General features: G+C 41.6%; 9 protein-coding genes across 53 annotated transcripts; 3 read left to right on the top strand and 6 right to left on the bottom strand.

The window, feature by feature from the left end:
• Positions 1 to 20,099: 20,099 nt before the first annotated feature.
• Positions 20,100 to 48,833, top strand: TMEM40 (transmembrane protein 40). 5 transcript variants are annotated; one of them, XM_083421918.1, is made up of 16 exons: positions 20,100 to 20,242; positions 22,862 to 23,000; positions 28,196 to 28,323; positions 28,599 to 28,660; positions 30,331 to 30,583; positions 32,511 to 32,574; positions 36,493 to 36,580; positions 40,454 to 40,510; positions 41,454 to 41,549; positions 42,131 to 42,166; positions 43,918 to 43,950; positions 44,908 to 44,976; positions 46,299 to 46,370; positions 46,454 to 46,528; positions 46,715 to 46,777; positions 47,215 to 48,833. In XM_083421918.1, the coding sequence occupies exons 8-16, from the start codon at positions 40,462 to 40,464 to the stop codon at positions 47,232 to 47,234; spliced, it is 513 nt and encodes a 170-aa protein (XP_083278044.1). In that variant the 5' UTR covers positions 20,100 to 20,242; positions 22,862 to 23,000; positions 28,196 to 28,323; positions 28,599 to 28,660; positions 30,331 to 30,583; positions 32,511 to 32,574; positions 36,493 to 36,580; positions 40,454 to 40,461; the 3' UTR covers positions 47,235 to 48,833. The 5 variants fall into 5 exon arrangements, 4 of the variants coding, with proteins under 4 accessions (XP_083278044.1, XP_083278043.1, XP_083278046.1 ...); XR_014506700.1 differs by lacking the exons at positions 20,100 to 20,242; positions 22,862 to 23,000; positions 28,196 to 28,323; positions 28,599 to 28,660; positions 30,331 to 30,583 and having other exon boundaries at positions 32,416 to 32,574; positions 47,215 to 47,904; positions 47,936 to 48,833; XM_083421917.1 differs by lacking the exons at positions 20,100 to 20,242; positions 22,862 to 23,000; positions 28,196 to 28,323; positions 28,599 to 28,660; positions 30,331 to 30,583 and having other exon boundaries at positions 32,314 to 32,574.
• A 1,927-nt stretch (positions 48,834 to 50,760) lies between these two features.
• Positions 50,761 to 86,632, bottom strand: TKT (transketolase). Of its 2 annotated transcripts, none has more exons than XM_083421474.1 (14): positions 86,247 to 86,632; positions 74,039 to 74,156; positions 72,849 to 72,962; positions 71,409 to 71,506; positions 66,231 to 66,422; positions 64,442 to 64,560; positions 60,651 to 60,844; positions 59,116 to 59,280; positions 57,544 to 57,700; positions 54,847 to 54,977; positions 54,136 to 54,219; positions 53,922 to 54,015; positions 52,214 to 52,336; positions 50,761 to 51,101 (listed from the first exon to the last, which is right to left on the bottom strand). In XM_083421474.1, exons 1-14 carry the CDS (start codon positions 86,351 to 86,353, stop codon positions 50,914 to 50,916), a joined length of 1,884 nt encoding a protein of 627 aa, XP_083277600.1. In that variant the 5' UTR covers positions 86,354 to 86,632; the 3' UTR covers positions 50,761 to 50,913. The 2 variants fall into 2 exon arrangements, with proteins under 2 accessions (XP_083277600.1, XP_083277599.1); XM_083421473.1 differs by lacking the exon at positions 86,247 to 86,632 and adding an exon at positions 75,982 to 81,787 and having other exon boundaries at positions 74,039 to 75,194.
• A 2,649-nt stretch (positions 86,633 to 89,281) lies between these two features.
• On the bottom strand, positions 89,282 to 125,934 carry DCP1A (decapping mRNA 1A). 2 transcript variants are annotated; one of them, XM_083421496.1, is made up of 10 exons: positions 125,692 to 125,934; positions 121,763 to 121,803; positions 116,519 to 116,646; positions 111,258 to 111,324; positions 107,601 to 107,724; positions 104,134 to 104,244; positions 100,076 to 100,825; positions 98,793 to 98,858; positions 97,405 to 97,623; positions 89,282 to 93,965 (listed from the first exon to the last, which is right to left on the bottom strand). In XM_083421496.1, the coding sequence occupies exons 1-10, from the start codon at positions 125,824 to 125,826 to the stop codon at positions 93,885 to 93,887; spliced, it is 1,722 nt and encodes a 573-aa protein (XP_083277622.1). In that variant the 5' UTR covers positions 125,827 to 125,934; the 3' UTR covers positions 89,282 to 93,884. The 2 variants fall into 2 exon arrangements, with proteins under 2 accessions (XP_083277622.1, XP_083277623.1); XM_083421497.1 differs by having other exon boundaries at positions 98,802 to 98,858.
• A 36,780-nt stretch (positions 125,935 to 162,714) lies between these two features.
• On the top strand, positions 162,715 to 346,784 carry CACNA1D (calcium voltage-gated channel subunit alpha1 D). 31 transcript variants are annotated; one of them, XM_083420309.1, is made up of 50 exons: positions 162,715 to 164,628; positions 169,196 to 169,514; positions 170,922 to 171,027; positions 224,439 to 224,578; positions 226,336 to 226,478; positions 229,275 to 229,427; positions 230,971 to 231,167; positions 239,608 to 239,711; positions 250,552 to 250,721; positions 257,787 to 257,874; positions 258,831 to 258,857; positions 263,294 to 263,454; positions 264,130 to 264,355; positions 264,535 to 264,742; positions 269,398 to 269,518; positions 271,196 to 271,310; positions 272,546 to 272,615; positions 273,321 to 273,390; positions 275,001 to 275,142; positions 275,649 to 275,778; positions 279,241 to 279,300; positions 281,093 to 281,199; positions 282,302 to 282,389; positions 283,476 to 283,583; positions 283,775 to 283,827; positions 283,924 to 284,070; positions 284,511 to 284,712; positions 285,089 to 285,247; positions 285,529 to 285,639; positions 287,628 to 287,657; positions 289,796 to 289,879; positions 290,197 to 290,280; positions 300,794 to 300,838; positions 301,270 to 301,398; positions 303,269 to 303,334; positions 304,514 to 304,605; positions 307,149 to 307,308; positions 307,673 to 307,800; positions 307,920 to 308,016; positions 309,375 to 309,477; positions 310,842 to 310,943; positions 315,229 to 315,359; positions 328,810 to 328,923; positions 330,968 to 331,359; positions 332,183 to 332,209; positions 333,279 to 333,428; positions 334,835 to 334,998; positions 339,202 to 339,323; positions 342,172 to 342,492; positions 344,593 to 346,784. In XM_083420309.1, the coding sequence occupies exons 1-50, from the start codon at positions 164,592 to 164,594 to the stop codon at positions 344,884 to 344,886; spliced, it is 6,597 nt and encodes a 2,198-aa protein (XP_083276435.1). In that variant the 5' UTR covers positions 162,715 to 164,591; the 3' UTR covers positions 344,887 to 346,784. The 31 variants fall into 31 exon arrangements, with proteins under 31 accessions (XP_083276435.1, XP_083276429.1, XP_083276432.1 ...); XM_083420306.1 differs by lacking the exon at positions 239,608 to 239,711 and adding an exon at positions 240,320 to 240,423 and having other exon boundaries at positions 162,716 to 164,628; XM_083420284.1 differs by lacking the exons at positions 239,608 to 239,711; positions 279,241 to 279,300 and adding exons at positions 240,320 to 240,423; positions 279,101 to 279,160 and having other exon boundaries at positions 162,716 to 164,628.
• On the bottom strand, positions 325,697 to 367,766 carry CHDH (choline dehydrogenase). Of its 6 annotated transcripts, none has more exons than XR_014506672.1 (9): positions 366,543 to 367,741; positions 363,948 to 364,754; positions 362,377 to 362,528; positions 361,627 to 361,756; positions 361,274 to 361,408; positions 360,274 to 360,416; positions 359,060 to 359,162; positions 357,272 to 357,822; positions 325,697 to 327,568 (listed from the first exon to the last, which is right to left on the bottom strand). XR_014506672.1 is itself a non-coding variant. In XM_083421296.1 (9 exons), exons 2-8 carry the CDS (start codon positions 364,699 to 364,701, stop codon positions 357,278 to 357,280), a joined length of 1,479 nt encoding a protein of 492 aa, XP_083277422.1. In that variant the 5' UTR covers positions 364,702 to 364,754; positions 366,543 to 367,766; the 3' UTR covers positions 325,697 to 327,568; positions 357,272 to 357,277. The 6 variants fall into 6 exon arrangements, 5 of the variants coding, with proteins under 5 accessions (XP_083277422.1, XP_083277419.1, XP_083277421.1 ...); XM_083421296.1 differs by having other exon boundaries at positions 357,272 to 357,339; positions 366,543 to 367,766; XM_083421293.1 differs by lacking the exon at positions 325,697 to 327,568 and adding an exon at positions 366,115 to 366,243 and having other exon boundaries at positions 355,182 to 357,822.
• A 5,355-nt stretch (positions 367,767 to 373,121) lies between these two features.
• Positions 373,122 to 391,838, top strand: IL17RB (interleukin 17 receptor B). 3 transcript variants are annotated; one of them, XM_083421520.1, is made up of 11 exons: positions 373,122 to 373,575; positions 375,307 to 375,331; positions 378,070 to 378,195; positions 380,893 to 381,011; positions 383,535 to 383,661; positions 385,020 to 385,067; positions 385,953 to 386,104; positions 386,287 to 386,352; positions 387,071 to 387,155; positions 388,059 to 388,166; positions 390,166 to 391,838. In XM_083421520.1, exons 1-11 carry the CDS (start codon positions 373,504 to 373,506, stop codon positions 390,675 to 390,677), a joined length of 1,440 nt encoding a protein of 479 aa, XP_083277646.1. In that variant the 5' UTR covers positions 373,122 to 373,503; the 3' UTR covers positions 390,678 to 391,838. The 3 variants fall into 3 exon arrangements, with proteins under 3 accessions (XP_083277646.1, XP_083277645.1, XP_083277647.1); XM_083421519.1 differs by lacking the exons at positions 373,122 to 373,575; positions 375,307 to 375,331 and adding an exon at positions 373,681 to 373,878 and having other exon boundaries at positions 378,036 to 378,195; XM_083421521.1 differs by lacking the exons at positions 373,122 to 373,575; positions 375,307 to 375,331 and adding an exon at positions 376,874 to 376,987.
• Positions 391,839 to 392,518: 680 nt separating this feature from the next.
• On the bottom strand, positions 392,519 to 406,175 carry ACTR8 (actin related protein 8). The gene is made up of 13 exons (XM_083421260.1): positions 405,648 to 406,175; positions 404,094 to 404,264; positions 403,004 to 403,114; positions 402,037 to 402,141; positions 399,951 to 400,124; positions 398,644 to 398,737; positions 397,765 to 397,897; positions 397,535 to 397,688; positions 397,194 to 397,289; positions 395,950 to 396,090; positions 393,692 to 393,956; positions 393,304 to 393,467; positions 392,519 to 392,759 (listed from the first exon to the last, which is right to left on the bottom strand). Exons 1-13 carry the CDS (start codon positions 405,777 to 405,779, stop codon positions 392,616 to 392,618), a joined length of 1,884 nt encoding a protein of 627 aa, XP_083277386.1. The 5' UTR covers positions 405,780 to 406,175; the 3' UTR covers positions 392,519 to 392,615.
• Positions 406,176 to 407,342: 1,167 nt separating this feature from the next.
• On the bottom strand, positions 407,343 to 414,558 carry SELENOK (selenoprotein K). Of its 2 annotated transcripts, none has more exons than XM_083421971.1 (5): positions 414,372 to 414,558; positions 410,881 to 410,971; positions 410,358 to 410,438; positions 409,111 to 409,203; positions 407,343 to 407,647 (listed from the first exon to the last, which is right to left on the bottom strand). In XM_083421971.1, exons 1-4 carry the CDS (start codon positions 414,541 to 414,543, stop codon positions 409,116 to 409,118), a joined length of 432 nt encoding a protein of 143 aa, XP_083278097.1. In that variant the 5' UTR covers positions 414,544 to 414,558; the 3' UTR covers positions 407,343 to 407,647; positions 409,111 to 409,115. The 2 variants fall into 2 exon arrangements, with proteins under 2 accessions (XP_083278097.1, XP_083278098.1); XM_083421972.1 differs by lacking the exon at positions 414,372 to 414,558 and adding an exon at positions 413,301 to 413,467.
• A 2,044-nt stretch (positions 414,559 to 416,602) lies between these two features.
• LOC310670044 (parapinopsin-like) lies at positions 416,603 to 430,483 on the bottom strand (the record flags this gene model as incomplete). The annotated part of the gene is made up of 4 exons (XM_083424490.1): positions 416,603 to 416,879; positions 418,789 to 419,031; positions 420,920 to 421,248; positions 430,156 to 430,483. The coding sequence occupies 4 exons, from the start codon at positions 430,481 to 430,483 to the stop codon at positions 416,742 to 416,744; spliced, it is 1,038 nt and encodes a 345-aa protein (XP_083280616.1). The 3' UTR covers positions 416,603 to 416,741.
• Positions 430,484 to 442,206: the final 11,723 nt, after the last annotated feature.

The following is a 442,206-nucleotide window of genomic DNA, read 5'->3' as shown; positions in this document are numbered from 1 at the left end:
AAGGACTTTTCCTTGAAGCATTTGCAAAGGCTCATGCCCCCCAACACACCATTTCAGGGGTGGCAGTGGGATTTTTGCCTCAGATGCAAAAATGCCTCACTCCACCCCTGGGCAGGACTGAAGCCTGGATTTAATTGGGGCCTGAGCAAGGTGCCTGCTGGACTCCCTTCCCCAGCCACACCATGATATCCTGCCTTCCTACCCCCACCCCTAGTTTACCAGGCAGCGGGACAGGACAGGCTTCCCCTTATCAACATTTTTGCTGGGGAGGCAGAGCTCAGCTTGGCATTGTGAAGTGATGCAAACCATCCCACCAGGTGAGGTGGCAGCAGCTTGCAGCCTTCATTTTCCCAATAATACCTCTGGGTTCTGCTACATCAGGCCAAATGGAAGTAAATGTCATTATCACATTGGCATCGCACTACACTGGGGGCCAGAGGCATTCTGAGGAAATGGAGGTGGCAGGGGCTGTCAGGCTTTCCCACAGCTCCATAATGTTGGCTTGTGCACCACACCCCTCCACTATAGTAAAAAGAAGAAAAAGCAATGTCAGTGACTCCAGCAATCTACTCTTGCGAAGGACTCTGGGGTTTCGGCGCTCATCTTGCTTTACTGGCCGAGGGAGCTGACGTTTGTCTGCAGACAGCTTCCGGGTCATGTGGCCAGCATGACTAAGCCGCTTCTGGTGAAACCAGAGCAGCACACGGAAACACTGTTTACCTTCCCACCAGAGCAGGACCTAGCTTTCAAACTGCTAGGTTGGCAGGAGCTGGAGCTGGGACCGAACAACAGGAGCTCACCCCGTCACGGGGATTCGAACTGCCAAGGCTCAGTGGTTTACACTTAAGACCTTTCAATTTACCCACGACTTATTTTGACTGGGAAAAAAGTTGTTATGTGCTAATAATCTTTTGTATATTATTCTTATACTTGCTTTTTTGAGGGGGGTTGTACACCACATTGATATGGAGTGGCTTATAGGTTTTTAATATAAATAAATACATAAACGTTTCTATCACAAAACTGGTGCTGATGTCAGATCTGTGGGAAAAAGTTATTTGTCAGTTGTATCCCAAATTCCCTACAAGAAGCTTGGAGCAGCAGCATTACAACCCCACAAAAACTTTGTGAGAGGGGTCAGGCTGAGTGAGAAAGCTCTAGGCAACCCAGTGGGCTTCACAGAGGAAGAGAGATTTTAATCAGAATTTCCCACAAAACCCTATATTCTGCTCACTGCCTTTCCAAGTGCTACTTGGCATGCATTGTATTCTTAGACTTCTTAGACTTTCAAATATTGTTTGACAAAGTCCCTCACCATGGGATAAGAGGACTGGTCTTCATAAGAGGGTTGGTAACTTGTTAAAGAACAGGAATCAGGGAGTAGGAACATAGGAACTATTCTGCCAGTGGAGAAACATAAGAAGTAAGGTCCCCTGATGATGCTTTTTAACTTGTTCATAAATGTTCTAGAGTTAGGGGTCAGTGGTAAGGAGGCTAGGTTTGCTTACAACACCAGGATAGTGAAACCGCTAAAAAGATTGTGAAGAACTCCAACAGGATTTTTGGAATTCATTCCCACGAAGTAGCAATGGCCACCAACTTGGATGGCCTTCGGTATAAAATTGGATAAATCATACTGTCAAAAGCAGTATGCTTCTCAATACCAGTTACTGGAAACCACAAGAGGGGAGAGTGCTGTTGAACTCAGTTCCTGCCTTCCCATGGGCATATGGTTGACCACTGGACTACATACATACATACATACATACATACATACATTTGTATGCAGCCTTTCCACAGTTCAAACCATGCCCAAAGCAGCTTACAGCATAATTTTTTTTTGCAAAACCACAACATAACAAAAGTGGATGGGAAACTGGTCAGATTTGTTGGGGCTATTATAAAAGTCTTACCTCTCCAAACGGGATGAATGGGCATTAAAGTGGCAAAATAATTTACTGAAGCAAATGCAACTCACCATTTTTCTTCTCATCAGAAATAATGGGCAGTGAACAGAAAAGTGCCAACCAAAACAAAAGAAAAGAAAAGAAAAAAAACAATTATCCATTCTGAACACACCTGAAAATTAGATCACTCATCATTTGCCCCACCTACTGCCCAGGGGCTTTATAAAATGCTTTAATCATCCTCCTTTCAATTATTTTAATCCTCTTTGGCACATATAAAACATCGCCCTTTTAATAAAAGGACTCATCAGTGAAAGTTTATCAGCAGAATCAGTGCAAGTTTATCACGTGGAATCCTGGCTAATTTTTTTATTATGGATTTTTATGCAAACTCAGTAATTCACATGGTGCATATAGTGAGGCTGGATTTATCATGTGAAAAAAAAGTGGAGGCAACACCCTCCTTTGCTGCTTTGTTATAAAACTTGCCTGAAAGCAAAATATTAATGGTTTGACGTAATCCGTTCTGAAGGAGCTAATGAACGTTTGTTTTCTTTCTCTTCAGCCCTCATTCTTCTTTGTTAATTGGCTCAAACATGAAAATTCTCACATGTCCTTGAACACTCTAGCATGTATTCAGTTCAGTATTCCATCTGTTCATGTTATGTCCACGTGCCCAGGAATGAATTATACTCTTAATGGCTTTCGTTTTAACGTCTCATGAGCTTAATGGGAGTGAGCAATAAGAAGCATGCAATGCTGCAGAATTTATTTTTGCATTTATATCCCACTTTCCATCCAAGGAGCTCATGGTTCTCCCCCTCCCTGTTTTAACCTCACTACAACCCTGTGAGGTTGGTTAGACTGAGAGATGGTGACTGGCCCAGGGAATCTGAATGCTGATTTCCCAGCTCCTCCTCCAACACTCTGACCACCACACTACACCAAATAATGTTGTTGGTGTTTTATTTGGATACTGCCCATGCAACCATGTTCTCTGAGCAGCTTACATAGACAGTACAACACAATGAATTAATTTTATAATGAAATGATTTTAGAATGTTGTATTATTTTCTTGTTGTTAGCTGCCCTGAGCCCGGCTTCGGCTGGGGAGGGCGGGATATAAATAAAAATATTATTATTATTATCATTATTAATTCGCAAAAATAAATACTGAAACAGAAATAAATAAGCAAAAAGCCCATGAGGAAAAAAGCTTCAAGTGCAGCTAAAACCTAGCAAGAGGGAATGATCCCAAAACTAAACCACCCTATAGATTGTAATTAAAAGGTCTGGGAAACCAAGAAGGTTTCTTCACCTAGCACCTTAAAGACCAGGACATTCCATAAGCAGGGCACCACGATCGCAGAGGCCATCTCCTTAGAACGAGGTAGGATCTGCCCCTTCTCACCTGCGCTACATTGAAGCTGATTATCTTGTCCTATAGAATTCACTGGAAGCCATCCAGAACCCACCTAAGTGAAAAGCTTCTGGTAGTTGATGTATAATGAACTGAAAAAAATGTTGAAATATACATTTGTTAAGAAACCAGAAGCCTTTCTCTTAGGAATCATTGAAAATGAAATAAATAGAAAGGATCATAAACTTTTCCAATATGCAGTAACAGCAGCAAGAATATTTCTGGCCCAGAAATGGAAACAAGAACAAATACCAACATTGGAGGAGTGGAGAATGAAGTTGATGGACTATGCAGAACTTGATAAACTGACCGGGAAGATCAATTAAAGAAGATATAATTTGGATGATTGGCAGAGAGGCTGAAGGAAGTCTAAAAATGGAAAAATTTATAGAAGTTGTAATGTGGTGTAATTTGTATTTTCTTTTGATGGAAAATCAATAAAATATAATTATATTAAAAAAAAACCCACCTAAGAACTCTAAGGAACCAAAAGACAAAAGATCAACAGAAGAGCTACCTCTCCAATGCCTATCTTATGCATCTTCTGCTTCCTTCCTGTTTCCTTGGATCGTCTCAATTCTAATCTGTAGTTCAAACTCTTCATTTCCCACAGACTCAGTGAAGCTACATTGTGGGGGAGAGAGAGAGAGAAAGAACATTACTGTCAAGGGGAACACTTTCAAATTTCGTGAGCAGTCTGGGACCTAGCCTACTTTCCCTGCAGTAAATATGCTGCAGAGATTACAGCTGCAGTTTTATACCCCAAAGCGGGCTTTATTAAAGCATAAATTTATAACAAATCCTGCACTTTATGATTAGAAGTTGAAATACCATGGTTGAAATTTGTTGTGTTGATAAGCAGCTGTAAAGGTGATCCCCTGACTGTGCCTCTAACTGAAAACAAATAGCTTAAAGGAGCCTGTGTAAACTGCAGCATGGTAACTCTCAAGCTGATGAGTCGAGTAGGAAATATACTAAGGTGTAAAGGAAAAGGTAAGGGACCCCTGACCATTAGGTCCAGTCGTGGCCGACTCTGGGGTTATGGTGCTCATCTCTCTTTATTGGCCGAGGGAACCGGCATACAGCTTCTGGGTCATGTGGCCAGCATGACTAAGCTGCTTCTGGCGAACCAGAGCAGCGCACGGAAACGCCGTTTACCTTCCTGCCAGAGCGGTACCTATTTATCTACTTGCACTTAGACGTGCTTTCGAACTGCTAGGTTGGCAGGAGCAGGGACTGAGCAACGGGAGCTCACCCCGTCGTGGGGATTCGAACCGCCGACCTTCTGCTCGGCAAGTCCTAGGCTCTGTGGTTTAACCCACAGTGCCACCCACGTCCCATACTAAGGTGTAGTAAGTAACAATTGTGGAAAGCAAAGGAATGCTTCAGGCACCTTCCTCTAGCCACTTCAATCTCTGTGGTAAGAGGTGGGTTCTGCCCCTTCTCACCTGCCCTACATTGAAGCTGATTATCTTGTCCCATATAATTCACTGGAGGCCATCAAGTACACAGCTAGTCACAGCTGCATTACCCAGCTGGGTTCAGCTTCTTGGTGGTACAACAGAAGACTGTGTGCTGACTGTCATCTTTTGTATGGATGTATCATGTACTAGCAGTTCGAAAGCACCCTTGGGTGCAAGTAGATAAATAGGGACCGCTTACCAGCGGGAAGGTAAACGGTGTTCCGTGTGCTGCGCTGGCTCGCCAGATGCAGCTTGTCACGCTGGCCACGTGACCCGGGGGGGTCTTCGGACAGCGCTGGCTCCTGGCCTTTAGAGTGAGATGAGCGCACAACCCTAGAGTCTGGCAAGACTGGCCCGTACGGGCAGGGGTACCTTTACCTTTTTATCATGTACCAGAGCTGTTGCCTGTCACTCAATGAAGAGTTGTGTCAGTAGCCTTGGCACAAATTAAGCCTTACTTGCACCAAAACAGGGGCATATATGCCTGCAACTCTGGAAACAACATCATGTTTTTCCATGTTGCACTGGCACAGCCGTGGGTACATTGCATTCTGACTCCTGACTTGTGCATTCATGCAGGGACAAGCCAGGCAATAAATCTCCCCTTCGGGTTGCATCCAAACAAGGGCTTTGAAAGAGCGAGCAGTGCCTGTGGTTGAAACCAAATTCCCAGTTCCAGCAAAGCACTGAAGAGGCATCCATTTACTAACATTCCTAAATTCGGTGGAGACAATCATGTTTTGATCTATTTTCTCTCTCCTTTCATGTTCTTCCCTCTGTCTCACAGCCTCTACTCCAGCTCTCTTCATTTAGTTCAGAAAGAACCACAGCTTTATTTGAAAAGGCTGGGGAAGAAAATGTTTCACAGCATCCTCCACCCATTCAGTACAGGAACACAAAGAACTTCCGAGTATTCTCAGAAGCTGCATTAAGCAAATTAACATAAGAAGCTCTGCCATGTGACAGAAGAAAAGTAATGACATTCATTGCTCTGGGCATCAAAAGCCCCACGTTTTGTTACACCAGCGGATGTCAATTTTTTGATTGTGCCTTTCTGAAGATAGCCCTTGTTTACAGGCTACTGAGTATAATAACTTTTAAGTATGCCTCTTCCTCCCTGCTCCATGCCTATTCCAACATGCATTTAGCAGGTAAAATGCATGTTCCCTCCCTGGAAGGCAGGGAGCAGGCCTTCCAGGACGCACAGCCCAAGAGGTTCTCTGAAATGCAAGATATTGCTTCTATTTTCTCTAATAATTCAGATGTTCAGACTTTAATGTGAACAATTTCTCCATTGTTCTAGATTCAGGTAGGTAGCCATGTTGGTCTGACTTTGGTCTGAAGCAGTGTGCAAAGTTTGTAACAAGAACAAACTTAGTTGGTCTCTAAGGTGCTACTGGACATTTTTATATATATATATATATATATATTATATATGCAGGTTTTGGTGTCCTCGGGTGTCTTCCCGTGTAAAAGTTGGGGTGTCTAGGCGACGTTTCGACGAGGTCTCACTCGTCATCTTCAGGCTGGTGCTTTCGGCTTCTTGTTACTGGAACAGAGCAGGATCTCAGTGTTTGAGTTCCTATAAATACTGTTGAGGAGGTGTGGTGTATAGCCTCCAATGTTCTGGGCAGAGAGGAGGTTCCCAGGCTAGTGTGCCTTTTCTTCTTTTGTTCCTTAATTACTTGAGGGATATCTTGAGTGATTTCTTGAGTGATTTCCTGAATCCCACTTAGGTGGGTCATTAGGTGTGGATTAGTTGCTAAAGCCTTCGTGTCTTGAACTCTTGAACTTTGTGAAGAGTTTTTTTCTGAGAAGATGGCTGTACTGCACTTGGTTGTGCTCTGGCTTGGCTTCGTGTATAGGGGCGAGCTGTGGTTTTGTGGCCTGTGCCAGCCAGATCTGTGTAGGGATTGCAGGGGGGTGCAGCATCCGGAGGTGCCACCCTGGTTTGGCTACTGGATGGTGTCTGTAATTTATCTGTGGAGAGGGTCTGGGTTTGGGTCTGGTGTGGTTGATTGGAGATGGCGTTCTGTGTGCCTCTGGATCTGGTGTCAGATTTTGTGGGGAGGGCTAATTTCCAGATGTCTGGCAAGCGGGATGTGTCGTCACGCTTGTTCATGTTGTGAGGGTGTTTCTCTATCTCGATGGCTTCCATGATTATTCTCTTGTGGTGATGTTCCATGTTAAAGAGCAATTTGGAATCTGCAAAATTAATTTCGTGTCCTGTTTCTTTCATGTGTTGGAAAAGAGAGGAAGTTTTTTTCTTCTTTTTTGACGGCATTCTTGTGTTCTGCGATACGTGCATTTATTCGTCTGTTTGTTTGTCCAATGTACGTGGCTGGGCAGACTTTGCAGGGTATTTCATAGACCCCTTGGTTTTCCAACTGAATTTTATCCTTGGGGTTTCTGAGGATATTGGCTATTTTTTGGTTGGTGCAAAAGGCTGTTTTGATATTGTGTTTATGGAGGATTTTGCTAATTTTATCTGTAGTGCCCTTGATATAAGGAAGGAGGGCTATGCCATTGTTTTCTTCTGTGTCTTGGTTTTTGGGGGGTGTTTCTTTTTGGATTAGCTTCGTAACCCTGTTTTGCTGGTATCCATTGGCAATTAACACATTTGAGAGATTCTGTAACTCAGTTGTCAAGTGGTCTTCGTCAGCCAGGCGTTTGGTTCTGGAGATGAGAGTCTTGGCTACGGAGTTTATTTGTGCAGGGTGGTGGTGTGATTGTGCATGTAAGTAGCGGTTGGTGTGTGTTTTTTTTCCGGTAGATAGTGTGTCCTAGGGAGCCATCAGGTTTTTTGTAGATTAGGACGTCAAGGAAGGGAAGTTGGTTGTTGGCTTCTATTTCCATAGTGAATTGTATTTTGGGGTGTAGGCTGTTGAGATGTGTGAGGAAGCTATCCAGTTTTTCCTTCCCGTGTGGCCAAATTACAAAGGTGTCGTCAACATATCTGAGCCAAAGTTTGGGTTTGTGTTCTGACTTGTCTAAAGCATTGGTTTCAAAGTGTTCCATGTACAGGTTAGCGATGACCGGTGAGAGGGGTGATCCCATAGGTGCTCCTTCTATCTGTTTGTATCTTTGTCCATTGTGGATGAAGTACGTGTTGGTTAGGCAGTGGTTGGTCAGGTCCAAGATGTATTCGGGGGGATTGTATTTGTTTTGAATGGCTGTCAAGGCTTCATTAATGGGCACTTGTGTGAAGAGAGATACAACATCGAAGCTCACAAGTAGGTCATTGGGTTGTAGGTTTTGCTTCTTTATTGTTTCTATGAACTGGAAGGAGTTTGGAACGTGTGAAGAGATGGATTCTGCATAGGGCTGAAGTTGCTTGGCGAGAAATTTAGCGAGATTTTGTAGAGGTGAGCCTATGGAGCTGACTATTGGTCTGAGTGGTGTTCCTTCTTTGTGTATCTTGGGGAGGCCGTAGAGTTTGGGGCATCTGGATGATTTTTCTCTGGGGATGATTCTTAGCTGGATTTCTTCACTGATAGGAGAGGCTTTTATTTTGGATTTGGTGGTTTTTTTCCAGATAGGTGGTGGGATCTGTTTTTATAGGTTGGTAGGTAGGGTCTTGGAGTAGATTTGATAGTTTTGCTTGGTAGTCCGATGTGTTCATCACAACAGTGGCATTACCTTTGTCTGCTGGGAGAATGATTATGTTGTTGTCTTTCCTCAGGTTGGTGAGTGCTTTCTGTTCTTCTTTGTGTAAATTGCTTCTGGGTGGTTTGCTGGAGCAGAGGATGTTGGTGACTTCAAGTCTGATTTTATTGGCTTCATCTGGATTGATTTTGGTTAGGCTAGCTTCGACTCCGCATATGATGTTTTCCGTGGGGATGCGTCTCGGGGCGACTGCAAAGTTGAAACCTTTGGAGAGTACTTTGGTTTCAGTTGAGGTGAGGATCCTGTCTGATATGTTATGTACTGTTTGTTTCATGGGTTGTTGTGGAGGGTGGCTGGGCTTCTGGCGTTTCTCTAGTTTGTGGAGTTTGTTGGTGTGTGTGTCTGTCTTGTGTGAGGTCTCCGTTTCAGCTCTCCAGACGGCTAGTTGTTTGCATTTGTCCCAGAGTGCAGGGTGGATTTTGTTACAGAGTTTGAGGTGAAGAGTGAGTAGATCTTTGTTGGTTTGGTTTAGTAGGTATCTTTTCTTGTGTAGTTCGTTTCTGATTAGAGATAGTTCAGTTCGTTTCAGGATCCTTTCGGTAGCTGGGGTTTTAGAGTGGAATTTAAGTTGGAAGCATGTGGGAATTAAGTTGTTGTCTCGGCAGTTGCGTAGGAACAAGAGATCACATAAGATGGTGGCTCTTCGGATTTCTAGTTTCTCGTAGGTTCTTGTCAGCTGGAAGGTTTCCTCCCCGTAGAGGTGAGATATTTGCTTTCGTAGATTTTCACGGGTACAGGAATGCAGGTTTTCCTGCAGCTTTGTGAATCACAAAGTTCAAGAGTTCAAGACACGAAGGCTTTAGCAACTAATCCACACCTAATGACCCACCTAAGTGGGATTCAGGAAATCACTCAAGAAATCACTCAAGATATCCCTCAAGTAATTAAGGAACAAAAGAAGAAAAGGCACACTAGCCTGGGAACCTCCTCTCTGCCCAGAACATTGGAGGCTATACACCACACCTCCTCAACAGTATTTATAGGAACTCAAACACTGAGATCCTGCTCTGTTCCAGTAACAAGAAGCCGAAAGCACCAGCCTGAAGATGACGAGTGAGACCTCGTCGAAACGTCGCCTAGACACCCCAACTTTTACACGGGAAGACACCCGAGGACACCAAAACCTGCATTATATATATATATATATATATATATATATATATATATATATATAAACTTCTCCATTATTTGTTAACCCAAATCCAAAGTCCTATGAAGAGAAGCCTTTCCAGAAAATTCGCAGAATATTTTGGTATGCAGTACATCAGTGATTTCCTATGAACCCTGTAAACAGCATAGGCACACTGAATGCCCACTGATGTGCAACCAGTCAGGCAAGTAAGCAAGAAACTTTTATGCAGAGTGTTGGAGCACTAAGCAGTATGGTACAGTGGTATCTTGGGTTAAGTACTTAATTCGTTCTGGAGTTCTGTTCTTAACCTGAAACTGTTCTTAACCTGAAGCACCACTTTAGCTAATGGGGCCTTCTGCTGCCGCTGTGCCGCTGCTGCACGATTTCTGTTCTCATCCTGAAGTTCTTAACCCGAGGTACTATTTCTTAACCCAAGGTACTATTTCTGGGTTAGCGGAGTGTGAAGTGTATGTAACCTGAAGCGTATGTAACCTGAGGTACCACTATATTATACTTCAGAAAGCTATAGAACCATCCATACATCAGAGCCAGCCAACCTCCAAAGAACAGAGAAGATGAATTTCCATATGTGAACAAAATGGTTTTTTGCTATGGATGATCAGTGAATCTGTGTTTTCACATATGCATTTGCCTTCCAAAATCTCTTTTGATAGCACTATCATCCCAAAACATGACAGACAATGTTCAGCAGCAAGCAGGAGCCTCTATTTCACAGGCACATCTGGTTGCTTTTCAGAAATGGCAGATTGCCAAGGACAGAGCTCGTGTGGGAGGATGAGGCTATGTGATTAGCATAATAAAAGCTTGTAATGACAGTTATGTCCAGACTGGCATGAGTCCAGAACCACCACACCTGCATCAAGGCATAATTATCTTAACACTGCTTTTGGGAATTCTGTCTCCGCTAGGCAGGAAATGGCTGGCCTCTGCAATCCGCCCACTTTTCCCTTTTAACCTACTGAATACATTATGGAAGTCATGATGAGAGACACAATCATGCTTAGCATCATTTCTATTGTGTATTTCAAATACAGTGGTACCTCAGGTTACAGATGCTTCCGCTTACAGACTCCGCTAACCCAGAAATAGTACCTCGGGTTAAGAACTTTGCTTCAGGATGAGAACAGAAATCGCGCAGCAGCAGCAGGAGGCCCCATTAGCTAAAGTGTTACCTCAGGTTAAGAACAGTTTCAGGTTAAGAACGGATGTCCAGAATGAATTAAGTTCTTAACCCAAGGTACCACTGTATTCAGAGTTTGTGTGCATTATATCATCAGGCCTTCCAACAGCCTTTGATGGTAGAACTATTTTTGCATTGCATATGATGAAGGCTGAGGAAGATAATAAATAAATGTGGCTTGCCTAAAGATGTTCAGTTAGTTTGTTGCAACGGTAGGATTTTGGGGGGTGGAAGTCTACCAAAGTCACATTTCACTAGATTGCCACCTTTTGTCAGGCAAAATGAACGACACGTCAGGCAAAATACAGGACAGGTTGGGAAGGCCATGCGAACCCCCTCTCTCCTGCTCTTTGACTCAGAGTCTCTGTCTCCAACCCATCTGCCTCTGCCCACACAAAAACTCTTTCTCCCCACCCCAGATGCAAACCACCTCTCTCGCTGTTCACCCCACTCCTGCTGCCACCAAAATGTTCCCCCAAAAAGCCCAACAACTTTGGCTGATCTCCTTAAGAAAGGCTGATCACGTTTTTCTAGGGATGGGTGGGAACCCTCCATTTCACACTCTTAGGCTGCAAAGATCCACTCACTTAACTGCGAGTAAGCACAACTGAACTCAATGGGGGTTACTTTTGACTAGATTCATATAGGATTGCACTGAGCTTCATGGCGGAGTGGGAATTATTTGAACCCTAACCTCCTAGGTCCTAGTACAACATTCTAATCAACGCCCCACACTGGGTCCCAATATAAAACGCCATTTGGTAATATTGCATTGTACTGGTGGTACTATTTATATTACATTGTAACATTATAATTTTATGTGTGCTAATCTTGCATTAATATTGTCTATGAATGCCATAAATAAACAGAGCAATTTGCTTTCCTCTGTTGAACACCATGTATTAAGCGTGGGATGTAAATACAGATATAACAATATGTACTAGAAATGGGATGTGTTTCTAAAAAAAAAGGAAAAAGCTGAAATAGCAGCAGACAGAGAATTAAGTTATTTTAATCCAAAATCCGAGCAGACTGGTTTGACTGAATTTCAAGAAAGTAGCTCTAAATGGGGAGGGGAGGGGGGCTGCCTATCTTTCGCTGACAGCTTTGTCTTGGCTCATTGCAGAGGGGAGAGACACAGGGGGGAAGATGAGCAGAGCCCAAATTCTGGGATGTCTGGCATGCCATCTGCCAGTGTGTATTGCAAACTGGATACTGGGTGTGCTCACTCAGCAAGAAACTGCAAATCCAGGCAAGGCAGGAATGGAATGGTTGCGTGTAGGAGGAGGGAAATATTTAATCTTCAGCTGTTCACCTAGAGCTACACACAGCCCCTTTGTTTAAAGCCTGCTAAGGCACCACTCAGGGACTGGTAATTATCCTTCCTTCCAAATCCCGCTCCTAATCTTCATTTATGTATTTATTTTCTTCCCTTGCATTGGTTACTTTGTATTGCCTCTGACTTTTAGCGGAGAGAGAAACTGTACGAGATTATTTATTTCTGAAAATTCATGCTCTCTAAGAATTATTTCGAAAAGCTTCAAATTCAGATTTGAACTAATATCTAGATACTAGCATCACAGCTGAATTTGGGAACTGTAGCGTGTGATGTGTGCTGATTCCAAAGACCTAGTTTTTGCAGCACCCTTCACAAACTACAGTTCCCAGGATTCATCATAGCTATTAAAGTGGTGTCAGAGTGCTTTAAATGTATGGTCTATATTCCAAGCCCTCATGAGGTTACTGATACACATTTGGTCATCACACACGACAGGGGATTAATTATTCCTGGGTGGCAGTGCAAGCCTAACCATGCCTATTCAGAAGTCAGTCCTATTGCATTCAGTGGGGTTTACTTAGATTGCAGCTTTAAAGCAGACCTTCACCTTGTAGAAACCTTGCATTGCAATGGGCCTTCCTGGCTGACATTATTTGGTGCCTGTGAACCTGTATGGTGCTTGGAGGAGGTGTGAAACAGATACTGTCTTGGTTTTGCTCCAGCTGTTTAAAGGGAGACTGTTTCCTATTGCTAGCTTTCTTGATCAGATTAAGGCAGAATTAGTAGAGGTCATCCTGTTAATTAGAAAGGTTATTTTGCTAAACAATGCACACCCAGTCTGATTTCATTCTTTTGAGCTCCCAGGAACCAGAACTGTACGTGGTATTCCAAGTGTGGTAACAAAATAGATCAGTATAAAGCTACATCTAATCTGACATTTACTTATTCAAAATTACTTTCAAATTATGTTTGCTTTTTAAAAAGAAAATTCCAAGGTGGTGTACTCTATTGCCATGGACTGGTTGGATGCAGAAAAATAGTGGGAGGAACTAGCTGGAGAACCATCAAGGGAAGGAGGCTCAGAGCCTAGGGAATGGTGGTGGGGCAATGATGAGTGGTCAGAGGGAGAAGACTGGGAAGAGGTGGTGTCACAAGTTGTGGAGGTATCAAGGCTTAGTGAGCTGGGCGAGTCTGTGGCAGAGAGAAGTCCAGAATTGGAAGCAGAAACTAAAGCAGGAGGATGGAAGGAGGGAGGCCAAGAGGCAGAGATGAGTCAGGCTGGTGCAGAGTCACGGGTGTCTCCCCCTCCTGCTGCGACAAGCTCCCCCTCCCATCTCCCAGAACCAGAAGAGGGCTGAAATGGACAGACTGTATGGAGTGACAAACTGTATGCAGGTGCAGTCTCCGATTGCTTGGGAAATGCCCTGGAGAGGAGGTGACTTAGACAGCTGTGGAGAGGCAGGGACTTTCAGCAACTAATTTCATGGAGGAAGACCCACAGGGAATGAGCTCATTAGGCCTGAAACTTAACCCAGTCTGTGGAGGTCCTGGTTTTGCTAAGAAGAGTTACCTCAGACTTGGAACTGTGGGTGATTTGCTGACCAGCATGCTTTGTGACTGCTTTCAATGTAAAAAAAAAAATTACTGTAAGACTACATTAAAACAAGACACAATATCCAAATACAGATAAATATCTACAGCTGAGTATCAGTGGCCAGAAAATGCCTGGGTGAATAAATGCATTTTTAACAGACAATGAAAGCATCTAACTTTCAGTACCCTGCTGTATTTCAGATATTAGCACATATTTTTAACTCCTTTCCAAAAATGGTCCAGTGTTCTATCTCATGGACTTCAAACTGATAACATTCCCTGACAAGTTTAAAGTTAGAAGGAATTAAGAGTGGATTAAACCTGGGACCTCTTGTATACAGAGCATGAGCTCTGCCACTGGGCCACAGACCTTCCACTTTGCCTTTATTACCATCCTCGCCACCATCATAATCTTATTTATTCAGTCACCAATAATTACTAGGTGGTGTACACAATTTGTTTTACAAAGTCTATTCCTTGCCCACAGGCTCACAATATAAACTTGACAGACACAATAGGGTAGGGAGGGAAGGAAGGAAGGAAGGGAAAGGAAAGCATGTTGTTGTTATTTTAAAAATTATAAATAATAAGCAGAATTGTTCCTCAGAAGCCATGGGAGATTTTATTCAGCAGCTGATGCAGAGGGAGAAATGTACAGCAGAAAATTTCATAGGCTCAAGGCTGCCAGCTGGAGGATTTCAAGAAAAGACATAGGTATTTTCATTGGGAGAGTACATTGCTCCTGATGGCTGACTGATGTATTTTCCTGTAGTATTTTACGTGCCATTGACAGCTCAGAACTCACCAGCAAATAGTTGCAGATTTCAAGGGCTCCTTTCTGAGTGAAAGGAACGCTTTCAAAAATCACCTGGAGATAGACAGCGCATGAGAGTGAAAAAGGAAAATGGAAGAGAAATGAAAAAGTTGTTAACAGCAGGACCGAGTTTTTCTTGCGTTCATTAGTTTTATTCAGACTGTAGAGTCTACTGCTGTGCATGTGAAGCAAATATATATAGCCTACGTTATCTTTGGAATCCTTTTGTCTCCAGGAGTGTTCTCTTCCTGCCTACAATTTTTCAAATGGTTCTTTTCCTTTTGTCTGCTACTGTTTCCAGAATCACTCGCTTCCGTGCTCCCATTAATCATCCCTTGGCTCTTACCAGCAACACCAACTTAACTGTAACTAGAGCTCCCTTCATGTGTGAATTGTGTGCATCACATGCAGAACCCAACATGATCCACGTCCAAACTTGCACAGAAACCTGTTGTATGGAGAGGTCTACGCACACAGACACTCCTCTGGAAAGTTCTAAACCTTGGGTCAGGTCTGAGAAGCCAGGCAGACTTTTTGACCCATTATGCCCCTTCCTGGGATTGACACTTGAAGTGGGCTGAGAATGTGATATGAAAAGCAAGAGTTACTCTTAAAGTATTCATTTTTAAGTTCTACGGCCAACTGAACTCTGGGATTTTGAATTATTTTAATAATCACCTTCTTCTTCTTCTTCTTCTTCTTCTTCTTCTTCTTCTTCTTCCCACTAACAAGAATATTCCTGTCCACACACAGACAGACACAGCTTACAAAAATGAGAGAAGATGTGAACTTCTGCACAGGAGACATATAGTGAGAGAATGCTCAGCCCCCAAATCATTTTTTAAATCTTAAAACAAAAAAAAAAAAGAATAAATCATATTAACAGTGGAATATAGTGTAGGTGCCTGCCCCCTCTACTATTCAACAATTTTAACTGTGTTTCTAGGCAGAAGCTGAATTAGCAGGAGAGTATACAACTGACAAAAATTACATTTAAAAAAACTGGCATGGGAAACAAAATCCCTCAAAGAAAAGAACTAAAACAAAATGTTTGCAAAATAATCCTGGAATGAAGGTTGGACTAGTATCACTGACCACTAATTACAACACAAATTGTATGACTTAAGTTCCCATTATATAAATAACTACATACTGCACATTGCAATTAGATGTCCATTGCACACGTGTGTACTGACACACACACACACACACATGCACCCTCCCCTCTACCTCACAACTTTCCATGCAATGTCTGTGATGTCCTGTTTGAAGGAAACAGCTCATTATTTCAGGTAGAAAATATTGCAAAGTATTGTGTGTGTGTGTTTTAAGGGCTATCGTTTCAACAAAAACACAACACTGAGACAATGTGGACTGGACACAAGACTGAAAACAGTCTTGTCTTTTTTTAAGGTACATGGTTGTTAATGCCCAACTAGAGTGTCGTTTTGTAAACAGGTGGGATATAAATGTACAAAACAAATACTAAACTGTCAAACAAATACACATTTCTTAAATATTAAAAAAGAGGTGTGTATAGATACACCATGAGTAAGAAGCAATTCCTTTTTACTTAAGAGGTACCGTAAGAATTTTGCTCTGTAGCAAAGGAGTAGAACACATTCCATAGTGCTCATACAAAAACTACACACACACAAAAATCCAGTTCTCTGTTTCATTCTCCCTGTTTGCTATAACCAAATCGCCACAAGCTGCTGTCCTTCAGATTTATGGCATTCCCAGAAAGAGTATTTCTGCCTGAAAGTGCAGAATATGCTCTCTGCTAATGCCAGCAAACTGTATGGAAATTATGGTCCATTGTACTACACAAAAGACGCTCACAGTCAAGGTGATGATTACCATTAAGTCAAAACATGCATGTTGTGCTGGTAAGAGCAGAAAAACCAGCCAGCTCTCGTATATTACTTAAAAACATATCTATGACGCACAATGCTCTTTGCATGACTGAACCTATTCTGGGATGGGGTGCAGCTTCAAGATACACCTTTATAACGACAGCCCAAGATGTGCATTTGCAGTATGTCCACATATACCCAGACTGATTCGAAATCTATCAGTTTTGTTAAGTGAGGTTTAGAATGTAAAGAATGTAAAGGAACAGGTCGAACTCCAGCAGGGAGATGGCCACCTCAAGCATCCGCCTTTGGGTGTCATGAAAGGAGAGCAAGTTGTTAGTTGTTGCATCTTTTTTATGACTGCTAGTGCCTCTAGGGGACTTGGGTACTATCCACCTTGACTTGGGGGGGAAGGTGCTATTCAGTGGGGGAGCCAGGTGGTCGGGCACCTGGAGCAGTGCACATAAGAGCGGGATGATCCTCCCAGGGGGTGGATCGCCCCACCCCCTGGGAGGATCGTTGCATCAGCAATCAATGGGGGCGATGTTGTCACACACACCCCTTAGGCATGACACCTGGGACGAAGCACCCCTCCGCTCCCCCATCCCTACGCCACTGGTGCTATTTGCTGCTCTGCCTCTGGCAGCAAAATGTCTTGGGCTGCTACTACCAAGGTCTGCCGAGTCCCGCATGCTGTTATCAACAGCAACAGGTCAGATGCCTGTGAGAAGCTGAGAGGAAGGGATGATTGTACTCAGCACCTGGTTATACTCTACATACATGTTTAATCTTTCTCTTCTTTTTAAACCTTCCCTCTTTTTCCAGAGATGTCAGCTCCCATAATCCCTGACCATTGGCCATGCTAGCTTGGGCTGATAGGAATTTTTGAGACTGAATGGGCCCCATCCCACTTCTTAAATAGTATGGAAAAATATAAGGAGAATTTTAAGAAAACGATAAAAAAAAAGTGTTTCAGTGGAAATTTTCCTCAGGGACTCAAGAATGTAACTTGAGTGTTTATGCAACATTTTGTCTGTTGTGGGGCGACTAGAGTAGGAGAACTCACAAAAATTCACCTTTGCAGCTTGCACAACAGTGTTTTCTGTTAGCACAGAGGCATCACTGGATAAAACCCATTTTATTTTTATTTTATTTTTAAAGGAGGAAGAGTGTGTTGTTGTACAGCTATAGCCACATGTTTCCTTCCTAGAATAAACAGTCTAAAATATTCCTTCCAGGCTTTGAAGAAAATGCATAATTTGATTACTATCGCTTTCAAGATCTTTTATAAAGGGCAATGCAAATGTATAATCTCTTCATCTAGTCATTATCTGGTAAACTTTCTTTTTGCTTCATGTTAGTCCAAGGAATATGCAGCTACTTACATTTGGGCCTGACAAGTTTTGACTCTGCTGATTAATGCTAATTATGGAATTTAGTAAAAGCAGGTAAAGGCATGCTAACAGTATGTATCAGTATCTTGGCAGGATTATCATAGCTGTCAATTTACAGATTTGAAAATAAGGGACCAGCAGCCTTGAAAATAAGGGACCAGCAGCCAAAATAAGGGATTTTAGTCAACCAGTTAAAAGGGACCAGATAAATTTGGAGTGCAGCGCCGGTTTTTAGCCCCTCATTTCAAGACACCAGCCGATGAAACACTGCAATTAAATAATTACAAGCAGCAACCACTTTTCGCGCAAAACGAAGTCCAAGCTATGAAGATGCTGCTGCAATTCTCTATCTTTTCTCTCGTGCTCCATCTGCAGCTCTCAATTCCATCAGGTGGGGCGGGAGGAGGGGGGGGGAAATAGCGCCCAAAGTAAACCCGCAGATCAGACCATCTATGCTAGTCTACCACCACAAATCTATGGGGAAAGCGCTTGCGGTCCTTCCCTTGTAGCCCTTGGAACACCTACCCGCGCCTCCTCCTCCTCCTCTTCCTCCTCTCTGAATTGCTGTCTCTATGGTTGGCCTCGCTCTCCTCCTCTCAAGGCTCCTTATCAATTCATAGGCTGCACCAGGCTGCCCATCTCATTCGGGTCCTTCAGTGGCACAGCCGCAGTACGGCCTAGCGGGAGCGGGAGCGGTGGTGACGGGCAGAGGGGAGGCCCCAAGCAGAGATGCTCAGTTTGGCGGCCGTGAGGAGGATGGTGGCGGAAGGGCCCGAGGCTCCCGGTGAGGAGGGGTTCCCAGGGGTCGAGGCTAGTGAGAGGAGGCCAGAGGGGGGGCGGGCCAGGCAGCCAAGCAACACAGTTGGAGCCTCCTTCCTCCCTGGCAGGCAGGGAGGGAGGGAGAGGAGCTGCTTCCTTTGAAACCCGGGAAATTTAAGGGACATCCATCAATAAGGGACAGCAGTGGGACATGGCGCTGGGATAAGGGACTGTCCCTCCAAATAAGGGACGCTTGACAGCTATGAGGATTATGCGTGCATAAATAATATGAATTAAATAAGGTAACATCACTGCTATCTATTCCCAGAGTCTTGTGGCACTTTGAAGACTAATTTCAGCAACCACAAACCACATCAAATGCTTGACAGTAAAAGGATAATATACTGAACAGATTTCTTGTATATGTATGTATGTATGTAACTATCAAAAAGGAAAATCATAATCAAATAATTTTTATATATTGTTATGATCTCTATGTGGTATCTAATGACATGATTTTTCATCACTGTAAGAATCATTTTATGAACAATGCAGCCTGCAAACTTTGAGGGCAACTTAGTGGATGGCTTCAAAACATTCTAAATGCAGTAGTACTCCTTTCAGGTTCTTTGCAGTTTACTATTCTCTAGAATATGAGAAAATGACAAGCACTCGAGAAGCCTCTCTGAAATGATACAGGATGCCTGCAGGCTGTCAGGAATTGCACTTTTGAGTAGGCACCGAAGCCCTGACCTGATACGCTCTTGCCCTGCATTTGTTGAAGCTTAATCAAAAATAGAGAGAGGGATGCAAATCACATCTGAATCAGATGCTGACAAGTTAAACTAACAAAGCCATGCAGAATTTGGAAGGAACCAAAGAAAAAGGACTTTGCGTATGGCAGAACAGTCAACAGAACAAACATGCATTATACAAGCTGGACTGTTAGTAGTACAGTGGTACCACAGGTTACAAACATTTCGGGTTACAGACTCCGCTAATCCAGAAGTAGTACCTTGGGTAAAGAACTTTACCTCAGGATGAAAACAGAAATTGCGCAGCAGCGGTGCGGCGGCAGCGGGAGGCCCCATTAGCTAAAGTGGTACCTCAGGTTAAGAACAATTTCAGGTTAAGAACGGACCTCCAGAATGAATTACGTTCATAACCAGAGGTACCACTGTATTGGAAAAAAAGAGGTTAAAGATCATGCCTATTTTTCCATAACTGAGGACACATCCAGACTTCTGCTTGCCTTGCTGCTTTCTCCCAGGGAAACCCAAGCCTTACCACTGAATCGGAGCAAACGTAATTGGGTTTTCTGCAGATTGGCACTTGCTCCAAATCAGTGCTAAAGAGTGGGTTGTCTTGGGGAAAACAGAGGGACCAACAGAAAACCACTCAGACCCATGCCTAGAAAACACGAGACAAGCAGAAAACCATTCAGATGCATGCTTTCTAGGCAGGGGAAAGGAGAAGTGTGGATCAGCCCCGAGTCACCCACACCATACATTTGAAGCACATGCCTGCCCCGCAAAGAATCCTGGGAATTGTAGTTTTTAAAGGTTGCCTTGAATTGCAATTCTTAAGTGGTAAACTACAATTCCCAGGATTCTTTAGGGAAGGGAACCCTGTCCTTTAAATGTAGGTAGCAGCTGCAGAAATAATGGGTCATCAGCCAGTTTTTGCAAGCACATGAGACTGAAGATTCTAGAAGAGGAAAAGAAAGTGGAGTTCTAAAAAGGGGACCAAAAACGGAAGGTAAGCAAGTGGTTTCAGAGACAACAGTTCTGAATGCAGGTGGGAGTTCCCCATGATTTCCTTACAAAAAAAACATCACTTCATCCTTTTCATAAAGTCTTCCCTTCTGTTCCAATCCTCTCTGCTTGTAATCTGCCTGCTGTTCACCCCTTGCTTACTCCTCTTTATTCTGTACTCTTTGCCCTTTTCTGCACAGAGAAGGCATTAAAAAATAGTCCAAAGAGCTGCCAACCAAATAAAGAGCTTTAACTTACAGTCACAGATGCAGGAAGCAAAATGCAGGTTTCTTCTCCTGCAATACCAAAATCCATTAGTAGCACAGGTGTGCATACACCCTGTGAAGTTTTATGATGAACTTCAAAACAGAAGCTCTTTTACACTCATCCTACGAAACAGATCATTCCACTTCTAAAAGCAGACTGTAGAATAGTCTAGGAACAAGCAGATGCTCTTGAATTCCTTTGTTACTGTTCTGTGTCAATTTGACAGCCAGGGCACTCCTAGCATAGTGAGGTAATCTCAGGCCTTGTGGCTGGTACAGACAATGCTGAACTGAATAATTATTCAGTGACACCATTCAATAACGGAAAGTGAGGGAGAAGTTATTGGATGCATTATAGGTTGTTATTTTTTTATTATACCTCTGTGTGTTTGCTCAATAAGCCTCCACAGAAGGAAATATATCCAACAAAGGGAAGTATATCAGCAGCAATTTAAGGATCCAAATGAAGCATTTGGGAGTCAGCTGGGGGAAATTAACTCACTGAGAGAAGAGAATCTCTCTTCTGAAATGTTATTGTAACCTTTATTCTTTTTTTCTACATTTGACTTTTCTGCAAAAAGCAGCATATATATTTTTCATCTGCCCCCCTGCCCCCAATCCGTAACAAGCAAGTTTTTAAATCGGTGTTTATAATCCCTGTCCTCCTACTTGGTCTGTTTCCTGAGGAAATCCCAGAGGCCAGCTCCTAAAGAGTTTTTGTTAATAGGTAATCTGGGTGTTTGGCATATGTCCACTGCCCCATATAAGTATTGTCCCTTGGATGGACAATGTGCCTCCTTAAGCCTTTAAGAGCTTAGACAAATGCTTTCGTGTTGATGCTTTGTCTCCCCAAAAGGTCACCCCACACCCACGGGGCACAAGACTGATTGCTTCTTGCTGCGATGGAGTCTTTTTACAGGAGAAAATCAAACCTTAACGCATGTAACAAATTCTACCGCCCAGGTCTGAAAATTCATAGCTTGCCAAATTCTGCAGTCCTTATATTTAATTGAGGGGCTCAGTTCTATAGCAGTGCAGCCTCTTACCATAAGTGGGTAGGTAGAAAATCACTTCCATCCACTCCCAACTGCATAATCATAACATGCACGGGCAAACGTAATTACAGGACCTAAGTTAGTTATGACCATGAATTTCAGTGGGTCAGATATGACTAACATTGGAAATAGCCCAATGGCTAATAGTATGCAAAAGCAGTATCCCTTTTGCTGTAGTTTGTGATGACTGCAGCTGCTGCTTATGAAACTCTCTTTTATTGGATTTCTAGCAGTGATGTAATTGTTCTTACTAAGGGAGTTCTCTTTGACTAACGTCAGTAGCACACATGAGTGACTAATAGATTGTTCGTGAGGATTTGAAATTTCCCACAACCAGCCCAGTGCAAGCCAATGCATGTTTACACAGAAATAAATCCCTTTATCCTCAATGGTACCTTACTCCCAGGTGTGTGCCTAGGGTTGCAGCCCAGCAGCCCAAACTTAGAAATACTCAGAGATAAATCCCACTAAACTAAATGGAAGTTATACCCTAGTAAGTGGGTATAGGCTTACAGATGCAATGACCCAAAGTGACATGAAAAAAATTGCTAGATCTTGAGAATCACAGGAAGTCAAGCTTTTCTCACCTATCAAACCCCAGGTAAGGGCATTTTGAAGTGGTATATAGTACTATTTGCCACGTTAATATGGATAACTTTTAGGAAGGCAAACCTTATTACGTACATTATGCTAACAGAACTGAAAAATCCATTACCAGCAAAATCCTCACAAATGTGGATTTTATGTAATCCTTCCATTAGGTAAAGATAAAGGGACTCCCGACCATTAGGTCCAGTCGTGGCCGACTCTGGGGTTGCGGCGCTCATCTCGCTTTATTGGCTGAGGGAACCGGCGTACAGCTTCCGGGTCATGTGGCCAGCATGACTTAAGCCACTTCTGGCGAACCAGAGCAGCACACGCCGTTTACCTTCCCGCCGGAGCGGTACCTATTTATCTACTTGCACTTTGAGGTTCTTTCAAACTGCTAGGTTGGCAGGAGCTGGGACCGAGCAACGGGAGCTCACCCCATCCTGGGGATTCAAACCGACGACCTTCTGATCGGCTAGTCCTAGGCTCTGTGGTTTAACTCACAGCGCCACCCGCGTCCCTAATCCTTCCATTAGTTACCAGTAAATTTCAGTGTGGATGTTGTCACACTGTTTTATATTGGAATACTGTAGGGCAAAGCACACCACTGTGCATCTATGTATGTAGTGTGTGTTGATTGCTACTTCTAGGTGGTTGTGGTGGTGGCTATGGGATGACTGTTTTTCCTGCTTGTATCCCATCTCCCCTTTTCAGGAATATACTAACAAGGAATCCTGATGGTGTGCTTTTAAGGAGAAGATGTGGCATGAGCTCCTTAGCATGGATGCTTAATCAGGGAAAATACTCCAGGCTCACCAGTAAGAGGAGCCAGCATGCTTCCCAAGCCCTGCAGGTATGTCACTTTAGATTAGAAGATGGATTGAGAAAAGAGATATTTTTAATACAGTCTGGGGAGTTTTGTGCCAACTCTGAAATACTGCATTGGAGTGCATAATTTAATTGTGTAACAAGCAAAGCCGCATGATTTTAAGCCTGGTTCCTTTAAAGGCCAGATTCCTCTTGGCTCGTCAGCTGAAATCTGATCAAATGATCATTGACCTTTCTGCAGACCTTCCAATGCACTGATGCAGAAACAGAAGAGTAGTTTGGAGTCACATATGCTTAGGTAAATAGATGTGCACCAACATGCATGATTTCCACATGGAATTCATGTCATCTTTCAAGGCTGCTGTGTTGTGAGTCTGAATTGCATGTTGTAAATTCAGATATAAGAATACCTGGATTCTTTTTAATTTCAGATTCTTTTATATTTCTCTTGCACAAAGGAAGCCCTGTGTGACTTTTAAAAAAACCCCAATATATTCTATGGCATCGGATGAAGTTATTTTAATAGCATTTGGTGATGAATTTCATCATGCAGTTTAAACAGGGTTAGAAACTAAGATATGAAAGCGAGAAGCTAAATGGCACCTTAAACCTAGGTTATGGGTGCAACAACGGAATGTCTCTAGGCACACTTTTTATAGCAAGAATACAAAGCAGAAAATGAACAAACTGCAGCTAAAATACGTTCATTTTTTACATGGTCTAGTCTAGTCCTTCCCCTGCCCACCCCCCCAAATATTCTTAAGAGGGTCTCATCTCCAGTCTTCAGAGAGTAGCTGCAAGTGGGGAGGCAGAAAAATGTCCTCCTTTCCCTCCATTTTGCAGTTTTAATCTGAAATCTTTGGCGCAGTACTGCACCCAGAGCTCAGAATGTGCTCACGCTAATGAAATCCGCTGTCGTAAAATGTGCCTAGAACAATGGGAGTTTCGAACGCTGAGTTTAAGTGGCTTAAACATTCAGGGACAAGGAAATTTAAAAGTCCTCATCAATGAAGCCTTTTCTAGTTTGATAGATGAGGAGTTGAGGCTGAGAGATAAACTAAGTGGCAACATTTTGTGAACTGTGGACTTTGGAGAACAGCAAAGCAAGTTGAAATTGCATGGAGTAAGCGGACTTTTTTTGGGTTGGGGTCTTAAAGACTCAGAATGAACATTTACTGGTACATTTGATTTTCAAACACATGCAGAAGTAAATCTAGATCTTTCTTTATCTGCCTAGGAAGGGAATTGTAGCTTTGGATTATTACTTTTGTTTTGTCATGCCACATGCCCTGAAATTATTTCCATTTGTAAATTTAAAAAAGGTCCACAGCTTATGTACAAATTATAACAAGCATATAGAGGGTTTCCTAAATCTTGTCAGTGATGTATTCTGTAACTGAGCCAAGCCATCATCTCTGTGGATGAAATATTATACAGTTATAATTCCTTCCTTCTGCCTTTCCACATGCTCTTGATTTGGCTCCTTGGCATTAGGTAATTAATATATCAGTAATAATGTAGGCTCCCTGAGGAGTCTTATATCCACAAAGGGTTGGACCAGCGCTGGCACTGAGAGAGCAGAATGGAGTAGCAGCATACAAATGAATTAAACTCCAGCAAGACGTGTGTTTCTCACCATAGCTATCTGCCCCAAAGTCTGATTGCCATATTGCATTATTTATAGTTATCACATTTATATCCCACTTTTCCTCCAAGTCTCTCCCCCTCCTCATTTTATCCGTATGACCACCTTGTGAGGTACATTAGCCTGAGAGGCAATGACTGGCCCAAGGCCACCCAGTGATCTTCATGGCAGAGTCAAGATTTTAACCTGGGCCTCCCAGATCCCTAATCCTTAGTCCAGCAATCTAACGACTCCATCACATTGGCTTCCACATACTTAAAACATATATGTATACATAACTTAGGCTTCAGTTCTGTAAATGATTACCTTAGGACTCAACAGGACTTATTTTTGAGTATACATGTATAGGATTGCAGTAGGATGGCACTATTAACTAGTTTCAGGTGTCTTAAACTGAGCCAATCAAGGACAACTTCATGACATGAAAAAGTGACCAAACTGGATGACTGGATTCTAAAGGTAAGGATGGATCAAGGTGAAAAAGCAACTCTTTGAAGGCTGTTACAGTTCCCATCCGTTCTTGACACCTGCTGGCTGAACGCCACCAGAAAGAGGACTGAAAAGATTCTTGCAAGATGAGGCTTTGAAAAGTGATCCAAGGCATGAACACAATGAATCTTAGGCATTGTGAACTGAAAAAAAGAAAAGAAAATTGAAAGCAGTGTGAAGTAGCCCTTGGACCAATGTAAGAAGAATAGCAGCTATTATGTTCAAATTACATTAAGTTTTCTCTTTTGTGTAACAATAAGGAACACCCTGTGAAAATATTTGAAGTGCATTACGGTATATTGAAAATTCTAATGCAATAACACAGCTATGCTTTTATAAGAGAAGTTATAAAAGAGAAGTTAGGACCTACTTTTGAAGGAAAGCTAATAAATTCACCACATATTTCTTTTTCTTTTTTTTAAAAAAAAGTAATTTAAAAACAAACAAACCTGAGATATAAATAGCGGGTAGAATCCAATGGCTGTTTCTCAGGGGCTATTGCTGTGCTGACTGAAGGCACTTTGCAGCAGGATGGGGGGGGGGATTTTTCATGACTCCTCTCAATGTAGCCTTCTGCCCTCCCCCTCCCTCCCCTTCCCCAAATCTGCTCCAGTGGGATGGAAGATCCTCTAGTGCAGAGTTTTTAAGGGTGGAGATATTGAAGAGGAATGATAAACATAGCCTTTCTCGCTGTTCCACACAGGTAGATGCCTTCAAACAGTACAGCAACATTCATTGGATGCCATCCCCATTTTTCAGAATATAGAAGATCCTTACTTTATTTTAATTTTATTTCAAGATACCAGGATATCTACATATTTTCCTGCTGCAGAGAAAAGGCAGACTGGAGAAATTTTGAGCAGGGGGGGGAAAATGGCCCTAAGAGAGAAGGGATGAAACAGCCCCTCCTTGCTGGCACTCCCCTTAAATTTGTAGCCTTCTCCTGGGCCAAATTACCGTATTTTTCGCTCTATAAGACGCACCAGACCACAAAACGCACCTAGTTTTTGGAGGAGGAAAACAAGAAGAAAAATATTCTGAATCTCAGAAGCCAGAACAGCAAGAGGGATCACTGCGCAGTGAAAGCAGCAATCCCTCTTGCTGTTCTGGCTTCTGGGATAGCTGCGCAGCCTGCATTCGCTCCATAAGACGCACACACACATTTCCCCTTACTTTTTAGGAGGGAAAAAGTGAGTCTTATAGAGCAAAAAATACGGTAGATGTGATAACAGAGATGCATTCATGTGTCCCTAATCTCTCACTCCCAAATAGCAGCTGGGAGTGGGGGCATGAGCTGAATCAGAAGTGTGGTCTGAGGTAAAGATGTTAACCCCCCTCCCTGCCCCTGCCCCATTTTCCTAATGAAAATCTCACACCGAGAGCCACTATTTGCCCTGGTGTTTTTGTTTTGTTTTGTTTTGTTTAAAAAAAACAAAATAAAACTACCTGTGTAGATTTATAGGCAAACAGCGGTCTCAGGTGGAAATTTTCATAAGAGAAAAGTCTAAAAGGCACACATCTCTGTGCTGTGATCCAAATCCAGATTTAGCCCTCCTCCATTTTCTATTTGGAGGGGGAGAATATAAAAGGGGGATGATTCATTCACACATCTCGGCTATCATTTGCAGTTTTGCCCTCTGGGAATGCTTTTGGTTACTTTAAAAAAAACACCTGCCAGGTAAAAGTTACATGGAAGGTTTAGCATTATATAAAAGAAACACTGTTCAACATATTCCTCGTCATGAAAAGATTATATGCAACACTAGGCCACAAGGTGGTGATAATTCTTCACAAAATACCTCAGTCCTTCAGGAAGTGGAATACAGTCAGACAACCAAAGAGGCCTTCTTCTTTTTCTTTTACGTGGTGTCTTTTATAAGCTTGTATTGTAGAAGCAGATGTAGCTTTCACTGCAGCCACAGGGAAGAAATTAGGCTTCTTTCTCCTGAAGATATTTAATTGATGCTACTCTCAGGTTACCATATTCTTTTCAATGAATCCGGGGACACTTTTCAACTTCCTACTAAATAGATGGATTTTATCAGGGGGCTGATTTACAAATCCAGGGACTGTCCCCGGGAAACGGGGACATCTGGTAACCTTATCTACTCCTCAATATCTACATTGAGGCTTAATAGAAGGGCAAGTTGGCATAATGTTCCACTTTTTATAAGCAAGTATTGGACACGCTTTATTATTCAGTCTACTTCCTATGTATAATTTCTGAAAACATAATAAATGAAATGGTGGGAAGAGGACCATGTATCCTGCCCCAACTCCTCAGAGAAATGCTGGGATAAAAATGCCATTATTATTATTAATAATAATGATGATGGTGATGATAATGATGATGATGACACAGAATCCTGCTTCAGAACATGGGTAGAGAACCTGCTTCCCTCTAGATGATGTTGGGCCACAGTCCACCCCTCATTCCTTGATGGGAATTGGAGTCCAACGAGATCTGGAGGGCTACAGGTTACTCCATCCCTGCTTTAGGAGAACCTTTTCATTGCTTCACCAACCTGGTCCTCCAGGTGAGGACTACACTTCCCATCAGCATGGGCCAACAGTCATTCTGGTTGAGGCGGATGAGAGTTGTTGTCCAGAGGGCACCAGGTATATCCTCTAAATTCTCACTGCATGAATGTTAACGAACTGTCCCAAAGCTGCCTGCCACCCATGAATGGCTCAGTATGTGGGGTACTCAACATAAAGGTTACTGGCTCAATTGTAATGCTCTAACATGTGAAGAATGACTTTGAGAATAGCACTCCAGCAACAGAGGCAGATTTAGGGGAGCACAACCAGTTTGGGCGTGAAGCCTTGGTGGCGCTGCAGAGGGATCCACAACTGTTATGTAGAATGGAAAGGGGAACAAATTTTGGCATCACAAAGGGCACAACTGAAATTTGAGACCCGCCTTTATTGGCAGAGTTTGGTGGAATTAAAGGAACGAAGCAGAAAGTTGTCTCTAAAAACGCTCTATTGAATTGTCAAACATACAAAAAAATCTTAAAAATTAATTTGCAAAAAGGTCAATATGCAAAACAAAAGACATTGTTATTATTCTGGTCTGTCCACAGGAGCCTAGTTCCTGCAGATGACGTTTTGCTGCCTTTCCAACAAATCCTCTGGAATAAGGAACTGATTTTGCTTCCCATTCCATAAGAGCGCATATGACACTGGGATTTTGCAAAACTCCTGTTCCTAGGTAAATGAAATAAAATTGGGTCGGGATGTCCCTCCTCTTTTATGATTTTATTGTCTAAATTATGACAATGAAGGCTGAATGAATGAATGAATTTAGCCAGTACATTTTTCTGAGGGTACTCAAAGGTATGCAGTACCAGCACCTTTTTTAATGTTAAAAGTGTGGCACTTACTGTAACAACTTCATGGCGATTACCAGCACCATTTTTTCTATATAAAAAGCACTGCCTTTAGCTATTCTATTTTTGCCTTACCAGTCTCTGTTCTTCTTTTTAGCTAGTCTCCTTTTCCTGTTTGGGTTCTTTCCTGCCATCTGTCTTCGCTTTAGCAGTCTTGGTGTAAGTATAAGAAATATTCATATTTCTTCTATGCCTTAAAATATTTTGCTCTCCCTGATTAAATATAACATTTGGGCAATTGTGTTGTTCTCAGGTATGTAATCTGATTCTCAATCTCTCGTTTTTATGTGACAAAGTCTCTACTTGATAGCCTTTACTTTCTGAATCCAACAGCCCATTACTGAATCTGAGTACCAGAAGTCTGGTGCCGCAGGGCTGGTAAAATGGAGCACTGAGAATACCTGCAGCTATGCAGATTAAGCAGTGCAAATAATGGAAACCAATCTCTCCATGTTGGCTCATGGCACTATAAAAATTGTCTATGGACGCTAGCCATCTTTTTGAATATTAGTAGGGCAATGGTTTGTAGCTCTTGGAAGCAGAACAGCAAAACGATGGCACTGCTAGCAGAATGTTTGAAGAGCCCTGCATTCTAAAAAGAAAATACCGAATTTTTCCATGTATAAGACTGTTTTTTTATTATAAAAAATTTAAACAATTGGGGGTCGTCTTATACATGGATAGTGCAGAGGAGGGATGGGCAATTGGTGGCAGCCGCGAGCAGGAGATTGTCAGTGGTGATTGGGGGGAGTTAGTGGCTGTAGCAAGGCCTGCTGGCGATTGGCTGCTGATGCAGCATTTGGGTGTGCTATTGGCTGGGCAGACGATCATTGACTTAGGCGAGGTGTGCAATTGGCAGTGGCGGTCATCAGGCAGCTGAGAGATTGTTGGCAATCCCCCCCCCCCAAAAAAGCTGAACAACTCTGGGCTCAACAACTCTCATCTCCCCCCATTTTCTTAATTTGGGGTCCCCCAAAATAGGAGTCTTATACACGGGGCGTGTTATACACAGAAAATACGGTATAACCTTCATATCTTTAAAGTATTTTTAATGAGTAACTTCATGCAAAGATATAAAATATAACATAATAAAGAGAAAAAAGATAAAACAAAACTATGAAAAAATGGAAGAAATAAAGGTAAGATTTTCTCCAATTTTCCAAACTACTAAACTACTAAATTATACAAATTTGTTATCCAACTGATTTTCCTTAATGTGTCAGGCATACATACGATATAGTACGGTAAAGGGACCCCTGACCATTAGGTCCAGTTATGACCGACTCTGGGGTTGCGGCGCTCATCTCGCTTTATTGCCCAAGGGAGCCGGTGTACAGCTTCTGGGTCATGTGGCCAGCATGACTAAGCTGCTTCTGGCGAACCAGAGCAGCGCATGGAAATGCCATTTACCTTCCCGTCGGAGCGGTACCTATTTATCTACTTGCACTTTGAGGTGCTTTCGAACTGCTAGGTGGGCAGGAGCAGGGACCGAGCAACGGGAGCTCACCCCGTCGTGGGGATTCGAACCGCCGACCTTCTGATCGGGAAGTCCTAGGCTCTGTGGTTTAACCCACAGCGCCACCCACATCCCTACATACGATACAGTACATACAGTACTGTTAATAACTTAGGTATACACTGTGTTTTTGGTAACCACATCACTAAAGTTGAAGCCTGTGTAGAATGCTTGAAATGGGGCATGCTGCACTGAACACCCTGCAGAATAAAACAGAGAGTATTTCAGTGATGGAATTACTGAATATTAAAAAGAGGTTGAAAAGGTCATTTAATATCAACATTAAACGAAATATTGAATTTTTCTCTTCCAGGTGTATCTATGCTGTCTTCAAGCCCACCCCATGTATTTTCAAGGCACTGAGTGTTTACCCATGGTATGTCAGCCGTATATGGGCAGCAGCAGAAGGGAGGTAAGAGTGAGAGAGGAAGCTGGCAGGAAGAGGAAGAGCAGAGAGAGCTACTGACTAACATCAGGCCTCTGGTAGAAGCAGCTGAGTCTAAGAGGCTGAGGTGTGTGTAGGTTTTTCAGTTTTACAAGCAAAGGATCAAAAGAAAAGCAGTATGGTAAGTAGCTGATAGCAAATGTCCCCCAATCTCCCCATCCCCTCTTCTTCCAGCCCCCATGCTTGGTGTGTATGTGTGTAGCTCTGTTTCTGAGGTCTCATCTGCCTATTCCTCTGTTGACAGTGTCATACAAAACCAGGCAGGATTCTTCCACCTGTCTCAATATGAGATAAGCAAAATGCACCCACTCTAGTCATGTGCCAAAAGAGTGCAAATCAAGTGATAAGCACACTATGGGACCGTAGAAATGAACAGAGGTCAAAAGATAAGGCAGCCTTTGCCAACCTGGTGTCCTAATGGGTTTTGTAGTTCCAAGCTTCTGGGGGGCATCAGTCTGGCAAAGACTGCCCTAGAGATATGGTGGGAACTTGTGGTGATGGTTCCCCACCTGTTGATGAAGATACAAGTATTCATGAGGGTTTTCCCAAGCAGATTTTTGGACTATTGGTATTCCTAGGTATCAGTGATTTTATCTGTTCTAAATATCTGATTGTTTTATTGCATTGATTGTACAATGAAAGGTGTTTTATAAATATTTTAGGCAAAGAAAGTAAAATGGACAAATTCCCTGTAATTTGATTGAGAACTCAGCTATACTGGCAAAGAAAAAGCACTTTATATGTGGTGCATATGCATTATAACACAGTGATACCAGATGGCACTGTGGAGTTCTGTTTTTGCCAACCCAATTTCTCATACAAAGTATACACCGTGTTTAACTGAAACACTTCTTTGATATGTCTAGATCAAGCTTGGGTTCCTTTTGGAGGGAGGGCAGGGTAGAAATTTTGCAAGTAAATACTGGTATGGAGCAAAATCCCCCAAAGTTGTGGATAAATGCCCTTGTGGTAAAGATGTCTGCTATCTGTAACCCTGCCTATTTTGTTAAAAGGCGTCTCCCAATTAAGGGCACGTTGCATAAACTTGACACACATGATAGATAATTGGCCAAAGTTGCAACCTGCTGTTTTGAAGTTGCAAACCACGGAATGTTGTAAACACTGAAGCCTTTGAAGTAATTGTGTTTGTCACAGAGAATGAGACTCAGCATGGAGCAATATGCTGGACTAGAATGCAGTACCCAATTTTGACATCAAATTGTCCTGGGCTGGCCCACCTATGAGGCAAGATGAGGCAACTGCCTCAGGCAGCAAGATCCACAGGGGCAGCAGATCAAAACGTAGATCTCACCCCTTCTTCCCTGGCAGGGTGTGTAGGTGTGTGTCATTTTGTGGTTCTCCTTAGGTGCCAAAATGTCTCAGGCCGACCCTGGTCCTGAATATTCTCCTGATGCTGAGGGAGAGACAAAGAAGGACTCTTATTAATGTTGCCTGATATGAAATGCAGCCTCAAAAGGCTCCCAACTTCCTCCTGGCTTCAGGAGGAGAACAGGTTGTGCTCTAAATACAATCTTCTTTACCAGCTGCAAAGAAAAGCATTCTCAAACAAACTTTTAAACAATTATGTAAATATCTGATCTGAGATTGATTTTAGACAGATGGGAAATATCTTCTAGTGTCTGCATTTCCAGACAACAGAAGGATCAGAATTAGCCTTGTACAAACCCCTGAACTCCAGTTCAGTTCATTTAAAAATGTCTCAGATGTGGACTTTAGCTTCTGAGTAAAATTTTTTGGAGGAAGTCACATTTTCTTGTGCAAGATCACTCTGAATGCAAGCAGGAATGGGTTGTTGCAATGTGTCAACACATTATGAAACCTCTAAGTTTAAATACAATTAGCATGAGCCATTAGCGTATAGCTTTTGCAATTAGTAATGAACTCAATGAGTAACAATCCAACCTTATAGGATGTTTTGTAGCAGGAGGGAGGAGCATAGCTAAACTAACTAGAAAGTCTTGTTCCTGAGAATACAGAGAGGTGTTGTCTTCCATGAATTTTGTTATCCTTCTTTGTTACTATTTCAGCAAACTGTTAATTTTGCTGTGGTTAGCTGAGAACACACTGCTTGAAACCAAGAATATTTTGCTGGTAAGTGATTTGTTTGGTGTTCTGTCTAACCTGATCAAAGTTTTAGAATTTTACTGTCTGGCTATATGTAGTAAACCTTACTTGGCTGGTGATTTTTGTGTTATATATGAAATATGATTTCTCATTGTGTGGTTAAGAAAGGTTTCAAATCCACCTGTTCTGGTTTCTAATTAATGGATAGTTCACAACCACTATAAGATAGCAGTTCACATTTAACTGAACTTTAAATCTGTTTAATGCTAAATGCTCTCAAGCAAGAGACTATGGGAATTGTAGTTCTGGGAGAAATAGGGCAGTGATCTTTAGCAAACAATTTCTACTACCTACAACTAAACCTCTTTTAAACCTAGTTTAAATATGTAATGTAGATTTACCATAAATCAACAGTTCAATGAGTACTTCAAAGGAAAAGATGAGACGTTTTGTCCAGGTTACCTTTTGTCCATGGTCTGATTCCACACTTATCATGACACATTTCTTGGTATCTCTGAGAATTTTTACAAATCTTCTCTTCTTCCTCTTCCTCTGCTCTTCCTTCCGGTCTTGCCTGCCCTACACCTTAAGGTGCCAATGGGGGTCACAACATTAATATAAGAAGTTTTATTGATTCTCAGTGTATAAACACAATTACAAAGAGCCCCCCATCCCAACTAACATTAAAACAAATGAGGTGGCTCCTAAAAATATACATCTCAGGTGTTGTAAGCCAGGGTAAAGGGGTGTGTCTCCATCATCCTCTGTATAATGAAGACATCCAGCTGTCTCTCTCCTTTTAATCTAATGCAGTTCAAGTGGTAAATGTGCTAAAGAGATGTCTGGTGCCAGGGACTGGATTAGGGCTCATAAACTGAAGCTCAATTTATTAGACAGATAGGCAGGTGTATTGTTGTTAGCTGGCTTTATGGGAGTGACTATAGCTCAGGGACAGAGCACAGGCAGAAGGTCTTAGGCTCAGTTCCTAGCATCTCTAGTTAAAAGGATGAGATGTCTTGCTCAAGTACATCTCCCACGAATCCTTGCCTTTGGCCATATTGGCTGGATCTGATGGGAGTTCATGGACATCAGCGAGGGGCACAGGTTCCCCAGTCAGGCCAGGCAGATGAACAAATAGTCTAAGACAACTTCCTGTATTACTGATCAATGAGGTGGGGTTTCCTCTTCTGGACGGTGTTGTATTTCCCCTTAAAAATCAAGTTTGCAATTGGGAAGGACTGTTGGATCTCTCCATTACCTGGGAAGTCCAGGCGGTATCTGTGGCATGAAGAGCTAGAATCGTTCACATGTTTACAGCAGTCAGAATCCCTCCTCCTCCTATGCCTTAAGTCACCAACAAGAGAGGGCAACTTTTAAACAGTTTAAAACAAGGATGGGTGACCCCTGTTGCTCTGGAAGTTGTTGGACTCCTATTTGCCCCTAGGAGTTGGAGTCTAGCAACATTGGAAAGGCTACACCAGGCTTCCTCAACCTCAGCCCTCCAGATGTTTTTGGCCTACAACTCCCATGATCCCTAGCTAGCAGGACAAGTGGTCAGGGATGATGGGAATTGTAGTCTTAAAAATATCTGGAGGGCTACAGGTACACTGCTCCTGGCTTCAAGGAGGAAGCAGCAAAATTAGAGGCAGCTGTCACTACATGGTAAATGCCGTATCCCCTCCAAAAATACCTCCCAAATTTATCCCCTAGCCCTCGCAATTTGGGAGAGGGAAGTCACATAACACTCTGCATAAGGCAAACCATTTCTAAAAAGAAATGTTCAATGGAACCCATGTTGTAAATGGGTCTGTCTTTTTGAAAACTACTGCTGCAATTGGTGCCAGAATACAGCCACAGGAGGAGTAAACAGCGTTTCCATGCACTCTGGCTTCCACCACAGTGTTGCATTGCTCCAGAAGTGGCTTAGTCATGCTGACCACATGACTGTCTGTGGACAGCAAGATGAGCACCACATCCCTTAGTCGCCTTTGACTGGACTTAACCATCCAGGGGTCCTTTACCTTACCTTACAGGAGTAGTGACTGGAACTGGCCAGTCAAAACATGCCTCCTCAGCTTTACTGGCTTTCTATGTTTCTGGACACAATTCAAAGAGCTGATTATAATATTTAAAGCCATGCATAGCCTGGGACCTGGGACTAAAAGGACTCACAAACCAGTCTCCTGGATGTTAAGATCTGCATCCATGGCTCTTCTCTGGATACCCCACCTGTGAAAGCTTAGGCTTAAGCTACAGTTCTCATGAGTTTTTTGAGGAAGTCATGGGATTTAAATGAATTCTGTGGACCAGAGTTTTTCTTTTAAGATGTTTTCCATTTGTTTCACTGCTGAGTTCCAGCGAGTTCTGGCTGGGAAAAAGCCCTGATAATGGGCCTTGTGTTTGTGGTGTTTTCTTTTTGTTTGAAAGTTGGTTTAGAAATTTCAGTTAAAAAGTTCGCCCATACTGAATTTGAATGCATGAAACTGCTGAAGCACACAAAGCTTCTTCCTCTCTAGGTCCATTATCAGGGCTTTTCCCCAGACAAAACTCGCTGGAATTCAGTTCTGGCACCTCTCAGGTAGGCACCATTGCTATTCTAAGAGAACGAGGATGGTGTTCGTGGTGACTTCTGGCACCTATTTCTCTGGAAAAATAGCATGGCCCACTATACTTTCTCTTAGGAGCACATCTCTGACAGCCACTCTTCCCAATTTCCCCATATGATCTGGACATGAATGTGTGGTAGCAGTAGAGTCAGAAGATATATTTGCATGCCATCTCCTAAGGCACTGAAAACAGGAAATAAACTCAGTATCATTGTAACAGCTAATAACTAGGTACCTCCCAGCCTTTCACTGTAAAAGAGACATGCAAGAACGTGCTGCCCTTATGTGTCATTTTATCCAGTTCTCAACATTTGGCGTGTTAGGAAGACTAGATGCAAACAAAACCACAATCTCCTGCCACCCCATTTGCATTTCCTTCTTTGATATCTCCTAAGAGCTTTTGTGTCTTAGAAGGGATATAAAGCTATTATTGGCTGGCTGCACATGATGTGGTGTGCATTAATGCTAATCCAGTGTCTGGGAGTTCCTAGAGTTGCTAGCTCAGTGGTTCTGTAATGTAATGAAATTTTCTTCACTTAAATTGGATCGATACTCCTGATATTGTCAGCTGACTGGTCTCCTGAGGCTCAGACCTCAAGAATCTCGGGCACTAAATAGCAGTGGGGACTTGTTCTTAGGAAGAAAATGGTCAGTGCCCCATGACCACGGGCAGACTGTGGCCAGTCTTGCAGAACCTGAGGCTACTCCTTCTCTCCTCTTCCCCCACACTATCGGTATTCACTTTCCGTTGTCTGTCTTCTTGCTTAGAGTCTGCGTCACTGTGGTGTGACTCCATGCCCATAACACCAGAAAAAAGAACATATTTTCCCCAAACAATTCCCATTGAAAATGGCTTTCTTGAAAGGCAAGGGCACTTACCAACTTTTCCTTGTGACTGGCAACACCCAGCCAGTTATTTGCATACAATCAGCCTCAAGCACTGTAACTGCTGGTTCCCATGAGCCAGTTTTAGATTGCCACTGAAAGCAACAGGGATGGCAGTGGAGAGCACTCAGAGCCAGGCCCACAGCAGTTGCTAGATAGCTTTAGTCTCTCTCCCTCCACCCCACCCCTGCTCTCATGCCCTGTGCTCCCAATGACAGCAAAATCACAACAGTCTTGCCCACTCAGATCATGGTGAACTGAAACTGCACCAGCTGCTGTGAGTCAGGTGGTTGCCTACAACAGCTGATCTCAGATTACTCGACACAGAGTTATGATTTGTCACACACCCAACTCAGGATGCACAGTGACATCCTGCATGAGATACACACCCAGTTATCCCTGCTCTAGCAAAGAATTATTCCTTGGCCATTCACAGTTCTCTCTTTTCTTTCAGGAAGTTCATCTCTGAAATAGCAAGACCAACCGAATAGCGCTTACTTATCGAGTTACCAAAGAGACAATTATACATAGTAACACCACAGGTCAGTTGGTTATTTTTTTCTATGCCTATGTTGTTTTCTTTTGGTAGTGGTTTTACTATAAGCACATGGCTGTTATTTTACTTCCATGTGTGGAATTTAAGGCTCATTGATTGGATTCAGATAAATAGTTTCCGACAATAACATTTTTTCAGGCACCATAGAGTGGGGATTGAATGGCAGGAGGTTGTGTGAAGCAGGTGTATGTTGGATTCACAGCCAACACTTGCTGAAGAAACTGTAGCCTAGCATGTCTAACAAACCACAGAAACCTTAATGCACTGGGCCTCTTCAGTCTGTGGCCATTTGATTCCCAATACATAGTCAAAAGCCAGTAAAAAAGAAAGTCTGAATCTGCCTACTACCAAATTGATAAGGGACCGGAAATTTGAACAAAGAGAAATGTAGAAAGAAATGATTCAAAATGTTCTAAGTCAGACTTTACCAACCTGGAGCCTTCCAGATGGTGTTGGACTACAAGGCCCATCAGCCCCAGCCAGCACAGCCTGATGGGATTTGTAGGCAACAATATCTGGAGAGCACCAGGTTGGCAGAGGCTAGTCTGAGTCTTTAATATAATTCAATACAACGTGCATGTTGAGCCAAAAAAATATTATTTTTTTATTGTCCACTTTGTGCCTTTGATGAAATAGGCTTTTGGCTATGAAAAGTTAGCAATACACATGTTGCTTCAGTGATAAGCAGTGTCCTCTTTCTGGAGTTCTGTTTTTAAAATAATGCAATGTAGGCAGAGATTATTTTTCACTCTCTACTTCTATAAGAGCTATAAGCCTAAATTAACTATTATTAAACTTTAAACTATTTTTAATTAAGCTATTATCACTAACTAACTTAATGATAATGCTTAGATATTACTACTAATTACTAGGAACACAGGAAGCTGACATATTCTGAGTCAGGCCATTGGTCCCACTGGGTCAGTACTGTCTACAGCAGGCTTCCTCAACCTCGGCCCTCCGGATGTTTTGAGACTACAATTCCCAGCATCCCTGACCACTGGTCCTGCTAGCTAGGGATCATGGGAGTTGTAGGCTGAAAACATCTGGAGGGCCGAGTTTGAGGAAGCCTGGTCTACAGTGACTGGCAGTGACTTCCCAGGATTTCAGGCGGAGGACATTTACAGCCCTTCTTGGAGATGCCAAGGATTGAAACTGGCACCTTCTGTGTGTAAAACTGTGACTCTACCACTGAGCTACTTACTTTTCATGTAAATAAGATAATGCAATTCCCTGTCCCTTTCTCGGTGGAATTGCAATACTTGATACGCTGCTTCAACCGATATCACCTAACCACTTGATCTACTGTGCATCAACGTCATTGATGATGTATTTGTTAGACAAATATATTATAATTACTATTCATGCATTTCAAGCTTAATTGTGTCTTGTTAGCAATGTATCAGAGAAGCCAAGGCACACCCAGGCTTCTCCACCCCAGCACCCCACCCTTTCTCATGGTATGTTGCCTATAGCAGCATTCTTTCAAACCTGTAGGATTCCTATGTGGAAATCAAGAAATATTATAAAATACAAGTGCAGAGAACTGATGTTGCAGTTATATATAGGTCTCACAACTATTTGGACCTTTTTCGTTTCACTGAGTTGGAAACGAGCAAGTAGATTCCAGTGGCTTAGGAAAAGCATAACAATTAAAATGAATTCCATTTCTGAGGCTCAACACAATTCACAGCAACTCATCCAAGCATAAAGCTATTTCATTGGCTCCTCTACTTCACTGCAGGCCACTTGTCAGATCAAGCTATTTTTTAATAGATATAAAAAGAGGCTCGTCTGGAGTCTATTTTCATTACTTCAGTAAAGAGCTGTGAGGCTCAGAAATGAAGGAAATGAAGGACAGTCCTATAGAATAAGAAATACCCCTTCAAATGTGAGACAGTTGATCACTCTAGGGCCAGCAGTCAGGCTGTGTTCCAGTGAAGGAAAATAACCCCAAAATTATCTGAACAAACTGAATGATGTGGATTTCCAGGTGGTTCCAGCATCACTGAAATGGTACATTACATTTTAGGACAGTCTGTAAGCTTGTCGTCATTACATGGTTTTGATTATTTGTGTTGTTGTTACCCTGCTTGTTGACCGTTTCTAAAGTCACTGCCGCACCGATTCTAAGCATTGACAACAGGGAACCAGCCTCTAGCCATTTGTTTGTCTGCTGAAAACATTTCTGTCTCCATCATTCAGAATAAATCTTTCAAGGCAGCTAACAAGAAGAATGGCAAAATATGGAACAGAGTAAAATATTGAAACCATGAATGATAAACTATTGAAAGAAAACCATACAACGCTATGCTAGAAAACTAAAAGTAAAAATAGTGAAGGAAGAGGTAGTTCATAATTAATTAAATTGGGAGGGGGGGGAATCAATTGTTGTTGGACTCCAACTCCCATCAGCCTACTGACCAGTAGACAGGGATGAGGGAAGTTGTAGCCCAGCAGCATCTGAAGTCCCATAGGATCCGCACCTATTAAAAGCATGAGGACAAAATGTTTTATTTAGCCGGTGCCTAAATGCTAGCAGATTAGGGAGATCATTCTGAAACTTGACCATGATCACAAAAAGAAGCCCTGACTTTAGTCACTACCTGCACCATTTCTGCGAGTCGGGGGAGCTGGAGCAGAGCCATAGCTGTCAACTTTCCCCTTTTTTAAAAGGGAAATTCCCTTATTCCAAATAGGATTCCTCGCAAGAAAAGGGAAAAGTTGACAGCTATGAGCAGAGCATCTGAGAATTATCTCAACTCGTGGGCAGATTTATAAAGGAGTAAGCAGTCCTTCAGATTCCCTGGTTCCAAGCTCTATAGGGCTTAAAAGGCCAAAACCAGTATCCCCAATTGCCCCCAGAAACAAACTGGAAGGGAGTGAAGCTATTTTAATACCGGTGAAGTGTTCTGACCAGTTGGTTTTGACTAATTTTCTGGTGACTACCATATGTTGAAATGAAGTTTCTGAGTAGTCTTCAGCTCATTGCAGGCTCTTCAGCACTTCTTCTACCTCACCTGATGATGGCATCCCATATTGATGGCATCACATGCCAAATCCCTGAGTGACCTTTCTGAGTAGTTGCATGTAGCATGAAATGCAGCATAGAGCTCTATGGGACCTCCTGGCCCTAAAGTTGTGGGGAAGAGGAAACATTATCCAGCATTATCTTCTGAAACCCATCAGTCGGGTAGGGACAGAAATGCCACAGCATGATGCCCCCAAATCCCAACATAGATAATGTAGATGAACACCATGGTCAATGGCAATGAGTGCCACTGAAAGGTCCAGGATAAGTCATGTGACCAGAACGTCCTGTTTTGCGACTTTGCATTGCTATAGCTGGCAATAAAACCTGTTCCTCAGAAATATGCTCTCATTGCAAGTCATGTGACTGCTTCATGTGTTTCTCTTGTATCATTCAGTGCAATCTTAGGTACTCATAAATGTCTCAATGTGTTACCAGGATTTCAAAGGCGGAATTGGTACCTGGGTGGGTGGGTGTGCTGTGTCCTGGATTTTAGGCAAGTCAATCGGAAAACCATAACAACTTTCGGGGTGTCCTGGTTTTTACTTTTTGAAATGTGGCAACCCTACTATGTGTTAACTGGGCTTACTCCCTGTTAAGCGTGCCGTGCTTAGAATTGCAGCCTTACTGCAGTAAATAAAATGTCGTGTCACATACTCATGTGTGAAGCAGTTCTTTCTCAAGGAACTCTCAGGGAACTCTTGCTTTCCCCTCCTTATTTTTTTACGGTTGTTAACACTTTCTGCCTGTACAGATTTGAAATGGAATATGAAAGATCTGAAGGACTTAACCAGATTTACAATCTCTTTCTCTATCTCTTTTAAACAGACACAACAATGAGTAACTCAAATTCTCCTGATTTAGTTCATACAGGAGGAAAACAAGGTAATGAAAAGATGGGGAGACTAAGCCTGGGGGCACATTATTGGCTTAAAAGACAACTGGGCAACCAAGTATAATATATTTTTGTGTGCTTTGCTGTACTAAAGCGACATTTTTCAGAAGGCAGGCATCCATGTGTTTTGTTTCAGCTTATTCTTCTGTAATATTTTGAGTCATACCCATAAAATAGTTTGATACCAAAGTCTGCATGCTCACATCCTGATTTTGGGCTTGGAATGGGATATGTGAATTGGTGAGATCTCTCTTTCAGTTTTAACAGTACCACTGTCTGTAATTTAGCCTTTCCTAATTAAGGTAAATTTTATTTTTATGGAAATTACTCTATGATTAGATTATTCTTATTCTAATTATCAGTATTCACCTTCTATAGAATTGTTTCAAGGCAATGTACAATAAAAACACTATCCGCTTATACTGAACACTCATTTTAAAATGGGTAGCTATGGCTGTCAGTACTAACATCGAGGGCCTTCTCGGTAGTGACACCCGCACTGTGGAATGTCCTCCCATCAGATGTCAAGGAAATAAACAACTATCTGACTTTTAGAAGACACCTGAAGGCAGCCCTGTTTAGGGAAGTTTTTAATGTTTGATGATTTATCACTTTATTATTATTATTATTATTATTATTATTATTATTATTATTATTTTGTTGGGAGCTGCCCAGAGTGGCTAGGGAAACCCAGCCAGATGGGTGGCATATGTATAAACAAACAAACAAACAAATTATTATTATTATTATTACTACTACTACAGTATGTGAGGCTAATTCTGTTTAGATATGTAAATAATACATGAATAGATATGTAAATAATCTAATACATGTTTAGATATGTAAATAATACATGTAAATAATACTGATGGCTTTACCATCAGTAGTACATCAAGAAAATCTTCAATGTTTTTCCTCGTATACTTTGAACAGGTGGGAAACCAAAACGAGGCAAGAAATTAAAACCGCAAAAAGAAAGTGAGGGTGAAAGTTCTTCTGAGGAGCTTAGAACAGAGAGTCCATCACAAGGTAACTCCAAAAGATTGTATGATGCTTTGTCTGTGTGCAGGGAGAACAGATCTTCACTTGGGAGCTAGCACTTGCAAATCAATATTCAGATAAACCCAGCAGCCAAGTTCAGACTAGTGCTGAGCTGAAACAGGGTGGACCTTCGCAAACCTTTCTCTCACCCACTCATTCTGCACAAAACCTGCAGAGTTCCCCCTCTGAGATATGGCTGCCACTGAGGAACTTTTGGCATCAGCTGTAGACCCATCTACAGTATTTCATCTATTTCCGCCCTGGGTTTTTTTTTGAGAGAACGGGTGGGATATGAATTCAATAAATCAGTAATAATAAATGCACGGGACTTTGTAATGCCTTGTCAAGTTTTGTTGTTGCCTTTCACTATGTTAGTATTTGTTTGTAGATGCTGTGTCAAATTATTAAAGAAATGATAACCTGCCTTTCAATTGAAAAGGGCACAAAAAGAAAAATTAAACCACAGAAACAAACTATAACAGGAGTTTCTATATTTTGACAGCAACATAAGCTGGAAAGTTTTACCTTAACCATATTTTTATCTGCTCTATATTTGTGCACTATTTTAGATTCACCCAGAGAAGTCGTTCCATATGGTGAATCAGGTAAGTCGACTAAAATCCTGAGCAGCACAGTTGTTAGGTTTGAGAGGCCCTTGGGTAATACCCCACACTCTGCATCTGTGAGTGGACCAACTGCTTCCTCCTTCATGTTGCTGCTGCAGTTCACTTCACCAGGGACATCTTTACCATTGGGCATAGTGGCGCGGCAACCAGGGCGCCAAGCTGTGGAGGGCGCCTGGCGGAGAGTCCAGGGAGGGGATAGCGGGGAGGTAAGCGAGGCGGAGCTGGGGCTTGGTGCCTGCACACTTACAGCGCCCTGTTTGGACCCTGTTCCGCTCTGCAGCACCAGGTACGAAGAGTGAGGCAGAGGGCAGGGAGAAGGCGTGGGAAAAGCCGCCTCAAAGAGCTGTGTACAGTGGTACAGTTTTGTGATTTAGGCTCAAGGCTCAATGATCTTGCAGCAACAGCCCCGAAATCTGCCCCGAAGTCCTGCCTTGTAACCTCTCCACCCCCCTTTCCACTGTGTGTGTGTGTGTGTGTGTGTGTGTGTGTGTGTGTGTGCGCTTCACTGCTTTAATATGGAAACGGTGTTGTTTTTTCCTGTCAGCTGGAGATTGTCTATTGTGATTGGTCCTTTTTCAACTGGCTGCATCAGTGGCTGTTACTGATTGGTTGTAACAGCTTTTGTTGTTGTTCTGTATTTTTTTTGGCGCTTTGGCTGACAAAAGCTGTTTTTTGGTGCTGCGTGCTTGTTCCAGCGAAGGTATTATTTGTCATTTATTACTGATCTGCCCCTGCTTTAAAAAAGCGCAGAGGCCCCCTAGAAAAAACACATCTAAATATTGGGAGGCGCTGGGCGGATCTTTGCACCAAGGTGCTGTATATGCTAAAGATGGCCCTGGACGTTTTCTTCTCTTTCTTTGCTTCTCTTCTGGGCCAAATTGACATGCCTCTCTCTCCTGGGAGAGACACATGTATCGGTAAACCCTATTTGCTGCCACAAAATGTATGAATTCTTCCTTAAACAAAAGGCTCCACATGGAAAGGAATGGGTTATATCGAGCTTGAACAAAGCAGCTAGAATTTTCTAGCTTTGGGATGTTTCAAGACAAGTCTTCATTGCTCCCTCTAGTGGTAGCTTCACTCAACGGCTTCTGTGCATGGGTTTTATTGTTGTGAACCACCTGACCTTAGGATGAAGGGTGGCATACAAATTTAATAAAATAAGTAAAAATAAATAAAACAATACTGTTATTTGGGTTGATGAGTTGCAGTCAGAAAAGCATGGTGAGCAAGGCAAGGAGCTGTTACAATACATAGAGGTTTATGTTTGGCCAGGTAGGAAGAATCTTCATATATATCCACTTCCTAGTATTGTAATGTGGTTTGTTTCTGGTTTCTTTTGCAAAAGGAGATGCTTGTTTGCTTTGGTCCCCTCCAGACGACCTATTTATTGAACATTCATTCTGATTTGTTTCCACAAAGATAGATTAGGTAATGTCAGCTGTTTGTTGAACATTTGCTCTGATTTGTTTGCAGGGAGATTTATACATCACTGTATCAAGTAATTATCCCATGTTTTCCAATGCATTTCCCCATCACTTTAATTCTAGCAAAACAATTTCCATTTTTGGGTGGGGAGGAGGAGGAGGAGGAAGAGGCAGGCTTGTTGCACAAGATTGCCAGATTAACTTTAATTGCACACCCTGAATTTGTCACTATGTGACTGAATCCCACCTCAAAATCGCGAAAGTCTGAAAGCACCTTTTATATCAGTCTGTGTTATTTTTCAGAAGTTGTGTGCAGAGACGGGGAACCTACAACTGGTAAATATAAATTGCAGATTATGTTGTTCTTTTCTATATAACCCCTTTTAAGTCTTTTAATGCCTTTTAAGTCTCATACAAGTACCATGTTATCTGCCTGGGCTATGAAAGCTTCAACATTGCATGATCTGCCATATCATACAAACTTATAAGCATAGAATGGTCCAACCCCCTGCAATGCAGGAATCTCAACTAAAAACACCCATGACAGATGACCATCCAACCTCTGCTTAAAAACATCCAAGGAAGGAGAATGTTTGCTTTTACTTACAAAGTGTTCTAAGATATTTTGTGAAATAGATTTGTATTTTAAAGCATTTTGGGCCACTCAATGGCGGATTTCCTAAAACAAAACAAAAAACAGAGCATATTGATCCAGTTTTCAAACTAGTCCTTGCTTGTGGCCACAGGTGCAGCTCGGTGTTTGGCTTCCTACGCCCCCCTCAATATTGTGGGGGCTGAGCCCCCTGTTAAACAATATAGAGGGCTCAGCCCATAGGAGTTGGTGCCTATGCTGGGTGGGCAGGAGACAGGCAGAACTGGCCAGGCGGAAGACCCCCAGGCCACAGGGCCTGCAACAGTTGACCCTATTCCCTGCTCCCAGGAATAGCCTTTTAAGAAATGCTGCCTTTGATGACTACCTCCACTGTGGGAGGCAGTGAAACTGAATTGCTGGGAATCACAGGTGGGGAGGTTGCTTTTATGCTCAGGTGTGCTTGCAAGCCTCCCTTAGGCATCTGGCTGGCCAGTGTGAGAACAGAGTGTTGGATAGGATGGGCCTTATTTTGTCCTTAGGTATTGCAAAATGCCCTGAGGTCCATTGACCAATGCACCAAATAGAAAAATGGCAACAATAATAATAAAGAATAGAATTCAGTGGCTAATATGATGTGGCTCAGCTTCAGTTTGTGTACCTGGGATTGACTTTTACTTTAACTGAAATTTCATTTCCCATAGCGTATGAAAATGTTCCCTGCCATCCACCTCACCACCCAAGATGGTGGCTACCAGGCATACGAAAAGATGGTAAGAGTTTTTCTGACCCTCAGACTCAGGCTGTGGGCACCTTACCATTTACTCTGGCTCCAATGCACTCCCGCCCCTGAGTACACATGACATTAGCCAGAATCCATATGTATGTTGTGGTTTCTTGAGTAATGCTGCTGTTTCCCTCGGACATGTGTTTCCATCCTATTTGAAGAAGTAAGCCATGGTTAAGCTGAGACGTGTGTTTCAGACATCCATTGTGCATCCACAACTCTGTTGAATAGGACTTGGCAGAGAGGTTGCAGGCACAGAGAAACAAATCAGGTCATAGCACGTACAGCACTTTAGAATGCAACTTGAAATGCACGAGGGGGAAAAGCCTAGCTGTGTTTTCAAGCCATTAACATGCACATGCCCTTAATTGCAAAACCTGCTCAGTGTGAACCAGAAGTTCTCCCATGTGCAGGTACCTGATAAAAATGCCAGAATTCATTCCTAGAATTGTGAATAAACAGTGTAGTGGTGGTTTAATTATGGATGTTTAAATTCTAATGCTTGTGTAATTGGTTTACACACTTGCAAACAGCTTCAAAGACTGTTTTGTCATTAAATAGTATACAGTGGTACCTCGGGTTAAGTACTTAATTCGTTCCGGAGGTCTGTTCTTAACCTGAAACTGTTCTTAATCTGAAGCACCACTTTAGCTAATGGGGCCTCCTGCTGCTGCCGCGCTGCCGGAGCACGATTTCTGTTCTTATACTGAAGCAAAGTTCTTAACCAGAGGTACTATTTCTGGGTTAGCGGAGTCTCTAACCTGAAGCGTATGTAACCTGAAGCATATGTAACCCGAGGTACCACTGTATAAGTAAATAAATACTGCATGTGAGCACATGTAGGACAGAGTGCCTTTTCCACAACATTGCATAATCATTGGCTTCCCGTCTTGGACTTCCATATATAAAGTTCCTAGTAATTAAGCAGTAAACTCGCTTAAAGTCTTCACAATTAATTGCTGATTCTTGGCGTTTTTAGCTGTGTGGGAATAAAGCATAGTTCCATATTTTAAATAATGTATATGGCTAAGAAGGTTGCTGACTTAAGTTCTTCACTTGAGTTGATGCCTCTGGAAAGTATACATAAATTATATATATGTACAGTGCAGTTAGTGAAAGTACTGGCTGTTGGTCTAAAGTATGTGAGTAATCATCCCCTTACCCCACCCTCCACAAACATATGTATTCCAAAAGGACATGACCTTCACTAGTACAGGAAAAATTTAAATTGCAGCCAATAGGGGCATTGAGTTTGATTTTATGATATCCTTTAAGAATGTAAGACCCCTCTCTTCTCTCTCATTTCAGATGAATTCTTCCATTTTGTCATTCTTTGTTTTGCCATTGGAACCTTGTTGGTTTGCTATTACAGATATAAAGGTACATCAAAACTGGAATGCACTGCTTTCATTTGGGTAACACAGAACATAATGTAATACAAACATATATATGTATATTTTTAGACTGGACAGTTTCCCTTGGTATTGGTTTGATGACCTTCGCAGGCTTAGAAACAACTGGAATATATTTCGGTCTAGGTAAGTGTTTCACATGTACCACTTGAGACAGCAAAATAAGCTGCTTCGTGTATTTATACCTAGGTATAAACTTTAAAATATACCAACATTCATTTGATGTTTAAATTACAGTTTGAGCTGTAGTGAAGCTATTAGCGTGTCCAGTTTTCTTTGCATATAACCATTTGTCTTTCATTTCCCTAACAGTGCACCGCATTAGAAGTATCCTGGAAAGTTTCATCCCCCTGCTTCAGAGCATCAGAACGCCTGGTAATACCTTCTGCCCTCTTCATGTGTGTTTATATACCCCTGTGGAATCATTTGGGTACAGCACATAGATAATAGTTGTAGTTTTGCCATTTTTTAATAGAAAAACTCTATTCATCCCAGGAAAAAAGGGCTCAGGATTAGGAGATTGTGTGTCATCTCCGAAGATTGTCATGGTTTTGAGGAGAGACCCATGTAAACTTTCCTGAGGGTCCTTAGAGACAGAGTACTAAAAGCACAGACTTCTTCGTGCTTTTAACCAGCAGGCTTGTGCCTATTGGGACTGCTGCCTCTAAAATCCCTGCTTCTTTCAAACTTCTAAATTAAATGCTCATGAAAGTGACATCGAAGTGCTATCTTTTCTGACCCACAGACCAATGTGTGGTATTTTGAAATAATCATACTGACGAGTTTCTCTCTCTCCCTTTGTCATTGTGTAGGTTTGAAAAAGATTAACTAAATCGGAGGTGTCAACAGAGCTGGGTGGATCCTGTTAATATTGACAAGATGTTTACAAGGCTATTATGGCCAATGTAAAATAATATGTTAACTATACAAATGTGAAATTTCCTCAGTTGGAGAAAAGAATCAGGCTTACAGTGAATCCTTTGCTTCCTTGGTGTATCTTGAGAGATATATGTAAAAGTTGCCAGCCTTTTCGTATTCATTGGGTCTGTGGCTGTATGCTGCAACCCCACTTTGTGAATGAATATCAGCTATTTCCACTCCGTCTTGTATTCTACCATGCACCAGGTCTCACCAACACTGAACATTGGTGCTCTTATCTATGGCTGAAATCGCCTTCCCTACACTTGGTCAGGACAAAGGACTGTGCATAGCCCATGGCTACGTCATGGGAAGTTCTTTACATATTCCGTGAGCCAGCTCATATGATGAGTAGTATGTGAAATAGCTTCAAGACACGTTTCTCAAGTCATTTGTGATTGTGTGGGAAAAGCTAGTTCACTTGGTAATCACTGTGCATGACCACAGCTGGCCTGTGGAACAACTTGGAAGTGGCCTCCATGTGGCAGCCATGAGCCATTACTGTGGGGCAGCTTCTATTCATTGTGGTGGAACTTCTACGCACGTCCTTGGCTGGTTCTTGCTCTTCATTGTCCTATCATCCTGTCATCCATTTGCAGTCATCTACACTACAAGGCTTGCCAATGTCACAGGAACGATACCCCATTTCTGGCTAACACATGGGATATGCTTTAGGAAAAAGTTATGCTACATAATGCAAGCAATGGGCAATCCTAATGCCCATATCTTGAGCATGATTTCAAAGGTGTAATTTTGCGTGCAGTGTTTCCCCATCTCTTCAAAGAGCAGCCTTCTGTTGCTCCTGCCTTTATCTGGATCATGGGGCATCAAGCACAATGCTATGCATTCCATTCAGGTGAGAAATTTTACTGTACCTTTATCAGGATACTGTTTGTTTTGGTAAGGCATGGTAAGATAAGGTAACGAATAGGCTGGGCAGTGTAATTGTACAGTAGGGAACAAAGTCTTTATTGTATAATGAAAGTAGTAAAAACTCTGGTGTGAACATACCTGATTTGCTTTAGTTCATTAATGTTTAATAGCTTTGGGCAGGTCTTATTTTCTCTCTTGGCCATTTGACCAAGAATTCAGCTTCAATACCTCTTCCAGTTTTCAATCTTGACAACTTCAAATTTTAAAAAACAGGCGTTTCGGGGGGGCGGAACTGTGGCAAGGAATTTTCTGAAAAGTGAATACGAGCTCAAATGGCAAAGTAAACTTGGAGGATCTGGTAATATTGGTACTTCCAGTTTGTAAAAAAAAACACAAAATGTAGCTGAAACTCATAAGCCCATTGTTTTGAAATATTCCTACTAAATCTGGGGAAATATTTTGAAATAAATGCCCTGAATCAAACGCATAGGGGAAGAGCAAGTATTTTTAAAATTAGGAGGTGGGCGGAAGTTCCTAATATTCTTCTTAACTGTATTAATGTAATCCAGCTATTTCACTAATAATAATTTATGTTTAATTAAAAGTATCTGCCAAAAGAACAATGGCTTAAATGATTGGACTTTATGTCATTTCATGCTGGCCTGAATGATGTCTCAATTGTGTCCTTTAAAAAATGCATTGATGCTGTGTTGTCACATTGATATACATATGAAAGGCTACTGTTGATGTTGACAAGTTAGATTTTCTGTTTTGTTGTTTGTGCGTGGTCCTACCTCTGCAAGTATCATAACTTCATTTAGAATCACAAAAGTCCAGTTGAGAAGTAAGGATTGCTGTAGATGCAGGAGGTCAGTGTATCCAAATGCACATGATGGCTACACACATCTAGTCAGATCAGGCACCACACTTTCATGCGAGGCCCTGAAATGTCATTTATAGAAGACAGCAGAATTATATTTCAAAATAAAATAGTTGCATACGTCCTTTGGCTTCCAAAGGCAAGCGAAATCTCGCTACCAAACAGACCCATGCCTGGGAAGAGACGTAGCTTAGAGGCAGAGTAGTTGATTTTATGCAGAAGACCTCATTATCATCCCTGGCATCACCAGGCAAGGCTGAGAATGTTCTGCCTGGAGTCCTGGGAAGCTGGAGTCAGTCAGTGTAGCCAAAGTTAAGCTAAACCATGGGTAGGCAAACTAAGGCCCGGGGGCTGGATCTGGTCCAATCGCCTTCTAAATCCGGCCTGCGGATTGTCTGGGAATCAGCATATTACATGAGTAAATATGTCCTTTTATTTAAAATGCATCTCTGGGTTATTTGTGGGGCATAGGAATTTGTTTAATTTCCCCAAAAAAATATAGGCCTGCCCCCCACAAAGTCTGAGGGACAGTGGACCGGCCTTCTGAAAAAGTTTGTTGTCCCCTGAGTTAAACGGACCAATGATCTGATTCCCTAACAAGGGAGTTTCCCATGCTGGGCTTGCTGAATGACATTCTGGTTCAGGGACACCCCTTTTGTGAACTGCACTGGGAGACAATAGGAGCCATGTACACACCTACAGGCACAAACATGCTGCAGCTAAGTAGGTCTGCCCCAAGATGGGAGACCATCTGGGAGCAATCTGCAAGCTTCTCTGAACTCTGCAGCTGAAGAACAGGATACAAATAATGAATAAATAATAAGAAGCTGCTGTTTCCTCCTCCACTCCCTTAACCTCTGTTTGATTTCCCCATACACTCGAGATGGCATGCTCCACCTCGCTCCAAGCGCAGATGGTTGAGCAGGCTAATAATAGATCATAAACCTCAGAGAAGCCCAAGGACATGCTGTCTGTGGGTTCTTGTTTGTTTTAAATCAGTGATGGGTGAGCCAGAGACTCAGTCCAGATATTCCAGCTCAGTCAGCACTGATCTCAAGCAGACAGTACCGAGGGACAGAAAACCCGGGCTCTTGGCCTTCCTAAACTGATGGGAGATGTTTTCTTCTCTCAGCACATGCACAAGAAGTGTGTTTGGTCAGTATTTAAGACAGGGATGAGTAACCAACTACCATCAGTCTCCAGCCAGTTTGCAGAGACAGAGGCTGACAGCAAGTAGGAAAGGGACACCAGAATCTGCTGGCGATAGAGGAAGAGGAGGATGGAAGAAATAACAGCCCCACTACTCTTGGCTGAAAATACAGTGCATGGAAATGTTTCACCTGAACATAGGAAGCAGGTAGTTGAAGTGAACTCTTTGCTTCTGTATATCATATTTCACTACTGTGCCAAATGGGAAGTATTTCTGGACAAGCTGGCAGTTATGTGAGAGAGAAAAGTTTCTCAACAGAAACAGAAGAAGGGACTGAGATGTCACAGTGCTACATTCAAAGCCCTATGGTCAGCCATAAAATTCACAAGTGTTTGGAGAAGAGAGAAGCATTATAAATCATTTTGGTACATTAAATTACAGCAATTTACTTGGATCTTTCTGTTTTACGTTATGTGCTATTGCCTTATCAGCATGTAGGTTTCCAGAAATCCTAACAGTTCAAAACAGCAAACATGATTTTTCTCCCAAAACTTTTACTTTTATTAGAATTCTTCCATTAAAACTCTGCATATAATTTCAACCCTGTTTGAAAGCTACAGTGTTTGGCTTTTTTTTAACCATCCTTATCCCAACACACTGCCCCAGAACACAATGGGTGTACAACACAATCTACTCTGCATTCCTTGATTTGGACACTGCCACCTTCACAGCCTGGATGATGCCATCCTTATCGATGCCAAACATCCTAAGCAGCTCAGCTGATTTTCCACTTCTTGGTATGTGGGACACAGCCAAGCGAGAGACTGTGATCCCTGGTTCTCCAACCACAGCCGCAGCGACGGCTTCTCCAATGCCACCTAGGGAAAGATAATATACAAATGGATGATAAGTCAAGGCTAACAAGCTTTATTTCTTTGTAAGCAGCTTAATCTAGCTATTTAAAAAGAAAACAATTGGATAGTTCAGAGGGATTGGAAAGGTTGCAAAGTTGTTTGTCCCATGAGAGGCTTTTGCCTAAACAGTTTTTCATCTAAGAGGATTAGTGCTTTGATGCCCAATCAAGACAACTGATCTCCAAGAGTCCATCCAAGCCAACCAAGTAGAGTAGTTGATCATGAAGACACAGCAGATACAAAAATGCTATTTTATAAATGTCTAAAGGAGGACTTGTGGTAAAATGTTGCAGTGTGGAGTGCACCTTTTTAGTGTTCCAGTCAGTTAGCTATGCTTTCCTCCACAAAATTCCATTCCATTATATCGTTCCCCGCCCCTCCACAGCAAACAATCAGCATTCTGAGCACAATGAGCTTGTTCATTCCTCAATGGACACCTTTGAGGTTCCTTAGCTATTCCCCCCCCCCAAAGAATTTTTTTATGGGAATGTTGGGGTTCACCCAAGCCTGCTGATACCTCCCCATTCTGCGAGGATGGTGCCATTTTGGCTATATAACTAATGGCGCTCCTACCCTGAATATCTGAAATAGAGGAAACAATGTCTTTGATATGTAGCTTATTAGATGATGTTGGACCCCCCATCAGCCCCAACCAACTAATGGACAGGGATAATAGAGTAATATCTGGAAAGCCAGCAGCTCCACTACAACAGCAGGAAATGCAACTCCAACACAACAATGTTTAACTGTTGCAAGAGCACACCCAAGCTAGGATTGTCAAGCTAGGATAGTCATGAGAGAAATCTCTTTCATTTCTCTAGGTGTCTGTACCATGTATAGGTAGAGCTGAAGCACAGGAACTAGAAATAATCAGTGTCCATGTATTTCTCATCATCGTTATTAATCACCTTCCATGTATGTCCAATGCAATATACAAAATATAAAAAACCTCCAAAGTTAGGAAACAGCACAGAAGAGGAATTTAAAAACAAACAAAAAATGGACACCCACAGCAGAGACATACCGTATATACAGTACCAAATTTTTTCCCTTTGTTATCATGTGTGTTGACCTACCTTCATAGTAATGGTCTTCCACAGTGATAATTCTGCCTTTGGTTGCTCTTGCATTTTCAAGTATAGTTTTCTTATCCAGAGGTTTTATAGTGAATGGGTCAATCACTCTGATGGAAACTTTTTCTGAGAAAAAGAATGGGAACAGAATTATGCACCAGAGCATGTGGCTCAACAAAACACAGGAGAGGGGACTTGCTAATGTTTAACATTTCATACACATTTATTAAAGCATTCCAACGGGGGTCTTTGAAACCACTAAGTATTTGGTTCTAAGAATGGGCAGAATATAAGTCAAAAAGAAGCTGACTGATAAGTAAGCGTAAGCCTTACTTTCTCGTTTTGTCATTCCCTAGAATGAGGACACTCATGACCCACTTCCAAGGACCTTTACTATGATAATTGATCTCCAGAAGAATTAAGCCACCCAGAAACTAGCTTGTGGAATATCTAAAGAACTAGATAGCACAAGGTCATCATTCAGCTTCAGTCTTCTTAAAGCACAGCTGCCTGCTCATTTATCCAATGGCTATAATTGCATTAACTTAATAGTACTCTCATCTTGTGGACTTCTCAATAGTGAGATTTCCTTTATTCCACCAGAGGTTATGTTGGAGAATGCCAGGAGTCTTGGATAATCATGGCCCAGTACACTTCCGATACTAAAATGATGATATCTGCAGTGAAATGAGTAGCAACACATGTCTTTCAAGGAATAAAATGAGGATGGGGAATATGTGAACTACTGCCAGTTAGGTAGCCTGTAACTGAAAGTGTTCAGGTATGGTGCAACCTGTATGTTTCAGGAAAGGTGACATTTCATCTACTGTGAAGCAAACCATGGTTTACTTATCCAGGACTATCCATCTAGTAAGATCTTGTGCAGATGCAATACAGTGGTACCTCTAGATACGAACGGGATCCGTTCCGGTGCCCCGTTCGCATCCAGAGGTAAACGTAACTAGCGACAGCGCATCTGTGCGTGCACGTGTCACTTTTTGCCGCTTCTGTGCATGTGCGTGGCGGCATTTTCGGCGTCTGCGCATGCGCAAGCGGCGAAACCCGAAAGTAACGCACTCCGTTACTTCCAGATTGCCAAGGAGCACAACTCGAACGCGCTCAACTCGAAGCATATTTAACCCGAGGTATGACTGTATTCCTAATCAATATACCACATGCTCACTGACTTCTCCTTTCCCTCCTTCCCTTTCATGCATGGTTCGTCTTGTACATGCACTGCACTGAGGCTGATCATAGTTACTCCGAACCAGGGTGACCTCAAGTCTTTAGAACCAGTTTGCATCAGATTCACCAGTCCCTGTCAAAAGGGAATCCAGTTAGCTATTCTTAACAGTGATGTTAGTGGCGTAATGTTACACCATTGTTAAACAAACCATGGAAATTCACAAGGAAGAGAGGCCATGCAAATCTATATCACATTCCCAGTCTCTTAACCAGTTTCGATTGTTTGTACCAGGGCTACGTTGCTACAGATAAGGTACATGTTTGGGTTTGATTTTATATATTAAACTAACTTTTTTCTTGGTTTTTTTTTATAAATAGACTTAAGGCTCCAAGGAAAGATGTAGTAATTAGATTACACTTCTAAAGAATTTCCTGTCTCCCCCCCGCCCCCCGCCCTTTATAGCCCTCATGTTCTTCCCTACAAGATGGCTGGTGTGCATTTCTCAAAAGAGTTTGGTGTAATCACCTCTCTTCAGTTGCTCAGCTGCAGCCAGTGCCTCGTGCAGAGTTACTCCTGCTCCAATAACCGTGACCTGGTCATCTTTGCTCTTGAATACCACCTGATAACAACAGTAAAACAAAGAATTAGATTTACTGGGAAAAGCTAGTAAAAATCACAATGTTCAATGACTACGTTCTTGTAGTTCAAATCTTTTAGCAACTTTCAAAATGGCGCTCACCTTGGCTTGTCCAACATGGAAATCTTCATTGCTGCCGTAGATCACAGCATTTTCTGGACGACTGGTTCGTATGAAACAGATGCCCTGTTTTCAAAATGAACACAGGATAGATTGTAACACCCACAATAGCCCATGGAATTAAAGTTCAAAACGGGAAAAAGGCATTTAAAAATCCAAACATCAAAACTAGTCTTTTTAAAGCTGAGTGTGTCTAATTCTGGATGGGTGACCACCTAGGTATTATAAGCATGACACCTTGGGTTCCATGAGAGAAGAAAAGTGGGGTATCAATGGAATGAAATAAACAGCCAACCAACAAGGAAACTCTGACAAATTCACAGCAATGAACACCCTTCCCTATATGCCTCTGCAACAGAAGAGAGCAAACTTCAGATTTGGAGGCAGTAATGGGTCCTTATCTTTTCTCCATCCCTATGCAGCAACTGTCAATCATCTGAGGTCATGAGGATGCCAGGCGATTGACGCCTGTCAAAAGTCCCTTGCACATTTCCTTCCTAATGCCCACTGCACTTGGGAAGTGCTGCACAATGAGGAGTCCCAACGTTACCTATCCTCCATCTGATGTCATATATGATGTCAGGTGTAAGGCTTGCCTGAAATGAACTTGCAGGCCAAATGGGAAGGGCCAGCAGGTTTCCCCGCCCCTGCTCTAAAACTCCCAAGCAAGCACCCTGCGGAAGAGTTGCAGACCTTTGTATTTGCAGCCAATTCCACTGCCTTTTCAGTGGATACAGCATCACTAGGATAAAATACAGTTGAATTAGGAATGGCACGGAACATGCACAGATCTTCCAGCCCCATCTGTGAAGGTCCATCTTCACCTAGAAAAGAGATGGTATGGGGTGGGGGGTGAAAGAAAAATATCAGTGTTGAAAAGTGAACAAACTTCTCTGTAGACTTCTTAAAACAAAAGGCATCCAAAATAAATACAAGGCACTCACAGGACATGGAAGGCTACCTACCCTCTTCTGCTTAAACTTGGAAATAGCAAAGAAAGAAGATAGAAGGAAACTAAAAAGAAAGAAAACTAGGGTTATAAAGAAAAATCATGGAAAAATGCAGACGTAAATGGTAACTAAAACAATAAAGCAGAAACTAAACCACCACTACCACAGAGGCAAAAGGAGAATGAGAAGGGATATGGAGCTACATACATGAGTACAGAAATGAAAGGAAATAAATACACAATTTTAGCCAACAGGCAAAAGAAAAATGTACAAGGTGACAGTAGGCATGTCTCAATTATTGGTGGAACACAAAAGAATTCATGATTCTGTCAGAATGTCCCATCCTGGGAGGGGGCACTTGAAGGTCATAAGAAGCTTACTTTTCAGCAAAGATTGGCTTAATGAAACCCACAGAGAGATGCATGATAATTAGGGATATATTTGGGGAGGGGGTGTAGAGCAGTGAATGGCACAGTTCAAATCCCTCCAGAGCCAGCAGTAGGAAGAGCTGTGGATGAATGTGTGCCCTTCTGGTGGAAAAGAAAAGTATTTACAGGAAACCAGTTAGAAGAACTGAGTACATTTTTTCCAGCTTCTGCTTGGTTGAACTGACTTGTGAACACTGTCTGCCTCAAAAAGGAGCCAGAGGGCTGCTCCAAAGTCATTTTTTAAAAAAATGTGGGAAAGTGTCTGCTTCCTGTTTCAGTACAATTGCCACACAGGATGCAGTGAGTGTTATGGAAATGGCACTACCACATTCTTTATATATATATACCTATTTAGTCAAGGACCCCAAAAAGCCCCAGTCGGTTGTGCATCTCTGCATTTTAATAAACTTGAGGGGGTAGAGGTTTCTCTCATCATTGGAACTTAAGATCCCATTCCTGATAAGGGCAAGGATTAAACCTGCAGTCTCCTACATACAAACACACACTTCAGAAGTAGGCGAAGCTTTTATCCTGATGGCTGTGAGAGTTCTACTGAAATAAGATCTTGGCATGTGCAAAAAACAAAAGCACATGTCCCACCCTACAAACAGTAATAGAATGTGTGCACTGAAATATACACTGGCACCTGTACTTAAAAGAGGGCTTCACTGTACTGTTGAAGAAGCAACTGGAAATTCTTTGAAGAGAAGCGCAAGTGGCAAGTGGTGTTAGAAAGAATCTGAGGCTAATTAATGGCTAAAGCGAGCAACCTGACCATGCGACAGCACTGAGAGACAAGTATAGCAAAGCCCAAGCTGAAAATTCCTGAACCACTGCCAAACTGTTCAGGCTTCACTGCTTACATTTCCAGTGCAAACTCTGAGTGCAGCATGAGCAACTCTTAAGCCAATAAGGAAACTTCCACTGCGCTTTCCAAAGCTCAGATTTAAGAAGAAATTTGTGATAAGCCACTTGCAGTTCTAATCAGCTTTTAGTATGGTATCATTACTGAACCATACACTTTGTCAATGAGCTATGAAGGAACAATATTGCTCCCAAAGATTTGGCAGCTGGTGGCAAAGGTGATTAATACTCATATCTATGAGACAAAACACTGTTCATAATAACCCAATTTGCACACACCCCTAAGGCAAATGAGCAAGCATGCAGGTACCCAGAGAGAAAATTATGGCTACTTTGCTTATCTCTGGTCATGCTATTGCACTGCTTGTAGCTAAACCAGGGTTTGGCTTAGGGTTACGTTTGAAAACAGACTTGAGGCTTGTTTCCCCCAAATAACCAAGGTTTTTGCTTGGTATAAGTTCTGGTTTTTTGGGAGTGAGACTAACCACAAGCATAAGTTTACACAAAATGCTAAATTAAAGCATGTATTTGGCTCATGGCAGTGCAGCAGAACCAGGGGAATGACAAAGTGCATCAGTTTTCATGCTGGGCACCCACATGCTTGCTTATTCTTGCTAAGTCATAGTCTGGTTTAGTATTATGTACAAACAAGGTCATTATCCATATAGCAATAATAGAATAAAAGCTTGGGGGAAAAGCTTGCTTTGCTGTTTTAATTTTGTTGGGTATAGCCAGAGCGTCCTGCACGTTGACACAATGGTAAAGTGTAATGGTCATTTGGAACTAAATGAGAACACACAGCATTTTCTAGCACATGTTGGAACAATCTCTGATACATCCAAAACTCACTTTATTTGTCTCTAATGTATACATGGAATGTCTATTGTAGGCAGATCAACTATGTGAGGTTTGAAAAGTACACTTTGGTCAAAGGACTTAGCAGACCATCAGTTTTACAAGCCTCATTTCCTCTATGATGCAACAAGTGATATCAAATAAAAAGCAGAGAATAAAATTTGTAGACTATGATAATAAGGTGGGGGGGGGGAGATTCCTACAGAATTTTGAAATTACTTCCACTTCATGGGTCTGTGTGCCTGCATCTGGGAGACTAAGGCAATTTGCTGAATAAATTTGAAGACGCTTACCAATGGATACACCGCAGTGAGATCCACAGAGGTTGATGTTGCTCTCGGAAATTGCTGCCATGCGGATCTGATCATATGCCCTGGTGTAAAATGTGGCAAAGGTGCTGGCAAACACAATGTTTCTGTCCCGGGTTGCACAACCAACACCAACGCTCACCTGTAATTGGGGGGGGGGGAGGGGAAGAGCGGATTAACCAGTTCCAGCAAAATGTGAGTGCTACATGCTGAGTTAGCTAAATGTTTTATACCTATATAAACTATATACGTTTTATATATTTATATTCTTCCTCCGAGGAGAGGTTCAGGACAGTATACAAAGCTCTTCCCGTCTCCCTATGTTATCCTTACAACAAGGTAGAGAAAGATGGGAGTGACTCAAGATCAGATGGTAAGTTTAATGGATGAATGAACTTGGTCTCCATGCTCTTGCTCCAATTGCTACGTCACTAATTGACTAATAGAGCTGGAGTGCATAGAGGAGTGGGAAAGGAAATTAGAGTTACGTGTGCCGGCAGAATGATCATAGCAGTGCAACCTGCTCTCGTGCACATGTTTGTGGTGCATGAAATGTGCTTAAGCTCCTCAAGAAATTAGAAGTAATGGTTCTGGTTGCAGCAGCCTGATATGCAGAGCTCTGAAGCAGAAGCTCTCTGACAATGGTAGGCTGGATATAGGGAGAGCAGCAGCAAGCAGTCCAAGGCCTGAGGGAAAGGAGAAACAGGGCAGGAGATGCTCTGAAAGAGGTGGGAGGCAAAGAGAAGGTTAACTATGGGGCTGAAAGAGGAGGAGAACTATGGGGGTGATGCACTATGAAATGTGCCCTTGAATCAACATGGCCGTTGCATGTTGCAGTGCACCTAGAAACCCTAAGCCCGTGGTTCCCAACGTGGGGCACACGCCCCACGGGGGGCAATTTGATTTTTAAGGGGGGCAATTTGAGAATGAGTTAGACCAAGTTAATGGCCTTTTAGCTTCCCCCACATGAATAGGAGTTCCCTTTTTGAATACAGTATAGTGGTACCTCAGGTTACAGATGCTTCAGTTTACAGACTCTGCTAACCCAGAAACAGTACCTCGGGTTAAGAACTTTGCTTCAGGATGAGAACAGAAATCGCACGGCGGCAGCGGAAGGCCCTATTAGCTAAAGTGATACCTCAGGTTAAGAACAGTTTCAGGTTAAGAACGGACCTCCGGAACGAATTAAGTTCTTAACCTGAGGTACCACTCTAATAATAATTATATGTCACTGGGGAGGATCAGGATTTTAGAGATGTTTAGGTGGGGCATGCCCCCCCCCAAAGGTTGGGAACCACTGCTCGAAGCTCTTTAGGACATTGTATCTAACCAAGTCATCTTCAGAGGAGAGTCACCAAAATCAACGGACAGCACGAATTTGAGTCTATTGATTTCAAAGGGTCTGCTTCAAGGAAGACTTAGTTGAATACGAAACCTTATTTATAAAGGTAGGGTAATGGCAATGGTTTAATTATCAGAGTGAGAATTTATCCAAAAAACCCCTGCTTAGTTTGAAGGAAGAAACAAGCGAAGAAACACCCAAACAAAGCACCTTACCATGTTTTGTTCAGCGATGTAGCATTCAATGAAACGGCTGGGGTGCTCTTTTTTGAAGAGCTCAGAGAAAGTGGAATTTTTGGTATCCCCATCCAAAGCAACCACACGGTCACAGGCATGGCCCAGTTTGGCAAGGGCCAAGCCATAAGCTTTGCGAGTAGCAAACTGTGGAGAGGAAAAGGACATAGATGCCCCGTTTTCATTATGTTCAATTATTCTGTTATGCTGCAGTTGCAAACCACATAAATAAAAACCTTCGAAAATGAGTCCAAGACAAAACTCTGCATGACCAATATTACACTGAAGAGTTTCAAAGAATCTCTAATGCTCCCCTGTATGTTATAGTATGTCACATCAGTACCTCATACTTGGGGCCAACATTTTAAATGTTTACCATTCTGATCCTAAGCATAGAGATTATCATAGCTAACTGAAGCATCTATAATATGGCCTTGCAATCCTGGTTAACTTCAAGCTTTCTGGTGTTGTGCTAGTAGTACAAGGGTCTTTATACCTCTAGTCATCAAACACATCACAGCTGAAGCAGAAAGACCTAAGAAAAGGCCTCAGGGGAAACTGTGCTGAGAGAAGCCAGATTGTCTTCATACAGTCACACCAAGTGCAGTGTCGTCCTTTACTTGACTAAAAGCTAGCCATGGGAACACAACCAGCAAATCCCTAGAGAAGTGGAAACCCCAAACCACCCTTGCATGAGTTTCTCCTTCTGTCTCTGTTTACTTTGGCATCTAAGAGTTTCCATAAGGTTTTTGTCTGCAGGCTCAGGTAAGATTTCCATGCTCTTCAAATCTGACGACAGGGAGAGAGACTGGTAAGTCTTCCTTTTCTTCTCCCATTTGCTGCATTACTTCAGCTGCCTGACAGCTATAACTTGCTCTGCATCACAGCAGGTGAAGGAGACAACTGACCAGTATTGTGACTTTGCCACTACTAGACAAGAGGGACAGACAAACTCTCTACATTGGTTCATTCTTAAAGAAACAAGAAGTCTACCTGGGTCTAAAAATGGCAACCAAATTTGATCAGGATGTATCCCTTCCAGTCTGAAGTAGGAACATGCGGCCTTCACTTGTAGCCATCCTGAATGCAAAAGGCATCTCATGTGTGATGGCTCCACAAGTCCCATTCTTAGCAGTTACCTTAGAAGTGACTCACTAGAATTATGGCCTTAAACAGGCATGAAGTAAAACATTTGCTTTGAGACTCACATGTACAAGATCAAGTTTGGCTCATCTTCAATAGTTTGAAATAGCATTTACTCTTCTCCCAAAAGGTGTGACATTTGGAATGGGCATTTTGCTACTATGATGAATTAATTACAATTGGAACTCCACTGAGTAGGCAGCTGAATGTCATCTGGAATATTTTACAGAATTCTGGACTGAAAGTTGTTTATTCTTATTAATCAACTCCATAAAAAACGCAGTTCCCAGAATAGTGAGCAAAAGCACCTTTCCAATCACAAATATAAACCTAAGCTAGAATTGCTTGAGGAGAACAGAGAAACACCACCATACCTTCTCTCCCAACTTATAATTCGGTGGTGAAGGCATCTTGACATTTCTGATACTGACAACTGGTGCATCTTCCTGCGGAAGGGCTGGAGAAAGCTTTTTCTTGTTCTGGATTCTATCATCAATCTCTGAAATGACTTGCTCAGCCATGTTTCTGGGAAGAGGTTTGCCATGCCAGTTTTCCTTATCCTCAACACCTGCGGATTACCATACACATAATTAAAAAAAGGAAATAAGTTAAATACAATACACTTTCTCAAAGTGCCAAAATCAGCAGCTTCTTCTGAGTTAGGCCCAAGTAAGCTAATAAGGTTATTTGCAAATGCAAACATCTTCCTATGAGGTTTAAGCTACCAATGCCTTAGCCTGCCTCATTCCTGTTACTGTATTCCTTTGATCCTGCAGAAAGTCTCCTGACATACTCTTCCCTGATGCTCCTACAGCCAAATTCCTTCTCCCTCCCCATTATACTCCCAGCTCAATTATTCAAAGATGCTGATGCTGAGCCAGTCATGAGAGTGTCATCCTAAGACTGGAAATACTTGGGTTAAAATCCCCACTTACCCCCCCCCCCCATCCAATGTCACTATCATTCAGCCTGACCTACTTCACAGAACTCCTTTGAGTTTAAAATTGGGAAGGAGATTCCTGAGCTTCTCCAAGGACCTAGCAATCAATTAATAAAAATATAGTCCTAGTAATTCCTCCCTTCAGCTTCTCGTCACCTCCTTTCTAGAATAATCTCCTTTGGTGCTTGGGCCCACTAGAATGCCAATATAACACACACATCTGCATCAGTTCAATTACAACATAAATGCATATTGCTATTATCCCTTTTTGGCCTCTCTTAGTCCTCTTTAGATCATGAGCCTCTGCAACACGATCATCACAATTTTGCTTCTGCAATACTGTTAGCTAAACCCTTGGAGCAGGGTGCACTATGTGTTCAAGTAAATGAATAAAATCAAGCCAGCAAATCAATAACCTTGACTGCAATAATGACATGCTAGGTATTCTGTAATTAAGGACCTGAATAAGCAGGCACTCTGTGCAAGCACGAAACGTCTCTTTGCTTCGGGAAAGAGCATCAGACAGACTGAGCTCTCACAGTAACAGGAGCTAAATACTGGATTCTTTTCGCCATACAGAAGTCTCACAGAATGGCAGCATTTGTTCCTGAAAAATGACAAATATCCTAAGTTTATTTAGCTATTTTTGAAATGGCTTAAGCCAGCTGATGGATGCACAAGATTAAAAATGTAACATAATGGGGAGGAGGGGGGAATACATGATAAATGCATAGTGGCACAAACCCCCAGTTGCCTAGCGCAAAGAGATTCATTATTCATTGTGATTTCAGCTGGTTCTCTACCAGAGCAGAAAGGAATTCACATCCTTGCACGTATCCAAATTCAGCAGATGTGCCTGGGCTTTATTTAACTTTTAATAGGCACAGACTGCCAAGCAGGCACGAGGAGCACAAAGATCTCCGCTGCACGGCTAATGAAACATTTGATGTGTCCTGCCACTTGTGACAGCTCACAATTCATACTGAAGAGCCAAACAGAAGACGATTCCTACCTACTATTTACCAAAAAGTGGCAGATTACTTAACGTGAAGCAGGAGAAAAAGCACAAGATATATTTTGAAGGGTAACTCAAACTTCATTTGATATAAATATATGATATGAGTGAGCATCTCATTCATATTTAACAACTACTGAATTTTTAAAAAAATGTCCATGTGATTCTCTTGAAGTAGTACATTGATTTATGGTTTGAATACTGCACACTTCACTTTTCCTGATGGCTTAATTTTTGGACCATAACCATTCTCAGGAATATGGAAGTACATATACAGGCATTCTCCTTTATGCTAGCCCACTCTTCTTCCCTCATCCCCCTTAAATTGAGCCTAAACTTCTATTTTATTTAGCTTTACATCTCAGCACCATGCTTGACATTTTTGTCCCAGGCCTCAGAGAGGTTAGGCTGGCCTCAACTAGAGCCAGGGCTTTCTCGGCTGTGGCACCAATCTGGTGGAACACTCTGTCACAAGAGACTAGGGCCCTGCGGGACTTGACATCTTTCCGCAGGGCCTGTAAGACAGAGCTGTTCCACTAGGCCTTTGGTCAGGGCGCAGCCTGACCCCCTCCTCTGGCAATCTGCACAGGGTCTTGCTTGCTGGTTGCCATCAATTTGTTTTTGATTGATTTTATGGTGAAAAGTTTTTAGAATGTTGGATTGTTTTGATTGTTGTTAGCCGCCCTGAGCCCAGCTTTGGCTGGGGAGGGCGGGGTATAAATAAATAAAATAAATAAATAAAAATTATTATTATTATTATTATTATTATACCGTGTTTATTGCACAAAAAGCTTTTCCTTTACAATAATCAATGAGTTATGCTCTGTTAAGAACAGGGCTTTAAAAAATATTTCTGCTTAATGTCCCAGATTGATCACATTTTATATAATTTGTGTGGAAGACTATTATTCAAGTCCTGAGGTATGCTAATCAGGTTTGTTTAGTGTTTTGATTTGCTTTTGATTTCGTGGTGTACACAAATCTGGCTAAATAACATCAGATATAGCAATGGGTTATGTTGATATACACAATAATTTACAGCTGAAGCTTGGTGTGAAAAGAAAAGGCTTAGAGTTCAGATCTAGTCTTTCCCACTATGGCACATACTGTGTCACCTTATAGGCAGGGATAGACAACATGGCGTCCTTCAACCCCAGCCAACATGACCAACGCCTGTGATGTAGGAAGGGGGTGCGGTGAATGCAGGTCACCCCAGGTTTCATCACTGAGGGTGGTGATCGCGGGGCCTGACCTGCAGCACACCTGAGCCACACATCTCTCCTGTGACGTGGTGGCTCAGACACCTGCAGACTCCACGCTGCGTGAAACAGCAATGTGGGGCTTGCGGACTCTGTGGAGGTTCTGCGCAGCAGCGGCTTGCAGTGGCCCTGAGTGCAGGGCATTTGCGCCGCCCCGGGCACTCGAGCAGTTAGCTATGCCACTGACCAACGCTCAGGGATAGAGGGAGCTGTACTCCTGCAATGTCTGGAAGGCGACATGCCACCCTGTAATAAGGTGTCAGCCATCTTGCCATTTTAGTCACCTGCAAATGCAGAAATGTTTAGTAGGTGTTTCAGCTTGAGTGAGGAACTGATTTCAAAGAACTGGTCCACACTGAAGTCTTACTGGGGGAAATCAAGCCTTTCACACTTAGTGATATGGCGTAAGCATCTTTTACTGGGATCATTAATGACACTGACATATAATCTGAGGTTTTCTGAAATCAAGCAGTATATATATTGACTTGTAGCTCAGTCTTTTCACCACTATGCTACACCAACTATCACATTTATTTCTCTCTCATTCATATATATGAGTATATATATATGTGTGTGTGTATATATATATGTTTATGTATATGTGTATATATATATGAGAAATAAATGTGATAGTTGGTGTAGCATAGTGATGAAAAGACTGAACTTGTAGTCAGAAAACCCCTGCTTTTGAATCTCACATCTGCCTTGAACTTACTAGGTGGCCATAGGCAAACCACCCTTTCAGTCTCAGACCCCTTTCAGCAAAACAGCGTTAACGTTAATGCAGGGTTGCTGTAAGGATTACATGACAATATAAGTGTTATGAAAGCACTATGTAATTCCTTATCATCATCCTTATCCTTAATAAAAAAAAGTGGCTAAAAATACTATTAACAAGCAAATCATAGCGGTAGCTGCTGCTCAGCTGAAAAGTCTGCCGCCTGGCATCACCTGTTATTCCTTTGCCTTTATAAGTCTTGGCAATAATTGCAGTTGGCTGATGTTTGGCCTGGCCAAAGGCTTTGCACAGTTCCTCCACACTGTGCCCATCGACGACGATAGCATGCCAGCTAGGAAGGCAAACAAACAGATTAGCTTTTAAAAGGATTTGCAGAGGCAAAGCTTTTTATAAGAGCTCCGTGCCGAATAAGCAAAAGCAAGCACTGAACTGGTACATATAGTTATATATTATTAATAAGCTATACTACGGCATTTTTTGTTGCAAGATGCAGCTAAGATCCAAAGAATAGCTTAAGTGCACCAAAGGGCTTGGCACGCCCAATGAGATGTTTTGCTATGTTTTTTGAACAGCAAAGCCCAAGCTGTATCACAGTTCGCTTTATCAAACTCCTCAGTAGTTTACCATGTGGCCTGGGGAGCTGCAGTTTGAAAGAAATTAAGACCAAGCTCTCCTGGATGCTTAGGAATGAGCACACAGTTCTCTGGATCCCAGCGACATGTCAGAATCAGAAAATGTTGCACTTGGGCTTGTAGCCTTAGCTTATTCGACTTCGTCTCTGACTTATGGCACGCTGAACAGTAGCTGAACAGTAGCAAATTTTAGTCCTAGCATATTCAGCCTAACCTTTATAAATGAATAATAAAAGAAGAAGAAGAAGAGTTTGGATTTGATATCCCGCCTTTCACTCCCTTTAAGGAGTCTCAAAGCGGCTAACATTCTCCTTTCCCTTCCTCCCCCACAACAAACACTCTGTGAGGTGAGTGGGGCTGAGAGACTGTGACTGGCCCAAGGTCACCCAGCAGCTGCATGTGGAGGAGCGGAGACGCGAACCCGGTTACCCAAATTACGTGACTACCGCTCTTAACCACTACACCACACCAGTAGCTAAGAATATTAGGCAAGAATGTGTCATGGACTAAAAGATAAATATCTTCCAAGTATTCATAAGCATAAAGGACCTTTGCAAAAACCAAGAATTATCTCTCTGAATAATAAGTTTTTACTTTTTCCACTTACTATCACATTCTCTTAATTAAAATAACTATAAACTAAAGCAAGGTCTAGAATACTTGTTAAGGACACAAGAATCTATAACAATAAGTCCTTTCTGAAACAGAGGCAACACCTATGAGACCTACAGACTCAAATAGTTCAATGGGGCCTTTAAGCGTTTTAAGGAGTGAGGAAATAGCCAGTTTCCTCAAATGTGACAAATTTCAACAGAGCCAGAAATAAACGCTATGAAAGCATGACTGTCAACGGCTAGACAAATAAAAAAAAAGCTTCCTTGCCATTTTGTGCTCTTCAAATGAAAGAACAGACTGACTCCTGGACAAAATTTAACAACCTGTATTGGCCTTTACTTTTCTGTATTTATGATCCCTTTATATTGACTATCATGGCTCCAAGTTGGATGCAGACGTCTCTGTTTGTGGAAGGGATTGAGATTCAGTGGAGGCTCCCAGTGCATGAAGAAGGCAAGGTGATTTTCACCAAATCTGCCTTCTCCGTGTAGCTCCATGCACTCTGTATCCTGACACTCTGGAGCAGCTTTTCAGAGAGCACAGGAAATTTGGGGGAGGAATCAGGGGGGAAATGCCCTCTTCCTTCAGCGAGAGAGCCCTGTGGGAAGACTGCTGCCCATAGAGATTTTGACTCTGCATTTAATGATCCTCCGGACCCAATCCACAAATTGAAAAGAGCACAGAGCAACCAAGGTTGAAGACATCATATATTTCTCAAATACATACATACATACATACATACATACATACATACCCAAAGGCTTCACAACGTTTTTGGTAGATTTCAACGTGATGCTGCAGAGGCGCAGGGTCACTTTGTCCAAGTCGGTTAATGTCAAGAATAGCAACCAAATTATCCAGCTTGTAGAACCCAGCAAAGGCCATTGCCTCCCAAACTGAACCTTCAGACAATTCTCCATCACCGAGGACACAATAAACACGGTAGCTGCGCATTGAACAACAAAAAGCAGGGACTAAATATTCAGTATCGTAAGTTGACAAAGGAGGAAAAACACTTTTGCAGATAAGCCTACACAGTATGGACAATACAACGGTAGCCCCAATGAAACATTTTGCCTTTAATGACACTCTTCCTACATAGATTTTGTTGGCTCTTCTTCAAAGCCTATAACATGCTTCAGCCCTCTGAGGAATTTTGCTTTTGAGTACTTTCCTTTCTTTCTACCATTTTTGTTGCATCATTATTACATAACCTAGTTAGGTGTTACAGCAGTACATTTGTGTATCTGGAGAAAATAGGTTTGGATCTTAGGAGCAAAAGGCAGTCAGGGGCACAGCCCATCATGCCAGCCACATGCTTCCTAGCCTGACAGACTTTTGGTATCAAAAAAACTTCAAGTGACAGCCATGTGAAAGTCCGGTATATCACTTCCTTTTATTCTTAAATTCAGACCCTGTCACCATCCCCAGCTTCCTGTGTGGCTGGGGAAGAACTGGATTTCAACACAGACCTGCTGCCGTTACATTCGGTTTCACCATTAGGACAGGGGCAGGAAACTTGTGGCTGCCCGTATGCCCTTGGACTACAATGCCAACTATCTGTGAACAATGGCCATGCTGGACAGAAGTTTCTAGTTCAGCAACATCTGAAAGGCCTTAAGTTTCCCACCGCTGACTTTGCTACAACCAGAATGAGTGCACTTCGCATACTATTACACGGCCTTCTCAAACTTGGGTCCCCAGATGTTATTGGACCACAACTTCCATCATCCCTGACCACTGGTCCTGGTAGCTAGGAATGATGGGAGTTGTAGTCCAACAACATCCGGGGACCCAAGTTTGAGAAAGGTTGCTATGTTTCCAAAGCATGCTCTCTGGGTGTATGATACTAAAGGCATTAAGATGTCTTGGGTTATTTCTGTTCTGGCAGCCAGTGTATTTTGATTTATTCCTTTAATCAGAGAGAAAGTATACAATCCTCATTAGATGGGTCAATCCAAATGTCTTGTTTGTGTTGGTTTGTGACTCATCTATACTGGAAAAGCTTAAGTGATTTATAGTACTGGATGCGACATAAAATAAAGTTTATGAGCCTAAAAGGTGAATCAGACAAAGGCTCATCTAGTCCAGCTTTCTGTTTCTACCAGCAATTCAGCAAATGTGTTCTGGAAAATAGTCACCAAAACATAATTTTAAAATCTAATTTAAAATAATGAGTCAGTTTTGAAGACAGGAGGAAGAAAACACAATTTTTTAGGGCTGTGTCAAAGTAATCACAGAAAACTTACACATGTGCAGATAAAAGCTTTATGCTAGCTATGCCATATTTCTTATGGCTGCCATCCGCAGGAGTATGGACACAAGATTTATGCCTGCATTTGGGGATTTAGTTTGACAGGTCACACAAGGCTTGTGGATACTCTCCGATGTCCTGCTATACGATCAGGCTTGCACTACAGACATAAGCCTGCCTTAAATGTCATGGCTTCTCCCCTTCCCCAAGAATCGTGGGAAGTATTGATCTTATTAAAAAGCCCTCTCCTCCCTTTATGGAATGAGCCTATGGAATGAGCTGCTGCAGGATATGATAGCAGCCACTAGCATAGATGGCTTTAAAAGCAGATTAGACAAATTCATAGAATATAAAAGGCTATTAGCTGCCACTAGTTATGATGGCTATATGCTACCTCCAGATTTAGACAGGACGCCACTGAAATACAGTTGCTGGAAACAATAGTGGGAAATGTCTTCATATTCTGCTTGTGGGCTGCCATGGGGCATCTAACCGGCTAGACCAAATAGGTCTTTGCTCTGTTGCAGCAAGATTCTGTCAGCACCCATGCAAAATTACAGTCATTTAGAAGCTATGTCTGACATTACTGGAACCTTAAGCACAGATTAATATTGGTTTTAGGATTCTAACATAAATGTGCCCTGAGAGGACAGCTTTTTTTCATAGTCATACACCATGAGAAACGGGGCTGCAGACAAGTATTATTCAGCTCCATAATGCAGGTTTTTAAGACCAAAATTCAAGCCCTCCTAGTGTAGTTCACAGAACTAACTTCATTTGTTCCTGTAGGCTGCTGTGGTTGTTAAGAGGCCTAATAATGTGTGCCCGTGTGCCCTAGAAAGTATTTAAGGAGCTCGTAATGAGCAGCAAGAATAATCTGAAACACACATTATTCTCTACTTTTGGTTTTTCCGCCTAAGTCAAAGCCTCACCTAAAGGTAATCAAAATGAGTAACCAGAGGGAAGCTGTGAGTCATTAGTGCCAATTATTGTAGAACGAGAATGTAACCTTGAGGGGGAAAAGGTGCTCTAACAATGACTCTTACTGTAAAGCTGGAATGAATGCGTGCCTGCTAAACACACCATCACTGTGACTCAGCAAAATCCTTGGGAAAGCTCAGCTATTACTTAACAAGTGCTGCTTATAATCTATCCAGCCAGAGGCAAGGATTTGCACATTATTCAGTATGTATATTTGAGTCTAAATGCTTAACCTGTAAGAACTGCTACACCTCAAGGGAAAACAAGTTGGGACACTAAAATGCTTGAAGTTTTGTTTGCTTGTTTTATAGTTCATAGCTCCAACCAGCACCAATGGAAACTCCCTTGAAGTGACAGCATGAGGCATATTTAGCAGAGGATCGAATTTCCCACCCACACATCACTATTAGCTGTAAAAAAAACAACCACCAAACATACAAATGCAACTTCCAAATGCATTTAGAGTCATGTTTAATTTGGCCCTCAGTTGTGGCCTACTGCAGTGAAATAAAAGGTTCAGCCCCACTTCCATTATACTGGGTTTACCCCAACTTCTTTCGTGTCATTAGCATCTGCCACATGTAAAAGCACTGGGAGCGACAGTCTTGCACAGCAATGTTCCTTCTTGGTACGGCTGATTATATTAATATAGATTAGAAATCTTTTGATTTATTAAAAAGGTGCCCAAGACTCAGCCTTGCATTTAAGCACTAGCCTGGTAGTCACAAGTGATTAGGAACTGCATGCAGGTTGAGCGGATGATGCAATTCTAAGCAGGCAAGTGAGTGGTGTTAACAGAGGGATAGAGGAGTCTGTCCCTGCTGAGCAACCAGCAGAGAGACTAAGGGAGCTGCCAGAGGATGGAAACCCTTTCCCATTTACCTCCAGCACACAAATGCCACAGCTTGTTGCAAAAGGAACAGAGCTTTCTATCCATCCTTTGCTAGCCGCCAGCAAGCTTGTAAACATTTCTGCAGGCTAGTAACTTCTATGGGCTTATTTACAAGGTCTGTGAGTTTTAAAAAGCAAAGCAAAAGAACTGATTTAAAAAACATTCTTAGAAAAAGCTGCAGATGGCAGGTGTTGTCTTTGAAGAGGCATCCCCTGTCCCTTCTCTCTTACAGAGGATGAAAAATCTCTAGTAAGATGGCACCTACTGCAACATGTGCAGGCATTCAAGAGTATGCTTGCCTTGTTGTTTATTCTGATACAAATTTACATAGTTATAGTCAACTAAAAACCATATGATCAAGTAACTAGCATTTCTTTAATCAGGTGACAGTTCTACTTTATGATTTTTTCAAATGAGCAAAGGCCAATATGGATTGTGATGCATCTTTGTAGGCACAGCAAGGGATAGAAAGAGCCACTATGAAGTAACCACTGCATTGCGCAAATTGATGCCATTTTTTTCTGGCAGACAGGTTGACATTTAATGGGTGATTTCCTACCCATCCCAGTATCTCATGATGGGGAACGCACCGGCAGCAGCATTTAAACCTAATATGCAGCTGTTAAAAGGCCCAGGAGCTGATGGAACAAAGTTGACAATCCTAGATGGACTTAACATCCCTCTCTCAGCCTTAAGATTTTGTGAATCAAACTCAACTCCAAGTGACAGGGTTCCCCCCCCCCCCGCCCCCGTTTAGCTTTTCTGCATTTCCTACTTCCTCAAATACTTCATAGATGACTGTATAATTTCTGGGCTGATTTGTCTATTTGCCAAAACATCAGTGTGCAAATTAAATGTATTTGTGTGAGAGGTGAGGTGGGGTGTGTGAATATAGCAAGCTGGCAATAATACAGCAAGGCAGGAATAAAAATGAATAAATACTGATGAGAGCAGTTCATGCTATCATCTACAGTAAATATCATTTGTGTTAGAGCACGTATCTGCAAACTTTATTAGTCACCTAGCTAAATTACGGTTTTACAAAACCCTGGCTATTCCCCAGCATGACGTGCAAAGAGCCAATGAGCACCAACCGTAGGCAGAGATAAAGTCTTTCTATGAATACCACCTGCCAGGCTGCATTAAGATCAGCACATCAGTGTACACAGAAATGCTTTCAAGCAAGTGAAGTGTGCAATGTAAAATTGCATTTACTCAGCAACCCAGCTTTTCATGCTCTAATACTGTCACATAAAATACATCAACTTCCCCAACACACACAGACAAATGCCTTTGGATATCTACTTTTCTTTAACACCACATGAAGATTTTCATACCAGTTCTAACAGGACTATTGCCCTTGAACTCACTACGAGTTGCACAACAGGGCTCTTCTGCATAATATCCTCTAACACCTTTGTTGGACAACGCTGTGTTGCCATAACAATCTTTGAACAAAATTCGCTTTCGCTCAAGCTAAATACTGCTTTTATATAAAGTCACCTTTCTATTCCATTGTCACTAGCATTATTTCTGCAGAGGTATGGAGATTCTCGCTCTTTCTCTCATACGTACATGGGCACCGAACAAGCTATAATTGCAATTCAAAAGGTTGTGGACCAAATTTGGCATTTCTGTGCCCAATTTAACAACAGATGAATCTTGTTAATTTAGCAGGGTCTGCATTCTCAAACTTGAGATTGGAAACTTGATTGTATAACAGCATCATGGGCAGTTTTGCTTCATTTCCTTATCCATCCATATACCTCCACGCAAGCAAAGAGGGTGAAATATTTTCAAGATACCTGGCTTTGTCAAAGTACTTCCCGGTGTAGGCCATACCGCATGCAGCACCCAATCCTTGACCGAGTGATCCAGTAGCGACATCAGTGAATGCTTGTTTCTAAAAAGAAGAAGCAATAGCATGTAATCAAAAGAGTACCTACTTCATAAACCCTAAGCTTTCAATCCTAGGCACACCAGCAGTGAGCCCAGTTGGGGTTACTTCTAAGTAAGCATTCACAGATCAGGCTGCATGTTCAACCCTGACCCAAAGTTCCCACAGGTACATCTAGTGCAGCAGGGAAAGATACCAGCCTACCTCTCTGAAGACTAATTTGTGAAGCTCACCTTTTCACCATCAATACTCATCTTTTTAGCCATCTATATTATCTAAGTACCGTACCCCACCCAGCCCTTGAAATCTGGCCCTTAGTCAGCCTTAGCTGCCAGATCAAGCACTCCCTCTGAGCACTTCAGGAAGTCACAAGAAGAGCCTATGGGCTGCATCCAATAGAACTGGAGAGCCATTCATGCAACAAGACTACTACCCCTACGTCTTCTGTGTGACCCAAAATCTGCTCTGGGTCAGATTTTAAGGGTGCACAAGGGGCTGCGGGGAAGAGGAAGCAGACATTCCCATGTGCAAGAGGAAGTATGTTGTGTGAGCAGATCAGCAGCACCGGATGCAACCCTACATGAGTAAATTAATGCAATACAGGTGTGTCAGGAGTTAAGTATTACTCTGCAGTCATCACCTATACTGCACATCTCTGAAGGTCTGAGATGCAAAAGCTGCACCTGCCCCAAATATTTAAAGCCCCGTTTTCTGCTCTTAGCTGGCAGCTGTTGCAATGGTCATGTTAAATAGATTCTAACAAACGAAGAAAGCATGCTGAACTAATTATCTTGATCAACTGTACGTTTCAAAAACAGCTGCTCACTAGGTGAACCTGTGCCTGGCGACGCTCCCTCTTAACATCAGTCCAGAGACAAAGCAGACTGAGACTAGGCAACTGTCCATGGATCTGCCCTTCTACCACGCTCAAGAGCAGAGGGTGAGAGATAAAACTCTACAGCCACTTCCATGGGCTTCTGCATCTAGGGCAGGCAGTGGCAGTATGTGGAGGGGAATTGTGATGAAGCATCCATCCATTCTCAGAGGTATGAGAGATGTGTCGGAGCATCATAAAAAGTAGCCTGTTTTAATACCATAGCTAATATTGACATGCATGAAAGTAAAGGCATTGAGTGCCCTTCTAAGATGTAAAAGTAATCTTCTTTGGTTGCTTTCTCAGGGGGACGGGACACCTTTAACTATACTTCATTTGTTGTCAACCCATGGGTTTATTTCTGTTAAACATTGCTAAACTATCACTACGAACCAGATGTTGACAGTAGTGTAAAAGGTGCACAAACTTTTTGATTCCTAAGGCAATCTCCCTGCGTTTTCCCAAAATACTCACTGGCACAGGGTGGCCTTCCAAAATGGAATCAATTTTCCTCAGGTTTAGTAACTCTGATTCATGGAGGAAGCCTGCCTCAGCCCAGGCAGCATACAAGATTGGGGCTGCATGACCCTAGATGAAGGGAAAGAAACAAAATCAACAATTGCAGACCATCTTAAGAAGAGAGGCCAAATAGCATCAAGGATATGGAAATTCTCATGTCAACATGTTGTCCTCATATTCTGCTTGCAGGCATCTGGTTGTCTACTGCAAGTACAGGATGCTAGAGTAGATGGGATTTTTGCTTGATGCAGCAAAGCTCTTGTGGTGTTTTTTTTTTTAAAAATTAACTATTGAGGAGAAAAACCATTAGATATCACACTAGTGACATGGTCTCCTGAAGGGTCTTATTCAAATCGGAGAGTTTAAATGAGGCAAAAAGGGACAGTGAACTAGAAGGGGGAAAGGGGCTCAAGAGAAAATGGGGACGGCTGTTCTAGAATAGGAAACAGCATGGCAAACATGGCAAAAGCAGGAGTAGGAAGTAATGGAAAAGAGGGTGGAAGCAGACAAGCAGTTAGAACAGCAATAAGGTAAAGTTTTAAAAAAATAGGTATGTCTACATGTGCAAAGGGGGAAAAAAATATTTGAAGTCAAAGACCAGAAGGCTGCAAATACTTTCTCCCAGTCCCTCCTCTGTTCTGCTCATTGTAGAGAGAAGCAAATGCCCAAAGTGAGAGATGAGAAAACAAAATCCCAAGGATCCTGCAATATATGGGGCCTCCTGCTTAATGGTTTGCTTCTCTTCATAAGTGAGTTTGAGCCCCACTCCCCATCTTAAGGTGTGCAAAGAGGTAGAGAAGGAGTAACAGCCCAAAGCAAAAGACAGCCGGCTGAATTTCAAGTTCCACTGAAATTAATGTCCCATTCACTACTTGTCCTACTGATACCAATAGGACTTAGGTGTGACTAACTTGATTGGCATTTGAGCCAATGTCTCAAAAGCCCAAGGAGTTTGAAATAAGTGCATGAATCCAAGGGTCAGCGCAGAAATTGTGAAGGATGGCAAAGAAATTCTTGGGTTTTTTGCATTGTTGTATAAGAACACTGCTGAGGTTTTTTTTTTGCAAAGAGCCATTAGGAAACAGAGTAGAGTATTCAATCAGACCTAGCCTTCAGGAGAGTAATGAAAAAGATCTAGCTCTTACCTTGGAAAGAACAAACCGGTCATTGTTAGGATTTCTGGGATCCTGCGGCTTGTACCTCATGGTATGGAAAAACAGCACAGACATGATTTCTGCAGCACTGCAACATGACGTTGGGTGGCTGCAAATCAAAGCACACGGAGCGTTACAACTGCAGCCTCTTGTCAGGTCACATTCCTGTCACTGAAACACCAACATGCTCATCCTTCCAGGCTTCCACAGGGAAACGTGCCATTAGAAGTGCCTGTGAGAACTCCTTCCATCTACTATCATCCTAGTGTCCATTAGCTCTGATCAGTTAAGAGAAGAGGATGTCGTGTTATCTCCCCCAAAATGGATGCCGAAATGTAAGCTTCAGTGACAGAACACCTTGAGCTAGTTTCTCTCTGCTAAGATCAAGAAAGAGCATCTGAATCAGCAGCAATTGTGTTCATGAAGTTACACATTCACCTACTTTTAGAGAAAAGCTTCATTTTCTGTGAAAGGCCCAAGGAGATCTCCTTGACCTGAACGAAGCCCTGACAATACTTAGGTATTTTGGAAAAATGGCCCCTCGCCTATGGTTTATTATACGTGGCTAAAGGGTATTCGCCACCTAGATGCCGCTGGACTCTACTTCTCACCAGCCCCAGCCAGGATGATGGGAGTGTAGTCCAGCAATATCTGAAAGGACACAACTTTGAAAGAGCACTTATCTGACTAGATGTTAAGTTTTAATGAGCACTTATAAAGGAAAATTAAGCTTCAGAAAACAAATTGGTGCATTATGACATTGAATATGTTTTCTCTCTTTCGAGAGCACAAGTTGAAGGAGATTTGCAGCAGGGATTTCAATGACATTGTGAAGGAGCATGTCATCTATGATTTTCTCCTGAGCTTCAGGGTAGGGTTTCAGTTGGTTTGCAAAATAATCATGTCAGTACATTACTAAAAGGAAGATGAACAGGAGAGATGCCCTTTCTAGCACTGCAGATTATTAGGCTATTTCAGGACAAGAAACAAGTACGATTCTGTTTAACCTAGTATAAACTTGAAGTGGCTTGCTTTCTCCTCCTATATATCCCAATGTGATCTTAAGGATCAACAGCAAACAATTCTTGTAGTACCACACCTGAGCATCATGTTTGGGCAGCAAGAGAGATTCTCCACAGTTGTTAAACTACCGTATTTTTCGCCCTATAGGACGCACCGTCCCATAAGGCGCACCTAGTTTTTTGGGGGGGAAATAAAGGAAAAAAATTATTTCCCCCCCAGGCGCGGGGTTGGGGAAGCCCGAGCTTCCCCCGACCCCAGCCCCCAAACAGGCAGCTCTCTGCAAGCCGTGGGAGCCCAGTGCTGGCTCCCGCTGCTAGCGGAGAGGTCCGCGAAGCCTGGACGCGCTGAGCTCAGCGCGCGCAGGCTTCGGCATGCAGGCACCTCTCCGCCAGCAGCGGGAGCGCTCCCGCTGCTAGCGGAGAGGTCCGCGAAGCCTGGGCCCCTGAGCTCAGCGCGCGCAGGCTTCGGCATGCAGGCACCTCTCCGCCAGCAGCGGGAGCGCTCCCGCTGCTAGCGGAGAGGTCCGCGAAGCCTGGGCGCGCTGAGCTCAGCGCGCGCAGGCTTCGGCATGCAGGCACCTCTCCGCCAGCAGCGGGAGCGCTCCCGCTGCTAGCGGAGAGGTCCGCGAAGCCTGGGCGCGCTGAGCTCAGCGCGCGCAGGCTTCGGCATGCAGGCACCTCTCCGCCAGCAGCGGGAGCGCTCCCGCTGCTAGCGGAGAGGTCCGCGAAGCCTGGGCGCGCTGAGCTCAGCGCGCGCAGGCTTCGGCATGCAGGCACCTCTCCGCCAGCAGCGGGAGCGCTCCTGCTGTTTGCGGAGAGGTCCGCGAAGCCTGCATTCGCCCCATAGGACGCACCCAGATTTCCCCTTCATTTTTGGAGGGGGAAAAGTGCGTCCTATAGGGCGAAAAATACGGTAATTTCTTTAAGAGGTTTCTAAAAGCCCCGACTTGCCTTGAAAAGAAAAAGAAAAACCTCAATAGATCTGGCTTTTGAATAGTGGAGTGGGAATTCCTTTCCCGCCCCACTTCATTTTTCATTTGTGAACATTTGTCATACCCTTTTAAGATATTGCCTACCCTGAAAGATTATCACAGGGAAACTAGAAATTAACATTTCTAGGGATTGGAGAAACTGAGAAAGCAAGCATTACCCTGCAGTGAGATTTACTTTGTCTCTAAAAGACAGAATTTATAAGAATGCATACAGTTAATTATAGATAGTATAACAGCATTCCATAAGCAAGGCACCTGGATTTCAGAATTTGGACTTATCAATAATATATCATTTATTTTAATATATTTAACAGAATTTTACAGCTCAACCCTATGTAAGATTACTTAGCCCTGCTTCAAGTGTAGAGAAACCTTTTGGCTCCACAGGCCAGATCCAACTCATGGGCCAAATTTAACAAGTGAGTGAGGATGCCTACCTGCCAACCCACATTCTGTCACAAACAATATCAAGGATTTTTGCCCTTTGAAATCCCAAAGTCAGGACTTCAAAGTTTGTAGGAGGCAGGAAGGCACTGCTAACATCTGTTTCACTACAAGGGTTTTACAGTGAAACAGCTGCTGAAATGAAAAAAAAGGTAGCTTTTAGCAGTGCTTTGCTACCTGCTGAGAGCTCTGAAAGTGCAGCCAAACTCAGCAGATTTGGGTGTGTGAGGGAGTTTCCTGTAGGATCACCCTTTCTTTGCATCAGCCAATGTACCAGGAGGGCAATCCTGCTTAGTGCTGGGTACCAGTTTTGTGCAGCATTTCAAAGGCCCCCCACCCTTATCTGTATGACCCTCAGGTGTTGGACAGGTGAGCATGGCTTGCACAAAATGGCTTTGCAGTCCAAATGGGGAAAGTTGGCAGGCCAAAACTGGCCCCCTGGGCTGGAGGTTCCTCCTTCCTGTCCTACTGGGTTCAATGAGGCTTAAAAGGTAAAGGTAAAGGGACTCCTGCCCGTTTGGTCCAGTCGTGGATGACTCTGGGGTTGCGGCGCTCATCCAGTTTTACTGGCTGAGGGAGCCAGCATACAGCTTCCGGGTCATGTGGCCAGCATGACTAAGCCGCTTCTGGCAAACCAGAGCAGTGCACGGAAACGCCATTTACCTTCCCGCCAGAGCGATGTCTATTTATCTACTTGCACTTCGATGTGCTTTCGAACTGCTAGGTTGGCAGGAGGAGGGACCGAGCAACAGGAGCTCACTCCGCCGCAGGGATTTGAACCACCGACCTTCTGATCGGCAAGCCCAAGGCTCAGTGGTTTAACCCACAGTGCCATCTGCGTCCCAATGACGCTTACTCCCTAGTATAAGTGTATTATGGACTGCAGAATTAGAGTAAAACTGTTTGTAAATTTATGGCTGAAATCTGTGACCTAGGATCACGCTCAATTTTAAACATGACTAGTCTAAAAGCGTCAGTAGCTTGTAATGATCCAGTGGAATGAATTGTCAGTTGTACTAGCTGACATGCTATAGGGCAGCTATAATAGTTAACAGCCAGAAATCCTGTTCATAGAGTAACGGTCTACTAGTTTGGCTGTCACAAGGCATTTTTCCCTTTGACTACATTTTCCATGCATGTTAGCATTTTAAAATCCTAAATCCAAACACATGATACAACAGTTGTATGACACCCACAGGATTTAAGGCTATATAATGTGCTAATTATCAAGCTGCCAATTAAATATTGCTTCCTAATCCAAACCCCTTTGGGAACAGCACTCTCGTTAACAATTTCTTAAAACACATGCAAATGCTTTTTAAAAAAAAAAAACAGGAGTAAAGGTTAGTGCTCATCCCTTGTTAAGTGCTTGCACGCTAGGAAATAAAATAATTAGATTTAAGTCACGACTCAAAAACATGTATTAGTAAATATTTACACATGGCTGTTAATCAGTAAACCTTACATGCTTGCTTAAAAGGCTTTCATTCCTTAAATCTTATAAATGTTATACTTAACCATCTCTCTAAAGAACTGCTGCTCTGAGGGTAAAGTTTTTAAATAAACCTATTGGTGAACATGTAGAAGAAGAAAAATTAAACAGGGAATGAAAACAAACATTAAAAAAATATTAAAGCAACCAATTAAAAACATTTTACCACAACAATTCTCAATTCCAACAAAGAATCTTGAGGCACCTTAAATGCCAGCTAATTTATTACAGCATATGTTGTAGTGGACAAGAGTCCATTTCATCAGACAAGACTTCTTGCTGTTTTGCTGCAGCAGACTAACACAACTCCCCTCTGGGCACTCAGATATAGATACAGATATAAATATATAGATATAGAAATATAGATATGTAGATATATTTGTGGTACGAGAGTTCAATAATTGTTAGCATTTTAAAAACATTTTAAAGCAGGTTTAAAATTATATTAATAAAATATAAAAACTGAAAATTGAGCTACCTATCCACTGGAAGGGGAGACGTTACATGTGCTTAGGATTGCAACCTTGGTTACCAGGAAGCAAGTCTGATTAAACTTGGCAAGATGGACAACGCAGTTCTAGCCATGTCTACTCAAAAGTAAGTCTTACTGAATTCAACAGGGCTTACTTACAGGTATGTGGGAGTATGACAGCAGCCTTAGGATTAGATTGCTAAATACTGATATTGCAACAAAGCACACACTAAGCAATAGTGTTCTGCAAGTACCACTAATTTTCATAAGACTTCTGCAAAAGGCTTCAAGCAGATTTCAAAATGAACTAAGGTGTTGCAGAAGACGTAGTAGAGCACATCCTCTACCTTTCAGCTTCCATCATTCAGTTTACAAGCCGGGCTACGCTCCAATAACTGAAATTCAACACATTCCATGTAAAAAACAATTCCTGTTGAAACTAGAGATTTTCAACTATTGGCCAATGTGCAAAATAACTTGTTCCCTATACATTTGCAAACAGCACTCCCAATACGGACAACATGTTTTGGAAAAGGAATGCAATTCTATGGGAATACATTCATACGTAACTTCCTTCTTGCAATTTCTTAAAAAATAAAATATTCCTCTGAAACTACAATAACCATTTGTTCTTTCCCCCCTAAACAAAGAAAAAAGAAAATCAAACCTCTCTTCTTTCAATCGTCAAATTCTATTAGTTCTGGTCAAACTGCTTGGATTAACACAAAACAAACAGAGCTGCAATACCAAAGATGCCTACTCAGCATGGACAGTTGATTAAGCAAAAACGCACCAAGTGCCAGCGGGTGGGGTGGAATTATGCAAAGGCAAATATGACCAAAAGGAGTAGAAAGGCGTAACAACGTGAAAGCATAAAACAACCAATTTCGGCTTTTACCAAGAAGAGACATTTGGAAACATGCACCACAATCTTGATGGAGGTTGTGAACCCATGTTTAAAAAAGTCACTTATTCCAGAGGAAGCAGTAGTCAAGAGACTACCTTGAGTTGCTGTACTGAAAAGGACCTTCAAAAACCAATGTGATTGCTCAGGTTGAGCATGCAGGGCCAGCTGGGTAGGACAGCCAGCAGCCTACAGCCACCAATCACCAGGTCTGTGAACTCAGGGCTTGTGCTGAAGGCAGGGATGCTTCAGGAAGTTGCTATCACTATGCAACATGGTGCAGACAGCACCTAGCTCTATTTCTCCTTGTCATCTGAATCCTTGACCAGTGCCCAGATGCATGGGAGGCATCTAATGAAACCAGCGTGGCAACATAAGGAACTTACAGATGAGCTGAGATGTAAGAAGGGAATGAATAAGAAATGGGAAACCCCAAAGGAAGAGTATACATGAGTTACCAGCAGTTGCAGGGAAAAGGTCAGGTGGGCCAAATCTCAGACTTGCAAGAGAGGTTAAAAATAATAAAAAGCTCAGGAGTCATCAGCAAAAAAAAGCTAACGCTATTCTAGGCTGCGTCAACAGAAGTACAGTGTTCCAGTCAAGGGAAGTAATAGTCCCACTCTATTCTATCTTGGTCAGACCACACCTGGACTCTTGTGTCCAGTTCTGGGCACCACATTTTAAGAAGGATGTTGACAAGCTGGAACATGTGCAGAGGAAGGCAACCAAGATGATCAAGGGTCTGGAAACCAAGTCTTATGAGGAACAGATTAAGGAGCTGGGTATGTTTAACCTGGAGAAAAGGAGACTGAGAGGAGATATGATAGCCATCTTCAATTATCTAAAGACCTGTCACAGGGAAGATGGAGCAAGCTTGTTTTCTCCTGCTCTGAAGGATAGGATTTGAACCAATGAAGTTACAAAAAACAAAGAAAGAGAGACTCAGGAAGAACTCTGACAGTAAGAGCTATTTGACAGTGGAATGGTTTCCCTTGGGAGGTTGTGGACTCTCCTTTGTTGGAGGTTTTAAAGCAGAGGTTGGGTGGCCATCTGTCATGTATATATAGTTGGGATTTCTGCATTGCAGGGGGTTGGACTAGAAGACCCTTGGGATCACTTCCAACTCTATAATTCTATGAGGACCAGTAAGTAGATACTGAATCCAGACAAGAGGGAGGTCTTGTAGATTAGTAGATTGCTTTCTCTGGAATTAGGTAGACAGCCTGTTCTGGGTGCAGTCAGAGTCCCCTTGAAAAGGCAGTTACATAGTCTGAGCATGCACTCATTCATCATTGCCACTCAAGGAAGATAAGTGTCTTCATGGACAAAGGCTGACTCCTTCTTCCAGCTCTGGATTGTTTGTCACCATCGCCTACTTCTACCTCTGGCTCCTCCCACAACTGGCATGTTACCTGCCCCCTGGAGGCCATGAGACCCTTTTAAGACTCTACTAGATGGCTCAGTCTGGACACAATAGGGAAAGAGGACTAAAAGACTACCTAAGCGTCCTCAGGCACTTTTCTGTTAGTGCAAACAAAGAAGAGGGTAGGGCATATGAACTGGAGACTTGCAGAGCCCCATAACATGATTCATCACGCATTTACTTCTGGCCATTTTCTGCTCCCAAGGAGTGGCAAGAATTGATATCCATCTATTCATTCTACATCTATTCATTCTAGTATCTGGCCCCAGGGATAACAAAGGAGGAATTAGATCTTGCCGAACTGAGTACTGAGTCTCTGCTCCCTGCTATTTACTAAAGGAACTTTTCAAATAAATATTGATTCTGTATTTGGATGTACTGTACAATCACATTGTTCCCATCTCTTAATTTCCCAGTCACTAGGCTTTGCAGCCTCACAGTCTCCTTCAGACAGAACTCCAACTGACCTCAAAAAATAAAACAGGAACCACCTTGATGTTGTAAAATGGTAAATATAGTTATTGCAACACCACACCGAGAATATGAAAGGCAACTTCCTTCTAAGGGTTCTGCTTTATGGTTAGGTACTTTCTTCCCCTGCCCCCAGAACCTGCTCCATTTTTTCCCCACTCATTCCATATACTTCCTCAGAAATGGTTTTGCCTTAACAAGTTTCTTTGTTACAAGAGATGTAGCAATTTGTGACAGAGTCACATTTTAACGTGCATAAAAATTAGCATAGGCTTTGAAAGCACAGAAGAGCTGTGACCAAGGCTGAGGAATGCTATTTGCCCTCAACTAGAGGCACACTCAAAATCTGGTGAATCCAAACTGCCTCTCTATCCATTTGCAAGCTCTTAAGTTGATTGCTAAAGAATGCATGATATATATTTGGGAAGTCTGAAGCTGAATTAAAAAGAAATAGAGATTGCAGAATGAGGCTGCATTGCCTGCTCTGGAGAGGCATGGCATTGACAGAATCAATTTGCTGCTCTGGATCCAGATTTGCTGCTTGAAACTCAGCTGGCAATGGTGGCTAGTTATAAATGGTTTTTGCGTGCCCAGGCAAAGTCCCCACCCCACCCCTCTGGGAACCAGACCTCAGGATCAAGCAGGAGACACGACAACATCCTTAGGGATTAAAATGGCCACAACTTTATTGAATTTCACATGTAGGAAACCTTGGCACAGGCACTGGGTGTGTATCCCTCTCAGCCCCCCTGCTGGGGGTCTGAGGCAAGTCACGGTCGAGCAGGAATATGGGGCCACTGCAAAATGTGTGTTTACGCAACTGGCTCTCTCCCACGTCGCTGGGGGGAGTTCTATGGCCCACTTGTTGTGCCCCTGTGGACAAAGACTCCCCTCAAGACCCCTTTAACAGGGTACCCTGGTGTCGCTGCCGCAAAAGGGATAAGTCACCACTTTACCCTCTTTCAGTTGTTAAGACTAAAGGATTCTGCCCAATGCCTAAAATCGCCAAAGTTGTAACAATTGCTATGGGGTAGACAAAACCTGTAGAGCAGGGGAAATTCTTTCCCAGCTGTGAGAAAACAGCAGCCATTGTACAACCATATCAACACCAGAGAACCCAAAAGGAGAAAGGTTAGCCTGTAAGAAAAAACAAGATTAGAGGTAAGCTCTGGCCCCTTTTTATGCTTCTGGAGCGGACCAGAGTGAAGCCTGCTCCAACTCAGTCTACTGCTCTTGCCCCACCCCCAGGCTGCCGCGGATAGGCCAGAATTTGAATCTGGGTTTGGTGGGAACCCATCAGGCACTGCGGCAGCCAGGAGGGTGGAGCAACTGCCCGCGGAACAGCATGGCTTCAGAAGGATGGTGAAGCCGCACACCGAGTCACCAACACCACCCATAACCAATATAAAGTAATTTTGAGCTCCAACTGGGAAAATAAGGTTTTTGCCACCTTCTACATGACTTGGTGAACTTTAGGATCAAGCAAAACACACTCCTTTCAAGGCAAATCAGCACAATGATTAGAACTAATATCAGTTTTAAAATACACGTGCATTTAAATTCTTGCTGTTGTTACTTCTCTTACAAAGGGACTCGTTATAAGGCTGTTCACTGTTTGTTCCGAACTCCTCTTATACTGTGAGCTGCCCTGAACACAACTACAGAGAAAGCATCTAGTAAGAGTTAGGCTATGAAAGAGGAGAACTATCCTGTGAGCAGAATAGAGCACCCATGAAGATGCTACAACTGAAGTCACATGTGCACTTTCATTTTCCCCAGCTTTTCTGCCTTAATGGTGCACCAAGGCATCAGCCATACCTATGGTGTGTCAATTCAGACAATCATGGAATTACAGCTAGTACAAGCAAACTCACTTCATATCATGTTCCCCGTTGTAATTTTCAGTTCCATTACAAATCATGGTTTCTCAGGGCTGATGTCACATTGAACCAACGTTAAGGTTGAACTATGGTGCAATTGTTTTAATTCATTCAAATTCAAAATGGATCCATCACTTTTCTTTTGTTGCAGCTTTGTTACCCAACACAAGGTGGAAGGGTTTACATTTATATATGTATGTATTATGATCCCTAGTCCTTCAGATGGACCTCAGAACAGAATGTGTGGTTGTCAGAATTTAGCATTCCATTTAAATGAAATTCAGTGCAGGAATGCCTCCAATGATGGCATTTTCATGCACCTTACAAAATTCAGTGAGATCACTGCAGACAAAAGGAATTTAAAACGTGGGCAGATGTTTCAACCTTACAGAAAACTTTTGCTTTTAAAAATTAAATTTTAAAATGTGACAATGTGAACCTTAAATAATATAGCACACACAATCAACAGAAAATGAAAAAAATACAATCCTTAGCTGAAACAAAGTAAATATATTGTAAAGAGATTTTAGAAAATCAATGTTTGTCAATGGAACATTAAATAAACCTGTTTGATGTGGGGAAATAGCTTGATTTTCACATCAAAAGACAATGGATTTTTCCCATCGCAGAGTACAAGCAAAACTAGACTAACTCTGGAATCTGCAGACAGAGCCTAAAATAACCTCTATTCTAAAGCCTGAATAAACTGCCCATATGAGACTTCAGGCATTTGAAAAATAATCCCACTTTGGCGAACTTGAAATTTTGCCGATAATTAGTTACGACTGTTGGGTACAAAAGAAAGAATTTGGCCGAAAGCATAAATTGTTTTTCTTCCAACTGTGTGTCAAGAGAGCATTCCTGACTTCCCTTTCTGTCATATCATACGCATGAAGAACCTTATATCCCAATTCATCTGTGTCAAAATTACACTGTCAATATTATACTCTCACGCTTTCTGGACGCTCTGATTTTAGCTGCCCACTTTAGCTGCACATGATTAAAGCAGACAGCATTATGGTAGAAGGGCTGATTCTGCACGCTATCCACACTGAGCCAAACATTTGGACACACACACGACATGCATAAACAAACTGTATGAGTATAATCAGAAAAGCCCCTATACAGTATTTAAGAGCAATTAACTCCATTCTCTTTCTAAAAAATAAGCTTTTGAACCAATCTATATGATGTAAAAAGGGTTGCTATGCAATGAGCCCTTTATCAAAACATATAAAACACAAAAATATTTCATCAACACAAACATCCAGTGTTCAATGTTTTATCATTCTTATTCATTTTTCACAGCCACAGGTGAGGTAATAATTTTCACACCCAAGTGTATTTGCAGATAACTGCTGTATATATAGTTCTGATCTGTATCTTCCAGGGACAATTATTACATCCAGCACAATCCTAACATTGGTCTATTCAAAAGTTGCCCCATTGAGTTTAATGGGACTTACTCCCAGATAAATGTGTATAAGGCTGCAGGCAACAGATGAAAATGGGTTTGTTCAGCTCCTTGGAATTTACACAAATCCCAAATTCAATCCAGCTACAGATGAAGCAAATAAGCTATCTAATTCTATTTGCACCTTCGCTATATCTGCAACCTTCTAAAGTGATTGGTAATGGCTACATCTTCTATCCAAAGAAAATCCTCCATTAAATTGTATGGCTGTTGAAAGCTTTAGGTTGCCAAACCAGGTTTGCTTATTACATGAGTTGTGAAACATAACTGACACCTAAAGATTGCTTTAAACCTGCATTTCAAAACCTAGTGGAAGCTCTGAACCCATTTTGCAACTCAAAATTCAAGGTTTCCCAGTAAGAACAAAGATCTTCAGCTCTATATTTTACTTATCATTACTGCTTTTTAAGAAAAGGGAAAAAACAGGTGGTATGCAAATAGGTATGTTTAAGATATCACTAGCCCATTTGGGCAAAGCTGTGAAATTAATTATTGCTCCAAGAGAAACACCCTATTGAACTCAAATACAATGTTTAGGTAACAGTGTACGCACATTGTGGCTTGATGACCGATGCATAACTCAATAGATTTCAACAGTCAGATCTCTGCAGAAATCCCCAGGACTGCACACACACGCAACTGTAAGAGGCAAGATTTGGACCAAATTTCATCCAGAGGCACAGAAGTCCACACAAACAGCTGGTAGTGTCAAGGCTGCTCGACACATTAGTAGCCTTGTTCTAGAATCATTGTAGCAGGACCAGGGAAGGAAAGCACAACTATCTTCTTGGGCTACACAGTACTGTACTAAAGAGACACTTAAGTAGGGGCTACCTTTTGCTAGCTAGGATTATTAAGAGTGAAGGGACGAGACGAGAACTTATCCATCTTATGGGGTGAAATGCGAATAATGGTACGATCTGCTTAAGGAGACAGCAAGTACATTTTCCTACCTTCAGGCAGTTGGATAATGCTTTGATATGTTGTGGGTTGGAGCAAAAAATAGATGTTAAGAGAGTTGACCCCACCTTGCTCAGAAAATGGTAAGGGTCTGTTCTTAGGAGGATAGCCAGTACCCAAGTAAGATCTACCCTGGGATAATGGTGGCATGGGACAGAAGGCACCAATAGAGCAACTTTCTGCCCCCACCCCACACTGTGGGTGGGAAACGTGGGGCAAGATCAAAGGCGGGCAGCCAGTGCTGAATATGTCAGGCAGACTGCTGCCATCCCTCCGTGAGTTCATTTCAGCCGACGCTCAGCTCTGGAGAAACAGGCGTCTATTACAGGGGAAAGGCATGCAAACGGTGCTCGGTTCAACCTTTAGCATCTCCACTGTAGGGCTGGGAGAACCTCTCTGCCTGGAAACCCCGAGTGCCTGCCGACTGCCAGTCCGAGTCGCGCAACACTAAGCTAAGACCAAAGGTGAGGCAGTTTTCCTTCGTCGTGCTAAGCAAGACAGGCTGCCTTGATCCCTCATCTGCGAGATCCGGGGCCTTCCAAGAGAGAAGGCGTGACTGGCCGGCAGGCGTGTGAGCCCCGGCACTTCTCTGGTGAGGGAGATTCGCTGTGCCTGAGTCGAGCCCGGCTCCCTCCCTCCCTCCCTTCCTCTCCCCCTTGGCTCACCCGGAGCCAGCCGCGGTGGTGGCCTTGATGGAGTTGATGCGCAGCCGATTGGCCGTGTCCTTCAGGGCCTGCAGCGTCTGCTGGTCGGGCTTGTGATAATCCTCCATGGCGAAGCAGGAACGTGGCCGGCGGCGGGCTCGGGTTGCAGGCGGCGGCGGCGGCAGGAGCTGGAGCGTGTGGCGCTGGACAGGCCCGGGCTCGGCGACTGAGGCAGGAGAGGCGGAGCTGCTCGGCCGGGCGAGGAGGGGCCAGGCGCCGGGGCCACCTCTGCCAGCGGCGCGCGGGCGGAGTCCTGCCTGCCTGCCTGGCCGAAAAGCCCCCGCCTCCCCAGCAGCGCGCTGCCTGCGGACTGAGCTCTCCCGCCCGCCTGCGAAGGCCAGCCGCTCCCCTCGCGAGGAAGAGAGGCGCGGCTGAGGCGCAGAAAACAGCCGCGTCCTCTTCCCTCTCGCTCCGCGCGCAACGGGAGCAGGGCGCGGCTGAGCGCCATTTGCGCAGCGGCGAAGTGGAAAAGACCAGGGTGCAACTCAGCCCGCGTAGGGCGCAGGGCTTGCTTTCTATCCGGCCCGCCAGGTGCTGTTGGACTCCGGCTCCCATCACCCGCAGCCAGCACGGCCAATGGTGAGGGATGCTGGGAATTGGAGTCCAAGAACACCTGGAGGGCCCGCAGGTTTCCTCCCAGCCCCGCATTGTAATGGCATTCTGTGCTTGCGATGTTGCTTGGCTTTAAAGAGGAGCAAACTAGTCGGTTTGGGGGGGAAATGCTCAAAAATTGAGAGAGAGCCAGTGTGGTGTAGTGGTTAAGAGTGGTGGACTCATAAACTGGTGAACTGGGTTCGCTTCCTCACTCCTCCACATGCAGCTGCTGGGTGACCTTGGGCTAGTCACACTTCTCTGAAGTCTCTCAGCCCCACTCACCTCACAGAGTGTTTGCTGTGGGGGAGGAAGGGAAAGGAGAATGTTAGCCGCTTTGAGACTCCTTCGGGTAGTGATAAAGCGGGATATCAAATCCAAAACTCCTCTTCTATTTTTCTTGAAAAAGAGGCGCTGGAAGTCACCAGGAACGCCTCCCAAGTTCTCTTAGAATGGCAATGAGGCCCACCTGAGACGAGTTCTGAGTGAAAAAAGCGCTGGGAATAATATTCTGCACCTCCTCCATTGAAGACTTTAGGTGTAAAATGAACCATATTTCTTACATACATTAGCCTCCACTGCGCCTCAGTTTTCCCCATGGAAACACTGGGTGAGCGCCTGGAAACCCCTGGAATCCTGCTTGGGGGTTCCAAAGCTGGGAGAAGTCCCTGACAAGGCCCTCTCTTGTGTCCCTACCAAGCGTGCCTGTGAGGGTGGCAGGACTGAGAAAAGGGCCTCCTCTGAAGATCTCAGAACATGGGCAGGTTCATAAGAAGGAATATGGTCTTTCAGATAGCTTGGAGCCAGAGAGCATTATAACTAGCACTTTGACTTATGCCATGAAACAGACCAGTGGAGCTGTTAATGCTGCCTATAACCAGACCCGGTCAACAATCTGGCTGCAGCTCTTTGGACCAGTTGAAGTTTCTGAGCACTTTTCAAAGGCAGCCCCATGTAAAGTGTGTTATAGTGATCCAAATGGGATGTAACCAAGGTGCATGTGTCACTGTGGCCAAGTACATCTCAAGGAACGAATGCAGCTGGTGCACTAGCCTTAACTGTGCAAATGCACTCCTAGCCACTGTAGAGACGTGGGCATCCATGCTCAGGACTGAGTCCAGGAGCATTACGTAGGGGTTGCTCCGGGGCCCCGTGCACATAAGTGGAATCGCATAAAGTGGCGAGCACCCTCTATATGCCTATTACCCCCTGCTCTTCAGCTCTATCTTCTGCTCTCTCTCCACTCCAGACCAAAATAAGAGTTTGAAGTTGAAGCTCTGGGGCTGGCTGGAGGCCCCGTGGAAAAGCGGCAGCTGCTGCTGCTGTGCTACCCCGTGCATCAGCTGTTCGGTGGGGAGGCTGAGCGGCTTAAACAAAGCCACACTATGCCTCTTTTGGACTTCCTCTGCCCTCACTGACATCCTCTTTAGGTTCCAGGGATGGTATGGTTCCATTTACTTACCGTATTGGCCTGAATATAACCCTCTTTCCCCCCAAATTCTGACCATGAAAAGTTAAAGTGTGGCTTATATTCGTGACCTTACGGTATGCAGCCAGGAGCACGGGGCAAGCAGCGCCAAGAGTGCGGTAAAGCAGTGCCCGCCTCACGCATAGTCCCCGTCCTCTCCCCCCAAGGTCAGGAAGGGAGTGAGGAAGGAAGGGGAAAGGCTGCCAGCAATGCAGCACAGCTCCCCCCCCCCCCCAGTATGCAGCCAGGAGCAGCAAGGAATGGAGCAGCTTATATTTGGGTATTTTTCCTTCCCGCCCCCTCCAATTTTAAAGGTGTGGCTTATATTCAGGCCAATATGGTATTTCTCAGCGCTGTGCATATGTGCGGTCATGTACAAGTATAACGCACGTAAGTAGGGGGATGCTTGTATTCAGGTTACATCTTCATCAACTTGAATGAAACAGTTAATTTCAGAAGACATCCTGGCTTTTTAAAGATGCTAAGCCTGTCAGGTGAATGTCTTACAGCATCTCCAATGATGTTTTCTCCTTAGCTTCTTCCCCCAATTTCATAATTGCATATTCTCTGGGTAAATGTAGCATCAGATGTTCGTATAACATATGTTAAAGATTTATATTAAAAAGTTAAAGCAAACGAAAAGGAACACAGATGCAAGAATCTAGGGTTGCATTCAATGTTAGTCCACATACAGTACCTCCATTGAAGTTAATGGGCACGACTAACTCAGATCCATTAATTTCAATGGGTCTACTCAATGCTAGTTGGCTACAATCCCAAGAGTCACATTTTTGTGTTAAAGTACAGATACGTCTGGTTTTTGAAGACGGTACCCAATTATCAAACCTTCATAAAAGCTTTCAACAGCTCTCCTAAGCTGAACTCCCTTTTCAAAAGGTGAACTGCCACCAAGAAGATATCAGGACAGACCAGAACATTTGTCTTTGAAGTTTTATTACAAAAATATATCTGCAAACATACAAAATTTTCAATGAAAAATGCTTATTCTTAAACATTTATGCAATAACTTAATATTTGCCAATATAATAAGATGGCACAAATTACATACCCATATACTGAAATGTTAATGAAGCATTATGGTGACAGTTTTAAAAGTTGCTCAAATGCTAGTGGGCACAATCCAGGCCACCACAGGTGCAGTGCCAGTATGTAGAGGATTCCAACAAGTTCAATATATATCAGCTCCCAATACCCCCACCTATATATGTGCGTAGAAGGATGAATAACTTCAACCAAGCAGTCAAGGACTACGAATATGAATGAGACACACGTACAAAAGTTCCATTCCTCTTCCTATCGGTCTCTTGTACTTCCTATGTGCCCACAAAAAATGGGGAAACAGGGCTCTATTGATCCTCTGGGAATCATTCAGGTGTGAATGCTGTGCCTGTGGAACAGGACCATGCCCATTGTTTTCCTATAGTAATCACTTAAAATCCAAAAGATCGGAAGCACCTCAAACTCTTGATATGCATGCGAGTGCAAATTAAAGCGCTAAACCCAAACACTGAGTGTAGTGTGCATTTTTAACAGAGAACCACCATGTGCCCACAATGTTAAATTGGTACAAAAACAAACCACAGGGGGAATATTATTGCAAATGTTTCCCACTTAAAGTGAAGATATTGCACCTTTAACATGTTCACGAAAGATGTCCAAAACTGAGGTGAAATATATATTGCACACATTCCTCTTTTTAAAGATATGCTTAAGAAGCAACTCATGTAAGCCAACAAGAGGTGGCTGGGTTTTTGTGTCAGACCACTCCACATTAAATATATTTCCTGGAAAGTTCCACACTAATTATACCCGTGCCTAAACATGGCATTGGTGGAATGCCCTAAATTCAAGCAAGAGAGAACTACGGGGGGGGGGGGAAGATACCATTTAGTATGCCTGAAACATGATTATACTCTCTGGCTTAGATCCAAAGTTCCAGGGAGTGAAATGTCACTCTCAGAAGATGGAAATGTGGAAGCGGTTTCCACCAAGTCTTCCTTTCTACCAAAACTACTCTGGAGGGCTGAGGAACCTTCCAGAAAACTGAAGCAGCATGGGGGGGGGCAAGGAGGAAGTGGGGATCTGCAAGATCACCTTCCCCCTTTCCTTCAGGAACATTTGTCTCTTCCACAGAATGAGCTTTTCTGTTCATCGAAGAAACGTTGAATCCAACCCCATGTCAGAATAAGACGTGCTTTTACTTGTCATACTGTCATATTGTGCCTTAGCTCTTAGCAGACTGTTTCCATTTTGCCGGGTGTGTCACAAATACAGAGTTGCTAGGCACATTTTTAACAAAACATTGTTAATGCAACAGAACAAAACAGCAATGAGTTCTTATTGAGTAAGCTGCTTGTTTTAAAGCCACTTTTGGATGGACAAATATTAAGCAATTTTTAATAAAATGCTGCATATAGGCAACATGCTTAAGATACTGAATATTGATTTTAGGACGGTCTAAAATCATACATTTGCTTGTGGGAAATAATACCTTGCTAAAATATAAGCTTGAAAAGAATGGCCCAAGTCGGTTAGCTATGTGCTTGTTACTGTTGCATGCAGGTAAGAATAAAATGTTTCATTATAACTCTAAACTTCTACGAGAGATTAAAAGACCAAATTGCACTGAGAACAGATCTATTGTAATCATTCAATTTAAGGAACTTCATTCCATCAATTTCAATAGGTTTACTCTGAGTATGATTACTGTTGGATATGACCATATGTAATCAGGCTAAAGCTGTCCAGTAATTTCTGCATTTTGTAAGCATCTGTGATTTTTACCTTGCAGCAGAGTTTTGTTTTTCAAAGCAATTCTTAAAATGTTTTGTTTTGTTTCATTTGTTAACTTCTCACGCTACAATAAGCAATAAAAGCAGAATGCTGCTTTGTATTGCCTAGCTTGTCTGTGACCTCCCAGCTTGAGCCTGCTACATACACAAATGTTGTTAACGGCGTGTGTAAGATCCTAGGTTAATGCAAATCTACTGACAAAAAAAAAAAAAAGATTTAACTTTCTTCTAGCTAAGGGAATTCTCTTTGGAAACAGAGAACTATTTATTGATGCTGCACATACATCTACCAGTTGAGAACTCTGACCTGCCAAGCTACCAGATGAGGTTTGTAGGGAATTATAATGCAAAATAGTAAACAGGAGGACAAAGTGTACTGGGACAAATATTCTTTGAAACAGTGATGCTGTCTGAAGCAAAACTCTCTCTCACTAACCCCTTGAAGTCACAAAACCGTAATGGTACATTCAATATAAGGGAACCCTTTATAGCAGGGGTAGCCAACGTGTCCCCCAGATGTTGGATTACTATTCCCCTCAGCCCTGCCCAGTATGGTCAGTGGTCAGGGAGTTGCAGTTCAACATCTGGAGAGAACCACACTGGCTACTTCTGTTTCATTTCCACAGATATTTGGATACAATGCTTACTTTGACCGTTGTGACCAAGTTCAGCTCAATATCGTTATTCCTCCAATATTATGCTTATGGCTAAGAAGGTTTTCTTCTTTCCATACACAATAATTAAGGACTGTTCTTGAGTCTTTATTAACTACAAACACAGCATTATATAAATTTGGTTCAGGGGGTATGGTTAATACAGCCACTTAAAATAAACTGAAGAGTACTGCAGTGGCTTGATTCCTGCCCCGCCCCCCGGAAAAAGCTTCATACAGAATAATTCTGTTTAAATAAGCAAGCATGTTTTTCTTGGTGCACATACATGGGTGTGCTATCAAAGGTCCAGCATTTAAGTAGAGCTCTCATGTTTCCTTAAAAAAAAAAAAGGTCTAGAAAGCCTGAAAAGAAGCATTTGAGTTTTACCATTAAAGCCAAAACATTAGTCGAATATGCTTATCACTACTAACATATTTCCCTGAATTCTGCACATATATCTGATATAAAATACTATGTTCGCAACTAGAAACACTGAGTTCAAAGGCCGAAGAGGTTCTCTCAAAAGGCATATTTTGCTAAACATAAAAACATCTACCTAAAATCACTCAAAATGAAGTACATATTTTGATTTTTTAAAATCCAACACGCTATATATCAAAACAATGATTTGTGGTGGAATCATAATTAAAGCTTGGTAGATGAATTACATGATAGTATCTGCACCTTGAAGGGATCATCGTTACATTTAAATTTTAAGAGCAACAGGTACATTCTAATTCAGGACCTTTTCCATTGCAAACTCTACCAAAAGAAGGGGGCCTTTATAAGATCCTGGCTGTGCTTTTTATCAACCCCTACTCATTTCAGTGGCTTGCACAGGAAACTGATTGTAACACATGGATCCTCCATTCCAGCAATGCTCTGACAAATAAGCAGTGTGTGTTGATCGGTTAAAAGGATTACAAAATTACCTTTCACAATATAAAACAAAGACCTTCTACTAAAAAACAAAAACCACCCCATCCTTTAATATTAGTATTGCTTGAACATATTGAGATTTATGTTACACTAGAGTATTGCTAGCTACTATCACATGCCATAATGAAATAAATACAAGTCAAGGAGAGACCGATAGCAGCATATAAAACAACAAGGAGATCAGAGCAACTTCCTTTGGGAAGAAGTTTGATCTTTACAGTGGTAATGAAATCTTAACCTTCTATGAGAACTCACAAAAACCTGCAAATGGAGGGGAAATATGGGGAGAAGAGCAGACTGCGTTTGTTGTTTATGTGCCCATTTTTAAACACCAAAAACGAAATTATACACACTTCTCTGGGTTCCTTCCCATCTATGCTACAGGCAAACCTCCAAAATTTGCATTAAGCCTGGAAAGGACAATGAGGTGACCACAATGATGTTCCATCCATTTCTGTTTAAAAATTATTTGCTTGAAAATAGTATCATTAACAAAATATAAGAACACTGCAAGTATTGTTAAAGGGGTATTTCATAATCCACCTTCATTTTGCCTTAGTAAAACATAGGGATGCATAAGCCAGCACTGCATATTAAGGGAGTCAGCTTGATGGTCAATACCATGCTGAGTCCATCCAGCTCTAAGGCTAAAAAAAAACCCCCCAGCATTTTTACAATGCTTTCCACTGTTTCCTTCCAAACCCTAAAAGGATATTCTGAATTCCTTCCACGGCTCTTTAAATCAGAAGTTAGCTTCACAACTTGTTATCTTTACTCAACTGCCAAAGATGGCTTAGGCCACATTCACCCTAATTATTTAGATGTATGTACCAGATGAAGAAAAATCAAAACAGTTTTTCATATTACTCTAAACCCACTCAAAAATAATGTGCTGTTAAACATGAAGACCATTTTCCGCATACAGAAATAAAAGCCTGCTGGTGATTGGTCACAGTGAAACCTAGATCACTTCTGAGAACATTAGTCATCCATTTTTAAGGGACAAGGTCTCCTTACTTTAACAAAACTTAAAACTTCAACTAAAAACAACCTTTAAAAATATTAACAGTTTCACAGAAGAGGCATAATTGTTTCTGAAACAATTAGGTGGTAAGTTGAACTGTATTTACTTCAGTTATAGTTTGATGCTGTCCGTATTCTTGGTCAAGACTTGTAAATAAACTTCATGAAGCGTACTAAGAAAATTCGCATCGTTCTGAAGGAAAGAGAGGGGGAAACCATAATTAAACCAATGACAGAAATAATTCATTACTTTTTCCTACCCAATTCATTATTCTACACCTATTAACAAAACCTGTAAGTTTAGGAGTTGGGTAGGAGGCATGAAGGAGGAAGTTTAATAAAGCTATACAGTGGTACCTCGGGTTACATATGCTTCAGGTTACAGACTCCGCTAACCCAGAAATAGTACCTTGGGTTAAGAACTTTGCTTCAGGATGAGAACAGAAATCATGCTCTGGTGGTGCGGCGGCAGCAGGAGGCCCCATTAGCTAAAGTGGTGCTTCAGGTTAAGAACAGTTTCAGGTTAAGAACGGACCTCCGGAACGAATTAAGTACTTAACCAGAGGTACCACTGTATTATCAATGATATATCGCTCAGAAATATCACTGAGCATATACAGTGGTATCTCTGTCCTGACCTTATGGGATAAATGTAACTGCCCAATTCAGTGCTCAAGGCTATTCCAGTGTAACTTGGTAACACTATCAAAATTCATTTGGGCTGTTTAGATTGTTTTCAACCTGAGGAAGCAGTATGGATTTTAAAATGAATTATTTCTACATTAAAGCCAGATCAATCTTATTTACAAGGGTACACTACTTGAAACCTTTTAGAAGGGTGCTTGCAAAGCAACTAAGATAAGAAAAGGTAAAGTGAATGCGGAAGTACAGAGAAACAAAGAGAAGTGACGAAAACTAGTGACAGTATTATGAACTAACAAATCCATGTTAAGTCTCAAAGTGAAAGCTAACGAGGGAAACCTGCATAAGTGAATGCAACTGTACAAGAAGAATCTGAATTAGTACAGCAAGCAGACTCTTAAAGACAAGAAGGCTCATTTGTTTTGGATGATAACTAAGAACCAGACAGAAATGAAATAAAAAGTCAGTATCTGCATATGTAGGATTTAACCTGCCTTGAGGTTTGGATCACTATACATTTCCATTTAGTCTCTTCTTGCATTTTGGGTATAGCGTGGGTTGAGTTAGGCAGGGCATTTTCACTATCTGACCTCCATGGACCAGCTGAGCTGGCATCATCATCATCATCATCATTGCCCAGGCCTCTACAAATATACCTATACGCATGGCCTGGGACTTTCAGTGTTCCCATCATGTGAATTTGCACCTCAAATTAAACATCATCAACAACAAACATCCTGTCAGTTATCCGTATTTCTGGTTCTTCATTGAAAAAAGATACCTTTGTGTACTAGGTGGGCAATTCTAAGCCAATATATTCATGAAAATTAGATGTGACCATTCGGTATTTTATGGCCTCATTCTAATGGGAATGTGAACCTAAAGTGCCATTTAGAAGGGTGAGGGCCTTTTTGTCATGCCCCAACAGAGGAATCACCTCCCAGGAAAGGCTCGCCTCTCACCTATTTTAATCTCTTTCCATAGTAAAAAAAATCCTCTCTTATTCTCTTAAGAATCAGCTATATTAATTCATTTATATCTACATTTAATGGTAACTTGGAACGTGGTTTTAGTGAGGATGTGTAGTGGCTCTCCATTACCGTTTTATTACTTGACTTTTAGCCTCTGCTCCAGCTGTTTTGTTTTACAGGGATTCTGTGCTGTCATTTGACTGGTGTTTTATTTGGACTGGTGTTTTAAATTGTTTTATTCATTCATCACTTAAAGAACTCTAGTTATAATAAATGTAACAATCAGATGAGCTTTGCATTTTGGATCCACATATAGCTTATCATTGTAGCACTATTTTTTAATACTCCTCCACTGAAGGGAAGCGGAGTTTAATAATAATATTATCAACCGTTAACCAGGTCGGACATATACAAAGCAGAGAGCAGACTAAAGGTCAGAAACAGCATTTGTGAAGGTTTAAGACAACACAAAGCACATTCTCAAGATCACTGAAAGTGCGGCATGATTTTAATTGCAAAGTAAAATTGCTGACAGTTGACCTCTGTTCAAAGGGGCTCTTCTCCCCTCCCTTCGCAGTCAGCAAGTCTCTTTGTTTCACTTGCGGTTCTGACAGGGGAAAAGAAACAGCAGGTTGTGCAGAAAAAAAAACTACAAAGAAACAAAACAGAGGCCACAAAGCTGATTATGTGACCCGGGTACAGGCCCATTTTATTCCTAACAATTCTATTACCAAAACACTAATTTCTGTGTCCTGTTATTTTTAGATCTGTACTCTGTATGCAAGACTTACTGATATCAGTATAGAACGAACTAGAGAGCCCTGATGTAGCACAAAGGTTTGTGACCCTGGCGATGACAAAAAGGGCAAAACAATCCTCTTAATGTAAGCCTGTCCTAGGTGCAAGATCTCTCTTTGTGATTCACTGGATTTATTGGCACACTTACAAAGCAGCCTTGCAGCTGAAGCCAATACATAACTAAAAAAACAATTTTTCAAATCAGCCAGTGTGCTTTTGCTGACTAAATACGAGCGTCAATTAATTCTCAAATATTTCATAACAGAATAAACTGAGAATGGCCAAGCCACTTGGAACTTCTAATGAACAAACTCCTGTGGTAAAGCAGGTTGATTTGTGATCTCCAACTACACCTTTGTAACCTATTTTGCTAAAGGTTTTCATGTATAAAAGTCAAACACCTTCCATCTTTATTTTTCCCATCCTTCTGAACTTACAGATTAGATTCACTCAAAAGAAGTGAACTAAGGGAAGGTTGAGCAGTTCTTTAAAATGCAGACAGCACTTATTTCTTCCTCTGTGAACAATTTGGACAGTTCAAAAATCAGAACCCTCTACGTGCCCAACACGTTTCAGGTGCCATGGCCACAGCAGACTTTTAAAACAAAATTTGCAACTTGGGAGGTCCCGATTATCCACTTTTCCCCTTCAGCAGTTATCATTTGGCTTAGAAACATGAACTCCAAATATTTCTGAATCAGTCCTGAAGGGCATACCTCTTGCCTCAAAATCCTTAGATAGTGAGTTACAGTCGTACCTCCTTTTGTGTCCGGGATCCATTCCGGAGCCCTGGACGTTCAACAAAAGAGACCCTTGACAAGCGCAGCTCTGCACATGCGCAGAAGTGTGATTTAGTGCTTCTGCGCATGCGCGAGCAGCAAACCCGGAAGTAACCCAGTACTTCTGGGTTTGCCATGGATGTTCAACGAAATGGACCCTAAACAGGGAGGACTCAAAATGAGTGTACTTGGTAGATGACATTTAAGTTAGCATACTTAATAATAAATTGTGTTATTTAACTGAATTAACAATTCTCATGTTTTTAAGGTTATCAGTATCATTACCACTTAAAATATTGGTAACAGTTTTCTAGTTGCTGCTTTTATTGCTAAATGATCTAACACACCTATCGATGTTATTCTTCCTAACCTTCTTTATGGTACCCACTGATAATCAGCACTTTATTCTGAATCAAGAGTCCAAATGAGTCACTGACTGTACCTTTATTAGATATATTAAGGTTTCTTGAAGCTGAGATCTAGTAAGAACTGCCGGAGGTAATGTTGGAACATCCACTGCTCCAAGAGTGAGAGGAGAAGAGGAACCAACTTTGTTTTCGATGTCGGAGGACTTCATAGCTGACTGTTGGAACACACTAGGTGACAAGAGGACTGAAGGTGCCATTGTGGTTGTAGCTGCAGCAAACTGTGGGGAAGCAACCTGCAAAAACAAGAAATCAAATGAGATGGGGATGATTTCCCCCCTCATTTTTAAAGAACTATCTAGATATATTAAAGCCTCTTCTGACATTACCTTTTTGGTACTGTTTGAAGCCCCAGTTAAAATAGCAGGAACCAGTGATGTAGCTTCTTGGAACACTGGCAAAAGAAGTGGCTGCTTCACTGGCTCTTATGTGACCTGGGCGCTTCCAACATTACACAAGCTGCGGGGACTTGCATGCAGAAATGAAGCGGCTTAAGTTGAAAGGGCCTCACAAAAGCTATGGATGCTAAGAGTAACTACTGTGACCAACCTGGATCACGACACCGTTCAGGAAATAATTAATAAACCCAAATTTTTATTCTGGCATACTGATGTGGTAGCTCAAAGAGAACTCTGTAGCAATTTACAATAATATGGATAGCAATACAATTGTTGATGCCTTCTTGGACTCTTTGTACCAGCATATAAACTCGATCTTATAAAGAAATGAGAGATTACTAAGATGTGCTCTGGAAAAATTGGGCAGTTTTATAGAGAGCAGCCAATTGCATTATTGTTTTATGAGCTACAAGGGAAAGGATTGTTGGCTAGGCATATTTCAATTCTTGCAAGACCTGGAGGTCTCCAGAAGGAGTATACTAGTAAAGGAGAACTAAAAGGTAAAGGGACCCCTGACCATTAGGTCCAGTCGTGGCTGACTCTGGGGTTGCGGCGCTCATCTCGCTTTATTGGCCAAGGGAGCCAGCATACAGCTTCTGGGTCATGTGGCCAGCATGACTAAGCCACTTCTGGCGAACCAGAGCAGCGCATGGAAACGCCGTTTACCTTCCCGCTGGAGCGGTACCTATTTATCTACTTGCACTTTGAGGTGCTTTCAAACTGCTAGGTTGGCAGGAGCAGGGACCGAGCAACGGGAGCTCACCCCGTCGTGGGGATTCGAACCGCCGACCTTCTGATCGGCTAGTCCTAGGCTCTGTGGTTTAACTCACAGCGCCACCCGCGTCCCCTAAAGGAGAACTAGGTCATCCTAATTAATGGATAGGGATCAGGATTCAAGACACATTAGGTTGTCAGCCTGGATGGAACCAGGTTTTGTTGAGAATTGGCCTTTGCACAAATCCAGACAGGGAAAGACACTCTGGTGATGCAAGGATTTAAATACATACTTGGCTTGCCTTTGACAAAGCTTTGGGGTGTGAAAATGTTTCAAGCTCCTTGCTTTGCTGTGCAACCTACAATTTTAAAGAAAGAAATACATAGTATCTGAACAATCCAGCATTCTTCTTAAATTTCCCCCTTTCATTTGTTAAATAAGATACCTACAGTAACCTATTATAAGAGATCGTAACCAAAATTGTCAGTTACGTACTGTACTACTCCTCACCGCATGCTTGCTTGGAAAGGTGAGACTTGGTCTTCCAGATTCAAGCACAGTTCTCTGACCATCTAGTCTCTACTGACATAATCAACAAATACTGTTTTGGCCGGTTACACAATTTCATCTGTATTGGACCAAAGTGTTCTGATCAATACATCACTTTTAAAGAAAAACACTGAAAACCCAACATTGTTAAAAAATAACTACCGTATTTTTCGCTCTATAAGACGCACCAGACCACAAGACGCACCTAGTTTTTGGAGGAGGAAAACAAGAAAAAAAATATTCTGAATCTCAGAAGCCAGAACAGCAAGAGGGATCGCTGTGCAGTGAAAGCAGCAACCCCTCTTGCTGTTCTGGCTTCTGGAATAGATGCGCAGCCTGCATTCACTCCATAAGACGCACACACATTTCCCCTTACTTTTTAGGAGGGAAAAAGTGAGTCTTATAGAGCAAAAAATACGGTAACTGGCTAGCCAGAACAGCGTTATAAAGCACCCTTTACAAGACTAGTATCCAATACAAATGTCCAATTCACCCGCTGGCAAGAAAGAAATTGTGTTGGCACTTTCAGACTCAAATAACATAGTGTAATAACATGAGAACCGCTGCTAATAGCACTAACCTACCAATGGTTTTACAATCAGCCTTATTGCTAAAGCAATCTACATATATTAATTTACTAGGAGCCGCAACCCCTGCTCATTTTGCTCGCCCAAGCCGTGCACCTCTGTCCCCCCACAACTCGCCTAGGCAGCAGCCCAGGCAAGCCACAGAGGAACAGGCAGGACAAGCTGGGCAGCTCCCCAGCAATAGTCCTGCTCTGCTGCCACTTCCCTCCCTGGCCTTCCATGCTGATAAGGCTGGAATAGCAAAAGTCACGAGAGGCGTGCAGTGGCAGCAGAGCAGGACAGCTGATGGGAAGCTGGTCTTCTGCAGCTCACCTGGGCTGCACTCCGCCTGCTTGCTCCACCCACTTGCCTCCATACCTGGGCCACCCGCCTGCTTCTCTATTGTGAACAGCAGTGTGATAACACTCTAACCATTTTATTATACACTAAGAGAACTGACCTGAACAGGTGGAATTGCTTTGCCAGTCAGGGCTTGTTTGGTGTGGGATTCTTTGAAACGATCTGGGGTCGCCAGCTGGCTAGCGGCAGAAGAGGAGTTAGACGCTACTGGCGCTTTATTTGCCGACTGCTGCATAACATCATGTTGTGGGGTCAACCTGAGTTTTTGAAGGAGATCCGTATTCGCAAGCGACATGTTCGAAGCGCTTTCTGTACTGGTTGCAGCCAAAGATGTTAAGAATTGGTTCTGACTGGGAGTGATGTTCTGCGGACCGTGGTTCATATCAGGCGGCTGCTGATTCACAAGCGGAGACATTTGCTTGGCAGCCTGCTGCATAACTTGCAGCATGTTATTGTTTGTGCTGCCGCTCTGAAGCATTTGCACACAGGGAGCTTCTGCGGCCAGAGTGGAATTAAGGTTAGGGCTTAGCTGTACGGCATAGTTTGGAGCTTTATTCACTTCAGGTTGTGGGGCAGAAGGTGAGGCAATCAGTAAAGGCGGCATACACTCCTGTGGCAATAAGGTACAAGAATTGCTTTTGAAGCTTGAGCCATCCAGTTTCCCCAGAGGCTGATGGATCACTGTCGACTGCTCAAATGAAAAAGGAAGGAGCAAATTGTGCTCTCTGCATGAGGAGTCAGGCTTCTTGGTTCTCTCTGGATTAGAGTAGGGAACTGGACTGTGCTCCTTTGGAAATGACGTTCCAAATAACTCTTCCACTGTTAGGTGTTTTGGTATGGATGAGCACGGCTAGAAATAGAGGAAAAAAGAACGAGCAGAAGCTCAGCTTAAAATGTATACAAAGACAGGTCTCCAGTAAATTAGTGGTAGTGTGTAGAATTTAAAAGAGAACAGCTTACTAAAAGTTGTAGAGCCATGCAAAAAACACACTACGGGCCATAGGTTTTATCAACAATATTTTTATACTTATGGGCACAATATGCTTGTATATCATGATGAAACAATATACGCTAACAACCAATTCTGGGAATCCCAATTGTAAGAGGTTTTCCCCTACTGCTTTTCATTGTCCTTAAAATTGCGTAGCATTTTAATCTACAAATACCCTTAAGGAGAGAATATTTATGAGGTGACTTTAAAAAATGACGGAGCCATAAGCACACTTGCCCTAAGAAGCTACTTATTTTCATACTCCTTCACCCATTCTATACAGATATCGCCATCCTATCTCATGGCAGTCCAAATGATACTCCAAGGAATTATCAGTTTTGCTTCACAAATAAGTAGTTCATATTTGTAAAGATTACAAACTATAATAGATAAGTACAAAAAAGGAGTTTAAAGTAGAAGTAAGATCTGCACATGGGCATAGGAAGGCATGAGCTGCTAGAAGGCCAACAAAAGGGTCCTGGGTTACTTTGCCTGGCATGGTGTGTTACTGTACACAAGGCAGGGCTCCAGCATGGAGGAGAAATGGGGTTGTGTGTTATTACTGCAAGGATTTATTTGCTCCCTGTGCACAGAAGCAAATATTCATGGTGAGAAAATTAGCTCCCTGCCACTTTCAGAACTGCAAAACTCATTTATATCATAATTTTTTTTGAAGCCGTTTCATAATACAATATAATAAAAGACAAACTAATTTAAATGAAAAGAAAAAGGAAAAGCAAAGTCCTCTCTCAAATAGATCTTAACCCTTGTCTCACAGAGAATGGGGTTGACCCTTCCAGTTATCACCTGAGATATTCCCTTTCTTCCCTTCCCTGCCTCTCACACAGGGCCCTTCACCAGCCAGCCATTATCTTCCATGTGTGTATAATCCCAATAATGGCCCAGAATAGAAGACACCGAAAAGGAAGGGAGGGAGGGGGGGAGGGAGAGAAGAGAATAATAAAAGGAAAAAAGGTGGTGGAGAAAGAGAAATAAAAAGGATGGAAAAACTCCTGTGATCTAGAAGTGTAACATTTTAGAATCTTACAGCACTGGTTCACTTTAATCTTCAATTCCATACTAATAATTGGGACTATGCACCCCAAACCCCATTAAGAGCCAAAAGTCAGATAAGACTACTTCTGATCAACTGCATCAATTTAAAAATTGAAACTTCCAACATCCAACATTCTCCTTGTAGATCTGTCAAAAACCCTCAGTGGCTTCAGTAAGACAAAATGGCCCTAAAACCCCATTTCTAGAAGGAGACTCTCCAAGATTAAATTGTGCACCACTCCTTTTCCTCCATTAGATGGCACTGTTAACAGGCACAAGACCTACAAGACCTGCTCATCTTATTTCTTGAGACCAGTTTTCTGTATTAGTATACAGTATCTTTCTTGGCTATCTGTCTCACTTCTTAGCCAAAGCTCCTGTTTAGTTGACTGATAAGCTTTACGATGTCTGATGAGGGTCAAAACCTGGCCTAGGTGGTCAGACTTCCCTACTGTTGCTGTAAAAGCAACCTACAGAACGGGCAGAATCCAATGGGCGCTGCCCCATGTTTAGACATACAACAGAGTCATGAATGCTGCACTCATGGTTCTCACATTCTACTTTCTAAGCTTAAAGCACCATGGAAAAGAAAAGTTCCCATCTAGCCTGTTTCTCTTGTGTTAGGAACTCTTGTTGTTTTTAAAGCAGCAGGGGAAGCTTGAGATCACGCCACCTGAGGCGGCACCAACAAATATAATATGTGATAGTTCAGCAGGTATAGTTCAACACAGCGGTCATCTATACAGTGGTACCTCGGGTTAAGTACTTAATTCGTTCTGGAGGTCCGTTCTTAACCTGAAACTGTTCTTAAAGCACCACTTTAGCTAATGGGGCCTCCCGCTGCCACTGCGCTGCTGGAGCACAATTTCTGTTCTCACCCTGAAGCAAAGTTCTTAACCTGAGGTACAGTGGTGCCCCGCAAGACGGAAAATCCGCTAGACGAAAGGGTTTTCTGTTTTGGAGGTGCTTCGCAGAACGAATTTGCTATGGGCTTGCTTCGCAAGACGAAAATGTCTTGCGATTCCTGGGGTTTTTTTCCCCGCCCCCTTTTTCTAAGGCACTAAACTGCTAATAGCCTTTTAGCAGCTAATCCGCTAATCCCTTAAGCCTTTAATAGCCGCTAATAGCCGCTAAACCGCTAATAGCACTAATGGGCTTGCTTCGCAAGACGAAAAAACTGCTAGATGAAGAGACTTGCGGAACGGATTCTTTTCGTCTTGCGAGGCACCACTGTAATATTTCTGGGTTAGCGGAGTCTGTGACCTGAAGCGTCTGTAACCTGAAACTTCTGTAACCCGAGGTACCAGTGTACCTTTAAAAATGAAGACACAGGGGTTGTTTACAATGCTGTCCCTTCTCTACACAAAAGGCTCTTTGATACAGCAGAAGAGGGAGGGGGTTGGGGGTTTTTTTGTTTGTTTTGTTTTTGGCAAATTGCCCCTTTCTTCTGCCCCAAGTGATCTTCCATGTTGTTCTGGAGGGTCTCCAGAGGGAAGGGGGAAATCAGTGAAAATTATTTCCCACCCCCTTCTGTTTATAGAATCCTCTGCTGGATCCAAACAGCTGCCTATGAACAGCACTGAATGCAATCTACAGAACACCATGTTCCAGTTAGAAGGACCTATAAACTCATAATGGTTGTTTCAACTGGTGGCTCTGCATTAGTGTTAAGCACTTCCACTTGCACAAAACATGGCCCCTGATTTTACTGATCCCTCCTACCCAGGACAAGTCCCCTATGCCCCTCAAAAGAGGACCCTCTGAAACACTATGGGATATTGCACAGAGGGCGTCAATTGTTGGGGGGAATTGGTGAAAATGGGGTGCCTTGGCTTACAATACTACCATTGGATACAACCAGTGCTTTTTTTTCTTTAAAAATGTTAAGGAGTACTCTCATTTTGACTCAAGAAAAACACCATTTTATAGTTAAAATCAGGAAAAATAAATACAGTAAATGGATAAAAGGACAAAGATTCACAAAATGTTTAGGGGTATGCGCCCCCATGTGTTCCCCCCAGAAAAAAGCACGGGATAAAACCCAATGATCCACTTATTATAAAGGTAACAAAACAGTGCAGTAGTGTCACAGTGCTTTAAAATGAACGTACATGGTCTTGCATTTGTAACATTGATGATCCATGATCTGAAATCTCTGTATTTTCCGTCTTTGTGGGATTTGCACTTGGTTGTGTCCAGCAAATGAGGTCACTCTTCTGATTCTAGAAAATAAAATGCATTATTGTTTTTAATTCCCACTCAGACGTGTTCATTTGTCGCACCCCTCTATAAACCCACCAGGAAGATCTCTGCCTCGCTTGCTCTTCTTCTCTCTGCACTTTATGCTTTTCACAACATACTATCTATTCAATATTGTGGAGATCACATTGCACAATCATATGATAGTTCTGCCAGTGTCATGCTAAAGGCACAACTTGATCAGAAGCTGATTAAACATTATGGCCAGCATCACCCAGCTTCAACCCAAACAGTTCTCCCAGCTGTAGTCAGCTAGACAAGAATGCATGACTCAGGCCATTTGGGTTACGCAAATGAATGGAGAAGATATAGAATGTCTACGCAACAGAGTTTTAAAACATCTCTTACAGCTATATAACTGGGTGCACGTCCTCTAAAAGGGTAGATGTGCTTACACTTGTGAAAATACACACCAAGGTGTACACAGAACAATTATAAAATTAGCTAGGACAGTCATGAGTCCAGCATGTTTCCAGGCATTAGGCAAATGTACTAACAGCACTAAAATAAAGTGATGATTCAGCTTCATGGTTCAAGAGACCTGCCAGTTTAAATCTTTTGAGTGTGCCATTTATGATGCAGTCAACAGAGCTGAAGTTGACAGTCTTTGCTGCTGTTGGAGAAAACATTCAGTCGATATATTACCTTACGCAAAGTTTTTCCCCAAGTACAAGCTTCAAGCTTCATGAGCTGACCATCAAAACAAGGAAGTTAAGCCGACTGTAGCAAGCTGCAAACATGGCCAGCAATGGAAACCTGCCACATCACTACAACTTTGCATAAATATGTAAAGTTTTACTTTATCTTACAGATTTAAAATTCACAACATAGATTGACAATACTCTCTCTGCTGTGTCCCTGCCCCCCCCCCCCCCAATTTCCTGCACTTTTAGTGTTGCTAACATTTTGGTAAGGAATTTAAGTCCAATTTAATTGTTTAAAAATGCAATCCTAAAATATCATTGATTGTTTAATGCCAGGTTACAAAAAGTGTTATAATCGTTCTGAAGAGGGAGGGGGGAAATTAGCTATTAAAAAAAAAAAAAAAAAGAATCCACCCACTAACCAAACTCATTCATTTTCACATACCGACTGGATGCAGAGAGTACATGAAAGATTAAGCTGATTTAGAATCCTATATTAAATCACTCAGGCAGTTACAAAGCTCTTTTCTCACTCCTGGCTACACATTCTCATGCCGACTCTCTGCCCATCACATGTGGGCTGCACAGCAGGATTATTTTATGATCCATCTGGACTGTACTAGGCAGATTTTTCTATAAAATGCAAATTCATCTATAATTATTATAGACTCAAGATAATTGGCAAGGAATTAGGAAGAGGAATGACATAAAAACATACACATGCTTGAAAAAGCATGCAATTAAAAGAATAAGGAGCAATAATGTATAAGTCACATGACACAGCAACAGAGAGAACCCACAACTAAACAACATAAAACACTAATTCAATTTATACCAGGAGTTTATTTCTAAAGCTTCTCTCTCATTTCTTTCATTAAACAGGTACTTTACAGAGCTGCATATTTAGAAGCATCACCTCTGAAAACCAAATTGGATAGCTGTGGTTTAGGGCACATTTCAATAGCTGGAGGAGTTATGCAAAGTATGCGCAAGAATGTGGAGTCGGAGTCCCTGCCTCCCACAGATGGAAGAGGCAGCATTATAATGAATTCAACCTGCCCTGAGTGTACAGAATGGTGTATACATTAAATCAAGTGATTCAATTCAACCTGTCCAAGCTATTCATATTAGACCCCAAGAGAAAAGAGGGCGTGCATATTTAGACAGAAAGTTAGCTTACAATGACGTTTACAAGACAGACAAGTAGACATATTTTCCAGAATAGTTCACATGATTAAGGTTGCCAAATTATTTCTGGGCTTCTCATGGATGAGAAGATGACTTATGGGAAAATTGCCATAAGTCATCTTCTCATCCATGACCGGGAACCTCTGGTGGGTCCAGGCCTCTTTCAAAAAATGGAAGGAGATACTCTGGACCCAACTAATTGAAACTGCTCCTTTTCTTAATTCATTCTACTCCACCACCTTAAAAAAATCAAAATCAAGGAGTACTTGCTAATTCTCTTCTCTCTTATTACCTCTAGTCCTACCTGATTCATTTAACATGTCTCCCTGAGGAGGGGGGGGAACAAGATGGGTGGGGGCTTGAAGTAGATGAGGAGTACACGGTGCACACGTTTCTGAAGGACTGGACACCCCACCACAGGCGAGTTGGAGGGATGGTGGGGAGACTGCCATAGTTAATAAAACCTAGGCAGTAATGGATGTGTGGTTGCAATACAATTAAGAAGACAGAGGGTGAGCTAGGCAACTCTACATTATCTAGACAGATTACTACTGAAGGTGAGGGTTGGGAAGGCATTAAACGAAGAAATTTAAACTGATCGATGTAAAATACTAAGGCAAAACCATATTTGCATGTTTAACTCACATAACCCCCTTCTCCCAAATAAAACAGAAGCTTGGGGGGGGGGGGGAATCTCTCTCTCTCATTGTTTCTCCTTATAAGTTTTCAGTCAACACTGTCAGAGCCAAGACAGATTATGTCGCCATTATTTTATAAACCATGACAGGCTACTGTTTCGTTTTTAAAAGGTACAGCAACTTATTCTAGCTTGGATAAACACCAATGTGTCTAAAATTGGTATTCCAGGATAGATGAAAGCCCTTAGCCATTTGCTTCATGATTCAACATGCCCTGAGGCATTGTAATATTGCCATGCACTGCCTATGATGATTCACTGCTCGCTCTTTCTCCTTCAGGAAGTTTGGGTAAGGAGAAAGAAAACAGAGTGTATTATAGTACTGAAGACTGTAAGGAAAGTTTCTAGTGTGAAGTTGTGCTAGGGGGATACTAAAATACAGGCAACTTTGTTGTTGCCCAATTTTCCAGGACTGTTGTTAATATAATCAACTTTGCACAGAAGGAACATGAACCTTGAGTAATAGTATGCAACACCTCCATTGACATTTATCTCAGCTTCCAGAAAGGCAGCCATTTGAGATTGAAATTAAATTTCAAAAGCCTAATTATGTACAGTGACACACAAAAATTACATTAATGGAAATCCAGTTATTCTCAGAAAAACAAGGCAGGACAGCCCCATTTTGCCAGTGCCTACTGCTAGAAAAAGAAAAGAGAATGAATGGAAATCATTGAGGGATAACCATCCAACAGTTAGCAAAAGAAAGTACACCAAGTTTATTTTGGCTCCCACTAAAATATGTAATGCAAGTCTGACCTCTGATTTCTAATACAGATACTTTCCTTACCTGTTCATATTCAACCTTAGCTTTGCTAAGCATCTCTAGGATATCAGTGCATCCATTAATCCTGCTGACACTTCTTCTGTCCTGGAACAGCAGCTGGGATCTCTGAGCTTCTTCTTGCACTACTCTATGATAGAGGAGGGGGGAAACAGCATATGATTAGATTTTATTAAAAATGTACAACAAAACACACCATTCATATTTTCATGTTTCATATTTTGAACTGAATACATGTTTCATGAATTCTGTGCACATCTTAACCCCAACAGAGTTTACGTTCTAAACCTGAATTTTATAATTTCAATTCATTGCTGGTTTCTACTTCCCAAAACTGGCAGGGTTTTGTACAGTGGTTATGTACAGCATTTAGATAACCTAACAGTAAAGCCATGTAAATGGGAGCAAGTAATACTGTAAACCAACACCTGTGATTCCACTGGTTATGACCAAGTTAGGCCATTCTCAAGGTAGTAGAAGGAGTAAATGTACTTTCTAAAAAAAAAGCAGATCACTTACACAAACAAAAAGCTTTTGCACATTTGAAGGAATTTTGAATTTGGGCTACTTGTAAATATGCTCAGTCACCAAGACACGCCAATTCACTTTTCATGTGAACATTTCCCACTTTTGTAGACATGTACAGTGTGAAATACAGCAGCAGCCCATCAAAAAACAACACCAGGAGATTCCTCTATAAAATCCTTTATTAGCCACTACTGCAAAAATGTTTTATTGCCAACCAATAGAGCCCAGTTTATTATGACATTTTTTGGCACAAATTATCACAGGAAGCTCTAAGTGCATTATGGGAATAGCCTGATTCTCATCAGCTGGATGGTGTGCTTGTGTGCAAAATTCTGTATAAGAAAGAATAAGATTAGAGGGAAAGAAATACAAATGATATAGTCTAGTCACTGAGAGGTATGTCTGATCCCTTCATGGCCTATTTTCAAGTGCACACTTATAGCCTATTTTATTTCAACTTGCATTTTTAGTCAGAGCCTTTTAAAGGTTTGTTTTGCTTCTGTTTTGCAATATACTGTGCTAACTTTTAGATTTCAGTTGATCATATTGTCACATTTATTTTGTTTTAAATGTACCTTTCAGTGTACATATGCATAGAAAGATGGGATATCAATTTTGTGTGTGTGTGTTTTAAAGGAGACTATTATTTTACCATAACCTCTCTCACTGGTCCAGAGCAGGAACACTGCTAGAAATTTAAAGGATCAGGGCACAAGCCCATGACCCAAATATGCATTACATAGGAGCCATCTCCAGGGGGCCATGGGCACCCACAGTAACAACTTGTGGAGGCTGAGCCACCACAAAGTCAATGAGAAAAGCCAGCAGGCGGCAGCGGTGCTGCCTCTGAGAGAGAGAAGCAGTTCAGCTCTGTCCTCGCAGCCAGTGAGCGAGCCATCCTTTTCCAGGGCGTGGATGTGGAGGCAGAGTCTCTCTGCCTCCAAGTCTGAGCCTCTCCCCACAGAAAACAGTGCACCGCTGGCTGCGGAGAGGAGGAATAAGAGGAGCCACCACCGCCACAACATGGACATGTGATGTCACACACACACGCCTGCATGTAGTGTGTGTGACGTAGCACGCCCATGTTGCAGCGGCAGGCACCCACAATCCCGAGGACGAGATGGCATCCCTGATGCATAATATTTGGAGATGCTAATTTACAAACATAGATGCCTCTCAGCAGCTGAGCCCACAACTGCACTATACAGTTTATATAGTATCATACCACATAGTCATGGCTTCCCCCTAAAGGATCCTGGGAACCATAGCACGGTAGCAATCTCTCCCTCTTTCCAGGGAACTTTGGGAATTGTAGCTGAGTAATGGAAAATAGAGGTCTCCTAACAAATCTTAACTACAGTCCTCAGGATTCTTGAGGGAACTCATGGCTATTTAAATTGGTATGCTTATGCTTTAAAAATGTATAATGCAGATGTGGCTTAAGATGATGGGTGGCTGGGTATCAACACCACGCTGCTTCAGAGGGCATCCAATCACCCTAGAAAAAAAGCTTCCTTCAACAAAGCTTTTAAAATGGGAGGGAAAGGGGCAGGAGATCTAGGCTCTGGCTCAGAATAGCCAGTGCTTGGTCCCTACTTGGGAGCCTGCTAAAAACTTAATGATCCACTTTCCTGAAACAGGTTAGATCAAAGCCACCTGAATTAACACACAGTAACCTTCAATGAGATGGAGTAGTGATTTATTTTTTTTAATCTAGTCTCCTGCAGTGAGAGTAGATTTGATTATTAAGAACAGGAAATGCCATGTCAAAAGCATCAGGCTATATTACAGGCAGCTGATGGGAAAGCCAAAAGGTGATATCACAACAATCATAGAATATGTCAATCACGCCATATCTTCTCTTCATGAAAAGATGCTAGGGCAAGTTAACTCCCAATAGCTTACTCCATCATTACATTAATGTTTCCCCAGTCTAGAATGAAAAACTCACAGAAACAGAAGATCATAAATACCAATAAATTCCCTGGAGAGGGTTGAGAGTGGTCTGTTCTCTGAGCTCTAAAGTATTTGCTGATGCAGCTATTTGATGTCAAATAAGTGTGTTTTGTCCTCCAAGACATGACATTACTATAGGTAATATAGAGGGCATGCTGAACACACGCTGCGATAAAGCCACCAAATTACACAACAAGAAGAGAGGCAAACCTTCACTAATTGGCACAGACGATCTTAATTTGCATGATTCAGATCTGAGAATTTGGATTCTGTATCACTGGATCAATGCAGATGTAATGCTCCTAACATTGTAACCACGGTTAAAAAACTGGTAGCCATGGGATTGTGTGCTGCTTGCTATAAATCCCTCTCTCTCCAGCACAAATCTAATCCCCACTCTTATCCATTGGTTTGACAGAATTTGAACCCAGCATTGGGTTGCAGAATCAGGAGTGTTACGTACAGTGATCTACTGCAACTCCTCACTCATTTTGAGCAACGGATCGCACCCGTTCAATAATACTGTTACTTTACAATTATAAAAATGAGCCAGTTTATGATAAATTCTTGACCAAAGAATTGTCCTGCTGGATCTGGCCCAGGGCCTATCAAGTTCAGTATTCTGTTTTCACAGTGGCTAAACAGGTGTCTACAGAAAGCCCACAAGCAGGACACAGGGGCAACAGTGCTCTCTTGACTGTGATCCCCAGCAATAGGATTTGTCTAGTCTGAATCTGTATCAAATTGTTTTATTCACTTGCTGTTTGCCATCCTAGGCTTTTTTCGGAAGAAATGGGGGAGGAGAAAGTTAATTAAACAAATTAATCCATCCATCAAATAAGCTAGTATTCAGAGGCATGTAGTGTCTGATACTGGAGGTACCAGGGCTATCTGATATAGCATTATCCTCCAGATATTTTGACTTTGCATGCACTATAAGAGAGCTCATATCACATTGCCTGGGTGCTAAGACATAGTTTGGCTTAGCATTGCATGCAAACAGGGAAAGTAAATGGCCTTTACTCTAAGCACAAAATTAAGCAGTACATTACAAACTAAGTTATCATGAATTTTTACTGGCGGCACAAATATTGGCAAAGATACATGGTTTTATAGGAAATGCTATAAAATGCAAACTAGAAATAACACAAAGTTGTTTTTAAAAAATGAGATACTTACTTTGCCATGAGTTTTGCTATTCGGTGACAATCATTCTTGTCATAGAACCAGATACTGTAAATTGACACTTGAGGAAGGTATTTAAAAAAAGACAGTTAATTAATTATTATTATTATTATTATTATTATTATTATTATTATTATATCATTTTGATTACAGAATATCTTCAAATAGAAAACATCAGGATGCATAGATTACAAATTCTGTACTTAAAATGATTTATGCACATATGAGCAGTACTACTAGCTAATTTCAAATATTCATGGAAACAGGAGCAACAAATAATAAAACAGATGTTAGGGTATGGTATTACACTTGCTAGTGAACAATTTAATATGTACAACCATACTGAAAACAAACATCTTGTTCCCAGGCAAAAGCTTTAATCTTAGGCCAAACAAAAGGTTACATGTAAAAAGCTCCCGATCTGACAGGTTAAATTACAGGCGGGTCAGATAAAATGAGCACTTAAGACTAGTGCAGAACCCAAAGTGCAGTGCAAATCAACATAACATTCAGCCCAGTGATATGTGTATGATAATTATGAACCATTCACTTAGAAGTCAGTAGCCGCTTAAATTAGACTTTGGATTTAAAATTATACAGTTAACTAGATGTACCAGTAAGTCCCATTTAGTTCAGTGGGACTTACTTATGAGTAGGTATGTGTATGCTTGTACCATTAAAATACTATGAAGTTAACAACATTAATTCAAAAGAGAATTCTGTATAAGCGTTAAATACATTTAAAAATGTATATTTCACTTTCTGCCCTGGGAGTGAAAAAGAAAAGGTCTAAACTAAAGGAACCAGAAATTTGTCAGACTGCATGAGTCTTTCCTTTTGCTTCACTCTGTACTTCTAGCCTTTCATCTGACACGCATATGCAGAGTCCTTTCTGTGTCACCTTCCTGGCTATAAACCTTCGTTCTATTCTTGCAAAGTAGTAAAAAGGATCTAGCAAGAAGGAAACTCAAGGTCAGGAGGCAAGGCAGCCAGAGGAAGAGAGACAAAGTAAGTAACGGGCTAAATAACAGAGTCCCAAGAGATGATGGGTAAAGGAAGCAAAGGATATGGAGCAGAATAAACAAAGGAAAAGGCACTGTTAAGAAAACCATCGCATGGGAACAGGAAGAAGAGTAGCTCTGCTACTGGGGTAGAGACAAAATGAAGACGCAAGATGAGTGATGCCCAGTTTAGTAATCTGATTTGAAATAACTGTGGACTCTAAAAAAGATATAATATACTACAGATAATAGAACAGGGATTGGGAACTGGATCAAGCTAGCAGGCCCATAATTCCATGGAACAGGAAACTTGTGGCCAGGTCTCAGTGTTAAGATATTCTGGCTCAATTCACACAAAGCACTAAACCATACTTAACAAAAATTGGGATTCAGTAAGGGACAAATTCTTAAATAAAAATGGGGAGATGTGATTCCATTAAGCATTGTGAAAGATTAAATCTTTGAAAGCAGGTGACTATTGCAATGCAAAACTATCTTTTAAGGAAACTGGTTCATAGCTGTGTCCTAAACATCAAAAAAATCATAATACTCAGTTAGAAAGTACTTCTGAACACACTGCTGTTGCTTTAGGTTCAGGTGGCCTCAGTGCCTTCTATCAGCTTTGGCTGGTGGCCCAACTGCACCCCTATCTGGATATGCCCAACTTATGTCATCTAGGCTCTGGTAACCTCTAGGTTAGATTACTGCAACACAATTATATATGTAAGTCTGTCTTTCAAGACAGTTCAGAAAGTTCAGCTGCTGCAGAGTTCAATGGCCAGGTTGCTCACTTGGCCAAGACAGTTTGAGCATATTACAGTGGTACCTCGGGTTAACTACTTAATTCATTCCGGAGGCCGGTACTTAACCTGAAACTGTTCTTAACCTGAAGCACCACTTTAGCTAATGGGGCCTCCTACTGCTGCCGCGCCGCCAGAGCACGATTTCTTTTCTCATCCTGAAGCAAAGTTCTTAACCTGAAGCACTATTTCTGGGTTACCGTGTCTGTAACCTGAAGCATATGTAACCCGAGGTACCACTGTACACCAATCCTGGTCCAACTGCACTGGCTGCCAATCAGTTTCCAGGCCCAGTTCAAAGTGATGGTTTTCACATATAAATCCTTAAATGGCTCAGGACCACCATCTCATATGAAGCCCTTCTTCATGTGGTTCCTCCACGAAAGGTCCAGAAGGTGGGAACATGAAAATGGGCCTTTTCTGTGGTGGCTTGCCGTTACATATCATGAGGCGCCAGGCAAAAACATTGCCCTTCTCCCAGGCCTTTGGCTACTTAAACAATCTCTGGCATTTTAAAGCATGTGGGGTGGGTGGGTACAGTACTGTTTTGTTTTTGTTTTTTTGTTATTATGGTATGTACAATTGGAAACTGCCCTGTGAGGAGGGCAGTATAGAAATTTAATAAATCATAATAATACAGTGGTACCTCGGTTTAAGAACAGTCCTGTTTACGAACGATTCGGTTTACGAACTCTGCAAAACCAGAAGTAGTGTCCCAGTTTGCGAACTTTACCTCGGTCTAAGAACGGAATCCGAATGGTGGAAGGGCACCGGCGGCAGAAGGCCTCATTAAGGAAAGTGAGCTTCGGTTTAAGAACGGTTTCGGTTTAAGAACAGACTTCCGGAACAGATTAAGTTCATAAACCGAGGTACCACTGTAAATACAAGTGACATCTTCTCACAAACATTTTCTAACTCAAGGGAAGACCAATAATAATGAGCTGAATTCATTGCACAGTAGCAACAACTACCAACTGTAATATAACTTATAAAAGACAGGGTGTAACAATTCAAGGTGTTAAAGCATGGGTAAGCAAACTAAGGCCCAGGGGCCAAATCCGGCCCAATCACCTTCTAAATTCGGCCTGCGGATGGTCCGGGAACCAGCGTGTTTTTACATGAGTGGAATGTATCCTTTTATTTAAAATGCATCTCTGGGTTATTTGTGGGGCATAGGAATTCATTAATTCCCCCCCCCAAAAAAAAACCATATATAGTCCAGCCTCCCACAAGGTCTGACGGACAGTGGCACTGCTGAAAATGTTTGCTGACCTCTGTTAAAGGTTATGCTAAGAAAGAAAGAAAGAAAGAAAGAAAGAAAGAAAGAAAGAAAGAAAGAAAGAAAGGAGAGAAGAGTCTTTGATTTAATCTGGAGTTATTAGCACGGTGAAACAAAGCATATGTCTAAGAGGATATCAAAGCCAAGTACTAATGGATGTGTCCTGAACAAAGCTAGCTATCGAAGACAGAAAAGAGATAACTGCTTTGCAACAGAACACAGAACAAGAAAGTGACTGCTGTTTAACACATTAGCTCATTGCACCACACTATTCTACATGTTTGGCTGCCCTCAACTTAAACTCCATTATAAACACCCTAAATGCAATTTTACCATTTCTCTCTACAGAAATAGCAACAGCAGTCCCACTCCTTATCTTTCTTGAGAAGGCAGAGTTAAAGCAGTTACTAAAGATCCATTCCCCTTCCCTGATCAAACACATGTCACTCTGACAACACTGCTGATATCCACATGTGGCTGGTCTTCAACTTTCTGGACCCACTTTGATATTTTTACAGCAACGAAATAAGACTGCCTGGCTACAAAGGTATATTTAGGGAGCAATCTGTTGTTACCACCAAGGTAACAGAGTTTCAAGTACATCCTTCTGGAATTATATCTCTGCTGCTGCATTTCAACTGGAAAAAGGACATACAGAGCTCAAAAAAGAAGAAAAGGGACAAGTGCAGGCAATATCTTCCTTTGAGAATTCAGAGTTGTATACCACCACCTATCTTTTAATATTAGCATGGAATTTCGTTCTCTACATCAAGACAGTGACATTAGGTACAAAGGAAGAATAGTGAGTGAAACTGATTTGGAAGCATACTTCTTTAAGACCTTTAGAGGTAAGTTCAAAATTGTTGATTTAAAAACCCAAGGTTCTGAATTTTTTTATCACATTTGTATCTATGAATTTATTAAATGGTTGATGCTTAGACTTTAAGCCCTTTATGGAGAAAGGCACAGTTACCAACCCTGTAGGACACTAGAAATGTTTTTACTTGCAGTCATATCCTTTTTGTCACTGAGTGCTTTATACTGCTTCCCGTTATGCAGTTTGGTAACTACAGCATATCACTGATGTTACAAACATATTCAATATATTATGAATAAAAGATGGGAATTCCATAACGGTCTTCTCTAGAGCTTCTGAAGTTAACTTAGTGACTTTCTCAATACAGATTAAAATAGGTCTTTGGTGACATACTGAATAATTAGCATAAGTCATGCTAGCTTTTAAAAAAGATTTAAAGAATATTCCAGCTGTTACTGTTATCAGGAAAAACACAATTTTTCCTAAAACAAATAGCTGGAGATCTGCATGCCTTGCTCCCTCAGCTGTGGTCAAGAGAGGACAGTGATCCAGCAGACTTGCCAAACTGATTCAAAATATCCTGCTTTTTGAATTTCTCAGGTCCTTGCAAACATTACCTCTGGTGGCAAGAGAATGGTTATGTGACATGTCTTTGATCTCATAGCAAAGCCTTGAATGAAAGGAAATAGGGCTGTGCCAAACTAAAGTAATTAAATTATGATCTTTGGGGATAATTTGCTTGTTCCCATTTCCTATCTGGAATATAGTTTTAATGAAAGGTAGGACAGAAATGCTGAAAATAGCAAATACATGCTATGCTGAATAAGGCCCATCATGTTTGGCGCAATTTGCCTCCAGCTGGCTGGGGTGCCAGCCCTAATCAGCTCTGAGCAGTGGTGACTTGGAGAAGGGCCACAATGCACACTCAAATCTAGCATGGCCTCCCCACTGCATGCTGCTTCCCTAGACTTTTTACTTCACCCCCCTGCCTCTCCCCTAACCAAGCATCTGCCCATCTCTGCTAGCCTTTGATATTACCCTACCTCAACACATCAGTTAAGAACCATTATTTGCTACTAGTCAATCAATTGGAATTATGGAGACAGGTGTTCGAGGACACAAAAAGACCAGAGAGGTGTCGAAACAGAAAGACAGAAGACTATATAACACACTGAATTAACACTGTTTATGGATGGAACACAGCTGGAAGAGTGGCACCCCAGAAACTGAACTGGTGTTTAGAGTCTAACTAGCTACTGTCATGTCACACGTATATTACTTTAATGGCAGAAGTGGTCCAGGGCAGTTCAAAAAGTGGGGTCTCCTAAATAACAACATTATTCCAAGTTTATACTCACAGTTAGCATTTCTGTACAGAAGAAAGGGCTCGTGTAGTTGAAACTCCAAGTCTTTGTTTACAGGCTCAACCAAGTTGTGCATATTCAGTCGATTCACAATTGTGAAGCCATGGTAAGGTGACGCAGACCTGTTATTTCAAGAGAATAACAAAACAACTGTGTAAATTAGTGGTGGCCAAACTTGGCACGCCAGCTGTTTTGGGACTACAATTCTCATCATCCCTGACCACTCGTCCCATTAGCTAGGGATGATGGGAATTGTAGTCCAAAAACAGCTGGAGGGCCAAGTTTGGCCACCATTGGTGTAAATGCATAACATGGATATCCAGAGGAAAAAACTATTAAATAAATGCATTATATGAATAACAACCTGCTTTCAGGAAAATAATCAATAGCAATGATGGTGATGAAATGTATCCAACGCTATCACTCAAATGATGGTGAAGCAGAATGGGGGAGCTCTTTGGAGAACTTTTTTTAAATTTAATAATTTTTATACCACTTTACAAGAAAAATTCTTTGCAGAAAGGGGGCCCCAGTGGGCAGGTAGAATCACCAAATTGCTTCCCTCCTGGTTCTGTTGACAGAAGCTTTTCCATCAGCAATTACTCCTTTGGGAATACCCAAATGACTTTAGTAAAATCAAAATGCCATGCAAGCTTGCTATTTGAAACACTAGGTGTTTCACAAGCATAAGGAATTCTGGGAGTGGTACTGTTCTGTGACCTATTGTTCAATGGCTAATTGGAGATATTATTCAAGAGCTAAGACAAAAGTTCATGCAAGAAGAATAGCACTCCTCCTAAATCAGACAACACACATGTGCTTGTGGAAGAGGCCAAGCTCACAGATTGGCACCTTTCGATCTAACCAGATGAATTGTTGTATTTCTGTATCTGACTATCAAAAAGATAGCAATGATTAGTCTAATTAGTCTAATTAGCAATATTGTAACTAAAACTAGGGGAGGGGAAGAAGAGATGCAAAATCTTTTTTTAAAAGAAAGAAAGAAAAGAAAACTGATTTTCAAGGCTACTCCAAAGAGGATTAAATTCATTCTTCTCCTTCATTTAAAATTGTATAGCAAGTTTCACATGCCATGAAAAAACACCGAAGGATATTTTGGTATGCTTACAACCTTGTATGCAAAACTTTTAGAGCAGAATGCTATCATTTCAGGTTATCAATAGCAATTCAGAGAGAGGGAGTGGGAAACATAACTTGTAGAGGCACACTTAAATCCAATTCTCAAACTTTTCATAAATGCTAATTCATGCCAAAAACAAAACAAAAAACAGAACAGTGCAAGTATAGAGTCACCCCCACCCCGAAATACACTTCAGAAAGCACTTCAGGATCAAAAGTATCAAATATACCAAAAATAGCTATAAAGTATGTATTTTCAATGATGAGCTATTTTCTAGGAAAAAAACGTTATTGCAAACATACCCTTTCTTATATAAATAAAAAGTATATCTGTGTTAAGAACAGCTGTGTTTAAAACCAAACTAAATAACAATAAATTAAATATTTATTGGGAATGCAAGAGAAAAACGACACAAACTGCATTCTAGCACACTGCTAAGCATGCTATCCCATAAAGTTAACAGGCCTAAAGTGTCATTGGGCTGTGTCTGAGAAACATAAGAGGTCACTTTAATACATACTTTCTTCTTAATTTTCTACATCTATTATAACAGATGGACTAACAGCCTGAGTTAGCATGTCAAAAATAATTAAAATTCAACTGAAGTCATGATTACAGCAGTAAAGGTCTGGAAATAGCATGTGTAGAAAGCCCAAAGGCATTACAACAGTGTAAACAAGAAGAGTGACATTTTTGGTTTTGACTTATTTTATCTAGATCTCTGAAAAGGTTTTGGAGAAAACTGATCATATCGATATTTTTCTTGCTGCCCAAAATAAAATAAATGGTTCACAAGAACAGTTTTAAAAGCACTGCTAGCATTAAAGCATTACTGAGAAGACTGTTATTAAAGAGTTATTTTTTAATCCTTAACTGTATACATGTACACAAGCAGAAGGAAATCAGAACAGCACAGTCCTAACCATGTCTCCTCAGAAGTAAGTCCTTTTGAATGCAATGTGGATTACTTCCAGGTTAGTAGGGTTAGGACTGCTGCCTTAAGTACCAGGAAATAGGCCTGGAAGCCTACATTAAACTGTACAGACCACAAAGCACCCATCTCATCTTCTACGGATAACTGAGCGGGTCAGAAAAGGACTCTCATGTTCTGCACCCTCCAAGTTATATGTAAGGACAATACCAACTAGGGTCCTTAGAGATGTCCAGTATGCATGATAAGAGGGGTGAGAGTGGGAAGTTCAAGAACGGAAACAGAGAGTTAAAGACCCTCAGCCAACAGACAGAGTAGTTAAAAAGCATGCATATTCAGTTGTAACCTGACACTCCATCTGTAACAGTCAACCATTAGAATGAAGCACACAGCATATCTATGTTACAGGCCTAAGTAAACCCAAAGATTAAATTGCTTTGGTGATGAAGACATTTCCTAATCTCATCACCCACAGATTACAACACTCTGCTGACCACAAGTGTCCACTACCTTGTAAAGTGATTCTCCGTGCCACCTTCAAGCACCAACTCATCCTCTAAATATTTCCAGCAGTTAAAGTTGGCCTCCTCCCTCAAAAAACTCCTGCAGCTCTATTTCAAGATTATACCCTCTATTTACCATATATTTAAAATACTCCCTTTAACCTCAAACTCTTGTGTCACATTAAATTATTCCATATAATGATGATACACTGCAACTACTATTCTTTTGCTTAACAGCATTTCTATGGCCATTCTTTCAAGCCAGTTTAGTTCAGTAAGTCAAAACAGAAAGGAAGGAAGGAAGGAAGGAAGGAAGGAAGGAAGGAAGGGGAGAATATTACATAAGTGTCGCCAGTTACTTACTGTTAATACCAATCCTCTACATCCCCTCTACCATAGGTCTGAAGATACTATGGGAAACTCTCACAGTTATACACTTCCCCTCTTCATTGCAAATTCAATGCTTACTAAAATCAGTCGGGGGAAAGATACATTACCACTGGCAGAGACTGCCACCTGAAGAGGCAGCTAAGAACATAAAATGGTCCATCTAGTCCAGCATCCTGTTTTTACAGTGGCCAACCAGATGCCTATATGAGAAGTGCAAAAGCAGAACCTGAAATGGACTAGGTTACCTCCCCTTGGGCCCAGTTCTGCATGGGAACCACTAGGGGTCAACCGCTAACATCCATGGAAAGAGCAGCTGAACATTTTTGATGTAATTAAAAATATTAAATCATTATTATTTATATTTATTTGTTACTGACTACAAACATGTCTCTAAGCAGCTAACAGTTATAAAAGCATATATAATACAAAATATAAAATACATAAAAGAGAATCTTAATAAACCAGAAATGCTCATCTGGCAGCATTAAAATCCTACCCCACCCTATTAAATATGAAGACCAAATCTTAACCACATATCACTAGATCATTGTCTTACAACAACCATAATGACAAAAACTTATGTTATTGTCTGTTTTGCCATTATTTACAGAAGGAGTGCACAGACTTGAGGGAGCCATTTCATTTTTTTAACTAGGAGCCTGGTGCAAAAGGCATACAGTTAACATTCTGAGCCCAGGAATTTGTTATGAGTAGCAGAACTGAACTGGACTAGATGAGCCTCAGGGATCCCCTCAAACTCTACAATTCCAGGAACTGAACTCATAAGGCTTCCACACAAAATCCCTCTCCTGAGTATTCCCACTTTTGTTCATCTCGACTGTATAAGTTAGTGAGGGAGCTGTTTTGTTGCTGTCACTGTTAATCGGCTGGGGAGTCAGAAATCCTTGCCAATCTACTTCAAATTGTTAAGAGGTGTACAGTGGAACCTCGTGTAACTGATGGGATCCATTCCGGAGGCCCATCCGTAACACAGAACTGATGCAAGCTGAAGCACCGCGTCTGCACAGGTACGCAATTTAGCACCTCTGCGCATGCGCGAGCGGCAAAACCCAGAAGTAACCCGTTCTGGTACTTCCGGGTTGCCGCAGGATGCAAGACGAACACATGCAACCTGAAGCGGACACAACATGATATGACTGTACCAGAAGATCCCAATCTACCTCCTGCATGCCTGTAATTTACAGTGCACAATACACATCATATCCAGATTATGTCCTTCCTCGTGGAACTTACAATCTAATTATTATTGTACATTCTACAGGAGCGCCTGTATTATGAAACTAACAAGTTTAATAAATAAGAAGAATTTTGACTGTGGGGAAAACAAATGGTAGAGAGGGAAAGCAGAAGCAAGAAACTTGAGGGCTGAAAAAACCAAGTACATATTAAGGTTGCCTTTTACTTGGGGATAAGGACTAAACAAATTAAGCCAAAGGCTTCACAGGAAAGGCGCATCATGATGAAGGATTTGAAGGGAGACAGTGCTCTGGGCAAAGGCACCAGCAAGGGATGTATAGAATGGAACTTCTGGGAGGGCTGAAAGGATAAATTTTGAAGAACAAAAAGTCACAGGCATGTATATAATGGAAAACAAGGGTAAAAAGAAAGGATGTTGCACAAAGACAAGAATTTTGTGGCAGATGCTGAAATGAAGCCAATGGAAAGCTTTATTGAGTTATAAAGCTTTCCACACTGAAGGCATATGCCACAAGCCATGTCCTGTGAGAATTTGGCTAAACTGGCTGTGATTATCCAGGAAAGATTTATCTGGTTCACTGGAGGAAAAATCAGTGAAATTTGAAAGAGGCAAATTTAGTGTGAAAACAGTTACTAGGAAAGTATTTTCTTTCTTTATTTAAGCATACTATAGCCATTTCAAATGTGTACAGTACTAGTTACCCCTTCTTAAGAAGGATATCCAAGAATTGGGGAAGGTACAGAAATACCATTTAATGTGACCAAGGAACAGGGAGGTTCTTCCTTACAAACACCAGAATTTGAAGCATATTTGTTTACATAAAATATATGGCAAATTTTTAAATAATATCATATACAGGGTTGCTAACGCCAGCACAACACAGTAGCATGTAAGCTTTCCTGAAAACCTTGTTTATCAAAAGAACGCCCAAATTTGTTTTCTTAGAACTGCAGGTAGGGGAAAATAGGCATGCTCTATTTGAACAGCAAATAGTTTTGCAATTCATAGTGTTGAAAGCAAAAGTGACTCTAGAATAAGATTGATATACACTTACCTTTTATATACAAATAAAGTACCTTCAATGTCAGTCTTCTCCTATAACAAACAATAAGAAATTGTAGCAATAAATTAATTTAAGCATTACAGCCCCTGCTTTATATATTTTCTTACATTTATATCCCTTTTTTCCATCATGGAACCCAAGGTGGTGCATTTGTGGTTTCTAAACAATCGCTGACCAGAACTACTTGTTTTCAGCTCAAGTGCCTTCAGCTCATTCCCTGAGCTTTACGTTTAACATAAAATTATAACTATAGCACTTAATGGATCCTATTTATTTCCATGGTTAAGAATACAACTGTTATGGCTGAATGCTATGGCTGAGAGCTGTCAAGAAGGTGGTTGAGTTGTACATACTAACATCTGCTCCAACATAATGAAAACAAACCCTGAAATTATGCTAGAGGTCTAGAAAAATACATTAATACAAATGTTTATACATGGTGGCATTTAATATTGCTGTATGTAATGTAAGGTGACTCCAAGCAGGAAGGCACAGCATTCCATACAATATTTAGAACTTTAAAAAAATCTATGGTGGATTCGTTGGCATGGTTCAAAAGGTAATGATAAATAAATAGGGTGTTAAATTGCATGTACTTTTACATTTGATCTGTCATGCTAAATTCGTATTAAAAATCTGAAGTTAAATATTTGTTGTTTTTACATGGATTCTGTGGGCAACTAGGGAGAGATAAAGTGAGCTACTAAATAGCATCACCTACGCCACACAATGAGCAAATAAGATAAATCAGACGGTCAAAGTCACTGCAGAATTGCAGTCTGCAATTTTTTTTAAGACCATGAAGTTTTCCACATTACCATTCTGTTTCTGAGTCAGGGGTTGCCAAGATGATGCCCACAGACATATACATGCCTGCAGAGGTTTTCTTTAGAGCCCATAGGGTCCCCTGCCTCTGATGAAATTAGTATTGGAAGAATAATTGTAGCCAATAGCCTAGGTTGTGTTATGTGTTGTGCCCACAACAATTTATCTGGTGAGCAAATGTGCCCATGGACCCAAAAAGGCTGGTGACCTCTATTAAGAGCTATAGACTGTAATATATACTGAATATTAAAATGGTGTATATGTTTGCAAAACTAAGGTTTTTAAAGTTAATGGTCAATGACCACAGTAGTCTCTCAAGCATTACTCATTGCAGAGACAACTTGCATGGGAGAGATGAAGTGGCATGCAAGTTTCAAAATATGCTTGCAATAAGAAAAAGTACAAACAAAATCAAATCAAAATATGAGATCACTGGAGGCAAATCAGAACAACTCAGTAGAACAGAGTTTTTCAAACTGCAATGTGTAGGTGTGTAGTGTGAACACTCCCTGCGCTCCTCCCAGGGCTGGAAAGGGGTTAGTTTAACCTCTGGTTTGCTAGTAAAACTGAATTACTGTGTTGTGAAATGATGTCTAAAAGTGTGTCACCAACATGAAAAGTTTGGGAAGTTCTGCAGTAGAAGACCAAAGGAAAGAACGGTAACCCATTCCTTGGTAACATGTTACCACTATGTTACCATTCCTTCGTAACATAAGTGGTAACGTAGGCTCACTAAAGAGCAAAAACGATCAAGAGTGTGTGGTGCTATCTTGGAAGAGATTGCTTTAAAGACTGCGCACAACAGCAGAAAAGGCTCTTACCCACATATTCTCCATCCTAATATCTGAAGGCAGGAGGAGTGGGCAAGTTCAGATGAGAGGAGGTAGCCTTTAAATGGCTGATACCGACCCATTTAGGAAAAGAAGTTTCTGCTACCTCTGTCAGCGAGGCTCTTGGTAAATATAATACAGTGCTTCTAATGAATCCCAAAACTTACTGTGCAGATAGTTCAGTGAACACAAAGGAATTTTTCATACACTAAAATTTTTCTCACATATACATGTTATTCCTAAATTTGCATGACTTGTTGAAATAGTGGAGAGGGTAACAGGTGTGTTTGTTTGTTATTACAACCTCTATGTTTGCACCACTAACCACCATGCAGAAATGTCCTGCAAGGGAAGGTGGGGAGCAGTAAAATTATTGCAAGCTATACCATAGCTCAGTTGTAGAACACATGTTTTGAATACAGAAGGCCCAGGGGTTCAATATCATCTCCAGGCAGGGCTAGGAAAGACTCCTGTCTGAGATCCTGGAGAGCTGCTGCCAGTCAGTGTCAACTATACTGGCCTGTATCTGACTCAGTATAAAGCAGCTTCCTATACAGTGAGAACAGAGATGGCATATGCCACATTGCTCACTGAAAAAGATGTGCATCAACTTCTGATTTGGTCCCAAGAAGGGTCCAAGCCTTGTCAATCCACATGGAACAGGTCATGAATTCTGGATGACAATGACCTAAAATCCTGTTTGGGTACAGTTGTGTGCAATTAAAAATGTATAAACATTCCCTAGAAAGGACGAGTACTTTCCACCTTGTGATCTCTTTCATGTCTAAGTAAGAAGCTGAGTGCAACTGCAGAGTCTTCACCAGTCCAGTAATGCCCCCTTTAAAACAGAGATGGGGAACTTGTGACTTTCCAGCAGTTGGGTGGGTTACAACTCCCATTAGCCCTGACCACTGAACATGCCAGCTGGGACTGATGGAAGTTGGGAGTCCAACAGCATCTGGAGGTGCACAGGTTCCACACACCTGCTCTAAAATATGTGGTTAAGTAGGAAACAGTGTAGGTGGGAGCTCTGTTATTTATTTATTTAGCCTACCTTCCCCCAAGTAACTCAGAGGTCTTTCCACAACCACATGTTTTTTTCTAACAACAGCCCTACCACGTAGGTTAGACTGCAAAATGGTGATGGGTTGAAATCCACCTTCAAACAACCCTCAAGCTTTGTGGCTGAGTGGGGATCTGAACCTGCGTCTCCCTCATCCTAGTCTGAATCATAGTGATAATCAGGTAATCTAAAAGAAAGCCTTGAACTTGGGCTGGCTCCGACCTATCAAGGAAATGAAGAGAAATGTACACAAGTCAAGCTGGAATCCTACTTGGTTCAGATGAAGTTCAGTTCCAGCTTTCATAATCCTGCACTATATAATTAGAACCTGTCGCTAAAACCTTGCTCTCTCACAAATATACATGCACACCAACAGATATGAGCCCTGACAGTATACACACACCAACAGTACATAAGCCATCATTCTATGGATCCATAATTTCAACAACTAATGCAAATCTGAAGGCTGGCCAGGGATGCTATTTCATATTTTGGAGAGGAGGGGAGAGCAAGATCCAGTAAGACCCATTCTAGGATGTGGGCATGGCTAAAAGCAGCATTTTAGGCATATCCAGTCTTCAGAATCTGTGGACCAGCAGCCAGCCACAAGGGCCTCCTAGGACTCAGAAAAAGCACCGACGGAAAGAAAAGTTCACTCCAGTACTAGTTCCTACCAGCAGTTTTTAAACCACCCTCAACTGAGGCCGGCTAATTTGGAAGGGTGTGTTAGGCGCTAACTAATCCGCCCTGAATTTTGAGCCCAGCGAGTTCGTGGCAGGAGGAGGAGAAGAGCACGAGGAGGAGGTGAACCACGGAAAACCAAGGGAGGTGGGCGTGTTCCCCAAGATCTGCGCCAACCGGACCGGGCAGCCTCCTCTCTTCTCCCCCACCGAAAACATTCCTCTGCGGACAGTCACGGATATATAGGAGGGGTGGGGAGGGAAAGCCGCACGTGCGCGCCCGCCCCCAACCCAACCCACCATCTTTCCTTGCGGGGGGCAGGCGCCAAGCGAAGGCGCTTTTGAGCGCCTCTTCTATCGGGACCTTCCTTCTCTGTGAGCCTTTGGACCCCGCGAGGAGACTTTGGACGAGGGCGGGTGGGGTGGAGAGGCAGAGAGAAAAGGGTTAACAGCCGGGGCTAAGAGGGGGGCGCCCCCGGCCGCCTGCCCCCCCCCCGTTCCCCCGCTCAGCGCCCCACTCACCCACTCGTTGGCCTTGGGGCTGAAGCGGTACAGGGCCACCTGGCCGGTCACGTCGGCGATGCTGGTGATGTAGGGGTCGTTCTGCTTTAAGGCCGCCAGGCTCATGTCCTGCCCCGCTTTGCTCAGAGACTCCATCTTGGACCCGGGATCTCAGCCGCGGCGAAGGGGGGGAAAGGAAGGAAGGAAACAGCCAGCCCAGCCAGCCAGCCGCGCGGAGGAGCCCTGTGCGCAGCGCTTCCTCATCCGCCGGCCGGAAACCGCTACCCTGCGCCTTCGGTTCCGTCGCTGCAGCGCGTCGGGTCCCGGGGGTCCTACAAGGGTTCCTGAGGATGCTTAGCCTCTGATCGCGCTGTCTTGTCCTCGTTTCTCCACACGCCCAGGCTTGGCCAGTTTCACAATCGAAATGCGTCGCCCGCCCCCCCCCCACTCACCCAGAAATAAAACCCGGCTATATAACCAAACCAGCTCCTGCAGAAATGCCAGGAGCTCAGGAACACATCAGAAGTAAAGTGAATCCGTTGCTTTCTCCTGCTGGAGCCTCTTCAAGCTGAAGATTCCATAAGTTATTGCTGGTTCTCAAATAGTTCCACGGTTTTTGTTTGTTTGGCGAAAATGTAACTACGTTTAAGAAAGCCCTGAATGTAATGACACCGTTTTATTATCAACTATTTAATTAAAAGCTAATCACAAATTCAGTATAGAAGTGAGGAGGTGTGTAGCAAGAGGGGAAGGGGGGGGTTACGGTTTATCCAGATTTGGGTACAAGAACCTAATTTTTTTTTATATAAAGAAAACATTGACTTTATGTAAATAGCTTTGTGAAAAGCAGCACTGCTTTCTAAATCTCTTAGCATTCTGGGATCATTGGAAGTTAGGATATTTTTGTTTTGCTTTGTTCTGCATTCCACTCTGCCAAATGAAGAACGTGAAGAACGCTTCATTTATAAAAACACATATGATAACAATGAATAATCTACCAAGTATAGCCATGTTATAACCTTAGGTTCAAACAGGAACATAACTATTAGTTTTTGTTTTACTTCCAAAACTGATAGCCATGCTCAGTGTACGGCAAGGGTAATTTTACATTATGCAAATGTAATTTTACAAGTATGCAGATCTACCTTAAGTTGCTATTTCTCAACCTGACTTACCTCCTGGAATGTTTGTGAGGATGGAATGTGGCTCTGAGCTCTGTGGAGGAAAAGTGGCATATACATGAAATAAAGCAGACTTTTCCAGCTGTTTTGTTCTACAGCTACCATCTGGTCCAACATGCATGGCTGTGCTGGCTAGGATTGATAAGGGTTGTAGGCCGAAACAGCTGGAGGACACCAGGTTGGCAAAGGCTACAGTAAAGTATGGGAGGAGCTTTCAAATCAAATATTGTTATAGTCAATGACTACCATTAAACAAGCAAATTAAGAAGCACATAGATGTTTGTCCAGATGTGCATAGTTGGATATAATCAATAAAAGTAAAACAGAATAAAATAAAATGAACATAAAAAAATAAAGTTATGGTCATGTAATGATCTCCAAAGAAGAAAATTACAAGATGTCTGGAGTCAGTTCCTGATGGGGTTTGCTTGCTGCAGCTGAGTATTTGGCCATTGAGAGTGATAGATGTGTTTTGATCTGAGGTGAGTAAAAGAATGTAAAATGCATCTGATTGTCCTGGGTTTGATGAAAAATTTTCAAAGACCACAGTAAAAGGAGCAGTAGAGGAGGTCACGAGTCACCAACTTGACCTCTCCAGAGGTACAGGGAGAGCTTCAAAAAAACCACACATATTCCAAATGAATGCACCCATTTTGCCTATTGCACAAACAACAGCAGGAAAGGGCTATTCAAGCCTGCTTGTGGACTTTTCATAGGAATCTGATTGGCCACTGTGGGAGGCAGATACTAGACTACATGGACCTTTGGTCTGCTTCAACCTGGCTCATCTTATGGCCCTGGGTTCACACCTTTGCTGTTAGTTAACTGAGCTTCAGTAGAAACTCAGAATTAACTTTGCCCTCCCAGAGTGTAAAGGGGCTGTAGCAAATGTAAAGAGGAATTCTCGGTGAAGGCAGCTTTCAACTTCTCAAGTGCTTAAGTCCCTGTGAAACTGCAATATGAAGCAGGCTGATACATAATAGCTTCTGATAATAGATTATTTTCTTAGTTCTCTAACACCACTTCTGGTGGATTTCTTATTAGATGCTATTTTCATTAACATAAGAATGTGAGAAAATAATAGGAGCCCGCAGGATCAGGCCAATGGCCCATCTAGTCCAGCATCCTGTTCTCACAGTGACCAACCAGATGCTTGTGGGAAGCCTGCAAGCAGAACATGGCCACAACAGCACTCTGCCCACCTACAATTCTCAACATCTAGTATACAGAGGCATAATGCCTCTGACAGGGGAGTTAGAATGTACCTGTCATGGCTAGTAGCCATTGATAGCCCCATCCCCCATGACTTTATCTAATGTTATCCAGGTTTGTGGACATCACTGCCTCCTGTGCAAGTTCCTGTGCAACCATGCACTGCGTGAAGAAGTGCTCTCTTTTATGTGTCCTGAATCTTCCAACGTTCATTTTCATCGACTGTTCATGACAGAGCATCATGACAGAGTATGAGAGACATTCATCCACTTTCTCCATGCCGTGCATAATTTATAAACTTCTATTTGGTTTTACATTAGTCACTTTTTAATAGATGCATTAAAAGACACAAATAGCAACCATGGTGTTTCGAAATGGACCATAGAAGCTGGGAGTTTGGCCCCTTGGCAAAGTAATACATTGGTGCCAACATGTCATATTGGGCTGTCGTAATGTTTTCTGTGCATTGCCAGCCACCAAGCTCATAAGGAAAAGACAGTGTGCCTAAGCTTCAATAGCAATGCTACTCGCCAATTCCCCCTGTTCCCATCAACCAGTGTATTGGCTCCTTCCATGCCTGCTGATAGAAGTGTGAGGTTGCATTCTGGAAGTGCAAGCATATGTTCCTTTGGGTTTGTGAGGTTTGTGTGCCCTGGTGTCTCCATGACCTTGGAGGCAGAGACAGGGTTGGCACCAGCTCAGCATCTCATTGACTCTCAGTCATCTCTCCCAAAGGAGGAGGCTCATCACTGACAAGAGGAGATGCCAGCTCAACAGCAGGAGGTGTCTGACTAGGGGTGTATCAGTTTTCACAGGGGTGGAACACTCCTCTTTCAACCTCCTCAGGATCCAGCGCTCTGTCCCCTGAACAACTGGCCTCCTTCCTGGCCTCTGGTACTTATTGATTTAAACCTGGCCCATCCTGCTAGCACCTTTTCCAGGGTCTTCAACCCCAACTCCCATAGCTCCTCCTTGGAATCTGACCATGACATCCATTACACAGGATTGTTGTAATGATAAAATAAAGGACGCAGAACTCTGTACACACCTTAGAGAAAATGCAAGAAATAAAGCACCCAAACCATGCTACATTACTGCCTTCATAAAGTATCATAAAGAGCATTGATAAAATAATAATATATGCACCAAAATCCCCCGCCTTTCGGTTGAAATTTCCATCCTGATATTTGTAGAAGCTTTTATTTGTTTGTGTTGCTCAGGGCTAATCTCAATCAATCACAGTAAATAAACTGTAATGTACAATTGCCCCAAAGTGTTTGCAACATAGAATAATTATTTTTATCTATGTAGACTTGTTTTAGGAGCCTTCTGATTCTTGCATTTGATCCTTAAGTTTACACACCCCCAGGCCTCCAGGAAAGGATAAAGTGTGGGGAGGCTAATGTGAATCAATACACACTGCTTGCTCTTTCCTGTGAAGCCAGTGAAATCCTTTAGGAAATAAATGTAGAGTAGGAAACATTAAAGAAATGGTGAATAATTGAAACCATGTAATTTAATAGAGTACAAGTATAACAGCATAGAAGAACAATTTATGCTTCTGTGTGCTCCCCTATGGTTGTGGAATTAACTAACCATAACTAGTGGCTGTTCCAGCTAACAGATGTGGAATGGCCATTGCTGAACAAAAAGGGCTATAAACCACCCTGATGATCCAATAAGAACAGCTGCCGATGAGCAGCCAGTTTCATTTCTATACCAAGGCTGTTCTCACCACAGCAGTAGGAAAGGTTGAAATAGGTCACAGGCAGCCCTCCTTACATTGCTCAAGAACATTAGAAGGATTAATAATTTATGGATTATCTCCTAGAAACAATGATCTGGTGCAGACAGGTAATCCAATCTCCTGCATCCTTCTGACATGGGATGCCATTTCATCAGGGGATTGTGCAAAGGCGGCAACTTTTCTGGAAAGGCAGCATCGGCCTGCCAGCTGGAGACATACAAATTGCAGGAATTTGCTTCATGAATATGACATCTTCCGTCTGAGGGCGGTAAGTGGTTCTAATGACACAGGTAAAGCTGGAGCTGTAAATGTGCCGCTCACAACTTGCAACCCTTTTTATTATTATTATTCTTAAGAGGATCTGTTTTCTTAAGGCAGCTTGTGGTAAAATAAGACATCCTCCCTTGTCATTAATGCTGCTAGCCAACCACAGATGCAATTTGCATTTCTGTTCTGCTTCTTTTTGTGTAAGAGTCGAGAAAGCTGCTGATTTCTTTGGCGCATTTAGCAAACTTGCATGCACTTTGCAAAGTCTCGACCAATGCAATGGGAACTCTCTTGTTTCCTTACAGCATACAAATATTTGTTCTTCTCTTTTCCTAAATGCTAATGTTCTGAGCAATAATCGGTCACAGGTAATATAATTTCAATAGGACTACTGTAGGTCTGCAGTAAACTGCTTAAATCTGCAGCTGTAACAAACATAAACAGCAAATGTCATTCCTTTGTAAAATAGTGGAAGATCAGCCATTTTTGTCATTAGAAGGTGAGCAAATGCCATAGAAAACAATTGTGGTTGCCTAATGGGGGAAAATGGGGACGTGGGTGGTGCTGTGGTCTAAACCACAGAGCCTAGGGCTTGCCGATCAGAACGTTGGCAGTTCGAATCCCCGCGACGGGGTGAGCTCCTGTTGCTCGGTCCCTGCTCCTGCCCACCTAGCCGTTCGAAAGTGCAAGTAGATAAATAGGTACCACTCCGGCGGGAAGGTAAATGGCATTTCCGTGAGCTGCTCTGGTTCACCAGAAGCGGCTTAGTCATGCTGGCCACATGACTCGGAAGCTGTCTGCGGACAAATGCCGGCTCCCTCGGCCTATAGAGCGAGATGAGCGCGCAACCCCAGAGTCATCCGTGACTGGACCTTACGGTCAGGGGTACCTTTACCTTTACCTTAATGGGGGAAACAGCTCCTGAACCCCTCGGAGTAGGACTCACCTGCAAAAAAAGAGAAAGGCAATCTTATGCATTCTTACCTAAAAGCAAGTCTCAATGAAATCAATTGCAAGCACTTCTGAGACAACCTCATCAGCAGTCTTGGACTGTCTGTCTTTGATTAGGTCCAAACTTTTTAATGTAAACTATGCCTGCAGTGGTATATAGCAACGGGGTGAGAGAGAGAGAGAAGAGTCTGGGTCCTGAACAGTATACCTTGAGATCCTGCAGCTGCTTTGCCTACGAATCGTAAGTGGCAGCATTAAGTAGACATTTGAAAAGGTGTGATTAACATAATGTGCACTTCATAATGAGCCCTCAACTCCCTGACCGAAGCCATAAGCTCAACAACAAGGATGGGAAACCTGCAGATATTGCTGGGCTACAATCTCCCAACATTCCTGACCTTTGTCCCTGCTGGCTGGAGCAGAGGGGAGTTGGAGTCTGAAAACATTGGGAGGGCCACAGATTCCCTGTCCTTGCTTATGATCTATGGTTGCATGGCACTGCACTATCCCCCGAACCTACTGCCATCATCATGCTTCTGCCCACAAAGTCTCCAACAAACACCTATGAATTCTAACCTAAGATTTGGGAATCCCTTGTGTAACAGACTTCTGCAATTGAAAGAGACTTGTAAATATGATTACACTTTAAAAAGGCAACTTTTTTCTAAATTTGGTGTGGCAAATCAAGCTCCAGCATTCAAAGCTCTCTGTATATATGTCTGTAGTTGCATCAGCTTTCTTCCGTGGTTTAGAAAACAGGCAGATTCTTCAGATGAGGCTGAATAGGATTCCACTGAGCATAACGTCTCAAAATTAGCAATGAGTTGTATAGTCGCATAAGTTGCTTTGCAAACAGAGACTTATCAAGTTGTACCCCTTGTGGAATAATTCTGGTGTTCTTGTTTGCCAAGTATTTTAATTACGCAGATTTTAAGTCAGTGTTGTTGATACTTTGTTACGCAAAAAAGCTTTAGTGTTTCATAACAGCCCCTCTTCATTATTTTAACCTGAACTGATGGATCTGGGTGTTTTGGAGTTTGATCTCTCCACTTAAGTTTACAAACATATGTTTATGTGCCTCTTCATTAAAAAAAGAGCGTAGTAGTAACTAGAAAGTAGCAAGTGATGCTATCTGGCTTAACGCTTCTTACATTCAGTTATGATGAGAACTGAAACTTGAGAGATATTCCCTGGAACCAGTATCAGTTATTCCCTTATCATACAGTACAAAACTGTATACATAAGATTCTAGATACCAGCCACTGCCTTAGAATTCTGGAGGCCAGCCATTGCCTTTAAGACAATTCATTTCCTATTCACATAGATTATTTTATACTCTAGCCAGACACCACCACACACACACACACACACACACACAGAGAGAGAGAGAGAGAGAGAGAGAGAGAGAGGCATGCAAGGACTCCTGGTGGTAGTGATGGTAATGATAAAGAACATGGCCTCCCAAAGTGTTTGTTTGGGCAAGGAAAGTGGTGGGGTGAATGTCTGTTGGAGTAGTCCTTAACTCAAACACAAAGTCAAAGTTGGCTCATAAGAAGAATTCTAAAACTAGTATCTTTATTAGGCCAAACCAACATGATTGGTACTCAAGTGCAGACCTGCTCCTTGCTCCCACATTGACTTACCCAGGACCTAACAACCAAATGGGGCTTTAGTCTCTTAACATACTTGAGTCCTCACTGGCAGTGGTGGTTGATGCCCATTGGGGCTTGGGTGGGGTGGAAGGCAGGGAGGCCAACAGCAGGCAGAGCCAGAGTGAATGATAGGCAGAGCCAGAGGCAGGCGGAGCCTACTAATTCTAGTTTTGTCACTATCCTGCTCTCTGCTGCATTCTACAAGGGCGTAATGAGGAAGGAAGCTGACAGGGCTGGTTGTAAGAAATCAGGCAAGTGGGTCTGGCTGAGAGCAGATTAACGTTGTTGAGGCAGCACTGCATTCACTCTAATGGACCAGCTTCCACTCCCCATTAGGCTGGTTGACGAGTTTTCTCTGCCTTAGGATCCCCCACGTCCCCTGAAAGATTTTATGATGCTGCCAAGCTGGGTGCCTTGTGCATGGAGCTGCCGTTCTGGCTACAGAATGGTGGGCACTTTCCTTCCGAAGTTCAGAATCAAAATGCATACACACACCTACTTTAATCTTAAAAGTGGGAAGATGGTAAATCCTATTAATAGCCTAATGTTAACTGGAGTGGTATAAAAGAAAAGAAAACCAGCAACCATGGTGACGAGGAAGGTGTCTTCCTACTGCATGTACATTGTAAACATATCTCAGCAGTATGACCACCACCACATGATCTTAACGCAGGGGTGCCAACTTGAATAAAATATGGGGGAGGTAGGTAAACCCCACGCTGCATAACTGATCATATGACACAGTGCACACACACCATTTGAATAGTAATGCCCATCAACTTGGGGGGGGGCTAGCCCCCTCAAATATTTTATTGGGGGGGGGGTGAAGACCCCTCGGCCCCCAGGAGTTGGCTCCTGTGTCTTAATGCACTGTTAGAATAAAACCAGGGAACTTCTGCAGGCCTGACTTATTATTGTTAGGTCACTGGTCAGTGGCCTTATTAGACTTTGCCCGAGAGACTGTCATAATAATAGAAGAAACTATTTAAAGACTCAGTACCAATTTGCATGACAGGCTGGAATAGATCCCTCAAAACCTTTATGATAGATTTCCAATGCTTGTTTTCACATTTAATTAATATACTGCAATCTATGCTTAATTGTACATCTTATAATCTTGGAGAGATAATGTCACAATGCTTTCATATTTTTGAGAGTGGCTATATAAATAATATGCAGATGCTGGGGAAGCCTGCGGAGGCTTGGCTGCCTCTCTGGCACTGTGCCCAGCAGAAATGAAGGATACAGTTAGTATTCAGCTGCTCGAGTCCTTACAACAACCCTGTAAGGCAAGTCAGTATTATTATTTCCCATATTGTGGATGGAAAAAGAGAAGTTGAGAGAGGGCAGCTGGCCTAAATGAGTACAGTAAACTAACATCTAACTTGTGTGCATTCAGCTTTACGTGCTTGGCAAAAAGAAATCTTTTAAGGGGGCGAAGAGTGGGCAGGCATCTGGGGAAAAAGACTCTGGCAATACCACCCACCATTGAACCCATTGTGTTTTGACTATATGTGGTTTTGGTTTTAGGTGCCATCCCCAGAACCTAACCCCCAAGCAAGTTGCAGGCTTATTGTACATAGCAGAGCCAAAATTCAAACTGATTATTTTTTGTAATAGTATATGCTCCATCATGTCAAAAGATGCTTCTAAGCAGCTAAATTCAGATTCTTAGCCGCTATGCTATGCCAGCATACAAATCTACACCTTATTTTTTTCTGTCTGAATATGTATTTGGAAGTAAGTACCATTTTCAGAGTAGCTTTGCAGAGCTACATGAGCTCCGAAGAGAAATTAAGGCTTTATTTGCATGTCAGCTAGATCCCAGTGGTGCTGCTGGGAGCCAGAGCTGGGAGACCCCCCTGTAAATTGGATTCAAATGGTGAAAAGGCAGAAATAAAGCCCCACCTCCAAGAAAGCCTTTTCTCTGGGTGCAGAGGTATTCCACAAAAAGGATACTTAAAAATAGCAAAAAATAAATCAGCCCTCATAGAGGGAACATAGTAACAAAGGAAGCTGCCATATACTGAATTGATCCATCTAACAACAACAACAACAATTTATTATTTATACCCCGCCCACCTGGCTGGGTTTCTCCAGCCACTCTGTGTGGCTCCCAACAGAATATTAAAACACAATAAAATATCTATCATTAAACACTTCCCTAAGCAGGACTGCCTTCGGATGTCTTCTAAAAGCGCTCTGCTAATACCATTGAGGTGCACCCTTTAACATGTCAGAGCACACATGCAGTGCTGCAGCAAGATGGCAGCATCCAGCAGTGGTTTATGAGGCTCTGATTAATAATTGGCCCTTTACTGGTATGTAGGCCTCAGCAAACGCCATAGTGACTGTTGATAATGCCAGTCTTACTGTTCTGAAGAGCACTCTTCCTATGTGGCAACTGGGCTACAAAGTGTGTGGGGTGGGGGATATTTATGCATGCATCTGATAGAGAAGAATGTGGCTTTTGTTCCTTCAGCTTTACAAGGGGAAAATATATATATTCTGAAATGTACCAGAGCGATCTGAAGCACATAATATTTCAATTTTGAGGCAAACAGCTAGACTCCAGGGAATATCTAACAGACACATACACTCTGTATCAGTAAGGTGTAATATTCTGTGATCAGTGAATACGACATACTGTGGTTTTTCAAGTCCTAGGTATCAAAACCAGAAGAGCATTACAATACAATGTCATTTACAATATCTCTATGGACCAGGAGGTGGTTCAGTCCTCTAGTTCTTCCCTATTCAGTATTCTGAAACGTGTGCCACTATAATTCAGGAGTCTAAACATGTACAGTTTTAAAAATGATGTTTGTGTGACACATTCTGCTTACTCAGAGTGAATGATACAAATGTATTGTTTTCTGTACTGGTTTAAATACAAATGTTACTCATTATTAGGAATCTTTCCCCTGACGAAACCATACCGACTTTGCAGAAAGTAATGGCATTTGTTTTTTAATTATGTGCTGCATTAATATTGCACATATTATCAAATGGTGCACATCGTGTGAGGTTCACAATTTGTTGCTGTTATGTAAATTGCTTGAGGAAGCTTTTTGCTTAAATTTTGTACTGGATATTGATTACAGTTGTGTGAGTATACACTTTTAAGATTTCTCTCACTATCCATTCCTATTGGATGGGAGTGGGCCACATTTCCTCAGTATTAATCTGTCAGGGGTCTGTCAGGGGCTGCATGGCAGCTGTGGGTTTGTTTAAAGTCAGTAATGAGTAAGGCCAGTCCAAAAGTAAGCAGGCCATCTCTCTGTCTGTCTGTCTGCCACCCACTTCTCTCTCCTCACTTTCTCCTTGCCCAGCAGATTGCTGAAGAAGGTACAGATTGCTGTCGCCTAAGTTCTGAAGTGATCATTTGCAAAAGGCTTCTGAAATTAGACCCCCCAATCCTCCCCATCTGCTGTAGGTAGATGTGTTGTTTAGTCGTTCAGTCGTGTCCGACTCTTCGTGACCCCATGGACCAGAGCACGCCAGGCACTTCTGTCTTTCACTGCCACCCGCAGTTTGGTCAGATTCATGTTTGTAGCTTCGAGAACACTGTCTAACCATCTCATCCTCTGTCGTCCCCTTCTCCTTGTGCCCTCCATCTGTAGGTAGATATATAACTGTAATTCCTAAGAAGGACCTCACATACTTCCATAAGCAACATCTTATCCAAGCTCCTCTTCTGATATACATTGCTGTATCCAGGTAGGGGTCAAAACAGGATACAGTGTTGTTGTTGTTGTTTAGTCATTTAGTCGTGTCCGACTCTTCGTAACCCCATAGACCAGAGCATGCCAGGCACTCCTGTCTTCCACTGCCTCCCGCAGTTTGGTCAAACTCATGCTGGTAGCTTCGAGAACACTGTCCAACCATCTCGTCCTCTGTCATTCCCTTCTCCTTGTGCCCTCCATCTTTCCCAACATCAGGGTCTTTTCCAGGGAGTCTTCTCTTCTCATGAGGTGGACAAAGTATTGGAGCCTCAGCTTCACGATCTGTCCTTCCAATGAGCACTCAGGGCTGATTTCCTTCAGAATGGAGAGGTTTGATCATCTTGCAGTCCATGGGACTCTCAAGAGTCTCCTCCAGCACCATAATTCAAAAGCATCAATTCTTCGGCGATCAGCCTTCTTTATGGTCCAGCTCTCACTTTCATACATCGGATACAGTGGTACCTCAGGTTAAGTGCTTAATTCGTTCCAGAGGTCTGTTCTTAACCTGAAACTGTTCTTAACCTGAAGCACTTTAGCTAATGGGGCCACCCGCTCCCGCTGCGCGATTTCTGTTCTCATCCTGAAGCAAAGTTCTTAACCTGAGGTACTATTTCTGGGTTAGCGGAGTCTGTAACCTGAACCCTATGTAACCTGAAGCGTATGTAACCCGAGGTGCCACTGTATTGCTTATCCCCACATCTACTTTTGTTGAGGAACATAGATGTTTTGGATTCTTTAACTTCAAGGAGAGAATAGAAGTCTGCATAATATTAACGTCAAGGTCAGGCAGGGCTGTTGAGTTCAACTATTTTGGCCCAAGCTAACACATAGTTGAGTTTTATTCTTTCACTATCAAGCTGAAGCCCTGGCTTTCTTTTGTTTACTTTAGCCTTTTGCTGTGCCATTGCCTTCATGAAAGAAAGAGACCAGAGCACTCAGCTTTAAACTAACGAGAAAAATGCTGTCTAATTTCCAATGGTCTTTAGAAACAATTCAGAGCATGTTGTCTGATCTAGTTCCTGCCTGTAAGCTGGAACCCACCCACCCCTCGTTATAAATACCCCATTTTTCCTTTCCTTTTTAAAAACGCATTCAGTCGAAAAATTCCAGCTGAGATGGGTTGGATTCAACTTAATGCTAAGTAAGTAGTTCCATTAGTACATGGATTTTTGCTTGTGCAACAGAACTCTCCCCATCTTTCCTCCCAACCCCCTAGATCTATTCCAGGAATTACCCCAACCCTCCGGACCACACTGGGAGGCATGAGGCAGAGCCAGATATAGGGCACCCAGTTCCCCCACACTGGGCGTCGAGTTGCTAACAATGTTGTGAAGGATTAAATCGACTTTTCTTTTAAACTAACAATTTAGGATGCTTCCTTACAATAATCTGAGTGGTGATTTGATTTGTCTGCCTCTTTCAGAATTTAATTTTTGGATCCACCGTCACTTGAATCTCAAATTACTTATCAGCTTCTGCTTAATCGTCACACTGATGCAACATGCTCTGCGTGGATCACTGGCTACTGGCCAGCCATGGAGATGATTGAAGGGCAATGTCATCCCACTATTTTAAAGAATGAATCAAAGGCGTATCACTAAGCCCTACACAAAAAGAATGCTGTCACAGTGTTTCTGTGTGCTCTGGTTTCCATCATGGTGTTCTGTTGCGCCAGAAGTGGTTTAGTCATGCTGGCCACATGACCCAGAAAGCTGTCTGTGGACAAACACCGGCTCCCTTGGCCTGAAAGCGAGATGAGCACCGTATCCCACAGTTGCCTTTGACTGGACTTAACCATCCTTTACCTTTACCTTTATAGCATATACAGTGGTACCTCTGGATACGAACGGGATCTGTTCCGGAGCCCCGTTTGCATCCTGAAGTAAACGTAAGATGCGACTGCATGTGTACGGGTCGCGTTTCGCCACTTCTGTGCATGTGCATGACGTCATTTTGAGCGTCTGTGCATGCGCGAGTGGCAAAACCCGGAAGCAATGTGCTCCGTTACTTCCGGGTTGCCTCAGAGTGCAACTCGAAAATACATAACTTGAAGCTACTTCAACCCAGATATGACTGTACAGTGGTACCTCGGGTCACATTTGCTTCAGGTTACAGACGCTTCAGGTTACAGACTCCACTAACTCAGAAATAGTAGCTCGGGTTAAGAACTTTGCTTCATGATGAGAACAGAAATCGTGTTCCGGCGGTGTGGCGGCAGTGGGAAGCCCCATTAGCTAAAGTGGTGCTTCAGGTTAAGAACAGTTTCAGGTTAAGAATGGACCTCCAGACCGAATTAAGTGCTTAACCCAAGGTACTACTGTATAAGGCAGCTTCCTATATTCCTGAGGTGGACCAGAAAGTTCATGGCTGTCTTCATGCTCGTTGAGCCACTTATTCTGTATGCATTGACTAAGATGCTCTCTTACTGCCACTCCTTTATTACATCTTCAACTTGTCTTGGTCAAATCATACCATGAGCACCACAGTCTCTCTGTCGCCCCAAAGGCAAAGAATGTACAGTGTGCCTATTGCCAAAAGTATTGCAAAGCTTCTGGAGAACTTAATATTGTGAAAGGTAACTAAATATAATACATATTTGTACGGCAAAATAAATAAATCCCAAAATGTTTTGCAGCTGGAAGGATCTGAGGCCTGATGTTCTCGTAGTGGGTAGTATTTGTACAAAGTGTACTTAGTGAGGGAACAAATTATCACTGTTGTTGGCTGGAACACGAAAGGCTTTCAGCATGCCTTGTGAAAGCAGACAATTACCGTTTCTGCACTGATCCTCTGTCACATCGGCTGTGCTGCCATGATCCATTACCATTCTTCTGCGTGCATTAGAGCAGAGGTGGGGAACTGGATCATTTCCTGCACCCCAACTCCTGGGCCAAATTTGATCAGAGTGTTCACTCCCGCAGGCCCAGGACACAAAATGTCTGGCCAAAAGGGAACATTATGCCCTTCATACGCAATTTAGAAACCAAAAATCAGCAATCATAAAAAGGTCACGTGGCCTGCTTTTAAAAGATTTTAATTCTGACGACTACAACCTCTTCGATTTGGAAGTATTTCCTACAGAGAAACCCTCGAGTCCTGGGATACTGGAAAGAAGAAAACTCAAATGAAACGCTTAACACACTAAATATTGCACGACCTTCATGACACCTAATTTCTATCCAGCATTTTTGTTTTTGCTTTGCTCTTTTTATAAAACTCTTGCGAAAACTTTTTAATTGATCTTTGGGGTTCTTTATCCTGGTCTTTGTTGCAAGTGATCTTAGGACAGATTGCATAGTAATGAAACAAATACACACAACAAAATCAACCCATTGAAAATTAAAGCCATGTAAATACCCTAAAATGTGACACTCAACCTGCTCGAGCCAGGTGGCCCAATATATCAACTCCCATCCCTCACCAAAGGCCTGGAGGAAGTGGTAGGCTTTCAGGAGGCATTGGAAGCTAAGTTATGTTGGCACCACCAATATCTCTGGAGGAGGATCCTTCTGCAATCACCAGTCCCAAGGCAAAGCACCTCTATCTACACTCAGTGATGGGACTAAAGGCAGCCTCCTGTTTATGCAGGGGTTACGTTCTGAAATTGAATATAAGGGAAACCCTTAAGAAAAGCCTGCAAACACCCTGTTCCGTTCCTTTTAGTGTCGTTTCCATGACATCTTTATGACATTTCCAGGTCACTCCTGGGTTTGGCGTGATGTGCGTATGCAGGGCCGTGCACATCTTGAACATGCATAAACGGGGGGCTGCCTGTGCAGGAAGAGCCACAACAGGCAAAATGCCATAGGAGATGATGTCATCTTAGCTCCCAGAGTTCCTTTGAAAAAGACTGAAGCCAAAACCAAAGACTCCTTCTGTATCCACCAGCCCATGTTTGAAGATCAGTGGGGGCGGGGGGCGGGGTCCTCCCCACACAGGTGCCCCTTAGCACCACTTTATATTTTTTTCAGACACCAGGAGAGGACTCATCTTTTTTTGGTCAGGCTTTCAGAGGCTGAGTAATGTTGCTAATTATGTTCTTACAGAATGTTTAGAAATTATTTTTATGTTCTTCTTATCATGTTTTATATGGTCTTATTTTTTTGTAGACCACCCTGTGACCATTTTTGGCGGCGGGTGGAACAGTAGAACATAAACAATCTGAAACCTCTGTCCGGTCCTTCACATATTTCACATTACTCGCACACATGCAGCTAGGTAGAGAGTAAAGCTCAGATAGCTAACTAGATAGATGTATTTCAGTGCATATTGTGAATAAGGAAGGCTTAGCTTTCCACTCAGAGGTGCTGACGTCACTGGAACTGTGTGGGTGTAAGTGAGAAGAACTTGTAGCTATTATATAATCGATTCCTCCTATAATATATTCAGCACCTCATACCGACAACAGAGCTAGGGATTACATCAAGATGCTAATGAGGCCCTCCCCACACTCCTCCATGCTTTGTTCTCACAGGTTAGCTGCGTTAATAAAATTTACCACATGTTTTGCAGAGTACCAGAGTTGAGGTGTGCCAGCAGTCCATAGCGGTGTAGGGTCAAATGGCAAATACTCATCTGCCATTTTCCGGAAAACACCTTGGGGACAAAAAAGAATGCCCAGCGCCCACCCTCCCTTTTCCCCATAGCAAAAGCAATTTTTAATTTGAGAGAGAAGAGCTCTATTTTTCTTTTTGCCTCTAGAGGGTAGGAAGAAATAGCTCTGTGATTTTATTCCCTTCCAGCACATTAATTGCTCTGTCTCTATGAGTAACTTTTCAGTTCATCCTCCCCACCCCCCATTTTCAAGCATATCTCTGTGTGTGGTGATTGGTCTCAGCCCTGAATTTCTTTATACTGATCGCTCACTGATTCAACACCATTAGCAATTTGTCATGGATAAAAGATCATCTTAATAAGTGCTGGACTGTAATTGCACTGTGATTCCTCTTGCAATGCATTTCAGTATGCAGTGAGAAATAATTCATTGTCATTTGTAACCAGGAACTACCGTAATCACTGCTTCGCAAGCTAGAACTGAATGAGACAGTGGAAAACCTTGGAGATCCGAAGTTTATTTATTTTATTTAGAAAGATTTATAAAATGCTTAATCAGATAGCAGTCTAAGGGATGTATGTAATAAAATGCTTTTTTGTAATTGGAATTTATCAGAAAGATTAATCTTTTTCAGATGTTCAGTGAACACATGGAGGTGGGCTGAGGACCACACCTACTGCTCCCACTCTTGACTCTTTCTGCTCATTTATAGCATGAATGTTTGTAGGGTCTTAGTACATAAAGTTGTACTGTAAATGCTTTTCCATAATCTAGAGCCCTGATCATTCATATTATATGTGATTATGGGCTTCCCATCAGGGAGGAGTTGAGAAGCTTTTGTTTCTGTTTTATAGTGACCACTTGCCATATTTTCTGAACTCAGATGAACTGTGCTTAAACCATGGTCAGTGGAAACAAGCCAACTTCAAACCATAGCTTATGAACCTGCCTCCTTTATTAACCATAGTTGACATTACTATGTAGGTTTTGGATGGCATCCTTAACTGCTTTTAATCTAAAATTGAACTGGAAGCATCTATTCTCCTCCTCACAGCCAAATTGGAGGAAGAGAGGGAAAGGGGAATGTTTGACCCCATGGATGGCTGGCTCATTTTTTAAACACCAATCCATGGGTATAGCATTATGCCAGAATGCAGCCAGCGGCTATTCTGGAATTATGATCTGCTGCTAGTTTTCCTAGAAGAGCCTCAATGTGTTAAAATGGGGATATTACACCCAATTTCTTGAGGATCACCTATAGGTTTAGAAATAAGAAGGTTGTAAAAATCTGTTCAAACACAAATGCCATTAGTGATTTACCAGGGTGCAGATGGAACAGGTAGGTAACTTAGCAGCCATTATTATTATTTGTTTGTTTAATGTGGTAATTCTGTGATTGGGTGCACAAGACCCTCTTTTGAAGTGCATATTGGCCAAGAATCACATGGCTCTTAGTGTCACAACATTGATCGCTCCCCTAAAATCAAGGTGTATACCAAGGCATTTTGCAAGCAATACCAGCAATCATTATTATTGCTTTGCTAAAGGTTGTGGTTATTGTTCTTTGCCCTATAGTAGAATGCTGAAATTAATATCTTCCCAAACAGATAAAGGGACTTCCTGTCATGTAGTTGCTCCTGGCTTTTGATATGGCCCAAATAGTCTCCGGTTAGTTCTTAGAGCAGCTGCTGTTGCAATCTGTTTGAGTAAGAGCTGCCGCTGCAACCATTGCTTTCTATATTGCTGATTGGAGTGCTTTTTCATCTCAATTTCTTTTGGTTAGCTTGATGCACGCTTTGATGTGCTTCAGCTAAACTTAAACACAGCTACCCCACCGTGCGTGCACACACACACACACACACGCTGGTTTCCATGGTTTCCATGTGCTAGATTGTCACTTGTCTCTATCTTCGCGGATCCTTTTAACTAAATTTGATTCCTGATCCTTTAAGGAACAACAATAATTTGTGCAAACCCTCCAACATTTCATAGAGGGGAAAACAAGGACACTCTTGTAACATTGCACCACCCACTAGTACTGTTCCATATTGCTGGCAACTCTTCACCATCTGCTCTGTGTTGGCTTCATTTACTCTGAAATAGCCTGTCCCACCCAGGCTTCTGAAGCAGGTGTGTTAGTGTATATTGATCATAACAGTTTGAGTGTTTTTTTTTGTTTTTTGTTTTTTAATTTTTTAAAACCTTACTGTTTTAACATAATGTTTTCCCTCACGATGGATATGGTTAGATTGACTAGCTGCAGCCCAAACACACACAGCAACATTTACTATATGGATAAGGGAGTAACAGGAGGTGTATTGAAGGGAAGCAACACAGGATAAACAAACAAGAATTAGCAGCAGCCTCTGCCTAGTTACATAATTGGTGAAAATGTACATTAGGGTGAAAAACATATTTACCACATAGTATTGTTGCAAGATTGTGGGTTAATGGACCAGAAGGACTGCTCTAAGGTGGCCAGATGCATCCTTTTGTTAGGCAAACTACAATTGATATGTTGCCATGGGAATTAAATAGTTAGACAACTGCTTCTTGATGATTCAGGAGCATTTGGGGAATGTTCCGAACAGGGAAGCTTTACAGAGAAGTGGGGAGGTCATCCTCCTTCAAGCTAGGGTGTGGGGAGAAAGTAGGTTGGTTGAGATGCACAGGAAGAGAAACAATGAGCTGGGTTTTTGGCTCTGTAGGAATCTTGTCTGTATTGCTAGCATGGGCGTGGCCAGGATTTATTTTAGGAGGGCATGATTTATGTTGGGGGGACAGAACTGAGTTATCTGTGATGCAATTGGTCAGTTAAAGGTAAAGGGACCCCTAACCATTAGGTCCAGTTGCGGACGACTCTGGGGTTGCAGTGCTCATCTCACTTTATTGGCCAAAGGAGCCGGCGTACAGCTTCTGGGTCATGTAGCCAGCATGACTAAGCCACTTCTGGCAAACCAGAGCAGTGCACCGAAATGCCGCTTACCTTCCCGCCGGAGCGGTACCTATTTATCTACTTGCACTTTGTGCTTTCGAACTGCTAGGTTGGCAGGAGCAGGGACCGAAGAACAGGAGCTCAGCCCATTGCAGGGGATTTGAACTGCTAACCTTCTGATCAGCAAGCCCAAGGCTCAGTGGTTTAGACGATAGCGCCATCCACATCCTTGCCTGTGTGTTTAAGGGGGCAGGAAAAAGGAATTTTGAAGCAAGGATTCCGTGGAAGAAAGAGGAGGAAGTAAGGCTGAGATCTTTGTGGGAGAGAGGGAAGGTTACCTGCAATGCTGTGGGCCATGCTGTAAGATCTGGACTCCCTCCATGCAGACTGAAGGTGTAAATAGGCAATTAAACCCTATTTCTTAAAGCACGACAGCCTCCGCCGTTTCTTCCATTCTCCAAAGGGACACAAACCCTCTGTGTGTGCCTGTGGCCCCATGAGCTCTGGCCACTGCTTGGCAGAGAGAGGGACATGCACCGGGCATTTGTAACAATATAAAGAAAAAAGTATTAAGCACACACTCCCTATTGCTTGTGTGCTTTATATCAAAAGGGTAGAGTGCCTTGAAAGGCCTGAATATTCTTACCATTCCTTTGGGGGGCACCAAAATGGTCTCTAGAGCATGTTCAGGAAAACAGAGACACATGGGATAATTCAGAAGAACATGAACAAGGGTGACTATTTAGAAATAAATGCTATAATTTAAATAGAAATACAATATACCCTGTTAGAAGGTATATATATTGGGTTTGCCATGTGCCCTCTTTTTCCAGGACACATCCTCTTTTTCTTGGGTAGAGTTATCATAGCAATCCATAGATAAAAGTAGACTCTCTCTATATAGGGGTACCTCGGGTTAAGAACTTAATTCATTCCGGAGGTCCGTTCTTAACCCGAAACTGTTCTTAACCTGAAGCACCACTTTAGCTAATGGGGCGATTTCTGTTCTCAACTTGAAGCAAAGTTCTTAACCCGAGGTAATATTTCTGGGTTAGCGGAGTCTGTAACCTGAAGCGTATGTAACCCAAGGTACCACTGTATTTGCAAACTTGCCTTATACCAAATTGGATTGCCTTTTACCATTGGTCCATACATCCCAGTACTCCAAACTAACTCTCACCTTCTCAATTTTTCCCCACACTCGCCTCCTAATGGTCAAGTTTTCATTTCAGTTTCTCTGTTGAACTGCTCACTTCCAGTTACTGCCTTGCTGGGACACAAGATTTCCCTCCACATTTTCCAAATGACCCTGCTATGCAAAAAAACCCCAAAAACCTCATACCTCTGTTCTGATTGTGCCACATCTCTGCATAATTGCAAAACCTGTCCTCTAAAAAACACAAAATGACCCAGCATCTCCTTCAGAGAAGCAAGAGGGAAGGAAGGAGCAATGAGTTAAGAAGCCCAAAACACTCTTAGGAACTCCTCTTAACAACAGGGAGGGAGGGAGGAGCAACAAATCATAGAATCATAGAGCTGGAAGAGACCACAAGGGCCATCGAGTCCAATCCCCTGCCAAGCAGGAAGCACCATCAGAGCACTCCTGACATATATCCTGGAAGCCTAGAGTGTTCTGCTGCCTAGAGTGTTCCGCTGCTCTAAGGCCTGACAAGCACAGAGGTCAGAACAAGGCAGATACACTTAGAAAAATTCAAATAATAAACATGGGTTTTCTGGAGAGGGCAAAAAGAGAAAGCACACAAGTATGGACACACTGAACAATGAAAGTCATGATTTTGCTGGCAAGTGTGGATCGGCCCATAGTTCAACTATGCACATTTATCAAAAAAATACCACACACACAGTAATTTTAAAATTGACCTCTTAAAAGCTCATATACTGACACAGCAAAACCAGAATCTCTTATGCTTCTCTCCCCCCCCCCCCCATTATGGAGCCGTTTGCCATCTGTTACATTAGCAGCAGTGGTGCACTAAAATCACCGCATCTCCAAAATATCATAATTTTGTATGAAAGGAACAGACAAGAGTGCCTGTAAAGTAGTCTGGTATATTTGATCCATACCTTCAGCAAAGAGCATATAATTTCCCAGCAACTGGAATACAGGAGGTGATCTCAGTTGCACTTAACCTTCAACTGGCAGAATTAAGTGCAGTTTCATTCCCAGATGGCAGAGACAGAAAATCAACGAACAACTGCAGTTATTTTGTTAGAAAATAATAAACCGAAGTTGGAGGTGGTAGTGTGGGAGGTGTTGCTCTAGAATCCCAGCGTTAAGAGTCCAGAAACCGGGCTCATTATTCTCCCACTCACCTACTCATATCCCTTTCCTGGGTATGGCAGTTCAGCCATCTTTCCTGCACTTTTGGCCTTGACATTTTCATTGGTCTTAGCGAAGGAGGGTGCTTCTCTTCTGCCTCATTACCCAGCATCTCGTGGCAAGGTGAACACGAATGCTACACAGGCTTTGCTTTCTCAAACCAATGAACAAAATCATGCCGCTTCCTCGGATGACCTATTTATTGAGATCCATCCTGATTTGCTTGCAGAAAGCTTATGCAGAAGTTAGATGATATCCAGTCTTTATTGGGAATGTGTTCTAATTTCTTTGTGGGGTGCTTATATGATAAAGTATTTATCCTGATTTGCTTGCAAGGTGTTTATATGCCTTGCTGTTAATCTTTTGTTCATTCCACACTTTCCAATGTGTTTCGCTGTCTCATTCCTAACCCTGCCCTCCCAAAGCCTGTTAATGTTTTTAAGTGGATGTGTTGAGCTAGGGGGGACTGCTTTAATCGAGTGCAAACTGAAACTTTCAGTATGTAACTCAATTGTTCTTGCAGAATACAGTCTGGAGTAGGAATTGGGTGGAATTCAGTTCTGCTCACATTTAAAGGCTGACTTACCCAATCCATACCTTCCAGAACAACACATAGACTGAAACACAGCTATGTTTTGAAATCTGAATTTTGCAATGCAGTTCTGCAGCCAAGTAATATGTACAAAAATGCATCTACTAGGATAAAGAGTGCATAAAAATGCACACATTAGTGAAAATAACACAGAGAAATGTGTTATATTGGGGGGGGATAAATATTAGGGAAATGTGGTTGCATACAAAATATGTATATTTGGAGAAATTTTCCCTAAGGAGGACTTCTAAAAGAAACTCAGAAACTGATGTGGAAATGTGGAAAACTGAACTTAAGATTGAAAAAATTAGAATGGAAAGAAACCAAAATTGACAATACTCCCATTCCTAGTTTGGAGGAGACTTCAGTTTGCAGCTGGACATTGCTAATGGGCATAAGAGTCCAAGCGCCCTTCAAGACAACACGAATTCTGCACAGGGCTTGGGCAGCTGTTTCTTGTTCATTTCCCCACAATACCCCTCTAGCAAGCACTTCCATTCTGCGGAAATCACACTGCTCAATCAAGTTGCTGGGAAATTGCACTTCAGCCCATAACTAGAAAATGCAAAGGACTGTATTATGAGTGCTGCATGAAACATGTAGTTGTGTGACTATCATGCTTACCTAATGACTAACAGCATTCTTTTCCTTTCTCAAGCCCAGCACCATGTTCCATACATGCTGAAGGATTTACTTGTTTTTAACTGCCTGTTCACTAACTTTCCAAAGCACTAGATTCAGGTAGGTCTGACACAGTCAAAATAAATAAAAAAATTAAAAAATTGTCCAGTTGCACCCTAGATACCAACTAGATTTGTTCTGGGTATAAGCTTTCGTGTGCATGCACACTTCTTCAGATACCACACGACACCTTATACTCAGCATGCACACGAAAGCTTAGAACAAACTTAGTTGGTCTCTAAGGTGCTGCTGGAATTTTTTAAAATTTATTTCCAAAGCATTTCCATCATCTCACCCTTTCTTTGTATATTGCCCTATACCAGCAGGTCTCAGGGAGGTTACAACATAAAACCACAATTGTCAGGCAACTGCCATCAGTGCCGGAGGGAGAGAGCAAATCCAGAGGGATTCCAGAGAGCGTCCCGGGATTGGGAGAGGCAGCCCATCTTCTGGGGAAGAGAATCAGCGTAGCACCAGTGGAGAATGGGGGCAGATGGGGGAAGCGGCGAGGCGGTCCCATGACTCCTTGCCGGCGACCAGCGGGGAGAGTAGAGGTCCTCCGCTGCCTACACCCTCCTTGCGCAGAAGGCTTTCGCGCAGAGAGAGTAGGAGAAGACTGGGCGTCAAAGAGCTTCTTTGCTGGAAGAGGTTTAAGAAACGCCCACTGACGGATTCTGCCAGTGATTGAGTCAGCCACGGGTGAGTGGCTGTCCAGACAGAAAAGGTTCACTCAGGCAACCCAGCCAGGTGTTTGCACGGGCTTACGCACGAGCAGTAAAGATGGCAGAAGGCAAACAGCAGTGAGGCAACTCCCACCTCCTTCCCCACATTATTTTTAACCATTCTGTCTTGCTTTTCCTTTAATTTTACATGCTCATCTTATCCAGTGCTGCAGGATCCATTTCAGGTTTTGGAGCTTGGCTGGGGAAAATACCTTATAGCATCAGAATGCAGGTAGATAAGACAGGTCAGGCGCAGGCAGGGGAGAGATTTCTTTCTCTGTGGTGGATCTGTGGACTAATCCTTTCTAAATGTTGTTTTTTTTATATATATAATAATTTTTATTAGTTTCCAATTACCACAATCCAATCCAATAACAGCCTCATTATAACACTCCAAATTATAATACAATTAATAATACCAATCACTGAGATGCCAAATTATGCAATTTTGGTGGCCTCCAGTCTGCTAGAATTCATGGTTTGATGCTTTCCTTTGTTTCTGCGTTCCAAAGTCTCTAAATGTTGTTTTCACTCCTAGTAACAGCTCACAGTGGAGGCTGGTTCATTAAGGAGAATGTGTCCTTGCCCCACCAACCTCATTCTGCCCTCAGCTAGTCCCACTGGGCCTACCTTCTTAATTAAAACTAGTCTGGAGGAGACACTCTTCTTCTTCCTCCTCAGTCTCTTGTGTTGCCCTTGTACCACTCAGATGGGGAGAAGGAGAGAAATATAGAATTGGCTCCTGCAATTCATTTACTCTTGCTCCACCTACGGTTGGTCTTCCTGCCTTAACAGTCCTCAATGGGCACTAGATGTCCCTGAGGAACACTCCTGTGTTGCCAAACTCCCACACTAGGTAGGTCTCCTTTCAAAAGAATGCATGCACATTTTTGTGGTGTCATCTAACCAGCTCGTAGACTTCATTGGAGTCAGGCTTGAGCCTCTCTTCTTGGATAATCCTGACTGCAATACCAAGAAAAATCACACGTTTCCTTCACCTTCCAATTCCTGTCACAACATGTGCTAATTACATTGTACTCATAAAGGTAAACTGGGACACTGGCGGCTTATGCGGAAACTTATTCTCAGAGACATATTCTTCTGAGGGAACACGCGCCAGCAACCAGGTTGGGAACAGCAGCAGCGGTAACGGTAGCTGGTTCCTCCAAGTCAGCTGTAATTAACAAAGTTGAAAGAAAACCGCAGAGCCTTTGAGGGTGGGGACTACAGAGATAGCTGTAACCGGCTCTCTGTTTTTCACTGTGTTTGACATTTCTGAGATCAAGCTTTGTTTTAGATCACTTGGAAGTGGCAGGGGACTTTATGGATGATGTTGCACTGGGGTATAAAATATAGATGCAGAAGAGAACCTTTGGAATGATCAAAGAGATACCGTTATACAGGTAGTTTTTATATGGTGTTACTGCAAGCGATGATAATAATTAGTTAGAGCGGGCGTGTTTGCCATCAGCTTCCTTATGGCCTCTCTAAACCATTGCGGTAACTTCAGCTTGTATTTAGTTTGATGTTTGGTAAAATGATATGGCATGTGCATGTTTTAATTAGTGCAAAATGCTTGCAGCCAGAATGCTGATGACAGCCAGGCAATTCAGTTCTATATTTATGGGTCCTCGTATTTACGGGACCGCCTCTCCTGGTATGCCCCGCAGAGGACCTTAAGGTCCACGAATAACCATAGTTTAGAGGTCCAGGGCCCTAAGGAAGTCAGACTATCCTCCACCAGGGCCAGGGCCTTTTCAGTGATGGCTCCGACCTGGTGGAATGCTCTGTCCCATGAGACTATGGCTCTTCAGGATTTAACCTCCTTCCATCAGGACTGTAAGACAGAGCTATTCTGCCTGGCCTTTAATTTGAATTCAGCCTAATATTTTATTTCCATTCTCTTCCCTGCCCCTCACCTTTTATGAAGATTACCCGCTCTGAGAACTCACAGCTAATTCTCCCCTGGCCTCCTCGCTGGCCCAAGTAGGACTAATTCAGCCAGCTAGCCCTGCTGGCTATCTAATGCTTATTAGATGGATTTTCCCCACGTTGATTTCTGAACTTTGAATTTTATTGTTATTCATCTTTTTATACTGTATTTTATGCTGATTTTACAATTAAGTGTTGTAAATTTGTTGTTAGCCGCCCTGAGCCCAGTTTTCTGAACCGGGAAGGGTGGGGTATAAATAAAAAATTATTATTATTTATTATTATGATTTACACTGGCAATTAATGTCCAGGCTCAGTCGGGACCTGGGTACCCTAGGAAACACCTATTCCTGTCTATTCTTCCCTATACTCTCTGATTGTCATCTGGGTCTATTCAAAATCCCTCAGCTGGTGCCAGCAGTGGGTAGGGCCTTTTCTGTTGTAGCACCTCTCCTATGGAATGTCTTGCTGAGCAAAGTCCATCAAGCCTCATCTCTGTACTGCTGCAGGTGGTTGGAAGAAATCTGGCTTTTCCAAAAGGCCTTTGATTCATTCTGTAAATTGTTATATGGAGACTGTTGGCATATTAATTTGAATATATAATGCGTTTTTCTAGGAGAATATTTTATTCTGTTTTTATTACTGTTTGATAGCTGCTTTGAAACAGGTAGGATAGAAAATAAATAAATAAAGTAGAAATGTTTAAATCAATTAGTGATTTTTTTTAAAAAAAGTTACAAATATGCAAACCTATTTGCATAAACACACTGTCCAAAAGCCAAGACAACATAGGAGTGGATAATTTTTAATTTAGTACAGCAGGTTGTTATGTTCTGTTTTGTGAAATAAGGTACACACAGATTTTCTACCTAATTCCAAGAGTGCATGTGTAAATAGATATGCATGGAACAATTGTGTATTTGAGGAGGGGGCAGTACTGAGGATGGATGGCTAGATAGGGCAAACTCAACTATTTGAGCCTGGACTGTTGTGAAAATGGGAAAATCTATGTGTGAGAGGGAGGTATCAGTAGGTTTGGGGGAATTCCCAGGTTTGTAGAAGTGCATTTCTAAAGGAAAAAAACATTTGCTATGCTGACAATTAGAACAGGTTTCAAGAGCACTCAGTTTTTAAATGCCCGCTTGTCCCCAGGATTGGCCAGACGTGATGTGGTCCAAGTCACATGCCTTTTGTTCCCTCTTGCCTTTAAGCGGACATGCCCAAGCATCAAGAAGTGGTGTTCCATAAATCAATGTGTGTTGCAAACATTATCTTGCCAAGTGCATTCTAACACACTTCTGTTCCCTGAAATGGACTACAATTCCCTCTTCATCCACAAACATGCCTTTCAAGGTTAAATCTGCCCATTCAGATCCACTTTACAGCATATGTCTACAACAGACCGATTCAAGGGCCGTAAGGAGGGAATAATATGCTATAGTGCTCCCCGTTCAGTTTTACCTCACACTATTTTGAGATCTCTGGATGTGGTGTTCTTATTAAATAATGTTTTTGTTCTTATTGCTTACGCTTTGATTGGTGCACAAACAGCCAGACAGAATTGCGTAAATGGGGTCCGAAGTTCAAGCCGTGAATTCAACCTCTGCAGCAGAGATTTTGTATAAACATTATATGTGAGCAAATTTGCACGGCCTCTTAGAACCTCGAAATCCTGTAGTAGGCCATCCTTAGCTCATCCTTGGAGCTCTCCCCTCTCCTTTTGGATTTACATAGCTCCCAATTTCTTTCACTCCTTTAACTTGCATCTTCCTTTCTCATGCAATGTCCCCTTTGTCTTGTCCCCTGGCCTCATGGTTTCATATTTATTCTCCTTTATCTGTTATGGCTCTGCTGCAAGAAGTACTACACAGGCGTGCACCGCGCTCCATAATAGCGAGCTGCTTTTCTGTGTGGAGGAAGCATAAATGATTAGCTTCAGTGCTTCTGAGTCAGCCTTTGCCTTTAAGCCATCACATCACTGCTGGCTCCTTTCAATAGTGGAACTTGGGCACCACTGGTGCTACTGGCACAAACAAAGAGAGGGAGATTTTGATGCTTAGGAAAGAAAACAATAGTCTGAGCAACGATGCAAGGAGGGAGAGATCTCGGAAACGAGAGTGCACCTCCAGCAACACCAGTAGTTTTAGGCTAGAATCCCCAAAAGATAAAATGAGAGAAGGGGAGAAACAAAACACCCCTGTCTTTTGCCACCCCTTTGACGCACATGTTGACAAACCAGCTGCACAGCCATTGGGACTGATTTTATATATTAAAAAAAACCTCGGCTGCTATGCATCACAAAAATACATAATCTGTTGTCTCAGACACTTCTTCAGGCCCTGAAAGACTGCCACTCTTCTGAGACAGGGAGGAGAATGGTCTGCTGTTCATTTACATTGATGCTGAACTGAAAGCAAGCATAGCCAATATCTACACAAGACAGCCCTAATCAGAATCAGCCATGGACGGCACTATTGGGGGGGATAAGCATAGCAGAGCATTGCTGCTGGCACTAGCAGGTGGCCATGGCTGGCAATACATGAGTGGACAATCTTCCAGCCTACTTCTTCCTTCTCTGTACTGCTATTGAAGCCAGCCAAATACAGCCTAGTATGCCAATGAGTTTATATCCTCCACCAGTTATCTTGCTTTCAGAACCCAATTTACAAGCGTCACTGATGACATTTTATAAGATTGGAGTGGAATGTTGCTTAAGAAGCATCCAGGGAGTGGCTTTCCAGTACAGAAATGTGCATTGCACTTAAAGCTGAAGCCTGAATGTGCTGTAGCAAAACTAGCTTCAATTAGTGGTTCAAAGGCAGATAGATAAATGTATTTTAAAGGAGTGCAGAAGGGAGAAAGGACTTCTTCAAGGGTGGAGATGATGAGGTAGGAGAGATAGAGACCTGGAGCTTCCACTGTTCTTCTTATTAATGTCCGTTTTGAGGTTGTTGTCAAATACTGGAGCCTTCCTTACAGAGACATCCATAGCTTTTATATCACTATATATCTATACATCTACCATCACCATCTATGTCCATGGTGCTCTACAAAGAGCAGCTGTAACTGGTCAAAAGGCTTTTCAATTTAAATTAGATATAGGGATACAATAGATAAAGTGGGGGATGTAGGCATGGCTTAGGTAGGAGAAGAACATGTGGTCTTTTCAACTTAGTGGACTTTGGTTATGAGCTGCTCCAGACTTTTTGGTTGGCGGATTCTTCAGCATTCCACTGATGCAATAATAGGGCGATAATGGATCATCCATACATCATTCCACACTTTATTAGTTGTTTTCTGATGCTTCCCCACTGTCAGCACACTACTGCTGACTGGGCCCTCTTTGCACTATAGCCCAATAAACATGGGGCAACTCAACCCCCATTAAACATTTTGTGGTATACGAAGTTACAGGGTTTCAGCAAGAAGTTACAGGACATGCACTGAGTGGAAATGAAGCAGTATGTCTGCCCTGGAACTTTTGCAGATGAAAACAGTATTGAAAATGGGATTGCGTATAACCACCCCGATACCAGCATGAGCATGAATCGTCATGAATGCTCATTAAAAAGGATGTCCTGGAGGGTCCCCATTTAGCCATTTAGGTATGTGATGCTTTTAAAAAGAACGGGTGTGACTGATCCCTATCCCAAAGAGCTTTGCAAAGGTGGGATATGTAGGCATGGCTAAGCAGGGAAATGCATGATTATTTCAATGACATGCACTTTGGTTTAGTTTCAATAAGCTACAGGGACTAGAAGGGTGATCCAAAGGCTTCCTGGAAAAGTGTTCCAGCTCTTATTCTTTTCTCCCAGGTGTTACTTTTGCCAGTCAAACCCTTCCCCCTTCCTCAACACCCTCCCTTCCCCCTGCCCACACACTATTTTGTGACATTTTGCTTTGCCTAATAATGGCATTGCCCTAATGTGCAAATCAGAAGTTTTACAATTTACACCAACAGCTGCTGTTGCCTGTGCTTTTTACATTTCACTCTGAACTTTTCCTTTGGCACTTTGGATTGTTAGCAGAAAATACCAACCTTAATCACCAGGGAGGTATCATCAGAGAGGGGACGCAGGTGGCGCTGTGGTCTGAACCACTGAGCCTAGGGCTTGCCAGAATCCCAACGATCCAGCTCCTGCCCACCTAGCAGTTCGAAAGCAGGTCAAGTGCAAGTAGATAAATAGGTACCACTTCGGTGGCTTTTCTGTGCGCTGCTCTGGTTCGCCAGAAGCTGCTTAGTCATGCTGGCCACATGACCCGGAAGCTGTCTGCAGACAAACGCCAGCTCCTCGGCCTGTAGAGCGAGATGAGCGCCACAACCCAGAGTCGTCCGCAACTGGACCTAATGGTCAGGGGTACCTTTACCTGGAGGGCTGGAGTGTTGTAGGTCTCCAAACCTTCCTGATTGTTTTAGGGTAGTGCAGCATTTCCTTCTCCTCCTCCTTGTATGAATTCTTAAGGCATATATAAAAGAGATATCAAACTCCTTACAAATACATTGAAATACACTTCACTTTTTGCTCTTTGATTTCTTTGAACTTGTTAAACAAGCCCAACTACACATGTATAGAGTCAGTTGCAATAGCCTGTTCTCTGAAATAGCCAGGTACGCTGAGAAACGTACAGGGGCTATTTTGCTGAGTTTTTAGGTGAACAGAACTCTTAAGTCCTGTACTTTCTCTGCCTCAGCTTCACCCAAACAACACATTGTATTTTTAAAATGAGTGCTTGTCTTCAACAATCAGAAAACCAGAGAGAAATGTTGGACCATTGGGAAAACTGGAATGAAATCTTAAGAGGTAACAAGGTGAGCTCGGTGCAGAAACAACTGAACAGATGTTCATTCAGTGAGCTAAAATAACCAGAAAAAGTGGTTGCATGCTGTTCAGGGGTCTGTGTAAGGAATGCAAGAAGCTGCCCTACACTGAGTTGGACCACTGGTTCATCTAGATCAGTATTATTTACACAGCCTGACAGTGGCTCCCCAGGGTTTCAGACACAGCCTTTCCCAGCCCTGCCTGCAGATGCCGGGGACTAAACCTGGAACCTTTCCCATGAAAGCACGTGCTCTGCCCACTCCTCTAGTTCAGCCCTTCTCTTAATCCAGAGCAGCTAAGTGTCTAGTGGCTCAGCACTGAGGTTTGCTGGGAGACAGAGGGGTGGGGCGGCAGGGAGGCAGCACCCTGCAAATGCACCAGCATTCTGCTTTGACTCTGCCAGTCCATATATATTGCACTGACCTAACCACTGCCTTTTCCTCCCAGGAAGCTGCAGTGACACTGGTGGTGGGAGGCAAGGTGTGCGCTGCTGCCCAACCCTGCACCCCCGCCAGCCACTACTGCATGCCATGTCAGCCAGCTGCAGTATTTTAGGAACACAGCTAGAAGCTGTGCTGTCATTCAGTAAGGAATAACGAATAATTGTTTCTACCTAATAGACTTTCCCAGCATACCTGACACACCCTTTGAACTGGTGTCTTAACTACTAGCCTTCTTACCTGGTTGCCTTCTTGACTTTCCTATCTGCTCTTCTCATTTCACCCGTCACCCGCTTCCACTTGTCACTCACTCTCACTACACCCACTTCATTCTCCTGCTGTTATACATGCTATGATGTTAAGCACCCTATTATGATGGTGAAAAAGCAGTGCTTTAACAGTCAAGGCAAATGTAGAATTTATATGGCTCCAGCTGAGAAAGCTGCTGGTTTCTCTGACATAGAAGTGCCACCCATGATTTCCCTCTCAAGACTCAAGAAAGGAAGCTAGAGAGGGAAGTATATGGACTCTAGGTGTCCATATCTAGCTAGAGAGGGAAGTACATGGAGTCTAGGTGAAATATTAACTCCCTCCTTCCTAATTTCCAGAGGGGTAGTAGCCATGTTAGTTTGTTGCAGAAAAGCAAGTTTTAGTTTTGTTTAATATACAGTGGTAACTCAGGTTAAGAACTTAATTCGTTCCGGAGGTCCATTCTTAACCTGAAACTGTTCTTAACCTGAAGCAACACTTTAGCTAATGGGGCCTCCCGCTGCTGCCATGCCGCCGCTGTGCGATTTCTGTTCTCATCCTGAAGCAAAGTTCTTAACCCGAGGTACTATTTCTGGGTTAGGAGACTGTAACCTGAAGTGTCTGTAACCCAATGTACCACTGTACTTGAGAATGATGTACAAAATATTTCAGCATACAATGAGTAGTTAACAAACAAATAAATACAGACATAAATAAAATAAAATAGTAAACTATAATATAGCTTTCAGTTTCCACAGCGACCAAGCAAATGCACCAATCAGTATCAATAATCAGGTGGTGCTTGTGTGGCAGGAAGGTTTTCAGCATTCGCTGAAAGCATCAAAGAGAGAACAATGCGCTGGATTTATAAAGGGAGGTTGTTCCACATCATGGGTGTCACCACCTTTTACCTAACAAATTTGTTACGGCATAAGCTTTCATCAACTATATTCCACTTAATCACTTCTTATTCTAGTTTCTTATGGCTTCTTCTGAAAATCTTCCTCCTGCTCTCAACTCAGCTCCATAGCCAAATGCTTTAAGCTACCTAGAAAAGGTGGCATGTAAAGTGTTCATTGACCCTGTTTGCACCTCAACTTTTCCTATCCATAAACAAAGGGTTGTTATTCCAAGACAAATTGTTACATAAGGCTGCAGTCCCAGTGCATTTAGGAGTAACCCCCATTGAACACAGTGAGACTTACTTATGAGTAAATATGCACAGGATTGCTGTAAGCGAGCTTTACAATACATTACCTGGAAAGTAGACCCCAGTGCCAAAGTACATTTTCAGTTAAGGAGGGAAATATAGAAGAGACCCTTTCAAATAAATCACCATGATTCTACATTTGCATTCGTCCTCTAACAATATCTATCTATCTATCTATCTATCTATCTATCATCTATCTATCTATCTATCTATCTATCTATCTATCATCTATCTATCATCTATCTATCATCTATCTCTATCTATCTATCTATCTATCTATCTATCTATCTATCTATCTATCTATCATCTATCTATCTATCTATCTATCATCTATCTATCTATCTATCTATCATCTATCTATCTATCATCTATCTATCTATCGAAGGGACAGTAAACTCAAACAGTGTCTCCCTAATAATTGTCACCAGCATATCTTTCTTGCTATTAGCCAATTTTAACAGCAATTTCATTGGATCTCTTATCCAATATGCAAACCTTTCTCAGGTTGAAATGGTTTTTCAAGCAATACTTGCCAGGTTGACTAAGAATCATTGCTGGAGAACCATGCATTTAATTGATGGGAATAAATGACCTAAGGGCAAAGAACTACAGTGTGCAGATTAAATGACTGAAGATATTAATGCCTAGCACTCTTCATAGCTAGGTCTCTGTTCCGAAAGGTACTTTCAAAGAACCAATATACAATAGCAAACTGGAAGGGTCCCAAGATATGGTCCACTTGAGCCTGTTTTACTTTGCATGAATAATAAAAAACCTTATTGTACTGTGTTGATGTACCTGCCAGCATCCATTCATTTGGATATATAATTCTTATTTAATTACTGGAAACTAGAAACTTATATTGAGATGTAAATTTCCTAGTCTCTGGAAAATAATGTTACACCCTTGCTTCCAAACCATAATTTCATGGTAATGATTTGGCTCATCTGTCAGCTGAGTGCCTTGGAATATTGAGAGGTGGTTGTTCTCAACAGGTTTCCATTATGTTCAAGGGCAACTTGTAGGAAGTCGGCATATAGCCCATGATTTGTTTGTTATTTCAGAAACGTTAATTTGATACTGCGCTGGATAAGTTTCAAGCATTTTATAATATCTCATCTATCACTACTCCAGGACATCAGAGATGTTCTCGTGATAGAGAAGAGGTCATTGAGCACTCTCTGTTAGCTTATGAAATCCAACACAGCTCTTTCCTACATTGTTGTTATGAATTACTGTGCAATATCTAATATTTAGCCCCAAGGCTTGAATTTCCTTCCACATAAGTAGATTCCCTGTTATTGTGTTCTGGAGGTTGTAATTGTTCGATCAATACTTTTGCTTCCATTCCCTTAGTCAACTGCAAAGTTCAGGGCAACTTGTACAGGATCAGTGTTTATATTTTGGGGAACAGGACTATAAACAGATTATTTTAGCAAGGGAAGCTTAAATCAGCTTTGTTTAAACTTCGTTTAAAGTACTTTTTTTCAGCCAGAGTGTGCAGTTCCAGCACCTCTCAGGTGGACCCCATTGCGGGCCGGCACTCCACCTGCCCACTTTGTGCCTTTACATACTTCTAAGAAGCCCAAAACGAACATTTAAAGTCAAAACGGAAGCTGGCCAGTATGTGGCCTGTTTTTTAGATCTGTAACTCCACCTAGCTCCTAGTCACTACACTCCTAGCCGTGTGCCTCTACCGTTGCACATGTGTGTGTGAGGGCCCTTCCAAGCTGCTCTAGCCATCTGCCAGAATGTAAGAGAACAAGGGAGGGGGGCACATTTATTTGACTTGCACCAGAACCAGGGGCGACCAGCTAGGGCAGGGGTTGTCAACCTGCGGCCCACGGGGTCATTTAAATGGTCCACGAGCTGCCCCCAAACCGAGCTGCCTGCTTGGCAAGTCCCTGCGCGCTGCACTAAAGTGGCGCAGCGCAGAGCGAGGACTCGCTTCTGCAGCACTGGAAGCACAGAAGCAATCTGGCCCACAGAGCGATCTCTGCGAGAATGAGGTAAAGCGAGGTAAACCTTGCCAACCCCTGAGCTAGGGAGAGTTTGTTGTAGATTTTAGCACCTGTGCAGGTGGTGTGAATGCAGCTGTTGTCAAACCGGCATCTGTTCAGGGCTGCCTTGAGTCACCCAACGACTTACTGTAACAACTTCCTGGTAAGTTCCAGCAGAGAAAATGGCCTGGCTGAGAAATACTGGCAGATGCTTGTCCACAAATTATGGGAAAGCTATTATCTGTTTACTAACTTTCACAGATACAAGGTGCTAATCAAGGCAGACCATATTGGTATTCAAGTTGGGTTTCCAATTATTGTAGCTAATGTGCATCTCTGAACATATATGTGCATATGATGTGACATTACACCAAAAGAGATGTTCTGGATAGCATAAGGTCTCTTCTAATGGATGCCCAGGGTCTCAGCCAGGGGTATTTTTTAGTTCTCTCCACATCTACTTAGGGGGCATGCAAGGCCTTGAACTGTACAGCCTAGTAGTGTTCCACTGCAGTTTTTAGGCTGTGGGGTTGGAGCTCTGGTCGAGCAAGATGACATCTAGTGACATAGTGCCAGTGCAAAGACACTTAAGTTTGAGTATATCCTACCCATATATACATAGGCAGATGCCTTTATTATTGGCCCTTCAGTTAAGCCATGGTACCAGCTATCAGATTTCTAAAGTGATGTTTTCTAAAGTGGAAACAATTTTAACCAGGCGATTTTGGGGGAGGACAGAGAACTTAGGAATATAGAAAGCTGTACATTCTGCACACCTGGCATCAAGCAATGATCAAGCAGAATTTTTGACATATTTTGAACCTGTCTCAGGTAGGTGTGCATTTCATAAGTTAGAGAAGAAAATATGAATGCATAAGTCAAGGATTTTGCAGAAATATTGCTGCTGACAGCAGTATATCATTAATATCTCTGTTTTCCAGTGGCCTTAACTAAAAAAGGATTCTGCTGTCTACATTTCACACTTGTGCTGCTATTCCTGATTTCCCCTAGTTCATTTATCTAAGGAGTTGCTGCTGCCCTGGGACTCTGTCATAGATGGCAGGGTGGGTGGGTGGAATGCTCTGCCAGAGATCTTAAGAAGGACTGCAGCCACCTTCTTATCCTGTCACCCCAACGGTAATTTGTTCAGAAGTGGGGAGAAGGCAGCAGAAATGTGAGCTTTGCAGGTATCATAGAATCTTTTGTGAGTGTTGAAAAGGAACGCTTGCAAAATCTCAACTGCTTTGGGGGCAAATTATAGGATGTTTTCTTGGGCTAACTGTGGGTTGCTTGTACATCCCTGCATTAAGTGTTCTGCTGAACATACAGCGCAATCAAAACTCCCAATTCTGCTTGTGACCTTACCATAGGCATCTGGTTGGCCATTGTGAAAACAGGATGGTGAACTAGATGGACCTTTGGTCGGATTCAGCAGGGTCTGTCATATGGTCTTATTGCTGGTGGAAAAAAGAAGTAGAATTATTGCTCTCTGTATATAGAAACACCATGTGCATCTGTAGAAGCACAACCGGATGCCTTCATCTGCCCCAGCTGTAACAAAACATGTATCTCTCATATCGGTCTCTACAGCCAGAGAAGGCGGTCTAGCCTTCCAACAGTTTTGACCTCACCCCTAAAGGTGCACTCCATTGTCTCCCGTGATAGACAGATGCCAACAATGCAAGAGCAATGTATATATAGGAGAATTTCCTAGATGCCAAGACCCAGGTTTGGGGCAAGTACTATTTGGTGAAAGAACCCCAGTAGATTTAAAATCACAAAATATGCAGCAAAGAGTAAAAATACAGGTTGTCAGACCTTTAACATATGCCCTTTAAAGTGAGTTCCAAGGCTTCCCACTTCCCCTGGCATAGGGGAAGACCACACGTTTGCTAAGTTTAAAATGTGTTTACTTACAAACTCTCCAAAGGTGAGATTCATGTGCTTCCAAAAACTGCACAGGCAGAAAAACTTGGCTTAGTTGCAAAGTGGTGAAAGTTCCTAAATTATTGGTATAGGAATTTGAGTGGCTTGAGAGCCATAAGCTCTGAGCTTGGAGCAACAAGCAGCCTTCTTCACATGTTGACTGAAGGGGAAGAAAGTATTGATTATCTAGTGCCCAAGGTGAGCTAAGCCTGGCAGGACAGCTAACTCTATAGTATTAACCCCTTCATGCATTGATTAGACTTACACACATTAATTATGAGGCTTGTTATCTCACACTTATCTACCACACTGGAGGGGGTTTGGTAGAGGTGCAGATGTCCCTCTGTCCAGCTTTGCATGGTTGTGCTGGATCTTCCATCAGGGGTGGACCTTTGCTGTCACAGAGCTCCTGACTACACTTCTTGTATACTCCCAAAATGGATCTGCTGAATTATAAGATGGTGCAGCTACCAGCATTTAGCCCAATCAGGGCCTCTCTTCTGTGCCACCCTGGAGCAGGCACAACAAAAATACAAGATTTCCCTCCCCACGTTTTACCCTATTCAGAGTGAGCATTGGTGGCCCTATTCCTTTAAGTCCTGTTGCTGCACACCAGCGGCTTGGATTGCTCCTCTAATTATGATTTACATCCCTAAATCATTACTTTTCAGACTAGTGGGGAGACAGTGAACAATTAACAGGCTAGCTTCTTCACATGCCATTTCACTAATATAAAAGTGTGAATGAATTATTTCAGTAAGGTATGATGTGATGTTACAGGGATAACATTGCAGACAAGAACACTACGTTTATTCCATTAAAAGCTATTTCCCCCTCCAAAATCTCATTATTCACAGCATTTGCTATTAAACATAGGCAAGTATTAACATTGAGCATGTAAGTAATGTAATAGCAAATAAGACAGTCAACACTGTATTCCATTAATGTACTAAAAACAAATCAATTTTGGCAGAATAATTGGATATCTTAGTTTACTAAAGAAAGCAGATGAAAAGCACCTATTCTGCAGGATGAATGACTGTATTCATTAGCGTCTATTTCATTGGATAATTTAATTAAAGTGTTTCATATGCAGTTCTAATTATGATATTGCATTACATATTATGATATTGAAGTATGAATGTAATTTTTTTTTAAAAAAATACAACTCCAGAGTGGCAAAACAAAGATAAATAATTTGCATTAAATTACTTGATGTATTTACTAAACTATATGCTATGTGAGCTGCAAAAGTAAAATGTCATCAGTGTGAGAACACTTAGAAACATTGGCTTGGATCCTAACTTGTAGAGTGGGTTTACTGGATCCCCCTGGACAGGGATCCAGTAAACCCACTCTACACTAACTTCTTTTCTTTGAATGGAAGTTCATGGATTTGGGCTTTCTTGCTTCTTTCTGCAGCCCCCTGTATCCCCTCTTGCAAAAAACCTGCTTCTCAGGGTTGGGGGACTGTTGGAAACTGTGTGGAAAATGATAGGTGAGGCTGCAGATTAAGGGGGAGGGATTGGCAGAAGTTGCTCCCTCAGTATGTGAGCAGTGAGGACCTAAGTCAGGTTATTGTTGTTGTATATTTATCTAGATAAAACTGGCTGCCTCTATTATACATGGAAAGAGAACAGGTTAGTGGCTGGTACGGTATTGGCTCATTAAAGAGGTTTGGAATGAATAGGGGATCAATAAGTGGGTGTAAATGGTGGCATGGATATAGATCTGAAAGCATACATCATGGAAGGTGATGGATGAAAGATCCACAAGTACAATCTTTCTAAACTACTCCTGTCATTTTCAGTGGCAAGACTAGGCTGCTGAAGTTGTAGTTAGACGGTGGAGGAAAGCAATATGGCCACCTAGGTGCCACTTGGCCACCTAGGTGCTAGTGTGACAAGAAGCAGAGGGAGCGCTAGTTAAGTGTTTCCGTGTGCCTTGCAAAGAGGGTGCACATAGTGCCTAAAGAGTCTCTGTCAGTTAAGTGAGAGAGAAAGCAACTAACCCTCCATCTTCTGACTCTCATATGTCATTCCGCTCAAGCCATTCTAAGCTATGCCAGAAAAACTCTCTTGCCCCATAGTGGAGGAGCAGCCATTTTGCAAACAGGGACACTCAACGTTCACCAGAGCATCTTTGCCGCCACCAGCACCAATCTCCCTGGCTAACTTTTCCAGCCAAAAGTGGGCAGTAGAGGAAAGAGGAGAAATGGGAAAAGAAATGATGAAAGAGCACTGCAAGTTATGTAAGGAAGAAACCCACCTACTCTCCTCCCTCCCTGAGTGTCCAAGTTCCCTGTCAAGCTGATTGACTCTTCTTGCACTAACAAAAGAAGATATGCACAGTACATTTGCTTCAGTCATGAGGAGCCACATCAAGCCTCCTCCACAGTGCTTTACTTTTAAAAAATAAAATAAAGGCATGGTGATGGTGGGCTCATTTGAGTCTTTCAGCGCATGCACACGATCTGACCTGGAAACCCTTCCCTCCTAACTCTCAGATATGGATTGCAGTGGGAAGGAGGAAAAGGCATCCTGCCCACAACTTCACCTCTTTCAATATGAACAGCCTGCTGGCCGTCGCGTTTTCAACACGTGGCTGGTCCTGACCTAAGGCAAGTGTTAAATTCCCCCTGGGTGACAAGGAAGAGATGCTTTCTCTTCCACCCGCATTGCCAGCTTTCACAAACACGTGTGCAACACGAGAAGCTTCAGTGTAGTTTTTGCTGCTTTCTCCCCCTCTGTGTAAAAAGTGCCCATCCCTCACGCGCAAGGCCTCCCTCCATAATTCCCTTGCTCTTATTTACCAGGGCAGCAGCATCCGCAGCCCAGATGCCACCGGAAGTTCGCATATGGGCAAAACCGCGCGCAAAGCCCAGGCGCTGCAAGCCTCTGACCCTGGAGGTTCCCTTGGTGGCAAATACGCGCCCGGGCGCCTTAGCGCGAGGCTCACGCCCAGTTAGAGGAGCTAGAGGTGGGTCAGACGCCCAGACGCACGCATGCACGCACGCAGCTCTTCTGGGAGTACGAAGCGCAGCTTGCACGCCTGAGGCGGGCCTGGTCTCCCGGCGGCCTTGAACCCCCTCGCAACGCAGTTGCGCTCTCCCGCTTCCAAGACCTTCAAGAGCGCGAAGGAGGAGGGAGGAAGGGGTTAAGGCCGCGGCGCGCTCTTTGCTATTTGTGGACGCCGGTCTGGAGCTCGCCTCTAGGCTGCTTACTGCGCGGTTCAGCCTGCCTCTCTCCTTCGCTGCGCGCGCCTGCTCCTCCTCCTCCTCCTCGCTGAGCAGCAGGTGGCGGCGGCGGCGGCAGGCGCGAGAGAGTTAACCCGCGTGGCGACGGCTGCGCGGGAGGCAGCCAGGCAGCGGCTGCGGGCTCGAGAGAGGCGGCAGCCGGGGCGGGAAGAGGGTGCAGCCGCGGCGGCGGCGGCGGCGGGTTGCTAGGGATGGAGAGCGCCCGTGTCACCCGGATGTGAGTGTCATGTTGGCCCAAACTCGAAGGGATTTGCAAGCAGCGGCGGCGGAGAAGAAGAACCGGCGGCGGCGGCGGCGGTGGTTGTTGTAGTAGCCACAGCGACTCTTCCCACCCACCCCGTTCCAAGCCCTTGCCCTCTCGCTCGCTCGCCCGCCCTGCCATCATGGGGACCGCCGGATAGCAGGCAGCGCAGGGGCAAGGGCCAAGAGGGGGGCATCGCCTCACGCCTGGCTTGGAGCGGCGACGGGCAGAAGGAGGGCGAAAGGAGCGGCGCCCGCGTCTCGGGGGGCCCCGCAAGAAAGTGACCATGATGCCCCAGAAGCAGCAGCCGCAGCTCCCTGATGGTAAGAGCCCCTCACCTTCCAGCCCCCCACCTCCATCCCTAGCCGCCTCCCGAAGCAGCAACAACCGCGGCAGCAGCAGGAGGAGGATGCCTTGGGATTAAAAGAGCGAGGGATTTTGGGGATGTTGGGATTAGAGGAGGGAACCGCGGGGAGGATTAAGGGGCTGGCGAAAGGAAGGGCTGGAGGGCTGGGGGGTCACGGGGTTATGGCAGGCTCCCGAGGCGAAGGCGAGCGAGCCTCCTGCTGCCGCCCCCGGTGCGCGGGCTCCCCGCGGCCGCCTCCCCTTCCCGCGGGAGCGCGTTGCATTGATTTCGCACGTCTGCCTTTCGCCGCGAGGCTGGGGAGGGAAGGAAGGGCGAGAAGCGGGACGCGACGCCTTTCGACGGGAGGGTTGGGGTTTTTGTTTTTTTGCTGTGGGCGCCCCGGGCATGTGCCGTGGTGGTTAAGGCTCTTGCGGAAGGCGGGCGAGCAGCGCTCTCTCTCTCTCCCTCCCCCTTCCACCTCTTCGCCGAGCGCCGAGGGAGAGACGACACATGGGGCTCGTGTGTGTGTTAATCGCCTTTGCAAACAGGCTCGGGCAGGCGCTGCTGCTGCCCCCCCCCCCCGTCAACCTCCCGCTCCTCTTTCTCCCAGAGAGCGAGCTGCGTGGAAATGATTCATCTCTCCTGAAATTGACAGCGACTTTGATATCGCACGCGCGCGTGTGCTTTTCCTCGCGCGCGCCAGGGGCAAGATAAGCCCCCCTCCCTCTTTTGGAGTTCACTTTCAGTGGTGCCCCTTTGCCAAGGAGAGGGGTCAAGAGGTTGACCGCCTTCGTTTTTGACATCTCATAAAAATAGAAAGACGGAAGTGCGGGGGGGGGGGGAGAAGAAGGAGAAAGCAGTGCAACTTGGAGGAGGGGGCGGAATTACGAAACGGTTCTAGGAGAAATAATTGTAGAGTGAATCTGACAACGTTTGCTGTTGCATCAAACGGTCACCTGAGGCAGGAACTCTTCTTCTCCTTGGGTAACCTAGCAATGGACCCAGCTGCTGATCTGACCCGTGCAATCTGATGGGCCAGCCACTCATCATTCTCAGACTCTGTCCCCACTCTCCCTTCTCTGAGATTTAATGCAAGATCCATTAATTCTTTGGACTGTGGGAAACATGCTAGCAACATCCAAGAGTTACCTTCACCCACCCCAAGGGAGCCATCTTAAGCTGTCCCCCAATCAACCTCTGTTTTGCATCTCTGTATGTGCTCACAGCACTGGAGGTGAAGCAGCACAAGAACTAGGTTCTTGTCACTAGATTATGCAAAGGAGCACAGGACATGGCAACATCCCCCCCCCATATTGCCTCAGTAAAGGGAGAAAAAGCATTTGTAAAGGTATCATTGCTACATCTTTGTTCTGTCTGAAGAGCAGTGATCAAAAGATATTAGTTCACCCCCTGCCTGTGCAAAGCTTCTTGACAATTTCTCTTTCTAATTTCCTTTGCATCCCTCGTCTTTCCCCCCTCACATATATCCTCAAGTTTAGAGCACAGTTAGAAGCTGCTTCCCGCATGCACACTTGGTAAGCTAGAATCTAAGATCCTTATCAAGGTCCGTTGCATCTTCTTTCTTTGTAATTTAGGCTGCTTCTTCCAAACAATCCTTTAATTGTAAACTTTAGAGAGATTCCAGTTTCATTGATAATGTTATTCTGTATTCTAGGATCAAAAAACCTTTGATTTGAGAGTTAAGGCACCTACAAAATGCATGTACAAAAAAAGGCAGGAAAAGGATAAGTTCAGGTGTCGATAAACGTGTTGAGCCAGGGTGCAGCAGTTGTGGAAAGGGAAAATTCTATGTTAGGGGTGGAACACAAGGAAAGGGATTGAGAATAAAACAGCCAATGTTATAATGCCACTATACCAATCTATGGTGCAAGTTTACCTGGAAGACTCTGTTCAGTTCTGATTGTTGTATCTGGAAAAGTATATTTGTAGGGTTGGGAAAGGTTCAGAAAAGGCATATTTTTCTCACTCTCTCATAATACTGTAATCTGGAGTCATGTAATGAAGCTGAATGTTGGAAGACTCAGGACAGACAAAGCAACATATTTCTTTACACAGCCCACACTTCGACTATGGACTTCAGTACTGCAGGATATAGTAACAATGGTGGCTTTAAGAGAGGATTAGACAAATTCACGGAGGATAAGTCTATCAGTGACTACTAGCCATGATGGCTGTATACTATCTATAATATTGGTGGTGGCATGCCTCTGATTAGCATTTGCTATGGAACACAAGTGGGGAGAGTGCTGTGACACTTAGGTCCGGCTTGCAGGCTTTCTTCATAAACATCCAGTTGTCCACAGTTAGAACAGAATACTGGTCAGATGGGCCTTTTCGCTGATCATCCAGGGCTCTTCTTATGTTCTCATCCCAACCTCCACATATTGCATGCAATAAGCATGCTCTGCAGTCTCACACATTGTGTTTGTTTATCGCTTCGTCTCTGAGCATCCAAGCTGGGTCTTTCAGTCCCAGTTGTCCTCCCATACAGGTTAGGAGAACACCGAAGTTTAGGACACTGTAGACAATGGCCATTATGGGGATCAGGGCACACTGCCCCCCTGCTATCCCTACCTGCTTTCATTTTGGATTTTTCATTATCTGCTTAGCTTGCTTTACAACAGGACCCAGACAACCTGCGGCTCTCTAGATGGCCATTGTTGAAGGGTGATGGGAGCTGCAGTCCAGCAACATCTGGAGGATCACACATTGGCCACTCCTGGATTAGAGCACATGCTTAGCAGTGACAAGCTATATATGGGTGGCTATGGGCTATATATAGCCTATATATGGGCTAATAGATGGAGGATGTAGAAAAGGATATAAGACCGGGGGCAGTCAAGCATCAATTCAATATACAAGTCAGCAGGAGAAAGGAGGAGGGTGAGTGCTGGATGTATAAGCTAACAGTAAAACGTACATTGGCATTGGCTTTGCAACAGGTTCTCTCTGAAATGAGTTAATTAAATATTTAGAATCCACAAGCAGAGCAGATTCTGATGTTCCAGTTCTACTTTTTGATTAAGAATGCACACCATAATAAGAGTTTTGCAGAAGGCTGGCTGTTAAGAATTAAGTCTTTAGCTTTTAAAATCTAAAAAAGGTACATACTTACAAAAAAGGTACATTTCCATAGACCACCAGCTTCATCTTTGTCATGTAGATGCTATGAATTTAGTATACCTGGGTGTGCTGTGGTGTGTGTAAAGGGCTTCTGGGGGGAAAAACAACACAAGGTGCTTTCATTATACAGATGTTCTTGTTGCTGAATGACATCCAAAAATCTGTGCCCACAATTCTGACTACCATGGAACCATTCTGTCACCCTCTGACATGTCCAAGAAACAGATATCAGGATGGTTTATAGCTTTAATTTTAAAACTTAGACTTAGGGGCCTGGTTTAGGGAATCAGCCCCCCCCCCCCCATCCTGTGGTATCTCTGAGTGTAGCCTTTAACTTTCTGCCATTCATTTCAACAGGAGGAAATAAATAGCTTTTCTTGGGAGAGTATTGTGGTGAGAGCAAAATCTACCCCAGGGTGCTCTGCAATATACATGCCTTCCCTCTATAGAAGTTCTCTTATCCGTCATCACAGGAGGCATGTTGCTAGTTATTATCAAGGGTTCACAAATTTGACTGCCAGGTTGATTGCAGTCTTCCCCCATACCTTGTCTTCTGTCACACCACCCACAGGAGTCTGCAAAATGCAGTGTGACAAAATGCAACATGAAGAGACAAGACTCACCCCTCTCCCAAGCCTGGAGAGATGCAGTGGTGGCCTCTGTTTTCATGCTGTGATTTGGAGGCAATCTTGAGTTTCTTCAAAACGCAGTACAAAGCCACAGGCAACTCTACTCTGCCTAAGTCCTCTGTACACGTCAGTAGCCTCAGAAAAGGAGCAGAGTTAGTAGCAAACACAAATAATGCTTGACAAAATTGGTGGATCCATAGTAGTAGTAATTGCTGTATAGCATTAAAGATAACTGTCTTTTGGGGAAAGTGTGTTCAGTTATCAAAGAGAGAATTACTATGTTAGCCAAGAAGCAATGCATATTTATGTTGAAAGGATTGGTTTGCTTGTTTGTTTATGTCAGCAGGGATACATTCCAGTTTCTGTAGTGATTGAAATGACTTCACATATTATGGATTTAAGAGCATCCGTAATGTTTGCTCTTACATTCAGAACAAGCGGAGGCAGTTTGTACCAAACAATCAAATGAAGAAACTTCTATTAACTGGAAACTGGACTCTTTTATCAATTGTAAAATTGGTTTGATTGATTTGAATCCAGCTTCTTTGATATATCTTTAATATGCCTTGAGGATTCAGGGTTTGTTAACTTTAGAACGTGTCAAGACAAATGCTTGCAAATGTTTGTAAATGTGATTCCCCAAGTCTTTAAATTATTATTATTGTTATTTAAAATGCTTCAAAATATAGTGAAAGAGTTTAAAAAGAACAGGATTATTTTAAAACAAGATAAATGCATCTTCTTCTCCCCTTTTCCCATTTTTTCCTACAGAAGCAAGCTATGCAAATAGCACCAAAATTCCTCTTCCTGGTGACGGACCAATTCTCCAGTCGAACAGCTCAGCACCATCCAAGCAAACTGTGCTATCTTGGCAAGCTGCAATTGATGCTGCTAGACAAGCCAAGGCTGCCCAAAGCATGAGCACCACCCCAGCCCAACCTGTAGGATCTCTGTCCCAAAGAAAACGCCAGCAATATGCCAAGAGCAAAAAACAGGGTAATACATCCAACAGTCGGCCAGCCCGGGCCCTTTTCTGTTTATCCCTCAATAACCCAATCCGGAGAGCCTGCATTGGTATAGTAGAATGGAAGTATCCTTTTTTATGAGGTTTTTTTTGTTCTTACCATCTCTACTCTGAAGACTCAAAAGTGTGTCAAAGACATTGACCTGGGCTTAGACTACATATTGCACAGAATTCTGTATTATCGCTGTATTCCTACTCCCCCCCCCCCCCTTTTTCATTTTAACTCAAATCAGCCTGGGCAAGTTGGAAATTGGAATGGAGAAAATGTCAGTAGAGAAAAGCTGCTTAACCCTTTCCCAACTAAAAACCAGCCCCCCTAAGCCTCCTTCATTCATCTGAGGTGATGGTGGCGAAATCTTCCCTGTTAGATTTTCTCCTCTGGGTGAAAAAGCAGCCTGGGTAGGGGATTAAAACTGCTAAGTTATAGCCTGTCCATGTTGATTTGGACTTATGAAATGTGGCAGAGAGGAGTGAATGTTACTTTTATGTAAGCCTTAGATACAAGTTCTTGTGTTCTTAAAATGCAGTTCTAAAAATATCCTTTAATACATAGTGTTTTGGACTTCAGGATTTATTTCACATTTATTAAGCTATTGTTGAGTTGTTTTAGATACACATGCAGAGATTCATATATGCTTATTAAAGCAAATTACCTGATGCCACAAGATGAGACTTCATTGTGTCATCACTATTTAGAACTTTGTTTTGATAGGATAAATTTGTGCTTCAAAAATGAATGTACAGAAGAGCCTTTTGGGCAAGATGGGTAGCTTTTGATACAGTCAGTACACTAACCCCACAATCCTATACATTTCTAGCCAAAACTAAGTCCTACTGAGTTCAATTGGGGTTGCTCAGAGGTAAATGGGATTGCAGCTTACAATTTTAGTTGAACCAACCCATGCATAAGTATGTGGCTAGTCAAAACTGTTATTTTTATATTCTATAAATGCTACAGATTTTTCACTAGTGTGTTCTTCCATTTTTCTCCTTAGCTAATAATCTGTACGTACCCATGTAAAATTGATGTGCCAAAATTGGGTTGGATCCAGATATAGGCAGATATCACTGTGGTTTTATTCCGTGGCTGTTGTGCCTATGCAGATTCCATTAGCGCTAATGATCGGTATCTAATGATCAGGAGAGAACTGATCTGTAAGCATTTCAAATATTTGAATCAAAATATTGATTAAGCTGTATATATATTGTGCGAAATAATGTAATTTTGCAGTTTCTTACTAAAAAGAGGGCATTGACGAAAGGTCATGTGCTGAAAAAGATTTAGATGAGACAATATAATGGATGCTTGTGGAGGAAGGGTTGTCACTTCCATCAGTCAAAAGAAGAGCTCGAACATGTCAGTTTTACTCAGAAACAAGCCTATTGTCCTTAATGCAGAAATTAGTAAGGAATTAGACTGAGTTGTATGTAAATATATCCCAACACTGGATGTTCCTTAACAAGATACTTCAGACCATTTGACATATTTATATTACTGGCTATTTTTGCCAATTGTGTGGCCTTAGCTGTTTACATCCCATTCCCAGAAGATGATTCTAATTCAACAAATCAAAACTTGGTAAGTATGTGGGGGTTTTTTGGATTTCCCTCTGCTTGAAGTTCTTTATTATTTTTTTTTAATGTACATGAAACCTTAATAAAAGTATGGAATGAATTATACATTTAGCTGGGGTGGGTGAGATGAGAACCAACATTCTAAAATGTGTTTTGCTGCTTTGGTTGCCAGTTCCAATAGGCACGCTCTGGTTTCTGATATAATAAGATGGTTTATGATAATTCTTGGGGCGATACAATTGCATTTTGAGGAACACAGTAATTGGATTTATATGTTGCTGATGTTTTATACCGTCTGCCGTCTTAGTGCTCAGCCCTCACATGAACTTTTATATCTCTATTCCTGTAGTTTCAATTATTTTCACATTTTACAATAAAAATCATGGTAGCATTGAATGGTTTATATTATCAATAGAGGTGTACCTTTAAATGAATTATTCTATGATAAGGATTTACTGGGAAGTAATGGACAAAGTTAGCTCCCTAATTAAAAGATTAGACCCTGGAGGGAAGGGTATCATAATGCTGTTGATTTCAGTGAGAGCATCTGTGGGGTTTGACCCATGTAAATGCAGCAGATACCAAGGTTTATATATTAAAACAATGGACTTGTATCCAAAGGTACTCTTCTGCTAGTGGAAAGTCTCTTTTGCACATGGAATCACTGTTTACAGACTAGTAGATGACTGCATGATAAAATGGTTCCCCAAACCCAAAGAAGTTTCTCTGCTGTGCAAGTTATCTCTCCAGCCTTTTTCACAGGATCATATTATGATCCTCTAGAGTTCATATATGACCGCCTGTGTCTTCCAGTGAACACCTGCATTTCTCATACTGTAACACAACTGCCCTCCTCTCCATACATTGTGACTCTGTGGTCTAGTGCAGGGGTCAGCAAACTTTTTCAGCATGGGGCTGGTCCACTGTCTGTCAGACCTTGTGGGGGGCCGGACTATTTGTTTGGGGGGAGGATGAATGAATTACTATGCCCCACAAATAACCCAGAGATGCATTTTAAATAAAAGGACGCATTCTACTCATGTAAAAACACACTGATTCCCGGAGCGTCCGCAGGCTAGATTTAGAAGGTGATTGAGCCGGATCCGGTCCCCGGGCCTTAGTTTGCCTAACCATGGGCTAGTGACTTGGAAAACATACCTAGGGACAGTTCAAATGTGGCCACCTCCTCATGTTGGGATTTCTGTTCATGTATGGGGGATTTTTTTTTTAAGTGTCCACATGTAAACATCAGGTTGTATGTGAAAAACTTCACATGTTAGATAGCAAGCTAGTTTTTAAGCCTTCTGTGCAGTTTGATTTTTTCCTAATGCTTGAGGCATAGGGTCTTTGTAACAAATAATGTGCATCCTTCTAAGATGAAAGCAGAGGTGGTCTTCAGGTCCTTGTCTGAGCACATTGCCAGCCCCAAATAAACAGATCTGAGTAATCTTTCGATTCTGTTGGACACGATTGATTTTGTCATTTTTTTCTCAATCTTTTTAAATATATTGGTGCTTATCATCCTCAGTTTAGTATTTTTAGAGGTACAATCAAACACTTCTTTGGTATCTTTTGATTGAAACATATAAAACCAAATAGGAAGAATTCAACATTTCTTGATAGGCAGTTTTTGCTTGCTTGTATCTTAGCTTGAGATTCTGTATACAAGGAGTGCTTTGAAGTCTGTAATACTAAATAGTGTTGGTTTGTTTCTCTTTTGGGGTTTTTTTGTCACTGCACAATGAAGGCACTTGTTTGAAAAACCCCTTAAAACATTGGTTACTTGTGTGTGTGCGCGTACACACACACACACACACACACACACATACATATAATGCCTTCGGTATTCTTAATTTACTGAGATTATAACAAAAACGGGGAAAAACAATTCAGGTCACTGTAAAGAACAATCTATGTAGCGGTGTGTCTGAGCAGTCTGTTTTTGCTCCCAGAAATTTAGGACACAAATCTCTGTGTCACTGTCAATCCACTAGGAGGTCTGTGCTAATAACCAATATCATAAAGCATTATTTGAAGTGGGTAAAGCATCTCTCTGCATCAGAGGCTGGCAATTCATTGAATTTTAGCTGGGTTCATCTTGTTTTAACTTTGCACCTTTATGCCGTGTTCAAAACCAATAATTTTGGCTTAGTTCATGGGCAAGTTTAAGTATTTTATTTTTATACGTCTTGCTTTCATTTTTTAAAAATGCCTTTGACGTTTCTTTACACAAAAAAACCTTGTAGATTTTTCACAGAGTTTTACACTGGGTATTGGCAATAGAGCTCTCATTGGATTGTATGTATTATGCAACTGTGTGTTCAGAGAAACACATTTTACATTTGCACGAATCCTTAATGACTTTGTTGAGCAGTGAGGAAAAGCTTAATTGTCTACAATTTATTTGAATTGATTATTGCATACAAAGCTATTTAGATGGATGAGGAACATTTAAAAACAACAGCTCTGTAATATTTAATTCTACAGTACAGTGGAACCCCGGGTTGCAAATGTGATCTGTGAGGGAGGCACGTTCGCAATCCGCAGTGCTGCGTCTGCGCGCGCGGGTCACAATTTGGCGCTTCTGCGCCTGTGCGAAACCCGGAAGTAACCCGTTCCAGTACTTCCGGGTTCGGTGTGGTGCACAACCCGGAAACGCGTAACCTGAAGCTTCTGTAACCCGAGGTACCACTGTACGTAATTGATAGCCCCTGTATCATGAATTGTGTATTTTACAGTAAATTTTACTGACTATAAATCAGGGTGGGCTGGCCACAGGTCGGCTGCCCATGTTGCAGGGTAGATTAGTCCAGACTGTTAGGGCTTTGAATGGGTCCATTCTGCGTATGGCTGCATTGGGTGTCACCCACAGTCTTTGGGTTAATCTGACAGCCCGACTACATGTAATTGGCAGGGTTCTGAACTTTAGAAGGGGAAAGGTGACAGCTTCTTTGCTTGTGAACAATTCTCACTACAGGCAGTGAGAGCCAGTGTGGTGTAGTGGTTAAGAGCGGTAGGCTCTTAATCTGGGGAACCGGGTTCGCGTTTCCGCTCCTCCACATGCAGCTGCTGGGTGACCTTGGGCCAGTCACACTTCTTTGAAGTCTCTCAGCCCCACTCACCTCACAGAGTGTTTGTTGTGGGGGAGGAGGGGAAAGGAGAATGTTAGCCGCTTTGAGACTTCTTCGGGTAGTGATAAAGCGGGATATCAAATCCAAACTCTTCTTCTTCAGCCAACCAAAGACAACCAACCACGCCCTAAGCCACCCCCAACCTCTCTCACCACCAAGGAAACACAACAAGTGAATAGTAAGAGAACCCTTACAAGTAACACTGACACCCCCCCCCACTAAGTAGAATAAAAGAAGCATAGCCACCCCACTTGCCATTCTTCCCTCCTCTTCTCCCCCCCTTTCTTTTCTCTTTTTCTTCCTAATTGTTTAAACCAGTTCATGAACCAAGAACTTATATGTTGACCACTAATAATGAAATGTATGCTGTAGATATTTTTCCACATTTATTATGCTGTTTTTGTGATATACAAATGACATGAGAAAACTTGGTATACTTATTTGTATAACATTATTCTTGTTTATAAAACTCAGTAAAAAACAAAACAAAGCAGCCTATAGGAAGAATATCTGCCAATGCCATCGTGTATTGCACACCTTGAATGCAAACACTAGAAGTGCCTCTTTTATAATAGATTAAGTTTTAGTTTACAATGGTGGCACTCCCTGCCTACGTTAGGAAATGAAGACATTCTTCTGCGTATTGTGTGAAGGGTAAAAAGGAATTGCTGAGATCTGGAAGATTTTGTTGTCGCCCAGGCCACGTGCATCACTAGCAGCATAACTGATTACACCAACAGTGAGCAGTTCACTTTAGTGAATAATATCAGTATGTCAGCTTCTCTATTAGGTGACTTATATGGTGGATTATAAAGTTTAATCCATCTTCCATGGAAGGCAATCAACACAGTAGGCAAGGTGGATGAAACTATTAATTGTACAATCAATTTCCGCCCCCAAATGGATTCTTACAGCAAACGTTAGATTAATACATATTGTGACTGACAGCACTTATAAATAAAATTTACCCATCAACTCATCCAAGGCATTTCGAATCAATTTACAGTGGAGAACTTTGTAAACTAAATGATGACCCCCATATTTCAGCTTGCTCAGCACGATACTTTGCCTACAGATTCTTCAGGAAAAGGCATTTGTGTGACTGTGATCCCTCCTTGCAGTTAGTTTTCTGCAAGACTTTATGGCTGCAATCTGATACAAACCTATTTGGAAGTAAGTGCCATTGAAGTCAATAGGACCTACTTCTGAGTAGACATGTATAGCATGGCATTGTCAGTGTAGAGTTAAGCATGCGGCCTTAAAAAGCATGCGGCAGTGTAAAGTTAAGCATGCGGCCTTAAAAATCCTCATGTGCCTGTGTACTGATGACATAACATCGTCAGTTTCAAAGCACTGAACTTTGGTAGCAGCGGGTAGTTTGGTGCAGGAATAACCTTACTAATAAAGAAAGCTGATTGCTAGGCCAAAAATAAATATTCAGATAAAATGCGATAGCTTCGGCTAAAACATTTTGTCTCTCAGAATAAAATAGGATGTTATGTGATATTTAAAAATGTATAATAAAGCCAGAAAATATTATCATACTGCTTCAGAAACCCAAATCCGTAAATGGTGTGTGTATGAGTGAGAGAGAGAGAGGGAGAGAGATGATGTATTTTTTTCCCCCAATCCAAAGAAAGATGGAGTGGAATTGGAGTAGGATAGCAAAAAAGACATGAATTCCAGAATTCAGTTCTTATTGAAAATGGACTCATTAGCCTTTCTTAAAATGTTAGTGCTAGTGTAATAGTTGCCCTACCACCAATAGTGTAATAGTTAGTTGCCCTACCACCAATAGGTACATAGAAGCAGACTTCTGGGCTCATATTTCTTGCTACACAAGGAACTATTTGTGCAGCTACATGCTGCATGTGCACTTCCCTTTTTTGATCCAGCAGCTTTATATATATATATATATATATATGAAAAAGCTGGTGATCAGCTGTTTGAGAGGAAAACCTTCCCCTTCCCTGCCAAACAACTGATTTTCTCTTTTTCCCTTTTTCTTTTTTTAAAAAAAAGAGATCAGTGTGTGCAGCTCCAGCTGCTGTGCACTTACTTCACTGGACTAGAACAAGTAGGATCATAATTGACAAAAATACTTCTGGAGCAATATGCTCCAGACTTTTTCTGTTAATAGCAATTGGTGTAGAGAATTCATTGCCTTGGAGAATTGCTGCAGCTGTTCTCTTTTTCCTGAAGTCCACAGTTTTGTCCTCACTGCTTACGTTTGGGATGGAATGAGATGTTATGGAGGTCCTTGCAGAAAGCAGAATGAGCTTTGGATTTCATCGTGTGTTTTCTTAGGGGACTTTTGATCTTTGTGGATAATAACGAAGCAGGATGTGGCATAGGTTACAGCAGCATTGCAAGTCTTAATATAACCATTGCGATCCTTTCTTCCCAAGAGTCCTGGCTATTTTAGTTTGGTGAGTGTCCTGATCATTTTTGTTAGAAATTCCTAGTCTCTCTCCTACAGACCTACAGTTCCCAGAATTTTTGCAAACCAAGGATAACTATCAAGTGTGCAATACAGTGGTGCCCCGCAAGACGAATGCCTCGCAAGACGGAAAACCCGCTAGACGAAAGGGTTTTCCGTTTTGGAGGTGCTTCGCAGGACGAATTTCCTTTGGGCTTGCTTCGCAAGACGAAAATGTCTTGAGATTCCTGGGGGTTTTTTTCGCTCCCCACCCCCTTTTTCTAAGGCACTAAGCTGCTAATAGCCTTTTAGCAGCTAATCCGCTAATCCCTTAAGCCTTTAATAGCCGCTAATAGCCGCTAAACCGCTAATAGCGCTAATCCGCTAATGGGCTTGCTTCGCAAGACGAAAAAACCGCTAGACGAAGAGACTCACGGAACGGATTCTTTTCGTCTTGCGAGGCACCACTGTATAACGCATATGCCCTGCTGAGGGAGGGGTTGGAAGGAGTTGAAAGGCATATTGTTGCCCTTCTGCCGGCCTTCACGATCAGAGAGGAGTGCTGATGGAGGGTGGGGGGCTGTTGTGATGGGGCCCCGGGCTTATACTCAGGTGGACGGAAAGCTACTATTGGCTTTTTTCCTAGTGATGGTAGCAAGCAGAAAGCTCTGAAACTGCGTTTGGGTGAGAGCAGAGGAAAGGTAGGGCACTTGGTACTCTTTTGGAGGGTCCAAGCCTTGCAGATTGGTTCTTGGACCGCTCAGCTGTGCTGTTGCAGTGAAATGGCTGTTGCAATGAAAAAGTAAGCCAGCAGGGCATGGGGATGCAGCAGTGGATCTGTGTCTGTGCCTCTCCCAAACCTCACGTAGGATTTTTCTGTAAAACATACCAAGTCTGTAGTTGAAAGATGTCCTTAAAATGCAATAACAAAGCAACAAAATAACCCAATAGAAAACTCAAAGGCAAACGTGCTGTCAGACACTGGTAAGTCTCTGACAAGTGTTTGGCGGAGGCAGGGAGTCCAGGGGCTGAACTAGGAGAAGGGAGCCAGTGATTTATGGGGTTTTGTGCCACCTGCAAGGCAGAAGCCAGAGCTGGAGGAAGGCGAAGAGCCTGAGCGGTCAAGAGACAGAGGAGGAGGTGCAGGACATGTTGGAATAGGAGGGGGGAGGCTGTTCAGGCAAGGGGTGGGCCGGTCGAATCCATGCCATCCTCTGCCTTGCTGTCTGCAAGAAGCAGGAGGGACTTGAAGAGGTAAGCACAGTGATAGCTTCTGCATAACATAATCCCAGGTTGCATGCACACACTCTGTCAGATGAGGGTACATAAACCTGGGGATGGGGGATGCGTGGTCCCACTGTTGCTTTGAACCTGGGAAAGTTAATGTCAGCTATGTGGTTGCTGAAGGGACGCAGGTGGTGCTGTGGGTTAAACCACGGAGCCTAGGACTTGCCAATCAGAAGGTCGGCAGTTCGAATCCCCGCGACAGGGTGAGCTCCCGTTGCTCGGTCCCTGCTCCTGCCAACCTAGCAGTTTGAAAGCACGTCAAGGTGCAAGTAGATAAATAGGTACCGCTCTGGCGGGAAGGTAAATGGCATTTCCGTGCACTGCTCTGGTTTGCCAGAAGGGGCTTAGTCATGTTGGCCACATGACCCAGAAGCTGTACGCCGGCTCCCTCGGCCAATAAAGCGAGATGAGTGTTGCAACCCCAGAGTTGGCCACGACTGGACCTAATGGTCAGGGGTCCCTTTACCTTTTATGTGGTTTCTAGAAGTGTGAGCATGTTTGTATTATCTGCACCTTAGGAGCTGCTGCACATGCTTTTGTCAATAAAAAATTTAACTACTGGCCATTTATCCTCCTTGGCTGGATGTGCACATCTCACAAACAGGAATAATTTAAATTTTAAGGTAGACGTGCCCATTCTTTAATAACAGAAACCCTGTACTGTGCAAACAAACACAATTTTAAATCTAGTTTGTTTTTAAAGGTGATTCCTCTGAATGGTCTTTTGTGAGAAGAACAATATCTCTTTCTTCCTTTGCTCTTTTTTGCCTTCCTGATGAGCACACCCGCTGGGATAATTGCTAATATTCATTAGGCCTTATCTTGAAAGTCTGTACTGTTTTAATTTGGCCTTGCTGCTAGTAAAGCTTTTTTACTGACTGCGTGCAAGCAATATTCATGACTATCTTGATTAGATTCCCCTCCCACTGAATCAGCCAATTTTTGTTGGATCCTATACAGAAGATGGTTCTGCTTTGTACATGACATTGTATTCTGGAACAAAATGGTAGTGTGAGATTGTGTTCAGAATTGCTCCTTTCTCTGTGGGGACAATGTCAGAATCAGATTTTATCTAAGCAGTACCTCTGGCTCTGCACACTCTGGCTCTGTTTATTGCTTTCATGACATTCATTTCCTTGGTTGTCTTCTGGCAGGGATTGGCAGGGCTCTGATGGGGGTGGGGGTGGATGCAGGGCGGCTGGGGTCTGACCCCGGGGAGGGAACCAGCGATTTATGGGGTTTAGTGCCTTATGGGGTTTAGTGCCTCTCACAAGGCAGGAGCCAGGGAGCCAGGGAGGAGGAAAGAGGACAGGTCGGAGCAGCCAAAAGCAGAGGTGGGAGCGCAGAATGTGTCAGAAGAAAAACGGAGGAAGAGGCCTTTCAGGTCAGGGACAGGCCGGACAAATCCCCATGTTCCCCCATCCCACTGTCTCCTAGGACCAAGAAGGGCTTGGAGAGGGAAGAGCAGTGACTTCCATGTAGGAGAAGTTTCAGATTGTGTCCCCACCCCTGGTCAGATGAGGGTACATAAACTGGGGGAGGGGCATGGTTCCATTGGTGCTGCAACTGGACTGTAGGGCGCAGGCCTGGAGAGGATAAAAGGATGTGGGTGGATGGATCCAAGGCACCATGAAAGTTGCTGTAAGTAGGTGCTTTTTTTTGTCAGTAAGGCATGAACTATCAGATGTGTGCCTTCCTTGGCTGAGGGTGCTTTGAACATCTTTCCAGATTTTTCTTAGCTGTGCTGTTTCAATGTGTGCCTCTTTTACTTCGTATATATCCTCCTGGTTCTCGCCCTTGGTTATCTGTAGTCCCTCTAGCCCTATTATTTATTTTTTTCTGTTGTGCTTGGGGCCTGAATTTTGGCTACTCAGCACTGAATATTTCCTCTACAATTTATTTCATCCTTAATTTTTTGCATCAACATGAAAATTGCATATAATTGAAAGGTCTGCTTATAGTTAGGGTGAATTAAGATGGGAAATTTACAGTTTCCAGAGTTCAGGGGCTTAATTCATGCAGGAACTATTTACAGGATGAGTGGAGCTACAAAGCGAGAAATAGCAGACATCTTGTCTGGAGAGAACAGCAAACAAAAAATGGACTCAGCTTTTAGGAGTGGCTTAACTTCGGCAAATGCAAAGACTACAAGCAAATGCTGGCTAGATTACTATACAGAACTTTCTGGTGGTTTAAAGCAACACATGCATTACCTATGAATTCAAGAGGATCCAACAGGAGCCACAGCATGGCTAGCGGGTGAGGAGGAGAGAGAACACTCCCAGCACTTTCAGGGGTGCTGTGCCGAGCAGGTCTTGGCTAGCAAGCAAGGTGGAGAGTTTAAAAGCTCTTTTTGTGCTAGGTAACCCAAACAGACATGCAAATAATCTTTTGAGCTTTTTGCCTTGCTTGGATGGCAAGGCTTGTTCAGCACAACACTCTGGAAGGCTAGGGATGATTGTGCAAGATCTTGTGGGAACTTGGACTGGCCTGCAAGATCTCATGAGAGCACCCAGAACCTTCCAGAGATGGTGTGTTGAGTGTGATAGAGAGCTTAAAAGCTTTTTTCGTGCCGGGTAAACCCAAACTATATTAGCTTGCAAAAAGCCACCCACTGCATTTCTGTCAGAACAGAGATACGAGCTGAGAATTTAACGTTGCTAGCTCTGCGATATATTGAAGTGTACGACCTCTTTTATCTTCTCTTACTACTTGAGATCCTGCAAAGATATTGGTCTAGTTCTCAGTGGTGCAGTAAATCTGTGCCCAGACAGTTCCATATCAGACTGCAGAAGGAGACTCAAATGTCTGTATTTTCCTCCATACAAAACTGTCCATCTGCATAGAAAACTAGCATGCTAGGGGGAAGACAAGCCTTCTTGTTTCTTTTATGGCAGGCACAGTAGCCTGGCTTATGTTATCTCTGGTAGAGCATGTCTTTTCTCATATAAAGCATGTAGCAGCGGTTTGATAAGATCTGCCTGGTCATTTTTTAAAAGTAGTGTTTAAAATTCTTATAATTGTATTTATTTGTTTTGAAAACTTACAAATCACTTATGACACCCAAGATGATTTGCAGAATACACACATGCAGTATGTACGTGCATGTGCTCACAGATATACACACGCACGCACACACAAACCAAATTAAGAACTGTTATTTTAAAAACAGAAATAAATGTCAGGGACAATAGATATTTACAAGCAATTTTTATTGACTATGCAAGGTTTTCTGAAAAGCAGGGGTGGTGATAGGGCTGCAATTCGTGTGCCTATATTTCATTTTCAGATACTACAAATAAAGGGAGATGGGTAAACTCAGTAGTCTGGACACTTATATAATGGTTTCCTTTTTAATTTTAACTTTATGTGACGTTAATCACATAGTTTGCTCTTGAGTGCAAGCTTTTTCCTTTTCATTGCAGACCCTGACTGGGATTCTTTCAAGGTGATAGGGGAGTTTTTAACCGTTTCATCCCTGCTGTTGACCTGATCTGTTTCAGCCCACTCCCCTGACTTGCAATTTTCATTGTGGGTGGAAAGCTGCCATTGGAATGAATGGGAATTCCCCACCCCCCCACCCCCGTGCAAACTTAAGTCTATTCTTGCAGTGATCTGGTGAGATTGTACTGAAGCGGGGAGCAAAGTTGTTGTTGTTGGCATCCCTCTATCATGGGAAACAATGGAGTAGTGCGCCTTTCAGGGTGAAGTCAAATCACTGAAGTGTTACAGCGCCTGCAGTGGCTGTAGAGACTGATATGGGAGAGATATGCTTTGTTGCAGCAGGGGCAGATGAAGGGGTCTGTTTGTGCTGCTGCAGATGCACTATGCCATATCTATCCTTACAATATATCTGATGGCAGGATCCTTCAGACCTTCCACACTGGCAATATGTAAAAGAAAAAGCTTGCACTTCAAGGCAAACTATGTGAATAACATGCTGTTTAGCCTTAGGGCTGTAGGGATGGTTCCATACATACAAGCAAGAAAGAATAAAAACCATTTAAATGTCTGTTCTCTCTGCCACTGGTTCACTTTATCTATAACTTGGGGACATCTCTTAAGCTTCTCAGGAGCAATTTGAATAAATTACTCGAGGTTTCTTAGAGGGTGCGTTCCCCCATGCAAAACAGATTAGCCCTGCAGGTGAAAACTAGTGTTACATAGCCTGGCTGATTTTGCTAAAAGGCATAAAGTGAGATGAGCGCCGCAACCCCAGAGTCATCCGCAACTGGACCTAACGGTCAGGGGTCCCTTTACCTTTACTTTATAGTAAAAAATAAATTTCAATTATTCATCTTTTTATGGGTAGAAAAATGGGGGTGGGGTGAATCAAAGCAATCCAAAGGTTGTTATTAATTTCTAGTGCCTCTTTTCATGTAATCATTTGCAGCTGATCCACAAAGTAGATTGGCTGTGGTTGAGAAGTTAGCATGATTTGACATGAGTAAAGTACAGCATAGGTTTGTGAATCTTCACATTCTTTCAGTTGTCTATTATAACAGAAATGTAACAAGCCACACAGGTATTTTATTTAATTTAAATGTGCAAAATCTGTCCTTCGGGAACCATACTTACTTGCTGGGCAACAATCAAAGTAATAACAATTGCAACTAAAACAGTGGCACACACTGAAAAAGATAAGCAGCAGTAAATTGAATTTATACAGGTAACTCGCAACTTAGGCACATTTAACTTGTGCACATTCGGCTTTACGCTCTGGGCATTTTTTTTTAATGGGGACAGGTTTAAAAAAAACTAAAAAACTTTGGCAATCCCACCTACCATTGAACCCAATGTGTTTTAACTATAAACTATTTTGACTTTAGGCAATATCCCTGGAATTCAACTTACTTCCACACAGTTTTAAGAGCCCTGGGTCTTTTCAGTACTTGGGTCAGAAAGTTTGACGGCCTCATCATGCTGGCCAGGCATTTAGCTGTTATAAATTGGCTTAATGTAGAGTTGGTATGGCACAAAAGTGGAGTAGGAAAAAGAAACGAGAAGCGTAGAATGGAGCAACATTGCCATCCACATTCTCAGCTTCCATAACAATACTGCTGACTCAAAGCAGTCATAGGCTGGCACGCTTTTAACAGCCCCATGCATAACTCAATGCCCCCCCCCTTTCCATTGAGTTCAGTGAGATCTATTTACTCCACCTATTGGTATTACATTCCATCACTGTGGGGTTTGGGTCTGAAGAAGTGTAGGATTTGGTATATGCCTGCTTCTTTCTGGTCACATTTTGCTCCTTCTGCTGACAGAGTTGTGCCAACAGTATTTTTGTGTTGGCATGCCCACAATGTTATAGGGGCAGATTCCCACAGGCAAAGGCATATCCCAAGATAACACTAGCACAGCCAAGCTTCCAGTATTGCCCGAGTTGCCTCACCTCCAGGCAGTGAATCTGGAGTACAGGATTTCATCTTTACATTTAGTAACTGAATTTGGGTGGAGGGAAAAGGGAGCTTACAACAAAGGCCTTCTTTTAAACAAAAGAATGGACAGTTGCTTCTAACCCCAGTGTAACTGTACAGTGTGCTTGGATTAAAATGCCTGTAAGTTGTAAGACTACACAAAAGCAGTAGATAACAACACTTGCCAATTGTACCTAAAGTGCACCTAGTTATACTCTTAAATACAGTGGTACCTCTTCAGGTTACGTACGCTTCAGGTTACATACGCTTCAGGTTACAGACTCAGCTAACCCAGAAATAGTACATCGGGTTAAGAACTTTGCTTCAGGATGAGAACAGAAATCGTGCTCTGGCAGTGCGGTGACAGTGGGAGCGGAAGGCCCCATTAGCTAAAGTGGTGCTTCAGGTTAAGAACAGTTTCATGTTAAGAACGGACCTCCAGAATAAATTAAGTACTTAACCCAAGGTACCACTGTAGATAGCGGCCTTGCCCCACTTTGAGAGCTTTTTAGTTATGTGCCATAGGACCACCTACAAAGATAACAGCACCATTTAATTTCTTCCTTTGCTCAAAAAGGGAATGGGATTTGTGTATTCAAATATGCAACCGAGAGTGTAGGTAATTCCAGCACATTGAATAAACATTTTAGCTGTTATTTCTGAAGAGGGATCTGTAAGAAATAGCTATCTTTGTTGACATTTAAAGTTTTAAGGTTCCACAGGACCGCCTAGAATTATGGGGGAAAGATCAGGCTTCTCATAAATCACAGAAAGGACAAACATGGGATGCTCTTTATCTGAAATGTAAACAGCACAAGGTTATAAAAGCAATATAACCTGACCAATGTAGCTATCAGTGAAAGTAAATGAAGGATAGCCTCATGCTAGCACCAGCCTTACAGGCTTTAGTTCTCAATAAACAAGACGCTGCAACTACTGAATAAATAAAGCATAAGCCAAATGTTTCAGAAAAACTACACTTGCAGTTACTCCCCCACTGCGTTGCTCTACTAAGCTTCTTGGAAACCCCAGTCAGTAGTGCGTGTAACTTCTTGTTTGATGAAAGGGTGCTTGCTAAAAGCATGCATATCACACCTGTACTCGGTGATCTGCACTGGCCTTTTAGTTGGTTTCCAGGTTCACCTAAGAGGGTTGAATAAGATTAGACCCATGTTTCCGGCAAAGACTGCCTTATACTGTGTAATACTGAAATGTACACCTTTCAGACTGGGTCAATATCTTCATTGAGCTATCCACTATGAACCCCAAGGTCTTGTTCCTAGTCCATCACTGCCAACTCAGACTCCCATTAGTCCACAATGTCCACACTGACTGACAGTGGCTCAGATGGGGAACATTCAAGGCCTTACCTGGAGGAGCTGGGGCTTGAACCTGGGACTTTTCACATGCAAAGCAGATGAGCTACACTCCTTCCGTTCGGTTTCAGTTTTAATCATGCAAGGAGGAATCCCAGAATAGGGCTATTGCCACCCGCTCATTGCTACAGACAAAACTGCTGATAACTGCGTCCAGGTTCTAATCATAGGGATGTAAAATGGATTGGGCTGATATGCTGTCTGATGAGACAAGACAATGGTGTTCTCTTTCAGCTCCTCTCATTTGTAAATGGTCCTTGCAGCTGTTGGCTGAAATATATCGGGTGCATTTGGGGTTGCACTAACTTGGTTAGCTCTGTCTGGGCAGCCAAAGGTCTTGTGATTAGAACAGAACCAACTCTTTTATGGGCTGGTAGCAGAGATCTCTCCAGTTGCCTGCCTCCCATGGTCATGGGGTGTCAGAACAACCCTGCATTGCTGGCAGCTGCCAGGGCCAGGCACTTTGGCAAAACTTCAGAAAACTTGAGGTAGCGTCTCTGCGGCACCAGCAGTAAGTAGAGACTGGTGTTCTTGTAGTGGTGATGGTCGCTATCTTGTCTCAGGCAGCAAAATGACTTGGGCTGTCCTGCATTAGAAAGTTTGTTTTCCACACTTCGGTTTCCTTTAACTCCTAGTACAAGGAAGGTCATAATATTAGTTCCATCTGTGTTACATAAAAAGCAAACGGCTGGCTCTGTTTATGTTTCTTTAATGTGGTTTATTCGGTTGATAACTGTCCTTTTATGGTGGAAACCATAAAAAACTGTGTGACAGAAGGATAGGCTGCCCTTCGCCAGTGGTGGAAGTGCCTCAGGCAAGATGGACTGTTTTTTTCGGAGTGGCCAAGTAGCAAAAATGCCTTTTCACAGAACTGAATAGCATGTTCCCTAAAGCAGTATTATGCTTATCAGACACACTGTGGTCTCATCATGCACTCTACCATATTTATGAGGACACTTTAAAAATACAGATCTGCAGCTGATTTCAATTATGGCGCTTAATGTTAGTTATCATAACTGTTTAACTGAAGTGTATTTTAACACTGCCCAGAAAAGAATTAAAGATTCTAAATTTAGATTATTTTGATACTGGGAACATGACACTATTTCAGTGTTCTGTTCAAAGAACAGCGTACAATACAGAATGACATGGTTAAATCCCACAACAGGAATTCATCCGTTCCAAACTTTTCCTCAGATTGGGAATAACTGTTTGGTTTATGGAAACTGCTTACCTTAAGTTGCTTTGTAGAAACAGCTGGAAAGAAGTGTTTGCTTTGTAGAAGTACTGAATGCGTACTCTACCTTTCCAACAACACATGCTCTAATGATGCCGGAATATACCATTTTTTGTTACTGTTCTTCCTTTTCCATTAAGTATTACCATTTCTTAGTCGTATATTACACCTTTCAAGTATTGCACAGTACATTTCAAAACTTTATATCACAGGCATTTTAGAATATAGAGACAGTGTAGAGCAGGGGTCAGCAAACCTTTTCAGCAGGGGGCTGGTCCACTGTCCCTCAGACCTTGTGGGGGGCCGGACTATATTTTTTTTTGGGGGGGGATGAATGAATTCCTATACCCCAGAAATAACCCAAAGATGCATTTTAAATAAAAGCACACATTCTACTCATGTAAAAACACGCTGATTCCCAGACCGTCCGCAGGTCAGATTTAGAAGGCGATTGGGCCAGATCCGGCCCCCAGGCCTTAGTTTGTCTACTCACTGTATAGAGTATCTTCATGAAGCCAATTCAGAGTGATAGCGATCACCTGAGTTGTCTTCATGGTCATGTTTGACTTTCTATGTGGCACAATAACAACATTTTTACAGTGTGATCCAAAATTAGCTGGGATCACAGTGACCTAGGAAAAAAAGAAACCAACATGTAAAAGTGTCATTAATGCAGCAGCTAAGAGTGTCTGTGAATACTAGTGAACAGTTGTGAAAAAGGCAACTATCAGGCAGCTCTGAGGCAACATTTCATCTTCTCTGAAATGCTGCAGCTTAAAATGTTTGCAAGAGAATATTCTTTAGCCCCTTGGAGACCCTTTAGCAGGAAATAGTCACTGAATAACCACTTAAAATATTTTTCCTAACCTTTATGCAACTGCCAAAGAACACAAATATGAATGAGATAGCCTCTGGGCAGATTAGTCAGCAATAAGTTAAGGCAATGATGAGTGTTTGGTCTGAGAGGATATGTAGGAGGACACGACTGATAAAAGAGAAATATTAAAGCTGTCTTCAAGTCCTTTGCTGAGCTTCTGCTTTAATGTGAAGCATTAAATGTGAAGCAAGTGGCAGTTCTTGTAGGTCTCCCTTTAACAATGTAGTAACTGATCTGATAAAATATAGGCAAGTATTTATTTTGGAATGGAATGGAATTGAAATGGCCTCTGTGTTCAGGAAAAAAATAATAGAATCATAGAGTTGGAAGGGAGCCTTGCAGGTCACCCGATCCAAACCCCAACTTAATACAGGAAGTCAAGGGCTACAAAATGGCTCTGCAGCATCTACTTGAATATGTTCAGCTAAGGACAGTCCCTCCCCTCGATAACTGGTTCCATTTGCCAAACTTTTCTCACCATTAAATAAAAAATTATTGTTATTATTGTTATTATTATTATTATTATTATTATTATTGGGAACCAGGCAGAGGGCCTTCTCGGTAGTGGCACCCACCCTGTGGAATGCCCTCCCTTCAGAGATAAACAACTACCTGATGTTTAGAAGACATCTGAAGGCAGCCCTGTTTAGGGAAGTTTTTAATGACTGATGTTTTAATGTATTTTTAATCTCTGTTGGAAGGCACCCAGAGTGGCTGGGGAAACCCAGCCAGATGGGCAGGGTACAAATAAATAATAATAATAATAATAATAATTAATAATAAATGAGATTCCCCTGAAATCTACCCTCCTGCAACTTACGTCCTTTAGATCTAGCTAGCCTTGCCTTCTGGGGCAGCAGAGAACAAATCTTTCTGACTTCTAAGCGACAGCCCTTCTCAGTCTTCCCTTCTCCAGGCTAAATATGCCCGAGGCCCTTCCAACTTTTCTCATAACATGTTTCCCATACTATTGTCCATCTTGTTGTGTTCCCCTGAGCCTGCACATCCTTCTTAAAGTGTGGTGCCTAGAACTGGATACAGTATTCCAGATGACGTCTGGCCAGTGCAGAATCAATTGCTTGTGATTACTGATTGTGATTTGGAAATGCTGGCTTACTTTGCTTTGGAGTGGCCTTCCTCAACCTGGTTGCTCTCCATGCATTTTGGACCAGAAGAAGAAGAGTTTGGATTTGATATCCCGCCTTTCACTCCCTTTAAGGAGTCTCAAAGCGGCTAACATTCTCCTTTCCCTTCCTCCCCCACAACAAACACTCTCTGAGGTGAGTGGGGCTGAGAGACTTCAGAGAAGTGTGACTGGCCCAAGGTCACCCAGCAGCTGCATGTGGAGGAGCGGAGACGCGAACCCGGTTCCCCAGATTACGAGACTACCGCTCTTAACCACTACACCACACTGGCTCTCAGCCCTATCAGCCCCAGGCAGCCAGCAAGTGATGCTGACTAATAGCTTCAGGTCACTGTGAAGGATACAGGCTGCTGTATTCAGTATGACATTGCCTGATGCAGCCCCACAACAGTAGAATATAAAATGTCTTGGCACTAGTTGCTCCTGTCTCATTGATCCTAGGGTATTATAGGAAGGGAGATGATGCAGCAGTTTTGCAGAAGCTAAGGAGGTTTGGGCTTGGCAAAAATCAGGATGGGAGTCTGTATTCCACTTTAAGGTCTCTGGAGTAAAGATGGGATATATGAAATGAATAATTGGTGGCATTTAGCACATAAAATATAATTGTCTGATCCTTTGAGGTCCCTGAAAAACAGTAGGTGGTGGGCCACAGGCTTTCCATTGTCATTCTGCCCTGTGTAAGAACGGGTGTGTGGTGGAGAAGGGAGCCTTTTTCATGGAATGGACAAGTTAAAGGAGAAAATACCTGAAGGGAAGCTGAGGAATATCTTCAGAGGTTTTAAAGAAGAGTTGAAAAAACTATCTTAGTAATAAGTTAGAGTAAGTACTGCTTGAATGTGGCTAGATGACTTTTCAATACTTTTTCCCTAGTTTACATGGTATTTAATCTGCTACTGAGATCTGAGTGTCCTTCCTGTTGTAGAAACAAGGCATTGTGCCATATTTTCCCTCTGTCATCTTCAAAAACCAAGACAGAAGTTGGTTGTCTGGGAAGGAAGAAGCGTGTTGAGGATTCATATCTGCCTTAAGGAGGAATTTCCTCTTCACTGAACAAGCAGTCCTGCATGGGCTACACACAAATCCAGATGGGTTCTGCAACCAGGAGGTTACAGAGGCAGAGTGTGACTCCTTTTGAAAAATATACATTAAAAAAAGAAAAGTATAGAAACAAGGGATTTTTATTCCCTTCCATTATCTTTTTTGCTTGCTTTTTGTGGAAACAGCTCATAGCAATGCTTAGAGCTTTGAAGGTGGTTTTAGGATGAGTGTGATAATAAACCATTTGCTTGTATCTTCTGCTCAGGGCAGAGCAATAATTTGGTTGTGTTCAGTTTTAAGTTTATGATGGAAATTATCTTTTATCCAAATGGAAAACTGAGAATTGCATGGATGTTCCTTGACTTCACTGAGTGGTGCAGAATAAGTAAAAAGCTTAAATCGTTTTGAAAGGTGTTCTCATTTGAAGGGGTCGAGGCTCTCTCTACGTGGAAGCGCAAGACAAATGAAGCTACTTCTGCCTAAAGAGGCTTTCAGCAATTTAACAACCTGAACCTGCCAGCTGAGCAGTGAATTTAAAATGGGCAATGCTTGGCATGTGGAAATTGGTTTTTTCAGCTCAATCAGCTCAGGCATGAGAGAGAATTCTATAAAGTGTGTGAAGAAGAAATGTAGTGTCATGTAAATAGATACGGTATTTGAACTGAAAATCGTTTCTGAGATGAAATAGGGAGACCAACTTAGGGAATAAAAATAAAACTATTATTTTTCCATTTGTGCTTTTATATGTAAAGCCTACCCAGTTCCTTAACAGGTCATCAGTAGTCATTTTTTATTCTTGCACCATACAAATTGAAACAGGCCAAATCACAAAGTTCATTGTAATATAGGACTGAATGCTTTTCTTCAAAGCTGGCTTAGAAAATATTCGGGTTGTAAATGAAATCTGACACTTCTGCCTTACAAGTTGCCAGCTTAAAACTGTCAAACTAAATATAAATGTTGTCCTGTTTATTTTTCTGGGCCGAATCTGGGATGGAGGTGGTCCTGACAGGGGAACGACTTACCATATATGTGAGGTTGCCACCTAGTCACCCCAGTAGGTCACATCTTGTGTCTTGGACACCAACTCAGAAGAGAGCAAGGCACTAATTCTACACTAAAAACACCTTCACCTGTCTCCTATAAAGCATGCAAAGGTACAGGAGGTTACTTGGAGCAAGTATGTTAACTATTCAATGGATAAACAACTGAGAGTATCCTGGTCACTGCTGCTGGTTATGGGGTGGACCTCCCCTTCTCCAACTTAGTGTCTTCCAGATGTTCCAGTTTCCATTAGCTCCAAGCTGCATGGCCAATAGTGAGGGGTGATGGGAGCTGCAGTCTAAAATATTTGTCAGGCACCAGGTTATGGAAACCTGCCCTGTACAACTGTGTTGCCTAGATTTATTTGAGAAAATGAACTAATCTTCTTGCATTGCAGGGAGCTGGACTGGATGACCCTCAGAGTCCCTTCCAACTCTACAATTCTATGATTCTATGTTAAGTAAAAGTCATGAAGACATAGGGCGTGGCCATTTTATTTTATTTTATGTATTATATTTGTATAGCTCTCTGCTTAAAAAAAACACCATATAGCGGTTAACAAGCAATAATACCACCATTAATAAAACAAGAGTTTAGAATTCCAAGGAAACCTATACAAGTCCATCATAACTCATCAAATGTTTACTTTTTAGTTTAACAGATACAAGAAGTGGTTGACACTATTTCTCTCTCTTAAGTGTAACTAGATCAAAGGAGTATATGAAACACTGCCACTATGTAGCCTTTAGTCATGTCATAGGAATAAGAGGTGGGTTTTTTAAATGTACACTGGTACCTCGAGTTACAGACGCTTCAGGTTACAGACTCCGCTAACCTAGAAACAGTACCTTGGGTTAAGAACTTTGTTTCAGGATGAGAACAGAAATCGCGTGGCGGCAGCGGGAGGCCCCATTAGCTAAAGTGGTACCTCATGTTAAGAACAGTTTCAGGTTAAGAACGGACCTCCAGAACGAATTAATCTCTTAACCCGAGGTACCACTGTATAGGTTGGCAGAGCAGGAAAACTGATGATGGAACAGATAGGTGGCATATGAGTTTTGGTAATGTTAATTTTCACTGCTGCTGTAAATGGAATACCTGCCTCATATAAACAAATAATATTTCTTTGGAATGTGGTAGGCACCTCATTAATTAGCAAGCAACACCCATAGCAGAAAATGTACATTTTTGCTAATGTGTGTTCCCGATGATGAATATGCCACTGAAGATAAATGAAATAACGTTTTATTTATAAATGAGGTCACACTATATTTATGTGTATTTGCAAAATGAGGTTATGCCAGAAAGAAGTCAGCTGAGTCCCCGTGCTTTAGCCCAATGCAGACCAAGCAGCAGGAAGAGTTAGGTAAGGGTTCACAGGCTTTTGCTGCCTCCAGCTTTATGCCAGGGCTGTCATGCCAAAGCAAACATTTACTTTATTTTGACAGCTTGAAAAGGTCGTGGCGTTCTTCTTTATTTATATGAAAAAATGAAAGTTTGGGTATTGTGAGGAAAATAATAACAAAACACTTGTCGGCTGACCTTAAAATGCTGAACCCTTCATTACCGTGAATAGGGAAACCCAATACTTTGTAGTTACCATTTTTTGTAGTACAAAAAGCTATTCTATGGAGCCTTTTCTTCACAGACTCTTGTGCGAAAATAAATTCTTGGCCATATATAGCAGTCTGGGAATGGTTTGAACAAGATATTTTAGCTGCACTCACTTTAACCGTTTACCTGTCCCACAGGCATATTGTGCAATTGTGGGCCAGTTTCCATGCATGTGTTCATGACCTTAATAATGATCAGTTCCTTGGTGCTTGGTGACTTGACAGCCGAATGTGGGAATTGACTCATTGCAAAGCATTCTTTCTGAGGTGACATCGAATGATATCCAAGTTCTTCTCAGAGACTCATTCACTCACAAATGCATGCAAATGATCAAAACAGTGTTATAAAGTCAGATATATAAGCTGATCACCAAATGGCTCTTTTAACCTAGGTTGCAATCGCCACAGTGGAATGTCTAGGTGTCGTTTGTAGTGATATAATAATAATGATGATGATGGTAATATAAATAATAATACTTAGTTTCTATACTGCTTTATATTTTAAAGAAAAAATCTCAAAGCAGTTTACAACACCTTAAAACATCAAATAAAACAACCTCGATTAAAACAAATTCAAGCTTCAAGGAAAATATTTCAGATCCTTCTCTAAGGGACATTTTGTTTTCCCCATATTTATTTACTTACTTTATATAGCTGCCCCATAGCAGAAGTACTCTAGGAAGCTAGCGTGGTGTAGTGGTTCTAGAGTGTTGGACTAGGACCTGGGAGATCAGGGTTCAGAATGCATGTGTGAAGCAACCTTTAGCAGTGTTCATAAACCGTTATTGGACATGAGCTCAAGATAACTAGTTCTATTTGTATAGCTCTGATCACACCTGAGCTGTTCCATTCCTTTTTATTACAGTATTATACAGTATTTAAAGAGCAGCTGCATTTTAAAATTATTCAAAGCAAAGCCAGTTTCCAAGGCAGCCCTATGGCATGCAAGAGGGGAACAGAGGTTTATAATCCCTGTGAGTGTGGTCTAGGAAGGCAGGAAGGATAGAGAGGTGACAGAAGTTTATAGTAGGGACACTGTATAATAGTACATCCCTCTTTTCCCCTGTCCCTTCTCAGTTTCTTCCATGTGGGATTTACCACACACTGTGTCCCACTGCTCCCGTACAGTGATGTGAAATAATCAGTACGGATTTTAGCAGACATCTTTTCCCAACTGTTTTGTGCTCAATAAGCGGTGTGCAGCCACCTATTCTTGTCTGCTTATCGGGAAAATTAAGACAAATAAACCTGCTTTCAGAATACTCTCACGTGGTTCTCTCTGGGCATACGTAGTCACTTTGCATTTCCCCTCCCAATTCTGTTCTTAAAGGAAGACCTGCTCTTCTGCTTCTTCCTTCAGGGTTCAACTTAGCCGTTTTTCCAAGTTGAGGACCAATTGTAAGCATCACTTTCTAGCTATGTTTTGGGGTGCAGAGGGCAGCTGTGAAAGGAATACAGTATAGGATTTGCTTGTCATTGCTGAAGTATACCTCAAAATCATTAAACAAGAGGGATGCTAATTCACGAAACAGTATCTTATTTGACTTTAGCATAGTCTTCCAGAGTTGAGGGAGAAGATTGACTGGATCAGTGTTAATGCATCAATTAATTAATGCATCAATTAATTAATGCATCAATTAATTATTTAAACTCTAATTTAAAGAATAAGAGAACTACAAGTCTCTTTTATTCACTCATTTATGTTGCATTCGGTGGCAATTTCAACTGCCATCTAGTATTTGTAAGCATTTTTAATTTTTTTATATAATATTATAATGAATTAAGAATTCATCTTCATGGTTTAAAATAATGAAAAGGAAGCCCTCAGCCCTTCCCAAATATTTTGTGTGCTTGATTAATGTTTAGAAAAAGAATATAAGAAATAAGATGGCTTTATTGTAGTACATACTGCAACCCCAGCTTACGATTCTGAGCAAAGTATTTCCAGAATGTAGCTTCTTATAAATCACATGGTTGGCGCCTGCAGTGTTTCCTATATAATATCTAAATACATGTCAACTTTGTATAGCCAGATGTCTGTTTTGCAGTGTCAGAGCGTATTAGCTGCAAAGGATGGTTATATTTATTCTGTGTCTCTGCTTTTGGGTGATTTACTTATAGTTGCAGTTGTTTTTGACAACATGGTAGTTAGTTAACTGTAGCTATAATTCTTAATTTGTTTATTTTAAATCTTGAGCATTTGTAAAACAGTTGAAGAGGTATCAGCAATGCATTTTATTGAACACCTTGTGCAGAATATAAATGGAATGTATTGATACATGTGCTTGGGGCTAATGTTTCTTTTAAAAATATTTGCTTGATTGGAGCCAAGAATTAAAATGTCATTGCTAAGAATATTTAGAAGCATCCTTTCCTATCTCTTTACAGAGCATTCTTCTATACTTTTATAGCAAAGCATAGGAGAATGCAGTTAGAATCACTAAAAATATAGATCATGCCTTTCAGGTATGTTTTTAGTGAGAGAATGAACTGGCTGCACTGAAGTTCTCCCAAGCCTAAGACATTTGTATGGATCTGTCTTCAGGGCCTTATCTGACCTCCTGACGATGGAGTTGCTGGTGTTTCCCGGAAGGGAGGGTGGGAGGCGAAAGGTGGCTTGAAGGTTGGTGCTGTGCAACTGCAAATGTACCAGCAGAAGCGCTGGATTGGCTCCATCAGTGCATTTGCTCAGTGCTGACCTCCCTGCTGGCTTGCCCCTCCCACTCTCTCTCTCTTTCCCAGTAAGCATCATTGACCTACTGTACTTACCATGAGGTCAGGCAAACGCTACAGCCCCCTCTCTGTCATCTGCTAGGGATCCCACGCATGTACCTCTTGGCAAACAGTTTTTTCATACTAGTAAAAATATTAATTATATTCATGAGTGTTTACTAATCCTGTAAACTATTTAGATTTCCCCCCGGTACTTTAGTATCTAAAATATACATAACCACTGGCAGACATAACTTTAAATTTTGTGAGTATTAACGTGTTTGGTGTTTTAAAATACTCTTTCCTACCTTGAGAGTCACTAATAAGAGAAGCAGGAGGGATTAATAATAATAATAATAATGATGATGACAATAACGAAAGTACTGAAAATCATTGGCTAAAATGCTTGCCGATTTCCAGGTGCCAGACATCAGCCCTGATGTTCCATTGCTTTTTAATTCTGCCCCAAGAGTTTGTGCTAGCATTTATTGGTTTCTTATTTTGCATTAAAGGGTAATTGATAAGAGTTTATTTCCATAAGCTGGTTATGTAAAGGCACTGTGGAGTGGAGAGTGTGTTGGAGACATTATTACCTAATAAAAATACAAGAAATGTTCTCCCATTTTCTTCTGAATAGCTTATCTGAGATGTACTTCTCATTCCCAGATTTTAAGAGACTATTAACTTTGCAAGGCATATTAACTTTTACTGCAAGTTGTGAAGTGGCTATGTTGTCGCTACAAACAGAAAGAATAAAGTACAGATATTCTGAGACAGAGACAATACTTGTAAATAGGATACTTGTGATTTTAAAAACATTGAAACAGTTTTGTGTGTTAAATTCTATATTTTACTAATATTCAGCATACAAAAGTAGGGGTTTTTTTTGGGGGGGGGAGGAAAAATCTAAGCTTCAGCAGTGGAACAGACTCCCTCGGTAGGTGGTGGAAGTTTTGAAGCAGAGGTTGGATGGCCTTCGGTCCTGGATGCTTTAGTTGAGATTCCTTCATTTCAGGTGTCTGGACTACAACACCCTTGGAGTCTCAACTCTACAATTCTATGATTCTATAAATACAAGTCTTACTATTGAAAAAAACAACTTTTAGGCTTCAGTCCAGGGTGTACTTACTTGAGAGTAAGTTCATTTGTAAATTAATGGGACCTACATTCAAATAATATGCATGTGGGGGCAGGCTGTTAAAGGAGCTGCTTGGGGGGGAAAGCTTCAAGCTGTTGTATCCTTATATTTGCACAATGTCCCCATGCGCTCAATAAGCAGTAAAGAATAGTAGTGGAGTGTACAACAGAATTTCTGCAGAACCTTTTGAAGGGTTTAGGGGGGTAGTTTGCAGAAACACATTGAAGGAAAAGAGCTAATCATAAGGGACTATCCTTTATGCTTTTCCTATTCTTTAATAAAACATGGTTATCACTGCTTCAGACTTCCTTTGATTTACACTGCTCAGAGGATGAGAGATGACTTTCTGCAGATGACATTTGTTGCACTTCTGTTAATAGTAATTTTTCTCCAGGTGGACTTAGAAAGAAGAAACGTGAACTGGTTATAAATGCAAACAGAAAAAGCATGCAAGCTAAAAGCATCTACTTGCTGGTGAACCTGGGCTTATAATCAGCTGGAAGGGACAAGAGTAGGATATTATAATGTACCACACATTATTAAGGCAGAAGGCAAGTCTGTGAAGGCTACACAGAGATGCTTTTTCTTGCCATTTTGTATATTTACAAATTAATTGGTACAGTTAGTGGTCTGTGGTTGATGTGTCTCCCCGGTGCTTAGTCTCTTACACAAAATTATCATTTGGGGATGCTTGTAATTTAAGACTGCTAAGGAATTACCTGGCATAAATCTTGGCTACTGTAATACACCTAAAGATAAGAACATAAGAAGAAACCTGCTGGGTCATACAAAAAGTCTATCTAGTTCAGCTCAACAAATGCCAATTGGAGGCACCTGAAAAGGTAATGGTTGAATTACAATTACATCTAACCCAAGATCATCATGGTCCAGAAAAATGTTGCCCTAAGTCCATAAAAAGCAGAGTTACAGGGTGTGGCAGAGAAGGACAAGGAGAGGCTTACACCCACTCCAAACCCCTTTCAGCCCAGTCATGTGACCTGGCAACCCTGTGGAACAGAGGTCAGCAAACCTTTTCAGCAGGGGGCTGGTCCACTGTCCCTCAGACCTTGTGGGGGGCCAGACTATATTTTGGAAAACAAAAACGAATTCCTATGCCCCAAATAACCCAGAGATGCATTTTAAATAAAAGCACACATTCTACTCATGTAAAAACACGCTGATTCCCGGACCGTCCGCAGGCTGGATTTAGAAGGCGATTGGGCCTTAGTTTGCCTACCCATGCTGTGGAACTAAGCTGGCCAAAAAGGTGGTGCAAGTCAAATTCCTCCTAAATTAAGCCCCATAATTTACGCCATCAGCGTCAGATTCTTGTAGTTAGGATTGCTTTGTTCATCACATGCAATCTGAAGTATTATATTACCTATTTATTAATGTTGCACAATATTTTAATAGTCTTTTTTTCCTTCAAGATTGAGATGCAGAAGTATCTTCTCACTGGTGTAGTCAGATTTCCTTCCTCATGACTCCTTAACCTTTTCATTCCTCTATATATGCTCATAGCCACTCAACCACTACGCCTTATCTTCTCACGGCTGAAGTTTAACTCTGAAATTAAAGGAAGGAAGGAAGGACAAAAGGCACATGGTAAGAGCAGAGACTGGCTTTGTCTCCAGACTGGCTTGTCTCCAGTAACTGGGCTCCAGTCATTGGCCCCAGTTTTAAAGCCAGATTTCTGTACCCCTGTATCTAAGTAAAATAAACAGCATTATTAAACAGTAGCAATAATGTAAGCTCCAAAGTTGCTAGGGTTTGCAAGTGATTTAGAATGAAATGTATTTGCAGGGGGAAGGAAATAATAAATAAATCTCCCTTTTAAAATAGCAATCTAAATAATAATTTATAGCCACTGGTAGAACTTGAGGCCTCACATTATTTGTAGAACACCCTTATTTTCATTCTGTATTACATAATAACATTATCATGTGAGCCTCTTAGGGACGGTTTTTTTTGTTTTGTTGAATTAAATCCACAGTGGTAAAAGTTACATGTTCCGCTTTAAGTCCCTAGAAAGAATGTTGACTAAGAATTACAGTAAACACAAACTTCCCTCATCATCTGAATGCATTCAGTGGCCTAGAACAGCAATTTGTCTGTCCAGTTTACCTGCTCTTATGATCCCAAGTCCTGACAATGAATTCTTCCATGGCATCCATGTTGCAACCTTCCAGCAAAGCAGACTTCCACCAAATTTCAGTTGAATCGATCACCAGTCCAGCTTTGCTTCCTGAGTTTTTGCAAAGTGTGGAGAGGAGTTACATGTTCCAATTATTCTGGTTCTCTTTTTAAATTATCAGTTATTGGGAAAGCTCACACTTTTCTACTTGGATTATTTAGGATTTGCCCTTACATCAGTAGAAAGCTTGCTTTCAAGGGATGATACCCAATGTTAGTCATCCTCAGAGTAGTGCCGTTGAAATGAGCGAACTTTAAAGTTAACTTTTTAAAATGTCCCTGTCTCTTGCAAGCTGGCAGTGTTTTGAAAGTGGCAGATTATTCACCATTCAGCTGCTGCCGTTGCCCATTTAGGATTACCCTCTTGGCCTTCTTATACATTAGAAAGACATAGGGCCACACCTGGATGTAGTGGTCCTCAGGGGGAAGTGTTATAATGAAGCTACTACACTCTTGAGCTAAGGGCCACTATTCTAACATTTGTATAGAGTTCTAGGAGGGTTGAAGGTTGACCTGTTTTGTGTGCCCCCACCAAAAGCTATATGTGGGCATAGCTTCAATGTGGCCAATTTAACTGACATTCTGCTTATGATGAGACTTTTTGTTCCATAACCCTCCTTACTTTAATTATACATAACTGCCTGCCATCCTATCAGATTTCAGTTCCTGTCCTTTTACCTGGACTCCCATTCACTGTCAGATCTCCTTGCAAGCAAGTTTTACTCACTTGTCCCCATGACTCCATAATGCTATTTCCTTTTCCTTTAACTGTACTACCAGGATCTGGAGCTTGAAGGCCATTTCACAAGTGACAATGATAGCAAACATCAAATATTGAAGAGATTTAGAACCAAGTTCATACTGTCCAGTGCTCCGTTTAGCTTTATGGCCCTATTTGAATTTGGTTGTACAGGCAACCATTTTACCATGCATCTGCATCACTTGTAAATACATATAGGTCCTCTTTCTAGCAATCTCTTCTTAATTTGCTTCCTTGGTATTTACTTCAGACTGAAGTAACAAGAGGCATGAGTGGGTTGATACTCTATATACTACTCACCACTCATTTAAGAAACCCAAGCAGAAACCCCCCAAAAAGGAAGATTTTGTCATTTTTATTACTGTGTTTTCAGTATCTATTCAAGATAATTGAGTGGCTTAATAGATAGCAGCTGCTGCAGCATTCCACTACAGTTCAGCAAAGTAAAATGTGTGTGCTATTTTTACTGGTATATTTTGTGGATGGTGTATCCAAGTCAATTAGCCGAAGCCCAATTATATAATCATGTTTTAATCATAGGCTGGTGTAAATTGAAATAATATGTTATCAAGAACATCAGAGGGATCCTACTCAGTAGCATTCAAAGGCATGGATTTGTGGCTGACCCCTGGGCCTCCCTTGGTTTCAGCCATAAATGATATGTGGAGTGGCACACAGGTGACCTACTAAATACACCTCTGGGAAAGGTGCCAGATACACTGCATGGAAGCATTTGTTTGAAAACTATATGCTGGAATTTTTTAAAAATAAAAATAGAAACCTTTAGTGGCCTAATTCTTATTTGTGTGTGGAATGCAGAATACTTTGAAATGTGGTAAGGATTCTCACAACATCCCATGTGAAGCAATTTATTGCTTTTATTTCTGCGGCCCAGCTTACTTGCTACGGCTACCTCTATTTCTTTTTACTAAATAAAATTCCTCATGCTGAATGCGCTTCTGGCATGGTGCTCCTTGCTTCTTGCTTGAACCATGCTGTAGGGCTTACTAAAGTGTGGTCCAAAGACCACAAGTGGACTGTGGGCTTCATTCAGATCGTCTCTTGTGGCAGCTCTGCAGAGAGGCATAGCTACACATTTGTGAAGAACTCTTGTGGGTGAGTGAGTGTGCTCTCTCTTTCACACACACAATGGCTGCTCTGTCATTCTCCAAATTTTGTGGTCTGCCCAGGAGGTGATTGGGATGGACAGGAAATGATTGGCTGTGGGGAGAGAGATTTGCCTTTCTCAGAGGACTAGAGCTGCAGCTGGCACCAAGATGGAGGAATCTCCTGAGTAGGAAAAAGCTGACAAGGCCTGAAAGGAATAGAGAGTCAATACATTGGCAGAATCAGGACAAATGCTGAATCTGTCCCAATACTCAAGCTGACAAATATTACACTGAATATTAAAGAGCTTTGTTTAACACAACAGGTGTGCCTATCACATTAAATTATTCTATTGGTTTTGCTCGTATTTTATTGCCTCTTTTATTTCTTACTATATTTTGCTCTATTAAAATGTAAATGGACAATTAGTCCTAGCAGAGATTTCCATCTGAGGGTATTCAGCATTCCTCCCTCTTCCAGCACAACAAGAAACAACCTATATCGTATTTCTCTAGTACCAGTGAAGACTCTGGCGTGAACTTCTTGATCTGGTGTGATGCTACACCAAGTGCACAATTGTTCCAATTGCTCAGGAAACAAAACAGTGACAAAATAGTTCCTACCTTCTATGAGAACGTAAGAAAAAGAGGTAAATTTGTATGGGATGAAAACAGGGCCTAAGAGAGATCTAGAGAGCTGACTAAGAGGAAAACTCAGGGCTTGTCCACACTTTTGCTTATGACTAGAGAGCACAGGTCTGAGTGGTTTTGCCTTTTCCCCACTACTTTCTCACAGAAAAACCAATCTTTAGCACTAAAAATCAGAACACCAATCTTTAGTGCTAAATCAGAACAAATGGCAATCTGTGGAAAACCCACTTGCTGTTTGTGGATTTTGCTGAGGGAAATGGAAGCAGGGCAAACGGATGTGTAGATGGGTTCTCAGAAGACATCGAACTTGCAGCAGAGTAGCTGAAGGCACAGGGGAGAGTAAGCAGTTGAGTTTAATTACAGGAGCCTGAAGGGCAGGGCAGGTAGAGGAGAAAAAAGTCTGAGGAAAAGGCTCAGGACTATTAATTAGGATGCCATGGTGACATAGAGGGTGGCAGGTCTAGGTTCTAAGAGGAGTCCTGAGCCTTTTCAGAGTCTTATAGGAGGAGAGATTCTCCAGCATTGTGACCTGCCAATGTTAAGGAGAAAGGGAGAGGAATAGCAAGGATCTCTCACATAGATGTGACTAACCATACGTATTACAGATTCAGGTTTACTCATAGAGTTGAACAGGGCTTACTTCAAGCAGATATGCTAGGATTGTGGTTTAAATGTAAGCATTTGACCAAGTATATAAATACTTGGTTATTTTTAAAGACTTCGCTTCACTCTAGTTATTAAACTTCTGACATTTCAATTCTCTTTGAGAGGTTTAAAACTTTTCTTGTTTCAAGATCAAGAGAAAACTCATAAGCTTTGTACCCAACTGTTTGAAAGAATATAAACAGTTCTAGACAGTTTGCAAAGTTTAAGTGATACAAAATGATGAAAAAGCCTTTGTAGTTGACATACTGTCATAAACATGTTTTGTTTACTGTTTTCACTTCTTTTTCTCAAGACTCTGTTAAAATATTATTTACTGACATTGTAATATTCTTTTATTTTTGTAACTATTGGGATTAGCCTAAAAAGGCAATGGGAAACATAGCATTAATATTTTTGAACATTAATGAATGTCCACGTTTATATAGTTAAATTCCCTCTTTTTTTCCTTAAAGGAATTGAGTTAGTAATGTAGTGTAGGTTTTTCATATGGCTATTAATGGAGAAGAAACAACTTTTAGTAAATAAAGGCTGGGGTGGGGGGCAAAGTTATTGTGTCCCAGGAATAACTGTCTAAAATACATCAACTAACTGTTTGAGAAGGAGATTTTTACCACTGCATCTTGGTTTATATGACTGTTGCAAAATGTACCTGGGCTCAGTGTATGAATCTTGAAAACTTGTTTTATAAAATGATTAATTCCTTGATCTTAGGAGTTGCTGTCTTGGAAAATAACTGCATAAGATCATTCAGAAGTCCCCGTGCATTGTGTCCTGATGAGTGGCATTCCACCATTAAGTCAAGGTGCCTCTAGATCAGCCTTCCGCAACCTCAGCCCTCCAGATGTTTTTGGCCTGCAACTCCCATTATCCTTAGCTAGCAGGACCAGTGGTCAGGGATGATGGGAACTGTAGTCTCAAAACATCTGGAGGGCCCAGGTTCAGGAAGCCTGCTCTAGATGTTGCACTAGTGTAGCATCAGGACAAGGTCAAACTTCACTGCCACACAAAAAAAATGATATTGGCCACACTGACTCCACACAGAACCTTGTCTGTCACCTAGACCTTTCAGCTCTCTCTTCCCACCCATAAATTTCCAGAGAACCCCAAGGCTCCTAAGAGCAGAGTTTGTAAAACTACTGGTGCATATTAACAAGATTCTGCTTCTCTGAAGAACCAAATACACTTATGTTGGCACTATACCAAAGAATTTGTAAAAATGATCAAGTCATATACCCAAGAAACTTCAGTCTAGTTTAATGGCAGATCTCCTGTAAATTTTATCCAGCTGTTTAGAGTACTGCGGCTTCTGTTTTATTGAGGCACCATGGACTCATTAAGATTCGGGCTTGTTCACATTTGAATATTAATCACTTGCTGGCTGTCACATCAGGTGTGGTTAAATGTTTAATTGAACCTTGTTATTTATTTAGGAAGGTGGAAGTGGAGACAAGGGTAGGTGGGGAAGAATAAGTGATTATTTCAATTACATGTACTCTGGCTTAGTTAACAGGCAATTCAAACACAACACAATGCTTCTCAAAGGAATCAGTTCACACATTTGGCTGAGAATCATAAAAGTGTTGTGTAATTAATTATTGAGAGATCAAGCAATGAATATGGCTGTTTAAACTAGCCCACAATTGTTTCTTAAAAGAACAGTAGCTTTTATTAAAGGAAGCAGCAGCACCCACCTTTCCTTCCACACCTAATGTTGCTCCTCCACTGCTTATTTGTCTGGTTTATATCACTCTTCCATGTGTTGTGGATGGTGTTTTTGTCCACTACTAACCGGCTGTAGACGCTCGCAGCTGCAAGTCAGCTTTGTTCTGATAGATTTTAAGGCTATGTAAGTCAGTAATTTTCTTATGCACGTTTTCGACTACAAAGGTTTTTATTTTTTTGCAACAATATCACTCAAGTGGTGAATTGAGTTTCTAATTCAGGGTTCTGAACTACACATGCCATTAAGATTATTGGCAAGGAAGAGAAAGGACCACTTTAAAATATAGATGTAAAATCATGCTTGTTCAGAATCAGTGCTGTTTTCTCTATCAATTAGTAGTTACCATAATTGACTTTGGTAGAATCCCTGTATAAAGAAGACTTTCTAAAATAACAAGGAACTGACATTTAATTCAGTTTTTAAAATATATATCAAGGGACCATTTGGGAAACATTCATATAACAGGGTATGCAACAGTGAAGTTCCTGCTTATGCATAGTATATTAATGATAATAAAATCACTGCTGGATGCATTACTACTGTGGCTTTGAACCACTTGTCTGTGGACTTGTGCCAGTCCACAAAGTGCTTACAACTGGTTCTTGGCAAGTGAGCTTGTTCGACTTCCTGGTATTTGCGCAACCATCTTCCCTCTAGAAGCATTCAGAGCCTGAGCCTCTTGGCACTAACAGATTGACTTTGGCTGTAATTAATAGAAAGGAAGGACACTGCAAGTGCAGCAGACTCTTAATTAAAAAAAAAAATCATGCCAAAATATATCTGCATGATACATGCTCAAATCTGTAATATTATTTTAAAAAATAGCCAGTCTACCATTTTAAGATGCAAAACGCCCCCATGCTTAGAGGACCTAAGTTGTTACATTTCTCTGGGTGAACATAATATAAGTTTAAAAACTCAAAACTAACTCCTAAAGGCAATGAGGCATTTTGGAGAAGATCTGATTACATCACACATTCTAAGAAATTTGTTTTGGTTAAACCTTTTAAAGTTCTCTGTTTATTTGAAGTGGCAGCTCAGAAAGTACATTCCATGGAAGCCTTCCCTTGCTACTTGTTTATTTTTAAGGGAAAAAATGCACAGCATAATCTACCAAGAACGTCTGCTAAAACATGCTTTTGTGCAAGCCCCATTAATTTCAATGGAACTTATATGCAAAAAGCTTTTTAATGTATGTCATCAACTACAGGGGATAACAAAGAATCTGGTGGCTCTTTAAGGACCATTGGATTTACTGTGGCAGAAGCCTTCATGGACTAGAACTCAATTTATTAGATGTAGTTTTGAAGAGTCATAATAAATCTGTTTGTGGCTTCAGCCTGTGCGTTGTTATGAGCATAGCCAGTGGAATCAAATCTTATAGAACTAAGGTGAGGAGAACTTGGATATTAGCTGAGATTATTTGGTTCCTGGATTCAACAAGAAAACAAGAAAAAAACAACACACCAATGCACTACAGAGGAGAATAAAAATAAACCCAAAGCTCTGCAGGAAGACTAGTTCTCTTCATAGCCTTATTCTTGATGTGAAAAATTCTGAAGGGTTGTGAAATTAAATGGCTGTTTACACAAATTCTTAGAATTTCCTCTCTTGTCAGGTACAGAATCCAAAATTTTACCATTATAAAAAGGAAGTGGTTTGTGATACCTTCAAGAGTAATGTATTTTCTATGGTGTAAGCCTCTGTAGGCTACAACTCAGGCTAACCCTCAGCTGGCATTCACATACGCACAGAGATGTAAAGGAAACAAATGGAGAAGCTGGCGTCAGGTGGCAATGGAGTGCAAAAAGTACAGTCTGAGACCATTCAAGCAGAGCTTAAAAACAGATGCAAAACAAGCACAATGAATGTTCACAACTGCAGTAATTGGTGATTGTATAAATTATTTTATCTGGAGTAGCTACCGTATTTTTCGCCCTATAGGACGCACTTTTCCCCCTCCAAAAATGAAGGGGGAATGTGTGTGCATCCTATGGGCGAATGCAGGCTTCAGGAAGCTCTCAGCAAGCCTTGGGAGCCCGTGTCGGGCTCCCTAGGCTTGCTGATAGCAGCCTGCATCTCAAAGCCTGGGGCGCGCTGCACAGAGCGCCCCGGGCTTCGGTTCCCTGACCTGGTTTGGGGGCTGGTGACGGGGAGAAGCATGCTTCTCCCCGCCGCCAGCCCCACAAGCTTGGGGGACAACAGGGAGGCGCAGCGCGCCTTCCCGCTGTCCCTCGCCATGGTCTGAATGTTGGCGGTGGGGAGAAGCGCGCTTCTCCCCTCCACCATCCCCGCAAGCTCGGGGGACAGCGGGGAGGCGCAGCGCCACCATCCCGCTGTTCCCCGACCTGGTTTGGGCGTCAGGCAGATATCTGCAAGCAGTGGGACACAAGCCTCTTGTGGAGCCAAAGCTAGCCACCCCTGTCATAAGCATTGCTGAGTAATCACTAGTAGTGGGACATCAAATGCAGTTCTGGGTAGGATGCTGTTACATGCCGGTTCCAGGCACTTACCCTGGGTTCATGTTTTCTTTTGGGAATAAGGTACAGCAGAGAATATGGTGTCTTTATGATATATGGTTTATTTACACACACATGTATATATAAGCTGGGCCTACAATGGAGGCATTCACAGCATAATCACCTTGCTTCTGTCATAGCCACAGCCTTGAATTCAAACAGAAATCAAACATCATTCTTTGCCTCCCTGGCTTTCCAGCTTGCAACATTACTTCTAGGTCACATTACAGCAAACTCTGTCCATCAACTCCAGCTTTGTTCTTTTATCTAAGAGCTGCAGGAGGGGCCCCACCCATTAGCCATCTGGAAGAGAAGCCTTCTCTCCATTGCTTTCTTAATGGGGACCCATCACCCTAGGTGATTACCTCATGAGGAAGCTAGCCTGATTTGTCTTTTAGGACTTGCTGAATCCAGGGGTTCAAGAGGCCTGCTTGATTAAATTCTAACACATGCTGGCCCCGGGGATTATAGGTGTCTGGCACCCACAAACTCATAAACAATATAATAATTCTTGCTAATATCCATTGTTGACAAATAATATAAACTCCTGAGATGCTGCTTGTGCTTCATCCATTTAGTATTAATTATCTATTTTACATATTGCCAAAATTTTAAATTAGAAGCACACATTCTACAATCAGAACTCTGCATCACACTGTGGCATAAAAACATAGTTTAAAACAGCCAGGAATCCATATGATTAAATTCAGTCCAGTCATAAATCTAACAAGGTAATGGTGGTAGAGTGGCCCTTATGCATAAAGGCTCAAGTAAAAGAAGCCCTCAGTGAAAAGAGGGACATATTGCACAATCAAGACTACATGTCTGCAGACTTATACCACACACTACTCATCACATACAATGGGTGAACATTCCTGCTCCTTTACCACACACAGATAATCAGCCAGGTGAGCGTGTGTAGACTCTTAAGTGCTGTTGTTCCCAGGCAACACACACAGCCCGAGGGAAGCATATATTAAGGATATTTTTTCTTCAAAAATGGTTTACTGGATATCATTCTTTTGTATGCTGTGACCATCCAAAACTGATTACTTTGTTTTTATCTAGAAGAATTGTTGTGAAAACAGCATTTCCATTGAGTTTGACCAATTACTGCTATTGATTCCAGCCAATATTCACATACTGCCTGAAGGAAAACATATATTAAGGATGATTTTTCTTTATAGACTTCTCTGTTTGAGGTAATTCTTTTGTATGTTGTGCCACCTCCATAACTCACTTTTTTAAAAAATCTGGAAGAATGGCTTCAATAAGAACACTTCTGTGTTACTAAAAATATGTGTGCTTGCAATTTTTTACATTGGAAGAAAAATATTACAACAATGTTGATGATATATCAAGACTAAAAGATATATACAATGTGTGGTATTAACACTGTTACACATGCAGTACATATAGCACTGCTAATATGCATAGCAGTCTACATATTTTGGCTTGGTCCTTTCCTTTAAAGGAAAGGCTTTGGGGGTGGGGATTTTAATTTAGGACTAAAGTGAACAAGAGAGTGACATGGTAGAAGCTCATAAATTGTATGCAAAGTCTGGACAACATGGATAAAGAAATTTCTCTTTTATAGGGTCATCCAATGCAATTTTTTGGGTAACATTATTTCATTAGTTTTTAAGAACTATACAAAACAAACATACAGTGGTATCTCGGGTTAAGTACTTAATTTGTTCCGGAGGTCCGTTCTTAACCTGAAACTGTTCTTAACCTGAAGCACCACTTTAGCTAATGGGGCCTCCCGCTGGTGCTGCGCCACCGGAGCACAATTTCTGTTCTCATCCTGAAGCAAAGTTCTTAACCCAAGGTACTATTTCTGGGTTAGCGGAGTCTGTAACCTGAAGCTTATGTAACCTGAAGCGTATGCAACCCGAGGTACCACTGTATTCAAACCTGGAATACAGGTTATAGTAAACATATAAGCAGCAAAAAATCTTAACTTGGACATATGCAATATAAAATATATACCTATGGCTGACTTTTCTGTATCCATATTTCTTAACTGAGCTTCGCTGAGAGGAGATTTGAGTAAGCTAGGGAGAGAATGGTAATCCAATACAATTGATTGGCAGTAAATTCTGGACAGATACGAAAGAAAGTGCTTCTTCATTATGTTCACAACGAACTTTTGAAACTTTGTGCCACATGCTGTGGTGCCAACTACTAGCTTAGATAACCTATCAATGACCAGTAAGTAAGCATGGTCATATGGAACCTCCCAAGTTTAGAAGCAGTATGCCATTGAATAATGCTAGTTGCTAGGGAGCTGGAGTGCAATAGGACTGCTGCCTTCATGCTCTGGTTGTAGGCTTCCTGGAAGCATCTGATTGGTTACTGGGATAACAGGAGGCTAGCCTGCATGGACCTTGGACTTTTGGTCTGATCAGCAGGGCTGTTTTGTACTCTTTATGTCCTTCCTCTTCATCAAATCCTTAGAATCAGGTTGCTTTTATTACCCTTTTGTCAATTAGCTCCAGATGGCAAAGCTGGGTAGCTTTTGTGAACGTTCAGCTTTGAGTTTGAACGGGGACAGTCTCAGACACCATGGCTTTCTAGTGAGATAGAATCAAAGATACTCTTTACTGATGGAACAGTAATGCCTCACTGTTTGGTCTAATCAGCTTCCTATGGAGGAAGGAACTGAAGTCTTAAATGTGTTATATATTGTCATAGTGATTTCTTTGAGTAGCATTTTGGTGAGGTAGCTCCTGTTTACAAACATTTTAGCACGGCATAGTATGTGTAGGAGTACCATATCTGTGTGTACAGTTTTTCTTATAAGACACGTTCATCTTTTTATGAACACCAAATGCAAACACACACACACGCACAAGGTAAAATTCACAAACACACATTAAACTCCTGCTATGTTTATACATTTATTTCTGTGTGTACGAAAGCAACACGAGATGAGGTTGACACTCTAGAAACACAAGTGAAAAGCATTGCTTTCATTTAGAGAAAGGATGCTCACTCATAAATAAGTGTCACTGCATTCCATGGTGTTTATGCTCAGGTACATGTGCATAGGATAGCAACCAAAGGCTTTTTTTATTATTTATTTAGTATATTTATATTCCACCCTTCTCCTAGGTTGGGATTCAAGGCAGCTTTACAACATTTAAAACATCATGATGAAATACATAGTAATAAAAACAAACTAGTTAAAATCAATAGTTGACTGCTTGTTAAGCTTTTGGGACTTTTTAGTTTAGAGAAGCAGTGACATGATGGAAGTTTATGAAATTATGCATGGCATTGAGAAAATGGATAGAGAAAAGTTTTTCTCTCTCTCTGATAACACTAGAACAGGCTTCCTCAAACTCGGCCCTCCAGACTACAATTCCCAGCATCCCTGACCACTGGTCCTGCTAGCTAGGGATCATGGGAGTTGTAGGCCAAAAACATCTGGAGGGCCGAGGTTGAGGAAGTCTGCACTGGAACTTGTGGAAACTGAATGCTGGAAGATTCAGGACTGATAAAATAAAGTATTTCTTCATGCAGCACATAGTTAAACTATGGAACTTGCTCCCAAAAGATGCCGTGATGGCCACCAACCTAAAGAGGATTAGGAGGAGGAGAGAGCTATTGACGACTACTAGCCACGATGGCTATGCTCTGGCTCCATAGTTGGAGGCAGCAGTTCTTCTGAATACTAATTGCTGGAAACTACTGGGATCACAGGCATCTGGTTGGCTACTGTGAGAACAGGATGCTGCACTTAAATGGGCCATTGGCTCTTCATATGTCCTTACATTCACCTACAATCACACTCCCCCACTCTCTACAATGCTTAGAAAATCTCTGATAACAAACAAAAGACCACACTACTGAGGGGGAGGTGGCGGGAGCAGATGCCACCCAGCACTGCTTTTTTGGGTAGTGTGGGGCCTGCAGGGTGCCCAAGCTGCTGCGTCACTCACAGGGGCCCTCCAGCTGCAGGCCCAGTGCCGCTTGTGGGGTCGGTTGCATTCTTCTTGGCCGCCCTCTGGCAGCTGGGGGTGGGGGATGCAGCAGTTTGGCATGCTGTGAGCCCAGCCCTGGGCTGCACTGCTTTTGGGAGTGGTGTGCTGGGCTCTGGGGTGCCTGGGCTTGCATGCCACCTTGGGTTTCAGCATGCCACCCCCAAAGGTAAGTGGCCACCCCCGGCTACGCTACTGAGCTGGGCTTGATATTCCCCACACTTATTTTAACTTCTCCCTCAGCTATGCCATGTTCTCACCCAAGGACAGCACTACATATCCACACAGCCAAAATACAGCCATCAGCATGCATAAGATTGTGGCCCATGTCCTTTAAGCAAGAGGGCACCAGATTGAAGGCTTTATGTGCTTTGTCAATACCTGGATTCTCGGAAGTCTCTCTAATTTTAGAGTACTTTATGACATCTCACGGTTTTGCTTCCCCCTCCATTCCCTATAAAGGATAAGATAAGTTACAAATACAAAAGCAAAAAATAAAGCACACCACAATTTAATTCAGAGAGCCAGATGGTCCCTTTTTTGTGCTGTGACTGTAACGATATTTTTAACCAAGGAAAGCTTAAAAAGACTGGAGCAGGATACAGGTAAACAATAGCCCTCCTTAATTATGCCTCCTCTTTCTCCCAAAACAGTTAGAATTAGCAAATGCAGAAAGAAGTGTTCGGTCTATATCCGGTTTTTCCAGAAGAATTTTCATAGCACAGTGTTTGTGCTTTTTAAGCACTGCAGCTTCACATGCTGCTTCCAATGTATGCTTCAAAGAGTTGTTCAGCAAAGTTGTTTTGGGTGGTCTGGAAACTGGTTGTACCACAAGTGTTGGCTGGGTGAGCACTTGGCAGCATGTTGTGAGGAATTTGCATGGTGCTCATCTCCATAGTGCTTTGGATTTCACTGTTGTCGCAACACCAGTTGAGGTGTCCGATGCAGTTGCCTTTCCATACTTTGTGGAATCGATTTCAGTTTATGTGACCTGATTATGTGGATGGGACTCTTGCAATGATACGGCCCACGTCTTGCTCTCTTTACTCCTGCCCATCCCAGCTGGTGAAAACCAGTGTGGAGTGGTGCCTGCTGCCCTTGAACAGGCAGTAGTACAGTAGTGACAAGAACCAATCCATTGAATAACTTCTTCGTTATCAGGGTGGAAACGGGCAAATTCAGGAATAAGGATTTCTGAAGGAACTCATGTAAACTGAAGCGGTTATTATATTTGTTAGTACTGGACTAGACTATACTGCTTAGTCCAGCTTTAAAGAGATATGTGTAATAGTACCCATAGGTCACCTTTGTAAGCTCTTATAGATGCCTTAAATGTATAATTCCAGCCCTCCTGGTGTTCTGTATATATTACTGAGGCTTTATTCCAACAGTTTTACCTCAGATAGCACCTAGGTTCTCCTTTTCTCCTCTGGACAACTGATAGTGTTTGCTAAATGGGACTCTTAGTCAGCTTCTTCCTCCACCTAAGCTTCCCTTTCTCAGCTGTGCCCTAGTCTTCTTACGTTGAGTAGGTCAGCCAATTCCCTCATAGGCCATGGCTCACCCTAATCAGCTTTGAGTTTAGCTGGCCGCTGTTTCCCCCCTAGACTGTTTACACACTTATGGGAGTAGCGGGGTGTTGGTGGTGGCGGCATCTCAAACTCAGAGGGAAATGTAATGCAGAAAAGTACAGGAAATGATACTTTACCTTATTAACACTGGCCATTCTGCACTTAAGTTCTCTCTTTTATGATACCAACACTCAACCATTATGTATGTATTCCTGCCAAACCAGGATGCAGGTTTGGCTTTTTATGCAACACGTTCATTATGGGAGTGAGGAAGTAGTAAATAAGGTTTTCCTTTGAACATCAAAGTGTGCCCCAACTTTGGAATTAACTCCCAATTACTTGCACTACTTGAATTTCTTCTGCTTTAATTGATATTGATTTATTGTCTAAGCGCCATTGTTTAGTGCCTTGATTATTTTTAACTGTAAGGTTAATTAACAATAGGCTTTTAAAATGTATTTACTATTATATTTATACCCCATTTTTCCCATAAAAGGAATTCAAGGTGGCATACATGATTGTTTCCTCCCCTTTTTTATTCACACAACAACCATGAGAGGAAGGCTACACTGAGAGACATTGAGTGGCTTAAGATCACTCAGTGAGCTTCATGGCTGAGTCAGGATTTCAGCCCTATCTTTACTATACCACACTAGATCTCTGAGTCGCTCACACAGTTAGAATTTTAAGTTCTCGGACATTACCCAAAAAGGAGCCCATATTGAGATTTTGGTAATTAGCAAATTATTTTTTTCTATTAATATAAACTACAAAAATCTTTGACAGATGCTGTCAAATTGTTGTTGACACAGGTTCGAAAGAGAATTATCCACTTTTTCTGAATTCAAATATTATTGCAAATATTACTGCCATAGCCAGATCTGAAATACACAGGTACCTTGGTTCTCGAACTTAATCTGTTCCAAAAGTCTGTTCGACTCCCGAAACTGTTCGAGAACCAAGACGCAGCTTCCAATTGGCTGCAGGAGCTTCCTGCACTCAAGCAGAAGCCGCGTTGGACGTTCAGCTTCTGAGAAACGTTTGAAAACCAGAACACTTACTTCTGGGTTTTTGGCATTCGAGAGCCGATTTGTTCATCAACTAAGCTGTTCAAGAACCAAGGTATGACTACAATTTCCAGTAAAATTTCCAGAAGCTGCCTTAGGACTAGATGACCTGTCACTCTGATTCTCAGGGTATTTATTGCACTATTCTTTTCCAGGAGGGTGAGACAGGATTCAAGAAAGGAAAGTGAATCTGAAATGAAAAGGAACATCATATACATTGCAATCTCTCTTTTTTTGCTACAGGGGTTTTAATCTATTGTTAACTTAGTTACTAATAGTTCCATTTCTTTCTCTTCTTTGCTATAGAACTTACTGATAGTACCAGTGCAAAGCAATAGTTTGAATAGTACCATTCTATTCTGCTTTTGTCAGACCACACCTGACGTACTGTGTCCAGTTCTGGGCATCACAATTTAACAAGGATGTTGATAAGCTGGAATATGTGCAGAGGAGGCCAGCCAATATGATCAGGGGTCTGGAAACCAAGCCTAATGAGGAAAGGTTGAAGGAATTGGATATGTTTAGCCTGGAAAAGAGGCGGTGATATGATAGCCACCTTCAAATATCTAAAGGGCTGTACCACAAGCTTGTTTTCTGCTGCTCCAGAGGGGAGGACTTGAGCCAATGGCTTCAAGTTACAAGAAAGTAGATTCCAACTAGACATCAGGAAGAATTTTCTGTCAGTAAGAGCTGTTCGACAGTGGAACAGACTTCCAGGAGAGATGGTAGACTCTCCTTCCTTGGAGGTTTTTAAGCAGAGATTGGATAGCCATCTGTCATGTATGATTTAGTTGAGATTCCCGCATTGCAGGGAGCTGGCCCAGATGACCCTCAGGGTCCCTTCCAACTCTACAGTTCTGTGATTCTGTAGGTATAGTATATGTTTGAAACTTGTACATATTTTAATCCAAATTTTAATTTCCCTCCTATTCATAGTCATTGTCTACATTTTTCATTATATTAAAAGACTCTGGAGTGAGCTATGTAGTGTGCCTGACTATTCCTGAAGAAGGAAGTAGGTGTCAGTTACAATTAATGTGAGCGGCTTCTATAGCCCTAGAGATGTGACCCCTTGTTACAGTAAATATGACAGCATGAATTATTTTCAATTATAATGAACTTAATTTTGTTGCATTAGTTATGACACACCTCACTGGGAGCTTGCTGCTTTGATATTGCAACAACTGCAGTAAAATAACAACAACAAAACCAGAATCTGGGAATTCAAAAGCCTTCATCGCACGCAGAAGCAGTGGGTTTCCAGAGCCATGTGCACTGTCTCACATTTCACATAAATATAAGAAGAGTCTTGTGGGATCAGACCAAAAGCCCACTTAATCCAACATCCTGTTTCCTCCAGTGGCCTACCAGAAGATAAGCCTCAAAGCAGGACTTGAGTCCAGCAACACTCCCCTGCTTGTTTCCTCTGGCAGACGGTATGCCTGATGCCTCTGAACCTGGAGGAACTGTATAGCTTTCATGACTAATATCTATTGATGGATGATGCATTTGTCTATTCCCCTTTTAAAGCTGTCCAGGTTGGTGGACCACATTTTGTGGTGGTGAATTGCATAGTTTAACTACGCACTGTGTGAAGATCTACTCCTTTTGTCTATCCTGAATCTCCCATCCTTCAACTTCATTGAACGGTCCTGGGTTGTAATGTTATGACAGAAGGAGAAAAGCTTATCTCTATCCGCTTCTCTGCCCCATGCTTAACTTTGCACATGCAATAATGTCCAGAGTCCATCAGTGACTAGGACATCATCAGAGCCTGCAGTGCCATCATCTGAAGAGCTGGACCAGGTTCCTGGCTATAAGTTTGATGGTGGTGTACCTAAGCTGGAAGTCAGGAATGCACTGAACCAGATGCCACAGCATTCAGGTTCTGTAGAACCAGAGCTGGAACCGTCACAGGCATTTTTCTCCACACTCAAGGAACTGATTGTATCCCACGCCAACTTGCTAGTCCACCATGGAGGAAAGGCGATATGTTCATTCTGAGGTCCGAAGACTGTCCCTTTTAAGGGTTTCTGGTACTCCAACGCAGGGGGCATATCATGGGAGAGGTATCTATCTGGTGACAGGCACTCAAAAGGCTTTGTTCACTTCGTGCTCTTGCCAGAAGAAGTTGCTCACTAGGAGCAACCCTTGGTGGTACTGCAACAACCAACCTGCCTTGCTACCATGACCATTGCGCTCCTCGGGATCGGAACAGAACATGACACTTGTATCATGTTCACCCTTGCTTGCGTTTTTTCTTGCAAGAAAGTGATAGATAGTACTGCAAATCAGGTAACCAAATTGACACCAGAAATCAGGAAGGATCATGGATGTTGCAATATGTAGCCTCCAGAGAATCTCAGCCTACTAGATTCTTCAGCTTCTTATTTCACTGGTCCTTTGGGGAATTAACTACATTATTAGAAATCCATCCTCCAGTTATCAGATGGCTGTTTGACTGAGATTTCTGAGATGAACAAGATTCCACAGTGTTTTGGTATCAGATGTAATATTAACTGGACAGTATTTGTACATGAAATCTTTATAACTGTTGTACATCCTGATGATAACTTCCATTTTGTTCTGTTAGAAAGTAAGCGTAAACAGGCACTTATGTAAGTCTCAGCTGTTCTTTTGGAACCTGCCTTTATACTCGTGCAGTGATTTCTTTGGCATGCTGTGCAGCTCTTTTTAACGACATCTACACAAAAATCTTACACATTGTCACTTCTGTAGCTATTGCAGAGCTGCTAGTTTACATTTCTGAATGAAGGACAAATTAAGGACTTGATTCAGTAATCCAATTTTTATCCAGTTTATCCTGAAAAATAGGTTCCTGCCAGTTTTTACATATTCAACATTGGCATAGATTCCTTTTTCCCCATGTGTAGGTTATTTTCATTAACTTATCTGTGTTGTTATTTTTCGTATGTGGGCTGGCTTTGCACTATCTCACATACGAGGTACAGAGCTGTTCTCACCATTTGCAGTCTTCTCCTGACTTGACAGCAGTTCTTAGAGCCAAACTACACGTAATGTTAAGCACAGGGTTTTTAACATTGTGTCGTTCAGAAAATCCATTAGGATTGGAACTGCCATAGGTGAAGAGGAGGAGCTTAATTCACTTCCTGTTGTGATCTTGACAAAAATTTCTCCCCTGAAGCTTCTGTTTGAATTGGCAGGGAAGGTTCCATTGGTCCCAATGGGAACTTTCTTCCTGATGCAAATAGTAGCTTGTGGGTGGGAGAGGTGTCATTGGGGCTATAATGTTAACTTTCTTACAAACAGATATTGGTTTAGCCCCAGTCTCCATCAGGTGGCCCAGTGATTTTAATTTCTTGTACAGTGGTACCTTGGGTTAAGTACTTAATTCGTTCTGGAGGTCTGTTCTTAACCTGAAACTGTTCTTAACATGAAGCACCACTTCAGCTAATGGGTCCTCCTCCTGCTGCTGCACCGCCGGAGCACGATTTCTGTTCTCATCCTGAAGCAAAGTTCTTAACCTGAGACACTATTTCTGGGTTTACAGAGTCTGTAACCTGAAGCATATGTAACCTGAAGTGTATGTAACCCGAGGTACCACTGTAGAATTATGCCAAACCATAGTTTACTGCAAACATAGGAGCTTTTGGAAAGGAGACTGTGATTGCTTTGCTCCTCCCCCAGTTCTTCCTAGGCCACATATATCGAGTGTATTCTATGCACCAGACCTGTTCCATAGGATGGAGTAAAACCATCCATAAGATATGTTGCAAATGTGTTAGGAACCACCAGTGTGTGCCCACCCAACATAATAAGATCTGTTGGACATGTTCCCTTAAGAGGTGAGATTTTTTTTTGCCTGGAGAAACAGTCAAGCACTGTTTTAATCTAGTCCTTAATACCCTTAAGAGTGTAGGCTCACAGAAGGCTACATAAAAAGAAGTTGTTAATTACAAGAAAGCAAGCATACATAAATTAAAGATACGTACAGTAAGTCATATGGAGTGGCTTATGAGCATACATACAAATAACTGGTGCCTAACACATTGACAGTCCCCATATCTAGAGAAATGAAGGACCTTGTTGTTGGCATTCATCTGTCTTGAGAGGCGACAGAGTATGGGGGTGGTCAAACCACTGCGTTCGCAGCACTGAAGTGACTTGCTGGAAGAAGGCGTACAAGGCACCATTCAACCATCTGAGGGGCTCCATTCCGGATTTGTGTGGGGATATCCCAAATCCTGCAAGGCAGTGGAGGTTTAGGGTTAAGATTTTTCTTTCTCCTAGATGGGCTACTTCCCAGGTTGATGAGCCCCATCTGCTCCTTACTTCCCTCTACAGGATGTGCAGAAACCACTTTCTTGGCCATTGGACCCAGTATTGTGGTTTTGTTTGCTCAACCTGACAGAGCCTGTTTTTGCATGCAGGGGAAGTCCCTAAGTCATTGAGGGTTTGAGACCCATCAGCTACCCTCACCTGGTTTAGCTGGTCAGTCAAAGCATGCCGGCAGCTTCTAGGAGCCACAGTTGAGAGCTGAGTGCAGGGTTGGGACCAAAGATGGACAAATTACCCCAGGAGGAGCACAATGTGTCCCCCACAAGAGGTACTACCCCTCCCCTAACTCTCCATACACCCCTGAAGCACCTTAATCTACAAGAAAACAAAATGGGTGAGCATAATGTTAGTTATCAACTAGGGATAGGAGGAGAGTTATACTGTTACCATCTCTTGTTAGAGTGATCCTGCAATTGGATGAATGGAAGGGGACCAGGCTCCAAGGTTAGGGTTGGAATTTCTATGCCTGTGGAGTTATGCCTTCACCTTCCAAACCAACAGGCAACCATGCAACAGTGATCTTACAAAACGCTAGGTGTGATAGCTGTGGAGTCCTAATTGTTGTTATCTAAAAATGATGTGAAGGTGTATACTTGGAACCATGCTGTGCTGATTAGCCCATGCAAAACCTCAACCTTAAATGAGATTTTGGATCTCACAATTCTGTATGTAAAATGGGAATGAAAGGGATGATGTGGAAGGGTAAAATAAAAGTTTCTCATGAAGCAAGAGTTGATAACTTTCCTGCCAGATATGCCTAAAGATTGTCATTCTGTGTATGTGGGATGCTTGGTGCAAATTGCTGAATTTGGCGTACATGAGTTTTGTATTACTAATGTTCTCTGGAGGGACTGATAGTTACTGGTTTGGGAGTTTCCCCCAGTGTCACTGGTGGCTTATCAATACTTGCCTTCTGGCCGTCTTTGAGGTCAGGAGGTTGGATTTTGCATTCTGTGTCGCTGATGGTTAAGTGGGAGCTGATACCACAATAAGGCACAAGGTTCCATCAAAATGAACCAAATAAAAGTCAAGTCAAGCTCTCTCTCATTATACATTCTGTCTTTCATAGTATCCCTATCAGCAGCTGTGCCTACCACTGGCATAGCTCTGAGCATCTCTGAAGAACTCTCCCCCTGGAGGTCAGGCCATATCCTTGTGTAACATTTCTTGGTGCTTCCTTCAGTGTTTCCTAATTTATCTATTAATTACATAGCTGTTTAATTCTAAACAGCTTTTATCACAACATTTATCATTTGGAGGAAACAGTTGTTAGAATGTCACTACTTTTCACTGCAGGTCCAATTGTTATGCTTCAGTTTCTAGCTTGAAGCTTTCAGTGGAGAATAAAGGATGCCCAAGGCAGAAGTCAACCTTTCACTTCTGCTACAAAGGAGATGCCATCTATTTCATGCTGTGCTAAGTATTCCATTGGAATGCAAGTAAAACACAGCCTTCAGCATATCCTAATTTTGAAAAGAAAAGCAGTAAGCAAAAAGAAGCAGCTTTAATTAACGCATTTTGTTGTTCTTTAAGTAAGTAAATCCTACAAAGCACTCAAAGAGTTATCTGTTATCAGTCAGTGCTATTGGGGAGATTCTCAGTACCTTGCAGATTGAGCCCTTAAGGTATTTCTCAAAATAAGATTTGTAGTGAGCAAAAACAGAAAGGAAAGCTTTTTTTTTTTTTTTAAGAACACACAACCACAACTGACTAAAGTCTGAGTTCACTCTGGGTGATTTCTATTTTATTTTATGCTTTTGGCGCATCCGGAGAATTGTGATGCTTAGTGATTAGTTATATTTATACGGGCTAACAGCAGTAAAAAAAATTAAATAGAAAAGGAGCAGCTTGCACAATATAAATCATGTTGTCTTTGTTTAAATATGCCAGTCTTATGTATTAAGATATTTGTATGGGATATCAGCGGTTCATTCTATGGTGTCAATTGTTCTAACAGGGAAAGGAATTGATCATTGATTGTCTCTGCAGGTGGTTCTGTTATTATGGGCCCTGAGAATACTCCATACTCTTGGTGTGGAAAAGCCAAGTTTGTTTTTGTTATATAGATAATCATCCATATGAGGCTATGATGGCTCATTTACCAGATGTAATGTATTTAATGTTAGTTCTGGGAGTTTATACTTGATTCTGACCAAACTAAGCTTCTTGATGTCTAGTTCCTCAAGAATGAACATATATATTGTGAGAAAAGGTTTTGTGTACTGGAACCCATTTCTTCGGATGCATTAAGTGTTATCCTCAGTTGGTGGGCCTGGACACCCATGTGGGATGGGATCTGGGACCTGCAACAAAATGTTGCAGCAGGGAATGCTCATTGTTTCTGTCACCCCTTTCCCCTTGTTTTTCTGTTCCTTCTCCAGAACAAACCCATAGCATTCTGTGGCTACTGAACATTGTCCTCATTGGGCTGGTTTTTTGGGGGGCGGGGGGGAGGAGTTGTTCTTTAGTTTCCCCACCCTAAATTAGCTTTTGTATATCTGAAAAATTTGGACCCCTCCACATAGAATGCTGATACCTTCCTTGTTTCACTGTGGCTCTTTTTTTTTTAAAAAAAAAGATAAAATCATTTCAACACTTCCAAGCTCTGTTCACTATTAGAAGGAAGTGGTGCACACACATATCATAAACAGTGAAGCCAAAATGCCACAAAGATAAGTACTGTACTACAAAACCTGTATCTTTTCTTTCTTCGATGTATGGCTAAACAAATCCATATTAAGTAGGGTTAGTGCTGTCTCTTTCCACTGCCTCTACTAAAGCTTCATATAAACCTATTGTATTCTGATGCCAAATCCTATTACAGGAAGTTGTAAACTCCCTGCATCTTTAAAAATAACCTTTGTAGAACTGCCAGCACCTTACAGAATGAAAACGGAGGGCTCCATTCTCTTTAGAGCATGCATACCAAGTAACACCGAGTCAGCTTTCAAAAGATTATATAATAAAAGGACAAGGAAAATAACCGTTTTTACAGTGGTAATATATATATATTTCTAACCTCAGACTTTCATAAATTAAAACTGAGGATACCTTGGATAGAGAAAGCACAATGTGTGGTAAAACTCCTTGAGAAAGGGTTGGTGGAGACCTTACATCTTTCTTTCTTTCTTTCAACTTTCTTTCCACTTTTAAACATGCATCACAATATGTGGCACACTTAACGTGTCTCACTAAAGCAGGGCACACTCTCTGTTTCTGTCCCGGAAAGCCTCTAGCTCCCCACCTGCTATAGTACAGTGTTCTGCCTCCATGGTCACAGACAGTTGGTTTCTGAATACCAGTTGCTGGAGAGAAAATGCTCTTGTGCTGAGGGCCCGCTTGCTGATTTCCAGCAGGCATCTGGATGGCCACTGTGATAACAGGATGCATACCCCCCCCCCAAGTGCCCCTATATTCCAGGGACAGTCCCAGAATTACAAAAGCCACCCCAGCTTCTGATTTGGTTCTGGAATGTCCTTATTTCACCCACCAGTGCCACTGCCGCTGAGCTCAGGGAGGAGGATGAGCTGGCACTTGTCCTGAGAAGCGGTGGCAGTGGCCGCTGGAGGAGAGCATCCCATTGCCTCTCCTTGGCTGCTGCTGCCAGCCTCCTCCCTTGGGCATCTTGCAGCGGCTGCTGGGGAATGGGCGATGAGGAGGAGAGGCCGCTGCCGCCAAGATCCAGCCCCACATGATGCATTGGCTTTGAGGTGCAGGCAGAGGACAGGAACGCCTTTGGCAGGAAGAAAGGGGGAGCAGAGTGTATCCATGTCTCATCTTGCCCCTTTCTCAAATTTATTTATTGGTGTGTGTATGATTTTTTTTCTTTTCGTAAATCTACTGCAGAATAAAAATAAAATTGTGATTAAGGGGTTTTCTCAGGGCGGTGGGGTGTGTGTGTTTGCTATGTCTAGTTGGTGTAGTGATGGTGGAAATGCTCTGTGGGGCAGGGGACAAAAACGAGGAGTTGAGGATTTTCATCTGAGGAATATTGCACTGTATGCTGGATGCTGGTTAGCAATTGGCCTGATCTAGCAGGCTCTTTTTATGTTATTAACACCGGTTTAACAAAAAAAGAAGTTGCAATACTATGCTAAAAGCACAAAGCTTGGTACATATTTAGGGGCACCCTGTGAAGCTCAAGTAGAGAACTATTCGTAATTTCAAAATGGCAGCCAGTGTTGTAACTGGTTGTGCAGCTTGCCTGTGCATTAGGAAGATTTCTACTTTACCTGAAGAGAGTGGCTTGTGGGTGAGTTGCACAGGGCTACATAGGCCAGGGCAAAAGGCCAGGTATAACCCACAACTTTTATTCTTCCTGAGGTAATGTGATACAGTGATTTTATGAATTATTACTTGGGGGAGAATATTTATTAAAATTGGAAATAGCTTTAAGGTTGTGTAGGAATTTGTTCAGGAAATATTGTTGGGCCATTGGGCTGATGCAACAGGTTCTTCTCAAGTTCTTATGTCTGCTGTTCTTCTTCTTCTTCTTGATGTAGTTATTTTGTACCCATCATCCTCCCCGGGTGGGTTACAGCAATTTACAAATATATTTTTAATCACTATGCGATCATCTGGACACAGTGATTTTTTTATTAAGAAACACAGCATTTTTATAAAAGGTATTAAGCAAACACCTGGATTAGGTGAAATTTTAAGCAAAGCATTTAGTAATTTTTAAAACAGTGAACAAGTATAATAATTATACAACTCAGGATGAGAGCCATTTTAGAACAAAGAATTTCAAACTGTCCTTTGACAGCAGAAATTCATAGGCAGGTTGTCTCATTTGTCAAGAGTGAGTAGATTGCCAGTTAATATGCCTTTTGTTCTGATACACAGTGACAAATTCAGTAATAATTGGGCAGAAATGTCCCTCTGCTTAATATCCGTCAGAGCAGATGGAAATGTTTTGCAAATTGGTCACAGTAGACCACAGATAGGTCTATCACTACCCTGTATGGCCCTGGCTTGTACCACCCAGAAGAGTGAGTTATCCAATTTATCCAAGTAAGTTGGAGAATATTTTGTAAGAAGGAATATTGCGTGCAAATCCAGCACACACCACTGAATTAAACATTAAGTGATAGGTGATGTAACTGTTTAATCATTGCAATTGTAGACAATTCCAGTATTGCTATACTTTGTTGAGCCTCACTGCTCTGCTTTAAAGCTATGGGTTTTTAAAAATATTAATCATAAAAATAAAATATACCACAAGCACATTCTCATGCATACTGTTTTGCACCCATTGGGATAAGAAAGTTTAGGAGGCTGACTTTTTCCCTTAGACGAATTACTCCTCTTAAGGATTTCCCATCTTCATTCATGGATTTGGAAAATTAGTACTTTATGAATGAAGTTGTTGAACTTAAAAAATGTAGCAAATTAATCCAGCTCTAAGATGTCCTTGCAGCAGATAAATTTAGAGGGAGAGGACCCTTAATGTATAACATTATAATTTAAATATTTTTTGCAAGCTATCCATATTTTATTTCAAAACCGTTTTTGTGAAACTTCTTAACACACTTTCAGTGCTTACTTCATGTAGTCACAGCTTTGCATATTTTCTTTGAAGATTTTGAAAATACAAAGATAAATGATGACTAATGTGCACCATCTGCCTGGGGGGAAAAGATTTCTTACTGAGGACTCAGTTTCTGCTAAGCTGATTTGCTTATAAGAAGGAAGCAAGCCCATCCCTCTGCTATGAAAATGAGGTTTTAATATCTTGTGACAAATTATTAAATAGCAGTATATAGGCACTAGAATAACAATATTTACTCCATAGATTAGGGTCAGTGGCGTCTCTTCTTTTGGATTGTTACAGGAACTCTGGGGGATCAAAAAAAGCTGGTGTGTGTTTTGTGAGGCCTCAAGAACTTCTGATATACTAATTTGTTGGTGGCATGTACTGAATTCCTAGCCCGCTGAAAATATTTGATTGCTGCAATATTGGTTGCCTCTTTGTGGCCCTGGAGCTCGAATGTTTGGTAGTAGAGATGAAATACTGCTCTTTGTGTTGAGGAGACACAGGTGCCTTTGTGATGTCATTATTCATAGCTGATGGTGTGAACCACTTCTGCTGAAAAGTATTGTGTTTCTGAAAACGTCATATGACACAAGTGCTATACCAGCAATTAACCACTAGCTTCCTCTGTTGAGTTGATCTCCTTAGTGATGGGCCAGTAAGCAAACAAAGGAACAAGCGTGAGAGACAGCAATTGGATGGGTGGGGCTCCCTCAGCAGATAAAGCCAGTGTTTAGAGTAGAGAGGTTACAGGCAAAGAGTTGTGTGAGCCAGAAGCTGGATGCAAAAAGGCTGCAGGCCGGAAAGGCAGAGAGAAAGCCATGGCTGATTTCTTCTTGAATCCAAGGCTGTAGCTATGTGTGTGTAAATACACCTTATATCATAAAGACACCACAGTCTGCACTGTGCCTCATTTCCAAAGGAAACACGAATCCTGGGTAAATGCCTTGCATCCCTGTAATCTTTTACCTCCTGGAAATTTGCAAGGAGCATCCTTCTCCCCTAGCACAGCCTTTATTCTTATACTGGCAGAAGAATCAGGTTGAGGTAGAGAGAGCAAACATAAATAGCCCTAGGGGACTGTTTCCCTCAATGTTTCATTGCTCTGAACATGCAATTGCTTCTCCTGATGCTGCACCCTAGATTGGCCCACACTTAAATACACACGATTTAAGCTATTTATGTAGCGCCACATAAAAGTTAACAGGGCAATTTACAAGTAAAAAAAAATTAATAAAACCAATCTAGTTGCTAATCACTCCATTAGACTGGATGATCCTCAATCCCAGCTGGAGGATGGGTCTGTTGCACTGCTTTCTCAACTAAAGATGTCCTTCTCATGTTGCTTATACCCTGTGGGGCAAAACATACATACATGCATGTACCAAGTGCTACCAAGAAACACCACGACCCTGTTCCAAATCTTTAACCTAAATGGACTGTTAAAGCAATGGTATTCAAGTATTGTTGGGCAGTGGGAAGGTAGATTAAGGTAAGGAGCAGATATTCCTGACTGGAAGTGTGAATGGTTTGACAGTCTGTGTCTTGTGGACAAAATGAGAGCTAGTTCAAAATGCTTAATGGAGATGCTATGGGTCTTACAAGTTGCCTGTAGCATGCCACACTTGACATAAGGAACATTTTCAGGTGAAAATCCCTTTTAAAAGTGTAGAATTTCACAGAGAGGGAGAGAGAAAATGAGAAAATGAATGGTCTAGTCTTCTTTCTTCTATGCTGCCACTACTGAACTAATTTTTTTATATGGGCTGTGATGTTTCATGCCATTTTTTAAAAATCAACAACGCCCCATGTGAAACAGGGTTTTAGGATGGGGCAATGTTGGTGTAATGTGTTGTAATCATTTACTTGACTAGTCACTATTCTATTCAGTAATTCTACTCATATTAATTTGTGGTTAGAGTTCAGTTGATGCCAGAATTTCAGTTCAGTGTCCTTTGCCAGTGAAATGTAAATGGAAGCCATTGTTACTGGGGAGACTTCTATTACTGGACCAGAGTGCAGAAAAACGTTAATTCAATTAAATGAAAATAAATATCTTACACGCGTTTTCTAAATATTTGTGTTGAGGTATCAATTTCCTACACTGTCATTACGGTGTTGCCGTGCTGGCTTGATATCAGGCTTGGTGGTGTTGTGCTGGCAATGTTGTTCGTATGCTGCATCACAGCACTTGTTTATCCGCAAACCGTGTTTTAATATAGGGCTGTGTCTTCACAAACTATCTACAACAGCAAGCAGGGGAACCTGTGGCCTTCTCATGGTTGTTGGACTACAGTTCCCATAATCCCTCCTGACCTTTGGCCATGCTGATTGGATTAGAAAGAAAGTAACTTGCACTAGGGATGCGTGTGGTGCTGTGGTCTAAACCACGGAGCCTAGGGCTTTCCGGTCAGAAAGTCGGCGGTTCAAATCCCTGCGACGGGGTGAGCTCCCGTTGTTTGGTCCCAGCTCCTGCCCACCTAGCAGTTCAAAAGCACATAAAAGTGCAAGTAGATAAATAGATACCGCTCCGGCGGGAAGGTAAATGGCGTTTCTGTGTGCTGCTCTGGTTCGCCAGAAGCGGCTTAGTCATGCTGACCACATGACCCGGAAGCTGTCTGCAGACAAACGCCAGCTCCCTCTTAAAAATTCCTCTTAAGTTTATTAATATATCGTGTATGGGTTTATGTTGCTGAGCATTGTGTTTGGTCCTCTGACTAGTAAATAGTGATATAAATTTACATGGATATTATTGCATTGGTTATTATTCATTGTTAACATGCATCAAGCATTCTGGAGATGCAGTCCATAAATGTTTTAAATAAACAAAATAGAACTTTGGTTTCCTATTAATGATTGCCATTTTAATTCATTTCTTTTACAGGAACAAGTAGAATATGCCTTCCTGATAATTTTTACAGTTGAAACATTTTTGAAGATTATAGCATATGGATTATTATTACATCCCAATGCATATGTTAGAAATGGATGGAATTTACTGGATTTTGTAATAGTAATTGTAGGGTAAGTCTGATTTTTAAAGTTTCAATATATAAAGTTTCAATATATTAAAATGCTTGAAAACATTGCCTCGTTTTGTATGTATGCCTGTTTCTACACTAGTGACGTCATAAATAATCTTCTTCACTTTTCCTAGACATCAACATGGTTGTCAAATGCTTGATAGCTCTGCTCACATACACTCCCCACCCCGCACCCCCTGGAAATGTGATGTTTATACAGTAAGCTCTTGTTGTATTCCAATAAGCTGTTGTATTCCCACTGAGTCAGCAGCCAGAAAATTTAATAAGTTTAGGGCTCGTTAATATGCTAATTTTTCCCTATACAGAAGTATAGTTTCTGCAGAGAATCATGTGTGTACCATGAGGTACAATCAGCACAAGAGCTTGAACTTTGTTATCTATGGGTAGGGTTTTTTTTTGTAAACTTTGTTTATATAGTGGTTTCACTGTTCTCAATTTTTACTGTAATACAACTGTGCTTTATTGTGTTGAGTTCTCTTGGGTCTAGGGTGTCAAGTTACACAGTGTCAAAAAGAGGAGACAGATTTGCATAAAATATTCATATGCCGTTTTATATGTATATCTGCCAATTTGAAAATAACCTTCATAATTTAAGTAGAAATGCAACATCACTATAGTGGGGGAACGCTATGACTAGGTGACGTACATGCCTTATTAGCACCCGGTAAGCAAACTAACTGTTGATGGGCAACTTCAAGACCTTTCTGCTTTTCTTTCTTGTGACGCTTTACCTTTAAACCACACCTGAATTGACTGTTCTTAAAACAGAGGACACCTTTAAATAGAGGCCTGTCTTCTGACAGCCCTTCAGATAGAACACTCTTCTCTGTAAAGTGGGGCAGGTGGGTATTGTATTTGTGGTCCTTATGAAAACTGAAGAGTTTGTGCACAAATGTTTCTTTAAAGAAACAAAGCATTTTATTGTGGGGGAAATGTGATCTTAGCCATAGAAAAGCATTAAAAAGCTCTCAGAATTCCCCCCGAGTTTGTTCACTTTGATAAGAGCCATGTGAAGATGTCAGACTCAATCATTGTTGGACAGAAATTAATTACCTCAGTATTCTTTATCAGCCTGCTGAATAGGCCCAATATTTGTTATTTGGCAGTCTTAATCTGGGGATGTTTAACCAGAAGGGGCAAAACAGGGAGAACTAGACTAAAATAGTGCAATGATAGCCAATGAACGTGCTGCAGAAATGTAGAACTAGAAATATCGGGTTGAATTCCAAGTAATATGATTTGAATTACTCTTTTGTGTGGAAACTGTTGAAACGCCCCCCCCCCCACCGGGACATGAGTTGAATCTGTCATCCAGCAAAGTAGAACAGTTCATGTTTTCAGCATATGCGCAGGCCATTGACATCACAGGAGGTGAGCAATAGTTAAATAAGAAAGATGCACATAAAGCTATGTGAAATATTTTGTGGCACAAGCCCACAAACAAGTTTCTTCCTGGAAATAAAGAAAGGAATGGTGTGAAATCTGATGTTTTATTTGTATGTGTTGAAAGCTCTCCTGTGTGGAGCATGTGAGTCACCCTGAGCAGTCTATCAAACCGCAACAGAAGCTTTTTACCATTGTATCATTGCTCTTTTGTAATTTAAAACACAAACCCCTCACATTGACAGCTGTATAATTCAGGAGTTTTTTGGTGTATTTTCCTGGGGAGGTGGGACAACAACTTTGGGTTTCTTGCAAAATCAAAGATGATAAAATCTCTTATTTCTTGTTTACCAGATTGTTTAGTGTAATTTTGGAACAATTAACCAAAGAAGAAGAAGACGGTGCCCATTCGAGTGGGAAATCAGGTGGTTTTGATGTAAAAGCCCTAAGAGCCTTTCGTGTGTTGCGACCCCTCCGGCTTGTATCAGGAGTGCCCAGTGAGTCATTATCTATTTAATTATTTTCTTGCAATTGTTTACTTGAAGAGATGAGATTCCCCATGTCTATGAAACTACATAGTAGATGTTGCCTTCCTTATCGATGAATTTGATAATGTCTATTTTGAGATGTCACTCAAAATAGTTTACTAAAGTTTCGGGATGGTATGTGTGACTATGATAAACGTTCAGTAAGCGGGTAAAGGAATTGATTTTGTGGACTGATCCTATCAATTAAATGCCAAACTAGATGCTACAGTAAAAACACAGCTGTCTCTGAAAGTGGCAGTCCCATGTATAGTTCCCTTCCGTAAGGCCTTGTAGAACCTACTTGTTCCTGACCTCAGATTATTTTCTGTTTTCCTCCTACTGCTAGGATGTGTGGAAACAAGCTATGACATGAGGATATGGCAAATTCTACTAGACCATGCTGAAGAGATAGGGAGAACTAGATATGTGGCTACTATTTTTGGTGTCAATAGGCATGTTTCACATCTAATTTGGACCTTAGGCCTTTCCTTAAATACCTCCAGTGAATGAGAGCCCAGCTCCTCTTGAGGTAGTTTGGTCCACTGTTGAACAGCTCCTGACATTAGGAAGTTTCTTTTAATGTTTAAGAGTCCATGTAATAAGCTTTGGAGGAGCCCTCAGGGAAATATTATGCAAACATTTGCTCTAGATCACACTTTCCCAAACTTTTGACTTCATTGACTCCTTGATAAGCTTATGAAGTTGCCACTGACCCCCAACCCAAATTCTCAGGAATGCAAATGAAATTAAGTCAAGATATAGCACCTATATACCTATAAACAGGATCTGAGAATACTGTTGTGTTGCAGAATCACCTTATTCAAGACAGACATTCCTTCCTCACTTGCCTTTGTACATTCCTGAGAGTCATAGTTCTTAATTATTATTATTATTGTTTTTTTCATTATACCTCATAAACATTTTTCTCCCCCAGGCCCTTTTCAAAATGTGTTTTATTATCAAATTTCCAAACAATAAACATTAAAAAGAATACAAATGTGTCAGAAAATTCAAAGAACCATAGGCATTTATTCACCTGATGCAGAGTGCCGGGGAGGTAAATATCAAATACTTTGGGAAACCTGGCTCTGGGAAATGAAAGCTGGGCTGCTAAAACTGGAAGAACTACTAAAACAAGCAAGTCCAACACAAATGACATGTGGATTTGCATATAATCCTTTCTGTTTCATTGCCATTCATTGCTGTCTCTTTTTTTGAGGTTGTTTTGGATTGAATGAAACCTCTCTCCCTCTCATCTCTTGCTTTTAACATTTGATCCAGAAGCAAGGTCATAATGCTGTGTTTATTAGACCATAATCTGTTGCCATGGAAATGATGGTAATTGGTACAGATTTAGCAAAATTACTTCAATGGAGGATCAAGCTATTGTAGGAAAGATGCCATGAGTGGGGAGAAAGCCTTTTGGTCAGATGCAAAACTCTCACTGCCAACAGACTGATATCTCTAATTTTGTACATACGTTTCTCTCGATACAAGCAAGAGCTGACCTTCCCTCTTTTTTTTTAAGCGACAAGAGAATTAGAATGTCTGTGTGTTTTTTAAACAAGCTTGTTTTTCTGTTCTCAAGGGCATCTTCACTTAGTACATACACTTATTAAAAATTATGCTGGTACTTTTTGACTGTACCTTTGGACACTGGCAATACTCTCTTTGACCAAGTATTTTTTAAGAGAGCAATGCAGAGCCCTGGCTGGAAGCAGTGGGGTGGAAATGAATGATGCAGATCCACATTTTGAACCAAGACTCTGCTGCTTGTGCCACCCAGGGTTAAAGGTGTGTTCAGGAAGCTAATCTTACTTTTTGGCAGTGCCAGCCTGAACCTGGCATAGCAGAGTGGCCTGGAGTGTAATCCTCCTGATGAAATGTGCTGTCTTCAGATCCATTACCTGGCCCTATCCTGCTTCTCCTGTTTCAGAATCTTGCAGTGGCTACCCAGGGGAGGTCAGTGCCAGCAGCACCATGCAGTGCACTGTACTTTTGGTAGGTGCAACAGTGGCTATTCTGCAATGGTGATACACCCCTACTAGGAGAAGCCTGTTGGAGGGCCACTTCTGTCTCAGCATAACCCCACTCAGGGGTTAGGATTGCTCTGCAAGTCTTTTCCCACCCAAGGATTTACAACCCAGGTGTTGAAAATTTCCACCATAATTTAAGAACCACTAAGTGTTAGGTGTTAGTTTCCCAAAATAATTCAGTCTAATTTGGGTAGTTGAGTATTCCACTTAGGGACTGGGGATATATTAAAATAGTTTGCTATTGTTTAATACTTTATTAACTGCTTACATATAGGTCAGCTTGTCAATTTGTAATACAAAGAGCCTGGTGGATTTTTGCTAGACTTTTGAAATAGAACATTTTTTTTTTAAGAATGCTGAACATTCTGACCTTTGACAATCCTCTTAATGGAATACCTCCAAACTTCTGACTGTAGCTGTAGGACAGGCATGGGCAAACTCAGCCCTCCAGATGTTTTGGGACTACAACTCCCATTATCCCTAGCTAACAGGACCAGTGGTCAGGGGTGACAGGAGTTGTAGTCCCAAAATATCTCAAGGGCCGAGTTCGCCTATGCCTGCTGTAGGATTTTGTGCTAAGGGCACTAGGGTTTTATGAAGATGGCCTTCTGTTTGTCCTCTTGTATTGGGTTGCTTCTAGTTATGTGACTATACAAAATAGTATCAATATATCTCTGTGTGCTTCAATATCAATATCAATATCTCTCTGTGTGCTTTTTGTGCTTCACAGGCTTACAGGTTGTCCTGAACTCCATTATAAAAGCCATGGTCCCTTTGCTCCATATTGCCCTTTTGGTATTATTTGTAATCATAATCTATGCTATTATAGGATTGGAACTTTTTATTGGAAAAATGCACAAATCATGTTTCTTTGATGATTCAGGTGAGTAAAGAAGCTGCTATTTATAACTCGAACAGAACTGTTGTGCCTTAAATCCATGGCTTGAAAAACAACTCCCCTGAATGTTTAAAATATTGTTAACCTTGATCTTCTTCACATTTACCTTTATTGAGGATTCAGAAGTGAGAGTAGCCAGGGCTAGTTTGGACAATACCCAGAAGCAGTGAAAACTGGGACACTTGTGGCTTGCTGCAACACCCAAGGTGGACTGTTGTGGGATCTTGCTTTGGAAGAGATCTATGAGAGCTTCCTACCTCACATGTCCTAAGTAGAAGTGTTCAGTGCCTGTTTTCTTTTTTATTGCAGTTTGCAAACACACCCTCATTGTCAACCTCAGATTGAACTACAGGGAAGCTACTACTTTATTAAAATAAGCTCATGTTAAAACCATTGGCAGTTGGACTGGAAGTTAATCCACACATAAGACTGATGCAGCTCCCTGTTACTAAAAGAAGGAAGCAATATTGAGATGATTAATAGAGACACTGGACATCTAGAGATGCTGCAGGGCTAGAGATGCTACAGGGCATCCTAAATATGAACGCTAGTAGTCAAAAATACAGTTTATCAAGGTTGCTAGTTGCAGTGGAAGAGGAGTAAGATCTGGGAATCTACTTCTCATTCCACAGGCTCTGTCTGACACATGATATACTATTGTTTTTGTTTCAACTAACTCTAGAGCAGATCACCACAAGCCTGCTCAGAATTAGGTTTACATCATTCACAATTTCACTGATGTTTGGTTAGTTCTTCTAACTGTGGAAAAGTAAGGACTACAGTCCATTGATGGTGTTTGCCTATTGAGATAGGTAGGACAGAAGTCCAGGAGGCTAACAATAGGTGCAGCCAGAGTCAGTGGCAGGTGGAATCAGGGCTAATGGAAGCAGGAACAGCTACTTCTAGTTTTGTCTCCTCCCCCTACTTGCTGTGTTCTACGAGGCCAATGCTTAGACTAAGGAGGGGTAAGCTGACAGCCAGTTGTCACCCACTGGACTGGTTGTAAATTAGAAGAAATATAGGAGCAAACTGAAGTTGGTTGGGCAGTGCCTTCTTCACCCTAATGGATCAGCCTCTGCTGTTACTGACATAGATATAGAGTGTCACTACTGTAGAGCAGTGTGATAATGTATACAAAAGTGTGTGATGTTGCCTTAATAAAGTGAGTTTCCACCAGGAATCTACATAGTGCAGATTTAAAATAGGCCAAGGTTGTACCCAGGCACAGTTTTGAGTATAGTACTGAGAAGGAATCAGTGTGGTCTGCACACATTTTATGATCAGTTATTGTCTGTTCCTAGTTTGCTCATTAATATGTCACAAGCTTTTCTACAGTTATTTTTCTGCTAATTTCTTTCAGCAGAAACTAAGCCATATGTGTGTGTTTGTGTGTGTGTGTGTGTGTGTGTGTGTGTGTGTAAAATCTCTGAACTCAGCTGCTTTCTGACTCCATTTCAAAACAGCTCTGCTTTTTCCAAGCCGGATGTTGAGAACTTCTTACCCTGAAATGTTTTTGATCCATTTTTAGATATATTAGCTGAAGAGGATCCTGCACCTTGTGCATTCTCAGGGAGTGGACGTCAGTGTCCCATGAATGGCACTGAATGTAAGGGTGGCTGGCCTGGACCAAATGGAGGCATAACCAACTTTGATAATTTTGGCTATGCAATGTTAACTGTGTTCCAGTGTATAACAATGGAAGGATGGACTGATGTGCTATATTGGGTAAGTCACCAGTGATACTTCTTGTGCGTAAAGGAAAATAACCTTGCTTTGAAGCATCCTCTTATACTCTTCTTCCTGTCACTGGATTTTCTTTTCAGGTTAAATGCGTGCTCTGTACATTTAACTTTATGCAAGTTCCACTTTTGCAAGTCAAATTTTGTGTTTCTGTGCTTTCGAATGTTTCATTAAAAAACCTGCTTTTGTGAAGGTACTTTATGTTTTTTTTAAAGCTGACATTTAGCATTTCCCCCCAGTTGCTTCATTTACTTTCAGTTTCGCTTCGGCATGCGTTGAAATAAATTTATATTATTTTGAGTTTATAAATCATTTTGCAAGCATGCTGCCTATGAAGTATAATCAAAACTGGTGATTAAATTGATTCAGATTCCTTATAAGAGGGCAATGAATCATGTCCCAGGTTTCTAGAGCTACTAGCTATTGATGTAGTGCCCACTGCTGGGAAGATGTTGCATAAGGAGTGCTAGTTAACCATTTAAATTATGCCTATAGACTTTCAGTTGCAGGTGCTATACTTTCATGTGGCTACACATGAGTATTCATATTGAGCATACCAATGCTACTAAGGTAATAGTAAATCCATGGCAAAATGTTAAATGAATTCTATGATTCTATGATTCTATGAAATGTTAACAGCACAATTATATGCATATTTATGCAGAAGTACCGTATTTTTCGCCCTATAGGACGCACTGTCCCATAAGGCGCACCTAGATTTTTGGGGGGGAAATAAAGGGGAAAAAATTTATTTCCCCCCCAGGCGCGGGGCTGGGGCGGGGGAAGCCCGAGCTTCCCCCGACCCCAGCCCCCAGAACAGGCAACTCTCCGCAAGCCGTGGGAGCCCGGCGCCGGGCTCCCGCGCCTTGCGGAGAGCTGTGCGAAGTCTCAGCGCGCCCAGCCTTCGGCATGCAGGCAACTCTCCGCAAGGCGCAGGGCTCCTGCGCCTTGCGGAGAGCTGCGCGAAGCTTGGAGAGCTTCAGCGAAAGCAAAGCCTGCATTCGCCCCATAGGACGCACACACATTTCCCCTTCATTTTTGGAGGGGGAAAAGTGCATCCTATGGGGTGAAAAATACAGTATATCCCACTGTGCAGTAGGGCTTACTCTTTTGTTAAATCGTTTAGGATTTCAGCCTAAATCAAATAATTCTGATTAGTTGTTCCATTTGTTTGTAGAATATGTATTCAACCCAAAGTCCAAGGATGATTATAAGAAGAAATAATAATAATAATAATAATAATAATAATAATAATAATAATAATAAAATCCCTCTTAATATCCAACATCATATCCAAAAATAGCTCAGTCAGGGAAGCCACTGAGCAAGCAGGCTGGGTAGTACAGTGATAGCAGCCATTATTTTTCTTCAGTTATGGCCTGAACCTCATAACCTGAACCTAGGACAAAGTGGTTTTCTGGTGAGCAAAATCATACTTTTATTAACCACAGCTACTATCACCCCTCTAGTCTTGTTAAATGCTGCAGAGCATGAGAGTTAATTGTAAACCAACCTGCCCTTCACCAACAGCACCAACACACCAGGGGGCACAGTAGTTAGTCCACCATGAATCTGTAGAATGGGATGGCCTGCAGGTGTCTGAGTCCCTTATTTCTCCGATAAAGTCTCTTCCCTACACCGTTCTTTCCCCTATCCGCAACCACCACAGCCACCCCTTCTACCTGTCTTGTTTTCTGACCAAGGCATCTCCGGACACTCAAGCTCTTCTAGAATACTTTTCTAAACAGTAATGCAACCAACAAACAAAATGTCTTACTTTGCATTGCCACGTTAAAAGAAGGCACTCGTGTGCATAGGGTGACAGAGGAAACATGGGTAGATGTCAGCCTCAGAAATGGCATCCAAGGTCATTTCCAATGTTTACGTATCACTTCACAGTATGGCTTAGACTACTTTTGGGGAAATTGTCAGAGCTCTGAAAGTAATGGACGTATTTAGACATACTGTACACCAAATTGAAGGTAAGGAGCTTGGTTACCAAACATATAATCATCTTGGATCTCTGTTTTTGATGGGTGAATTGCTATTAAGGCTCAAACAGCAAAACAAAACAAAACAAAACATAAAAACCCTAGGAACTATGGCAAAAACATGGATTTAGACTGCAGTACTGTTTGAATCCCTTATAGCTGTATCAAACCTATTACATACTGTTATCCAACTCATTTCCTATAGCTTAATGCATGGAATGTCCAAATTGGATTGATGCTGAAAGCAATTTATCTGTTAAAGTTCCAGTGCTGTTATGTATTTGGCAGCTCAGCTGTTTACCGTCATTTTGGTATATAGTAGAGTGGGGAACCTCAGGTCTGGAGGGCAAATGTAACCTTCCAGCTTTGGGAACTCTTCCCTAGGCATTGTCCTCTCCTCAATGGCCACACACAACTCCTTCCAACCCTGCCCTATATCCTCCTCAAGTACTACGCCTTGCTGTAACTGTTCTTGAACTCTAATAACTCCTCTTGCTTTGTCTGTGTGGAGGATATAAAGTTGTGTGTTCGTGGGATTGTAGAACCCTTTGACTTTATGTGTGGCTGGGATGCAGGCTTCTGTATGAAGGTTGGAGCCACATCCATTGCTCTTGCAGTTTTCGCCTCTGGTCCCTCCACTGGCACACAATCCGGGATGGTTCCCCTCAAGCGAATGCCTCCCTTGGGCTACCAAAGGTTCTTTGTTTCTCTCCTATGTCTGTGTCCAAATTGACCCATTGTTTTCAGCCATGCAATGTTTTTCCTGAAAGTAGTATAAGCCATGATGTGACCTTGAAAATTATCATGGCTATATCTGAGGGTGTCATCTACCCAAATCCGCTTTGTCTCCCTAGGTACAATTGATTTGGTATGGGTACCTGCTTTTAGCATGCCAGTGATGATACAACAACCACATTCTGTTTGACCTACTATAATATATGCATTATTTGGTAATGAGTGTTTGTGATTCAGTTCATAACAACTGGCTTAATAAGATACATATTCAGTGAATTATTCTGGAGCAAATTATTGATTAACTTATAATGTCAATATGTTTCAGTATGTTTATTTAATTTCTGCTTTCTTATGGTTGGAACTAGTTTAGCAGATTGATGTCAAGTGTTTGGAGGAGATGCATTGTCCTCATATGCTGAACTATTTCATTTAAAATATAGCTGTACAGCATGTACATGCACAATGACAGCTGGCAACTGTCATTAAAGGTAGAAAGTGCTGTGATACATGGAGGATTGTTTCTGTGACCAAAGGCAGTCTCCCACTGAAGGTGACAGAAGAACAGCCCTAATGCTAAGTGTTTATGCAACCCACAGGGATTTAATTAAGTAATGCCATTATTCCCCATGTGGCATTAACTTCTAAAGTAGCTTCTGCCACCCATGGAAACAGAAAATAACTACTCCCTGTGTTTACATATTCAGCAACAAAAACAATTGGCACTGATGCTATTCTTGTCTGCTGCTGCCAATTAGTTATAAACGAGTGAAATACCTGCTATTAAGACACAGGGGCTCTGTAGGTGTGGCGAGAGGGCCTTTATGTTACAGGGAATCTTGGAAGGAAAGGGGTATTTCTGCATGCTCTGTACTCAGAAGTACATTGCAACACTTCACTTCAGCATTGGTGGAAGCTAGGCCATCCAGTTCCAGGTCCTGTTGCCCTTAAGTGTATAATTGCTTTTTCCCTTTTCCCTTGTTTTGGTCATTGCAATAACTAGACAGTCATTTACCTATATGCGAGAAAGTGAAGGGGATGGGGTCTAAACTCACATTTTGTCCCTGGGGCCCTAAGGCTTGAGTTGAGTGGTTGATTTTACCCCCACCCCCAATTGCAACCCATTTCCTGATCAAATTTGCAGATGACACCAAACTGGGAGGGGTGGCTAACACCCCAGAGGACAGGATCACACTTCAAAACGACCTTGACAGATTAGAGAACTGGGCCAAAACAAACAAGATGAATTTTAACAGGGAGAAATGTAAAGTATTGCACTTGGGCAAAAAAAATGAGAGGCACAAATACAAGGTGGGTGACACCTGGCTTGAGAGCAGTACATGTGAAAAGGATCTAGGAGTCTTGGTTGACCACAAACTTGACATGAGCCAACAGTGTGACGCGGCAGCTAAAAAAGCCAATGCAATTCTGGGCTGCATCAATAGGAGTGAATGTGACCCACTAGAGGGTGATTAATTGCAGAGGACCCAGTTGTGTTAGGTCCCAGTGCAGTGTTTGCATGAAACATATGTAATCCAGCATGATCTCCATTTGAGTGAATTGTGCTTCACTCAGCTAAAATGTTATTCTCACTCTGCTTTCGATCAACAATCTGAAGAGAGGACTTTCAGCCTAGAAATTCAGAGCTTTGGGTGGCTTTTTACTGAGCACAGGACAAACAACTATTTCCTATTCATATGATTAAAAATAGTCCTGTAAGATGTATTCAAGTAAGTGAATATTAATCAACTTTAACAAAGAGTGGTCTATTAATTATAGCCACCATACAGTATTATCATTTACGTGCTGATCCTTTAACACCTAATGCATTACTACTTGGATTGGATCAGAAGATGAGTCATCATTGCTTATTCTAGCTGCTGCATCCTGTATCTCAGGTTGAGAGCCCTTAATATGGTTTAATCATTGGCTAGCTGGCTGCAATAAATTGTGGGCTCCCAGAGTTCAATAGGTAACTGGGTAACCTGATCTGGGTATAACAGCCCATCATTATGCTTTTATGGCATATTTAAAAAACAATCTATCACTTAATTCCTTAAAGTTTCCTATAAATGACTTATAAAATTTAATGTAATATGTGTGTGGCAGTTAAAATAGCATATAAGAACATTAGATGCCATTATAACACTGAGGTCACATAATAGATTAGGAATATAAAAAGTCGATGTGATTGATTTGGCAATTGTCTGGATCCAAAATCTAGTGCTTGCACGATATCTGATTGATGTCCTTTTATTTGTGCATGATAGGCATTGTGTTTGCCAAGTTAGGAATGGTTTCTGCTTTCACTCTGCAAAATTGAAACTTGCCACAGATTTGCAATAAAGTGTATACTGAGGTACAACTAGATGTTGAAATGCTCCTTGATTTTTTTCTCTCCACCTCTTCCTAGAAATATGGAATATATGTGTGATGTGATATATTCCTGTTCCCAGCTGCATGTCGTGTTAACCCTGTAGTTTTATGCCAAGGGCAGCTTCCCTTCCAAACAGCAGCACAACAGGGAACTTTTTGTTAGAACTATGGCAGAGAAGAAAATTGCTTTAGAAAACCCTCCCTGTGTACCATAGACCCAGTCCTGATTCTGCCTCCCCTCCAGCTGTTATTAAAAGTGAAAAAAGCAAACACACAGTGTGTGGATATATTGCCCACGACCGGTATTAAGGGCAGACCGCGACGACAGCTTAACTCAGCGGTATATTGCTGGTGAAACCGCCTCCTGAGTCCCTCTGCTATGAGCACCCAGCACGCTGAGTGAAAAGCAAGCGGCAGCCAGACCCTGGAAGCAGAGGGTCTCAGAAGCGGTGCTGATTTCACCAGCGATATACTGCTGAGTGAAACCGCTGTTGCTGTCTGCCCTCATACCACTGCAGAGGGAGAAACAAGTTGCATCACCGGAGCGTGATACAGATTGTTCCTCCCTCTGCTTCAACAAGGCCTATGTCCCTCTGGCTTGAGCAATCTGGAGGGACATGGTGCTTGCTCAGGCAGCGGGGGAGAGGGAGAGTCTTCTCATCTCCTGGCTGAGGAGCGCAAACAAGACCCCCCCCCGGGCCCTTTGCACATGTAAAGGGGATGTGGGGCTTGCTCAGCCAGGGGGCAAGAAGGCTCAAAGAAGCACTCCTGCCCCCAGCTGAGCCTGAGAAATAAGGTGGGTCCTGAAAATATACACCTCAAGTTTCAGAATTCTGGTTAAAGAGACATGTGTTCAGGATTCACTGAAAGCTGTATAATGAAGGTGCTAAATGCACCTCTGTGGAGAGGGAGTTATGTAACTTAGGAGTTGTCACAGAGAGTGCCCTTTCCCGGGGCGCCACAACACCCCATGCTTCTGAGGGTGGTGGAACAACCAAGATGGCCACTTCTGCTGAGCTTAGCACCTCAGATGATCTGCAGAGAAGGAGGTGGTCTTTCAGATATGGGGGCCTGATTTGTTTAGGGCTTTAAACACTAAAGTGAGCACCCTTTATTGGGCCCAGAAAAGAACTGGAAACCAATGCTGTTGGAGGCAGGGATTAAGGAACACACAGTGTGACAGCATATTTTTTTCCATATTCCATGTTACCAGGAAGAGGCCCGAAAGAGACATGGAGTGGTGGTAGTGCTATGATTCTTGTAACATCTACTTCCTTGTTCACTTGACATATGCTGTGGACAAGAGGGAACTTGTGGTCTGGTTGTGTTCTGAAGCCCAAAGAGCATAGGGAAGAAGTCGGGCTGGTTTTGCTGGCTGGCAAGCTGTTAGATTTGAAAGGCATTGCCTTTTAAATCAGCTTGATATCTGAGCCTATGAGATCTCAGAGCAGAGTCTTTGAAACCAGCAAGGTTTTCAGAAACTGCCTGTTATCCTCCAAAGAGTGTGGAGCTGACCAGAAGGCTTTGAAGTCTCTGTTCTAGGGTCAGCTGACCTACTGTGCAGATATCAAAGCTTGCTGGAACAGCTCGCACTCTTTCAGAAAACCCTGATTTCCAAGGCTATTCTGGATGCTGATAAAAATACCAGCAACTTAAATGCCAATTAAAATGTTACAAAACCAAGTGAGAAAGGTATAATTTCTACCCATGCAAGAGCTGTAAAAGAGGCTGAGGTGCAAGGGTACTTAATCTGGCATTTAGTAAAATACTGATATAATTCCTAGGAAGCTAAGAGGCAGTCAGAAATGTTCGTTGCTTGTCCTCTGTCTGAAGCAATTGCTTTCAAATACGAATGTCTTTATAGTGTTGGAAATGAACTTTTAAAATCCAGTTTACAAATAATGCACAAAATAACAAGAAGAATATTAGTTGACTAAAGGGTGGCAAACAGTTCTGTGACTGAAGCACTTTCTTCTAGACCTGGGACTATAAATGGAATTGGAATGGCAAATATATCCTTTCTGCCTTCAGTCCTTTAACATCAGAATGTGGATTATGACTCTCTGCACATTTACCATGAATATGAAAAACTGACCTTTTTACTAGTTTAAAAAAAAATCAAAGATGGGCACAGACAGACCCCCCCCCCCCCGTTTTCAAAACAGTTATTAATAATTATGAAGATTTCTTATGGCAGTGCAGTAGGTTTCTAGACACTTAATAAAAATACAGAGAATAGCTGTCATTTATAGTGAAACATACAACTTGTAAAATATTGACAAAATTTTGCTGGAATGGAGGAGAGGTGTGTCAGCTGTGGTGTTATGAGCAGCAGGGAGACAAGCAATAGGTGGAGCCAGAGCTAGTAACTGGCAGAGCCAAGTAATTATATTATTGATCCTCATTTCCTACTGAGTTCTACAAGGGTGACACTATGTATAAGGAGAAGGAATCTGATAGCCCCGTGGAGTTGGAAGTTAGAAGGCAGGTGCAAAACTGAGGTTGGTAATGAGCCCCCATTGGTTATAAGCAGGCATCCCCAAACTTGGCCCTCCAGATATTTTGGGACTACAGCTCCCACCATCCCTAGCTAGCAGGACCAGTGGTCAGGCTTCCAACCTATATAAAAACATAATTAAACATTACACATTAAAAGGCTTCCCTATACAGTACATCTGTTCTTGCGTTTTCTCCAACCCCCCAGAGCAGCTTTGAGAAGGATACTGTGTATGCACAGGGAAGGTGTGTGAGAGAGAAGTTCCGTTGCACAAGCAGAAATCCTTGCGCTAACAGAACAAGTGCATTGGATATCACCCATTTGCTTTATATTTTTGTGTCTGGGTTTCAGCTTCTAAAGTCCTGGATTTTTATGCGTAGAAAACTGAAAGCTGAACAATTAAATAAGATTTTGAAACTTTAAACTTAATTCAGATTTATATATCAAACCCGAGCCTCTTTGCCATAGTAACCCAACCCAGTGCTTTACTTTACCCTTTACTGCCTTGCTTGAGCCACAGTTGAGCCAAAGTCTCTCTTTGTTATCATTTAGTAGCTTCTTTCTACATATTGCCTCCTATGTCTTCTAAATGGGATTTAAAACCTTGGCTGTATAGTTATGCTGAGTTCTAACTCTCTTGCTTTACAGTATTTTTTATTATGCTTTTGGAATGGTGATGATACATGGGTCGTATTTTGCTTTTCTTCACCTGATGATTGTGAGCAAGGGGGTGCATTTCTGTCACTTATCTGTGTTTCTTCCTCACCAACTGTTCGCTATTACAAAATTAAATTAAACTGTTTCTATAAGATCATCTTGTTTCTTACAGATGAATGATGCTATGGGATTTGAATTGCCATGGGTGTATTTTGTCAGTCTCGTCATCTTTGGGTCTTTTTTCGTTCTAAATCTTGTTCTTGGTGTATTGAGCGGGTAAGCATACACCTTTTTCGTCCTAGAAGCAGAGTCCTGTATTCGGTTGCCATGAACACATAGGTATATTATGAGAAGATCACAATAATTGGGGATAAGATTTTAAAAATGAAACACTGGGATTTTTCGTTTTAGAACAGCATGTATCCTTCAGAGGCCATGCAGCGTACAATAGCAAGGGCAATTTCCTGAAAAAATAATAGGCAGATGTAAAAACGCAAAGAGATCATAATAGACTTGTGCTTAGTAATTAATTAACCACTACCTTAAATTCCAATAATTCCCCCCCTCAAACCGTTAAACAAATTATCAACCCCCATAGGGCATAGGTTCTGAAATGTGCATATTGCTATGGTTAAATGTAATTTAGATATTTTAAAGCTCCTAAATGATCTTCTATACATTTTCTTCATCCCAAAAGTAGCTTAGAAGTCTTTTTATAGTACTGCCAATATTGGGCATCATGGTGAACTGCAGTGTAAGTAAGGGATGGAGCTGTGAGAGGGATACTGCTGGTACACTGAATACCTATGTGATCTGTCAATTGCAGGAGGACTCTGCTGTGTAGTGAATAGCTGAATCATAACATGTTTCCTTACATTTTACAGGTAAATGATGCAATAGGATGTGAATGGCCATGGATCTATTTTGTTAGTCTTATCATTCTTGGCTCATTTTTCGTACTTAACCTGGTTCTTGGTGTACTTAGTGGGTAAGCAGTTAGATTAACCTTGTATATTCCACCGCAGTGTGTGAAATGGCCTATGCGTTTGCACAAGCTTCACAGTGATGGCTTTTCTGCATGTCATTTTACCAGTGTTTGCTTTTCTGAATGTCTGAACTTTTGTGTTTCTGCCTGTCTATGACACCCTGTGTTTGCAGTGGTTCCCAACACCCCCCATCACTGAAGAGTAACTAAATGAAGTACTAACTTCCTTAAAGACATCATTTTGCACACAATGAGCGAAAGATGACACCTGTGTAAGCATATATATTTTAAAATATTGATAAAGGCCGTTGTCCATTTCTGAAAGCCTAATTTCAGCATTTGAAAAGCTTATCTAAACAAACATACAATATCTTTTGTGTACTACCAGCAGGATATGCCTGTTAGCAGGTGCTTCACATTTTCTGCTTCTATTGACATTGGTTGTATGTTTTTTACAAATCCTTTGATGTCTCCTGTATATTGGTGGAGATGTCTTACCTAAAGCTATTGAATATCCAGGACATTGTGCATGCAGCTGGCTCTCATAATTGGCTGTGAAGGTCACAAGTAGGCAAACATCGCTATAGCTGTCAATAGGAAAAGCTTGTCAAACTATCGCCATATGTTTTTGAAGCTCCTTACCTGTGTTGTAAGAAGAGCATGGCAGGATGGCACCAGTTATGGTGTCTGCATAAAGGGAGATGTAACTAAGTGGGCACAGTATAGCCCATAGCACTTCTCCTATTTCAGCTTCAGTTCTCCAAGCCACCATGGGCAACAACATTGGCAGAAGAATAGGCCTGTCTGACTGTCTGAAAATGATTAATACCCAAACAGATAGCCACAGCCCAAACTTCTGGCATTAAACAGAATGTGATTACTAGTCAAATGGCAAATAGTAAGCAAATAAGCTTGTGGCATACAGATGTAGGGCTAGTCTGACATCACTGTCTGCATCCATAACGTATCATGCAGGCTTTCAAATCAGAACCTGAAATTCAAGTTGTGTTGTTTAATAATTTTATTCACTCTTGTCAGTAGTTCTTCAGGTGCAAGGGAGCTTGTTCATGCATTCTGCCTTGGGTAAGCCCTTTTTTGGGCATTTGGGGCTTAAACAGGAGGTCTTTCCTCCAATTTCTCTGCACATGCTGGCTCTACTTCAGGTTTTTCCAAATTGAGCAGGAATTTCTGAAGGGAAAATGGATGTTCATCAAGAGGTGCTTAGAATCTTCCTTCAGACCAGGCTTCCTCAAACTCAGCCCTCCAGATGTTTTGAGACAACAATTCCCACCATCCCTGACCACTGGTCCTGTTAGCTAGGGATCATAGGAGTTGTAGGCCAAAAACAACTGGAGGGCTGAGTTTGAGTCAGCCTGCTTCAGACCATCTGAAGTGGGACCAGCACATACGGGAATATTGGAGGTGAGGCTTACATGCACAATCCTGTCCCTTTCCTCGTTGAGCTCACGTGCATTCTCCCCCAAACACCTGAAGAGGGTTTTATTCAAACTGGAAGATACAGCAATAGGCAGTAAGTTAGAGTTCATAGTCATCTATGTTCCAGCAATTATCAGAAATTTTATTGTTTCACGCACTTAAAACTGGGCAGTATTTTCCTAAACTGTGTTGACCTCATTAACTGTGCAATGCAGCTTACACAATGGGTACACACATATTTTCCACAGACAAATAAGAAAATGTAGACAACAGAATGTTTTTGCAGTCCTATGCAGGGTGTAGCTAACTCAATGGCAAATAATCTTTTCAGCTGAGTACTGTAGTAGAAATATAAATGTAACAAGGCTAGCAAGTCTTCTGGTGTCACCCGTCCTCCTATTGTGTGCGCAGATGATTTATGATTGAATGACAATGTTACAGCAAAAATGTTTTTAAGAAGATACTGAAAAGTGCCCTCCTTTGTTTATATATTTGATTATATATTTTTAATATAAAATATATATTTTACTGTGAGCTTAGAAATTTTGAATAAAGACAGAATCTCTATTTTGAATAAAGACAGAATCTCTATTTACAAACAGAAATAAAGAAAAAAAAAACCCTGATTTGTTACACAGTAGCTGCCTTAAACAAAATCAGACCAGTGATCTACCTAAACCCTGTGCTGTTAGCCTGGCTAGTCTAGGGCCAAGTGTTTTCCAGACTTGCAGTAGTGAGGAATTGTGATCTTTTATCAGTGCTTCTCTCCTAGTGTAACAGTATATGCTTAAGCCTACAATGCTGTAGCCCGTTGCCTCAAAGTAAGCCCCATTTGGTTCAGTGGGACTTACTGTATATACGCAAGCCATCCCGAATATAAGCCGAGGCACCTAATTTTAGCACAAAAACTGGGGAAACTTATTGACTCGAGTATAAGCCGGTTCACCACACCACAAACCTGGTGGTGGCGGCAGCGGCAGAGGAAGAACAAGCAGCCCAAAAGGGCTGCTTTCGGGCTGCTTGTTCCTCCACCGCCGCTGACAGTGGCAAAGGTGGCAGCAGAGGAAGGAGCAGCCTGAAAGGACCCTCACTCGAGTATAAGCCGAGGGGGGCTTTTTCAGCATAAAAACTGTGCTGAACAAGTCTGCTTAAATACTTGAGTATATACGGTAATTTTTGAGAGAGAGGTGTAGGATTGCGCAGTAAATGAGCCGTCACAATGGTTTCAACATATTAGTTAACTTCAGTGGGATTTAACTTACTGGATTTGTATTATCCTATGTAGCAGGTTAGGCTAAGGAATAGTGACTTACCTAGGGCTACTAGTGCGCTTCATGAATTTGAACCTATTTCAAGACCAACATTTCCAAGGCCACCATACTCTCCCATTCGTAGAGCCGCTCACAGAACACAACCTAAGTCTGCAAATATGACTGCACTTCCCCAGTAATTCAGGTGAACTATATGCACTAGCTAACCATGCATAAGACTTGCATGTCCTAACTCACCCAAGAAGAGAACATGAGGCTTAACAAAATATTTTTTAAATGGTTGCAGAGGATATGGAGTAATGCAAGCTGTGACTCTTGTTAAAGGACATTTATTAGCTGTCCTGCTCTGAGCTGGTAGATACTATGGGTTTTTCACAATAAAAAAAAGCGAAGTTCTAGACAAAAATAATAGTTAGATATAATTAGAGGATAAATAGAAAAGCCCCCCTGGAAACTTCTTGGGCAAACCCAGTTGAAATGAATGCAAACTGTGCTAATTGGTACCTATTTTGTGTTCTCCCTGTTCAGCTGGGCTTGGTCAGGAGAAGTTGGTTGTTGCCAAAACTGATACCATTTTGTTCTTAGTTTAGAAAATAAAAAAAATTATTGAGTAATTATGATAAATGTTCAAAATGTAGGGCAGCTAGTCAGAAGGTTGTATTTCACTGTTTTACCAGTCTGTTGGAATTAGAATAGTTCCAGTTTAAAGATAACAGTCCCCACCACATCTGTAATTTGCACCATAAAGTGAAATCTAACCTAGTGTGGGTGAGTGTACACTCCTGCAATGGGGCCTTATTTTCTTTTTCTGACTCCTGCTGCCCTCAGCCACATGTTGTGTGAGAGAGAGACTGGAGGGTGGTGAAGATAAATTGGAACTTCCATTATACAAGCAAAATTCCATTTCTCAGACATCATCGGATATCACCTATTAATTTTTGGACTGTAGGTGCCAGAAAGTAGAATATTGCCTTATTATTTTGAGTGAAGAATGCATAGAAGGCTTCAGGCAAACCTAAGCTCTGAATACATAAAGGGCATCTCTCAAACTGATGAGAAAAATATTATCATTCTGCTAGCTTAGATACAAGGATAAGGCTTTCTATATGCCTGTGGTAATAAGCATTATCCCCCTTGAAGTAATTAATGCAACAGATTATCTCCAAGGTAAATGATGCAAGAGCGTTGTAAAATATGCCTCCTGCATCTCTGTATTAATTAGAAAAATATTGAAGTCACCCAAGTTTTGGAGACATAAAAGGTTTAGTTTTTTTTGTTTCTTTTTAAGGGAATGGCTTCTAGGAAAGATTTCCCTGGGACATACATGTAGGTAGTCACATATGCTTTTAACCCTGCTCATAAAATCAGTCATATTGTCATATATAATGTGATTAATAAACACATATGTCTGCATAGATGCACATTTTTAAAACATAACCAGACTTCCACAAGGCAAAATGGTGATGATCATTTAAAAGGTAATAGCTCTCCCAAAATAATCCCTGTGCCTTAAAAACATGGCTGTATTTAGTTCTCTGGATTTTAGGAACTAAAATCTGGAATCTGTGCTGAAGATGTTTCCATATGATATGACTATTTTCTGTGTTGTTGATTTATGCTCAGCATTTTGAAAAGTGTCTAATGTTTTTGATCTTCGTATTTCGTGTGTTGTGTTTGTGAACTGCATGACTGACGTGTTTATAGAATGATGTACATGTAGGTAAGATATAATTTGAGAGACCTTTTGTTTTACATCTAGCCTTCTTTAAAGGTGAGTATGTGAGAATGAAATGTTGAAATTGTTTTTAAAAGAATAATAATTAAAAAAACCCACAAGATTTTAAAGTGGAGGTCATTTTTTAATATAATTTTCATGTAATTTTAAGATAACATAGATTGCAAGAATAGGGAATGCCCTTAGTAAATATTATTTTAAATTAAGGAGTCTGTTGACAGCAAAGGATATATTCCAAGCATTTGAAGGGCACAAATGTTAGATGGCTATCATTCATGTAATTCATTTTGTCAACAGCCATGCATTTCTTTTCTCATTATCACATAGTGGTTCTAAGCACAATTTTGATGACTTGGAGAACTCTAGTTTTGGAGTAGACAAATTTGTTAGGATATTGTATGTATGGACTTTAGCCATTTGAAAGTAATGTTTTATTTCTGTTGAAGTCCCACCCACCCCACCCTGGTCATATTTGAGATGAGAATGTTGCTGAGTCAACTCAGATTTGTCTGTACTTCCTTCTGTAAAATGCTTGATATTTTACCCATTCTGATTTCAATTTATTTCCACATTCTAGGTGCATTTAAGTTATAAAATTGAATCTGTCAACAAAACATTACTTTATGCCTGCAAGCCTCAGTATGAGGCACATTTATAGGGGCACATTCCAGACTTAGTCCTTTGAATAAAGATTGGTGCAAAGGATAGCCATACACCTATGTATAACACTCCTATTTTTAGTGCTAGAATATTATTATTATTAGGACATTTCCCTCTCTATATTATTTATATAAAATTCAAACAACTGTGCAGGGTACTTTAGATTTCTAATCTCATTTATTCTAAAAAAAACAAAACACCCTATGAGGCAGTGTTCCGAGTTTACAAAGTCAAGGCCACCCAGTAAGTCAACAGCTAGGATGGGATGTGAACATTCTTGCTCAAATTTAACACTCAGCTGAGCATAAGGCACTGATGCAGCTTTCACAAGGAAAGGAAAACCTCCTGGAGTGAGCTATGAATGTAAAACTGGGTCTCTTACTAAGCTCTGAGTGCACAGAGCCTTGTAGTATGCATATATTTTTGTTTATTCCTTTGGTAAATTGATTTATATTATTGGTTAAAAACCAAATGGCTAAACAGTTCTAATTAGCTGACACACTGCAAGACTGTAAAAACAGTTTAATTACAAGAATCTAAACTGAAAGCTGCTTCAGAGAACTCTCTGGAGTGGAGAGGCATGTTTTCTTTTCTCCCTCTTATAATAATTGAAGCTTATACCACCAGTTAATTGATGATGTTCACTATCAAACAGACAGATAGCTGATAGCTTCAAAAAGGTGTGAGGAGACAACAAATTAATGGCTATTGTCATGATAACAAAATATTCAGCCTCCACATGCAAAAGTGACATACCTCTACTAGGGTGCAAGGAACAGGAATTGTCACTGTTGTGCCTGACCAGGAATATTTGGTTGGCAACCTTTTGATCTGTTCAGCAAGACAATTCCTACACCGTTTATTTGCTGAGGTTATCTGGTCAAAGCATTAGCAAGCAGTTCAGGGATTTTGCCTTAATAATGTGGAAGTAGCATTTCTGATTTGAATTAATATATTTTTATGCAGAAATAATATTTAAATGGCATACTTGAATGTATTACCAGCGTATCTGCTGAAACTATTTTATTGTTAAACAAAGAAAACTGGAAGTTGTGAAAACAATTCCTTATTTACAAGTGGAACAGCTCTTAATGATGTGTGATAATCTGTTTCTCAAGAATAGTTCTAACCACTAAAAGATGCTTTATACTGAAGACAGATTCTGCTGAAGGCATTACTATTTCTCTGGGTAGCCATGGGAACAAAATAAGATCTTTCCAAACACACTTTAATAAATATCTGTAAGTTGTATTTACTTCCTTGCTCGAGGACAGCAAGGAGTATATATTGACGTGTCCCCATATGCATCCTTCTGTAGGCACTGTGGGTGAAAGTAATGTTTTTATTCATTTAGCATATATTTTCCTGACATTTATTGCATTCTAGCACAACGATCATGCTGTTTTTTTCATGGATCCGTGTAATGAAAAAGAGTGTTGTTTTTTCTATATGCCAGTGTGCACACACATACCTAAGAACACTTGTCTACATGGCACTTTGAGGATTAATGGGGAAAGGCATTTAAATAATGATGCACAAAATAGAAGATGGCAATGAACTGTCAGCTGCAGTTTTCCTGTAAAGGAAAATGAACAAGCCTTGACAGTATTCCTTTTCTCAGCAGAGTCAAGGATTAATAGCCAAAAAAACCCAAAATGAGAGGATAAAAGTGTCCTTTTCTCACATATATCAGTAAAGCAAGAATTAAAAACAAAAGCAATAGCATTCCTATTTAAAATGGTGTGCTAAAAACCTTGATGTGTGTGACCCAACTTTTGTAGCCCATGTTTCAGTAACGGTTTGAACTGTGATCCAACCCATTGTTTGATGAGGCATTTATTCCTGGTGTTTCTGTACATCATCTGAAACTGAAGTTTGAAGTTCAGATCATGATAACGGTTTCAGAATTTTTGAGCATTTTTGAACACTCCCCTTAGCGCCAGGTGTGTTCCGCGAGTCGGAGCGGCAAGGGGGCTTGCTCAGCTGTAGGGCTGGGTGATGTGTCTCACCTGCTTCTTCCTCCCCACCTTATTTCGTCCTTAAAGAGGAAGTAGGAAATAAGATACAGAGGAAGAATCAGTCAAGAGACATTTCAGACATTGTAATATATCAGTACAGTATATCACAATATTTAGCTGTTAATATATCACAATGTTGAAAACAAAATATCACCCAGCCCTATTCCTTGAATAAGAAAAAAGCACATTTCATTGTCTCACACTGGGTCAAATGTAACCTGATGCCGCAGTATGTGTAGTTGCAAAATGAATCAGATTCAACGTGGAATTAAACATATGTACATCATTTTATTTGTATACCGCCTTTCTATAGTTAAAACTATGCTCAAGGCAGCTTACAACATGGAAAAAAAAATAATTACAAACATAACAAAAGAAAGTGGTCATAAACAGTAAATTAAACATAAAAAGTACACAACCAAATTGAACAATTTCCACATAAATCATGAAAGATCTAAAATAAATATACACAATATTAATATCAATAGCAGCAGCAACGCCCCCCCCCCCCCGTTGATCACATCCAAATATCTAAAAGCTCCCCATTGGCTTTCAGCTTTTCTCTGACGACTATTGGATGTGAAGATGGCATCAGTTCTCCAGAGAAGGCACCAACTCCCCTTGCAGAGACCTGAAATATCTCTGCAAAGCCATGTAGGCAGTAGGGATCACTTTGAGTTTCTGCTGGATAGTTGTTCATCAGGATACATATCTGCCAAATCATTTCAAGCAATAGACCATGGACATCATGAACCATGACAAAATTGAACTATTATATTACATTCAGTATTATGTTCACTTTCTGCAATCCTATATAATTAGTGCCAAACTAGATGATATGTGAAACACATGGTTTGGGTTTTGCTTATCTTGTTTCTTGTTTCTATTAAATAGCAGCTGCCAGGGGTCCATTCAGGATTGAAATGGCAGTGTTGCAGGGAGGAGGAAGGCTTAACCTTTTCTCAATGCCACAATTCCAATGAAAACCAGCCCTTCAAGGTTGTTGTTGGGCTTTGGTAGGCTGCAGATGCCAATAGTAGCTTCTTTTCCACAGGAAAAGATCACTTCGGTGTAACTTGAAATTAATTAAAAAAAACAACAACCCACACTTATACACCATGACCCCAATATTAATTGCACTCCCTTCTTCACTGCTGCTATTAAACATAAGCAAAAACAGTTGCGTGAAATGCTGCCATGTGTTTCTTACAACATCTAGATTGGCCATTAGAAGTCACATTCAGATGCTCTAGTGAAAGTGCAGAGGTGTAATAGTACTGTTGTAGCAGTCATAACTGCATAGTCTTTCATGAATCTCTCTCATCTGTAGGGATGAGTAGGTTGACTTCAATCTGTGAAGTCTGATATTATTTCATAGAAGTGGTGAAGACATGGTGAGGGTTCTGGTGGAACATCTGAGCAAGTTCCACTGAAATGAATGGTACCCGCAACAGAATGTGGCAGTATATCATAATCCCCTAACAGGAATTATTCTGTTTAGGATTCTAGGCAGCCACAACTTTCTCTAGCATATTTCAGCTCTGTGTATTTCTTTTTCAACTGACACTCAAGATTCTGTGTCTCCTGGTAATAGTTGAGCATGCTGAGTTCTTACTGGGCTTTTTTTGGGCAGTGTGACATGAGTTTAGATGTCATCTTTACAATAAATGCATTATCTAGGTTCTCACATTTATTGTTTAACAACACAAATCTATGCATGTCTATTCAGAAGTAAGTTCCATTCAGTTCAGTGGTAGTTCTATGAGTTCAGTGAGACTTACTCCCAGGTAAGAGTATGTTCCTACAGCCTAAGGGCACAATCCAAACCTCTCTCCTCTGCAGCAATGGCACCACCAAATCCAAAATGAGCAGGATGGAAGGTGGAGGGGGGCAGTGTGATTTGCAGTGAGACTGGCTCAAATCCAACACGTAAACCCAGCCCAGCACAATGGGGTGTTAAGATAGCTTCTCAATCATTTCTTATTCCAAGAGATAATGAAGAATTTCCAATTTGGGAACACATGCTGTCATGTACCTTTGACTCATTTAAAAGGATCTAATGCATTTGACTCATTTAAAGGGATCTAATATCTGAAGAAGTGTTCATGCACAGGAAAGCTCATACCAACAACAAACTTAGTCGGTCTCTAAGGTGCTACTGGAAGGATTTTTTTTTATTTTGTTCAGATTAAGGGTTTTGTTTTGTTTTGTTTTGTTTTGTTTTGTTTGAGGGTCTTTGGTTATTTAATCTAGCAGGCTGCACTGCATTGTTTTATTCCCCCACCCTCCTGAAGACAAATTGCAGGCTTGAAGAGCAGACTTGAAACTCTGTCATTTACATTCTCTCCTCTGTCCATCATGGGCTCCCTCTATTCATACTGATGTGAGATAGCTTGGAAATTTCCACATAGGAACCTTAATTCTGTTGGGATATTTTGCGTAAAGGAGATTCACCCTTGTATAAGTGACTCAAGGGGACAAATCCTGCTTTTAGGTTTGACATGAACTGCCTTTTTCTCAAATATGTGTTCACACTTACATTTCATTGGTATATGCCATTTCCCCCAGGTGTAATTCCACGAAGCCATTATGCCTTCAAACCTTGGCCCTATTAAGTAGAAGGTGCTGTTTAGAATAATCATTTAATTTCTAAAGGAGAAGTACAACATAATATCTTACATATATCAGTAACGTTGAGGTTTTTAAGGGTGGGAGGAAAGATCCAACATGATGTCAACTTAGGTATTGTGACCAAATAATTGTTAGCTGTATTTTTATTATTATTATTATCAGTACATAGGAGCTTAATAAGTGTATAAGGAATGAAGCATGGTGTGTGACTCGTATCACTGTTGTGATCTGTGGAAACTGTTCACTTTTCTGTACAGTTTCTTTATTTTGTTTAACTGTGTGAAAAAGAAATACTGGGGTCTGGTTTTTTTTTTCCCCCTCAGAAAGCCTACAGCTTCATAAATCAATATTTCTGTTACGTTTTATCTGAACCCAATAGGGAGTTTTCCAAGGAAAGAGAAAAAGCCAAGGCCAGGGGAGATTTTCAGAAGCTGCGTGAAAAGCAGCAGCTTGAAGAGGATCTCAAAGGCTATTTGGATTGGATTACACAAGCAGAAGATATTGACCCTGAGAATGAAGAGGAAGGTGATGGAGAAGGCAAACGGAATAGTATGTCATGTCTTCTCACTTTATTACTGCTAACAAAAGAATATAGTGTGCTCTAAAAATAGTTTACTGTATGGGAGAGACTGTTGCTCACATAATAGCGTTATTCTCTGATGTCTGTAACGTAATTCTCCCCTCTCCCCCACCTGTAGATAACTGTTTCTGTTGTAAATGACTACTTTCTTTACCTTCACTCTAACATTATTATGCAGCAGCCAGATTGCTGGCTGGGCTTGCCTTTGGAACACATATAAACTGCTGCATTGGCTGTCAGTTCAAGGTGCTCATGCTAGTGTTTGCAGCTCCAGATGACTTAGGCCCATATATCCGAGAGAGCTCCTCCTTCCCTACAAACCCTCCCAGGTGTTATAATCAGCAGCTTAGCAGTTCCACATCTGTCAGAAGTTTGCAGGTGGTGGCAGCCCAGAAGAGAGAGCATCAGTCGTGGTGCACCTGGTTTCTTTGCTATACAAGTTTCAGCGAATGCTGAAGATGCACCTCTTTACCCTGTCATTTGACACCTGATACATGTGTTTTCAGGATCCACCCTATGCCTATGAATGTACTCTGTTTTAACTGTTTTTAATTCTGAATTTTAAATTGTGGTAGCCCTAGGACCTGCTGGTGAAAAGCGTGATATCAATATAATAACAATAACAACAATAATAGATTGCAACCTCAGTTACATTTTGTATTAATTCAAGATGTTATGTTAAAAATGTACATGCACATATATGTATTTGCAGGGTTGGCATGTACAGAACTTGCATCCTTGAGATCTAGCAATGAGTCGCAAGAGCCATTTTCGGCCCTAAAATGTCAGACTGCATTTTATGTTACTTTAAATTTTACTGACGAATGTCAACACTGTAAGATTGTTATTGTTTTATTTTGACAAACTGTCAAAATAAATGGGGGTATATTACAGCAAGAAGTAATTTTCTGAAGAGCAATTTTTCTACATAGTGTTAACTGTTAACATAATAGTGCTAACTATTAGAGGCTAGAAATTGCTGACCTGACAGCTAGTTTTGCACAGAATCAAAAATCCTCCTTAACATTTAGGTTTTCTTTAAGCTGCTTAGAGAGAAGAGCTGGCTAGCTGGGGGAGCCCCTTGGCTTTTCAGTCTTCTTCCTGAAGCCAGAGATAGCTGTAGAACAACCCCCAAATTGCCTATCAACATCTTGTGGATGTAGAGAAAATTGGTCCATCTGGAGATCCATCCCTTGGTGCTTCTAAAAGGGAAACAGCAATTTTAGCCACTTGCTTGGCTAATTTTAGAGTCAATGATATCTGTCTCAGGCAGTGATCCTACTATTATCAACCTCTGCAGAGATGTTCTTTGGCCCTGATCAAGCATCCAGTGTCTTTGTGTGTTACTGGTAATGGTGTCTTAAAGCAGCAATCTGTGCCATATCAAGCACATCCTGTAATGGAACAGTTAATCTGTTAGTAATATCGCCATGGAATATATTTCAGAGTAAGCTACTCAGAACATTCTGAATATTGCTACGGAAAATCTTTGAGTAACATAAAATTTAACAAGGAAATCATTAAAGTTGCTGGGCTGCATTATTATTATTTGTGCTCTGTTAAGAAACCTGCCTTTCTCAAAACACAATCTATAGTGCTCTGCCATATCTCTCCTTTTTATTCTCTTGGAAGATTCTCCCACTTAAAATGCCATTGTGTGATACTGTAGTTAGATTACAGAAAATTAATTACTCCCTATCTTATGTGAGAATGACATGCACTTTGTCAACTGATTTCTTAAATGAGTGTAATAAGAGTGATGCTGGTTGGCCTTAGTGATGTGAATTTTTTTTTGCACTTCTTCTGCAGCAACATAATTTGTTTTCATTGCTGTAGAATGATGTGGAAACGACCAGTTTTAATACAACTGACCCTTTTAACTTAGCTTTAAAAAGGTAAATGGACCCCTGACAGTTAAGTTCAGTCGCAAACGACTCTGGGGTTGTGGCGCTCATCTCACTTTACAGGTTGAGGGAGCCGGTGTTTGTCCACTTCCGCAGACAGTTTTTCTAGGTCATGTGGCCAGCATGACTAAGCCACTTCTGGCGAAGCCAGAGCAGTGCACGGAAACGCCATTTACTTTTTCTGCCAGAGCGGAAAAAATCTACTTGCACTGCGTGCTTTTGAACTGCTAGGTTGGCAGGAGCTGAGACCAAACAACGGGAGCTCAGCCTGTTGCGGGGTCTCGAACTGCTGACCTTCTGATCGGCAAGTCCAAGCGGCATGGTTGTTTAAACCACAGTGCCACCCGCATCCCAACTTAGCTTTATGTTACTTCTAATCCACCGTTTTGCAAGGTGCTTTATTGTCTTGCTAGTCCTCGGAGTAACTCTGCAAGTCCATTGTTAATTCCCAGTTTTCTTATTCTGGTTCTGAGATAGAGAGAGTTGGATATGATCAGGGCTGTGTCAGCCATGGGGAAACTGGTATCTGCATGGGCAGACCAATCCTAAACACACTTACTTGGAAGAAAGTCCCACTGTGTTCAGTGATGCTCCCCCCCCCCCCCCCCCGGTTAATGTTCATAGAATTGTAGCCTTAATATTGCATATACAAATCCACCCTGCTCTCCTTTGAAATAGACAACACTGATAGAGTAGAAATACAATTGGTTTTAAAACATGTGCTAAAGTAGCTGGCCTTCCCCCTTATTTTTGGTCCCCAGATATTATTGGGCAACAACTGTCATCAGTCCTTGGCCATTTTGGCTAATGGTCAAGGAAGATGAGAGTTGTAGTCTTGCAGCATCTGGGGCATTCAAGACTGGGGAGAGCTGCTTGCCAGCCTGGATAGAAAAAACACAAATCTCAGGTATCAGTGCCTTTGACGAATTGTGTGCTAGCATCCATGTGCAATTTATGTTTGTGGGAGTTGACACATTCAACCCAAGCAGGCAAAACAATTAACTTGAGTTGAAAGACAAGCCTGATTTGCAGTTCTGTGAATCAGCCCTTAATCTTTATACTCTACTGTAAAGATACCCTTGTAAAACTATCAGGATGATAATTACTAATCACTGAATAGAAAGCGGTTTATGATCTGTGCAACTGCCAGCAATGACTCACCTCTGTTCCCTCAGGATCTATTGTGAGCCCTCCCCAGCTTGGCCAAGAATTACTGTAAGGAGTAAATTAATTTAAGCAAGAATGTAGTTACTACGATTACTTCAAAAACTAATCAAAATTCTGCACCAAGGAAAATTGGTTTTAGGAGCACAGGAAGCTGCTTTACCAGACTATTGGTACATCTAGCTCATCCAGACTTCCTTTTGTGCTTCCTTTCTAGACACAGGTCCACACTTTAAAGTCCTGTGTCTGCACACTTTTTTCCTCTTGAAAGCTGAATTGCCATTTGTTCCGATTCAGCTTTAAAGGGCAGGTTTTCATGGGGAAAGCACTGGGACAAAAAAGAAAAAAAAAAAAAGAAGCACTCAGACACAGTGCTTTAAAGTGGGGACCTGTGGCTAGAAAGCACATTAAATAAGCCCTGGCAGTGCCTCTCTAGGCTTTCAGATACTAGGCATCCCCATTTTTATCTGGTGAATTGAATTCAGGACCTTTTGCACGCATGCTTGACAACTCGGCTACAGCCCTGCAACGTGTATCAATTACAGAAATTGCATTGGCATATGCTATGCGTGCTTTATTTTATATAATTCTGCTTCTGATAGCCATAGGAGAGCTGCCTGTGCAGCTACTCTCCTCCACAAACATACCTTTTGGCTTCTGAGATTTTGCCTGGGAGGCTTAAGAGGGAGGAGATGATCGGGTGCTCTTAATGAAATCCAGAAGCCTTGCCACTTCAGTCCTCTCAATTTTACACAGTCCTAGATTTAGGCTGCAGTTGCTGATAGCAAAGCCAATATAGTCCTCCTGTGTCATGTAGCATCTCAACTGGCATTGCACTGAATGTGGATCCTTTATTGTCTTTTGCACTGCTGCTGCTGCCACCTGCTGTTTTATTGACGGGGTTGCATGTGTTTAACATGAAGGGGTTACGTTGGCCGATTTATTAGACGACAAGAAGAAAAGCAGATTTAGATGTTGCCGTGGGTCAAACAAACATGGTAAAAAATGTGTTCTGTTTTGCAGTGGATGTGTTTCAATCTAGGCAATGAGTTTTGAGTGCTGTTGTTTAAATTCTCAAACACCTGGGAGTAAATATATTCCCTAAATTGCATGTGGACACACATCTTGCATGGAAGTGATTTGCTGCTTGAATGCATGCTTCAAAGAGATTGTTGCTGCAGTGCAACAACTGTAAGCTGAAATTTCATTATACTCGTTTAAATTTCCATTGAATAGCTCTCAATCTAGAAAGGCAAATGAGTCAGATATGAGTACATCACTTTAGTTTCAATGTGATGAAAACCATAAAGCGTTTAAAAGCTCTCAGGATATGATGGCGCATTGACCAAGAACAAGCTTTCTCTTAAAAACAAGGACATCTGGTAGTTCTGCTAATGGCGAAAATGTATGTTTGCGGTGTTGTGCAGTGCCAGCAGAATGAACTGTTTTCATGGATATATTGGAACTTCTTTCTTTGCTTTGTGGGACAGTCCAGAGGCTTGGTGGCTTTTCGTGCAAATAAATTGAAGGACTTTTCTGGATAATGTTTCCTTTCTCAGAATTATCCTTCGCTAGGCCCAAACCAGTGTTGGTAGCGATTGAAATGTGGGTAGCTATGTTGGCAGGGCGGGGTGGGGCATTGAAACATTCACATGTTGTAGTTTTTAAAACCCAGGGAGACACACGCTTCAACATTAGACAGGGGCAGACAATCCCTAGAAATTAATTAGAGGCAGAGAGTAGCCTTTTAAGTGTTTGCCACCTTTCAAGTAGTTAAGTGGTAGAGTGGAGAAATTCTCACTCTCTGGTGAATTAAAAAATAAATAAAATATAAAATAAAATAAAATGTGTAATTGCTTAGAATTAGTAGTGTTGATGCAGGCGTTATTGAATGGTGCTTGGTGACACTGCCATGCCACACTGAGAAAGGTCTGAGAAAGTGTGATAGATAACAGAATCGAAACATTGATGGAAGAAGTCTGAATCCTGTGCAACAAATGACTAACAGTTCAATCTTAGGCATGTTTACTCAAAAGTAAGTTCCCATATGATCTGTGGAGCTTACTCCCAGTTAAGTGTGCATCAGATTGCAGCCCAAGATGTATACTGATTGCTTGGAAAGCCATTAAATTAAACAGAGTAGATCATAATGAGAGTTGTTTGACAAAAACTCAAAAGGATTGTGGACCCCACTACCCCAGATTAATGCAACCCTGCTAGCCACATATCTTGGCCTTCATTAGGTGATTTTGCTTGCTACCAGACTGTGACTAAAAAGAGGGAAGAGTTCTCAGTTACACCTGGCAGATCACAACACATGGTTGTGAATTAGGCACGGTGTTGTACTCAGGCTGGAGTGAGCCATAGACAGTATATGTTCAACCTAGCAGTACTTCAGATCTTTAATGGGGGCAAATATTGTGCAAAACATTGACACCTGAGGAAATTGTTTAATTAGAACAAGTACCAAGATAATAAAAGCTGTCAGAATTGTCCCTGACAAAACTTGTGATGATAGTGAAGGCAGAAATGTTCAAGGACTGGAACTGAGTCCTGGTAATTTAAAAGCCAGTCTATTGTTTGTTTGTTTGTTCTGCTTTAGGTGACAGCCTGTCTTTGTGGACTGGCAAGAAATTGTCTCTCTATTCTGTGTGCTGAGGCAATAATTTCATCTCAGCTGCCATGTGAAGCATTATCAATTTTCTCTATATCCTTGCTCCTCTGTGCAGACATTCTTAAAGTACGCACAGTCAATGGGTTAGCCCCACCTCTAACCTCCATCTACAGATTGAACCAGTTCACTTGTGAATGCTATATTGCATGGGCTTAATAATCCTTCCAACAACATCATGCAATAGGTCAGTGCTATTACCCCCAAGCGGTGTGAGAGAGCTGTGCATGGCAGAGGCAAGATTAAGACCAGGAGCTTCCTGGTGCTTGTAGTTAATTCTTTTAGCTGCTACCATACCAACATAAGCATGGGTGAACATGCTGGGTCTTAGAAAAATGTAAACTGTTGTGCTCTGCCTTTTGCACTAAGAAGAGCCCCGCTTTTGGGAAGCCCACAAGCAGGACATGAGCACAGCAGCCAGTCTCCCCACTCGCTACTACGATTGCAACTAAGAAGATCAGTGCCCAAGGCACAGAGGTGCTTTTCCATTTGTGCAGTTCTATAAGCTCTTTGTGCTGAGCTTATAGAACAGGGCAGCCCAAGTTTTCATGCCCAGTGGGCAGAACCCAGAGGGGAGGGGGAAGTGAGCCCAGAATTGTCCTCACGTTGCCTTGCTTTGGGAAGGCAGCAAGAGGCTCTGGCAGGATCCTACAGCTCCCCCACCTTCTTCCCAAAGCTGGGAAAGCGCTAACTAGGCTTTGGGAAGGGGAAGGGAGAACTATAGGACCCTGGCAGAGCTCTTAGGCCTCCTTCCCAAAACCGACTGCTTCATCTCTTTTACCCTGCTTTGGGAAGGGGAGGGGAGGGCTTGGTGGGGCCCTAAGTGTTGCTGAGGGTCACCAAAAAAGGCCCCGCGAGCCGCATGAAGCCCTCGGACCGTGCATTGCACCATCCTGGTTTAGAAGGTACACGAAAGCTCAATTGAACTTTTCAAGCTAAACCTTTTTATACTTAACTATTCCAACCCTACGCAATGGGCTAATCTGGCCACAAAAGCACCTTAGAAGTTGCGAGGGTTGTAACTTGGCTTGCTGTAAACCATTTCTATCCAAACTGGATTTGGGGTCAGCTTTTTCAGCGCCAGCTAAACAATGGGATTGCACAGAAGAAAAAGAGTAAGCTATCATAAGCCAGCTAACTAAAGCGAACATTTTCACACTTCATTCTGCTCCCCCCGCAAGCTTTTAAATAAATACCTGAGAAATGCACAGCTTTCCTGTGCAACACACACAAAGCAAAGTGTAGCTGGCTTTGCTGAGCTAAAAATCTAATTATATCTTCTATCTTACCAACAGCAAGCATGCAAGCGAGTGAAACTGAGTCTGTGAATACGGAAAATGTTGGTGGAGAAGGAGAGGGCCCAGCATGCTGTGGAGCTTTGTGGTGAGTACAAATCAGCATGGTAGGAATGTCAATGGTTTTATTTCTAGCAATCCCTGAGCAAAGGAACAGTTTTCTTCATCTAAGTTTGTGTGTGTGTGTACACACACACACACGCCATTAGTGCTGTTAATTTATTAACTGAAAACTCTGAGGAAGATTGTCTTTGAACAAAAATGGAGTTCTCTGAGATGTGGCAGATTAAAATGATGTACATTTGTTGAATAACTCATTGAAGCTTATTTAAGTTGATAGTCCTTTACTGCTTATTTTGTAAGCCAGAAATCTGTAGTGAGTGTTCAGCTGCTAGAAATTGCACAAGGTATGGATGCTATTATCATGTTGTTACCTAACAATTCAGACAATGTTTTATGATAATCCCCGTCCGCTTGATAAGTACATTCAAACCATGATTTGTACCAGTGTGATGTAGTGGCTAGATTTAGACCTTGGAAACCTGAGTTCAAACTCCTGCTCAACCCTTTCAAGCTCAGTGTATGGTATTGGGCAATCATTTTCTTCCAGCCTACATTGCAGGGTTGTTGGGGTGGGGTGGGGAAATCTGCTGTAAGTGCCATGGAGGAGTGGTGAGATAAAAGCAGGTAACCACGGTTTTTTGATCATGAAATTTTGATTATAATCTGTTTCTGAACCACTTTGACATTGGTGTCTTAATAGTATCGTTACTGATATGCTTTGGTAAAAGATCAATTCAAAAAGACAATGTTTCCTATGTATGTAAAATATGCAAGCTTTTATTGTGCTGATCCTTCAAAAGCAGTAAAAAGGTGCCATTATTTTGCAATTTACACCAATAGAACATTTCTGTATCAAGCAGACATGCAAGATTGAAATAATTTTAAATGCTTTTAATTTCCAACATAGCTTTCAAGGGAGAAGGAGTTGTGTAAATAATTGTTACGTATTTTCTTTAAAAATATGTTTTCCTTTTCTTTTAGTCAAATTATCTCAAAATCCAAGTTCAGGTCAGTATTCTTCTCTCTCTTTTCCATCACTTTCCCCCTGTACCTTAACTGTTTCCTGTTAATCTACACATATTATGGTTGAATATGACTGAATCTTTTTTTAAAAATGGGTTAGTGTATGGTTGACTATGACAGAATCTTTTTTTAAAAATGGGTTAGTGAATGCACAAGAAATGTATACAGCATCATATGCTATCTAACAACATTTGGCCACAAAAACTTGAGCAGGTAATTAAACAACTAAGCAATAATGGCTTAAAGAACACAAAGAGCTGCCATATACCAAGTCCATTGGTCCATTAATCAAGCTCAGTATTGTCTGTATTATTATTATTATTACTATTATTATAGCCTTCCAGAATTTCAGGCATGTTTCCCCCCAGCCCTATGAGGAGATACTGGTGATTGAACCTGTGACCTTTGAATTCGAAGTGGGTACTCTACCACTTCCCATTTACATGATCGGTCCTATAGAAATGGGATCGTTTTTAAAATTAAGCATGTGGAGCACAAGAGAGCAGGTCACTGCTCTGAGGAGTTTCCAATTTAATGTTGACAAAAGGAAACAGCAGAGGAAGGGAATGCAAATGGATGGGGGGAGTAACAAGAAAAGAATATGCAGCTGCTTTAGTTTCACATGCTGAGGTTTGGACACATGATAAGTAATGAAACAATCTTAACCTTATTGTGCGGTACTCTGCTTTTGTGCAGCTTTTAATTGCTTTGTTAGCCACCTCAGTTGCTTTATATGAGGAAGGCAGAGTCTATTACAGTGGTACCTCGGGTTACATACGCTTCAGGTTACAGACTCTGCTAACCCAGAAATATTACCTCGGGTTAAGAACTTTGCTTCAGGATGAGAACAGAAATCGTGCTCCGGCAGCGCGGCAGCAGCAGGAGGCCCCATTAGCTAAAGTGGTGCTTCAGGTTAAGAACAGTTTCAGATTAAGAACAGACCTCTGGAACGAATTAAGTACTTAACCCGAGGTACCACTGTACAGTGGAACCTCAGGTTATGTTACCCTTGGGTTGCGAAAGCAGCAAACCCCAAAGTGTTTCGCTGCATGCGCAGAAGTGGTCTCTCCATTTGTGAAAACTTTGGGATACGGCCGGACCTCTGGAACGGATCCCATTCGCAACTGGAGGTACCACTGTATTGTTACTATTAATGAGAATTATGCATCTGATGTGGCTTCTTCCTCCGCCTCAAATCTACTAACCTTTAGATCAATGTGAACTCTTCCACTCCTCCACTTATCCTTCCACTGACTTTTTCAGCGTTCCTGAAATGTGTTTCATGAATGGGCAGAATAGATTCTCCCCCAACCCAATACAAAATATTGTATTTTGAATGACTAAATCTTCTAGGCATGCTTCAGAGTTCACCCTGTTCTTTCAACTTGCATACAGTTGACTTGGCTGAAATAATTTTTTGTGTGGGAATTTTTGTACGGTTTTTGGATATATATGGTTAAAATCTATTTGGGCTGATAACTTTCATCAGAGTAGGGAAAAAAATGTTGCTGTTATTAATTTTCCATACTACCCTTCATCCGAGGATCACAGGATGGTTTGCATTCTGAAAACAGAAAACTACATTCCATAGTAGCAAGCAAAAACAATACCCACCCACCCACTCTCCACAACACAGTTTAAAAGGCCATAGATTGTTCAACTAGCCGAAGGCCTGGAAGAAGAGGAATGTTTTGCCTGGCGACTAGAGATGTGTAATGAAAGTGCCAAATAGGTGTCCCTGGGGAGAACATTCCACAAGCCACTGCAGAAAAGGCCCATTCTGGTGTTGCCATTTTCCAGAGCTCTCTTGGAGGAGGCACATGAAGAAGGGCCTCAGCTGATGATCACAGGGTCCAAGTCAGTTCATATGAGGAGAGGCAGTACTTGAAGTATTTTATGCCATATTCCATGGATGCTGCTTTGTAATGTGTCAGAATCACAACAAAAATATTTTTATTTCTTTTGAAATTCACCCAAACAATATTAATGTCCTTTTTCTTTAGGCAGATATTTAGAAGCACAATAAAAAAAAATCAGTCATATTCTCAATATGGTATCTTGCTTTGTTTCTTAACTTTGCCTTTGTTCACACTAAAAACTAAGAATACAAATACAAGTAGCTTGTATTCTTCTCTAAAGTTTCTTACCTTTTAAGAAAGCTTTCTGCAAAAAATCTCAAGGTTGTTGTTTCCTTTTCTGCTTCTCTTTCTATAATTTAATCAATCAGCTATACAACTAAATCTCTTAATCTTGAACTTAAAACTCTTAAAAACTATCAATACCGCATTCATTGGATTTTGGATTTCTCCTGGTAGGAATCTTCGAAATGGTTTTTTTCCTTCCCTAGACTCAGCAGTGAAGAAAATGACAATAACTATGGTTATATATACAGTGGTGGCTAGATGTATCTAAAGATCTATAGCTCAGGATTTCGAAAGCCATAAGAAGAATTCTATATTTTCCCACTCACAGAAAATCTGCTGTCAGGGCTGAAATATGCCCCAGTCCATGTGTGCTTACTGCACCTTCACTTCCTTCTTTAATATAGAGCCCTAGATATTTTTGCTTATGGCCACACAACTTCATGCATTTGGTAGACTTCAGTCTACCTAAACACCTGTTGTTACACCTGTTGGTTTTATTCACTTTCATAACTTAATGGGGTATCTTAACCTTGCATGAGTAGTTGTTCTTGTACACGGTGGTATTTTTTGGGGTGAATAAAAGCCAAAGTAAACTGCGAAGTGTTCCACAATTGTAAATGGTACTTTCTGCAAAAAGGTGATTTTATGAAAGTGGACAGGTTTGCAAGGATGTGCGAGCTTAAGCATAAGGAATGTTTTTTGCAATACAGTGGTACCTCGGGTTACAAACACCTCGGTTACAAACACTTTGGGTTACAGGCTCTGCTAACGCGGAAGTAGTACCTTGAGTTAAGAACTTTACCTCAGATTGAGAACAGAAATCGCGTGACGGTGGCAGCGGCAGGCCGCATTAGCTAAAGTGGTACCTCAGGTTAAGAACAGTTTCAGGTTAAGCACAGCACTCTGGAACCAGAGGTAACCAGAGGTACCACTGTAGTGTTGAAGCTGCCACCATCTTCCTGCAACCATCCTAGAGGGATAGGGGTTGGTGTGAATTGCATGGAAACCTTGGTTCTTCTAATCCTGCTTCCTCACTGGCAAATTCTAATAGGCTCTGTGGTCCCAGCATATACTTCTTCTTCCTAGTCAGCTTTAGCAATTCCTCTGAAGACTGGTATAGTTACTTACCAAAGATCTGGAGTGGCCATAATATTGTGATATGAATAATGTGTTTGTGATCTTTCCTCACCATCAGATGTAAATACAACATACATTCACATTCAAGGCGTAGCTGTGACAGTTTATGTTCATTTGACTCCCAAAGATTAGCAGCACACCATAGTCCTTGGAGTTTTTAATTTGGTCCTGAGTCTTGTTTTTATTTGCTCTTGAGTCAAATGTAGCATATTTCCAAAATATTTTAAATGTATTGGAAACCTCATGAAATGCCAGTTTTTATAAGACAGGGGACTAAGAGGTAGAATGTGGCAGCCACAGATAAAGATGAAAAAGCTTTGTCATTAATGGCAACAATATGAGAGCAGCAAATCCTGACTCCATTTCATCTTCACATTTCTTCCTTTTTTAAAATCAAGTATAAATAGTATCCTTGACTTTGACCCTAATTTTAACCTGAAACTAATTTTAAACTAATCCTGATTTGCATAATCTTTATTCAGACATGATCCCCCCCCCCCCGTCTGATCCAGAGATCTCTATGTGAAGCAGTGGAATGTATGCTAATTGCTGCTTGTTAGACTCTTAAAACATACAGTTGTTGATACCCCCTCTTGAGGAGGTGGGAAAGGGGCATGAGATTCATTTTCCTGTTCCTAAAGTATATGATTGGTGCTGCCACAGTCGATGATAACAACCTTGTCTGTTGCTGCAGAATCCACTGCCACACCAGATGGGTGTAATGCTTGCTATGTAGACTGCTATCGAAGACTGTTCAGAAACTTCTGTTGACCAAGAACATTTGTCAGAACGTTTATTGGATAAGACAGAATGGATCTGTGTCCAACTCTGATACTGTAACCTGTAGTGGCTGCTTATTTGTTTCTGAGATTAGTTCGAAGTGATGGTTCTCAGTTTTAAAGCCTTAAACACTCTTGGGACCAAAGTGTGTTAAGAATTGTCTATACCTGTCACATCTACCGGGTCCTTGAGATAAATCTACTGGGTGTCTGCTGTATCCCCCAACTAACTGAGTTATGGCACATGGGCACGAGAGCAGGGTTCTTTCTGTGGTTTGGTTGCACCTAGAAAAAATTCCCTCAAGCCTAATTTTTGTGGTTTTATTCTGTGTTGTAATACGTCTGCTGTTTTATATTTTAGTCGGCGTTGGCGTCGATGGAACCGATTCAATAGAAGAAGATGCAGAGCTGCTGTAAAATCTGTTTCATTTTATTGGTTAGTTATTGTACTGGTCTTCCTGAACACATTAACTATCTCATCTGAGCATTACAACCAGCCTGATTGGTTGACACAAATACAAGGTAAAATGAAAATGTTTTCTTATTCATTCAGTAACAAATAGAATACTGTTATAGACTTAATACAAAGCCATTTATTTATTTAGCATTTTGTAGACATTCTGGGTTGTTTAAGCTTTGTGAAAAAGAACAATGGGAAGGTATAAGCAAATTTTTAGCCCCATGTAGTCAGTTGCAGCTAGAGTTTATCCAGTTAGATGGATTGCAATCCACAGATTAGATGGGTTGCAATCTAGGCTAATTTGAACTTGACAGCAGTTTACTGTAGTCAAATGGATTGTGGACTGTAACTGTGTGCTGTTATCAAGCACCTCTGGTCTGTGTCATTGAGAGGTTTTTCTGGGTCTACTACAAAATTTGTACTAGGGTATTTGTAGTTGTATCACACGATACAACAAAGCAGACGCTGTATATGTCAATCTTGGTGCATACATCAGGATCCCACTAAAGAAGGAAATGAAAATTTGCTTTGAAATTCTATGAACCAAACTCCTTTATTTCTGAGCTGTGGTTTGGTGGGGATAGGTTGCATCATCATAGCTTGAGAAGAATGTGGAGTGAAGGATTCCGTTTGCTCAAAGTGGTCAAAATAGAAACTGTCGTTGTTTTCTGCAGAACATATGAAACTGAATCAGAGGTGTAAAAACCAATATAATTTTCTGAATATTTCCCCTCTAGATATTGCTAACAAAGTTCTTCTGGCTTTATTCACCTGTGAAATGTTGGTAAAAATGTACAGTTTGGGCCTGCAGTCATACTTTGTATCCCTATTTAATCGTTTTGACTGCTTCGTGGTATGTGGCGGCATTGTTGAAACCATCTTGGTGGAGTTGGAAATTATGTCACCCCTTGGAATTTCAGTGTTCCGCTGTGTCCGTCTCCTCCGTATTTTTAAAGTAACCAGGTAAGATCAAATTAAAGGCAATGAACTTTTTTTTTTAAAAAAAAAAGCAAACCCAGCAACAACAACTTACTGCTGAGTTCTACTGACACTTGTATGATCCGCAGCTCTTTTGTAATATTTCATCACGCACTGTTCTTTTACGGTTTTTTTTTGGTTAACACACGCATTTTAATTTGTAGGCACTGGACATCCCTGAGCAACTTGGTAGCATCCTTGTTAAACTCAATGAAGTCCATTGCTTCACTGTTGCTTCTGCTTTTCCTCTTCATCATAATCTTCTCATTGCTTGGAATGCAGCTGTTTGGAGGCAAATTTAATTTTGATGAAACTCAAACAAAACGGAGCACCTTCGATAATTTCCCACAAGCTCTTTTAACTGTATTCCAGGTAACTTTCTTTCACCCACTATAAAACATTTTATCTTTGAACAACAAAAACTGTCTAAATAATCCTGTCTCCTAAAAAATAAAAATAAAAATCACTACCACAACTACTATTAATTCTGTTTGTGTTAAATAGCATTCTGCTCATTAAAGTCAATATTCTGGTAATTTTGCATCATTTTGTACCATTTGTTCATATCATGTATTCTATCTATCTATTCAGCATAGCTTTTATGTTAACGTCATTAATATTAAGTTGTCTTTGTTCATCCAAAATATAAGAAATGTAAAGTCATTTAATGTAAAAAAAAAAATCTTCCCTTATATTTAACTGTCTTTTTAAAAAAACACAAAATGTTTGCATATCACATGTTTGAAGCTGTATATTGGTAAATTATCTCAATCTTGTTCTACAGTCCAAAGATGCAGGTGTTATGGATTTGCACATACAAGAAAGTATATTTATTTGATTTTTCTCCTCCCCCCCTCAAAACCTCACAAAAATCCAGTGTTGGAGGAAAGGCTGATTTTGAAATTTGGGTAACTTTTAAAAGAAACACTGGGGAAAGAGATAGACAGACAGATAGACAGAGAGACAGAAATATGCAGGAAGAGTTACCTGCTTTTCAAGTTGCTTGCTTTAATTTCTATACTGCTTAATATATTTAAAATATATATAAGCGGTGTACAAAAAACTGAAGCAACAACAGGCAACTTAAACAAAATATTACAGAAATATACACTTATATATAAAAATTTACATTAATGCAAAGTTACTAATAGATAACGCGGGTGGCGCTATGGGTAAAACCTCAGTGCCTAGGACTTGCCGATCATATGGTCGGTGGTTCGAATCCCCGCGGCGGAGTGAGTTCCAGTTGTTCGGTCCCAGCTCCTGCCCACCTAGCAGTTCGAAAGCACTCTTAAGTGCAAGTAGATAAATAGGGACCGCTTTATAGCGGGAAGGTAAACGGCGTTTCCGTGTGCTGCGCTGGTGCTGGCTCGCCAGAGCAGCTTCGTCACGCTGGCCACGTGACCCGGAGGTGTCTTCGGACGATGCCGGCTCACGGCCTCTAGAGCGAGATGAGCACGCAACCCTAGAGTCGACTCATACGGGACATGACTGGCCCGTATGAGCAGGGGTACCTTTACCTTTACTAATAGATATAAATGTTAAAACAATGAAGAACCACTAATTCACACATGCCCTCAAATGTAAGTTAAGGGCTAACTAGATTGTAGCCATTAATGTTAGTGGCAAATTATTGTAATTAAACCAAAACAAAAGCCCTAAAACCAGACAACCCTTAGTTTCCTCTTATTTATCTACCTGTAGTGCCCAAATAATGTCCCTGCACTACTGGGATATCTTCCAGACTTGGCACAACCGGTATATTTCTTGGTGTTCATTTGCTGTTGCTATAAATCATGCAGCCCAGTCCTAGGCAAGTTTACTTACAGTGCAAGACCAAGAAAATTCCATTTGGTATACAGTGGTACCTTGGGTTAGAGACGCTTCAGGTTACAGACGCTTCAAGTTACAAACTCCGCTAACCCAGAAATACTACCTCAGGTTAAGAACTTTGCTTAGGATGAGAACAGAAATTGTGCGGTGGTGGCGTGGTGGCAGTGGGAGGCCCCATTAGCTAAAGTGGTGCTTCAGGTTAAGAACAGTTTCAGGTTAAGCACAGACCTCTGGAACGAATTAAGTTCTTAACCCGAGGTATCACTGTATATAAATAGGATTGCAGCCTTAGTTGAAGATGTTACAGAGAGCAATGTTTGCTAGGTTTAGTGTCAGCATTAGTAACTTTTGGAGCATAGGTGCATAAATGAGGACACTGATGCTTCTGTGGCTGCTTCCAACTCTTTAATCTGGAAAGTAAAAACAGACAGTGCATCCATTCAGACATCATAAATGACATGCATTTTATACAACAGAGATTAGTTTTCATGTGTGTGTGGGGGGGGGGGGAAGCAATAGTGAAGTGGCCTTGAGGTGAGGCTGTACATATATTATCTGTTTGTAGTCATTCTTGCGTTCATGCTGAAGCACATTTACAAAATACTAGATCCCACTTGATTCTGGAGTTAAGTATTCTGTTAACTCGGGATCTGTCTTACACATTTTTCCTAGTGCTTTTCTGTTCTTATAATTTTAAGGTGCACGTTGGGCCCTTGCCTGGACGGATTTGTGAGCTTGCTAACAGTAGTTCCCTACCGTCCCAATTAATTTCTGCAGCTCGTAAGTTTGGCAGCATGGGAGGTGGTGGTACCTGGTCAGTGAAGAGGTGGAGTGACTGCTCCTTCTGTTACAAAGAGGAAAGCTTCTGACCTCCTTGTGACTGCTTCAAGGAGGGAAGTGGCAGTGCAGAAACCTGATGCTTGTTCATAGAATACTATACCATAGCTTAGCATCATGTCTGGATGCAGTGTTACTATAGCGTTCAGTAAAAAGTTTGGTGTCTGCTTGGCTGTGCACTGTACGTCTACATTATTTATTTAAAGGAGTTTCAAAGCTGGTTTAATGGTAATTGCTTTCGGGAATTATAGTTTTCTAGAGGGGCTGGTATCCAGTGTCTCCTTCCTCTCCTGCCTCCAGAGCAGGAGGATACCTCAGCCCCCCCAGAAGCAGATGTGGGCATGCAGAGTGCTGTATGCGGGAGGAGAGGAAGGAGAATTCCTGTTGTGAGTGGAAGTCATTTCCGCTAGCAGATGGGCACAACTGGATATCACCCAGTGTTATTCAAGAACAAACCTACAATGTATAAAACTATAGTTCCTAGGGCTCTTTGGGCCAAGCTATGACAAACAAACCATATTCTGAAACCATATTCAGACTGTTTTCCATTCATATTATGGATGTACCCAGATGAAATATGTGCAAGCTAGCTGATTAGGTACTGAATTATCTCAATAAAACATCAAAGGGGAAAAACCTGGAGACATTTTGATTAGAGTTTTGTACTCTGCATTGCTTCAGAAACAGCAAAAAGTTATTGTTTTTTAAAATTCTGAGTTAAATGATCATTTGCAGAATCTTGGTGGTTTAATAAGAATAGTAAGAGCTGTTCGACAGTGGAATTTGCTGCCAAGGAGTGTGGTGGAGTCTCCTTCTTTGGAGGTCTTTAAGCAGAGGCTTGACAACCATATGTCAGGAGTGCTCTGATGGTGTTTCCTGCTTGGCAGGGGGTTGGACTCGATGGCCCTTGTGGTCTCTTCCAACTCTATGATTCTATGATTCTAATAAAGATTATCACATTGCATTCCCTTGATCATTTTCAGTTGTATCAAGCGCTGCTGTTCTGCTTGTGCAATAGAAATCCCCCTTTTTCACAACTCCTTTATCCTGCGGCTCCCTGTGCACCCTTGAAATCTGGTTTAGAGGTTGCTTTTTTAGGTGTCTGCAGGTGCTTTTGGTTGTGCCAAGAAAACAGTGAGCTTGGATGCATGAATGACTAATGATTTCAGTCTCTGGATTGTTACATCTACAGCCAGTCTTGGGGCTAGCTCAGCCAATACATTTCTTGTCCGTTTAAGTCATCCTAAACATTGCTAATAGGTTCAAAGTGAACCAAGGGATCTCTTTGCTAATTGCAACTTTGAATATTAGAGTTTCTTTTTCTAGCAGTTACCCAGTTAAGAGCTGGTTGTCTGTCTGTTTCCCCAGGCTAGGAAGATTGGAGGTTGGAAGAGAGCTTTTACTTGCATAGGAGCTGGAGGCTCCACCCCTTCTTGGTCTCACCCAGGCTTTGATCCAAGCAGGTGTTTTCATGCACTTCTCCCTAATAGCCTAATGTGTAGCTTGCTGGGTACTTTGGTGATGGCCTTGAAGTTGCTGCCTTACTCACTATTCCCTCTGCTGCTGTGGCCTTGAGACAGCTGGCATGGCAGCCTCCTGGCCCAGGGTACAGGGTAGGGATGTCCAGAGTACATGTCTAGTCAGAGCCATTCCCAGTGTGGAGATCTGCTGAAGGGTCTTGCTCTCCTTAGTTCTCATCTGAGGAGGTGAGAGATAAGGTCTGGACAGAGTGGAGCCCTGACACTGGTGTATCTCTAGTGAACCAGGAAGTCTCCTGTTAAAGTTTCATCTCAGCCACATATTCACTTTGTGGACTTAAGAGAATCTACCATTCTCTCTGCATCAGGCCATACATATCCTGTTTGCAATATGGGGATGATCATTCTAGATTATTTTATATAGCTGCTGCAAGAATTGTTAAGGTAGTGTATGTGAAGAGCTTTAAGCATTTGAAATTCTCTAAAAAATCATGAGTATTAATGCTAGGTCCATGTGCTACATTTGTATATGTGATTGCGTACCAAGTATAGGTGGGATAATTTGTGCAGATAACAAATGTCATGTCAGAAATGTCCCTAAATGCAACAATTTCAGCAGTCCTTTTAGAAAAATGATTCTCCAAAACCCTAAATGCAATGTATTGGCAAAGGCTTTGTTAGATCTAAAGCTCTGTCGCCAAAACAGTATGTCCTTATTTTATAGTAGTATAAAGCAATGCGTAAGAGAAGTGGTTAGAATGTTGTTAGTCATATAAGTACAGCTAATGGAGTATTTTTTCTATGCTGTGAACTGAAGCAGAAACATAATTGATTTTTAATGTTCCGTGTTCACTTATTAATAAATAATCAATTTCTTAGATTCTAACAGGTGAAGACTGGAATGCTGTAATGTATGATGGTATTATGGCCTATGGAGGCCCATCATCATCAGGAATGGTAGTCTGCATATACTTCATTATCCTCTTCATCTGTGGTAACTGTATCCTTTCATTTTTAGACATTAATCTTAATTCTGAAATATAAAGAACATGAATATAAACTACTTAAATCAGAGATTTCCACATTCTGATTCCCCACTCTCAAAATTCTCAGTTAAATATGTGTAAACACTTTGGTCTCCTAACCAGTCATTACTGATAACGTTGATTCTGTTCTTGGTTAAAATAGCTGTGATAAGGAATTGCTGGATCTCTAACAAAATGTTGCAGCATGGAATGCTTCTGTCCAGGTTGCCAGCCAGCCAGATGCCCTCTTCCAAGATGCTCCATTCTGTTTTCCTTCTCTACCTATTCTGGTTTTCCATCACACATAATTTGACCTGGACTCTGTGCAACTCCCAGTCAACAATAGCAATGAGCTACTTTCCATACGTGGTGGAATTATCTGTAACTCTTTCTGTAAGCCATATTGAGTCCCTGTCAGGAAGAAAGGCTGAGTATAAAATTATTATTAGAATTAGAATTGGGAGAAATACTTGGATTGTGTCGAGGATATAATTAGTTATGAAATTCCTTTATGTTAGGTGTGGTGATTAAACAAACAAACAAACAAACAAACAAACAAACAAACAGTGATTATGGGTGATCTCCAATTATGCCAGTATGCAAGGAGAACAGACTTTTGCTGGTGTTATGGGACTTGCCCTTCCTTTCCTTCTCCCAGCCATTTTTGCCAAATCTTAGAAGTTGGAAATCTCCTTGAAGCAGACTTGAGAGGCCACAGGGGGCTGCAGGGAAAGCAGAGGAAGAGGAAATCCACTTGTGCTACATTGGCTATCACCCAAAGCATGTGAAGAGGTGGCCCCTGGTATTGAAGTGGGTTGAGGAGTCACTCCTCTCTGGGAGCTGTCACAGCACCTGTATGTCAGCATGGAAGTGTCACCTGATTAGGGCTAAAATCAGCAACTACTTTTGATCGAGTAAATTTTTAAATGTTGCTTGAGTTGTTTAGGTCTAGATTTCCCTTCCATGTTAGTTTCATTTCAGTTCGGTTTGTGCAAGAGAACTTGTGATCACTGTCATTATCTTGCCCAGGAGAATTTGCCAGGGAATGTAATAGCCATCCCAAGCATTTCACGGAAACCAAAGCATAGTCATAAGCTTGCCTGAAAACGTACTAAGGGGAGGATTGGGGTTGTGCATGCTATTTTCATCTAACATTGTTCCTGCCAGGTATAGCCTCTAGTGTTTACGTGTTTAGTGGAAGGGTTGAAGGGAGATTCTTCTCCTGTTTGAAATGAATGAACTTAGAATCCTTCCCTTGATTAGGAGCCCTGATTCATTGTGCAGGGTCCCCAAACACAGGGAGGATTCTAAACATGCAGCTAAAGCATGAATTCCTACCACCACCCCAGACCTCCTTGCTCAACACATGAAAGTTGGGAATGGAGTTCACAGGAGCAGGAATGCTGGGGATGGGGCTTGTGTGTGCATCCTCCCCATGGATGGTTTCAAGTGAATGTGTGAATTTGCTATTTGCCTCTACAGACTTGTAAACCAATGTAAGTGAGGCATGAGGTTTGTTTGTTTTTTAAACACCCTATACTGGTTTGCTTATGCCCTTCACTGAATTTGGGAATATGGGTTTCATGTTTCCCAGTTGGCAAAGGAACTAGGTTGCCATACCTATATAGCATCCTTAAAATGGTTTGAATTAGATATCTTGCTGAATGTCTTCTTGGCCATTGCGGTGGATAACCTGGCAGATGCTGAAAGTCTGAACACTGCTCAGAAAGAAGAAGCAGAGGAAAAGGAGAGGAAAAAGACTGCCAGGTACAGAAGAAATGGAGCAGTACATGTGAAATCAGCTTTCTTGATTTTCTCCTATGGTTCTTTTGTAAAGATCCTTAAAGAATCAGGGATACTGTAAGCACTTTGGAAAGCTGGTGTGAACTGAGGAGATCCTGTCCCTATTAAAACAGCACACTTATCATTACAAATAAGCATTAGACATGTATTTTCAGTTCTGAAAATGGTCAGCTGGCAATGTTAAACTCTTGTTTAATGACTCCACCGTAGTCATTTAACTTGTGAGAATCTACTGTGTATAAAATCACCATTACAATTTATCTTGAGTTATGCAAGAAGCTATGGGTTGTATCCTACAAAACCATTGTGCTTGAGGAATGACTTCCACAAGTACAATGGAACTTTTCCTCCCTCCAATGCAGAGGGCACACAGCAGAAGGAGAGTGAGGGAAAGTTCCCTTGGGCTAGAGAGGTCATTCCTCACGCGCAATGACTTAGTTGGATTCAACACAACATTGTTGTTTTAAAGACTGAGTATTCAACGGTTCATGATGGTGGCGGAACAAGGACCGAAAATAGAATTTTATTGTAGTCATCAGGTCAGCTTGTAGAGTGAGTTCCAAGATGGAGATTGTAGGCTTAATATGTCCTTCCCAGGGGTTACCAACACTACCAGACTGCAGTACCAGCTAGGGACTTATTCAGCCTGAAGTCAACATCTTGGAAGTGAATCTCTTGGGTATACCAACAGCCTAATTTTTATGCTACTTTTTAATTTTAACCCCCTCCCCCCATGCTTTGTGTAGCATCTTGCCTGCTGAAGAATTGTTGGGAACTCTAAAGCTTCCTAAGCTTTTGTTACATTTTGGCTGCTCCCAATAAAGGTATTGCCCGGCTGTAGATTTTGGAATTTTAACTTAATAATATTGTTCCTACCTGGAGGATGGGGAAAAATGCACTCCCTCATGTGTGAAGACATCCACATTGTACCGGCTTCAGTAAGCCATAATTGAAAGCCTAATTACTGCCATGTGTTCAGACAGTAAAATATGCACATAAGCTATCTCAGTAGCAAATAAAACATTTCCAGTGTTGCACTTGCTGGGACAGAGGAGGGGCGCAGTCAGGCAGTGGTGAGGTTGGGAAAGCTTTGGTTTGGCTGCAGCTATGCAGATGCCTAGCTTGGCAATTGACTTTTTTCACAGCTACCACACATGAGCTCCTTTATTTTCCCAACCCCCTTGTTTTCTTCCTTGTAGAAAAGAGAGTTTGGATACTAAAAAGGGGGACAAACCAGAAGGTGAACAAAAGAAGGGCAAGGATGCTAAGGTACCTTATTTTCACTTCTGTGTGCTATATATTCTTTAAAGGCACAGACACCTGCCAATACTCCAAACTGACTGGTCTCCATCTGCGCTTGTGGTTGTACCTCATGTGGGTTGCCAAGTTCTTAGAATGCACTGAGTCCTCTCATATGGTGGGTGCCTATGGCTACTTTGTATCAAGCCTCAAGGCCACAAGCAAGAGAATTTTTTGCCCAGACGCTTGCATCGACTGTCCCCAAATCTCCTCTACTGTGTGTGTGTGTGTGTTTAGAGACGCAAATTAGATAATATTAGCAACGTGTCTATTTATGACCTGCTAGATTTTATTGGACAGTATCATTAAAATAATAGATGGAGTAAAAGGTTTATTTTCTAACATAATAAGTATTTGATATTTAATTGCATATTTATACTCGGTTTACTGAAAGATTAACAATTTGAGTTAATGAAAATCATTGGAATGCTGACCTCTGACTTATCCCAAGCTGCATGGGCTCTTTATGAGACAATCCAGCTGTAAGCACATTTTTTACTGCTTATTTCTCCAACCAGAATGATTGAATTAATTAAAAATTGTAAAGTGTTGGGATTGGGGTGGGGCTGCTTTGCGGAGGGCAGAACAGGAAAAAGAGTGGCTTGGTTTAGCGTGTTGCATCAGTTTACATCTCCCATTTACCTTTCTTCTGAAGTGTTTTTGTTCTTGTAATAGGTTACCATAAATGAATACGGAGAAGGAGAAGATGAAGACAAAGATCCCTACCCACCCTGTGATGTTCCAGGTACTACTGCACTTAACATATACCGAGAGAAAAAATATTGGGTCAAGTGTAATACATGCTATTTATTAATACGACTAAAAAGAAACAGTATAGATTTCACACATTTCAGCAATTATGAATTATTAGCAGGGAATTCCTGGTGCTCCCCAGGATTTTTTGGAAACCAAAAATATATTGTGGTTTTTAAATGGATGGTATTTGTGAGTTTGGATTTGTCACGGCAAAAATTGGGTGAAGTCACAATTTGGTTTGCCATCTTGATTCAAAATGGCACCTGACTTCCAAACATAGATGAAAACTGTCGCCCTCACCTTGGGAACCCTCATGACAAGTTGGCAATGATCTGAGGCGGCTGAACCTAAGCCAAAAAGCGGGCAAAGTCTTGCCAAAGTCACGTTTTGGTCTGCCATCTTGATTCAGAATGGCAGCTGGAGGCCTAACATCAACAAAAAATCCCACCCCCATCTCAGGAACCATTATTCTGAGTTTGGCAACGCTATTTTGAGAGGCATCAAAATGCATAGAAAACATACAAATGGACAAACCATGTTCCAAACTAAATAACGGACACAGGTTGAGGCAGTTACAGTGATGACTTAAAATAAAAATAAAAAAATCTAGAAGTTCTTCCCTTTCCCACTCTTGGGCAATGTGCTTTCAACAGAGGGCACAATGTCCCTGACTCTTCAGAGAGGGTTTTCAAGGGCATGTGGGCTGGCTACATGAGAGTACGGGAAAGAGAAAATCCTTGCCTGAGTGACATTTTTTCTCACACAACGTTCGACTCCTAGCCTGTATCCTGCATGGGAGCACACCTCTAGATAGATGAAAACATGCAGAGAATAGTACCATAGCTATTGCACCTGCATTAAGGTGTGCTCACCATCATAGCAAGGCCGCCACTCCTGCCTGTTACTTGCAGACAGGGCAGTGTCACTGAAAAGTCACTGGCGGGAGTATCATGCAATAGTCAAAATGTTCTTGTGGCACATTTTCAGTGATCTGTGCAACCAAACAAAGGAGTTGGGACAGAGGCGTGTATTGTAGTTGCAGTTGTGTCGCGTCTATAGAGAGCTTTACCAGTATTCCATGGGCGGAGTGGGGAAGGCAGTTTATTTACACCCTGACAGTTGAAAAAAAACCTCATTGCTTTGATTGTGTCAATAGGGGATGATTTGACCTGCCTGACAGTGAATTTGTGAAAAGTGCACAGAACAGGAAGGGGAGTGAGCAGCCTAGAAAACATGCTCTTAGCTAGAAGCTGCAGACAAGAATTTAAAATTGACACACTGTTTTTCATTGTAATAACTTATATTTGGGAACATAAAGGACAGCCCTGTCAAAAGCCCATCTAGGCCAGCATCTCACAGCGGCCAACAACATGCCTCGAATGCAGGACCTGAGTGTAATAGTCCTCTTCCCATTGGTATTTAGAGACACATGCCTCTCAGAGTCGAAGTAGCAAACTATAATGATGGGAATGGCAGGAATGACCTTATATTAACTAGCATTTGTTTTAAATATCTAGTGGCTATAATCTATTTCCAATATTTTTTTTCTAGTATTACAAATTTTGTATATACATATTAAAGAAAGTAATTAATTTGAAGTAGGTGAAGAGGAAGAGGAAGAGGAAGAACCTGAAGTGCCAGCTGGCCCCCGACCCCGAAGAATATCTGAACTGAATATGAAGGAAAAGATGACACCAATTCCTGAAGGAAGCTCCTTCTTTATTTTCAGCAATACAAACCCGTAAATAACCATTTTATGTATATCCCTTGAATTGTTTGTTATTAAATAGTAAACTACCACATTGAGGCTTCCGTATAAAATAGCAGCACTTTTTTCTGGCTGCAACAACAACAAAAAAGCAATAGAATGACCATACAAAGCTGTTCTTCAGATGTGTGATTTCTTTGCAAACCAAATTTATAGTAGGTTGTTTAAATGATTACGTATTACTTGAATAACATGGTCTGACTAGCAGCTATATCCAAATGTGTGGTTTTTTTAGTATCATCCAAGTTATAAAATTTGGCCACTTTCCATAAGATACTCACATATGCTGTCCTATATGATACATATAAATGTACGTTTTCCAGAATTACTAGTGCAGTTAACAAGACAACGTGGCTACTTTCCAGATGAACAACTTTTTCCAAAAAATAAAGCTCTGCAGTTGCTTAGTTTTAAGCTTCAGGAGCAGTTAACTTCACACTTGTAATGACATTGTTCTGTTTTGTCATTCTTTTCTTCAGGATTCGAGTGGGATGTCACAGGCTGATCAACCACCACATTTTCACCAACCTCATCCTTGTCTTCATCATGCTTAGCAGTGCTTCCCTTGCAGCAGAAGATCCAATTCGCAGTCATTCTTTTCGCAACAACGTAAGGAAAAACAGACTCCCCAAAAGAGTTGCATGCTACATCGTCTTTAAAATGGTCCCTTCGGAATGGGAGCAAACCATGAATATAATAGATCGGTACATAAGCGTAGCTTTTTGAAATTAAGCAGCATGTGGGTATTTTCTTAAGATTCAACAGGATGTTGGAACCAACTTGGAGATTACAAAAATAGTGCAGAGATTTGTTGTGGTTGGAGCCTGAAGTCATAGAGTAGCCTCAGTTGTTGTTTTTGTTTTTACAGTGAAGGGGTCTTCATTAGCTCAGTTACAACACTAATATTCAGTATATAGAAATTCCTAGTTGGGTGTTGGAAATGTACTTTGTTTGAAACTCTGCAGAGCCGCTGCTGGTCAGCATGAAACAGCATTGAGCTAGATGGACCAGTATTAAGCTAGATGGCAGTAGCACATGATGTGGTGTGGTAGTGGCGCTCTCCTGACAGCTGAGCACTGTTGCTTCCAGGGAAGGAAAGGGATGAGGCAGTGGGGAGGTTGCTATGGTGCAAACTCACTGGCAGTAGTACCAGCTTGGCTCTGCTATTGCGTTTGCACAGTACTGACCTCTCCACTGCCTTGCCCCTACCCCTCCTTCCTAGTTTGCAGCCTCGACACCATGTTGTCTGCTCCCTTAACCTCAATATTAGAAAATGAAATGGGACAAGCATATAAAAACTGCAGTCTGCAATGCAACTACACATAGATTTTGCTTCTATTTAAAGTGGGTGTATAATATGCTGTATGCAACTCTCATGTACAAATGCTGCTATAAATATTGTCTATAGCGTTCATTTTTTTTTATAAAATAAAAAAGGCATATTCTAGGCATATTCTACAAAATAATAAATGCTACAAAAAGGTAATTTCAAATCAAGGGTGCATTTGTATGTTACCTATTTATTCAATTTATTACGTGCCCTTTAGCATAAGGTCCCAGGGTTGGTCACCACAATTTAAAATACAATATTAAAACAGTATAAACAAACTACTATTGCCAGAATAGGGTGGGTCCTAAAAATACATATCCCAGTTGTCAAAAGGCCTGGGGAAAGAGGTGCATCTTCAGCATATGATGGAAACTGCATAATGAAAATGCCACACACCTCTGTGGGGAAGAAATTCCATAATTTGGAGCTGCCACAGAGAAGGAACTTCTGAGGGTCATGGAGCTACCAAGTCATCTTAACACCCAAGGGGGTCTGTAGGGAAGGGGACGGTCTTCCAGATATTTGGGACCTGAGACCATCTCCTGTTTTTGGAGGTGAGCAGTTTATACTTTTTTATATATTTGTGGCAGAAATATTTGGTCAAGTGATGAAAGGGTGTTTCTCCAACTTTTTAAAGTATTTCTCTCGTGTGTGTGTGTGTGTGTGTGTGTGAGAGAGAGAGAGAGAGAGAGAGAAACTCTCTCCATCTCCCTATAGAGTTCCATTTATATATTTTCTCGCCTTCCATTTAAACAAGAAAATAAGTGAGAAAACCTCTCTAACACCATTCTAGGAAAAACACTTATTCCTTTAAAAAACTCACCTTAAAAATATTGTGTATGTGTGCAGAGAAGAAAAATTCATAGGAATGGCCCTGCCAACAGAAGGCATTGTTAGAATAATTGTATGCATTCAAGGTTGGTGTGATTTTATTACATGTAAGCACCAAGATCTTTAGTTGTAACAGTGTAATAGGTAGTGCCTATGAAGAAATATTTTCTACACTAGATTTAAATCAGCTGCTATTATTTAGTTTAGCCCTTTGCCTGAAGTGGCAGACATCCCAACCCAGCATGCTTGATATAAAGCTTTCTCATGTACAAGCTCAGTAGGGAGCTTCATGCACAGAAGGTAAAAGTGGTTACAGAGCTCCACATGCAAGGCTGAATAGATGGTTGGTGCTGTCTGTTTTGATAGTGCTGATCATCTGTTTGGGGTGGGAATCTGAATCCATTCTTCTACTCCCCTGATCCCCTTTTATGGACTGGAAGAGGGAACTTGTTGACTCCTCTTGTTTCCAAAGAGGTGAGTGGCATAGTGGAAGGTAATTGCACAAGCCACATTTGTTGGATAGATTGAGTTATGCTACTTATTACAGCCAAATTTTATATATGTCAAGGAAGCATCCCAAAGCTGAAATGAGTCTTCTTGGGTTTATAGGAAACTATGTTTGGGCATATAGATGTTAGGATGAATAAATAGCTCGTGAACACAAAATAGGAGAGTCTTTGCAAGCGCCATGAACTCTTGTTATTTCATATAGAAGAAATTGCTCAAATGTCTATCAGTCACACTTGCAACTTTGAGAAAATGTTGTTTTGAAGATAAATTCATGCTGTAACATGATGACATGACAACGCCTGATTGAAATGTTTTTAATTGGCAAAAATGGGTATCTTTTTTTCCATGGACACATCAATGTGCAGATATACCCTTAAAAGTTTGCCCTGTGATCTGTGCAAAAAGGACTCCATGTGTTTAGAGAATTTCTGAAGGTTCTTCCAACAACATCAAGCTGGCTTAGTAATGTATTCTCATTCAGAATATTTGAATATTCAGTACTCTCTATACGATAAGAACCAAAACCTAAACAATGCAGAGATTGTTTCATTACTATGATTATATTATGTTCTGAGAAGAAGTTGCACCTGTTAATAATTTGTTTGCATTTCTTACAAGAACACTGTGATGACTAAAACATAATGGGTTGAATCCAAATGTCACTCCCAGGCTCTGAGAGCATCACTCAGGCAGAATTTTACTTGGTGTATGATCCTGCACCAGGGAGGTGACTTCTGCCGTTTCCCACTTCACCTGCATCCCACCAGCATTTTATCTCATGCCTGTCCAGGGGTGGGTGGAGGAGCGTTAGGAAATCCACTGGAACAGTGTAGGAGATGCTGCTGGGGTCTGTAGGGGGAGGGGGATATGCAGAATCCCTCACCATTTTCCCAGTGGGATCATCAGATGGACCAAAAGCCTTCCATGAATGGAAGGAGCCTTCCCAACCGTCAAGGGCAAAAGTCTGGGTCCAATACAGTAATTGCTGTAAGGAAAACAATTTGTTTAAATTGCCAGGTGCCACCTGTACTTCGGGGGGACATTGAAAGATGAAGTGGTAACTTTAGAAGTAAATTAGGACAACTGTGAGGCAATTTTCAGTGAAACAAATAAATGTTGTTTGGTCATTGTACATCTATTTATTTCTCTAAATTTACACATGTTCCTAAAGTAGACATTTCTCTGTATGTGATCAAAGTTGTAAATTCTGGTAGTATTTGTAGATGAATTTCTTACTGTGGCACATGTTATGCTTTGCAGATACTTGGTTACTTTGACTATGCTTTCACAGCCATCTTTACTGTTGAAATCCTGTTAAAGGTAATTAACTGTTAATTGATCCTTGTTAACTCAGACACAGCTTTAGCAATAATGTTTGTAACTTTTTGTTTACCTTCCAGATCCTAGGGTATGCAGATTATGTCTTCACTAGTATGTTTACATTTGAGATCATTTTGAAGGTAACAGGTTTACAAAGAAGTTTACTTAAAAAGGATTTTTTTCTGTGTGTCACCTGCCACGAAAAGGCACTTGAAGTGTTCTCCGCCTTTTCACTCAACAACCAAATCTAAACCTTTTTTTGAAACCAAAGGATATTTTTCTTCATGGTTTTTATTCTATTTTACCTTTGGGTGCATGTAGAAGCTACTTTTTTATCATCACATCAATCTGACAGCTCATTTTATCCTTTTTTTCTACTTCCGGTTTGTCAGAAGAAGGAAAACTATTTCACTACGCATGAGCTTTCCTCCTCCCTTTTCTGGCATTTCAAAGAGAAAGATCTTAAATCTTTTAAAGGAGGAGCATGTAATTACTCATTTCTCTTTCTGAACTATATATTCACAGAGTTAAAATAGTAGACCACTATTTTCTTGCAAAGGGACTTGCAAGATACTCTACCCTTTCTAAAACCTACTAGGATGCTTTATCTTGGGTATACATTTAAATACACGAAGAGGCATGAACATGCTTACTTAAATGTATTGCCCATGCATGAGTTCAGAACTGGTATTTCAATGTATAGTCTGTGTACTGATTATCAAGGACATCCACCAGGGGCGCTCAGAATTCTGATGTACAGATTACATTGGTGCACAATTGATGCTGAAGTCAAGCTGCTCCACCATTGCAGAATAAGGAGGAACATATAGAAAATGTGAGCATGCATTTTGATGCCTTCGAGATTGGGATCATCTGTTGTAGCCACTTCCATCTCAAGTTACTTATTGAGTATTCCTGGATATGACACAGGACCCAGTGGTATTATAAGAATCAGTACATAAACTTTGCATTTCCAGCTGAGGATCAAACATAACAAATCTATTTCCTGCTTTATTCATATTATTGTGTGTTCTTTTTACAGTGCATTTTGATTAACACTTGATAATGAAACTAATTTGGGCTGTTTACAAGATATGCTCAGTTTGATAAGGGATAAGGTTTTTAGTTTCAGTTTTTAAAATGTGCTGAATGTGTTTCATATTTCTACCAGTGTAGCATTTCAGAGCATGCTATTTTGAAAAGGGCATGTCTCTTAGCCCTTCTGTTGGCATGTTTTGCCAGGAAAGTGGAAAACTATGTAGCATGATATTAGGGGGACTGAAATAAAGGGATATATGGTGTAAAGAAGATTGTTTATATTATAACGCAGCTGTTCCTCATTCCAATGCAGGGATTGCTAACCTCTTATTGGCCCAAGGGTCTCATTCAGCCTTGCCCAGGGACCATACACCAATGGTGCATGCGACTCTCGCACGCACACACGCACACACATCACACACAGACCCCCTCCTCACCTGAACTGTGCTATGACCCCCAGCCTGCTCATTTCCCCCCTAGGCCTGGGGTCAGCCTGTTCTAGTGGATGCTACATTGTGCTATAGCCATTTGAAGTGAATTGTGCCCTAAAATTAGAACACATCAAAAACCCAGAACCTAGCTGTTCAGGATTATGTAACCAAAAGGAAACATCTGCTACTGATTCATGAACGTAGTTTCTGGTGGCTTACATTTTGTGTGTGCGCCTGCATTTTTCAGTCCACAGTATTTTATTTATCAGTGTTGTATTGTGGATAGCCAAAGACAAAATGTGCATTAGTGTTGCATCAATCATATTCTTTAATTTTGGTCTTTTTTGTAGTATTCCAGTCTCTCCACTAAGCAAGATTCATTCAGTGCAAGCATCTTGTAAACAGCCTTGTGAATCAAGCAGAGGTGAAACAAAATAATTAACTATGACCTTTCTGTTTTCAGCTGACAGTGTTTGGAGCATTCCTTCATAAAGGATCTTTCTGCCGAAATTACTTTAATTTGCTGGACTTGTTGGTAGTGGGTGTGTCTCTTGTGTCGTTTGGCATTCAGTAAGTATTGCAATAAATATATTATGGGCTACTGCTGCTGTTCCTTGTTATGTGTATCTGCGATGTGGTACACAAGTAGCACTCATTTTTGTATTTAATAACTGGCCTACCAACAAGCAGACAATTGCCATAGTTCCTGGACTGAACAAGCTTAAAACAATAGACCATGAACAAATTATTAATCTTATAGCTATACTTTGAGGAAAGGAAACAAAGGAATGTTCGCTTTTCCAGTGTGTAGTTTAATAACTAGAAAAAAGCTAGCAAAGGAATGTCCTGAATAGTACAGGGTCCCTGTACAGCCGGTCATTTATGCAAGAATAAGTTAAAAAGGTGTGCTGTGGGACGTAATGGAACTGAAGGCTAAATCTGTTATCTTCCCATTGTGAACCAATCCTGGCTCTATTTGCATTTTCTTGACCCTGCATCTGTATACCCCCATCCTGAGTTCTGTTTCTTAATCTCAAGTAGTGACAAAATGTTGGGAACAGGCCCTTTACCTATTGCAAGCTTCAGGTTTCATTAAGTGATTCGTCCTTATGACTGTCATGAAAGTTCTTCCAATAGAGGGTGCAGATTTTGAATCTGTCTGACTTCTTTTCTTTTAAAAAATATCTCTGTAGAACAGGAGAAGAAAACAAGGAAAGATCCCCCACAGCGCTAGTTAGAAGGTTGCAGGTTGCAAATGGGGTGTCATTCATGCTTGATTCTATGATGGTTCACAATCACTATGCTGGAGACAAACCTGACTAGAGCCTGGTCTATAACTGTTTCTGCAGCTACTTATTTTGAAACCATTGTTTTATAAATGTGGAGTATACTCAGCCCTGTCTAGGATAGATAGATTACTCACAAGTTGCTGAAAGCACTTTGTGAGAACCCCCTTGAGCACCCTGTTGGTTTATTGATTTAGCAAAGGAGAAAAGGAGGGGAAGGAAAAATGGGAATAACTCGTACACTAATACTTACTCCTATAAGTAAATAAAATTATTTCAAAAGTGGTGAGCTGTTGTGCATGAGTATGACCTAATTTTGTCAGAGCTGAGGAATGAAATTAAGGGATGGCAAGTTAATGCTTTATTTGTTTTTACTTTTCATCTAGATCAAGCGCCATTTCAGTTGTGAAGATTCTGAGAGTTTTAAGAGTCTTAAGACCCTTAAGGGCTATAAACAGAGCAAAAGGACTTAAGGTTGTTACCTGAATTTTCTTTTCTGAACTACAAACAAATAACATTATAAGCATTAGTTAGCATTTACCATTAGAAACATTAATTCATGTTAGAAACATGAATAAGTCATGGGGGCTTTGGAGCCAGTGTTTATGCTTCCTAGAATAAAACTGTTTTCCAGCAACATTCAGCAACATTTTATTCATTTACATACACCAAAATGTGTACTGATTGCCATGTAAGTGCAAGGCAGGCATCTTTAAGATAGCTATTCCATAAACTGGGTACCACTGCTGAAAAGACCCTCTCCTTTGTTGTTAAATAGTATGCCTTCCCCCAAGCCCTAATGGGGTCTCCTTTGTAGCCATCATGCATTACAGAGGGTTTCTGCTTCTCATTTTCCTCTGAGTGGTATGCTGCTTGTTATTCCACGTTTCCCCTGGATCTGGTCCTATCAAATTCCTTGCCCACCTTCTTCCTTGCCCCAGAGCAACAGAAATATTTACACTGAGACAGCTTAGGGAACAGAAAACCTTTTCCATCTGCTCTAGTTGTAAAGGTTTGTGACTGCAAACCTATACATTTTCATGGGAGTCAGTCCCACTAAACTCAATAGGGCTTGCTTTTGTGTTGGCATTTCTAGGATCACACTGCTAGCTTCTAGTGAAGCTGTTTCAGATTGCCTAGTAGGGATAGCAACACTACAAAGATCACCCTTTAATATGCTGCTCCTTATTGCATACAAATTCTGAGGATGAAATTGAAAGAGCATTGTTTGGAATGCCAATGAGATCTCTTAATTTGCTAGGCTGCAATCGTATACACATTTATCTAGGAGCAAGTGGCCCTTAGTTCTGAGCTCAGTCGGTAAAGCATGAGATGCTTAATCTCAGGGTCATGGGTTCGGGCCCCGTGTTGGGCAAAAGATTCATGCATTGCAGGGGGCTGGACTAGATGACCCTTGAGGTCCCTTCCAACTCCATAATGCTATGATTCTATGACATGCATTGTAAAAAATAATTAATGAAATGCAAGTTCATTGAGCATGATGATGAAAACACCCAGCGAAAATTGCACTGACCCTTTATTTTCTTGACTTCCCCACAGCATGTTGTTCAGTGTGTCTTTGTCGCTATCCGAACTATCGGTAATATCATGATTGTTACAACTCTGCTCCAGTTCATGTTTGCATGTATTGGAGTCCAGCTCTTTAAGGTAAGAAGAGAATTCCAACCCTGCCCCCGCCTCAAACCTAGCAATTCCAGAGTCCTGCCCAGAGAACTGCACTAGTAAATTATTCTTTGCAAGCCTTATTGAACTCCAGTAGAGATGCATGTAAAAAAAGATAAGAATAGTTAATGGTTCTGTGCCATGGATTCTACTTCCATGTTCTGTTTTATCCATAGGGAAAGTTCTATCGGTGCACAGATGAAGCAAAACAAAACCCCGTGGAATGTCGGTACGAACGTTTTCCACTTAATCTGCCTGAATTGGTGGTTTTTTTAAAAAAAAGCATTGCATTTCCACAGTAGCTATCTGCTTTTTCCTCCTATAGGGGAATATTTATTGTTTATAAAGATGGAGATGTGGAGAGCCCAATGGTGAGAGAGAGAGTATGGCAGAACAGTGATTTCAACTTTGACAACGTGCTTACTGCTATGATGGCTCTTTTTACGGTTTCTACTTTTGAAGGATGGCCTGCGTAAGTATACCATTTATGAAGGTCTTTGCAGCTATTTTAAAATAGTGAGCAGCTGCTTGTGTTGGACATCATCTTCCTTTCGGCATGATACTTTTGGAAGGACTAGGATCCTTGACTCTCACTGAAGGTAATGAGAAGTGAGGACATGTCTTAATAACTTTTTTATTATTTATCCTGGAGGTTTTTTCCCCACTTAGGAAGATCAGTGAAATTTCCTGATGATTTTCCAAATAGATAATTTAGTTTTTAAATAAAGCTTAAAAAAATAAATTGAAACCTCTGCATTTTTACTTTAAATTAGGTGAAACTTTTGCAAAATGTGTAAATACAATAGTCTTGTTTCATAGTTCCCACCTGCCAGTTGCAACTAGAATTAACACTTTCAGTCTTCTTTACTTTAAATCACATTCTTTCTATTTTTCTTTATAAAAAATATGCAGGCTTCTGTATAAAGCTATAGATTCAAATGGAGAGAACATAGGTCCAATCTACAATTACAGAGTGGAGATCTCTATTTTCTTTATCATCTACATCATCATTATTGCTTTCTTCATGATGAACATATTTGTTGGTTTTGTCATCGTTACATTTCAAGAACAGGGAGAACAAGAATACAAGAACTGTGAACTGGACAAAAATCAGGTAATAAAGAATACACTTTTAAAATGTTATTAACATGGAAACCGACGTCTTGTATCTGTTATTTCAGAAGAGGATGCTCTTCCATTTTATTTATTTCTATTAAAGAGTATATTTCCTCATGAACAATCATTGGATAGTGGTAGAGTGCAGCATGCAGACTTAGGCAACTGAAAAGTTGACCATGGCCATACTACACATTCATGTCTTTCTTTCATAAATAAATTGTTTCAGAAATAGGAAACCCCTCCACATGTGAGGTAGCCTGCATCTAATGGAGGTATCTTAGGTTACTTCTCTGATGTGAAGCTTGTTTTGATGTTATTTCCAGTTAAATTGTGACCCTCACTGCTATGTTTGAAATTTCTGCCTTTTATAGCGTCAGTGTGTGGAATATGCTTTGAAAGCTCGACCTTTGCGTAGATACATTCCAAAAAACCCATACCAATACAAATTCTGGTATATGGTGAACTCTACTGTCTTTGAATACATCATGTTTGTCCTCATCATGCTGAACACACTATGCTTGGCTATGCAGGTAGGAATTGAACAAACTGCCAATTACTCACAGGCACAGAATACACATGGAAACTGTAATGTAAACTAATGCTAAGCCACTTTGCAGTAGACTTAATTATAATTCAGAATTCTAATTGCTTGTATAATTTAAGGATGAAGCCTTGTGCAGGTGTTAAAGGCACAAGAACATTCATTGGTTCAAGATTATGAAAAGAACTAAGGTGTTTTTTTTTTTTGTTTTTTTGTTTATTTACTGCCTACAAATATTCTGAATAGTCTTCTCATCTGTTTCATTTGCAGCACTATGGGCAGTCTAAACCTTTTAATGATGCAATGGATATTCTAAATATGGTTTTTACTGCAGTGTTTACTGTTGAAATGTTTCTGAAACTCATTGCATTTAAGCCCAAGGTAAGAGAATTTGCATTGTTTAGTTAGGATTAGTTATGCCTTTGGATCAGTTATTTTAAAACCACATGTTTTTTCTGATTAAAGAGACAAATAGCAAACAAGGTTTCGTGGTAAAGTATCAGAGAAATCTTCACAGAACTATTCCATCTGATAATGCTGTGCATGCAACTGCAGGAAATGAGATGTAGACATGTTTTTTAAATGGTTGCTGAGTAATAGATGAGGTCAGGAGTATCTTGTTGTTAAATCCCCTCTGTCTAAATCATTCCTTTCGAGAACTGAAAAGTATTCTCCCACCACCTTTAATTGTACACACGCAACACAACAATTATTCATGAACTTTTGTAGACAATACTAAGGTTAAATAAATACTGTGGATCAGCTAGCACACTTGACCATTTCAGTAGCATAATATCACAAACCACTGTCACATAAATGGTCAAAATTAAAGCTGCTTGAACACACAAGTATTTACAAATTGGTTATTTTGACAGCTGTTAGTAAACATTTTCAAAGACACAAGCAGGTTTGAGCAATGGTGAGCGCTTCATATAAACCTGAATTTGAAACCAAAACTTATTTAAAAATTCAGAATTTGTAAATTTTATAATTTTGATGCAGATTTCTTATGTACGATCTAATTTCAACCATTTTCTTGTGCCTGTGGCCTTGCAGCGAGCTTTTGCAGCCTGAGGGCCACATTCCAGAACTGGGCGTGGCCAAGACCAAAGTGGGTGTGGCCAGCCCACATACAGAAACCACACTTGCACACAACACACACCCATCCATCCATCTCACTCACTCACACACCTGTTTTGTCATGCACAGTTCCAGCCTCTCACTCCCACCTGTACACATTTAGACTTAAAAATACTGTACCTTCTATTAGTTCTTATAGGAATTTCCCACCACACACATCTACTTGCAGTGTGTAGGGCATATCCCGTAGAAAGTTACAGTGCATGGGGAAGGCTAAGCCTTCCTTCCCCAGCTGTGAAGCTCCTGAAAATAACCCTACATGGCAGGTGGAAGGATGGGAGCCACAGGCTGCATCTGGCCTTTGAGCCTTGGCCTCCCCACCCTGACTTAAAATGCTCTTTTTTCTTGGAAGTCAAAAAATAAATAAAAAGCATCTTCCTCCTTTTTTTGGAGAACAATAGCGTACTGCATCGATACTCTTCTCCCTGCAGAGAGTCAGCCTACATGTTCGTGGAAGTTCCATTGTTGGAACAGCCTCTTATTTTATTAAAAGCATCTGGGGGAAGGGGTAATTTGGATAAGGGTGGGGTTCCTCCCCACATTAATTAGTAGCCAGTATCCCCTTTCCTCCAAGGTGCTCTTAGCTGTGAAAAGAGAACTGTGTGGATTAAACTCTTAAGTCTGTTAAGTTTTCCCCTCTGCAGCTGATACCAGCTTTGGAAGGGGTAGTTTAGGTGAAGGCAGTAGTGCAAGGCAGAGGGTCAGTGCCCCTCACTGTAGCCCTAAACTAAATTGAAGGGGCCATGCCTGGTTTTGGAGAAATTAAACAGCATCAGGAGCATAGGCTAGTCCTACTGTTAGAAGAGGTGGTCATTTCAGGCATCAAAGGCAAGGGGCAAAGATGGGTGAGGACCTGTTGAAGGGCAGAGCCATGAAACCTGTTCTGCTTTCCTTAAGCTAGCCTGCTTTCCTCAGGTGCAGTAGAGGATGTTCTGCTGCTGACAGCATTGAAGTAAGATTAAACTATCAGTTTGGTTGGCTTTCGTATGTGAAATGGGAGGGAGGGTGCCATCTTGTCCTTCACCTCTTGGGCTGGTCCTGATCAGGCGATCCAATTACAGAACATCCATACCATGTGCATTGCTTGACCATTCTGAATTGGTGATGAGAAATTTGCAAATAAAGGTGTTTTAATGCCAGCTGAAACTAATGTTAGATGTATAATTTCATGAAAGACAACTGTTGCCTAATTAGATATGGAATTGTTTCCTTTTGCCATTTCAAATCAGATTTGTGTGCCAAAAAAGAAAAGATACCTAGTAAGTAGATGTACATTGGGTTTTTGCAGTGATGAAAGCTGTGAGATGTGTGATGCAAGTATACTTGCTGTGACTTGTCCATATATTGCATTCTCCCTTTTCCAGAGTCATCTTTATTTCTTTTACTTAGTGTTATCTATTTATTTATTTATTTATGTTTGCTTGCTTTGGCTTTGCACATGCTGGGAACAATATTTGTACACGCTGACAGGAAAGGTTTGCCTTAAGAGATTGATATGTGACATGTTGTTCCAATATTCTGGCAGGTCCCATAGTATCTCCATTGGACTCCTTCCTTCCAACTAGAAAGTCTTCCCAAGACTCTCACACCACGATGAAGGGTCTTCTAATTGCCTCCTGCTCAGTAGCTCATGTTCTGCTTGAGGGGAAGGTTTTCAGCCCATCAGCATTTCTTCAGGGGTGTCTGATTCCTGTCCATGGTTAATCTTCAAATACTTGAAAGTTGTCACATAGCACCCAAACCAATGAGTTCCAAAGCTATGATTCTAATAGAAACATGGCTCACAATGCTTTAGATTGCTTGAAATTCTTTTTTATATTAATATTGTAAGAACAGAATTCGAAATTACAAAGAAAAACGAAGACTGTATTTCATAGGCCCTCTCTTCATGGGATAATCATGGGATTATCAGGAAAGAACCTTATAATAAAACTCCATACCCTTTAGAGATTTCATTGAACAAATGAGTCTTCAGAAATATCTGGTGGTTTGGAATAACCCATGTAATAAAGTCTGGAAGTGCTAGTTATGCTGGTTTGTTTGTTTTTATTTTCCTAACCAAATTTGAGATTAAAAGATACACTAATAGTACAGAGCAGAACTGTTTCAAAGCTGTTTTAAAAATATTTTTCAATAAGCACACACAAGTAGCTTAAAACGAGCAAGGGGCTTAAATGCTGCCCATTAGCTTTATGTAGTCTGTCTTGCCTTTCACCATTATGTCACAGTGTTTCTGTTCTGAGCACCATCTTTTTCCATTTCAAATTGACTTGGTTCATTTTCAAGCGCTTCTTAAGGAATCTTAATCATACAGCTATCAAAACCGTCTGCATATGAGTGGTGCAATTTTGGGTTGGCTACCCTAATTTATCCCACACTTATGTTCAATGCTACTCTGCTGATCTTTTGATTTTCAGTACTATGTTAGCTTTCTCAACTTGTAGAAGCACACATTTACAGCCCCTTCTCCCCTGAATCTTCTGAGTGCTGTAATTTTAGCTTTTTCACAGCTCATGCCTACAGGGATTTTTTTCCCATAAACAATAGTGGTGATGCATCAGAGTATTGAAGGACATCCTGTACAAGAAACCTGGGGGAGGCAATTTGCAACTGACTGATCCTACTGCTGCCCAAGGGTCAGCTTTCCCCCCAAATAGGCATGCTATAGGAATTTGATTTCTGTCATTTCCGGTGCAAACTGACATGATATACACACTCTGGACCCAATGTGTGGATCAAAATCTAATGAGCCCCTGGGATTGTGCACTTTGTAATCCACTGCTTGGTTCAAAAAATGTACCATCCCCCCCCCCTAAAAATGTGCATTTTGGCCTAAAATACATTTAGAAGTGTAAATGCATTTAAATATTTCATTAAAAAAATAATCACAGAATAATGCAGAAGGCAGATGGAATGGATTTATGAATAAGCCCGTGTGAAATTGTCACAGAGTGGGAATAGATTAATCTGCCTATCTCCAGCCCCAGTAGTTTAGGAGAACAGAATAGCCACCCTAAGTTGTTGTATAGTTTCCAACCTTTTACCCTTTGGAAAAGGATTGGAAAGTGGACTCCTCTGAGGGCAGGGGTATGGAACATCTGGCTTGTGGGCCTATTCAGACCCACCAACAGGATCCAATTTCCACCCTGTCCTGTACAAACCTGTTTACACTGCTCACAGATTCACTGCTCTTCAGATTCCTGTCAGCATGTGGGGATCAAATCATGTCACATATCAGCCTTTCCTTCAGTAGACAATATTGTTTGGTTTTTCTCATGACACCATGGATTTTTGTTTGAAGTAATTTCTGTTTATGAAAAAACTAAACAGAAGTATGCAAATATTTTGACATTTCATGTGTAATCACAAACGTTTGCACCCTGCCTGCTCTGTTCAGGGCTATTTTAGTGATGCCTGGAACTCGTTTGACTCCCTCGTCGTTATTGGCAGCATAGTAGACATCGTTCTCAGTGAAGCCGATGTGAGTATACCCCAGCCAAACCCCTTCAGTCCCACTTCTCTCTTTTCTGTTTTCCTACTTATTTCTATTATCTGGACAAGTCACAGAATTTGGATATATTTCTAAACTGAGTGCAAGCCATTCATAGTTCAGCTATGGCAATTTAGGAAAAGAACTAGCTGCTGTTGGCTTCCCATTTTCTCAGACTTGAGGTGAAAAATGCAGTACTGGTGCATTGCGGAAGCTCAGATTGTGTTTCTGTGTTATAACACTGTCCTTTTTCTTCTCTTTCTTTTCTGTTTCTGTTTTCTCGTGCTACTGAATGCTTGTCCTAACAGCACTATTTCACTGATGCATGGAACACTTTTGATGCCTTAATTGTTGTTGGTAGCGTCGTTGATATTGCTATAACAGAAGTTAATGTAAGTAACCACCATTCACCCCACTACAAAGTAATTGCTGTCCGTCAGAATAGAATAGAAAAGTAGAAATAGAATTAACGATCCATGAATCCCAACACCCTTTTTTGTTTTGTTTCCGAGGAGTGAATTTTTTTAGTACTGTGTGAAGCAGTGGTTCTGTCATTAACACAGCGATGACTGCTGACAGATGCACAAAAGCTAAGACAGAATGAATTCAAGGCCATCCTACTGCAAAGGTGTCTAAAGGAAATTCAGACCTGTACAACCTGTTGCTTCTCCCATGTCTCATAGTTGACCAACTATAAATAGTAGCTGGATTGGGGCTGAGTGAACTTCTTGCTTTGTTCCCTGCCTGGGATTAAAAATAAATGGCTGAGGGGCTGAACTTGATTTGATGACTCATAAGTTGCCTAGACCTGATTAGTGTAAGCAACTGGGGAAGCTCCATTGCTTTTGGAGAATTCACTTTATTGGCCATGTCTGCGATGCAATTGTAGTGTATTTCTAAGTTATTTTTTTGGAGTTGTTGCTAAGCACATAGAGCTGCTGCTTGCTGCCCTGCCTCCAAATACCTTATTCCTCTTCTCCCAAAGGAAACAGTCTCCATATTTCCATTAGAAGGTAGATGGTTCCCATTTCCTGAGGGTTATAGAGCTCCACGAAAGATTCTATTCAAGTCTAACAGGATTCAAGCAGTTTCCAAATTAGGGGTTTTCCCCTTCTTAGACATTCACTTGCACAGATAAATAACCATTCTCTTCCATCATCTCTGAGTTCAGGGTTCTGGAGATTTTTTGAAATCTTAAACCCTCTTCAGACTTAAATGAACTCACTGTTCTTGTTGTTCTCTGTGAATTAGAGGACAAAGGTCTGAATTGGGAAACTTCCTTGATCGTTGGAGCCTTCCCACACATTTTAGAACTCTAATTTTCCAGGGTTCTAAAACACATAGGGAACTTCCACAAGTACAAGAGGGCTTAGAATTCAGGTGGCCATCCTTCCAACTCATGGAAGAAGACATAAGACTTTCAAAATTGATTCTTGAATCTTAATACCTAGCAGATGCCATGTGTTATTGTTCCATAGAAATGCTGTCCTCTGGCTTTCTGGAGTACAGTGTTCATAAGAAAGCACACAGATACCACCAAATTTTATTTCCATGCATATATCTCACACATGAGGGTTTCTCATCTAATGAAACTTTGATTGAACAGATTATCCTCTTTGCCCTTGAGACATACACAGATATTGGCACATTCTACTGCTCTGTGGCCTCTAAATATTGAAGAAAAGGGGACAGTGAAAGTAGGGCCCAGAAAGTCCCGTCACTGATTATCAGCTGGTAAAGGTTAGTGGGCACAGATGAAGCAAAGAACTGGGGTGGGTTTGGAGAACCCCCAGAACAGCATGCATGAGGGGGGAGGGGGGATCATTTTCTCTGGCAAGCTTAAAGCTTCTGCTGATAGAACAGTCAGAAGAGTGTGATGCTGGATTCCTCCCTTTCTATTTGCACATTCCTCATTTAGAAGAAAAGTTGCTCCAGATTCAAAACCTGGACTTCCAGATGTAATAAAATGAAATATTTTTAATTCTTGCTTGCTCAATGTTTTTGCATTTAGGAGGCATATAAAGATTTGTTCACCAAGCAATACTTCAGCCCAAAACATAACTAATTTGGAATAGCAGATGCTCAGATGCTCAACCCTATGCAAAAAATACTTTCCTTGAAAACATACCCAGTTTCTTTAGGAACTGAGCTGCCTGCTGTAAACAGAGCTGACAGCTTAATATATATTGTAGTTTACTTGCAATGAATAGATACTTTCACACTGTGTACTAATGACATCTATAATAATCCGTGTCTTCTTCTTTTAAATATAATGATGTCAGGTTATTTATAATCCTAGAAAAATGCCGTTCTTGAGAGTGGCCAAGACTTTAAAATTAAAGTTTAATATTTTCAAATACTACCCCCCAATTAAATTATACACTATTTTTACTCTAACCTTAAAATGCTGTTTTAAACAAGCAATGTGCCTTCTCTTTGATGTTTTCTTAATCCAGTAATGACTGAAATCCTCTGTAATGAGGGCCTAAAACCTTGTCATATATATTGGGACAGGAATAGATTTATACTCTCACCAGAGTAATGACCAGATCCATGCTTAATAATTTTTAACTTATCCTTATTCCTTAACTTGTTTTAGAAATGATGAGGAGGCTGGTTAGGCATTAGTTTCTGAACTTTATATGTAGAGCATTGGGCTCATGCACACATATGCACCATCCTCTCTGGGTAAAAATATTTATTACATTTTTATCCCATCATCCTTCCAAGGAACTCAGAGTGGTGTAAATGGTTTGCCTTTTCCTGTTTTATTCTCATTCAGCAACCCTGTAGGTTGGGTAGTGTGAGAGAAGATGACTGGGCCAAAGTTAGCCAATGAGATTTGAAGCTAACCAGGTTTCTCTGACCTGCATCTTGACATACAATTGAGTTCAGCACACTGGCTCTCCAGAAGCATTGAACAACTTGGCTAAATACCATATTAATCTGAATTATCGTGGATTTCTCTGAATTTGTTTTGCCTCCCTCTTTTGAAAGAGAGGGTCAAATAGTGGATTCAGAGAAATCCACGATACAAATTGATGTGCTTTTCTAGTGGGACCAAAATTACTTTCTACTGTGGGGCAAGGAACTAGGGATGATGCATGAGCATGCAAGACCACAAAACACATCCCATTTAAAATAAGGTACCATTTGAGTTTCCTTTCAGTGTCTCGAGTACCAGCTGTCATCTTTAAATTTGCCTAACTGCATGCTTCTTATGTGAAAGCAATGTCTCCATGGTGGTGCATTCTTGGAACTGGAAGTAGCTCTAGGCCCATAAACAAGATGGTGACATCAATTTGCAGGATGGCAACATTTGCTATATCAAAATAATATTAATAGTCATTTGTACAAGAACCATTTATACAAGCGAGCAACCTGGACTTCTTAAATACTATTGTACTCTACTCTATTGTAGCATTGCGAATATGTGTCAGTCTTATAATATTTGTGATACTCTAGGATTAGGAAATGAAATTCACCAAACTTCCAGAGAAACTTTGGGGAGGAGAGGGACAAGAAACTGCTGTAGGATACACTCAAAAGCATAGAAAATGTCTTGAAACTCCACTTCAATGTTTATTGCTGCATTTGTTTCAATGAACTCAGGGACAGGTACCTTAACCTTACAGTAACCAGTCAGATAGGTTATGCTATGAGAGAGCTACTTACTCTGCAATGAACTTGTAGACCAATCAGGGTTCCCCACATGTAAACCCAGCACTTTAGCCACTACTCCATTCTGAACCAATGCCTGCAGGAATAGGTGTGTTGTGAGAATTATAGTTCAAATATTGTGCTGTATTGCGATACTGCTGAATTTCTTGCATTTCTGTTGTGTTGTTTTAACTGGTTTTCATGTTCATTTTACTTTTAGAAATTTTTAAAGGCAAGTGAATATATACGGTATAAGAGTTTACAGATCAAAAGGTCTGTTAAAGGCCATAACATATCTTTGTATATTTGCTCACATTTTGTCTAAAGGAAATGCCACATTGTACACAAAACCCCTGAACGACTCTAGTCATCTAAATGGTTCAATCTCACTCAGACATGTGAGTTATTCGTGAACATTACATTCTGGAGACCAACTATATAATTATTAATTGAAGGGCCTATTTCATACCATTTTCCCTTGGATATCCTAGTGGGCCTTAATTGTGCTACGCTTCTGTACATATGTACTATAAATAACCACCAAACTTTCACCTCACTTGAAAGAAATTAGTTGGAAGATTTCTGAAATGCTGTTTTGGGACATTCAGACGCCTTGGCCCTGTAAGGATTGTAATGTTCTCAATTTTAGCATGTCAAGGGTAAGAAACAGTTTGGATGGCTATTGCGGGGTTCCTCAAGAGCATGTTCACTTTGTGTTACACTGCTTGATTTTTTAAAATGCTTCAGTCATGGAGGTGTAGAAGAAAGAGCAAGTTGATTTTTTTTTATATAAATGCCATTTACTTTGCCTGATGGACTGCTAACAGAAAGCACTGAAAGGGTGCACTGTCAGACTTAGTAGTTGTCAGACTTGGTAGTTGTTGAGGTTAGGGCAAGGTGTACATAGCCAGTAAGAGCAGAGTCTTAAAGCTGCTCAGAACAGCGAACAAACATATCCCAAAAGTCTTTCCCAGGTCCTGAAAGTATCAACTGATCTGAGGTTTTCTGCAATTGCAGATCACCTCCTTTCAGTTCCTTCACTGGTCAGGACCAGGTGGTGGTATTCAGGACTAGGTGATTGCTGCCTTGCTTTCTCACAAGTCCTGACAACTATCTGCTCTCTTATCTAGTGAACTTCATTAGCAGTAAACATGTTTACAATGAAACAGGGTCTCAAGTAAACGGTTGGAATTTGCTTAAGAAAACCTAATCATATTGCTATCACCTGAAAAGTTTCCTGAAGATTATTGAGCAATTATATTTACATGCCACCCATCACCCAGAGGTCACAGGGTTACAACCACAGGCAACATGAACAAACTTAGTTAAGAGGACTTTCTACCTCTGGCTGGTAATTTTGGAGAGACTGTATCCAGTACACTTCCAACCACTACAGTCCATACATGCCAAGAAGCAAATTACTTGATAATGCTTTAATGTAAATAGCATTTTTATATTGCTTCGCTGATCCCCAGAGTGGTGAGATATAATTAAATGTTAACTACAGTGGCCCTCTATTTCCCCCTCCCTAATTGTCCACAGTGCGTTGGAAAGAGGACTATAGGACCAGTGTCATTTGTGCGCAATCTGGAGGGCAAGGTTCATGCTTCTTTGACATAGGGGGGAAATAACTGGCTTTGTTCATTTCCTGCCCTTCCAGTTTTGCACTAAAACATCAAGCCAGTCATGTTGAATATGGGGCGTTTTTCTTAAGAAGCAGCTGGTTCACTTTGGCACTAAATGATTGTTAAATAGAAGCAGGAGTAGGCAGGAAGAAGTGCAACCGTTCCTCACATGAGTGCTGTTTCATCACAAGGGTGGCACTTTTTGGAGTGCTTGTGTAATTTTTATCTAGAATTAATTAACACATGAAAACTAAACCAAAAACAACTGAAGCTGGTGTATGTGTTCTTCTTTGTTCATTGATCTTGCAATCATTTTGTAATATTTTCAGTGACTTTAACTTTGCAGCATTACCTTATTTTGGTTTTTATTATTTTATTTATTTTGTTACTTTTATATTTTTGTGTGTTTTGTGCTTCTTGCTTTTAACACTTTTATAAGTCACATTAGGCTGTGTTTTAAGTGGAAGGGAGGAGTGTCAGTTATCTGAAACAACCAAATAAAATATCCACCCCTATAGGATTTAGTGGACTATTATTGTGGTAAATGGTGGCTAGAAGGCACCTTGTATGTCTCCTTCCAGCAACTGCTGCAGCCACCTGGTGCCAAATATACTGCTTTCCTTTCCTTTGGACCACATCAGCGAGGCCAAGAGAGGGGTGGTCTTGCCATCTGGGAAGCCCAGGACCTCCATACACACTGCCCAGGCTTGTTCCCTGGGGAGGTCACTTCAGTGCTGCTAATGCAGTAGTTTGACTTTTTTTATGGAAATGTGACCCCCCCCCCCTTAGAAAGCAAATCCTTTCAGGTTATTTGGATCGTAGCCAGTGTGGTGTAGTGGTTAAGAGCGGTAGTCTCGTAATCTGGGGAACCGGGTTCGCGTCTCCGCTCCTCCACATGCAGCTGCTGGGTGACCTTGGGCCAGTCACACTTCTTTGAAGTCTCTCAGCCCCACTCACCTCACAGAGTGTTTGTTGTGGGGGAGGAAGGGAAAGGAGAATGTTAGCCGCTTTGAGACTCCTTAGAGGGAGTGAAAGGCGGGATATCAAATCCAAACTCTTCAAACTCTTCTAATGATCAGGGCCAGCCCAATACATTTGGCACCTGAGATGATCCACAAAATGGTGCCCCACCAGGGAGGGGTGAGTGAAGATCAACAAGGGGGGAACAAAGATCTACATTGGGATCTGCTGCTCCTGTCAGTCTTGCCTCATGAGGCAGTTACCTCACCTTATCTCATGGGTGGGCTGGCCCTGATAATGGTTGCAGTATAAACTACTGCAATCATTCCCTCTTAATAGCAAATTCAGATGGTTGGATGCCATCAGTTTAGAAGTGAAACTGGACCGTCCCAAAATGGAAGTAGTTTCCACAGAGGCAGGTGTACTCTAGGTACCCTAAAGTATATTAGTTTGTTAATTAAAAGAAGAAGAAAATTTTAGCAATGGTTTGACATGAACCTGTGAGGTTTAGGTCTTAAATAATAAATATAACAATTAAACCTATAGAGATAAAATAGTCTATAGCAACTCACACTCCAGTCTGCAGATAGAACTTCCAGGTTCCCACTGAATGCCAAAAGCTTGAGCTCCTGTCTTTGTTGCTGTTTGGCTGTGTGCATGTGTATGCACTGCTATATAGTTTTCGATTTCTCCATTGTTTTCTATTGGTGGCTCTCAGTTTCACCCTAGGGAAGAAGAAGGAAGTCCTTAAGGAATGAGAATGATACAGCTCTATTAGCTCTGGATGATCCAGTATAATGCTACATTAGTATTCAGACTGTAGTTGGTTGCTATCATCTGTGAAGAAAGCCCTAATAGCCAAATATGAAGATTATATATAGTGGCCCAGGGTTTAGAATGGGGCATGCTTAAGCATGATAGTAGAAGCAACACTCTTATGGTGTTGTTCTTATCAAACAATCTCATGTCTAGGGCATCATAACACTGTCCTCAGCAGTTGCAGGTTAGCTGCTACAAACAGATGATTAAGACTGCATCGTTTAAAGGAGATATGTGATGTCAGGAAGGGACAGAGAAAAGTTCCTTCTTTAAGCAGGAAAACAAACAGGATTTTGTGTTATTCTCCTGAATACCTGTCCTACTGTTAGTCTGAGGATGATACGTTTCTTAAATATTTGTTTAATGATTGGACAGCAAGCATTCTTAAGAAGGCATACAAAATTAAAAAGTAAATTGAGTACATTCCAGTATAGTGGCCTCCACTGGTGTAGGCAAACTGAGGGAATTAGTATTGAGAGTTACGATACGTATATGAAATATACAAAATATTTACAGATGCAAAATAGGTGTCGAGAGGTAAGAAGGAAGGTACAGCATGCATGATGCAGGGTCCCTGTTCAAGCATTTTAATGCAGTGTTCTTCAGCCTTGGGTTCCCAAATGTTGTTGGACTACAACTCCTATTATTCCCAGGCAGGTGATGACAGTTGTAGTCCAACACCTGAGAACCCAAGATTGAAGAGCGCTTTTCTAATGAATACACATAGGTTAAGGTGTTCCTGCCACCACCACCCCTTTTGCTCAAATGGGCACCTGAGAAGGACTATTGTCTATTAATTAGGCTGCAGTCCTATCCATACTTACCTGGGAGTAAACACTACTAAACATAGTGAACCTTTTTTCTGAATAAATGTGAGTAAAAGTTTAATATGTAATATTCAGCTGTGTGTGTGTGTTATTTTAAATGTATTAAATCATTTAAAGATAAGCAAAACACTGCTAGTTTTTAGCTCACTTGAGGCTGCCAAACTCCACTTTATAAACAAAGGTTTTTAACATATGGGACATCTGTGTTGCAGAGCGAGCATGCTTTATTTGAGGAACTCTTAAAATAAGATTTAGTAGCCCTCTTCTTCCATAGGCACAAACGTTAGGAGACAGCTCCTCATGTGCTTCAGCCAATGTTCAATCAATATTTTGACGGTCTGTGTGTCTGCTCAAATAGCGCCTGTGGTTGATATAAGTAGGTCATACTGTAACTTCATAATCATGTGGAGCCTTTAGAAGAGTCTGTCTGTATCTTTAGTTGACTGACAGTGCTGAGTGCCCTTTTTTATATCTCAGCTATCTCTGTCTTGTGAGTCTTAACCTCTCCACTCTCTGTATAAGTGATTATGTGGTCTGTGCTTTTCTGTCCTGTCTTGTCTTGCCTGTATTGATTTGCCTATCTGACCACAATATCTTAACTCCCATTCTTCTGTTCTCTTAAGATTAGCAATAAGTAATGATGCGTACAGTGATAGTGAGCACTCATAAGAGCACATTAAGAGCACGACTGGATCAGACAGCGGAAGGCATCCTGTCCAAAAGCATGCCTAGCAACTTGTTTCCCACAGTGGCCAACCAGATGCCCGTTTATTTTATTTTGGTCTATCTATATCCTGCCCTATACCCAGATAGCTCTGGAAGGGGAACGATAAAATTCAACTAAATGCTGAAATTTCAATTGAAATTAGCACAACACACCAAAAAATACAATGAAACAGCATGCCCCCAATATTCAGACAGTGGCACAAGTGCCCAAAGGCCTAAATAAGCAGCTTGGTTTATAGTTTCCAGCTGTGAAGAGAAAGCATTCCAGAGCCTATGGGAAACTCACAAGCAGGCAGTGAGCACAAGAGTCCTCTCCTGCTGTTGTCCCCTGTGACTGGCGCTCCTAGGAATCTTGCCTCTGACCCTTGAGGTAGACTAGTAGCCATTGGTAGCCTTATTCTCTATGAATTTAATTGTGTGCACAGCATCAGACTGTACCATAAAGATGCGCTGTCAACATTTCACAGTTATTTCCCTAACAATGTTCCATTCACTTGGCAGTGCATGCAAATTACTTTATGCAAACAATTTCTTTCCATTCCTGTTACTATTTTGTTTGTGGTGTCCCCTTTCTTTCTTTTTTAAAAGCACTACAGTACAGCTACAAATACTGTTTCCTTTTCTGAACAATCCAGCACCATATTATGTCCCCACATGGCCAATGAGAAATAGTTTAGCTAGGGTGGAGATCTCATGTACATTGCAACAATCTCTCAAGTGGATTATCCATCTCTTTTTCAGGAGAGAAGTTGTGATTTATTACATTTTTATCCTTCCATTCCTCCAAGGAGCACAAGGCCTAGTTCTCTCCCTTGGGTCTGGTCTGGAAACTCCATCTGCTGCAGGATGCAGTGGCTAAATTGCTGATGGAGCCAGATAGCTCACAGTATGTGACAACTCTGCTAAAACACTTGTGCTGACTACTCATATGCTACCAGGCCAAGTTCAAGGTTACCATGTTAATATACAAAGCCCTGAACAATTTGGGTCCAGGACACTTTAAATCCCAGCTCAGTCAGTGATCTTCCTGAGGAGCACTGTTAGTGGTTCCCCATGTTTCCGAATACCAGCTGCCTTGAAATAGAAGTTGAGTGTCTCCCATCTCATGCTGTGGAATACCTCTTCTAACAAAGACATGGCAGGCACCTGTTTCTCCAAAAGGCAAGAAATCTGCCTGCATCGGATTCCAAGAGGGAATCCGACAATTCATGGCTCTCTCACTCTGCCTCTGGCTCAAGGGTACAACAGTTCAACAGTTCAATCACAACAATATGGTTAAAAATGCAACTATGGTTTAGCATTGCATGCACAGCCTTGGGTTTGTGTTTGCCATCTCCACTTTCCTGTAGTACAGCTTCAAGGAGAAACTAAATATTCCTTCAATTTCTAATTAATCATATCTTAGCATTCTGTCTGACTCATAAACTGTGGTTAATCTTTATGATGGTTTATTGGAAGAAGCCAGCTACATAACAAGGGCTTAAAGTTGGTTCATCTGAGTATCCTATAGTTATTTAAAATGAAATATCTCTCCCCCCACCCGTATTTCTACATGTGAAACTCTGGTTAGTTAAAAATGAAAGTTCAGATCCTTATGGCCATATTGGATAAGGACTGGGGAGCATGTGAGTCTGCATTAGGATATTGACATATCCAAATGCAGCCTTCAAAACTGTTAGTTGCTGTTTCTCAAAGATAATTTGCCAAGTATTCATCTCAGAGCCATGGGAATTGCCCATTCAGCAATTCACCCCCAGTTATTTATTAACTTCAATAGATTTACATATATTTGTTCTCTTCTGTCTGTGTTTCTCCTTCCTTCCTTTTTGTCTTTCTCTTCTTCAGAAAGATAGTTGTTGTGTTTCTGCTGCTACCAGCCTTATATCAGATCACGACACAATTATGCGTTGCATCCCACCAATTGAAAATCAGTGTTTTACGGAAGCCTTACATAATTTTAGTACATTCTCATAATTCAGCTGTAACGAATACTTTCTTATTTATAGCAGGCATGCAATATTTGTCACAGAAATGTAAGCTACAGTGATAAAGCAGAACTTTTCATTTGTTTCCCCCCTTTCCAATCAGCATCAAATTATCAAACTGTTCTTGCTTCTTCTTTGTGTTTAAGTTGAATTATTTTCAAAGGTCTTTGCTTTTATTTTAATATATTATGCTCATAATTTTTTCAAGCTACAGGCATTTTTTCTCCTTTATAGTCAACATACATTATTTTTTAAAGGTCTTTGCTTTGATTTTAATATATAATGTTCTTAATTTTTTTAAAGCCAAAGCCAACTGAAACTGTCACTGTCACAACTGATGAGTCTGGGGTAAGATTAGTAAACTGACCCCAGTGATTGATTGTACCTCTACTTGAGTTTATTCTTTTTACCATGTCTCTTTTCTCCACTGGTTTTTTCTGTATTTTTTTCATGATTGTCCTACTAGAAAGGTGTATGCAGTGATTTGGTTTTGTTGTCAATGTACCTATCAAACTTTACTACAGACAAACCCAACGTGACCCTATTAACAAACTGGAAAACTTGGAAATGCATGCATTGTGTGAAGCATTTCTACAGGTCCTGTGTGCTAGCATGTAATTTTTCCTGTCATACCATGTTTATAAAGTGGGAAAAGACCCCAGAGACACATTTTCAAATCTTACCTCTTTCACCTCTGCATTTATTGTTGTTTTTCTTTTCCTGAAATGTTGCATGTTCTGCATTTTGCTTGATCTGATGTTTCCATCGTACCCTTTTAGAACAATGAAGAGAGTGCTAGAATCTCCATCACCTTTTTCCGCCTTTTTCGAGTGATGCGATTGGTAAAGCTCCTCAGCAGGGGTGAAGGGATAAGAACTTTGTTGTGGACATTTATTAAGTCTTTTCAGGTAAGTTTAATGGTTAAACTCCTAGCTTCTAGGGGTCAAAATACAATCATTCTGAATAGTAGTGACCCTATAGTTGTGGCCAATGTGAAACAACCACATAGGCAGGTGCACATCAAAAGGCAACAGTTGGATGGAGATATATATTTTCTGTTAAGGACACATCCAGATCCATTGCACATGATAGTGATCTATGTATCACTTAAACTGCGCACATTTCTTGAGAGTACTTAATCATTTTCACAACAATTTAGCGTGGCATTCCAACTGAGCCTTAAGCCAGAGTAGGGAACCCGTGCCTTGCTGTTGTTGTTGGACTCCAACTCCCACTTGTCCCAGCCAGCATGGCCAACAATCAGGGATGATGGGAGTTTTAGTCCAGCAACATCTGAAGGAGCCACAGGTTCTCTACTCCTTGCGTACAGGGGTTAGTGACCTGGCTTAACAAGTCTCCTTTCCCCAGCTAATGATATGGCTCTCATTCCAGCAGTTCCAATTCTTCATTCCAATTGTCTGTCTTCATGTTGTTGTTTTTAAATTGTTCTTAAGCAGGTTGAAAATAAGAACTTTCTGAAAAATTAGATTGTAATCATTTTTAAAAGGCACTTGAAACATTTTGACGTTTACCATAATAGCTGCAAAAGTATTTATTAGCCATAAAGCCTAATTTTTTGTCTATTTAATCTAATGTAAATTTCAGTGAGTTCAAATGGGCTTACTCTGAAGTAAGTGTTCAAAGGATTGGCATTTTAGCATAATATATCATTGTAAGCGTTAGCTATTTATGCATAAAATTATATCTCTCAGTCTGGCTCCACATTTGGTTTTTCTTTTTTTAAAATTAAGCCCATGTCCAAATTTGGCTCTTACTGGCTCACTGAGAATTCTTGATGTGCAAGGAAACTTTAATCTGATATAACATGTTGCTACTTCAGCTTTCTAACCCCATTTGATGTTGGGTAATTGTAAAAGTGGAAACATGAAGTATGATTGCAATCTGCCATTCACGATATGATTATGGTGTGGTACCCAAAAGGATACACAGTTGATATAATCACTAATACTTTTCACACAATAGCATCAGAGCTAGAGGTTTGTAACGTTTTTAGGAACTAGAAATGGTCGAAACTTTCCCATTTGTTCTACTCAAGAAACTAGGTCATGCATTCCCATGCTTTGAAATTCAAAATGCTGGTGGTAGTTTTTAAAACAACTGGTCATTTAAAAAAGAAATTCAGTGTATAAGGGAGTGTTGTCATTGACAGCATAACATTCCAGGGTGAATTACAACCATTTAATAAGGCGATGTTAAAAACAGATTAATGTAATACTAGAATATTTGACTGCGGATCAAGTAGTACTAAAGGTCATGTATTTATTTTCAGGGGCTTCTTACCACTTGTCTCTGTGGTTCATTAGATCAATCTACTTGTCTGCCAATAGATAAGATATGTAGTTTAAGCCTACCTTGCCAGCCCTTTAAGGTGGGGCACTCATTTCTCAGAGGTTGAGCACATGCCCTTTGTGGACAAGGTTCCATGTCCAATTCCCATCATCTGTGCCATTGCAGAAACAGCACTGGCAGAGACCTTCACCTGAGACCCTTGAGAGTCACCAACAAACAGCAGATAGTGCTGGCGACGTGGTGTGATTTAGTATAAGGGAGCTTTTTGTGTTCATAGCATTTTAAATATCCACATAGGTTTCAGTTCCGAAGCAGAATAGGCCAAACATTTTCAGGGAGACTGCAGTTTTCAAATCATTTATCCCTCTCTGCAATCAAATTGCATTGGTAAAATGATGCAAAATAGTTTCAAAGGATATACCAGTTTGTTTGTTTTTTAAAAAATAATAATATTGTTTTTCATTTTAGGCTCTGCCATATGTTGCTCTTTTGATAGCAATGTTGTTTTTCATCTATGCGGTTATTGGAATGCAGGTAATTAAAAATCATATTTCGTCTGAAATAAAGAGGCTCTCATTGATCAGTTTATAATGTATAGCAACTGCCTACCTCAACATTCCATTCATAGCTTAACTATGTATGTGTATTCTCTAAAGCAAAGGTGAGGAGCCTTGACCCATGGACCTAATTTTGCCTGACATGGGCCCCAATTTGGTATGTGAGGCCATTTTCACTACCCCATCAGCACCTACCTCATGTGTGGGGCAGATAGAAATGCCTGGCTCAACTGTGACCAGGTTTCCTATGGGGAACTTGAACTTGTCCCTGCAGAAAGCATGGTAGAATTCACCACTAGTCAGATGTTGGGTGGTAGGCTGAATCCTGCTGGATCAGCAGAACTCAGTTGCGAAGTCTGTTGCTGCAGAAAGCAGTTTTTGCACTGTGGTTCCCAAGGTGCTCACCAACCAGCTGTTTGTCAGGCACTGTGGAAAGTGCTGTGGAAGGGCCTTTGACAGGCATAATAATGACTTCTAGGAGTTGACAGGTGGGTTGTCCTACCTACCTGCCATAGTGTTAGGGTCAGAGAGTGATCTGGCTTGTTTGGTTCCCCAAACCCCAGAGTAGATTTTCAGGGGAGGCACATGCAGGGAAGGAGCAGAAAGGAAAGTCCTGCCTTTAAACATGAACTCTCTAATATTTATGGAAGGAAAGTTCAGATCCAAGTCATAGTAGTTTTTTGCAATTTACTGCTATGGCCATTAACACTAACTTAAAAGGGGCTTAGACAAATCCACATGGAGGATAGTTCTGCCAATAGTTCTCAGCCATGTTGGCTAAGTCTTACCTCTGTTTTCAGTTTGCCACCCAATCCCAGTTGCTGAGATCAAACAATTGGGGGGGGGGGGGGCTTTTACTTTCAGGATCTGCAGGCTTTCTGGAAGCATATTGCTGACCATTGCTAGAAGCAATATGTTAGACAAAATCAGCCTTCCTACCAGCTCCCATCAATCCCAGCCATCACAGCCAATTGTCAAGGATGATGGGAGCTGTAGTCCAAAATAATATGAAAGCTGTCAGGGTGGGGAAGATTGGGCTAGGTTAACCCCCACCCCCCACCCCCCAGGATGTTTCTTATATTCTTATCACCAGACTTGTTGGAGGATAAAACAAAATCACATTGGATGGACATTTGTCCTTTTCTTCTTTTTTTAGGTGTTTGGTAAAGTTGCTCTGAAAGACGGAAGTCAAATTAACAGGAACAACAACTTTCAGACTTTTCCCCAAGCGGTGCTGCTTCTCTTTCGGTAGATGTTATCTGTTGTTTTGTTACAATTGACATCTGAGTTATAAAACTGGTAGACAGCAGAGGTTCTAAAATTCTTTCTTAAAGTTTCAACTAGGTATAATGTCCATTTCACAATAGTTTGAGGACATTTGAACATATTACACATAGGCCTCAATTTCATGTGGAAAGCTATTTGGAGACCTAGAGGGCTTACATTAACTTAACATGTTTAAGATTCATATACTGATGGTCACTGTATCCACAATGTAAACTGATGGTGGCCTCCCATTAGTATTGTTTGCATAGTTTTTTGTTATTATCCTTTCTCTTTCTTCTTTAATCTTATTTCATTTTTCAAAATTCCTTTTTAATGTAGTTAATGCTCACTTTCCAGTGTGATAAATATGAAAAAAGGCCAGTAAGTGAACCTTGATCCAAGATTAAGTGGATCTGTTTGGTCTTCTCTTCTGCTGGTGTCCCTTGAGAGCCACTCAGTGGTACAGAGCGAAGAAGAAAGGGGCAGTCTTGTCCACTGAGGTCCCAGGATGGCTCTATTTCACCCCCTCTCCAGGATACCTATTGGTTCTTTCTGATCTAACCTTGGCCCAAAAAGTTTCCAGATCTGGAATGGATCTTTGCCTTGACAATAACCAGACTCCAGCCTTGCCTTGGTGCTGCTTTCTCTTTGCCTGTCAGGCTGTCTGTTCTTCCCTACCCTTCTTCCCTTCTACTGTGTTAATTCTGCTATCCTCCTACCTGCACGTAACACAACACACCTAGACAGTGAAATGTAAAAAAAACAACCCTGAGTATATGAGCTTGCTTTAAATTATCCCAGTGTACTAGCAAGGAAGCAGGATGTTGTAGGCACTCTTTTTAACGCCTGCATCCTTGCAATAAGAAGAACAGGAATGCTGGCACCTTTAAAATACTGTCACATAAAACACTATTACTATGACGGAAGTTCCAAAACATGATTTATTCCAGGTTAAACATTAATCCAAAGTTATGGAAGGGAGAATGTCAGAAGGTGCTGCTCTTTCAGTCACAGTAGTACGATGACAGGCAACATGCCCTTGCTGGAATTTTCCATTCCATGCATCCCTGTGTGTGAGAGGAACCCCACTCAGCGGTTTCATGTAGATGTTAAACAGCATGGAGGATAAACTCAAACCCCAAGGAACCCCCACATTGAAGGCTACACAGGGTCGAATAGTACTCCCCAAGCATCACCCTCAGAATGACTGCGCTGGGGGTGGGCCTGCCACTGAAGGGGATGACAGTAAAGAGGGTCTCCTCTTTGACCTTTAATTGTCTGTGGCCTTTTAGAAGTGGGTGGGATGTTTTTAATGTATTTTATTCCCCTCGGCCTGGTTTTAATGTAGCCATGTGGGTTTTTTGGTTGGTTGGTTGGTTTTAAGTGTCTTTGGGTTGTCTTGGGCAAGATAAAGTGACGTAACAAAATTAATAACAATGACAACAACAACAGTGGTGGGCAACCTCCTTTCTGTCAAAGACCACATTCTCTGTGGGGTAATTTATGGGCAGAACCAAAGCTAATGATGGATGGAGTCAAAGACAAAAGAGCACTGGATTAACTGATTGGGAATAAAGACTACGCTTATTCCAATTTTCCCCATTTTAATTCCCAATCTTTTGCAGCTCTGTTCAGATGCAAGCCTCATCTTACATGATGGGATTGCTTCACATAATTGTAGCATTGGAAGGGGGATCCCAAGAACTATCTAGCCCAACCCCCTTCAATGCAGGAATCACAGCAAAAGAAAGCCTGACAGATGGCCATCCAAACTCTCTTTAAAAACCTCCCTGTGAAGTAAAGTCCACTACCTACCAAGGAAGCTTGTTTGAGTAGCTCTTAGCTTCAGAAAGTTTTCCCTAATGTTTTATCAGAATCTCCTCTCTTGTAATTTGAAATCACTGGTTCCACTGATTACGCTCAAATAAACATACAACACTAGTAAGAATAAGAATAAGAATAATGCATATGGGTTTTTGGTACTATAATACCAATATAGCAACTGCCCTAGAAAGCAAGTGAAAGTAAATCCTTTCTAACATTACTGAAAGATATATATGCATACATAACAATGCAGAAGCTTACCAATTTGTTCTCAGATAGTGTCTTTAAAAACATTTGTTTATTTTTATCAGATAAATTATTGCCCTTCCAGTTGTACTGAAACTACATAGAAAGTGGGGACATTTTTAACAGCTAGGAAAATAAGAAGTGTATTCAGAGGGAGGGAGGGCCAGTTGCCTTTGTCCTCAGGTAGCAAAAGCCTTGGGGTAGCCCTGTGCTAAGACAGCCGGTGACATGGATGCACTATATGCATCAATCCAAGGAGATGAGAGGTTGCTGGGATAGGGTGATGGGACTGCATGCTCAACCTCTAGTGCTCTTATACATACATGAACCTTCTACACTGTGCACTCCTGTGACACGTCTGGAGCCCTTGTTAACAAATAAAAACAGCAACAGTATCATTCTAATTGAAAGAATACCATTTGATTCATTTTGTCATGTTTTATTCCAAATTAAAGGTGTGCAACAGGAGAGGCTTGGCAGGAGATCATGTTGGCCTGCATGCCAGGAAAGCGATGTGACCCAGAGTCTGATTTTAACCCAGGAGAAGAATTCACATGTGGAAGCAATTTTGCCATTATTTATTTCATCAGTTTCTATATGTTGTGTGCTTTTTTGGTGAGTCAAGAAGCTGGAACATCCTTAAGCACTATGATTGGACAGCAAAGAATGCGACCCTAGACCCCTGGAACAGCATGTGGTGGTGGTGGGGAGAGGAGATTGCTCCATCTGGCAAGCCAAAATGTTTGCCTGATGGAACGATCACCTTAGCATGACATTTAATTCCTGACTATAATTTGGTGTGTGTGTGTGTATAAATAATTTTCATTCACACACATTGAATCCCTATCTATAATTTGATATATGTATTTAAAATCTTCACACACATTTCTGTGCACACACATTCCGGGATAATATTAATAATTTGCATTTTCCATATGAATATAAATGTACTTAAATAACTCCTTCAATTTTTTTTAAGATTATCAACCTATTTGTGGCTGTCATCATGGACAACTTTGATTATCTGACGCGCGACTGGTCTATTCTTGGTCCTCATCATCTAGATGAATTTAAAAGAATATGGTCAGAATATGATCCTGAAGCAAAGTAAGTTAGACACCATTGTGCTGCCATGTGTGCCTACCTAAGGAGCCAAAGAACCAAAAACAAGAGGGTAACTTAAAGGCAGGTGAAACTATTTTATTAATACTATACCTTTTTCATAGGGGGAGGATAAAACACCTTGATGTTGTTACCTTGTTGCGACGCATACAGCCTCCACTTGGCTTTGGTAAATTATGCCCCCACAGAGTTGCGTGTAAGGTAGGCTTTTCTGTCTTTCAGAGCATTTGCTCTTTATTGTGTCAGTACTTCTGTTTAATATCATTTGCTAGTGCAGAGATGGCTGTAAATTCAAGGCGCCTGATTCAATGAATTACAGCCACAGGCTCCTTTCAATCTAATGAAAACCAGAACTTCCTGTTCTTTGTCTTGACTCACTGATTTAGAACAAAATGTGGCTGTGAGTGGTAGCAGAAGAGAGTATAGGTGCAGCAAAGCTGTATTGTCATTCCTTGCTCGCCAGCTTTGACGAGGAAGTAAACAATCTCCATCTGTACCTGTCTAGCCGAAGCTATGCTATGCATGTAGAACCTTCCAACATATTTTCATGAATAATGGTGCCTGCTGCTGCTTCTTGGAGGAATGAGCATACTGCATACATTTGTTTATGATGCCATTAAGTTTCTGTATAATATTTGTCTTGTTGTAACGGGCTGGTTCAGACACAATGCCACACAGCGGTTTGGTGCTACATCAAGCTGTCATGCTTCAGCAGCTAAAAACAAAAAAAATGCCGTACTGAGTCAGTTCAGAAGTCCTTGAAGAGTGGAATTCTGCCACCAGCTAAGACAAGACAAATGTCCTTCGACTGCCCACAAGGAGGACATAATGAAGAGAACTAGCACCCTTTGATTTAACCCAGAATCTGTTAAATAAGATGGTTTTGGAACAAGCAAGGTAAATAGGACCTGCATTATTAGATGGGGCTACTTGGAACAAGACTTACAATGAAAGCATGGGCATTTCAGATCGAAGGATCCAGAGTCATCTATGTGAAGTCACCTTTTTATCTTTAATCCAGACCCAAATACTTGTATTTTGGGCAGTTTGGAAATAGATAAGCGTGTAGGCCAAAAGTATCCTGCCAAAATTTATTAGAGTACATTTAGAGCTCATTGATTTTGCTGAAAGAGTTGAAAAGGAATCACCAAAGTTTAAAGCAATGGGACTTGCTTAATGTTGGCTGCATTGTGCCAGATATTCCCCAAATATTCATGCCACGTATTAATTAAATGTGTAAAACCATAGGATACCAGCTATTTTAACATTCTAGTTTTTGTGTTACACATATACCACATAATGTCTACGATAGATTTTGAGGATCAGGCAGAATTTTTTTCTAGTGACACAGCCATAGGATAAGCCTCTGGTAGATTTTGCTAAGTTAGGGACAATGTCATGTTATCTTATTTTGTCTCCCAAGCATTTTATCTGCTTTTCATATATATGTATTTTACACATATACATATGAATGGACACATGTATTTGGTATATATATATATTTTTCAGTGTCTTGCACTGAAATTCCTTTGTATTTGTTTATTTCTGAACATCTGCAGAGGTTGGTAGCCATGAACATGCCCCTAAACAGCGATGGAACGGTTATGTTCAATGCTACTTTATTTGCTTTAGTAAGAACGGCCCTGAAGATTAAAACAGAAGGTAAGAGAATAAGATACATACTTCCAAGTGCTTTTTTATTTTCCTTCTTACATTACTGCTTTGTACTGAGAATCTCTTATAGAGTGGTACCTTGGTTTGCAACAGCTTTGGATTACAACCATGTCAAACCCAGAAGTGTGTGTCCCTTTTTTTGGATTACAACCCTTGGGGGGGGGAGAGGCCCCATTGGCGAAAGCACGCCTTGGGTTACAACTTGTTTTGGTTTTACAACCAGACCTCCAGAATGGATTATGTTTGTAAACCAAGGTAGCACTGTACCTGGTGACCACCCAGTTAAGACTTTCCAAACATGAAAAATTGTACAAACAGTTCTTCTAAGTGTTCCAGGTGAGTTACTTGCCATATATCCCAAGCTTGTGGGGGGGGGGAATATTTTCCTTTGCTGTCAAAAGCATTATAAGGGAAACCTGCCTTGGACTGTCAAAATTATCTTGTTGCTTCTCCTCAGATGTCTAAGATATATTATTAGCCCCTAACTATACAGTACTGCTGAGTGCATTTGTGTACCATCCATCTTGTCTGGGTTCTACGTTTTTTGTGCAAATGTAAACTTTCTTTACAGAAGTGGGACCTCTGTCTTTCTCAATCTTTAAGCACTGTTAGGTCAGTAATTCTGATGAGGATCATTCTTTCAGCACATTGGCTTTTCCTTCATCACATACAGTGAAATAATTTTCAGAGAAAATTTTACACTTGGTGAAACATTGCCAACTGAATTTGGAGAGTTTCCAGATGAGTTTCTGAATCTACACTCTACTTTTCCTAAGAAATAGGAAAATTTTCTATTTCCACCTACAAAATTTTCTGAAACAAAAGGAGAGGGTTTTTGGGGAAAAGAGGGCTTTCATGTAAACCCACATTTGTATCCTTTTCTGCATGCTGTTCATCCCCTGTTCACATTTGCCCCTAAATCTGTTCACGCCACCCTCATAACTGCTCCAGGGGATTGTGGGAACCTACAGAGCAGATCACTTCTTCTGAGGAGTGAAGGAGAAGGATGGGAAGTTCCACTGTGCTCACAGAATGTCAGAAGAACAAATCATAAAGGCACTGTCTTCACTCTGAATATACTTCCTGATGTGGCCAATAAAAGTTTGTGATGTGATGACATCACAAAGGAAAGTTATAGTGAGGGTAATCTTCCTTACCTCACTACAAATGTTTTCTCCCCAGTGAATGCTTGTCATAGGATGTTTTTGGGAGCCCTTGTCTCCATTTTAGCACAGCCTGATCACAGCAGTATGAAATGGAATTACTTTTTGAATTACTATTCCCAAGATTAAATTTAACATTTGCAAATTTGGCCTCCCTGCCTTCTCTCCCTTGTTTCCCTCTCTTTTCAGGAAACTTAGAGCAAGCAAATGAAGAACTCAGGGCAGTTATAAAGAAAATCTGGAAGAAAACTAGCATGAAGCTTCTTGACCAAGTTGTTCCCCCCGCTGGTGGTTAGTGAGATGATCTCATACATTTCTACATTTTCAATGCTTACATATTGATACAGTTTTGAAAAAAATACCATGGCACTAAAATCAGAATAATAGTGTTAATGAAATGATAAATTAAATTATAAAATGCAAAAGCATTCATTAAATATTTTAGATGCTTATTTGCTAATTAATGTTGGAAAAAGTATCTCTATTAAATAGAAATATAAACATTTATTTTAGGAATATAACATTTGAAAAAATTCTAAATATTGTGATTGTAAATAATTTATTTATGTGTAAACATTTTAGTTTACAGGTTTCAATATAATGTACTGCTAAATTAATAGAGCCTATGTTCTGCTCTTATTTTTATTATTGAACATCCTTTTTGATTATGCTATCTGCAGGTAATGAAGTTAGTCCAAATTTGCACTAGGTCAGTGGACAATTGTGTGCCATTTTTTATAATGTATATATATATATATATAGAGAGAGAGAGAGAGAGAGAGAACTTTTTATAGTAAACAGTGACTATAGACTGAATATAGCCCATTTCCCTCCTCCAAAAAACCCCAAAACAGTTAAATATAACCAAGTTAATCAGGATGTACAGGGTACAGAATTAGTCTTCTGATTTTAATATATAAGCTAGAACTAACTAGGTAAGCTATTATTAATTGTCATAAGACAGCATAGTCAAGGTTTTATATTCTATATATGAAACATACACACCAAGATATATTTCTCTACAGTATAAAATAATGATGAACTTTTGATTGTAAGTGATGTTTTGACTTGCTTTTCATGTTTTAAAAGTGCAGAATCTGTTGCATAATGCAATCCATATCAGTCCTATCCCAGACATCGATCCATTTCAGTTCATTATGTGGCTTCTTTTATAGCTTAGTGTACTTTTATAGTGCTAACCCAGCTTTCAATATGGTTTTGGCTCAGGTATGGAAGTGACCCTGAGATCACTTCGAGTGGTAGAAGCTGATCTCTCTCTGAAGGTGACATTCTCAGACTCTAGGGGAAAGAGAACAATACTGGCTGTCCAACTCTTCAGCATGGCGCAAGAAGGAGTATTTGCTTTGTTGCTGGAAGAGCCACTTGCAACTGGCAGCTCAGACTACAGATGGGATGATGTCAAATCATATCTAGGGAAATCGAGCTGTCAAGAGAAAACCGATACTGCACATTTAAAACTACTCTGCTCTTTTCTAACCTTACACCTGAGTGCTTGCATGGCCTAGATTAATTGCTTTGTTATTGTTGTAACTATGTGCTTGAGCTTTTTCTGCAGCCTCTATTCCTTTCAACTATCAGTCTTTTCAGAATATTCTGAAGCAATTCTGTTTTAGGGTGGTGGCATGGAATTAGTGTTGCCTCGGGTCAACTTGATTCCCCTTCTTTTTATTGAAATACAGACACATGCTTCAGAATAGCGAGTCGTGCCTTCCTAAATTAAGCACATGGAGAGCATTTGTTGAGTGTGCATCTAGAGAATAAACCATAATACATTTTCCTCTACAGAGTGCAATTAAAGGTTCAGCTCCATTTCATTGCTGCTTTCAAAGTGAATATTGATTTTCCATTTGCATAGACAACAAAGTACAGTGAACTTGTCTAGAGAAAAAGAATAGATAATGCCACTAAAATGCAGAAAACAGAACACTGCCAAACAGGAAATCTTTCACAACTTTAGGCAAATTGCAGTGAAAAGGGAATAGACATTTTTGCAACTATTCATGCCTGGAAGTTGACATACAGGAAAACATAATAAAATGTTTTATTGTAATGTAATGTTTTATTAAAAACACAAGATAGGAAAGCTGCAAAGTAAACAACAATGTGAAGAAGACTTTAAGAATTTTGGTTAGTAGGAGAAGTTTAAATACTCCTAAATATATAAATAAAATTTATTTAATTTTTAATGTACTGCAAAGGTTCCAGGATTATAAAGAAATGCATTATATAAACCACAGGTTTTTCACAAACTTACATGATAGGTCAGATTCCTGCATTCACTTAAGTATTATCTCTCAAACAGGATGTTATAGCTAAGAAAAAGCCAAATCCCTGTTTTTTTTTGTGGTAAGTAGACTTAATAAAGGAATAATGAATCTAGCAAGATTAATCATTACTGACCGTAAACCCATTTCCTTAATTTACTCATAATTGCCAAGAGGTTTAAAATGTCAAATTACTTGCAAATCCTCAGGTTCAGTTTAACACTGATTAATTAACACTGCTAATATATGATGGAAACAGGAAGAGAAGTCACTTAAGTACAGATTCCTTTCTTTTACCCCAAGATTTTATCTAAATTCCCCATTCTTTAACCTTCAGAGGCCACTGAAGCCCATCTGCCACCCTCCTGTCTTCTCCCCAAACTTGTTTTGCTGAAATTCGTTCCCTTGGGTTTTTCTTTTACGTTGATTTCCACTCTGTTTAAAGTATGATCACTTCTGCTCCACGGCTTTCCTTCACATATCTAATTATGTTTGTCTTTCTCAAAAGTCTGGACAGATTTTGTACCCATGGCTGTCCATGAAATATATTGTGGGTATGTCCCTTTTGCACCTAGCTTTTTAACTACATCCAGGAACTTGCTGCTTTGCAGATGTGAATTGTGTGTATGCCCACATTTACACATGCATATATGGTGCAACCCCCACCCCAACTTATGGTTCAGATAACTCACATCTTACGCTTATTTAACTTACGAGATTGCAGCTTTGGCTAACAAAAAAAGCTTGTTGGTCTTCCCTCACAGCTTTTAAGACTTGATCCTTAGTACTGAAGCCCCTAAACTTGCATTGTAATTAGTGGAGGTTTATAGACCATGTATCCTTTAATAAGGCATTTGTTACATGGTGAGAGCAGGCTCAAATGATGCTATTTAAGAGTCGGAATGGAACAGACAGGGCTCCCAACCAAGCTACTTCAAATCTTTTTGTTTCTTGTTTTCTTTCATAAGATATCCTTTAACATCTTCTAACATATCACATACCACACCAAATCCTATCAGGCCCTACCTGTTCTGGTATATGGTCAATTTCAGGATTTATTGTTTAAAGCTATCTACAATTGAATAATTTGGGACTGCAGATAATGTAAATGGATTAGTTTTGACACAGAGACCTCTTTTAAATATAAAATCCATAGTTGATAGACATAGGTAATTGAAACTGACTAAAAACATATATTCCAGTGAAGTGCTGTGCCATTGTATATATCCTTATCTGGCATTAAGTCTCTTTCAATTCAGTTGGGCTTACTTCTGAGTAGATATATATAGGATTGCACTACCCACGGCTTTTTCCTCCTCCCTCCTTAAACCAGTACAAAATACAAGGAAAAGAAACACAGTGTTCTGTTTGGGAACTGTTCTAATAAAAGGAAACTACTAAAAGATATTTCACTAAATTGCCAATAATGGCAAATATAGTCCAATAATTAACAATGTCCGCTCATCGTGCTTTGTCTTTTTTAAATAACCTAGCAGTATTAATACTGTCAGATAAATGTAAAAGCTAATGCATGCTGGAAAGCATTTGTATTAACACCTAGTCTTGATATGAACACTTCACAATTTACCTGCCTTACTAATGATCTAAGATAGAGTTACGTTCTATCTTTGCTGTTATTTTGGAACCAATCACTGCCAAAAGAGAGTATTAACTTCTCTCCTAAAAGACTACCAAAGTGGAATCTCAGTTGAAAGTTTACCAAATTTAGTCTCCAGGGTTTGCCCCCGAACTCTGGTTTCTAATGCCTGATATATTACTTAATATGAATATTGCCTGTTAGGTGTTCAGGGAGTGAGATAATTTATATGCCACTTTAATAGGTCAGACAGAAACAATAATAATTAGATATATTTGAATTCACCATGGTGATAATTTACTTGAAAGGCAGCAAATACGAAAAGGCCCTCCTCCTATTATAGTTTTTATAACACTCTGGTTCAAACTGATCAAAGTTTGCATTTTCAGAGTCATGTAGACATTTGCATTTTAAAAGATAATCTTACCTCTTTGAACTTTAATAAATTAGCATCTTTTCCTTTCTTAGGAAATAGTTCACCTATCAACTGCTTCTACTGCCTAGTCTTGTTTGCTTGCTAAAACTGCTTTATGCTAGATTTAGTCTGCCTTATTATCAGCAGCAGCAGCAACAACAACAAAAACCCTTGTGCCAATGGCACTGTCACATTTTTTCCTGATTTGGATAAGAGTATATATTGGCTACTAATGAAATGTGCTGACTTGGGAGAGATCTGTCTGGTCTGTTCATTTAGATGATGAGGTAACCGTGGGGAAGTTCTATGCCACCTTCCTGATACAGGACTACTTTAGGAAATTCAAGAAACGGAAAGAACAAGGACTGGTGGGGAAACATCCTGCAAAGAACACCACAATTGCACTACAGGTGATTTTGTTTTCTACACTTTAACTAACCATGTTGCAAGTTTGTTGATAACAACAGGTAAATGACTGTGGGTGCCACAAGGACTGTATTTTATTGAGACATTTTGGGGTCTTCCGCCATTAAAAGGAGTAAACAGTATTGTTCTGTATATTACAAGGTAAGTGTACAAAGCCTTTTTTTCTGTAAAAGAAGCAGCAACTGGTAACAGAAGCTCTATAATGTTTTCAAGTAGAAATTGTAAGGGGGGGGGTTAAGCAGCTCTTGAAAACGCAAACTTTTGGTTGACTATTTATTTCATACTACTCTCCACAAGCCCCTTCTTTCTCCGAATATCCTAAGATCTGAAAAGCAGAGAGTCAGAGGCACACACTGTAAGTAGAGTCAAAGTGGTTTGAACACACTGTACATTATCTCCCCCTGAAAACAAATGTCTCGAAATACAATGATTCTATATTCAAAGCATTTGCAGTATGCGTTAGAATGCTTCATCTGGACAGCAATAACAGACTGAAAAAGCTGAGAGGGGGAGACACCCTATTCTTATTAGCACCACCATGCAATATGTTTAGGAATGAATAAATACAGTTTCCCAGGAACACTGGTATGGGTGGGTGGATGTAAAAAGAAGCATTTTCATATCAGTACAAGCAGGTAGGTGGCATATGAATATTAAGTGTTTATTAGAATACCATTTGTGTTCAGCAGAGGATGGGGAAGTGAAAAGGGTTCTACTTGGAGCCTTATTTTCAGAGAATAGTTGAGAATAACACCTGTCAAGTCCATGTTGCATCAACACTGGAGTTCTGTGGGACAAAGTACTCTGTGATTTTGTTTGTTTTGTAGAGTGCTGATCTCTCAGAGCTAGTGAGAACCATTTTAAGCCATTCTGCTTTTTAACCCACAATCTCAAAAGATCAAACTTTCCCCCTAATAGTTAAATCACTTTTGGACATAATACATACATGCCACTAGGATAAACTTCACTATGTAAGTGGCAAGCAGACACACACACACACACACACACACGAAACAGGCTTCTCTGCATTACGTTTGAGGTAGAAACTAGCAAGATATTATGAAGGTTTTCTCCAAGCCAGAGGAGCTAGAAAGGTGTAGTATACTGGGTCATATACATAGACCTCCCGTCTGATGAATTTCTGTACCTTTGAATGTTTTGAATACCACAGGGACCCTAAGCATAAATTAGCCTTTCAATCTGCTCTATGCCTCAAACCATTCACATGTTAGTCTAGAGGCATCATCAGCATTAGGGTGATTGCCCAAGGTCACCTCCCCTAAGAGCTGTTGATGCTCAAACTCACATCAGTATCCAACTTACTTGTTCTAACAATGCAAGGATTTCCACTTGCACAATGGAACTTCCTCTCCCTTTCCTTTCACATCTGTACTAGCAGGGTTTCCCCAGCCCTCCGGAGCAGATTTTGGAAAGGCACAGGGAACATGCAGGGTGAGGAAAGGGGGGGGGAAAGCTGCAATACACTTGTGCAGATGGAACGAGATAGTTGGATGACCCTGTCAGTTACAGCATTGTCCAGAGCGATGCTCTTTGGAAAACCAGTTTCTTTTACTCTGTCTGGCTTGCTCTACAGCAGCTTCACTGGGTACTCTTTTTTGGTACTAATGTGAAAAAAAAACACCTTCAAATAACTGTTCCCCTGGTGTCTTTTACTACCTTGGTTTTATCTCCTCCCATCATATGCTCAGATATCATGTAAAAGCACGCTAGCTTTTACGGAGAAGTTAGGTTTTTGTTGCTACAACCTGTTTCCCGAATTCTTTCGATCCTTTCTGTGATGTGCCACCTCCACACCCTCCACTTAGTGCAACAGAGGAGCAAAATCAGGGTGCGTGCTTCAGAATGCTTGACGTCAGCTGAAGCATTCTCTGTGTGGATATATATTTGTGTATGGAGGAGTGGCTCCTTTATTGTGTTTGATTTAGGGAGGTTCGCTATTACAGAGTTTGAGAACTACAGATATCTTCTCCCACCCCTATTGGACCTGCAGGACCACATGGATGTTAAAATGTTATTTTGACGTAAATACCTTGAGTAATATTTTTTCATGCAAATGCGAGCTAAATTGAAGATTTCATCATGGATCTTAGGAAGAAGATTGATTGGATGACTGCAGTTTATCATTAACCCTACCCCAAGCTCTGTGGCTGATTGCCAAACTCTTCCAGTTGTAAAACAGCAATAGTTTCAGTTACAGAAAACCTTCTAAGATGTCATATAGCAAAGTTCACATATAAAGATCTCAAATGTCATACAGAATATTCATATACAAAGTTCATATACAAAGGTCTTTGCTGCCTCTTACTCTGTTTCTTACTACCGTGAAGGAGTGTGCATAACCAAACTGGTTGTAACTGCTAAAGGTGCATGGCATCCTGAAACATTTTATGTGTTATGAGTCTTAGTGTTTCTACTTAGTAGCCACGTTGACATGGCATGGTAAGCCAGAAACCATGGTTCGCTGCATTAAACAAACCATTATCCAAAGCTTAGTATTAGGACTGTGGTTTGTTTTCCTCCCCCAAAGAACACAATCTGTAGGCAAGATTTTATTTTATTCTTTTGATTACCGATCATGGTTTTTTGGAGCAAAACAAACCATGAGCTCTGTTAAGCCACGGATTGTGATTTGTTTCATCCATGTACTAGCACATGTACTAGGCTCATTTGTGGTAAACCAGGAACTACCAGGGTTCTAAAACACATAGGTACAGGAGGCCCCATACTTCCAACATTCACCGTCCAATTTACAGAGGACAACAGGAAAATTGGAGGGCAGAACTGGCATGCTTGTTCCCATAGTTCCCCTCACGTCTTTACTTAGCATGGTGTCAGAACGCCTGAAGAAGGCCCATTGCTGGATTTGAAAGTTTGTGTTTCATTCTGTACTGTTATTTCCCATGCATGCAAACAATAATATTTGTGGAGCTCTTCTAAGTATTCTGTGCCTTTTAATGTTCATTGATTATAAGAGATGCTTCAGTATGCCGCTGCTAGTGGTAAGCTTTATCAGCACTGGATCACCTGTTGTCTAGCAGCAGACTGATCAAAATCAGGGATATGCGTGGGTTGAAATGTCTGCCGCTCTTTATGCTGTGGGAAGACCCAACATCAGAAACCGGGGGGAAATCCCCAGAGCCATAAGGAGACCAAGCCACTGTCAACGGGGGGGCATGCCAAGAAATGCAGGTTGTGGTACTCAGAATATATTAACAGACCAATAGGAAGACTGGGACTGAGGTGGAGGTGGATTTTCTCAACGAAGCTCTTTGAGAGGTGGGGAATCCCCAGAGCTGAAACTGGTTTGTGGTGAAGGGCCAGCCACTTCCCTGTTCTGTGAACTATAACTTTTACATACATTGCAATAGCACGTGCAAAACTACATGTCCGTCAACGCCATAAGGAAGTTTCAGGTAGTGTAGTTTCAAATAACAAAGTTCTGGAGAAAATACAACCATAATGACAACTGCAAAACGTAGATCAACTGTCAACAAAAGTACAGTAACTCTTCAACTGGAACAGAATTACAGGGTTAGGGTGAAGGTAACATACGTATGTCTCCCACACCCTCACATGTTGTTTTCCTGGCTTTCAGAACACATGAATAGGGCTTATGTTTAAGGCACTTCCTTACCCTTTGTCTTAACTCAGCAAGTTAAGCCATGGAGTCATGTTTGAGATCTTAGCCAGGATTAAGGGAACAAGCCATGGTTCATGTTTACCAATGGTTAAGTATTATGTCTAGACTAGGCCTTTAAAGCTGCAACCATAAGTTCAGTGTGTGAGAGAGAACTGAAAGTGACTAAACCACCACAAGCAACATCTTGCAGGCAGGAAGATGGGCAGAGCAGAGCTGCTGTGTTCTTCCATCCTCCTACTCCCAAGAAGTATTTCAATACAACTCTAGTGGTATTGTATAGTTAGTATGTATAGTTTTCTCCCTGATTTAGGGGCCTATTGGGAAAGGGAAGGCTATGGATCTTTTGGATCCGTACTTTCCCCTAACCCACCCAGGGCGTACCCCCTTTTGGGCCATACACGAGAGCAAGGACCACAGAATTTTCTGTGATGGGGAGAAGAAGCATCCAACACAGGATCTCTGTCTCCACGGTTGTGCCTCCTCCACCTTATGTCAGGGAGATCTGATGCTTGTTATGGCCCCTGGAATGGCCTCTTCCAGACCCCAGAAGGTTGCAGGGCCAATAGCATGAGACATTTGAATAAAAGTTAGTTCCAATCACAGAGATCTCAGAAACTACGGTAATTTTAGAGTGTCTACCATTTGTCTTCAGTATCAAGATAAGGGATGGAACTAGATAAGGATTGAAAAGCACTTGATGGCTATAGTTTCCTTTTTAGAAAATCAGTTGCAGCAAGAACATGTTAAAATTAGTTTGGGTTGAATTATTTATTTGATGGAATCTTTTGAGAAGGGATTTTCGTTTTCTGAATATAGATGAATTGCTCTCTGAGGTTCAGTATTTATTGGTTCCTATATCGAGAACTTGGTGATATCATGGCTGTCTGTCTGTCTGTCTGTCTCTCTCTCTCTCTCTCTCTCTCTCTCACACACACACACAAAATTTAGCCATGACGTAAAGTTTCTTAGACAGTCAAATGAAAACTGAAACATCATGGAAATTTGCTAGTTGCAATACAAGAAGTCTAGACCTCTAAAAAATACTGCGATTTAGGCCACAACTTTTATACAAAAGTTATATTTGTGGCCTCTTAAACCACCAAAAAATGTAACTACTGATCCATATGAAAACAATCTGTTTGATGCTGTGTGGATGAACCACTATGCTTCTCTGCCACTAAATGAAGTTTCATGTTTCTCCAAAGTACAATTAATACATGGTTTATGGTTGATAATATAAATCAAATTACCGTATTTTTCACCCTATAGGACGCACTTTCCCCCCTCCAAAAATGAAGGGGAAATGTGTGTGCGTCCTATGGGGCGAATGCAGGCTTTCGCTGAAGCCTGGAGAGCGAGAGGCGTCGGTGCGCACCGACCCCTCTCGCTCTCCAGTCTTCAGGAAGCTCTCCGCAAGCCTTGGGAGACGCGGTTTAGAGGCGGGCGGGGTGGAGAAGCGACCTGGTTTGGAGGCTGGCAGATATCCGCAAGGCATGGGAGCTCGGCGGGAAGTCGCGCCAGTCTCCCAAGGCTTGTGGGAGAGCTGCCTGTTCTGGTGGCTGGGGTCGGGGGAAGGTCGGGCTTCCCCCGCCCCAGCCCCGCGCCTGGGGGGGAAATAAATTTTTTTCTTTATTCCCCCCCCCCCACCAAAACTAGGTGCATCCTATGGGCCAGTGCGTCCTATGGGGCGAAAAATACGGTACAACGTCTTCAAAAACAACTGTGTCATTACATTCTTTCTTGAGAACACACTACAAAAATAAGGGGCAGTATTCAACTAAATTTTACTCAGAGTAGACCCATTGAAATGAATGAACATGACTGAATTAGGTCCATTAACGTCACTGGGTCTAAATAAAACATAGTTGAATTTTATTAGATTGATATCTCTCATAAGGCGACATCCATACAATCACACCCTACCACAGTATCAATACAAGTCAACTGTAAAACACATACTTTAGAATACCAACTGGAAGGCCATGTGGAAATAAAGCCCAAGCATGTTCTTTAAGATTTAACCAATGGTTTTATGTCCCACCTATGAGCAACAGCTCACAGGATAAGGTGGTAAGATCATCTAATTCACCATCTTGCGTTGGGATCCTCATTCCAGTTCTGTTGCAATGTTTGTATGCTTTTTCTAGAACCTAAGGAACAAATAAAGTGAAGGTAAGGTAGCCATGATAAATTTTCTTAGACCTGGTTCTTATGCTCACTTAAAACACTCTTCTCATGGTTATTAATGATGGACTATTAATGTTTGTATGTTCCCGTCTCTAGACCACCCTAAGCCACTTTGGGATAAAGGATGGGATATAAATAATACTAAATAAATCTAATAATAAATCCCCACTTGTCATTCATACTCATAAAATGAAATATGAACTGGGCCTTAGTGATTATTTCCCATAGCCAAAAGTATCACTTTGACCCTTGTAGCACCATTTCCAATCTCAATAAACAGCGGCAAAATCACCTAGGAGCAGGGCTGCAGTTAACTATCTGTCAGTAATGATGGAAACTTAAAACTGATGCTCTGCATTCATAGCAAAATAAGTGTTTAGTGGAGCATGAGTGACTTTAATTATTTATGTCTAATACATAGTATAGAGGTTGCCCTTTCATTACATTTCCGCTGGAGAAGATATGTATGGATTATCTATACCTATGTGATTAGTCACTTAATGTTATATGAAATAGTGTCTAATAAAAATGCTTCTTCCTGTTATGTAAACTAGAAACACTCACACACAGAGGCGCGCACACACACTTTTGTTTAACAAACCTGTGCTATTTTTGTGAAATGTTTATAACCCTCAATTAGCTACTGTAATCACGATGGAAATTTAGAAAAGATTATCAATGGCTATCAGATGCAGATGGGGGATTTGTACGTCACTCTGCTTCAACTTCATTGGTGTGCCATGTTTATAATGGGCTCACATCAAAGCTCAGCTGAACAGCGCCGGGAATTGACAGGAGATCACAGAGTCCTTTGTACAGGAAGAGTGAAGGGAACACAGTTTCAGGGGGGCTGAAATAGGATGGGATCTACGAAGATAAATGGTTCTGAGGATTGCAGACTCGACTACTATGTTTCTTACATTCACTGCTACAGCGTAGGTGCCCTATAGCTTTTTTGGGGGTGGCATGGTTTTTGGATGTTCTGTATGCTTTTCTAATCAAATGAGTATTGCATTTTATTTTATTAGGCACTGATTACTTGTAAATTATCAGAATAAGTATGCAGTGAAGTATTTCCTTCACTGTAAATCAGTGCAGGTAAGTGACACCTGAAAGCTAGCAGCAGCCGTTTCAGAACCATGATAAAATTATATTAGATTCCATGGTATTTGCAAACCTTTCAACATTTCAGATGACTTGTTTGGGCTTACAGTTCTTATCTACTTTCTAGGCAGTTACCAGAGAATAGTATAAATAGTCAACCAATGCAACATTTGTTTTGCTCAATAGTTATACTAATAGAGGTATTAAATATTGCTTACATGACCTGTTAATGATTGTGGATTTTATTAATATAATGAAAGAAGCTTTTTTAAAAGGCATACTTATATAATAATAGAACATATATAAAAGTTCAGATATAAGAATACATACTCTTTTTCATTTTTATTTATAAATTAGAATTTATTTAGGAATGTGATAAATTTTTATAGAGCGTAGAAGAGGAATTGTATGGGAAAGCACTGCAATTTATGTTTGATTATGAGGGCATTGTGTGTATGTGCAACAGCTTTTCTTTGCAAGCATATTAAGAAGCATTTCCTTCTTAAATCTAAAATATTACCTCCAAACTGAAGGGAGAGAGAAAGTGTTGATATTTATTAAACCTATCCTAATTCCAAAGCCAGTACATCTTTTCTCACATTTAGGTTTCGTTATGATTATTGTTTGCATTATATTTTTAAATCCATGTAAAGGTGTTTGTGTGCTTACTTCTTAATGACAAATGTAGTAATGTGACCATATGAACTATTGAAGCATTCCTCGATATCATATGATTGCATTTTTTAAAAAAGCCAACAGATGTGTGCATGTGTGTCCATTTCATTTTTTGCTTTTTCAAAGGGGAAGTTATTTGTGTTTTCAGATATTTCAGATATGGTACATACAGTGTGGGTGTGTTGATTACGGCCTTCTTGAAAAGTTACCTACGCTTTCCCTTCTAAAGAACAACTGCATTGAATTATATCAATTAGAGGTTATACTCTTGTGTGTTATGGAACAAACTACTGAAGAAACAGCCCCAATGCGATTAAGTAATTGAGGCCATTCTGCAGTATTAAGTCCTTGTTAGTCAGAGTGCCTCAGTCTAGGATTACTTAGTCCCATCATTTAGGATTTATTTAAGATTTTAAAGTAAATTTCCTTGGGTCTCTCTTCTGACCACTGAGTCTTGGGCTGCTTTCTAGTGATCATTGGTACAAAACCTGCACGGTGGACTTTTATTTTGAAGTTTTGATCTAGGAACCACACTGTACTTTATTCCTGACCATCCATCACCCTACCCGTCCTAGCAGAAGGAAAGCAGTTTTAAACGCTGGTGGTGAGCTGGTTCTGGAGCTGGAAACACAATCTGTTATATCACTGTTAGACTTTAATATTGGTAAGGGGACAACAGTCAGAATGAAATGTGCTTTTAAAAAGTATCTCTGGGGACACACAAAACTGAACTATAGGCCAGGGAGTCCCAAAGTCTTTTCCTGTTCCCACCCCACCCTAGGCTTTAAGGATCATGTTTCATAGGTCTGTGACATACAATAAATTAATACCCTGACAGCCAGAAGTACCTGAGAGACAGGCAGAACACAATATGCAAGACTATGAAAGGGAAAGTGCATAGACCATGGAATTATTTATGACTGTTCCTACTGAATTGTTCAGATGAAGCGCTGTAATATATGGAGTCCCTATGCATTATTACTTAGAAACAAGCCTTATTGAGTTCAGTGGGATTTGCTCTGAAATAAGCAGATATATGCTTGCAGATATGGTACAGTAGTCTTCGACCCAAAGTTACATTTGGAGACCCATTTCTTAATTTTTGTTACCATATTTGTATGGTGATTACTGTTGCACCCTTCATCTGAGTAATGGGTCCCAAACTTATATAAGAGGTACTTATAACCTTGTGGAGACTGGGCTGTTCATTCTTTTTCATCCTGTACATGTTACACTTATCTAGCAGGTTTTTACCATGTCAGGTAGAGCTAAGGAAACATTTCAGGGTGGGAACTAGCATTGAACATCATAAAGTTATCTGGTGATAATTACTCATTTTATCAGGTGACTGACTCTGCAACATGATTTATTACTACTTGCACAAGGGGCTTGAGGCAAAGTCATAGGGAGTATATCAGCTGTACCAGCTTTGATAAAACTGGCTGGCTCTAAACGAAAGGTTGAATTGAGGGGTGGGGGAACAAATGGTGACTAAAATAATCCTGAAGCTGGGATATGGATCCAGAGAACAAATCTTGGCTACCCAGTGGCTCTGAAAGCTCTTGCTGGAATGGAATTCTTTGGGTCAATGTTTGAAGCATTTTTGGAAGCCAAGAACCATACAACAAGCCTGGAGAAATTGGGCAGTTCAAGGGAAGACATTACAGCTTTTGAGAGACATTCTACTTGGATATTGGCTAAGGGTTTTCCCTTTTTGATTCCCATTTGTGGTATTGCTGTTGTCAAAGAGTCTCTGGAAACAAATTACAGTGGTGCCTCGCAAGATGAAAAGAATCCGTTCCGTGAGTCTCTTCGTCTAGCGGTTTTTTCGTCTTGCAAAGCAAGCCCATTAGCGGATTAGCGCTATTAGCGGTTTAGCGGCTATTAGCGGCTATTAAAGGCTTAAGGGATTAGCGGATTAGCTGCTAAAAGGCTATTAGCAGCTTAGTGCCTTAGAAAAAGGGGGTGAGAAGCGGAAAAAAAAACCCCAGGAATCGCAAGACATTTTCGTCTTGCGAAGCAAGCCCATAGCAAAATTCGTTTTGCGAAGCACCTCCAAAACGGAAAACCCTTTTGTCTAGCGGGTTTTCCGTCTTGCGAGGCATTCGTCTTGCGGGGCACCACTGTATTGCAAAAACTAACATCTGCTTAACAAGAAGACTGAAAGCAATTTTATACTACCCAAGAAATATAGACCTTTGGACCAAATAAATAGCTCACTGGAAAAATATGCCTTTACTGAGTTATATTCAACAGTGTTTTACTCAAGAGTATAACCAGTGAGGGATGCGGGTGGTGCTGTCTAAACCACAGAGCCTAGGGCTTGCTGATTGGAAGGTCCGCAGTTCGAATCCCCGCGACGGGGGTGAGCTCCCGTCGTTTGGTCCCAGCTCCTGCCCACCTAGCAGTTCAAAAGCACATCAAGTGCAAGTAGATAAATAGGTACCGCTCCGGCGGGAAGGTAAACGGCATTTCCGTGCACTGCTCTGGTTTGCCACACGCTGGCCACATGACCCGGAAGCTGTCTGTGGACAAACGCCGGCTCCTCGGCCTATAGAGCGAGTTGAGCGCGCAACCCCAGTCAGCGACTGGACCTAATGGTCAGGGGTACCTTTACTATAACCAGTGAAATTATTGAACATTGCCAGGTAGTGCCCAGCAATGCTTGGGAATTTTTAGAATTTTTTTAAAAAAAAGTTTTTAAGCAGATGCAATGGTTCCTTGGTTCTTGAATGTAATCCATTCCAAAAGTCCATTTTGGACATTCGAAAACCAAGACGCGGCTTCCAATTGGCGCAGGCACCCCGGAAACAAAAGCCGACAGCCGCATCAGACATTCGGCTTCTCAAAACTCTTCAGAAACTGGAACACTTCCTTCTGGGTTTTTGGCTTTCAGGAGCCAAAATGTTTGAGTACCAAGGCATTCTGAGAACCAAGGTTCCACTGTAGTGTAATTTGTGAGTTTGGACCTGTTATGCCCAAAATTGGGTGAAGTTGAAAGTGGATCACTGTCATGGACAGGCTGGATGCAGAGAAGTGGTGGGAGAAACCAGCTGGGGAATCCCCAGGAGAAGAGGGCTCAGAGCCAGGAGAGTGGTGGTAGGACAACCATGAGTGGTCAGAGGGAGAAGGAGGAGCAGACTGGCAGGAGAAGATGTCAGAAGCTGAAGAGGTAACAGGGGTTAGTGAGCAGGAACGGGCTGCGGCAAAGAGCAGTCCAGAAGCAGAGGGAGGTCAAGAAGCAAAGTGGAGTCGGGCTGATGAGGAAGCCTAGAAAACTCGCCTTCCTGCTGTTACTTGCTTCCCTCCTCCCTGATCTCCCAGAACACACAGAGAAATGAGGGCAGAGCAAGAAAGAGCAGGCGAATGAGCCTTAGGCTGCTGGGGAAGAAACCGGGAGAGGGGCCTTAGAGATTAGTGGGAAGGCAGGGGCTTTCAGTCCTTGCAACTGACTCATTGGGGCAAGAGTTGGAAAGAGTTGCTGTGATCACTAGGCCTGTACTGTTTTGGTTCCTTTGAATAAAGAGTTAACTTCAGTGACACTGGGTGTTTTATTGCTGACCGGCTTATGACTCTGGTAGGACTCCTGACAATCACCATCAGAATTGCAGGCATATCTGCTAATGTAAATAAATAGGATTTATCGTATGTACCAACCACATTTGTATTTCATAAATGAATGGATCAAAAATATTAAGAAAGTAATGGTGATAGGCCAGATATTGAGGGGGTGGCGGGGGGAAATCTTTCATGCAATTTAATATTATTGGTTAGGGGAAATAAATCAAAACCTCATACTACATTGATCACCTCATATTGCTATAATTAGATGTCAACATTTGATGTTAAATCAGATTATATTTATCAATGTTATAATTTGAATAGCCCTATAATCTTTTTTATGTAAGGCTGTGTAAAGGTCTGATTAGGAAGATGTTTTATGCGTATTAGCATAAAGCTAAAGCTTTGATTTTTCGTAAAGACGAAAACAACAACGTGGTAGGTCAGTCTATGCAACCACATGACTTTCTTGGTACCAAGTGTGATATTGGGTTGCTTGATGGTGTGCTTGATCCCCTTTTGTTGTTCAAGAATAATACATTATGCTGGTTTTATTCATCCATCATTGCCTCATGCTCTTCCTTTTAAGATTATTGCAGATAATTCCTCCCCCAATCTTGTTAGGAAACTTCCAGTGATTCCTTTAAGGGATGCAAATCCTGTGGAAGGTTCTGTGGATCGTAGTCCAATCACTCATGTGAATTTTAGGACAAAGAGGCTCTAGATGTTTGCTTGTCAGCCTTTTGAAAGGATGAATATTTCCATCTGTGAACTACTTCTAGGCTGCATCAACAGAAGTATAGTGTCCAGATCAAGGGAAGTAGTAGTACCACTCTATTCTGCCTTAGTCGGGCCACACTTGGATACTGTGTCCAGTTCTGGGCACCACAATTTAAGAAAGATGCTGACAAGCTGGAATGTCTGCAGACGAGGGCGACCAAGATGATCAAGGGTCTGGAAACTAAGCTTTATGAAGAGTGCTTGAAGGAGCTGGGTATGTTTAGCCTAGAAAAGAGGAAACGGGAGAGATATGATAGCCATCTTCAAATAACTTTAAGGGCAGTCACATGGAGGAGGGAGCATGTTGTTTTCTCCTGTTCTGGAGGGTAGGACTTCAGTACATATAGCTTCAAGCTCTTTCAAGACTGGCCTGATTCTGGTCTGTAGTACCAATATTTTACGAGTGTTGTGGTATAGTGTTTGTTGTGGCTCCCACACTAACATATATGGTAGAAATTTTTGTCAATGCAGTTGGATTTCTTGGTATATTTACAAACCATGCAAGCAATGCTTGGTCCCTAGGTCTGGTCATCACTTCGTAAAAATCTCTACCAGGAAGCAGAACCATGTGCTTGGAAGTATTTGCACGTTCCTCGACTGCCAAAGGAGCAATGCCAGCAGCAGCAACACCAGTAAATATATACCGTATTTTTCGCCCTATAGGACGCACTTTTCCCCCTCCAAAAATGAAGGGGAAATGTGTGTGCGTCCTATGGGGCGAATGCAGGCTTTCGCTGAAGCCTGGAGAGTGAGAGGGGTCGGTGCGCACCAATCCCTCTCGCTCTCGAGGCTTCAGGAAGCTATCCGCAAGCCTTGAAAGCCCGGCGGGAGTTCCCGCGGGCTTGCAAGGCTTGCGGGCAGCAGCCTGCAGCCCACAAGCTTGGGGGACAGCGGGGAGGCGCAGCGCCGCCACCCCGCTATTCCCCGACCTGGTCTGGAGGCTGGCGGGGGGGGGGAAAGCAAGCTTGCTTCTCTCCCCCCCCCCCCGCCAGCCCCACAAGCTCGGGGGATAGTGGGGAGGCGGAGCGCCGCCACCCCGCTATTCCCGGACCTGATCTGGAGGCTGGCGGGGGGGAGAAGCAAGCTTGCTTCTCTCCCCCCCCGCCCCGCCAGCCCCACAAGCTCAGGGGACAGCAGGGCAAGCCGCTGCCCCACAGAGGCTAGAGAGGCTGTCCCTGAAGGCAGAAGAGGAAGACGGAGTGCTCTGTCTCCCTCTTCTAGCTTGGGGATGGCTGCGCAAATCTGGGGGGGAAATAAAAATTTCCCCCTTGATTTCCCCCCCAAAAAACTGGGTGCGTCCTATGGGCCGGTGTGTCCTATAGGGCGAAAAATACGGTAGGTTAAAGCATAAAGCTAATAGAAGGATATAACAAAAACTCTTCACATCAGTCCCTTAACTGTGATGAATCAGAAAGAGAAAAGTTAATTATTTTTTAATGCACAATGATTATGTTTTACCCATTTAGGCGGGACTAAGGACGCTTCATGATATTGGACCTGAAATTCGGCGTGCTATATCCTGTGATTTGCAAGAAGATGAACCTGAGCAAAATCACCATGAGGAAGAGGAAGTATATAAAGTAAATGGACATATAACAAATTGGTTGGCTCGAACTTGTGAAATTTACAAAATTATGCTGCCGTCCTATACATGCTTGCTTTGAAGTCCTGTTGTACTTCTGAGTAAACATATATAGACTGATAGTAAACATTTTTGTTCAACACTGCAATATTTTTTCAAGGGGTTCAGTGCATTCTCTTTATGCCTCAGTTGTTTTACTATAGACTGTCTTACGTGAATCAGTTTGCAGTGCATAATTTCCTTACATTATGAGCAGGTAAGGTCTATTGAAGTCAGTGAAATTTCTCTCTGTGTAATATCTGGACAAGATGTGCTTATTGCACCACAGGAAACAGCCACACATCCAAGGCAGTGCAGAAAAAGTACATTAAAATAGGGGGCGGGGGGGGGGGAGTCAAGAGGGCATTAATACTTTTAATAATCATGATTTTAAATTAAATTTTAAGTTATTTTCTATAGGCATGTCACCTGACATGAATTTCACATGAAGAATTAGAAGTAAACTATTTTTAATTTCAAAAACAAAAGTTCTCTAGAACACATAAAACTGCCAAGTCAATAAAGTGATTGTAAATAAAAGCTGCTTGGTGACCTCCCATCTTTCAATGGAATAAAGCAGGGCTGTAATGGCACAACTAGCAAACAGTTAATTTTGGAAGTTGGATGTTCTCATACAACAATGATCATTTCTATATTTCAAATGTGCAAGGGGTTTGGACTGCATTCCTCCCTGAAATGTCTGGCCAGGACTACTGTAGAATGATAACAGCATTTGCAATATCAACCCCAGAAATCTATAGTGGTAGTTGTTTAGTCGTTTAGTCGTGTCCGGGTCTTCATGACCCCATGGACCAGAGCACGCCAGCCACTCCTGTCTTCCACTGCCTCCCAGAGTTTGGTTAAACTCATGTTAGTAGTTTCAAGAACACTGTCCAACCATCTCGTCCTCTGTCGTTCCCTTCTCCTTGTGCCTTCAATCTTTCCCAACATTGGGGTCTTTTCTAGAGAGTCTTTTCTTCTCATGAGGTGGCCCAAGTATTGGGGCCTCAGCTTCAGGATCTGTTCTTCCACTGAGCACTCGGGGCTGATTTCCTTCAGAATGGATAGGTTTGATCTCCTATAGTTACATGTACTTTAAGCAAGAAGTTGATGGCTATGTCCTGTTGTCTGTGAGTTTCCAATAGCATACAAAAGCCTAGGGAGAAAGCTGGACTGATTAAAGATGGCTCCTGCCACTGATTTGAGATTACAGTTATCATTGATAGCAAGAATGGGGATTGTTAAGACGTTGGAGGCAGACACCTCACCAGATGTTTTCTTCTGCCAATTGTCATTGCTTCTGTCTTCCCTAGATTGAGCTCCAAGAGATACTGCTCCTATCTCCATCTTAGTCCTGAGTAGACTGCACCATCTGGGTTAGGTGTAAAAAGAATCATAGAATTGCATGCCATTCACTCTTTTCATAAGAAACTCTGAGCACTTTACTGTATGATGCGCCATCCATGCATATAGGTTGAGCTGCATGGATGGTCAACTTGATCCACAGCGTGGGCAGTTGCAGTGGAGCACAACTTGCTCTTCCAGCTGTATGAGAACAGAATCACAGAACTCTTGATACTATCTGCAACACCAAGATCGTTGTGGCATGGCTTTAAGTCATAGTTTTAATGGGCAGTTGAAATTTCAGGATATATGCTGTCTGTAGTATAGTTTGTAAATGCTATAATATTTGATGACTTTATTTTGCTTGGCTCTCAACTACAGACACTGTAGTCTGAGTATCTATGGCACAGTGCTTTTTAAAACACTCACTTATTGGCATTGCTTGCAGACTTTCAATGTAGCAGCATAATATAGCTGCCATGATCATGGGCACCCCCATATCACTACAGGAGACCTTGTATAAAACAACACATTATGACGGTGCAATAGCTTGACCTCAGGACCATGAATGTACCACATAATGGTATGCACATACACTGATGCAAGCTTGGTTTCAGCAATGTATTATATTAACTAACTGATTAACTTGTATATTGCAGAGAAATGGTGCCCTGTTTGGAAATCATGTAAACCATGTTAGCAATGATACAAGGGATTCATTTCAGCAGATCAATACCACGCACCGTCCCCTGCATGTCCAAAGGCCTTCAATTCCATCTGTGGTTGAGACTACCGAGAAAAATGTGCCTCCTCCAGCAGGAAACTCCTTATTCCACAACCACCATAGTCATCATAGCCATCATAACCACAACTCTGTAGGGAAGCATGTTCCAAACTCAACAAATGCTAACCTCAATAATGCCAACATGTCCAAAGTGGCTAATGGAAGACACACAAGTGGTGGAAGTCATGAGTACATATCTGAAACTGGGCATCGTTCCCACTCCAGAAGTGATCGTCATGAGAAACGTAGAAGATCTGCCAATAGGAGGTAAATCTGAAATACGGTGTTTGGGTTCAGACCCTTCTATATCTCAGTCACATTGTTGTACATAATGCTTATGAACTAATCAAATACAGTCATACCCCAGCTTACAGATGCTTCAGGTTGCGTTTTTTTGGGTTATGGACCCACCGAAACCCGGAAGTACTGGAACGGGCTACTTCCAGGTTTTGGCGGTTGTGCATGCGCAGAAGTGCTAAATCGCGCTATGAGCAGAAGCACTGAATTGCAACCCGTGCGTGCGCAGACGTGCTGCTGCAGGTTGCAAATGTGCATCCCGCATGGATCACATTCGCAACCCAAGCGTCCACTGTAGTGGGTTTGGGGTTTCTTTGTTTTTTACAAAAAAGTGCATACCATTTTCAATCCTTCATTCCTTTCAGTCTTTGAATAAAAATTTGGCGGCTTTTGGACCACTTATCCTTGATTATCTCACTGGCCTGGATTCATTTTATAGATTACTTGAAACTTGTATTTCAGTATATAGCTTGCATTTAGCTTTTTATTCAGCTACATGTTCTGATTTAGTTGGTTATCTGATCCAGCAAATGCCCATGAGAACTACCTTACTGTGGTGAAGAGAATCAGATCAATTCAACAGATACAAGCATTAATAGCATGTTCTGCTCTACAGTTCATTAAGTCAAGAACTAATTGCAAATTAGTGTTTCTCTTTTATTAAAGTAGAAAAATATATTTCGGGGGTGGGGTGTTGTAGATAAATTTATTAAGCAAGTACCTTACTATCACCAGTTCATGAATGCTAATTATACTTCTTTTCTCCTTCTACATTGTTTCCCTTCTTGGATAGATCTCGCTATTATGAAGCTTACATTAGGTAAGTAAATACAGTGTGAAGCTCTTGGCAAAAGGGTATTGACATGCCCAGATACAACTGAGCATGCTTTTAAAAATAATTTCAGTCCATAGCAAAAACAACATGAGTTGTGATACTCACATTGGGGTAATTATAAACTGTGGGGCCCATAAGAATTCTCAGAACATTATGGGCATCATGAGAAAGAATAATTATTAAGGCTACTCCAGCTCATGAGTATTATACTACTGTGGGTATCCAAATGTGTGAAAGGGGTAACAAGAATATGCACACCAGACAGGCTTCCATGACACTGACATCTGCATCAGCCCCACTGTGGCTGCTGCATGTTCAGCGTCAGGCTGAAGAGGGCCTGAAACTGTTATTTGGGTATAACTGGAACCTAAACAAGGAATGGGAAAGCAGAGAGCTGCATGCAACCCACAGCCCAATTTCACGCAGCTGGCAAGGGAAGAAAAATGAGGGAAAGGTGGTGGCAGAGGGGGAAGGGAGGGAGAGGGGATGTCCTTTGGTTCTGGTCCCACCCATCACTGGCTACAGCTCCACCCACTGCCAAGATGTAGCTCCTGACAGATTACCTTCCTTTCATCAGAAAAATAGTTTCTCTAGCCATGAAATACAGGAAAATACTAGAGACGTACGGCTTATTCTTGAACCAAATGAAAATAAAGCGGTTGTCCTCATAACCTTAAGTGTTTTATATTCTTAAAGTAAGATCATTGACACCCAAACTTTGTACAGTCAGACTTGCTTTGTCTTAATAATAGTTTTTTCTTCTCATGAATGCTATAAAAAAAAGCAGCGAGAACTTTTTTTTACTTCGCTTAATTCTAAAACCATGTGTGTTACCTTTTAAGATGACATTAGAAAAGCATACCTGAAGCGAAAGTCCACAGTGATAGGCATTAGAGCACATTTCTGCTACAATGATTTATGCATAGGTGTAAAAGACAAGACAGCGATGTTTCCAAAGAAGGGAAGTTTGTGGAAAGTGCAGCTACAACAATTTATGTCAACATTGTTCCTTCAAGAAATTAGGCCTTGCCAAACATCTATGTCCTATCTGTAGGTCAGAATCTGGAGATAGACATCTACCCACAATTTGCCGAGAAGATCATGAAATTCGAGATTATTATAATGATGATTGCTACTTGGATGATCAGGAATATTTTAGTGGTGAAGAATATTATGAAGAAGACAGTATGCTGTCAGGAAGCAGGTAAGATTGCTAGTCTTTATTGAGAAAACAATTTTGTATATACCTTATGAAGATAATTTTATGTTCTATATAGCAAAGAAAGAAAAACTATTTTAATGTGCTACTGGAGTTCTGTAATATCCAGGGAGCCATCACAGGTGGAAAAGACTTCCTATTTCAGAATTTACCCTGAACACACAAAGGGCCAAGAAAAGAGGAGCCATATCACCTTGAGGCAGGGCTAAACATATGGCCACACAGCTTATTTGAATCTACATTGCTCCCTAATTTAAGTTAGCACATGAAGAGGCCATAGGAAGGCACACATCCAGGTCAAAGAAATACAGTTTAACAGAAAATACTAGGCAGGCAGAAGATTTGGGAGAAAGCATGAAATTGATTTTAATATTTGGGAATGGAGTATCTTGTAGTGGCAAGAAGATGAAGATGCTTGATACTAGAATGGCCACAAGATTGCAGGTCGGAAGATATAATAGCCACAGTGAAAAGGTAATTGGGTAACTGGATTAGAGTACTGTTATCAGAACTATTGTGCTGTTTTTGTTTTCCTCAACATACTTCTGTGAGATCCTTTCACCTGTGTTTATGAGAAGACAATTCACCTAAAACAAAATTGGGCCAGGGCTCTCATCATTCTTGATCATAAACAATGCTGCCTTGGTCTGATGAGTTACACTCCAACATCATCTGGGGATTTTCCATTCATGACCTACATTGGATTAAAATTTAGTTAACTCCTAGTTCTAATTAAATGCAGGGCAAGGAGTTGGTTGCTGCAAAAAATAAAAAATAAAAATCAGTATTACCGGTATTTATCCTCATATCTTGACAGTGAGTCACATGTTATCCCAATATTGGATTAGCCTCTATATGGCATGATAAATCTGCAAGAAACACCTATAATTAGAGTTTGAGGAGCCACTGAATAAAAAGATGGTTACTTTTTATGAGCTAGAAATGCCTTGAGGAGTAATAATAATAATAATAATATTTTATTATTATTTATACCCCGCCTATCTGGCTGGGTTTCTCCAGCCACTCTGGGTGGCTTCCAACAAAAGATTAAAAATACATTAAAACATCCGTCATTAAAAACTTCCCTAAACAGGGCTGCCTTCAGATGTCTTCTAAATGTCAGATAGTTGTTTATTTCTTTGACATCTGATGGGAGGGCAGCAGGGCATCAAATTGTTAGTTATGTAATTTATTGGTGTGTTTTTTACTGCCTGGGATGGAGGGAAGGCAGTTGTGGGCAGTTGAAGTACTATGATAACTTACAGGCCTTACATACTCTGCACTTTGATTTTTTGGGGGAAGGGCACTATTCGCTGCTTCAACTTGAGACAGCAAAATGTCCTGGACTACTCCTGTATGACCTGCATTAACCATCTGTTTCTTTACCGCAGGTATACATATGACTATCCCAGTAGATATCACTGTAATGATTTGGACTTCGAACGGCCAAAGGGTTACCATCACCCACATGGTTTTTTTGAGGAAGATGACTCCCAGATGTGCTATGATTCAAAAAGATCTCCGAGGAGGCGGTTGCTACCTCCAACACCCACACGTGAGTACAACTGGGAAAGTTGGCTTCATTATATGGACGTATGTTTGGTTTGCTACAGGACCTGTGGATGTCTCTTGGCCCCATGGTATCAAAATTATTCTGCTCACCATAAACAGTCAGAAACCAGAGGCAACTCTGTCAGAATTAGAATTGATCTAGATTTATCTATACTTTCCAGATTAGCATTTGAAATCTACCCTCTGTTACCAAAACAGCATTCATTTATGGAGTTACAGTGGTACCTCGGGTTACATACGCTTCAGGTTACATATGCTTCAGGTTACAGACTCCGCTAACCCAGAAATAGTGCTTCAGGTTAAGAACTTTGCTTCAGGGTGAGAACAGTAATCATGCTCTGGCGGCGCGGCAGCAGCAGGAGGCCCCATTAGCTAAAGTGGTGCTTCAAGTTAAGAACAGTTTCAGGTTAAGAACGGACCTCCGGAACGAATTAAGTACTTAACCCAAGGTACCACTGTATTTTTTAACTGTCCTTTACCCCAACACCACAAGACAGGTTACATTTAGTACAATACCATCACATAAACATGCATAATTAACAAACCATAGAAAAGCAACAAAAGCATAGAACAGATACAACTAGCAACACCATTAAAGGGATGACAAAAAAATATCCTATTTCACTTCCAAAGGCCAGAGGAAACAGGTTTATCTTAAGCAAAAGATGCAAAGAGGGAGTTCCACAGTTTTGGGGACATCACAGAGAAGGCCCTGTTTAAAACTACTGGACCTGTGAGGTGGCAACACCAAGAGAACCACTTCTGCTAATCTCAATACTTGAGCTGGCATATCTAGGAGGAGGCTATATTTGGAGTGTAGGACTAATGCAAACACCTTGAATTGGGCTCAGAAACAGACGAGCAACCAGAGCAGATGTTTCCAAACAGATGTAATATGAATCCTTGCAGCCATATTAGACATTCTTCTGACTTCCACATTCTGTGCCAGTTGCAGCTTCCAAACCTGTTCCAAGGGCACCACTACATAGAATACACTGCAACAGTCCAGTCTGGACACTACCGGAGCATGGAGTAAAGTGAGCAAGTGATTTCTTCAGGAGGCGCCATAGCTGGCAAACCAGCTGTAACTAGAAATAGGCACTCCTAACTCCCAAGGCCACACAGGCCTCCAGCGACAACACTGCATCCAACAGTGGCCCCAGCTACACCATTGGTCATTCCCATCCAGAACAGGCTGCCTCACCACCTCCCAGGTTTGGGAACTTAGAACATGTAACACTCCTGTCTTGTCTGGTTTCACTTTCAGTCTCTTGGCTCACATTCAGCCCATTACTGTATCCAGGCACTAGCCTAGCTACTGAAATGCCTCTCCTGATTCAGATGGTGCACAGAGAGCGCTATATGTTATCCACACATTGATGGCACCTCACTCCAAAACTCCTGGTGACGTTTTCAAGAGCATAGTTGTTAAAAAAAACATGTGGAACAGAATGGATCCCTCTGGGATGCCGTGCCATAGGTCAACCCTCCCAGGGGCAAGCAATAGCTTCAGTTGTGTTTTCTGAAACCAACCCTAAAGGTAGGGATGGAATTGCTGAAATACAGTGGTTAGTGCAGGAGAAGACCAGGGTCTACGGTGGTCAAAATCCAAAGAGAAGTGAAGGAGAATGAGCAGGGTTGCGCTCTTTCCCAACAAAGGCCATCAACCAGCACAACAAAGGCAGTTATGGTACCATGATATAAAGGTAAAGGTACCCCTGCCCGTACGGGCCAGTCTTGCCAGACTCTAGGGTTGTGCGCTCATCTCACTCTATAGGCCGGGAGCCAGCGCTGTCCGCAGACACTTCCAGGTCACGTGGCCAGCGTGAAAAGCTGCATCTGGTGAGCCAGCGCAGCACACGGAACGCCGTTTACCTTCCCGCTGGTAAGCGGTCCCTATTTATCTACTTGCACCCGGAGGTGCTTTCGAACTGCTAGGTTGGCAGGCACTGGGACCGAACGACGGGAGCGCACCCCGCCGCGGGGATTCGAACCGCCGGCCATGCGATCGGCAAGTCCTAGGCGCTGAGGCTTTAACCCACAGCGCCACCCGTGTCCCCATGACATACACTACCCAAAAATAGAACTGCGAGCCTAAAGCTTAAGGCATTCTGTAGAAAATTGATACACCTTGTCAGGAAACCCTTCCCTCCTAAGAGATAAAATTATGTGATCCAAAATAAACTTGTTACTGTAAAAAAAATAGTGTCATGTAACTTTTTGCTATTTTGGACCCAGACTGCAACATGTAACCAGGCAACAGGATCACTTCCTTTGCTGTGTATTTGTTGTGAAGTTACAATGCCATTAGGGACATGGGTGGTGCTGTGGGTTAAACCACAGAGCCTAGGGCTTCCCAATCAGAAGGTTGGGGGTTCGAATCCCCGTGACGGGGTGAGATCCCTTTGCTCAGTCCCTGCTCCTGCCAACCTAGCAGTTCAAAAGCACGTCAAAGTGCAAGTAGATAAATAGGTACTGCTCTGGCGGGAAGGTAAACAGCTTTTCTTTGCGCTGCTCTGGTTCGCCAGAAGTGGCTTAGTCATGCTGGCCACATGACCCGGAAGCTGTATGCTGGCTCCCTCGGCCAGTAAAGCGAGATGAGCACCTCAACCCCAGAGTCGTCGGCGACTGAACCTAATGGTCAGGGGTCCTTTTACTTTTACCACAGTGCCATTTAGCTTCCCTTCGCTAGTTGTGAAATAGATTTGCAACAAACCAACAGAAACAATAGCCGAGTTAAATGTCTTAGTATTATAAGAATAAGCCACAACCAACCTCAGGGAAGTGATGAGAAAATACATTAAAAGGTTTGAGATAACATTTACTTGACACAGCAAATAAGGATGCTCAATAAACTCATCAACTGGAAGCAACCATAATGCTAAACCTTGGTTTAGAGTTACATGCAAACCAAGCCATAGATGCGGCTTGCATCTTGCTTCTATCCTATCTGCCTCACCCTTGGGGTAACATAATCTAAGGTTCAATGCTGGAAAACTTACGGTTGCTATGCACAAGAAGGAAACATTGTCAGATGCAACATGTGACAAGGGCGATTTGAATTTTGAGATCACAAGGAAGTGAATTAGTGTTGCGTTTGTTCCTGGAGATACAATCTCTCCAATACTAGGAATTCCTTCCATTTCTCAGAAGTGAATATGCACTGTCTTTATTTCATGAAATATTATTAATTAAAACACAGAGTTTTTATAAATGTGAGTAATACTCCGGCTCACTACAGACAATTGCCATGGGCTTCTTGATTATGGATAACGGGGAAGGATGAAATTCACTCAAGGAAAAACCAGTTTTAAAGAATGTTTCATAAGTTATTTAATTCACACACAGCATGATACATTATTTTACATCATTATTTTATATGTGCGATCTAGGAGACTGTCTTGGGTTTCTGTCAACACTTTTGAGACATAATTGGCCTTTCAATATGTTTTCTTCAAAGTGTCAAAAAAACAAAACAAAACCCCACACCATTAGAGCTGTGGTTTTTATTGAGTGTGATGTAATTTTTGCATTATCACACTTCCCTCCTTGGGCCAGGCAGACTGCCTTGGAGAGTTATCAGAACTTTGGATTTTATGGATTATTAGCTTTTGCAGCCTGACGCTTCATAGATCAATCTGTCTATCCTAATGGTAATACCAGAAAATGACCTAATTGTAGCTAGCAATCAGTAAGTTACTCCTTAAAAGTAAAGGGAAAGGGAACCCTGACCATTAGGTCCAGTCGTAGCCAACTCTGGGGTTGTGGCACTCATCCAGCTTTACTGGCTGAGGGAGCCGGCATACAGCTTCTGGGTCATGTGGCTAGCATGACTAAGTCGCTTCTGGAGAACCAGAGCAGCGCACGGAAACGCCGTTTACCTTCCCGCTGGAGCGGTACCTATTTATCTACTTGCACTTTGACGTGCTTTCGAACTGCTAGGTTGGCAGGAGCAGGGACTGAGCAACAGGAGCTCACCCCGTCGCGGGGATTTGAACCGCCGACCTAGTGATCGGCTAGCCCTAGGCTCTGTGGTTTAACCCACAGCGCCACCCACGTCCCCGAAGTTACTCCTTAAGACAACCCAAAACTATTTGTCACCTTTCCTGCAATTGACTAGTAGTTGCTCCTCTTGAAACTGTTTCCAGAAAATAGTAATCACCAATTCAATCTTTTCACGTTTCAGCAAATCGCCGCTCTTCCTTTAATTTTGAATGCCTCCGCAGACAGAGCAGTCAGGATGAAATCCCACTATCCCCCACTTTTCACCACCGCACTGCTTTGCCCCTGCATTTAATGCAACAGCAGGTGAGTTAAAACACAGTGTTCACACTTTAGTTGCAGAATTCTATGTTTGATATGTAATTTTATGCCACTTCTTTGGAATACGCCAATACTGGCAACACTCAGGGGGACGAAAGATAGGAATCCTTTTCCAAGTGTTCTGAATAGGGTTCAGAAGAGAGAAGAGTCTGCCTGGGTATGCTAGCTCCACATCCGATCCCTGTCACCTTCTGGGTGTTCCAAGACAACTGTTTGTGGGGAGGAAACCTCCTGTACTCATGGAGGCTCTTGTGCCTTTTGAAACTGGAAAAATCAAGGCTCCCCAGTGCATGCAGTTAGGGCAGGCAGTCTCTCTCAAACACATGGAGGTGTGATAGCAAGGATGGATGGATGGTGGGAGGATGTTAGCTGCCTTAAGCCCCATTCTAAATGCCCAACTAGGGATTTTGTAAGGTCACCAGCACGTTAAAACTCATGAGAGCTCAGCTTTCTGGATCCTGAATTGGGGAGAGAAAAACGTGACTGCAGGGGAACGGGAAGGGTGCTCCTATGCCTCTAGACTATTTATCAGCAACTGTTTCTTCACCAAGTCCAGTCTCAGGAGGAAAAAATGGTCCTGATGGGCAAGACAAAGAGCAATTTGGATCCTTAAAGGGTTTGGTAAGCAACTCATACTTCCCTGGTTAGTTACAAAGGGCCAGATTCAACTAAGTTGCTGTACCAGCAGAAGCCAGCCAGCTCAGTGGAGCTCCCCCTCACCTTTCTTCCTCCTGCACCCTCCCCAAATCCCAACCCCAGAATAGCATACAGAGGGAGGAGAGAGATCAGTCCATTTGGCAAGGAAAAACGCTAGTGCTAACAGAACAATCTCCTTAGCACGACATGGAATTCCTCCCTTACAACTTTTGCAAGTTACAATCAGCTATATCTACGATCCTATTAATGCTTCTACTGAAGAATGGTGTATGTTGCATTTTGATGGTTTTTTCTGGGGCTGCCATTAAACAGCAAAATCTGGCTTTATGCATTTCCCCTTGGAACTAAGTCCCACTGACTCAGGGGGCTTAGTCTCATGTAAGTGGGCATAAGACTGCAAGCCAATCCTATGTGTGGTTGCTCAGAAGTAACAGGAGTTGATTGTACTGAGAGCGTGTCCCAAAATTAAACCATTGGTCTCATGGTGTAGTTGCAAAGGTTGAGTAGCTTGGCAAAAAGTTATGTATTTCAGAGACGGGAAACCTGTGACCAACCAGATGTTGTTGGACTCCATTAGCCCCCAGCCAACATGGGCAATGTTCACAGACAATGGGAGTTGCAGTTCAGCAACAACTGGAGAGTGACAGCTTCCCTATCCCTGATGTAATTATTTATTTCTGCAAACATTCAAAAGAAGTTGCTGTAATTTATTAGGACACTGCATCCAGTGCATTTTTTATACTAATGCTTTTTCTTCCCCAATATTAGGTCACATTAAAAGCTCATCCAGACTTCCTTTTGTGCCGCACAGATCTTCACTGTATCTGAGCCATTTTTCTTTTAGCCCTGAAGCAAATACCGTATTTTTCGCCCTATAGGATGCACTTTTCCCCCTCCAAAAATGAAGGGGAAATGTGTGTGCGTCCTATGGGGCGAATGCAGGCTTTCGCTGAAGCCTGGAGAGCGAGAGGCGTCGGTGTGCACCAACCCCTCTCGCTCTCCAGGCTTCAGGAAGTGATCCGCAAGCCTTGCACGCCCGGGGGGAGTTCCCGCGGGCTTGCAAGGCTTGCGGGCGGAAGCCTGCAGCCCGAAGCACAGGGCGCCCTCCGGAGGACGCCCCGTGCTTCGGGCAGGTGTCCGCAAGCCTTGCGCGCCCGGCGGGAGTTGCCACTGGGCTCGCAAGGCTTGCGGATAGCAGCCTGTTCTGGGGGCTGGGGTCGAGGGACGTTTGGGCTTCCCCAGCCCCGCGGCTGGGGGGATATTTTTTTTTTATTCATTTCCCCCCCAAAAACGAGGTGAGACCTATGGGCCAGTGCGCCCTATAGGGCGAAAAATACGGTATATAGACAACCTGAATTCCCATTTGTTCTGATTCAGCATCAAATTTTCCTGGGGAAATGACAGTCCAAAAAAAATGCTTGGAAATGTAGCTTTAAAGTGTGGAGCTACACTTGGAAAGTGTGGGGCCAAATGTTAGTGTGGATGAGCCCCAAGTCTTGAATACTGGGTTCAGTTATGCCTATTTTGCACCATTCCATATTCAAAAATATGAACACTGGGTAACACTGCCAGGATCTGTTTCAGAGTTTCTTGCTGTCCGAAGTGCTTACACAGGATGGACCTCAGTCATGCAGCCAAAGAGTTACAGCACACTGGTTACTCCCTTAGCTGAGACTTGGGTGCCACAGTTCAGTGCACAGCTAGGCACATTAAGTCTCATCGCAATCAGTGGAAGTTAAACACAATATAATTCTGGACTATGGCCAGTATTTTAACCCAGCACAACTTCAGGGTTGTTAAAAGTTTCCAATATATTTCCTGGCAACCCCAAAATGCAGTGAGCTTTAAGCCATCTTTCACATGTTTTGTTGAGAGAACAGAGAAGTAATAAATCAAAGTTCTATGCTCTCTCTCTCTCACGCACACACGCTCTCTCACGAACACCCCTCCTGTTTGTTTAACACATTCATTGTCCACCATGTTCATAAATGCAAATCATAAGTAAACTGAACAATGGCATGGTTCACTCTTCAATCTAAAAACAAACAAATGTCTGATTGAACACCTTAAGTGGCTGGAGATGACAAGTGTGGTTACTGGCTGAAACGACTTTGCATGTGATCTGCTACTGCCTTCATAAATCTGTGAGTGTATTAGCTTTTAATCTCTTCTTCAGGTCATGGCTGTTGCAGGTCTGGATGCCACTAAAGCTCACCGGCATTCCCCCAGCCGTTCCACCCGTTCCTGGGCCACACCACCAGCTACCCCACCCAACCGTGACCGTACTCCTTATTATACGCCTCTTATCCAAGTTGACCGAGCAGAATCGACGGAACATATGAATGGCAGCCTCCCGTCTTTGCATAGGAGCTCCTGGTACACAGATGATCCTGATATTGCCTATCGGACATTTACGCCAGCTAATTTGACTGTACCGAGCGACTTTAGGCATAAGCATAGTGACAAGCAGAGAAGTGCGGATAGTTTGGTAGAAGCGGTAAGTGCTTTGAGCTCCTGTTTTTAGCTGCATGGTGTTCCTTAAGTCGTTTTAGAAAACAAAGGCTTACCTGCCATTACACATACTTAAATCGCTAGAGGCCACAAACAGCAGAGGTAGCCCTGTTCCATCTGCAACACATAAGGACACGTGAGAGATTTGCCAGCCATGATCACTAACCCTGCAATAGGCTGTGAAGAGCAGGAAGAAGATCAAGAAGGTTGTTGCATTTCCAAGGCAAACCAACAACAACTGATGTTTCAAAGGGCCCCAGATGAAAACCATAGAATCAGAGTTGGAAGGGAGCCCCAAGGGACATGTAGTCTAGCCCCCTGCAATGCAGGAATCTCAACATGACAGGTGGCCATCCAACCTCTGCTTAAAAACCTCCAAGGAAGGAGTGTGCACCACCTTCCGAGGAAGTCTTGGCAGAATCAGATGAGATGCCTCAAATGATTTCAAATGTTGTCTGGGAGCAGCCACAGCTTGCAGTGTCTACGTAAAAGGCTGGGTGGTGGGGCTGAGGAGGAATTCCCACTGTCTCTGCTTTTGGTAGTGATAGAGTTCAGAGTGGAAGAGGGTTGAAGTATTGCTACTCCACGCCCCTCAAAATCTGAGGCTGATGGGAAGACACAGATGATGCAGTGGTGATGTTATCAGGTGCACGTTGCTAATTTGGTTACAGAAGCCTGATTTGGTTACAGAAGGCTCATTTGCTTACAGAAACATCCCAACATATTAAACAAAGAAACAGGTGGCTTTTTGTTTTGTTTTATGAGAAGGCTGTTTTATGAGTTTTGCCAGATAAGGAAGGAACACTGATACAGTAACAGCAGTGTCACTTAGGGAATTGCCAAAGCAGCAAAGAGACAAGTGCAAGACCATATTCTGCCTTTCCACCCTGCGGTGACATATTCTTTATTATGGTAAAGGTAAAGGGACCCCTGACCCTTAGGTCCAGTTGTAGCCGACTCTGGGGTTACGGCGCTCATCTCACTTTATTGGCAGAGGGAGCCGGATGTTTTTCCCCCCTGTTAAATCAGAAGATTGTTTAGGATAGGCACTCCCTGATGCTTTGGGGGGGGAGCATGTTCACTTCAGCTGTTACCTGTTCCCCACAGATGAGAACCCAAGGCAAAATGACTGAGGAATGGTTTAAGCCAAGGTGCAGAACCTCCACCCCCCACACAGCCATTTCTCCCACACCTTGCCCACCATCAAAAGTCACTTGTATAATCAGCTGAAAATCCTATGTTGGCTGTTTCAAGCCACAAAAGGGGGGCATGCAGCCCCAAAGCAGCAGGATTTAACACCCAGGTTGGTGGGTTTCATACAAGCACCTTCCCGTTTCAGGAAGGGCCTTACATGGAATCCCTTGCTACAACAAAGGCTTTTCCCTCTGTTGTAAAAACGGATTCAGAAAATGATTTGCAAAGATGCAGGGGGGGGGATGTTCATTTTAGCAGCATTTTGCAAGGTACACCTGATGTCATTGTGATATCAGGTGATTCACAAATGGGTAGATCGCCCATCTGTCAGATTTGCCCCACGAGGACAATCCCCAAAAGGATCTTGCCTGTGGAGACAAAACTATTTTCCCCACCCAATTTAACCTATGTGCCATACTGTTCCATGTCAACTTTTGTCCCATTGTGTCTACAAAACAGGACAGAAGCTGAAAGCCGCCAATACTAACTAGACAACATAGTTTGGCTGCATTCTTTATCAGTTTTACAGGAAGAATCCTGTAAGATAGAGTGACTTTGATTACAACTATGGACTCCAGAATTTCTCTGAAAACATGAGTGTATTCCAGGTGGCCCTCAGTCATGCATCATCCCAACTCCTCTCCTAGCTTCATCAGAACGTCACTTCCAAACTCAGCCACACACCGCTTATTGGGAAGGCCTTCTTTACACAGTTGTGCGACAATTCAATATCTAGGGAGTAGATTTTCAGAAGACACTTGAAATAAAAATAATGCAACATAAAAAGGTTTGCACTCTCGAAAATGAATTAAAGTATTGAAGCTTTGTCACTGTTTGCTTTTGATTTCTTATCCTAAGTGCCAAATTAATGTTTATAGTATTACTTTCTCAGGTACTTATATCTGAAGGATTAGGACGGTATGCAAAAGACCCGAAGTTTGTTTCTGCTACAAAACATGAGATTGCTGATGCTTGTGACATGACTATTGATGAAATGGAAAGTGCTGCGAGTAATCTTCTCAATGGGAACATTAGCAATGGAGCCAATGGTGACATGTTCCCCATTTTAAATAGACAAGATTATGAACTTCAAGACTTTGGTCCTGGCTATAGTGATGAAGAGCCAGATACTGGTAAATATGAAGAAGACCTAGCTGATGAAATGATATGCATTACAACCTTATAGTATTTAGCAAGAAAAAAAAGTTTGATTTTAAATAAACAAAAGTGCCTCATAGTTCCAAGATGCTAGGCACTAGTTGGAATTAATAAGGAATCAAGTTTTGCACGAGTGATGATGTCACATTGCGAGGAAGCCATACTTTTATTTCTTCTTAAATATCTCCAGTGTGGTGAAACAGGATCAGAACGGCAGGATGTTGACAAGTCCTTTGCTATAGAATCCTGAGCTCATCAGTGAGCGAAGGTTGGTTATTAGACTGAAAGAGATTCTAACCAGCCTGTTTTCAGATGTTGAAGAAAAAGTTGAAAGATTGCTGCCTTTCAGTTTTGTGCTGCTGCCCTTCAGAGTGTAAAACTTTCTCAGCGGAAAAAGGTTTGGCACCAAAAAAGAAAGTCTGCGTGAGAAGGATATGGTGATGAAAATCAAAAGTGTCATTACCTCTGATTATATGGCATATCAAATGTCCACTACATTCAACATACCCACTCAGATATTATTTTCAAATTTGCCTCCTTTTTTTTAAGTATTTGTCTAATACAGTTTGTCAAACACTACCTACATGAGATTGTTATATTGGACTGATGCTAAAAAGCATTTCTCTCATATGTAACACCAGTTTACATAGCAAAATATCATTAAAGATAGTCTGTTTTATGACTGTCACATTAAGGGCAAAATATACTGGAATAATTGCATTTTTACCAATGCACTTGCAACCAGGTTAAAGTAGAGTTAGATAAGATAGTTTGTTAAAAATTATATAGCAGAAATTATTGTAAATAAATTGTAATCTACAAACATTTGTATTTGTAAAGAGATGTTCTATATTTTGTAATTATTGTACCGTAATTGAACTGCAGCAATATTTATGGAGCCTAATTATTGTAATTCTCCACAGAATTCTAGATAGAAGTATTTTTACTTGGATTGTATAGAGCTTTAGGATTAAATATTTAAATAGAGCCACCTCTTATTTCTTCATTGTAAAATGCTTTCGAGGTAAAGATTTGAGAAACTTGATGCTACAGAGATTTTATAAAATATTTTGGGCCTATAGGAGTCTCACTTTATTTAAAACATGGAAGATGACTATTTATAGTCTTATATTTGGAAAGTTAAGAGATTTGGAATTAACTGTTATCTTTTTTATTTGGAAACTTCTGATTTTTATTTATACTACAACTCCTGCAATAACAGGTAAATAAAAAGAAATGAATTGAATTAGGCTACGCCTAACAAGGTTTTCTTTTAACCTTGAAGTGTATATATTTACAGATTAACTGACCAAGTATTTTACTTGGTGTAGAGAATTCTTATGAAGAAATAATTTAGCTGGTGGATGCAAAATGTTAACAAGTTACTCTGCTTGAAGTGGAATGTGTGATGAAGCAGTCATTTGCAGAACCAAAAGATTCCTTATATGTTGGGGAAATGGATGGCATGGTGGCCTCAACTTTTGTTGTTCTATGTGGACTGTTTCCAGGATTTATTTTTATGCAATCAAAGGAGGGCTTAGACATTTGTCCATGATGCAGTAAAATCCTGATATTGAGGCTAATGCAATTTTGGAGGCAGGTGAATATCAAAAATCTATTTTATTAACACGATAAATTGACTTGCTTTGCCAAGTAACCTTATCAGGGTTTATCTGTATTAACAAAATAGGTAGCAATTCAAATCACATTTTAAAAAGTGTGACCTATACAAACTATGTTAATATAACCATTTTGTACACAGTGGCAATTTGCTATGGATACCTTACAGACCTCTTCTTGAATCATTCTTTCAAATGCCAGGAGAGAATTTAAGGGTTTGTAAATTGTTTCTTGACCTACATCATTTTGTATGAAAAGAAATGCAAAATGTTCTTCGGAATAAAAATGTGTAATAATTTTATTATACTTGGGGCTCTTTTTACTAGCAGCTTCCTGAAGGTGGTTACCTCCTGACGTCATGGACACATAATCCATAGGTAAATAAGTACTTCTTGTACAAGCATCCCTATAATAAATGGGAGCTGTGCAATTTGCTTCAACAGAACAATCTCCCAGTAGTTTATGAGCCATACAGAAATTGTAAAAAAGAAAAGGCTTTCACTTTCTCAAGTTGTCAGTAGCCTTTCCTGGGTTGATTTGCTTAGATGGAGGAGGAAACATTTGAGTTTTGCAATTACATGGAAAAGGAATGGAAGGGAAGAAGCTCTCGGCCCTGGCAAGACACTTTTCAGGGTCAGATAAGTACAAGTATCAGAAACCAATATAGTTGATCAGGTTGCTCCGGTCTCTGCCTCCCATCTCAACAAAACTAATTGAGAATGACTTTCTCAGACTAGTTCACACCTGTAGACTCTCTGTATCTGTTCATTCTACCATGCAGCACAGCATGGAAGCAAGCCTTGGGCTTATACCAGAGCTCTAAAATAAACGGTGTGTGTATTTGTGTGTTTCTACAAATATAAGCACCTTATATGAGTAGGTCCCAATCCATCTGCCAGGGAAAAATGGGGACAGATTATGCGAATGGGGCCTTTACGTAGAATCAGATTACAGGTTCAATTTAGGGTGGCAAAAGACCAGTAACTCCAGAACTTGTTTCTGTTGTCCATCACAAGCAGAATCCAAATAATGGCACATTTCATTTGGCTGGTAACTTGTTTGGAAAGTTCCTCGTTACTAAAGTTGTGTTGGCCATAAATATTAGGAGGAATGGAGATGCTGCTACCTAGACTCAACAACCTTTGATGTCTCTATACCAGCCTTCTCCAACCCGGTTTTCTCCAGGTGTTGCTGACTCCCAACATCCATCAGCCCCAGCCAGTATGACCAATAGTCAGGAGGATGTGGGAGATATAGTCCAACTTGGTTGTGAAAGGCTGCCCTATACGGTATCTGATTTCAGTTGGATCGATTTAAATTAGTCATGCAACTTGACAAACAGCAGATTCAAAAATCCTCTACAGAATGACCAAATGTTTGCTCTATAATGAAAATTGCTATAAAATACAAGATGATTGAGAAGAACTTTGCACTGTAGAAATGATAATATAGAACAGTAATTCATGATAAATTACACAATGTAAGTAGATCCCTAGCAAAAATCCAGCAACTACGGTTTTCTAGCCTTGCCAGAGAAAATACATAAACTTATTGCCGCCTAACACACGAGAGACCTCATTATGCCAGAGAAGGAAACTCACACACACACACTGCCAATCCTGCTAAAAACCGAAAAACTACAAGCCCTTTTTGCTCCCACTCCTGCTGCCACTCCACAGCCTACAGACTTCCAGGGCCCTTCACAGATGCCCAGCCCAAACTGCCCTCAATTTGCTGTGCTGGTCTTGTGTCCAACAACTCATCTTTTTGATGCTATGGAAATTCAGAAAGCTCTCATCTCTTGCAGCTCAAGACATACAACATACAGTCCCCAACTGTCATTTTTAACCTCAGCTGTTTCAGCTGATTTCACTCTCAGAACCTCATGTTCCTATGGCAACTGCAATCATTCCCAGAGTTCATTGGTGCTGAACATGTACATTCATGTTGTGCTGATACAGGAATTTAGGCACATCTGTTTTTCATTCCCCACCTCCACCCCCTGATGACTATTTTTTTGCCCCAAACTTTTTTTCAGCAAATTGCTGGGCCTCTAGCCTCATAAACTATGATGCAAAGCAAAGTGTTTTCTCTTATTAACATATTACTTCTATGTTGCAATTAGGATATAGCTGGGGAATTATAAATGCTGAGCTCATTTTTATGAACTATTAACTGGGGAAGGAGATCCCTTACCTGCTGTAAATTCAGCCACAGCATTGAATCAGGACAGCATTTGTCATGATAGTAAAATCATGCTGAATAAACCATGGGGAAAATAAACAGAAACACACACACACAAAAATGGAATATAGGGATTAAGCACCACTGTTCTGGCAGCATGATAAACAGTTGCTTATACTGTTTACAATAACCTTCAGGTTCATATATATTATACAATAACATGGATGGAGAATCATCTGCAGTTATGTAAACAACTATTAAACCAGGTATTTTATCTTCTACCACAGCATCTTTTAGTAATATGCAGTATTTTAAAATGGCGCTCTACATCAATCACATCATAGTGGGCTAATAAATCATATGATTTGGAAGATCTCTGCATTCTAAAAGCCACAAAGGTAATCATGCTATACTGGACTGAATGCCCTGAATGCAGTACAGCACACTACAATTGCCTCAGTAAAGTCTCTCTATTAAAAACTCACGGTTTGCATCACACTGATTGATCTACGACTTTTATCATGATGAGTAAATCATTTTGGTCCCAGTTTAATGACAGAACATTTATCACAGAAATTATTTACCTGATTTCTTATGGGACAGTGCTCACTGCAGTCACATTTTCTCTTCAGTAGCATTCTTATGCCAACATGCCGTTCTTCTTCCCAGTTAATTACAATGCTCCAGTTTTACTGCTTTGCAGCAACACCAGGTAGCAGGACCTGCTTAGAGCATTTGCAGTTGTCCCTCCAGCCAGCTTTTGAGTCAGCAGGTTTTTTTAACCTGTTTCCACTTTTCTCAAGTGGATGATGTTGCCTTGAAAGTCCCAAGGAATCTAATAGGGGGCTAACTACAGTTAAAAGGTTCTGATTACTGCACTTGTTTATGTTGCTCACATGCTGACAAATACCTTGGGTTCAGATCCTTAAACAAATCTTTTAAGCTGAAATCTTTCCCAGTCTGCAGCTGTATTGGAATTGTTTTTAAAAATAGTAATAATGTGTTTTTAATGTTTTGTTTTTAATTCTAGGTGCGTATGCTGTCCTGAGCTCCTTCAGAAGGAAGAGCAGGATATAAATTATATTAATAAAAATAAACTTCCCATAATCCTCCCAAGTTCCTTGCAGTATTGGCCAATGTTAACTCATTTCATAATGAAAATTTCTCTGAGTTTATAAAACTACAGTAATGTAAAAAGTAAACAGAGAAGATGGTTTCAGTCTCGCTGGTCCAGCAAGCATGATTCAGATGTACAAATTGGCTTTCTGCCTAATCATGTGCCTGTTTACTTAGAAAGGCTGGTTCACTCATGTGCTGTTGACTAGAGGGCTGCAATGGTGCGGTTGATCAAACACAAATGACATTGTATTATCACACACAAGCTTAAACACAAAACCTTTTTAGCCTAAGTTCAAACGTTCAGTTGGCAGATATTAAGTGTAGAGAAATAAGTTTATTTACATGCCTGTGTGAGCCAACCGTATATGTCCCACTGACATAAATGGGCCTTACTCCCCACTGTGAATGTACGTAGAATAGGGGCCTTCTGTGTACAATGCCTGTGGCTAGATTATGTTGCAAAGGTTAAAAACCAAAAATAAAACAGCCACATACATTAAGCTCTTAAAACTAGTGGTTTATGATAGGGTAGGTCCATGTGCACTTGCCCCTTCTGGACAGCCGGTACACTCAGCAATGGTAGTACTAGTGATCTGTGTCAGGTGGTGAGAAAAGCCACTCTTGCCTAATCAAAACTGACTCTGGTGACCATTTGTTCACCAGCTTCAGAAGTACTGATATGTCAGTGCAGTTCACAGACGCATGCTCAGATCTGTACACTGTGCACAGCATTAAATCTATACTTTGTATTTTAATATCATACTACATCATAGTGCTGCTTTTGCCTCGCAAAGCAGCAAATTTGTAGGAAAATGTAGGAAAATGGTGTTAAATTAGGGAAGTTCATTTTACACAGTTTTTCAAAACAGATTCTACAGAGGGCAAATGCAAAAATATATCCTAGAAATATGGGGGGGGGAGAGAAGATTAGCAGCACACTAGAAAATGTTTAAAAACATGTAATTACATTAGCTGCATTTTAAATAAGGATTCTGAACATGTAATAATTATTCTAAACAACTGTACATGTTTAGAAACATCAGGAATTCATCTTCTACAGTTGCTTTTTAATATTATATACAAAGGGCTCAACCCAGCATAAGTTAATCATGATTTCATTAAATGAAATCAATGAAACTCAAGTTATCTGGGACATTATCCACTACTAACTTTGCAAGGTTGTGCCAACAATGTACAAAACAGAGAACACTGATCTGAGAAATTTAACTTGGACAAAATTGCAATACCCATTTATGAAATATGTGAGAAAAGTGTAATGAGTAAGGGTCAAGTGATTTTAGTCCAATGTGTGACTACAAGAGCCAGGGATTTCCTACTAGATGACATAGCAGTACTGATATTTTTCTCTTACTTTTGATCCTATATGGAAAATACACAAGGAGGATTTCATAGAATCATAGAATCATAGAGTTGGAAGAAACCACAAGGGTCATCGAGTCCAACCCCCTGCCAAGCAGGAAACACCATCAGAGCACTCCTGACATATGGTTGTCAAGCCTCTGCTTAAAGACCTCCAAAGAAGGAGACTCCACCACACTCCTTGGCAGCAAATTCCACTGTCGAACAGCTCTTACTGTCAGGAAGTTCTTCCTAATGTTTAGGTGGAATCTTCTTTCTTGTAGTTTGGATCCATTGCTCCGTGTCCGCTTCTCTGGAGCAGCAGAAAACAACCTTTCTCCCTCCTCTATGTGACATCCTTTTTTATATTTGAACATGGCTATCATATCACCCCTTAACCTCCTCTTCTCCAGGCTAAACATGCCCAGCTCCCTTAGCCGATCCTCATAAGGCATTGTTTCTAGGCCTTTGACCATTTTGGTTGCCCTCCTCTGTACACGTTCTAGTTTGTCAGTGTCCTTCTTGAACTGTGGTGCCCAGAACTGGACACAGTACTCCAGGTGAGGTCTGACCAGAGCAGAATACAGTGGCACTATAACTTCCCTTGATCTAGATGCTATACTCCTATTGATGCAGCCCAGAATTGCATTGGCTTTTTTAGCTGCCGCGTCACACTGTTGGCTCATGTTAAGTTTGTGGTCAACCAAGACTCCTAGATCCTTTTCACATGTACTGCTCTCAAGCCAGGTGTCACCCATCTTGTATTTGTGCCTCTCATTTTTTTTGCCCAAGTGCAATACTTTACATTTCTCCCTGTTAAAATTCATCTTGTTTGTTTTGGCCCAGTTCTCTAATCTGTCAAGGTCGTTTTGAAGTGTGATCCTGTCTTCTGGGGTGTTAGCCACCCCTCCCAGTTTGGTGTCATCTGCAAATTTGATCAGGATGCCCTTGAGTCCATCATCCAAGTCGTTGATAAAGATGTTGAATAAGACCGGGCCCAAGACAGAACCCTGTGGCACCCCACTAGTCACTCTTCTCCAGGATGAAGAGGAACCATTGATGAGCACCCTTTGGGTCCGGTCAGTCAGCCAGTTACAAATCCACTGAGTGGTAGCATAGTCAAGACCGCATTTTACCAGCTTCTTTACAAGAATATCATGGGGCACCTTGTCAAATGCCTTGCTGAAATCAAGGTAGACTACATCCACTGCGTTCCCTTCATCTACCAGGCTTGTAATTCTGTCAAAAAATGAGATCAGGTTAGTCTGACATGACTTATTTTTCAGAAATCCATGCTGACTATTGGTGATCACAGCATTCCTTTCTAGGTGCTCACAGATTGTTTGCTTAATGATCTGCTCCAGAATCTTCCCTGGTATTGATGTTAGACTGACTGGGCGGTAATTATTTGGGTCCTCTCTTTTCCCCTTTTTGAAAATAGGGACAACATTTGCCCTCCTCCAGTCTGCCGGGACTTCGCCTGTTCTCCAGGAATTCTCAAAGATGACTGCCAGTGGTTCTGAGATCACATCTGCCAGTTCTTTTAATACTCTTGGATGCAGTTCATCTGGCCCTGGAGACTTGAATACATCTAAACTAGCCAAGTATTCTTGTACTATCTCCTTAGTTATTCTGGGCTGTGTTTCCTCTGCTGAATCATTTCCTCCAAATTCTTCAGGTCGGGCATTGTTTTCTTTATCGGAGAAGACTGAGGCAAAGAAGGCATTGAGGAGTTCAGCCCTTTCTGTGTCCCCTGTTTGCATTTCACCATCTTCTCCTCTGAGTGACCCCACTGTTTCTTTGTTCTTCCTTTTGCTACGAACATACCCATAGAAGCCTTTTTTGTTGCTTTTAACCTCTCTAGCAAGCCTGAGTTCATTCTGTGCTTTAGCTTTTCTGACTTTGTGTCTACACGTGCTGGCTATTTGTTTGAATTCCTCTTTGGTGGTTTCCCCCCTTTTCCATTTTTTGTACACATCCTTTTTTAATCTTAACTCAGTTAAAAGTTCTTTAGATAGCCACCCTGGCTTCTTTAGGCACCTTCCATGTTTCCGTCTCATTGGTATTGCCTGAAGTTGTGCTTTTACTATCTCCCTCTTAACAAACTCCCAGCCATCATGAACTCCCTTTCCTTTTAGTATTACTGTCCATGGGATCTCACCCAGCACTTCCCTAAGTTTTATGAAGTCGGCTTTCTTAAAGTCAAGAAATTGAGTCCTAGTATGCTTGGCTGCTCCTTTCCGTTGTATAGTAAACTTCAGAAGAGCATGATCACTTGCGCCTAATGATCCTTCCACTTCTACCCCATTAACCAGGTCATCGACATTGGTTAGGACCAGATCTAAAATGGCTGTTCCTCTTGTTGCTTCTCCCACTGTCTGGACAATGAAGTTGTCTGCAAGGCCAGTGAGGAATCTGTTTGACCTTATGCTCTTGGCTGAGTTTGACATCCAACAAATATCCGGGTAATTGAAGTCCCCCATTACTACTATCTCCCTTCCTTTTGCATGCTTGGCCATCTGTTCCAGGAAGGCATCATCTATGTCCTCCGTTTGGCTTGGGGATCTATAGTAAACTCCCACAATGAGGTCACTATTATTCTTCTCTCCCTTAATTTTGACCCAAATGCTCTCACTTTGGCTTTGAGGTTCTAAATCTTGGATCTCTTCACAGGTATACACATCCCTGACATATAACGCCACTCCTCCTCCTTTCTTGTCTGGTCTGTTTCTCTGAAATAGATTGTATCCCTCCATTTTTACATTCCAATTGTGGGACTTATCCCACCAGGTTTCAGTGATGCCTATTATGTCATATTTAGTTTGCTGTACCAAGAGCTCAAGCTCATCTTGTTTATTTCCCATGCTTTGTGCATTAGTGTACAGACATTGAAGTCCATTAGTCATTCCCCCGTGTCTCTTATTTAAGGATTTTTTCCTCCCACCACTAGGTCTGCTTGCTGTTTGCTCAATTTGGTCTATGACATTTGGATGATCATCTTCATCAATTAATAGACTCCTACCTTCAGGAGCACTGTCTCCCTCCCCCACATTAGTCAGTTTAAAGCCCTCCTGATGAGGTTTCTTAGTTTTTTGGCAAAAACATTCCTCCCAACCGTTGTGAGGTGCAGCCCATCGCTTGCCAGAAGTCCATCCTCAAGAAACTGCAGTCCGTGATCTAAGAATCCAAACCGTTCCTGTTTACACCATTTGCGAAGCCAGCTGTTTACTTCCACTATTTTCCTCTCTCTCCCTGGGCCACGTCGTTCAACTGGGAGGACAGATGAGATGACGATTTGTGCATTTAATTGCTTCAATTTCCTGCCCAGAGCCTCGTAGTCTCTTTTGATCTTCTGGAGGCTATTGCTTGCAGTGTCATTGGTTCCCACATGAACCAAGAGGAAGGGGTATTTGTCAGTGGGTTTTATGATTCCTTGCAGTCGTTCAGTTACATCTTGGATCTTAGCCCCGGGGAGACAGCACACTTCCCGAGACATCTTGTCAGGCCCACAGATCACTGCTTCTGTTCCCCTCAGTAGGGAATCCCCTATCACCACTACACGCCTTCTCTTAGGTTTGGTCAGGGTTCTTCCGTGAGCGGTCCGTTCCAAGGTCGCCTGCACATTCCCTGAGGACTGACTTTGCTGCTCATCTTCATATACGTGATCGACTGTAATGAGGGAGAGATCCTCAAATGGAGTCTGCTCTTCGTCTTCCATGCTAGGGGAGAGGACCTCAAAGCGATTGTGTATTTCTAGACAATCAGAGCGAACCCTGGGCCTCCTACTTCTTTGAGTCATGTTTCTCCACATATCGGGCTCCTGTGTTGGTGAACTAGCCTCCTTCTCAGGGGAGTCCCCTGTCTCCTCCTTGGTGGAGGTCAACATTCCTTGATTAGTCAACATGGGACTACCATTTACGTAAGCACCCAGACCAAAGTTTGGCTAGTAAGTGATAGCCCTCAATGATAAGCAATTCTTCCTGGACAACTAAGTAATAAAGATGAACACAGCAGCAGAACGAAAGTGAAAAAACAGCAAGCTGCTATTAGAAAATATATTACACTGTAAGCCAGATAATTAAAAACAAGTGACACAGTGAAACATCCATAGCTATAAACAATTAAAATATAGTTATAGTCAATAACAGAAAAGGTACATTTAAGATTGACATATAAATTCATTCAAGCAAGCGATAAAAAATTATTATTATTATTTCTATGAGGTTCTGTATTCAGCGGTTCTGATGAAATCTGAAATGGTGCAATTTGGATTTATGCCAAAAATTTACAACCCCAGCTCTATTTCATTATCATGTCAAATCCTGTGACTGCAGTAGCCCAAGATCCTCATCCTACTGGAAACCCAGAGTTTTCTGTCCCCTTTGGCCTTGGCTAGAGTGTGCCCTGTGAAAACTTGTAGGGATTTTCCTGCATGAAGAAATGATAGCAACACCATCCCTCCAGCCTAATGAGTACAACTAGGTACAGTTTAGGTTAAGGTAATAAGGAACATCATTTTCTCCAGGTGCCCTTTTCTGCTTTCAATTGCCTGTCACTGAATTATCTGCCATGTATAACTTGTATCAAAGCAGATTAGGTTGCAATTTTAAGGTGAGGAGGGAAGGAACTTGCATTCTCACTAGCAAGGCAGAAGTACCAAAAAGGGGTCCTGCATTTCTGTCCTTTTCTACTTTTTAAATAATTTCCCTTCAATTAAAGTGGGACATAATAAATAGAAGAAACTATACTAGCTCGTTTATTCCCTGGGTGTTTATTATTATTATTATTATTACTACTACTACTACTACTTAAAGTTTATTAAATGTACAGTGATACCTTGGTTTACAACCATAATCCATTCTGGAGGTCCAGTTATAAATCAAAACAGGTTGTAACCCAAGGCGCGCTTTGGCTAATGGGGCCTCCCAAAAACAAAAAGGGTTGTAATCCAAAAGAAAATGGGTTGTAATCCAAAAAGAGAGACACACACTTTGGGGTTTGACATGGTTGTAATCCAAAACTGTTGTAATCCAAAACGGTTGTAAACCAAGGTACCACTGTGTTAGTCACTTGTTGCCTAAAAAGTCTCCAAGCTTGGTAAGGCTGAAAAGAGAGGCAACATTAGTTTAGGGATGTGTTGGGAAACTGGAAAGGTCTGCCTCCTTTTGATTATGAATCCAGTCTTCCCCTGATGCCCCTCTTTTCAGCCCTACTAATACCAGAGCCATCCCATAAGTTGGGCAATAGCTTTGGAAGCTGTCACGGTGACAAAAAAGGACAATCCAGCATCAGCTCTTCTTCTTTAAAGGTCAGAGCAGCCTCCTTGTCCTCACAGAGGAAGATCAGGTGCTTTCTATGGCCCTGGAACTCCCTCCCCAGGGAAACAGTACTCCTGGGCGCAGTGAATATTTTAGTTCCTATACAAATGACTGAATGACTAAACTATTCACTAAATTGCACACAGCAACCTTAACATGTGGGCCTGCTACTATAAGCACAACAAGGTTCAGCTAAACCTAGGCTGTACAGCTGTACAACAACCATGTCCTCAACATCCAAGTTGGCATCTAATGCTTCATAGGCAACCATTATGTAATTTGCTGTACCTGTAATTTATTAAGAGTAACAGAAGTCATTGACAGCTGGAGATAGTCTCCTTTTTTGTTTATTCATACTATTATTCTGTGCACTTGTTGAACTCATTAATTGCTTTTATAGGGGACAAATGGTCCTACAATTTATTTATTTTTTTGGGGGGGGGGGTTCCTAACTTTAGTCACAACTCAACAAATTTAGTTGGTGCTAATTGTTCCAGTTAAGATAAATCGCAAAACAAAGCTTTCTGTGGAACTTTGTTGTGGATTCATTTTTCTGAAGTGTATTCTTAAGTATTAGATCAACCAGTCCTCTTTAATGTGTAGGCTCAGTCTTCTATATTTAGTATAGCCCTGAGAAAATCTCATATAATATCCATGTTATAGTGTAGGGAAATTCTTCTGTAAGCCCACAAACTACATCCTAACTAATCAAGATCTTAAGTCAATTCCATCATAAGATCCTACTACATGAAGTAATAAATATCTATGCATATCAGCCATGCTGTTATCAAGCAATTTCTTAGATATTTTTACCTGTTCTTACTTGAGGGTGCAGCTATTTTCTGAACAATTTTCATTACACACCAAATCTCTTTGTTTGACTGAAATAGAAAATTGATTTACAATATTATTAGAATACATTCTGCAGAGAACGTCACAGCTATTTCATCGCTGAGTTTCCAAAGTTTTGGGTTTATATACAGGAACATTTTTCTCTTGAAGCGATGGTAGTCCTTTGATTATATCAGCAGCTTTCTCTGCTACCATGATGGTTGGGGCATTTAAATTTCCACTTACGATACTAGGCATTATTGAGGCATCAACAACTCTCAGGTTTTCTGTCCCTATAACTTTGGTCTGGGGATCAACCACAGCAGTGGGATCAGAACTCTGTCCCATTTTACAAGTGCACGAAGGATGGTAGGCACTATCAGCCTTTTGTCTTATGAAGGCATCTATTTCTCCATCAGACTGAACATGGCTTCCTGGTTGAATTTCAGGTCCACGGAATTTTTCAAAGGCTTCCTGAGCAAATATCTCTCTTGCTAGCTTCACACACTGGCGAAATTCCCAGACATCTATTTCTGTAAATAAGAAAGACAAAGACAAAGATTCTAAGCATGCTCAACACTGAGCATTATTACTGTACTGGCTATTACATACAGGCAGTATCTTAGAAATGCAAGTAAAATGTGAGAAGTCAAGAACAGGATAGGCAGGTAATGGGTATTGCTTTATTTAATACCTTTTTTGCTAATCAAGAGAGAGAGAGAGAGGCATCTCCCCCAAAGCTGGCTCCAAGATCCATTTCCATCGTGCCAACCTTTTGGCCATCTTGCTCCTCTCCCAGTACAAAACAGCAACCCACGTGCCAGCGGCTCTGTCCCCTCCAGTGAGCCACTTCTATTTAGCGTTTCACTCAGTTAGTACTTTCCTATCGAGATTTACTATGTGATCAACATTAGTGTTGAATTCAGACAACCCTCTGTTTTCTAACTGAAAACTTTAATGATAGAGCAAATTCATATAGGCATGGAAGCTGCATAGTATGCATGTTTATGTATCTGCTCCTTCAATGGTGCATCATGCAGCTGCAAGAGCTTTGCATGCACAGAACAGCACACAAAATTTTAGACCGCAGTACTACAACCAGAAGTTTAGGAATATCCAGTCGAAGTAAACAGAAGGTTCTCAACATGCCTTTCTAGACATTTTAATTGTGGCCTGTACTGTTATTATTTTGTATTGGCTCACTTCAGGCGGATTCTACCAACCTGGAAACGGCAAATTTTCAGGAACAATTTCTAGAAACAACTGAAGGTATTTTTATAATGCTTTCATAATGTTGCACTATTTTAGTGTTGTTAGCCGCCCTGAGCCCAGCTTCGGCTGGGGAGGGCGGGATATAAATAAAATTTATTATTATTATTATTATTATTATTATTCCTACAAATTTTTCCAGCTGGATAAAAAAGTCTATGCCATGAATGTGTACTCTGTATTGTTTTTAAATTTGGTGTCATTTTTAGTGTTTTTAATGCTTTGTACATCGCCATGAGGCATATGTGGAAGGCAATTATTTAATAACGGTGGTGGTGATGACTATGACCACAACAACAACAGTTGCACATGTGGGGAAACATAGTTATCTGAGAGAACTGGGCTCCCAGTAGATGATACATGACCACTTTGCCATGTACTACATAGTTTGGGATGGATGGAAAATGATACTAAAACAAAATACAAAGCAGTGCTCTCATGGTTTTGAACCACAAACCGAAAGGGACAAGGTATAGAATACAGATAACCTACACAGCTTACCTGTTGACAAATAGTTGGGCTCAAGGACAGGATGCTCTCTTGGGTCTGTACTTTTCAGCTTTAACCATCCTATACTTGTACTTCGCATAGGTCCAACATGAACCTGCAACAGCCCCCAAAGAAGATATGAAATAAGCTATCAGGATGTTCTTTCTAAATTAATACAGTTTTAAAAACTGACTTCTTTATAAGTTGTCCATAGTACATCTGAATACAAGAACCTCAGCTCCGGAACAGTTAATCCCTAACCCACAATGCAGACACAACAGCCTCCTCAAATCACCCCACTGCCAAACAAACCACCATACAAAAACAGGAGGCAATACATGTGCACCCTCAAAAACAATATCCAGGGACATCTCCTCCCTCAATCATTCCACCTTCCCCTAACTCAGCAGGCGGCAGCAAGGTCCCTTTTCGCCTTTTCTGAAGAATTTTGAGGTGAGGCTGTGAGGCCTCCACCCTCTTTCTTTCCTTTCTTGTGAAAAATTATTACTCTTACTATAATTATATTATTTATTTATATTTCACCTTTTCCCCAGTCCGTTCTAAAATAGAACAAGATGTCCTGATTCCACATGCAGCCCAGAAGCATTAATGGGAAGGGGAAGTAAAGAGAATAGAGCATGTGCAGGCCTGTGGGTCTCTTTGTAGTCAACCCAGCCACAGACGAAAATAAAAGAGAGTCTGCAAAAATGATTTTTTTAAAAAATTAAAAACCCAGAAGTGACAGGGAATCCCACTGGGCACCAACAAAAATATCTGATGGATACAATGGCATCTGTGGGTGCCATGTTGAGGGGTACCATGAAAGAGAAATGGTCTGATTTAGATCTTTCTCTGCTGTTTTACTATGACAGAGTGATTACCAAGGATGCTGAAGGACATAATCTGATTTTTCTATTTACAGTGGTACCTTGGGTTACAAATGCTTCAGGTTACAGACTCCGCTAACCCGGAAGTAGTACCTTGGGTTAAGAACTTTGCTTCAGAATAAGAACAGAAATCGTGCAGTGGCAGCGTGGCAGGCCCCATTAGCTAAAGTGGTACCTCAGGTTAAGAACAGTTTCAGGTTAAGAACGGACCCCCAGAACAAATTAAGTTCTTAACCAGAGGTACCACTGTATATGCTACAGGTAAAATGGAATTATGGCAGCACAATTTTTCAGGTAGTACTTTTGTTTCTTCATAATTAGTGTTCTTGTACCACTCACTTGGTAAGCTTCCAGTTGAGAAGCAACACGTCCATGATCAATCACCTGAGAAGGGAGGAAGTGGAACTGAATATCTGGATGAGAAACTCCAGGTCGACTTCTGATAAATCCCCCAGACTCTAGATGAGCAGTGGCTCCGTCACCTGAAGAATGGAAATACCATAGGGGAGATTCAGAAATTGTGCAATGGGGAAGAGAATTTTGTTTTTTATAAAAAAAAACAGCTCCGGCTGAGAGAAAGCATATTCCTGGCAATATCCTTTCTGAAGGCTTCTGAGGGATATGACTCCTCCATGTGGATGTAGAAGACGCAGTTGGAGGGGAACATGTGGAAGAAACCACGAGTTATCTTGATGCTAATACGTGGATCCTGGACAGCCGTGTTCTCAGAAGAAAGCCCCACTAAAGTCAGTAAGATTACCAGTAACTGACAAACTAAGAGCATGCAGGAGGAAGGTGGTTAGAAGAGGCAGCCAGCCAACCTAGTAATCCACTGTCTCCATCGCTGCTTAGGATAAAGAATCAGCAGGGATAAGGTGGTGGCGGCAGATCGCAATGCCAGCTGACTGCCACTTCTGACCGCCTTCCTGCAGGGCTCCACCTACCAGGTCACCCCTTTGTCCTGCTTGGCTGCATCAGCATGAGGAGGAATGGAAAAGGTTTCGTGGGTTATTGGGGTGAGGAGGAGGGTGTTGGCAAGGGCTAAATGTAGGGGTTGGGCATGCTGTAAGGGACTGGCAAGGTCCAGGGGTGCGGAGTTGTCAAGGTGTGTGTGGGGGGGTGTCTGGTGAGGGAATATTGGTAAAGGGTATAGGTGGGGTTGGTGAATGAAGAGGTTAGTGGGGGGCCTGGTATAGATAAAATGTGTTTACTGGTCAAAGGTTTCTCTAATCAGAGTGCTCACAGGTACGTACATTCACTTGGATAGCCCCTTTTTATTTTAAAAGCCAATTTGCTATCCCTATCTAACAGCATCACATGACACTATTTTAAGTCCTACCTGTACATTTCCAGAACCATTCAAGCCCAATCTTGACCATCTGAAGAGGCTTTTGTGCTTTATACAATGTTACAGGTTGAGTGCATTTCTGTTGTACATACACTTCTAAATGATCTTGAAGATTCTGGCCAACTCCTAGTAGAAACAACAACAACAAAACTGCCAACATTATAGAAATAAGTACAGCTTGGATTCTAAGATAAGGTAACTTAAGGAACAACATGGGGGTAAAGTTTTCCATCACTCCCTGTAGCTGACTAACTTCCTTTAGTTAACTTATCAGATTCCAAGACAAGCAGTTGATCAGTGTAAGCAGAACTATATTCAACCCAAACACAGTATTGGACACACACCTGAAAGGTTGCAGACAACAGGAATTCCTAATTTTTTTAGGTCATCTGCATTTCCAACTCCAGACAGCATAAGTAACTGTGGGGAATTTATGGCACCTCCACTTAAAATAACTTCTTTACTAGCAAAAACCTGAAATAAAAGAAAGCTAATTGTTAATAAATATATTTTTGATACAATAAAATCAGTATTTCAAAACAACCTTTCAGAGAGCAGCTGGGTGATAAATGTCAATTTCCATACAATTTGTGTTAGGCCAGACAGATGAGTCTAGACAGTCAGACGGATCTGACTGTTTGACAAACACACAAGATGTAACCGGCTGTGCATTCACATAAACAATACTCTTCTATATATTCTTATCACAATATCAAATGTTTATCTTGCATATAAACAACACATAAAGTGTAATAATATATACGGAAGTCCCAATAGATAAGTTCATTCATAAAGACCAAATATCTGGTAGTTTCTGTTCCACATATGTTCATAAAGTCCATATTGGAGCCTACTACAGTTCTACAGAGTTGACAAGGATTTCCGGAATAATGCCTTGTTTCGCTCTCATGGGCTTCATCAGTGGTACGTGTTCATATGTAGTATATCAAAGTTTCATTTGTCCCAGTGTAACTACTTCAAGCAGCACAGCAGCCTTGCTATAATTCTGCTGCAGTAACATTTTATTTTTATTGCATCTAAAAATCTATTACCTTTCCAGAAATTTCTTTCTGGATAGGAAATTTAAATCTTACCTTTTTCTTTTCTCCATTTTTAACATACTCAATGCCAATGGCTTTGGTCCCTTCAAACAAAATTTTTGTAACAAGTGTACTGTCTTCTGCAGACAAGTTTGGGCGTGGCAATGCAGGGCGAAGGTAAGCACTAGCTGTGCTCCATCTTTGACCTACAAAATATATGTTTACATATTACAGAAGTAACCAAAATAATCTATGCCCTTTCAGAGCTACAGAAATGACTTTCTTGCTGTTTTGAAATTCTGCATTTGTTCTTCTCCTTTAAAATAACTGCTCCAATCCAGCAACATGCAATCTATTAACTTGCCCACTGGAATAAGTTTACACACACACACACATCTCCCATACATAATATGGAAGGGGGGGGGGAACACCCTGCTGGGCAGGACGCTGTGTGAATTTATCATTTCTGCCCCTAACTGAAGTTCTGCCTCAATCTATAGAATCACAAATATAACACTCTATGCCTATTGCTGTACTCTTAATCCCACCCAACTCCAAAAACTGACAGTGCTGATCACCTTTGCTGGGGGCAAGGGAAGGGTCTGAATAGTAGTTGTGTGGACCGGGTGCATAATACCTTGCAAAAGAGAGAGAGAGAGAGAGAGAGAGAGAGAGAGAGAGAGAGAGAGAGAGAGAGACTGTCTACATTTAAGAATTAAATGCAAATCAAGTGGTTAAAAGTGCTGTCAAAGATTATTCTAGAAATTTAGTGGGTGCAAAAGATGGCCATCAGTTGGCATTCTCATTCAGCCAGAAAAACTAATTTCAGGAAACTGACAAATCAGTTCTACTGAAGTGAATGCTTTCTGCAGATTGGTTCCCATAGTAATTCCATTATAGATCATTTAATCCAAGTCAACAAGCCATGTTTACCAGAAGAGAGGCAAATTAGATACCTTTGTGTGGTTATTGTTGCTGTTTCACACTCATTTCTGGCTTCCCTAACTAACCCCGCAACAACTTCTTATAAATATTAATTAAGTTGAAGGGGGGAAAAGAATATAAGACCCTGCCAGATCAGACAAATGGCCCATCTGGTCCAACATCCTGTTCTCACAGTGGTCATGTATTTGGCTCACAAGTTGGATTCAAGCACAAGAGCACTCTTCCCCACCCTCTAGTTTCCAGAAACTGGTATTCCAGAAGCACTGCTGCCTCAAACTGTGGAGGCAGAGCATTGGCTTCATGGCTAGTAGCCATCAACAGCCCTCTCCTCCATGAATTTGTCTAATCCTCTTTGAAAGTGTTGGTGGCTATCACTGCCTCCTGTGGGAGCAGGTTCCATGGTTTAAATATGCACTGCGTGAAGAAGTAACAGAATACATAATAAAATAAACACACCTTGCAAATATACATAGCATAGAAAGATCAGCAGCAGAGATCAAACTGTCTTTCGGATAAACTTGTCCATCATTATTGATTTTACTGAGAAATCCTTGGCAAACTTCCAAGGAATCTCAGGGCTTCACGGCACACTGTTTCAAAAACAATTGTGATTATCCACGTAGAATGATTATTATTATTTGGTAAATAGACAAGTTTACAAACATTATTTGAAGGCTAACCTTTGTGTATTGTCATATCCATCCAACCAAAGCCTTCTTGTTGAAAGCCATTCATATCCTCTGTGAAGGGATACCCAGCTTGTTGAGCTGCATCCAAAAATGCACGGTGAAGAGGGTTTTTTGTTTTTCCCCTGGACACATTAAGTGGGCCATTCCCACCTCGATACAAATCAGCACCCAGCTCATGTGTCTGTGCTTTCTTAAAATATGGCAAACAAAACTCATAATCCCATCCAACAGCCCCTTCCTTGCTCCACCTGTTGTAATCCTCTGCGTGGCCCCGAATATACACCATAGCATTGAGGGATGATGATCCCCCCCACACTCTTCCTCTGGGCCAATACATAATTCGATTATCCATGTGCTTCTGTGGTGTTGTGTGGTAATACCAGTTATATTTCTCATCACATAGGTTGTAGGTTAGTGCAGCGGGCATATGGATCTTCCACAGCAATTGCTTGCTATCCAAAATGGTATCTTTTGGCCCGGCTTCCAGGAGTTTAACAGTGCTGTGAGGATCTTCTGTCAATCGGTTGGCTAATACACATCCTGCAGATCCAGCTCCAACAATTACATAACTGAAAGAGTCCACATTCTTGGCACTAACTTGAGATAAAGCTCGTGAAGTGTTCAGTTGTTGTCCACTGAAGGCTTTGGAATTTTTCAGCGTATGTTTTCCAATTAATAATGTTCCTACTCTATGCATTTGGCAGGCAAAACCACATTTTAGAAATTCTTTGAGTAAATAAGACATGTTTTCCTCCGTGGATCTTCTGGTATACACAATATAGGTTCAAATACTTTAACCTAGAGAAAAAAAATCTCAATAATTGAAATGTATGACTCAAATAGATAAATCTTAACAAACAGGTTTGTAAATATGTGGTCTGAATCATAGATTTAAGCCCTAATACTGTTGTAGTAGAAACAAAAACATGGTCAGTTGCAGGGCTATCCTGTTGATAACTTTCCAGACATGTAACTATATTAGTCTGTTGCAGCAGAAACAACAGAGTGTCTTAAAGACTAGCAAATTATTGTGGCACAAGCGCTTTGGAATATCTTTGGCATATCACCCACTTCATCAGCTCCACCTGGTACCAGCTCCAACTGGTATGCAGGCTGAGACCCTACCTGCCCGCGGACTGTCTTGCCAGAGTGGTGCATGCTCTAGTTATCTCCCGCTTGGACTACAATGTGCTCTACATGGGGCTACCTTTGAAGGTGACACAGAAACTACAACTAATTCAGAATGTGGCAGCTAGACTGGTGACTGGGGGCAGCCGCCGAGACCACATAACACCTGTCTTGAAAGACCTACATTGGCTCCCAGTACGTTTCTGAGCACAATTCAAAATGTTGGTGTTGCCCTTTAAAGCCCTAAACAGCCTCGGCCCAGTATACCTGAAGGAGCGTCTCCACCCCCATCATTCTGCCCGGACGCTGAGGTCCAGCGCCGAGGGCCTTCTGGCGGTTCCCTCATTGTGAGAAGTGAGGTTACAGGGAACCAGGCAGAGGGCCTTCTCGGCAGTGGCGCCCAGCCTGTGGAACGCCCTCCCATCAGATGTCAAAGAGATAAACAACTACCTGACATTCAGAAGACATCTGAAGGCAGCCCTGTTTAGGGAAGTTTTTAATGATTAATGTTTTATCATGTTCTTACTACAGTGGTACCTCGGGTTACATACGCTTCAGGTTACATACGCTTCAGGTTACAGACTCCGATAACCCAGAAATAGTGATGCAGGTTAAGAACTTTGCTTCAGGATGAGAACAGAAATCATGTTCTGGCGGCGCGGCGGCAGCAGGAGGCCCCATTAGCTAAAGGGGTGCTTCAGGTTAAGAACATTTTCAAGTTAAGAATGGACTTAACCTGAGGTACCACTGTATTCTGTTGGGAGCACCCAGAGTGGCTTGGGAAACCCAGTCAGATGGGTGTGGTATCAGTAATAAATTATGATTATATTATTATAGGTCGGGTCCTGCAGGGCTCTTTTGTTCAGATGCCAACAAAGGACCTGAGCAAGCAAACTTGCTTTCTTCTGCGCAGTGCAAAAAGGTGGCGGGGGGGGGGGTAGGGGAGAGAAATACCTACAGCAGAGTCGAGGCACCCAAATGAAGAAAACCCCCGCTGTCATCCACCTCCCTTTAACACCTGCTGCCTTACTGGAAAGTTCTCAAGGATCTGGCCCACACTTGTGAAGGCCTGCGTCGTGCTTCCTTGATCTGTTCGGGACCTTGCGAGGAACCTGCTGAGGGAGCCAGCAAGTCTGCTGTTGACTGGGATCATACGGGGCTGGAATGAGATAATATTTCCCAACCAGAGGCTTACTTTTTATATATATACTGCATAGGGGGTGGCTGGTCACGTAAAGAGCAGCAGGCAGGAGAGCCTGGAAGCGGGGCGGGGGGCGAGCAAAGAGCGCGTTTCTGAGGCGACTCCCGCCACCCAAAGCCACCCCGCTCTCTCGGCCTGCACCCCCTTTTTCCCCGCCTTCGTAACGGCCCTTCTCTCTCCCAACCGCAGACTCGCCGACTTGGGCCAGGCTCGTGGTTGTGGTTTTCTCCTCCAGCCACTTTACTTTACCCACTCACACAAACCAAAGTTCGTTCTCTCGTCCCCGAAAGCACCGGCGCCTCCGCCGTCTCTGCAGCTTCCCTCACTCATTCGCCGCCCCGCGCACCCTTTCCTTCTCCGTTGCGCAGACGCGCAACTTTTTTTGACGGGGGGCTGACGGGCACTTGGCAAGTCCAAAGAGCAAGCAGGCAGGCATTGGAAAGGGGCGTGTTCCTAAAGGGGGCTGGCCGGCCTGGACCCTTGTACCAAATATATACAAATATATATACAGTATACACAGAGAGAGAGCCCCCCCCTTCAGGAACACGCCCCTTTCTATTGCATGCCATTCGCAGGCTGCCTGATTGCAACTGGGACTTGCCAAGTCCAAATGAAAAATTCCTCTCTCGGTCGCGCACTCGGGAAATCGGTCCAAGTGCCCCTTGTACTCGCTCTGTGTGGGAAGAAGAGGAGCCCGGCCTCCCCGCTCGCTCTCTCTCTCTCTCTCTCGGCGAGGGGGAGGGACAAAAGCGCGCCGAATGAATGGCGCCCTTGTGTCCCTGAGTTGCAGTTAGCCCGCAGCAGAAAACATCTCAGCATGCCGTGCAGGTTTTTCCAGATCGCATCTGGTTTCTTTCGACGCTTCCGTCTCCCTTCCCCCGCTTTTCTTCTATATCAGCGTGGCAGGGGTGATATAAATATAGCCGCTTCCTAGGAAAGAGTTATTTGACTTTAGGAGTTCCACAGAAAAGGAAGCGCGCTTCAGCTGTAACTTGAAAAGGATTAAAAGACACACACGTGGGCAATCATACCTTGTGCTGCATTGCTTTCATGAAAACTATGCTTCCATAAATTGTTTCCCTCGTGTTACACCACTTCCTTCTCTGACTGCTGTTGTCCAAGAAGTAATGCGAAGACCCCATATCTCCTTTTCTACTGAAGCCTCCAGCGGTTTGGGTGAAACACTGAACTAAATGACTTAGATTGAACCATCATATTGTAGAGTTGGAAGGGATCCTGAGGGTCATCTAGTCCAACCCTCTGCAATGCAGGAATCTCGACAAGCATTTCCTCATCCCAATTTGAAATCATACTGGACTGCTTAACTTTAGCAAACGTGATAGCTGTTTTATTGCTGCTGCACCGCCAGCCTTAGCCAAAAAATCAATTTCATTTGCATATTGAAACATGAAAAGTTACGGGAAAGTGGATACACACAAAAAATACCCTTCATAGGCATTTTACAAAGCATTTAATCTAGGGTCTCCTCAACCAGTTAGGAAACAACTCCTTTGTGCTTCTTTTCCCTTTGTAAAATGGAGCTCCAATTTCTTGTTACTGCATGCAATTTAACCCTTTCAGATATGTTTTTGGAAAATTTACATATAGTGTTAGATTTAAGTTTCATTTAGATACCATAGAAATCAATGGTACCAATTTTTCACACTGACGTCAGTGGGCTCTAAATTCTACTTAACCATCTGGATCTTTTCCAGCTGATAGTATTAGTGACAGCATCAGTAAATGAAATATTTTAATTTGGGAGTTGTTCTCTCATTGCAGACTACTTTAAACAATACTGCTTTAAACAATCATGGTTTCCTCCAGAGATTCTTGGGAGCTGTAGTTCATTCAACATGCTGGGAATTGTTAGGAGACCCTCCTATTCCTGTCAAAGCTACTGGGAATGATAGTTAAACCATTCTGGGAATTGTTACTCTGTGAGGGGAACAGGGGTCTCCTAACAACTCCATAACAATCTACAGCAGGGGTCAGCAAACTTTTTCAGGAGGGGGTCGGTCGACTGTCCCTCAGATCTTGTGGGGGGCCATATTATATTTGGGGGGGGGGGATGAACACATTCCTATGCCCCACAAATAACCCAGAGATGCATTTTAAATAAAAGCACACATTCTACTCATGTAAAAACACGCTGATTCCTGGACTGTCCGAGGGCTGGATTTAGAAGATTGGGCCAGATCCGTTCCCCAGGCCTTAGTTTACCTACCCATGATCTACAGCTACCAGGATTAGTGGTAGGGGAGCCATTACTGTTTAAACTGGTATGACTCTGCTTTAAATGTATAGTGCGGCTAGGGCCCAATAGAGTATGGTTACCAGACATCCCCGTGTCCCGGGGACAGTCCCCAGATTTACAAATCTGTCCCCTGGATTTCATTTTATGTCCCCGGATTTATCCCCGGAATGTCCCCGGATTTCATTTTATGTCCCCGGATTTATACTCTAAGTGTTGTAGATTTATTAGTAGGGAATGGATGTTGCATGGTTGGTTCAACGGCACAAGACACATTATATGGGGACTTACGGTGAAGCAACATGGTGGGCACCCTGGCAGCAAGCAGCTCCTGAAGCTACCAGGCTTGCTCTTGGCTGCTGAGACTGCTGCTGCCGCTGCCACTACCAAAGGGGAACTGGGGATGCCTGGCGCATCAACTGGGGGAGCCAGCGACACACACACACCGCACGCGACCCAAATCAAGCCAGGAGCAAGAGCACCCGGCAAACTGCCTAGTGGCGCTCCGGGGTCAGCAAAACCCCAAAGCCAATACAAAAGGAAAGGGGAGACGAGGTGGAGGAGGAGGAGGAGGAGGAGGAGGAGAGAGAAAGAAGGAGAAAAAAGAAAGAAGACCCGACCTTGCTGTGCCGCTGCCGCTGAAGAGGTAGGAGAGCACCGGGAGGGCAAGGACATGTGGCCGAGCTTACCACAGAAGAGAAGATATTAATTCTTAATTCTTTAAAAATAACTTTTTTTTTCTTATATATATATATATATTTAAAAAAAGGCATCCCCGGGTTCATTGAAAAAAATCTGGTAACCTTACAATAGAGAGGAATGTCTGGCAGAGGCACAGGAAGAATAGCCTGAGGACTATTCCACCATGTGTTTTAATGTTCCAGATCCCTTGTTTGTTTCTTTGTTTTTGTTTAAAATAAATCAGGCATGAAAGAGATAAAGATGGGAATAACATGTTGTCTCGTTTGGTCCTAACTGTATAGCTAGATCACTAGATTGCACTCAGTATCTGCAGTGTTGACACAGTCTCATGAAATGAATCAGAATTACTTGATGGGAGTAATCAAATCGCTCTTACATATTCAAATTTCAGTTGACTTTTAGTTTCCAAAGTAAAGTCTACATTAACAGATAAAAGTCTATGTACTCAGCTGTTATCTGTGATTGCGATGTTTATACTTCTAGTACCCAAATCTGCTAAACTTATTTAATGTAAATCTGGTAAACATCCAACTTTTAAAGCAGAGACTGTCCACATTGGCTGAAACTCAATCCCATTATTTCAAACTTAAGCTAAAAGTCAACAGAAATGTATTAATTAACTATTATAATAATATTGTTAACCAGTAACTATATCATCTCTTTCAAAGAATACCATTTATTTGTACTCTTTTTTGAGTGATATAATTCTGTTGTATGCAATTTTTTTGCTGGCTCTCTTTACCATGGGATTATTTTGTACTGTGAAGCATGGGTGAATGGCCAAATTATATTAACTACTGTAGAATTCCAAGGCTTTGTTTCATAGGGTTGGGAACAAATACCTGAACAAAGTAAGTGCAGGCTAAGTAGCAGCCTTCTTCTAGGCAATATAGTTATGTTATGTAGAGTATATACAGTATTTTTGGTGTACAAGGAATCGAGGTGGGGGGGCTTGTCCCTCTCTCCTAGACATTTTATTGGCCATGGACTTGCAACTCCCATCCAGAAGCTGGTTTATGAATGGGCACATCTCCATTGGAATTGGATGTAAGCACGGTCTGGCTGCGACATCTGTCACCCTACTGATCTCCAGGGTTGATTTGACTGATCTGGTTGGTTATAGGCAGGTGTCCCCTTCCTCCTTCACCGCTCTATGTGCATCCCACCCAAAGCTGCACACACGATGCAAGAGGACAATAATCCCAGGCAGGAGTGTACTATTCAGTATCTTGGAATTTTGCTTGAATTGTTATAACCTACCCAATACCGAAGGTTCAGGTAGGTAGCCGTGTTGGTCTGATGCAGTCGAAATAAAAAATTTAAAAATTATCCAGTAGCACCTTATAGACCAACTAAGTTTGTTCTGGTATAAGCTTTGGTGTGCATGCACACTTCTTGAAGTTGGTCTATAAGGTGCTACTGGACGTTTTTATTTTGATACCAAAGGGTTTGACTTGGCAACAACACATTCAAATAATTTTAGAGCAACATAAAAGCACAGTTTGCTTTTATTTGTGTGAATGCGTGTAAAAAAAAATGGATTGGGATTTACAGATCTTACTTCCTGTATGTAACTAAGATGACAGACCCAACAAACTAAAGTCTGTGAATTCTTGCTTAGAGGAATTCAATATAAGATGGAACTTTATTTCAAACAAAAGAAGAGCAAAATTATGGCCTGTCATTTATAGGTAGGAACCAATGATAGAGTACCTGTTTTGCATGCAGAAAATGTCAAGTTAAGTCCTTGGCATTTCCAGTTACAAGGAGCACTAGCAGATGGTGGGAAATACCTCTGACTCACCTTGAGGAGTGGCTGCCAGTCAGGGTAGACAATGTTGGACTAGATGGACAAATACTCTGACCTCATATATGGCACCTTCTTATGTTACTATGATGTTATTAGATAAACATACCCAGGGTACAAACTACGTGCACCTCCCATTACTTGTATTTCTGCATGGTACAGAGGCATTTTTAAAATTGCCACTTTCCTTGGAAAAATACATGGTAGCAATATTCCTCCAATTACATTCCACGCATTAAGAAAATCGCACCCGTGCCAATGATCAAAGGCCCAAGTCGTGTGTGTGTGTGTGTGTGTACAAAATGACAGTGAGAAGTGACCCCTGTAAGGGCTGCCAAGTAGACTGTTGGTAAAATAAAATAAAATAAAAAGGGGGGGGTCTGGACCTATGGTGGCTCTTTTATACAGATATAGTGCACATACGGAATAAGCAGCATAGATAACTCTGAGGGACTAGCAGTTTTGTAATGCTTAAGCCTCAATAATACATTCCGTGAAGGTTGTCATGCTTGTCTGTTACAGCAAACACACACCTAAAAACTTGCGCAGTAGCTTGCTGAGGTTAAGCAGAGATATCAGCTCTGGGTCTCCCTAATCTAAGAGCAGGGGGTGTACCCAGGGGTTGGTTAGGTTGGCCCCCACTCAGGGTGCAGGCTCGCCCCCCCCCCGCAAAAATCATGTCTCTTCACTTTGGCTCAGAGCAGCCAGAAGCCCATCTGTCCATGTACTCCCCAGGCACTCCTCTGATGCTTTGGTCAGCCAGGCAAGAAGCACAGGCTCCTCTGGGCACCTTGGCGGAGGAATCTGGTCACTGGCATGGCCCACTGCAGCAGCCCTGCAGGGGGCCCTCCCCATTGAGTTTCTGATCCATAGGAGCCAACTCCTAGGGGCCAAGGTAACATCAGCACCCCCACTAAAACAATTGAGTGGCCAGGGCCTCCCAAAGTTGATGAGCATTGCCACTGAAATGTGTGCGCTGTGTCATGTGCTCAATTATGTGGAGCACTGCTTATCTGCCCCTATTTTATGCAAGCTGGCACCCCTGTCCTGATCCATGGTCTCTCCTGGGTTTTGAGGTGCTTGTACAGCTCCTTGCCAAAGGGGGGGGGGGGGAGCACGGATACATCTCCTTACCAAGGGTGCAAATGATGAGGGGGTCTCTGATACAGCTCCTTGCAGAGGGTGCAAGGGAGCCAAGGTATGCTTCTGTCGAAGACCTGCCGGCTATGCATTGCCATGCCCTTGCCCTAACAGTTTAATATAGCCTTCAAAAACATTCCTCTCGCGGAACATAATTCAACAACATTTTATAAGCCTTAATACTCCCCTCATGAAACATAACAGAGCAGCATTTTTTAAAAGGAACTTTATTGCAGGCTGCTGACTGGGGCGACAACTTGAATATATTATTGGGGACGGACGGACAGGTAAGCCCTGTGCCGCATAATCGATCACAAGAGACATGCACACCATTTGAATGGCAATGACCAGTGCCGGATTTACATATAAGCTAAACAAGCTATAACTTATAGCTCCACTCTCTTGGGGCCCCCAAAAAAATTTACCTGGATGTACCTTTCCAAAATATAAGATAAAAAAAAAAATGAAATGAAACCTACGTACAGCAACAGTGTTTTGTGTTGTGTACGCTCCTATTATGTAAGTATGCCCGCTAGCCTGTTCCCTAAAATATCACTGGTTTGCTCATTTCTATATATAGGGTGCGCACATTCTGCATGGACTGGTTGTAACAATTACTTTGATAAAATACATATTTTGTTATGTGCAAATGGCTTTAGATACCTATTAGAGCCATAAATTACCATACAGCATATAAAAACAGCGACAATTTGTTGTTGACAAAGGACAGCAGGACAGCAGTTGTTGTTTAGTCGTTCAGTCCTGTCCGACTCTTCGTGACCCCATGGACCAGAGCACACCATGCACTCCTGTCTTCAGCAGGACATGTAAAGAGCCCCATTACCTTCAGTAGCTTAGGGCCTCATCAACCTAAATCCGGCCCTGGCAATGGCCATCAACTGGGGGGAGGGGCGGCCCCCTCAAATATTTTATTGGAGCGAAGGGACCCCTGGGCACCTTGGAGTTGCTGACCAATGACGGCAGATCAGACACTTAAAAAGAAAAACTGGCTCTTTGCTGCTCGCCTCTCAAAGACCGAGCAACTGCAACAAACAAGCTTGCACGTGGAAATAATCTCGGTCGCTTGGTTTTCATGAACTCGGGGCCTCGAGCCCTGCAGGAAGGTGGGAGAGAGGGCTGCTACCGAAGGCGCTGAAGTGCTGGCTACTGGCTGCCTTGAAGCAACTAGTTGCCGGCTGACCGGAGGCCGGTGAGGGGCGGGGGCGAGGGGAGGCAAGTTATAAATGGCGGGAAGGCGGTCAGGAAGGGAAGCCAGCAAGCGAACAAGGAGGCGGAGGCGCAGACGCGAAAGAGCATGAACGCGGCTGTGTGGCTGTTGCTGAGCGCGGGGCTGAACTTAGGCATCTCTGAGGGAGAAGCTCGGCCGGTAAGCGGGGCTTCAAAGCCCCTTTCTTCTTTCTCCGCCATGCGCTGCGGGTTGCAGCTGCCGCCCTCCCCGCGTGAGGCATCTCGGGGAAGCCTGCAGCGCAGCCCCTGTCGGGTTTCTGCCTGTAATAACTTAGCTCTTGTCTACCCAAGGTTGCAACCTCTTTTTCGAAACGGTAGCAGGGATGGGAGCGAAATGTTCGCGCCGCGCAGCAGGGTCGTGTGCTACCGAGTCTCCTTTTCCCAGAGAGCGGAGATCCTGCGAATCCCTCGGTACCTAAATGTTAGGAGCAACACTAATGCGGTAGTAAAGGTAAAAAGGTCAAGGACCCCTGGACGGCTAAGTCCAGTCAAAGGTGACTGTGGGGCGCCGCGCTCACAGTGGTCCCTTTTTCGAAACTCGGGGGTACCAGTAGGACCATCACGCGAAGCATCATGCGAAGACGCTTTCAGACGAGAGTCAGACTACCGGTCCAACTAGCATTGCTTGCAGCGGGAAGGGCGCTTGGGGTTTCTTTCAGTCCAGAGTTTTTACCGGACCGACCTGGCGGGAACTAAACCTGGGACCTCAACTTCTGCATTCCCACGTCTTGAATACAGACACGGGGATGTGTGTAAACAAACTCATATCGCTGTGCATTTTTGTGCCCTGCAGTTTTGTGCTGCTGCCTCACGCCGATACCGATCGTTTTTGTGGTCTTTATTTAAAGATTTTAATTGTACCTTTAACTTTAAATGTTTTATCTTTGTAATCCATCCACTATTGGATGATGTACAGACTGTAAATGCAAGGAATAAATTAAACAATTTCTCTTAAAAATAATAATTAGGAGTGAAATATACTGCTGAAATGCTTTAAGTAGATGGATAGTCAACTAAAAGTTTAATTGGTTAGGTTAGAGTATCGGATTTCTTTTTAAAATGGTAATACAAGCTCAGCAATCCCTGCATTTAAACTCTGTAGGAAGGACAATGTGGAGGTGAGGGCCACTCTGTATGTCAACAAAAGCATTGAGTCCAGCTAGCTAGAAATCCCAAAAGTGGCAGATTTCTCTCCAGAATCGTTGTGGCTAGTGATACTGGGCCCCAAAAATAGTTTAGTACTGGGAGATCTTGAGGTGAAGAATGAATGCTGAACCTGTGTCAGTACTTATTTTCAAAATCCTTGGATTTATTAATTCCTACTTTACCCCTGAAGTGCACTTTTCCATTGTCTCCCAGGGTAGACTGATGCCAACACACTTTGGTTGTGATCATTGTTTGCTAAATACATGTTTTTTTATCCCAGTAGTGAGGGCTTTGTAGGAGGGGTGATTGTTAGCTTCATAAAATCCACATTTCCATGTGAAATTCATGCGTCTATACAACTGGAATTTTATTTTATTAGGACAAAGTAGCATTTAGGGGGGTTTTTTGCTTTACTTCTCAGTGACTGCTTCCAGACTTTGGAACTCCCTCCCTGTAGATGTTAGACTGGCTTCCTCCTTGCTATTTTTCTGGCTGCTGAAGATTTCTTTTTCTGACAGATTTATGGGAACTGACTGTTTTTAATGAAATGGGTGGTACCGTGCTGTTTTAATTATATCAGTTTGTTTTTTAATTGTTTCCTCCTATGTTTTTAACTGCTCTTATTTTTATCTGTAAACCGTGGCAGGGATTATTATTATTATTATTATTATTATTATTATTAATATCTTATTTTCTTTTAATCCTGACTTTATTTTTATTACAGTCCATTGAATGTTACGAAGAAAATGGTATGTATAAATAAAACATGTATTTTAGGATTTTATCAGTGCAGTCCTATTGTATGTTGGATATTGCTGCAAGATTTAACCTATAGATCAATTGTTTATGGCCAATTTTGATCAATTGTTATCAAAATTGCAAGTTAAGAACGTACTTCAGGTTTTTTTTTAAAGACTTTTTTATTTCCGCAACAAATATTGAAAAACAGTAGTGAGTGGTAACTTCTGTGTATTAGATTATGACTGGGTTTTTCCTTTAATGTCTCAAAAATAATCTTTAGTTTTAATTGTGATTAAAGGGCAGGTGATTCATGAGTCACTGGTGTAATAGATGGAGTGCTGGACTCTAATCTATCTGGGGACTGGGGGTGGGGGGAAGGATAATGAATGGGGTGGAGGGGAGCACTGTTAGGGTCTGTAATTAAAATCCAAGGACATAAACTTAACATTTGAAATAAATGTATCAGAATTGGTTCATGTGTACAGTTTAGGGGCTCTTGGTTTTTTTATGTAAAGAGATCATTCAAATCCAGGGAAAACATTCAGATAGAGGAAGTCCCTACCCTAGTCAACAGTCAGCAAGGATTCAGGCCCTGCTTCTGGTGGCAATGCATGTCAAAATGGTGATTGGAAATGTGTTGCTGTTAACCAGACCCAGTGTAACTTCTTCAGCAAAGCTGCATCCCTATGGAAGATTTTCAGCATTTATACTGACTTAAAGAAGCTGAGAGTTTTCTAAAAACCTAGAGGAGAAACTAATAAGGGGCCTTTTGGCAGAGTTACATTTTATGTGTTAGGCACAAGCCATTTCCTACCCAACTACCTCAGTTGTCTGGCACACACAACTCTCGGAGAACAACTTATCAGAAGCAATTATGCAGTGTTTCCATTCAACCTGATCTTGGTTTGTGCTGTTTCTTGGAATGAATGAAGTGGCACTTCATCCCTGGTTGTTCCCAAACAGAATAATTATGCTTGTGTTCTTTTCTACCACTGCTTAGAATTTTATGCTCTGAAAGAATTTGCCTTCTGTTTGCTAATGTGAATGCTTTAATAAATATATCAATGGGAGGTTTAGAAGAACTTCTTGACACATGCAATTAAAAAGTAAAATTCTGCATCAAAGCAGAGCTGGGCAAAATTTCAAAAATTTATAAATAGCTTGATTTAATTAAAATCTTACTAATTAAAGTTAAATTTAATTAATGGTCATATTGTGAAGCATTTCTTACTTTCTTTTTTACTGTGTTGTCATACAGCCAGAGGGCACTTATGGAGAGGGTGAAGGGCCACTAACACTGATTGATATAATTTGTAGTAAATAATGTCATTTTAGAGTTGCAAAGTATCCCAAGGGTCATTTAGTCCAAGCCCCTGCAGTGCAGGAATCAAAGCTAAAGAAAGCCAGACAGATGGCCACCCAGCATCCATTGAAAGAGACAATCATAGCATTTAACAATGTTATCCATTGAATTGGTGTGGGATATAAAGCTGTCAGTCAAGTCCAACATTCTGAGAGGACTAATTGCCTCTATGTGGCAGGCAGTTTTGTCAGTTGGTTGGTCGGTTGCTGCTAGGAGTGTTAACTGGTAACTGCTCGGATGCAGTCTTCTCATGACTCACTATTATCTAGTACAGTGGTACCTCGGGTTACAGATGCTTCAGGTTACAGACGCTACAGGTTACAGACTCCGCTAACCCAGAAGTAGTACCTTGGGTTAAGAACTTTGCTTCAGGATGAGAACAGAAATCATGCTCCGGTGGTGCAGTGGCAAGCAGGAGGCCCCATTAGCTAAAGTGGTAGCTTTAAGATCAGTTAAGAACAGTTTCAGGTTAAGAACGGGCCTTTAGAATGAATTAAGTTCTTAACCCGAGGTACCACTGTATATAGTTTACCTGTTATGTAACCTAAGCCTGCCTTCAGGAACAACTCTGTAAACCTGAATGAATCTGATAGTAGTTTGTGTTAGTATGATTCAGATTCATGTGTGTTTTCTTTAAGAGGGACAGAAAGGGATTATCAACCAGGAAGGTATAATTATTGATAGGACTCAAACGAGTTAGCAACCCGCTTGTCGCTGCATAAACTCAAACAGGGGATCGTTTAAACTCTGCTAAATTATATATATAGTCCCACAATTGGAAGGCACTACACATAGATGGTTGTGGAGTAGTAATGATGGAGTTCTTGCTACCCTCACTTTCGTATTATTCAGTCCAGATCATTATGTCACGATTTAAAATTCCAGAATTTAACTAGAAAGCCTGCTCTGGAAGCCAGTGAGCCCACCAAATTCTCGTAATCACCTACTGTGTCATAGCCAGCACAGAAAAGCAGTGAAAACAGTTGAACAGTGCAGTGATTTGGCACTTTATATATTCATATTGTTTCATTCACTGGTTTCCTTTAAAATTATTCCTGCCACTTAGATTTGTGCGTGGGGGTAAATCCATAAGAAAAGGTAGTAGTCAGCAGAATATGTGCGCTCCCGTGCCACTGGACAAGTTGCTTTTGTTTTGCTTACACATCTGAATTTTACCCACAACAGCCATTAGCTGGAAAATAATTTCATGATATTCCATGTTTTGATGTTATGTCTTTTTCTGGGTCCTGGCCATTACTATGAATCCTGCATGCTAAGTTATACTATTAAAGATTCTGGACGACTGACTGGATATAGCAGTGTTTATTTTAAAATAGGTAATCCTTTAGGTTGCACTGATCTCTGATTCTTTGTCTTTCCAAGGGCCTTCTATTGAGCTGCTGAAGGAGCACGAATTTGTACCATCAGATATTTCTGGCCTCGATGCAAAGATCATTGAGAGGCGGGGAAAGTGCAACTTTAATATAACCTGGAGCCTTGGTGTAGACGGTAGGTCTCGTAGTTAGTGCAACAGACTGATTATGAAACTCATACTTTATAAACTCTTATTCATTTATAAAATTGGATAGAGGCCGCCTTTTTTAGTCTTGTTGTTGTTTAGTCGTGTCCGACTTTTCATGACCCCATGGACCAGAACATGCCAGGCACTCCTATCTTCCACTGCCTCCTGGAGTTTGGTCAAACTCATGCTGGTAGCTTCAAGAACACTGTCCAACCATCTCGTCCTCTGTCATCCCCTTCTCCTTGTGCCCTCAATCTTTCCCAACATCAGGGTCTTCCAGGGAGTCTTCTCTTCTCATGAGGTGGCCAAAGTATTGGAGCCTCAGCTTCAGGATCTGTCTTTCCAGTGATCACTCAGGGATGATTTCCTTTCAGAATGGATATTGTAGCCCACACCAAATCTTGCACTCAAGTTTGAAGTGTAACATATGTTTACATACATCATGAGTACCAGTCCATTCTGCTTTGATTTGGCCCTTTCAGCTCTGACTTCTGCTAGCAATAGAACCAGGGGCTCCATTTCAGTTTGGTGGGGAGGAGGACTATTCAGAGTAAGGTTGTTTCCACTTACATAAATGCAATGCAACAAAAGAAAATATGTAGTGTGCTTTAAGAGCCTCTGCGGTTGGTGCTTTCTTTGCATTCCTAATCACACAGCAATTTCACCATCACCTATCACTTAGGAACATAAGAAGCTGCCTATTACTGAATCAGACCATTGGGTCCACCTAGCCCAGTACTGTCCATGCTGGCAGTGGCTCTCCTCGTTTTCAGGTGGGACTTTCCCTACCTGGAGATAATGGGGATTGAGCCTAGGACCTTGTGATGCAAGACAGGTGCTGTACCACTGAGCCACAGCCTTTCCCCTAAAATGGGGAGTATGGTCAAACCTCGGTTGTTGAACGTAATCCATTCCGAAAGCCTGTTTGGCTTCCGAAATGTTCAACAATCGAGGCACAGCTTCCGATTGCTTGCAGGAGTTTTCTGCACTCAAGCAGAAGCTGTGTCGGACGTTCGGCTTCTGAAAAAAGTTCGAAAACTGGAGCATATACTTCTGGGTTTTCGGTGTTTGGGAGCCAAAAGGTTCCAAAACGGAGGCATTCAGGATCCAAGGTTTGACTGTACGCATATGCCTGGTGTGTATATCTAAGTTCACTTAATTATTTAACTGTAAACCTGTGTGGGAAAACCCAGTAAAACTGATCAGATATGTGAGAAATAATCACACATACAGTATGAAAAAGAGAAGGATTGACCACAACAAGGTCACTTTCCCCTAGCCTTGTTTTGCATAATACTGATTTGATTATTTATCTTAGATTAATGCTTTGGTGTGGGTGGGTGTTGAAATCTTAAACTCACACCCCAGTTCCTTATTTCCCTGCTCTCTTCCTCCTTGGTTCTCTGGCATCTAGCTTATAAGACATACAAAAATCCTTTTATGTCCTTTGTGAACACACAACTGGCATACACATGTTTACCACCATTTAAAGCATGCAGATACACATGGTAGAAACTGGAACTAAACATAATGGTGGGCAGATATGTCACTCTGTGAAGCAGCTTTATGTGGATTTGGAGAGGCACTAACTGCATATTTACTTGGAGCAGGGGTTGGAATGTTGGCTGAACCATAACTCCCATCATCCTTGACTATTGCCCATGCTGGGCTGAAACTGATGATAGTTGGGAGGCAAACAATATCTAAAGAGCCAGTGCCCCACCCCTGATTTTGGACATTAATATATACTTGCTTGTTTGCTGTAACCAGAATTTGCATAATGGTTCCTGAGATTAAGAAGGAGGTTTTTGTCTGTTTGGAGACAACTGGGTGCCACTTTGAATCAAGACAGTAGACTGAATCTTTCAAAACTGAAGTGATTTAAATTTTTTTTTTATAAATTTTATTTTCAATGCAAAATTACAACAAAAATTACAAACTTTGATTCCAAAATAAAACTATACAAACAAGAAAGAAAAACAGAACACGAAAGAAAGAAAACAAAAAAGCACACATCTACAAATAAAACCATATCTTCATTCTATACACATATACACAATATAAACAATATACACATATTGACTTCCTTCCTTTGTTCTAGGACCTCAAAAATTTTACTCTTTCTAAATTGTTGTTTCTAATGTAGATTACTTCTATCTATATACTTTTTACACCAAATTTCTTTTTCTTTAACCCTGCAAAGCATCATTCATTACATACCAATATGCTTACTCCAGAACAGTGTTTTTTCATATACTCTTTAGCACATCCCCATTCTTTTAATAATTTCTGGTCCGATTGTTCCGTTATGAATGCTTGCCAGATTTATATATTCACAAAATTTAATTTCATTGCATCCTGGCAGCTGTCGTTGCATAAAGGAATACTTTCCTTTGATTGTCAGGAATATCATTTGTGATTATATCTAAAAGGAATGCCTCCGGTTTTTTACTGAAATATATTTTAAACATCTTTTTGATTTCTTCATATATTATATTCCAAAATTGTTTAATAGGTCGGCATTCCCACTGCAGTGATTTTAATTGCTGATTTCAAAACCTCAGATTTTTTGGGGGGGTGTGTGTCTTAGAATTCCAGAGCAATGCCTAGTAAACAGCTAGTATTTCTATAACACTTCGAACACAAATAAGATAACGCAAGTTTTTTGTTTGTTCTCTTTCCAGGCAGCATTATATTCCTGAATGCCTCCAAGATATGTTTGCAGAAAGAAGGAAGTCGAAGCTGTATTAGATGTGATTACACAGAAAGGTTTCAAAACCAAACCACGCTCAGTGGTGAAAAAGTAAGAAAATGATTTTGTATTGTGCTGCTGTGGGGCAATGGGGAAGAACGTGAATTCAATTTAATTTATCTAAGGATTTACAGCCAGAAAGCTAGATAAGAACCCGCAAACCGATATGGTTATGGAACAGGCAGAGAATCAAACACTGCAAACTTTTACAAGATTGCAGGAATGAAAGAAGCTTGAAGGCTATTGCAGCACAACTCCCTGCACTGAAACACAGAATCTTAACACATTTTAGCAAATCTGTCCATATGGTTCAGATAGCTATCCTCTAAGAGCACATACAGGCATGATGGTTGACATACAATGTTAGCTATACTCCCGGTAGTCTCATTTAAATCAATGGACTTAAGCCTTCTGTGAGTATGGCTTAGTTCATGGGTAGGCAAACAAAGGTTCGGATGGGGCCCAGTCGCCTTCTCAATCCAGCCTGCGGACAGTTCAGGAATCAGTGTGTTTTTACATGAGTAGAATGTGTCCTTTTATTTAAAATGCATCTCTGGGCTATTTGTGGGGCATAGGAATGCGTTCATCCCCCCCCCCCCAAAAATAGTCTGGCCCCCCCACAAGGTCTGAGGCACAGTGGACCGGCCCCCTGCTGAAAAAGTTTGCTGACTCCTGATTTAGTTGGCTATCATCCATTTTTCTGTTTGGTACTTAAAAGTTCAGCCAAACCCACACCCCAACAAAACACACGGCTGATGCTTCTGTGGCTTATATTTTAAAATTTTACTTTTTGTTTGTTAGTGTTGACGATCCACTGACTTACTGGTCTGATGGAACAACAACAACAACATACATTTCAAGGTTACTTTGTAGTGGCTAGCTTGGGATCTGACATTATTTATTTTTATTTATTTTTTATTTATAAAAAAAATGTGGAGTACAATAATGGTGGGATTGTCCAAATATGTTATTGGACTACTGCATAGGATAGGTCACACTTTGGATTTTGTGATTTTGTTTAAGCCAGAAGATTGTGTTTTGTTGTGGATGATTTTTCTTTGATTCCCATCCTCCTTGCAGCAGCTTTATCCCAGGAAGGAGGCAGGGAGGATAAGAATAGTATACCAATGAATACTGATGTATCCAAATATATTCCTGGGAACCCTTTGGAAGCTTCTGGTTGATATAGCTGGTGCTCCTGTTTGTTATATCCCGATCAGTCTGCAGAAATGAGTTGGGCCAGTTGTAAGCCAGACAAGAAACTGGTATTATGTAAGGCCGCAAAATCTCATTCTGAAAAGTGTATGTATATGTGTGTGAATTGTGTTTTCATCAGTTCTAAGTAGCAGCTCACCTTTTTTTGTTTTGTTTTTTGTTTACAATATCAAGATGGCCAAAGCATCTTTTTCTGATTTAAGCAACCAGTCTTCTGCCCCTGTAATTTTGGTATTTTCCCATCCAGGTGAGATGAAATTTGCAGTTGTTTAACTTGGGCATTCAGACAGATAAGGAAAATGCTCCTCATTTTATAAAACAAAAGTGTGCATCCTTATACGCTTAAGTACCGTATTTTCTGCTCTATAAGACTCACTTTTTCCCTCCTAAAAAGTAAGGGGAAATGTGTGTGCGTCTTATGGAGCGAATGCAAGCCGCGCAGCTATCCCAGAAGCCAGAAGAGCAAGAGGGATTGCTGCTTTCACTGCGCAGCGATCCCTCTTGCTGTTCTGGCTTCTGAGATTCAGAATATTTTTTTTCTTGTTTTCCTCCTCCAAAAACTAGGTGTGTCTTGTGGTCTGGTGTGTCTTATAGAGCGAAAAATACAGTACTCTGTTGTTTGTGACTGCTGATTGTTGCATCCTGATTAAATGGCTTACAGTCTTATCTGATCCATCCCTTCATTTCGGCACAAGACATTTCAAACATGCTGGAACCATTCCAATAATTGCTAATGTACTTATGAATGAATAAGTAACGGGGGGTATGCCCCCAAACTAAGCTTTGGGCTCCCCAAAATACCGTGACACAATCAAGTGACCATCTCCTATTGAGATGCTCAAACATATTGTCCATCCTGATGCTTCATTTTAGCTCCAGTTGCACTAAGCCTTCCTATACTACCAGGAGAATGTCTGGTTCATTACTTCATTTGGGTACATTATCACTTGTGGAAAATGGAGAAAGAAAGCTGTATTCATTTTTGTTTTGCTTATGTTCTAGCACAGGTGTAGGCAATCTAAGGCCCATGGGCCACAAGTGGCCCATGGGGGTCATTTAAACAACCCACGAGCCGCCCCCAAATCAAGCTGCCTGCTTGGAGAGTCCCCGCACACTGCGCTAAAGCAGCACAGCGTGGTGTGGGGACTCGCTTCTGTGGTGCCAGAAATCGCGTCTGCGCATGCTCAGATGCTGAAAATTGCGTCTGCACAGACGCAGACGCTGGAAATTGCGGCTGCGCGCATGATCCGACCCAGGCGAGGTAAACCTTGCTGACCCCTGTTTTAGCATCTTCAATTTTGTTCCAAAAATATGCTCAAATATGAATATATTATGATCTTCAAACTTGTCTTATTTCAGTGGCAGTTCTACTATATTGGATTTCCAGTAGATGAAAATAATGAATACCACATTGAAGTTTTCAACCTACCACCACCAAATCCAGGTCTTGATCCTCCTAAAAAACACATAAAACGATTTTCTCCAGGTAATTGAACAAATGTGGTCTTAAATATTTTCACATGAAAATACCTGCTGTAAGTTTAGTTTGATGGGCTTTTCAGTCTATCTTCAAATTAAACGAACAGCTATTAAAAGGAGAACCATAAACTGTTTTCAGTTTATCCAAATAATAATATTTTCATTCATGAATATGATATATATGTGTGTGTGTTGCACCCCCCCCCCCTTTAAAAAAGTAATGGATCCAGCTAAGTTTTCTCTGACACAGGAAGCTTTTCTGGCTCCAATGCAATGTGTAAATGCAACGAACATGGATGCATAATAAATACATGAATTATCCAATTTATGAGATCAGCCAAGGCATGCTGCTAATTATCCATGTGATGGCAAACCCAGCTGTGTAATGTGTAAAACGATCCTTTCTCTGACATTTTAAAATATTTTGTTAACTAAAGTGAGCCTAACCATTGAAAATATATTTATTTCAAGATTGGGAGACTGAAACATTTTAAAAGAAAAGGAAAACAGGAAACTGCCTTATACCAAGCAGACAACTGGGCCATCTAGTGCCGTGCTCTCTATGTTAACTGGCAGCAGCTCACCAGTATCAAACAAGAGCCTTACCCAGCCCTGCTTAGAGATGCCAGGAGCTTGAATTGGTGCTTCTGCAAAGTAGGTGTTCTGCTACTTAGCTACAGTGCTTCCCCCTTATCACTACTACAATTACACACAACCTTAAACAGAGTGATATGAGAATTCTTTTAGTGACAAAGCTCATCGAGCTACAAAGCAATTGTAAGATACTTCTGCAGTATTTGTTAAAGCTACTGCAGTTGCTATGATAGGTAAAGGTAAAGGTACCCCTGACCATTAGGTCCAGTCGTGCACAACTCTGGGGTTGCATGCTCATCTTGCTCTATAGGCCAAGGAAGCTGGTGTTTGTCCGCAGACAGCTTCTGGGTCATGTGGCCAGCGTGACTAAGCCGCTTCTGGCGAACCAGAGCAGCGCACGGAAACACCGTTTACCTTCCCGCCGGAGTGGGGGGAAGGTAAACTTGCACTTTAACGTGCTTTTGAACTGCTAGGTGGGTAGGAGCTGGGACTGAACAATGGGAGCTCACCCCATCGTGGGGATTCGAACCGCCAACCTGATCAGCAAGCCCTAGGCTCTGTGGTTTAGACCACAGCGCCACCTGCGTCCCAGTTGCCATGATAGGATTCCTTAATATCTGTTTTCCAGGTGAACCAACAGTTTAGTATTTGGCATTTAGGTTCCATTCTGAAAAGATTTTGTGCAAATGAGATTCTTCACTTAATATGCTGTAGCTTTATATAAAAAGTTTGTCCAGTTTCTAATTATAAAAACTCTTTATTTAAATTCAGGTTGTAAAGACAGTGTGTTAAAATACTGTAAAACTTGCATAGAGAAAGGTAAGTGTAAACTATTCATTAGTGATGTTGAAAAGTATTTTCATTCCAAATAAAAAGAGGGTTTCAAATACAGTGGTACCTCTGGTTACATACTTAATTGGTTCCGGAGGTCCGTTCTTAAGCTGAAACTGTTTTTAACCTGAAATACCACTTTAGCTAATGGGGCCTCCAGCTGCCACCGCGCCACCGGAGCACAATTTCTGTTCTCATCCTGAAGCAAAGTTCTTAACCAGAGGTACTATTTCTGGGTTAGCGGAGTCTGTAACCTGAAGCATTTGTAACCTGAAGCGTATGTAACCCGAGGTACCACTGTAATGGGTTGTATCCAACGAAGACGTCTTGTTCAAGCAAGGGGGGAGAGAGCAATTTAACCTAGTAGTTACCAGAGCATCAATTACAGTAGTTAGGCTATCCCTGGGATGCAATATGTGGAAAGCAGAATGCCGTAGTGGTGGGAGGAGTGGCTCAGGGCTATTTGATCATTATTCAAAACAGGTGCTTCCCACCTTTCCACCCCAATACCTCTGCAAGGTGGTTGGCAACATGAAGTAAAGCGCTTGAAACATCAGTGCTACAGTACATCAGTTCTTTAACTGAACATGTAGGTTTTTTTTATGTTTAGTGCTGATTGGGTATGGTGCCTTAGCAGCAATTGTGTGCCTGCTTTTTACGGCTGAGTGGCCATTATGTCATCTTTCAGATGCTGCGCTACAGCTTTCCTCATCCCTGATCATTGGCCACGATGGCTGGGCCTCATGGGAGTTGGGTGTCCAACAACATAGGAAGGCCACCACCATGTAGGATAACCCTACTTTAAGGACTACTGAAATTTCAATAGAAATTATTTTGGCATAAGATTTTAACAGACACTTCTCTATTTCACAGGAAGCTTATGGGCCCCAAATATAACAGTATGCCACAAGAAATCAGAAGTGGTAGTGAACTTTACAGCAAGTCCCTTTTGTTCCAAATATGTAATCCGCCTTCATGAGCCTGATCCATCAGGCGACCTGTATGATCATATCGTGGTTACCAAGGTAGGTGAAGAGAGTAACAAGCATTAGTGCAAATTTACTGCTTTTAAGAAACATAGTCAAGAATTTTGCAAAGCAAAAAGAAGAAGAATCCAAAGGGCTCTGTACAAATATGTATTTGGTTTTTTGAAGCTGTACGTAATAATTAGGCATATAATTTTTATCTTGTTTTTTCTTTGGATTAGGGGAATGTTACTAGAATTTCTGAAAAAATATTGTTGACTGATCAAAGCAACAGAACCTTTAAAGAGGTAAAATCTAACTTCAGTTTAAAAGGAAAAAACAAATCTATTGTGAGTTCTAGACACTGTTTCTGATTATCGTTCTGCATGTACTTTCTCATACTACTGCTTAAATCTAATAAAACGTGTTTTCAGACCTTTTTCCATATTAACCGGCTAACTGTACGTTATACGCAAATACATGTTTGTTTAAGAGAGACCCAATCCCATTTTTTTTTATTTTGAAACAATAATATGCTTTTGGAGAGGGGATTTAGGATTCAAACTACCTGTGGCATTTGTCATGCAATCCCCTGCTACTGGTGACAATGAATCCTAGAACCCTCCCCCCCCCCTCACCAACAGCACAGTTCAGATGTTAGGATTACTATGACCAGTAAGTCACACTTGAAGTAAGTCACACTGAATATAATGTGATTGACTTCTGAGTAAACATGTATAGGATTATACTGTGCTAAGCCTTTTTGTGTCAAGTTTGAAAAGAAAACAAATATTTTTAGGAAATACTGGGTTGTATCCAAAGGTCCCCTTCCTCAGCTGGAGGAAGATTACTTTAGTCAGAGCCTTTGGATACAGTCCTTAGTTTCAGATTTGAATTTTATTTTATGTACTACGATAAGAAATTGGAGGGACCAATCAGGGAAACAAGGTTGTTAAGAAAAATAAAAAAAATATTTTTGTGAGCACATAATTTAGCTGCATTGTGGGTTTATTTTAAATCTTCCAGCTAATTCCTCGTTTTCCACTATGCGAAGGTCATTGCCCAAGACATGCAGAGCATCAGGAGCTGTGTACTGAAGAACCTACAGATGGTTAGCTAAAACCTGCTGAATTTCACTTCAATGTAGGCAACAGTAAGCTGGTGTAGTGGTTGGCCTTTATCAGAAGGACGAAAGTGGCAGAGGGGGAATATGAAGGAAAAGTTGGAATAGATGAAGCAGTGGAAGGAAGAGGGACTTGTTTTTTTAACCTTGGCCAAATCTCTTCTTTCTCCAGTGATCTTCCCCTCAAATGTATCGCTTACTCAAATGTATCTGTTCCTGCCTTTGTTAAGCCTTAGAACATTGCTTCCACAGTTTACTTTCTAACTTTTATTAGTGATGTCCAACTGAGTTACCGTATTTTTCGCTCCATAAGGCGCACCTGATCATAAGGCGCACCTAGTTTCTAGAGGCGGAACTCAAGAAAAAAAATATTATTTAAAGGGAGCGCTGAGCAGAGCCTGTATGCATCCCAGGCTCTGCTCAGCGCTCCCTTTACAAGCCACGTGGAGTGTGTGCGTGGCTCTTGGGGGCTTTTCCCTGAGGAGGGAGAAGGGACTGACTGGCTGCATCAGTCCCTTCTCCCACCTCGTAAAAAAGGCTGCAAAAGCTGTGCGCTCTTTAGTGGGTGCGCGGCTCTTGGGGGCTTTTCCCTGAGGGAGAAGAGACTCACTGCCTGCGTCAGTCCCTTCTCCCACCTCGTAGAAAAGCCCACAGGAGCCGCACACTCTTTAAAGCCCCCTGCATTCGCTCCATAAGACGCACACACATTTTCCCTTGCTTTTTAGGAGGGAAAAAGTGTGTCTTATGGAGCGAAAAATACGGTACTTTTTAAAAGAACTTTTGTGGATGTAGAAAAGCCAATTTTAGCTTTTTTTATATACTAGGCCTTTGCTTTATAAGGTTATTCACAACTGGTTTCATATGCAACTGACAATTCTTTTTCTCTTCTAGTCTCAACAGATTTTGTAGGCAATTACATAATTATTTGTTGCCTACTTGCTTCCTTATTTCTGATAGTATGCATGGTTGCTGCTCTACTGTATTACAAGAGGAAGTATGGTAAGTTTTTGTCTTTCCTCAGAGAAAGCCATAAGGCTTTTTTTTTTTTAAGAAACACTTCGTTTCCTTAGACTCAATCACTCTCACACATGCCAATTTTCCTACGCTAAAATAATATGCAAGTGTGCACTTTGTGTGAAGGATGGTGTATGTGTTTTGTTTTGCTGTGACTACACGGGTTGCAAAGCTGATGTACATCTGTAAGCAGTTTGAGGGAGAGACAAAGCTCTTGAGTGTATATAAGATGACAAATTTTCTTGCTTGAAGAGAGCCTTTTCTTCTTCCTTGGCATCTTCCCTCAAGGGGGAGGGTAGAAGGGAAAGCTGACTGAGGTTTTATGTGTTGACCTTTCCTTCGCCGCCATTCCCTTGCATCCAGTACAGAGAGAAATAGAAGATTAGAACATTTGGGAGAAGTAGTACTGTAGATTCCGGCGTATTAGGCGACTGGGCGTATTAGACAACCCCCAACTTTTCCTGTTAAAATCTAGAGTTTGGGATATACTCACTGTATAAGACTACCCCCGCCTGCAGCCAACTAGCAGCAGCCTGAGGCGAGGTGAGCGAGCCCTGATCGGCCATCCAGCAAAGCGGCGGGCTGTGCTTACCGGCTGGTAGTTCTGGCAATTATGAGGATGCCCAGCTTCTTGGAGCCCCAGCTGAAGCCACGCACCACCTCGCCGCGGGAAGGGGAGGCTGCAGTTGCTGCTGCTTCAGGATAGCTGCCTGCTGTCCAGCGGTTCCCAGGGTGGCAGGGCGAGTGAGCGAGAGGGCAAGGGCTTGGAACGGGGTGGGTGGGAAGAGTCGTTGCTGGTTCTTTTCTCGAACCCGCAGCCGCTGCCTGGCTACATCCCGCACAGCCATCGCCACCTGCCACCACCATACCCAGCATATAAGGCTATGGATATTTTCTGGGGTTCAAAAGTCGCCTTATACGCCGGAATCTACAGTAACTCGACTTTCAGGCAGCATGGCTCTCCAACTTCTAATTAAATTGTTTCACCAATAAAACTAGTTTACAACCAACGACATAGAAAGGTGGAATATTAATTCCATGATATTCACCACAGTATTGCATTCATTTTTTAATATCTACTTTGGATCATGTTAGCTTTAAAGTCATTGAACAAGTTTTTGAACCAGGCATACACAACTTGTAACCCACTGTTAGATGTAAGTGACCATATGTGTATTGTAGCCTGGCAGATATTTCACAACTAGTTATTTCCAGTCCAGTGCTATTCAGGTAACAAAGCCATGTTTATTGAAGTAGCAAAGTAAGCTTCATTGTGACTTACTCTTTAATATGTGAGTAAGGTTAGGATTTAACCATAGGGCAACGGAACTCAATTCTGAGTTGATATGCATAGGCAGTGGCAGAGCTTCATGCTCTGGCACCAGGGGGCGGAGAGCAGGCAGGGGCGGGGCTGGCATGCGTCCCATGGAAGTGGCGCACTGCCTGTAGGGGCGTGGCATGCGTCATGGGGGCGTGGTGTGCAGGAGGGGCAGCAGCCGCAATGGCACCCCACCAGGATCGCGCTGCTGGGGGCGGTGCACTCCCCCCCCCCCCCCAGTGTGCATAGTACTGAAATACATGTCTGGCACTTGTTGGCAAATACTGTAGCAAATATTTGGGAGGCTCAGGGATGAAACATTTCTGATTAGGATTGGGAAAATAATGAATTCCCAAATTTATGGAATATATATAGTTTGAGGGATGGCAGTCAGTAACATGTTATCAACTACTGGCCTCCATTTTCTCTACAAAAAGCAGGAGCAGGTCGGATATTAACAAACAAACCCTCCTGGTATTAATGTATATGGTGTAGTTTCTATATGTTTAGTATTTTGTATATATTAGACAAGTGTATTTTAAAACAATTCTTTCTGCTTTGTAAGTTCAAGTAAACGAATGGTATTTTTAAAGGCACTTAACAATGAACTTTGCTTGCTCCAAAAGGTTGTATTTAACAGTTTGTGGGTTTTACTTTTGTTAACAGGTGCAGGTGGAAACTGGGCTCTTTCTCCACTAATGCAACACATACCTGCTACAATCCTTGTTGTATATTCCCAAGAAGTCTGTTTTCAGCATACTGTCCTTGCTTTTGCTGAATTTCTACATGAATGCTGTCATAGTAATGTCATTATAGATGCATGGCAGAAGCTGAGAATTGCTGAAATGGGACCAGTACAGTGGCTTGCAACTCAGAAAGAAATTGCTGATAAAATTATTTTTCTCAGTCCAAACAATGCAAATCCTGCATGTGATTCGACTTGCAGAACAACTGTAGACAGCCACAGTGGGAACTCTGAATGTATGTTCAAGTTTGCATTTAACCTTTTTTGCAGTGACTGGAAAAACCAGTCTTCCCTGCATAAATACATGGTGGTTTCTTTCAGTGAAAAGAATCCAACGAACAGTCTCCCAAGTCCTTTGAATATTTGTCCAAAATATGTCCTAATGAAGGATATTGATTCCTTTTGTAGAGACCTTTCACAGCACAAAGTATAGTGAAAGTATAAAGTGTCAGATCTATCTTTAATTTTAATATTTGCATTCTGCTTTTCCAATGATATAGAGCTCAAAGCAGCACACAATAACTAGCATAAAGAATAACATTACAATTACTATAATCAGTGCTTTTCTTCTAGGGGGAAAAAGGTGCTGGTACTGCATACCTTTGAGCCAGAAAAAAAAGCACTGACTATAATCTCACTTAGTTCAGATGGTGCAGAAGGCTCCAGTGGTCCTCAAGGCTACAGGATCCCTGTTGGGCATTTTATAAAATTGATTCACCTTGGAAACACTCCCCTGTTGCCCCCTCAGGGCTTTGGAGTCAAAGATGCAGCTCTCTAGGCAGAAACAATCGGTTCTTTCCAAATCTACCTGCTTCATGCCGGGAGCATGGGGAGAAGGGAGCAGGGAAGTCCCCAGCCCCTCAGGACTTCCTCTCTTTCAGAGGGGGAAGGTGCCAAACATCCTCTGCAGAAGCTGTCCTGGAACCCTTTAGTGCCCCCACTTCTAGAGCTCATCCTATTTTGCTTCTGAAGCAGATGTGTCCAAACGTTCCACAGAATAAAATTCTGGAACTTTTAATTTCCTCACCAGCTAGCTCAGCTTGTTCCTGCTTCTGGGAGACAGGGAGTGTGACGTAAGTTGCAAGGAAATTCCCTCAAACTTTATTAACTGTTAACCAATGAAGAGACCATTTGAGATTCCACATAATCACAACCTGACACACGCACGACTCATGGTTTTAGCCCATTCTGCAATGTTTATACAATACGGCAGTCAGTGATCTACTACTGGACCTTCAGCCTTGAGACGAGATGACAAGAAAAGAGATTCACTATGACTTAGTAGATTGTTGCATCACTCCTGGGTGATTTTATCAATTGCGAAATTGAAGTCCTGTTCGTGTCTGCCTCTTGTTCTGGACATTACTCACCCTGGTACTGTTGGGAATTCCATTCCACCCTTGCTGCAGATATGTGGGGTTGTTACATGTCACATGTCTGTTTATATTTCAGCACAGATTGCTGGAGTCCCATGAGCGGAACATCCGCTCTGTATTGCTTTTGTTTTTCTCTCTCCGAGAAGAACGACAAGGAGAGAGGCCATGTTTTTCTTTGTCCTGATTTATGTATAATAAATGCATAGTATAGTACAGTATCCACGCCTCGAGCCTGATCTGTTGTGTGTTTACACTGCTGAGGAAATGTGTGCTCCTGCTAAACAGCTCGAGTCGCAGATGCAAGTCGGAGGATGACTGATGAGTCTCCACAGTGGCAAGGCTGAGAAGGGAGATGCTCCGGCTGGAGTCTGTCCAGCTGGGTTTTCACCCCACGGTTCCGACAGGTACCTCTCATCTGGGGACTCACCAGTGCCTGCTCAATAACCTTTAGAAGCCTCTGGCTGTATGAACATGTGCTATTTTTTATCAGCTTTGCTGTCACCTTTCCTCACTCATCCCATTTTAAAGCGGAGGAAGAGAAGTCAACAGAGGCAAGAAAGAAGTGAGCAAATGATGAGTAGGGGGAGAATTAAGTTCTGAGAGAAAATGCTGAAGAGGAATAGCTGAAAAATTGGTCTGATCCTGGAGGAGGCAAGAAAGGAACTGAAAAGTGAGCTAAACAAATCATATGACTGCCTGTTCTGGGCAGTAGATGGAGACAACCCCTAGCTGTATACCTCCCTTATACTAAATGAGAATTATTCATTTAGTCACAATATGAGCTAGACCAGGGTCATGTGCTTCAATGAGACCACTCCAAAGCATAAAACTAGAGAAAAGCTTTAAGAAAATCTTGAGTACAACTACAGTTTTCTTAAACAGCCCAGAAGAAAAATCATTCTTTTTATATGGATTTTATTAAAAACACAAATGTCAGGGCTATAAAGAGAAAAAGTAATACTCAGCATTTTATCCTATCTAAATATTGCACGAGATCACCAGACAAAAGCAGCTCTTTCGCGTAACATACGGACACCAAATCGCTGCCATTCTCGTTGATATATCCAGAGCTCCTGTGTTGTATCCAGGCAGGCTAGAACAGCACCCCCTTTCCATGCTATCAAACGGGGATCCATGTCCTACGATTAATGCAAAGGAAAAGAATGAGCAAGGTAAATGGTGTAAACTAAACCCCACAAACCCACTTACATTTGCTTTAAGAATGTTACTGTTTTTAACTTGGGCTACTCTGAGAAGTTGTGCTTGGCGCTTAAAATCTTTACAATCCCAAATCAGCACAAAAGATACCATTTACTTTTGTGGCAAAAGAAAGATTGCTTTGTTGCTGCTGTTCTTAATGAATTTTAGACAGAAGGGGATGGCCTTTAGTTTATTAGTCAAGCCCCTTGCACAAAAGAACCAATGCTTGTTCTTCGCTATATACTACACTATTGGAATATACAAATAAATGTATTGGCCAGTACAGAATGTTAACTGCAATTTATAATTAACTAGAAGAGGATATGAGCTGCTGTAGCAAGTGTCTTAACATAGACAGAGGAGGTGGCTACACCCACCTTTGATTCTAGCTCCACTCACCACTGCAGTCATGTGGCCTCTGACAGAAAAGAAAATATTTCCCAACCCTGACCTAAAAGTATGCCTAGATTCATACACAAGTACCTTTGGTCTCGTAATAACTTCTACGTTTTCAACAACTCTCCTGAAAGAAGGAGGCATTTTGTTGAGAATTCTGTGCTGAAGGAACTCTTGGGCTTTGTGGAACATCAGACCGCCTCCTACAACCAGGATGGAACTGTACATTTTCTTTTTGGTATCGTCAGATGCTGAGAAATCAAAATCAAAATAAGTTTTATGTAAACTGAAAAATGAATTGAAACAATACAGAATTAGCCGTTAACATTAAAACAGATTGAACCAGGTAACTAAAGAAGAAATGGATGAGAGCGAGAGTAGATATTTAGTTCCTGCAAACTTATGAATCCTCGTATTAGAATCTATCTTGGCCAAAGTATTAATGTTAATAAACAAGTATATATAGTTTTCTTACCACAGCAATCAATACTGTGCAAGATGGCTTTGTCAAGGCCTAACGCTTTCCCTTCAAACTGAGATACAGCAGTTTTCCTGGACATGTGAGCTGTAAGGGGTTCTTCAGACTCATTTCCACCCATCATGCAGTCACCGTGCGAAGTGCCGATCTCCACTTCTGGAGGATAGAGATTTTCAGCAACGCTTGCAGATTGGCCACGTAGATCCCCCTCAAATCCACTAGGCTTGGAAATCGACTTCCTGTCGGCTGTTGCTTTTGCAGACTTTAAAAAGCAAAACAGGGCAGGTTATCATTTGAAAAGATCCAATTTTGTTAGATGCAAAACACATTCCACAGCATCGCCCAAAATAGGTGTGAGGAGTATTTCAGCTAAAAACAGTCCTACATATCACACCTGACACTAAGGGACTGGGTGGCGAGTAAAGCCACACTGCTACTTCTGGCCTTTCGCCATATTATTTTCATATTCTTTGGCACAAACACCATATGCTCCCTTACCCAAGTTTTCCATTTCCAATGGCTCAGCACATTCCATACACAGTATACCACCATAGCGACCTTTGTGGAAGCTACTGCATGTGCCACCCAAACTATAGCCACCTGTAGGATCAGCGTGGTAGCTGAAGAAATACTACTAAAGTTTTGCTTTTATTACTTTGTAAAAAGCTTTTACATAACTAAGGTAATAACAATAAAATCAAGCATACTGGGTCATTCCATATCATGATCTATTTTTTTTAACCTAATGTGATCCAATTTTCTTAATATTTTGTACACTTGTTGAATGATCAAAACCAAGTTTAAATCTAAAAGTTTAATTTTTTAGCGCATCCTGTTTTTGAGTCATGAGGGTTTGAAATTTTTTTAAAATTGACAATTTTGGCCATGTCTGACTACACAAAAACTGTAAAAGCTCAGTCCAGAATGAAGATATTTCAAAACTAAAAAATACCAATCTCTTCAGAACATCGTGGGCTTTAATATATGTCACATGATGGGCTTACTTTACATTTCAAAGTTAGGTTACAAAATTTTAAATTTTAAAAAGTGATTCAAAAAATTAATTTGATTTAAAATTTCCAAAGAAATTGTATTATTAAATATTTCTAAGATCTACCTGCAAAATTTCATCTTGGATTCTCAATGGGATCACATTTTTAACTAAATTATTTTGTAGATACATGTCTGCCTTATTGGGTTGTACTTAGGATAAATGGGTATTCCTGGAGTAAAACATAACAGAATAAACAAGACTTCAAAGTAGAATATCAGTTACTTCAGGCATTGCTTTAGAAAGTTATTCAATTAAAATGTATCTGAAAAGCTAGTCAGGCTTTTCTTTTAAAAATGAGTTCCCAAGCAGAATGATAGCTTGCTGTTACACGATGGAATGCTTTGAAAGGATTCTTGTTAGTACTTCTTGTTAGTATGTACACACACACTATGACTGCCTTCAGATATACAGTGGTACCTCGGGTTAAGTACTTAATTCGTTCCGGAGGTCCATTCTTAACCTGAAACTGTTCTTAACCTGAAGCACCACTTTAGCTAATGGGGCCTCCTGCTGCTGCCGTGCCGCCAGAGCATGATTTCTGTTCTCATCCTGAAGCAAAGTCCTTAACCCAAGGTAATATTTCTGGGTTAGCGGAGTCTGTAACCTGAAGCGTATGTAACCTGAGGTACCACTGTAACCCTAAAGCACAGATTAGTTTTATAAAAGTCTGTCAGCCTTGAGCTCACTTGCTCTCATCCAGAACGATTATGAAAACATCAGAAACTGCTACTTCTGTTTTAGATGAACTGTTGTTTTGCATGCTGTCCAAACCCAAACAGTGTTAAATTTTAACTATGCTTAGCTGGAACAGGCCAGCTTTATAAACTGTGGTTTGAAGTTGGCTTCCTTCAATTAACTATAGCTGAGATTAACCACCGCTCATCAAGGTTCAAATGACAAAGCAAGCTGCTGCTGTTCTAAAATGAAAGCAAAAGCTTCTGAACTCCTCCTTGCAGCCATGCCAGAGGTCTAAATGAACCCTATATTATTATTAATTATTATTATTATTATTATTATTATTATTATTATTATTATTATTATTATCTATACCACCCTTCAACCAACGATCACATAGCGGTTTACAACATTAGCATGAACCTTCTCTCTATTCTCCAAGAGGAAAGCTTTAATTAAGTATAATTAGATCTGTGCAGAAAAGTCTCCTAGGAAGAGAAAACAAGGAAAAAGACACACAACACACCTGCTCCTGCTTACTTTGTGTAGCTAAGAGATAATGTTCATCATGCGGATCCTCAGGATCACCTTGTGATCGTTGCTGCAAAGATGTCATTTTCTGCCCCACAATTCCAAAGGTTGCTGGATAAAATAATGCCATGGGAGCCTAATCGTGAGAGATGGGGAAGAGCTTAAAATTATCTTTACCATTTCATCAATGCTTGCTTGCACTGCCTTTCTAACAGAGCAATCAGTTTCAGAAGCAGATAAACATCTTGGGTGGTATCTAATTCACTTGTTCTGTTAGCAGAAGGATTTTCACTTTCACAATGGAACTCTCCCCCTCTCACACCCTGCCCAGATCTGCTCCGGAAGGCTAGAGGAACAACTAGAACAGATTTAGGGGGTGTGCAGGGGGGGGGGTTATGTTGTACAAACTTTAATCCTTCTGCTGATGTAACAAGCTACTTAGAGCTGCATAGGGTACAGCCCCATCTTCCAAACGATATAATACTTGTCAGCAGCGGTGTAGATAGAAACATATGTCAAGTTTATTTAATTCAACATTTAAGCATTTGAGCTAGTTATGCCACATCTGTATTTGCTGTGTATCTCCTGAATATCATAGCACTCAATGAGACTAGAAGAAGAGAAACATGCAGATTGAGCTGCTGAAAACTAATTAACACCCCACTATTTTCCATTGACTTCTGCACTTAAGTCCGTATCTACATCCCAGGGCATGTCTATCATGTTAGGTTTCTGTTTGTTGCCACTGTGCAGTGCTTGGAATCACAAGACTCTGTTTACATTCCAGACTGTTGGAAGTCTCACGGGAGATGGATGTTGATGTAACTGGTTTCCTGTTTCTTTGTCCAGTTGCCTCTGCTTTCACGGAGAGAGGATGGATGTTTCTTTTCTGTCTACGTAGTTAGAAATAAACTCTTAGCAATGTAGCTCATATTTCTCGTCCTTTGCTGCTGCTTGGATACTCTGTGTAATGAGGGAACGTGCCTGAAGCCTCATCAAAGGCTCAGGTCGTTAATCAACGTCGGAGGACTCGACCGGAGGAGTAGCTCGGTTAAACGCAAGTCCAACATATCATAGGGCGGGATTTAACTAAGTTGTGTACACAGAATGTGGTCTGCATTCTTGCATCCTGGAGGGTTAGGAGAACCAAAATAACAGGTTTAGGGAGCACAGAGGGGGATGAGAGAAGGGAAAATCTCTTTGCACCTTATGTGCATGTATACCCCACCCAGTCTTTACCTGTAACTTTTCATCTCCCAAGCGCAACTGATACAGCAAAGCTGGAGAATCTGGGTGACGGACTTGAAACTCATGATCTTTTAGTCCAGATAAATCCTGATAATAAAACATAGAAAAAGGTATTAATGCTTTAATGAACTTTCAAATCTTTCAAACTACACTGAGAAGAGATCAGCCACACATGTGAATTTTCAGTTTTCTCCCCACTGTTGGTAACTTCATAACCTCTATTACCATTAATTATACAGCTAAAAATCTGTAATGTCACACTAGATTGTGACCAAACATGGGAAACAGCAAATCAGAAGTGTGGAGCTCCTTATCTAGGTCTTTGAACTTACCTGGTCTAAATGGCAAAATGTTTCTTTTAAGTGCTGCAGGAGAAGGCAATCTGTCTTTTTAGCTAGTTGGCAGTCTCTGTAAGGGAACCCAGCTCGCTGCATAAGCCAATAAAAGCATCTTGACACATCAGAACCTCCATATGCAAGGCATAACCTGAAAAAAGCAGCAGCAGCCATTAGAAGACTTGCTTCTTTTCACCTGAATGTTACTGCCACTTTATAATAATTACCTGGTGTTACGATGCGAAACACCGTCTTCGACACAGCAGACACTTGTCTTCTGATCCCCCACATCAACGACGCATGCACTACCTAAACCACTTCCAAAAGTAGCACAGACAGATTCCTGATGGACCACTATGCCTGAAAACAAAATGGCAGGAATACTGTTATATACACTGCTTTGCTACCCTATTCAGAAACATTACTCATATGGGCCCCACTACTGAACACTTCCCATAACATGCCCTCTTTTATATATATAAAACTCTGGGAAGTGTTTTAAACAAAAGAGAGGAAGAAATGTGTTTATTGCTACCCATGCGTTTCATAAACAGAACAACATATCACCATGATAATATTTTCCAGCTTCCCTGTTTTAACATTTTAAAAAATCAGTGTTTCATGTCTCTGCATCTCCCAACCAACTTCAGTCTTTTAGACAGTGAGCTGAAAATTGCTATTTGGAGCAGGACTCATCTGCCCAATGCACTTGTTGGTAGGATACAGCTGGGAGTAACTGTAGCAGAGGCTCTGGATCTCAGTAGTGTTACATCCAGCTGGGGCCTGTCCTGTAGTGGAACCTAGATGACAATACCTCTGAAGCTCTGTAAGATACGTAAGTAGATTAGATGGTTTTGACTCAGCAAACACAAGTTTGTATTGACCAAACACTGGAGTAATTTCTTTAAAATTTGGCCATAGAGTTGCACATTACTGATTTCATGATATATGTTGCCAAAAGCTGAGCTATTTATTCACCTGGTTGAGACATGGGTGGTTGTAAGGGCAAAAAAACATTCTGGAAGTTACGTGATTCCAACTTAGAAACAAAAGGTACCTTCAAAACCCTTGCACTAAGCAGCTGACCACAGATGTTGCTTTCTTACCTGAGAATCCCATCTTCATTAGGATCATATTTACTATTTCTTTCACATGCTGCTTGTTATAGATGTCTGGTATTAGCAAAATACACCTGTAATACTGAAAGAGAAAAGAACAAACTAGGATTCGTTTTCCAGTCTGTTGGTCTTCATACAGTGGAACGGGTTGATGCCATGAGCTATCTAAATAATTTTAACTATTGAAGGAAGCGAACATATTGGTTAAGAGCTAGAGCCAATTACATCATTGAAATCTTTAAATCCAGGGCATGGGGAAATCTAACAGCTTTAGACCTTGCACAAAACCTTCCTCCTGGATGTTGAACCAATTCTTGTAATGCAAGAGGGCTAATTGCAGGATTTTCATTCTCTCTGAAAAATGCCAGTCTACAAAAAATGCCAACCCACAAGGGAGGCCACAAAGCGGTGAGGATGTGGCCTGCACACGCAGGTACTAACTAGCACAAGAACTTCCATCTGCACAACAGGACATCCTCTCCCTCTCCTGAAGCCAACCACAACCATTTGCTATAAATCTTAACAGGGAGGGAACCAAAATTCCTCTGGCTTTTCTTTAGTTTTGATACTCACTGCTTATATTTTGCATTTTACAAGCAGGTTTAATTTGGGGTCATTTGTTTTTCTACTGTTATTATCTGATTTGTTAGCTTCCTTTGTGAAATCAGGTGGGGCAGAAGTATTTTTAAAAATAAAGGAATTAATTATTATATTATTAATAATAATATAATTATTATTATATAAACAACTAGAGTTCACTTGGTAGGGAACTGCAGAGTGAACACCACAGCTATAAAGGCTCTACTAAGCACCTCCTTAACAGGGCCTTCTTGGTGGTTGCTCCCCATTTGTGGAATGCCCTCTCCTATGAGGTGTGTTGCTCTCTCTCATTAACTTTTAGGAGCAATTTAACAACATTCCTGTTTACCCAGGTACTTGATGGCTGAAAGACCTGTCCCTGAAAACCCTGCAATTAATAGTTTTGAGGGTAGGCAATTATTTTACGAGTTTTTAACTGTTTTCATTCCATTGTTTCAGTATTGATATGTTTGCCACTATGGGCTCCTTTAGATAAAGGCTGGGATATTAATGAATTAATTAAACTCTTATTCTAAAGGTTTTAAAAGAGAGTAGTGCATTAGATGATCTGATGGGAAGTATACATGGAAGAAGGTGCTACCAAGGAACGTAGGACCCAGACTGCCAAAGGCTTCAACAGTCAAACCCTTTTACAGCAACAACGATGAAATGTTGACAGTCATAGTCATGAACAGATGAATTCTGGCATAGCTCACCTTCAAATCCTTCAGAGGTATTTCTAAATACTTCTGTATTGCATGTGACCATATAACTTCAAGATCAGCTAGGACTGCAGTAAGGGAACCACTTGGCCCTGAGTGAAGGTTCAACTGCCCTCGATGAACAGGCCAATGAACATTGTAACAGTCCATAGGGTTAACATATAATGCCTGAAAAGAAGAAGTGACTATATTTATCTCCTTCAAAGTTTAATTGTGAACACTTGGAATTTCTGTACATTTGCTAGTCTGTAACACACCAACACAAAAAGCATTCCAAAGCAAACTGAAACATACAACACTGCTCAGCCTTTAGTGGTAACAGAAAACTAGCAATTCTTTTTTTTTAAAAAAAGAGACAAAAACTTTTATTTATGCCATTTTAACAGCTTTTATACACACACCATACAATATCCGCCACTTATCACTTTTCTAAGACTTCTCAGTCCATCTCTGTGTAGCATTCTAGGAAAATCTTGATCTGCTGCATATCCTGATATTCCACCCATTATCATCTCAAGTCTTCCTTTTTTGATCTTATCTGCTGCCTCATAATGAAGTCTGAGGTCTGGAAAGGCAAAACCCCCTCTTTCTCATACATCTGTCAGATTTTTATATTTAATTCAGGGGTGTTTCCTTCTGCCAAATGAAGTTGGTCGCATCTTTCCTCCACTGTTTGAAACAGTTTGGGCTATTTATCACTGGGCAATGTTTAAAATAAAAAGGTCATCTTGGGCAAAACATTAATTGCGACTATGGATAGTCTTCCTCACAAAGAATGGTTCATTCTAGTCCATTTTTCTAGACTTTTTTTTATTTCATTCCATATTTTCACATTGTTATCCTGGAAAAGGTTTAAGTTCTTAGCGGATATCCATATCCCCAAATATTTACAATCCCCCCCCCCCGTGATATTCTCAAGTTTATCTTTTGCCTCCGAGTCTAGACTTTTTACTATCAATTTTCCCCCTTATTTATACAGAATCCTGCTAAGTTGCCAAATTTTGTTATAGTTTCTATTATCATTTGGACGCTTACTATCAGATTTTCCAACGTCAACACAACGTCGTCCGCAAAGGCTTTCACTTTGTATGCTCTCTGCCCGACCTTAATTCCTGTTCTTTCATCAATTTTTGTATTTCTCTAGTCAACACTTCTAATACTAGGATAAATAACAGTAACAACATAGGGCATCCTTGCCTTGTCCCTTTTTCAATGCTGCATTTTTCTGTAACATTACCATTTCTTATTAAGCTTGCCCATTGCTCTGTATAAACTGCATTTTTCCCGTTGGAGAATGCCGTTCCGAATGCCATATTCTCTGTAGAAAACTAGCAATTCTTTTCGTTGCTGTTCTTAAAATAAGACCATCATAAACACTGCATTTTGCCACACTGCCCTTGATGGCCTGTGTTCCAGAACCCATATTACAGCAGCAGTGAATGGAATAAGCATCTGCCTTGCATAGTCTTCAGATCTATTTTCCCTTGATGAGTAGAGTGTCAACACAGTCAGTTTTAGGTTGGCATGGCCGGTTTGGCCACTGCAGGGGGCTGTAGAACGGAGAGCAACAGGTGCAGGGGGACTGAATTTTAGTGTTGCACAGGGGGCTCCTGAAATTTGAGAGCCCCAAATCTGCCACCGGTGTCAGTAGGAAAGGGGTGGCGGAAGAACCGTGACAGAGATGTTTTTCTTACCAGTTTAAAACATTAAAAATTCAATTGAAGACTGTTATAAAACCAGCTTAAAAGTTAATATTCGACAGGTTACATATGAAAACGTATTGCTCTGTTCCGATCTGAATTCACTAATTTGGTTTCTTTCTCTCAGGCTTGTAAACAGCCACTTGCCTTGTGAGCATTAGGAATATCCTCAAGGCAACCCAGGAGGAATTTCTGTGTGAACTGCAAGATGATTGCTTCTTCTTTTTCAGACTTCAGGAGATCCATGTGCCACAAACAACTAATGTAAAAACTGTGTTTTTCCCAAATATTTTTTTTTTAAAAATACCTATGGTTGCTTAACTGTACATGAGATACAGGATGAGAATTACTTTTAATGAAATGAGGCAAGGTGTTCCTACCTCTTCTCCAATGACATATTCGGGATGATGGGAAGTGTTTGTCCATTTTGTGCCAGAGCTATGATCTAAAATAGCAGGTCTCATCTGCCTATTGTAAGATCGGGCCTGAAATGTAAATTTGAAACAAGGAATAGGGGGAAATGGTCACACTTAAAATTGAACTCTTTTTCAAAGTCTATCTTAAGAGTACAAACATGTGTAGTCATATGCTATATGAGTTGCTCAAAAATTATCATAATTTATATCCCTCTGTTGAACTGCTATCCCTCTATGGAACTATTATACGACAAAAAATAAATTTCCAGAGGGAACACGGGAGATTGCTTTAGACGAGCCTGCTAAGGCGAAGTTTTATCCTAGCTAAGTTTTATCTAATCTGACTGGTGCTAAGCAACAAGGGCCTCAGTCTTTCACATCAACTGCTTATCTGGTCTTGTTTAAATTTCAGATGCCACAGATTGGACTTGAGATCCTCTGAATGTCAAGCCCAGCGCTATGGTCCATTCTTGCCTTTAAACTACAGTGGTACCTCTGGTTACGTACTTAATTCATTCCGGAGGTCCGTTCTGAACCTGAAACCGTTCTTAGCCTGAAGCACCACTTTAGCTAATGGGGCCTCCCGCTGCTGCCGTGCCACTGCCACGCGATTTCTGTTCTCATCCTGAAGCAAAGTTCTTAACCCGAGGTATGATTTCTGCATTAGAGGAGTCTGTAACCTGAAGCGTATGTAACCCGAGGTACCACTGTATTTTGAAGACTGGGGTAGTGTTCAAGTAAGGATTAGTCATAGTAGATCAAGTGAAATTAATGGGCCTAACTTAGTCATGATCATTGATTTCAATGGGCCTACTCTGACTAAAACATAGTTGAATACTATCCTAGATTTATTAGTGCTGCTACAAGGCTTTTCACTGATTTTATACCCCTCAAAAAGCAATTTCTATCAATCAGTTTATAAATTAGATACCTGATCAGGTGACACTGGTATACGTCTGGCACCATTTGACATCTTTTTGGACCATATTGCTTGGTCAACCATTTTAAGACCATTCTGTCTTTGTTCAGTACTTTCAGGTTTCTAAATAAAAGCAAACAATAAGTAACCGTCCTCTAAACATAGAAGTGGGTCTTTTGACTTTCTTAATGAAATTATTTTCAAAATACTTTTGCAAATATTTTAAAACTCATGTGAAATATCAAGGCACAATACATTCAATAAAACCTAAAACACCCTAAAAATATAAAATAATCATTAAAATAGCTCTCTAACCAATAAAATGTAAGCAGCTGCATAAGCACGTTGACATTCTCTCCCTCTGCCCCAAAAAGAAAGCTCAGAATCAAGCATAGTCCTTTGCAAAACTGCTATGATTTTCTTTATACTGTCCATGGACTTTGCATTTTTAGAGACCACAAATGTTTGAGGAGCAGAGTAAGCTAATGCATTTCCCATTCAGATCCACAAAACAATACCTTTCCCACTCCTTGTTTAAAAAGTCTTTTTTTTAATCTGCTGGCTCACTCATTTCAACAATATTTTCATTCTTCTTTACTTTTCCTTTGACTGTGATTTCATGATAGCCACCATTGTCAGAAGCAGGTGATTTATCAATGAAGCCAGAAAAACTATACTTGCCACACTACTCTGCAGAAAATGCCTGTGTAAATTAAAGAACTGCTGGTGACCTTTGAATAAAAACAGATACCTATACATATAATATTACATTGTACATTCATATTTTTTTTTTGTGCCGAACTGATATCTACATAAAAGAGAGTCCTGTGTGATATGGTCCTCAGTGCTTGGTGCAAAAATCTGTCCCTCTTAAATCTTGTGCCATTTATAGCAAGTTTAATGTCATAGCCTGCATTAATTCCCATATGTAGCTGGTACAGATGATGCAAGACAAACACATGTGATTACAGAGGCAAGCTGTTATTGTGCAACCCAAAGAAGTAAGGATGACTAGGAAAATTTAGCACACCAAAAAAACAGTGTTGTTCAAATGAACAGTTACTGATTCAATTTAACATAATACTCAAATTCTAAGACTTACATTGAGTCCTTCTCTTAGAAGCCAACTGTCTTTATATGCGGGTTGCCCTTGCTGTTTGTGCCTTCTTGCAATGACGTGAGGAATGCCAATAGGAAGTGTGTCTGTAGCTCTTCCAATCCTTAAAGTCATTGAGCCAGGATGTATCACAACAATGAAGTTGCTCTGTATTTGCTAAAAATAGTAAAACAGATAAACAAACAGGAACAGGAACCAGCAAAGCACAGTACTCGGTAGGTGCCCAAACATATAGTCTATGCCTCATTTTGAAAATCTGTATCCTTTTACACTTTGAGTTGCCATCAGCAGAATATAGCTGTTAAGTTCTGTAACAGTGCTTTCCCCTCCCACAAAGAACATTTACGTAAGCTTTTTTGCACATCTGGAATAGTGTTTTAGATGGATGATTGCCGTACAGTGGAACCTCAGGTTGTGGATGTGATCCGTGGGGGAGGCATGTTTGCGACCCGCAGTTCTGCGTCTGCGCCCGCGTGGGTCGCAATTCCGCGCTTCTGCACATGCGTGAGCGTCGAAACATGGAAGTAACCCGTTCCAGTACTTCCGGGTTAGGTGCAGTGCGCAACCTGAAGCTTCTGTAACCCGAGGTACCACTGTATTTGAAAAACTGACAGAAAAGGTACATGCCTTGAGTGGCACATCTGATGCAGACAATTTTATCAAAATATGGTACAACTATGGAAATGCTAATATCATTTAGACATTCAGAGAACCCAAGGCTTGAACTCATTGCAAAGCATGTCAGTCTCGTGCATCCTGTTTTCTGATAGGCGGAACACAGTATGAATGCTCTATGTATTAAATTATATTCCAGATCTCATTTGCAAACAACTAAACAACAACAAGGCTAACAGTCAACATCAGTAGACAGCATCAATAGTGAGCACCATCAATTATAGGAGAAGGCACTATAATATTACTATTAGAAACTTTTCATAGGATGCTATGTTCCTACTGCATGAAATTCATGTTAAATGCCCCTACACACTGAAACAGCATTAGCTTGCCCTAGGGGAAGGTACTTCACTTCTATAGCATTTTCATTACCAGCTCAAGGTTTTTCACACATCCTTGCCAAGGTGGCAATACAGCTGGCATATAAGCTTTACAAATAAAATTAAAGATCAGTGAGTAAACTGCTGCTTGGAAATACTGTATAGGTGCAAATGAGATCTGCAATATCATTTAATACATAGAGCATTCATACTGTGTTCCGCCTATCAGAAAACAGGATGCACGAGGCTGACATGCTTCGCGTTATTCCATGTTGCAATGAGTTCCAGCCCTTAAAATAAAAGGCAAGTGCAAGTATCCCATGGTGGGACACCTCTCTGAAGGGGCGCAGCCCAGGGAAAGCTTCACCACTCGACCCCACCGGCCCTATGAAACCGGGCCTAGGCTGTTCCGCGGGGATCCCGCTGGGCAGAGGCGGAGGCGCAGAAACCCCGTCCAGAGCGCCGTGCTTCCCGGGCCTCGCCGCCGCCAGAGCGACCCCCCGAGGGCCACGGGAGGAGCCTCTCCGCCTAAGCCGGGGCTCACCTCCTGCAGGGACTCCGGCACGGCGGCAGGCACGATGGGCCTCTTGGCGCCGCGCTGCTCCTTCTCCTTGTCGCGCTCCTTGTCCTTCCCATTCTCCGCCGCCGCCGCTTCCCCTTTCTCCGCCTGGGTCATCCCCGACCTGCTTCCTCCGCGGGTCGCTCGAGTGAGGCAGCGGGAGGCTCCGGGGAGGCGGAGGCCGCTTCTTCTCCGCCCCGAAAAGGCTGCGACGAGGAAGCCGGCGCCCGACCCCTTCCTCCGCCTCCAGCCACCCGGCGGCGGGTGTGGCGCAGAGACAAGGCCCAGGCGGAAGTGAGCGGCCGCCGCCAGACGGCCCTAAGAGTCGCGTTTTAGTGCTTCAGCTGAGCTTCCCGATATGTACTAACTTCTTCCCCTCCTGCCTTGCTGTGTTTTTTTTATAGGCAAGGCATGGGCGTAGCCAGTGGGGTGCATCGCCCCCCATCAAGTAAATAAATAAAAATATTTAATTGACCTATTGCATCGCAGATAAATCGATTCTGCCTCCCCACCCCCAAAATAAAAAATAAATCCTGGCTACGTCCCTGAGGCAAGGGGAATGGCAAAGGCACTCAGGGACAGCAAGTGTGGTATCTCTTGGCCCTAGGCACGCAGAAAGCTGTCATACTTCACACCAGCCGCCAGGGCAGGTCCAAGATGTTTGGGCGCCTGAGGTGGACTCCAAAATAACTGCTCCTCATCCCGCCAGGGAAGGTTTATGTTAAGAACAAGGGGGCAGGGGAGAAAGAGCAACACTGGCACCTGCCACTCTGTTGATCCTGCTGCCTGAGGCAGTCACCTCATGGGTTGGCCAGCCCTGGCAGCGACTCATCTACAATAGTACCTCCGGTTGCGAACAGGATCCGTTCTGGAGCTCTGGTCGCATCCCGAGGAATTTGCAACCGGAGGTGCCGCTTCTGGACATGGTGCGGTTTAGTGCTTCTGCACATGCACGTATGTAGAGCGCTTCTGCACATGCACACGGGACAAAACCCGGAAAAATACTTCCAGGTTTGCCACATACGTATCCCAAAGGATACATAACTAGAGGTGAATGCAAGTAGAGGTACCACTGTAGTTCAGTATCGACTACAACAGCCTTCTCCACCCAACCTCTGGCACCCCCCATATGCTCTGAACTACTATGGCACTGCTGGTTGGGGCTGGTGGGAGTGGGATTCAAAAGACACTAGACTGGGAAAAGGCTAGCAACTTCCCCAGACAGGAATCTAGTCCAGCCCCTCCTGGAGATGTCCGGGATTGAATATGGTAGAATAAATGAGGTGCTCTACTGCTAAGCTATGGACTTCCACAAGTGATATTCTATGGCACTGGAAGTTAACTTGAAGATTAACTATATATCATATGAAAGAATAAAAATTTAAATCAATTCTTAAATTTCACCATGAGCTCCATTAATTTCAGTTAAAGACAGTAGCGATGGAGCAAATCACAATTAGTTTAGGGGCTGCAGAATCCAGCGAGGATGAGTTATTGCCAGTCATAAGTAGTGGTTTCACAGGAAATGCAGTTTTTAGATATGCGTGGGGTTGTGAATCTGATTCTACCCTTTTCCTCAATTCATGTATTCTGAAATCAACCTTTAAAAAAAGTTTTGTCATAGGCGTGATTTGTGAACCTTTAGAACAGTTTTTTAAAAAGAAAATTATTCCAAGCCAGTCTTTTGCAAAGCTATATTTATTTCTTATAACTTTACAGCTACAACAAAATTTTCACAAACTATACAAAAGGGCTTAAAACAGACATTAAACAGTTGCATTTAATTTAATAGAACTGCATTTCAGTTACACTGGATCCTGGAAGTCGGAATTCCCAGCACAACTTCATTGTTCTGCTAATCCACAGAGCAGTGAATGATTTAGACACACACACAACACTCAGACCCATTTGGTCCATCCGCCAGGAGGTCATTTCAGTGTTGCAAATGTGTGTCCAGTTGTCTGCCTCTCAAAAGAGGCATTTACCTAAGAAGAAGAAAATACTGATTAGTTTTCTGGCTATGTTGCAATTGCATACATTGCATACATTACAAACAATTAAATTTGCACCAGGAGCTTATGAGGTCACATTTGTTTTTCTTCAGGCGGCAACCTCCACCAAACCTGACAAAACTGCTTTTGAATCCCGAAAAATGTTGAACATGGTTTGTCATGTAGTATGGGGCAGTCAAAGAAAAGAAAAGAAATCTAAAATCACATTAGATTTACTTGAGTCTTAAGTAGCTTTTAAAATCCTGGCTATTAAACAAAGTATGATACATTTACAGTAAGATATCAATACAAGTATATTTCTTTTAAGTAAACATTATTTAACACAAAGCATAAAACATAATTATCCTCAATACAAAGAATTTCTGTACAGTATAAGGATGGATTCTAATGACCGATTCTAATTGCAGAGATTTTTTTACTGAAGTAGCTGGCTCTCTACAAATAAGTTTCTGTTGGAGCTGGACCAAAAATTGACATGTGCTGAATAATTTAAATTCAGTGTGGAAGCTGTGATCTCTAACCATGGAAATCCAAAGTAAGTGATGTTTAACGTGCTAAAAAAGAACAATAACAGCCAGGAAGGAGAGTTTGTCATTGTCCTGGCAATGTGCTTCAGCATATTCTTAGGATGCAGAAATGTCACTCATTATCAGAGTGCTGTTCCTTATGTAACAATAACAAAAATGGCACCATCCATACTTCTAGGTTTGCAGAAATGCAAAAAGCTTAGATTGTTTATAAATTAGAAAATAGCCCTATGAGGGCTGAACATAGTTGCCACAGATCAAATGATGTCTATGGGGGAAATAAATGAAAAGCCAAGGGGGAATAGAAGGCAGAGAAGAGAGCATAGCTACCAAGAAGCCTGATCAGGAGCACTGCACAATGCAACATTTTGTTGCAGGTCCCACTTGTATATTACTGATGCTCAGTTTATATCCCCTTGATACATTATGCAGCTCCTTATCCCTCAACCTCTCTTACTGAAATCCTCTAAGTATTCAAAATATTAGGACACTATAGGTCTGGACACAGCGCAAATATAACAACACTACTCTGAAGTAAGTTCTGTTTTATTCAATGGGGCTTGCTGCTCCCAGGTAAATGGGATTAAGATTACATCCCAAACCAAGTACAGTACTAAAAAAAGGGGAACACTGGTTTTTTCCTTCACAGATCATTGCCTAATGTCAAAGCATGTAGAGCAGACACCTTTCCTTTATGAATAGTGGGCAGGAGGAGGAACAGGGAAAAAAAAAAAAAAGCTCACCCACCTGCCCTATATGCACTTAAAACTATAAAATTATTTAGTTTTGCAGCCACCAATTACTAGATTTTTTCCTCTATGATTTTGCAAAAGAAAAAATTGTGTTCCTAAGCCAAACTAAAGTTCATTTTTTAATTCAGAATCCAAAAAAGGACAGATCATAGGTTACCTTCCTCATCCACCTCCAGCCATTGGTGGAGGACTTGGACCTCCTCCAAAGTGGTTTATTCGACCCATTCTACGACGAGGAATCCCTGGAGGCCTAAAACAAACAAAAGCAAAATGTGAAGAGAAAACACCTGGCAAGAAATCCCATCAGAGAAGCACCTTCAGATATAGCAGATTATGGGTTTCTAATACTGGTAAAATAAGTTTTCCTTTCTTACGCTCCCCAAAATGCAAGATTCCTTATCAACAGATGAGATACCTTTATACCAGAGCTTTCCAAACTTTTCATGTTGGTGACACACTTTTTAGACATGCATCATTTCATGAGACAGTAATTCAGTTTTACTAGCAAACCAAAAGTTAAACCAGTGCTTTTTTTCTTAAAAAATGTTTAGGGGTACTCTCATTTTGACTCAAGAAAATCACCATTTTATAGTTCAAATCGGGGAAAATAAATACAGTAAATGGACAAAAGTACAAAGATTCACAAAATGTTTAGGGGTATGCTTACCCCCAGAAAAAAATGCACTGGGTTAAACTAACCCCTTTCCAGCCCTGGGACGAGTGCAGGGAGCGTTCACATGGCACACCTACACATGGCAACCGACACACTAACGTGTTGTGGCACACAGTTTTGAAAGCTCTGCTTTATACCTTTATAATGTGAGGCATCTTAACAAAGATAGCCAGCTAAGCTTGACGTAAATGCAGCAACTCTCATTCTGAACTAAATTTGGAAGATTTTAATAACTGAAGTTAGGGTGGGGCTCACATATGGTCTCTACATGTAGTTTTGCATCCAGTTGGGCTATGCACAGACTTTCAGCATAGAGCAAGGCTGACACAAGTGAGCGTCACATCATATGATCCTCTGTGATGATGGCTATCTGGTGACAGCTTAATTGTAAATGGATTTTCAGGCTCAAACTCACAATAGGGATTCTACTTGAGCCCCCTCACCTTGCTCCTGTTTTTTACCATGTGCAAGATCTAAATACTGGGGATGGGTGTGAATCAGGCCTAAATATCTTCTGTTTCTATATAATCTGTCACATATTGTTTGTACATAATTTTTTGTTTCTTTCAGTAAAAGACACACATAACAACCTGACTTTTTAATAAGATAGTAGTATTTTGTGTACCATCTAAATCGACTGCCTGTTTGGTTAGGCTGATGGGATATGGGAATCCAAAAACATTGGGAGTGCAGCAAGTTTCCCACCCTAAATTAAAATGAAAAAGCAGTACCCCCTTCCATCATCGTATCTTGAAGAGGAGGAAGATGTGTAGCCTCTCCTTGTCAAGTCCGGGTGAATAATGCTCTGGAAACTGAAATGACAAAAGATTCCCATTAATCCAGTGCCACAAATAACAGGGTTAAGCAGCAGGGTTAAGCAGTTCAGTAGTAGTATTAAGTTTAAATGAACAGCAAAACTGTCTTTTTACAAATAATTTTTTCTATCTTTACTTCTGAAGAGAATATATATATCTCTGAATATATATATCTCTGCTTTGAGGAGTATTGTCATCTCATGACTCTAAAAGAAGGGACGACCTAAAGGATTTATTATCTGATGCATACTGCTCTTCACAATGAGAGATTTAGATCTAGATCTATTATACTGAAGAAAAGCTTTGCTTAGTGTTCAATTGACTATCATCCTATCATCTATCTATCTATCTATCTACACTGCCATAAAACTAGTCCCAGATAGTTCTGAAGGCAAGTTGCACAATTTAAGATTTAGATTAAGAGAATAATTCTACTTACAACATAACTACGAAGTCTGCTATTCCCCAAAAGAAGTCAGTTATAAATGACAAGCTCCATGGAGCCCGACTCCGGCTATCCAACACTTGACCTGTAATATACAATAACAATAACAATAAGAAATATCATCTCAAAATAACAATGTATGCATCATTATGAAGGAAGAAGCAGTATTATTCAAAAAAATTGATATTTTAGAAGTTAAAACACAAGTCAGTATTATTTCCCTTTGTGGCATGGGGACTTACTGTTTGAAAAATATAAAGCCTGGGAGCCTGGCCAAGGAATGTACTTTACCAGTTGTTATATGCTTCCCTAACATAATTTACTACAGGAGTGGAGAATCTGTGGTCCTCCAGATGTTGCTATACTGTGACTCCCATCATCTCTAATGACTAGTCAGGGGTTGATGACAGTTAAGAGACCAACAAAACTCAGAGATTTTGCCACCCCTGGTTTACTGGAAGTAACATTTCACTTGACATAAAAATAGTCACTTAAAATAGTTGTAACTGGAGATATGGGCCCAACTGCAAATTTCTGTTTGTTCAAATCATTAATGTGTAACAAATCAAGTGGAAACATCTCCCACCCCCCACCTAACAATGCTAGTTTCTTGCATCATAGTTGCTATGTTTCCAATGGTCAACCCATCTGGAGCAACAACCATCAGTACAGTACTGTACTAGCAAATCTTTCCACCGAAAAGCTCTCTTATAGCTTAGTCCTATGTATTTAAGAAGTTATGTACGGGTCAGAAAATCTTACCCCTAAAAATGAACACAGCATAGCAGCCCTAGCTTCTATACTGCTGCACATTTTTGTTACTACAAACTACAGACAAGATGCACTAGTTCTCCAGCTGAAACTGCAATCAATGCTTAATTTTTTTTTATTCTAGTGCTAACCCAGTCTTGTACTTAACAACAGGTGACCAGGAATTTCAAGCAACCCAGTAAGAAGGCTGGTTAATTGCTCCATCCCTCCACTGTCAGCCTATTTGGATAGCAGCAGAAAAAGGAAAATACCTTCCTTCACTTCCAGAGCGAAAACTTAGTAAACCAGGGTGGGGAAATATGATCCCACCTCTCCACCAGCAGTTCCCTTGATAGAAATGTTTCGTTTGTTTTTAATCAGACTGCTAAGAGACTATAAGCTTACATTTCAGTGCTGTCTGTGAAAGAGGGGAAATGCAAGCTAGCAAGAACTTCTGCAGGCTTATTAACACCCTAATAATAAAAAGGTATTTTAATCATTAGGCTTTTTATCATTGTTATTAGATTTCTCCCATTCCCCAAAAGCACTAATCAAACCACAATTACTTGCTAGTGTCAGCACTGAGAACGCAAATCAATGACCATTTAAGTCAAGTATACTATTCTTTAAGAATGTATAGGGTTGAGTTCTAATTTGCTGAGCAATAGTCAAGGTTCAGAGAACCAACGCACATCAGGTAGATCAATCGAATGGTTACTCTGAAATGCTATTTGTACAGCTTAATCCTATGCTTACTTCAACAGAGTTCAACAGAGTTCAAGATGATCACCTACTGCTAACATGAAGCACGGGAGCCAAAAGTAATTCCACCCCAAATGTGTAAATTAAGGCATATAAACAATTTCTTTCTTCTGGGGTGACAGTCCAAATTAGGAGGCAGAAGAATGGTTTGAGATGGCAAACCAAGCAATTAAAAATATGAATCGAAATCTTGTGAAAACTGCATTAGCCACGAGCCAGAATTTATCAGAAGAGGTAATGTACTGGCTTGACACCTGCAATCACATTCCTGTTTCCAACCTTATAGGTGATTTACAGACCAAAACAATTCTTTGTGCACCTGAGTAATGACTTCGAGGTGCCCACAAGGCGGTTTAATTATCCCGCTTTTGAAAAATAAAACAGGCTTTTAATCCGCACGAAGCCATTCGCCCGGGTATTTCGGATTTACCCTTTGAAAAACAACCTCAAGCCCTCTCATACGAACATGACAACCCTTTCAGTGCATCTTTTCGCAGGCAGGAACAGCAGGAATTATGTAAGTTTATTCAGCAACCATGAAAACACTACTAGCAGCCTCCCGGATCTACCAGGTTGCAGAAAGCGTGATCTTGCGTAGGGGCCTCGATCTACACCACCTCCACCTCCACTACTTCCAATATAAAAGGAGCAGAAAAAGAGAGGGTCAGGCATAAATTTTCCCCAGTCCCATGGGCGTAGCCGGGGGGGGGCAGCTGCCTCCCTAAATGAAGAAAATAAATAAAAATACTTAACTAACCAATTGCGCTGCAGATAACTCTGTTCTAACCCTCCTCAACATAAAGGCTGCCCCCCTAAAATAAATCATGGCTACGCCCATGCTCTGCCCCACTCCCACCCCATTATAAAGGTTTCCTCCCCACCGCGGAATCTCTGCCCCTCACCGTTCGAAATATAAACCATGGCTTCGCTTCGCCCCACCGTCCCGGATCCGAACGCTCAGAGGTCTCTCTCTCTCTCTCTCCTGCTCCACCCCCGCCCCTCCTCTGTCACCCAGGAAGTCGGAGCTGGGAAGACGCCATAGGCCGAGCGATCACGGGATGGGCCGTTGCGTCACCACTTTGCCTCCCTTAAGCAGCCGCAGCTGCCGCAGCCGCTCCTTCCGCCCTTGGCCTGCCAGTTCGGCGGCTCTGACAGCATAGTCGCCTCATTTAGACCACAGAGATAGGAAAATGGTAGAGCAGCGCGCCCTGCGCTCTTCGGTGGGCGGGAAACAGAAATAAAGAGAAACTCGGCGGCTTTGATATGCCATAGTACACCACTGGAGATCGATGGTGTGTGCGCCAGATTAATATTGGAAGCTGAACAGTGTGGGGGGAGTTCATAGAAGCCTGTTCAGAGTGGAACCTCAGGACTGCAACCTGGGTAGCCTGCACATGAGAAGCTGGAACCAGGAAAAAACCAAACCAAACTTCCAGATGTTAAGGGGTTACACTGGAGCATTCTTGGTGCATTGTCTTTATGGTACTGTAAGCTAGAAAGAACTAAGAAGCATAACCGTGGAGGAAAACGCAAGAGGGAAAGTATGAAAAGTGATTATATGATTTCATGTCAATAGAGGAGATCATTTGTGTTGGACAGGTTGGCCCCCCACCAAGGATACAGGCCCGGGGTGTGTGTATTGAGCCCGGGGAACTCCCCGCTACAGTGTGCAAAAATTGTGCCTCCCCACTCTGGCTTGGAGTGGCTAGGAGCCTGTCTGCACACTCCCTGGGCCACTCCTCTGCTGCTCTGGGTGCCTGGGTGGGGCACACAGGCTCCTCTGCCAAGGGCACAAGGGACACAGGAATACCAATATTTGTCCTTGCCAAAGAGCGCAAGGGACAGTGGGCTCCCTGCCAAGGACGCAAGGGAGTTTAAATACACCTCTGGTGGCAATATTCCTTCCACATAATTTCCGAAATACCTCCTACTCTTCTTTTTCTCTCAGATCAGTGCCAGTATCTGCAGCTCACCTTTTGAAACATAGGGCATTGTTGTGTTTGCCTCCCAGGTGTTTTTTCTGCTCCTGCCTTTCTCCTTCTCCCCAACCTCATAGGACCTCTTCCTCAGCACAGAAGAAAGCTCCAGCTGAAGAGGGATTACTGGCTGAGCGCAGATAATAGACTGCCTCACAACTGTTGCCATGCCGACAGCATGTAATAATACGTTGAAGCTTAAGCTGTGTACTTCCAGCCGGATCCTCTGGGACCTCCAAATAAGTGTGTATAAAACTGCTGTCTTGTAGGTACATATAATAGTGAGTCAGACACCATTGGTCCATCTATCTCAGTATTGTCCACATTGACTGGCAGTGGAGATCCAGGAAGGCAGGCTTCTTTCTCTGCCCTACCTGGAGATGGAATCCAGGATGTTCTGTGGGCAATTAAAAAGTGCCATTTGCCACAGTACTTGTTCATCACTCGGGTCTTTGTACTCAGTGGCCTGAACACCAGGAGCAGATCTGCAAGCCTAATACTATGCTGATTCAGACATGTCCTAACATAGAATCATAGCATGGTAGAGTAGGAAGGGACCCTGAGAGACATCTAGTCTAACCCCTTCTAATGCAGGAATCTCATATAGATCATACATGACAGATGACCATCCAACCTCTCCTTAAAATTCTCCAGAGAAGGAGATTTCACCATCCACTATCAAACAGCTCTTACTGTCAGAAAGTTATTTCTGATGTTTAATTGAAACCTCCCTTCTTGTAACTTTAATCCCTTGGTTTAAGTCCTAGTCTCCAGAGCAGGAGAAAACAAGCTTGCTCCATCTTCCATGTGACAGCCCTTTTGATATTTGAAAATGGCTATCATATATTCTCTCAGTCTCCTCTTTTCCAGGCTAAACATACTCAACTCCCTCATCTGTTCCAGCTTGGTTTCATCTGTTCCCTCCCTCCCTCATCTGTTCTGGCTTGGTTTCCAGACCCTTGATCATCTTGGTCCCCCTTCTCTGTACACGTTCCAGCTTGTCAGTATCCTTAAATTGCCCAGAACTGGACACAGTACTCTAGGTGTAGTTTGACCAAGACAGGCTAGAGAGGGACTATTAATTCCCTTGATTGGGACACTATACGTTGTTTTCTAAGAGTGCCTCTTTGAAGTGCAGATGGGGACCTTCAGGCCTGCAGGTCATATGTGGCCTCTAGTGGATCCTTCTTCCTTGTTCCTGCTCCCCATGAAGCATTTAAGCTTAGGAAAAGGGATATTCATGTCGATAGAAGTTTATTTCTAAGCATGATTGCTGCTTAAGCTGAGTGGTGGTGGTTTGCAGCCCACAAAGATGAGGGTCAGAGTATAGGATCTGTCTACAAATGTATTGTGAATCTATCTAAAAGGTGCACCTAATTCTACATGACATTAAGGAGAAAACCACCCACAATTTCATCTGTTATCTGTTGCTGATCATTTTAACAGCAGATTGATCTGCTGCAAAAGCATAACTTTCCATTCCTACTTTCGTGGCCCTAAGCCTCAAAAACTAAAAAGAAGGTAGAGTGCTGTTGTGCTCAAGTCTAGCTTGAAGGCTTCCCACAGGCATCTGGTTGACCTCTGTGAGAACACGATGCAGGCCTAGATGGGTCAATGGCTTGATTGAGCAGGCTCATCTTCTTATATCTCCAGTATATAGGGACTGGAGGACAGAAGATACGACTGCTGATAAACTGATATTTATAGGGCCTTTTGAAATCATTGCAGTAGACGCTGCATTCTATTCCCAGCTAGTGAGTTAGTGGGATGTGGCCATCTGTATAGTCTTGCTCCCTCTCATTGTTTTCCACCAGCGACTTAGAACAACTTTATTCTTTTGAACTTCAGTTAATTGTTTCTCTCACACCCTATGGGCTTTTACTGTTTGCATTTGATTTGATTCCTAATTTGCATTTGATTTATGCTTGCATTTCATTTGTGTTTGTTCTTGATTGTTGCTTTTTAAAATGCCGTTGAGTCTTAATGCTGTATTTGTATTTTATTGTTATTTTTTCCAATTTTATTTTTAACCGCTGGTGCCTTAAAGTGTAAATGAGATATTAAATATATTAATAAATACTAGTAGGAGCAACACTATCAAACACAGTGATTATTTGCAGGATTTTTTATACACGATAAAACCACCTTTCACAAAAAGACTCAAAGGCCAAGAAAGAGTTCTCAGGCTTTCAGATTTTGCATTAGACAATAACTGGAAAAGAAAGAAAAAGAGGATAACAAAAGCTCCAGTGCTAAAACACACATATAGAGGAGTAAGCCTCACTAAACCCAGTGGGACTTACTTCTGAGGAAACATGCAGAGCGCTCTACTGTAAGTCAATAAAAATACATATATTGAATTGTGTTCTACTGTGGAGAAACTTTGCCGCATCTTGAAGAGGAAGCAGGGGCAACAGTAGAAACTTCTAGATCAGTTTCATCCGCTTGATTGGAAGCACATGGATTTTTCCCACACAGGAGACACCTAATGAGACAATCGCGGAACTGGAAAGCAAAAGTACAAATTTACTTTTGGCTCATGCCACATTTGATTATACATCATTCATATACACAAACACACATATATATGTGTGCGTGTTTGTGTGTGTGTATGTATTGCTGTGAGACACGTAAAGACTGTATCCAACATTGCAGCTCTAAGGGTAGAAGGGGCTGCCATGTGCATAATTAAATTTCCTCTTCTTTCCCTGTTCCTTTCTGCCGCTCCTCCCCTTGCATCCTCAAATATCAGCTCTGGAGGGATGGGGTAAACCCTCTGAAGCAGATTTGGGGGGGGGGGGGAGGGAGAAGAGAGAATGGAACCCCACTGGCACAGCATTGGATAAAGCCCAGTATGTTACAAAAATCACATACAACTAGGGTTGCCACTGTGAAATCCCCAGTCCTGCTCCTATGCCTTAAACAGCAGTCTGAGGCATGGAGGGTCAGCGCCCAGTGCACCGGAAACAGTTGTGCTGCCCAAAATCTGCCTCTGAGATAAGGACAGGGGGCATTGAAACAAAAAGGATGAAGGAAAGGTTCAGAAGAGGGAATTGATTTATGGGGGCGGAGGTGGGAAGAGAAAACCACAAGTTTTAAAAACAAACCAGAACGAAAAGCAAAATTGATTTGGGATTTAGCACATAGTTTTTGCATGCCAGCAGTTTAGAAAACAGATTCTTCCTGCATATTAACAGCTAGAATAGGGTATTTTCCCTCTTTCCACCTGTGGCTTCATAGGGGTCCATTAAATGGCTGCAAAAAAGAAATCCCCCCCCCCATTCCATAAAACAAATTGTATGCAAAATTTTGTGCCTATATTTATATGCATTTTTCTAGGGAGGGGGTTCCATAGCTTTCATCAGATTCTCAAAGGGGTCAATGATCCCCAAAATGACCACTGCTCTGAAGACAACATATTATTATGTATGCTATGACATAAATTTCTAAGCAATAAGTTTTTATCTTCTTTAAGTATGTATGTATGTATGTATGTATGTCAAAAGACTAATTTACTATTAAAATGATATTTAAGTCTAAATCCAGCACAGTTAGGCATGCTTAAGACCATTGTATTCAATGGGCTTAGTGCTTCCTAGCTCTGTTGAGTTTTTTATTTGTTATTAATATCAGCACATTAAGCAGTTTATACTATTTTTATGCACTGATGAAAGTTTCAAAGGCATTTTTATGCTATAATAGATTAGGATCTTATTTTGTGTAACTGGGCAAAAAATCCTGAATGTTAATATAATTGTTACTGAAACAAGTGCACGAAGAAAACAGAAAACGCATCCTTGATAAATCATTATAATAAGAATACAACTTTAATTCATTTAGCCACAAGGTGGCAGCATAGAAAATAATTCTGCACATACAGCAGGCAGCTTTAAGGCAATCCTGGGACAAACCCACCAGAGCATTATGCTATATTCTTTGTGCACAAGAATGTTTTGTATTGCTCAATTTACTTCCTGACTAGTGAACGGACAGCAACGTGTGTTTGATCTGTTGTGCAACCTAAAAAGCAGGTCAAGCACATACAAAATTCTTGGTTAGAGAACATTTCCCTTTTTGCAATGTGTACCATCCCTGTGAGCCTGCTAGGAAAACTGGCATGCCTGAATAGATATAAAAGCAATGTAAGCAATTTTATTTACTTGGGAAAGTCCAAACCTGCAGATAGATGATTTGTGGTATAGTATACTCTACATATCATGCGGGGTGGGAGTTAAGATCAGGGCAGCGGATTTTGTTTTGCTGTGTAGTTCAGAAGAGAGAGCAGAGGGATTTGGAAGTAAAATTCACAGGGTGGTGGATTTTTTTTTAAAAAGTCTCCCAATGGATGTTGAGCCTATACAATATTTATACTTTGATTTTCGTGCTCCACAGATCATACTGAGTTTAAACTCACCTGCTTGTTCATAAAAATGTAGATGACTGGATTATAGAATGTGCTGCTTTTCGCCAGGTACATAGGAATGGTGGCTATAATAGGATTAATGTAGATTTGAGGATTACCCACAACTACCAGGGCAAAAGTTGCGTAAGGAAGCCAGCAAATCAAGAATGCCATCACCATGACTATCACCATCCGTGACACTTGAGCTTCCGCTTTCGTTGTTGAGCCTCGTTGAGCTACTCCAACTTTAGCAACCTAGTTAAAAATAGCACATTCAATACCTATCAAAAATAGGACATACATCAGTGTAATTACATTTCATTGCACATAAAAGAATAGGATGACAGTTCATGTGGAAGTGCTTAAGAATGTTTTATTCTGCATGCCAGCAAGAAGTTCAGGTCAGCCTTTACAGAGCAAGTTTATTTTGGGAAAGAGAGAACAGGAGGCTTTTGTAATAATCTGCTAATTCGCAAATATCCAGTCTGAACAGGTCTTGAGGGATGCAGAAGCAAGTATATGGATACTGGCAATCTGACATGTAAAGGTGACAGTGGCATCCATGGTCTGAGCTGATATGATGTCTTAGAACAGGAATAGTTAATGTGGTCCCCTCCAGCCATTATAGACTACAACTCCCATCATTCTTGACCGTTGGCCAAGCTGGCAGGGACTGATAGGAGCTGAAGTCCATCAGCATCTAGAGGGTAGCACATTGGGTACCCTTGATTCAGTCTGTCTGCCTCCAAATGTTCGCAACTACGTAGTCTTACGAGTTCACCTAAAAGACATTTGGCTGCAAAAGCTGGGAAAAGGAGGAGCTGTGAGTACAAGGTTGGGAGGCCAAAGATTGGAAAGCGCAGTGAAAATAAGCTACAGGAGGTAGGGAAGAAATGAGAAATCCAGAGTGACCAAAGTTCTCCCTTAAACATAGCATATGATGGAAAAAGGCACGCCAGAGGAAATGCAATTTGCCAAGATACAGGAATGCTACAGGGTCTGGACCTGAAAGCTCGAATGTGGCAGCGAGGAAAGCAGTAAAGGCACGGACCAAACTCCATTACTACACGGAAACTGGCCATGTGATGGACAGATAAATTCCTTGTAGGCCTGTTTTTGTTTTTTCATCTGAGCAGACTTTAAAGAAGTGCTTCATGTGTTATACACAGAAGGTTTGCTTGATAAATGTAAGGGGAAATATCTGTTATGGAGTTTAGTTAAGAGGGTGAATTTAAAGCAAATTGTAAACACTCTTCAAAGCCAGGAATGTGAGAAGCTGCCTTACACCAAGTCAAACCATTGTTCCATCTAGCTGAGGAGTGCCAACACGGACTGGCAGTGATTCTCCAGGGTTTCAGACAGGAACCTTTCCCCATCCTACTTGAAGCCACAGAAGACTGAACCTACGACCTTTTGAAAATTTGAACTAGCACTGAAAATACCTTCCATAGCCAGTTCCCCTGCTAACTTGTGGCGTGGGTTTCTGTTCAGCAAATCTGTGCTTGCTTCAGTAGCAGATTGGCAGCCAGAGCAAATCCCATAAACAAGGTGTTGTAATATGTTGCCACTGGTTTGCCACCACAAGCAACCCAACTACCACATTATGCACCAGCTGCAAGGATAGCTCCACATAGAGCACATTGCACTAATACACATTTGAGGTTGCTAATGCATGGACACTAGAGGACACCTGTGCTTCCAGTGACAGTGATGGATCTAGGAGACCTAACATTATCTTATATTACACACATTAATGTGTGTGCACACGCAGCCCTTGTGAGTGGCAAAAGCAGCCCCAATGCTACGTGTGAATCTGAATCACATATAAATTGTTAATGAAATTATGCTTTGGTACGGAAAATATGTAAGATATAAGCACCCATGCTTAGGGGAAGCCTAAGCACACCAGTTTAACATTTGCCTAAATTCCGATTCCATGTGCTCCAATTCCTTGAATGATGACGGTATGAAACATAAAGTAGCTGATGTTGACCCAGTAAAAAAAATGTAGTTCAAGCCCTTGGGCCAGATTGTCTTTTGAATGAGTCAGTACATTTTAATTCTGGATTTTTTTTTTAAATGGTGCTAAAACACTTTTAAGGTCAGCAAATTAAGCAAAACATAATACGAAATACAGCACTACCTGGCGCAGAGTCCATAGTAGATATCCATAGGAAACCAAGATGGCAGCGAACGGAATTGTAAAGCAGAATAGAAAGTAGCAGACAATATAGGAAACATTAATAGGGTCACTGTTGTACCAGTCCGGAGCACAGGAGGTCATGACGCCTTCCATCTGGTATCCTCCCCAACCAAAAAGAGGGGGAGTGTTCCAAACGAGAGACCAGACCCAGGACGCAGCAACTCCAATCATGGCTTTCCTGGTGGTAAAAGTCAGTGTTCCCATAGGCTTGCCGATCACAATCGCACGGTCTATAGCTATCACTGCTATGGTGCATAAAGCCACAATGCCTGCAATTGCAGTGAAAACATGTTATTCATTCCTTTTAATATTAAGAATATTACACAAACTGTATCACAACTGGTACTTTTGAATTTCTGAAGAGCCTAGATGCATTCAAATCCTTACCTTTCTAGGGTGCCAGCATGAGGAATTTGCAACATTCTGTTGTAGCTTTGAATTACATCCTTCACAAGAAATCTTCCTTCCAGTGACAACATTACTTTCAACTAGTATCTCCTGGATCAGGGATGGGGAACCTGTGTGGCCCTCCAAGTGCTGTTATACCACAGCTCCAATCATCCCCTGACCATTGGCCATTGACTTGTGCTAGTCGGAGTTTGGGGTCAAGCAACATTTGGAAGGTCACAGGTTCCACACTCCAATATCATCACCTGATTCTTCTACTTCTTATTTATTAAAATTGTCCATTGCTTTATCTTGCCCAAGGCAACCCAAATCAATTTGCAAGCAAGCAAACAAAAGCCACATAGGTATATTAAAACCAGGGAAGAAATACATTGAAAACATCTCCCCACCTCTCTCACTTCTAAAAGGCCATAGAAAAGGGACAAAGGCCTGGTTATAGAGGGATGTTTTTGGCTGCCATCTAAAGATGTATAATAATGGCACCAGGCAAGCCACCCTGGGGAGAGCATTCCACACAAAGCATTCCACACCCATTCCACATTCCTTTTGTGGAGGGGGCACATGAAGAAGGGCCTCAGATGATGATTGTAAGGTCCGGGTTGGTCCTTGACGTATTGCACTCCTGAGCTATTTAAGGCTTTATCATTCTAAACTAGGGCCGGGAATTGGGCTGGGAAACTAGCTGGCAGACAGTGCAATCGGGCCAGGATTGGTATTACAAACTGGCCACTGAATTCTGCTGTCTTTAAAGGCAGTCCCATGCATAGCATGTTGAAGTAATTTAACTTAGGGGTTACCAGAACTCAGAAACAGGCCAAGTGCTAATATATGCAACATTCAGGAAATTCAGCTTGGTCACATTTAATTTTAAACGGAGTTGCCCCACTTCCAAAGTTAAGTGGATTAGTTAAAAGAGAGAGCCAGGGAAGTTAGATTTCTTCAGCAAGCTTGGTAGTTATTTAAAAATCATTAATATAGACACAGAGATAAAATGTATATAGCAAATTTAGAAAGGTATCAATAATTCCAATAAGATACAAGTATGCTTAACAAGCAGAGTCCAGAAAGCTATAAAAGGCAAAAAGGGCATCTGTAAAAGAGAAAGTTTTGCCAAAATGAGAAGAACTAAAAGTAGTACAAACTCTGGCAAAACAAATATAAAATTGTTTTATAATTTTTATAATTTATAAAAAACAGTTTTTCCAAAGAGCATACTGGTGGTAAACAATTATAGCAGTTTTAAAAATTTATAGTAATTTAAAATACGACATTCTAGAACTGTCCGTTAAAAGCCATTGGGTCTGGTCATTTGTCAGATTACAAATTAACACTGAACAAGTCAAATTCTGTGTGAAGGATTATTAGGAAACGAGTTGAAAATAAAATCACCAATATAATATTGCCATATAAAAATGTATGGTATCACCCCACTGGAATACTGCATACAGTTCTGACACTCTACCTGAAGAAGGAAGTTCTAGAGCAAGAATAGGAGCAGAAAACTCTCAACACTGCAAGGTTAAAGCATTTGGAGCTCTTTTAGTGTAGAGAAGAGGTAGGCTAAGTTTGAACAGGAAGGAAGTTTATAAAATTCTGCATAGTGTGGAAAAAGTAGAAGAGAAAAACTTTTATCCCTCACCCATAAGAGTAGAACTTGGGATCACCTGCTTTAATAGCTTGCCACTTCATTCAGAACAACAACATAATCATCACCACCATCATCATTCATACAACACACAACAGAAGATTTGAAGAGAGCCACTGGTTAGATCACTGTGCATGGGACTTTGCCTTTGCTTTTGTCCAGTTTGAGTTCATACCATGGGGTGGGGGTGGGGGGTGAGATACAGGTTACCCAACATCATTTTGATTTTAGAAGACCAGCTCCACATCTGTCAAACTTGGCCTGCGTGGAGTGGGTGAGATAAGGATCTGGCCTGCTGGATGGACCCAGTTCCCCACCCCTGCTTTTAAAGCAGACTCATATATAATATCAGTTTCATTCACTAAATGAGTGCGTGCATGCCCCCTTCACCCTGACTTTTCTATCTTGAGCAGAAAGGTGTAAGGGGGCTTTTAAGCTCATTCTGGAAGCATGCCTGCCCAGCGTCCCTAGCTATGAAGAACCTTCACATTGGGCTATGGTGGTCACTTCTAGACAACCTGTTTATTGAACATCAGGTTTTTGGAACAGTTATCCATTCACCCTAAATAACGAGCCTCCACTGCTGAAATAACACAGCAAGTTGTGGTTGAACAAAATATGGTACTCCTCCTCCTAGAGGAAGAGATGGGAGACAGCACATTTTCCTCACACTGTTACTGTGGGCCAGTAAATGCTAGTTCCTGGGGTAGGGAGTGGAGAAACATCAGAGCAGAGCTGTTGCTTTCATGTTTTCCTGGGAAAATCTGGCTAGCCAGAGTGAAACAGGCTACATGCACCTTAGGATTGTTCCTATCAAGATGCCCGCTTTAGGAAACTATCCTCAGAGATTTGTAATTGTGCTGCATTCAGTGTTTTTATTTGCCCGCTTTTATTTTATTGATAAATACTGGCTTCACTCCTTAGTCAGATATAAAGCTTTGTATTCCAAGCAACTAACTGCAGCTAGTAAAGTGTAATTTCTTATTGATACTTCATCTCAGTTCAACTGTCATCTCTTAATGCACCAGGAAGAAAAGTGTTGAAAACAGTGCAATTTTCATTCACCAGTAAGTGCTATAAAAATTAGAGTTCTCTAAGGACAGCCCGTATGAAGTTGAGCTCCTAGGCTGAACAATGGGACGCAAGTAAAAGAACTGATGAGATTATAAAATGTCTTGTTAAGCCATCCCATGAATACTGAGCCACGTTTTAATTACTGCATCATAAAAATAGACAGTGTGGCAAGCTTAGAAATGGCAATGAAGATTGATTTTTTAAAGAAAGGATGCCGGGTGCATATAAAAAGGAAATGTGCATTGTGGGGGATAGATGAGAAAAAAGTAGTTTTGTTGTAATGTACATAAAATGCTGTATGGATTTAAAAGTGAGCTGGGTCCCTCTAAATAGGCAGTTTGCAGGCATCCTATATGCCTGTTTTATATTGAAACCCCATTCACTCATTCTCTCCCCACTCCCACCCCTTAAATATCATTGCAGCAGAGGGGGAGAAGGAATGACCCTATTAGTCTCTCCCCCCCCCCAAGTTTTCTGCAACCTCCCCCATCCCAGTGTTTGGTACTGAATGTCTGCAGCAGGATTTAAGCTGGTTGTCTGCCTGAGCAACAATGGATTTCCTAGCTATGAGGCATTTGGAAGAGTTCTTTGGCTTGGGCTCCTGGCTTGGGCCCCCGGCTCCAATTCCTTTGCACAATCCTGGCTCCCTATTCCTGTGCTCTGACAGCTGCATACAGCTCAGCCCTGACAGTGTCGGAATCTGGGAGAACGCCAGCCATGTAAAGTTGCATAGCCTAAACCAGGCTTCCTCAACCAGATGTTTTTGGCCTAAAACTCCCATGATCCCTAGCTAGCAGGACCAGTGGTCAGGGATGATGGGAATTGTAGTCTCAAAACATCTGGAGGACCAAGGTTGAGGAAGCCTGGCCTAAACACAAATTTACTTCAGTGTAAAGTAGGCCACTGTGACTGGCCCTAAGTCACCCAATGAACTTGTCCACTCCAAGCTCAATGCTACACAACACTACACTACACTGGTATAAACCGGGCACAAAGACAGATGGTATAGTCAAGAATAATACACTTGGCCTAAGCCATGTAGGGCTTTCTGTCAAACCAGCACCTAGAAATAAACTCAAAATAAATATATGATGAAAAGCACTCTGACTTTTAATAGTTGTCAAGAACAGCCCTACAGAGAATGTGTTGTATAGAAATCCAATGTGGTGCATGTGGTGCAGTGGTGCAGTGGTTAGAGTGTTGGACTAGAACCTGGGAGACCAAGGTTCATACCCCTACTCAGCCATGAAGCTCACTGGGTGACTTTGGACCAGTCACTGCCTCTCAGTCTAATCTACCTGTTGTGAGGATTACTTGGGGATGGGGGAAACAATGTACGCCACTTTGAGCTCCTTGGGAGAAGCGGTGGGATATACATAAATGCAATAAATGAAATGGGGGGGAGGGGGAGTTGTCTAGGATTGCAGAAGTGCAAATGATGCCCACTAGGGTCAGTTGCACATTTCTATTTGCAGAGACAACCTTGTATTATTAATCTTTTTTTATGTGGTGGAGGGGGATGATTTTAGAAAGCTTCACAGGGATCAATATACCCCTAATGTAAATGACAGCTTAGTACAAGAGAGGAAAGGACAACATATTCGATTTTAATATAATATGAGGACAGTATATAAGGGCCTTTTGTGGAACATTATATAAATAAGTAGTTTGGCTTCTAAGGTTCTCGCCTCCTCTCCCATTCTGTACGCGTGCATAATAGTGGTTTGGAAGTGAGAGTTGCTTAGTTTGCATTCTCGGGCAAAAGAGAAACTTGGTATGTACCAACCAGGGCATTTTGGGTACACCAAGAGCTATTAACAAATGTAGCAGCATTACTGAACTATATGGGACGAAACTATTCTTGATGTTATAATATTATGCCATTTATGGTGGACAGCTGAAGCTTCAATTGCTGCTTAGCTTTTTAAAATAGCAATACGAAAGGGCCTGGGAACAGTATGGGACCTCATGGGTGGCTTGGGAAGGCAGTTGAAGTGGCTTGGACTTTACGTGGGCAATCCTGTGAAGCCCCTAACTTCATTCTTGAATGGTGCCCCATTCTTCCATTCCACTAGAGTTCCTTCCTGTTATATTTCTCATGGCTTGCCCCCTTCCCCCCCCCTCTAGTTTTGACCTTGTTTTTAAAAGTGGTCCTCCCTCCTCGTTTCAAAGTAGTTTCTGAACAATTGGAAGGGGAAATGTTTTATTTAATTGATTTTTAATAAATAAGTAAATCTGGTTGTATGGCTTGGTGGGAAAGAGCAAATTGATAGATTTCTGCTCTCTCTCTCTCTCTCTGTGTGTGTAGAGGAAATGAATTTCCTTCACTGGCTTTCTTGAATAGTAGCTATATTAGTTTTACATGTGTTACATGTGCTTTAACTGAAAAAAACAACCAAACCATGCCACCCCACCAGAAAACTTGGAGGAGCTTACACCTGAAAAGATCTGCATAGGATTGGGAATTCTAATATGAGAGAGCCATGGTGAAAACCAGAGAATGGTGATCTCTATAGGTTAATCCAGGACACGTTTGTCTCTCGCTGTGCTCATCAAAGATCCTGGCTCCTCCTACCGTGGGAATGTGACCCTTAACAGAACAAGGTTGCAAGCCTTTGCACTTTGTGGCATATAAATAAATTATTATTATTATTATTAGCCATCATTCGAGTGCCTGGCCCTCTGGGGGTTTGCTGGTACACAGTGCATCCATGAAAGGAGGTTAAGAAAGAACAGGGAGTTAGATTCCTTGGTGGGCCCTCATTCTGAAGCCCTAGTGCTTGGGAATCATGCCTCTGTTTTCAGAGGGAGTTTACAAGGCTAACTTCATTTCATAATCTTCACTGAAGAAATAGGCTCTTTAGAAATGCTTTGTTAGAACAACTCCCTCCCCATGTTTGGGTCACTGCACTTCCATCCAAGAGAGTGACACCTCATGCTTTCACATGTCAGGAGCTTTTTTAAAAAAACATTTTGAGCATCACTATAAAAACCCATTTCTTTTCTGAAACACACTGAAGCTGCTATTTTTGATTTGCTTGCCTGGAGCCAAATTTCTGTCACAACTGTTCTCAAGAAATGCTTCTCTATTGTGAAAAAACTCTTTTATATGTTGACAAACCCTTGATTTTTTATTTATTTTTTAGCAATAGCCCTTGGTATTGCAACAACTAACAGTATATGTGCTTTCTAGGTTGGCAATTATTTCAGCTGAGTTCTTTGGCAAAGAGCATAGAATTTTTGAAGTGTAGTAGATGACATTTCATCTCAGGAAAATGTTTTTAGAAGGAATGCAGCATTTTAAAAACATGCCAGGATCTTGATTAGTAAAGATTTAACGTAAAAAGGTGAACATGTATGCTTGATGTATGTTTCCTGAGCATATTCTGTTGTCTTGTCAATTAAACCTAAGTTAGATTATGAATGTTTCATTGCTTTTTTTGCCATTGTTAAGTGCATGTAGTATGAGCCAGGAAGTCCCCGGATCAAATATTAGCAATGGACTCACTCAGGGGTCTCTATTTTTATCCTCAGCAAAAACCCCCATCCCATGAAACATGAGTATAATAACAGAGGCATAGCGGGTGGAGCTGTGGGTTAAACCACAGAGACTAGGACTTGCCAATCAGAAGGTCAGCGGTTTGAATCCCCGCGACGGAGTGAGCTCCCGTTGCTCAGTCCCAGCTCCTGCCAACCTAGCAGTTCAAAAGCACATCAAAATACAAGTAGATAAATAGGTACTGCTCCGGCGGGAAGGTAAACGGCGTTTCCGTGCACTGCTCTGGTTCGCCAGAAGTGGCTTAGTTGTGCTGGCCACATAACCCAGAAGCTGTACGCCATCTCCCTCAGCCAATAAAGCGAGATGAGCACCGCAACCCCAGAGTCGGTCACGACTGGACCTAATGGTCAGGGGTCCCTTTACCTTTACCTAGCAAGGTCAGGTGGTACCTGGTGCGGAATTTTTTTTGTCAACCCATCGGCAGCTCGGGGTAGTCTTGGGAGTTGCAAGCGGGTGGCGCACCCGGGGGTGACATTAAGCGCGTCGCCTGCCCGCAACTCCCAAGCCTCCCCTGAGCTGTCAAAATGAAGGCAAAGTGGCGCAGCTCCTCCCTTCCCCCAACGGCTTGGGGTAGGCTTGGGAGTTGCAGGTGGGTGGCGCGCCGAAGGTCACCCCCCCTCAGGAATGACACCCAGGGCGGTACTCCATCTGCCCTCCCTTCCTATGCCTCTGGATAATAATATGTGACACGATTTACAGGGCTGTTATAATTTTTTAAAAATAAAACTTTTTTATTCCTTAACTAATTCATCATATATTGTCTTTATCTTCAGCACATTTAAAATGTACTGAAAGACAGTATGCAAAGGACTTTGAGCTTTTAGGGGAAACGCTGCATAGTTTCTAAGTGTTGTTATTTTTAAAAGATGGAGGGAAGACAGGGCTTGATTAAAGGAGCAGTGAGGACAGAGAAGGAAACAAACCTACAGGCAAAGCAATCCTGAAGCAGAGGCGGCTTGAAGAGGTGCACTTGCCAACACATCCACAGCCCTACAGGTGCTGCAGCACATAGGTGAAAAGTAAGGAGCAACAACCCTCCCCTTTTCTGCAGCACTAGCGCTAGGTTGCTAATACTCCAAGACTATTCCATAATAAATGGTTTGTAAAATAATTGCCATACACATGGTACATACTGTAAAGACAAAAGCTATTTCTGTTTGATAGGTGGTGCACAGAGAGAAGCAATGGAGGCTTATTTCATAGAATCATAGAATCATAGAATCATAGAATCATAGAGTTGGAAGAGACCACAAGGGCCATCGAGTCCAACCCCCTGCCAAGCAGGAAACACCATCAGAGCACTCCTGACATATGGTTGTCAAGCCTCTGCTTAAAGACCTCCAAAGAAGGAGACTCCACCACACTCCTTGGCAGCAAATTCCACTGTCGAACAGCTCTTACTGTCAGGAAGTTCTTCCTAATGTTTAGGTGGAATCTTCTTTCTTGTAGTTTGGATCCATTGCTCCGTGTCCGCTTCTCTGGAGCAGCAGAAAACAATCTTTCTCCCTCCTCTATGTGACATCCTTTTATATATTTGAACATGGCTATCATATCACCCCTTAATCTCCTCTTCTCCAGGCTAAACATGCCCAGCTCCCTTAGCCGTTCCTCATAAGGCATCGTTTCCAGGCCTTTGACCATTTTGGTTGCCCTCCTCTGGACACGTTCCAGTTTGTCAGTGTCCTTCTTGAACTGTGGTGCCCAGAACTGGACACAGTACTCCAGGTGAGGTCTGACCAGAGCAGAATACAGTGGCACTATAACTTCCCTTGATCTAGATGCTATGCTCCTATTGATGCAGCCCAGAATTGCATTGGCTTTTTTAGCTGCCGCGTCACACTGTTGGCTCATGTCAAGTTTGTGGTCAACCAAGACTCCTAGATCCTTTTCACATGTACTGCTCTCAAGCCAGGTCTCACCCATCTTGTATTTGTGCCTCACAAATTAACTTCCTACAGTTAAATGCCAACTGATTGAATGGCAAACAGAGGCAATTTTTGGGGGCAGAGGTTCAGGGCACCCCCACAGGAGAATCAGCAGGAGGGCTCCCAAATGCAGCACATTTGGAAGTGACATTACCACCAAAGACTATTTAAAATTACCTAACTGCATTACTGATAGCAAAGTCAGAGACAAAGGTCCAATTTGCTCCATTTCCGCCCCCTGATTTGCACCCATGCAAAGCTAAGAGAGATGTAATTTTATTTTTAAGCCATACCTCTACCTGCTAAAAAGATCGTGATAAAAAAATATGCATGATATTAAAACACACACATATTAAAACTGTAAGCATATTTGCTGCAATAGGGAGAAAAATAAATAAGAGACCAGCATTGTTGAAATGCTAGCACATCTAGGAGTCTTACAGAAATCTGTTGCTCTTCCTACCATGCAAAGACAATTTAGTTGCTTGTGCTAACTTTAAACGTTTTAGCGTCTGGCTCCTTTCTAACTTATGATACAACAAATCAGTTTTAGACAAGTACTCACCAAAAAATGCCATAGAAAAGCCTTCGGTGACACAGCCAACTCTACCCAGGTTGTAATACCCAACAGCATTTGTTTCTACATTCAGAGTTCCTCCCAACAAGGCTGCTCCAAGGTCTGCTATGGCTAAATTGACCAGGGAATAGTTAATTGGCTGACGAAGCTGTCTGTACTTAATAGTTACTGCAATAACAGTTGTATTCAGAATTACTGATAAAGTGCAAGATATTGCCATGATAATTGCAATTATAGTGTAACCAATACGAGGCATCAAGACCACTCTTCCGGTGCTGACATTCACTGACAAGGGATTGGTGTCCAGAGAATCCATTTGTTGTTAGGGCACCAAGCTCAGATAAAATACTATTTGAGCTTTTTTTGCGTTGTGCTACCTGTCAGTCTCCAGTCATTCTTTTCTCTAGATGACTGTGAAACCCTTTCTCGTTTGATGTTTCAAGAAATACAAGGCATGATATTCCATGGATTACACAACATTTAAAGCAAATCCTTAGATCCGGATTTCTTTGATCATAATTCTCCCCTCATCATTCATTTTCTAATTAATCTAGCACTACACTCATCATAATTACTGCAGCAGAGAAATATGTCTTGCACAGAACTTTTTATTTTTCCTAAGGCAGTGGAGTGCATAATTCATTTTAAGAATGAACCTGTGCAATCTAAATGCATTTGGGAAAGCAGTTTCCTTAATAGGAATAATCAATTATGGTTTTTCCCTCCCTGACATGCTGAGTGAATCTTTCCACCTGGGTTCCCCATGTCAACTGGAAAGTCAGAATGAAAGGGGACAGAACGGAGATTATAGACCTTTCCGTTTCATTCCCTAAACTCTCTCTTCACTCTCTCTGCAGATGGTACCCCTGACAACATAAATTGGCTCGGAATTTATTTACTCTCAGAAAAGAACCTCAGTATACTGGTGAAAGCCTTGACAAGCAAACAGCTTTTGCTGTGGATTTGCCATGGCACAAAACCATCACTTTTCAACATGTGTGTGCTTTTCTCTACTAAGCATACAAACATGGGCAAAAAATGTGCCCTTTCTTTGGTCACCTTTTAACACCTTTAACATACTTTGGACATGTCCCTAGTCCATGCATAAAATCCCCCACAGTCTTATGATTGGTAAGTATATCTTGTTATGAGTTGGGTAGGGTGGGGCAAAAGTGGGCTCTGTGTGGGACCCTTCTAACCCCTGGTTCCAGCAACTGTTAAAAAAAATAAGCCAGGCTAGGTTCCTGTGTTGAGGTGATAGCCTGGGTGATGGGCCAGCTCTCGGTTAGTTGGAAGGAAAAGCCAGTGTTTAGAACTGAGTTGCAGTGGTGTGAACTAGAAGAAAAGCAGCAAGCTGGAGGGAGAATCAGAGCAACGAGAACAATGTTTGATTTCTGTTTGAATGCAAGGCTGTGGCTATGAAAGAAACAATACCCTTTTGGAGTGTTAATGCTGTGAACCCCTCCATTGCAGGCTCAGGTTGTATATATGCATAAATAAACAATGTAAGGACACTGCAGTCTCCACTGGGCCTCATTTCCAAAAGGCAACACAAAACCTGGGAAAGACCTGGAACCCCTGGAATTTTGCACCATTCAGAGATTGTAATGGTGTGCAACACTATATTTGAAGATACCCTTTATTGCATGCAAAATGTTTTCCAAAGTTTTCCTTCCGTATTTATCAATTCCTTCTGCTACAATTCATTGCCATCAATGAAATAGTAATGCGTGTTATGGTTAGGGCATCCTCTTCCCCTCGGGTTACAGGCTCAAAGAAGTTTGGAGCTTTTTAATTTTCCCACCCTCAGACAAGATTATTCACACAAGCAGTGGAGTTTTCCTCCCAATCTTGATATCTGAGCCTGAGGGTATTTGTGAAATTGTCAGATTAACCCTATAATTCCTAATGGACAAACAAGAAAGATATGTACATGTATCTAACAGGGGAAGGGGAATGCATTGATATAGTGTGTTTGGTGTCGGCCCTTGAACCAGCTTATGGGAACTGCAGTTTGTTAAGTGTGTTGGGAATTATAGTTCTGTGGTATAAACTACAGTTCCCATGAGTCTCGGGGGTGCTTTAAATTTATGGTGTGTACACAGCCTCATTCTGCCTAATGGTAGAGCTGGGCCTGCTCAAACCGCTAACCTCTCCTATCTATTTGAATTACAGAAATCAGAACAAACAGAAATGAAACGGGATATTGCCAAAGTCACCAGCAAGATTCAAACTTTTGTCTTTCCATATTTAGGTACAGTTTGAAGCTTATAAACTGCAGGTTGAAACCGGTAAGTAGGAGCCAAGGAATACTTGACTTTACAGCTTTTGTGTAGGTCAACCAGGCAAATTTTATACCAACTCCTCTTTTCAGATTATACTGTACATAACATGAAAACAGTTGAGGATAGGACACAAAAACCTTTCATAGTGACGCAAACAGTAGCCCACCCTTGAACCTCTCCAATAACTGGAAAGTTTGTAGTTACTTGAAGAGCATAGCTGTCACTGCACCCTTAATGTTATGAATAAAGTTGCTGCTTCAGGATTTTCAGGGGCACTGAACTGATTGTTCTTCAGCAGGCCTAATATTGCAATTAATATCATTATGTTAATATCACATGCTAATGCACTGGGTCGTTAATTGTAACACTGTCAGCATGTTCTTGCTAATGCATTTACCTTAGTTAAAGACGTTAATACTTAGCAGTGTATTTGCATATGTTATGTGTGTTAAATAGAAGAGCTCTTTCATGCTGGGGTGGGTGGGTGGAAGTATTGTGGAAGTTAAGAACAGAGGCAAAATTATCATTAACATAATCCCTTGATTGCGCTCTTGGAAAGGAAAGGGAGTGCGCTGTTGCTGTTACTCTAGGTAGGCATGGTATTTTGTAAATTTGTAACAAGCTGGTCTCAAATGCTTATTTCCTCCCCAGATATGTAGATTGAAGAAGAGTTCTGCACAACATGGAAACTCACAAGGTAAATCAGCCTTCTTCAGCCAGTTTTGGGCTCCAACTCCTGTCAGCCTCAGCCAGCATGGTCAATATTTTGGGATGATGGGAGGGCAGAGGACTGGAAAAAGCTGTGTTAGGTGCTGAACAACAAAACTCTACAGAGTTTTTGACTGAAACCAAGTATTATGCTTTATCAGAGTAACCATAGAGCTATAACCTTCATTGAGTGTGTTTAAATAAAATTCCAGATTTGTTTACAAAGCACCTCATCATTGCTTTGATTCTCTGGCTAAGAGAGAAGTGGTCACAAGTTTTCCCTTCACATTATTAAAATTCATTGATGCTAGTTACAAGAAAACACTACCACATATAGATAATATCAGGTCTCTCAAGCGTTACTGACAGGGAATGTCTAAATTTTAGAACACTCACATTACCTCAGTCCCATCTTTATTGAGAGAGGTTACCACACAAGGAGTTCCACACAGCCTCAAATTCACTCCTGTTTCCCTTTTTGTTCAGTGACTACTTTGATATCTAAGCACATATAGACAGTGCATTAAAATGGCAGTGGTAAGCAGAGGTTAGGGGAGCAGTGCACAGGGGGCGGCAGCTGTGGTTGTGGGACTTGGGAGTTTTATGAACATGTTCATGGATTTGGATCTGAGACTTGGAGCAGGTTGATTCAGGTCTAACTTGAAGCTGCATGCAAACAGCCTTAATGAACATTTGTAATGTTATTGGGGGAATGCCCTTCTGCTTCTGTTGCTCTGACAGTGACATTTGGGAACTGTCATCAAGCTTGCCTAATAACAGCCATTCTTCATTGTTAATGAACATCCTGCTTTGCAAGGAAAAAGGAACTTGGGGAGTATCCTGGCTGATGCTCTTTCATTGTCAGTCATTGTACAAATCCTTAAAGTCTTACCAACATAACTTGAGGCTACAGAAGCTCACATTAGCTGTTCTTTCTGTGTCAAAACTCCTCTTTTTAATATTGTTGTGACAGCTAACTAGCTGGTACTTGTTTAATAAGGTAAAACAGGACATTGAAGATATAAGTTGCCTTTAACACTTTGATCTGTCTATCTACTCTATCTATTGTTTAAAAGGACAAATTGTTGTCAGGTATATGCAATATATTTATATGGTATTTGACTGGTCACAGTGCTATCAGAATTCATTTTAAAATGTATACTAAGTTACACTTTGAACAATTGGTTTCTTTTACATTTTAAAATAACTATATTTATTGATTCTCGTAAAATTATATCTGCCTCTGAAAATAAAGAACCAATAAAGTGTAGTGATTAGGATTTGGGACTTAGGTCCCAGAGACCACCTGGGTGCATTCAGGCTAGATGTCACTCATGTTCAATCTAACCTTACAGAACTGGTGTCAGGAAAGACATCTACTTCTGCTTCATTGACTATGCAAAAGCCTTTGACTGTGTCAACCACAGCAAACTATGGCAAGTTCTTAAAGAAATGGGAGTGCCTGATCACCTCCTCTGTCTCCTGAGAAATCTCTATGTGGGACAAGAAGCTACAGTTAGAACTGGATATGGAACAACTGATTGGTTCAAACTTGGGAAAGGAGTACGGCAAGGCTGTAGATTGTCTCCCTGCCTATTTAACTTATATGCAGAATTCATCCTGCGAAAGGCTGGGCTGGATGAATCCCAAGCTGGAATTAAGATTGCCGGAAGAAATATCAACAACCTCAGATATGCAGATGACACAACATTGATGGAAGAAAGTGAGGAGGAATTAAAGAACCTTTTAATGAGGTTTAAAGCTCAACATCAAAAAAATGAAGATCATGGCCACTGGTCTCATCACCTCCTGGCAAATAGAAGGGGCGGCAGTGAGAGATTTTACTTTCTTGGGCTCCATGATCACTGCAGATGGTAACATGGTAACAGCAGCCACGAAATTAAAAGATGCCTGCTTCTTGGGAGAAAAGCAATGACAAACCTAGACAGCATCTTAAAAAGCAGACACATCACCTTGCCAACAAAGGTCCGTATAGTAAAAGCTATGGTTTTCCCAGTAGTGATGTATGGTTTTGAAGATAGGAGTGCCTGGCATGCTCTGGTCCATGGGGTTACGAAGAGTCGGACACGACTAAACGACTAAACAACAACAACACCCTATTATTTCATCCTGAGCTCCTCAGAGGAAAGTGGGTTATATTAATGTGAGAAATGATATCAAGAAGTTTTCTTCTGGTTTCTGCATTCTGTTACACCAGGAGTGGTAAACAGGATCTGGTTGGTGTTAACAGACAAAGAACCAGCTCATCCTCCATAGCCATTTTGATAAGTGGGCAGGACTGTCTTGCTCATATTGCAGTTATTTTGAATTGTTTCATAGGCCGTTGGAGCCATTGTACTTATTGCTCATTTGATATATTATCAGCAACTGTGGGCAGAATTCTGTGGGAAAGTGACAGACAAATAAACAGATGATATGAAGATAGGGCAACAGGTGATTCAAATATAAAGCTGCAGCTGCAAAGGAAGAATTAGGAGCATGCTCTAAATGTGCTCCCTGTTATTGCTTTGCAGGCCTGGCGTGGTTTCAATGGGGGAACTGGGGGCACAACAACAGAGAAAAAAATGAACAAAGAAAGCACTGGCTGGAAAGGTAAAGGACCCCTGGATGGTTAAGTCCAGTCAAAGGCGACTATGGGGTTGAGGTGCTCATTTCACTTTCCTGCCGATGGAGCCGACATTTGTCCACGTACAGCTTTCCAGGTCATGTGGCCCGCATGACTAAACCGCTTCTGGTGCAATGGAACACTATGACGGAAACCAGAGCGCACAGAAACGCTGTTTATCTGCCCGTCGCAGCACTACCTATTTATCTACTTGCACTGGTGTGCTTTCAAATTGCTAGGTTGGCAGGAGCTGGGACAGAGCAACGGGAGCTCACTCCATTACGGGGATTTGAACCGCCAACCTTCCAATCGGCAAGCCCAAGAGGCTCAGTGGTTTAGACACAGCACCACCCGCATACCTCCACTGGCTGAAAAGGAAGAATTGGGAGTGCACTTAGAACACACTCTCAGTTTCTACTGTGGAATTTTTAGGCCATGGCTTCACCAGTCCGGTGACTCATACATCATGTGATGGAGAGGTAGATGTTACCTTCCCACTCAAAACCACTATGCCGACCAAATGGGGAGGACTGGTGGGCCAAATTAGGCCTGCAGACTGGAGGTTTTCCCACTGCTCTTATATGTGCTGGGAGAGGCCCAAACTAGACATGGCTTGGGTATTCTGTGACCGGAGGAGCTCTCTGCATTTTTGTCTCTTAAAAAGCAGCCCCTGGAGGAGGTAGGGCTGATTTGGGTTGGGGCCACAGCAAGCAGAGGAGCCACACTGAAGGCCCAGTCTAAGCTGCCCCTTTCAAGACTGATGTTAGCTATGGAGGGGAAAGCACCAAAAAGGAGACTGTAAGTTGTCTCCTCTATAGCTAACAGTAGCTTTAGGATGGCAATTTAAGTCAAGGGTCTGGCATGGAAGCAAATGATAATTACCACCCCCCGCTTCCTTGTTGTATTGCAGCCCTTAAGTCTCCCAGTGACTGCTTCTTAAAAGACTTGGCAGGAGACAGCTCGAGGAAAAATCTAACATGGATATGATGGCCAAATAAGCACAGAACCTGCTTTTAAATGTGTTCAAAGCATCAGTTGAGTCCAAAGGATCTGATGGAGGAACATATGAAGCTGCCTTATGCTGAGGCTGACCATCTTTCTCCCTGTACTGTCTGCACTGAACAGCCGTGGCTCTCCAGGATTTCAGACAGGAGCCTTTCCCAGCCCTATTTGAAGATGCCCAGTTCTGAACCAATAATAATAATAATAATAATAATAATAATAATAATAATAATTTCTTATTTATACCCCGCCCGTCTGGCTGGGTTTCCCCAGCCACTCTGGGCGGCTTCCAACAGAACACTAAAATACAATAACCTATTAAACATTAAAAGCTTCCCTAAACAGGGCTGCCTTCAGATTTCTTCTAAAAGTTTGGTAGTTATTTTTCTCTTTGACATCTGGTGGGAGGGCGTTCCACAGGGCGGGTGCCACTACCGAGAAGGCCCAGGATAAAGCATGTGCTGTACCGCTGAGCTCCAGCTCTTGCCCAGTTGTTTCCAATAAGGGGTGTCAGGCAACTAGACAAAAGCTAAGTGGGGTCCTGTATGGTTTCAGATGGTGCGAGTGAAACAGCTTCTACTTGGGCAATGGGACTTCCCCCATCTCCTCCCTCCTATGTGCGCCATCCACAAATCTGCTCAGGAAGGTTGGGGAAAACTCCCCCCCGACAGATTTAGGGTGTGTGCAGGGGGAGGGTGGGAGAATGTTCCACTGTGCAAAGAAAAGTTCTTGTGCTGACACAGTGTTCACCTCAGCGTTATCTTGAAGGCAACCCAAGATTAAAAAAATTCTGAAGCCTGGATCAGCCAGATTTTTAGATGTACTGGGTGGTGGGAACAAACTGTGTTTTAGTTGAAATACTGAGAGATCTTTAATTATGGAAACACAAATATAGGGTACAATCCTACTTTAATTAAAGACTATTTTAATAGGATTTTTGCATGTGGTATTTCAGACATAATACGCAATTCTCCAGAGAAGCACTGTTCCTAAACAATTGCTATGAATTTCAGTGCGGTTTGCATTCAGGAATGCATTGCATGGGTCAACTGGGCAGTTGGATTCAGTAATGAGTGGGGTTACACACACACACACACACACACACACACACACACACGTGTGTGTGTGTGTGCAGTTTCCATACTCTTTCTACTTGAATTTCTAGCTATGAAAACAGAAAGCTTGTCTCCTCTTGGTCTGTGCCTGCTAACAAAAATGAATTCTGTGATGTGACAGTGTCAGCTAGTTTTGCGCTTTCATGTATTCGCTCAAAAGAAATGCATACTTTTTGATGTTGTTCTACTTACGTCTCATCAAAGGTTTCATGGCAGCTGCATTTCATGGTTCTCTACAAAACCACCTGCAAAACATCCGTCATCTGAAAGTGATATTCTAAAGAGTGCCTCATAGACTCCAATCTGCAGGTTGCTGAATGGCACTAAATTGAAAACAGCCTTATTCTAAAGGAAATAGATGCCGTCAATCCTTTAAGAATATCAAAAGCTGCAGTACAACACAACACGGAGAATATAATGGATTTTTAGAGAAGCAGCTGGAAAGTTGCAGTGCTGGTGTAATTTGTTGAATTCTAGCAGTGCACAATGGGGACCTTACAAATTTCCCTATAGGAAGGCTTTGACTTGGAGCATTTGCTTCAGTGTTATTTTAGACATGTGATAGCAAGGACCAAAGAGATGTGGGTCATTCATAATGGAACTCTTATGCTGACAACTAACTTGACCATAGTTGACCAGCATTGGTAACCTCCAGTTGGTTTAGGGATATAGTGCTTGAAGGCTGTAGCTAGTGCAGAAAGCAGTGGTTAGGGGGGGGGTGTGTGTGTGTGAGTTCCCAAAACATCAGAAGCCTGCTCCACAGTAACTCCAAACGGGGCTTTCAGTGTGGCTTCCCCTGTTGTAGCTCCACTTAGACATGACAGGTGCCCACAACGCCAGATTTAGGGTGGTGTGGGTGGTTGCCTCGCATAGGGCGCCAAGCCAGGGGGGTGCGTGCAAAAACAAGAAGATCCATAATTGAGAAGATCCATTTGGGGGTGCCAAATTTTGGCCTTGTTCAGGACGCCATCTTATGAAAGGTTCCAAAAGTCTTCGCCTGAGTGCTACTATCTGCACTTTCCAAAAACAATTGAAGACATTATAGTGTCAAAAAGCTTTTCCAGTTGGGTGAAAAGGTGCTAATTTGGAATTGTATTTATTTTATTTGATTTTGACAATGTAATAATCATAAATAAATAAGAATAAATATGTGCACCCCACCACCGAGACCATTCCATTGTACCTATCCAACCTCCCAAAATTTCAACACCTCTTGTGATGGTTTGACCCCTTTTCCCCTTTAACAGCACAAATTCTACAAACATTCTCTATATCTCCTCAAAATCATTTCTCCTGCATATTCCCTATCTTACCTTATGTTTTTAAATGTATCTTTAGTTGTTTCTAAAGCTATTTTCATGGTATGTTTGTAAATCACCTTGAAACAACTGTAAAAGGCAAATTCTAACTAACTAACTAACTAACTAACTAACTAACAGCTATGAGGGCTGTATTCTTATCCAGTTTGGCATATGGCCCTAGCCACAAACCTGAGAATTTAGATAATGCTTGGTACTTTGCAAGGTATCCCCCTCAATCAGTAGTATGTTGTGGGTCCTGATCGGGAGATCTAATATTCCAAAGGAGAGAGCTTGTGCTAAAAGGTTAACATATTAATATTTTGTTAAAAATAACTGTCCTTTTTTAAGTGCCTGCCGAAAGGCAAGTACTAGATTTGACAGAGCTGCACATATTTCATGGAAAGAAGATTGATTTGAAAAACCGTTCCTCTCTCCATCATGTTACCAAATAAGGAATAAGTCCTGCCACCTGCTCAGATTTAAGTAAAATGAAAGAGGATCTATCTTAAAATGAAAAGCGACTAACCTTTTTTTTAAAAATAAAAATAAAAATAAAAACTCCTGATCTGAAAACATGACAATTGCTGGCACGGAATGTAAAGTACCTTGATAAAAAGTCATTTTGTTTCGCTGCAAAGTTGGCACCACAAACTGGTATAATAGCACTGATGGGAATTACAAGTGGAAACCTTTGAAGATGTTCATCATGAGCATTTGAAGATGGCACAGCTGATCAAAGAAGCTGCTGTTGCTCCTGCTGTAGCCGCCAGAGCTTTCCAGTCACTTGCCCTGTTTCAGGGACAACTTCTCTAAGAAGCCATAAAGCAACTTGATAAGCACTGTCCCATGCAGTCTCTCTCTCTCTCTCTCTCTCTCTCTCTCTCTCTCTCTCTCTCACACACACACACACACACAAAACAATCACAAAAACAAACAGTGTACACACACACTTGTGTGTGTGTGTGTGTGTGTATTTATAGCCAGATATTTATAGCCAGAGTGTATACATTGTAGATTTAGATGCCGAAAAGCAAGTACAGTATTGCACTATTAGCTCCTGGCTGCCCTAAGACTAAAACACACATTTTGCCAATTCTAGCATTTTCAGCACTATGTCCAGTACACATGTGCAAGCAAAAAGGATCAAACTGAATTTATGTATTTCTGCCCTGATGCTGTTTTCCTTTTGTTTAGGGCACAAAGGAAGACAGCATTGAACAGAAATGCAAATATTCAATTTGAGCTTTTTAATTAGTATGTGCATACTTAATAAGGGCAGTGTGCTTAGGCTCTTCTGCAGCTAAAACAGGATAATGTTTAATTCTTTACTGAATTTAATACTATAGCTTTGTCCTTCAACAACTGTAAAATAGGAATAAAATAACAGAATAAGAAAATATATTTGAGGTGGAGAAGAATACAAATGTGTCTCCTTATCAAGAAAGAATATCACTGAGAGTGTGGGATGTGGGGTAGAGTGAAATTCATTAGTATTTCCCTCAGAATGGATAGTAAACACTCAGGTATAGATTAGAAATCCTTTTTCAGTCAGATTCACTGTTGTATTTCTTCTGCTTTTCCACTAGGTGACACCATACTACATGATAAATTGAACTAAACTCCATTTGACTACATAGAACATCTGTAATCTTTAGAAGTAAGGAAATGGTGTGAATATTAATGTACATTTTGCTTAATACTCTTCTGCTGTAAATTATGCATAATGGAGTCAATAAACTTTGGCTTAAAGAGAGCTTACGTATGCTAGCCAGTCTCTCTGCCTCTCTCTGCTCCTCAGAAGAAATAAAGTTCTTTGACACTATTTAAGAACCACATTTAGGCTACCTGGACTTTTCCTCACTTCATTGCTGGGTCAATAAGTCTTCTGTCATATTGTGGAACTGATGCACTCAAAGTCTTTTTCTCCTGATGCTATAAACCTGGCCCAATACAGATTCAGTTGGGTAAATATTTACGCCTGTTCTCACTAGCTATCTTACCCCCGCTCTGATTGAACATTGTTTGGTAGTGACTGTTATTCCTTCTCCACAACATACAATTTCTCTTAACTGCCAATTTGTAATCTCCATTGTTAGTTCTAATCATTGTTACTTTGAAATAGAAATAAGCAGGACTGGCCCAAGACATTTTTTCTGCCTGAAGCAAAAGACAAAAAGCCACCTCCTTCCTATTCCACAGACGAAAGCTGACCAGACTAGCAACTGAATCATACTTCAACCCTGTCAATGTGACAGTATTCTGCACCTGAGGGTGGTAGGGTATCTTTGGGGTCCCAGGGCAGACCATGTGGCACACTCAGCTTTATCCAGTTCCCACCCTTCAGCACCTGCTGCCTGAGGCAGCTGCCTCACTCTACCTAATGATAGAACCAGCTCTGGTGACAAGACAACACTTAATTACTTCACATTCACACAACAATGCAGTCTCCTTGTATGCTTTATCTACATTTGCAACCAGTTCAACTGGTGATACAGTCTGTTCCAATCTGAGTCATTTTGGTACCAGAGACAAACAAATCATGGCACTACTTAGTTTTCACAAGGATAAACAAGATAAAGGATTCTGAGTGTTTTCCATCTTCTCAGCCCTATGAGGAAAGCATTTCTTCTGCTTTGTTGGTATGTTTTCAGTATGTTTGCCTTTGCTTTGGCAAAGTAAGTGAGTGTGCACATGTGTGTGCGTGCGTGTGCATGTGCACGCACACGCGCGCGCACGCGCACGCACACACACACACCCCTATTCTGGGATGTTCATTAAGAACACTGGAAGAGAGGCAAAAGAAAGTTTGGAATCCATGCACAGGAAGGGACAAACAACTTTCCATAATATAGATTCTAAATATATTTCTATGTTCTGTATCTTTTATCAATACACCATCAAGGCTTTTTGCATACATGGTTTTTACACAATCTGTTCTATTTAACATTGGCAGAGCTGTGTGCTTGTCGAGTCCCTGCGCGCTGCACTAAACCAGTGCAGCA

Source organism: Podarcis tiliguerta (genome assembly GCF_965153285.1).
Source record: "Podarcis tiliguerta genome assembly, chromosome: 2".
Lineage (NCBI taxonomy): Eukaryota > Metazoa > Chordata > Lepidosauria > Squamata > Lacertidae > Podarcis > Podarcis tiliguerta.
The sequence above is the reverse complement of the archived record's forward strand: the minus strand, read 5'-3'. Positions and strand labels throughout refer to the sequence as shown.

Bases quoted from the DNA above. Each gene is read 5' to 3' on its own strand.
- DCP1A (XM_083421496.1), bottom strand. From the start codon at position 125,826: ATGGAGTCTCTGAGCAAAGCGGGGCAGGACATGAGCCTGGCGGCCTTA. The intron at 111,325-116,518 runs GTGAGTATAAAC...ACCTTCCTCAAG, and splicing joins TCTGTACAGAAATGCTAACT to TGTCAATTTACAGTATCTGG. The intron at 97,624-98,792 runs GTATGTATTTAA...TTGTTTTTGCAG, and splicing joins CTTTGTCAAAGGCAAGCCAA to GTTGCTTCCCCACAGTTTGC.
- SELENOK (XM_083421971.1), bottom strand. From the start codon at position 414,543: ATGGCAACAGTTGTGAGGCAGTCTATTATCTGCGCTCAGCCAGTAATC. The intron at 410,439-410,880 runs GTAAGTAGAATT...TTGTCATTTCAG, and splicing joins GCAGACTTCGTAGTTATGTT to TTTCCAGAGCATTATTCACC. The intron at 409,204-410,357 runs GTACTGCTTTTT...TGTTTGTTTTAG, and splicing joins AGATACGATGATGGAAGGGG to GCCTCCAGGGATTCCTCGTC.
- TMEM40 (XM_083421918.1), top strand. From the start codon at position 40,462: ATGAGTAACTCAAATTCTCCTGATTTAGTTCATACAGGAGGAAAACAA. The intron at 46,371-46,453 runs GTACATCAAAAC...GTATATTTTTAG, and splicing joins TTGCTATTACAGATATAAAG to ACTGGACAGTTTCCCTTGGT. The intron at 46,529-46,714 runs GTAAGTGTTTCA...TTTCCCTAACAG, and splicing joins TGGAATATATTTCGGTCTAG to TGCACCGCATTAGAAGTATC.
- IL17RB (XM_083421519.1), top strand. From the start codon at position 373,771: ATGTTCGCGCCGCGCAGCAGGGTCGTGTGCTACCGAGTCTCCTTTTCC. The intron at 373,879-378,035 runs GTAGTAAAGGTA...GTAATCCTTTAG, and splicing joins TTAGGAGCAACACTAATGCG to GTTGCACTGATCTCTGATTC. The intron at 385,068-385,952 runs GTAAGTGTAAAC...TCTATTTCACAG, and splicing joins TAAAACTTGCATAGAGAAAG to GAAGCTTATGGGCCCCAAAT.
- TKT (XM_083421474.1), bottom strand. From the start codon at position 86,353: ATGGAGGATTATCACAAGCCCGACCAGCAGACGCTGCAGGCCCTGAAG. The intron at 59,281-60,650 runs GTATGGTGGTGT...TCCTCTCCACAG, and splicing joins ATTATAAGTTGGGAGAGAAG to TTTGCTACTCGCAAAGCTTA. The intron at 52,337-53,921 runs GTGATTACACCA...TCTTTTTCTCAG, and splicing joins AGCTGAGCAACTGAAGAGAG to AAAAAGTTTCCATCAGAGTG.
- ACTR8 (XM_083421260.1), bottom strand. From the start codon at position 405,779: ATGACCCAGGCGGAGAAAGGGGAAGCGGCGGCGGCGGAGAATGGGAAG. The intron at 404,265-405,647 runs GTGAGCCCCGGC...TACTATTTTTAG, and splicing joins TGCCGGAGTCCCTGCAGGAG to CAAATACAGAGCAACTTCAT. The intron at 397,689-397,764 runs GTAATTATTATA...TGCTTTTTTCAG, and splicing joins GTTTCGCATCGTAACACCAG to GTTATGCCTTGCATATGGAG.
- CACNA1D (XM_083420309.1), top strand. From the start codon at position 164,592: ATGATGCCCCAGAAGCAGCAGCCGCAGCTCCCTGATG. The intron at 229,428-230,970 runs GTGAGTAAAGAA...ATCCATTTTTAG, and splicing joins ATGTTTCTTTGATGATTCAG to ATATATTAGCTGAAGAGGAT. The intron at 250,722-257,786 runs GTATGTCATGTC...TCTTACCAACAG, and splicing joins TGGAGAAGGCAAACGGAATA to CAAGCATGCAAGCGAGTGAA.
- CHDH (XM_083421293.1), bottom strand. From the start codon at position 364,701: ATGTCTTATTTACTCAAAGAATTTCTAAAATGTGGTTTTGCCTGCCAA. The intron at 360,417-361,273 runs GTAGGACTTAAA...TCCATTCTTCAG, and splicing joins ATGGTTCTGGAAATGTACAG to GTGACGGAGCCACTGCTCAT. The intron at 357,823-359,059 runs GTAAGCTGTGTA...TCTTATTTACAG, and splicing joins GCCCAACTATTTGTCAACAG to AAATAGATGTCTGGGAATTT.